Raw genomic sequence first — 446,425 nt, forward strand, 5'->3', positions numbered from 1 at the left:
ACAGTGAAGCTCTGCACGGAGAGCCTGAGCATTGGTGAAACAGCTGGAGGGCTTGCTACTCATCCCTGGCTTGGTCGAACGAATTGTGATTCCTGATTTGGGATCTAAGCATTGACATCATATCCCCGCCGAATTCATAAGACCGTTTTTGGGGACTAGTGTCTGTGCTTTTCAGAATCAGTGTGGCCGTGCACTGGTCATTTAGTTTCTCAGGAACTTGGATACCCAATCTGTCAAATGAGGGATGATAGTATCCCTTTTGCAAGGTGTTGTGAAGTCAGGCTAAAATCCTAACGCAGCTCTGCCTTTTCCTAGCTGTGTGACCTTAGGCAAGTTATTTAACCTTTCTCGGCCTCAGTTTCATCAGCTTTAATTTGGGAATTAATATTACCTCCCTCGTGAGATTATTGTGAGGATTAAGTAGTATCTGCAGAGTACTCATAGCAGTGCCTGGGACATGATTCAACCCGTATGTGTATTTGCTTCATTATAATGTACTTGTGAAAAGACTAGACAAAAATTGTAGGTCACGAAATAATTTAGTGAGTCTCCACTGGTGATTTTGGGAGCTCTTTACTGTTTCTCTTGGGAGTTATTTTCCCGTGTTGCATTAACAATTTATAAAACCATGTTTGATGTTCTCCTTTTAAGCAACGCTATTTTGCTTTGTGATGCTTTTGTTTTTGTTTCACAAGTATGTTTCATACTAGTCTTGATGTCAAATACATTCCTTAGTCCCAGTGTAATCAATTAGACAAGTTTTAAAAGCACTGCTTTAATATTTTTTTAAGTGGAAAGACCTCGAAATTATAGAAGAGTTACAAGCAGAGTACAAATAAATGATTTATCCTAAACTGCCCAGGAGTGAGTTGCCAGTATTATGTCCCATCACCTCTGGATGTTTAGTGTGCATTTCCTATGAATAAGGACCTTCTCCTACAAAACCAAAGTATGACCTCAAAAATGAAAAGTGTTAGCATTGAAAAATTACTACATCTAATCCTCCTTCTCCATTCAAGTTTTACCAGATGTCCCAATAATGACCTTCCCAGCGAAGGTTCCAATCTAGAAGCTTGCACTACATCCCCCTGTCCTGGCTCCTTAGCTTCCTTTAGTCTAGAAAAAGTCTTCCTTCTTTCCTGGAGCTTCATGTCTCTTGTGGACATTACAGGCCAGTTTTTCTGGTAGGAGTTCCACTAATTTGCATTCATCTCATATTTGCCATGGTCCGGTTATGCACCTTGGACAGGAGTGTCACAGAAAAGCTGTTAGCATCTTCCTCCTCCCATCAGGATGTGTGCGGTATTGCTCCTGCAAGGCGGTGTCTTCCGGACTCCACTGCAAAGTCACTCTTTTCCCTTTTGTAATTAATGTTGGTTCTGGGGAGATATTTTGGGATGATGCAAATATCCCATTCCTTATCAAACTTCTGACTTATTCATTTATTTAGTCTCATCAGAATAGACTGAGAGCATCAATGGGTTACAATTATACACATATATACACATGTAAATATTTATATACATATTTACATCTATATTTATTTTTACATCTCTGTATATTGAAACTCATGAGTTTTCCCTGGTATCTTCAATTCCAACCCAATGCTACAGGGTTTATTCTAGCTTTTTTCTTCCATGTAATTGCAGCTCAATTCTCCATCGGCGAGAAATCTGGCTCCTAAAGTCCTTAATGTACTTATTTAGCAGCTCAATTCCCCCTGAAAGTAACCAGTCTCTTACTCTGCCACTGTCCACACCCCCGATCCCTTGGGTGGACACCCTGCTTACCCCACCTGGGCTCTGATGCCCTGTTCTGAGCTCCATGTTCCCCCCACTTCAACCCCTTTTCCAGACACCTCCTTCCTTGTGTTCAGGAAGGGAAGGGAAAAGAGAGGAAGAGATAGATTCATGTGTTTCAAATAGAATAGATTATTGTTTTGCTCTTCCAGTTTCTACTGCTAAGTTTCTAGCTCTGCTTTCCTCTCCTTTTTCTTGTTAGAATGCTAGATTCTGCATGACTTCCATGTTCTTTTATTGACCTGGACATAGCTTAAAATTGTTCCTGGTACAGGGCTAAAGAGGAGTTAGAGAAAGAAGAAGGAGAAAGAGGATGACCCTCCAGAGCAGGAGGATCTAGCCCTGTGCAAGGCAACAGAGGCGGGAAAATGACATAATCTCATCCCTGCATTTTTCCCAAGGTTTGCTCTTTGAGGTCCATGTTTGCGCTTGGGAAACGGATTCCAACCCCAGGCAAGGCTGGCTGGGGACAGGGCGGGAGGCTCCGCCCCAACTGGCCTTGCTGGTTTCGCTTCTTCCCGGGTTTGTGTTTTTAATGAAGGGCTTATTTAATTTTAATTACATAAGTATTACATGAATATCTTCTTGCTGTAAAATATTCAAGTAATACAGAGAGAGCAAAAAGACCCTTTGAGAAACGGGCAGTCAACCAGTGGCAGGGGGGCAACTGGGAACGCAATGAAAAAATGTTTCAAAATGACGCACGCACGTCACTGTTGACTTGGTGGTTTTCCTCTTAGGAATTTACCTTTCAGGCACGGACTCATGTGGCTAACACGAGGTCTGCCCAAGTGATCCTGATCCCAGTAGTGTTTGTAATGGCAACAAGCTAGGAATAGCCTAAATGTTTATCAGGAGGGGGCTGATTACGTTATTTATGGTACATTCAGACAGCGTGGTGCTCCGTGGGCACTTAAAAAACAAGGCACATTTATGTGTGTTAACCTGGAGGGTTCGTGAAGATGATATTGTTAAGTGAAAAAAGACGCAGAGCAGTGTGAAAACCAAAATCTCTGCGCAAATGCTTGTCTATGCCTAGAAAACTTCCGGAAATACCCACCGGGCAGTAAGTACCGTTGCTCCTGGAAAGGGCATTGGGTAGCCATGGGCTGGAGGCAGGAGGGGGCTTTCCTGTACTTTCTGATACATCTTCCATCCTTCCTATGTGATTCTGGACAAGTCATATGGCTTTTCTGGGCCTCAGTTTCCCCATTTGGAAAGGGAGGGTCATTGAATGAGAAACGGGGGTTCTCACTGTGAGGCTGGCCCACTGGACAGGCCATTGCAAGAGGCTTTGCCACCCCCACCCTCATGGGCGGGGCCTTCACAGGGGCTCCCCCCGGCTTCCTGCTGCAGCCTGCGGTAAAGGGCCAGGAGCATCTGCAGCCACGTCAGCAGCTGGATGCGTGCGGGATTTTCCTGACTCCCTGGCAGTCTGTGGTAAGAGGGAAGATGATGCCATCCTTTCCCGTGTCTCTTCATTCCCTCCACACCCTTGTGCCCGGGTCCAGCTGTGAGTTTCCCCTTCGGACTCTGGAGAACCACCATCATTCCCTCTCCTGGGATCGTGAGAGGGGCTCTCTGGGCTGCTGCTCGCTCAGCCTGATGTGCTGCCTGGGGGAGCCCTCCCGGGTTCCGCGCGCACAGAGACCTGTCGGCCGGCTCCAGAGCCCGCCCCTTCCCCAGCGTGTGACTTTGGGCATGCCATCTGTCTGTGTCTCAGTTTCCTCCTCTCCAGAATGAAAGCAATACCTACGTCACAAAGCTATTGTGAACACGTACGAATTAGCTGATAGGTCTCCGTCTGCACTGTCCAGCAGGGCAGCCACCTGCCATCCGTGGCTGTTGAGCGCCTGGAAGATGGCTGGTCTGAACGGAGGTGTGCGCAAGTGGGAAATGCACCCGGGTTTTAAAGACTTAGTGTGAAAAATAAAAGAAGGTAAAGTACTTCATTAGTAATTTTGTATTGCTCACATTCTAAAATGATATTTTGGATATGTTGGGTTAAAGAATGATTAAACCCACATGTTTCTTTCTGCTTTTTTAAATGAGTCTACTAGGAAATTTAGATTTGCATATGTGTCTCGCATTGTATTTCTATTGGATGGTGCTGACTTAGAAAAGTGCTGAGCAACCAAATTGTAGCTGCAAGCATCCTAGAGCCCATTTTTGTTTTAACAGTCACTGGATTCCCCCCCCCCCAGCTTTACTGAGGTGTAATTGATGAATAAATATATACCTAAGGTGTACAAAATGATGATTGGATATAGTATACATAGTGAAATGATGACAACACTCAAGCTAATTAACTTATCTGTCACTTCACATAGTGAGAACCCTTAGGATTTTTTTTAAAATTTTATTTTGGTATCATTAATCTACAATTACATGAAGGACATTATGTTTACTAGGCTTCCCCCTTCACCAAGTCCCCCCAACATCCCCGTTCACAGTCACTGTCCATCAACATAGTAAGATGCTGTAAAATCACTACTTGTCTTCTCTGTGTTGCACAGCCCTCCCCGTGCCCCCCCCCACTATACATGTTAATCGTAATGCCCCCTTTCTTTTTTCCCACCCTTATCCCTCCCTTCCCACCGTCCTCCCCAGTCCCTTTCCCTTTGGTAACTGTTAGTCCATTCTTGGGTTCTGTGCTTCTGCTGCTGTTTTGTTCTTTCAGTTTTCCTTTGTTCTTATACTCCACATATGAGTGAAATCATTTGGTACTTGTCTTTCTCTGCCTGGCTTATTTCACTGAGCATAATACCCTCTAGGTCCATCCATGTTGAGAACCCTTAGGATTTACTCTTAGCAACTTTCAAGTATACAATAGAATATTCTTGACTACCAATACCAAGCTGTCCATTACAGCCCCAGAATTTACCCATCTTATAACTGGAAATGTACACCTTCTGAACAACATCTTGCATTTCACCTGAATGTTACTTTGATTGTCTTATGTGGTTGGTTTTTAAGAAGAAGAAATTAGGATAAATGACCAGCAGATACAGAATTCTGTGATTCTCAAATGCTTCTTAACTGTGCATTTCTTCCATTTCTACTGCCTGAGTGCAGCTTCTTTTTCCCTGGCCTGCGCCCTGTAGCTCTGGCTGCTTCCTTTCTCATTTCCCAGAGGCCACTTCTCCTCCTCTGCTGCTGGGCATTTGGGAGGATCACCCTTTCCCTGCCTTAAGAAATGCATGGCCATGTGACCAGCTGTGGCCAATGAAATAAGAGCAGAAGTGATACATGGTACTTCCAGGGGGAAGCGTTTGAACTGACGTGTGTGATTTCTCCTGTTCTCTGCTCTTGTTGGCATGACCACCAGCTTTCCAGATGGCAGAGGTTTAGTCAGCCAGGGTCAGAGAGTGAGTGCGATGTGGAACAGAGTCCTTGTAGAGCATAACAAATGTGGCAGGAGCAAGAAGTAAGCCTTGTTTGTTCTGAGCCCCTGAATTCTGGAGTTGTTCCTGCAGGTACCTGAGCCCATCCTGACTGATGCGTTTCTCCACCGCCTTCACTTGCTCTGCGGTTGGAATCGTTTGCAGATCTGCTTAAGTCCTCCCACGGTATATAATCCTCTCATGGCTCCCCAGCACGGTCAGGATAAGGTCCAAATACTTTACTGTGGCTTATGGGCCATCCCGCCCTGGCCCCGCGCCAACTGCTTCATGCTTATCTTCAGCCTCTCCCACTCATTATCCTCCCTCCTGTTCCAGTTGAGCTGAACTTCCAGTTCACTGCAAGCATCCTGCTCCTCTGCTCACTTCTTGGCCTTTCTGTGTGCTGTTCCTTCTGCCCAGAATGATTTTTCCCTTGCCCTGCTCTCTCTCTCTCTCTCTCTCTCTCTCTCTCTATGTGGCTAACATCTACTCCTTCAAGACTCCGTTCAGATGTCCTCTCCAGCAGGAAGCCCTCTCTGACCTCCAGTCTGTGTCAGGTGCCTCCTTTGGGGCTCCCACAACCCCTGGGCTTCCCCTGTAATTGTTCTGGTCACTCTAGAGCATCTCTTTCTGAGAAACAAGTCTGTCTCTGCCACTGGACTTTGAGTCCCCTGAGAGCAGGGCTGGGCCGAGTTGTCCTGCACTGACTGCCCAGCTTAGGGCCAGGCATGAGGATTTCAGTAAATGCTTGTTGAATGAATAATAAATGAGTTCAGATGTTAAACACATCTCTTTATTGCAGGATTTCTGAGAAATGGGGGTGCCATCTCTGCCTCTCTCCTCTTTATTTTTCTACTGACTAGTGTTCTCCAGAGCTGAGACTTGATAGTTGGCATAATTCATTCCTGAATGTTGCAGGGAAATGGCTGTGGTTTCTGTAGAAAGTCCCAGAGAAATCCTTTTTTTCTTGGCACCTCTAACCAATTCAATCCAAATTTCTTTGCTGACTCAACACCTTCACCAACTTTTGTTTCTTACATTTTCCCAAACATGTGTAATGAAAAATTTCAAACATTTGAAATTCACTTTTATAGTGAAAACTAAACTCAGGTACCTATCACCTAGTTTCTTCAATTAACATTTTACTCAACTTGTTTTATCACTTACCCAGCCATCTTTCTATTCCTCTGTCTATCTATCACTTCCTCTAATTTTTCTGATGCATTTCAAAGTAAGTTGACATCTCCAGTACAATCTCCCATTAGCACCATCCTGTGTGTAAAATCAACAGAGCCCAATATTTATTTACATTTTATTCTTACTTTGTTTTCACTGAGGTAAAGTTTGTGTGCACTGAAATGCACACATCTTAAAGGCACTGTTAAAGGAGACATGACAGATCTGTCCACCTGTGCCAGACAAATCCCTGTCACCAATCAGAGCATCCCCAATTACTCCAAGCATTTTATTGGAAACAATCTATTTAATCCACCTGATGACTCTTTGCAGAAACAGAGGACTGTAGAGGTGATGTCACTAGTTAAGTTTCAGAATGAGTAATTGGCTGGCGCAGCATCTGAACCCAGTCTTAACTGTTAAAGGTAAAAACAAACTGGCACCACTGTGGGGGTTTTGAGGCAAGAAGTCAGGTTGGTGTTTGAAGGCGCCCCCTGGTGGCCTAGAGGAGCATAGTCAGCTCTTGGTTTTTGGCCAACGAGGCTACAACGTTCAACTAAACCCTGCACAGAGGCACCAACAAGTGGACTCTGTCTGGGTTCTCCAGGGTCTCCTTGGGGGAGATGATGTTGGAGCAGGTCCTCAAACCACAAGCAGCAGAGGTTTGAAAGAGCCCGCCCTGTTCTGGGAAGAAGGATGCAGCTTTGTGTGGGAGGGAATAGAGAGAGGGGGCTGGCGAGATAGGTCCAAGCCCATTTGGGAAAGAACCTTGGCCTTGGGACTTTGTCCTGTGACCCAGTTAGGAGCCTGTGAACCAGCAAATTCCAAAGACAGAATTGGAGGGTGAGGCATAGGGTTTTTTATTCTGCCAGTACAGACTTAAAAAAAAGAGGCATTATTAGGCATGCTGAAGGCTTTTATTGAGCACCTACTGTGTACTAGGGAATGGTCTCGGGCAGGGTCTGGGTGTCTTTTGTCCAGAGTCACAGAAAGCCCTTCGTGGAAGGAATGGATGAAATTACAGATAATTGCAGGACAAGGTCAGGGCCGGAATGAACCACTGGGAATGCGTTGAGGTGAGGGGCTTACAGATGAGTTTGGAGAGAGAAGGAAATAAGCTTGAAAGCCTTTGCTCTTTATATTTTTTAAAAAATAGCTCATATGATTTTTATGGTCATTTCTTATATTCTGGGGATTTCGGATGGGGAAACATCCAATTCTGGAAAAACCATTATGCAAATGTTTTCTGTCGTATTGGGACACAGCCTTTCGTGCCTCCTCCAGTCCCCTAGGCTACCTCCTTGCCAGCGAGCTGGACAGGAGAGATGACGCGGCACGCCCAGGGCTGGGGAGTTACAAAGTCACGATTTGAATCCTGAGCAGGCTGGTTCAAGCTCTTACCATTTTCCCCTATTGTTTAAATGACCATTTTCTTGAATTGCATGTTTCTTTTAAGCCCGTGCTTTTCCTTTTGGCATTATCATTGGCTTTGCTCGCTCATATGTCTGGGGATCAACTGTTAGCCTACCCGGCTGGGTCTTGGCTGGGAGGCTTGGTTTTGCACTACGTGTCTGTCGCCTTCCAGTAGGCTAGCCCAGGCTTCTTCTTATGCTGGTGCAAAAGTACAAATGGCAATGTGCAAGGCCCCACAACCGAGACCTAGGCTGGAAACGGGCACCTCATTCTGTCTGTGAAAGCTAGTCACATGGCCAAGCCAGAGTCGTATAACTACGCAGTTACGTGCTGAAGAAGCGGGGCCGGCATCACAGTCTGCATAGTTCCATCAGCTAAGTTTTGGACTCTGCTCGGGGGCAGGAGAGATCAGAGGCCGTTTGGAGGAGGAGGACCCCTGGAAGCTCAAGGGTGGGGCATCTTTGAAGACAGCTCTCAGGCTCAGGGTGGCCAGGGCTGGTGCTGGGGAAGGCAGCAAAGTGGCAGAGGGCGGCTGAGCAGAGGAGCCGCTGTGTGTGCGTTCTGGCTCGGGTGTGGTTGTCCAGAGGCAGCCGGCAGGAAGCTGTGGAAGCGGCCACATGTGCTGGTTGTTGAGTGCAATGCCGTGACATTATTTAGTTCAGGTCACTGTGTTATCTGTTTTGAGCTCCTTAATCTAGAGAGATCCATTTAGATCTCTCTCTCTATTATAACTTTTTCTTAATTTTTGCCTTTGGCTCGATTGAGCACTGGTTTGTAGTAAAGGTGCAGGTGAGGGTTTCATGCATCCCAAAATCTTTTGGGTTCATTTCGGAATCTTTCCTTGTAGGTCTTCAGGACTCACGAACTTGTGTTCCATCCCAGCTCCATGCCTGTGATGTGCGGAAGCCACTCACTTGTCACAAGAGCTCATAAAGCCAGAACCTGGACCAGCCACATTTTACAAGTGAAGGAGATTTAGTGGTTTCCCCAAGCCAATTTCCCAGGACTTTGCTGCTTATAGAAAATAACTAACCCCAGATGATTCTAGAACTTCCCTGGGTAAGGCAGATTAGAGACTGCTGTCTGGGCACATTCCCTCCTCTCAGGCTCCTGGGATGTGGAATGGAGGGACAGTCCCATCTGCAGCAGCCGTTCATCCTCACAGTAACTGCGGGGCTGGCTTTCCTGGCTCCTGGTCTCCTGCAATGGCCTCCCTCTCCTCAGAGCTCACAGACTTGGACAGGCTCACGTCTGTAATAACAGCGCTTTATCAGCTAGTCTGACCAACCCAAACCCAGCCTTCCACAATTAAAAAACTTGTCTCTCCTGGTGCCTTTGGAGTGTAAACCACTTTCCCTGTGTTTTACCCATCAGAACTCAGCTCTTCTTGCCCTTGGTCTCTGAGCAGTGGGAGACAGCCAGTATGTCCTGGCCGCTCAGGTGTCATTCTGGCCCAGAACAAAGAACCTGGCTCAAGTGTGGGGCTTTTGCAATATTGAAGATACACCCGACTCCCCCGCCGATGCCACCACTGCGACCCTAAGAACTTTCCCAGCAGTGGCCATCGGCCCACAAACAAATTCCTACCCCCCAGCTCAGGTAGAGCTGGGAAGGAATCTAGCAGGCCCCCAACCCTGGCACCCTCAGCCTGTGACCACGAACATCCTGGGAAGGCTGCTCACATGTCAGGACAGCCCACGGATTAGGAAGTGCATGCATGGGGCCTGGAGGCAGCCGGCCCCTGGCAGCTTGAGTCCTGAGGGCCCCGGGTGCTCTGCTGGGCAGGGACAGGCTTACTGGCCTCAGGCTCCTGCCAGCTCCTGCCTTTCCACATCTCCTGCTCGGATGGTACAGCCAGAGTGCTTGGGTTCAGCTCCTCATTCTGCACTAGGAAGTGTGCTTTGGCATCTTATTTAGATGCCTCGTTCCTCAGTTTCCCCACCAGTAAAACAAGGATAATATAAAAGCACTGACCTCACAGAGTTGTGAGGATGAAATCAGTTGACACGTGGAAAGTGCTTCGAGCACTCCACAAACACCTTCCATATTATAATCACTCACAAGGGGTTGGACTCTTCCAGACACGTCGATCCCACTCCTGGGCACTGTGGGCGCCGAGAACGGGGAGGATGCAGGGCCCACGGTGGCTTGTACGACACGGTGAGCGTACTTATCTGTCCTGCTGCTGACAGGCATTTGGATTGCTTGCAGCTGGGACCGTGACAAGGAATGCTGCTAGGATCACCCTCGGAGCTGTCCCTGTGCATTTCTGTTGAGGACGTAAGCAGGACTGGAAGTGCGGGGTCCCAGGGTGTGCATATGTTCAGCTAAATACCGACAGACCATCTTCCAAAGCGGTCGTATATACTTACTGAATTTTAAGCCATGAGACTGTATTTCCTATTCAAAGAAAATGAAGATGTACAACTACAAATGCCACCAAGTTGCCCAGACATTGCTTGAAGTTGAATGTATTAGTTTCTAATTGCTGCCATAACAAATCGCCACAAACTTAGTGGTTTAGAACAGCACAGCTTTATTTTCATACAGTTCTGGAGGTCACAAACCTTAAATAGGTCTTACAGGGCTAAAATCAAAGGCTGTGGTCCTCCTAGAAGCTCTGGGGGAGCATCTGTTCCTTGTGCGTCCAAGCTGCTGGGGCCGCCCCCATTCCTCAGCTCCTGGCCTCCCCGCTCGGACTTGTCCTTCTGGCGTCAGGTTTTCTTTTCTCTCATCCTCTTGCCTCCCTGTTAGAGGGACCCAGGTGATTACATTGTACTCTTCCTGATAATCCAGGATCATCTCCCCATCTCAAGATACTTAATGATACGTACCAGGTCCCTTTTGCTGTGTAAACTAACATAGTCATAGGCCCAGGGGATTAGGAGTGGGAATTTGGGGGCCATTATTCTGTCTCCCTCATCGAGGTACAGAAAGACTCATGGGGCCCCTGTGAATGGACCATCAGGTTCTGGGAAAGAACGTAACAGCCAGAACAGGCTCTATCCTGTCTAGCTCAGCCAGGTTCCCAAGGCCTAGCAAGGCCCTGAAGAAGTGGGGTGTCAGGTCTTCCCCTACTGGTTACTGAGACTTCATCTCTTAATATCAATTCAGACAATGACATTGAGGTCTTCCTGTGCCAAGTGATGTCCTAGGAGTTTCATGAGAATTAACTCATTTTACACCACCACCACCAGTACCACCACCAGCAACGTCACCACAAGTTTATGTACCGTTATTATTTCCACTGTACAAATGAGGATCCTGAGGCACAGAGAAGTTAAGGAACATTCCCAAGGTCACACAGCTAAGACATGGCAGAGCTGGGATTCAGGCCTTTGCCCTGGAAGTGCTGCATTCTTCCGTAGTGAGGCCAGCAGCATTAAGCAACATTCCCACGCCAGGCCCCTGCCGTCCCTTTCAGGAGCACAAGGCCCTCCCCCTGCAGTGAGCGTCCTGACTTTTCCCAGAGGCCTGGGAGACACTTGAGAGAAGGGAGAGAGCCACCTTGTGGCGAGAGAGGGAATCTGAGCACCAAGGCTGTTTTACCCGTGTACACGCCACCCAGCCAGTCCTGCATTCTGGTGTCTCGGGTCTTGAAAGTAGAGACATACTTGTCTTTTAGTCTGTTTTATAGAAAAATTTAAAATTTCTAACTTTTTTTATGGGTTAAAACATAGAACAAAAAATTGAGGGGCACAGCTCAATGAATCTATGTGTCTATGTATACAATGTAACTACCACCTTGGCCAAAATATAGAATGTTCTAATAATTCCAGAAGGTTCCCTTGTGCCTGCTTCCAGTCGATACCACCCAAAGGTAACCACTTTCTGATGCACAGGTTAGATACGCCTGTTTCTGATATTTATATAAAAGGAGTCATACAATGACAGGTTCTTATGTCTCTGGCTTCTTTCACTTCATGTCATGAGATTCACCCAGGTTGCATGTAGCAATATTATTTTTTTTAAATTGCTGTGAAGCATTTCATTTTATGAATATACCACATTTATTTACCCCAATGTCTATTATTGATTTGGGCTGTTTCCAATTTTTAGCTATTATGAGTAGAGCTGCCATGGACATTCCTCTACATGGATAAATGTAATCACTTTCCTTGGGAATATACCCAGAGGTGGAATTGGTAGGTTATAGGGCATAAATATGAGCAATCTTGTATGTACCACCAAACATTTTTCCCAAAGTGAATACCAGTATTTTTTATCCATGAAATAATTATTTCAGTATTTGAAAAAGAAATCAGAGTCATTTGTTTTGAGACATGCCCAGAAAATCAAACACTACGTTAAAAGTTTGCCTTGGATTAAGGTTGCTCATTTCCTGATTATCCTGCCCTTGTTTGTAAAGCTGCCAAGGTAACATGTTGTTGTTTTAGTTTACATTTCCTGGCTTCGTAGGGAGAGGAATTGAACATCTCTTCCAATCTCCTAGCAGACTACATCATTTCTGGGTAATGCCATTGTCTCAGGCCTGGGTCCATGGCGGGGGTGTGGGGCTTGTGGACAACAATCCCAGAGGCACCCCTCATAGATTCTCCCCCATTTACATTTACAGAGACCACTGTAGACTACTGTCCTAGGGCCCTACCTCTCTTCCTTTAGGATAATTCTTTTAAAATTCAAGACTTTCTTTCCTAATTATCCCATCCAGACTTAACACTTACCTTGGAACCCTGGAGGAATAGTGTGGTGGCCAAGAACACTGTATGGAAGACAGCAGTGACCGAAGTCACTGAACAAATGTTTGCTGAGCACCTGTTCTGTTGCAGGCACTGTTGTAGGCATTGGGGCTACAGCAGGGAATGGACAGACAGAAATCCCTGCTCTTGTGGGGTTTGTTGTCTAAGGACAGAGTAAATGCTACAAACGAGTGTGATATATGATGGCACTAAGTACAAAGGAGAGTAAAAAGCCTGGGTTGGGAGGGCATGGTTGCAGTTTTGAGTGGTCAGAGAGGCGTCACCAAGAGCATTACCCATATGTATGCCCTATGATCTAGCAATTTCTAGCAAAGACCTGAAGGAGGGGAAAGAGTGCACTGTGGAACAGAAGGAACAGCCAGTGCAAAGGTCCTAAGATGGGAGCATGCCTGTTGCTTTGGCAGAGCAGGAGGGAGGCCAGGGTGGCCAGAGTCCAGTGACCCACGGGATGTGTTAGGAGATGAGGTCAGAGAGATAAGGGGGTGGTACAGAGAGAGCAGGACCTTGGAGGCCATGATACCTTGACTCTGACTCTGAGTGAGGTGGAAGCCACTGCGGAGTTTTGAGAAGAGGGTTTAGACTTAATTTTAAGAGGGACCATTGTGGCTGCTGTGTTGAGAATGGAACGGGACTGTTGGAGGGCACAGGCTGAAGCAGAGAGACCGCTGGCTTTTGCGGTAATCAAGGGGGAGAATGGGGGTGGCTTGGGCCAGGGAAGTAGCAGTGGAGACGATGTAATGAGAAGTGGGCAGATCCTGGAGGAATTCTTCCAAATTAGGAATTAGGCTGTGTGAGTGGAGTGGGTACAGCCCAGGAGAGGAAGAGAAGAAGGCCAAGCACAACTCCACTACTGTGGTCGGAATAGCACACTTAAAGAACCCTTTTATCATGGGTGATTTCAAACATACATGAGAGAAGACAGAAATAGTACAGGAAGCCCCACGCAGGCGCCTATGAGCCTCAGGAATAACCACCTTTGATCCATTTCATTTCTTCTATGAAGCTACCCATTTTCCATCCCATATTATAAAGCGAATCTCAGACTTTATTTCTTTTAATTTGTAAATCCTTCAGTATATTTCTTCAAAGAGATAAAAGAGCCCCCTTTTGTTAATAGACATGACACAAAACTATTATTTTAGCTGTGACTGGTTGACGTTCATAAAGACCACCGGAGTCTTGGGAATGCCACAAAGGGGAGAAGTAAGTAAGGCTAGTTGAGGCAGGTTTTCCAAACAAGGAACCGGCTAGGATTGGGCAAGGATTATGACGCAATGGTTTACGATCAGTGAGCACAACAAATGGGGGGCTTGTGACGTCTTGATAAGCCAACAGTTGTCTGATAAGTGAGCTTTTTGCCTAAGTGAGCAGTGTGTTCCCCTGCCAGGAGAGCTGCTTGCCCAGATAAATTGGTTTGTAGGAATTTCCTGGAGCAAACAATGAGTTCTCTATTGTTTTACAGACTCATTCTTTCAGGCAAGACGTCCTTGGAGCAAACCAATAAGTCATGTTGAAATACCTGGTTTCAGTTCTCATATCTAGTAGAGTTTAAATAGTTAATAGGTTTCAATAGCCAATCAATTAATTGATTTCCTTACCTGTCTCATAAAAATATTTTTCCTGTTTAGTCAAGTCAGGATCCAAACAAAATCCACACACTGCACAGATCCCCAGTATTTGGAAGACAGGGTCCTTATTACCCACTCTGGTTCCAGCAAGCTGCACGCAACCTACTCCAGGAGCATGTCGGTCATGTGGCCCCGGGTGGCAGACGTGTAGCTGCTACTGTACTAAGAGCTGAAGTTGACTGAAATGAACCGCAATTTGCCATCCAAGCCTGCCCCTGCAAGTTGCAAACCTTGAACTTCAACATAGCTTCCCCTCTTTTTCTCTCTCTCTAAAAATAATTTTTAACAAAGTCAGATCATTCATTGTCTTGTAGAGTTCCCACATCTGGATTTTGCTGATTGTATATCTGTGGTGTCGTTTAACATGCTCTTTTGCCCTGTAAACTCCTTTTAACTTGGTAGTTAGAACTACTGATCTAAGCTATGCAGCTTAAAAAATATGACAAACAGTGGGAAGATGGCAGAGCAGGAAGCACCAGAAATCTCTCTTCCCACCTTGACCTACACTTCTACACACTGGTAGAGTCTGTCTGATGTAACCAGCTTGGAACTCCGGAGTCTGTTCAATGTCTGTTCAAGGACATGCTCCTGGAGTAGGTTGCATGCAGCTTGCAGGAACCAGAGCGGGCAATAAGGACACTGTCTTCCAAATACCGGGGGTCTGTTCTCTGATCACTGGTTGCTGCTCCTGATCACAGAAGTAGACAAACCGGTGGGCAGCTATGACTGTCACACCTCTACCGTGGCAAGTCCCTCTCTCTCCAGCTGAAGTGACTCCCAGGGGATTTAAAGGGCTGACACCTTTTCTCCTTCCTTCATCTTTGCTTTTTCCTATGTGGGAAGTCAGACATTAAAGAGTAAGGCATTCAAAAACAACTATGTATATGGAAAAAAATTAGAAAGTGATTGTGTATGCCTAGGGAAAGACTCAGAAGAGACCTGAGAAGACTTAAGGTTACACCTCAGGCTGATCCTTAGTGCAGAGACAGCCTACAACAACCAAAACACAAAACCAGGAAAGACAGCAAGCCCTGGGGAAAGGAAGACTCCGGTGCCCAGAATTAACACATCGTTAGATCCAAATGTCCAGTATTCAACATAAAATCACAAGGCATACAAAGAAACAGGAAAATATGGCCATTCAAAGGAAAAAAATTTAACAGTTGATTTATTGGTGACAGCAGGAACAAATGGGTTGGGTTGGAATCTAGCAAACCACCAAACACAAAATTAGTTTTCTTGGTATAACAATCCTCCCCTCCATCTCTAATCTGATTTTGTTTAAAAAAGGTAATTTAAGGTAGGACTGAAAAACAGAAAAATTGTTACAGTATCACAGTTTGTGTGTGTGTTTACAGCTTTATTGAGTTATAATTGAAATACAATACACTGCACATATTTAAAGCATACAATTTGATGATTTGGGGCATATGCTTATACCTGAGAAGCTTCACTATTACCACAGTCAAGATAATGAACATACCTATCACGCCACAAGCTTCTTCGTGCTCCTTTGTTATCCATTTCTGCCCCCAAGCCCATCCTAGACGACCACAGACCTGCCTTCTGTCCCTGCAGATGCAGCTTTCAATCTCTAAGGTTGTACATAAATGAAGCCATACAGTATGTACTCTTTTCTGTCTAGCCTCTTTCATTCAGGATAATTATTTTGAGATTCATCTGTGTTTCTGCATGTATCAACAGTTCATTCTTTTCTTTTTTCTTGACTGAGCAGGATTCTAAAGACTTACCATTATTGATCTGTTCAGTGTTGATGGGCATTTAAAGTTGTTTCCAGTTTTTGGCTATTATAAATAAAACTGTGATGAACATTTGTATAAAAACCATTGTATGGCCTTATGCTTTAGCTTCTTTTGGGTAGGACTTGGGAAAGGAATGGCTGAATACTGTGCTAAGTGCATGTTTAGTTTTTAGAGAAACTTCCTAAGATTGGGAACAAAGGAAAGTGTCCACCCTCACTACTGTCGCTCATTGCACCATAGTCCTCACCAGTGTAATAGGAAAAGAAATAAAAGACCTACATACTGGAAAAATAAAAATAAAATAGTCCTTATTTGCAGATGACATGATGAAGCACTTGGGAAAACAGCTCCTTCATTTCTTGTGAAATCAAACACACTCCTGATGTATGACCCAGCAATCCTACCCCAGTTTATCCTGGAGAAATAAAATTTTGTTTACATAAAAACCTGTACACAAATGGGAATAGCAATTTAACTCATGCCTGCCAAAAACTAGAAAAATAAAACCCATCTTCAATGGGCTAGAAAACAAACACTGGCATGTCGATATAATGTTTTATCAATAAAAAAGAACAAAGTGTTCACATACACAACATGGATGAATGTCAAAGGCATCGTGCCAAGTGAAAGTAGCTGATCCCAAAGGTCCCACGCTGTATGGTTCCACGCCTGTGATGTTTTTGAAAAGCTGAATCTATAGCGATAGAGAACCGATCAGTGGTTGTCAAGGGCTGGGAGGAAAGGAGGACGCGATCACAAAGGAATAGAATGCGAGAGTTTTGGGGGTGAAGAAAGTATTCTGCTTGTTGCATTGTTTAACTTGTCCAAGTGATATTTTGCTGCAAAATAAATTTTTTTTTATTCTAGCACTGGTTTAATGGTAAGTGTTGCACGTCCAGAGAATGTGTCTGCCGCATTCTGCTTATCCATTCCCCTGGTAATGGATATTTCAGTCGCCTCCAACTCCCCACCAAAAACACATGGTAGGATTATGCAAACTGTAATTCTAAAAATTTTAGCATAGAACAAAAAACAGATTGTTCAATAAATGACTATTTTTATTAATATTAAATAATAATTAAAGGACCTGAACAACTAGTTTTCTAGCCCCTGATCAAAACTGACCTCACACTGACTTCACTCCCCCAAACCAGGTTGTGGCCACACGGCCACTGCAACACTATTAAGGAAATAGAAGAATTTTTTAATTCTTACCTTTCTGTAATGCACATCCTTCCTGAGCTTCTGCCTTTTTTCTTTATGCTTTTCTCTCCATATTAGTGAAAAATTAAAGTGACTGGGTACCGGTGGTGATGGTCAGTTTCGTTGTGGAGAGCGGGGTGTGTAGTGTAAATTCAGTTCACTTCAATAAGCAGCTTTAGAAAAATATATGATAAAGGAGCCATGGACATACAATGGGGGAAATGACAGCCTCTTCAACAGCTGGTGTTGGCAAAACTGGACAGCTACATGCAAGACAATGAAACTGGATTATTGTTTAACCCCATACACAAAAGTAAACTTGAAATGGATTAAAGACTTGAATGTAAGTCATGAAACCATAAAACTCTTAGAAGACAACGTGGGCAAACATCTCCTGAATATAAGCATGAGTAACCTCTTCCTGAATGCATCTCCTCGAGAAAGGGAAACAAACTAAAAAGTTTCTGTACGGCAAAGGACACCATCAATAGAACAAAAAGGCATCCTACAATATGGGAGAATATATTTGTAAATGACATATCCAACAAAGGGTTAACATCCAAAATATATAAAGAACTTACATGTCTCAACACCCAAAAAGCAAATAATCCAATTAACAAATGGGCAGAGGATATGAAGAGAAAGTTCTCCAAAGAAGAAATTCAGATGGCCAACAGGCACATGAAAAGATGCTCCACATCACTAATCATCAGGGAAATGCAAATTAAAACCACAATGAGATATCACCTCACACCAGTAAGGATGGCCAGCATTGAAAAAACTAAGAACAACAAATGCTGGCGAGGATGCAGAGAAAGGGGAACCCTCCTTCACTGCTGGTGGGAATGTAAGCTAGTTCAACCATGGTGGAAAGCAATATGGAGGTTCCTCAAAAAACTAAAAATAGAAATGCCATTTGACCCGGGAATCCCACTTCTTGGAATTTACCCAAGGAATACAAGTTCTCAGATTCAAAAAGACATATGCACCCCTATGTTTATTGCAGCATTTTTTACAATAGCCAAGATATGGAAGCAACCTAAGTGTCCATCAGTAGATGAGTGGATACAGAAGAGGTGGTACATACACACAATGGAATACTACTCAGCCATAAGAAAAAACAATTCCTACCATTTGCAACAACATGAATGGAGCTGGACATTATGCTCAGTGAAACAAGCCAGGTAGAGAAGGACAAGTGACAAATGATTTCCCTTATTTGTGGAGTACAACAATGAAGCAAAACTGAAGGAACAAAATGGCAGCAGACTCAGACTCCAAGAATGAACTAGTGGTTACCAAAAGGGAGGGGTGAGGAGGGTGGGTGGGCAGGGAGGGAGAAGGGGACTGAGGGGTATTGTGTTTAGTACACATGGTGTGGGGGATCATGGGAAGAACAGTGTAGCACAGAGAAGGGAAATAGTGAATCTGTGGCATCTTACTTCACTGACGGACAGTGACTGCATTGGGGTGTGGGTGGGGACTTGATTATATGGGTAAATGTAGTAACCACATTGTTTTTTCATGTGATACCTTCATAAGAGTGTATATCAATTGTACCTTAATAAAAAATTTTTAAAAAGAGTATGCATTATTTCAGATATATATGTATCTGAAGTTCAGTGTGAAACATGTTCTTTACTGTGTTCCTGGTCAAAAATTGGGAAGCCAATGTGGTGGGATTAATTGTATCTAATCAGAACATTTGGTTCTCTTTCAATCAGTTAAAACCAAAGCACACCCTCAGGCCAATGGGTTACTATTCTTTGAAGATACTTAAACAATCGTTGACTCAGAAATCTAATTAGGAAGCTAGTAGAGATTTTTCATCTGTTATAATTTCTCCCTCCTCCCCTGTTGCCCAATAGAAATAGCTCTCCAGTGGCCCTAATGGATGACAGTAAGTCATCTTTTTGAGAAGCTTAAATTATTATTAACTTTTCCCATTCAGTTTTAGTCTATTCAATGGGGAAAAAATGGTCAAGTCAGTTGTTTGGTATCATGTGGAAAACAGAGCACTGGATGGAATTTGTCATTTTTGATTAATTATTTTGACTTAGTGGAGGCCCACTATAAAGTATAGCCCTTTAACCACTAAAATAATCATCTAAAATACTCCTACTACCTAACACTTTTGAATACTTACATTCCAGGAGCTGTGCTATTTCCCATTCTAGCTACACTGTAAGAATCATCTGAGGAAGGCATTCAAAATACAGTCCCCGGGCCCTCCTCCCCTGAATCCTCTGATTCATGTCGTTATGGGGCCCAGGAACTTGTTATTTATAAAGCACCCTAAGAGATTGTTATCATTAGGTAAAGTTGTAGGAAAACCGCATCATCTCGTTTTATCCTCATGGAAAATCCTTTGAAAGCAGATTTTACCATCATCCCCACCTCACAAGTGAGGAAACAGAACCTTCCATAGATTAAGCAGCCCACCTCAATTTGCCTAGTTAACGAGTGGAGAGGCACGAATCCACTGGAGGGAGGGGAAATGGAAAACAATCTTGGTTCCTCAGAAAGTCAAACTAAGAATTACCATATGACCCAGCAACTGCAAATGCAGGAATCTCAGCTGAAATGCCAACTCCCGCACAGGCTGCATCCGGCAACTAGACCGACCAATCATTCCCATTCTCTTCTCCTGTCTCCTTACACTCCTAAGCCGTGTCCTGTGGAGGAGAATCCTGCCCCCCCACCGCCAGCTCCCGTCCCCTGAAGCCTTTCGCCTTCCCTTCCGCTCAGCTCTTCCTGTGACCCCACTCTGGCTTTGCAGGGGAGAACGCCACCTGCCCCTGCAAGGTTCTGTGGCCCTGTGCGGATCCTCCGGGTGGCTTCGGGGCAGGTCCTGCGCATGGGGGAAGGCTTTAACCGTCACCCCAGGAGTGCCATCTCCTTCCGTCCCCCTGTGGTGTGGCTTCGGGGCCAGAGACGGCAGCTGGGCTTTGGCGGCAGCAGCTGCGGGGGATGCTGCGATGCCCGGAGGCTTTCACGGTGGGAGGCGTTGGGCTCTGCTGTTGTAAAACCTGGAAACGGAGAGATGCTGGGGCAAGTGATCTTTGCTATCATAATTGAAGAATTGTTGCCATAAAACACAACATTGGAAAAGCAGTGTTTTAAATTGTATGGTGTTCTGTGTATTCACACTGCAATCACCTCCCTCTAGTTCCAAAACACTGTCGTCACCCCAAGGGAACCCCTGTACCCGTTCAGTAGTCATGCTCTAGTCACCCTGCCCCCAGTTCCTGGGAGCCACTAATCTGCTTTCTGTCTCCAGGGATCTGCCCGTTCTGAATACTTTACGTATAAAGGGAATTATACGTGACCTTTCATGTCTTATTTCTTTCACTTATCGGTACTTCATCCTTCTTATGGCTGAATAATACTCCATTGTTGGGATATACCATTACTTGTTTATCTATTCAGCTGTTGATGGACATTAAGGTTGTTCCTACCTTTTGGCTGTTGTGAATGGTGCTACTCTAGTGTACGAGTATTTGTCTGAACACCTGTTTTTAGTTCATTTGGCATATACCTAAGAGTAGAATTGGTGGGTCATAGAGTCATGCTATGTTTAACTTTGTGGAACCACCAAATCATATTCTATGGTGGCTTCTCCATTTACATTCCCAGCAACAGTGTATGAGGGGTGCCAGTTTCTCCACAACTTCCCCAACACTTACTCTTTCTCTCTTTTCTCTTTATTTTTTTGGATCCTAGCCATATTAGGAGTATAAAGTGGTATCTCACTGTGGTTGTGATTTGTATTTCCCTGCTGGCTGATGATGATGAGCCCATTGTTACATGATGGTTGGCCATTTGCAGATCATATTTTCTCTAAAGAAATGTTGATTCAGAGTTTACCTTTAACTTTGGAATCCTCCTCATCTCTTTCCCTGACTTCCTCATATTCAGTAGTATGGTAATGATAGTAGCTGCCTAATGCCAGGCACAGTGCTAAGCACTTTAAACACATATGTCCTTTAATTCTGTAAGGTTTTCTCTCCATTTTTAAAGATAAGAAGCTGGAAGCCCAGAGAAGGTTTAGTTGAACGTGGCTCTTTAAAACCAAGAGGCAGGGACTGGTTTCAAAGCCAGTTGCTCTGATTTGAAAAGCCTTGCTCTTAACCTGTACATCAAGGTCTATAGACTAGTTTGCATTGCTTATATACACTAGAAAATTATTTTAAGTACGTACCATCTTATACATTTTTAATAAGTTTAAGCAACTGAAAAGGATTGATTTGCCACATATTGTAAATATTATCACTTAAAAATCTGTTAGATCATTCTTTTAAATGTTTCCAAGGGACTCTAAATGCCATGGTGATACGGTACTCAGAACCATTGATTTAAAAAATTCTTGAACAATTCTTTCTTTCTTTTCCTTGAAATTGTACTTTCATTATTTTGCTTCCCCAGAATGTTATCATAATATAGCATTTTTCATGCTGGAAAGTCTCTTATTGGTTACCCTCTCATACTTTCTATATCAAAATATAAATGTAAACTAAAATTGAATTTGAAATAATTTCATATAACTATAAAGCTCTGGGTGTAATGATTCCTTCAGATTGTGTTATGATTAGTAATAGTAGTCAACTGATAAAACTGACAAAAATATATTACAGATTTTAAAAAATTATCAATAACTATAACAAACTGTATAGGAAGTGTACCTCTTTAGTAGGATTAATGGGATTCTTTTGTTATCTTGACTAAAGGAGAGTCTGTGCACAACAATTTATCAGCTTGTCCCTTTGACACCCCAGAGCATTTTAACTATCGAATGATGAGACATAACAAATTTGTGATAGGCAAAAGGCATGGGTTTTTTGTTTGTTTGTTTGTTTGTCAATTGGAAGAAGCTAATTTGAAAGGAGTTGTAGGAAAAAGAACCTTGCTTCTTTCACCACATGTAGATGTACTCTGAAACAGGTCAAGTTTAAGTTTAGGAAGGAGTATGTTTAGAAATAATGGATCTGGACATCGACCATTTCATCGTGATTCATGCATCTTACTCCTTGGAGGCTTTGTGTGCTCTTCAGCTTCTCTATGTTAGTGAGTGGCCTACCATGGCTCCAGCCCCACCCCATCATTTAATTTTGGAAGAACTTCACATCTCTGTGAGCTAGTGCACCCCAGAAAAAATAGCCACTTAGTGAGTGACTACTGTCAGCTAAGAATTTTGCACATGTGATCTTGTTCAATTGTTAGAACAACTCTGCAAGGTAAGACTATGCTTAGAGAGAGTAGTTTGTCAGGATCACAGAAATTATAAGTGGCTGAGCAAAATTTTGAACTCATTCTGTCTGCTCCCTTTTCCTTATTCTTTATTCGGCTGGTGTCAACTAGAAGCAGTGTAATTCAATTCATATCATTCTTGTCTGATTTTTTATTTCTTTTCCAAACTTTTACAATATTATTACTTTGTCTTTTCTTTCTTTTTTAAAAATAACTTACAGGGATAACAAAGAGCTCAACGTATGTATGTCTATTATTAGTGGACTATGAGGAGGAGGATTTTTTTGAACAGAGAAGTGATCTTGTATCCACCATCTACCACTGGCCCTGAGTCACTCACTACCTGAACTATAGTGTAAGATGGGCAAAGTCCCGCCCTGGTTTTGAAAGGGTGCATTGCTGAGGACCCCTAGCTCAGGCTTTTCTAAATTCTGAGGCTGTGACTCAGATTTTACACAGGAGAGAGAATTGTCTATCATTGGGGTGGTCATTGGGTGAAAACACTATCTTTTTTATCTTTTTTTTTAAGTGACATAATTGTAAAATCAAATCACTAAACTTTAGGGTAGTTACATTTTTCACATGGTCAAGAATTCAGATTTAAAAATATCTCAAACCGACTGTGTAATCTATTCATGAGTTACAAGGTAATGTTAGGTTTAGCCATCATTCTATAAATAGAGCAATAAAAGCACAGACCAGCACTTTTCAGTTACCCTGTAAGTAACTCCATGGTCAGATTTATCTGGTGTACTGAGCAGAAGGCCATTTTCTATCACATAATGAAAATATTGGGAAACCACTAGAGCAATGAAGTTACAGAACTCTTAAAACTGTAATTGTCTTATTCCATTATTAGAGTGGACAGCATTTGGAAATATCTTAGTTTCCAAGTAAATGGCAGTGAATCATTTGGAGAGTACTAATTGAAATGCCCCCCTCTTTCTTTTCAAAACTAAAATATCATGAGAAAACTAAAGAGAGAAAAAGGAAAAAGAAAAAAGGGAAATTTCAAAGGGAGGTCTTTGCTTTTGATATTGGTATTTCCTTAGATGACAGGCTGGTAACCTAAAAGTGTTAAAGTACTTAAAATGACAAGGTGTTTTGTAGAAGAAAAATATTTGAATGATTCCTTCACAAAAAAATCTTACACGGACTTTATAAAAGAAATAAACACATAAACAGAAAATGAGCCCCTTGCCTGGTAGGAAAAATTTTAATTACAGAAACATTTTAATTTTTTAAAGGTTTCTTTTCTTTGCTTTTCTTTTTTAAACACATTTCTGGCATTTCTTCCCCCTCTCTTCTGCTTTTTGCCTCTTAGGTAATTTCATTGCTTGTTAGAGGCTTTTCAACAAAGCAGGCAGGCTTAAAACATTGAGGAGATGAGACCGACAGACATTACTACCTTCTAGCACATTCTAGAAACAGTATCAGAGAAAGGTAGGGCATCCAAGTTGTGGATGATGAGTAGCTTTCAATTATCTGAATTACCAGGACACCCCTTGTCTAGACAATACATAGTTAATTATAGCTTGCTCCAGTATTCATCAATAAGTTTATGGAAAATCCCAGGAAAAAGGTGAGGCATACTCAGAGCCAAGAGCTCCACTGAACGTGTACACACACAAAAAGAGAAAAATACATCAGCACAGAATCAGCTTTTATTTGGGAAAATTCCACTTAGTGAAGTTACCTTGAAGGACGGATAAATGCTGGCAGACAAATTGGCCCATCTTGGGAGCCATTTTACAAGATAAGTGAACGCTTGTTTCTTTGAGTCCAAGCACGGTGCTACAACCTGACGGATCCTAGGCACAGTGCATCCGACAGCCCCAGCAGGTCCCTTGATCTCACAAATAACATTTCTTTTATTTATTTATTTATTTATTATTTTTTTTATTGAAGGGTAGTTGACACACAGTATTAGATTAGTTACAGGTATACAACACAGTGATTCAACATTTATATACATGATGATTCTAGCTACCAGCTATCACCATACAAAGTTGTTAGAATATTTTGACTATATTCCTTATGCTATACATTACATCCCGGTTACTTATTTATTTTACAATTGGAAGTCTGTACTTTTTTTTGTTGTTGTTTTTTGTGTTTTTTTTGAGAGGGCATCTCATATTTATTGATCAAATGGTTGTTAACAACAATAAAATTCTGTATAGGGGAGTCAATGCTCAATGCACAATCATTAATCCATCCCAAGCCTAATTTTCATCAGTCTCCAATCTTCTGAAGCATAGCGAACAAGTTCTTACATGGAGAACAAATTCTTACATAGTGAATAAGTTACATGGTGAACAATACAAGGGCAGTCATCACAGAAACTTCAGGTTTTGCTCATGCATTATGAACTATAAACAATCAGTTCAAATATGAATATTCGTTTGATTTTTATACTTGATTTATATGTGGATACCACATTTATCTCTTTATTATTATTATTTTTAATAAAATGCTGAAGTGGTAGGTAGATGTAAGATAAAGGTAGAAAGCATAGTTTAGTGTTGTAAGAGAGCAAATGTAGATGATCAGGTGTGTGCCTGTAGACTATGTGTTAATCCAAGCTAGACAAGGGCAATAAAACCTCCACGGATGCAGATTTCTCTCAGAACAGGGGGGGTGAGGTTCTAAGCCTCACCTCTGTTGATCCCCCAATTTCTCACCTGATGGCCCCCCTGCGACTGTGCCTGTCTTAGGCTGTTCCTCCCTTGAGGAATCTTACCCGACAAATGACATTTCTTTATGGGCAACTTGATAAGCGTAATTCCCCATCTCCAACTTTTCCTGTATTGCTTCATATCTAATCTCATCCTTTCTTCAAGAATTGTTTTATGCCTCTTAATGTATTGTTGGGAATTTGCTTTTAGGCTCTTGGGTAAGGGGGGGGGATGAATTGCAATCTAGTGGAATCTTGACAATGTAACCATTGCATTGTGAATGCTACCGCCAACAAGGAAAAGTAAAGATGAAGAGAGCAGTGTTTGATTCTGGTAAATTGTTACCTGTGCGGTTTTGCTTTTGTTGAATAAATACAGCCCAGGAAATAGCTGTCTAAGGATAATCTGTCAGTTGTTTTACTCGATGAAAAACAGAAGTAAATCATTTAATTTTGGAAGAACTTGACATCTCTGTGAACATCATTTGCAAGAAGAGACAATTATTGTTATTTTGCAAACATAACAAATTATACTTACCAGGCAACACTTATGATGAAATGTGTCTCTGTCATTAGGAAAACACACAAGTCTTGTAGTGAGAAAATGATTGCTTTTTTTCATTTCTGGGATCAGAGCAATTGCTGACAAAAAAATTAATTTCAGCTTTTGAAACAAGGACTTTTTGGTTGTTAAGCCTCAGTTATGTGCATAATATCTAGAAGAGTGTGTAAATACAGTTCAATGAAAAGAAAATAATCTATAAAACATTTCATCATTTGCCCTGTGAACTCACTTTATGCCTCTTATGGTGTGACCTTGGGGTAGGCATCTCGAAGACCATTTCCTTTCTGGTCTCCCTGCTCATTGCCTTCCTCAACATTTTACTTGGTCTTCCCTGGTCTCCTGCCTTTACCCTTAAATTCTAATTCTATCCAGTTGAAGGGTGTGGACATTATTCACAGCTCCATTATGGAAGTGCATCAGTAGGTTCTAATTATTCCTTGCAGGGGAAAGTTGAAGTTTTTCCAGTTACGAAAGAGAAATAACCATAATGCATTTAGAGAGTTTTCTTGCTAATAGTGACCCCGATCAGAACATTCCTGTCTGGGTTAACACACAAGGCTGTCTCTTTACTGATTTATTAAAGGTGGGGTGGTAAAAGAAAGAAAACACGGAGAAGGAAGAGTATTGTCTTGCCATGTAGCCCATATACACAAACTGTTTGAGAGTTAATTTAGCACCGTATTTGTAAACTTGACTGCTACTTTAAGATACCTTTTAAATTTTCCTACACATTTAAGGAAAGAACCTAAAAGAGTATATAAAGTAATAAAAGTTCAATATGAATATGGATCTAAAAATAGTGTCATGTGAGTTAAATTTTATTAAAATTTAAAAGTATGGTTAACTGAGAGATCATAGGTCTGTTCCAATATATTTCTGTTTCAGTAATAATAAAGCATTGTTTCAATAGTGAATAATGAAATGCTAGAATTATTGTAGTTACTATGTGCCTGGTACTGTTTTATATAGTTCATAGGTATTATTTTGAAATGGCAACTTACATAAATGGTCATAATCCTAAGGCACTGGATCTGGGAGGCTTTGGAATAATGTGGCATGTGTTTTTCTGATTGTTTTTGATATTGGAACCTTATTACTGGAGCTCAAGGGACAAAAGGTCAGTATGTGAAAATCCTGGGTCTATCATTCCTATTAACACATTTCTTCAGAGACTGAAGTTGAGACAAAGAAATCCCGGTGCTAGTCTTCAGTTCACATGCCTCTTTTAAATTCTTGAAAATGTTATTCCGGAGATGAAGCAAAAATCTGTACGTGACTAACTCCAGCTGGCGACGCAGCTGTCAGTAAACAGTCAACGTGCCTGTAATTCAGTAGTTCCGCAGCCGGCAGCGGGCTGTGCTTGTGCCCCTTGGACTAGCCCTCCGGATCTTGGCTCCTTGGCTGCCTCTCCCTTCCCATTACCAATGGTCGGGACAGGTGTGTACCTTGAATTCAAACTGAACACATTGTCTTGGGATCTATGATTTGCCTAATCCCTCTAATAACATGGAATCTGAGCTGCCTAACATCTTTTCAATAGCAAGAATTTAAGTTGAAAATTCCAACATGTGAAAAGAAGAAATGATGTAAAGACATTCCTGTAGAATATTAGAAACAAAGAATACTCGTATATTAAACTCTTCCATGGTGCATCCATCGCCTTGGATGTGAGGGGTTATGTCGAGGAAGGGTAACATGGCCAGAGTGCGTCTGTTCCTTTCTGTCAAGTCCTTCATACATCAGATAACATGACGGAATTGGTGTAGTGTGCACCTGGTGGAAGGCAACATGGACATGGAATTAAATTTAAGGAATAGAGAATTCTTTTTGGCCCTGCATAATCTCTCAAATTTTTCTCAGGAAGATAATTATACATTATATACTTTGATGTGCAAACATAATTTTCTCCTGAGAGAGAGAGCTTGTCAGTTTCCCACTTGTTTGAAATGTATACCCATACTATTATTTGCTTTAATCATTTCACAAAGAAAAAAAAGGGTAAATAATATGTTGACATTAAAATTTTTTCCTTAGTTACCACCCTTGGTTTCTTGAATCATGGTATATATTGACAGGATGCTTTCAGCTGCATTTTAAATATAAACTTACTCAAACCATAAAATATATTTATTGGGTCATCCTGCCCTTCTTTCCCCAGCTAAATCCCTCTTTCCAGAAGAATGCCATGTACTGATTAACTTAAATGTAGGCTATCAAAACTGATCACTGCAGGGGAAATGGATTTTGCTGAGTGCTTTATACCAGTCTTAGACCACCTCAGTTGCTGGGTTAACATCACTTTTACCCAGAAACATCCTACTCCACAATGAGGACGGAGTGGACTGGATAATGGGGTACAACCATAATGTCCAGGACTTCTGCATATGTACTGTTGAAAGTTTATTACTGAGGGATTTTTCTCATCTGCTGCCTCCTATTTTGGGGTCAAAGAAAAAATGAATAAATATTACTGAAAGATTAAGAAATCTAAATAGAAATTATAGCAAGCTACCTTCTATTATTGCAGACAATTCTCTTTGGCTCTCTTGTGTTTCTGAGAAGCCCGCTGCATGTTTAAGCATTACCTGGCCTGCTTTGTCCATTGCTGTGTGGAATTTGCAACTTAGGGAGCTGGAGAAAAGGCTGATACTTTAGCTACTGCTATCGCTGTGAGTAACTGATCGTTCTTTGTCTCTGATCAAGGAGTATCAGAGACAGTTTGGGGTCCACCTGTGTTTCAGCGGTACCTGCCTCGCTTTGTCTGTTGACAGTGCTGAGCATGATTTGTTCATCTAGTTTAGAAGCAACTGGCCTGGGGTTTGATTTGTACCCGAATTCAACTACTTACACTTATTTAATTTTGAATGACTGATCTTGCATTTTTTTTGCGTTTAATATTCTAATACTATATAAGTTGGTTTATGTAATTAAAATTACTGTGCGTGCTCTTTCTCAAAGATTAATTAGATTTGGCTTGCTTACACTGCGGTTCTCTTTTACAAAGAACGAAAGTGAGGTGGTTTCTGTTTGGGGCCTAAGATGCTCCCTACAGACCCCTTCTCAGTTTCACCTGTTTCTCTTCAGAGAAACTCCCTTTTGGGGTTGTGACCTCCTGCTTATGTGGTGCTCTCCCTTCAAAAGTGAACTTCCAGAAGGATTTACACAAGTGTAAATTATTTAAAATGTGTATTACCATATTACATCTCCCTTCACACACTGCACACTCATCCAATAACTATAAGCATGACTTTTTTTAGTGATAGAAATTCTAGTTATAAATATCAGGAAAGTAAAGCAGGGGCTCTCGGGCTGGGAGACCATCCCTTACACCCAGAAATCACACCGGGAGCCTCTACTTTCATCTCCTAAGCATAATACCACTGAAAATAGTCTCATGCTAAGTAGGTGCAAATTTAAATGAGAAAGTCTTTAAATGCTTCCAGAGTCCTACGGGAACTAAGGGCAATTTTACTTCTCATTTTAAGTGCTTTATATGTCACTGAAAACCTCTCTTACCAGTTTACTGAGTACCTTTCTTTAATAAGATCTCACCTTGTTTCACTATTTCCTTCCATAAAATGAAAACACTCCTACCTGCTCTTATTTATAAGATAATCAAGATGAGAAAGGTTGGGGTAGGAGTAAAGTATCATTTTTTAGCTGTGATTCCCTCTTAGAGGAAAGTATCATTTCTTGTGTTGAGAAAAGGAAAGAGAACTTTGCTTCTAGTTTGTGCCACAATAGCTTGTGGCGCCTGTGCACTGAGCGAGCTTGACGCTTCCTACTTCCTTCCCAGGACTCTATATTGTTGCCAGGCAGGCTGTCTGGCCACCCTGCAGAAGGAACACTTGCTCTCAAAATTGAGAATTCAGCTTTTGGTAACTTCATAGACAACCTGTTCTGTCATGTGTCTTGAGGGTTCGACAGATACTGTGTTACAGTCATTGGCAAAGATCAACAACTAATATGAAATGAAATGATCAATTCTCAGGTATGCAGCTTAATTGAGGCTGTCATTAATGTAGTAGAAATGGCCGGGCCACGGGCTCTGGAGCCCGACCACTCAGATTTACATTTCAGCTGCACCACGTGTCAGCCGTGTGACCTGGGTCAAGCCCCCCAGCCACTCTGCCCTGGTTTCACCCCACTATGAATGGAGAATGAGAGCAGCTGCCTTACAGAACTGCCCTGAAGAGTTAACGAGTCCGCATATAGAAAATCCTTAGTACATAGTGAGCACAATATAAATATTTGCTAAATAGTAATAATTTAAAAAGTACATCATGGGAAAAAGAGAGGGAAGTTTTGAATATGAAGCAGATTCCCAATGAAGTGTAGAATAAAATAAGATTTTTTATTAAAAGATAGTAATATAGCAACATTTATTGATACAAATAAGGAAACATAGTCCTGCCTTGAGTTTACAAGAAGAAAGAAAATTTATTTTAGAGACATTTACTCTATAGCTCTTCTGAATATAGTAAAAACGAACATAAAATGTTTTAAACTTGTTGGTAATTCCCATATTACTGTCAGATTTTTTATCTGAAAGAGATAATGTTTAATTGTACAGACCCATTATTGTGCCACATAGACTATAGGTGCCCAGTGAATCCATAGGTGTTCATGGCCACTCATGCAGAAATGAAATATTTAACTACAAAAATCTCTTGTATTTGGGAAGCTATTTGCAAACATCTCTTCCTCTGATATTTGGAGAACATGCAAAGTGATTTATGCACAGAAACTTGAAGGAAGTGCTCCCATAGTGACTTCCAGAATATTTTGAGAATACTGCTAATACATATTTTAAAAGTGCTTTCTACTGTGAAGTGTTTCAATTTTTTTTTATCATGTAAAAGCACATTGGGCAAACTAATCCTCTAGAGAAACTCCTTAGTTCCTCTCATCAAAAACAATAAGAGGATAGAGATGTCCATTTTTTCTAATAAAGCAGACAAGATGTGATGTGTATTAATTATGGTTATGAATTTAACTTTTGTTAAAGGAAAGATTAATTATAATGCTTTTCTTGTAGAATAGCCCTTCATTACTTTTAACTAACATGGAACATTTGCATAGTAGAAAATTATTTGGGTATAGTAAGAACAGTTATTAAGGAAAGCTAAGCATTCGTTTCATATTTAAAACTAACTAGATGTGTCTCTTTTTATAAGAAAACCTAATATATGAAAAGTTCCTACTTGCAAAAGAGATGATCCCTAGTTAACCTTGTGTTCTAAGGGATTTTTATTTTCAAAAGTCTTCTTTAAATAGCAGCTTTCCTGTTACATGTCAGTATCAGTTGCAGATCAATCTTCTCAACAAAGTCTAAGTGGGAAACAAAGAAACCATTTAAACCGCAATGTGAGCTCTCATGCTAATTAAGCTTCAATTATGTCTGAAGTTATAATGTAAGTCAGTGGGAAATGGTGATTTACAAAAATTTAATTTGGGTATGACACGTATGGAATAAAGTGAAAAAAATTCCACGTTCTTAAAAAAAAAATTCAAGGGATAGAAAGAACATTAGGATGTGCCGAAGAACGTGGAGTTTCTGGAGGGAAAGTGATGCATTCATTGCTGGCTGTACCTCCAGCCACAAATACTGTTCATGTTAGAAATTTATGTGAACTTCAGTATACAAATGTTATTTATGTGCTTAGGAGATATGTTTATTTTTTGCATGCTTAAAAATGTTCATGTCAAAATTTTGGTGAAATAATTAATAAATGGTCATTTTGACAGATTGTATAGTGAAAACAGTTTCTCACCTGGCTGACAGAGATTTCTGCCAGAAAAAAAAAATGTATTTGGGGGAAACATCATACAAAAGCAACTTTTCTAACTGGTACATATTAGCTAGGTTGGCTCAGTAGACATTCAAATGTATAAAAGTTAGAATTAAGTTTACAAAAACTGTGAAAACTGGAACTCAGAAACATGGTCACAATTTACATAATAAGTAAATTATGTAGCCAAGTTCTAGAACAGTACAAATTTCCTTTATCAAGTGATAATTCACTCTCTCCCATGTGGGAGTGAAATTCCTAATTTTTCTTGAGCTTCATTCTCAGGCTAGCATAGAATTTCTCCTACACTCATAAGACCAACTCAGCTCTTGCAGAAATTTTAATTGGCATACTTAAACAGGGAAAGTAGGGCTGTATGTCTAGAAAGGATATTTGAAGCCAGTATGATTTTGCATTTTGTCTAAGTAATCATAATAATCTGTTATCTTTTGAGACCTGTATCCTATGGCCACCATAGTTTTATAATCCCAAATCAGAGTACACGGTCTTGAAATTGGATTATCACATTGTTTACATGCACAATCAACACTATAACTACCTAGTTTGAATGCTAAAGATAAAATTTCTAGGTAGAATACTATCCATAATCATTTTGTTATGTTCTCTTAGAGAGTGGATACATTACACATGCCAGGCCTAAAGATCATTGATTTTTATAAAATCAGTATCATTTGCCAGTAGTGTTGAATTATTAGAGATTCAATTCCATTCTTTTCCCACAAAGGATACTTAATAATGTTTCCAGAAATTTTTAAAAACATTCTAGATTGTTCTCAGAGTTTCTCTACCTAGTCTTTTAAAGTGTCATTTGATTATAACAATTGGATCAGATTCATACTATATGATTTGAAAAGTAGAATAAGGAAAGGAATTGCTGATTTGGTAATCATTAAGTTGTCCAAAGTATTCCACTGGAACATGACTAAAAATGAGAAACCTTAAAACGGTAGAAATGAGACCATTTACCTCTCTTCAGGACTAAGGCCGGTATTATAAGGAGCTATGCACATCCCAACTAGACTGCTCTTTCGAAGTGGAATTCATTATTATATGAATTGTTATTTGTAAACTAAGTGTTTGTGGTATATTTGGTTATTGATCCCAATTTTTCCTTCTCCTTGTCCCTGAAATAATGTATATCGCCACCATCGGCATATGATATAGCACCTTTATATCAAAGGAATATACTTTCTCTACCTTGTTATTTGATTTGACTGTATGACTTGCTTTGGCCAATGAACTGAGCAGAAGTGACATATGCCACATCTGAGCAAAGATTTAAGACCTACTGTGTGTTAAGATTCTTGCTCTCACTCCCCTCTGTCCAAGGAACAGCATAAAGCAGATGGAGGTTGTTCTTTTATCCTAGAACCTTGAGTGAAGATGGTGAATGAGACAAGGGCTGTATTGCAACCAACCCACCCAGGCAAAACTTTGTAGTTCTCTTGGGATGATTCATTAGTGCAGCAAAACAGATTCTTTAATATCTATAGCTATGCAAAATTTTCTTTTAAATATTTTGGGAGCCAGTCTCTAAGATAGTGCCTACTGAGAATAATTCTTGTCTCTTGGTGTTTACTCCCTCCACATTTGATTGGGCTGATCTGTGTAACTATAGGATATTGCAGAACAAAAGGAGTGTGACTTCACAGAAGACATTGCCACTTCTGTTTTGCTCACTCTTGGTTCACTTGTAATGGGGGAAGCCAGCTGCCATATCATGACACAGACCCTCAACCAGCCCTGTGTGAAAATGGACAGAGGCCTCCTGGACACAGCCACACCTCCTTGCCAGTCATGGAGATGAGCCCTCTTGGAAGCTTATCCCACAAGCCCAGGTCAACATCTCGACTGCAACTTCTTAAGAGACCCTGAGCCAAAACCACCCTGCCCCCAGCCCATAGAATTCCTGATGCACAGAAACTGTGAGATAATGAATGCTTAATGTTTTTTTAAGTCACTAAGTTTAAGTGTAATTTCTTACATGTCAATAAATAACTAATAAAATATGAGGTCTCAGAAGACTTGCACTTCTGGGTATATAACAACACTTTCCAGCAGACCAGAGCTTCAGCTAAGAGCAAGCCTAATGTAATACAGACGACATCTGCTTAAAGGCAGTGGACTGCTGCTAAGGCAACCGAAACTGGAAATGCCAAGATTCCAGGGAGGAGGGACAAGTGAGTTAATGCTGTTCAGCCAGTTTTTCCCTAGAGGAATTTGCTGATTCCGAGCATAGAGCAAAAGTCTGAGAACCTGGTCTTCTTTGGGCAGAGGGAATGAAGAAACCAGGAAAGTGTTTAGCGGTCTTGCAAAGTTAAAAAGACTTGAGAGGCATGGATCCCTGTGAGCAGGGAAGAAAGAGAACTGAGCCTGACATATAGCCAATTTTTTCTTGACATTTGTCAGTGTCTGAAGTTGTGTGGGGCAGGTGGCTAAGTAGCTAAGCAGAAATTTTCAGTAAAGCAGAGTGGACTTATTGGCAGTCTGTGATAAGAAGAGGCAAAACTTAGAGGCTGGTATCTGTCAAGGAGGAGCCCTGCTAGACCACTAGGCTCTCAGCGGAACTCCTCAGGGACTGAGCCTGGAGAGGTGAAGCCGACCAGAGGCAGAGGAAAGCTTACCGTGTCCTCAACACAGACTCAACTCAATTCAGCAGCTAAACTAAATGGATCAAGATGATGAAGCCTTTATTCTGTCTTCCTAACTGAGAAAGACAAAACTATCAAGAGCCTCTGCAGTTTATTTGTGAAAATGGTTTCCAGTTTTTAAAATTATCATACATATTAATCCATCTAATAGAAAAGCATACAAAGTAGACTCCAGCGGATCCAAATATTTGAATGAGATGAGAGAGACACCTCTGGGGGAGGGAGCCCTCTGGGCAGGGAGCTGGCCTGAGAACCCTGAGATGATTCTTCTTTTTCCCCTTCTTTGTTAAACTTCTCTGTCTCTGTTGCTGTCCTGTATAAAAACGTATCCCCTCTTTCAGGCAAATTTCCACATCACTCAGTTTGATTTTCTTCAGAGCACTAACCACCATTTGAAATCCTTACACATATATACTTGTTACTTAATTTTTGCTTCTGTCTACAATTAATATGTAAAGATCATTTTGCTCATACCTACAGGTCAAGGTACAGTACTAGTTAAAAATACAGATTCCTAGTCCCCAGTCCAGAACCGGTAGCTTTGGAGTGGAACCTAGGAAGTTATATTTTTGACAGTCAGTGAAAATGAGAGTTATGCAAATTTAAGCTTAATAACCACTCTGAAATGGTGACTTTTCTTATTTTCAGGCATCTATTATTCAAACTTATTTTCTATCATCTAGATTTTACATGAACTAGATAAAAAGGTTTAATCAAGTAATAAAATGATTAAGGCAGTTTAACAGGAAAATTGAGAAGTTCAGATTGAGATGAATTATAAAATAGTAGGCCATTCAGCTTTCTTATTAAAGCTTTAAAATACTATAAGTTACTGGGAAAAATAGATTATGCATTACTGCCTTCTGATGAATGCAAGATATTTATTAATTCTTATGGGATATTTTCATAGCATTTAAATTTGATTTTGACATGACAGATGGAAGGGTGCTAGAAGTACCTACTGGTACATCTAACTTTCATATAAGCCATTGGTAATGTAGAACAGAAGATTCAAATATCTTTTCCCTTTCTGCTGAGATTTTTTTTTTATGTTTTCGCTAAATTCAGTTTTCTGAGAAATTTGTACGTGCCAAATACTGGGTAAACCCCAATGAATAAAGCCATAACTTCTGTCAAAGAGTTTGCATTCTAAAGAGGGGACAGAAAACAATCAATAACATCACAAATAAGTACGCAGTTATATACTGACTTGATCTACTGTCAATTTTGTAAATTTTTTATGACAAAAATTTTATGACACATTTGACAAAAGTGAATCCAAAATAATCAGGTGCCTCCATTACAGCAGAAATTAACACAGGGATTGTCAGGTCCATATTTTGTTTAGTCTTGGCTTAATATTTATCTCTTAAAAGCCTCATGTTTCTCTCTCTGTCACACAATTTATCTGTAAGAATGTGTATGTGTGTTTGTGTGTGTAAAATGTCTATGAAAAGATTAATTTGACAGAAGACTTTGAAAATAGCTAAAAACAGCCATGAGCATGTAGGGGGTGATCTCCGGTGTTTGGTTAGAAATGGTCCTGTAGTTCCCTTCATGCCTCCTGGGCTGAATGCATTATCATCTTGGAGAATGAAGCTGTAGTCTGCTGTTGCTCCAGGTTTTTTAAGAGTGGGGAATTTTGCCAGTTTGTTCAAACCCAATCTGCTGAAAACAAGATGACAGGATCCTCTTAGGGTGGCAGGGCTGTTACTTGTATCTGAACAACTGAAAAACGAAGTTAAGAGAAAGTTCACAGCCTTCTATGAACTTCAGCAACCAGTCTATGGAACTTCAGCCTTAGCAGAGGTATTAACTCATTTACATTTTGCAGAAGCAAAAATTGCATCCATTTGTTTATGAAATCTGAAAGTCAGAGGACTTGGGTTTATGTCTTCCTTTCTTTCCCTAGTAATAAGCATACTAACCAGAGAAAACAGACACAGTAGGTGATGGGAAATTTATAGCATGCTGTGGTGACGATCCACCTCCAAAGCAGTGACCTCGTGAGCATCCTGACCTCATTTCACATCCACCCACACTGTTTATACTCCGAGCTGAGAGCTCCTTCCCTTACCCTGCTCAGCACACCCCCTCAATGTTAAGTCATGGATATTCGGGAAGAGTGCTAGGAAGGTATGTGGTATTTCTTTGTCAGCTAAGACAAAAGATTTGACACATCCCTTCAGATGACATTGACTCAGGTGTTCTAGGCTGCCTTAAATAACGGGGTGTGAAGGCAACAGTGAAAGCTAGGTGGGGGGAGAAGTCGGGTTTTGCAAATCGACAATTAAAAAGGAATCTGAACCTGTCAAAACACCTTTCAAACTTCCTCACATCCTGCTTCCTAAGTTAGGATCCCAGGGGACAATCCGCTGGAGAGAAATGTTCTGCCATCCATTGCTTGTGGGCGCGGGTAATCAGGGCCTGGCAAATTGTATCGCTTCCTATTATGTACAGCGGGGCATTTGTATAATTTCTTTCTTCATACATATTTCATTATTATTAATCATCATAAGTAAGTAAGTTGCATCTTTTAATGACATAGGGGTTGAAGAAATAGACTATGTCAGTGTGTGACAGGGCTCTACAGTCATCATTAAGGGGATTTAATATTTTGGAAAAAAGCAAGTTAAATGACTCGGCTCAGTAGTCAAAAGTGCAATTTAGGGTTTATTGTGCAAAAACCTAAGGTGGAAACAGTTCTTCTGAATCTGTTTAACATACATGTAATTCAAACAACCTACTTTACAAGGCCTTCAGTGCATTCATGCTAGTTACACCAAAGTTCTCTGCCCAAGTTATTCCTTTCAGGCTTCGTAGTGTAAGGACAACATGAATACCTCGGCCGTAGGTGCTCCCTGAGGCAGCAAACACAGCTCAGTATCTCTCCTTCAAATACCAGGATTCCGGGGAAGCCTCTTTTTCCTCCCTTCAGAGGCAATTAATGGTTTTGAACACACCTGGAGATGATTCATCCAGGAGCCGACCTCCAAGCTGCAGGTCACATTTCACTTTGGTCCAGTAAGAAACCAAATAAAAGAGGGGTTTAAAAATGTAGGCAGTTTTTATGTTAATATATTTGCCTGCAAACTGTTCTAGCTTCTTTTGGCAAAGAAATAAAAATTTCCACTCGGGTAGCTTCAATGTAGCACATGAATATTACATTTTTTTTTACTTCAATTTAACTGTTTCAAACAGGAAAGAAAAAAAAAGTGCTCCAAGAAGAGCCCGTGTGGAGCAGTGTGGTGTGGTCCTCCGGAGCTGACCTGGAGAGGTGGCCACAGTGCAGAGAAGGCCCGTGCACGTGCAGGCACACACTCTTCGAGGCTGCTGCCTGGTCACTCCTAATCCCACAAGCTCCGTGTAGTCTCAGGTGCTTCTGATTTCTGGTTTGGGTCATAATTGAAGAATGACCAGAATATATCATCAGTTTTGTAAGGTGACTTCAAAACTCTTTAAAAAAAAATGACCTTCTCACTTAAAATTTAAATGCACATTTCTGAGTGCACTGTATAAGGTTTACTCTCAATCAATGCTCTCAGCCCTGGCTGCACATTAGAACCCCTCAGGGAACTTTTGAAACAGTGGGAATGTCCAGTCCTGCCCAGTATCTGATGTTAATTGATCTGAGGTGAGACTCAGAAATTTTTTAAAAGCTTTCTGGATGATTCTAATGTTCACCAGGGCTGAGAACAACTGCTCTAAATACTTAGAATAAGTATGGAAATTATCTTGATTACTTTTCTAAGTATTTTTCATGTTTTCTAAGTACGTTTCATGAGGCTGAGGTAGGGCATCACTGACACGTTGCAACATCTTGCAGTCTTACTTAGTTTGGAAAGATTTAAGTGTATGATTTGTTTGCATATTTCTTTCCTTATTCTCTACCTTATTGTTTTCTTTATCCCCGTCTCTCCAGCAAGTGCGCGCACACACACACACGCAAACACACATACACAAACACTTCTGGTTTCATAATTGTACCTTTTTTTTAAAACAGGGAATATATTACCTGTGAAAGTGCTTTGTATTTCTCTCAGGGTAATGGAAAATTTTATTTTATTTTTTGCTCCTTCCTTCCCTCCTTCACCAAGTAAACATTTATAGAGCATCATGTATTTAATCAAGAAATGGGGAAAAAAATTGCCCATCACATGAGAAAAGTAGATGGAAATTGATACGTTTCAGAAACAGAACCATACACAATAGTAATTTACCTAACATAGAGTGAAGGAGGGAATTGAGGTAAATATTAAAACAGAAACATATTGTGTCACCTAAATAATGCTACTGATTATAATGAACATGGGTGCTTTGCTAATATATTTTTGAGCAAATTAAATGAGCAGAAGCAATACTAGTAACCAAAGCAAAGTGAAGAGTGACGTAATACATGATTCCTATTAGAGGAGAAAAATGAACTTTCTAGATTCGTAGAGAAGGAAAGTTCCATCGGAAGTCATCAAGTCCATGTGTGTCCATCTTACAAATAAGGATATTGAGCCTGAAAGAATTACCAAATTTTCTCTTGTGGTTGCCTTGCTTATATTAAGAGCAAAAGCAATTGGCCTTTCTAACATATAAAAGTAGAGTTGAAAAGTTAGTGAAGTTTGCAATTAAGTGATTTATTTTATTATGAGTCCAAATCAAAGGATATCCACATGGTTCGGTCACTAAATTTTGTACCTATGATAGATTTCATACTGAAAAAGGAAAAAGTGAATACAGATATTTGAGGATGTTAATATCAACACAATTAGAAATATTTGAAAATCTCTTACAACCCATGATGTGTGAACATGTTACCATGTAATTATCTGAAACTCTGCTCCATGAAATAGAGTGAAGGTAAATACCTTGATTAGGCCCCATTTTACATACTGAACCTATTACAACACATGGGTTTATAGGAATAAATACTTTTATTGCAAAACGTATATTAAAAGTAAATATTTGATTTTAAAACTATAATGGTAAAATACATTTGATCACAAATATGCTAAATAAATAGATTCTATCCTCTTAAGAAATACTAAAATCAAAACAAGAGGTATTTGATATATGATCATATGCTGATTTTTTCCCTTTCATTAATACTAAATGTTCAAGTGTAGGATACTATATTTCATTCTCTAATTGAACATTTTAATGTCCAAATGACAGAAACTTCAAATATATTGTTGCCATAGTGAACATTATTTAAAATATTTTAAACACCATGCATATCCAGGCAGAGGCTTTTATTCAACACCATGAATAAAAGATATACTCGTATTTGCCAGTGAGATTTAGGCAAAGAAGATTAAAACTGCTGAAAGAGATTGTTTCTTGATGCTCTAGAATACAGCCAGAAATACTTAAAAGACCCTGATGAAATGGGCTTCATCTTGGAGGGCTAAATAAGATGTCAAAATGAGAGCTGCAAGTTTCCCCCATCTCCAAGTCACAAATACTGAAATACTCTAGGAAATTCTTGGTTGAATTGGTGTGTGGCACCTACTCATTTGTGAATTATTTACATGGATCCACATGATAATCTGGGTATAGACACAGCACTGGAGCTTTTTGAAGCCCTTCAGATTGAGATAGAAATGGCTCAGTGCTTGGGCCCATTCAGGAATGTTTGGGCCCATTCGGGAATGCTTGGGCCCATCCTGGAATGCTCCAGCAGCCAAGAGAAGGCTGGAATGACATCAGTCATCAAGATCTGGGGCTTTGGAACCCTACGAATGTGAATCATAGTTGGAGCCCTAGTTTCTTTACTAGTAAGCTTTAAGATATTGGCTAAATTATTTAATCTTTCTAAGACTTAGTTTTCTAGTCAATTAAAAAATGACAGTAATAATTATTTTAAAATGTTGGTGTGAGGATAAAATGAGATCATCTATGTAAAGGGCTTCACACAGTGCCAGGCATATAGTAAATACACAGCAGTCCTCAACAAGTGCCCCTGTGGATCTGCAGGTAGGCCACATAATCTGAGGGGCCCAGTAGAAAATGAAATTGTGGGCTTCCTTGCTCAGAAAGCAGGAAAAAGTGTCACTGAAGGTGTGAAACACAAAGCTTTATCTTTCTTCAGTGATCACTCTTTTGATGCATCATGATTTTTGTTTTTGCAATTTATTGTTCTAAGTAAAAAAAAATTTTTTTAATTATCAGCATTCATTTTTATATTGTTCAATGCCAGGTTTAAGTTAAAATAATAAAAGCATTTAGCCAATATCCAGATTCGCCAGAATACACAGTTTGTGTTTCACAGCTTGTACATGTGTAAATGTGTTTGGTTCATACAGAACAGTAAAAAACCTGCACAAAAGTAATGCAACTTCTTATTTCACTTCGTAATATGGGCACATTCTACACTTCCTGCCTTTGTCCCAAGTAAGGAAGGAATGCACAGAAAAAGAACTATGGGTTTCCCTGTCTTCCCCTTCCTCGTATGTCATTTTCTGTGTCAGTGCCTGGCTAGGGAAGTAACAGGAATCAGAGGCCAAAGTAGGGTTCCTCGGTCATTCATGTTGCTTAGAACACCATTGTTCTTTGTGTTTTTGAAGCAAGTTCTGGCTTGAATAGAAAGTGTAGCTTGTTGGGGCTGTCAGCACCCCACTCTCTCAGTCATGGATGTAACATACTTAGGTTTTAAGCACTTTGAATCTTGTTAAATGCCCACACCTGTGCATCCTGTGTGCACAGGACAACTTGAATACAATATGAGGGTGAGACAGCAAAGAAAAGAGGGCATGTATATTGAGTGTGTTTCTTCTACTCACATGCATGCTCTATTGTCCTATAGCCCTTCTCTTACAATACACAAGTTCAAAGATAAAACTAGGAATTTCTAGATGGCCACAACAGAGTGTTATCCAGGTAGAAGGCCACGTGCAGTTGCACAGATTGTGCACCCATAAAGACAACCTTTTGGGTCACACATTATTTTATGTGCTGAGATACCATGCTAAACACTACAGGCCATGCCATTTCTTTGTGGAGCTTCCAAGAAAACAGATGAGTAAAGAAAATTCAGAGGGTGACAAATGTAATTAAGAAAATAAAATTGCAAAATGTGCTGACTGTTACAGATCAGTGACTGGATTGGGTGTTTTTGATAGGGTCATTAATACTCCTAGGAAGCTGACAGCTGAGCTGAGACCTGTATGACAGAAGGTACTGGACAAAGATTTGGGGGAAGCAAAATTCCTAAGAGTTTAAGTTTTCTCCCATGTGTAGAGGAAATTATGAGAGGCTTTTAAAGGGGAGTACAACTGGGGACAATGAGGGTTTTCAAGGTTGGGAGCCAGTAGAAAGGGTGGAGAGGTACTAAAAGAGACCTGGGAACAATTTACCACTTTCCAGTTACCCTAAAGTTTCTCATTGGTGGCAATGACATAGAACAGCCACATAGCTCACCCAAGGGTCCTGGTCCTACATGTAGGCCTCCAACAAGGCACAGAGCACGTTGGGTCACTGTTGTGTTCTACATCTGTATTTCTCCATTTTCTCCTAGCCAAAAATTCATTCACAGCCTAAACCACATTTTGATTTTCTTTGCACTGAAAGGTCTTTAGGAATGCAATAAATGTGTATCAATATGAGTTGATTAAGAAAGTGTGAGTTAAAGAAACAGGAGGTTTGGACCTTCTTATAGGATGTGAGCCTGTCCTGGACTCTTCTTCATTTTTTCCTTTTTTATTTTTATTTATTTTATTTTATTTTATTTTATTTTATTTTATTTTTTTTTAGATAATTATTTTTTATTGAAGGGTAGTTGACACACAGTATTACATTACATTAGTTTCAGGTGTACAACACAGTGATTCAACATTTATATACATGATAATTCTAGGTACCAGCTATCACCATACCAAGTTGTTACAATATTTTGACTATATTCCTTATGCTATACATTACATCCCGGTTACTTATTTATTTTACAATTGGAAGTGTGTACTTTTTTTTGGTTGTTGTTGTTAGGGCATCTCTCATATTTATTGATCAAATGGTTGTTAACAACAATAAAATTCTGTATAGGGGAGTCAATGCTCAATGCACAATCATTAATCCACCCCAAGCCTAATTTTCGTCAGTCTCCAATCTTCTGAAGCATAACAAACAAGTTCTTACATGGAGAACAAATTCTTACATAGTGAATAAGTTACATGGTGAACAGTACAAGGGCAGTCATCACAGAAACTTTTGGTTTTGCTCATGCATTATGAACTATAAACAGTCAGTTCAAATATGAATACACATTTGATTTTTATACTTGATTTATATGTGGATACCACATTTCTCTCTTTATTATTTTTAATAAAATGCTGAAGTGGTAGGTAGATACAACATAAAGGTAGAAAACATAGTTTAGTGTTGTAAGAGAGCAAATGTAGATGATCAGGTGTGTGCCTGTAGACTATGTGTTAATCCAAGCTAGACAAGGGCAATAAAACATCCACGTATGCAGAAGATTTCTCTCAGAACAGGGGGGGTGAGGTTCTAAGCCTCACCTCTGTTGATCCCCAATTTCTCACCTGATGACCCCCCTGCGACTGTGCCTGTCTTAGGTTGTTCCTCCCTTGAGGAATCTTACCCGTCTCTGGCTAACCAGTCATCTTCCGGGGCCATACAGGGAAATGTTAAGTTGGTAAGTGAGAGAGAAGCCTTATTGTTTGAAATGGTTAGCTTTTTATTTCTTTGCATATTTATGCCCTGTGGCTTCTATGCCCAGCATTTGTCTTGAGGTATCTTTACCACTTGGAGGAGTTATGATACTCAGTAAATTTGATATGAGGCACGAATTCTATTTAAGAATTCGTTGTAATTAGGAAGGAAGAAGAAAAGCTATAGAAGTAGCAGGCGGAAGAAAACATGGGAAGATTGATTATTTCTTTGACATATCTTCTTGTAGAGTAACTTCAGCATGTATAGATTTTAAGCTACTACTTAAATTGCGCACACACATTAACATAATAGGAGTATAGTTACATAACCAAAGCATACCTGTAATTACCAGCCATCTCCAGTGAAACCAAGAAAACCAGTTAGGCACCCTAGGCATTTGTGAAAACTTATCAATGATATGATGGTTATTATCTAACTGAATTTGAATAGTTTGAGAAAAATCAGACAAATTAAAACAACCCATTCCTGGGCACTGTTCACATCCCATATGTTCTTTTAACAGTAAATAGTCTGTAGTTGTAAGATTTTGGAGCGCTACAATTTGCACTTCTCCTAATTCTTGGTTGAGTTCCAACAGTATAGATCCAGTCAAATTTGTTGTTTTACTGTATGCACAGGCCAGCTTAGATATCTCCTTCATTCCCATGGCAAGTCCAGGAGCTGGTGGGATGAGTGCATCTACAGCTGTAGCAGTGCGTGGATCTTTGTTGGGGTTTTTTGATGAACATCTTCTGGCATGAGTCTTCCCGAGAGTGCTGATGTTGGAAGTTCTCTTTCATATCGTATCTTAGTTCATTTTCGGGGTAGCCAAATTAGGCTTTGATCCTCTGTATAAACACAAACAGACCCTTTGCCTACACTTTTATATGTCCTTTATATCATTGTGTAGAACTCATTAGAGGTCAGCACATAGGAACTGCATTTTTTTTTTAATCATTAATCTACACTTACATGACGAATACTTTGTTTACTAGGCTCTCCCCTATACCAGGTCCCCCCTATATACTCCTTTACAGTCACTGTCCGTCAGCGTAGCAACCTGTTGTAGAATCACTACTTGTCTTCTCTGTGTTGTACAGCCCTCCCCTTTCTCCCACCCCGCTATGGATGCTAATCTTAATACCCCCCTACTTCTCCCCCCCTTATCCCTCCCTACCCACCCATCCTCCCCTGTCCCTTTCCCTTTGGTACCTGTTAGTCCATTCTTGAGTTCTGTGATTCTGCTGCTGTTTTGTTCCTTCAGTTTTTCCTTTGTTCTTATATTCCACAGATGAGTGAAATCATTTGGTATTTCTCTTTCTCTGCTTGGCTTGTTTCACTGAGCAAAATACCCTCCAGCTCCATCCATGTTGCTGCAAATGGTTGGATTTGCCCTTTTCTTATGGCTGAGTAGTATTCCATTGTGTATATGTACCACATCTTCTTTATCCATTCATCTATCGATGGACATTTAGGTTGCTTCCAATTCTTGGCTATTGTAAATAGTGCTGCGATAAACATAGGGGTGCACTGATCTTTCTCATACTTGATTGCTGCATTCTTAGGGTAAATTCCTAGGAGTGCAATTCCTGGGTCAAATGGTAAGTCTGTTTTGAGCATTTTGATGTACCTCCATACTGCTTTCCACAATGGTTGAACAAGTTTACATTCCCACCAGCAGTGTAGGAGGGTTCCCCTTTCTCCACAGCCTCGCCAACATTTGTTGTTGTTTGTCTTTTGGATGGCAGCCATCCTTACTGGTGTGAGGTGATACCTCATTGTAGTTTTAATTTGCATTTCTCTGATAATTAGCGATGTGGAGCATCTTTTCATGTGTCTGTTGGCCATCTGTATTTCGTTTTTGGAGAACCGTCTGTTCAGTTCCTTTGCCCATTTTTTAATTGGGTTATTTGTTTTTTGTTTGTTGAGGCGTGTGAGCTCTTTATATATTCTGGACGTCAAGCCTTTATCGGATGTGTCATTTTCAAAGATATTCTCCCATACTGTAGGGTTCCTTTTTGTTCTATTGATGGTGTCTTTTGCTGTACAGAAGCTTTTCAGCTTAATATAGTCCCACTTGTTCATTTTTGCTGTTGTTTTCCTTGCCCGGGGAGATATGTTCAAGAAGAGGTCACTCATGTTTATGTCTAAGAGGTTTGTGCCTATGTTTTCTTCCAAGAGTTTAATGGTTTCATGACTTACATTCAGGTCTTTGATCCATTTTGAGTTTACTTTTGTATATGGGGTTAGACGATGGTCCAGTTTCATTCTCCTACATGTAGCTGTCCAGTTTTGCCAGCACCATCTGTTGAAGAGGCTGTCATTTCGCCATTGTATGTCCATGGCTCCTTTATCAAATATTAATTGACCATATATGTCTGGGTTAATGTCTGGATTGTCTAGTCTGTTCCATTGGTCTGTGGCTCTGTTCTTGTGCCAGTACCAAATTGTCTTGATTACTATGGCTTTATAATAGAGCTTGAAGTTGGGGAGTGAGATCCCCCCTACTTTATTCTTCTTTCTCAGGATTGCTTTGGCTATCCGGGGTCTTTGGTGGTTCCATATGAATTTTTGAATTATTTGTTCCAATTCATTGAAGAATGTTGCTGGTAGTTTCATAGGAATTGCATCAAATCTGTATATTGCTTTGGGCAGGATGGCCATTTTGACGATATTAATTCTTCCTAGCCATGAGCATGGGATGCGTTTCCATCTGTTAGTGTCCCCTTTAATTTCTTTTAAGAGTGACTTGTAGTTTTCAGAATATAAGTCTTTCACTTCTTTGGTTAGGTTTATTCCTAGGTATTTTATTTTTTTTGATGCAATTGTGAATGGAGTTGTTTTCCTGATTTCTCTTTCTGTTGGTTCATTGTTGGTATATAGGAAAGCCACAGATTTCTGTGTGTTGATTTTGTATCCTGCAACTTTGCTGTATTCCGATATCAGTTCTAGTAGTTCTGGGGTGGAGTCTTTAGGGTTTTTTATGTACAGTATCATGTCATCTGCAAATAGTGACAGTTTGACTTCTTCTTTGCCAATCTGGATTCCTTGTATTTTTTTGTTTTGTCTGATTGCCGTGGCTAGGACCTCTAGTACAATGTTAAGTAACAGTGGGGAGAGTGGGAATCCCTGTCTAGTTCCCGATCTCAGCGGAAATGCTTTCAGCTTCTCGCTATTCAATATAATGTTGGCTGTGGGTTTTTCATAGATGGCCTTTATTATGTTGAGGTACTTGCCCTCTATTCCCATTTTGCTGAGAGTTTTTATCATGAATGGATGTTGAACTTTGTCAAATGCTTTTTCAGCATCTATGGAGATGATCATGTGGTTTTTGTCTTTCTTTTTGTTGATGTGGTGGATGATATTGATGGACTTTCGAATGTTGTGCCATCCTTGCATCCCTGGGATGAATCCCACTTGGTCATGGTGTACGATGGTTTTGATGTATTTTTGAATTCGGTTTGCTAAAATTTTGTTGAGTATTTTTGCGTCTACGTTCATCAGGGATATTGGTCTGTAGTTTTCTTTTTTGGTGGTGTCTTTGCCTGGTTTTGGTATTAGGGTGATGTTAGCTTCATAGAATGAGTTTGGGAGTGTCCCCTCCTCTTCTATTTCTTGGAAAACTTTAAGGAGAATGGGTATTATGTCTTCCCTGTATGTCTGATAAAATTCCGAGGTAAATCCATCTGGCCCGGGGGTTTTGTTCTTTGGTAGTTTTTTGATTACCGCTTCAATTTCGTTGCTGGTAATTGGTCTGTTTAGATTTTCTGTTTCTTTTTGGGTCAGTCTTGGAAGGTTGTATTTTTCTAGGAAGTTGTCCATTTCTCCTAGGTTTCCCAGCTTGTTAGCATATAGGTTTTCATAGTAGTCTCTAATAATTCTTTGTATTTCTGCGGGATCTGTTGTGATTTTTCCTTTCTCATTTCTGATACTGTTGATTTGTGTTGACTCTCTTTTCCTCTTAATAAGTCTGGCTAGAGGCTTATCTATTTTGTTTATTTTCTCGAAGAACCAGCTCTTGGTTTCATTGATTTTTGCTATTGTTTTATTCTTCTCAATTTTATTTATTTCTTCTCTGATCTTTATTATGTCCCTCCTTCTGCTGACCTTAGGCCTCATTTGTTCTTCTTTTTACAATTTTGATAGTTGTGACATTAGACCGTTCATTTAGGATTGCTCTTCCTTTTTTAAATATGCTTGGAGTGCTATATACTTTCCTCTTAAGACTGCTTTTGCTGCGTCCCACAGAAGTTGAGGCTTAGTGTTGTTGTTGTCATTTGTTTCCATATATTGCTGGATCTCCATTTTGATTTGGTCATTGATCCACTGATTATTTAGGAGCGTGTTGTTTAGCCTCCATGTGTTTGTGAGCCTTTTTGCTTTCTTTGAACAGTTTATTTCTAGTTTAATGCCTTTGTGGTCTGAAAAGTTGGTTGGTAGGATTTCAATCTTTTGGAATTTACTGAGGCTCTTTTTGTGTCCTAGTATGTGGTCTATTCTGGAGAATGTTCCATGTGCACTTGAGAAGAACGTGTATCCTGTTGCTTTTGGATGTAGAGTTCTGTAGATGTCTATTAGGTCCATCTGTTCTAGTGTGTTGTTCAGTGCCTCTGTGTCCTTACTTATTTTCTGTCTGGTGGATCTGTCCTTTGGAGTGAGTGGTGTGTTGAAGTCTCCTAGAATGAATGCATTGCATTCTATTTCCTCCTTTAGTTCTGTTAATATTTGTTTCAGGTATGTTGGTGCTCCTGTATTGGGTGCATATATATTTATAATGGTTATATCCTCTTGATGGACTGAGCCGTTTATCATTATGTAATGTCCTTCTTTGTCTTTTGTTACTTTCTTTATTTTGAAGTCTGTTTTGTCTGATACCAGAATTGCAACACCTGCTTTCTTCTCTCTGTTGTTTGCTTGAAATATCTTTTTCCATCCCTTGACTTTAAGTCTGTGCGCGTCTTTGGGTTTGAGGTGAGTCTCTTGTAAGCAGCATATGGATGGATCTTGCTTTTTTATCCATTCTATTACTCTGTGTCTTTTGATTGGTGCATTCAGTCCATTTACATTTAGGGTGATTATTGAAAGGTATGAATTTATTGCCATTGCAGGCTTTAAGTTTGTGGTTACCAAAGGTTTAGGGTTAGCTTCTTTACTGTCTTACTGTCTAACTTAACTCGCTTGTTGAGCTATTATAAACACAATCTGATGATTCTTTATTTCTCTCCCTTCTTATTCCTCCTCCTCCCTTCTTCATATGTTGGGTGTTTTGTTGTGTGCTCTTTTTAGGAGTGCTCCCATCTAGAGCAGTCCCTGTAGGATGCCCTGTAGAGGTGGTTTGTGGGAGGCAAATTCCCTCAACTTTTGCTTGTCTGGGAATTGTTTAATCCCTCCTTCATATTTAAATGATATTCGTGCTGGATACAGTAGTCTTGGTTCGAGGCCCTTCTGTTTCATTGCATTAAGTATATCATGCCATTCTCTTCTGGCCTGTAGGGTTTCTGTTGAGAAGTCTGATGATAGCCTGATGGGTTTTCCTTTGTAGGTAACCTTTTTTTTCTCTCTGGCTGCTTGTAATACTTTGTCCTTGTCTTTGATCTTTGCCATTTTAATTATTATGTGTCTTGGTGTTGCCCTCCTTGGATCCCTTGTCATGGGAGTTCTGTGTACCTCTGTGGTCTGAGAGGCCATTTCTTCCCTTAGTTTGGGGAAATTTTCAGCAATTATTTCTTCAAAGACATTTTCTATCCCCTTTTCTCTCTCTACTTCTTCTGGAATGCCTATGATTCTTATATTATTCCTTTTAGATTGATCACTCAGCTCTCTTAAAATTCTTTCATTCCTGGAGATCCTTTTATCTCTCTCTGCATCAGCTTCTCTGCGTTCCTGTTCTCTGTTTTCTAGTCCATTAATGGTCTCTTGCATCTCGTCCATTCTGTTTTGAAGTCCTTCCAGAGCTTGTTTTATTTCTGAATTCTCCTTCCTTAGTTCTTGCATATTTCTCTGCAAGTCCATCAGCATGGTTATGACTTTTGTTTTGAATTCTTTTTCAGGTAGACTGGCTAAATCTATCTCCCCAGATTCCTTCTCAGGGGAAGATGTAGCAGATGCTGAAGCTGTCTGGGTTAGTCTTGTCTGGATCATATTTTTTTGCCTTTTCATGTTGACAGGTGCTATTGACTGTCAGCTGGGAGGGCCAAAATTTTCACTTGCTACTGGCCTTTCTTTACTGGGGCAACTGCGACCCCTAGTGGCTTGTGTTGGGTAATTGCGTGTAGAGTGGGTCTTTGTGTCTTGCCTGGCGGGGAGGGAGAAATTTCCCTTTCTGTGGGCGGAATCTGTCTCAGGCTGCTTCTCTGCTTTCGCAGCGCCCGGTGGGGTGATGGATGGGGGGGCTGCTTGACTGTTTGCCTCCGTGAGGGGTCTCAGAGCTGTTGCCCAGGGGGTTAGTGCACCCGGTTTTCCCTGTAATTTCCAGCTGCTGTACTGTGACCTGGGTTGTTTCCGTCAAGCTGTTAAGTCCCTGTCCCTTTAAGACTTTCAAAAAGCCCCCGCTTTTCTTTGTCACAGTGGCATCAGCTTCAGCACCCACTCAGAGGTCTTACTCCCTGTTCCCCCAGTATCCAGGGCCCCCTGGGCACGTACTGTGTCTGCGCTCTGGCCCGGATGGCTGGGGCTGGGTGTTCGGCAGCCCTGGGCTCCGTCTCCCTCCCGCTCTGCCTATTGTTCTCCCGCCGGGAGCTGGGGGGAGGGGCGCTCGGGTCCCGCCGGGCCGGGGCTTGTATCTTACCCCTTTCACCAGTCGCTGGGTTCTCGCTGGTGTAGTTGCAGTCTGGCCACTGTCCTGCGTCTTCTGGTCTCTCTTTTAGGGCTAGTTGTGTTTGTTGTATTTTCAAAAGTATATATGTTTTTGGGAGGAGATTCCCACTGTCCTACTCACGCCGCCATGTTGGCTCCGCCTCTCTTCTTCATTTTTTCATGCTTCGAGCACATCAGTATATTAAAAAAATGCAATAGTAGGAGATAAAATGCTGAAATGTTCATACAATTCTTTAGCTGAATAACAATATATTTTTAATTTGAGAAAGCTTTTTAATGAATCTTGTTAAAATTTGTTGATACTGCCTAAGTCAAGCATTTGTCCTCTGAGATGTGTTGTAAGAGTTCAGGAGGGCCATGTTGCATGATGACCTGTGAACAAACCACACGAGTAACAGAGACCATCCCCCTGTCACCCCCCTGCACTTGGACCTGCTGCCAGAACGTCTTGCTTTCTTCTGGTGCTCTTGGCTCCTGAACTCAGGATCTATCCTTGTTGAGAAAATTCAGGAGGCTCTAATGCTGCCATTCCCCCCTCTACCCATGGAAACTTGACCTCCCTCTGTCAGGGTCTGGTAGGCTGTTTTTCAGTTGTTTCTGCTAATAGCTAAAAGATGGCTTACAGTCAAAGTTGTAACCCAGTTTTTATGACCACAAGAGAACATTTAAGGAGAATGGAATACTATTTTTTATTTAGGAGATACAACAATCCTTACATTTCTTATTGCTTGATCGATGTGTCAGACCTTTCTGGCATTCCTGTTTAGGATTAGGATTACAACAATTTTTTGAATTACCAAATCATGGTTCAATTAGGTAGTCTATGTCACATTGTCTTCTAAGCTTTTATTAAATCTGATTTGATTTCACTGCTGCCAGCATAAAAGGAACAAAAAAGGGGCTATTTATTTATTGTGTCTCAGTGCTGAAAGTTCCCTTGTTTTTATTAATATAAACTTTAAATATAGACTTTAAATATACTTTAAATAAACTTTTAATATAGACTTTAAAGCTAAACCTAAATTGGAATCACTCTTTAAAATTGCAGGCTCCTTTTTCATCAGGAAAAGGTTGGTTTGTCGACATGGATTCACTCTTGAGCACATAATCCTTTTAGTAACCTGTGAGTAAGTGTCAAACATTATGTGCTGGAACAGTGTGTCAGCTATGACTAGTTTAACAGATGCTTCTCCCTGCTGCCGACATCCATCATCTCTATAGCTGCATCTGCGCCAGAAGACTAGGGTTTCTATTTCTTTCTCTTCCAGTCACTAGATACAGTAAGCATGTTTCTATGGAGATTTTATCAATGTCAGGTTATAAACACAAAATTCCTCAGGCAGAAGAGTCTTATTTATTTATTTTGCACAAATGTAAACAGAAAGAAGAGAGAGACTTCTTGCCATTCCAGCCATTGTTTTTCTGTTGCTAATCCTCAAAGTTTTACAAATCAGTTTTAAAAATTAGAGATTTAGAAGTTGAATTTATTAGTTTTAAGCTACTAGAAGAAAATAATAGGCATCAGAAAATTAGCCAACCTCACCTTGCTGTGTATACCATCTGTGTAAAATCCCAAATGAATGAAAGTCATTGTGTCATATTTGGTTACACAGCAAACTCTCTGCCTTTAAAATTGTCTCTGTATCTTGTGGGACTTGTTAAGCTGTTGGGCTTCTACTCCTTTTTTGAGACATTTTACCGCTGAGACCATTTTATCTCAGTTGGATTTGGGAACATCTTTTTCTACGGAAGGAAAACATAAGCAGTTACAGAATGAGCTCTGAATGGAGGCTTGCTTTGGTCCTCTGACCTGCAGCCTGGATTCCTGCCTTATGCCTGAATCCCTGCAGTGATTGGAATTGCTTCTCCTGGACCCAGTTCTCTCTTCTGGGGCTCCTCCATGCCCATGGCCAGATCAAGCAATCCCAGTCCACCCACTTGCCCTACTCCTAGCAAACACAGCCCCTTGCCCTAGAATGGTCATGTGCCCACGCAGGTTTAAGATGATTTGGTTCTTAGATTTGGTCCCATCTCTTCAGCTAACCGTACTCACAGCTTGCCTGTCTCTTGTACTTCTAGGCTTATCTTAACCTAACATTCCTATTTCCCCACACTACAAACACCAGCTCTTGGCCTTTCTCCCATGATTAGCCCCGTCGGCTCTGACCGTATGGATGTGACTGGATTTTTGTGGATAGACGCTGTTCTGACACAGCCTGCTGCTGCTCGTGCTTGAAGCGTGATGGGATGCAGGGCTTCTGAGCAACCTGGTTGTTGGTACACTGTAATCCTTGACAAAAATTATTAGTCTTCCAAGACTTCATCTCCCTGTGACAGCATGTATCAGCCCAGTAATTGTTCTGTAGATAAAATTGATAGGAAATCTGAATAATAATTTCTGTTTTGGTTGCTGGCTATGTACCAGGTATTTTGCTAAGCACTTTATAAATATTGTTTAATCTATGTAAAGTCTTCAGCCTCATTAGAATCCTATGAGGTAGGTGTTATTTCTCACACTGTGCAGATGAGACTCAGCGAGACTGAAACACATACTAAGCCTCAGTCAGGAAACAATATTTGATCATCAGTGTGTGAGTCCAAAGGGCATGTTCTTAAATGCTCACTAAGTTCTACATGTGCAGAAGATAGTCTATATTTCAGATTTTTATTAATGGTTTACCTTCAACTCCAGTAAGACTGCATTTATAAGGTTCTAGTGTAGATTATATGCTTTGAAAAAAACCCAAATATCTGATGGTAAAGTAATAGAGTGGGTTAAAGTGATTTTCTCTACTAACTTCTTGCCTCTATCATATCCAAGATACCGGAGATGGGGACTGTGTGGAAAAGGCAATATTGGAACTATTTTGTACACTTCAAACAAAAAAAATAACTGAACTGGGTGAACATGCTCTTTATTTCAAAAATTTTCTGTCTAGATATATAAAAGCATAGAGACAGCTTATGACATTAAAATAATAATAAAGGCAATTAGAAATAAAGCCACAATGAGAAGTAGAGGCTCATGGCAGAAATCCAGCACCACAGCTAGTACTAGAAGCCAAGAGAAGAGGGAAGGCTCTGGCATTTTATAATTTGTATTGCCTCAAAAAAAGAAAGCATATGCTCCTTAGACATCTAATTAGACCAAGTTTACCTTTCTGAGTTAGAAGTCATGAAAGTTCAAGTGGTTCTCTCTTATATTGATTAAAGGAGAAGGACATCATGCTAAATATTAAAGAAAGAAAAGATGACTAACATTTGGCAAGTACCTATCTGCACATAACTTCATGTGAGGAACTTCTACATTGCTTAGATACATCCTGTCAAGAAAATCTCTGTGCATGTCTACACTAGCACTTAACTGACATTGTATTTGTTCCTCTGTTCCCCGCATTGATTCAGAGATTTCTTGATGATCTTGTCTTACCTTTCCTACCTCTGTCAAATAAATGTTCATGTCCTGGATGGAATCTTTCCTGACTACTATTTCTAAAGCAACGGTATTCCCACAACCTCACTTGCTCATTCTGCTTTATTTTCTGCATATTTCCTACCACTTATTTGAATTTATATTGAATTAGTTCTTGGTTTCCTCATTTATTTTCTGAACACTTTGCTAAAATACAAGCTCCCAGGAGGGGGACGTTGTCAGCTTGTTCAAAGATTTGTCCTTATCCCTCAAGACAATGCCTAACATACAGTATATACTCAAAATAAATTAGATCAATAAATGAATGAGTTTGTCTTATACCTAACTCCAGCGCAAACCATGGTATGTAACAGCTATTCTAAGGATGTTTGCTGAACTAAACTGGATTTCTAAAATTCTCTTGCTGGTGGTAAAACTGGGTTCAAGGTGAGTTAGCACTTTTATGAAGGTCCCATATTTACATATATATAGTGGAGGATTAGAACATGAACCCAGTTCTCTGTATGCACAGAGTCCAAGAACATTGATTTCTGGTAATGCAGATTATCAGAGGATGAGGCTTGGAGAATCTAGAGAGATGGACACTTAATCTCAAATGAGTTTTATGCAAGCGTAGAATGGAAGTCAATTCATGAGCTATTTCTTTGTGTTATTAACTGAAAGGAGATCCATAGCTTTACTAATCAAACATGCCTGGTGCAGAATTAATATTCCTTTATAAAAGTTGAAGAACTCAAAATGTACTTTCTTGCAAAGAGCCAGCCCATCGGTACATAGGAGTGGGCCATGGGTACCTTTTGAAAGGACTATATTTTTCCTTAACAGGAGCCTTGAAACCACTCCAGCTTTTGAAAAAATGTACTTTGGTATTAAATGTTTCATTGCTTCATTATACAACCTGGAAAAGGCATTTAGTCCTGAAAAAAATGTAATGGTACATATTAATAGTGGAAGTGAGTTGGACAGGAATAAGTTTTATGTGCCCTGTGAAATGCTTAGTTCTTTTGCAAAGTACTTTATCATGGTAGCCAATCAAGGTGAGTGGGCAGCAAAATGCAGCCAAAGTAGCTGAATGAATTGACCTGTTGAGTGGGGTTTTTAGTATTTTTTACCTGAATAATAATGTTTACCAAATAGACATGGTAATAATTTTTATTAAGCTGCTGCTTCTGACAGTAATTAATAACTACTGTCAGCTGCTTCTGCAAGTCTGCTCCTAGTTAGATGTAATAAAAAACATACATCAGTAGAGAATGACTCATGATTTCCTGGTATAGTGGAAATAACACATGCTATCGAGTCGGTCCAGCCTGGTTTCAAATTCTGATTATGCCACTAGGCAAGAGGAGAGATCAGAGAGAATCTCTTTGCTTCATAAAGTTGTTCTGAAAAGGAAAGGGAGTGACACATGTGAAGTATCTACCTAGCCCGGTGCTTGCCCACAGTAGATGGGACTCAGTAAGTCTTCTATAACCTAGATACAAACTCAAAAGTATATTTGGCCCAAGCCAAAGGGCTAGTAGAGAGTTTGATCTCCATTTGCTTCTCTTCAGGAACATGAAGTGCACCCTACTTCAGAGCCCACTGCAGTGTTTCCTAAATCCTGTCTTGTTTCCTTCACATGTTCTGTGTCCCCACAGCTTCTTGGTGCCTCTCACTTAGCTCTCTTAGTGTCTCAAATAACAATTGAAAAATATATTTTTCTATGCCCAGTTCATGTCATTATTATACTTATTTTGTTCAGAATTGGGTCTGCTAAGTGCTAGCGGCAAGTAGCAGTTGCTTATAGGAATTTATGAGATACTCTCCTGCATAAGAAAGGTCAATCTAGACTTTCAGCTTTCCATGCAAAACTGGTCTACCTCTCCAGCTGTAGGGAATTCCACATGAAGATTGGAGAAGGAGCTTATCCTGAGCCACCGGATATTGGGCCACCCTTCCAGCCTGCCAGATTCTTCCCAGCATCGTGACCCTGAGCTCTAGCATTCAGACTTGGTTATGGTGTGTGGCCAACGTAGCCACAGAGAGAACTGGACAGATTGCTTTGCATTGCAAACAAGTCCAGGGTTGCTTAATGAATCCTGGCTATAACTGGTTTCTGCTTCTACTTTGAAAGAAATGATTTGTCCTTTTAGTTGTGCTTTACTGCTTGCTGACAAAAAGCTTGTCGTCAAAAAGCTTGTCATTAACACAGATACGGAACGTTTCTGCCCTCTTACTGATTTGCAGCTATAAAGCCCAGCCCCTATCCACTTCTCTATACACTTGTTGAAGGGAAAATCCTCCAAAGAAATCAAGTCACAATTACTTCAGGTCAGAGAATCCTCCCAATAGGTCCTCACTTAGTCTCTGTCATTTCTCAGCATTCAGGGCTAATGCTTCTGCAGCATTTGGATTCCATGATCTACTTATGGCTTTAAGTCTCTGCTCCTGTCCCGGGTACAGTGCTGCCGGAAATCCTTTGTCTCCTGGTAGGAAATAGCCCCTGCGTGGTCCCAAAGCCTGCTTGATTGCAAATCGCGGGATGGCAGCCACGTCCCGGGTCTTCCGTTTCTGCAGGAGGACGGGCAGCATCCCTGAACCGATCTGGGAGCTCTGACATTGATGTCTTCTTTCTATCCAAACTCTGTCCACCGAAATTGAAGTTAAAATTAAGTTTCATTTTACAATTTCATTAAGTGAATTTTGAAAATTACATATAATATCACATAAATCTGGCTTTCTTCTTAAAAGATCCAGTCTTAAACAGAGGTATACTTCCTCCAAAATAGAAATTCCAAAATCTATATTATATCTACCATATGTCTCTAATGTTGAGGTTGTATTCTTAGAACCATGCATCCAATATTTGGACAGTGGGCACATTTTTTTCCCACAAAATTCCAACAACAAGATGAAGTTTCTATGTTTTAATCTGAGATACAGTTACATATATTACCTGAAAGTAAAAATCGCTTTAGGAATCCCCAGAATGGAAAAGTGGCACCCAAGAAACCCCACCTATTTTTCCCAGCTTCATTGAGATATAATTGATATGTAATATAACGTAACTATAAGGTGTACAAAGTGATGATTTCATACACATATGTATTGTGAAATGATTTCCACAACAATGTTAGTTAACACATCCATCACTTCATATATTCACCATTTTATTTTTTGGCAGTGAGAACACTCAAGCTCTACTCTCTCAGCAACTTTTCAGGGATATAATATGGTATTGTTAACTATAATCAACATGCTGTACATTAGATTTCCAGAACATATTCCTCTTATAACTGGAAGCTTGTACCCTTAGCCAGTATCTCCCCATAAACCCTATCCCTCAGTCCCTAGAAACCACCGTTCTACTCTCTGTTTCTAAAAATAGCCTTTACATAATGTAAGCAAGATCATACAGTTTTCAAAATCCCACCTTTAACAGAGTTCTATTCAAAGAAGCACAGTAACATTCTCTGAAGTCCCGTCCTTCATATTTATCTTACACCCCATCATCTGCTTCCACTAGGAAATGGTAATATCTGACTTAGAAAAAAGAAGTGTGTGTATATATTCTAAGTCTATCATGTCAGTATTTCATACGGTTCCTCACGAACAAGATGATCCCTAAACTCCTCTGCCGTCAGAACAAGTTTGAAGTCCGTCGTCTTAAACCATTCAGTTCGCAAGTTTGCAATCACTTCATTCCTCCTGCACAGTCTCCCTCCTCTTCCATTCATCCCAGTATCTTTAAGAGGCAGGAGGTGTTTGTTATTCTCTGATAAAGGTGAGAGCGCTGTTCCCCCTCAGCCCATGTTGGACCCAAAGCGCACCTCTTTTTCTGCTCCCTCCCCAGCTCCCCTGCGTTTCCTCGGTGGGGGTCTACTTCCCCTTTCTTATCTATCCTTTTTTGTAGCCTTTCTTTTTTAGAGTTGGTCCATAGTTTCTCTTGCCAGCTTTGTTTTCTTCATTGATAGTTGCAGAACAGCTTGGAACTGGAGTGGTTTAGGATGAAAGGCTCGGTTTCGCCTCAGTGACTCCCAAATCCGGCTCATGATTGGAATCTCAGCGGCAGGTGAAGGACCACCTCTCAGCAGGGCCGCTCTCCCAGAAGAGGAGGTCTGCTGTGAAGTTGAGGCACCTGTAATTTAAAGGGAAGACTCCACAGGTGATCCCAGTGGGCAAACCCTGTGCCTTTGAGTTTTAAATTCCTAGGACTACCTAGAACAGGGCCTGGAACTAGCAGATGTTCATAATGTATGTCATACTATTGACACAATTATTAATTGATTGATATTGTAGCAAATAGGAGTGATAGTTGGCAAACTATGCTGTACAGCAGTAAGTTAAGTATTCCTTAGGGGACTGTTTCCTTATTACATAAAATTGGGGGGAAATCTGGGTTCATCAGTAGTAAACAAATTTACTGAAAGCAGGACTATTCAGACTTTTAGAAGGCTAGTGTGAGAGATGAATCTTCCGGAAATACATTCGTCATCACTCTGCATCCATCCCTTCTGAGTTACTTTTGATTGTGGGAGGGAGCCTTTGAGGGGCCAGTATTATGCAGAATACAGTTGGGGAGAGTTCCTCTAGGACTGGCCAGATACTCACCGAGCTCTCCAGTGCTACACATCTGTGTGGGTTACCTGCATCAGATCTCTCCAACTCTGGCTGAATGTTAGAATTACTTGAGGGAACATTTAAAACTCACAGATGTCCGGGTCTCACCCAACACTAATGTAATCAAAATCTCTAAGGGTAAAGTCAGTAGAATTAAAGAAAAAAATCCTCAGATGATTTTAATGTGCTGATGATATTGAAAACCATTATTTAGAAACTAAGTAAATGTAAAATACATTCTTAATTATTGGCCACCATTAATAGGTCACATTTATTGTTGATTTTGTGCTAGGTATTTTCCTCATGTATTCTCTAACTAAAATCTTCATTGTTATTTTATGAGACAGATACCATTATTATCCCCTTTTAAAGATGAGAAAACTAAGGCTGAGATAGAAAAAGTAATTTGCCTGAGGACATGGAAGTAGTAAGTTAGGGGTTTCATGTCTAAGCGCTTTGATTTAGAGTGTAGATATTTAACCATTGAAACTACACTGCTTCTCCAACCTCTTCTTTTAGCAGACTCTCTACCTGCTTAAAACGAACACATTATCTGCATTTAATATACTAAAATGCTAACAAGAATCTGTTAACTTCAGTGCCAAGTTCTTCTACCCACAAAATCAAATACTCTAGTATTTTGGCCATTGTAAAATATTTTGGTATTTTTTTAATCTCCTCATCAGAAACTTCTGTAAAAGTTTGTACACATAGAACATAACCAACATTTTTCCTCCCTTTTACTCCCCCTTTTGACAGTGGAACAGGGGACTGACTTAGGCCAAATCTTCATTCCACTAAAAAGACATTAAAGCTGATTCAGACAGTCAAAATAATTCAACCCTGCTTTCTCTTGGGTTGTATTTACTTTGTTTACTGAATTCACATCAACTAAATACGAAAAAAATCTCTTCCTCTATCATTTATGTAATATAGCAAAACTTCAATTGAATGGACCCCAAATGATGGAACTTTTAAATAATGTGGGGATTTTTTTAACATTCTATTTCTCCCTCACTCAAAAGCAACGAAAGAGTAAGCAGCTTGCAACCAGGAGCGTTCAACAGCTGTATCACTGTTGTTCCTTCTTCGGAAATTCTATTCCACTAATTATCTATATAATTAATAGAAATAATGTTGGTTTTCTCCTAGAATCCTTTAGAAATCAACACAGAGCTGGCTGCTGTGACCTCAGAATCAAGAAGACAGATCATCTTCCATTTGGAATTTAGGACATGCAAATTTGTATTGTTATTTATTTTTCTTTCTCTTTTAAACATCCACGCTGTTGCTGCAACTAGATATTAAGTCCCTAGGGTCTGTACATTCTTTCCCTTTAGATTCTTAGCTCCTAGCAATAAACACATAAGGATGGTGGGGTGATGTTGGGAGGAATACAGAACCAGTTTCCAGTATTCGGCTTTTACAACTATAACACAGAAGCAAATTGATACTCTTCAGGCACTTTAAGATCAGGAATCAATAAAAAATATTAAATTATTATGATGTATGTTCACTATCTGCTATTTACACTGCTATTCTTATTATTTATTGAAAAATATTTAGGCCATACATTGTTATTCTTTCTCTGTGCTTACACTATGTTAATGTTATGGGCTGTTTTTTGTTCCCCTTTCCCAAATTTGTATTTGAAGTCTCCAGCACCTCAGAATGTGGCTGTATTTAAAAGCAGTGTTTTTCCAAAGGCCAGTAAGTTGAAATGAGGGTGAGCCCTAGCCCAACATGACTCATGACCTTATATGAAAAGGAATTAGGATACCAGTGGCACAGAGGGAAGACCATCTAAACACAGGGAGAAGATGGCCATCTGTCCCCCAAAGCAGAGTCTTCAGAAGAAACCAACCCCAACACAATCTTGAGGTAGACCTCCAGAACTGTGTGAAATTCGGTATCTGTTGTGTAAGGCTGTGGCACCTCGCTATGGAAGCCCTAGTGAGCTAACACAGGTACTCTGGCCTGCTAGAATCTTACATGCATACTTGCTGTTCTGAGTAACATAATGTCTTAGCACTTTCTTAATATTTTTAGTGCTTTTTATTATTCAATAATTCTATTTTGTTGTCCACTTGGATTTCATAACCCCTAGATGGAAAGCAAGGTAGGTCTTTATTTCTGCTTTTCTCCTTTCTTGTAATATGCAGTTTGACCAAAAATGAGCAAAGCGAATTGCATCTGTTCTAATAACTAGTTGTGAGTTTATCTAAACATTAGTCTTTATTTGGGATCATTTAAAAACTAACTTTCTAATTTGAAAGGAAATAAAGGATTCTTCCCAAAACATACTCAACAGCAAAATGACCATTTAGGAACTGCCATGATGATTTGCACTGACACCCTAAAGTTCAGATCAGTGCCTGGAGGGTCTTGATGTGCACACATCCCAGAAGCACCTCTGCTCCCTGGGTGGACATCAGACCGGGAGGCATGCCTGGCTACCTGGGATTTGAACATTAAAGATTGGGATGCTCTACACAAAGTACCTGAAAACTTTTACCAGATCCCAAACATATCTTTTTCAAAAATTGGTCTTCAAATATGTTCTTGTAAAGGAATTACATACCTGATACCAATAAATACCAAAAACTTAAAAGATCTTATTTTATTGTGTAACTGACATCTTCTGTATTTAAATATTTCTTTTTTTTGCCTCCATCATAAAGTTCCTTTTAGTTTTGCCCTCTCCTCTTTTGAAAAATGTCAATTTCTAACCCCAGCTCAGAATCTTTCTTTCTTTAACTTCACAACTTAAAAACAGGTAGAGTAATAATATTTGCTTCTAAATGATCTTTTAAGGTTACATAACATAAAGCACATCAGGCATTGTCTAGATTGATTTTCACATTCTAGGAGCTCAAAGTGTGGGTACTATTAGTAATAATAACAAAATATCTTGCACTAGATCTTATGTGAATTCACATAAAAATAGATTATCATGTGGGACAGTTATAAAACAATTTACAATATACTTGAAATATATCTTCAAAATATAGTTAAAAGATCTTTCACATAATGTAAAGAATATTTCAGATGGTGTAATGAAATGCTTTTTATGTGCAATATTTTGCTGAATCTTCAGTAAACCTAATGAATTGGTATCATTCACACCATTTTACAGATGTGAAATATGGGCCCGCATAGGTCATCCATGACCTGCCCCGCAGAACCCCACTGCTGGGAGCTCGCAGTGCCAGAGGGCAGATGCAGGCTCCTCTCCAATCCAGTGCCCTTTCCACTCAGCCATAGTTGCATTTCTGGGATAATTAACTTTGGCTATTCCTGCTTGTTAATACATCTTGCACAACATGGTGTTTCTTTTATTACTATCTTTTTTCAATAAATAACAAGCTATAGTTATATACTTGGGGCTCTCAACCTTTCCTGGCTAGGATTCATATTGGTAATTTGACACCTAATTCTCTCCCGCTTCTGAGATTTCTCTTATAACACAGGCATTGCATCACCTGCCTCTATAAGGGACATCATTAGACACAGCTCCTTGCTATGTCTCTTATAATGATGGGACTTTATTGTTCATTCCTTTATAAAGTGTCCCCTCTCTTACACTCAGATTGCACATCAAAATGCTACAGACTTCTGCACTAACGCTTGATTTTTTTACCTCATAGATACCGTCATCCTTGCATTTAAATGTAATTTTCCCCTTGATGATACAAGCTTAGAGCACATTTTGAGTTCCTCTTCTGCAAGTGGATACCACCTCTTGTATCTGGGATCCTGCCTTCATTCCTGTTCCCTTCCTCCTTTCCTCCTTCATGTTCTTTATCTTTCATTCTTACTACAAGTTGGAAAGTTTTATTTTGCTACATTGTATGCATGTTTGTAAATACCTAAAACCCTTCTGGAACAAATCGATCAAGCAACTTTGGCTTTTGTGCCCACTTAATTAACCATTTGATTTCAGGTAACCTGGTCGTTCCAAAGGAAAACCCAGAGATTCAGCTGTCTTGTTTTGTTTTGGATCACACAGCCAACTTACAGTGTGACAACCTGGGGATCAGTAAGAGGCTCAGCCCTGCTTTGGAGCAGCAGATAAGCCCACAACGTGGTTAAGGATTCCTGCGGAATGTGGTCAGCAAGTTCCTCTCTCTGAGAATGATGAGACAACAGAATGTTTTGTTGAGGGGAAAGTATGAAGAAAAAAATAAAGCCTTTCTTATTACTCATTTGGAAAATGAGGTTAAACCAGGCATTACAATTATACCATGGAAAGGAATGCTCTGCTGGAAACTGGGTTGACCAGAAGACTCAAGAGTCTAAGTGAAATCTCATTTGTAAGTGAAATGATTGGATAAAGATTCCGCTTAGCAAAAAAAAAAAAAAAAAAAAATTCATTCCTTAACATAATGCAGCAGTCTCTTCCAAAAAATTTATTTAAAATATTTCAAATAGTGCCGTGTAACTGCCTTCCCTTTCCACTGACCTCCTACCCAGCACCTTTAAATTGGGCAGCAGGAGATGCCGTAGTGAATATATTATCCTTATAATTTCACAAGTCCCTCAGCTGGAGTTCAGGATCAATTCTCACACTTTAATCCTATCTGCCAAAGAAATTTTAAACTACATAACTGGCAAATAACCTGAGCTGCAATTTATGGATTTTTTCCTCCACGGGAAACAGGTAGTCACAGCAGCTTTTTAGTACAGATCGCCTTGCGGTGCTGTGAGAGCTGAGTGATCTTACCAAGACCAACAGACTCCGCAGACAGAAACAAACAGAAAAATGAAACACAAGAGCAACATCAGAGCAGTGGCTAGGTCTGTGTCTTTAATAAAAGACAAATTTTGAACCTAGCCCTCTGACATGTTTCATTTACAGTCTAATCCTCCTGTATTCCTTTTTTTAAAAAACAATTTTTCATAGGTTATCTTCCAATTCCTCTCCCAGTTGTTTACCCTCCTGATTAGACTCTTTTCACTTTAGTAAAATCTTTATATGTAATGCGTTTAGATTGTGGTCTTCTTTGAGTTGTGTATGTATATCTGGAAAGATGGCAATGTTTAAATCTTGTTTATATTTCAAAACTCCCTAATGACTGTCCAGATTTTCCCATGTATCCAGTTGCTTAATTGACATCCACATCCAAACTTTGCAAAGGAAAGGTGGCATGTCTAACGTGACCTTTTTCTTCTTCCTTGCCCCCACCTAGTCCTATTTCCGTGTACCTGTCTCAGCGAATGCAATGGCCTGTTTTCTTTCCTGTACTGAGCACAGTCAGCCCAATATGTTCTAAGTGTCTCCGAATCCACCTTCTCCCTCCTTCCTTGGTGCTGTTATAACCGCTCCCTGGGCTAATGCTATAGGCTCCTGTGGTGATTGACGCTGTGTAACTTGATTGGGTGGAGAGCCCAGAAAGATGGTGAAACATTTCTGGGTGTGTCTGTGAGAATGTTTCTGGAAGAGACTAGCGTTTGATTCAGTAGACTAAGGGGCGAGACCTCCCCTCATCCACTCCATTCAGGGCCCAAACAGACCAAAAAAAGGTGAAGGAGGGGCGAATTCTCCCCCTCTCTCTCCCTCCCTCTCACTTTGTGTTGAGCTGGGACACCTTACCGTGACCCCTGCACCTCTGGGGCGTCGGGCCTCTGATTGGATGTAACATCATTGGTTCCCTGGGGTCTCGGGTCCAGTCTCAGACTGAATCACACCACTGGCTCTTCTGGTTCCCCGGCCTGCAGGCGGCAGGCTAGGGGACTTCTCGGCCTCTCTAACTGCAGGAAGCGACTCCTATAGTAAACGTCCTCTCATGTAAATCCAGATGCCCTAGTGGTTCTGTTTCTCTGGAAAACTGACTAACAGAGCTCCCGATGCTGATCCTCTCCTAGATTTTGGCTTGCATTCCTTCCATTCATCATCCAAATGCAACCAGAAGGGTCATCCTGAAGAGCTAACGCAGCCACATCAGTCAGCTGTTTAAAACGCTCTGGTGAGGTGGTTGGTTTTTCTTTTTGTTCCTTTAGAAGAAGTTGTAAGCTCCTTACATGGCCCCAGGGATGTCCACATCTGCTCCTTCTTCAGCCTCATCCTTCAGCTTCCGATGTCCCTTCCTCTAGCCACACCAAACGTCCTGTACATTTACGAGTTATACTCTCTTTGGCTAGCTGTTGCTCCTTAGAAGAGAGTTCTTCTGCAGTGACCCTTCCTCTGCCAAGACTCATTTAGGTGCCCCTGCAAGGTACTTGGATATGATTTTCCTTGTTAAACTACTGGGCCACCGTATCTCAATTGTTTATCTTCTGTCTGCATCTCATTCACAAGACGGTAAGCAGTCTGTGTCCTGCTCATCTGTGAATACACAGCACCTAACATGTTCTCCAATTCATACATTTTTAATGCAATTTTCTCTCCAACTTTCTTTTCGTATACAGCAATTCACATTATAGCTTCATTGTTTAAATGATTTTAAAAGTACTTACAGATATATTAAAGATTCTACTGCAGATGAAATAGAAAATATACTAGGTGATTCCATTCTGTCAAAAATTTAAAGGTACTCTGATTATGAGGACTTTAACAAATTATTCTTCTGCCCCTTGACAAGGCTGTACTTAAAACTTTACAAAGATAAATCTGTTTAAGAACAATGTCAAGGATGTATGCTTCAGGAACAATCATTGTAAACATTAATTATGAGCAATATTTACATGAAGAGAGAATGCAGTTCATTCAAAAATTTCATTTGGTCAACCAGTAATACTGCTTAACATCACAAAATTCTCCAGTGCATTTTGCAGTTGACTCCTAAATAACTTCTTTCAAATACTGAAATATTTATGCATACATCCAGATAGCAAAGATAAAATATCAGTCACATTTTTCCAATTGGAAAACTTCAGTGTTTCTTTGAGCAACATAATAAAAATCTCAGTTTAACAAATAGTGTGTTTGTAGTTCATTCCTAGCTCTGTGACTTTTCCTGTTCAGTTTTTAGCTTACTTGGTTACATAACCATTGCGTTTGCTTAAAGGTCAGCCAAGAGTAAAGTTATGTCTTGCTGGAGGTGTGTCTGATCTTGCCCTGCCATTTTTCTTAAATCTTCTGCAGAGCTGGGTGAAATTGTGCCAGTATTCATAAAAGAAGATTACGTTTTAGAATCTGTATTGTATTATTCAATAAATATTCCAAGGTGTCTGCAAACAAGGATTAATGGGTATTATATTTCAGGAAACCAGAAAGGTATCAACCCAACGAATTAAATAAAACACTCCTGCATGATGCTCATTTAAACTGTAACTTAAAACAAAATGTGTGTAAACTTCCTTTTCCTTTTGTTTCATGTTCCTGTCATAAGATAATGTAAAATAAAATGAAATGAGACCAAAAAGAAAGGAGATTTTAAAAAAATCTAAATTTGACCTTCACACTGAAAAGTAATGCCTTTCTTTAGTCATCAGTGATGGTACCGGTATGCAATTAAAACATATGGAAGAAAAATGCATGTTTCAAAGCCTCGGTGGTGTGTTTCACTGGCTCACCGCACCCTGGTGCCGCTGGAAGCATCCGGGCAGTAGGGACCAGCACTCTAAAGCCTTGCAGTGGAAATTTCCCATGTAGTAGGTATTGGAATGTTTCATCATATTTAAATGCTTGGATTCTTGTTTTTGAAAAATATTCAATTTGCGCCATCAAAGGGGCGTACGTATTAGGTTGGATCTTCTTTCAACACTTACACTCAGGGGACGCACTAGTGATCTCAGATGGGCTTCTCATCTGTTGCGCAGCTCACATAAGAGCCTCGCGTAACGCTGCACCCCCACCTTTCTGTCTCTGCTCTTGCCCCGGGAAATTCTGTAAACAGGGTGGCTACTGCTGCCTAAATATCCTGTAGTAATTTAAGACGTCTTTTCTCATATTAGCCACGTTCATTTTTTTCTTTTATTATTTTATTTTTTTAAGGAATAGCTCCTCTCCTTGAAATGTAACATAGACCTTGAGGAGAGGAAATAAATAATAAGTTAGGATCTCTTCGAAGTGTTATTCTCCTTCATTTTTCCTGTCTAGAAAAGTCATATAGTTCAAATAATCCCGGTCACATTCTAGGCTGCCGTTGAGAGGTCCAGAGAGGACTTGATTCTAATTATAATCTGTGTATTTTTATTTTTTGATCTCCAAGTGATATTTTTATTGAGACATAATTGACGTATAACATTGTATTTGTTTCAGGTACACAACATAATGATTCGATATTTGCATATGTTTCAGAATAATCACAGTAAATCTAGTGAACATCCATCTGAATTATTTTTACGGCCATTAAGGCTTGAGAAGCAAGGCTTAGATGAGTAGCTTTCATCTCGGACTCCCAGTCAGGATCACACGTGGAGTTCTGAGAACTGCCATCGCCGTGCCCTCCTCCCAGAGACTCTCGGGCAGGGCGTGAGCATCAGCGTGGTGTTCATTAAGTGCCCCAGGTGATTCCAGGTGAGGCCAGGGCCAAGGATGGGGGCTCCCGAGATGACCGTGGGAGTCGAGCCCGGCCTTTGGCTGCGGGGGAGGTAACCGGGGCGGTTCAGGCAGCCGGGCGGGTCAGCCGCAGCAGCGCGTTAGGGCGTCTCTGGACGGAGAGAGCCCCTGAGACGGAGGAGAAACCCCAAGTTTGGTCGCTTCATTGCAGCTCATTGTTCTTGAATCTCTCCAGAGACAGAAGACAAAGGTGGACTTCTCTGGGTTTCAAGTCCCATCTGCCTGTGGGTGTGGTGGTGGCCGGTGGAGGGTCTGTGCCCAAGGCTTTGAAGTCATATTCTCAAGAAGCATAGGTGACTCCTCCTCATAGTCTTACCCGAGGAGGAAACTCAGCTAAAGAAGAGGAAGAAATGGCAGGTTCTCAGGTAAAGGACATGTCCTGTGCCAGGGCTCTGCCCTCTTTCCCTCCTGAGGTGCCGCGGTTTCAGAATGTGTCAACATTTACTTCGGTGTCTCTGGTGTGCCTGCCTAACAAGTGTGATTTCAGCTACTTTTCCCCCTGCTCCTCTTTTGTCAGACAAGGTTCGTTCTTTAGAACACTTCTCCCCTGCATCCCAGAGCCTTCTCTCCATTTTCACCATGTGCCTTGAGCAACGCCCGCCTTTGATTAATGACTTGCCACCACTGAAAATGTCCCCTTTGTGGCAAATCAAGTCGGGAAGGCGCTGATATCCGAGACCCCTATGTGGGATGAAGGGGGGTACAGGCTGCTGGGGTTTCAGGGGAGAAGGAGAATATGTAGTCTTTAGGTCCCATCCGGATGCTCCATCAGTTCCATGAAGAACAGGATAAAGAAAATGCACATCTAAATAGGATGGCATTAATGGCCCAGAATAACCAGAAATTTCTGAAAAAATAAGACGAATTAGAAGGGACAGGCTCTCTGGTATGCTAAAGACAGTTTACTTATATGAATTTTTAGAGATTATGGGATATAGGTGCTCTGTGTGTCTTGATGTTTGAATAAAACTGATGTTTTTCATGATTAGATTTAGATTATGATTTATGTGTTTTTCTGGTCAATATCATTGAAGAGATTATGTGTCCTTTGGAAAACATCAGGCACATGGTACCAATTTGTCTCATCACAGCTGATGCGACTTCATTCACTTGGCTCAACTACCCTCTGCCAGATCCCTCCATTACTCTTCTTTGTACTTTTTAAAAATTACTTAAAACAAATCTAAAACTGTTGAAGGAAATGGATTCATGTTGAATGTTTTTTAAAGATACCACTTGAAACAGAGTTATTTTTGTGGTCTGAACCAGACATGTACTTGGAGCTTATTAACTGATAACAGTATCAGCACACAAGTCCCTGTATGCTTCTATGCCTAGGTCTGTCTCACACATGGTGACTTATTTTTGTTCAAAATTGAGCTCTGGTGGCAGCCAGTCGTTCCCATTCTTGGGTGCCATTATCTCAGATGACGAATCACCTTAAGTATTGTCTTGCCAATGGGTTTCAGCCCCAGGCAATTTCGCTATGGATTCAGTGTGACCAAAGAAAATGACAGCAAAACATTCTTGGGGTGAAAGGGAGATACCCAACTTTATTTCCAGGTGGCAGGTCAGTCACTAAAATCCCATTCACTTAGAGCAAGTCTGCATGCAGCAAGCTGGTCTCTCCCCTTGTCTCTGGGCCCATCTGTCCAGATGACCATCCTCTGGGCCTCTCTGCCTGCACAGCCATCCCACACGGCCATCCCACACAGCCGAACTCTGGGCCTCTCTGCACAGTTGTCCTGCACAGCTGTCCTCTGGGCCTCTGTCCTCGGTGCTGCCACCACTCCAGCCTCTGCTCTGCTCTCCTGCAGCCTTGCAGCCCTGCCACCATGTTGCGCCCAGAGCACTGGGCAGAGCTCTTTATATAGAGTCAACAGCCATGTATTGCCCACAGGTGTGCAGTGAGCTAGTCAACCAGGGCCAGGTGAGAATCCTGGCCACCGGAACTCTCATTTTATCCACAGTATTCTCATCTTGGTCTTTGGCTTCTGTTAACCACATTTAGGACTTTCCATAAGTAGTTCTACAGACCAGGATCTCCCAAGCATGCCTCCGGAGAGTCGAAGAGATGCTTTTCACAGAATCTATTAGAGTTAACACTGAACTTGGCACTGAAGAGACAGTCTAAGAAAAGTACCTCACGTATTTAACATTTTAGCCTGTAGGTAAGAGGCAAGAAAACAAGTAACTTGAAGTTTGAGAAGGAATTCTTTTTGCCTAGACTCTGATACTTCCCCTTTCATTTCCTATCCCTTGAAAGTAAGGTTACTATTTAGGTGGCTAACAGTTTCCATTTATAGTTAACACAGGAATATTTGGAAATATCCACTTAAAATAGTAGTAGTGAGAAAATCAGAAAAATGAACTTTCTCCATGTGTATCCAGAAACTTTACTGGCAATTTCATCTGATAATTTCCCCACCAATTACTCACAGCCTAACCTATTGCAACAGAATATTAACCTTCTGAGGAAGAAACTATGTGTTATTTCTTGATGTCCTTTCTTCCCTTTTCCTATGGTGATACAATTTGTGATTTTAAATTTTGTTGAGTAGATGCCATCCAAACTCAAAAGCCATTTTCCTGTCTCTGTGATCTAAGAGTAAGTGTGGTTAGGTTCTGAATGAAAGGGTAAGCGGTATATGCAATTTCGGAGATACTTTCTTACAGGGAGGGCGTGCTCTTCCTCTGCTGCCTTCTGGCCGGCTGGGTGTGAACAACGTGGAACACCAGCTCCCTGTGTGTCTCTGGAAAAATATTGAGAATCTCTGCCCATTTCAGATCGCTTTTGAGTTCTGAGTTGCTATTGAGTCACAGGAGTTCTCTCTGTATTTTGGGTCTTAGCCCCTTATCAGATACAGGATTTGCAAATAATTCCTCCCACTTGGCAGGTTTGCTTTTCATTTTGTTGACAAATTCATGTTTAGATACTACCCCTCCTAGTCCTGGCGCCTAACTACAATACATGCAGTGGAACAAACAACATTGTTTTTCCAGTTGTTAAATCAATGTAACAAATTGTACTTACATAAACAGATTGTAATAAAATGGAAAAGGTTATTCCGATGTAACAATTTGGACTAGAGGATTGTCTTTCTTTTCTTTCTTATTGTTATATAATTACTTCTTCATGGTCTCTTCAGTAATTAAAATTATACTCAACATAGAATTTCTTAAACATCCCACTTGGTTTAATCAACCACTTTCTCATATTTGTGAATTCTAAAAGTTCTTTCCATCAGTCTAAAACTTCTTTCACCTGCAATTGTAATTCTCTTTCTTCCATTTAATTTGTTCAACTTCTAAGAGATTGTAGTTGTGGCTAACATGATGAGACCTTCAAATAAGCATAACTTTCAGAGTTGTCATTAATCTAAAAAATCCAACCTCTGTGTCTTTGTTAATATTGTTCCCCACCTCCCCCAGGGCAGCCATCAGTCTGCTGCACGTGTTTATGAGTCTGTTTCTGTTTTTTTTTTTTTGAGAGGGCATCTCTCATATTTATTGATCAAATGGTTTTTAACAACAATATCATTCTACACACTCATTAATCCACCCCAATCCTAATTCTCATCAGTCTGCAATCTTCTGAAGCATAATGAACAAGTTCTAACATGGTGAACAAATTCTTACATAGTGAATAAGTTCTTACATGGTGAACAGTACAAGGGCAGTCATCACAGGAACTTTCGGTTTTGATCACGCATTATGAACTATAAACAATCAGGTCAAATATGAATATTCGTTTGATTTTTATACTTGATTTATATGTGAATCCCACATTTCTCCCTTATTATTATTATTATTATTTTTAATAAAATGCTGAAGTGATAGGTAGATGCAAGATAAAGGTAGAAAACATAGTTTAGTGCTGTAAGAGGGCAAATGTAGATGATCACGTGTGTGCCTGTAGATGAGGTATTAATCCAAGTTAGACAAGGGCAACAAAACATCCATGGATGCAGAAGATTTCTCTCAAAACAGGGGGGGGTGAGGTTCTAAGCCTCACCTCTGTTGATCCCCAATATCTCACCTGATGGCCCCCCTGCGACTGTGCCTGTCTTAGGTTGTTCCTTCCTTGAGGAATCTTACCCGTATCTGGCTAACCAGTCATCTTCCGGGGCCATACAGGGAAATGTAAAGTTGGCAAGTGAGAGAGAAGCAATATTGTGTGAAAAGGTTGTATTTTTACTTTTTTGCAAATTTATGCCCTGTGGCTTCTATGCCCCGCATTTATCTTGAGGTATCTTTACCACTTGGAGGAATTGTGATACTCGGTAATTTCGATATGAGGCACGAATTCTACTTAGGGGTTGTAATTATGAAGGAAGAAGAGAAGCTATAGAAGTAGCAGGCGGAAGAAAACATGGGAAGATTGATTATTTCTTTGACATATCTTCTTGTAGTGTAACAGAAGCATGTATAGGTTTTAAATTACTAATTAAATTGTGTGCACACATTAACATAATAGGAATACAGCTACATAACCAAAGCAGACCTACAATTAGCAGCCATATCCAGTGAAACCAAGAAAACCAGTTAGGCACCCTAGGCATTTGTGACAACTTATCAATGATATGATGGATATTGTATAACAGAATTTGAATATTTTGAGACAAATCAGACAAATTGAACCAACACATTCCTGGGAACTGTTCACATCCCATATGTTCTTTTAACAGTAGATAGTATATAGTCGCAAGATTTTGGAGCGCTGCAACTTGCACTTCTCCTAATTCTTGGTTGAGTTCTGACCGTATAGATCCAGTCAAATTTGATGCTTTACTGCATGCACAGGCCAGCTTAGATATCTCCTTCTTCATTCCAATGGCAAGTCCAGGAACCGGTGGGATGAATGCAGCTACAACTGCAACAGCACCAGGATCTTTGTTGAAGTTTTTTGATGATCATCTTCTGGAATGACTCTTGCAGAGAATATTGATGTTGGAAGTTCTTCATATCGTACCTTAATTCGTTTTCTGGGTAGCCAAATTAGACTTTGATCCTCTGTATAAACACAAACAAACCCTTTCCCCACACTTTGATATGCCCTTTATACCATTGCGAAGAACTTACTGGACATCACCACACAGGAACTGCTTTTTTTTTTTTAAAGAGAAAGGAATATTATCAGAAAAATGTACTTCCATAGCTGATCATCTGACACCCTTTAAATGATCAAAATTAAGGGTATTTAAAGCATGCATTAATCGGTGATTTGCAGTTAGTTTTATCCTAACAGGGAGTAATCCCCATTTTCTTTCTTTTTTTGTTATCATTAATCTACAACTACATGAAGAACATTATGTTTACTAGGCTCTCCCCTATGTCAGGTCAACCCTATAAACCACTTTACAGTCACTGTCCATCAGCATAGCAAAATGTTGTAGAATCACTACTTGTCTTCTGTGTGTTGTACAGCCCACCCCTTTCTCCCTCCACTCCCCATGCATGCTAATCTTAATACCGCCCTTCTTCTTCCCCCCCCTTATCCCTCCCTACCCACCCATCCTCCCCAGTCCCTTTCCCTTTGGTACCTGTTAGTCCATTCTTGGATTCTGTGATTCCGCTGCTGTTTTGTTCCTTCAGTTTTTCCTTTGTTCTCATACTTCACAGATGAGTGAAATCATTTGGTATTTCTCTTTCTCCGCTTGGCTTATTTCACTGAGCATAATACCCTCCAGTTCCATCCATGTTGCTGCAAATGGTAGGATTTGTTTTCTTCTTATGGCTGAGTAATATTCCATTGTGTATATGTACCACTTCTTGTTTAACCATTCATCTACTGATGGACACTTAGGTTGCTTCCAATTCTTGGCTATTGTAAATAGTGCTGCGATAAACATAGGGGTGTATCTGTCTTTTTCAAACTTGAGTGCTGCATTTTAGGGTAAATTCCTAGGAGTGGAATTCCTGGGTCAAATGGTAAGTCTATTTTGAGCATTTTGAGGAACCGCCATACTGCTTTCCACATTGGTGAACTAATTTACATTCCCACCAGCAGTGTAGGTGGGTTCCCCTTTCTCCACAACCTCGCCAACATTTGTTGTTGTTTGTCTTTTGGATGGTAGCCATCCTTACTGGTGTGAGGTGATACCTCATTGTGGTTTTAATTTCCATTTCTCTGATGACAAGCGATGTGGAGCGTCTTTTCATGTGTCTGTTGGTCATCTGTGTTTGTTTTTTGGGAGAACGGTCTGTTCAGTTCCTCTGCCCATTTTTTAATTGGATTATTTGTTTTTTTGTTTGTTGAGGTGGGTGAGCTCTTTATATATTTTGGACGTCAATCCTTTATCGGATCTGTCATTTACAAATATATTCTCCCATATTGTAGGATACCTTTTTGTTCTATTGATGGTGTCTTTTGCTGTCCAGAAGCTTTTCAGCTTAATATAGTCCCACTTGTTCATGTTTGCTGTTGTTTTCCTTGCCCGGGGAGATATGTTCAAGAAGAGGTCACTCATGTTTATGTCTAAGAGGTTTTTGCCTATGTTTTTTTCTAAGAGTTTTATGTTTTCATGACTTACATTCAGGTCTTTGATCCATTTTGAATTTACTTTTATGTATGGGGTTAGACAGTGATCCAGTTTCATTCTCTTACATGTAGCTGTCCAGTTTTGCCAGCACCATCTGTTGAAGAGACTGTCATTTCACCATTGTATATCCATGGCTCCTTTATCAAATATTAATTGACCATATATGCTTGGGTTAATGTCTGGAGTCTCTCATCTGTTCCACTGGTCTGTGGCTCTGTTCTTGTGCCAGTACCAAATTGTCTTGATTACTATGACTTTGTAGTAGAGCTTGAAGTTGAGGGGTGAGATTCCCCCCTACTTTATTCTTCTTTCTCAGGATTGCTTTGGCTAGTCGGGGTCTTTGGTGTTTCCATGTGAATTTTTGAACTATTTGTTCTAGTTCGTTGAAGAATGTTGCTGGTAATTTGATAGGGATTGCATCAAATCTGTATCTTGCTTTGGGCAGCATGGCCATTTTGATGATATTAATTCTTCCTAGCCACGAGCATGGGATGAGTTTCCATTCGTTCGTGTCCCCTTTAATTTATCTGAAGAGTTTCTTGTAGTTTTCAGGGTATAGGTCTTTCACTTCTTTGTTAGGTTTTTTCCTAGGTATTTTATTCTTTTTGGTGCAATTGTGAATGGAATTGTTTTCCTGATTTCTCTTTCTATTGGTTCATTGTTAGTGTATAGTAAAGCCACAGATTTCTGTGTGTTAATTTTGTATCCTGCAAATTTGCTATATTCCGATATCAGTTCTAGTAGTTTTGCAGTGGAGTCTTAGGGATTTTTATATACAATATCATGTCATCTGCAAATAGTGACAGTTTGAATTCTTCTTTACCAATCTGGATTCCTTGTATTTCTTTGTTTTGTCTGATTGCCGTGGCTAGGAACTCCAGTCCTATGTTAAATAACAGTCGGGAGAGTGGGCATCCCTGTCTTGTTCCCCATCTGAGAGGAAAAGCTTTCAGCTTCTCACTGTTCATTATGATGTTGGCTGTGGGTTTATCATACATGGTCTTTATTATGTTGAGGTACTTGCCCTCTATTCCCATTTTGCTGAGAGTTGTTTTTTTTTTTTAAAATAATTATTTTTTATTGAAGGGTAGTTGACGCACAGTATTACATTACATTAGTTTCAAGTGTACAACACAGTGGTAGAACATTTATATACATAATTCTAGGTTCCAGCTATCACCCTACCAAGCTGTTACAATATCTTGACTAATTCCTTATGCTACACATTACATCCCGGTTACTTATTTATTTTACCATTGGAAGTCTGTCATTTTTTTTTTTTTTTTTTGTGAGGGCATCTCTCATATTTATTGATCAAATGGTTGTTAACGACAATAAAATTCTGTATAGGGGAGTCAGTGCTCAATGCACAATCATTAATCCACCCCAAGCCTAATTTTGGTCAGTCTCCAATCTTCTGAGGCATAACAAACAAGTTCTTACATGGAGAACAAATTCTTACATAATGAATAAGATACATAGTGAACAGTACAAGGGCAGTCATCACAGAAACTTTCGGTTTTGCTCATGCATTATGAACTCTAAACAGTCAGTTCAAATATGAATACTCATTTGGTTTTTATACTTGATTTATATGTGGCTACCACATTTCTCTGCTGAGAGTTTTTATCATGAATGGATGTTGAATTTTGTCAAATGCTTTTTCAGCATCTATGGAGATGATCATGTGGTTTTTCTCTTTCTTTTTGTTGATGTGGTGGATAATGATGGATTTTCGAATGTTGTACCATCCTTGCATCCCTGCGATGCATCCCACTTGGTCATGGTGTATGATGCTTTTGATATATTTTTGAATTCGGATTGCTAATATTTTATTGAGTATTTTTGCATCTACATTCATCAGGGATATTGGTCTGTAATTTTCTTTTTTGGTGGGGTCTTTGCCTGGTTTTGGTATTAGGGTGATGTTGGCTTCATAGAATGAGTTTGGGAGTATTCCCTCCTCTTCTATTTTTTGGAAAACTTTAAGGAGAATGGGTATTATGTCTTCTCTGTGTGTCTGATAAAATTCCAAGGTAAATCCGTCCGGCCCGGGTGTTTTGTTCTTGGGTAGTTTTTTGATTACCGTTTCAATTTCTTTGCTCGTAATTGGTTTGTTTAACTTTTGTGTTTCTTCCTTGGTCAGTCTTGGAAGGTTGTATATTTCTAGGAAGTTGTCCATTTCTTCTAAGTTTTCCAGCTTGTTGGCATATAGGTTTTCATAGTAGTCTTTAATAATTCTTTGTATTTCTGTGGAGTCTGTCGTGATTTTTCCGTTCTCATTTCTGATTCTGTTGATTTGTGTTGATTCTCTTTCTCTTAATAAGTTTGGCTAGAGGCTTATCTATTTTGTTTATTTTCTCAAAGAACCAGCTCTTGGTTTCATTGATTTTTGCTATTGTTTTATTCTTCTCAGTTTTGTTTATTTCTTCTCTGATCTTTATTATGACCCTCCTTCTGCTGACTTTAGGCCTCATTTGTTCTTTTTTTTTTCCACACTCATTATCATTAGTTTATTACCTTTTCTTTATACGTTTCCATATTTATTCCTTCATTACACAGGTATTTATTAAGCATTTACTATGTTCCAGGCCTTGTGCTAGGAGTTCACAATCCAGCAATGTACAAGACAGGTTAAGTAACGCCTAGAGGTGATCTTAAATAATTACACAAATAATTGGAATTGTCTTAAGGGCCTAAGTTTTTACAAAGCAGAACTTAAACACACAAACACAAAAGCCAAGCAATTTCCGATAAATAAATTTTAAGGTTACGCATGGAGACTCATACAAACAATGAGATCAATTAGTATTAATTTTGGAAAGGACTCCAATACCGGAACTAGGCAGGCAGTAGAAGAGAATGGAAGGTGGGGTGGCAGAGGAAGGAGTTAGCAGCCCCTTCTCGAATTACCCACTGGGGGGGCGCCCCGTTGGCGGGTAGGCGCTAGCTAGGCCTGCCACGCGTTGGATCCCACGCCAGTGTTGGCTGGCTGGGACGCCGCGGACTCAGCTCCAGCGCCTGCGCTGGAGTCCAGACCTGCGTGGCAGCTGCAGGAGCCGGGACGGCCACAGGGGAGCGTCCCCGTGAGCGCCCGCCCTGCCGCAGCCCCGCCCCCGCCGCCGGCTCCAGCCCTGCCCAGCTCTGCTCCGTTGCGTTCCGGACCCAACGCCTGCACGCCCTGCACTGCCGCTGCTCCAGCTCGCTGAAGGGCTCAAGCTCTCGCGCCCCTGGCACGCACTCCAACGCCCGGGATCGTTCCATCGTCCCCGCGCGCCCCCCGCGCTGTGCTTGCCGCTCCCCGGCACCTTCGGGGGGCCCGCCCGCTCTGCACCCTGAAGCACCGGGCCGCGAGTCTCTACCAACTTCTCTGGATCCTCGCGGCCGTGGGCGTTGTCTGCAACACTTGTCCGCCCGAGGGAGGTAGGTGCGGGCCTCGGTTGGCCAGCTGGCGTCGCCGGGATCGGGCGCTGCAGGCCTGCGCGCCTCCCGTGCGCTGGGTCTGGGGCTTGGAAGTGGGGCCGGAGGCAGGGCGGAAATAGTGTGGGAGACGCTGCTTCTCTGGTTTAAACTCTTCGGTGCTCAATGGTGGTTTCTGTGAAATGGGGGAAGTCGTGTTGATTAACGGCAGTGTCGGTCAGGAAAACACTTGGTACGCAGTGGACTGGGGGAGTCAGTTTGGGGGCCTCGGCCTGGGGCGCCTCGGGGGCCCGCAGAGCGTGGGGGCGGCATTGCCTGATTGTCCCCTGCAGGGCCTGGAGCCGCACCCCCACTCCGGGCCCCTAAAAAAGAGGTCCGAATTCTCGGAAACTCGAGGACGGTGTAGACACGGCCTTGCTTCATTGTCGGCTGCGGGAGTCGGGGTGTTGGCAGGCTCGGTTGACAAGTGCGCCAAGCGGCCGGCATTAATGTGCGGTGCGGTGGCGGGGGCGTCTGTTCCTGTTTTGTTTGTTTGTTTGTTCATGTGTTTTGTTTTTTAGATTCCACATGTAAGTGAAATCATATGGTATTTGTCTTAGTCCGGCTGTCTTCATTTAGCATAATACCCTCTAGGTCCATCATGTCACAGATGGCATGTTTTCTTTCTTTTTTATGCCTGAGTAATATTGCTTTTTGCAAATTGGTACCACTGTTGTGTTTCTGAGTTTTAAAAGTAACATGTTAAGTAAATTATTTATAAGCATTATTATTTTGTGGAATCATACGGCTTCGAATTTTTTTAACTTGAATATTTCAACTTTAAAAAATGTAAAAAAAAAAAAAAGAAAAGGAAATTGAATTAATTTTTGTGACTATGTAACAAAAGATCGGTGCTTGGGAAAACAAGACCAGAAGGTTAATAGCACAAAAAGCCCAGACTATGTAATGCTACTGAAAAGTTTTAGTTGAACGCTGTGGTAACCAACCTGTTCTTTGATTACAACTAATAAAGTGTTTTTAAAAGACAGAATTGCCTGGACTTCATCTTAACCTTTTGAATTAGTATCCCTGTGGACAATGTCTGGTAATCTGTATTTTTAGAAAGTTTCCAAGGGTCTGGTAGTTCGTGGTTTTGCATTGGAGACCTGTCCTCTAAAGAATACAGTACAGCATCTGTTCATTTCTTGAGAATGCTCGGACTTGTAGAGTTTCCTTAGTACACCTGAAAGTTCACATGTCCTTCCCTTTTATTAAGGATGGCTGTAAGAAATAGCAATATATAGAGCATTTCTGAATATTTTGCAAAATTATTGTTAAGGAGAGTATCGAGTGATATGCATAAGCCTGATACATGGAATGAAGATTCATGTGCTTCAGATATTTTTTTGAACCTAACTTGAAAGGTGAAGGTCTGAAAGGTGAAGGTCAGTGTGAATGAAGGCCATCACACTTAAGAGTTCTGACATTTTTATTTCAAAATTCACATGAGATTTATGTGTGTGATAACATTGTTAATTTTTTATATATGACTATTTTAAATACATCAAAATCTTTGTACTCCTGCTTTTCCCTTCATTTACAAAAATATATTAGAGACCAGAAAAACCAATGTGGTCTGAACCCTCTCAACCTTGAATGATCCTAGCTAATAAATATCTTTAAAATTTTAAGAGAAAGTTTAAAAGAGAGCATAATGCTGATCCAAGTTTAAAAACTGGCAACAACAGGGTCTCAGCTTATGTTTTCTTTCTCCCTGATTTATACCACTGACCCAGCAAACGGTCTACAGGGCAGAGATTCCGTGAGATCAGGGAACCATGGGGTGGATATGCATCTGCTTGTGGCCTGCTTTGCTCTCCCTGAAGTTCAGTGGTCACCTGTGTTGAGTGAGCAGTTCAGTCAGAGGCCAGGGATGTGTGCCTTCTACATACTGAGCGTAATGGGGAGGCTACTGGCATGCAGGGCTCCAATTTTGAGTGGCCGCTGTGCCATAGTTGCGTACTTCTGAGCTCTTTGTTGCTTCATAGCTGGGCCCAGAATGATTCTGATGAAGCCTACCCAAGGAGGTGACTCATCATGCCATCATGTTGCCTTGTCTCTTGGCTTCTCGATCTTCACTGTTTGGGTGTTTGATCTCTGTGTGTATGTGTCCACGACAGCAGACACTTAGACTTGTTCATCAGTGACTCTCCAGTGCCTTCAACCAGGCTTGGCTCAGAATAAGTGCTCAAAAATTATTGTTTTCATAAAGGAATGAATGCAGGAGCTTCTCTGAATTGTAAAACTAAATAAACTGAAAATTTCTAACAGTTTTTTTGTTGTTTCATTTAAAAAGCCTCTTCGAGAAGACAGTTTTTTGGAACACATCAAGCTATTTATTTTCTGAAAAGTAAGCTGTAACAAGACACGTTCCTTAGTTACTTTTTTGCATTTAATTCTTGCTAGTCAATCAGTGATCGTCACTATGTATAGAACGTTATACTGGGCACTTGGAGTAATAAAATATTTAGCAGACATAGCTTATAATGAAATTTTTTTTTTGAGAGGGCATCTCATATTTATTGATCAAATGTTTTTTAACAACAATATCATTCTACACACTCATTAATCCACCCCAAGACTAATTCTCGTCAGTCTCCAATCTTCTGAAGCATAATGAACAAGTTATTACATGGTGAACGAGTTCTTACATAGTGAATAAATTCTTACATGGTGAACAGTACAAGGGCAGTCATCACAGAAACTTTCAGTTTTGATCACATATTATTAACTATAAACAATCAGGTCAAATATGAATATTCGTTTGATTTTTATACTTGATTTATATGTGAATCCCGCATTTCTCCCTTATTATTATTATTATTATTTTTTTTTATTTTAAATAAAATGCTGAAGTGGTAGGTAGATGCAAGATAAAAGTAGAAAACATAGTTTAGTGCTGTAAGAGGGCAAATGTAGATGATCACGTGTGTGCCTGTAGACTAAGAGTTAATCCTAGCTAGACAAGGGCAGTAAAACATCCACGGATGCAGAAGATTTCTCTCAAAACAGGAGGTGTGAGGTTCTAAGCCTCACCTCTGTTGATCCCCAATTTCTCACCTGATGGCCCCCCTGCGACTGTGTCTGTCTCAGGTTGTTCTTCCCTTGAGGAATCTTACCCGTCTCTGGCTAACCAGTCATTTCCGGGGCCATACAGGGAAATGTAAAGTTGGTAAGTGAGAGAGAGGCAATATTGTTTGAAAAGGTTGGCTTTTTACTTCTTTGCAGATTTATGCCCTGTGGCTTTTATGCCCAGCATTTGTCTTGAGGTATCTTTACCACTTGGAAGAATTATGATACTCGGTAAATTCGATATGAGGCACGAATTCTATTTAAGGGTTGTAATTAGGAAGGAAGAAGAAAAGCTATAGTAGTAGCAGACGGAAGATAACATGGGAAGATTGATTATTTCTTTGACATATCTTCTTGTAGAGTAACTTAAGCATGTATAGGTTTTAAACTACTAATTAAATTGCATACACACATTAGCATAATAGGAATACAGTTACATAACCAAAGCAGACCTATAATTACCAGCCATCTCCAGTGAAACCAAGAAAACCAGTTAGGCACCTTAGGCATTTGTGAAAACTTGTCTATGATATGGTGGATATTGTCCAACTGAACTTGAACAGTGTGAGAGAAATCAGACAAATTAAAACAACCCATTCCTAGGGACTGTTCACATCCCGAATGTTCTTTTAACACTAGGTAGTCTGTAGTTCCAAGATTTTGGAGCGCTGCAACTTGCACTTCTCCTAATTCTTGGTTGAGTTCTGACCATATAGATCCAGTCAATTTTGATGTTTTACTGTATGCACAGGCCAGCTTAGATATCTGCATCTTCATTCCAATGGCAAGTCCAGGATCCGGTGGGATGAGTGTAGCTACAACTGCAACAGCACCAGGATCTTTGTTGAAGTTTTTTGATGATCATCTTCTGGAATGACTCTTGCAGAGAATATTGATGTTGGAAGTTCTTCATATAGTACCTTAATTCATTTTCTGGGTAGCCAATTAGGCTTTGATCCTCTGTATAACACAAAAAAACCCTTTCCCCACACTTTGATATGCCCTTTATACCATTGGGAAGAACTTACTGGACATCACCACACAGGAACTGCTTTTTTTTTTTTAAGAGAATGGAATATTATCAGAAAAATGTACTTCCATAGCTGATCATCTGACACCCTTTAAATGATCAAAATTAAGGATATTTAAAGCATGCATTAATCAGTGATTTGTAGTTAGTTTTACCCTAACAGGGAGTAATCCCCCTTTTCTTTCTTTTTTTCTTATCATTAATCTACACGTACATGAAGAGTATTATGTTTACTTGGCTCTCCCCTATACTAGGTCCCCCCTTTAAACCACTTTACAGTCACTGTCCATCAGCATAGCAAAATGTTGTAGAATCACTACTTGTCTTCTCTGTGTTGTACAGCCCTCCCCTTTCTCCCTCCCCTCCCCATGCATGCTAATCTTAATACCGCCCTTCTTCTTCCCCCCGCCTTATCCCTCCCTACCCACCCATCCTCACCAGTCCCTTTCCCTTTGGTACCTGTTAGTCCATTCTGGAGTTCTGTGATTCCGCTGCTGTTTTGTTTCTTCCATTTTTCCTTTGTTCTTATACTCCACAGATGAGTGAAATCATTTGGTATTTCTCTTTCTCCGCTTGGCTTATTTCACTGAGCATAATACTCTCCAGCTCCATCCATGTTGCTGCAAATGGTAGGATTTGTTTTCTTCTTATGGCTGAGTAATATTCCATTGTGTATATATACCACTTTTTCTTTATACATTCATCTACTGATGGACACTTAGGTTGCTTCCAAATCTTGGCTATTGTAAATAGTGCTGCGATAAACATAGGGGTGCATCTGTCTTTTTCAAACTTGAGTGCTGCATTCTTAGGGTAAATTCCTAGGAGTGCAATTCCTGGGTCAAATGGTAAGTCTATTCTGAGCGTTTTGAGGAACCTCCATACTGCTTTCCACATTGGTTGAACTAATTTACATTCCCACCAGCAGTGTAGGAAGGTTCCCCTTTCTCCACAACCTCGCCAACATTTGTTGTTGTTTGTCTTTTGGATGGTAGCCATCCTTAGTGGTGTGAGGTGATACCTCATTGTGGTTTTTATTTGCATTTCTCTGATGACAAGCGATGTGGAGCATCTTTTCATGTGTCTGTTGGCCATCTGTATTTCTTTTTTGGGAGAACTCTGTTCAGTTCCTCTGCCCATTTTTTAATTGGATTATTTGTTTTTTTGTTTGTTGAAGTGGGTGAGCTCTTCATATGTTTTGGATGTCAATCCTTTATCGGATCTGTCATTTACAAATATATTCTCCCATACTGTAGGGTACCTTTTTCTTCTGTTGATGTGGTCTTTTGCTGTACAGAAGCTTTTCAGCTTAATATAGTCCCACTTGTTCATGTTTGCTGTTGTTTTCCTTGCCCGGGAAGATATGTTCAAGAAGAGGTCACTCATGTTTATGTCGAAGAGGTTTTTGCCTATGTTTTTTTCTAAGAGTTTTATGGTTTCATGACTTACATTCAGGTCTTTGATCCATTTTGAATATACTTTTGTGTATGGGGTTAGACAGTGATCCAGTTTCATTCTCTTACATGTAGCTGTCCAGTTTGACAGCACCATCTGTTGAAGAGACTCATTTCGCCATTGTATGTCCATGGCTCCTTTATCAAATATTAATTGACCATATATGTTTAGGTTAATGTCTGGAGTCTCTAATCTGTTCCACTGGTCTGTGGCTCTGTTCTTGTGCCAGTACCAAATTGTCTTGAGTACTATGGCTTTGTAGGAGAGCTTGAAGTTGAGGAGTGAGATCCCCCACACTTTATTCTTCTTTCTCAGGATTGCTTTGGCTATTCGGGGTCTTTGGTGTTTCCATACAAATTTTTGAACTATTTGTTCTAGTTCATTGAAGAATGTTGCTGGTAATTTGATAGGGATTGCATCAAATCTGTATATTGCTTTGGGCAGGATGGCCATTTTGACGATATTAATTCTTCCTAGCCACGAGCATGGGATGAGTTTCCATTCGTTCGTGTCCCCTTTAATTTCTCTTAAGAGTGACTTGTAGTTTTCAGGGTATATGTCTTTCACTTCTTTGTTAGGTTTTTTCCTAGGTATTTTATTTTTTTTTTGGTGCAATTGTGAATGGAATTGTTTTCCTGATTTCTCTTTCTATTGGTTCATTGTTAGTGTATAGGAAAGCCACAGATTTCTGTGTGTTAATTTTGTATCCTGCAACTTTGCTGTATTCCGATATCAGTTCTAGTCGTTTTGGAGTGGAGTCTTTAGGGATTTTTATTACAATATCATGTCATCTGCCAATAGTAACAGTTAACTTCTTCTTTACCAATCTGGATTCCTTGTATTTCTTTGTTTTGTCTGATTTCCGTGGCTAGGACCTCCAGTCCTATGTTAAATAACAGTGGGGAGAGTGGGCATCCCTGTCTTGTCCCCGATCTCAGAGGAAAAGCTTTCAGCCTCTCACTGTTCAGTATGATGTTGGCTGTGGGTTTATCATACATGGTCTTTTTTATGTTGAGGTACTTGCCCTCTATTCCCATTTTGCTGAGAGTTTTTATCATGAATGGATGTTGAATTTTGTCAAATGCTTTTTCAGCATCTGTGGAGATGATCATGTGTTTTTTCTCTTTCTTTTTGTTGATGTGGTGGATGATGTTGATGGAAATTCGAATGTTGTACCATCCTTGCATCCCTGGGATGAATCCCACTGGGATGAATCATGGTGTATGATTCTTTTGATATACTTTTGAATTTGGTTTGCTAATATTTTATTAAGTATTTTTGCATCTACATTCATCAGGGATATTGGTCTGTAATTTTCTTTTTTGGTGGGGTCTTTGCCTGGTTTTGGTATTAGGGTGATGTTGGCTTCATAGAATGAGTTTGGGAGTATTCCCTCCTCTTCTATTTTTTGGAAAACTTTAAGGAGAATGGGTATTATGTCTTCTCTGTGTGTCTGATAAAATTCCAAGGTAAATCCGTCCGGCCCGGGTGTTTTGTTCTTGGGTAGTTTTTTGATTACCGTTTCAATTTCTTTGCTCGTAATTGGTTTGTTTAACTTTTGTGTCTCTTCCTTGGTCAGTCTTGGAAGGGTTTATTTTTCTAGGAAGTTGTCTATTTCTTCTAGGTTTTCCAGCTTGTTGGCATATAGGTTTTCATAGTAGTCTTTAATAATTCTTTGTATTTCTGTGGAGTCTGTCGTGATTTTTCCGTTCTCATTTCTGATTCTGTTCATTTGTGTTGATTCTCTTTTTCTCTTAATAAGTTTGGCTAGAGGCTTATCTATTTTGTTTATTTTCTCAAAGAACCAGCTCTTGGTTTCATTGATTTTTGCTATTGTTTTATTCTTCTCAGTTTTGTTTATTTCTTCCTTGATCTTTATTATGTGCTCCTTCTGCTGACTTTAGGCCTCATTTGTTCTTCTTTTTTTTTTCACAGTCATTATCATTAGTTTATTACCTTTTCTTTATACCTTTCCATATTTATTCCTTCATTACGCAGGTATTTATTAAGCATTTACTGTGTTCCAGGCCTTGTGCTAGGAGTTCACAATCCAGCAATGTACAAGACAGGTTAAGTAACGCCTAGAGGCGATCTTAAATAATGACACAAATAATTGGAATTGTCTTAAGGGCCTAAGTTTTTACAAAGCAGAACTCAAACACACAAACACAAAAGCCAAGCAATTTCCGATAAATAAATTTTAAGGTTACGCATGGAGACTCATACAAACAATGAGATCAATTAGTAGTAATTTTGGAAAGGACTCCAATACCGGAACTAGGTAGGCAGTAGACAGGAATTGAAGGTGGGGTGGCAGAGGAAGGAGTTAGCAGCCCCTTCTCGAATTACCCACTGGGGGGGCGCCCCGTTGGCGGGTAGGCGCTAGCTAGGCCTGCCACGCGTTGGATCCCACGCCAGTGTTGGCTGGCTGGGACGCTGCGGACTCAGCTCCAGCGCCTGCGCTGGAGTCCAGACCTGCGTGGCAGCTGCAGGAGCCGGGACGGCCACAGGGGAGCGTCCCCGTGAGCGCCCGCCCTGCCGCAGCCCCGCCCCCGCCGCCGGCTCCAGCCCAGCCCAGCTCCGCTCCGTTGCGTCCCGGACCCAACGCCTGCACGCCCTGCGCTGCCGCTGCTCCAGCTCGCTGAAGGGCTCCAGCTCTCGCGCCCCTGGCACGCGCCCCAACGCCCCGAGATCGTTCCAGCGGCCCCGTGCGCCCCCCGCGCTGTGCTTGCCGCTCACCCTGTGGGTGCCCGCCCGCCCTGCACCCTGGAGCACCGGGCCGCGAGCCTCTGCCAACTTCTCTGGATCCTCGCGGCCGTGGGCGGCGGCTGCAACACTTTTCCGCCCGAGGGAGGTAGGTGCGGGCCTCGGTTGGCCAGCTGGCGGGTCTGGGATCGGGCGCTGCAGGCCTACGCGCCCCAGGGCGGCCGGCGCCCCCCGTGCGCTGGGTCTGGGGCTTGGAAGTGGGGCCGGAGGCAGCGCGGAAATAGTGTGGGAGACGCTTCTTCTCTGGTTTAAACTCTTCGGTGCTCAATGGTGGTTTCTGTGAAATTGGGAAATCGTGTAGATTGACGGCAGTGTCGGTCAGAAAAACACTTGGCACGTAGTGGACTGGGAGAGTCAGTTTGGGGGCCTTGGCCTGGGGCGCCCCAGGGGCTCGCAGAGGATGGGGTCGTCATTGTCTGATTTTCCCCTCCAGGGCCCGGTGCCGCACCCCCACTCCGGGCCCCTAAACAAGAGGTCCGAATTCTCGGAAACTCGAGGACGGTGTAGACACGCCCTTGCTTCATTGTCGGTTGCGGGAGTCGGGGTGTTGGCAGGTCGGTTGACAAGTGCGCCAAGGGGCCGGCATTAATGTGCGGCGCGGGGGCGGTGGCGTCTGTTTCTGCTTTGTTTGTTTGTTCATGTGTTTTGTTTTTTAGATTTAACATGTAAGTGAAATCATATGGTATTTGTCTCTGTCCGGCTGGCTTCATTTAGCATAATACCCTCTAGGTCCATCATGTCACAGATGGCATGTTTTCTTTCTTTTTTATGCCTGAGTAATATTGCTTTTTGCAAATTGGTGCCACTGTTGTGTTTCTGAGTTTCAAAAGTAACATGTTAAGTAAATTTTTTATATGCATTATTATTTTGGGGAATCATATGGCTTCGAATTTTTTTCAATTTGAATATTTCAACTTTAAAAAATGTAAAGAAAAAAGAAAAGGAAATAATTTGAATATTTCAACTTTAAAAAATGTAAAAAAAAAAAGAAAAAAAGAAAAGGAAATTGAATTAATTTTTGTGACTATGTAACAAAAGACCGGTGCTTGGGAAAACAAGACCAGAAGGTTAATAGAACAAAAAGCCAGCCTAAGTAATGCTACTGAAAAGTTTTAGGTGAAGGCTGTGTTAACCAACCTGTTCTTTGATTACAACTAATAAAGAGTTTTTAAAGGCAGAATTGCCTGGACTTCTTCTTAACCTTTTGAATTAGTATCCCTGTGGACAATGTCTGGTAATCTGTGTTTTTAGAAAGTTTCCAAGGGGCTTGTAGTTCGTGGTTTTGCATTGGAGACCTGTCCTCTAAAGAATACAGTACAGCATCTGTTCATTTCTTGAGAGTGCTCGGACTTGTAGAGTTTCCTTAGTACAGCTAAAACTTAACATGTCCTTCCCTTTTATTAAGGATGGCTGCAGGAAATAGCAATATATAGAGCATTTCTGAATATTTCGCAAAATTATTGTTAAGGAGAATATCAAGTGATATGCATAAGCCTGATACATGGAATGAAGATTCATGTGCTTCAGATATTTTTTCGAACCTAACTTGAAAGGTGAAGGTCAGTGTGAATGAAGGCCATCACACTTAGAGTTCTGACATTTTTATTTCAAAATTCCCATGAGATTTATGTGTGTGATAACAGGGTTAATTTTTTATATATGACTATTTTAAATACATCAAAATCTTTGTACTCCTGCTTTTCCCTTCATTTACAAAAATATATTAGAGACCAGAAAAACCAATGTGGTCTGAACCCTCTCAACCTTGAATGATCCTAGCTAATAAATATCTTTAAAATTTTAAGAGAAAGTTTAAAAGAGAGCATAATGCTGATCCAAGTTTAAAAACTGGCAACAACAGGGTCTCAGCTTATGTTTTCTTTCTCCCTGATTTATACCACTGACCCAGCAAACGGTCTACAGGGCAGAGATTCCGCGAGATCAGGGAACCATGGGGTGGATATGCATCTGCTTGTGGCCTGCTTTGCTCTCCCTGAAGTTCAGTGGTCACCTGTGTTGAGTGAGCAGTTCAGTCCGAGGCCAGGGATGTGTGCCTTCTATATACTGAGCGTAATGGGGAGGTTACTGGCATGCAGGGCTCCAATTTTGAGTGGCCGCTGTGCCATAGTTGCGTACTTCTGAGCTCTATGTTGCTTCAGAGCTGGGCCCAGAATGGTTCTGATGAAGCCTACCCAAGGAGGTGACTCATCATGCCATCATGTTGCCTTGTCTCTTGGCTTCTCGATCTTCACTGTTTGGGTGTTTGATCTCTGTGTGTATGTGTCCACGACAGCAGACACTTAGACTTGTTCATCAGTGACTCTCCAGTGCCTTCAACCAGGCTTGGCTCAGAATAAGTGCTCAAAAATTATTGTTTACATAAAGGAATGAATGCAGGAGCTTCTCTGAATTGTAAAACTAAATAAACTGAAAATTTCTAACAGTTTTTTTGTTGTTTCATTTAAAAAGCCTCTTCGAGAAGACAGTTTTTTGGAACACATCAAGCTATTTATTTTCTGAAAAGTAAGCTGTACCAAGACACGTTCCTTAGTTACTTTTTTGCATTTAATTCTTGCTAGTCAATCAGTGATCGTCACTATGTATAGAACGTTATACTGGGCACTTGGAGTAATAAAATATTTAGCAGACATAGCTTATAATGAAATTTTTTTTTTGAGAGGGCATCTCATATTTATTGATCAAATGTTTTTTAACAACAATATCATTCTACACACTCATTAATCCACCCCAAGCCTAATTCTCGTCAGTCTCCAATCTTCTGAAGCATAATGAACAAGTTCTTACATGGTGAACAGTACAAGGGCAGTCATCACAGAAACTTTCAGTTTTGATCACATATTATGAACTATAAACAATCAGGTCAAATATGAATATTCGTTTGATCTTTATACTCAATTTATATGTGAATCCCACATTTCTCCCTTATTATTATTATTATTATTATTTTTTAAAATAAAATGCTGAAGTGGTAGGTAGATGCAAGATAAAAGTAGAAAACATAGTTTAGTGCTGTAAGAGGGCAAATGTAGATGATCAGGTGTGTGCCTGTAGACTAAGTGTTAATCCAAGCTAGACAAGGGCAATAAAACATCCACGGATGCAGAAGATTTCTCTCAAAACTGGGGGTGTGAGGTTCTAAGCCTCACCTCTGTTGATCCCCAATTTCTCACCTGATGGCCCCCCTGCGACTGTGCCTGTCTTAGGTTGTTCCTCCCTTGAGGAATCTTACCCATCTCTGGCTAACTAGTCATTTCCTGGGCCATACAGGGAAATGTAAAGTGGGTAAGTGAGAGAGAGGCAATATTGTTTGAAAAGGCTGGCCTTTTACTTCTTTGCAGATTTATGCCCTGTGGCTTTTATGCCCAGTATTTGTCTTGAGGTATCTTTACCAGTTGGAAGAATTATGATACTTGGTAAATTCGATATGAGGTACGAATTCTATTTAAGGGTTGTAATTAGGAAGGAAGAAGAAAAGCTATAGGGAGTAGCAGACGGAAGATAACATGGGAAGATTGATTATTTCTTTGACATATCTTCTTGTAGAGTAACTTAAGCATGTATAGGTTTTAAACTACTAATTAAATTGCATACACACATTAACATAATAGGAATACAGTTACATAACCAAAGCAGACCTATAATTACCAGCCATCTCCAGTGAAACCAAGAAAACCAGTTAGGCACCCTAGGCATTTGTGAAAACTTATCTATGATATGGTGGATATTGTCCAACTGAACTTGAACAGTGTGAGAGAAATCAGACAAATTAAAACAACCCATTCCTAGGGACTGTTCACATCCCGTATTTTCTTTTAACACTAGGTAGTCTGTAGTTCCAAGATTTTGGAGCGCTGCAACTTGCACTTCTCCTAATTCTTGGTTGAGTTCTGACCATATAGATCCATTCAAATCTGATGTTTTACTGTATGCACAGGCCAGCTTAGATATCTCCTTCTTCATTCCAATGGCAAGTCCAGGAACCGGTGGGATGAATGCAGCTACAACTGCAACAGCGCCAGGGTCTTTGTTGAAGTTTTTTGATGATCATCTTCTGGAATGACTCTTGCAGAGAATATTGATGTTGGAAGTTCTTCATATCGTACTTTAATTCGTTTTCTGGGTAGCCAAATTAGGCTTTGGTCTTCTGTATAAACACAAACAAACCCTTTCCCCACACTTTGATATGCCCTTTATACCATTGTGAAGAACTTACTGGAGATCACCACACAGGAACTGCTTTTATTTTTTTAAGAGAAAGGAATATTGTCAGAAAAATGTACTTCCAAAGCTGATCATCTGACACCCTTTAGATGATCAAAATTAAGGATATTTAAAGCATGCATTAATCGGTGATTTGCAGTTAGTTTTATCCTTACAGTGTGTAATCCCCCTTTTCTTTCTTTCTTATCATTAATCTAAATGTACATGAAGAACCTTATGTTTACTAGGCTCTCCCCTATACCTGGTCCCCCCTTTAAACCACTTTACAGTCACTGTCCATCAGCATAGCAAAATGTTTTAGAATCACTACTTGTCTTCTCTGTGTTGTACACCCCTCCCCTTTCTCCCTCCACTCCCCATGCATGCTAATCTTAATACCGCCCTTCTTCTTCCCCCCCCTTACCCTCCGTACCCACCAATCCTCCCCAGCCCCTTGCCCTTTGGTACCTGTTAGTCCATTCTTGGGTTCTGTGATTCTGCTGCTGTTTTGTTTCTTCCGTTTTTCCTTTGTTCTTATACTCCACAGATGAATGAAATCATTTGGTATTTCTGTTTCTCCGCTTGGCTTATTTCACTGAGCATAATACCCTCCAGCTCCATCCATGTTACTGCAAATGGTAGGATTTGTTTTCTTCTTATGGCTGAGTAATATTCCATTGTGTATATGTACCACTTCTTCTTTATCCATTCATCTACTGATGGACACTTAGGTTGCTTCCAATTCTTGGCTATTGTAAATAGTGCTGCGATAAACATAGGGGTGTATCTGTCTTTTTCAAACTTGAGTCCTGCATTTTAGGGTAAATTCCTAGGAGTGGAATTCCTGGGTCAAATGGTAAGTCTATTTTGAGCATTTTGAGGAACCGCCATACTGCTTTCCACATTTTTTGAACTAATTTACATTCCCACCAGCAGTATAGGAGGGTTCCCCTTTCTCCACAACCTCGCCAACATTTGTTGTTGTTTGTCTTTTGGATGGTAGCCATCCTTACTGGTGTGAGGTGATTCCTCATTGTGGTTTTAATTTGCATTTCTCTGATGACAAGCGATGTGGAGCGTCTTTTCATGTGTCTGTTGGCCATCTGTGTTTGTTTTTTGGGAGAACGGTCTGTTCAGTTCCTCTGCCCATTTTTTAATTGGATTATATGTTTTTTTGTTTGTTGAGGTGGGTGAGCTCTTTATATATTTTGGACGTCAATCCTTTATCGGATCTGTCATTTATGAATATATTCTCCCATACTGTAGGGTACCTTTTTGTTCTATTGATGTTGTCTTTTGCTGTCCAGAAGCTTTTCAGCTTAATATAGTCCCACTTGTTCATGTTTGCTGTTGTTTTCCTTGCCCGGGAAGATATGTCCAAGAAGAGGTCACTCATGTTTATGTCTAAGAGGTTTTTGCCTATGTTTTTTTCTAACACTTTTATGTTTTCATGACTTACATTCAGGTCTTTCATCCATTTTGAATTGACTTTTATGTATGGGGTTAGACAGTGATCCAGTTTCATTCTCTTACATGTAGCTGTCCAGTTTTGCCAGCACCATCTGCTGAAGAGACTGTCATTTCGCCATTGTATGTCCATGGCTCCTTTATTAAATATTAATTCGACCATTTATGTTTGGGTTAATGTCTGGATTCTCTAGTCTGTTCCATTGGTCTGTGGCTCTGCTCTTGTGCCAGTACCAAATTGTCTTGATTACTATGACTTTGTAGTAGAGCTTGAAGTTGAGGGTGAGATTCCCCCCTACTTTATTCTTCTTTCTCAGGATTGCTTTGGCTATTCGGCATCTTTGGTGTTTCCATATGAATTTTTGAACTATTTGTTCTAGTTCTTTGAAGAATGTTGCTGGTAATTTGATAGGGATTGCATCACATCTGTATATTGCTTTGGGCAGGATGGCCATTTTGACGGTATTAATTCTTCCTAGCCACGAGCATGGGATGAGTTTGCATTCGTTCGTGTCCCCTTTAGTTTTTCTTTAGAGTGACTTGTAGTTTTCAGGATATAGGTCTTTCACTTCTTTGGTCAGACTTTTTCCTAGGTATTTTATTCTTTTTGATGCAATTGTGAATGGAATTGTTTTCCTGATTTCTCTTTCTATTGGTTCATTGTTAGTGTTTAGGAAAGCCACAGATTTCTGTGTGTTAACTTTGTATCCTGCAACTTTGCTGTATTCCAATATCAGTTCTAGTAGTTTTGGAGTGGAGTCTTTAGGGATTTTTATTACAATATCATGTCATCTGCAAATAGTGACAGATTAACTTCTTCTTTACCAATCTAGATTCCTTGTATTTCTTTGGTTGTTCTCATTGCCGTGGCTAGGACCTCCAGTCCTATATTAAATAACAGTGGGGAGAGTGGGCATCCCTGTCTTGTCCCCGATCTCAGAGGAAAAGCTTTCAGCCTCTCACTGTTCATTATGATGTTGGCTGTGGGTTTATCATACATGGTCTTTATTATGTTGAGGTACTTGCCCTCTATTCCCATTTTGCTGAGAGTCTTTATCATGAATGGATGTTGAATTTTGTCAAATGCTTTTTCAGCATCTGTGGAGATGATCATGTGGTTTTTCTCTTTCTTTTTGTTGATGTGGTGGATGATGTTGATGGATTTTCAAATGTTGTAACATCCTTGCATCCCTGGGATGAATCCCACTTGGTCATGGTGTATGATTCTTTTGATATACTTTTTAATTCGGTTTGCTAATATTTTATTAAGTATTTTTACATCTACATTCATCAGGGATATTGGTCTGTAATTTTCGTTTTTGGTGGGGTCTTTGCCTGGTTTTGGTATTAGGGTGATGTTGGCTTCATAGAATGAGTTTGGGAGTATTCCCTCCTCTTCTATTTTTTGGAAAACTTTAAGGAGAATGGGTATTATGTCTTCTCTGTGTGTCTGATAAAATTCCAAGGTAAATCCGTCCGGCCCGGGTGTTTTGTTCTTGGGTAGTTTTTTGATTACCGTTTCAATTTCTTTGCTCGTAATTGGTTTGTTTAACTTTTGTGTCTCTTCCTTGGTCAGTCTTGGAAGGGTTTATTTTTCTAGGAAGTTGTCTATTTCTTCTAGGTTTTCCAGCTTGTTGGCATATAGGTTTTCATAGTAGTCTTTAATAATTCTTTGTATTTCTGTGGAGTCTGTCGTGATTTTTCCGTTCTCATTTCTGATTCTGTTCATTTGTGTTGATTCTCTTTTTCTCTTAATAAGTTTGGCTAGAGGCTTATCTATTTTGTTTATTTTCTCAAAGAACCAGCTCTTGGTTTCATTGATTTTTGCTATTGTTTTATTCTTCTCAGTTTTGTTTATTTCTTCCTTGATCTTTATTATGTGCTCCTTCTGCTGACTTTAGGCCTCATTTGTTCTTCTTTTTTTTTTCACAGTCATTATCATTAGTTTATTACCTTTTCTTTATACCTTTCCATATTTATTCCTTCATTACGCAGGTATTTATTAAGCATTTACTGTGTTCCAGGCCTTGTGCTAGGAGTTCACAATCCAGCAATGTACAAGACAGGTTAAGTAACGCCTAGAGGCGATCTTAAATAATGACACAAATAATTGGAATTGTCTTAAGGGCCTAAGTTTTTACAAAGCAGAACTCAAACACACAAACACAAAAGCCAAGCAATTTCCGATAAATAAATTTTAAGGTTACGCATGGAGACTCATACAAACAATGAGATCAATTAGTAGTAATTTTGGAAAGGACTCCAATACCGGAACTAGGTAGGCAGTAGACGGGAATTGAAGGTGGGGTGGCAGAGGAAGGAGTTAGCAGCCCCTTCTCGAATTACCCACTGGGGGGGCGCCCCGTTGGCGGGTAGGCGCTAGCTAGGCCTGCCACGCGTTGGATCCCACGCCAGTGTTGGCTGGCTGGGACGCCGCGAACTCAGCTCCAGCGCCTGCGCTGGAGTCCAGACCTGCGTGGCAGCTGCAGGAGCCGGGACGGCCACAGGGGAGCGTCCCCGTGAGCGCCCGCCCTGCCGCAGCCCCGCCCCCGCCGCCGGCTCCAGCCCAGCCCAGCTCCGCTCCGTTGCGTCCCGGACCCAACGCCTGCACGCCCTGCGCTGCCGCTGCTCCAGCTCGCTGAAGGGCTCCAGCTCTCGCGCCCCTGGCACGCGCCCCAACGCCCCGAGATCGTTCCAGCGGCCCCGTGCGCCCCCCGCGCTGTGCTTGCCGCTCACCCTGTGGGTGCCCGCCCGCCCTGCACCCTGGAGCACCGGGCCGCGAGCCTCTGCCAACTTCTCTGGATCCTCGCGGCCGTGGGCGGCGGCTGCAACACTTTTCCGCCCGAGGGAGGTAGGTGCGGGCCTCGGTTGGCCAGCTGGCGGGTCTGGGATCGGGCGCTGCAGGCCTACGCGCCCCAGGGCGGCCGGCGCCCCCCGTGCGCTGGGTCTGGGGCTTGGAAGTGGGGCCGGAGGCAGCGCGGAAATAGTGTGGGAGACGCTTCTTCTCTGGTTTAAACTCTTCGGTGCTCAATGGTGGTTTCTGTGAAATTGGGAAATCGTGTAGATTGACGGCAGTGTCGGTCAGAAAAACACTTGGCACGTAGTGGACTGGGAGAGTCAGTTTGGGGGCCTTGGCCTGGGGCGCCCCAGGGGCTCGCAGAGGATGGGGTCGTCATTGTCTGATTTTCCCCTCCAGGGCCCGGTGCCGCACCCCCACTCCGGGCCCCTAAACAAGAGGTCCGAATTCTCGGAAACTCGAGGACGGTGTAGACACGCCCTTGCTTCATTGTCGGTTGCGGGAGTCGGGGTGTTGGCAGGTCGGTTGACAAGTGCGCCAAGGGGCCGGCATTAATGTGCGGCGCGGGGGCGGTGGCGTCTGTTTCTGCTTTGTTTGTTTGTTCATGTGTTTTGTTTTTTAGATTTAACATGTAAGTGAAATCATATGGTATTTGTCTCTGTCCGGCTGGCTTCATTTAGCATAATACCCTCTAGGTCCATCATGTCACAGATGGCATGTTTTCTTTCTTTTTTATGCCTGAGTAATATTGCTTTTTGCAAATTGGTGCCACTGTTGTGTTTCTGAGTTTCAAAAGTAACATGTTAAGTAAATTTTTTATATGCATTATTATTTTGGGGAATCATATGGCTTCGAATTTTTTTCAATTTGAATATTTCAACTTTAAAAAATGTAAAGAAAAAAGAAAAGGAAATAATTTGAATATTTCAACTTTAAAAAATGTAAAAAAAAAAAGAAAAAAAGAAAAGGAAATTGAATTAATTTTTGTGACTATGTAACAAAAGACCGGTGCTTGGGAAAACAAGACCAGAAGGTTAATAGAACAAAAAGCCAGCCTAAGTAATGCTACTGAAAAGTTTTAGGTGAAGGCTGTGTTAACCAACCTGTTCTTTGATTACAACTAATAAAGAGTTTTTAAAGGCAGAATTGCCTGGACTTCTTCTTAACCTTTTGAATTAGTATCCCTGTGGACAATGTCTGGTAATCTGTGTTTTTAGAAAGTTTCCAAGGGGCTTGTAGTTCGTGGTTTTGCATTGGAGACCTGTCCTCTAAAGAATACAGTACAGCATCTGTTCATTTCTTGAGAGTGCTCGGACTTGTAGAGTTTCCTTAGTACAGCTAAAACTTAACATGTCCTTCCCTTTTATTAAGGATGGCTGCAGGAAATAGCAATATATAGAGCATTTCTGAATATTTCGCAAAATTATTGTTAAGGAGAATATCAAGTGATATGCATAAGCCTGATACATGGAATGAAGATTCATGTGCTTCAGATATTTTTTCGAACCTAACTTGAAAGGTGAAGGTCAGTGTGAATGAAGGCCATCACACTTAGAGTTCTGACATTTTTATTTCAAAATTCCCATGAGATTTATGTGTGTGATAACAGGGTTAATTTTTTATATATGACTATTTTAAATACATCAAAATCTTTGTACTCCTGCTTTTCCCTTCATTTACAAAAATATATTAGAGACCAGAAAAACCAATGTGGTCTGAACCCTCTCAACCTTGAATGATCCTAGCTAATAAATATCTTTAAAATTTTAAGAGAAAGTTTAAAAGAGAGCATAATGCTGATCCAAGTTTAAAAACTGGCAACAACAGGGTCTCAGCTTATGTTTTCTTTCTCCCTGATTTATACCACTGACCCAGCAAACGGTCTACAGGGCAGAGATTCCGCGAGATCAGGGAACCATGGGGTGGATATGCATCTGCTTGTGGCCTGCTTTGCTCTCCCTGAAGTTCAGTGGTCACCTGTGTTGAGTGAGCAGTTCAGTCCGAGGCCAGGGATGTGTGCCTTCTATATACTGAGCGTAATGGGGAGGTTACTGGCATGCAGGGCTCCAATTTTGAGTGGCCGCTGTGCCATAGTTGCGTACTTCTGAGCTCTATGTTGCTTCAGAGCTGGGCCCAGAATGGTTCTGATGAAGCCTACCCAAGGAGGTGACTCATCATGCCATCATGTTGCCTTGTCTCTTGGCTTCTCGATCTTCACTGTTTGGGTGTTTGATCTCTGTGTGTATGTGTCCACGACAGCAGACACTTAGACTTGTTCATCAGTGACTCTCCAGTGCCTTCAACCAGGCTTGGCTCAGAATAAGTGCTCAAAAATTATTGTTTACATAAAGGAATGAATGCAGGAGCTTCTCTGAATTGTAAAACTAAATAAACTGAAAATTTCTAACAGTTTTTTTGTTGTTTCATTTAAAAAGCCTCTTCGAGAAGACAGTTTTTTGGAACACATCAAGCTATTTATTTTCTGAAAAGTAAGCTGTACCAAGACACGTTCCTTAGTTACTTTTTTGCATTTAATTCTTGCTAGTCAATCAGTGATCGTCACTATGTATAGAACGTTATACTGGGCACTTGGAGTAATAAAATATTTAGCAGACATAGCTTATAATGAAATTTTTTTTTTGAGAGGGCATCTCATATTTATTGATCAAATGTTTTTTAACAACAATATCATTCTACACACTCATTAATCCACCCCAAGCCTAATTCTCGTCAGTCTCCAATCTTCTGAAGCATAATGAACAAGTTCTTACATGGTGAACAGTACAAGGGCAGTCATCACAGAAACTTTCAGTTTTGATCACATATTATGAACTATAAACAATCAGGTCAAATATGAATATTCGTTTGATCTTTATACTCAATTTATATGTGAATCCCACATTTCTCCCTTATTATTATTATTATTATTATTTTTTAAAATAAAATGCTGAAGTGGTAGGTAGATGCAAGATAAAAGTAGAAAACATAGTTTAGTGCTGTAAGAGGGCAAATGTAGATGATCAGGTGTGTGCCTGTAGACTAAGTGTTAATCCAAGCTAGACAAGGGCAATAAAACATCCACGGATGCAGAAGATTTCTCTCAAAACTGGGGGTGTGAGGTTCTAAGCCTCACCTCTGTTGATCCCCAATTTCTCACCTGATGGCCCCCCTGCGACTGTGCCTGTCTTAGGTTGTTCCTCCCTTGAGGAATCTTACCCATCTCTGGCTAACTAGTCATTTCCTGGGCCATACAGGGAAATGTAAAGTGGGTAAGTGAGAGAGAGGCAATATTGTTTGAAAAGGCTGGCCTTTTACTTCTTTGCAGATTTATGCCCTGTGGCTTTTATGCCCAGTATTTGTCTTGAGGTATCTTTACCAGTTGGAAGAATTATGATACTTGGTAAATTCGATATGAGGTACGAATTCTATTTAAGGGTTGTAATTAGGAAGGAAGAAGAAAAGCTATAGGGAGTAGCAGACGGAAGATAACATGGGAAGATTGATTATTTCTTTGACATATCTTCTTGTAGAGTAACTTAAGCATGTATAGGTTTTAAACTACTAATTAAATTGCATACACACATTAACATAATAGGAATACAGTTACATAACCAAAGCAGACCTATAATTACCAGCCATCTCCAGTGAAACCAAGAAAACCAGTTAGGCACCCTAGGCATTTGTGAAAACTTATCTATGATATGGTGGATATTGTCCAACTGAACTTGAACAGTGTGAGAGAAATCAGACAAATTAAAACAACCCATTCCTAGGGACTGTTCACATCCCGTATTTTCTTTTAACACTAGGTAGTCTGTAGTTCCAAGATTTTGGAGCGCTGCAACTTGCACTTCTCCTAATTCTTGGTTGAGTTCTGACCATATAGATCCATTCAAATCTGATGTTTTACTGTATGCACAGGCCAGCTTAGATATCTCCTTCTTCATTCCAATGGCAAGTCCAGGAACCGGTGGGATGAATGCAGCTACAACTGCAACAGCGCCAGGGTCTTTGTTGAAGTTTTTTGATGATCATCTTCTGGAATGACTCTTGCAGAGAATATTGATGTTGGAAGTTCTTCATATCGTACTTTAATTCGTTTTCTGGGTAGCCAAATTAGGCTTTGGTCTTCTGTATAAACACAAACAAACCCTTTCCCCACACTTTGATATGCCCTTTATACCATTGTGAAGAACTTACTGGAGATCACCACACAGGAACTGCTTTTATTTTTTTAAGAGAAAGGAATATTGTCAGAAAAATGTACTTCCAAAGCTGATCATCTGACACCCTTTAGATGATCAAAATTAAGGATATTTAAAGCATGCATTAATCGGTGATTTGCAGTTAGTTTTATCCTTACAGTGTGTAATCCCCCTTTTCTTTCTTTCTTATCATTAATCTAAATGTACATGAAGAACCTTATGTTTACTAGGCTCTCCCCTATACCTGGTCCCCCCTTTAAACCACTTTACAGTCACTGTCCATCAGCATAGCAAAATGTTTTAGAATCACTACTTGTCTTCTCTGTGTTGTACACCCCTCCCCTTTCTCCCTCCACTCCCCATGCATGCTAATCTTAATACCGCCCTTCTTCTTCCCCCCCCTTACCCTCCGTACCCACCAATCCTCCCCAGCCCCTTGCCCTTTGGTACCTGTTAGTCCATTCTTGGGTTCTGTGATTCTGCTGCTGTTTTGTTTCTTCCGTTTTTCCTTTGTTCTTATACTCCACAGATGAATGAAATCATTTGGTATTTCTGTTTCTCCGCTTGGCTTATTTCACTGAGCATAATACCCTCCAGCTCCATCCATGTTACTGCAAATGGTAGGATTTGTTTTCTTCTTATGGCTGAGTAATATTCCATTGTGTATATGTACCACTTCTTCTTTATCCATTCATCTACTGATGGACACTTAGGTTGCTTCCAATTCTTGGCTATTGTAAATAGTGCTGCGATAAACATAGGGGTGTATCTGTCTTTTTCAAACTTGAGTCCTGCATTTTAGGGTAAATTCCTAGGAGTGGAATTCCTGGGTCAAATGGTAAGTCTATTTTGAGCATTTTGAGGAACCGCCATACTGCTTTCCACATTTTTTGAACTAATTTACATTCCCACCAGCAGTATAGGAGGGTTCCCCTTTCTCCACAACCTCGCCAACATTTGTTGTTGTTTGTCTTTTGGATGGTAGCCATCCTTACTGGTGTGAGGTGATTCCTCATTGTGGTTTTAATTTGCATTTCTCTGATGACAAGCGATGTGGAGCGTCTTTTCATGTGTCTGTTGGCCATCTGTGTTTGTTTTTTGGGAGAACGGTCTGTTCAGTTCCTCTGCCCATTTTTTAATTGGATTATATGTTTTTTTGTTTGTTGAGGTGGGTGAGCTCTTTATATATTTTGGACGTCAATCCTTTATCGGATCTGTCATTTATGAATATATTCTCCCATACTGTAGGGTACCTTTTTGTTCTATTGATGTTGTCTTTTGCTGTCCAGAAGCTTTTCAGCTTAATATAGTCCCACTTGTTCATGTTTGCTGTTGTTTTCCTTGCCCGGGAAGATATGTCCAAGAAGAGGTCACTCATGTTTATGTCTAAGAGGTTTTTGCCTATGTTTTTTTCTAACACTTTTATGTTTTCATGACTTACATTCAGGTCTTTCATCCATTTTGAATTGACTTTTATGTATGGGGTTAGACAGTGATCCAGTTTCATTCTCTTACATGTAGCTGTCCAGTTTTGCCAGCACCATCTGCTGAAGAGACTGTCATTTCGCCATTGTATGTCCATGGCTCCTTTATTAAATATTAATTCGACCATTTATGTTTGGGTTAATGTCTGGATTCTCTAGTCTGTTCCATTGGTCTGTGGCTCTGCTCTTGTGCCAGTACCAAATTGTCTTGATTACTATGACTTTGTAGTAGAGCTTGAAGTTGAGGGTGAGATTCCCCCCTACTTTATTCTTCTTTCTCAGGATTGCTTTGGCTATTCGGCATCTTTGGTGTTTCCATATGAATTTTTGAACTATTTGTTCTAGTTCTTTGAAGAATGTTGCTGGTAATTTGATAGGGATTGCATCACATCTGTATATTGCTTTGGGCAGGATGGCCATTTTGACGGTATTAATTCTTCCTAGCCACGAGCATGGGATGAGTTTGCATTCGTTCGTGTCCCCTTTAGTTTTTCTTTAGAGTGACTTGTAGTTTTCAGGATATAGGTCTTTCACTTCTTTGGTCAGACTTTTTCCTAGGTATTTTATTCTTTTTGATGCAATTGTGAATGGAATTGTTTTCCTGATTTCTCTTTCTATTGGTTCATTGTTAGTGTTTAGGAAAGCCACAGATTTCTGTGTGTTAACTTTGTATCCTGCAACTTTGCTGTATTCCAATATCAGTTCTAGTAGTTTTGGAGTGGAGTCTTTAGGGATTTTTATTACAATATCATGTCATCTGCAAATAGTGACAGATTAACTTCTTCTTTACCAATCTAGATTCCTTGTATTTCTTTGGTTGTTCTCATTGCCGTGGCTAGGACCTCCAGTCCTATATTAAATAACAGTGGGGAGAGTGGGCATCCCTGTCTTGTCCCCGATCTCAGAGGAAAAGCTTTCAGCCTCTCACTGTTCATTATGATGTTGGCTGTGGGTTTATCATACATGGTCTTTATTATGTTGAGGTACTTGCCCTCTATTCCCATTTTGCTGAGAGTCTTTATCATGAATGGATGTTGAATTTTGTCAAATGCTTTTTCAGCATCTGTGGAGATGATCATGTGGTTTTTCTCTTTCTTTTTGTTGATGTGGTGGATGATGTTGATGGATTTTCAAATGTTGTAACATCCTTGCATCCCTGGGATGAATCCCACTTGGTCATGGTGTATGATTCTTTTGATATACTTTTTAATTCGGTTTGCTAATATTTTATTAAGTATTTTTACATCTACATTCATCAGGGATATTGGTCTGTAATTTTCGTTTTTGGTGGGGTCTTTGCCTGGTTTTGGTATTAGGGTGATGTTGGCTTCATAGAATGAGTTTGGGAGTATTCCCTCCTCTTCTATTTTTTGGAAAACTTTAAGGAGAATGGGTATTATGTCTTCTCTGTGTGTCTGATAAAATTCCAAGGTAAATCCGTCCGGCCCGGGTGTTTTGTTCTTGGGTAGTTTTTTGATTACCGTTTCAATTTCTTTGCTCGTAATTGGTTTGTTTAACTTTTGTGTCTCTTCCTTGGTCAGTCTTGGAAGGGTTTATTTTTCTAGGAAGTTGTCTATTTCTTCTAGGTTTTCCAGCTTGTTGGCATATAGGTTTTCATAGTAGTCTTTAATAATTCTTTGTATTTCTGTGGAGTCTGTCGTGATTTTTCCGTTCTCATTTCTGATTCTGTTCATTTGTGTTGATTCTCTTTTTCTCTTAATAAGTTTGGCTAGAGGCTTATCTATTTTGTTTATTTTCTCAAAGAACCAGCTCTTGGTTTCATTGATTTTTGCTATTGTTTTATTCTTCTCAGTTTTGTTTATTTCTTCCTTGATCTTTATTATGTGCTCCTTCTGCTGACTTTAGGCCTCATTTGTTCTTCTTTTTTTTTTCACAGTCATTATCATTAGTTTATTACCTTTTCTTTATACCTTTCCATATTTATTCCTTCATTACGCAGGTATTTATTAAGCATTTACTGTGTTCCAGGCCTTGTGCTAGGAGTTCACAATCCAGCAATGTACAAGACAGGTTAAGTAACGCCTAGAGGCGATCTTAAATAATGACACAAATAATTGGAATTGTCTTAAGGGCCTAAGTTTTTACACAGCAGAAGTCAAACACACAAACACAAAGGCCAAGCAATTTCCGATAAATAAATTTTAAGTTTATGCATGGAGTCTCATACAAACAATGTGATCAATTAGTAGTAATTTTGGAAAGGACTCCAATACTGGAACTAGCAGACAGTAGACGAGAATTTAAGGTGGGGTGGCAGAGGAAGGAGTTAGCAGCCCCTTCTCGAATTACCCACTGGGGGGGCGCCCCGTTGGCGGGTAGGCGCTAGCTAGGCCTGCCACGCGTTGGATCCCACGCCAGTGTTGGCTGGCTGGGACGCCGCGGACTCAGCTCCAGCGCTCGGCTGGAGTCCAGACGTGCGTGGCAGCTGCAGGAGCCGGGACGGCCACCCGGTAGCGGCCACGTGAGCGCCCGCCCTGCCGCAGCCCCGCCCCCGCCGCCGGCTCCAGCCCAGCCCAGCTCCGCTCCGTTGCGTCCCGGACCCAACGCCTGCACGCCCTGCGCTGCTGCTGCTCCAGCTCGCTGACGGGCGCCAGCTCTCGCTTCCCTGGCACGCACTACAACGCCCCGGAATCGTTCCAGCGTCCCCGCGCACCCCCCGCGCTGTGCTTGCCGCTCCCCGGCACCCTCGGGGGACCCGCCCGCTCTGCACCCTGGAGCACCGGGCCGCGAGCGTCTGCCGACTTCTCTGGATCCTCGCGGCCGTGGGCGGCGTCTGCAACGCTTGTCCGTCCGTGGGAGGTAGGTGCGGGCCTCGGTTGGCCAGCTGGCGGGGCCAGGATCGTGCGCTGCAGGCCTGCGCGTCCCCCGTGTGCTGGGTCTGGGGCTTGGATGTGGGGCCGGAGGCAACGCGGAAATAGTGTGGGAGACGCTGCTTCTCTGGTTTAAACTCTTCGGGGCTCAATTGTGGTTTTTGTGAAATGGGGGAAGTCGTGTTGATGAACGGCAGTGTCGGTCAGGAAAACACTTGGCACGCAGTGGACTGGGAGAGTCAGTTTGGGGGCCTCGGCCTGGGGCGCCTCGGGGGCCCGCAGAGCGTGGGGGCGGCATTGCCTGATTGTCCCCTGCAGGGCCTGGAGCCGCACCCCCTCTCCGGGCCCCTAAACAAGAGGTCCGAATTCTCGGAAACTCGAGGACAGTGTAGACACGCCCTTGTTTCATTGTCGGCTGCGGGAGTCGGGGTGTTGGCAGGCTCGGTTGACAAGTGCGCCAAGCGGCCGGCATTAATGTGCGGCGCGGTGGCGGGGGCGTCTGTTCCTGTTTTGTTTGTTTGTTTGTTCATGTGTTTTGTTTTTTAGATTCCACATGTAAGTGAAATCATATGGTATTTGTCTTTGTCCGGCCTGCTTCATTTAGCATAATACCCTCTAGTTCGATCATGTCACAGATGGCATGTTTTCTTTCTTTTTTATGCCTGAGTAATATTGCTTTTTACAAATTGGTACCACTATTGTGTTTCTGAGTTTCAAAAGTAACATGTTAAGTAATTTATTTATATGCATTATTATTTTGAGGAATCATATGACTTCGAATTTTTTTTAAATTTGAATATTTCAACTTTAAAAAATGTAAAAAGAAAAAAAGGGAATTGAATTAATTTTTGTGACTCTGTAACAAAAGATCTATGCTTGGGAAAACAAGACCAGAAAGTCAATAGAACAAAAAGCCCAGCCCAGCCTAAGTAATGCTACTGAAAAGTTTTAGTTGAAGGCTGTGGTAACCAACCTGTTCTTTGATTACAACTAATAAGGAGTTTTTAAAAGACAGAATTGCCTGGACTTCATCTTAACCTTTTGAATTAGTATCCCTGTGGAAATGTCTGGTAATCTGTATTTTTAGAAAGTTTCCAAGGGGCTTGTAGTTCATGGTTTTGCATTGGAGACCTGTCCTCTAAAGAATACAGTACAGCATCTGTTCATTTCTTGAGAATGCTCGGACTTGTAGAGTTTCCTTAGTACAGCTAAAACTTAACATGTCCTTCCCTTTTATTAAGGATGGCTGTAAGAAATAGCAATATATAGAGCATTTCTGAATATTTTGCAATATTATTGTTAAGGAGAATATCGAGTGATATGTATAAGCCTGATACATGGAATGAAGATTCATGTGCTTCAGATATTTTTTTGAACCTAACTTGAAAGGTGAAGGTCAGTGTGAATGAAGGCCATCACACTTAGAGTTCTGACATTTTTATTTCAAATTTCCCATGAATTTATGTGTGTGATAACATTGTTAATTTTTTATATATGACTATTTTAAATACATCAAAATCTTTGTACTCCTGCTTTTCCCTTCATTTACAAAAATATATTAGAGACCAGAAAAACCAATGTGGTCTGAACCCTCTCAACCTTGAATGATCCTAGCTAATAAATATCTTTAAAATTTTAAGAGAAAGTTTAAAAGAGAGCATAATGCTGATCCAAGTTTAAAAACTGGTAACAACAGGGACTCAGCTTATGTTTTCTTTCTCCCTGATTTATACCACTGACCCAGCAAACAAACGGTCTACAGGGCAGAGATTCCGCGAGATCAGGGAACCATGGGGTGGATATGCATCTGCTTGTGGCCTGCTTTGCTCTCCCTGAAGTTCAGTGGTCACCTGTGTTGAGTGAGCAGTTCAGTCCGAGGCCAGGGATGTGTGCCTTCTATATACTGAGCGTAAGGGGGAGGCTACTGGCATGCAGGGCTCCAATTTTGAGTGGCCGCTGTGCCATAGTTGCGTACTTCTGAGCTCTATGTTGCTTCAGAGCTGGGCCCAGAATGGTTCTGATGAAGCCTACCCAAGGAGGTGACTCATCATGCCATCATGTTGCCTTGTCTCTTGGCTTCTCGATCTTCACTGTTTGGGTGTTTGATCTCTGTGTGTATGTGTCCACGACAGCAGACACTTAGACTTGTTCATCAGTGACTCTCCAGTGCCTTCAACCAGGCTTGGCTCAGAATAAGTGCTCAAAAATTATTGTTTACATAAAGGAATGAATGCAGGAGCTTCTCTGAATTGTAAAACTAAATAAACTGAAAATTTCTAACAGTTTTTTTGTTGTTTCATTTAAAAAGCCTCTTCAGGTAGACAGTTTATTGAAACATATCAACCTATTTATTTTCTGAAAAGGAAGCTGTACCGAGACATGTTCCTTAGTTATTTTTTGCATTTACCTCTTGCTAGTCAATCAGTGATCTTCACTGTGTATAGAACGTTATACTGAGCACTTGGAGTAATAAAATATTTAGCAGACATAGCTTATAAGGAAAATTTAAAGCCATTTAGTTAACTTCATATTTCCTGGGGGAAGTAAATTTTATAAAATGTTAGAATCTTTATAAAAATAAACTACCATACAAGTGTATATTTATAGATATTATATAGGGAGATAATTATTTCCCTAAAGTTTGAAACTGGTTAAAAATTATAATTACCCAAATCATAAGAGAATAAATAATTTTCAGTGTGAAAAATTTAATACAATGCAAAAAACAAATGCAAGGCAAACCAGGAAAGTTCCTCTTTCATCCCACCTCCTTTTTACTCATCACTTAACCTGATGCAACCACAGAAACACAGTTAACAGCTTGGAAGCATTTCATCCATTACATTTCCTAGGCACTTACATTTCCACATACATGGTGATAGTGCACATCTTTTTTCACCCAGCAGTTTGCCTTGGAGATCTTTCAAAGTTAGTACAAAATAGATTTATACCATTCTGTAAGGCTAAGTTATTTGGCATTAACAATTCATTTGGTTGAACTAGTTTCACATTATGTAGATAGGCATATATGAACAATGTTTGGTGTTTTTCTAAGCTAATTTATTTTTCAATATTTCTTCATATTTTACCTTACTGGCAAGTGCTGAGATGACCTTATTTTGAGAATATTTAGCTTTTGAGATACAAGGTGATATAAAATTTGCTTTATCTGTATTAAATGTCTTTAAATAGCAAGTGACACTTTTTAATTTATTCCCAATTTCTTAAGCTTCAAAATGAACAATAGATCCTGTTTTTCCAATGAAACAGCAGAGTGAGCCTTACGTGCTGACTCATTTCTCTTTCCTCGTTTTGTACGCGTCTACCGCTCTGTGTCTCGTGCTATTTGCAAATTGAATATTGGACAAGGGCTAAAAAGGAAAGTAGTCCTTAGGTGATCACTGACATATTTACTGGAATTCTGTAAGACTCCCAAGGTTAATTGTTAAGAGAATTTTTGTTGTTGTTGTTTGTCACTTGATTCTTTCGCCATGTCCCATTCAGCTAGTTGTTTGTTGTTTTACTAGAAAATTGAACATTTAGAATTTGGACTGTGTATGTCTTTAAAGATACGCTTTTGTGTCCAGGAAACTTCTGCTTCAACAATACATTGCTGCAGTATGTGTTCAGATCAAAAAACTCAATCAAAATTTGTAATTTCTTAAAGTATATAACAAATCTAACAAAGAATGACAGTCATGCTCTTTGGCTCTGAAATAGAGTTTTCTACTCTAAAAGTACATAAGCTGGGTGTTAACCGCCAGAGAACAAAAATATACTGAGCGCTGCTATTCCAAGCGAGAGGTTGGATCAGGAAGGTCACCCATCATAGTAACACAAGGGAAGGGAATGATGAACTCTCATTTACAAAACACAAGCTTCACAATCCCACTAATCTAGATTTAGATCCAGGCTAGAAAGTATTTTATGTGAAGAAATTATTAAATTTGCCCATTAGCCTGCTTTTGATTCATAATAAGTTTCTTTAGCAGAAATGTCCTAAGAGTGAGAAAGGGATTCCTGCTCTGCCCCAGAGAGCACAGCAGCGATTAATTCCACCACCTGGAGCAAAAGAACTCAGAGCAGAAGATTGGCCTTCAACGTGACAATCCCAATTGAGAAAAACAGTTTCTCCAAATGTTCTTTAATGTATTCTTGTTTCTCATACTATATAAATTTTCTAGTCCCCATATTGTTCAAGCTTATGTGCTACCTATATTCTCTTTTATATCTAGGGTACTTTTTAACTCTTAACAAATATCAACTGGAGCCCTTCCCCTTGTTTCTAATTTACTATTACTTCATCTATTAGAAAGGGTACCTTTTAGTGATTTTGTGGTTCTATGTAAGTTTTATGTTAAGTAGCTTACTTCTGAAAGAAGAATATATATTTATAAGAACTACTCTCCTAGTCACTGAACAAAAGTTAATTTTTTATATGATTGTTTCATTTCTAACTTTAGATAGACTGTAATACTGGGAATTTAGTTTATTAGTTGTGAACAAAAACTAGAGATTATTTTGAGTGTCTCTGTATGGATGGGTGGTAGGAATCAAGAAAAGTTTCAAAAATTATTCTAGTTTTAGGTGGTGTTTAAGTCACTTGCAAACCAGCTTGTGTCCTCAGCAGTATAATAAAATTACCCTTTCTGAGATTACTGGTAAAAATTATAAGTTAAAAGCCAAAGATCATTTTTTGGTCTTCAAGCCCTTTTTCAACTTCTTTGACTTTACCGTCACATGTGCAGCCCCTCTGGTGTCTGTTTCCTACATTAACCATGATATGTGTGGTCACAAGTGACTAAAGACCCAATTCAAACTTGCTTTAGCAAAAAGAGAATATTTTGGCTCATGGAACTGGGAAGGATAGGGATATGCCCACTCTTGGGTCAAACTGAATTCCTAAACTGACAGAGTTCTTGTCGTTTCCCCATCCCTCCTGTCAGCCTCCTTTTATTTATTCCAGGCTCTTTCTTTCCTAATACAAAGGGATGCTCTCCATTGGGCAGAGAGTAAGGCTGTTCGCAGCTTGAGTCATTGAAGTTTGTGAATCTTGGGGAAAGATCATTTCTCTTTTCCAGTAACTTGCTATGAATTTCTGGGAAGGACTCTCCTCAGGACCAGCTCTGGCTACCGTGATGGCCGGGGCCAAGGCTCATGTCCGCCCCTGTGATCATAAGGCAGTTCACACTGACCAAAAGCCCCAACAGAACGCTGTGGAGTTGGGGCAGGAGAGGACGGTCCCTAAAGGATTCACCAGGGAGAAGATGGGGAGGGGTTGAGGAGACATTTCATTGCCCCCACATCCCCTTTAGCATCTCTGATTTCTTTTTTCCTAAGTACTGCATTTGTTCTCATCTTCTTTCCCCTGCCTCTCACTTAGTCATTCTCTAGCATTCTGTTCTTGTAAAGTCTACATTATTTTCCACAAATAGTTCATCTTAACAAGTTTCGCCTAGTGTATCTTTGCAGAAGCATTGTAAGTTTCTATCTTTACACATCAGTACCATCACTTTCTACTTATTGAGTGCGAGCATAGATGTGAGCTGTGCATTTACCTATCCTCAGGAAGCTATATACTCTAAAAGAAATACAGACATACAGTATGTATGGTAAGGTTAATTTTTCTCTGATTTCTTAAATCCTAATAAAATTGTTATGAACCACATTTTACCTTTTTCCAGCCCCCCTGAGACTTAAGTATGGAATGGACATTCTTACTAACAGTTAGCTAAGAACTGTAATTAATAGAACTGTTTTTCACATATGAGAAACACCAAATGCATATACCTACCCAGAAACATCTAGGGCAGCTCACCTTTGAAAGAGAAACCTTTGCAGTGTATTCTACATTATGATCCTGTTCCATCTCTTCATTCCAGCATTCTACTGAATCCAGCAACTTGAGTCCTCACTACTTTTTGAAAGGGCACAGTAGACAGAAAAACAAATTAGGAAGATGATAAGTTTGATGTTGAACATTATTTTCAATTTTGAGTTTGAAAAACATCCATCCAGAAATTGAAAATTGGAGTCTAGGGTCCAGGATAGATTTCTGCTAGAGTTTGAAATATGGAACCATCTAATTAGTCAAATTCTCCCAAAGTTTTGCTGTGTGAATAAGCAAATAACTTAATTTCTCAGCATCCTGGTGCCCCTATCTTCCAAGTGGGCGGAGAATATATAACTATAAGGATTTTTGTGAGGATTATTAATTTCTGTAGGAAAACTTTGTTGCCCAATGCATATTAACTAGATAACCAGTGTTCTCAGTATCTTCATTGCCTTTACAGTTTGCTGGGTCTGTGTCAGCCTGATGGGAGTAAATGAAGTTGTCACAGAGTCTGATAGGAAGGGCTGCCGCGTGAGGCTCCCTTGATGACCGCATTCACTGGCTGTTGATCACTCTGTACCTCTCTTCTCATCTCCCTGGACTTTATTCTTTGTGATCCATTCCATCACTTTTATATCTTCAATCCCTCCACTGGTTAATACTGCCAAAGCATATCACTGGTATGATTTTGTTACTAATAGTATTGTGCATCACTTACATTTACTAAGTAACCACCCAGTGAGAAAATTGAGTCAGTCCTATTGAGTAGCTGACCCACGGTGCACAGAGTAAGTGACACAGTCAGAACTGGAACCAAGACAGTCTGAAGTAAAATCCCTCAGGCTTCACCACTTCCTCAAACTTCTCTTTATAGGGGAAATAGTTGTACTAACTCCTCTTTGTTCAAGTTCTGCCCATCTGATAATTATTCCCAATCTCAGATCTTCAGGAAAACATTTACTGAACCCAGTGGCCATTGATGGTCTTCTCTAAACCTCAGTGTTCACACACATCTTGCCCAAGAAGGTATGATTCAGAAAAGAGTGCTGCATATGATACTGTGATTGGTGAGAATAGTAGGATTGTCAGAGTTTGGGAAGGTGGAGAGAAAGAAAAGAATCTGTTTGCAGAGAGATGACGTGAGCCCGAGAACCACTCAGGAATGAGCGTAGACGGTCAGAGCAATGGGGAGGCCCCTCCTGGGATAGAGAAGAGTGAGGTAAAGATGAATAAGGAGAGTGAGCACAGAGGCTTAATGACAGATTGAAAGCTTTGAACTTGACCTTACAGGAAGTGGCTGAACAGAAAATTTTAGAAATGAGGCTAATAAAAATTCAAGGTTACAAGAAGACTTAATCTGTGACTGGTATCTGTAATATATTGAAAGACAGAAAAACCAGACTAGGAAAACTACTAGAGAAGCTGGGGTAGCTATCCGCATGTAGGACATACGCAGGCCGAGTGAGTGGAGGGTGACGGTGCTGGGAAGCGCGCGCAGGAAGCCGCGCTGACTCACAGAGCACCTGCAGGAAGGCGCGAAGGAGCCTGGGGAGTCCCAGTGTAAAGTCAGGGTAAGTGGGGAATAGACCAAACCACACGCACTGAGGCTGGGCAGATCTTTGCCCTGCTTGGAATTATTCTTCTTTTTAGTTGGAGTCAACAGCTAAGGAGCTTTGTATTATTATGTCCCTCCTGCCTTAGCTTCTTACTGAGATGTGGATCTACTTAGTAATAAGAATTGTGACTTTGTCAGTTTTTGAACTGATACCATCCTTGCCCGGAATCCTTTTTGACGACAGACTTACTATGAGGTGATCTTGGAATTACTTTACTTTGCATTCCTCCAGCCCTCACTGCTCCTCCTTGGCTGTTCAGTGAGGGAAAAGAAAATGGGGAGAAAGAATTGTGAAGTTGCACGAATTATACGATTTCACTTATTTTCAGATGTTTCATCCAGTAAAATAAGCTCTGTGTTCAGGATGCCACCCTAACTTGGGAAAGCAGGAGCCCTACTTTGATTTAGAACATCTCCCCCACTGCCCCAGGCAGAAGTAGTTGATTCTCCTTATTTTCTTGTATTATTTATTAAAGTGTGGCTTTTACCTCATCCTGTCTGGGTTCGGTACACGGCGGCAGCAACTACCACTGGATTTTAAGTCCTCAGGGGCAGTGTTTGCACTTGGGAGCCAGATTTTCAAGGTGGTGTTACCATTTTTTTTTTTTAAGAAGAAAATGGAGAAAAGGAGGAAAATGAGAAAAAGGGCTTGGTTGTAGGGAGATGTCATTGGTATAAGTATACATAGAAACAAGAAGAGAAGGCTTGAATAATAGAGGTGCACATGTTTATACATCCGACACACACATACACTCACGGTGCTGGCTATTAAAAGCCTGACAAATTATTTACTATTCAAGTTTCATTTAAAAAGTGTGTCAGTACATCCGTGGTGTTGACCAAGAGCAGTAAGACTCCCTTTTTGTTGCTCCTTTGCTAGTAGTAGACATAAGCAGATTCCTCCTTGACAGCCTGGTGTCTTTCCATAGAATGAAGCTGATTGTGCCGTGATAAATCACTTCCTGTAGGGTTGATGACTGAGCCAAGAGGGAATGACAATAAGGTTGGAGATGAATTATTGGGGGATGAAACAGTGCTCTTTCTTAGCCACCCAGTTCCATTTGTGGATGTTTCTGAGACACCTCAATGTTTTCTTTGTATATAGATTTTATTTTGCATAGTTTCTCTCTCTTGTGACCCCTTATGAGCCCTTATGGTTAGTAACCACAATTAAGTAACTTAGTGCAGAATCATATCTTATTTATTTTGAAATTTCTTGTATCTAGCTTAATCCCCAGAATATAGCAGGTAGCTTTATGTATTTAATAAATTGAATTTAATGAATGAAAGCTTTCTATATTAAATGTTTTATGATGTACATATATTTAATTTATGTCCTATCAAAAGTTTATTTTCTGTTTCTTTTTCCTTTTTATTGTTTTTGATCAACATTTACTGACTGAGCACATTCATCCAATCCTGAAGTAAGTTTTAGGAAATCTTAAAAAATGCCTGAAAGAAATACAAGGAAACGTGGTTCCTACTCTCAAGAAACAAACTCTATTGTCACATAATGTCAACTCTACTCAATTCTTATTTGCCTACTGGGTGTCTACTTTCAAAGGCTATTTATCTAGATCTAGTTTTTCAGAATTTTATTCTCTATAAAGAGCAGAAACTTAACTATTTTTGTAGGAATTGAACTATTTGCCTCCACCCTTCATTTCTGCTTTCATTCTTCATTCATTTACTTCTATTAAAAAAAAAGAAATTAAATGAAATCTTAAGTGCTAAGATGACAAGTGAAATGATGAAAATTCAGAGGAAGCAATGGAGTGTGTGACAGTCCGTAATACCTAGCTAAGGTGTGAATTAGTTAATCTAGTTAAGGTGAGAATATTTATTTTATGGGTCTATATTGCCTCCATGCCTCAAATTGTATAATGGCTTGAAAGAAAAATTGAGGTTATCTATTTTGTCATCGTTTAATAAATACTCCATAGCATTTAAGATGGTACTACTATATGAATTTTACCACTGAAAAGAACTTAGGAGCTAACTGATTCTGGTCAGGTAGTTTAACAGATGAGGGTACACTGGCACGGGTCCCAGTGACGGGCTTGCAAGGTAAAGGCAGAACTTTGGACAGAACCCCATATCCATACTCATCCAATCCAAGGATCTTTGTCATACACTATGTTTCTGGAAAGTACCGTGTAATTTATTTTACTATTCCATTTCATATACCACATATATCTTTATTGTCATAGTAATTCTAACACTACTTGTATATATAAGGCTTTGTCCACATTAACACTAGATGAGGTTACCAAAAGGAACAGCATTTCAAGGTGTTCATCTCTTTAGAAAGTATTCAGAGTGCCTATAAGGGCCAGGCACCTTGCAAGATGCAGGAAATACCTTAGCTGTAAGATAGACTTGCCTCTTCCCTCTAGGAGTTGAATGGCTTTTGCAGTGTTTCTCAAACTGTTTTTTAAAACTCTCCATTTCCATGGAAGCGCATCATGGATTAGGCCAAACACAGAAGTTTCCACAAACCAATAAAAAATTTTAAAATAACCTGTTCCCTGATACTATCTATACTGCACATGGTGCTGGGGAGTACTTCACTTGAACAAAGAATTCTAAACCTACTCCAGTGGAATCAACTAGCTTATAGAAAAGAGAATAAACTATAGTTCACATAAAAAAAGACTATATCTACATATATCCATAATAGTAGACACTATTTTTTTATTGAAGGGTAGTTGACACACAGTATTACATTACATTAGTTTCAGGTGTACAACACAGTGATTCAACATTTATATACATGATAATTCTAGGTACCAGCTATCACCATACCAAGTTGTTACAATATTTTGACTATATTCCTTATGCTATACATTACATTCCGGTTACTTATTTATTTTACAATTGGAAGTCTGTTTATATATATATATATATATTTTTTGTGAGGGCATCTCTCATATTTATTGATCAAATAGTTGTTAACAACAATAAATTTCTGTATAGGGGGGTCAATACTCAATGCACAATCATTAATCCACCCCAAGCCTAATTTTCATCAGTCTCCAATCTTCTGATGCATAACGAACAAGTTCTTACATGGAGTACAAATTCTTACATAGTGAATAAGTTACATGGTGAACAGAGTAGACACTATTTTTTTTTAATGTGTCCCTATTTTCTCTGTTTTTCTTATTGAAGTATAATTGACATATATTAGTTTCAGGTGTACAACATGGCTCAGTATTTGTGTATATTGCTAAGTGATCACCACAATAATTCTAGTTACTATCCATCACCATATACAATATTTTTCTTGTGATGAGAACTTTTAAGATCTATCCTTAGCAACTTTCAAATATGCAATACAGTATTATAAACTATAGTCACCATGCTGTATATTTATATTTCCATGACTTAATAATTAGAAGTTTGTACCTTTTGATCCCCTTCACTTATCTCACCTACGCCTGATACCCACCCATGTCAGTCACCAATCCGTTCTCTGTATCTGAATTGGGTTTTTTGTTTGTTTATTTTGCTTTTTAGATTCCACATGTAGGTGAGATCATACTCTATGTGTCACCCATTCCCAGTATGACTTATTTCACTTAGCATAATACTGGCAAGGTCCATCCATGTTGTGCAATGAGAGGATTTCCTTTTTTCATGGCTAAATAATACTCATCTGTGCATGTGTATCACACTTTCTTTATCCATTCCTCCGTCAGTGGACACTTAGGTTGTTTCCATATCTTAGCTATTATAAATAATGCTGTAATCAACCTGAAGGTGTATATATATGTTTGAATTCCATTTTTGTTTTTTTGGATAAATACTGGAAGTGGAACTGCTGGATTGTATGATAGCTCTATTTTCAATTTTTTGAGCAACCTCCATACTGTTTTAAATAATGGCTGTTACCAATTACATTTCCACCAAGAGTGCACAAGGTTTCTTTTTTCTCTGCATCCTTTATTATTTTCTTGTCTTTTTGGAAATAGCCAGTCTAACAAGTGTGAGGGGATACCTCACGGTGGTTTTGCTTTGCATTTGCCTGGTGATAGTGATGTTGAGCACATTCTCGTGGACCTGATGGCCATTTGTATATCTTTGGAAAAATGTCTATTTAGATCTTCTGCCTATTTTTTAGTTAGATCATTTGTTTTTTGCTATTGAATTGAATGAGTTTTTATATATTTTGCATATTAGTCTCTAATCAGTTATAACTTGCAAATATTTTCCCCCATTTGGCAGGTTGTTTTTTCAATTTGCTGATGTTCCCTTTTTGGGCAGAAGCTTTTTAGTTTAATGTCTCATTTTTTATTTTTATTTTTGCTTTTATTGTCAAATCCAAAAAATTATCACCAGATGGATGTCAAAGAGCTTATCCACTAGGAACTTTGTTCTAGGAGGTTTATGGTTTTAAATCTAACATTAATCTTTAATCGTTTTGAGTTAATTTTTCCGCATGGCATTAGATAGTGGTAGTTTCATTCTTTTGCACGTGGCTGTCCAGTTTTCCCGCAACCATTTACTGAAGAGTCTGTCTTTTCTCCCTCGTATATTCTTGGCTTCCTTGTCATAAATTAATTGACTGCATATGTGTGGGGTTATTTCTGGGCTATTTTCCATCGAATGGCTTGTCTGTTTTTATGCTAACACAATCCCATTTTGATTATTATAGCTTTGCAGTATAGTTTAAAATCAAAGCCTGTGATGCCTCCAGCTTTGTTCTTCTTAAGTTTGCTTGCTTTGGGTCTTTGGGGTCTTTTGTTGTTCCATACAAATTTTAGGATTCTTTGCTCTACTTCTGTGAAAAATGCCATCAGCAGTTTGATAGGGATTGTGTTGAATTGGTAGTTTGGTTAGAGCACAATGGACTTTTTAACTACTAATTCTCCCAATCCCTAAGCAGAGAATATCTTTCCATTTACTTAAGTTTGCAAACATCAGTATCATATAGTTTTCAGTATACTGTTTTTTCACCTTCTTGGTTAATTTATATATAGGTGTTTTATTCTTTCTGATGGAGTTGTAAATGGAATTGTTTTCTTAATTTCTTTTTCTAATAGATCATTATTAGTCTATGGAAATGCACCTGATGTTTTTATATGTAGATTTTTGTATCCCTGGAAATTTACTGAATTTATTGATTAGTTCTAACCACTTTTTGGTGGAGTCTTCAGGATTGTCTACATATAATCTGTTATCTGCAAATTGTGGCCCTTTTACTTATTCCTTTCTGGTTTTTGAGGCCTTTTCTTTTTTTTTTTCTTGTCTGATTTCTTGAGCTGGGACTTCTAATACTATGTTGAGTCAAGGTGGAGAGAGTCGGTATCCTTGTTAATTTCTGTCTCTACTTTTAATATTCATTCTGATGTATATTTTTGATCATTTTGATTCTAATCTGATCATCTTGTTGAAAGAAAAGCTACTTCCCTATAAGTGTAAACTTTTACACTTAAGAGAATGCTTTCCTGTGAATGTTGTGACAGTTTTGTTGTGCAGTTGATTCAGTTATTTATATTTGCTTAAATAAACATTTGCCACTAGGCATTTTCTATTAATAATAAAAGTGCCTATTCCTGAACACAGGGGTTATAGGCTGAAGCAACATTACCTAGATGATGAAGTGACTGGTACACTGTATAAACAGTTGGAATCTCCTGAGTAAATGTCTCAGATACCGTGTTCATGTTAGCACACTTACTGAACTTAGATCTGTCCCTTTGTTTTTGTGCTATTCTGAAATTTGATTTAATTGTGCTAATGGGTCATAAAATGCTCTAGTTTTCTAGAGTTCTTGAATTTCTCAGCTATGTAAAGTCATGCAACTTGGATGTACACTATCCAAGGTGTCAAAATTACACAGAAACTCACATATTTTACTGCTTTTAATTTCTCAACAACCAGTTGATCTTCAAAGATGATTCACCAGGAAACCAGAGGGTATGTTGGGTTTGTTCACATTATGAGATTAGGTCATTTCTGGATTCTTTTAGCTAAATGAAAAAATAACTATAATGCCATGTGATTTGTTAAATGGCTATAAATTTAATTTCATATACATCTTGCAGAATTAGGAGACTTTGAGAATTTATCCAAACTTCTGCATCTATTACAAGGCCTTTAAAAATAAGAGCTATGCAATGAGCACGATGAAAATATGTTCATTACAACTGAAGATGCTAATTCTTTTACCTGTTTAGGCTGCATTCTTCGGGGTATATCAGCAGGAAGGACCTTGTTTATTTAAAAAAACCCTTTTAAACTTGGTCATGTAGTCCTCTGGAAACATGGCTTTTCTATTAATTTCTACTACAAAATTTAGAAATAGCATTTAATGAACGGTAGACTAGTAAGTAATGGGGTTAAGTAAATAGCTTCTGAATATTATAACTATATTTTTCTAAAGATTTTGCTATGCATTCAGTATGATGAACTCATATAATGAAGATGTATTCTGTCAATATGCATTCACAGCATACATGGATAATGGTTCCAAAGAAACTGTTTTAAGATATGCTCTGAATATGTATGAAGAACAATAGACACAGGTTATGGGTTCAACAAATAGTAAGGGCCCAAAAGCAGAAGAAATGGCTTTATTAATCCTTATTCACTGAAAATACTTAAGAAACAAAAAAGAAACACACCATGTTATAAGTCTATATATACACCACAATTTTAGCAAGTCTTTATGAGCCCATTGATACTGCACAGTAATGTATTTTGTTACAGGATATTAGCTAGTCCATAAACATAGAGAATGGTTTAGATTATTAATGTAACTTACATTTTAATAAGATAAAATATTTAGAAGATTTTTGCACCAGTGATCTGTTGATCAAATCACAGGCTCGGTGGATTGCTTCTCTTTTGTGGGAACTCCTAAGAGACTCCTAATCCCACAGATGACAACTATCAGTTTTGGAGAAAATACATAAAACAATTACCTGAAGGCTATGGATAAAGACAACGAAAAAAGGGTGAGGAATTTTGGAAGGGAGTCAATACTTGAATGAAGGAAATGACGTGGTTTGAGTTACCAGTTTTTGCAAGTTTTGGACTAAAGACAAAACACTGAGGTCCAGTAGAAAACTTGTGGTCTTTCTGGTTTAACAAATCAGAAGACAACTCAAGGCATTACTGCTGTAGGAAGATGACAAGTAACCCTGAAAATTAAAGAACCAGAGAAGGAGGAGCCCAAGCTCTGTGGATAAATTCTATACAAGTCTCTAAATCATGCATAAGGACCAAAAAAAAAAAAATTAACTGTGATTTGAGATGCAGTGGGTGAGGCAGACTTTTCAGTTTGAAAATCAAATCGAGTTAATTACCTGTCAAGTCAGAAATACCAACACTCTTCAAAGGAATAAAAAAGAAACCAGAGTCTCCACAACATAACACTCAACACTATCCAGGACACAATCCAAAATTACTGTTACACAAAGAACCAGGAAAACGTGACGCATTCTCAAAGAAACAGGTAATCATCAGAGGCTATAATCATTTCATTGCTAACAAATTATCACAAATTTAGCCGCATAAACTACATAGATTTATTATTTTGCAGTTCCCTTGGGGCAGGATATCAGGCTCAGCCTGGGGAAATCCTGTGCTCAAGCACTAAAAGGGTCCAGTCAAGGTGTCTTCTGGGCTGAGCTCTCACATGGAGGCTCTGCTAGGGAAGAATTTGCTTCCCAACTCACTCATGTTGTTGGCAGAGTTCATTTCTTCATATGACTAAGGACCCAGCATGTTAATGGTTGTCAACAGGAGGCCATCTTCAGATATTAATGCCTTCCAATAGTTCCTAGAGGCAACCTGCCATTCCTTGACACATGGGATTATCCACTGTGGCTTCTTACTTCATCAAGAATTGATCAAATTAAAAGAAAAATAGATAATAACTCTACAATCACAGTAGAGTATTAGGTCTGGGATTTGAGTGTACTCTACAAGACAATAAATTAGCTAATTTCTGTTTCATAGATGTTAGCTGAAAATACAAGACTTGTGAGTCAGAAAAAGAGTTTATTTTTCACCACAAGCATAAATATCAACATCCTTGCATCAGTTCCCCTTGGTGCTGAGTACCCTGAGGGGAATCAGACAGGTGTGCAGTGCAGGTGAGGAATCTACTGTTTTTATAACAAGCAGTGTGCCATATCCCTGGGGTTTGTGGGGTGGTATGTCCTCTCTTAAGGTCACCAGTGACATTAAAAGCTCTAAGAAATGGCTCAGATAAAAAGAAGTCAGAGTCCTACAGTCCTGGCACACCTAGCAAAATATGCATGAATATAAGGTCCAGTGAAAACTGTATCTCACAAAAAAATAGTAACACCACACTCAGCAATTGATACAAAAACTAGACAAAATATCAGTAAACACATAGAAGATCTGAAAAATACCATAAAAGTAATTTCACCCAATTGATATTTGCAGAACACTATACATAAATATAGTGATTATGGTCTGTTTATGAAAATAGACCATATACAGGGCAGCTAAATAAGTCTCAATATATTTGAAAGAATATAAATTTCTGACCAGAACAAAATGAAGTTAGAAATTTATAACAAGATTCCAGGGAAGCTGTTAACATCTGGAAAATAATAATACACTGTGAAATAATTTGCAGATCATAGGGAATTGTAAGGGAAAGTAGAAAAAAATTTTTGATAATATTAAAAATACAATGTATCAGAGTTGTTGGTAAAGAGCTCTAAAGCAGTGCTAAGAGGGAAATTTATAGCTTTTAGTTTTTATGTGCAAAAGGAGGAAAGTTCTAAATCAATAATCCACCTTAGGAGCCAGAAAAAGTAGAGCAAATTAAACCCAACGTACATAGAAAAATTTGAGTAGAATTGAATGGGAACCGACAAAGAATAGGGGCATTTTTAAAGCCAAAACTGATTAGTTGAAGTGATCAACAAAATTGATAAGTTCCTAGCTTGCAGGTCAAGCAAAGGATGAGAGCTAGGAGAGGGAGAAAGCGAAATCAAGAATAAATGGTGCATTTCCTCTCCTATATATGTTAAAAGGAAAAAAAAAGGATATTAAGAATGACTTTTGCCAAAAAATTGCTTTAAATATAATTTACCAAAATTAAAACAAAAATGGAACAGCAATCTGCAACTTCGGTAAGGGCAAAGATTTCTTAGAAAGGGACAGGCAGTATTATACTTCAATACAATCACTAAATAAAATACAGGCTTGAGGACTAGATTCACGACATTGTATTTGTTTTGTAACAATAGGGCTTTAGAGTCTTCAAGTGTGTGCGTGAGGAAAACACCAGAGAACGTCCCAGTAATGTTATGAGGCTTAAACATGTGGTAAATACTTCAACTATGGCAGGAAGCCTGGGACACGGCTCCCAGCGCTCTCTGTCTCGTGGGATTCACCCCCTCCTTTAATCTACTCCCCTTTAATGTGGTCTGCATCTACCGACTTGCTTCTAACCGATAGAATATGTTTTTGTTTTTGGTCTGGGTTTTGTATTTGTTTGCAGTTTGCTCTGGTAGCTTAGCAGTGTCACTGGGAACTGTCCCCCTGTGCTTTACCTCTTTCTCTTTATTGACTGTCTGTGAGGGGGACTGTTGCCCAGCATGTTCAACGACTCCTTTAACAATGGGCATTCGCATTATTTCTAGTTCTCGTCAACAAACACAGTGTCGGACACAAGCAACATTGTACACGTATCCTCACCCACTGGGGATATCTCCATGAAATAGATTCCCAGGAGTTGCGGTGGGTAGAAAGGTATATGTAATTTTTATTTTAATTAAAGTTGCCAGGTTACTTTTCAAAAAGAAATATTTTCTCCTATTACCACCAGCATTGTCATTGCAGAGCCCCCTGCAACAATGTATATTGTTCCTCATCTACTGTCAAATATATATACATATATATATGTATGTGTGTGTGTATATTATATGCATGGGTGTATATATAAAACATGTATATGGTATGTATATACATAAAATATGTTTTACTTACATATAGGTATTCTAGATTTTCTGTCTTGGTAAGAAGTTTCCATGGTAGATAGAGTTTCACCTGTAGATTATATATGTAATTGCCTAGTTTCCCTCTAGGATTTAGATTTTTATTTTTTACACTTAAATCCTTTTATCATATATATTATTTCTGGACCTGTTTCACCAATCTCTTGCTTTATTCCTCTCTCAATACCATATTGATTTGGCTACTGTGACTGTGTAGAGAGTTGTGATGACTGGTAAGGCAAGTCTTCCGCAGCGTTCTTTTATATCAGCTGTTTGAGGACGGGCATGCAGTTAGTCTCAGGTATTTATTCTTCCATATTAATTTTGAGATATTTTACCCCCAAATAAAGAGGAAACCAAAAATTGCAACCAGAATTCGAATTGGAATAATATTAAATGTAAAATTACATTTGAGACAAATAACATTTTATATTAAAACGTCTCATTTTGGAATGTAGGCTATCTTCCCATTCAGATCTTTTTTTATGAGATTTTATACTTTTCTTTATATAGGGCATGTGTCTTTTTAAATTTATTTCTGGAGACTTCATAATCTTTGTCAATATTGGGCAAAGCATATGATTTCATTTCCATTTCCAGTTTCTTATTGTCTATTTAGAGAATAGTACTGAATTTTAAAAACATACTTATTTTATATCCACCACATTACTATAATAGTAGTTACTGTTTTTACTAGTGCCATAATTCTAGGGATACAACGTAACTGCCACAAAAAGCTTTACCATCCCCACTGATGACCTCACCATGTTTATACTGATCATGCTTCATTTGTACTATATTTGCTAGGTTCCAGACAATATTAAATAATAGATAATAACATTATTTAATATATTTTATTAAATTGGCTTTAGTGTTAGCTAGAATAATGTTTGTTCTTGATTTCTTTAAAGACTATTGCATTTAAGCAGTTTCCTCAATTCCTTTGACTTAGTGCTTTTATTGGTGATGACTTGAGTTTTATCAAATGCTTTATTTGGCATTTTTCTCTTTAAATTATTTGACATATTTTATTAAGTTGACATTTCTCAATGTGGAATCATCCTTGCATTACAGGAATAAATATTTATTCCATATCCCATATTCCAAATGTTTATCATGCCTTATTCATTTGCTACATGCTAGATTCTATTTGGTATTGTTTTATTTTAAATTTGAATGTGTTATAAGGTTGATCTGTACTATTATTTATGTTGTTTATCAAGTTTGGACTTACTGTTACTTCAGTTTTTGCACAATAAATGGAGGACTTTTACAAGTTTTCCTTCAGTCTATAATGGTGTATTTGACATTTAATTTGTGTACTCTTTGAAAGTTAGATGGGAGTCAGTAATAAACCAGTGTAATCCCAGTGCCTTTTTCAATGGTAGATCTTAAATCATTTTTCAAGTTTCTCCAGTGGTAACTGGAATGATTGGTTTGTCCACATGTGATCATTTTGGTAGTTCATATTTTTTCTCAAATATTTTACAAACCTAGAGGAATTAAATTGCATGGAATTTTATGTTCTAGCCTCATAATTCTTTTTTGGGGGGAGTGGGTCCACCACCGGTTGTATTTTGTTTTCTCTCAGCTGTATTGAGGTATAGTTGGCATAAAATTGTAAGATATTTGCAGTGTACATTGTGTGATTTAGTGTATGTGCACACTGTGAAAGGATCCCCCCATCTAGTTAATTAACATCCATCACCTCAAATATTTACCTTTTTTTTGGGTGTGGGGAACATTTAAGTTTTACTCTCAGCAAATTTCAATGGTGTTATCAACTGTAGTCACCATGTTTTACATTAGGTCCTCAGACCTTATTCATCTTAGAGCTGAAAGTTTGTCCCCTTTTACCAGCCTCTCCCTATTTCTCCCATTGCCCAGCTCTTGGCCACCACTTTTCTACTCTTTCTCTGAGTTCAACTTTTTATTTTGTTTAAGATTTCATATATAAGTGACAGCATGTAGTGTTTGTTTTTCTCTGGCATATTGCACTTAGCGTAGTGACCTTAAGATCCATCTGTGTTGTCACAAATGGCAGGATTTCCTTCTGTGTATATATGTAAGATCACATCTTTACCCATTATCTATTCATGAACATTTAGGTTGTTTCCGTCTCCTGGCTGTCGTGAAGAATGCTGCAGCGAGTATGGGGGTGCAGAATCTCTTTATAGCCTATGATCATTTCCTTTGGATCTGTGCTCAGAAGCGGGATTGCTGAATCACACGGTGGTTCTACTCATGATTCTTGCAGTGTCTCCTCTACAGGTCTTTCTTACTCTTTTCTAATTCTTAATTTCTGTGTGTGTGTGTGTATGTGTGTGTGTGTGTATGTGTCTAATTTATTCTTAATCAAGACCACATTGGGTTTGATAGATTTTTTTCAAAGATTCATCATTGGATTGTTTATCATTTCTTTCTTTTAAAAAGTTATTAGACTTAAACAAATCTGGAATTAATAGACTATCTGATAGTTTTAAATATTTGTATTCTTTTAAGTTTCTTTATATGAATATTATTTTCATATTTTTCATCTTTTTTAATTTGAATAAAGGCATTTAAGCTTACACCTTTATCTCAGAGGATAGCTTTTCCTGTCTTTTCTAAGTTTAGATTCAAATTATTCTCCATTTCTTTGTACTCCAGTGAATTTGTATCTCACTTTTGATTTTTCTTTTATCTAATGATTTTCTAAGAGTATGTTTCTTAATTTTAAGGTAGTTTGGATATTTTTGATCATTGATTACTTCTTAAATGTACATAAATTAATTACATGTCTATATACTAGGAAATTTGAAATTTTAAATCCCATGTAAAACAGCATCAAAAAAACATAAAGTTGTTGGTAGACAATTTTCTATTCATCTCTCCCATTTCTGCATATCTTAGCAGCATAGGCACTGCCTTTGTTCTGAAATATCTTTTCAAGGGTGCCTGTGTTGGAAAAAACACCAGAAGACAGATAGTGTCTCTTGCTACAGAGCAAAGGGCAGGCTTACTTACTGCTTGTTATAAAATTTTTAGGCCTCTAAGTTTGTGTAGTTATCACATGACCTTTCTTGCATCATCCTACGGGAACTGCATTTGGAGAAGCTGTACAAATTCTGATACTCTGGCAGGTGCTGTTGCTGTGAGCTATAAACTATCTTTAGTTTGTGATCCAGGAGTCTCCTGTCTTCTGCCAGCATGCACATAACTGTGGTAAGCTAAATTGTTAGCTTGCAAATAGAGTAAAATTTCAGAAACTCATAATTCATGAGAAAAATACTTGGGGATAAAGCTAACAAAATGTGCAATACCTTTACATTCAAATTACAGAAATCACTGGTATTAAAAAAGACAACTAAATGGAGAGATACATTACTATTGGTTGAGAGATTCACTATTGTTATGTTATCCATTCTTCCTGTATTAATATTATAGATTCAGTGCAATCCTTTTCAAAATTCTAGCAGGATATTTTGAAGAGATAGACAATATTCATAAATTTATGTGGAAATTCAGATGATTTAAAAGTCACACCAATTTCTAAGAAGAACACTGTTGGAAGACTTGTACCTTATGATTTCTAGACCTATGATAAACTATAGCTACAGGTATTGATAATGTGAGGAAAACCAATTGATGGAATAGCATAGAATGTCCAGAAATACACCTACATGTTTATGGTCATTTGATTTTCAACAAAACTGGAAAACGTATTGAATGTGGAAAGAAAAGTCTTTTCAACAAACTGTGTTATATATGAAAATGAAAAATTTTGAATCAAGACCCCTCTCTCACTTCATACACAAGGAATACAATTTGAGAACAATGTAGACCTAAATTTAAAACTCAGTCATAATGCTTTTCAAAGAAAACAATCGAAGACTATCTTTTTAACTTCAAAGTAGGCAAAAATGTCTTGAACAGGCCACAATACCATAGCACAAACCGTAACACTTAAAAAATATATATTTTAAAATTCAGCCTTTTAGGTCATCAAAAGACTCCATTAAAAATATGAATGGGCAAGCTACTGGGAAAAAATATTCATAGTGCATTTATCTAACAAGGGGCTTGTATCCAGAACATACACACACACACACACACATACATACATACACATATATAATATATATATTAAATATATATGTATATATACACAAATGACAAAAATTCAAGGAACTCAATATAAAAATGGTCAAGATATATGAATGGTTTATAAACAATGAAAAAACCCACAACCTCATTAGTTATCAGAGAAGTTCAAATTTATACCACAGGGAGATACCACTTTTACCTACTACAATGGCTAGTTTTCTTTTTCAATTACAGGATAAAATGTTACAAAGGATATCAAACAAGTAGACCTCTTCTATATTGCTAATGGTATAACTTCTTTGAAGAAACCTTCGGCAGTTTTTCAAAAGTTAGCTATATGCTTGGCCAAAAATCCTACTTCCAGGTATTTGCCCAAATAAAAACATGCACACGCAAAATTTGTACTCAAATGTTCATAGATTTATTAGGAATATGCAAAACTTCAAATACCCTAAATACCCATCAGCAGGTAAATGAATAAACAAATAATGGATAAACAAATCCACATAAATGAAATAGCAATACAAAGAATAAAGTACTGATACATGCACCAATGTGGATGAATATAAATATGATAATGTTATGCTAATTAATATAGACACAATAGAATGCACAATGTTTAAATCCATTGTTATAAAATATAGCTTGAGACAAAACGAATTCATATTGATAGAAATAGATACTTGTTGGTAGGGGGTTGCAGTCAGGGAGGAGGAAGGCAAGAAGAAACTTCCTGGGGTGATGGAACATTGTATAGCTTGTTTTGGGTGGTGATTAGTGATTATGTATATATATATAAATTTATAACTGAATATTGCATTATATATTAATATCTCAATTTTTTAAATATGGGAATATATGGTGCTTTGGTGAGGCAGAGGAATTCACTTATTTTACGCATAGGTATGATAGAAAAACTCAGACACAAAATTTACTTTTTGGCTGAAGGACAATTCCTGTGTTTATTTGGCTTGAGAAGCAAGGGAACAACGATCCTCTGCTCCTGGAATATCAACTTAGTACTAAGTTGATATCAGCTGAGTACTAAGGTGGTTGTCAAAGATGAAACACTCTCTTTATAGTTCTGAACGGTGTTCTACTGTACTCTGGATTTAGAAAGAAGAAGTGCTAAATGATTGTATTAGTTTTCTATTGCTGCATTACCAATAACTCCCAAAGCTTTGTGAGTGATTTGAAATAAATGGCCATCTATTATCTCTATTATGTCTGCCGGTAATGAATCTAGGCGAGGCTTAGTTTAGCTGGGTTCTCTGCTTCAGGGCCTCTCACAGGCTGAAATCAAGGTGTTATCTAACACTGTGGTTTCCTGTGAAGGCCCAACTGGGGAAGGATCTGCTTCCAAGCTCACTTGTGTGGTTTTTGGCAGGGTTCAGTTCTTTGAGGGCTGTTGGCAGAAGGTCACCCTCAGTTCCTTGTCTTAGGGCAGAGAGAGAAAGAGTGAGTGAGAACCAGCAAGACAGAGACAGAAAGCAAGCACTAGCAAGATGGAATTCTCAGGCTTTTGTAGCACAGTCATGGACGTTATATACCATCATTTTTGCCGTATCCTGCTCATTGCACACAAGTCACTCGATCTAGCCAACTCAAGGAAAAGGACTACACAGGAGGTGAGAAACACTGAAGGTCATCCTAGAATGCTGCCTGCCAAGATATTTACTGATTTGTCTAGTACAGGAGAAACTAGATGAAAGGTACTATTTTATGGGAAGTAGTATTTTCTGGTCTTCAGTTAGCATGAATTACTTTATTTAATAATATTGAAAAATATACATGCTAGACAGAAACTTTAACAATTTCTCAATATACATGCATAGTACATAGTTATAAGTGTATAATATAAACATCAACGGGAACAAAGCAATCTTTTAAAATTACAAATTATTAAATATGCATTACAATTTGTATAGTTAAGGACTCTAGCAAATATAGCTTACATGTTTTCAAATTTTAAAAAATGAGATACATACAATAGCATGCATGAATCTTAGTGTTTAAATATTTTCTGACATGTGTGCACTCATGTGACCATGACCCAGATCAACATATCAAGCACTCTCACTAACTTTTTCCCTTTCACCTATTTCACCCATTCTCTACCACCTTTCCCTGTGGCAACCACCAGTCTGTTCTCTGTGTCTATGTGTCTGTTTCTGTTTTGTTTCTTTGCTTTTTAGAGTCCACATGTAAGTGAAATCATATGTTATTTGTCTTTTCTGACTCATTTCACTTAGCATAATACCCTCTAGTTCCATCCATATTGTCATAAATTGCTAGAGTTCATTCTTTTTTATGGCTGAATAATATTCCATTGTACATATGTACTACGTCTTTTTTATCCATTCATCTGTCGATGGACATTTGGGTTGTTTCCATGTCTTGGTGATTGTATGGTGTGTGAGAATGTGTGAATAGCAGGCTTTCCTGCAGGCTCTTCACTTTAATATATAGTAAGGGGCAGTAATAGCTAATGTCATAGATAGCAAATTTGACACGTTTCCATTTATCTTTTGTAATGAATTATTCAAGGTTGAATTATGCTAACGTTTACTACTATAACTATTTGAATATGCCTGTAAATGTGAAAAGTCCTAAGGGCTGCCCAGAATGGGGTTCAGCACTAACTATCTGCCATGGGCCACGAACATGGCATTTCTACCCCAGTCTCGCATCCTCACCCTCCTCCGATTGCCTGGCAACCTGGCAATGGTCACAAGGGCCTGCGTGATTCTTCCTCAAAGAAAATTGGCATTTCCATTTGAACAAATATGAGCTTCACATTTGGGTATATACCTCTGTCTACCTGGTCGGAGAATACGTGATGTGCCATCTCTGTTCTCTAAATCACCCTAACACATCTGGGCATGTACAGGTTGTGGGTACAGAGTGTAGTGAAATAATGGCCAACGCGCTTCAGGCCGGATTTATGCTTCATGAGCTAAAATGGTTCTTAACTATTTATGTTGCCACATTAGGTAGCCATTCACTTTTAATGTGTTTCTAATAAGAAAACACTATGCAAAGATGTATTTCAGCAGAATTTTATAAGCCCTCTATGCAAGAGGTAATAACCAGCATCTTGGAAATAAACTGTCACTTTTACTTGCATTTTAAGCCAGATTAATACCTTCCTTTCATTTATAACTTGGTCCTAGACTGAAAGCAAAATCACTATCCATTTATTTCTTATTCAAAGGTTGGAAGAAAAAGGTACCAAACAAAATGATTTTGTATAAAAAGTTTCCAGGTTCTGGCGGCAAAGGTCTGGATTAAAGCCTCGGCCTGCTGTTCACCAGCTGTGACTCGGGATGCCGCTGAATGTTTGGCTCGGTAGTAAAACGGGATCATATTGATTCTAGAGCTGTAATGACATCTCACCCTTGTGATTCACACCCTGGACTTGTCTTGACACAGCTGTGTTCTGCTTTTAAAATCTTAAATCTACAGCATTTCAATCTCAGAACACAGCCTTTGGCCATTGGCGTTGATACTCTCTCCTGTCCTGCACACATGCTCTTTGTTGTTGAATAAACCTCTCTTGTCTCTTCTGTAGGTCTGTTCCCATGCAGTTCTAACAACTTGTCCACTCCTCTGGGGGCTCCACAATTCCTTAATTTAATGATTTGAAGACAACTTGTGCTATCTCCTTCACCCCTTGCTCTTCCAGAATATCCACCTTGGAGACCCCTTATCTAAAGTCAGTCCAGCCGTTAGCTTTCTTTTGCTGCATTTGGGCCGCACAGCACAGCCCAGGGAAGAGAGCAGCGCCTCACCCAGTGAGCAGCCCAGTGCTATGTCCCAGCCGACACTGTCTGTCCTGGCTCAGTTTCTTCTCCTGCTCCCTAGAAGAGTCACTCCAAACCTTCACTTCTTTCCCGTCCCACTACCCCTGCCTTCGCTGCTCTGCAGGTCACCTTTCCGCCTGCCTTTGAGAAAGTGGGGCCCTCGGAGAGCTCTCTGCAATGCCTCGCTCCCCCTCCACACCCCGCAGCCCCTGTTCTCGTCTCCTCCCACCCTGCCTCGGTGCGGGACTTTCCTCTCCTGTTCAAGGCTCATGCTCCTCCGTCGGCGAGGGCCCCCTCCTCCTCCTGTTTCTGGTGTCTCCCACCGTTTTCTCAGGATTGCCTCTTTCTTCTCAGCACACAGACATTTTCAAATGAGGTCTTAGCATCAGTTGCCAACTCTTTCCAGACAGAGCCAGCTTTTTCCTACTTCTTTGTCTCCACTTTGCCACCTTCCGTTGTTAACTTCCCACCGTACAGTCTGGCCTCCGTCCCTGCCTGGTGATCCCTCTTGCTCTCCAGGGCCTCGGAACCGCCAGATCCAACAGGCCTGTCCAGTCCTCGTTCCCCTGGGTCTCCCTTGGCATCTGGTTCTGACTCTGCCCTCCTTCATGAAACTCGTCACAGCCTCTGCTCTGAAACACCCTCCTTCCTTGACTTCCAGTGACATTGTGACTTTCTCTTTGCCCGCCATCTAGCTGTTTTCCCTTAGTGTCCTCTGTGAGTCCTTCTCTTTCCTGAGACCTGCTGGCCCCCTGGAGCTCAGCCCCTCCACCTGGGATGCCTGATGGCTACATCTGTCTGGATGTCTGTCTGGGCCCTGAGAACTTCGTATGTCCCAAACTGAAGTCATGTCCTTCCCCCTCCATGTTTCCCGCTGAGTAGAGTGTCTCAGTGGAGGTACCCTTATCCACCAGATGCACCCCAGAAATGTCAGCTTCTTCTGGAGTCCTTCTGTCTTAGTCTCCAACGCCCCATAAAAAGTCTGGTTGAGGCTTGTTTGTTTGTTTATTCCTTGGATCCATTCTCTTCTCTCTGTACAGACTTTGTTTCATTTTTGACTAGTTTAATAGGCTACAAATCTTGGAGGAGTTGGATGAAGTGCAGCCCCACAGCTGGGGGCAGTGGGGGGTGGGGAGGAGAGAGGAAGATGGTCATGGGGTGTCCTTTCTGGAATCCCATCTGATCCTATGACTCCGGTGTAAACCCTTCAGTGTCACACTCCTTAGTACGATAGGGAGCTCTTCTTGGCTGGGATCCTGTCTGTTTTCCAGCCTCATTTCTTGCTGTTTTCCATAAATAGTGATGCCACAGCCATACACTGATTCTGGTCCTTCCTAATATGTTATCCAGTACCTTTATTCTCAGTGCCTTAGATACGCTTCTCTTTTCCTGACCTGGTCCCTCGGTTCAATTATGACTGAATCACAGTCTTACCTTTGCTCCTATTCCTGTCCAGCCCAGTCCAAGTTGGGAATGAGTGTAAGGTAATAAAGTGAAACGAGTGGCAAGAGTAGAGTGTTAAGTGTCTGCTGCCAGAGGGACCCGGAGATCTGGCTCTGAGCATCCTAGTGGCCAAAGCACAGAGGTGAACGTCATAAGTTACAGGGGAACTTGTTTGGGCCAACTGTTATGGCCTAACAGAAGCTTCTCCCATAACACCTCATAAAGAGCAGAGTGTGGGGTGCAGGCTTACACTCTCCGGCATCCAGAAAATAGATCTCATGGTGCACCGCTTAGGCATGTTGGTTAAAATATCCTCTGATGCAGGTCAGTGGCTTCGTGCAAACCCACTTCACGAAGTGGGCGGGTGGGTAGGCGGAGGAGAGAAGCTCTCAGAGTCACCCACGGAAGTTCTGTCTTACTCTGGGGACACCCGCGCATTACCTGGATGTGGGGAGCCTCTGGGATCCATTGTTGAGGACTGATGGAATTGCCATCTGGCACATGACCTCTGGGGTCAGCTTTTACTGCCAGTAATGCTGTTCCCATCCCACCCCCACCTTTTCTTACAGGCTTTTCTTCCTAGGCTTAGCAGAACTTGATCATGTGAGGCAGTAAATCACCAAAGTCCAGAGCAAATCTCACTTGACATTTTTATCTGGACTCTTCTGGGGGCCTTTAATTAGCATGATTGCACCACGGAAGAGTGCTCCGATGGAATCTGTGTTGCTCTTGGTTGGGGTAATAGCTATTGAAGGTTCTCTAGTTTCTATTTCTGGTCATCTAGGACAGACTCTGATTAAAAGTGATTTAAACCCCTTAATATGGTATAATAAAGGGTGGTTGGCAGTGTGTTTACATGGATTTTAAAAATGCATTAGCACATGAACTTACATAGTTGTAAAAAAGTCACTCCAAGAGTCCATATGTTTGCCATTCTGGCTCCCTCAAACACAAAACATATGCCACTGTGTAGGAATCCATTGCTGGCATGGTCACTGCCCCATAGCCCGTGCAGCCAAGGTGTCCTTGGCCGTATTACCCACAGCCATGATATTCTCGGCCCTTGTTAATGGGATTTTGGGGGGTGCAGCCCAGTACATCACATCTGGGGCCTTGCAGGTCAGATGGGCTTCAAGGAGCATCAGAATATGTTGTGATTAAAGACAGAACTCTCGTTAGCATCAAGGGTCCCGACCCCCCAGTTCCTGAATACAGGTTGCAGTGAAAAACCTCCTGCTGGTGCAGAACGCACTGTAGCAGTGGTTCTGAACCAGGTACCTCTGCTCCTCAGGGGACATTTGAGACCATCTGGAAACATATTTGGTTGTCCTAATGTCTTGGAGGGTGCTACTGGCACCTAGTGGATAGAGGGATGCTTCCACACCTCCTTCAGTACACAGGACAGACCCCACAATCAAGAGTTATCTGGCCCCAAATGTCAATAGCATCAAGGCTGAGAACTCCTACACTCTAACTTTCAAAGCAGATGCCCATATTACTTGCTTAAAGCTCGTTGTGGCCTGGTGAGGGAGGAGGTGTAAAAGTTTTATCTCCATTTTACAGATTGAAAATCTGAAGCTTAGAGGGGTGATGGCCCTTCCCCTTCCCACGGGATCCGGCCATCTGATTAATCGTCCGGTTCTCATTCTGCTGCTCATCCACGTGCCTGGGCCGACAAGAGCCCTGGGGTCTCTGCAAATGTTCAGAAGGGCCGTGAGCTTTATCTAAGTGTTGATGGAACATCTCTGTGACCCCAGATTTCTCATGAAGGATGGGAACCCCAGTGTCATATCTTTCTCCTGGGTATCAAAGAGCACGTGTCTATCAGAAGTACTGTGTAATAGACTTGATCTCACTTGACACTTGGAGAAGAATAATGTCTTTACAATGGGTGGAAATGTGATTATTTGCACAGTCCAATACCAGTTCACACCTTCAAATGCTTTATTTGTGGAATGTATGACACGGTCTGTTGTGACCACAGGCAAGAGTGGTGTTTTTGGAATTGAGAGTGCATGACCTGCCGCAAAGCGTTTACATTAAAAATCATGTACCCCTCAACTCTCTGGGTGTCTGTCTGGCTGCATATCTGCAGGGGGACTACCTTCCAGAGCCTGCCAGTTTAGTGAAATAATGAACCCGAGAAGGGTCACACAGGCCGATAGCAGTACAGCTGTGTTCACATACCCATTGCCTGGGACTTGTCGTATCAGGAGATTCTGTAGCAGAGAGTTCAGTGCAAATGCCTCTCTGCCACTTCACTGCCTTGTCTATTCTTAGGACATGTGTGGCTGCCCCACTGGGCATTTCTTCCGGGCCATGGCTGGAGTTAGCATCTCATTCATGCTGACTGAGCCAGGGACTGTGCTGCACACTTTAGTTACATATCTAGCCCTTCGGACCTCAAAGCAAGCAAGATTATCTCCATGAAACATTAGAAAGCTTGAGCTGAGGGGGTGGCTTCACTTGTGTGTGATCCATACCTGGCTGAGGGCAGACCTAGAAGCGAAACTGAGGATGTGCTCATCCCGCTACTGAATGCTGCTGTCTTAAATAGACACGGCAGTTGGACTTCAGTCTTTGCTTTTCAGTTAAGAAGGATACTCTCATCCTGGTTCGCAGAAGAGAAAACAGGGCCACTAAGGCACCGAATGAGTTGACCATAGTGTAGAGCACAGAAATTACACCTCCGCCTCCTGAGGCAGCCAATGTGTTTTGGGGGCTAATAGACACAGGGAAATCCCAAAAGAATTCATCCACGCACGCGCACACACACAAAAGTTTCTGAAATAAATTGACCCAACATTAGTCTCAGTTCTTCCCTTGATCTTATCAAATCTAAAGCGGCTCTACTCTGAATGGAGCAGGACCGCAGTGCTCAGAGCTGAGAATTGCTCTGTGCCTTAAAATGCGTTGTTTGAACAGCGTCATTTAATGGCAGGAGTCTTGCCTCAGGTCTGATGAAGTCAAGTCAAGGGCATAGGATTTCTAATTCTTACTCTAACTGTCGCCGCACTTCCTGGGAGGGTTGCAGGCGTGCTGTCTTGGGTGTGTGCAGAAAGCACGCTGCCTCCCCCGCTGCTGTTTTCAGGTGCCCCGACTTTGGCCAAACGTCCTGTTATAAGTCACACTGGAGAGACCCGGAGCTGCCCAGGACCTCCCCACCCCCCCACCTTTCCCACCTCCCACATTTAATCAGATGCTGAACTTTTGATTTGCATAAGCGCCCTCTGCATTTACCTGGCATCCGCCCCCTTTGGCTCTCCTCCCATGGTCGCAGCCTCGTTACCACTGTCCTGCCTGCTTCAGTCACCCTTCCATCCAGGGGTCTGCACACTACAGCCCGTGGCCCAATCCAGCCCACCACTGCCTGGTTTTTTTTACAACTCAAGAGCTGAAAATGGTTTTTATACTTAAAAGTGATTGGGAAAATACCAAATGGAGAATCATCTTTCATAATATGAAAATGATATGAAATATACATTTCAGTGTTCATAAATAAAGTGTGTGGGAACACAGCCACGCTCATTCATCATGTATCATCGGTGGTTTCTTTCACTCGACAGGGGCGGAGCTCAGTACAGGAGCACCTCATTTTATAGCACTTTCCTTTATTGCATTTTGCAGATACTGTGTTCTTTACGAATTAAAGGTCTGTGGCAACCCAAATTGGACAAGTCTGTTGCTGCCATTTTCCCAACATCATTTGCTCATGTCATTATCTTTGTGTCACATTTTGGTGATTCTCTCAATGTTTCAAGCCCTTCCATTATTATGATATTTGTTACGGTGTCTGTGATCAGTGATTCCAACTCACTGAAAGCTCAGATGATGGGTAGCATTTTTTAGCAATGAAGTCGTTTTTTAATTAAGGCCTGTACATTTTTTTTGGACCCTAATGCTATATTGCACAGTTAATAGATTACAACGTCGTGTAAACATTATGTTTACATATGTTTTTATATGAAGTAGGAAAGCAAAACATTCATTTGACTCACTTTATTGTGATGTTTGCTTTACTGCGGTGGTCTAGAGCTGAACCTGCAGGTCTCCAAGGTAGGCCCGTATTTAAGATGCGCATTTCACAGGGCTACCGCTGCCATAGGTAGAGATCCCTCTGACGGATCTGGGCAAAGACAACTGAATCCTTCTGGAGAGGATTCACTCTTCTAGATGCCATTAAGAACATTCATGATTCATGGGAAGAGGCCAAAATAACCACATGAACAGGAATTTGGGAGAAGTTGATTTCAGCCCCCGATGGCTTTGAGGGGTTCAAGACTATTCCCACTGCAGATGGGAATAGCAAGAGAACTAGAATTAGGAGTGGAGCCTCAGGATGGTCCGGAATTGCTGCATCTAATGATGAAACTTGGAAGGCGGAGTTGTTTCTTATGGATCAGCAAAGAAGTGGTTTCCTGAGGTGGAAGCTACTCCTGGTGAGGATGCTGTGAATATTGTTGAAATGGCAACAAAGAATTTAAAATATTGCATAAATATTGCTTTTGATAAAGCAGCAGCAGAGTTTGAGAGGATTGACACCAATTTTGAAAGTAGTTCTGGGGGTAAAATGCTATCAAATAGCAGCATATGCTGCAGAGAAACTGTTTGTGAAAGGAAGAGTGACTGATGTGGCAACTTCACTGTTGCCTTAGTTTAAGAAATTGCCACAGCCACCCCAGCCTTCAGCACCCACCACCCTGATCAGTCAGCAGCCAGCAGTATGGAGGCAAGACCCTCCGCCAGCAAAAAGATGATGACTTGCCGAATAGTCAGAGGATAGCATTTTTTAACAGTAAAGTATTCTTATTTAAGGTACATATGTAGTATTTTTAGACATAATGCTATTGCACACTTAATAGTCTATATGTAGTGTACACATAACTTTTATATGCACTGGGAAACCAAAAAATTCACCTGACTGGCTTCATTGTAGTGGTCTGGAGCTAAATTCACAATATTTTTGAAGTATGCCTGTAGTTGCAACAGAGACCTTATAGCCTATAAAGCTGGAAATATTTGCTATCTGGTCCTTGACAAAAAAAGCTTGCTGGTCCCTACTTGCCCTGTCCAGTTCCACCCATCCCTCTCTTCCATTCACCTTTATCTACTCTCAGGCCACCTCGTCTTTCAAATCCTCAAGACTCAACTATCCCCCAAACTCCTGAAGTTCCTTCCAGATCTGCCCTAAACTAATTGTCTCTGTTCATTTCTTAGTGGGAACTCCTTGCACTTCCTCAGGTGTACCTTTTACCTCCCATTAAGACCATTGCTCACATGTTTTGTTTTGTTTTATTCTCTGCTGGGAATAACTTCCCTTTCCATCTTCTTAGATGGGAATCTTCTCTCCTTCAAGCCTCATTGCAAATGCAACCTGCTCCCAGGAGGTTGCATCTCACACGGTAGTTAAGTCCTAGGAATTCCCTCTTGCTCTTCTGGTAACTGCTTTTATGACTGGAGGCTCTTGGCTGTTTCAGCCGAGGCCGCAGGGCCCTATCTAGGGTAGAGGCCCTCCTGGAGGTGGTGCCTGCAGCCCCTTGCATAGACTTGTGCGTGCAGGTGTGTTGTTCCTGTAAACTTCCTTCTCCCAAGCCTTTGTTCCTTTTGTTCTCCCAAACCTATGTGACATTGTTTTGAAAGTGGGAAAAATTTCAACATTTGGAAATTGATTTTCGACATTCAGTAGAAAGACCATATTCATTAGTTGATGCATCATTTAGTCTGAATCTCTTATCCACATGTCTTCCTGTGCCATATCTATTGATCTATCTTCTGTCTGTCTTCATTTACCTATCACTCTTCATCTATCTGCCCATCAATTTATACTAGACCCTTGATTGGTGATGTCCTGCTTTTATGAGATCACTTGATTGGCACTGTCCCTTGATTGGCAGTGTCCTGTTTATACAGATACTCACAGGTACTCCCAGGATACTGGTTAGCCACCTCCTCTACTGAGCTGCTTCTCCATTTCTCCCTCACTGTTGCTTTATGTTCCAGCCAAATAATGCTCTTCACTTTTCTGGAAAAAAATTCCTGTTTTAGTTCACTAGGGCTGCGTAGCAAAGTCCAATATACTGCATGGCTTAGAAAAACAGAAATTTATTGTCTCACTCACAGTCCTGGAGGCCAGAAATTCCAGATCAAGGTGTCTGCAGGGCCATGCCCTCTCTGAAGACAGTAGGGAATGGTGTGCTCCGTGCCCCTTTCCTGGCATCGGGTACTTTGCTGACTATCTTGGATGTTCCTTATGGACACATCACCCCAGTCTCTCTCTGCCTTCATGGTCACATGGATGGCGCTCTGTGTGTATGTATGTGTGTGTGTGTGTGTGTATCTTTGTGTCCAAATTTCCTGTTTTCTTTTTTTTTTTTTGTCAAATTTTCCATTTTCATAAGGACACAGTCATATTGGATTAGGGACCACTCTAATGACTTTGTCTTAACTTAGTCATCTTCAAAGACCCTCTTTCCAAATAAGGTCACATTAACATTCTGAGGTGCTGGGGTTATCTTTTGTGGGGCACATAACCCAAACAATCTGTCACACTCGCTATACCATGTCCATGCTTTGCCACCATTTGGAATGCCCTCCATGTGCTTCTGCCTGGCGACCATCTGTACTACCTCCTTTTTTCTCTCCCCCATTGAACTCCCACAGCTCTGGGTGGGCATGTCTCTCTTCACACTCACTAGAGTATATCCCATATTATAATGATTTGCTTGATGAGCCCAGTTAACTATAAACTCCCCCTCCCCTTTTTTTTTTCTTTTTTGGCTCCTGAAAGTCGATGCTCTGGTATTTGCCCTGGATTTTAAGCTTCTCGAGGGCAATTACTGTGTCTTACTCATCTTGGTATTCCTTCCCCCATTTCCAGCTCTGAACATAGGTACCCATAAACATAAGAGGCCCTCAACACATGTCAGCAATTTGGAGATTTAGAGCACAATGAAAGCAGGGTTGAGCGTGTACATGCTGCCATCTGCCACAATGTCTGTCGTTGCAGAGTGCTGACATTTTGTGACTTGCATGACATATATCTGCTGCTCTTAATTTGGGTCTTTGGGAGACTGGGACATCTCTACTTCCCCACAGGCATGAGTTTTGTTTGTAAGTGTCTGTGTATATGCACACTTCCATCAAATTAGAAGGCCCTAAGAAAAGTCAAGAACTATTTCTCTCTACAGATGTTTGGTGGGACCCTCCTCTGTCTCCTTTTTTTTGTTTGTTTGTCTGTTTTTTGTTTTTTTTTCTTATTCATTCATAATTTTTAAATTCATTTTGTTATCATTAATCTACAATTACATGAAGAACATTATGTTTACTAGAATCCTCCCTTCACCAAGTCCCCCCCACAAACCCCATTACAGTCACTGTCCATCAGTGTAATAGGATGCTATAGAATCACTACTTGTCTTCTCTGTGTTGCACAGCCCTCCCCGTGCACTCCCCCCCACACATTATACATGCTAATCGTAAGGCCCCCTTTCTTTTTCCCCTCCCTTATCCCTCCCTTCCCACCCATCCTCCCCAGTCCCTTTCCCTTTGGTAACTGTTAGTCCATTCTTGGGTTCTGTGATTCTGCTGCTGTTTTGTTCCTTCAGTTTTTCTTTGTTCTTATGCTCCACATATGAGTGAAGTCATTTGATACTTGTCTTTCTCCGCCTGGCTTATTTCACTGAGCATAAGACCCTCTAGTTTCATCCATGTTGTTGCAAATGGTAGGATTTGTTTTCTTCTTATGGCTGAGTAATATTCCATTGTGTATATGTACCACATCTTCTTTATCCATTCATCTACTGATGGACACTTAGGTTGTTTCCATTTCTTGGCTATTGTAAATAGTGCTGCGATAAACATGGGGGTGCATCTGTCTTTTTCAAACTGGGCTGCTGCATTCTTAGGGTAAATTCCTAGAAGTGGAATTCCTGGGTCAAATGGTATTTCTATTTTGAGCTTTATGAGGAACCTCCATACTGCTTTCCACAATGGTTGAATTAATTTACATTCCTACCAGTAGTGTAGGAGGGTTCCCCTTTCTCCACAGCCTCAGCAACATTTGTTGTTGTTTGTCTTTTGGGTGGTGGCGATCCTTACTGGTGTGAGGTGATATCTCATTGTGGTTTTAATTTCCATTTCTCTGATGACTAGTGATGTGGAGCATCTTTTCTTGTGCCTGTTGGCCATCTGAATTTCATCTTTGGAGAAGTGTCTCTTCAGGTCCTCTGCCCATTTTTTAATTGGATTATTTGGTTTTTGTTTGTTGAGGTGGGTGAGCTCTTTTTTTATTTTGGATGTCAACCCTTTATCGGATCTGTCATTTATGAATATATTCTCCCATACTGTAGGGTACCTTTTTGTTCTATTGATGGTGTCCTTTGCTGTACAGAAGCTTTTCAGCTTGATATAGTCCCACTTGTTCATTTTTGCTTTTGTTTCCCTTGCCCGGGGAGATATGTTCATGAAGAAGTCACTCATGTTTATGTCCAAGAGATTTTTGACTATGTTTTTTTCTAAGAGTTTTATGGTTTCATGACTTACATTCAAGTCCTTGATCCATTTTGAATTTACTTTTGTGTATGGGGTTAGACAGTGATCCAGTTTCATTCCCTTACATGTAGCTGTCCAGTTTGGCCAGCACCATGTGTTGAAGAGACTGTCATTTCCCCACTGTATGTCCATGGCTCCTTTATCATATATTAATTGACCATAAATGTTTGGATTAATGTCTGGGGTCTCTATTCTGTTACACTGGTCTGTGGCTCTGTTCTTGTGCCAGTACCAAACTGTCTTGATTACTGTGGCTTTGTAGTAGAGCTTGAAATCGGGGAGCGAGATCCCCCCAACTTTATTCTTCCTTCTCAGAATTGCTTTGGCTATTCAGGGTCTTTGGTGTTTCCATATGAATTTTTGAACTATTTGTTCCAGTTCGTTGAAGAATGCTGTTGATAATTTGATAGGGATTGCATCAGATCTGTATATTACTTTGGGCAGGGTGGCCATTTTGATGATACTAATTCTTCCTAGCCAAGAGCATGGGATGAGTTTCAATTTGTTGGTGTCCTCTTTAATTTCTCTTAAGAGTGTCTTATAGTTTTCAGGGTATAGGTCTTTCACTTCCTTCGTTAGTTTTATTCCTAGGTATTTTATTCTTTTTGATGCAATTGTGAATGGAATTGTTTTCCTGATTTCTCTTTCTATTGGCTCATTGTTAGTGTATAGGAAAGCCAGAGATTTCTGTGTGTTAATTTTGTATTCTGCAACTTTGTTGTATTCCGATATCAGTTCTAGTAGTTTTGGGGTGGAGTCTTTAGGGATTTTTATGTACAATATCATGTCATCTGCAAATAGTGACAGTTTGACTTCTTCTTTACCAATTGGATTCCTTGTATTTCTTTGTTTTGTCTAATTGCCATTTCTAGGACTATGTTGAATAACAGTGGGGAGAGTGGGCCTCCCTGTATTGTTCCTGATCGCAGAGGAAAAGCTTTCAGCTTCTCGCTGCTCAGTATGATGTTTGCTGTGGGTTTATCATATATGGCCTTTATTATGTTGAGGTACTTGCCCTCTATGCCCATTTTGTTGAGAGTTTTTATCATGACTGGATGTTGAATTTTGTCAAATGCTTTTCCAGCATCTATGGAGATGATCATGTAGTTTTTCTCTTTCTTTTTGTTCATGTGGTGGATGATGTTGATGGATTTTTTAATGTTGTGCCATCCTTGCATCCCTGGGATGCATCCCACTTGGTCATGGTGTATGATCCTCTTGGTGTATTTTTGAATTTGGTTTGCTAATATTTTGTTAGTATTTTTGCTTCTACATTCATCAGGGATATTGGTCTGTAATTTTCTTTTTTGGTGGGGTCTTAGCCTGGTTTTGGTATTTGGGTGATGTTGGCTTCATAGAATGAGTTTGGGAGTATTCCCTCCTCTTCTATTTTTTGGAAAACTTTAAGGAGAATGGGTATTATATCTTCTCTGTATGTCTGATAAAATTCTGAGGTAAATCCATCTGGCCCGGGTGTTTTGTTCTTGGGTAGTTTTTTAATTACTGCTTCAATTTCTTTGCTGGTAATTGGTTTCTTTAGATTTTGTGTTTCTTTCTTGGTCAGTCTTGGAAGGTTGTATTTTTCTAGGAAGTTGTCCATTTCTTCCAGGTTTTACAGCTTGTTAGCATATAGGTTTTCATAGTATTCTATAATAATTCTTTGTATTTCTGTGTGGTCTATCATGATGTTTCCTTTCTCGTTTCTGATTCTGTTGATGTGTGTTGATTCTCTTTTTCTCTTAATAAGTTTGGCTAGAGGCTTATCTATTTTGTTTATTTTCTCAAAGAACCAGCTCTTGGTTTCATTGATTTTTTTCTATTGTTTTATTCTTCTCAATTTTATTTATTTCTTCTCTGATCTTTACTATGTCCCTCCTTCTTCTGACTTTAGGCCTCATTTGTTCTTCTTTTTCCAATTTTGATAATTGTGACATTAGACTATTCATTTGGGTTTGTTCTTCCTTCTTTAAATGTGCCTGGATTGCTATATACTTTCCTCTTAAGACTGCTTTCGGTGCGTCCCACAGAAGTTGGGGCTTGGTGTTGTTGTTGTCATTTGTTTCCATATATTGCTGGATCTCTATTTTAATTTGTTCATTGATCCATTGATTATTTAGGAGCATGTTGTTAAGCTCCATGTGTTTGTGGGCCTTTCTGCTTTCTTTGTACAATTTATTTCTAGTTTTATACCTTTCTCGTCTGAAAAGTTGGTTGGTAGAATTTCAATCTTTTTTAATTTACTAAGGCTCTTTTTGTGGCCTAGTATGTGGTCTATTCTGGAGAATGTTCCATGTGCACTTGAGAAGAATGTGTATCCTGTTGCTTTTGGATGTAGAGTTCTATAGATGTCTATTAGGTCCATCTGTTCTAGTGTGTTGTTCAGTGCCTCTGTGTCCTTACTTATTTTCTGTCTGGTGGATCTGTCCTTTGGTGTGAATGGTGTGTTGAAGTCTCCTAAAATGAATGCATTGCATTCTACTTCGTCCTTTAGTTCTGTTAGTATTTGTTTCAGGTATGTTGGTGCTCCTGTATTGGGTGCATATATATTTATAATGGTTATATCCTCTTGATGGACTGAGCCGTTTATCATTATGTAATGTCCTTCTTTGTCTTTTGTTACTTTCTTTGTTTTGAAGTCTATTTTGTCTGATACTAATACTGCAACACCTGCTTTTTTCTCCCTGTTGCTTGCATGAAATATCTTTTTCTGTCCCTTGACTTTTAGTCTGTGCATGTCTTTGGGTTTGAGATGAGTCTCTTGTAAGCAGCTATAGATGGGTCTTACTTTTTTATCCATTCAGTGACTCTATGTCTTTTGATTGGTGCATTCAGTCCATTTACATTTAGGGTGATTATCGATAGGTATGTACTTATTGCCATTGCAGGCTTTAGATTTGTGGTTACCAAACATTCCAGGTTACTTTCCTTACTATCTAAGAATCTAACTTAACTCACTTAGTATGATGTTACAAACACAATCTAAAGGTTCTTTTCTTTTTCTCCTCCTTTTTCTTCCTCCTCCATTCTTTATATATTAGGTATCATATTCTTTACTTTTTGTTTATCCCTTGATTGACTTTGGAATAGTTAATTTTGCATTTCCTTAGTAATTAGCTGTTCTACTATCTTTCCTGTGGTTTTATTACATCTGGTGACAGCTATTCCAACTTAGGAACACTTCCATCTATAGCAGTCCCTCCAAAATAGACTGTAGAGATGGTTTGTCGGAGGTAAATTCTCTCAGCTTTTGCTTAGCTGGAAATTGTTTAATCCCTCCTTCAAATTTAAATGATAATCTTGCCGGATAAAGTAATCTTGGTTCCAGGTCCTTCTGCTTCATGGCATTAAATATATCATGCCACTCCCTTCTGGCCTGTAAGGTTTCTGCTGAGAAGTCTGATGTTAGCCTGATGGGCTTTCCTTTGTATGTGATCTTATTTCTGTCTCTGGCTGCTTTTAGCATTCTGTCCTTATCCTTGATCTTTTTCATTTTAATTACTATGTGTCTTGGTGTTGTCTTCCTTGGGTCCCTTGTGTTGGGAGATCTGTGGATCTCCATGGCCTGAGAGACTATCTCCTTCCCCAGATTGGGGACGTTTTCAGCAATTACCTCCTCAAAGACACTTTCTATCCCTTTCTCTCTTTTCTTCTTCTTCTGGTCTCCCTATAATACGAATATTGTTCCATTTGAATTGGTCACACAGTTCTCTCAATATTCTTTCATTCTTAGAGATCCTTTTTTCTCTCTGTGTGTCAGCTTCTTTGTATTCCTCTTCTCTAGTTTCTATTTCATTTATCGACTCTTCCACCTCCATTAGCATGTTGATGATTTTTATTTTGAACTCCCTTTCAGGAAGAGTCAGGAGGTCCATATCATTTAAATCTTTCTCAGGAGTTGTAGTAATAATTTTACACTGGACAAGGTTCCTTTGGCATTTCATGTTTGTATATGGCGCCGTCTAGTGTCCAGAAGCTGTAGTCTCTGGAGCTGCTCAGTCCCTGAAGCAATGTTGGGGGTCACAGGGGAGCAGTATTGGTGCCTGGGGGGTGGAAAGAGCTGTTCCCTGCTTCCCGGCTGCTGTGCCTGTCTACACTGCCTGAGCCAGTGGGCCAAGCACATAGATATAAGCTTTTGTCCCAGAGCAGCCGGATATGGATCCCTGCTTTCCACAAGTGGTGGGAATCCCAGTCTCCCCAGGAACTGCTTGTCCCAGCTTTCCAACCCCGTAATCAGAAGAGTATGATGAAAGCACCATGAAATGTAGGTTTGTGCTCCCGGCACAGGACTCTGGAGCTAGGTATTCAGCAGTCCCAGGCCTCCACTCCCTCCCTGCTCCATTTCTCTTCCTCCCGCTGGTGAGCTGCGGTGGGGGAAGGGCTCGGGTCCCGCGGAGCCACAGCTCTGGTACGTTACCCCGTTCGGTGAGGTCTGCTCTTTTCTCCAGGTGTGTGCAGTCTGGTGTCATCCTCTTTCCTGTTGCTCTCTCAGGATTAGTTGCACCAACTATATTTTCTAATTGTATCGAGTTTTAGGAGGAAGCCTTTGTCTCTCCTCTCACGCCGCCATCTTTAATCCGAATCCTCTGTCTTCTTTTTATCTTTCCTTCATCATCATCTTCAGTATCTTCATCACTAATCATAGAAATTCAGAGCCAAGAGAGGAACTCGTAAGTTTATATTAGTTAATTGTTGAGGCTGTTGACTTAAGAATGCCCTGGCTATCTGATCCTGTTAGTGATACCCTACTGTAAGTTAACCTGCTTAAAATTGATACTACCGAGGGATTTAGACTTTATTGGTTACATTTACTGGTAGACTCTGGCCTTTGTGTTGTGCACATTGGGCCCTGAGCAATATGGCCATTACCCTGAAGAGAGTGGGGCACCTTGTGGTACCAGATGATTTGAGGATTTTGGTTCTGGGAGGGCCACATAAAGTTGAGGATAAGAGGCATTGATGCTAAGATAATTGTTTTTGTTGTTTTACTTTTCCTTACTTTGCTATTTTGAGGCTAACATAATCAATGTTTGAAGTTTATGGAAGAAGAAATGCTTTGAAAGTGCCAAGATACTATAGTAGATCCTGAAGATAATGTGGCCTATTGTTATACAGGTTCACACACACACGAGTCTTACCGCATTTCTAAAAAAATTTTTTTCTATTGTTTAAATCACAGTCTGTCAGGTGGGAAATAGAACTGTTGGACATGCTTTCTGCCCAGGTTTCAATGTAGCAGATTCTGATTCAGTAGGTTTGGAGAGGAGCCTAAGATTCCCCATTTCTAACAGGCTCTCAGGTGATGCCGTTATTGCTGGTCTGGGAACCATTCTTTGAGTAGTAAGGGTTACAGGCTGGAGAAACACCACTGGTACAGGGGGAGGAAGAGAATCCAATAGAATGAAGGGGAGTAGAAAGATGGGAAGATGAGCAGGGTGGTGCAGTATTACAGATGTCATGGGGGATGTGGGGTGGTCAAAATGCCACACTGGGGAATGATCAGGGTAACAGGGAAAGATGAAATCTGTTCATGGAATAACCATGATGATCTTCAAGAGAGCAGTTTCTGGAGTGAATAGAACTTGGATTACAGTAAGTTAAGTATGAATGATCTGGGAGATAGTGGAGGTTCCAGGTGGAATTGAGTCATGCAAATTGTTGGTACCCAAGGGATGTAAGGATATGGGATGAGAGCAAATGATATAGTAAAGTGGATTAAATTGCTCCATCTCTTACTAGATTCAGAGTCAGGGAGTGTGGGCATCTGTGGGTTTGGTACATGTACACATACCAAAAGATACAGGTGACCATATATAGATTTCTGTAGGAAGGGGAACAGAATAGAGAGACGCTGGACAGATAAGAAATAATTGAAGAAGGAAGTTGGAGATAGGGTTGAAGTTTTCATTTAAATTAGTCTTAGAAATAAGGCAAATGCATTTTTTTCTCAATATTAGAAAGAAAAAAATAATCAAGCTCTGGTTAAGCTGGTACAGTGAGTTAATGCTTCGGTGCATCTCCTTTGCTCCAAACATGTTACAATGATAGAAAAGTATAAAAAGACATAGCTGGGCCCCAAAACATGATAAATAACCTGATGGATCAAAAAAAATACAGAAATAAAAGGTGATTAATAGAGCTAAATTTATTCTCAAGTCTGGAGGCAAAAAAACAAGGACAAGAATTTAGCTCCAGATGGATCTACAGAACTATATGTGCTCTGTATTATCAGGGGATCAGACTCATTGCTTGAAGCCCTCAGCTGGGGACAAGTTCCCACACTGATGAAGAGTCTGAAAAAATGTTGCTACCCCCATCTGGAAATACAAGAAATAGGAAACTCTGAACCTAAGGAAGTGGGGAGAGAGGATAAAGATGTAGCCTTTGAGAAGATAAACTGAATCAAGCTGCTCAAAGAGCTGAATACTGTTGTGCTACATCCGTAGTATTGGCAGAGGCTGCCATGCCATCATTATAGGATTGGTTCAAAACTGATGTTCTAAGAGTCTGGGTGGAAGTGGCAATAAAAACCACACACACAAAAAAACATTAGACGATGATGAGTGAGCACAAAAGGAAAAGGAAAATGGAGGAAGAAAGGAAAGGAGGGAGGATGGGAGGGAGAGAAGCCAGGAAAAAAAAACATCCTATGCAAAACGAGTTGAAATCCAAAAGCATGAAACACGTGAAAAAAAGTCTAATGATAAGGATGCTTGTTATGATGACTTACTCAACAATGTTCTGGAAAGCCTAGCCAATGCAATAAGACAAGAAAAGAAACATAAGAATTGGGAATTCAGATGACTGCCCTTGTCATGAATGATATGATCACCCTACATAGAGTATCAAAGAACTCTAAAGTTAATGATAGAGTTCAGAAAAGTTGTTGATACAAGATCAGTAAACAAAATCAGTATATTCCCTAGGCATTTCTAGAAAATGTAACTGAAAACAAATCACATTTAAAATACTAAAAATGAAATAACACCAAGAAATGAAGCAAAAAAGTATGACTCTAACAAAGGGTATGCAAGTTCTTCTGGAAACTTAGAAAACATTGTTAATATTATAAAAGATGAAAGAATAAATGGAATAGATATCTTCTTCATGGACAGGATGAACCAATATAATGAAGATGTTGATTCTCCCCCAAGTCTATAAATTAAATACAATCTCAGTAAAATCCCAGTAGGTTTTTGAAGATACTTCCTGATAAGGTTATTCTATAATTTATATGGAAGAATGAAAGACAATGAACAGCCAAGATAGTGTTTGAAAAGAAAATTTGAAAAATAGGGGAGTCTTTCCTTAATACATAAAAAGGCATTATAAAGTTATAGTAATTAAGACAGGGAGATAACTGGCCAAAGTATATATTTTTAGCACTCAGAAAACATACATGTGTAACTATATAGATATATAAATAGATGAACAGACAGAGAGTAGAGGGATTGTGGGTATGTGGGCATTTTTGATATGTCATTATAAATCGATATTAAAGGGAATAGGTATTCAGTAAAACCACATGAGGAAAAATAAAGTTATACTTCCTACTAGTCACAAAGTAAATGATAAATTCTGGGTTAAATTTAAAGGTAGAACTGTTTATTTTAAATAAGGCTTTTATTTGAAAATAATTTTAGGTATCCAGGCAGTTAAAATGATAGCACAGAGAATTCCCTCATATACCTCGCTCAGCTTCTCCTATTGGAATTATCCTATATCAACATGATACATTTATTACACTATACATTATAGATTATAGTTTACATTATAAACTCAGTACTTATTCTGATATCACTAATTTTTCCCCAAATATCATTTTTCCGTTCCAGGATCAGCATTACATTTAATTTTCATGCCTCCTTCATGTCCTCTGGTCTAAGACAGTTTCTCAGACTTACCTTGTCCTTGATCACCTTCACAATTTTGAGGAACACTGGTCATTTTATGCAGAATGATTCCCAGTTCAGGCTTGTCGGTGGGGTCATGGGTTTTGGAAAGGAGGACCACAGGGGTGATCGCCACTCTTGTCATATCATATCAAGAGTATGTGCTTATCACATGACATCACTGATGATGCAAACCCCGATCACCTGGCTAAGAGAGTATTTGCCAGGATTCTCCACTTGAAAGTTGCCTTTCCCCCTGGCAAACTCTTTGGAAGCAACCTAATCAACACAATGCACATTCAAGGTAGGGCATGGACCTCCACCTTCCTGAGCAAGGAATCTCTACATAAATAACTTGCGATTCTCTAAGGGAGATTGTGAAGTGCAGCATTTTTAAAGGAAAGGAGAATATCATTTGACTTTGAGGCGGGAAAGTCTTCTTAAGGTACAGATTAAATATAACAGAAAGGAAAAGATTAATGCCTTTGAGTACATTAATTGAAAAACAAGTCTATATAAGATACCATACATAAAGTCAAAAGACAAGTCATAGACTGAGAGAACATAATACCAATGCATGATTCCAACAGAGTTTGCATGCAGAATTAATAAACTCCTACAAAAAATATATATGTGTATATACATATATGTGTGTATGTGTATATATACACATATAATGGAAAACATACAGATGTATATTGTGTGCATATATATATATTGTAAGATACACACATAGTGAGGAAAGGGTATGAAGAGAGAGTTCACAGAACAGGAAACTCCAGTTGAGATGTTGTGCCACCTCAGCAGTAATCAGGGAAACGCACCCAAAGCTACGAGGAGCTAGTGTCTACCACACCACATACTGTTAGATATGAAGATTAAAGGGTAAGAAGTTCATCCATTTGGTGATTATAGAAATATGAGTTAGTATCATCACTTTGGGGGAACATTAAACAATACAGGGAAGGACTTATATACACTAAGGTATCGGGTTATCCTCTAAAGCCATTCTTCTTAAATATTTCTGTGCACAGAAATCGCCTCTTTGAAGAGCTTGTTACGATGCAGATGTTGCTCAGTGGGGGCTGAGGTTTCCCTTCTACTAAACTCCCCGCTGCTGCTGCTGCTCCACATTCCGCACTTCGAGTGACAAGCCTCTAGAGTAGAGGGCAGAAAGGGCGGCCTGTGGACCCAGGACCAAATCTGGCTCCTGACTGTTATGTAAATAAAGTTTTATTGGAACACGTTCATTTGTTTACATGTTGTCTATGGCTGCTTTCAGACTACAGTGGCAGAATTTAGTTAGTAGGAACAGAGGCACTATGATTTGTATAAAGGTTCAAATATTCATTATCTGACCCTTTACGGGAAAAAGTTTGCCAGCTGCTGCTCTAGAGAAGCTCTCCCACCTGCACAGAAAGAGGCTTGTGAAATAATGTTCTTTGTAACTTGTTTTGGAATAATGATAAAATGGAAATAAGCATCAGTTGTTAGAACAGGCAAATAATTTGTGGCATATTCACATAGTGGACTACATCAGTTAAAATTAACGAATAAGAGCAATGTATATCAACACAGATAAATCTAGAAGATACCCCTTTTTTTAAAGTTTAAACCAAGGGAAAACAATACGATAATTTGCTTATGGATATATACCTATGTAGCAAAATGATTAAAAGATGCCCAGAAATGATAGTCGCCTATTTCAGGCCAAGGGTTACTCTTTGGTGAAGGAAAAGAGGGGGACACACTCATAAATGGACTCTCAGGGGTTCTCCACCATACTGTGATGTGTTATTTCAAAAAATGTGGAAAGAAGATATCAAAATATGAACATTGTTAATGCTGGGCAGTGGGCATGTGGTTTTGATACTCTTTACCTTCTGATATTTCATCTATTTGAAACATTTGTAAAGAGTAAAAGGAATCAAGAAAGGAAAATTTATGCTGAATATAAAGATGGGGAATTTGAAAGGCAGGGAGAGGAACGGAAATAGAGAAAAGTTGTTAATACCTGAGGCTCTCTCTCCTCCCAATTAAACAATAGGAGATGTTTGGGGATTACACACTGCCCCTTACATAGCTAATTTTGAGAATGGTAAACAGGTTTTGCCATGTGACTAATTTGACTCTGTGGCTTACGGGAGTATTTTGATATTAAGGTGTCACTTCATCCATTTCTATGCACAGTGAAAGGAATTTCCCTTCCCCCAGGGCTATCATTTCACTCCTCAAAGTCAAGGTCAGCGTGCTGTTGGGACAGTGTCAGCATGCCAAGGGTGAAGCCCCCGGGCACATCTTCCTCCATTTGGGTCCAATGGAATACCCACCTTGCAATACCCACCAGGGAAGCGTCGTCAGAGCCTATGAGATTCTTTTAGGGACAGCCTTTCACTTTCGTCGGAGAATCTCAGTGTTCCCTGTCCTTTCATCTCCCCAGGGCGTAGATGCCCTCCCACTTCCTCTGGGCACGATTCCATAAGGTAAATCACACCTGAGGTGCGCCCAGCCTCGGCCCCCTCCCTCAGAGCACCTGAATGCAGCTGGAACCAGACTTGCCCCCGGGCCCAGGCATCTCATTTTGCCAGCAGTACTGAGGCGGCTTTGCAGGCAGGGGGTGCTGGGTTTGATGTTGGGCATCTCAGCTCCACACTCTTCTTCATGAAGTACATCCGGGACATTTCAGGTCCAAGGACGTTTCCATGAACTACAGAACCCTGTGTAGCTTGTTTGCTATTATAGGGATAGGAGAACACTTTGGGTCAAATCATGCCCCGTGAACTAGAACAGCTATATTACAAAGTCCTGCTAGCTGGCACTTACAACCTGTGGTCAGCCAGCTGATGGCACAAATGCCACCTTTCCACCAACAGTAGCTTCATAAGTGGCCTCCAGCATGTTTTCTTATTGGAAACCTGGTTTCGAACACAATGGCCTCTTACCCAAACTCTCTCCCCCCTTCTGAGATGTCTGTTCCTCTCATGTAGGTTTCCAGTCACTTCTCTGTAACTCTGAACGCTGACTCGAGGGAGCACAATCTGTTATAGGGACAGTCACCAAGGCTCGGTGAGATGGCACTTCCCTAATCTCTAACGTGCAGCCCATGTTTATTGTAACACGTAAGCATAGCACACAGCTCTATGTTTGTTGTAAAGTTTTAACTCAAATGCTACGACTAACCATGTGGGTGTTGTCAATAAGTGGAGGGTCGGAGGGAGTGTGGGCACACAGCAATCTGTCTACACCGAGGGGTCACTGCCTTGCTGTAGCTGCTTGTCGCTGTCCCAGCAGAGCCAGAACACTTGCATCTCCAAGGGAAGCTGGAAAGGGGGATATTTTCAGGTTGGCAACTTCATCAGCAGTTTTATTTTTTAATTTATGCTGAAAAAGAGCCACATATGGCCTATAGGTTAAGATGACAACCTCAGAGCAACACAGGAGAAGATCTAAGGGTTTTGAGCAAGCTGATTTGGTCTGCAAGCCTGGGTGTCTGGGTCTCACCCGCCTAGGTCATTGCTATTGAATCTGAGGGCAGAAGAAAGCACTTAAATTTTAAAAAGCAGTAGCCACACCAGGAGGCCAACGTATAGAATAAAGTAAAGTAACATCCATATTCTAGGAACCTTTTTCCCCATGACCTTGAGGAGGTCACCACGGAGGGAGTAAACAGGCACGAGGTGGCTCTGTGGGAGCTTTTCTTTGCCCTGATGCATTTTCCTGCCCCTTCCTGCTCCTGTAGTGGCCTCCAGAGAGAGTTCTGGGTGAATGCTTGGCTTCCGGGGGTATTCCAGATACTTCACACTCTTGCTATGGGTGTGACTATGTTCTGAATAGTTGCTCTTCTCTCCAAACCCAATATTATTTCTCTTTCCTCCGGTTTGCTTTTCATCTCTTTTAAGCTAAACTCCCAGAAGTAATATCAAACCCAAGGAGTCAATGTGTAGATAGAGTTTGGGACGCCTTTCTTGGAGGTCCTCAGTACCTACAAAGCGTTGTTGTGAGAGTGGAGGTTGTGGCAGGCCAGTGGCAGCAGAAAGTGAGGTGGCCTGGGGCAGGCCTGGCCCGGCGTGTGCTGCATGGGAGGCCGTGGCCGGGCACCGGGTGCTCATCTCCCTGGCTAGGGTGGCAGTTAGGCAGGAAAGAAAAGTCTAGCCTCGCAGGAGGAGCCAGACAGAAAGCCCTGCTTGGCCTGGAGAACGTCCCCACCGCTGTGGCTTTGACCTCCTTTTCAGCCTCCTTTTCCTGGATATTGATTTTCAACATAAGGAAGTCATCTTGCCGTGTTCATTTTAAGGACTTTTGAGTTATAAAGAGCTTGGTTCAATATCGGACTCTGACACAAAGTGAACTTGCTGTATATATGTTATCGGTATAATAACACATATTAGTATAATTGGTGTAACATATATATTATTGAGCCTTCGTTTTCCCACATCTAAAATGGAGTTAAGCATAACTTTTAAAGATATTGGGGGAGACTGAGATAACTGGAGGCAGTGCCCAGCCCTGTCACTAACTTAGGTAGATCTCGGCATTCCGGAGTGATCGTGATGCGTCTGATGGTCGGATTATCATAGCTGAGCATTGCTTAAGCACCCTTCTTCAGGCCGTATCTCCGCACAGTATGGCCCATAACATTTCACCTCCTCCTACCCCATGGCACAAGGTGGGGAGGCTGTGGCAAGAATGCCCACTGGCCAGGGTGATGCGGAGTTGTCTCTCTGGACAAGGATCTGAAGGGCTCTGTGCACCCCGTTCTCTGTTGCTAAGCTGCCCACGGCCTCAGCACCGGGACCCCCATGTATTTCAACACACTCTTGAGTATGAAGTGCTTTGCTCACAGGCTGTGCTATGTGAGTGATAAGTGTCATTATGATACAAGGATTTTAAGTTGATGAATGAATATATTGGAGGAAAATAATCCAGTAGAGGTCCATCTGGTACTGGGCCTTTTATCCAGGCCGTAACCTGAACCACTTTATGGAGTTAGGTAGTCAATTTACCATGTCAGGTAACAAAAGGAAGCAGCAGGGATGGAAGGGGAGGCCTTGAAATCCAGAGTGGGATGAAGGGTGTGAAGCTGGAAGGCACAGGGGGTGTTCTCACTGGCGGGTGCTGGAAGGTGGTGGCCCTGATCTCTCAAGACCAGAGTGCAGGGATGGGGCTGGGGTGAAACCCCAGAGAGGGGGAGATGAAGAGGGTCTGGGAGATGGTCCAAAAAACAGAGGTTTGCAGGTCTGGGCCACCTGTCCTATTGCCCAGCCACAGCAGCCGGCCCTTCTCTTGCTGCGGTGAATACTGAAGGACTTGCCTTTGAAGATACAACCTGCTTTTGGCCCAACGGGCTTGGCTGCAGAGCCTGTGATCCAGTCCTATGGGTGCTCAGCCCTCCTGCCCCCCATCGCTGCCTTCCCAGCTCTCCTCCCTTCCCCAGATGAGCCCAGAGCCTCTGGCTCGCCTCCCAGGAAACATGTACCTACACAGTCCCCCAAAGACCAGGTTCTCTCTGAACCTGAGGGTCTACAACTAACTTTGTGCCAGATGACTTTGGAGAAAGCTGTTGACAGACGGTGAAGAAGGTTAGACCTGGGGGTCCGTGGGCCACAGGTGGGCGAGGCCTTCTATGGAGGTGTATGGAGGTGTGTTTGCCCTGTCCTTCCTGCCACCCCTCCGGCCCTTTCCCAGTCAGTGTCCACGGTGGCCCTGGCCTCCCTGCCCTGCCTGCAGCAGATGCATTTCCCTTCCCGGAGGCTTTGGAGCGGTGCCTCTTACGCCATCAGGATTCAGCATTTAGAATCTTGGGAAGGCTCCACCTGGGAAAGGGTTCCAGAGAAAACAAGCTTCAGATCCCGGCTGATATGGGAAAGGGCTCATGTTCACGGACACAGCTTCAGGGACCTTGGCAGACGCTTAGGCAGGCCTGGCCCCTGCTTTTAATGGATCCGACATGGAGCCTTCCAGGGCCCACGGTGCTGCATGGCCTCCAAGGGCCATTTTGCTCTCAAGCTGTACTGACATCACTGTCACAGGAGGTGTAGTCGCGGGGTCTGCAGTGAACCAACCACAGCTTCTGTTCTTTCTACTGCTTATGCCCTAAGGCCAAGGAGATGTTAAGGGGCCTGACACCCCCTCTCAGCTCCTCCTTATCTTCCCCTATTAAGTTGTTTCCCTCTCAGAAATGAGCTGTGTTTTTTCTATGGCAGAAAATGGGCCTGAAAGAGGGTCTGGGGACCTGCAGGATCATGGCCCCAGTCCCCAGAATCGCCTTCCAGCCCCAGAAATGGCATCCAGAGTAGCAGTAACGGGATGAGGTCAGGGTGCTCTGGCCCAAGGAGGGAAGGGAGGCGAGCATGTTAGGGAAAGGGCGGGGCGGAGTTCCTGGGGGTGGGCAGTCTTCTCTGATTCCCAGGCCCAGTTCTTTAATGCCACTGTGTGATACTCAAGAGGACCACGTATGTAGATTTTGTGCATACAATAAACCAAGTAAAGCCCCTACAGGTAAAGTGAGGGCAGGAGCAGGGAACACCTGGATTTCTGTTTCTGGCATTGTGCACTTAAGAAAAACACTCCCCCATGTTTTTGTCCTTGGGGCTTCATACTGACCATTGACTTCCCCGTGTCTGCCTCTTCTGCCAGGGGTCTTTTCAAACATAGACAGTCATGGGATATTAAACTGGAAGGACAGTAGCGATCATCTAGTCCCGTCAACTCACTATGTATATGAGGAACCTGAGGTCCAGAGTGGGGAAGTGTCTTACCCGAGGTCACATGGTGAGTTACCTCCTTCGACGTCTTTGTGTGCAGTACAGACCCCTCCCTGCCACCAATTTTGATTCTTCAGCTCTTAAGACATCATGAAGTCTCCATATATCCCAGAGGACTAAGGGGTAACTAGGCTCCTGGTGTAGAATTGGTACTAAAATCCCTTCGTTCAGAGGAGTCTCCCAGGGAGCATACCTCATAGGGCCCAGGTGAGAGGTGTGAGACGGTCAAGAGAGGGAACGTGGCTTGGAGAGAAGCAGTGGTGTCACAGACCTCCTGGCAGGCTGCCCAGACCAATGGCTTCCTTCCCTTCTGCCTCCACCCAAGGGAGCCCTTGCCCCATGTTAGCAGAGGGAACCTATCATGGAAACATCTCATTTTGAAATTGAGCCTCCCTCTAAACATGATGTTATAGACAGGGAAGTGCCCTCTATCTTCACCAGTCTGACCCCACTCCCTGCGGATGGAGGACTCCTAACATCCAGGACGACTTAACTCTGTTTGGACCATAATATGTCCTGGGAATGAGGAGAGGCCCGTCTCCGTGCAGCCAACTCAGTCTCTTTCCATCATGTCCCCCCAACATCCAGCTGCTCATTATGCCCTTCACATGCCTGCACGTAGCTTGTATCAAAAGGTAGGCTTGGTCCTGTCTTGTTTGCACACATGCGTGTAAACAAACATACCCTCTTTACAGACATTATTTTGTGACATTATTGTAATCTGGGGTCGATTGAGAAACCTTGTTCTGGAGGTGTGATGGGGAACACCCCACATCTGTGGACATCCTAATTCAGTCCATGACAGTGTGGCCAGAAAATCGCTGAGCAGTCATGGAAGGGCTCCTTACTTGGGGCAGCCCTTGGCCTGGCGGCCACAATGTCACTCCTCCAGGGTAATTCCTTTCCCCATAGCACTTGGAATTAGGAGAGGGCTGAGAGATGAGCTATCATTTCCTGAACCTTCCACTGACCTGGTGAAAAGTCAATGACAGAGAGCTTGTAGGCTTAGAAGCACAGCCCCCCCACTCCCGGGTGGGGTCAAAGGTGGACCATACAGTTCCAGCCTCTAAGATTAGCAATGGCCCCGTGGTGTCCCTGAAGAATGTCCGTTCTGAGAAAGCGTTCTCCTCTCACCCCTTTGCCCCTCAGTGACCCTCGTGGTTAAACCCCTTTCCCACCTGTCAGCTTATCAGCAGGGGCCCCCCCACTTAGATGAGGCTATTCCCACTCATCTGTGATGGTCCAAGTCCCAGCCCCCAAATATTTGCTCACTTCCCTTCCTCGGTTCAGTGGAGGCAGCAGCAAAACGGAGGGGTCCCAGTGCCTCTGGCCGTGCTTGGCTTTCGGTCAGCCCCTCCTCCTGTCCCTGCCTCTCACGCACAGTTCACTTGGCCGTTCCCAATACACCTGTGTGCATACCTCCAGCTCTTCCCCCCTTTTGAGCCCCCTCTCTGTTTCCCCTCCTAGTTTGGATCCTCTTTGGGGATTTTGGTTTTTACTTTATTTTGCTTTTTTCTGTTTTTGTTTTTTTTATAGGTTTCAGAGAAATTATGTTGAATCCAATAAGCCTTCCCGGACATACATTCCAAGCCTCTTAACCATGGCTTCTATGTTGAGGATGTCAATGTTTATTTCAGCAAACGACTTCATGGCTTTTAAAAACTCCTTTTAGGCCTCCCTGTTCTGATGTCACCTTGGTAGGCGGGGCCCTCTGAGAGCGGGCGGAGAGAGGGGGAGCTCTAGGCCCTGTTGTCTTTGGATCCGGGAATGCTAAGTAGAAACTGCATGAACCACCGGTGCCCCCCGCACCCTTTCCACCACCCAGCCCGGTGTTTCCCCGTCCACCACGGGCAGGCTGCCCCTTCCCTCCAGTCAGCACTGTGCTCCTCTTCTTCTGGCCTCTGAGGCAGCCCCTGCCACCCATCTTTAGAGCCAATAAAGAGAATTAAACACCTGTGCACCAGGAGGCATCTTTTACACCCACTAGACATTCTCTGGCTTTCCAAAAACAACCCAACCAGCACGAGAAAGCTGATGAGGCCCAGCCGTGCTCTGGCTTCACTTGCCCTGCTTGGAAGCGTGGGGTCTCCCTGGCTCTCCCTCGGACACCAGGCTCTCTTAGCGACCTCATCGCCCTGCAGCCTCCAGTGGGGAAGAGCCTCTAAGCGGAGGTGGAGACGGCGTGGTGAGAGGAGGGGGGAGCCGGGCTCAAGTGTTGGCACCAGATTAGGCCTCAGAGGAAAAGAATGGAAACCAATCACTGTCTGTATTTGTTTTGGTGGAGAAAACCATCCCTTTTTTTTGGACACACATCCCCCCTACTCCCTCTTCTCTCTGGAACGGCTCACAATGAGTGTGATGTTAGAAAACTCCTTGGAGAGGAAGATTTCTCCAGGGCTGCTCCTTGGCCCCTAGAGCTGCAGTTCCGACAAGCTTTGGCTGCGGGAGGTCCTGCCTGTGAACTGACCGTGCCTCTAGGACCACAAGGGACCGAGGGAATCAGGGACCGAGGCCCTTCCTGCTCGTCCATGATCCCGGGATCTCCTCCCCCACTTTCACTTATTTTGACTCCGAGAACTTTCGGAACCAATGGAATCACCATTTCAAGGCCAAGACGAACTGAAGGGGAAGAGAAGTAAGACTTGGCCTCCTCCAGCCCCTCTCGCGGCACCAATGGAAGTGTCATCCTATTCTCTGGTCAATGTATGTGTTCACTTTGCTTGCTTTGACTCATGCCTTACTCCGGGGCCACCCTCTCCCAAAGACGGGGTTTGTGTCCCCTGTTTTCAGCTAATCCACTGGGGAGAGAGCGGGGGATGCCTTCGCCTGCTCCGACAGGACAGGCACAGCGGCAGGGCCTGAACTGCTCCCAGGTCTGCAGCCATGTTGGCCGAGTGCCCTTCGGGCTTGGCCCGCTCCCCGCAACCTATGGTGCCTCCGTCGTGGGAGGTCAGCACGGGCTGGAGCAGGGGACCTCCCACTGATGGCTCTTAGCACTGAACGGTGGTGGTTCTTAACCTGCTAAGTTTCGGAGTGGAGTCACACAACTACAGATAGCAGATTCTCTGCCTCTGGCAAATTTACATGGGAATTAAGATCCCCACTTAGGATTTTCCTTCCTGGGTCCTGTGGATGGTAGTTCTTCATGCCAGGTCCTCAGCCTGAATCTGCGGATACCTCCACGGGGTTTAAAAACAAAACCTTTTTCCAAGTTCTTGCCCCATATCTGGGTGACCTCCCAAGGCAGCTAAACATGGGGATTCAGGTTCTCTCCAGGGCCTTGAGGTGTGTGTTTCTTCAGCCCCTCCCAGCTCCCCACCATCCTGCTCCCCAGTGCTTCCCGCCAGGCTGTCCCCCATCATGTCCTGCTGACCCTTTGGGCCAGGGCCGCCTCCTGAGTGTGGCTTTAAGGAGTAAGCTTGAGGATGATGCTTTTTAATTATTGTAAATCATTACCTCATTTCCAGCCTCCGAGGCTCCACCCATCCCAGCATCTTCTATCCTGCCATTTTCCTCACCTTGTGCTATGACAACGGGGCGTTGTGTTTCCAGAGACTTATATAAGTGTTCAGTGTATAGTTTCTTAATAAACACTTTATTTTCAAATGAAATGACTGGATCAGACCTCTTATTTGGCAATTTTGCAAAGAATATTAATGATACAGGAATTCCAGACTGCCCACATTTTTGTTTTCCTATTTTACGGTTACTTTTAAAGGTGTTTCTTCACTCAGACCTCAGTCTTCAAAGAAAGCTGTTTACAGTCAGTTCCACTGTTTGCTTTCATTGAGATCCCTCCAGACAGGTCAAGTCCATCTAGGGAAGTGTTTCCTCATCCTACTGAAGAAGGAATTAGAGATACAGAGAGGTTGAATGGGTCTCCCAGGGTCACACAGCGCAAGAGGCAGAGGCCAGATTCAAACCTGACACCTCCAGACATGACTCAGGCCATTGAGAACCTTGGTGGCTGTGAGACTGTGCTGTTTGAGCAGCTGTGACTTACAGAGACCCTCTCTTCTGAGCTGTTGCATAAGGGGATTTGGGAGTAGGGTTGAGGGACCCTTCATCTCTGGTGCACCAGCAAACCAGTGGGAATTTCCCTCAGATGGAGTGGAGTGGTATCTTCCCTGCGGATCTTGGGGAAGTGACCTTGTCTGGGGGAAGAGGAGCTCTGGACCTGCAGGTCAGTCTGCTGAGCTTTCAGGAACACCCCCTACACACACACACACACACGTACTTGGGGAGGCCAAACTCTCACGGCCAGTCTCACGTGGGCTGCCAGAAGGGGGCAGGCAAAAGAGTCCTGGGATCCTATCAAGAGCAGAATGCTGCCCCCGGGGTTCCTGGGCCCTGACCCAGCTAGAAATGCCTTCGCTAACTCACAATACCTCCCTGTTAGCAGGTAGGGACTCTGTATGAGGGAGCAAAAACAGGGACAGGGGCTGGGGAAGAGTTCCCGGTTGGATTTGAACCCTTCATTGGGCCCAGAAGGCTTTGATGGAGCTTGCTTACTCAGCAAGTAAAGGAGACGCAGGGAGAGTAAGTTGGGTGAGCTTAAGGTAGAAGTCCGGCGGAGGACTGACCAGGCTTGGGTGGTATTTTGTCTACCTACCCTTACTCAGTCTCCTCTTTAAGTATGATTTGGTTTGAAACCCCCACCCCCAACCGAAATGGACTTTCCTCTTCCCTAGAGTGGCCGGCTAGGGGTTTGTCCCAGCACCTATTGAGAGTCAGGCACTTTTTGCCCACGAGGAAGCTGAGGCTCAGAAAGATTCAATAACTAGCCTGGGTTTCACAGCCTGTGACCAGCAGAAAGCAATGCCGACAGGGGGGGCACTCCTTGATGATACACCTCTTCCCTAGAGTGGCCTGGCTAGGGGGTTCTCAGTGGTTCTGGGGTTGGAACCGGGATGCCCCAAGAGCTGGAATTGTCCTTAGGACCATGGGGATGCATGGGTGCAAGGGGAAACTTTCATTTTTATTAACAGAGATTTGAGCTTTGCTCATCCTGATGCAAAGAGCCTGTTGATGCATGAACAGAAACGCCCCTGAGAAGATGAGAGGCAAAAGCTCACAGCTCAGGAGGAGGGCGTCAGCCATGTGGAGTTCATCCATTGTATCTGAGACAAGAGGAAAGATTCGTCCACTGTATCTGGAGATAAGGAAGGAAAGGAGTTCTTGTCTGGTGGCTTCTGTTTTGCCTATAAAGTGTAAGGCAAGGCCGAGTGCTGTGAGTGTGAAGCTTTGGGGAGAGTGGAGAAGGTCTGAAATAGGGGAAGAGGCTACGGCAGATGGTGGAAGTGTGGAAAAGCTGCCAGGTGGGACGGGGATTCACGGAGAATGCAGGGCCATGTCTACTGTCCAGGACTCTGTTTTCTGTGTTTTCCTACTGGGCCCTGAAGTGCCATGGCCTTTACTCCAGTGTGAGAGCCTGTGGGGAAGGCAGAGCCTGTGGGGCTAAATGGCATCCAGAGCGCAGGACAGACCTGGGCTCAGCCCAGAAGGACGCTCGTGTGGAAGGGTTCCGTGCCCGGAGGCTCAGGGAACCAGCCAGACCCGCAGCTCCCTGGCCTTCTGGGTCTGGAGTCTCACCCACAGGATGTCACAGCGGCTTTCTTGGGCTCAGGCTTACCTTCTGGCGCTGTGTCACGGGTTCTCCGCTGACACAGGCCGTGAGTCCGGTGTGCTTACCAGGCACTCTTAGGTCTCCATTTTGTGGGGAGGGTGAAGGGCGGTGGTTCTGAACCCTATTCACTGAATCTTGGAGACTGGGAACCCACCATGTAGGACAGTGGTGGAAACAGGTGCAGGGCCTTCCAGGGACATGGAGAGGACCTGAGTCTTTCATCAGGGTGATGTGGCCAGATTGGGGACTGGTTGCCAGGTTTCAAAGAATGGGTTCACCTGTGACTCATTAATAATCCTTGTTATGTGGAACTTATGAAGCGCTTACTCAGAGGCAGGCGTATTTTGCCCATGAAGAAGCCAAGGACCGAAAGAGTCAAAAACTAGCCCAGGTGTTCACAGCCTGCGACTAGCAGAACCAGTGTGGACCCGAGCTCTCCTGGACGTCAGAGTGCCCTTGGCCTCTCTGCTGCCCTGAACAGCAGCCCAGCTTCTGTTCCTGGAGGGCTGCAGTCCTGGGGGCTGCACAGTCACCATCCCCGCTGCCCCCACTCCCAGATGAAGAAGCCTCTCAGGGGTCTTGGGGCTGGATGCCATCCCTCACTTCCTTCCGGAACCACCGGAGCAGGGTGGTGTTAAAGACTCCCCAGGAACAAGTGTCTACAATGTTCTCTTCTCACCCACTCTAGCATTTAGGGACCCTTGGTACCTGAAAGTGCGGTTGGTCTTAGATCTAAGGTTAATTACTACCCGGCTTGCAGTTGGTGAGATTCCCAAGCAGACAGCAGTGGCATCTTTGATGTTGGGGAGGACTTGCTGGGTGAGACACACCTGACCTTCAGGATGGTCCGTGAGGCTGCCCATGTCTGGGCAGGTGTGAGCAGATTCAGACGGGAAGGTAATTGGAGGTAGGAATGCCTTGCCTGACTTTCCTACCCCACTTTGAACTTTCTTCACCCAAGTCTGAGACCTCCTGGTGTGTGGAAGTTCAGCCATGTGCTTCTCACCCCAGGAAAGAACAAAAAGTTCACCTCTGGGCTGCCCTGTCTCGCCCCTCCTGTGTGGGAATTCCTTTCTGTGGGCAACCTCCCAGCAGCCTCATCCTTACCTCCACCTCCCCAGTGACAGGTGTGACCTCACACAGATGTGACCGGCTGCAACACCTGTCCTGGTTCGGCCCCATTCCTGCAGGTCAAGCCCAGGAGTGCGCCATATACAAACGTGGAACACCAAAGGAACCTTGTCCAGAGTAAAATTATTACTACAACTCCCAAGAAAGATTTAAATGATATGGACCTCGTGACTCTTCCTGAAAGGGAGTTCAAAATAAAAATATTCTAATGGAGGTATGGAAAGACATCCAAGAACTCAGGAATGAATTCAGGTCGGACGTGCAATCATTGAAGAGCAAGATGGAGGGTATTAAAAGCAGGTTGGATATGGTGGAGGAGACAATAAATGAAATAGAAACAAGAGAAGAGGAATACAAGGAAGCTGAGGCACAGAGAGAAAAAAGAATCTCTAAGAATGAAAGAATATTGAGAGAATTGTGTGAACAATCCAAACAGAACAATATTCACATTATAGGGGTTCCAGAAGAAGAAGAGAGAAAAGGGATAGAAAGTGTCTTTGAGGAGGTAGTTACTGAAAACTTCCCCAATCTGGGGAAGGACATAGTCTCTCAGGCCATGGAGATCCACAGATCTCCCAACACGAGGGACCCAAGAAAGATAACACCAAGACACATAGTAATTAAAATGGGAAAGATCAAGGATAAGGACAGACTGTTAAAAGCAGCCAGAGACAGAAATAAGATCACATACAAAGGAAAGCCCATCAGGCTAACATCAGACTTCTCAGCAGAAACCTTACAGGCCAGAAGGGAGTGGCATGATGTATTTAATGCCATGAAGCAGAAGGGCCTGGAACCAAGATTACTTTATCCAGCAAGATTATCATTTAAATTTGAAGGAGGGATTAAACAATTTCCAGATAAGCAAAAGCAGAGAGAATTTACCTCCCACAGACCATCTCTACAGTCTATTTTGGAGGGACTGCTATAGATGGAAGTGTTCCTAAGGATTAACAGCTGTCACCTGAGGGTAAAAAACCACAGTAATGAAAGTCAAACAGCTAATTACGAAGCAAATGCAAAATTAAATTAACTATCCCCAAAGTCGATCAAGGGATAGACAAAAAGTACAGAATTTGATACCTAATATATAAAGAATGAAGGAGGAAGAAAAAGGAGAAGAAATAGATAAGAACCTTTAGATTGTGTTTGTAACAGCATACTGAGAGAGTTAAGTTAGACTCTTAGATAGTAAGGAAAGTAACCTGTAACCTTTGGTAACCACGAATCTAAAGCCTGAAATGGCAATAAGTACATACCTATTGATAATCACCCTAAATGTAAGTGGACTGAATGCACCAATCAAAAGACATAGAGTCACTGAATGGATAAAAAAACAAGACCCATCTATATGCTGCTTACAAGAGACTCACCTCAAACCCAAAGACATGCACAGACTAAAAGTCAAGGGATGGAAAAAGATATTTCACACAAACAATAGGGAGAAAAAGGCAGGTGTTGCAGTACTACCATCAGACAAAATACTTCAAAACAAAGAAAGTAACAAGAGATAAAGAAGGACACTACATAATGATAAAGGGCTCACTTCAGCAAGAGGATATAACCATTATAAATATATATGCATCCAGCACAGGAGCACCAGCATATGTGAAACAAATACTACCAGAACTAAAGGAGGAAATAGAATGCAATGCATTAATTTTAGGAGACTTCAACACACCATTCACTCCAAAGGACAGATCCACCAGACAGGAAATAAGTAAGGACACAGAGGCACTGAACAACATACTAGAACAGATGGACCTAATAGACATCTATAGAACTCTACACCCAAAAGCAACAGGATACACGTTCTTCTCAAGTGCACATGGAACATTCTCCAGAATAGACCACATACTAGACCACAAAAAGAGCCTCAGTAAATTCAAAAACTTTGAAATTCTACCAACCAGCTTTTCAGAAAACAAAGGTATAAAATGAGAAATAAATTGTACAAAGAAAGCAAAAAGGCTCACAAACACATGGAGGCTTAACAACATGTTCCTAAATAGTCATGGATCAACAACCAAATTAAAATGGAGATCCAGCAATATATGGAAATAATTGACAACAACACAAAGCCCCAACTTCTGTGGGACGCAGCAAAAGCAGTCTTAAGAGGAAAGTATATAGCAATCCAGGCATATTTGAAGAAGGAAGAACAAACCCAAATGAATACTCTAATGTCACAATTATCAAAATTGGAAAAGAAGAACAAATGAGGCCTAAAGTCAGCAGAAGGAGGGACATAATAAAGATCAGAGAAGAAATAAAATTGAGAAGAATAAAACAATAGAAAAAAATCAATGAAACCAAGAGCTGGTTCTTTGAGAAAATAAACAAAATAGATAAGCCTCTAGCCAGACTTATTAAGAGAAAAAGAGAATCAACACACATCAACAGAATCAGAAATGAAAAAGGAAACATCACGATGGACCCAACAGAAATACAAATTATTAGAGACTACTATGAAAACCTATATGCTAAGAAGCTGGAAAACCATTTGGACAACTTCCTAGAAAAATACAACCTTCCAAGACTGACCAAGGAAGAAACACAAAATCTAAACAAACCAATTAGCAGCAAAGAAATTGAAGGAGTAATCAAAAAACTACCCAAAAAAAAAAACCCCGTACCAGATGGACTTACCTCAGAATTTTATCAGACATACAGAGAAGATATAATACCCATTCTCCTTAAAGATTTCCAAAAAATAGAATAGGAGGGAATACTCCCAAACTCATTCTATGAAGCCAACATCACCCTAATACCAAATCAAGGCAAAGACCTCACAAAAAGAAATTACAGACCAATATCCCTGATGAATGTAGATGCAAAAATACTCGACAAGATATTAGCAAACTGAATTCAAAAATACATCAAAAGGATCATACACCATGACCAAGGGGGATTCATCCCAGGGATGCAAGGATGGTACAACATCTGAAAATCCATCAACATCATCCACCACATAAACAAAAAGAAGGACAAAAACCACATGATCATCTCCATAGATGCTGAAAAAGCATTCGACAAAATTCAACATCCATTCATGATAAAAACTCTCAACAAAATGTGTATAGAGGGCAGGTACCTCAACATAATAAAGGGCATATATGATAAACCCACAGCCAGCATCATACTGAACAAAGAAAAGCTGAAAGCTTTTCCTCTAAGATTGGGAACAAGACAGGGATGCCCACTCTCTCCACTGTTATTCAACATAGTACTGGAGGTCCTAGCCATGGCAATTAGACAAAACAAAGAAATACAAGGAATCCAATTGGTAAAGAAAAAGTCAAACTGTCACTATTTGCAGATGACATGATATTGCACATAAAAACCCTAAAGACTCCACTCCAAAACTACTAGATCTGATATCAGAATACAGCAAAGTTGCAGGATACAAAATAAACACACAGAAATCTGTCACTTTCCTATACACTAACAATGAACTAATAGAAACAGAAATCAGGAAAACAATTCCGGTCACAATTGCATCTAAAAGAATAAAATACCTAGCAATAACCCTTACCAAGGAAGTGAACGACCTATACCCTGAAAATTACAAGACACTCTTAAGAGAAATTAAAGAGGACACTAACAAATGGAAACTCATCCCATGCTCCTGGCTGGGAAGAATTAATATCATCAAAATGGCCATCCTGCCCAAAGCAATATACAAATTACCAACAACATTCTTCAACGAACTAGAACAAATTGTTCAAAAATTCATATGGAAACACCAAAGACCCCGAATAGCCAAAGCAATCCTGAGAAGGAAGAATAAAGTTGGGGGGATCTCGCTCCCCAACTTGAAGCTCTACTACAAAGCCACAGTAATCAAGACAGTTTGGTACTGGCACAGGAACAGAGCCACAGACCAGTGGAACAGAATAGAGTCCCCAGATATTAACCCAAACATTTATGGTCAATTAATATATGATAAAGAAGCCATGGACATACAGTGGGGAAATGACAGTCTCTTCAACAGATGGTACTGACAAAACTGGACAGCTACATGTAAGAGAATGAAACTGGATCACTGTCTAACCCCATACACAAACGTAAATTCAGAATGGATCAAGGACTTGAATGTAAGTCATGAAACCATAAAACTCTTAGAAAAAAGCATAGGCAAAAATCTCTTGGACATAAACACGAGCGACTTCTTTGTGAACATTTCTCCCCAGGCAAGGGAAACAAAAGCAAAAATGAACAAGTGGGACTATATCAAGCTGAAAAGCTTCTGTACAGCAAAGGACACCATCAATAGAACAAAAAAGTACCCTACAGTATGGGAGAATATATTCATAAATGACAGATCCGATAAAGGGTTGACATCCAAAATATATAAAGAGCTCATGTACCTCAACAAACAAAAAGCAAATAACCCAATTAAAAAATGGGCAGAGGAGCTCAACAGACAGTTCTCCAAAGAAGAATTTCAGATGGCCAACAGACACATGAAAAGGTGCTCCATGTTGCTTGTCATCAGAGAAATGCAAATTAAAAGCACAATGAGATATCACCTCACACCAGTAAGGATGGCCACCATCCAAAAGACAAACAACAACAAATGTTGGCGAGGTTGTGGAGAAAGGGGAACCCTCCTACACTGCTGGTGGGAATGCAAATTAGTTCAACCATTGTGGAAAGCAGTATGGAGGTTCCTCAAGAAGATCAAAATAGAAATACCATTTGACCCAGGAATTCCACTTCTAGGAATTTACCCTAAGAATGCAGCACTCCAGTTTGAAAAAGACAGGTGCACCCCTATGTTTATCACAGCACTATTTACAATAGCCAAGAAATGGAAGCAACCTAAATGTCCATCAGTAGATGAATGGATAAAGAAGATGTGGTACATATACACAAGGGAGTATTACTCAGCCATAAGAAAAAAACAGATCCTACCATTTGCAACAACATGGATGGAGCTAGATGGTATTATGCTCAGTGAAATAAGCCAGGCGGAGAAAGACAAGTACCGAATGATTTCACTCATATGTGGAGTATAAGAACAAAGAAAAACTGAAGGAACAAAACAGCAAGAGAATCACAGAACCTAAGAATGGAGTAACGGTTACCAAAGGGAAAGGGACTGGGGAGGATGGGTGGAAAGGAAGGGATAAGGGCAGGGAAAAAGGAAGGGGGCCTTATGATTAGCATGTATAATGTGGGGGGGCACGGGGAGGGATGTGCAACACAGAGAAGACAAGTAGTGATTCTACAGCATCTTACTATGCTGATGGACAGTGACTGTAATGGGGTTTGATGGGGGGTACTTGGTGATGGGGGGAGTCTAGTAACCATAATGTTCTTCATGTAATTGTAGATTAATGATAATAAAGTGAATTTTTAAAAAAACCCCACAGTAGGAGCTCTGGGAATGTTTTTCTTTTCCATTTAAATACATTCCATTTCATGTGTAATTAAATGTGTGGGATTGAACTAATGTTTTCTTCTGAGCATTCTTGGCAGCCTGAGACCCTAGGGTCTGGCTAGTGCAAAGAAAACACACGCTTCTCAGAGACCCTCCCCCACCTTCTCTTCCCATTCCCTCCTCCCCCCTTTCCTGCCAAGAATCTTCCTCCTCCTTCATGCACACAGTCACCCTTAGGCCTTACCTTGTAACTCAAGAGCCCCCGAGGCTGTTGGACCCTTTGTTCTTCTGGGAGTGTTGGGGCTTTGGTTGTCTGTCCTCATCTCCAGAAGCCACCTCAATGCTCATCTTGAACTCAGGTGGCGATGACAAATGGTGGCAAGAACGGAGTACCCTGGCAATGACTCTCTCCCTGTCCTTTTCGATGCCATTGGTCTCCACCAAGTGCTGTGGACAGTTCAGAAGGCAGCATTTCTCCCTGGTGTAGGGGGTCACAGAAGCAAAGGGGGCTGGCACATGCTGCTCATGCAGACCTTCAGAGTCCAACGAGACACCTCTAACAGCTGGGTGATCTTGGACAAATTCTCCTGAGCTTCAGCCACACACTGTGCAGAAACGAGTTGTAAAGATGAGTCAGATAGTGCATGCAGAGTGCTTAGCATGGGGCCTGCCACAGGGTGAGGACTCAATTGAGGAGAGTTATTTTTATTATTAATAAGGGCTCCAGGGGATAATAAGCTGAAAGAGATAGGCACAGAGTGAGACAGGGTTGATGGGGGAAGATCTGAAAGGTCTCAGCAATGAGGCTGGCCCCAATTAGGGACTGGGGGTTATCATTACAATGGGCCAGAGAAGAAGGGAAGGTGGGGTGGTCAAGAGAACACACCAGGGCTCAGCTTTAAGAGCACCTGGCCAGCCCTTCGTGGTGCTGGGAGGGCCTGCTTCTGAGTCCCTTAGGTCCAGAGAAAGGTGATCTCAGCACTGCACACGTGGAGTACTTTTAGGACAATAATTAGGCAAAGCACCAAGGTGGCCAATGAGCTTTGGGGACAGCATCTGGGTCTGAATGAAGGAACACTCTGGCTTTGGGGGGCTGACTTTGCTGCCTGACATACAGCACAGTCAAGATCACCATTATTTATAACCACCAACGTGGGAAATCTGGTTTCTCTCTGCTGATCAACAGCAATCTGTGTAGGTGGCTGTCTCAGCTTCAGATGTCTTTATCCCACTGTCTGACCAACCTCCTCCCAGTAAGTATTTTGGCCTCTGTAGGAGGGGGTAGGACAGGCTGGGGCAGGCTGCCAGTGACCCCAGAGTCAGGATCGGCTCCCCTGCTCTCACCCCAGCAACCTTATACCATTTTATTTCAGGAGAATATCACCATCCTTCATCAAGTTCCTCTCCAAGCCACTACTTTGTTCGAGGGTAGATTGAGCAATTAGTTAACACCTCGCAGAAAGGAAGGAGACACACTTTGTTACATGTCCACTATGGTTCAGATATTTCCTATTACCTCTACTGTCTAAAATTTTAAGTCAGTCCTCTTCCCATTAACTCTGCCAAGTAGACAGACACTTCCTTGCTCTACAGTTAAGGGAGCAGTGCCCGAGGGGGGACCAGGCAGGGTTGGGGTGCAGACACAGACCTGTTTCCTTTCCCGAGTCCTCACAGCATCTGGTGGGCTTTCTGCGTCCCCTTCGTCCCTGGTCAGAAGGGCCGAGCAGTTCACGGTTGCTGCACACCTGTTTTCCCAGGAAATGGAGGTGCAGATAACAGTGGTACCTGCATCTCGGGCCACCTCCGTCTACCCCCTGGTCCTGGACGGGTCCCAGAAGGTGTGGCAGGAAACCTCTTCCTCCCGGGAGGAGGCAGCCCAGGCGAACAGAGGCCGGAGGAGGGGGAACGGCAGCGAGCCCGCTAAGCTCTCAGGGGTCTGAGGGCCTCGGGACAGGGCCTGCGGGTGACCTCCTTAGATTAAGCCAGGTCAAGGTTGCTCCAGGCCTGGGGAAGACCTCCCGGAAGTGAATCCCACACATGCAGAACGATGATCTTGGTCCTCAGTACGGAAGAAAATGTGCGGAGCAGTGACTGAAATGCAGGAATCCTCCTGTGTTTGTCCGACGACCCTCTTGTCCTGTGGGAAGAGAAGCTATTCGACGGCTTTCCCTGGTGGAACCTAGTCGGTGGCTCTCTCAACACGCGGAGTCAGGGAAGAGCGCGGCCAGGAGGTGCCGGGAACCCTTTTCACCTCCCCGTGACCCTTCCCCCCCCACACCAGCCCCCTGCTGTCCACTCAGACCCTCACTGCTGGAGATTGGGAAACCTTCCCACGGCCCCGGCTGTGTGTCCCCCTCTCTCCTCCTCCCCTGCCAGTGTCCCGGCATCTGAGACGTGTGGCCCGGACTCGGCAGGGCCAGCCAGCCAGGCAGTAAAAGGAGACTGATGCCCTCCCCTCCCAGGGACATCTACCACTTCTTGGCACGCGGGTGAAATGGCCTTACCAGAGGCAGCCCTGAGCAGCGCTCTGTGAGCTAAAAACAGCAGAAAAAGAGGCCCAAATAGACATGTGAACGTCAGAAATGGAAATGGTTCACTGTGGCCCTTCCCCAGGGTCCGAGCAGCGCCCTTTCCTCCCACAGCCTCCCACCCAAACCCTTCTCCCCAGGGCCTCTGGGAAGGGGGGCAACCCCTGGCCTTTCCCTCGGGAAGATGAACAGGGAAAGAAGCTGGGCAGGAGTAGGAGAAAGGAGAAGTTGGGGAGTCACGCTTCTGTGGACAGGGTTCTCCTGGTGGCCACAGAGCAGCAGAGGCTGGTGGGAAGGCAACAGTGGGTAAGGGAAAAACACAGGGGCTTGGGAGCCACAGAAAGAGGGGGGTTCTTCCTTGGCCGTGTCTTGGCTCTGAGAACTTTGGAAAGTTACCCTCTGCCTCTGTTTTCTCATCTGTGAAAGGGGTTCAGTTACGCTTACTGTCATGGTTATCATGAGAACAGAATGTCGAGCGAATAGTAGGACTGGGCCCAGATTTATTCCCTTTTCCCTACTTCCTCCGACTTAGGATCAGGGAAGGCAGCTGCTCGCATGGTGCTCTGGTCCAGAGCCTGGGTGGCACGCACGGTTGTCCGCACGGAAGGAATTTGCCTTCTGAGCTGGGCCCGTATCCAGCCTCTCTCTGCTGAAACGGCTCTGTTGCCTTGTGGGACTTCTCCCCGTGTCTGGGAGAAAGTTCTCTCTTGGGAGCAGGGGAACGAGGGCAGGATTCCTGATGGAGTTGGGGGCTGTTTTTATCTTCCATTCCTTCTGCTGGCCCTTCCTGAATCTCACCACCCCGTTCCAGCTCAGGTACTGGTTTCAGACGACTCCCTGAAGACAAAGGGAGTGAGCCCAGGCGGTTCTCTACTGAGCCACTGCATGTTCTGTGTGTCTGAAAAAGATCTGTTTGCAGATTTGGGGAAAACACTGTGGTCCGTGGGAGGCTTCCTCTCCGGGTTTGCAGAGAGCAGACGGATTTCCAGCAACACCGTCACCTGCCCGTTGCTACATCCAAGGCCCACGGAGGTCATAGCCCCCCCTCCTGCAGTGGGAGTTTTGCAGCTGCCGCCAGGTGCTCAACTCCTGGGATGTAGAGGGAAGGCTGAGAAACAGCTCCCTGTCCTCTGCTCCCTCTTGGCTGCCTGAATCTTCCAGCGCCTGAGATTCTTGCCGCCAGGGAGGAGATGGAGGTTTCTGAGACGTGCCTTAGCACCACTGGAGAACCAGAGCTCTGCAGAGCTTCTCCGTTCTCTGCTCTCACTGTAGCTGAGAGTGGGGAGCTCTCAAGGAAGCTGGTGAGCTCGCCCAGGCTGGAGTTGGGCTTAGGGGTCCAGGAACTTTCATGCTATGGCTTTCCCTTTGCAGAGGCATGTCCAGAACACAGGAAGGCAAAAGAGGCATGGTCTCCACCATGTGGATGAGCATGTGAGGCTCTGAGAGGGGGTCTGACTCAGCCTAAGCCACACAGCTGGGAACGGGGGAGAGGGGATCCTGGAGGGGAGCCATGATTGCAGGCCCCCCTCCTGGGCTTCCAGCTGGGAGGCACGACTGAACTGTTCATGGACTTGGGGCTTGCTGAGGCCAAGCTGTAAAGGGGAATGTCTCATCCGCTGGCTAATTCCTCACCCCAACAGGGGCGTCCTGTTTCATGGTTCTCAAAAGAGGTGGCCAGGCCGGCAGCTTCGCCATCACCTGGGATCTTGTGAGGAGGGCAAATCTCAGGCCCCATCCTGCCTCCTGAATGGGCATCTCTGGGGAAAGGGCCCAGCGATCTGGGCGAGCCCTCCAGGAGATTCTGACGTGGCTTGGGTTTGAGAACCATTGTCCTCTTGCCATGCTGAGGGAGGCTGGAGTTGGGATGGGGTCTGGGGCCGAAGGGGGCTTATCCCCAACGATTTGGCTGCACTGACATGTCCTGGTGCTCTGGATTCTAATTCTGTCTCAGCTACCAGTTAGGGACACCTGACTTGGCCTTTATTTTCCTTTCTTGTAAAATAATATCGATAATGAAGAAAACACCTCGACACACCAGCATGATAGAGGAGGCGAGCATTTGCAACCCTTTACATACAATAGCTCATGGAGCGCATAAACTGGACTGTTTAATCCTCCCCCACCCATTTTCAGACGAGGAAACCAAGCCGAGATGTTTGGGGAGGTGCGCAGACCCGAACGGCTGGGGGTTCCAGGTCCTGCCGCAAGAGCCCCGACTGCCCATTCCTGACCAGCCCCTGCACGTCCGGAGGCCTTGAAAGCTGCCACCATCAGCCCGTCTCCACTCCGAGGCTGGGCCGGGACGCTCCCCTGGCAGGGCCCGGGCGTCGCCCATAGTCACCTGGGAATGACTGCACAGTAATGAGCATGTGGCTCCCTCCAGCGGTCCTAACCTCCCGTTTCCTCTCAGTGGGAGACCCTTTAGCCTTCCCCTCCCAGGCCGACAAACACTCTTCCACAGAGGCCAGGAAAGAGCATCACAGGGTGTGAAGAAGGAAGCAGGTTGGAATGCCCCTGTTGCAAAGGCTGGCGCAGCAAAGGCTTCGTGTGCTGCAGCCCCGTGGCCTTGAGGAGCGGCCGCCAGCCGCTGCGAGCCGGCAGGTCTGTCTTGCTGGGAGGAGGGAATGATGGTCTGCAAGGCTTCCTCCCACAAGGCTCTGCTGCCAGGTCATCTGGGACATGGGGGGGTGGATCCCAAGAACTCCTGATAGAAAAAAAAAAAAGACGTGTGTACTCAGAAGGGAATCCCCACGCCAGCCAAAACACACGCAAAGCCTTGTAGCCACGCCCCTCTGTCCCTGTCACATGTCTCGTCGCTCAGGGGGACAGTCTGCCTGGCCCATCTTCAGCTTTCACTTTCTGACAAGGTCATCTGAGACAATCCCCTCTCCTGGCTCTGCGGTGTATCTTCATCATGTCGATACGGGTATTTAATGGGCTTCCGCCTGCTGAACGATTCAGTGAGTAATCTCTGGCTTGCCCCTTTCGTCACCAGCTCAGGGCTGGGGCAGCAACTTTGTAGCATTCTTTCCAAATAGGTGGGAGAGCTGAGGTCACATCTTTGCTTTCTCCTGGCAGACAGACTCTAATTAGGTTGCTAAATTAGCCGAGGCAATGGCAACCCTTCTCTTTGCAGAGACCCTTGTTCTGGGGAGGTCTCGGGACCTCGCCTGCTTGAGCTCATTGTTCTTTCTCTCAGAGGGAAGGGATTTCTCAAGTAGAGGCTTCTCCCAGATAATTTTAGCTGCCGTTCAGTAGTCTCTACCAGGAAGCAGACACTTAAGGATCGCTACAGCCGTTACGCTACAGCAAGAGCCAGTGTGTGTCCCTGTGTGTGTGTGTGTCTTTCGTTTGTCGCAGGCACTGAGAGCTTGTTAGAAATGCAGATTCTCAGATGCACTGGCTCGGAGTCTGTACGAGGCCCACAGGATTCTGTGACCAGAGACGGGCTGTAATCTGTCTCGTGCAGCTGCAGCTGATGATGCTAGCTAGAATCCTGCGTGTCGGCGACTGTTGATTGCGTTTTCCTGCCGAAGCAGCTATGTTTTGGGGAGGCTCGGGGCTGGGCAGGGGCAGAGCTGAGAGGATCCTGGGTCGGAATCTTGGACCACTGGGTGATGGCTGGTTTCGTGCCCCCCTGGGGTGCTGAGTTCCGTCACCCTGCCGTGGACTCAGGAGCAGATCTCCCTGCGCTAGACGCCGGTGCCCTCCTGACCTCCTGGGCCTCTAATGGGGACAAGTGCCTGGGACTGACTGGGCCACTCTCCTCTCTGTCCCCTCCGACAGATGTGCAGCACATGACGGGGCGGGACATCGTGTTGAAACGAGAACTGGGCGAGGGAGCCTTTGGGAAGGTCTTCCTAGCAGAGCGCTACAAACTCAGCCCTACCAAGGACAAGATGCTCGTGGCCGTGAAGGTAAACCCCAGAGGCATGTGGGCCCAGGCAGGGAGAGGGCTGGCTGGGGCCGGGAGCCGGAAGAAGGGGCTCACTCCACTGGATGAGATGATGCAAACTGCCTCTATCAGAGGTCAGGGGCGCTGCTCCAAGGCCGTGAAGTTTCCTTTGGACCCAAACCGACTTCCTTTGGCTTCAGAGGTTAAGAGCCGTGGCAGGGAGGGGGTGGGCCTGAGGGGCAGCTGGGGAAGCGAGGTATATACCATGAGAGGCCCTGGTTCTCTCCTGGAGGCCCTGGGCACTGTGGGCCCCCTGCCGGCCCTCCTTCCTCCTCAGTGACTTTGTGAGATGTATTGGCCGTGCCTAGAGAGTCACTCGACCGTCTCTCAGGAATGGAGTTGGATGGTGGGGGGGTCAAGGGGCCCTAGGAGCCACCGCTCAAGGGCAGCAGACATCTCTGGGGATTGGAGGTGGGGTGGGGGTCAGGGATTGAGCACAGGGGGGACAGCGAGTGAGGCTGGGAAAGATTTTTAGATAACCCCCATGGGATCCAAGTTCAGCCCCCAGGGGGAGGCATGCCTGAGGGTAACTGCCTCCTGGCAGCTACCGATAGGTCTCTTACTCACAAGGCTTTTTGTTGCCAGGCCAGCTGTGCAGATCTGCAGCTGGGGGCAGTGGGAAGGGGCTTTGTTCCTAGTCCCCCGCCTGACACTTCCTCCAGCAGAGAGCAGCTTCTACCGTAAATCAGTGTTGGACATGGTTGGCACAAGCCAGAGGCCAGGAGCCTTGCTGACACACCCACAGGTCCCGGGAGCCGTGCTCTGGGCCATGGGCTGGTCTCCCTGTGTGCAGCAAGCAGGCCTCTGAGGTCAGCAGGGGTTACTCTTCCCCATGAAGACGCTCACTCAGGCCTGGCCAGGCCTTAGTACCAAGAGCCACAACCAAACCACCTTCACAATGGCAGCTTTACACTGTGAGACTTCCGGGTGTCTGGATACAGTTGCCTCCATCCACAGAGGGCAGCTGACCTCCACAGATGTGGGCTGTGCAGGCTATGGGCATAGCACAGGCATCAGAGAGCCTGGGTGGGAGGCCCAGCCCACCTCTGATTAGCTGTGTGACTTTGAGCAAGAAGCTCAACCTTTTGGGGCCTCAGGCTCCTTCTCTGTATAATAGGAAATGTAATATCTCCTCCTGAAAACTCCCATGATTCAATTACATAACATGGGAAATCCTTAGTGCCCTGCTTGGGACACAGTAAGTGCTCAATACAGAGTGGTTGGTATTTCTTGTTATCACTGTTCTTCACGTTGACATGACTGAATGTGCGCAGACATGTGGCATGCTGCCTGCCAAGCTCATGTTGACCATCTAATATAGGAGCTGCTAAACTTTTTGTCTAAAAGGGCCAGATAGTAAGTATCTTAGGCTCTGAGGGACATATGCTCTCTCTTTTAACTACTTAACTCTCTGCCCATATAGGTGGGAAAGCAGCGCACACAATATGTAAACTGGTGCCGGCTGTTTTCCAATAAATTTTTTCTTTTTACAAAAATAGGTGTTGTCTGCTGACCTTTACTTTAGAAAATCGATAAGGAGCTAGAGTATTGCCCCCATGAAAGGCTAATGATTATTATTAGTACATGTCCTGACAATGAACTTGCTCCATCAGTGTCCATAGATGCGGGACAGTCAGATGGACCAGGGATGTGGAAACGTCTTTGAGTTTGTCCCTAAACTTAGAATCTACACTTTCATGAAATTTTTCATTTAAAGGGTGACAGTGATCCACTGGGTGTTCCAGCATCTATCTGGGGATGGGCGAATGCCCTGAACATTTTTGCTCTTTCAGCAGGAAATGAAATGATGGCCTAAAACCCTGGGAAATGTTTTCCTCTGAGTGGTCTGGCATTTGGGGCAGTACCCAGATTGGGGAATGTGGAAAATGTGTTTCTGTTTTCATCCTTTTAAAAGGCTGTGCTTCTCCCCTCAGGTCTGGGAAACTTGAGGAGATGAGCGTTCTGGGATTGCACGCCGCCCGCCACCCGGTGGGGCTGCCTCTGCAGGAGACACTCATCTCCGGAGAACAGCAGAGAAATGACACGTCCTGCTTCATGTCCTCTTTGGATTGTACTGCTTTTTGCAGGCTCCTTCCTCTTCAATTTGTTCTCATGTTGACGTAGGGTAATTGTGGACTTTCAGAAAACATATCCATGAATAACCCAAGATTAGGTTTTCTAAAAGTTGCGTTTGTAAATCAAACGGCAAGAATTTTTTGCCCAGCCGTTGCTATGGTGGAAACAAAAAGTAGAAATCCCAGCCTGTTCTGAAGGCGCTTACAGTCTGTTGGGGAGACAAGAGAATACTCATGAAAGGAATGGAGAATGGGACAAGACAGAGGGTAGCTTGTGTATATCCGCAGTGTAACGGTGACATTAAAATCATGTGATTTGTGATATTTTTAAATAGGTGATGGCCACTTTTAAAAAGTCATTTGACAAACAATATGACAGCTCCAAAGAGCTCAAAAGAGTCTCTTCTGATAGCCAAATCACTGATAGGAATGTGAGACAGGTGTCCAGTGTAATTAATCATCAGAAGAAATGCGAATGGAACCATGAGGTACCACGATACACCAACCAGAATGGCTAAATAGCACTGACAGTGCTTAATGCTGCCAAGGATATGGAGCAACTTCAACTCTCATAGTTTGCTGGTGGGAATGCAAAGAGGAATAATTGTTTTGAAAAATAGTTTGGTATTCTAGAACATTAGCATTCTGTGTGACCCAGCATTTCTACTTCTAGGCTCTATCCTATCTACCTGTCTGTCTGTTTATCTATCTATCATCTATTTACCTACAAAGAGATATGTCTAAGAATGTTCATAAAGCATTATGCATAACAGTCTAGAGCTGGAAGCAGCCAGTGTCCATCAATAGCAACATAGATATGTAATATGGTACATTCATACCATGGGAAACTATTCAACAAGGAAAATCAGTGAACTAGAGCTACTTGCGACAACATGGAAGAATTTCAAAAACACAATGTTGAATGAAAAAGGATAAATATGGAAATATATATAATGCTCTATGTATGATTCCACTTATTTAAATTAAAGAAAAACAAAAAACAAGCCCTAGTGTTAGGTATTCACGTTTAGTTTGTAAAAACTTTTTAAAAGAGCAAGAACCTGAATTCCATAAGTCAGGATAGTGGTTGGCTTTGGGATGAGAGAGAGCATGACAGAGGAGCGGGGCATGGGTTGGGGGGGATTTCTGGAGGGTTAGCAATATTTTATTTTCTACTTAAATTGAGGATACACTGGTGTTAGCTTTGTGAAAAATCATAGTGTGTGCTAAAACTTTTTTCTCTCAAAGATTGATCACATTCTTAAAAACACACCTAATTTATTCATCCCATAAGTATTTATTGAGCACTTACTATGTGACTGGTGCTGTATAAGATACTGGGATGGAGGAGGAAAGGAGACCTGTAGGCCCTGTGGCTCATGTCTCAGAGTCATAGAATTTAGGGCCCTGAAGGGACATTTAAGGAGGGAGGAGAGAATGTTGCCGATGACAGCATCTAACAGAACAGCCATTAGGGCGCTCACTACGCATCAGGCCTTGCCGTAAGTGCTGACTGCCGATTAATTTCATTCTCACAGAAATCCTAAGAGCCAGGCACCGTCACTATCCCCATTTTACAGAAGAGGATGCGGAGGCACGGACAGAGGTTAAGCATTTTGCCCAAGGTCCCAGAGCAAATCAGTGGTGGAGCAACATTCAAATCCAGCAATGCCTTTCCTTCTAGGACGATAGCACGTGGTGCTCACCGTGCTTTGTCTGTTTTTCCTGTCTCTGTGCTGGGTTCTGGATGAATCTCAACATTTTTCCATGTCGTGAATTCCTCTTGTGGTTTTATCTAGTGTCAAGTTTTGTCCTGTCTGTGGAGGTTTCTGTTTTAACTTCAATAACCACATAATTTATTTCCAAGATACTAATTGGTTTTTAGTTTTATTGTTAATTTTATTTCTCCCTGTTTGGGCTGTATACCTTCTTGGTTATTGGAAACAATTATTTCTTCCTTCTCATCGAACATTTATTTTATTTTAATATCTCTATCAGCCTAGTTCTATAAAATTAGTTTTAGCTGAAGGAAATTCCTGTTCTGGTTATTGATAATTTTAATCATTTGTATTTAGTCCTATGTATTTTTTCAATATGTCAGAACTTCAAGTTTCGCGTTCTTTCGGGTTTGGAGAGCTGTTTTGGGAGTTCATTTTTTCCATTTCCAATTACTTTAATTTGGAGCAGGAATTTAAAACATTTGTGAAAAAATCTAAGTGCAGAATCTCAGAGTTTCATTATTTTCCCATTAAAAAAAATAGGTTTTCCTCCTATTCATAACACTTTATTTACCACTGACTTTTCACAGGTCTTTCTAAAGTATTCATCCTCAGTTTCCATCAAAACAGCCCCCTCTGTGCACTTATATTTCATTGGTTTCCCTGACATAGCATCACTTTAAGTGATGACATTATCAGATCTAATGGTCATAGTGAATTTGGAAGCAATCACAGCTGAACCTTGGTAAGCACCTCCCTGGGACAGAAGGGTCTCTCTGAGTATTCACTTAGCAGTGAAAGTTCAGGGTCGAATGAACACCGGTCAGTATGTTCCTCAGAGATCATGGACAGTACCAGTTAATTTGGCCAGCCATGTGGATTTAGCTCAGGTGAGAGTGTTTCTGGTCAACAGAACAGCACGTGCAAAGGGCCTGAGGCAGATAAAAGCTTGAAGGGTACAAAGGATAGAAAGACTAGTGAGACTGAAGTGTAATGAATGAAGGCAGGTAGAGGAGGTAGAGGGAGAGGGGGATACTCAACATTCAGAGCCCATGACTGTATTAAGGAGTTTGGATTTTATCCTGAAAACAGCAGAAAACCAGTGGCCAGTTTTAAGCTTAAAGACAAGTGGGAAAAGATTACCTGTGCATGTGATAATTACCCATCTTCCTTCTTCATAAGTTGTTCAAGATACTCAAGCAGGAGAAGTGGCAGTGGATTTTGAGAGACTAAGAGAAAGGTCTTAGTGTGATTGCATACTTAAGTGTTGATTCGTGTGTGTGTTTGAACATTTACAAATGTGTTTTCCACACATATAAATGGGTTTCCATATATTAATGAACTCTGAAACCCAACAGCCTTTAAAATATATTCCCCTAATAAAAAAAAGGACAATGGAAGGCAATAGACCTCCTAGGCTGGGCAAGGTGAGATATTAAGTGGCTTGGAAGGAGTTGGGAGCTGTTGAGAAATTTGAATGTTCATGCATCTAGACTGCTTCCCTCCCATCCGATTACACAGCTCTCTGAAACCCAGGGCTGGGGTGGACACGAGGTCTGATGCACATAAGGTAAGATCAGAAAGGGTGATGTCTCCAAACTTTGAGGGACGAAGAAGGACGCAGGAGGGGCCAATTCTAGAGCTCTTCTTTGTGCTGTGAACACTGTGCGTAGGGCATAGCCAGGAGCCTCCCTGGCTCCCGTGACCTGTTAGCAAGACCCTGCAGCTGTGAGAAGCAATGGTTCTGTCCCTTTCCACTGGCTGGTGACCCTCTTTGAGTTCTCCAGCTCTGCAGAAGGTGTTGGGGGTAGACCTTATAGAGAGGGACAGGAGAGTCTCTGAGCTGATTTTCCTCCACACTATTCTGCTCTGGTCCTGATGGCATCAATCCCTGGGGATGGTGGCCACCCACCTGTCCCTTTGCCAGTTACACGGGGGCCCCAGGTTTGACCCAGGAGCTGGAAAACCCAGCCAAAGGCGGAGAGAGAACTAGGAGAAGGCACATGGGAAGCCTGGGAGATGGCAGTTGCTTCGTGCCTCATCTTTCAGATGAAGAGCATCTATTTGCCTCTTGTTGGAGGGCAACAGCCTTGGGGACGCTGGCTGGCACTGGTCAGGAACTGAGAACGGAAATATCCAATGGCGGCTGCTGGCTTCCAGACTATGGTAGAGGATGATTTACAGAGGTGGAGAGAGGCCATTTGGCTGGCCCCAAATCTGATCTACTTTCCCTCTCATAAATCCAGTGCTCACATAAATCTTGGTATTCTCCTATCCCACCCATACTGGGTTCCTTTTTTGTTTTTTTCTCATATTCCTCATGAAAATAAATACATCACTGGCAGTCATCCTATAGCCATGGCCCAGCCCCTGCAGCTGAGGAGCAGGGCCACAAAGAGGCTGCCTCTCTCCATGACTCGCTGCCTTCCTCCGCCCATAGCAAGAAGGATTCTCACATGTCTTTGTTCTGGCAGTAGGTGGACACACAGAAGCGTTTCCTTTATTATTGGGCAGCGTCCTGGGAAGCTCTTCTCTGCTGGCCGCCTGCTGTCCTTGTCTTTCCTGACCCTCTCCTCTGCCCTTCCACATCTTTTAACTTTGGTATACACCATTCTCTTTGGCGACCTGCCTAGGGACTAATTGTTCTGATAAATCCATTCAAGCAGGTATGTTGGACAGGAAAGGGTTCGGGCTCCAGACTAAACTATTGCTTCTCATAGGATCTTCAGCAAATGGCTTGTCCATTTTGGGACTCAGTTTTTCCAACCTATAAAATGGGAAAGCTACATTAGATAGCTTCCAACATTTTTGTCAATGGTAGACTCCTGTCATCAAACACTTTTTTGGTGAAAACTTCGAATTTTGTAAAGAATGAAAGGTGGTAGTGGTTGAGATTGAAGGAGGGCTGGATCTCTGGGTGAGAGACCGAGACTCTAGAAGCATTGCCATTGAACTTTGACCCCCAAGAGATTGCTGAGGTCCAGTTTAACTCTAAGCTTTTGTCATTTAAGGTGTGCATGTGTGCCGATACCTGGGCAGGGCTACCTCAGTTTCTCCAACTCCAGAAATGGGCAGATGGAAGCAGATGATAGCTAGGGCCCTTTTATGCTAAGAGTCCATCGTGTCTAATGTATGCTAATGACTGATAGAGGTTTGATGGGCCTCCTAGATCCAGTTTTTGCATCTTCACATTTCTGCAGCCCTGTAAGTGAGGCAGCCCTGTGGATTTCAGCTGATGGGGGTTGCTGGGGCAAAAGAAAGATCTCTAGCTAGAGAGATGCAGCCCGATCTACAGGCGAAGTCAGTCTGCTTAAATAACCAGAAAGTCAGAGAGAATGTGAACCAATTTCCCATCAATCTAGATTTGCACAAACCTGGAAACGGTGTGCAAACGTCCCTCTCTCTCCTTCAATCCCTGGTATCGTGTCTATAGAGGTAACTAAGCTGGTCAGTGGAGCAGGTCAGTGTTTGGCCCCACTTGCCTTCTGGCCTCGTGGGGAGGGTGGGAAGGCTGGAGATAGGTCGGCACCCACCTGCCCAGGCTGTGCCTCCCACAGAAATGGACCCCCCCCCTGTCCATTCTCTTTCATGGCCAGCATCTCCGTATCCCCGTGGCAGCGCCCTATCCAACATCACTTGGAGGTGCTCAGTCTTCTGCTTTGGTCTCACCGTCTCTTCTGCTGCAGGAAAACCATATTCACAACTGATGGCTTCCTGACCGTTGCTCTGCCGTTTATCTTCCTGGGACAAGTGGCCCGGTCTGGTGCTTCCGCCTCATACCAGGTCTTCCACTCCCACAGGGGCTGAGCTGTGGCATTTTAGTGGCCACCAGACACCCACGTTTTCCGTCCTGCTCTTGGGCTTTGTGGGATGCTAAGGCTTCTGCCCGTGAGCTGCCACTCCCACGGCTGCTGGCCTGCCCACCCCCTGCACTCCCTTGAACCCCGTACTCACAGGACACACGTGCCTTCCAGAAGCCAGAGCGTTCGCATTTCTCTGCAAAGATACACTCCTTCACAGGCTAAAATCAAAGAAGAGAAAGGGGCGGGAGGTGTTTTTATGTCGTCTGCCTGATTTCTGGTAGGCTATGGGCTGAGGCTAACACAGAAGTTAAAGCACTTGGGGCAGTGGTTTCCCCACTCTTTCTTGCAGCTGAGGGACCATTTCTTCAAGGAAACCTTAGGGGAGGGGGCCTTTGTCAGGCCTCCCACCTCTCAGCTCCCTTTCCCCGGCCATTTTCACTGCTCTCCCAGGAAGCCTAGGGCTCTGAGATGAACATGGTTTGAATCTCTGGCCGGTAGTCAGGACGTGGGCGTTAGAAGGTCAGTTTCTGTTTCCTCAGGGATGAAAATGTCAAAGTAGGAAAGAATCAGGCTTGGCTGTTGTGATGTAGCCTCATGGTCTCTAAACCCTGATTCAAATCTTACTTGTTGGGAACCAGCAGTATCTTCCTTACAGCACCAGGTTTCTTCCCCTGGAGAACAGAAATGGACAGAAAATGGACAGCCATCTGCCTTCTGGTGGGTAAGAACCACGTCCTGCCCTGTCTCCAGGCCCTGAAGGATCCCACCCTGGCTGCCCGGAAGGACTTCCAGAGGGAGGCTGAGCTGCTCACCAACCTGCAGCACGAGCACATCGTCAAGTTCTATGGCGTGTGTGGCGACGGGGACCCCCTCATCATGGTGTTTGAGTACATGAAGCACGGGGACCTGCACAAGTTCCTCAGGTAAGCGAAGGCTGCAGTCTCCCCCTGCTCCCCAGCCCCACCGAGCCCCTGGGGTGTCTCGCTGGAGCCAGAGGGCACACTGCCCCTGGAACACATCAGCCTGGGGACGAGGGACGAGAAGCAACCTTTTGTTCTTCTGCATCATCCCCTGAGCAGCTGGATTCAGGGCTTCGCCCCTGATTTCTGGGGTGAATAAGCTGAGGATGCTATGACAGCAGCCTGTGCCCTTCCTCCTGGACCAAGGGGGACGGGGAAGAAGAGGGGGTGTGCGATGGGGTCACGGAGGGGGCTCAGCGGACCCGCCTGCCCCCACCTGCCCCCTCCCGCTGCACGACCGTGGCTTCCCGGGCACGGCGAGCAGCTTCCCATTTGGTGCCCAGTGTTTCTGTGTCACAAGGTGAGGCTAATACCGTACACGCCTCCTGGAAACCTTCCTGCCACGGACTTTCTGCAGATGACTAAGAAGGCACAATGTTCCCAGCTTATCAGGGGATAGTGAGACTTTTAAAAAAAAGAAGACAGATTTTTTCAGATAAATTTAGAACCATGCTGTCCAGCACGGTAGCCACATATGGATATTGGAATTTAAATTGACATTACTTAAAGTTAAGTAAAATTTAAAAATTCAGTTTCTTGATCATGCCAGCTACATTTCAAGCACTCACAAGTACACACTATCCCCCGTGGCTACCATGCTGGCTGTGCCGTAGAGATTATTTCCATTGACAGAAAATTCTACTGGATAACACGGTCCTGGAAAGATTGCATTTGTTGCAAGAAGGGATTCCCCAAGCCTGGAGCAAGGTTGTCTGGATTTTGAGATGCCCTTGATGTTCCAGTAAGAGACAAACCCCAGCCAGAAGTCCTGGGTGGATGTGGGGGTGCCTGCCAGAGAAGACAGCATCTTGCCATCGAGCAGGGTTAGCACATCTCTGCCTCCCACATCTCCCACCTCCAAGTAGTGCCATGAAGTCAGGGGGGCAGCCACGTGCCAGGATTCAGAGTCTAGAGTGATCAGGCCCTCTACACTTAAAGTGTGGTCTTTCCTGCCTTCTGAATCCCCTTGAATTCCACGGCTGAGACCGAGATCTTCAGAATTCAAATGTAGGCTGTTAACACTCCAGCACATTCACCCAAAATTGATGAGCATTTCCTTGAAGTGGGACACCCAACTGGGCACTGTGCTTTTGAGGAGGAAATGGAAAGGGTTGGTAGCAGATAATGACCTCTGCTTTTGAGCTAGGTTTCCAAAAATGGCCCTAAAGGAATTGAAAGTATCTCTAGGAAGTTCTAAAATTCCTGAACTCTGCTCCCCAGTGACATTTATTCCTTTCCTAGAAAACTCCATGCTTATCACAAGACAGATTCAGACTCACATTCTGACTTTGTCAGGTCGTAGTGATACAACCTGAAGCAAGATCTTAAACATTAACTCTCTCCTTAGAAAATAAGACTACTAATAACTGCTTCACAGGTTTGATGTTATGCATATTAAATGACTGTATTTGTATAATACCTGGACGAGTTTTCCACGTAGTTAGGTGTTCAGTCAACGGTAGGTAGCTACTACCATTAACATTATTGTATCAGAACTGTGAACCAGATAGTTTTTAATACAGGCACTGCCTTTGCTCAGTATTCAGGATCTTTCTCTCCCTGTCGTCCACTCCCCTGGGCCGTGCTGTATTTTCTACTAGGGCTTCTCTGTGGATTCAGCAGTGCCTTCAGCCCCAGGGGCCACAGCTGGGTGCCTCTCTGTGACACTCATGCCCAATATAAAGGAAGAGGAAGAGGCAGGGAGAAGATCCTTCCCACGGTCATATCTCCTGGCTGGTGGTTTTGAGGGGCGTGCTCCAAGTATTCTCCTGGTCTACTGGGGTGCAGGTTTGCCTGCTGATCCCCCTTCCCTGTGAGCTGATGCAGGAGCTCTCTCAGAGGGCTGAGGGACACAGGCCCACAGGAGATAATAAAATGAGCGTGTTCGTATAATACGGTGCATTTCAGTGGAAATTGAAGAAGCAGTAAAACAGGCCAAGGCCTTGCTGTGCCCCAGGGCTCCTTGGCTCACACCAGCATAAATAAGGGCCGTGGGTGTGGTTACAGCTCACTGGGCTTTCAGAAGAAAAGAGTGAATTCTAAAAGCGACTGGCATGACAGGACGAGGTGGTTGGATGACAAATCCAGGCCCTTGATTCGGGTTGGAGTGGGTGCTAGCCTCCCCAGGCCTGTGCGTCCTGGTTACTGGATTTCTCCATCTGGGCCCGCCCCCAACAGAAGTTACGCAGCCCCAGGCAGAATGACGGGAGAGGCTGGGAGTGGGACGACAGAGTCTGGCTGTCCAGAGATGTGCCAGTGACGTGGGGGCAGGGCCAGGAACCTACTTAACAAGCCCTCTGTGATGCTCCTTAGAGTGAAAAGCTCTCCTCTAAAGCCACGTGGCTGGTTTCAGTCTGCTTTCTGATTTACTCATATGGCCACTCTGGGACTTCTGTGACCTTGGCCAGGTGATTGGATCATTTTGTAACTGTTTCCTCGTCTTAAAATTGGGGTGGGAGGACTAAGTGAATCGATATGTTTAAGATCCTGAGAGCAGTGCTTGGAACATGGTACGGGCTCTGTAAGAGTTAGTTGTTTCATGAATTATTCTACAATAGACATCTAGAACTTGGGAAACCCCTGGATAGCAGTAAAATATTTAAAGGAGTAGCTTTATTCCCCGATCCCATATCTGTACCATCTTCGTGGGGATTTTACTGTAGCATTTTACCCATATCCACACTCATAATTTTGGGTAGTAGAAATAGGCCACAGGAGGCTGAGAAGGGAGATTTCATCGGTGTCTGTGACTCTGTGATGCGTTCCACAGAAGAAGGACTCGTGAAGGCTGTTCCTACTGATCTCCTGAATTCTATGCCCCCACCCCTTCCCCCCTCACCCCTCACAGGGCCCATGGACCAGAAGCTATGATCCTCATGGACGGGCAGCCATGCCAGGAGAAAGGCGAACTGGGGCTCTCCCAGATGCTCCACATCACCAGTCAGATTGCGTCGGGCAGCACTTCGTGCACCGGGACCTGGCCACCAGGAACTGCTTGGTCGGAGCCTATCTGCTGGTGAAGATCAGAGACTTCAGCATGTCCAGAGAGGTCTACAGCACTGATTACTACAGGGTAAGGTGGCTTTTCCTGCTGCAGGACTCAGCGGCCGAGCTAGCACCGTGCTTACGTGTCTGCATCATGTCCGTTAGCCCTGTCACTCTGGATCACGCACATGCACACCCACACCCAGGTTTTCCTGTGGCCACCACTGTATTTTGACTTACCTTCTTGTTATTCTCTCGATAGTTCACTCCTTCCTTCCTCCTGGACATTTAACTTAACCATATCCTTACACTGCACTGACATGTGCCTTGTGTTCTCACTTGCATTAATATTCATTCTCCATGCAAACAGACTCATATATATATGTGTGCACCCAAGGGCACACATAGACAAGCTTAGCTTGGTTCTACATTTTAACATCTTCCAACTTGGTCCCCCGTCCAGCCCCACCCACACCACTTTTTATTCTCTGAAGTTACCTGGTTGACTTGTCTTGTCTTTAAAGGTGGATCTTGATAAGAAGGCAGAACCCAAAGTAAAAGGGCTAAATGTCCAACTAATGTATTGCTGACCAGAACTACCCCAATGATTCAGGAAAGATGAAGCAAGAGAGGATGTTCCTGTTGCCAGCTTTGGAGGGAGGTGCAGGCTGGCCTTAGAAAAAGCCTTCTGATCACAAGAGGGGAACGTCACATTCAGTTTCACTCCCACACAGTTGTTGACTTTTTTCATAACAGGTGTCTTATTTTTCACCCAAAATTATTTTTTCCTTAGTCTTTGGGAATCTCTGTGTCATGGATCACTGAGTAGTTCTGACAGTCTTATTATTGCCAGGGAAAGGACCAGTGGGAATTTATCCCCAAAAGGGGAAATGTAGGTACATCCTGAGATACAGAGATGAGATAATTTCTGCAAACTGATTGGGAGGCAGATGTCTGAAAAATATGGGAGATTAACTTTGGGGACCTTAAATGTGTGAGGCATTTGGATAGGGCATATAAGGAGAGGGTGGGGTGATGCTTTGGAGGTCGAGAGGCATGGTAGCTGTTTGTCTCATCTTTGTAGGGAATGAATGATCATAATGTGGGTTAGGATCCAGGTATGACTGTCCTGTTAGCCCGAGCGTGGTGGACCAGGAGGCTGGGCATTTGGAGCTGACATCTACAGATCAGTCATATCTGGGTGCTCCTGATGGCTTTGCCTGATGACATGACCCAGACTTTAAAACTGGCCACTCAAGACACTTCACTTTAGCTATGGCCTGAAGAAAAGTGGCATGTTTGAGAATGGCCCTTTGTGATTTTCTCATAGTGGCACAACTCAAGGACGACAGATGATAGACCATCATGAGAGGGTAAGAAGCCAAGTAGACCAAACAGTGGGGAAGGTGAATGTCTCCAGTGAACTGGGCAGTTTCTTGAACCACCCAAGCTGTCCAAGACCCCCAGATCTGGAGAAGGGAGTGCAATGCAGCCATAGCCACAGACTGATGGCCAGGGCAGACCTGCCAGGAAATGTCAAAACAGAGTCTCTCTTTAGCATCCAGACCAATTTTTTTCAGTCATTTCCAAGAAAGGCAGTGGTGTGGTTACTAAGGGGCCACAGATCATAGATTTCTTGAGTCTAGCTGGAACCGGCACCGTTTAATTGCCTTTGCACTCTTGTGTAATGGGGTTTACTGACCTGTCTGGCTGAGCTCAAATTTATCTTGGTGTTGATAAAAGCAGGGAATGCATCATTCATTGTTTGTTCCATGTGAGGATGTTTAGATATACCAATCTGGCCTCTCCTGGCTTGACCAGGGTCTGACCAGACTGTGCACAAACTCAGTTTTCAAACTTGCTTCAGGGAGTGCACTTAGGATTTCTTGATTCTGATTTAAAAGATAAAAAAACAAAAATGATCACATCTCCAAGCGATACTGTTCTTGCTTTAACGACTGCGAACTGTTGCTCTGGACTCCTGGAGAGCTGTAAGGAGTCAATCCATCTCGTGTGTGTGGGCTCCAGGGCAGATTGGAATTTAAGGAAGGGAGAGTGAGGTGGGAAGACATCCACATTCCAGGTGATCTGCAGTTCCTTTTTTATGAGTTCTATACCAGGTGTAAGCTGCGGCCATCTGGCTTGAAGACGTATGTCTTTGGTCCCAAGGAAGCATGAATTTAAGAAAGGATGGCTATTGCAATAAAAACACCATTGTGCACCATGGTGCCCACTGGAAAACTGCGTTTCCCACCGATGGTGGGTAGGCATCATACTGTCCATATTCAAAGAGCAGCTTGGGCCATATCTTTATGTTCAGTTGCTCACAGCGTCCTAATGTATACACAACTCCCCCCGCCCCTCACCGTCTGCAAGACAAAAGACAGAAGTAGATTTGCCAGAGGTCACATCAGTAATGAACCCTAAAGTCTTGTTTTCTGTATGGGAAGACATCGGAATTCTGTATTTGGATGTAATCTTGTTCACATCCTAATACCACCATTAGCAACCATGGGACCTTAATACATTTTTCCTAATGTTTATTTAACTTCCCCATTTTAAAATTGAGGGCAAATATGGTCTCTCAATGGAGTTATTTTGATGTTAAGCAAGTTAATTTGTGTAAAGAGCCTAGAATACAGCATTTACAGACAAGCTATTGTTTATATTGTCCTCCTTAGTTCTGGTCACACCCAAGGCAGGAGAATCGCCTGAATAATCTTATTTCCAGATGCAATTCTTGGGTCAGAGATAGGGATCTCCTAATCACTGGGAAATAAACTGAAATCAGGCAGCTGCCCCAAAGTAGCAGGACCTTTAAACGGACCACCTCTGGAAAATCTTCTTCCCAAGGTTTGACCTTAGATAGGAATACTGGGTCATCAGTACTTGCCAATTATGGTCAGTGTTTATATAGTCCTGCTCTCGATTCTTAGAGTGGAGTGCAGGCGATTTGTGAACGATTTTTTTGTTTGGTACACTGGCTGAGGCGCAGGGGAAATGAGTGATTTCTTAGACAGGAAGAGCACTGAAGGATTCTCCCTGCAAGCTGACACCAAAACAGGGACATTTGCATCTCTCTGCTGTTGTAGGTTACTGAAGACTGCTGGGCTTGGGAGTTTGCTGGTTCCTGGTGCCTAACACAGCTCAATGCAGATAATTTAGGCACGCATGCATATGTGTGTGTGTGTGTGTGTCTGCACTCCCCTGCCTGATGCAGATTCCAGGGCGTGTCTACAAGAGCCAGGGAAGAGACAGAGATAAACTCCTCCTTATATTCCTTCTTTATCATTTTTAATTTTTTAAAGAGGTGCCATCTGCCTCTTGCCTAAGTGATATGCAAATGATCTGCAAAGATGAACTGCCTAATTTCCTGTTACACATTTAGATAAAGAAAACAAACATCTCGGCAGCTGAGTGTCACAGTGGTTTGTTCTCTATTCTCAAGAGAGATGACAGATACCTTCTCCTCCTCTGGGTCACTGACTCCATGCTTCTGAGATCACCTTCACACTGGCTTTGACAAGTGGGGCTTTGGTGCCATCATGCTGTTCCCAGAACATGACACAACAATAAGAGATTAGAGGGGAAATCTGGAATTAAAGTGTTGAGACCCAAAAGAGGAAGAGGTTGAGATTCCAGAATAAAATATTAATGTTTTCAGATCTTTCATTTGGAGGGGAGGTGATGTGCTCAGACACAGGAAGAATGGGATGGCAGAAGGGTCAGTGTTCTGATCCTATTGATCCAGGGCTGGGGGTGTGTCTCCCTGTTTGCACTGTTCTCTCTGTGCCTGGCACAGTGCCTATGACTTGGTAGACACCCAATAAAAATACGAATGAATGAATGGAGTCATAATGGGAATTGGGAGTTAGGCAGGAAGTGGATTAGGGCAAACCACGAGGAACCTGGCAGGCAAACACATGCCCACCTAGGAGAGGTGAATCCTTGGAGATGATGTGGAACTCCGTTATCTAAGTAAGTTGAAGCACTGTCTGGAGACAATGTTTAGGGGAGGCAGTTGAGTGATGGTCTGAGTCAGGGATGATTCACTTGAAGTCAGAGTGGAGTCTTGGTGGGGATGGAGTCCAGGGGATGTGAAGGAAAGGATGCCATGATCCAGGCGACACACCTGTGGGGGACCTAAGGCAGTGTGGAAGCTGATGGCGAGGCCCTGGGTTCTAAGCTGGAGATTGTGGGTCAGGGTTCCTGGAAACCCCTGACAGGAATGACAGTAGTAACCCTAGGATGTGGGAATGATTTAGAACAAGCTGATCTGACTGGCAGTATATTTGATTTTATGGATGTCATGCGCGTTCGTGGCAGTGATGGAAAGACAAACTCTGTTACCTACACTGCCTGGGGTTGAATACCAGCTCCTAAAATTAGTGGCTATGTGGCCTTGGGCAAGTTATTTAGCCTTTCTGTGCCTCCAACTGTAAAATAGGGTTCATAGCCCCTATCATATGCATTTGCTGTAAGGATGAAGAGTGAATAAATATAAGGCTCTTAAGATAATGAATGCTTGATAAACATTAATTACTGTTAATTTTATTGGAGCTAAAATACAGATGTCTTCCCCAATTCCAAAATGGACATTCTGAAGAACGCTTACTAAGTGTACTAGCAAAAGTAGGCCGACTGCTATAGCAAGTAGATGCAAAATCTGTAATGTTTCCAACACAGATAGGTCACAGAGCAGTGTGAACAGGGGCACTTGGGGGAGAAGCCTTCCTCCACGTGGTCACACGGGCTGACGGAGCTCTACCCTCTTCTTTGTGTGGCGCCCATGGTCACTGTAGCCATCCATCCTCATTCCGACCAGCTGGAAGGGGAAAGGGACGGGAAAGCGCACATATGGGTAATGGGCCAGATCTGGAGGGGGGCCTGGCTCTTCCCCTCATGCTAAGAACCCAGCCACGTGCGTGATTTCACTGCTTGTGAGGAAGGCTGAGACATGGAGTGTCCCCAGGCAGAAGAGGAGAAACTGGCTCATAATGAGCAGCTGGCAGCCTCTGCCATAGTATGGGTGAAGAAAAACTCCTCTCTTTCCACCATTCTATTCCAATGGTATATCAGCCCATGGCTGGTGATTTATCAGGAAGTTGGGACAAGATACCCTTACTTTCTACTGCTACCCCACCCTGGTCATGGAGCTGGTTATCCTGAGATGCTCCTTCTGTCTCCTGCTTGCAAGCTCCGAGTGTCCCATTGCATTTGTAAGCCATGGGGGAGCTTGGCTCCACCTGCCATCCTGGTGCTTTGGTTCATCCCCCTGGAAAGCAAAATGGGCATCCCCACCAGGAAACACCTCCAGTGGGTTGGCAGGGGAAGGGGAAGGGAATCAAAGGGAGTCTAAGGTAATAGAAAAGAGAATACATCCGGGCAAAAAACAGGAAAGATATACACACTGAGAAGCTTCTAATCTAAATCCACGGTAGTGGAGGAGGTCTCCAGAAAATATTCCAAATTCTAGCTGACGATGCTCAGGGCTCTTTGAAGCAGGGTTGTGATCTTGACTGAAAGCCCAGGTTCTCAGCCACTGGAGGGTCCTAGGGTGGGCTTCAGGAACTCTAAGACTTCCTGAAATTGTCTGAGCAATGTTTCATGTTGGGTACTTTGATGTGGTTTTGATTTTGGAGGGCTGAGAGCTTTCAAGAGAATCCCAAAGATATCTAGAGCCCATGGGCTTACTGGAAATGGGTGTCCTTGCATGTAAGTGCTGAGAGAATAAGACAGAGACCCAGGGACTGAGAGCTGAGGAGGGACCCCTCTGATTAAATCAGGACCTGAGGTTAAACCAGGACTGAGACGTGATCACATGGTCTCTAAAGCTCCTCCCCATTTTATGACCAGCAGATGATTACTGAGTCACCTAACCTGAGAGCCTGGGGCTCCTCAAAGTCTTGTTGACTGATTAATTAGTCCTCAAGTGGGGAGAGGGCCTTTGATGGAATTCAAGTGGCCGGCAGAGTGTTGAGGAGAGCCACTGCCTCTGAGAGCCAGTGATGGCAGTGTAAGCCAACTGACTTTTAGGACCACGGGGTGCTGCCAACGGCTCTTACTCTTTGTTGGGGTTTTGGGAGGCCCACCCAGTAACTGGCATCCCTCTTCCCAGCTCCAATTCTGAGTTCTGAGCCACCGAGACAAGAGAAGTCTGGCAGATGGAGATCATAATGTGCACGTGAGCAGTTCAGATGACAGCCTCCCTGGGCAGCAGCCCTGAGCTTCCTCACACTCACTCCCGGAACTAGACTTCCCCACCCAGCCACGGCAGCCTGGGGACAGCCCAAGCTCTGCCCTGCTAGGGTGGAATACTTGCTGCTCATTTCTGCCCTCTGCGGGCAGGCAGATGCCCACCAGAAGGGGGAAGGTGGGTGACTGAATGGGGCCCCACCAATCAGCGTTGTTCCCCCCGGGGGGTAGGATTCGGGCCTGAGAGCTCTTTGAATTGTTACTCCACTAGGTGTCCCTCCAGGTGGAGGCCTGAAACAGTGCAAGGAAGGTGGGTCCCTCAGAATTCTCTTTGTCCCCGTGCGGGCCCGTGGCTGCCAGCCCCCCGCAGAGTCTTCTGTTCCTTCCTCTGAGGCCCGGCTGAACTGCCCAAGAAAGGAAGAACAGTGGGGCACACCTGTCCCTGAGGGATGCTGACTGTGTTTAGAGAGGGCTTAGCCAGACTCGTCCTGTGGTTTCAGCCAGTAGACGGACGTCTGGTGAAGAAAGCGGAGTAGACTAAGCACTATGGCAGGAAAAGTGGCCTGGCTTACAGAAGGTGGCAGGGTCATGCAGCTGCCCAGTGGCCAGCGCCCACTTACTGGTCCTGATTGTTCCCTTGCTATTTTTGGAATACCCTAATAATTTGTCATCCATATCCCTATTTATCTGGAGGAGAACAATGGGGGAAGGTTTGTATTCCATTCCTGAGTAACTTGATTTTCCCATTTCTTATTTTTCATAAATACATTTTTATTTTGTATTAATTTTAGATGTAAGTTAAAGTTGCGAAGATAGTATAGGATGTTCCCATTTACCCTTTACCCAGTTTTCCCTACTGATGACCATGGTGCACTTGTGAAAACTAAAAAAATAATGTTGGTGCAAATTGTTAATTAAACTACAGGCTTTGGATTTTATCAGGTTTTCTACTAATATCCTTTTATTTTTTTGCCCCCCAAATCCACTCCAGGATACCACATAGCATTTTACTGTATTGTTTTTGAAGAGCAGTAGGACGTGTATGGTTGAATCATGGGTGAGGAGAGCCATCGCTCCATGGTATAGTCCCCTCTTTGGTCTCCAGCACCCCAGAGAAACCCTTGATCTGCCTCCAACCTCCACAGTTCTCTGCGTTCTGGGAAGGTGGACTATGAGAAGCCTCTAAGGTACCCCATTTTGTGAGCAACTTGTAACTCCAAACTCTGATAGGAACCCTTCAGATCTATGCAGTCATCAGCTGCCATCGTTAGACAGCAAGCAGATCAGGCTAGGTTAGGAGGCCAGAGGAAAGCTTGGGGTCTCCTTAGATTCCCAGTCCCTAAACTCTGTTCTTTTCTCCAGCTTTGGGAAAGGGGGCCCTGTACACTAAGAGATGCAGACACAAAGTAGACATCCAGGCATGCTCAGAGCTTCAATTGCCCGAATGTCTACTATGGGACTTGGTGCTATAGTAGGCATATCTTGTTTCAGTTTTGAAAAACAATTTAAAGTTCTTAAGCTGCACAGAGTGCGGAGGGCATGAACATAGAGGAAGGAATAGAGGGTAGATTTTACGCTAATGAAAGGCATTGCAACTTGGTTTACTTGATGAAAGCCAAAGTATTTGCACACTGATCTCTACAAAATAGCAGACATCTTGGAATCCAAGTCTGTTGAGGGACAGGACTGCTACTTAGGACACCTTGGTCCTGATGCCAGCTCTGTGTCCATCTTGGCAGTGAGAGCTTCACTTTCATCTGTGGAATCTGGAGTTTGGATTCTGGTCCTGTGGTTTCTGTGAGGTGTTGCCTTCTGTGGGAAAAAGTTCTGGGTATAATGATAAGTAAGCAGGAGGCTTGGTTTCCTTAGAAAGGAGGGGGACAGAGCCGAAGGTAGGAGAATAAAGCCAAGGTTGTCTCAAGAGGTCTCTACCATCGATTTGCCCCAGAGCACAGCTGCTCAACACCCCAGACCCCTCCTCCCCTCCTGACAAGGTAAGGGAGTAGCCTCCAGTTCTGAGAGAGGCTCTTCTTCCCTTCATACCTGGGTCTAGTTTAGTGACTGAAATTTGTTTTCTGCTCTTCCCTCTTTTTCTTCTTTGAGATATTTAGGGTAGTTGGACACACATCATCCTGGAGCAGAAAAATTACTGGACACACTTTCTTGTGGCATGGGATCCATGTGTCTGTTGTCATGGCCTGAGTGTGTCATATGTCAAGTGGGCACTTCCCCACCTGAATGAACCCAGTTTTCTAAGGAACCCAAGAATGCATACCCGCCCATCTCTGCATGCCCAAGCCACGCAGGAGAGCCTGGGATGAGCTCTTTTCCCTCCTCTCTGCGTGGATTTTCAGCTGTCACCGAGGCCGTGGGTGGATGCGGTTGCCCTGAAGCTGTCCGTGAGCCAGGGCGTTCTAAATATGCTGGGACTTTGATGAAGTGAAAACACAACATAGTTTAACAGCCTTGAAATTGCAGGATGTGGTTTCCCTTCTTGCCGTGGCTGTCCCAAATCTTGCAATTCAAGAGAGTTAAGACTGGCCTTTTGGGAGGAACCTAATACTTTCTCCTGCGGGAGATGCCTCTTAATTATGTGGCATCTCCGGTCCTTCTAAGTTCAGGGAGATTGGTTGTGTGTTCCCAGGGCCAGTCCTTTGGGTTCTCACCTGGAGATTTATCCAGAGATAAGAACTCTGCCCATTAAATGGTAATTCATCCTTGAACTCATCGTTCCCTTAGCATTTTGCTCCCTGTTGATCTGAAAATAGATCAGAGCAAGACCCCAGAACAGCATGATGGAAGTTGTCTGGAATGAGGTGGGGCTCAGGTCTTCAGGTGAAGGGGCTGTGGGGGTCAGAGGGAAGATGACAGAGAAGGGAAGACAGTTGTTCTGGCTGCCATCAGCTGGGACTGCTCTTTAGGAAAGCTGCCCTCAGCTTTGTGATGGGATGCTGCACTCTTTGTTCTGAATCTTATCTTCAAAGCTGCCCAAGTCCATTTGCTTCTGCAATTCTTTTGGGACAAATGACTTAAGAGAAATCCATATGTCCAGAAGGATTGTGACAGGGTCTCCTGTCTGCGTGTGCTGGAGGGGTTAGCATGAATTCCAGTCGCTCTTTTGCCCGAGTCTGCTGGGCTGGTGCCTACCTCTCCTGAGCATTAGCTAGTTCCTCTGAATTTTGCTGCCTCCTTCCGTCCTGGCACTTGTGGCTAAAACTAATGGAAAGTAGATGTCCAATGTGACCTCTGGCTAAAGGCACTGGGCTGAGGAAGGCTGGTATCTCGGCAAAGTCAGCTTTCAGTTCAGGTGCTGGTGTCCGAACCACGTGTTTTAAACTGTCTCCTTAGGATGCTTTATGGCAAAGCCCTGCCATGTGGGTGCTGTCATGCAGAGCACAGAGGCAGAAAAGGGCACCTGGTAGGTGAGACAAGGCGTAATGCAGTTCCTCACCAGCTGGACAACCTGTTTCTATCTGGGCCTCAGGGATCTCTCTGAGTTTTTCTTCCTATGTTCATTTCTAGAAATAGATATTTTATTCCTTGAAATAGAGACTAACTTTAAAGTAGAATTTTCCAGTGTTATATCAAGATTCTCTCAATTACAAGTGACAGAAAACCTATCCCAATGGATCTTAAGCAAAAAGGCAATGTATTGTCTTAATAATCATAAAAACCAGATTTAGGACTTATTTCTGGTGTGGCTGAATTCTAAGACCTGAGTAAGTCACCAGGCTTGACCCATGCCGCCTTCTCTCTCCCTCCCTTCTCCTCATCTCCACTCAGCCTTCCTACGGCTCCTCCATCCCTGTCTGCCTTCCTCTTTTCCTGCCGAAGACAATCGTCTTAGGGAATCGGATGTTCATAGGAAATAAATTTCTAAACAATTGAGGCTAATGAATTTTGAAAATCATGGTGATAAATGCAGCCATAGTTGAACAGATTATCTGGGACCTAGATGTTCAGTAACAGAGACGCGTCTTCATCGAAGATGCCTTGTGTCAGGAGCCCGGCTGCCCAGGCATTAAATAGTTAGTGTCATTGCTACAGAAGTCAGGCCAGGCATTATGCCCAGAGAAGCTACAAAGGGAAAGACTGAGGAGGGAAGGCCCGTGCCTGGCTGCTGCTTCCAGTCTGTCTATTAGGAGCCCACGATGTTTTCTCGCATCATTTTTCTGAATGCTCTCTGGGCTGAGGCAGGCTCCCACCTTGGCTTTACCATCGGCAGATTTAGATATTTCTGAACAGAAATCTCTCTTCAGCTTTACTGGGTGTTATTATAGAAATCAAACTCTAGGATTTCTATCGCATTGTTCAGCTTCTGCCAACCCAGCCCGCCAGTGTGTATGCCTTCACTCGTTTCCCCGAGGGAGTCTTCCCTCAGCTTGGGTGTGCAGAGGAACTCTGACTTGGTGGGACAAAAAACACTGGTTTGGGAATCAGAAGAGTTTAGGCGTGAACTTTGGATCTTTCACTGTTCAGCCCATTGCACTCACGTAAGTCGCTTTGCTCCTCCATCCTCTCCTCCCCCCCGCCCCACTGTCCACCCTTTCTCCATCTATGCAATGCTTTCCATGATAGTAAGTTCCAGAGCCCCGGCATATTGGGAGGGCTGAATGAAGCCATCCATTCTAACTCACTTAGCACAGATCCTGGCAGAGTATAAACACTCGGTAAGTCCTTCTCTTTCCCTGGGACAAGCCTTCCACTATAGTCCCAACCTTGGAATGCAGAGAACATCCCTTTCTACCTCTGTAGTGGGGAAGACCAAAGGTTTAAGTAAACGAAGGTGAGGGCTCCACCCTTGGGGATTACCTACCCCACATTTAGCCTGGCTTCACCTCCTGGGGACCTACTAAGTGACCCAGAGATACTTCCTCCCCATTTCATGAGCCTGGAAGCAAGAAGCCAACTTGGCCTCTCTCTCCTTCTATGCTTTGGAGGTATGAGTGTGCATAACAGACTGGGAATGCCTTTGAAAAAAACCGTCCAACTGCAATTAATGGCTTAGCATTTAAGACTTTCTCCTGGGTTCATCCTCAGAGCTGTCTTACCCCTAACTTTTGACCTGAAAAGAGAAGCCAAGAGGTAAGGCTTGTTTATAAAGGGAAGAGGGGCAGCCCCCAGCTGCAGGCCTCTGATGATGGCCTGGGATGCCAGATGCTGTGTGGAGGGACAGCCCCTCCATCCCTTTCATTGGACACTGCCCTTGGCTCACAGCCTTCACTGCAGAGAGGCACCCTGGGACCTGGTTGCAGAGCAGGGAGCTGTGTAGAACTAGTAGGTCCCAGAACTCTAACCTTCTCACGGCACTGGGAGGGGCATCCAGAGGTCATGCGGTCTCTGCTTCACTGAGGCACAATGTTTGGGAACTAGGGGATACCTACAGGTCAACCAGCCCCACCCTTTTCCTCACCTACTGATGTCACAGATGAGGACCTAGTGTGCCCAGGGATGAGCAGGCGGTATGATGGAGCTGCTTCCGAGAGCTGGCTCTCTGCTCTTGTCTTGCGTACCGCAAGCGCACACACCCAGCTCCGGAAGTCAGGCTGCCGATATGGCCGCTGCTGCTGAGATGAGCTTGTGTTCAGTGCTCTTGGTCTATTGAGTAAGAGAAGGAGAGGTTGCTGTGGACAATCTCATGTGGTTTCTGAGTGGAGAAGAATCTTTGCAGTCATCTGGCCCAGCTCTGTCATGATTGCAGATGTGAACATCGAGACCCAAAGGAAGCACCAGGACTCAAAGCCACAGGGTGACACTGTCAAAGTGCAGCAAGAGCGCAGGGGACCTGAGCCTCAGTCCGGTGCTCCTCCCACCGGATTCCACAGCTCCTTTGGCATCAGATCTGCCCCTGGACTGCTTCCCTCCTAGGATGCCGGTGGGACTCTGGTCACTGTCAGGACTGTGTGGCTGGCTTCATCAATACCCCTTTCCTGGAATTTCTTAGGGAAAGTGCCAACTGGGAGCTCATCATGCATAAAAACAGTAGTGGCACTAATGCCTGTTGGTCAATCACTGTGCAGGACACAGAGGCTTCAGCTGCTCTTAACACCCATCTGCACACTTCCCTAAGAACTGAATCCTATTATTTTTTTCTAAGTTGAACCCCCACCTTTAATGATGATGGAGGGTTTTATGTTTGTGGTTCACTGCTTCATGTTTGTGGTTCTGCCAGAGATCTGGCAAGGGATCTATGAGCTCCGTCCTCTCAGGCATCATGCCTTCCTTTAGAATGAAAGGGTCTTGTTTCACGACTCAAAGCAGAATCCCACTTTCCACTGGGGGAAGAGGTGCATTCGGTTCTCCAGGAAGCTGTGGTCGTTGACCTTCCGCTTGCTCTAGCTGGAGCTGCCCTAGCAGCTAGTCCGTGGATGGATTGGAAGGTCAGCTCAGGCTCAGAGAAGCCAGATAAGGCAGCTTCTAGTCTAAGGAACAGCAAGTTTTTTATGTCATGATGCTCTTCCCACCTCCCTTTGCCTGGGGATGTAGCCATCGCTGGTAGGTTTCTGCCGGGGTATGGACCGCTTACTGAAGTAATTAAAATATGCAAAGTGTTCCCTGTCTCCCATTTTGTGCTTCTTCCTCAGCTACTTCTGGCATTTTCACTTGGCGGTTAATGAAATAAAAGGGGGGCCCAAAGGCCTGAGTCTCCCTCTAGCAGAATGACTAACTCAGAGTGGTTTGGAAGGAGCAGGTTTTACCTTTAGCTACAGCCACGCCTTTGTGGCTGGTCTGCTCGATCTGTATCTAAGCAGTGGAACTGGAGGACTGTGTGGGCTTCCTTAAGGGTCCAGGCAGGTGGGGGGGGTGCAGGAAGGAGGCTGGGGTCTGGTGTACTTACTAGCAGAGCACAAAACCAGAAGACATTTCTCTTTCCTCAGGGCAGGCCTTCATTGAAAGCACATAGCCAAGGACACTTGAAATTTACTTCTTAATTCAGTTTAAATCTTCACCACCCACCAATCTCCCCATCTCCCTGCACATGTAGATGTTTAAAACCCATTCCCTCACATTACCTAAATCCTGGACCTAGGGGGTGCTTCTTGCCAATATTTCTGGGAGATCAATGCAACCAGCATTACTGTAGCGATTATTGCTATGTGACGTGCTAACCTGTATTGAGGCTTGTCACATGCCAGGTACCCTACTAATTACTTGATGTGGATTATTTTATTTAATCCTCTAGGCCATTTTAGGAGGTAAATACCAGTTGGTGCTTAACAAATGGGTAACTGAGGCCTAAGAGGTTAAGTGATTTCCAGAGGTGACATGGCTATGAATTTGCGACTGTGCGCTCCACTCTGATACACAGCCTCTGCCCTAAGGTCTGCTTAAGGGTGGGCTGCCCTCTGTTCCCATTCTGGGGACCTGTCTCTGCACCCACTGATTTCTCCAATGGGCTAGCTTGCCTTATCCAGCAGCACTGTGCAGAGTATGGAGATACAGAGTCTGCCAGAGGCATCATTCCCTGCCTCAGTTTACCCCTGTGCTGGCCCAGATGAACAGCTATCTGCCTCCTTCCAACCCCTGGCCCCAGGAGATGAGAGACATGTGAATCACATCATACTCGGAGAGTTCGCACGGTGAGGGATACGGGTAGGCCACAGCTGGAAGAGCCTCTTTCAGAGATAGTTCAGAAGCAGCCTCTGATGATGGCTGGTGTCACACCAGTGCAGAAACCCCTGGCATTGTGGGAAAGGCTGCTCCACGCCACCGCTGTCAGGCTGGTTCATGCTGCTGGCTGTGCTCTGTCAACATTCGCTAATAAGTCATCACAAGTTCTCTCTGGGAGAAATGAAGACCAAGAGCACCCCATGGAGGCTATTTGAAGCCATCTGCTTGTAGGGTAGTCAGTGTGGGGCCCCAGCTGTTGTTGGACAGGAAGAGTCTCCCACTGACGCAAGCATGCAGTCTGCGTACAGATTTTACACGTGGCCAGTCAAGGGTGCAAGGCTGTTGGGAACTTGGAATTAGAAAAAAAAAAGCTTTGAATTAAGAAGGCCACCTACTCTAGCTTCTCCTCCAAAACCTGAGAGGTGGGCACCCAGCCTGAGCTTACTTAGCGATGGGGCCTCACTGGTTCGCAAGGGATAATATTCCATCATTTATAAGAAAAGCTCTTTCTCACACGGTACCATTGGTGCATATCTGCTGTCCATTCACCACTGTGCTTGGAAGGAAAGCCAGGGTCATAAGATGATACAGTAAAACTAGAATCATGATTAAAGAATCAAGTGCTGTCATCGTAAAGCTGATGGGCTATTCAGTCAATAGAAAGTATTACTGTTATTGTTACTAATGTTTGAGAAGATGGCTGGAGGAGACAATTTATTGCTCAGTTTGCCTTATGAGGAAAAAGACCCTGTCTCATTCTTTGCTTTTTTTAAGTTGAAATCATCTTGTTTTTACTTTGTTTTTTCCTGCCATGAGACTTCACTCAGGACACGCAGCCGCTGGACGCAGGCCATAGGAGGAGAGCACCGTATTCTAACCAGGCCAGTGCTGTCCGCTGGGTATCTAAACCCTGTTCTTGCAAACAGCCAAGTATTCCAGGCAAGCAGGTTGAGGGCCATGCTGATCCCGAAATCCCTGTTAAGCAGCCCCCAGAGCTTGTAGGTGGGGTGGTCTTGAACCCACAGAATTATAACGGGAAGGATGTACAGTGTGGCCATGGATTACCTTCCACTGTGGCCCCTACCTACCCCGGACTTGCTGACATTCCATCCTGAGCGGTTTTCCTTATCCATAAAATGGGAAAATGTTGCCTTAGTGTTGTAAGGGTCGCCGGATAGTATGTCCAAATCTCTGGAAAAATTGGGAATTACAGTACAATAAACATAAACATTGAGAAATTAGCATCTTCCAAGGAAGATTTAGATTAAAAATAATATGTATGTGCAGTGCATTGAAAACCTGCCATGTCTTTCATTTAATATCTTACTTAATTCCTGTACATGTTCTGGGTACATGTATTACTAATCCTGTCTTACAAAGATGCTGAGTCTTCCAGAGGTGAAGGAAATTCCCTAGTAAATGGTATTGGCTAAGTTACACATTATCTCCTGTTTCCTCATCTGTACCCATATTTTCAAAATCCCTTACACTTTTGATGTTTGTTGGGGGCATCTAACTATATAGTAAAGCCGGACTTCGAATGGGATCACCATATTTTTGCTAAATAAATCTGAATTTAAATTGAAACCTATCAGGGCCTGAGCCATACAAGGTAAATTAAATGTCTGGATTTATCACTACAAGGTTTTATTCTCCTGCCTGCCTTTACCCATTAATATTTAGCAAGCATTCAAGGTCTGGAAAGATCAGTCTGGAACCAGTGTGATCCGTGGATCTGAGCTGAGCTGAGACCTCCAGCTCTGTTCAGTGAATTGAGTTCTTTTAACAGTATCCTTAAAAGTATCCTTTTCCATGAAAAGATTTGAGTGCAGCCAGGAGGCTCCAAGTATTTGGAAAGGAAAATGAGGGCCAAGTTATTTTTCAACCCACATCTCTGGACTTGCAGTGTCTGTTCTATAAAAAAATATATTGTTTGGGGGCAGGGAAGGACAGTGAGGTCTCAGAATGAGCACCAGAATTTAGACAGGATTTAAAAAGGGAAAACAAAAGGGAAGTTATAAAAGGTATGTGTTCCTGGGGCTTCCATCTGAGAAGCTGCTCCTGGCAGGTGCTGCTCTAGGTAAGAGAATCACAATGGGCCTGTTTATCCTTCACGCTCACACAGCCAAACAGTGTGGCTCCTACACTCCTTGTATTTTTGGAAGACTCCGAGGGTTTTTCCTGATCCCAGGGCTAGAGGCTCAGCCTGAAACAGCCATTCCACTGAGATTCTGCTAAATGGATGCCTTTTTTGCATCAGCTGTCACAAAGCCCTGCTCAGAGCGAGCAATGGTATAACGATGTCTTTGTGAGTTTCCTTTGCACCTTCCTCCCCAAGAATTCCAAGCACCTACTAGACCTGGGGCTGAGATCTTCAGTTTGTGTCTATAACAAGATGGATAAGAGCTTGCCCACTTAATTGGGAAGAAGAGGAGGGGCAAAAAGTGGCAAACAATTCTGCCATATTAAGTCAGAAGTCTGGTGTCACTGTAGAAAAATCTCAATCTCTTGTGTGAAGGTTTCCTCCATGCAATTTCCACAGGAGGAGAGAAGCCACAAACAGACGTATATTTGTGACTACACACACACATATTGTAGGCCCAAATCAAAAGGCTATTCAAACCAATGCCTCCCTAAGGTGTGCACCCACACAAGTGTCAGAACCGAGTTCTGCCAGGTTACCCTCAGTCTGTACACATAGGGGTGGCAAGAAGGAAGCTTAGAACCAAAATTTAAACTTCATAAGATTCAGTTAGTCTATTTGTGACTTGTATACCTTAATGTATGTATGCTTTTCTCCAGTAGCAAGTTTATATTAGAAATAAGAACTGGACTCCATGGGACTTCCATTCTATTCATTATTCTTAGTGACCTCAGGCAGGTTCACTCACTACCTCTCTCCAAGCTAAGATTTCCAGGCCTGGAGGCAGGTTAGGTAATTTCCAAGATTTTTCCCAGCCTTGTCATCCCAGGAGCTGCATACAGCTTTAGTGTTACAGCTTTTAAGCCCTGGATTCTGATGAGCCTGGATTTGGGGAGATGGAGTGGGTGCAGTTACAGGGCAGGGCTGGTCCCGCAAAGATGTGCCAGGAATCCAGATGGAATCTGGAGGGCATATAGGCTCAGACATCAAAGCAACGTGCCTACTGAATGGTCAGATGGGGCTGGGCAGCCAGGTGAACAGCTGCGAAGATATAGTGCCCACAACTCAGAGTTGCAGACAGTGGAGAAACAGCCCAGTGGAGAAAGTGAGAGGAAGTGGAGAAGAAAAGCAAGAGCCGGGGAGGGTTCCTGAAGGGCAGGCTGCCAATTCTAAGGCTCTGGTGGTCTCCCATGTATGAGGGAGGGAGCTGTTAGCAGGGTCCAGCAGTTGGGTCGGCTGGACAATGAGAAGGGTTAATTCCAGGAAGGAGGGCTGTGCTGCTGGCAAGTTTGAAGCTGTCTGCAAAGCTGAGTAACTGGCTTAGAGTGGAACCATTTATGTTAGAAGGCACATTAGAAGAGGACTTTGGGCCTTTCCTTCTACATTTAGGACATTTATTTTAGGAGGTACCCAAGGGCGATTTTGCTAACTTCAGGTGATCAGGGTATGATCGACAGTCCTGGGTTTGAATCTACGAGGTCCCACATGCATATGCATCGGCCTGCACGTAGTTCATCTAAACAGCCCTCCACCCACCCACCTCTACCCCTGCTTGGGGGTGTGTATCTGTGCTAGATGTAGCTAATACCGATGTGGGTGAAAACCCCCCTCCCTCAGGGGCAAGAGTGGAACAATTTTAAAGACTGTAGTGGTGGCTATGGGACTGCTGTTGGGGGCATTTCAAGGTGACTGCCAGACCTGGCTGACATCCGCTCAGACTGCCAGAGCAGGACATAAGAGGCAAAGCCTCTGCGGCATGTGGAAAACCAGGAAACTTTCCAGGGGATGAAGAAAGCACATACTAAAGCTTTTATTTTTTCTTAATGCATATGGAGGCTCTTTAAAGGGCTGAGCATGCAATCAAGAAAGATTAAAATTGAATAGATAAAAAAAAGACACTCACTACAAATGACAATCTTTATGATAATCTTCTGATTAAGCTACTTTGCCATTAACATATATTGCAAAATTCTTACAAGTGTTCAGAAAGCCACTGCCTTCTCACCTCTTTAAATCTCATCCAATTTTGACGTGGCCCATAGAGATTCGTGATTACAGAGGAAGCTTGAGTCCTTCGATTGCTTCCAGAAATATCGTGCCCTGTGAGAATGTTTGCTCACCTTTGCTGGGCCTTGGTTTCTTTATCTGGAATGTATGGGTCCATTTGTCTCCTTTATCCCTTGTCAGAGTCGTGTGAGGCTGGACATTCTGAACTTCTGGGAGAGAAGCGGGTTTCTGTGTGTTCTCTGGAATCCACCAGCTGCCTCCTTTCTGTGCAATAGATGCCCGAGAGCCTTCCAGAGCTCCGCTGAGTTTCTCTCTAACCCGGAGGTGTGGGTTCCTCTGACTGCAGGGGGCTGCCATCGCTCTGCGGAAATGAGCTGGACATTCCTTGTGCAGGAGAGGCAGGCTCAGAAGAGAAAGGTGGCTGTGGAGAGGTGGGGAGGTGAGAGATTCCCACCCCTCCACAGGAACACTCTGCCCCCAGTGGGAAATGGAGCCTGCAGCCCCCCTGCTTCCCACACCTTTTGTCCCAATTTCTCCAGGTGCCCTGGGCACAGGCTGAAGGCTTGACTGAGACAGTGAGTTGTGTGGATTTTAGGTAGGCAGGGGCTAGAGAGGAGGCTGTTGCTTGCTTCCCTCCTCTCACGGGCTCTCCCCTCCCCCTGCTGCCACTGAGGAGGGGTGGGAGAGAGCGTTGGGGAAAGAGAGAAACTCGCCAGAGAGGTAATAAGCCCGAAGTGCACCACGAGGTGTTTAGTCTCTAGACCTGTGGTTCTCAAACTTTCATGTCCCTAAAATAATTTTGAAAACCTATGTACACCCCTTGCACAATTCAAGTAGCCAGCTAAATCTTCAACATATTTTTAAATAGTTGTCAATGATGCCATTTCTGGAATATTGTAAATTTTGACATGACAAAAAGCCACCACTCCTTTAACGTATCTGATGAACTTTAAATAACAGAGCAATTTGATATGTCATCTATTAAACACATGAACAAGTTCTTAAGCAGTTTTATAGTCCTTTCCTTCTGGAATTCATATTTTCATTCCAGTTGCCCTACCAAATTTTATCCTTACTATTATATCGTTATGCATGAAAGCCTTTTATTGGCCATTCTATCATAATTTAGTGTGACACAAATATGTATGAAGATTTAAATTTAATTTTTAATGTCCAATGACTATAAGTTTCTAGATGCTAAGAGTTTTTGGATTGAGATATCATTATAATTATTAGTAATACACAGAAACAGGTAGTAGATAAAAACAATGTACATACATCATAAGTTTCAATGAAAAGGAAAGAGAAAAGGTATGATACATTTTGGAAATGCACCTCATATTTTTCAATTAGTTCATGTGTTCATTAATGAATATTATTTATTGTCAAAGTAGGGAAGGTTCAGGATAAATTTTGCTTGTTTTTTATCTTTATGAGTATAAAAACTGAGAAACTTTATTCACACTTAAAACAAATCGATTGGAAAGGAGGGAGCTTGTTATTGCACTGTGGCTCAGTTCTTTGAAATATTATCTAGTTATTTGCCTGAAGTCACATATTAGTCTCTTATCAAAATTTCTTTTTAATCTTGTCTCAGCTGATAATTCTTTTAGGTCTGTCCACCTTCAGAACTGGAAACTACCTGGCTTGCAAAAGGATTCATTTCCCAGTCAGTAGAGACATTTATTTTCAACACTGTACTGATCTTTCGTAGAGTTTATTCGTATGTACTCTGCAGGTTCTCTCTCCTGAGATTTAGAACTAGTGAGAGATCTGAACATGGCAGGTGTGTTTATGTGTGGGTGTGTGTATGTGTGAGCATACACAACTGGGGAAAGGGATTGCTGATCTGCAACGGATTTTCAGTTCAATGTTAGAAAAAATCCATACGAGCACTGAGGATATGAAAAATCCTTTAAATTTATCCTTGCCTGGGTGCCTGCTGGAAAGTCTCCATGTATCTCCAAAGTTACTGTAGACCCTGGATTGAAACTACTGCTGTGGGCATTGTAGTCTATTTCTGCCTGTTACACTGAATGAAATTCTAGGCTCTTATTCTTTAGGGGAATGCAAATCACCTGAGATACAAGTAAAAAGTGCACTTCCTTATTGGTAATAACGAGAGTAGACTAACTCGAGTCCTATCAATAGGGGATGATAGGATAAACTGGCATCGTCATGCATAATGGAGTCCTATAATAGCTACAAAAGGAGTGAGGGAACCCCGGTGGGAAAATGTAAAGTATACAACAGATGGTGAGTTACCTTTTATCTAAGAAAGTGAGGGAAACAAACATAATCTGTATTCACTGATGTTAAAAACAATAGGAGAACAAACAAAAAATGGTTGTCCCTGGGGAGGAAGAGATAAGGAGGGAGGGAGGGAGAGATGGAAGTAGAGTTCACATACCTTGTTTTCTGGCTTTGACTTTGAAACTGTGCAACAGTCTTCACATCATTATAAAGCTGCATAAAATCAAATGGGAAAGAAAAAGCAAAGCAATTCTTAATAAAAAGTGAAATGGTTTCCCTTTTGTGTGGAATCTAAAAAAAAATAAAACAAATGAACAAACACAACAAAAAACAGACTCATAAACAAATCCAAGGTAGTGCAATCCAAAGATCTCCAAGTATATGTTTTATTTCCAAAATAATTTCTTGGAATCTTTGCCTTACTCTCATATGCTTCCTGTTTCAAGGCTCAGCCTTCAGATCCTTGATGTATCTCATTGAGAGCTTGGATCATTCACTAGTATTTCTGGGGGCAGTGCCTAGGGAAGTTACTTTATCTTCTGGGAATTCAATCACAAAGGACGGAAGGGAGGATGAAGGGAGGGATGTGGCTGGTCCTCAGTGTGCATTAATTAGGACTTTTCTTAGATTAGTATGGCAGCCCATTGCTTGTCCGGCTAGGTTTTGCTCTGGGGATGTTTGTCAATGTATTTTTTTTATCAGGGAAGGATTTGACTACCACCTTTCCCAGACTGGATCTTTCCAATGTGGTTTAGGTAGCCCTGGAGGAAAATCAGTGTCGTCTAGGTGGAGCTTTCCAGAAAATATGGAAAACCTAGCATGTAAAGTCACACATAGTGAACAGATGTTGCACTTTATGTATGTACTTTTGCATTTATGGTGCTTAGGTTTTACTGTATATCGTCTCATTTTAGGCAGGGATGTTACTTAATTCCTATGTTGAAGACAAAGAAGTTGACACCCAAAGAGATTAATGGCTTGTCAAAAGTCACATCAGAACCCAGTGTTCTGGCTTCCAATTGAATGCTCTTTTTGTTGTATCACTGACCTCTTGAATTCTTCTGGAGGGATGCCCATATGAACTTCACCAACACTGGTGGTGCTGACCCATGAAAATCTAGATAAAATTTATCTTACTAGGGTCCCTGTGGCTAATTAATAAACTTCTAACACTTTTCTGCCCAAACATTAAGCTTATCAAACTTTATATCAGCACACTTGCATTTCTTTCTCTGCAAACTTGGAGATTTCAATTTGGAACATTTCTTCTGGAATATGTATAAAGTCATCATATGAGGCAAACACTAGCATCAGTTTGGAGGAATGTGTCATCTAAAAAGAATGTTCCAATATCGCCAAGGGAAATGTTCCTCTATCCTTGACTTTTTTTTTAATCAAGAAGCCAAGTACAATAAACCATCCTATTAGATTCTACCACAAACATAATTTTTCTTTAAAAAAATCATCTTTTGATATGGAACTTACATAAATGAGGCCCAATGATCCTTCCTTTTATTGGTTTTAAATTTTCAAATGCTATACATAACCATGCTAAAATGACAAATAGCATAGAAATCCATATAGTAAAAAGTGGAATTTTCACTTCAGTGCTCACTTTCATTTCCCTCTCTACAGTAGACCGCTGCTTTAATGGCTGTATTTCTAGACTTTTCTCTATGCATTTACAGTTACACATATTGCCTTTTAACATATTTGCTTATGTATACCACTTTTTATATGAATGAGAATGCTAATATATACTTTTAATGTCTTGTGTTTTTATTTAATGTATCACTTGCACATAACTCTACTATATTCCTTTTAACTGCTGCACATACATTTAATGATGAACAAATTGTCTCCCTTAAAAACAATGAAATAAACATCTTCAGCCAAGTATTTCTGCTTACATGAGCAAGTTATTTTTCGAAGACTCCTAGAATTGAAATTAGTAGGTTAAAAAGGACTAAACATCTTTAGTGTGGGCAGATTCTGCCAAGCCACCCTCAGAAAAGGCTGCCCCAATTTTAGCAATAGTATTTGAGAATAAACTCCTTACCTCACACCTTCTCAAGCAACAGATAGTATCAATCTTTTCCATTTTTCCTACATAACATTCCAAAATGTGTCTCTTTGTTGTTTTAATTGACATCTCTTCACATGTTTGTAGTTATTTGCAGCACTTCTGTGGATTATCTGTTCTTACCCTTTACTCATTTTTCTATTGGGTTGCTTTTTAAAACTAATTTAAATGAAGCACTTTATAATATATGGATTTTAATTCTTTGTTACCTATAGTGCAAATGTTTTCTCTGCCATTTGTCTTAACTATGCTTATTTTGTATTTTGCCATGCAAAAGTTCTTAGTTTATACAAGTTGTATCTCTAAATCCTATCCTTTATGGCTTCATGAACATGTGTCTTGTTTAGGAAGGACTTCCTCTCCTGAGGTTATACAAATACTTTTCTAAATTTTCTTCTAATATTATTATTGTTTTCTTTTTATCTTTAGCTCTTTAATCTATCTGGAAATGATTTTTGTATATGGTGTGACGTAGGTATCTAAGTGTACTCTTTAAATGAATAGTTCATTGTCCCAACACTTTGATTACTAACCCATAATTTCATATATTAAATTCCAATATTTATACATGAGTCTGCTTTTGGACTTTATTTATACCATTGATCAATGAAATTTGTCTATTCCTATGCCAATAACACAGTGTGTTCGTTACTGTAGTTTCACAATATGTTTTGCAATTTGATGGAGCAAATCACTCTTGTTCTATTTCAAGTATATCTTAGTTTTTATCAACTATTTACTCCTTTAGATGAATTTTGGTATCATATCAATTTCCATACATCATTCCATTGGGGCTTTCATTTAGATTGTGTCAAATTTTTAGATTAATTTGAGGGAGGAATGAGAGATGTATGATATTGAATTGGCTTATTCAAGGAAATAACATGTTTTCATGTATTCAGATCTTATGTTTTTCAATACTTTCCTTTAAACAGACCCAGTACATTTTATGTTAAGGTTAATGCCGAGGAATTTTATACATTTTTGTTACTATTATACAAACAATCTCATTTTTCATTGAATTTGTTGCTACTTATATATGGGAATAGTTAAATTTTTGTAGGTTCATTTTGTATCTGGGTAGTCGACTAAATCATATAATGGGGTCCTAATTGCTTTATAGTTACATGTTTTGAATAGTCATCACACGCAATCAATGGCAGTTTTGGCTCTTCATTTTCATTATTTCTATTTTACTTTTATTCTTTCATTATTGCATTGGCTAGGACACCTGAAGAATATTGTATAAAATCAGTGATAGAAGATTGCTTCTATCCATCATATGTTTTGTTAGTAAGTATGATATTTAGTGTGTTAAATTAAGGAAGTTACCTTCTATTACTAATGAATTAGGGCTTTTAATTAGGAAGAGGGGTTGGAAATTTTTGACATGTTTTGAAAGGATGTTTTTTCTTCTATCTCTTAATCAGTAAATAAAACAGTAGATTTCGTAAAGCTGAGGCATTCTTGTATTACTCTTATAAAATGTATTGAGTTATAATATGGAATTCTTGTGATATATCATTAATTCAATATGCTAATATTTGATTCATATTTGGAGACAATGTTCCTAACAGTTTTACACATAGATAGATAAAATACCTTTATCTCTATTCATATGTTTAAGGCTATATGCTAAGTTTGACTGATTTTATCATCAAGGACCTTCAAACCACAGAGAGTTTCTTAGGAAAGTTGCTGGTTTTTGGTTTTTGTTTTGCTTTGGAAAAGTATACAGAAGATAGAAAATTTTAGTAGAACCTACCCATGAAACCTTATGGACCTTGTACTTTTTTAATGTATAGATTTTTTACTAGGAGTGTAATTGTTTTGTGTTCAAATTTTCTACTTAACTTCTTCCATTAATATTTTCTAATAAATCAGTTACAACACTACATTTACAAATTTGTTGTTGTAATATTTTTAGCATTTTACATTTGTTTCCTGTATGTCTCTTATTAACTTTGCCAAACATTTATATTACTTTGAAAGAACTAGTAACTGGTTACATAGATACAGTCTGCTTTTTATTTCTTCCTTTTGGTTGCTTGTTTTACTTGGCTTTGTTTTACATCGCTTCCTCATTTTATCTTTATTGTTTATTTCTTCTTGATTTCTATAAATTTGTCCTGTTGGTCATTTAGCTTTTTTGTTGAATCCTTAATTTAATTCTATTTTTACCTATTTTTAAAGTAAGTGCTCAAATGCTGTAATTCCCCCAAATTACTTATCTATAGTCCATAGATTTCCATGAATAAGACTTTAATTATTATTGTAATAAATAGCTCTACATTTTATTTCAATTATTTTCTTTACCAAATAATTTTTTAATTGCCCAAAGAAAACCTTTTAAAAATTATCCTTTTGTTGTTCATTTCTATTATACTTTATTTGGTACAGAAAAGTTTCTTATTTTTATCTTTACTTTGTTTTTCTCTTAGAACTTCAGATTTCCTTTGAGGTATAATATATTATTGGTTTTTATAAATATTTTTAGATGTTGAAAATAATGTGTAGCTCTTTAGGGAGGCCAAAAGACACATCACAACACTCATATCCATCAATTAAAACTCATTTTATTTTTAAAATGGATATTCATTTTTGTTGTCTTCTTTATCTGTCAATTTGTAAAAGAATTATAGCTTTGTCAGTTCCCTTTTATTTATAACCTGTTTTTACTCTTTATATGTTTCTGTTATTGTGTTAATTAAGCATAAAAGTTCTTGATTATCATAGTGGTGAATTTTGCCAACTTCAAGTATGACATAAACCACTGTGTCTCCATTTAGTGTTTGACATTCTGATTTTTTTTCTGTATACATTCAATTTTTAATATTTTATATTTAATTGTATAAGTTACATATTGAGTGTATAAATTGAATATATGTTAAATTTTCCTTTTATCATTGTATTTTTGTATTCTTTCATTTTCAATATTTTCTAATTTTTCTTACATGTCTTTTCTAAATAACATGCATCTTGATTTTTTAACGTAAATTTTTCCTTTATTTAAGGAATATTTATTTAACGTATATTTAAGAAGTAGTATAATCTTTTTGTGCTTATTGTCTATAGTGATTTTATTTAAACTTATTTTTCATTTTGTGCTTTCTATTCACCATTATCCCCCTCCTTCTTTTTGATATTGGTTAGAGATTTTTGGTTCTATTTTCCCAAAACCGGTTTGGAAGCTATATGTGCTATTTCTATTCATCTGGAAGCTATTTTAGTATTTTATCAAGCACATTTAAATTTAAATTATTACTATCAACACTACCATCTGTAAGCCCCCTTCCCTTCCCTTTTTCTAGAAGAGAGATCCTTTCTAGGCTTTTAATTATTTCTCTACCTTCTCGCCTATATACTTACGGTTGAAATTATCTGGAAATTTCATTCCAGATAAGTATTACTAATGGTAGCAATGTAGCTCTATTAGCATTATTAGTATTATTATTTAGTTTATATCTCTGTTTTATAGAGAGCCTTTATTAGAGTTATTGTGTTACATTAAACTACCAAATTACCAACCATTATTTAGATTTAAATTGCATTTTTGCAGCTTATTTGCTCTGCCCAGTTCGTTAAGTTCCAAGTCATTGTATATCTTAGGTTCTTTTTTCTGTGTTTCTGGAATGCATCCTCAACAAATCTTTGCTCCTTTATTTTCTGAAAGGCTCTGAGTGGTAAACTTTCGGAATCTTTGCTCTTCTGAAAGAAACATCTTTGTCTTTCTACTTGATACAGAACTGTTTTGATTATAAAATCCCAAGTTGAGAGGAATTGCTGTACATCTGCATTATCACATATCTTCTAAAATATTTCAAGATAAGGCAAACATAATTTCCCTTTTTAGAAGCAAGACTGCCCAACTCCCAACTAGTCATTCTTTCTTAAGTGTTCATTATTATTCCTCCAATTGGCCCACCATAGAAACGAGAACTTCTGAGTAATAGCTCATCAGGACATTTAGAGAGAGCTCTTCATAGCAACAGTAGGGCCTTTCTAATGACAAATCTCATGAATGAGTTAGAAGTTCCAATTTCTGATGCTCTGCTTACTAATGATGCCTTTAGTCCCTGAGTCCTACAACATGTGTGAATTTTCTTCTACCAATGCTAATACCACTAACCTGCTGGGCAGTGAGGATTCCCCTAATGCTTCCTCAGGAAAGGGTACCTTGACTGTCAGTCATTTCCTCATGTCCTTGGCTATTAGATCTGTAGGCCCATGGATGGGTCTCCTTAGGCTTTTTTAAAAGACACTCTCCTCACTGCCTCTAAGGAAAGGAGTTAATAGAATAGAGCTATTTACTTGTTGGTTTGATCTTTCAGCTTGATGGCTTTACAGACCCCATTTACATTACATTACACAGGAAAAAGTGGCGTAGGCCTAAAAGGACTGCTTTGAAAGGGAGCAGAGGAACCTTTGCTAAGGGAGAGATAAAATTCAGAGACTGCTATGGACTTTTATGGATTTATACCGTTAAACACCAGTTTCTCTCACTGCTTGGGAATTACCCTGCTAATCACCTCCTGTAAGAAATCTGATCTGTGAGATAAGAGGTCGGGGATCATCTGCATCTTTCGCATAGGCAGCAGCCTAGCTGGAGGTTCACTCAGCGCCATAGGATCAATCAGCCAGAGCTGAGATCTAAGGACCACGGTCTACTGATCCAGTCCGCCCTCGGAGTCCGCCGATTAGGATAGGAAAGTAGGAAATTGGCTCAGCCACTCCCCGATATTCCTGTTGGTCCAGAGGCGGGGGATCAAGGAGCGGCAGACACCGGGAAACCTTTCACCCGAGACTTAAGACTGGTAGCCGCCGCTAATCGTCTTTTAAGTGACTAACAGGTGCCCAGACACATTTTATGAGATAAAGAGTGCAGCATTAAGTCAGGAATAAGAGCGAAGCATGGGTCTCCTACCTTGTGGGCATGAGCATCAGGTTCCGTGAGATTGATGAAGTTAGAAGAGAGTTAGGGACACCCCCTGCCTCACTCAGAGGCCAGGGCAGGCTGAAGAAGCAGGTTGGAAGTCAGAGACAGAGAGAGAGAGGCACTCCTCACGGATACCCAGTCGGACTGTAGGGGTCTGATTCCAGACACGCGGGCCTTTCAGAAGCCGCTGAAGTGCAGCCTCAGCCTAGAGTCTCGCAGTTGCCCACAGCCTTCCTCGGTCCCTCGCATCCAACGAGAGGCCTCTGAAAGGGAATCCTGGCCTCCGCTCAGCTGACTTTCCCAGCTCCCAAGGGAGACAGGGCATCCACTGAGGGAGACGCAGGGGAAACTGTCGCTCGAGACTTTGAGATCGGCAGCTGGGCCCATCCCATTTAAGTGGCTGACGAGCACCCATGTTGTGTGCCACAGACGGCTCCCTTCTATAAGGACAGTGAAAGAAAAGGCAGGCTTAGATGCTGATACTCACCTCTGAGGTTATCCCGGGCGAGCCCCTAAAAAGGGGGAGTTTGTAAAGGTTGCAAAGCGAGAGTGATCAAGTTACATAAAGACTAGATAGGCAAAGGAATAGCATCGCCCTGTCCATGAGCTTTCTTAAGATCTCTCATAACATTAACCCAATTAGTTTGAGGGTTCCCTGCGGTGGCAACCAATAACAATATTTTTAAATGTATTTATGCAATTGGGCAAAATCCCTCTTAGAAGTTTTCACTCCTGATGTTTTTAGGAGGGCACAGAGTAATTTTAAATAGTCCTCTGGTTAGCTGCTTTGGTCTGTTTGGCCCATTATAGTGTCCCTGATGTCTCGATCCTGTCCCTACGTGCGATTTCTTGGGAGTCTTACCGGATCGACGATCTTTGGAGCTGCCCGCTGTGCTTGTCAAGGATCGCCCGAGCAGAGCTTCCCTGCTCTGAGTTTCAACGGTCCCTGTTCAGGCGCCACTTGCCGGTCCCCTCCCTGCCACTAAGCCGCAGACAAGGGAGGAGACCCGATGAGTTGTTGAAGACCTGAAAGGGTCAGCCAGGGGGCTCAAGGCATAACAGCTCAAGAGCAATGCTGAGAAGACACTCCTCATGTTTATTGAGCAAATGAACTTACAATGAACTCAAACATCATTATCTGGCCTTGAGTCTAGCCCAAGGTCGCGACGCTTCTCAAGGATACCAAACTGTGTGAAGATGGCTCCGAGCCATGAGAACTGCTTTGGTTCCCATCACTCAGTCCTTGATTACACATCAACAGAGTGTGTGGGAAAAACAGTCAAGTGATGTGTGCTTATACATTTGATTTCTACCTTGAATTATGTATCAACCCCATCAATCCCACAGGGGGGAACCTAGTAACCACAATATTGCTCATGTGATTGTATATTAATACCAAAATAATAAAAAAGGTGGAACACAACTCCTTCCTCCTTAAGTGACTTCCTGTACAGTATGGGGAGGAAGACTGAGTTGAGGGTGGAAAAACCTGACAAGCGTCGCCAGCCAGGTGGCTGAGGCTCACACCAGCAGGGATGAATCATCACATTGATACATGCACCCTTGATAACATGTGATGACAGTGACCCTTCTCCTCTATGGTCTTCCAGTTTAATCATAAGAAAAACACACAATTCCAACTGAGGCACAATCTCCAAAATACCTGACCAGGACGTCTCAAAGCCGTCAAGGCATCCGAAACAAGGAAAGCCTGAGAAACTGTCACAGCTGTCAGAAAACAGCATAAAACCTAAATGTGATTTACTCCCACCAGGAGGTTTAAAATTTTAACAGTGAGGTATTAACAAAGGGCCACGCGGTGGAAGCTGCTCAGGCTGAGAGTCGGGTGGGAATTGATAAGGGCCTGGCTATACCTGGCTGAGGTTTTTAAATGTACCAATAAGAAAGATGCAACTGGCTTAGGCGACGTCCGGGAAAGAATGTGAACCCTGCAGTACTCAGCCAATGAGGAACCAGGGGAGGGACTCGCGCACTAGGAGGTAAATTACTGTCGCCAAACTCCCCAGGTGTGCCTGCCCACGAGACACCCAATCCTGCAAGAATGACATTAAAGCCTCGCTCCACTGTCCTCTTTTTCTCCCTGTTCACTTACTGAATTTGGACCAGTGAGTGGGTTTCTCACAGTGTGACCCATCAGTAAGTCTGAGGCGCATCCCTAATCCCTGAGTTTCTGTCCCTCTTTATGGCTACCCAGCCCAGGCCACCGTCGTCTCTGAAAGCCTCTGTCACCTCTCCAGGCTTGCCGTCTTGCCTCCTGCAACCTCGGCACAGCAGCCACAGAGCTTTTAACCCTCCACTAGTTCCCGTGGCAGAGTCAGCACTTGCCATGCCGTGGCCTGGAATACAGACCGTGGCCTCAGCAGCCTCCTCCGGGTGGCCTTCCCTGGCCGTCCCCCTAACGCCATCTGCCACACCCTGGTCACTCTTTAGGATTTGAGCCCCTGCCTTATTTTCCTCCTGTCACCTTGTGGTGGACGCAAGGGCTGCTGACCCAGTAGCCACTCATGCTTCCTCTTCTTTTCCTGGCAGACAGAATTTCCACTTTGGTCAGGTGGCAGGAAACCTGAGGAAACATGCTGGTTTCCCCTGGTCCTGAGGAGACCTTGGATATCGGGATGACTGCGGCCATAGCCCTTCCTACTGCCAGGGATCAGTTTAGAAGAAGCATGGGCCCCAGTCCTGACCAATGGACCCAGAGGCATTCTTCTGGAGACCGTTACAAGCTCTCCCCGCTCTTAAAAAGGACAAGACGAAGGAGGGAGGAACGTGCTCTTTCCTGTGCCCTCTGGTTTGAACCTCGGGGCAGGAGGAGGTGATCCTCGTCCCCGCTGCAATCCGCATGCTCAGCTGGCCGCTGCTGGGAGACCCTGACTTCACCCCGGACACAGTGGAACCACCGTCATGTACTGACTGCTGGTCACTACGCTGCTGACTCTTCTGTCCTTATGGCCTAAAGCAATAGCTAAAACCACCTCTTTGCTTATTTATTCCTGCTGCTCTCCTGCTCCTAAAATGTGAGCTCCCTGAGGGGAGCACCTGGGTCCCTCCTGTGTCGCTGTGTGCCCGCTGCATGGACTGGGCGCTGACACACACTGCAGTGGGCACCTAAGGGCCGGCTCCCGGAATGTATGGGGACCAGGCCCCTCCAGGGCGGAGACTAAGCTCACTCATTTCTGCGGCGCTGGCGAGTGGCAGGAGCCCTAAAGCCTTTGTTGGCTTTAGGCCAGAGAACAGGCCAGAGAAGCCAGAAGATAGCTACTTAACAACATAATTTAATAAGATTTACAAATTGACTTGTACAAAAAAAACTTAAGAATGTACAAAGTCATTGCCACACTAGTGGCTAAATGCAGAGGGCACGGTCTCCTGATGAGGAGTCTGACATGTTGGGAGATCCAGAAGTATTTTCCCACTGGGTGTCCACACCTCGGCCTTCTCTAACAGATGTAACGAAACCCCAAAATTGAGGCGAAGATTGGTGAGGACTCAGATCTAACATGTTTCCCCACACAAGGCTCCCTGCTCCAGAGAATAGAAGGGGAAAGACTATTGACCTAAAGAGAACGGAGCCTCTGGCACCAGCTGGCAAGGATGTCACAGTGTCCGACGATGGCGGCACTCTGCCTGTTGATGGCCAATGCCCGCTGTGTTTGCAAGCTGGGCTGGTCAGTGGGGGGGCAGGGGGGTGGGGGTGGAGGCAGAGGGATGCCCTGAACACCTCAGGGAGGCTGAAGGGAGAGGTGACGGCCCGAGGTCCTCATCCCGATGACGTGCTGCCTGGCCCCGGCTCATGGCCCAAATCACCCCTGCAAGGGGCCCATGTCAGCCCCCATCTCCCCTTCCTCCTCCTCCTTCTCCTCCTCTTGGAGCAGGAAGGCCTTTGCTGGTCTCTCCGCCCTTACAGTTTGTTCCATGGGGTCCTGAAGCCGGTGCTGCCTCATGTGGGCATTTCGACTCTGGATCTTGTCAAACACCCTGCAGAGTCAGCAGAGGACACGGGTCAGAGCAAGGGGAAGGTGGGCCGAGGGCCCAAAGGGACAAAGGGCAGGCTGTGCGGGTGCATCTGGGGACAGGGCTGGTGCCCACCTCTCACACTCTCTGCAGGGAAAAGTGCCTCGGCCCTGTACGCTCCCCGGAGGCTCAGGGGTCTGCTTGGGACCAGCATTTGGGCTTGTGTTGATGACGGATTCTCCCCTGCATCTCTTCGTCTTCATCTTCAACTCAGGGGTTGGATGACCTTTGGGTCTCTTCTGAGGACTGCAAGTGGCCTGTAGAAGGGGCAGAAATGACATCAGGGTGCCGACCTTCCACCCTTCTAAGGGAAATGCTCTCCTCTGTAGAGGCACCCTTTCCCACCCCAACCTGGGTGATCAGTAGCTATCCATACCAGCACTGAACTCCAGTGAAACCCCCTTGCCCAAGAATCCCCTACCTTTGTTTCTGTTCTGTCTGCCTCGTCCAGCTTTCTTTTGACCCCATTTCCCAGGCCTGGGGCCCGAACATAGGCAAACCTGATCTTTCTTTTCCAGGTGTAGTAATACTCTACACACTGGGCCACTGTCTTTGTCTGGACCTGGTGAAAGAAAACAGCAGTGGGCTTTGGGCACTGCCTCACACACCCCCTCGCCGTGGGGCTAGGCACTTTCTGAAAGCTCTCCTGGAATGTCTCTCCTCTTGGGCTTGGCACAACCCTGTGCTACAAGGAGCACAGAAGCACAGAGTCCTGCTGGTGATGAGGGGCTCAGGGTGAAGCCACCGTAGCCAGCACCATCCAAGCTCTGCATGCTCTCTGAGCCCCAAGTCAATCCCGGGAGTCCCTCCCTACAGGAAGGGGTACACGAGGGCTCCCTACACAGGTGCTCACTGTGACATCAGGCCTAATGGCTATGCATTTACCACCTGGGACTCCCTGCAGCAGGATGCCCTCATCAGCAGGTACCACAAAGCCTTTGCAACAGCCAGGCAGAGCCCTACAGCACAGAGATAAGGGGCCCACGAGAGGAGGGGGTTTTGAGGGCACAGTCTGATCCTAGGGCATTCAGATCTCACCATGTGCTCTCCCTCCACTAAGAATGGACACCATTAATAATAACTTCTGTAAAAACAAAATGGAACAGGAAAATTTAATTGCTCTAGGAAGACGATTTCTCAGGAAAATTAAATTGGCCAGTTAAGATGTGGGGCTCACTTCAGAAAATACTTTCTCCATGTGAAATGTTTTCAGCTCTGTATGTCTTCAAAGACTAGGAGCCAAAGTAGTAAATCCTCTGCCTAAGAAATATCACTCAGTTAGAAGAAAAAAAAAGAAGTTGGACTCTGCTTCCAAACAAGATGGAGCAACAGGAGCTACATTGACCTTCCCATTCAAAACAATGAGAAGAAACAGTCAAAATGTCTGAAATAATGTTTGCTAAGATGCTAGGAAAGCCAAGAAAAAGTCTTTCTGAGAGACAGAAAATAAGCTACAACTGTGCCAACACACTACACCTTGGGAGAGTTTCCAGGCCATGGCCTGGGGAGAGGGGTCTGGGCAGAGCCCGGTGGGTTTCCTGAGCTGAGATGGGAGGGAGGGTTCTGGGAGAACAAGGCGGTGAGAGTTCACAGGACAAGGCAGGACAGGGAAGAGCTGCTCAGAGGAAAATTCCAGAGATCTGGAGGGCGCTCCCCTCCAGCATTCAGCAACGTGCTGACCAGCATGTGCGTATGAGGTGGCCCAAAACTGGGTAAAGAACCACCTGAAAGAATTAGATGAAAAGGCACCTCACACAGGGCCAGGAATAGCACCTGGTTTCCACCCGCTGGGGTGGGAAAAAACTCATAGTTCATGGGACATTGATAGAGAAATGAGGAGGGTTTTGCCTCCGTAATGAGGAATAATCAGCCTTAGACAAAAATGGTCTAATTTAAACAAATCCAAAACCAGTACCCAAAAGGAACAAGCTGTTTTCAAGTAACCATGTATCAGAACAAAGTTCAAGAATACTTACTAAGAATACAAAAATATTCAGCACTCAACAAGCTATAATTCACAATGCCAGGAATCCACTGAAAAATTACCAGGCATAGAAAGCAGGAAAATGTGACATATAATGGGAAAAAAATCAATCCATCAAAATCAACCCAGAATGGGCACAGATGTTAGAATTAGCAGGAAAAGGTACTAAAAGTCATTATAATTGTACATTATATGTTGAAAAAGTTAAGTAGAGACATGGGACACTAATGAGACCCAAAAAGAACTCCTAGATATTAAAATTACAATGTCTGAGATGAAAACTACACTGCAGATTAGATACTGCAGAAGAAAGGATTACTGAACTTAGACACATAGCAATAAAAATCATCCAAAATGAAACACACAGAGAAAAGAAGAATCAGTCGAAATGAAAAGAGCATCGGTGACTCCCGGACAACTGCAGGAAGCCCAGCACCCACTAAGTGGAGCCCCCAAAGGAGAAGGGGGGATGCAAGAAATGTTTGAAGAAACAAGACTGAATTTCCCCAAATGTAAGGAAAACTATAAACCCACAGATACCAGAAGCTCAACAAACTGCAAGCACAAGAAAGAAAAATGAAGAAAGCACACCAAAGCCCATCATAATAAAATTGCTCAAAGCCAGTGATAAAGGGAAATTCTGACAAATATCCAGCCAGAAAAAAAAAGACATGTTATATGGAGAGGACCAAAGACACAGAAATCTGGAGATTTCTTATGAAAAATAATAAAAGCCAGAAGAAAGCAAATTACCTCTTTAAATTACAGAGAAAAGACCTGTCAAGCTAGAATTCCACACTTAACAAAGATGTCTTTTAGAAATGAAGGCCAAATAAAGGTTCTTTTTTAGCTATACAGAAGCTGGAAAAATTCATTATTGGCAAATCTGCACTTTAAGAAATGTTAAATGACTTACATTTATTTCCTTCTGGAAAATGATACCAGATGGAAATATGCATCTACATAAAGGAATGCGGAGCAATGAAAATGTAAGTACATGGGTAACTATATAAGACATTTTATTATTTAAAGCTATCTACAAATAATTTACCATTTAAACAAAAATATCAACAATGTATAGTGGGGTTTACAACATATGTAAAATGAAATGCATAACAACAATTGTATAAAGGCCAGGAGGAGAAATGTAAGTACACTACTGGAAGGTTTTCATTCTGCACATGAAATGCTATCAAATCACTTGAAGGGAGACTGTGGTAAGTTAATGATGCATACTATTAACCCTAAAGCAACCATCAAAATAATAAAATACAGTTATAGCCAACAAGCTGACAAAGGAGATAAAACAGAATCCTACAATTTACTACATTAATTTTTTCTGCCAAAAGAAGGCAGAAAAAGTGGAAAGGGGAAACAAACAACAGATGGGACAAATAGAAAACAAAGAGCAAGATGATGGACTTAAACCTAACCATTCAATAACAACATTAAGTGTGAATGTTCTAAACACCCTAATTTAAAAGGCTGAATATTTAATAGGAAATAAAAAAGCAACACTGAACACATGTTATTTATAAGAACACACTTTAGCTGTAAAGGCTAAATAGTTTAAAAGTGAGATTAAAAAAATGATATAGCATGCTAGCACCCATTTTTAAGAAAGCTGGAGAGGTTGGATATACTAATATCAGAAAAACGTAGATTTCAGAGCAAATAGTACTTCTAGAGATAAAGTAAATAATTTCATAATGATAAAAGGGTCAATTAATCAAGAAGACATAAGAATCCTAAAAGTTCATATGTCTACACCAGGGCTTCAAAATATATGAAGCAAAAAATTATAGAACTTTGGGGAAAAATAGACCCACAATTATAGGAAAACATTTTAATATCCCATTCTCAACAATTGCTGGAACAATTAGACAGTAAAAGGGTGGAAGACCTAAACCACACTCTGAGCCACAACGAACTCTCATTTATAGAGCTCCACTCACACACAGCAGGTACACCTCCTTCAAGTGTACGAAGAACACTTACCAAGAGGTAAACCATGTTCTGGACTATAAAAAAGGGTCAATAAATTTAAAAGGATTCAAGTCATGCAAAGTATTTCTCTGGTCACAATGGCATTAACTGAAAAATCAGTTAACTGAAGAACTATGCAAAATCCTCAAATATTTGGAGACTAACACACTTCTAAATATTCATACTTCAAAAAATAAATCAAAAGGGAGATGAAAAAGTATTTTGAATTGAATAAAAATGAAAACCCAAAATAAGAAAACTTATCAAAGAAGTACTTTGAGGGAAACTTACAGCACTACAAACCCATGTTTGGGAGGAAGAAAGGTCTGAAATCAATGAGCTCAGCTTCCATTTTCAGAAACTAGTAAAAGAAGAGCAATTTAAACACAAAGCAAACAGAAGAAACTGCAGAATAAATAAACCAAATAGAGAAAAACCAGGAAGCCAAAACTGGCTTTTTGAGAAAATCAGTAAAATTGATAAGCCTTTAGTCAGATCAGAATAAAAAGATATATTACCGATACCAGGAATGAGAGAGGGGCTATCACTATAGTCTATAAATTCAAAAAGGAGAATATAAGAATATAATAAACAACTTTATGCTAATACATCAGACAACTTAGAAGAAATGTACAAAAGTCCTTGAAAGATAAAAACTACCAAGGTTCACTAAAAAGGACATTGATAACCTGAGTAGCCATATATCTATCAAATAAGTTGAATTTGCACTTCAAACCCTCCCCACAAAGAAAGCTGCAGGCCCAAATATTTAAGGAAGGAAGAAATAATCCAATTCTAAACAAACTCTTCCCCAAAAAAATTGAAGTGGAGGGAACACTTCTGAACTCATTCCACAAGGTCAGCACTACCCCCATCCCAAAGCCAGATAAACGCACCGCAGGAGAGACAGCTACAGGCCAGTACCCACCATGGACACGGGGGAAATTCCAGAGACAGTTTTAACAAGTAGAATCCAACAATACATATAAAAAGAACCCATACATATACAGCCAACTGCTATCTGACATGGTACAAAGGCAGCTGAGTGCAGAAAATATGGCCTCTTCAACAAAAGGCACTGGAACAACTAAATATCCACAGGAAAAGATGGAACTGCAATCCATACCATGCTCTACATACAAAAACTAACCCCGAAAGGACCGTACATCTAAATGTAAAGCCTAACACTATAAAGCTTCTCAAAGAAGACATAGAGGAAAAGCTCTGTGACTTTGGGTTAGGCAAAGATTTCTTAGATACAACACCAAAATCATGGTCCATGAAAGAAAAATTAATCAATAGAATTTAATTAAAATTTAAAACTTTCTTCAAAAGACACTGTTAAAAGACTAAAAAGCTACAGATTGGGAGAAAATACTTGCAAAGCATATATCTGGATAAAAAACTTGTGCCCAGAACAAATAATGAACTTCTACAACTCAATAAAAACACAAACATCCCAGTGAAAACAAAGGCAAAGAAGCAAACAGACACCAAAGAAGGCTCACAGATAGCAAACAAGCACATGAAAAGCTGTTCAGCAACATTAGTCAGGGGGAAATGCAGTGAGATACCTCTGCATACTCATTAGAATGGCTACGATTTAAAAAAACCGACCATATCAAGTGCTGGAGATGTTGTGGAGCAACTGGAACTCTTGTACCTGCCAGTGGGAATGTGAAATGGTACAGCCCCTTTGCGTAAGTTTGGCACTTTCTTGAAAAGTTAAATGTACACCTACCATGTGAGCCACTGATTCCTTTCCTAAGTATTTGCTGCCCTACCCCCCACCAGCAGTACTTGTTCATGTAGAGATTTGAATGTGAATGTACACAGAAGCTTTATTTATAATTGCAGATAACGTGGAAACCACACAGATGTCCATCAATAGGTGAATGATTAAATGAACTGTTACGTCCACACAATGGAATACTCCGCAGCAAGAAAAAGGGTAAACACAATAAGATGGATGAACCTCAAAATAATGATGCTGAGTGTAAGACACACAAGGCAGACAAGCAGTGCACATGCTGCAGGACAGATAGAAAACTCTGGAAAATGCAAACTAATTTAGAGTGACAGAAAGAAGATAAGGAGGTGATTAGGGAGGGACAGGGGTGGTAGGAAAAAGGAATTTACCAAGGGGAGGAGGAAACTTTTGGGGGTGATGAATGTGTTTATTATCTTGACTATGGTGATGGTTTTGCAGGTATAAATATGTCAAAACATGAAATAGTACATTTTTGTTACGTGCAGTTTTGTGTTTATCAAGTTAAAAGAACAAAAAACATCAGCAGACATGAAGTGTAGTATGATCGCATCCTTTTCTAAATACATGCGTATATGCACGTAAGATCTGTACAGGGAAAGAAATGCCTGAGGTGCCCAGCCAAAGTCAGAGGTCATCATTCAGAAGTAGGACGACGGGGATGGGTGCGGAGGGCTTTGAGCACGTGATGGCATTCCTGTACTGTCTGGAGTTGTTCACATCAGTGGCTTTTTTAAATTACCAACTGTTTACAGTGTGAACAGCGTGTCACCCCGATAGGCCCTCCAGCTCTAGCTCGGCTCAGTGGTGTGAGTCGAGGCCTTGTCTACACCAGCCCACCCACATACACCTTACCATCTTGTGTATCAAGTGGAAGTTCTTCTTATGAGCCTGGAATGCCTTATTAAACAGAATCTTCTCCTGGGAGGTCCAGACGTCTGAACCTATCGGAGAAACAGGAGGGAGAAGGACAGTTCTGCGGCCGCAGCCGTGGCTGAAATGCAGCCTGCCCTTTTTAAAGCTGTCACTACCGAGTACCAAGTATGTGCCAAGAATTCTGTTTTGTCTCATACATTCCTTAGAAAAACCTCAGCAGGTTGGGATCAGTACTATCCCCACTTTACAGATGTAATATCAAGGCTTCCATTGGTTAACAGACTTGCCAACGGGAGGCAGCAACCCCCAGTTGCCTGACTCCCAGGCTGGGGTGCTCAGCCACTGCATCTGAGCCCGCCTTCACCTCTCCCTGGCCAGGGGATCCCTTTCCTGGCTGGGCACAGACGGTGAGGGAACCACTGGAAGGGGGAAGGGAGGACCCAGCCAGGAGAGACAGGCACCCCCTGAGGTCCCCTGGAGAGGAAAGGCCCTTCTGGAAAGGCAGGAGAAGGAGGGCCCCAAGAGAACACCCAGAGGCACAAGCAGAGCCTGCCGCCAAGACCGACTGGCTCCCGGGTACTAGCCGGGCACACCCACCCCCGCAGCCTCGCTCCAGTACCTGCGTAGTGATAGTTGGCAAGAGGGTGAGTCAGCGGCTTCTGGGGTCCTCCGTGTAACAGGGTCTCTAGGGCCACCTGGAGCAGGAAGGAAAGCAGGCTACTTTCTGAGGGAGGGAAGGTGAGGTCGAGGCCTGCCTTCATCCTTTCATCCATTTGAGAAACACTTACAGGCCTCCCTAAAGCCTCCCTCACTCCAGGGCTACTCAGAGCATGGTGGGGCCGTGGACTGGCCGTGGCCTGCGAACTGCATGGGGACATACCGGCTCCGTCACTGTGCATACTGGGTGCAGCTGGTGTTTTTCTCATAGTAGGGTTTTCTTGACGAAGGAAGCAGTGTGCAGATTTATTCTTGTGCCAGCTCCTTCCTTCGTCAAGGACTGGCAGTTGTAGGAGCCCTGCCTGTGCCACGCCCCAGTTTATTTTCTTCATAGAACTAATCACTAACAACTTTTAAAAACAGATTTCCCTTTGACTGTCCTAAAATGAAAATGCAATCCCCACGGAGAAGGATTTTGTTTTGCTCAACAGTGTCAACCCGATCAGGACTGGCCATGGAACTTGCAGGGCCCAGTGCAAAATGAAAATGCAGACTTTTTGAAAATTTGTTAATTTCAAAAATGGTGGAGGCAGAGCATTAGACCGAGGGGGGCCCCAAAGCCAGCCCTGCCCCAGGGCCACAACACTCATGAGGGCAAATACACATGTGCTGGTTACTCTGCTGAGCACCCACTATGTGGCAGCCACTACCTTGTAACTTGAGGAAAACTATAGTTGGCAATACTGACTCCTCGGGCCCTAACTCGGGTGACATGACTCCCCTTTCCACTACTCAGAGTTGCACTTTTATTTTCTAAACTTCAGGATTGTGAAGCGGGTCCTTGGAGGAAGCAGATGTTTTTGTTGCATCAGGGGTTTTCGTACATGGGTTTTTAATAAAAAAGGTAAAGCTCCAATGATAAACCAGATCAGTGCAGGACCTGAGTCAGTCTACTGGGCTCCGCTCCCCCTGCCCCTGCGATCTCGGAGGAACCTGGTGCTCTGCTGCTGCCCAAGGTAAATAACTGACTAACTGGGCCCCATCTGCACACTTGCCCTACAACTGACAACGACATCAACCCCACAGCCACTGGGGAGAAGGATGGGTGGCCTTTCTTTAGTTTTCATGAGCCGCAAAGCCCGCAGATGGCACATTACATGAACCAGATCCCCAGCCTCAGGAGAGCAGGGGCTTTCCAGGGACCCGCCAAGCCCGCCCCTGCCTCCAGCTCACCGGGACGTCGCCCTGGGCCTCGTGCAGGCAGTGCAGAGCGAGCTCCAGGTTGGTGCCCCCTCCTGGCATCGCGCTGGACGCCATCTTGCAGAGCTCAGTAACTGTTCCCAGCAAATGTCCCCAGAAGAGTATGAGAAAGGGGAGACACAGGGAGTCAGTGAATGCCGGGAGGAGACGTCCCCAAAAGCACACAGAGGGGCTCCTTGTCCCTGTCTCCCTCACAGCTCCCTGAAAAGCAGGCAAAGGGAAGGACACGGATGAAGGGCAGAAACCCTGCTCCTGGGACCTGCTCAGGATGACCTGGCCGATTACTGCGTGAGAAGAATGGGGGGCAGCAGAAGTCCTGGTCAAACAGCCTGCTACCCCACCCAGAGATACTGCTTCTTGGTCCAGGTGAGAACTGGGAGGAGGAACTCCTTGGAGATGAGGGAAGCGGGGAACCCTTGAGAATTTGGCCACCATGTCTCAGCCACCTCTATCCTGTGTTTCTGGATTGCTCGACACATCGTCCGATGGCTTCCAGACCAGAGAAGCTCCATATTCACCGGTCTCGGCCGTAGGGCGCTCCTGGAGCTCCGGGATCTCGGCCTGAAACTCGCTTCCTATCCTGATGTGTCTGAAATGAGGCCACACACAAGACATACACATGTGACTAAGATGGGAAATAAGACAGAGATGTGTGACGTGCCCTGCTCTCAGGCCACAACCCTGCACTCTGGAAACCTCTATCATCTCCCAGATGCATCTGGGGAGTATTTGTAACCCCTGACAGACATGGACAAGTATTCTAGATACCGTCCAGCTACACCCCCTTCGTCCAATTTCCTTTTTCACCAGGCTTCTGCACTCAGGTGCCCCTCTTGGGGTCCAGGACAGGGGAGGTGTATGCTGATGCCTGGCATGCTTCTACATCCATGGCCACATCCATCTAGTCACATTCCATGGATACTCAAGTCTCACACGTGCCATCACCAATTTTACCTAGATCCCCAGGGGACTGGGCACTTGTCCCAGTGGGCCCAACTATGGGATGCTCAGATAGAAGGAATATTGTAGGAACTTCCCACATACACCCAGAGTAATCTACCACTTCTCTCCCACAGAGTAGCTAACCCCCCTGTGAGGAAGGACCTCTGGGGGAACACAAGGAGGGCAAAAATATCCCCACGTTGGAAGGACCCCCAAGTTCTAAGTCTGTTCCAACTCACGGTCTAATGCTGGGCTTGGTGTCATCCTCGATTGCACAGATGCCAAAACAGTCATCCACTTGATCTAGAAAACACACAACAGAAAGCTTCAAGAACACTGACTAGAAGTGACACAGGGGCCCCTTCTGCCTGCCTTTGTAGAGCAGCTGAAAGCAGGGTTTCCAAGATTGCAAGGCAGGGAGCTCCTACAGAACACTAACAATAGAACTACCGTATGATCCAGCAATCCTACTAGTGGGTACTGTGCCAGGAGGACAGAAATCAGGCTCGCAAAGAGACACCTGCACTACCATGGTCACTGCAACGAGATTCACAATTGCTAAGATGTGGAAACAACGAAGATGCCCATCGACATATGAATGGGAAAAGATTACGTGATTTATAGATACAATGGAATCCTATTTAGCCTTAAAAAGAAATTTTGCAATATGCAACAACAGGGATGAAGCCCTTGAGGACATTAAATGAAATAAGCCAGTCACAGAAAGAGAAATACTGCATGAATGCACTTAGACATATAGTATCTAAAATACTCAAATTCATATAACCAAAGGGTGGAATGGTGGTGGCCAGGGGTAAGGGTAGTGAGAAATGGGGAGTTACTAAGCAATGAACGTAAAGTCTCAGTTAAGCAAGTTGAATACAGTATAGAGATCTGCGGTACGGCACTGCTAACAATACTATACTGCACTTAAAACATTTGTTACACGGTAGGTCTTATGTTAACTCTTTTCTTCTCAACAAAAACTCTTAAAAAGATCATGTGGAAGAGGATGACGACTTCTGAAAAGACAAAGAGGAAAACAACAAATAAACTGGTAAAAATTATTTTTAAAGCAGTTAAAGTCTCTAGAAGTTATCCTAAAGGTATACACCATTTTAAGAAATACTCATTCAGGACAACTGAGTAAATGTCGGTAAGAATAGTGAGTTTGTGGCATCTGAGCCATGACTTGTTCCCTTACCTACCAACCCCATGCACTGTGTATCAGAAGCTCTACTTGGAGGGCTCTACTCCAGGGAGGTGCAGCCAGGGACACAGGGGGTCCCTCTCCTCCCAGCTCTCATGCCTAAAGAGCTAAAGGAAGGTACAATGAAAAATGCTCATCAAAGAGAGAATACAATTAAGAGGTAGAAATTGTTTTTTTTTCCAACCAAAGGGAAATCTTGGAGTTAACGACAATAACCAAAATGTAGATTTGAGCTGGCGGAGGTAACCAGCAGCCAACTTAAAGCTAGATCCATGGAGATTATGGATTTTGAAGAACAGAGAGAAAAATAAATGAATGAAGGAAAACGAAGAGCCACAGAGAAATGTGGGGCATCAATAAGTGCAGCAACACGTGCAATGGGAATACAAGGAGGAGTGGAGAAAGGAACAGAAAAATATTTAAAGTATTTAATGGCAGAAAATGCACAAAATGTGACAAAAAAAACAATACATACATCCAAGAAACTCTATAAAATCCAAGTAGCACAAACACAAAAAGCTCTCCATCTGGGCACATCTTAGGCAAAATACTGAAAGCCAAAGATAAAAAGCTTGAAAACAAAAAGAGAAAAATAACGTGATATACACGTACACTCCAGTAAGATCAACAGCTGACTTCTCATCGGACGTGACAGCAGTTGGAAGGCAGTGGGACAACATGATCTCATTGCTGGAAGTAAAAACTCAACCAAGAATCTTATATCCAGCAAATTACCTTTCACAAATGAAGGTGGAAAAAGACATCCTTAGGTAAATAAAAACTGAGGAAACTTGTTGCTTGCAGACATATCTTACAAGGAACATTAAAGGGAGAGAATTATTCAGCCATGAAAAGAAATGAAGTTCTGATATACACAACATGGGTGAAACCCTAAGTTTTCATGCTAACTGGAAGAAAACACAAAGAAGCACACACTGTATGATTCCCACTTATATGAAATGTCCAGAAGAGCCGAGCCTACAGGACAGAAAGTAGATTTGTGGTTCCCTACAGCTGGGGACAGGGTCGAGAGGGGAGGGACAAGAGTGACTGCTGAGTACAGGGCCCCCTTGGGCATGATGAAAATATCCAAAAATTGATGGTAGCAACGGTTGCACACACAGCTCTGAAATACCAACTAACACTGTATAGTTTATTTTAAGGGGATGAATTGTATGGCATGTGAATTACACCTCCACAATGAAAATAAATACTACAGGAAGTTCTTCAGACTGAAAGAGAAAATGACATGAGATAGTAATCTGAATCCAAACAAAGAAACAAAAAACACTGGTAAATGTACTTATATAGGTAATTATAAAAGTCAGTCTAAATGCATACTTTTTCTCTTTTCTTAATTGAACTAAAAAGTAATTGCATAAAACACTACTGTTATAGGCCTGTAATTTATAAACATATATACGACAACAACAGCACAACAAAGGGGAGATGCATTGGAGTAAAGAAATAGCACTCCATACAGTAACTCAAATCCACAGGAATAAATGAAGAGATGAGAAACGGTAATGAAAAATGTTATATAACAAACTGTATAAATAATGCTTACATTCCCTTATTCTCTCAGCTTTTGTTACATAAAACAAAATTGTATAATATAAGAATCGATGTTTTGCAGGGTTTATATACACACACACTCACATACACATACATATATAAAGTACATATATGAATAATAAGAGCACGAGGGTTCGGAGAAATAGAGCTGTATAGAAGTAATGTTTCCGTATTTCACTGTAAGTGACGGGAAGGACAGGGAGGAAGGGCAGAAACCCTGCTCCTGGGACCTGCTCAGGATGACCTGGATGGTTACTGCATGAGAAGAATGGGGGGCGGGAGGAGACATCCTGGTCCCACAGCCTGCTACCCCACCCAGGGATACTGCTTCTTGGTCCAGGTGAGAACTGGGAGGAGGAACTCCTTGGAGATGAGGGAAGGGGGGAGCCCTTGGGAATTTGGCCACCATGTCTCAGCCACCTCTACCCTGTGTTTCTGGATTGCTAATTGCATCGTCCGATGGCTTCCAGACCAGAGAAGCTCCATGTTCAATGGTCTCGGCTGTAGGGCGCTCCTGGAGCTCCGGGATCTCGGCCTGAAACTTCTTTCCTCTCCTGATGCGTCTGAAATGAGGCCACACACGAGACATACACATGTGACTAAGATGGGAAATAAGACGGAGATGTGTGACGTGCCCTGCTCTCAGGCCACAACCCTGCTCTGTGGAAACGTCTGTCATCTCCCAGATGCATCTGCTGAGTATTTGTCACCCCGGACAGACATGGACAAGTGTTCTAGATACTGTCCAGCTACACTCCCTTCCTCCAATTTTATCACCAGGCTTCTCCCTCAGGTTCCCCTCTAGGGGTCCAGGACAGGGGAGGTGTATGCTGATGCCTGGCATGCTTCTACATCCATGGCTACATCCCTCTAGTCACATCCCATGGATACTCAAGCCTCACATGTGCCATCAACAGTTCTACCTATATCCCCAGGGTCCTGGGCATTTGCCCCCATGGGCCCAACTATGGGATGCCAAGAAAGAAGGAACATTGGAGGAACTTCCCACATACACCCAGAGAAATCTACCACTTCTCTCCCAGAGAGGAGCTAACGCCCCTGTGAGGAAGGAGCTGTGGGGGAACACAAGGAGGGTAAGAATATCCCCACTTTGGTAGGACCCCCAGGTTCTAAGTCTGTTCAAACTCACATTCGAATGTGGGGCTTGGTGTCATCCTTTATAACATGGCTGCCGGAAGAGTCATCCAGTTGATCTAGAAAACGCATAAGAGAAAGCATCAAGAACACTTACTGGAAGTGATGCAGGGTCCCCTTCTACCTTCTTTTGTAGAGCAGCTGAAAGCAGGGTTCCCAAGCTTGCAAAGATGGGAGCTCTTTCAGAACACTAACAACAGAACTACCGTTTGATCCAGCAATCCCACTTGTCGGTATTGACCCCAAATGATCGAAATCAGCCTCTCAAAGACACACCTGCACTCCCATGTTCACTGCAACGTGATTCACAATAGCTAAGATGTGGAAACTCCCAAGATGCCCTTCGACACATGAATGGGTAAAGAATATGTGGTTTATACATACAATGGAATCCTATTTAGCCTTGAAAAAAGGGAATTTTGTAATATAAAACAACATGGATGAACCCCCTGAGAACATTAAGTGAATTAAGCCAGTCACAGAAAGACAAATACTGCATGAATGCACTTAACATGTAGTATGTAAAATAGTCAAATCCATATAACAAAAGGGTGGAATGGTGGTGGCCAGGTTTAGCGTTGTGGGAAATGGGGAGTTACTAACCAAGGAATGTAAAGTCTCAAATAAGCAACATGAATAAAGTCTAGAGATCTGCTGTACGGCACTGCCAACAATACTACATTGAACACTTAAAAGATTTGTTAGAGGGTAGGTCTTATGTTCACTCTTCTTGTCACAACCAAAATTGTTAAAAAGATCATGTGGAATACGACTAGGACTTCATGAAGGCAAATTGTAAAACAACAAAGTAACTGGTAAAAATTATTTTTAAAGCAGTTAAAGTCTCTAGAAGTTATCCTAAAGTTATACAGCATTTTAAGAAATATTCATTCAGGACAACTGAGTAAATGTCGGTAAGAATAGTGAGTTTGTGGCATCTGAGCCATGACTTGTTCCCTTACCTACCAACCCCATGCACTGTGTATCAGAAGCTCTACTTGGAGGGCTCTACTCCAGGGAGGTGCAGCCAGGGACACAGGGGGTCCCTCTCCTCCCAGCTCTCATGCCTAAAGAGCTAAAGGAAGGTACAATGAAAAATGCTCATCAAAGAGAGAATACAATTAAGAGGTAGAAATTGTTTTTTTTTCCAACCAAAGGGAAATCTTGGAGTTAACGACAATAACCAAAATGTAGATTTGAGCTGGCGGAGGTAACCAGCAGCCAACTTAAAGCTAGATCCATGGAGATTATGGATTTTGAAGAACAGAGAGAAAAATAAATGAATGAAGGAAAACGAAGAGCCACAGAGAAATGTGGGGCATCAATAAGTGCAGCAACACGTGCAATGGGAATACAAGGAGGAGTGGAGAAAGGAACAGAAAAATATTTAAAGTATTTAATGGCAGAAAATGCACAAAATGTGACAAAAAAAACAATACATACATCCAAGAAACTCTATAAAATCCAAGTAGCACAAACACAAAAAGCTCTCCATCTGGGCACATCTTAGGCAAAATACTGAAAGCCAAAGATAAAAAGCTTGAAAACAAAAAGAGAAAAATAACGTGATATACACGTACACTCCAGTAAGATCAACAGCTGACTTCTCATCGGACGTGACAGCAGTTGGAAGGCAGTGGGACAACATGATCTCATTGCTGGAAGTAAAAACTCAACCAAGAATCTTATATCCAGCAAATTACCTTTCACAAATGAAGGTGGAAAAAGACATCCTTAGGTAAATAAAAACTGAGGAAACTTGTTGCTTGCAGACATATCTTACAAGGAACATTAAAGGGAGAGAATTATTCAGCCATGAAAAGAAATGAAGTTCTGATATACACAACATGGGTGAAACCCTAAGTTTTCATGCTAACTGGAAGAAAACACAAAGAAGCACACACTGTATGATTCCCACTTATATGAAATGTCCAGAAGAGCCGAGCCTACAGGACAGAAAGTAGATTTGTGGTTCCCTACAGCTGGGGACAGGGTCGAGAGGGGAGGGACAAGAGTGACTGCTGAGTACAGGGCCCCCTTGGGCATGATGAAAATATCCAAAAATTGATGGTAGCAACGGTTGCACACACAGCTCTGAAATACCAACTAACACTGTATAGTTTATTTTAAGGGGATGAATTGTATGGCATGTGAATTACACCTCCACAATGAAAATAAATACTACAGGAAGTTCTTCAGACTGAAAGAGAAAATGACATGAGATAGTAATCTGAATCCAAACAAAGAAACAAAAAACACTGGTAAATGTACTTATATAGGTAATTATAAAAGTCAGTCTAAATGCATACTTTTTCTCTTTTCTTAATTGAACTAAAAAGTAATTGCATAAAACACTACTGTTATAGGCCTGTAATTTATAAACATATATACGACAACAACAGCACAACAAAGGGGAGATGCATTGGAGTAAAGAAATAGCACTCCATACAGTAACTCAAATCCACAGGAATAAATGAAGAGATGAGAAACGGTAATGAAAAATGTTATATAACAAACTGTATAAATAATGCTTACATTCCCTTATTCTCTCAGCTTTTGTTACATAAAACAAAATTGTATAATATAAGAATCGATGTTTTGCAGGGTTTATATACACACACACTCACATACACATACATATATAAAGTACATATATGAATAATAAGAGCACGAGGGTTCGGAGAAATAGAGCTGTATAGAAGTAATGTTTCCGTATTTCACTGTAAGTGACGGGAAGGACAGGGAGGAAGGGCAGAAACCCTGCTCCTGGGACCTGCTCAGGATGACCTGGATGGTTACTGCATGAGAAGAATGGGGGGCGGGAGGAGACATCCTGGTCCCACAGCCTGCTACCCCACCCAGGGATACTGCTTCTTGGTCCAGGTGAGAACTGGGAGGAGGAACTCCTTGGAGATGAGGGAAGGGGGGAGCCCTTGGGAATTTGGCCACCATGTCTCAGCCACCTCTACCCTGTGTTTCTGGATTGCTAATTGCATCGTCCGATGGCTTCCAGACCAGAGAAGCTCCATGTTCAATGGTCTCGGCTGTAGGGCGCTCCTGGAGCTCCGGGATCTCGGCCTGAAACTTCTTTCCTCTCCTGATGCGTCTGAAATGAGGCCACACACGAGACATACACATGTGACTAAGATGGGAAATAAGACGGAGATGTGTGACGTGCCCTGCTCTCAGGCCACAACCCTGCTCTGTGGAAACGTCTGTCATCTCCCAGATGCATCTGCTGAGTATTTGTCACCCCGGACAGACATGGACAAGTGTTCTAGATACTGTCCAGCTACACTCCCTTCCTCCAATTTTATCACCAGGCTTCTCCCTCAGGTTCCCCTCTAGGGGTCCAGGACAGGGGAGGTGTATGCTGATGCCTGGCATGCTTCTACATCCATGGCTACATCCCTCTAGTCACATCCCATGGATACTCAAGCCTCACATGTGCCATCAACAGTTCTACCTATATCCCCAGGGTCCTGGGCATTTGCCCCCATGGGCCCAACTATGGGATGCCAAGAAAGAAGGAACATTGGAGGAACTTCCCACATACACCCAGAGAAATCTACCACTTCTCTCCCAGAGAGGAGCTAACGCCCCTGTGAGGAAGGAGCTGTGGGGGAACACAAGGAGGGTAAGAATATCCCCACTTTGGTAGGACCCCCAGGTTCTAAGTCTGTTCAAACTCACATTCGAATGTGGGGCTTGGTGTCATCCTTTATAACATGGCTGCCGGAAGAGTCATCCAGTTGATCTAGAAAACGCATAAGAGAAAGCATCAAGAACACTTACTGGAAGTGATGCAGGGTCCCCTTCTACCTTCTTTTGTAGAGCAGCTGAAAGCAGGGTTCCCAAGCTTGCAAAGATGGGAGCTCTTTCAGAACACTAACAACAGAACTACCGTTTGATCCAGCAATCCCACTTGTCGGTATTGACCCCAAATGATCGAAATCAGCCTCTCAAAGACACACCTGCACTCCCATGTTCACTGCAACGTGATTCACAATAGCTAAGATGTGGAAACTCCCAAGATGCCCATCGACACATGAATGGGTAAAGAATATGTGGTTTATACATACAATGGAATCCTATTTAGCCTTGAAAAAAGGGAATTTTGTAATATAAAACAACATGGATGAACCCCCTGAGAACATTAAGTGAATTAAGCCAGTCACAGAAAGACAAATACTGCATGAATGCACTTAACATGTAGTATGTAAAATAGTCAAATCCATATAACCAAAGGGTGGAATGGTGGTGGCCAGGGAAAGGATTGTGGAAAATGGGGAGTTACTAAGCAAGGAGTGTAAAGTCTCAGTTAAGGAAGATGAATAAACTCTAGAGATCTGCTGTATGGCACTGCCAACAATACTATATTGAACACTTAAAACATCTGTTAGATGGTAGGTCTTACGTTAACTCTTGTAGCCACAACAAAAATTGTTAAAAAGATCATGTGGAATACGACTAGGACTTCATGAAGGCAAATTGTAAAACAACAAAGTAACTGGTAAAAATTATTTTTAAAGCAGTTAAAGTCTCTAGAAGTTATCCTAAAGGTATACAGCATTTAAAGAAATATTCATTCAGGACAACTGAGTAAATGTCGGTAAGAATAGTGAGTTTGTGGCATCTGAGCCATGACTTGTTCCCTTACCTACCAACCCCATGCACTGTGTATCAGAAGCTCTACTTGGAGGGCTCTACTCCAGGGAGGTGCAGCCAGGGACACAGGGGGTCCCTCTCCTCCCAGCTCTCATGCCTAAAGAGCTAAAGGAAGGTACAATGAAAAATGCTCATCAAAGAGAGAATACTATTTAGAAGTAGAAATTGTTTAAAAAAAAAAAAAGAACCAAATGGAAATTTTTGAGTTAAGAAAGGACAATAAGCAAAATGTAGATTTGAGCTGGCAGAAGAAACCAGCAGCCAACTTAAAGCTAGATCCATGGAGATGATGGATTTTGAAGAACAGAGAGAAAAGTGAAGGAAAACAAAGAGCCACAGAGAAATGTGGGGCATCAGTAAGTGCAGCAACACGTGTAATGGGAATACAAGGAGGAGAGGAGAAAGGAAAAGGAAAATATTTAAAGTATTTCATGGTGGGAAATGCCCAAAATGTGATGAAAAAATACATACATCCAAGAAACTCTATAAACTCCAAGTAGGATAAACAAAAGAGCTCACCATATGGCACATTATAGGCAAAATACTGAAAGCCAAAGAGAAGGACCTTGGAAGCAAAAAGAGAAAAATAACATAATATAGACGTACACCCCAGTAAGATTAACAGCTGACTTCTCATCGGACATGATAGTAGTTGGAAGGCAGTGGGACAACATGATCTCATTGCTGGAAGTAAAAACTGTCAACCAAGAATCTTATATCCAGCAAATTACCTTTCAAAAATGAAGGTGAAAAAAGACATCCTTAGGTCAATAAAAACCAAGGAAATTTGTTACTTGCAGACCTGTCTTATAAAGAACATTAAAGGTAGAGAATTATTCAGCCATGCATGAAAAGAAATGAAGTTCTGATATGCACAACATGGATGAAACCCTAAGTTTTTATGCTAACTGAAAGAACATACAAAGAAGCACAGATCGTATGATTTCCACTTACATGAATTGTCCAGAACAGCCGAGCCTACAGGACAGAAAGTAGATTCGTGGTTACCTACGGCTGGGGACAGGGTTGGGAGGGGAGGGACAACAGCGAATGCTGAGCACAGGGCTTCCTTGGGACATGATAAAAATATCTGGAAATTGATGGTAACAACAGTTGCACAGCTCTGACAAAGTACCAACCACTGCTGTATTGTATATTTTAAAGGGATGAATTGTATGACATGTGAATTACACCTCCACAATGAAAATAAATACTACAGGAAGTTTCAGACTGAAAGAAAAAAATACATTAGATAGTAACCTGAATCCAAACAAATACAAAACACTGGTAAATGTACTTATGTAGGTAATTATAAAAGGCAATATAATTGCATATTTTTTCTTTTCTTGACTTAAAAAGTAAATGCATGAAACATTAGTGTTATAGGCCTGTAATTTATAAACATATATATGACAACAACAGCACAACAGAGGGGAGATGCATTGGAGTAGAGAAATAACACTCCATACAGTAACTCCAATCCACAGAAATAAATAAATGAAGAGATGAGAAATGGTAACTAAAAACATTACATAACAAATTGTATAAATAATGCTTGCTTTCCTTTATTCTCTCAGTTTTTGTTACATAATACAAAATAGTATAATGTAAGAACTAAACAATGTATTGCTGGATTTGTATGTATATACACACACACATATAGAAAATGAAATATATATATAAAGTACATACATACATAATAAGAGAAAAAGGGTTAGGAGAAATAGAGCTGTATAGGAGTAATGTTTCTATATTTCACTGTAAGTTATTATATATCTGAATAGATTCTGATAACGTTAAGATGTAGTTTTAAGTCCTAGAGCAACCACTAAGGAATGATTAAGAAAAAAATGAAAAACTAAAGGAGTTAAAATGTTACAATAGAAAACACTTAATATAAAAGAAAGCCAGAATACAGGAACAGAAGGAGAAAAAGGCAAGGTACATACAATCAAAAGCATAATGGCAAATGTAAACCTCCCTATAACAATGTAACATTAAGTGACACTGGATTGAATAAACCAATCAAAATGCAGAGTTCGTCAGATTAGATAAAAAATGTATGATCCAACTAATATAATCTATAGGAGACATGGTTTATTTTAAAAAACATAAGCAGGTTGAAAATACAAGTACAGAAAAAATATACCAAGTAAACAACCATAAAAGAGACAGAATGGTACTAATGTTAGGCTAATTAGGCTTAAAAAAAAAAACTAGAGATAATGATAAAATTATTGCAGTGATGATAAAGAACATTGTAGTCACTTCATGGAAAAAACAATCACACCATCAGGAAGATATGACAATTATAAGCATATATGCACCTAAAAACATAGTCCAAAAATAGATGAAGCAGAAACTGACAAAACTGAGTATGAAATAAACAATTCAAAACAATAGTTGGAGATTTCAGTACTTGCAGTAATGGATAGGACAACGATACAGAATAAAACAAGACATAGGAACATTTTTGGTGCCTTCCACCCAACATCAGTAGAATATATTCTTATGCACACATAGGACATTCTTCAGGACAGAACATATTCTAGCCATAAAACATGTCTCAATACATTTAAAAGGAACAACTTAATACAAAGCATGTTCTCTGACTACAAAACAATTGCATTATTAATCAATAAAAGGAGACAATTTGGAAAATTCACAAATATGTGGAAATAAAACAACACACTCCTCAATAATCAGTGTATATAAGAAGAAATCAAAAGATAAATTAGGGAATACTTTGAGATAAATGGAAAGAAGAATATAACATACTAAAACTTATGGAATGTGGCTAAAGCAATGCTCTGAGGGAACTTACAGTTGTAACTGTCTGTATTAAAAAATAAGAAAAATCTAAAATCACTATGGTCAGTTGATTTTCCACAAAGGTGCCACACCTGCTCAATGGGGGAAAGAATAATCTCTTTAACAAACGGTGCTGGAACAACTGATATCCCCACACAAAGGAATGAATTTAGACTCCAACCTCACATAATATATAAAAGTTAACTTAAAATCAATCAAAGACCTAAATGTAAGAGTTAAAATTACAAAACTCTTTGAAGAGAAAGGAGTAAAAGTCAGCATAATTGCATATTTCTTCTCTTTTCTTAACTGACTTAAAAAAAGCAATTGTGACTTTTAGTCAGGCAAAACTGCAGATACAACACCAAAAGCACAAGTGACAAAAAATAAAAACTCTTGTACCGCAAATACCATAAATAAAATGAAAAGATAAGATACGAAACAGGAGAGAATTTCCAAATCATGTATCTAATAAGGGGCTTGCATCCACAATATGTAAGGAGCTCTTACAACTCAGGAATACAAAGATAATAACTCAATTTTAAAAAGGGACAAAGGATCTGAATAGACATTTCTTCTGAGAAAATACACAAATGGACAATAAGCACATCGGAAGATATCAACATCATTACCATAGGAGAAATGCACATCAAAACCACAATAAGATATTTTATGCCCACTAGGAAAGTTATAATTTATAAAGAATCACTGGCAAGGATGTGGAAAATTGGAACTTGCATGCAATGTGCATCGAAATTTATTAACATGGCTCAGCCATTTTGGAAAACAGTCTGGCATTAAACCATTAAACATAGTTACCCTATGACCCAGCAATTCCACTCCTAGGCATAAACTCAAGAGAAATGAAAGCCTTTGTCCAACAAAAACTTGTATGTGAATGTTCATAACAGCATTATTCATGATAATTAAAAGATGGAAACAACCCAAATACTCATCAGGTATAAATGGTTAAATTTTGTGTATCCACACAATGGAATATTATTCAGCCATAAAAAGGACTGAAGCACTGTATATGCTGTAACATGGATGAACTTTGAAAATATTATGCTAAATGAACAAACTAAATGCCAAATGCCACATACTGTATGATTCCAATTACATGCAATGTCCAGAGTAGGTGCATCCATGATGATTAGAGATGATCAGTGGTTGCCCAGGGCTGGGGAGATGGGGGCTGTGGGGTGTGTGTGACTGCAAATGTACAGTGCTGCTTCTGGGGTGATGAAATTGCTCTAAAATTACATGGTGTGATGGATGCACAAGTCTATGAATTTACTAAAAAACACTGTATTTTAAATAGGTGTTCATATGGTATGTGAATTATGTACCAATAAAGCTGCTAACAAAATTATTCAAGAGGACAGACAGAAGGGTGGTCAGGCTAAATGGCTTCCATATTTTCCTTCTGCCTGTAAAATTCTCAGCACCTAGAAGGCTGCTGGTTCCACATCGTCCTTGGATACCTCTGAGCAGCCATGGGACCCCCAGGCTGGACACAGCCGAAGGCCAGAGAGAACCCCTGGATCAAATGCTACATGTCGAGTTGCATCTGGCCCATAGCAGGCCTGCCATGTGATGGTCAGAGATGACATGCCTGAGCCTCACTCACCAAGCTTGCTGCCGATGACTTTGTCAGAATCATCCTGAGTGGACATGGAACAGTGTTTAAATACAGCCCAGACCCCTCCCGGATGGGGCTCAGCACCAGGGGCAGCATACTGGGAGACCACTGGAACAGTCCCTGCAGGGAGTGGTCCACCAGGAGCACCGGAAACCACAGGCAGCTCTGGTGGCCTCCTTCGGGGCCCGGCTCCCCAAAGGCATAAGGAGCGGGAGGCAGGAACGATGCCTTGGGCCGCAGGCACTTTCTCCGCTTTCTGGGCTGGCTACTCTCCTCGCTGTCTCTGTCTTGTCCCTGGAGAAGAGAATTCAAAGCCACAGGGGGTGACATGAGACCACGTGTGCACAGTTCAGTCTTTAAGGGGGCACGCGTATAGGCAAGGGCACTGCCCATGGAGCCAGAGGGAAATGTAACACCCAACACCCTGGTCTGAGCCGGCCTCAACAAGGGGGCCGAGCGGGACCACCATGCCCGAGCCAGACCCCAGACTCTCGGCATGGATGTATGATGCGGGAAGCTTCCTCATGTGCACACCCCCCCAAGGAGAGGCGCTGATACAAAGGGTTTCGGAGATGTATGAGGCCAGCGTCAACTTGTTAAAATGACTGGCACATAGAGATGCGGCCAGAGATGCAGTGCAACAGCACTACAAGATGAAAAATGACCACAGCTCCATGATATGGACAAGGGGATCTATGAACCCTGTCGCCTGGCCTGGAGGGGGCTTCTCCAGGTGGGACCCTTCAGTCCAGGCTGCAATGGCTGATCCCATGAACTTACATCTCTTACCCACCTCCACACAATCTCCCCTCTTTCTACCAGTCTTACTGCTCCTCATCCTCCAGGTCTCAGCTCTGACCCCCTCCAGAAAGTCCTCCTTGACCTCCTCAGGCGGGGTCTCTGGGGTCCCCTCAGTCCCTCTGCTCCTCCTCCCAGCCCAGCCCAGTCTGAGTCCTCACTGTCTGACATGGGTCCATCTACTCACCTGGACTGGCAGACCAGGACGCCAGGCTGGGGCCGTCCCTGTTACCATGGTGTCCTCGGCACTGCCCCCACAGGGCCGGCATGGAAGGTGGATGAATGAACGCGCAAGTCAAGCTGTTCTGGAGAGATTTTTTGTGGCGCTTGGTTTGGGCTCTGCCCATGGCTTCCACTGGCAGGTTGTGCAGGAAGCAGTGGAAAGGAAGTGGACCGACCAGTACCCACCTTGGCGGTGCTCCCCGGGGGCTGGCTCACTGGGCCCACAGGCTCCGACGCAGGCGTCCCCAGAGGAGCTGTGCTCATGCCGTCGAGGGTTTCCAGGCTCCTGGGGGGCTCTGTGCCTCCACCTCCGGCCTCAGCGCCTGTCTCAGAGGCTTGAAAAACTCCATGCCGGACACCCAAACACCGACAGAGAAGAGATGGCAGCCTACGAGGAACCATAGGCAGGCGGCAGAGGGGACGCTCCAGGCTCAAGCGCCAGCCTGCCCCCCAGAGCAGCGCAGCCTGACTCCTGGTCCCTGCCCAGGCTTCCCCAGGAGGACGCCTCCATCCTGAGACAATGACACCCAGCCACTGACTCCCTCCCCCAAAGCCTGTGAGCACCCTGCGAACACAGAACCTACTGCACGCGCACCTTCACCTGTTGGTCCTGCTTCCTTTGAGGTGACAGCCACTTGTCACTGTGAAAACAAATATGGCTGGTCAGCCCTTTCTCTGTATAAAACATCTGGATGCAATTCTTGCAGACATACCTGCTCCTTGGCTCTGCCCAATCTGCAGGGCCTCCATTTTGCTGGTTGCTATGTACAGACACGGCAGGAGGGAAGAATGGGAGAAGGGGACTCCACCCGTTTTTTTCTTTTTTTGCTTTTAAGTCTGATCCACTGACAACTCTTGATGAATCCCCAGAAATGGAGACAATACCCCATTCCTTCATGGTCTGGCATGTACCTCTTCAGGGCTGAAGCATCCAGAGCTCACTCGCCCAAGGCCAGCACATAAAAGCTCCCAGAGGACTCCCGAGGGGTTGAGCCCCAAGGCCCAGCAGGGAGAGGCTTCTGAACTTACCATCTGCCTGCTGCCATGCTCTCCTCCTTCACTGGATCGGGGAGCCGGTAGGTATTTCCATCCTGAATATGAAAATACATTTGAGCCAACATATCAAAAATGAGGCATATGCAAGGACTAAAACTACAAAGTGCCAAGAAGAAAACACAGGTGTGACTCCGTGACCTTGGATTAGGCAATGCTTTCTTGGATGACACAGAAAGAGAACAAACTGGACTTATCAAAACTTAAAACTTCCCTGCATCAAGGGACACCATCAAGAAAGTAAGATCCCACAGAATGGGAGAAAGTCATTACACATTATACATCTCATAAGGGCCTTGTATGTACAATACATAAAGAACTCTTACAGCTCAACAAAACTCAAATAACCCAGTTCAAAAGTGCGCAAAGGATATGAACAGACACCAAACCGAAGACATGAATGGCTGATAAGCACATGAAAAGATGCTCAGCACCACCAGCCGTTAGAGCCTCGTGAGTCAGACCATGATGAGGTAGCACCTCACATCCACTAGAATGGCTATGGTTTAAAAAAAATTGGACAATAGCAAGTGCTGATGAGGCTGTGGAGAAATCGAAGCCCTCATCCCCCAAGGATGGGGATGTGAAATGGCGCAACTGCTTTGGAAAAGCCTGGCAGCTTCTCAGATGGTTAAACACAGAGCTACCCCATGAACTAATAATTCCACTCCTAGGTAATTTCCGAGAGAAATGAAAATGTATGTCCCCACAAAAACTTGTACAAATGCTCACAGAAGCACTATTCACGATGGCCAAGTGGAAACAACCCAAATGGTGATCAACTGATGAATAAATAAACAAAATGTGATGTATCCACACAATGGAGTATTACTCAGCCATAAAAAGGAGAGAAGCCTGGCATATGCTACAACATGAACTTTGAAAACATTATGCTGAGTGGAAGAAGGCAGACATGAAAGGCCATAGTGTATGATCTCAATTATATGAGATGTCCAGAGTAGGCAAATCCTTAGAGACAGAGGTAGATTCATAGTGCCAGGGGTTGGGAGGTTATAGGGAGACCTGGGGGGACAACTAAGGGTGTGGGGTTAATTTCTGGGGTGATGAAAATGTTCTGGAAAAAGTGGTAATGGTGCACAACCTTCTTGAGTATACTAAAAGTCACCAGATGGTGTGACTTAAAATGGTTAGATGGCACACGAATATTAAAGCTGTTTAAAAAAAAAAAAAAGGATGCAGCTTTCAGGTGCTCGACCTCAGCATGTCGCAAAGAGAAGCAGCTGACCGCTTGGCGCCCAGGTCCTCGTGGCCACCACCTGGGGAGGAGCCAGGCTAATGCTGCACAAGTGCTGACACATGTGGGCACCCTTGCCCCACAGCCAGAGATGGCATCTCATGCAGGAATACTGAGGGGGAAGGAACCTTTATAGCCTCTGGAGAATTTGAGGGGCAAACCCAGAAGGAAGAGAAGGGCAAGAGGAAAGCAAGCAGAAAAAACTCAGTGAGGAAAGGTGACACGGGGCGTCCCAGCAATTCTGCAAAGCCTTCATCCTGGCTTTTCTGTGGGGGAGGTTGGTGGGGGGCCACGATCTCTCTGAACCTTCACTTCCCCTCTGTAAAACTGGCTCTGAATATGCACAGGCACTAAGTAAAATGCCTGGACAACTCAAATTCGGAAACAAGTGATGAGTGAGACTCTCATCTCACAGCATAAAGTCAGGTACCTGGATCCTGTTGGATATCGTCAGCTTGGGCTTTGAGTCCTGTGGGGGGTCCACCGAAGGCCCAGCCTCCTGCCAGCTCTCCAGGGAGGGCAGTTGCTGGGGTGGCCGCTCCAACTCAGCTGGGTGTGGACCACCATCCTCTGCTACCCTGGAGTGAATGGCTGTGAACCCAGTGGCAGGCTCCTTCCACAGGGGATGACACTCCTCAGGAACATCAGTGCCCAGGGTCCCTGGGGCCGCTGGGGTGCAGGTGTAAGGCCCCAGTGAGGGTGGGGAGGGACAGGCTGTGTTTTTCCCTTCCCCGTCATCTGAGGGCCCGGCCAGGACTGGGCCGAGAGAAGAGATCTCCTGGTGGACCATGCTGCTTACAATAGAGCGCAGGGGCTCTCGGTTGGGCAAAAGGGGGCCTGAGGACCTGGCTTCTGGAGGCATCAGGGACCGCAGGCCATCCGCAGCAGGCTGGCCAGCCCCCTCGTGGGCAGGAGAGGAGTCCCCACAGGCTTCTTCCTCAGGGGGGGCCTCCTTCAGGACGCACAAGCCGTGCTGGACCTCGTAGTGCTGGCGCAGGGAGCGATCATCACAGTAGCTCTTGCTGCAGCCCTGCCCCCTACACGCAAAGGGCTTGGTCTTCTGGTGGGTGAGCATGTGCCTAGTCCTGGAGTCACAAGAGAAGGGAGTCAGAGGTCACTGGGGCTCAGCCTCCCACTGCAGGGTCCCGAGCCTGACTCCCCCCACAGTGCTCCCAAGGGGCAGTGGAGCTCAGAACCACAGTTCAGAACCTGCACTCAGCCCCCGGCTACAAAGCATCTGGAGCTGCCCCTCTCCCTCACCGTTAAGCAAACCCCGTATCTGAGAGAAAAATCAACAGAAGCCAGGCCAGAGTTCCCCAGAATGGGTTCCCAAGGAACACCAGCCCTCCAGAGTGGCTCCCCGAGGACGTGGGCTCAGCTGGCAAGTAAGTTCTGACAAAACACTGTTTGCTTCTTGGAGGTACACAGGAGCAAATTTAAAAGCCACATAGCAGGTAGATAGATAGAGGGTCATCTGCTTAACCTGCCATGTCTCTGAAACATAGTGGCCCACAGAACTGTTTTGTGAAATAGCCCCTCTTTGCGCCCTTAAGAACCAAAGTTTTACAGAATACATTTGAGGAGAAGCTAATTTTGGGAGGATCCTGCCTTTATCAAAGGAGTCCTTCCCCTACCATAGAATTCCTATAAGGAGACAGCTGCCTGAAACCCCCCACAGGAAAAAATACAATTTACAGATGCACAACCAGAACTTTCTAGAAAACAGCCAAATGTGCCTCCTATAATATAAATGAATACAAATATGTACAAATGATTATGTCATACTCATATCTACATTAGTAACTATAAACAGATGAGAAAATCACCCTCTGCACTCCAAGCAGCCCTAGTCTGGATAGTCCTAATAATACTGCACACGGGACGTGTCTGATAAATGACAAAGCCCTTCCCTAAAGGTCAGCCCCGGCCTCCATCGGAGGAGAGTGGGAGAGACCCAATCTCCAGCTCCCCTGTTAACTGGTCTGTGACATGAGCAAATCGCGGCCTTTCCCTGGGAGGGGGCTTGGCGAGAGGATGAGTCGGAAGGTGGGTCAGTCAAAGCCCTGTGGGAAGGCCAGGACCATATAAAATGCAATGGACTCTAGCTCCATCCATGTTGTTGCAAATGGTACGGATAAGGGGGTGGCGGGGGAAGAAAGGGGGCATTACGATTAGCATGTATAATGTGGAGGGGGGCATGGGGAGTGCTGTACAGCACAGAGAAGACAAGTAGTCATTCTACAGCATCTTACTATGCTGATGGACAGTGACTGTAATGGGGTTTGTGGGGGGGACTTGGTGAAGGGGGGGAGCCTAGGAAACAATGTTCTTCATGTAATTGTAGATTAATGATAACAACAACAAAAAAGCAATGGACTGTTGTCTCCCACTTCCCAGTCTCTTGGTTTGAGAAAGTCTGTCTGTCCTTCCTCACTAGCAGGAAAAGCTTATCATTTACCAGACATTAAGAACAAAAGGAATTCTGCTTCAGATTCTTTTTAAAATCAAGAGTTAAAAATATAATAAAGAGTTAAAAAAGACAAGAGTCTCTCATGCCCTGTGGAGTCCAGGTACATGTTCCTCATATAAACATGGGCTGGTTCTCCTCAGGCAACTACCACTGTCTCCAAATATTTCTCTATAAAGTTAACCCGATTCCCTCCATGACAACATTGCCTCGGGAGGTCCCATCTGCAAATAAAGGCAGTGATTTTCTCATTGGTAGACTTTGGGGGCGTGGAAGAGTGACCTCTGCAAATCAAGGCAGTGATTTTCTCATTGGTAGACTTTGGGGGCTTGGAAGAGTGACCTCTTCAGGGCAGTGCCAGAACTGTCCCCAGACACAGAGTTCTCGTCTAAGCACGGGTCACAGAGACCCAACACCGACAGGGTGTGTCAGGCTCATCTGGGAGGTGATGAGAATGACTTAGGAACATGCCCCCCCACGCCAGGCCCTTGCACAGACGTTGGTGACCAGACTCCTACATACAGGTGGTCCTTGCGCTTAAAGGCCTTGCTGCAGATTCCGCAAATGTGTTTCCATTCCTGGCTGTGCGTGAGGTAGTGCTTGCTCCGAGAGCTGGTGCTGCTGAAAACCTTCCCGCAGACGCTGCAATCCAGAAGCAGCTTCTGAGGCCAAGTGTGATGCTGCTCTTCTTTCCCTGCGCTCCCGGAGGTGGCCCTGCCTCCTTCGTCAGCCTCTTTAGGGACCGGAAGCTTGCCCAGCCTCAGGTCTAAACAAACAGAAGGAGAAAGCCCAGATTAGAGACACCTGGGGACATCCAAGAGCACAGCTAAAGCACTCCCCGACTCTTAGAACCACAGCAGACGCAGGAAGAGAGGCCCGGAAACCCTTTCTCCATCTCCAGCACCTTTACCCACAGAGAAAACAAGGCCTAGACTGGGGAGTGGGGAGAGTAAGGACCCTGGCCCGGCCACGCTGCAAGACGGCGCCCAGTCAGAGGCCACACTCAGGACAGTTGTGGCCTGGAAGGCTTCTAAAGACTAGGGTGCTGTGGCGGCAGGGGCTTTATGGCACCATTTATCTGGAACTCTGCAGAGGTGGGATCCAAGAATCCAACAGGCCAGCTTGTGGGGAGTGGAGGGGGCTCAGCTTTAGGAGCCAGAGCGCTCAGCCTCTGAGCCTGAGACCCAGCAGAGAGACCCAGCAGGAAGGAGCCTGGGCTGGGCCTCCAGGCCTGGTCTCTCATCCCAATCTGCCTCTGGCCACTGCCTCCTGTTACTTAACCTGCCTGATCTACATTCTCTTCATATGAGAAATCACTGTCCCCAGTGGTCAAATGATTCCAACAGTTTAAATGAGGAAAAACAGGACTCCTTCCGGGGCAAGTCCCAGCCTTGCTGAGTTACTTTTAAAATGCTCATTAAAGCAATTTAATTAAACTAGAAAACAAAATGTTGTTTCAAAAAATTAGCAAGGACCCTGACAAAGAGGCAAACGAGTCACTGGCCCAGAAAGCCACTTGACCTTCCCAGGAGGCGGTGTTATAAGCACTCTCAAACTGTGTACATTTTCTGATGGACAAACCCACTGGTAGGAATATGTTCAAAGAACTAATCCAAAAGAAAACACGTATGTAAGAAGTTGTTCACAGAAACACTGTAAAAGTCTAACCAGCAAGAATATGGCCAACCAATACAATGCAATAATCATTACAACGATAACTGAATATTCTACCTTTATATATGAAAGCAAATATACTAAGGTTTAAAATTTTCAAATAGAAATGTCCACTTAATTTCTGCAAAACCATGTCTTTCTGAGTGACTTCACCCATGTTTTAAAAAATCTATGTGTGGGAGCCAGAGTGGGGATTTTTCTTGTTACTCTTCTTCATTTTCAAGGTTTTCTTAAATAAATATGCATTACTTTTCTAACTTAAAACTTAAAATTAATCTAAGTATATGCATTTATGAATTTAAGTTATGTATTAAAAAAACAAAGAGTTAAAACTTAATGTTCAGTGGATTTTTTTAACAAGGTTAAAAAAATGCAATTTAAAATGAATTTGGAAATGTTGAACTAGGTTAATCATTGTAACATTTTACAGTGGGGTGCATGGATCCGTATGAAAATCTGGTGAAAGCTACAGTTTTACTGGCCAGCAAAATGCACACATGTGCACACGCTTTTTTTTTTGTATCATCAATCTAAAATTACATGAGGAACATTATGTTTACTAGGCTCCCCCCTTCACCAAGTCCCCCCCACAACCCCCATTACAGTCACTGTCCACCAGCGTACTAAGATCCTGTAGAATCACTACTTATCTTCTCTGACATGTGCACACGTTTTAACACTGGCATTTTCATGTTAATTTCTGTGGACGGGGTTGAGAACCCCAATTACTGTATCCACAGGCCTGTCCAGTGCCCAGGGCAGCACCACGGATGTCCCGATTCTAGGAATTTATATTTAGCCACTGTTTCAACACGGGGGCACTGCACCTTGCGTGGAGTGGGGGCCTCAGATGTTTTTCATTTTAGCAAGTCTTCAGGGGGCTTTGTTAGCTGCTTATCCCAACCAGCAGTTTGCAGGGCCACTCCAGATGTGGCTTTCCACGCACGTGGTGTGACTCTCACTCGATCAACCCACCTAAGCATCTTACCTAAGGATATCATGAAGAGGGCTAAAACAAAAACTGAATTTATCTTGTGTGGGAAGCCTGAAGGCAAAGCAAAAGGAGACAAGCAAGGTCTCTAATTATTGCTTTAGTTCTCTGTTTGCTGAAGAGAAGACTTAGAACTAAATCAATGGACTGCTGGCATTAACTCTAACAATATCGATAAAAACCTGCGCACTGTCCAGTGCTTTATAATCTATGAGGGGCTTTTACATTCATTTCTTCTTTTGCTTCTGACTGCTGTTACTCTGGGGAAAGCAGAGTGCGTATTATCATCAACCACTTTGCAGATGAAGACACTGATCCTTAGGAAGAAGAGACAACCAAGGAGCAAATGGACAGGATCCTAGCTCATTCTGCAAACATGAGAAGAGCCTCTGAGATGTGGCAAGGGCAGGAAAGTCTCTCACCAACTCAAAGGTCTGCCCACCCCACACACAAGATTAGGATATCTCCAAACATCTAAACTTCTCAGCATTATTTCCTAGGATCGGTATTTAGTTTCCTTGACTAGCAAATTGGGAACGATGCCCAAGCAGAAAACCAAAAGGTGACTGTCCTTCCCCATTCACCCACAGAAAAGGAAAGTTTCCTTAACCAGTCCACACAGAATCAACATGTAGCTAGCCCAGGCAATTTCACACAGCCCACCAGGCCCTGGGACCCAGGTGGACAGCCTCACCCTGTAAAGAAGCCTGAGATGCTGGGTCTGCATACATCTCCAGCAGCTTCACGGAGTCACGGTCCTCCCCAGAGTACAGGGAGAAAGCATCCAAGTTGTCCTCCAGCACCTTGCTGGGCACATTGGGTGCTGGGAGGCTGGGGTCCATGTCCAAACCACTCAGGCCAGCATAGAGCAGGTCTCGGGAGCTGGGACCCAGATCCTGGTTGAGGGCATTGCTGCAGTTGAGTCCTTGACTCTCAGAAAATGAAGAGAGGTGTATCTCGGATGGAAGGGCACCCTCCTCCCCTGCGCTGTTCTGGTCCATGGCTCTCTGCTGTCAAATCTTGGCCAAGAGCTACTCTCCAGACGAGCAAGGCTTGCAAGGACTCGGGGAGGAGAGATCCCTCGGTGGTTTCTAATTCCTGAAAACAAACAAGGAGGAATCAAAATTATGAGATGGCCATGGAGCATATAGAGCATGGACTTGGACTTCAAACAGACCTGTATCTGGGTCTGTTCTCTGCCATTTAACAGCCATGTGATCACAGGTAATTCACTTAAGCTCCACAAGCGTATTTTCTCTTCTGTAAATTGGGCCTAAGAGTACCTCCATCATAAGGTGATTGTTGGGAATAAATTAAAAGATTTCCAGCAACTTCATGGACTGAACCAACCTTCTTATCCAGCAATGAACACATACAAATATGACAAAAGATAATTTTTAATACATAGCCAAGCTCAAGAGACAGGTAAACCCCCAAGTTGCCAGGAAAAATGCAAAAACTCAAAGACAATTCGGAGGTACAAGCTCGGGTCTGCTTAGGGGAAAATCAGACTCAGATACAGGACTCAGAGCCATCACCCAATACGGCAGCCACAAGGCATATGTGGCTCTGAAGCGCTTGAACTGTGGAAGGCTCAAGTTGAGACACACTGTGAATATAAAATACACAGTCGATTTAGAAGATTTAATGCAAATCAAAAGAAAGAATGTATCTGTAATGTTTTACATTATTACATGTTGTAGTGGTACTTTAGATATAGTGGGTTAAATGTTATTAAAATTCATTTTGTCTGCCTCTACTTTTCAATGTGGCTCCTAGAAAATTCTAAATTATATATGCCTTATATTAAATTTCTATTACAGAACATTACCTTGGAGGCTGGCACCTAGGGTCAAAACAGACATAAGGAAAAAGGAACAGGACCTTGAGCTCACAGGAAATGGAGACCTGGGACCCCAGAAGAGCCATGACATCCACAGGACAGTTAAAGAAATGAAAGAGAAATTCTGCACACAAGCCTAGAGAAGCACTCCAAGAATTAAAATAAAAAAATAAAAATAAATAAATAAAAACAGGACAATGAAAGATGAGAAAACTCAGCACAAAGCCCAGTTTGAAAAAGACAGATGCACCCCTATGTTTATCGCAGCACTATTTACCATAGCCAAGAAATGGAAACAACCTAAGTGTCCATCAGTAGATGAGTGGATAAAGAAGAAGTGGTACACATACACAATGGAATATTATTCAGCCATAAGAAGAAAACAAATCCTACCACTTGCAACAACATAGATGGAGCTAGAGGGTATTATGCTCAGTGAAATAAGCCAGGCGGAGAAAGACAACTACCAAATGATTTCACTCATATGTGGAGTATAAGAACAAAGAAAAACTGAAGGAACAAAACAGCAGCAGAATCACAGAACCCAAGAATGGACTAACAGTTACCAAAGGGAAAGGGACTGGGGAGAATGGGAGGGAAGGGAGGGATAAGGGAGGGGAAAAAGAAAAGGGGTATTATGATTAGCATGTATAGTGTGGGGTGGAGGAATGGGGAGGTCTGTGCAACACAGAGAAGACAAGTAGTGATTCTACAACATCTTACCATGCTGATCGACAGTGACTGTAATGGGGTTTGTGGGGAAGACTTGGTGAAGGGGGGACCCTAGTAAACATAATGTTGTTTATATAATTGTAGATTAATGATAACAAAAAAAAAAAGAAAACCCAGCACAAGAAAAGAAAGAGTCAGTATGAGACAAAAACAAATATCTTTTCAAAGGAGCAATTGGAATTCCTAGAAATGAAAGGTATTTAAATAAAAATTCACTGGCAGGTTAAAGAGCAGATTAAACAGTGCTAAAGAGGAATAATTAATCAGCAGAGCAATCTGAGAAACTCCCCCCCAAATTCAGCACAGAGAGATAAAGACATGGAAAATATGAATGAGAAATTGAGGAAACATGAGAAGCAGATGCAAAAGTCTCAGGCCTATGTCTAATAGGGAAATGAGGAAAGAGGAGACACTACAGGAGGACAGAATACTAAAGAGATAATGGAGGAACTCCCAGGACTGCAGAAGCACATGACGCCAGGCTTAAAGATCTGATTCGTAAAGACATGGGGTTAATAACAACCAATCATTTCAAGGCCAGAGCAGAATAAATAAAAATGAATTCACTCCCTGACATGCAGCAGAACTGCCAAACACTAAAGACAAAGAGGACACCCTAAAAAGCTACCAAAAAGAAGCAGCAGATGATTTACAAAGGGAAGATGACTAGTCTGGTGACAAACTTCTCAACAGAAATAACGCTGGAAGGTGTGGAATAATACCATCAGCAGACAAAGGAAAGGTGGGAGCCAGCCCAGAACTCAACACACAGCAACATCTGTATTTAAGGAGCAATGCAGACTTTTCTCAGTCAAGGCTTAAGAGTTCACAGGTTTCTGAATCATTTGGGAAAAAGAAAGTGACAATGATTGATTTTATATTTTAAGTATAAACTCTAAAGGAATCTTAAGTGTAACTACCAAAAGGAAAGGAATAAACTATGTAGCATGTAAACTAGTAGGATTTATCTCAAGAAAAGAAAAAGAGGGAAAAAAAAGACTCAAATTTCTAAAATCAGAAATTAAAGAGGGGACATCACTAATGACCCTACAAAAACAAAAAGGATTATAAAGAAATACTACAAACAATTACATGCCAACAAATTAGGAAACTTGGATTGAAGTGGACAAATTCCTAGAAAGATACAAATTACCCAAACTGACTCAAGGGGACCCAGACTACCTGAGTAGACTTGTATCAAGTAAAAAGATTGAATTCGTAATTTAAAAACTTCCTACCTGTGCCCCCACTGAGAAAAACTTTATCAGAACTCTGGAAGAAAGTCAATGCTTTATAGTAACCAAGTGAACTCCGATAAAGAAAATGGTGAATGAAACCTGGTAGGAGAAGCCTGTGACACTGTAACTTCCCCTTGCCCCATCCCACTCCCCAGCTCCACAAAAGTTTGAAGACAGCATCCAGTTCCACCTGGGGCCTCCTGGTGTAGGAGGGAGCAGAGACAATCTTGTTCTCAAAGAATCAAAGAACTGATGTCTCTCTTGACCTGGATGGCTCTTGAAAAGCTAACACAAAGGTCTTGCTTTGACTTTGCCTAACCTAGAACTCACGCAGCAAGTAGAGTAGCCATGGGGATGGCATTTGTTGAAAACATTAAAGCAACTAGGGCAAGTAGTTCTAAAATTCATATGGAACCACAAAAGACCCCGAATAGCCAAAGCAATCCTGAGAAGGAAGAATAAAGTCGGGGGGATTATACTACCTGACTTCAAGCTCTACTACAAGCCACACTAATCAAGAGAATTTGGTACAGGCACAAGAACAGACCCATAGACCAGTGGAATAGACTAGAGAGCCCTGATATAAACTCAAGCATATATGGACAGTTAATATATGATAAAGAAGCCATGGATATACAATGGAGAAATGACAGCCTCTTCAACAATTGGTGTTGGCAAAACTGGACATCTACGTGCAAGAGAATGAAACTTATTATTGTCTAACCCCATACACAAAAGGAAACTCAAAATGGATCAAAGACCTGAATGTAAGTCATGAAACCATAAAACTCTTAGAAGAAAACATAGGCAAAAATCTCTTGAATATAAACATGAGCAACTTTTTCCTGAATGCATCTCCTCAGGCAAAGGAAACAAAATAAAAAACGAATGCATGGGACTACATCATGCTAAAAAGTTTCTGTACAGCAAAGGACATCAGCAGCAGAACAAAAAGGCATCCTACAGTATGGGAGAATTTATCTGTAAATGACATATCTGACAAGAGGTTAACATCCAAAATATATAAAGAATTCATACACCTCAACACCCAAAAAGCAAATAACTGCATTAAAAAATAGGCAGAGGATATGAACAGACACTTCTCCAAAGAAGAAATTCAGATGGCCAACAGACACATGAAAAGATGTTTCACATTGCTAATTATCAGGGAAATGCAAAGTAAAACCACAGTGACATATCACCTCACACTAGTTAGGATGGCCAACATAGAAAAGACTAGGAACAACAAATGCTGGCGAGAATGCAGAGAAAGGGAACCCTCCTACACTGCTGGTGGGAATGTAAACTAGCTCAACCATTGTGGAAGCAATATGGAGGTTCTTCAAAAAACTAAAAATAGAAACACCATTTGACCTGGGAATCCCACTCCTTGGAATTTACCCAAAGAATACAATTTCTCAGACTCAAAAACACATATGCACCCCTGTGTTTATTGCAGCACTTTTTACAATAGCCAAGATATGGAAGCAACCTAAGTGTCCATCAGTAGATGAATGGATAAAGAAGATGTGGTACACATACACAATGGAATATTATTCATCCATAAGAAGAAAACAAATCCTACCATTTATAACAACATGGATGGAGCTGGAGGACATTATGCTCAGTGAAATAAGCCAGGTGGAGAAAGACAAGTGCCAAATGATTTCTCTCATTTGTGAAGTATAACAACGAAGCAAAACTGAAGGAATAAAATAGGAGCAGACTCAGACTCCAAGAAGGGATTAGATGTTACCAGAGGGGAGGGATGGGGAGGGCAGATGGGGAGGGAGGGAGAAGGGGATTGAGGGGTATTATGTTTAGTACACATGGTGTGGGGGATCACGGGAAAACCAGTGTAGCACAGAGAAGGCAAACAGTGACTCTGTGGCATCTTATTACACTGATGGACAGTGATTGCAATGGGGTGTGGGGGGACTTGATAATATGGGTGAATGTAGTAACCACACTGTTTTTACATGTGAAACCCTCATAAGAGCATATATCAATAATACCTTAATAAAAAAAATTTTTAATATAATGGAAAGACACTTCACTGACAGCATGTGACAAAGAACAGTCCAAAGAAATAGTCTAGAAAAGTCCCTAAACACAGTTACAACCACGAGGAAGAGCAACAAGCAGCCCTGGGGTAGAGGGAAAATCCGACTCCCAGAGTCACCATGTTGGAATGTTCAACATGTCCAGTTTCTCAACAAAAAGTTACGACGCATGCAAACAAAGTACGGTCCATTCACAGGGTCATCCATTTCATACAAATGGAATCAAACAAGATGTGGCCTTTTATGTCTGGCTTCTTTTACCAGTAAGCATGGCATTTTTCTGGGTTAATGCACATTTCGCGGCATGTACCATTACTTCATCATTTTTATGACCAGGAAACATTGGATTGTCTGTATAGGCCACATTTTCTGCCTCTATTAATCTATTGATGGGCATCTGGATTGTTTCCATTTTGGCTTTTATGAATACTTCTATCCACACCTACACACTTAATAAACATGTACTGATTCACTGATAACAAATCTGATGGACGCTAGGATACCAGGAGTTGGGCCTGGACTACCAGGCTATATCAGTGTATACTGTTTAAAATCTTTTTGTGTTGAGATGTAATGGAACGGCTGTGCCCTCAACACCTGCGTTTCACATTGTGCATCTCCCTGTGTGTCTGCGCGTGTAGCCCACTGAGGGAGCTCAAATTCAAAGTTGAATACAGGTCCACAGACCTGGACCACAGCTCTGGGACCTGACTGAGTTCCAGAATTCACAACATGGAGGATTTAGAAAGGTGCATAATGCATACACCGTGTTTTAAATAATCCCCAGGGGGTCCAGGACAGCACCTGGTCACCAAATCATTCATTCTGCATCAACACTTAGGATGACTCAGAATAAAGTGGAATAAATAGACTGTAAAGAGCAACATGTGAATTCAGGTTTGGCCACCAAAGGAGACTGGGACACCCTGGCATTATCAGAACTTCCTAGGTTTCTAAACTGCAGAGAAAAGGGGGTGTGTGAACTGTATTAGTTTATATTCAGAGGCAAAATGATTTTCCCTGCCAATTCTCGTTTCCAACAGTGCTGCTGGAAGCTGTTTTCAGTCCTCCGAGGAGCAAAGAACCCAGCTTTATTCATCTCCCAGTAATAAAACAAGCTGATAAAATATAAAGTAGTATTTTGTAAAATAAGATATTAAGCATTTTCTCCTTCTCATGGATTATACCAACTGCTTTACATGCATTCATTCACTCACTCCTCACTACCCAGAGGCTGGTTCTATTATTACTTCCATTTTACAGAGAAGGAAAGGGACTCTAAGAGGACAAGTAATCTGTCCAAAGTCATGTACTTAACAAGTAGTTGAGCCAGATCTTAAACCCAGATAATTTGACTTTAGAGCTGTGTGCTTATCCACCACACAATACTGATTCCTTATCAAATAAACGGCAGACCACATTGTGTACCTGTTAAACTAGAAAACACAAGAGGTGCTGGGTGGGGACAGGGCGGGAGAAAGACTGTCTCTGGAATCCCCCAACGCTTGAATCACCTGCTTTCCAGCATACTCCCAAAGTCCATAGAACACATCGGTCTGGTTACAACCTCAGGCAAGCAAGCCCAAAGTCCAAAGGCCGTGTTTGTCCACAAAGTAAAGCAAGCCCCCCTCAGCCGATATTGAATTTACTTGGGTTCTGTCACCACACAAATTCAATTCATCAAGTGTCAGCACCTTCCATGTCCCTGCGGGGCAGGGTCTGTGGTGCCCTGGATCCTTGTAGATATCCCCAAGGGTCCAGATACTCTTTCCAAGAATTTTATATGTTTTCATTTTAAGAATTACCTAAAAGAAAAAAATCAGTGTATCTAGATGACTGGATTAACACTCTATAACCAAGTGCTACCATTTGGTTTCAATGCCTAGGGTATGTTTACAATGGCACTAAGGCCAACAAGGACTACTTTTACTGCCACAGGCTAATGAGAAGAAGCTAGAGGTGGATTTAGCTCATTGTAATACCTTTGGCTCAGTTAAAAGCCAACAGGCATCCTGGTACAAATGGAGGTTTTACTGTAGTTCAAACTGAGAAAGGATGGAAGAATTGAGACATCACAGGGTCTGCTAAATGCAGAAGGGCTCAGTGTGGCAGTCGGGAAAGTAGTTGTTTCAAGGAGGCAGCTAAATTTCAGCAAAATAGCATGTTTGTATTTTGAATTACATTGGCTCGGTCGCTTGGCTTGTGTTTAACTGCATGCTGACTTTATAGCAGAGAGAACTGTATAACACAAGAACTGTTAAGCTCTAGGAATATAAGCCTACTTTCATCAACATTTTTGCCTTGTTTAAAAAAAAATTTAAGTCAACACTGGGGACCCAATGCAATTTCAATTTTTTTCTTTGAAAACAGGGTCATCACTCCATGACTGGTGGGGGTAGGAAGAGAAAGAAGTCTGTGAAATGCTACCTTTTGTTGGGGGGGGAATCTCCCATATGGTTCTAGACAGCAGCAGGAAGTCCACACGAGATAAATAACGTTTACTGTGGCATTGTTTGGAGGAAGGGAGGGAAAAATCTGAATGTTTACCTGGTCTACAAAGATGTTTCATTTAGCCTGCAGTAAATTTAAATATTTCCTACCAGTTATCAAATTGAAAAATCTGTCTGAGTTCTTTTGGATAGTGTATTACTCTCCAGAAGAACTTTCTCTGCTTATAGAAATGTTCTAAATCTGCACTAATGACAGCCACGAGCCACAGAGCTAAGGGACACCTAGAAATGCAGCTGATACACTGAGGGACTATTTATTTTATTTTAATTCAGTTTAAATTTATATAGATACAAGTGGCTAATGCCTACCACATTAGACACTGCAGATAAAGAGACTTTACATTAAGTAAGACTTCCAACTTATATTTAAAATTCTGGGGGAAAAAATCTGAGGATTTGTCAACACTCAGTCCACATTCCTGCAAAGTAACAAGTGGCTGGAGCTAAAAAGCTGTACCTGCTTTAGACAGAGCATGCCCCTGACAGTTTGCAACAGTCCCCACCACTCCCTGTTCTCTCACACCCACTCACCCTCTCATTTATATTCCCTGCCAGGCCTCTAGAAGCATGTGAATTCAAAACCCTGATTTGTGTGGTTTCCTTTAAACAACATCTCTTTAGTCAGTTTTGCCAAATGAACCCTTCAAAATCAGGCGTAAATGCCCCCTCGACCTAGAGAATACTGTTAACATAACACAGTCCGAGGTTATTTCTTCTTCCTCTGAACTCCAATAAACACTTGTCTCATAATGCATTTAACACTAATCCCAAATGGACTCAGAATTACTCTTTCAGGTTCTTCAATTTTCTCCAGACTCTAAGTTCTAGGTGGCTGTGACTCTGCTTTATGTGTGCATATTTCCAATAAAATCTTGGCTGGCACAGAACTCTGATCAAAGATGGCTCTCAGCAGCCATTTCACTGAAGAGTGAGAGGATTCCAATGGTACACCTCTCTTCCTCTCTGAAAAGCCCCAACCTGTTGGACCATCAGCCTTTTTTAACCCAAGTGTCACCCTATTTTTTCCCTCTGCATCGGTGTTGCAGGGAGGAAGTGATCATGTTTCAGCAATACCAGGCTCTGGGGAGCTGCATAAAAGGACAGACCTGCAGCTTTAAACGTATGAAAGTTTTTCCTGATTTTCCCACTTCTAACATTGTTAAAAAACATGGGCCTGTCCACTCCTAGCAACTTGACTTAAGAATGCAGGAGCCCAGTTTGAAAAAGACATATGGACCCCTACGTTTATTGCAGCACTATTTACAATAGCCAAGAAATGGAAGCAACCTAAGTGCATCAATCAATAGATGAATGGATAAAGAACATGTGGTACACATACACAATGCAACATTATTCAGCCATAAGAAGAAAACAAATCCTCCCATTTGCAAAAACATGGATGGAGCTAGAGGGTATTATGCTCAGTGAAATAAGCCAGGTGGAGAAAGACAAGTACCGAATGATTTCACTCATCTGTGGAGTATAAGAACAAAGCAAAAACTGAAGGAACAAAACAGCAGCAGTATCACAGAACCCAAGAATGGACTAACAGTTACCAAAGGGAAAGGGACTGGGGAGGAAGGGTGGGAAGGGAGGTATAAGGGGGAAAAGGGCATTACGATTAGCACACATAATGTAGTGGGTGGGCACATGGGAAAGGCAGTATACAGAGAAGACAAGTAATGACTCTAGCATCTTACTATGCTGATGGACACTGACTATAATGGGGTATGTGGGGGGAGGAGTCTAATAACCATAATGTTGTTTTAAGTAATTGTACATTAATGATACAAAAAAACACTTCATAACAACAAAAAAAACATACACCTGTTTTGCTTGGCTTACAGTGCTCGTTAAAAATGGATCAGCCACTGACATTTTTTAATGGAGAGATTTCAACGAAATATGTGGATTTCTGGCTTCTCTTAAAAACTACCAGATTTGATAGTTATCAATGAGAGAGCTGACAGACGGTGCCGTCTCTGGAGAAGGCTGTGGCCTCCAGTCCACAGAGTCCTCACTTATCTTCCTGCCAGGCCCCTATAATAATCATTATCATAATAGTAAGAGTAGACACAAACATTTACCAAGGCTTTATCATATACCAGGCCCTACTCTAACCATGTATATATCATCTCATTTAATACCCACAATGCCCCTTTGAGGCTATATGTTATATTATTAACCCTATTTTACGGATGAGGTAAAGTCTAGAGAAGTTAAGTAATTTACCCCAAATCAAGGTCATGATTCACCCCCAGGTAGACTGACTTCAAAGCCCTCACACATAACCACTCCACTGTGTTGTGATTCCACACTTGAGGCAGGGACTCCTGTGTAATACTCTGCACCCACTTTTTTAAACTGACCAGTCAAGGAAGACTCCCTCCTCTGGCCATCCAACCAATATAATCTTTACCAGAAGTTTAACTCATTTCCTCTGATGCCTCATGAAAAGAGCAGATTTAAAGCTTACATTGTGAAATACAAAGGCATGGAGCGATCAGAAGCCTCTGACTGCATTTCCCAGGAAAATTTCTTACACAAAATTAACTAAACGAAGAAAAGAGACACCAAAGTTTCTCACTCTAAAAGCCGATCCTAACAGAAGGTGCAAATAAGCACTAAAACCTAGAGGAGCAGTTTTCACGGTGAGGTGGACGGCAATGTGGGGAGCCCCCAAGTCTTCAAGAGTCTCTCCGGAAGTCGACGAGGACAAAACTATTTTCATAAAAATATCTGCCTTTTTCATTTTCACGGATACTTTACACAGTCTACAGGACATATCCAAAGAGGCGGAATGCAAAAGCAGTTATAAGAAACAACTGTAAAACAATGCTATTATTCTCACTAAATTTTTTCTTTTCTGAAACAGTCTCTGAATAAAAATGTCAATTTTGTTAACATAGAACGGTCTACTATTACTATTTAAAAAAGAACTGAATAAAAATACCATTTCACCCAGGAATTCCACCTCTACTAATTTACCCTAAGAATACAGCAGCCCAGTTTGAAAAAGAGAGATGCACCCCTATGTTTACTGCAGCACTATTTACAAAAGCCAGGAAACAGAAGCACCCTAAGTGTGTCCATCAGTAGAGGAATGGATGAAGAACATGTGGTACATATACACAATGGAATATTTATTATTCAGGAATAAGAAGAAACCAAATCCTCCCATTTGCAACAACATGGATGGAGCTAGAGGGTATTATGCTCAGTGAAGTAAGCCAGGCGGAGAAAGACAAGTACCGAATGATTTCACTCATCTGTGGAGTGTAAGAACAAAGCAAAAACTGAAGGAACAAAACAGCAGCAGTATCACAGAACTCAAGAACGGACTAACAGTTTAACAAAGGGAAAGGGACTGGGGAGGATGGGTGGGAAGGGAGGGATAACGGGGCGAGGGGGAGGGAAGAAAGGGGGCCACTAAGATTAGCATGTATAATGTGGGGGAAGGGCTGTGCAAGACAGAGAAGACAAGTAGTGACTCTACAGCATCTTACTACGCTGATGGACAGTGACTGTAATGGGGTTTGTTGGGGGGCACTTGGTGAAGGGGGAGTCTCGTAAACATAATGTTCCTCATGTAATTGTAGATTATGATACCAAAAAAAAAAAAGAATTAATAAATATTGTTAAAGTTTATGAGTTCAAACTTGTAACGCAGCAAATATCACCAGATATAGTTCACAGGCAGAACGCCTCTTTGGGGTCTTCCATAATTTTTAAGTGTAGACAAGCCCTAAGCTCAAGAAGTTTGAGGACTTCAGCCCTAAAGAGAACAAGTCCTGCACATACACATGTGCCCAGGGGGATATGTATCTGTGTGAGTGTGTCTAACACAGAAAGAAACCCTAAACCAAAAATTCGAAACTGGCAGCCAGCAGACATGTTTTGTGAGGGGCCTACACTGTCTTTAAATATTTATTAAATTCATTGTCAGCATTTTTAAAGAGCAAAAGGTTTCACACAGAGACAGTGTTCTGGTCTCTTCACCAAAAAAAAAAAAAAAAAAAAATAGGTTCTGCAAAGTAAAACAGAAGGAACAAAACAGCACGACACTCATGGACATTGACGGGCGACTAGTGGTTACCAAGGAGGAGGGGATGGGGCCAGTGTGGTGGTGACGCTGGGGGGTGGCGGGGTGCGATAGGGGGATAAAGGGGCCCAGTAATTTGCAGTCACGATGTTAGGTGGTCTCAGGGACTGCTGAATCACCGTAATGTAAGATTGTATATCAACGATACTTTAAAAAAATTAAGTTCTCGCAACACTGTCCTGGCATTTCTATGTGGCCATTTGCATTGACTGGCGTCGCTTAGGGCGCAGTCTGGTTGATCACACTCAGGGCCTCTAGGTATCTGAAGTTGCTAGCCTGGGCTAGAGAAGGAAAAGGCATTTTTGCAATAAACAATGAAACATAAGCCAGTCTAATAAATGTCTGCATTCCTCCAGAGAGGTCAACATGCACAACAATAAATAACCCCTTTCCTTATCTGATTTCCCAAACAGCAATTTTGTAATGATCTCACCACTGCTACAGAGACTGTTGGAGGGATCAGAAACACGTCTGAGAAAGAAAGGAATCCACCGAGGAAGGGCGGAAACTCACCGGAAGAGCAAGTGACGGATCCTCCAGGGAACAGGAGGGCCCACGTCAGGACCCACAGGGACAGCAACGGTCAGACCACTGGGTATTGCCTCCTGGAACGCCAGGTGGTAAATTCAGGATTCGTCCAACTTCTTTTGTCCTGAAGAGCAGGTGCTGGAAAGGAAGGGGACAATTCAGAACTTGGGTCCCCAAGGAAGCAAGGACACTGGTGAGAAATTGGAGGAGATGGCAACTTTTAGAAGAAACGAAGCAATAGCAAAAGGGAGAGATCTGGGTGGGAAAAAGGGTTTTGTTGTTAAGAAAAAGGTTTTTCCTCCTTTCCTATCTCCCCTCTCTGGGGAGGGACCTGGGGGATTTTGCTGGGACAAGCCTAACTGGGGTAGAACTGGTGATCAAGAGAGATTTTTGTTGCAGAGTTGGGGAAGAGGGTTGGGAAAACAAATATCAGATGAGAGAGAAACTGGGAATGAATGGTTTGTTAATGAGTTGGAAAGATATACCAAAAAATCCTTGATGGAAAGGAAGGATTTTTGCTGGAAAGCGATCCTGGATAGAGGAAAAAAAAAATCTGTGAAGAAAGAAAGATATTTTTTGCTCTAAATTCCTAAAAGGAGGGGGAGGGGTGTAGTCAAGAAATAAAGAAGAGATTTTTGTTTTTGCTGGAAGATCCTAAAAACAAACAAACCTGGATCCCCAAGGTGAGGAGGACTCTTCAGGAGGAAAGAGAATGTTTAGCAGAACGAACCTGGAAGTGGGGGGCGGCGAATCCAAGGCCAAGATGCAGAAAGGGCGGAGGTCGGGGCAGGGCCCCAGGTACGAGCTGGAGAGCGGCGAGGGGGCAGTTGGGGCCTGGGGGACGGCGCAGGTAAGAAAAGGGGTGCAGTGGCCAGCGGCCGCGGAGTCTTCTCCAAGGGAGAAGGGGCTGCGGGGTGCAGCGAGGCCCAGAGCCGTTGGGAGGGCAGACACTGCGTGCGTGACGCGGGGTGAGGGGCGCCCACGGCGCCCCCTGCGCCCTTCGAAACGGAGATAGGCCCCCTCAAAAAGCAATGTATCAACAAATTAGAATAGGTTCTAAAGGGGTAAGAGGCTGAAAATGACGAAGGAGCAGGAATGGGGATAGGAAGAGAGGCGGCCGGGACGGCAGCAACCGGGTTTTAACCGCTTCCGGGGGTCGCGCGCCGGGCCTCGCGGCTCTCCCAGCGTCCCCCGGTCTCCACAGCGCTGCCCGCCGGCCGGGCACGCTCGCGCAGCCGGGCCTGCCCCGGGGGCATCTTCTGAGCTCAGCCGCGACGCGGGCACGCATGCGCGGCAGCGGCGCCGCCTCGCCCGGCCCGGAGCATCCTCGCGCGCACCCTGCGACGCCCGGGCTCCCCGCGCGTGCGGCTCGGCGGGGCGGCCTCGGCGGCTTTTCGTCCAACGCAGAGGGGCGGGGCCCGGGCGGGACCTCCGGCGGGGCGGGGCTAGCGCGGTTAGGCGCCGGCGGCAGAGCAGGCTTAGGAGCCGCCGCGGGACGCCCTGGAACGCGCTGATGCGGCGCTCGCGCCCGTGCGGACCGCTGGGAGCTGCAGTCCCCGCGAGGAGGGCTTGGGGAGTAGGCGCCCCTCCCGCGGGGCTGTGGGGCTCAGCGAGGCAGCCCCACGTGCTCTTCAGGAGGCGGCAGCGGACCACGAGCCCCCAGGCCTGCCCTTCGGGGCCTTGGGAAGGCGCGGGGCTGCAGAACCCCTAAGGGGGCGGGGCGCGAGGTCACCCGCCACGCGGGCACGCGTGCGCGGCAGCGGCCGCCGCCGCGGCCGCCTCGCCCGGCCCGGAGCATCCTCGCGCGCACCCTGCGACGCCCGGGCTCCCCGCACGTGCGGCTCGGCGGGGCGGCCTCGGCGGCTTTTCGTCCAACGCAGAGGGGCGGGGCCCGGGCGCGACCTCCGGCGGGGCGGGGCTCAGCGCGGTTAGGCGCCCGGCGGCAGAGCAGGCTTAGGAGCCGCCGCGGGACGCCCTGGAACGCGCTGATGCGGCGCTCGCGCCCGTGCGGGCCGCTGGGAGCTGCAGTCCCCGCGAGGAGGGCTTGGGGAGTAGGCGCCCCTCCCGCGGGGCTGTGGGGCTCAGCGAGGCAGCCCCACGTGCTCTTCAGGAGGCGGCAGCGGACCACGAGCCCCCAGGCCTGCCCTTCGGGGCCTTGGGAAGGCGCGGGGCTGCAGAACCCCTAAGGGGGCGGGGCGCGAGCTCACCCGCCTTCCCTCCAGCCATCCCTGAGCCACGTGTGGGTCTGGGCCTCTGCTGAGCAGCGTTGAGAGACAGACAGAAACCGGGAAGAGCAATGGCCCGGTCTGGTCAAGGACATAGGGATTCATTCCTTAGAAATCCAACACAGGAAATCTACGGAGACAACGTATAGTCGTTGCCTTGGGATGGGATGGGGATGGACTGTAAAGGAGCATGAGGGGATCCGATTGGGGTGATGCAAATATTCTAAAAGGGACGTTGACGGTTGGACAATCTGGTGAATTCACTAAAAATTGTTGGATTATACACTTACAATGGGTGACTTTTATGGAAATTATACCTCAAAGTTTTGTTATTTTCTAAAAATGGATCCCTGCGGTAGACAACAAAAAGAAGGACTGGCATTCTACTTTTGGGTTCCTTAATTCAGCAAATATTGCTTACTGGGTTTCTGTTCTCTGCTGAGGTACAGCAGTGTCTGTACCTCAGAAACAAACGTTCCTGCCTAGGCTTATATTCCAGAACATCACCGTCCAAAAGAAATACAAGCCCCGGGTGTCAGACACAATTTTACATTTCCTAGTAATCATTTTTTAAAACAAAGGTTACAGAAGAAGGTGAAATCAACTTTAATAAACAATTCAACCTGCAATGTTATTTCAACATTTAATCAATACAAAAATTGTAATGAGATAATTTACTTATTTTGAATTCTTTAAAACCTGGTGTATATATACATTCACAGGACGTCTCAATTCGGACTAGCCACATCATAGCCACATATAGCGAGTGGCTCTGGTACTCCACAGCATACCTCTAGTGGGGGACAGACCAATACCTTATGAACATAACATGGTTACACTTTAAAAAAAAAAAATAAGGAAAGAGGACAGACTGTCAGAGGATACTTTTTTTTTTTTGGTATCGTGAATGTACAATTACTTGAACAACATTATGTTACTAGATTCCCCCCATTATCAAGTCCCCGCCACATACCCCATTGCAGTCACTGTCCACCAGCGTAGTAAGATGCTAGAGTCACTACTACTTGGTTTCTCTGTGCTATACTGCCTTCCCCATGACCCCCCTTACATTATGTCTGCTAATCATAATGCCCCTTTTTCTCCTTTTTCCCCTTCCCACCCATCCTCCCCAGTCCCTTTCCCTTTGTTAACTGTTAGTCCACTCTTGGGTTCTGTGAGTCTGATGCTGTCCTGCTCCTTCAGTTTTTTTATTTGTTCTTATACTCCACAGATGTGTGAAATCATTTGATACTTGTCTTTCTCTACTTGGCTTATTTCACTGAGCATAATACCCTCTAGCTCCATCCATGTTGTTGCAAATAGACCTGCAACTTTTAACCTATGAAAGTTTTTCCTGATTTCCCCACTCCTAACATTGTTAAAAAACATAGGCCTGTCCACTCCTAGGAATTTGCCCTAAGAATGCAGGAGCTCAGTTTGATAAAGACATATGCACCCCTATGTTAATTGCAGCACTATTTACAATAGCCAAGAAATGGAAGCAACCTAAGTGTCCATCAGTAGATGAATGGATAAAGAAGATGTGGTACATATACACAATGGAATATTATTCAGCCATAAGAAGAAACCAAATCCTCCCATTTGCAACAACATGGATGGAGCTAGAGGGTATTATGCTCAGTGAAGTAAGCCAGGCGGAGAAAGACAAGTACCGAATGATTTCACTCATCTGTGGAGTGTAAGAACAAAGCAAAAACTGAAGGAACAAAACAGCAGCAGTATCACAGAACTCAAGAACGGACTAACAGTTTAACAAAGGGAAAGGGACTGGGGAGGATGGGTGGGAAGGGAGGGATAACGGGGCGAGGGGGAGGGAAGAAAGGGGGCCACTAAGATTAGCATGTATAATGTGGGGGAAGGGCTGTGCAAGACAGAGAAGACAAGTAGTGACTCTACAGCATCTTACTACGCTGATGGACAGTGACTGTAATGGGGTTTGTTGGGGGGCACTTGGTGAAGGGGGAGTCTCGTAAACATAATGTTCCTCATGTAATTGTAGATTATGATACCAAAAAAAAAAAAAGAATTAATAAATATTGTTAAAGTTTATGAGTTCAAACTTGTAACGCAGCAAATATCACCAGATATAGTTCACAGGCAGAACGCCTCTTTGGGGTCTTCCATAATTTTTAAGTGTAGACAAGCCCTAAGCTCAAGAAGTTTGAGGACTTCAGCCCTAAAGAGAACAAGTCCTGCACATACGCATGTGCCCAGGGGGATATGTATCTGTGTGAGTGTGTCTAACACAGAAAGAAACCCTAAACCAAAAATTCGAAACTGGCAGCCAGCAGACATGTTTTGTGAGGGGCCTACACTGTCTTTAAATATTTATTAAATTCATTGTCAGCATTTTTAAAGAGCAAAAGGTTTCACACAGAGACAGTGTTCTGGTCTCTTCACCAAAAAAAAAAAAAAAAATAGGTTCTGCAAAGTAAAACAGAAGGAACAAAACAGCACGACACTCATGGACATTGACGGGCGACTAGTGGTTACCAAGGAGGAGGGGATGGGGCCAGTGTGGTGGTGACGCTGGGGGGTGGCGGGGTGCGATAGGGGGATAAAGGGGCCCAGTAATTTGCAGTCACGATGTTAGGTGGTCTCAGGGACTGCTGAATCACCGTAATGTAAGATTGTATATCAACGATACTTTAAAAAAATTAAGTTCTCGCAACACTGTCCTGGCATTTCTATGTGGCCATTTGCATTGACTGGCGTCGCTTAGGGCGCAGTCTGGTTGATCACACTCAGGGCCTCTAGGTATCTGAAGTTGCTAGCCTGGGCTAGAGAAGGAAAAGGCATTTTTGCAATAAACAATGAAACATAAGCCAGTCTAATAAATGTCTGCATTCCTCCAGAGAGGTCAACATGCACAACAATAAATAACCCCTTTCCTTATCTGATTTCCCAAACAGCAATTTTGTAATGATCTCACCACTGCTACAGAGACTGTTGGAGGGATCAGAAACACGTCTGAGAAAGAAAGGAATCCACCGAGGAAGGGCGGAAACTCACCGGAAGAGCAAGTGACGGATCCTCCAGGGAACAGGAGGGCCCACGTCAGGACCCACAGGGACAGCAACGGTCAGATCACTGGGTATTGCCTCCTGGAACGCCGGGTGGTAAATTCAGGATTCGTCCAACTTCTTTTGTCCTGAAGAGCAGGTGCTGGAAAGGAAGGGGACAATTCAGAACTTGGGTCCCCAAGGAAGCAAGGACACTGGTGAGAAATTGGAGGAGATGGCAACTTTTAGAAGAAACGAAGCAATAGCAAAAGGGAGAGATCTGGGTGGGAAAAAGGGTTTTGTTGTTAAGAAAAAGGTTTTTCCTCCTTTCCTATCTCCCCTCTCTGGGGAGGGACCTGGGGGATTTTGCTGGGACAAGCCTAACTGGGGTAGAACTGGTGATCAAGAGAGATTTTTGTTGCAGAGTTGGGGAAGAGGGTTGGGAAAACAAATATCAGATGAGAGAGAAACTGGGAATGAATGGTTTGTTAATGAGTTGGAAAGATATACCAAAAAATCCTTGATGGAAAGGAAGGATTTTTGCTGGAAAGCGATCCTGGATAGAGGAAAAAAAAAATCTGTGAAGAAAGAAAGATATTTTTTGCTCTAAATTCCTAAAAGGAGGGGGAGGGGTGTAGTCAAGAAATAAAGAAGAGATTTTTGTTTTTGCTGGAAGATCCTAAAAACAAACAAACCTGGATCCCCAAGGTGAGGAGGACTCTTCAGGAGGAAAGAGAATGTTTAGCAGAACGAACCTGGAAGTGGGGGGCGGCGAATCCAAGGCCAAGATGCAGAAAGGGCGGAGGTCGGGGCAGGGCCCCAGGTACGAGCTGGAGAGCGGCGAGGGGGCAGTTGGGGCCTGGGGGACGGCGCAGGTAAGAAAAGGGGTGCAGTGGCCAGCGGCCGCGGAGTCTTCTCCAAGGGAGAAGGGGCTGCGGGGTGCAGCGAGGCCCAGAGCCGTTGGGAGGGCAGACACTGCGTGCGTGACGCGGGGTGAGGGGCGCCCACGGCGCCCCCTGCGCCCTTCGAAACGGAGATAGGCCCCCTCAAAAAGCAATGTATCAACAAATTAGAATAGGTTCTAAAGGGGTAAGAGGCTGAAAATGACGAAGGAGCAGGAATGGGGATAGGAAGAGAGGCGGCCGGGACGGCAGCAACCGGGTTTTAACCGCTTCCGGGGGTCGCGCGCCGGGCCTCGCGGCTCTCCCAGCGTCCCCCGGTCTCCACAGCGCTGCCCGCCGGCCGGGCACGCTCGCGCAGCCGGGCCTGCCCCGGGGGCATCTTCTGAGCTCAGCCGCGACGCGGGCACGCATGCGCGGCAGCGGCGCCGCCTCGCCCGGCCCGGAGCATCCTCGCGCGCACCCTGCGACGCCCGGGCTCCCCGCGCGTGCGGCTCGGCGGGGCGGCCTCGGCGGCTTTTCGTCCAACGCAGAGGGGCGGGGCCCGGGCGGGACCTCCGGCGGGGCGGGGCTCAGCGCGGTTAGGCGCCCGGCGGCAGAGCAGGCTTAGGAGCCGCCGCGGGACGCCCTGGAACGCGCTGATGCGGCGCTCGCGCCCGTGCGGGCCGCTGGGAGCTGCAGTCCCCGCGAGGAGGGCTTGGGGAGTAGGCGCCCCTCCCGCGGGGCTGTGGGGCTCAGCGAGGCAGCCCCACGTGCTCTTCAGGAGGCGGCAGCGGACCACGAGCCCCCAGGCCTGCCCTTCGGGGCCTTGGGAAGGCGCGGGGCTGCAGAACCCCTAAGGGGGCGGGGCGCGAGCTCACCCGCCTTCCCTCCAGCCATCCCTAAGCCACGTGTGGGTCTAGGCCTCTGCTGAGCAGCGTTGAGAGACAGACAGAAACCGGGAAGAGCAATGGCCCGGTCTGGTCAAGGACATAGGGATTCATTCCTTAGAAATCCAACACAGGAAATCTACGGAGACAACGTATAGTCGTTGCCTTGGGATGGGATGGGGATGGACTGTAAAGGAGCATGAGGGGATCCGATTGGGGTGATGCAAATATTCTAAAAGGGACGTTGACGGTTGGACAATCTGGTGAATTCACTAAAAATTGTTGGATTATACACTTACAATGGGTGACTTTTATGGAAATTATACCTCAAAGTTTTGTTATTTTCTAAAAATGGATCCCTGCGGTAGACAACAAAAAGAAGGACTGGCATTCTACTTTTGGGTTCCTTAATTCAGCAAATATTGCTTACTGGGTTTCTGTTCTCTGCTGAGGTACAGCAGTGTCTGTACCTCAGAAACAAACGTTCCTGCCTAGGCTTATATTCCAGAACATCACCGTCCAAAAGAAATACAAGCCCCGGGTGTCAGACACAATTTTACATTTCCTAGTAATCATTTTTTAAAACAAAGGTTACAGAAGAAGGTGAAATCAACTTTAATAAACAATTCAACCTGCAATGTTATTTCAACATTTAATCAATACAAAAATTGTAATGAGATAATTTACTTATTTTGAATTCTTTAAAACCTGGTGTATATATACATTCACAGGACGTCTCAATTCGGACTAGCCACATCATAGCCACATATAGCGAGTGGCTCTGGTACTCCACAGCATACCTCTAGTGGGGGACAGACCAATACCTTATGAACATAACATGGTTACACTTTAAAAAAAAAAATAAGGAAAGAGGACAGACTGTCAGAGGATACTTTTTTTTTTTTGGTATCGTGAATGTACAATTACTTGAACAACATTATGTTACTAGATTCCCCCCATTATCAAGTCCCCGCCACATACCCCATTGCAGTCACTGTCCACCAGCGTAGTAAGATGCTAGAGTCACTACTACTTGGTTTCTCTGTGCTATACTGCCTTCCCCATGACCCCCCTTACATTATGTCTGCTAATCATAATGCCCCTTTTTCTCCTTTTTCCCCTTCCCACCCATCCTCCCCAGTCCCTTTCCCTTTGTTAACTGTTAGTCCACTCTTGGGTTCTGTGAGTCTGATGCTGTCCTGCTCCTTCAGTTTTTTTATTTGTTCTTATACTCCACAGATGTGTGAAATCATTTGATACTTGTCTTTCTCTACTTGGCTTATTTCACTGAGCATAATACCCTCTAGCTCCATCCATGTTGTTGCAAATAGACCTGCAACTTTTAACCTATGAAAGTTTTTCCTGATTTCCCCACTCCTAACATTGTTAAAAAACATAGGCCTGTCCACTCCTAGGAATTTGCCCTAAGAATGCAGGAGCTCAGTTTGATAAAGACATATGCACCCCTATGTTAATTGCAGCACTATTTACAATAGCCAAGAAATGGAAGCAACCTAAGTGTCCATCAGTAGATGAATGGATAAAGAAGATGTGGTACATATACACAATGGAATATTATTCAGCCATAAGAAGAAACCAAATCCTCCCATTTGCAACAACATGGATGGAGCTAGAGGGTATTATGCTCAGTGAAGTAAGCCAGGCGGAGAAAGACAAGTACCGAATGATTTCACTCATCTGTGGAGTGTAAGAACAAAGCAAAAACTGAAGGAACAAAACAGCAGCAGTATCACAGAACTCAAGAACGGACTAACAGTTTAACAAAGGGAAAGGGACTGGGGAGGATGGGTGGGAAGGGAGGGATAACGGGGCGAGGGGGAGGGAAGAAAGGGGGCCACTAAGATTAGCATGTATAATGTGGGGGAAGGGCTGTGCAAGACAGAGAAGACAAGTAGTGACTCTACAGCATCTTACTACGCTGATGGACAGTGACTGTAATGGGGTTTGTTGGGGGGCACTTGGTGAAGGGGGAGTCTCGTAAACATAATGTTCCTCATGTAATTGTAGATTATGATACCAAAAAAAAAAAAAGAATTAATAAATATTGTTAAAGTTTATGAGTTCAAACTTGTAACGCAGCAAATATCACCAGATATAGTTCACAGGCAGAACGCCTCTTTGGGGTCTTCCATAATTTTTAAGTGTAGACAAGCCCTAAGCTCAAGAAGTTTGAGGACTTCAGCCCTAAAGAGAACAAGTCCTGCACATACGCATGTGCCCAGGGGGATATGTATCTGTGTGAGTGTGTCTAACACAGAAAGAAACCCTAAACCAAAAATTCGAAACTGGCAGCCAGCAGACATGTTTTGTGAGGGGCCTACACTGTCTTTAAATATTTATTAAATTCATTGTCAGCATTTTTAAAGAGCAAAAGGTTTCACACAGAGACAGTGTTCTGGTCTCTTCACCAAAAAAAAAAAAATAGGTTCTGCAAAGTAAAACAGAAGGAACAAAACAGCACGACACTCATGGACATTGACGGGCGACTAGTGGTTACCAAGGAGGAGGGGATGGGGCCAGTGTGGTGGTGACGCTGGGGGGTGGCGGGGTGCGATAGGGGGATAAAGGGGCCCAGTAATTTGCAGTCACGATGTTAGGTGGTCTCAGGGACTGCTGAATCACCGTAATGTAAGATTGTATATCAACGATACTTTAAAAAAATTAAGTTCTCGCAACACTGTCCTGGCATTTCTATGTGGCCATTTGCATTGACTGGCGTCGCTTAGGGCGCAGTCTGGTTGATCACACTCAGGGCCTCTAGGTATCTGAAGTTGCTAGCCTGGGCTAGAGAAGGAAAAGGCATTTTTGCAATAAACAATGAAACATAAGCCAGTCTAATAAATGTCTGCATTCCTCCAGAGAGGTCAACATGCACAACAATAAATAACCCCTTTCCTTATCTGATTTCCCAAACAGCAATTTTGTAATGATCTCACCACTGCTACAGAGACTGTTGGAGGGATCAGAAACACGTCTGAGAAAGAAAGGAATCCACCGAGGAAGGGCGGAAACTCACCGGAAGAGCAAGTGACGGATCCTCCAGGGAACAGGAGGGCCCAGGTCAGGACCCACAGGGACAGCAACGGTCAGACCACTGGGTATTGCCTCCTGGAACGCCAGGTGGTAAATTCAGGATTCGTCCAACTTCTTTTGTCCTGAAGAGCAGGTGCTGGAAAGGAAGGGGACAATTCAGAACTTGGGTCCCCAAGGAAGCAAGGACACTGGTGAGAAATTGGAGGAGATGGCAACTTTTAGAAGAAACGAAGCAATAGCAAAAGGGAGAGATCTAGGTGGGAAAAAGGGTTTTGTTGTTAAGAAAAAGGTTTTTCCTCCTTTCCTATCTCCCCTCTCTGGGGAGGGACCTGGGGGATTTTGCTGGGACAAGCCTAACTGGGGTAGAACTGGTGATCAAGAGAGATTTTTGTTGCAGAGTTGGGGAAGAGGGTTGGGAAAACAAATATCAGATGAGAGAGAAACTGGGAATGAATGGTTTGTTAATGAGTTGGAAAGATATACCAAAAAATCCTTGATGGAAAGGAAGGATTTTTGCTGGAAAGCGATCCTGGATAGAGGAAAAAAAAAAATCTGTGAAGAAAGAAAGATATTTTTTGCTCTAAATTCCTAAAAGGAGGGGGAGGGGTGTAGTCAAGAAATAAAGAAGAGATTTTTGTTTTTGCTGGAAGATCCTAAAAACAAACAAACCTGGATCCCCAAGGTGAGGAGGACTCTTCAGGAGGAAAGAGAATGTTTAGCAGAACGAACCTGGAAGTGGGGGGCGGCGAATCCAAGGCCAAGATGCAGAAAGGGCGGAGGTCGGGGCAGGGCCCCAGGTACGAGCTGGAGAGCGGCGAGGGGGCAGTTGGGGCCTGGGGGACGGCGCAGGTAAGAAAAGGGGTGCAGTGGCCAGCGGCCGCGGAGTCTTCTCCAAGGGAGAAGGGGCTGCGGGGTGCAGCGAGGCCCAGAGCCGTTGGGAGGGCAGACACTGCGTGCGTGACGCGGGGTGAGGGGCGCCCACGGCGCCCCCTGCGCCCTTCGAAACGGAGATAGGCCCCCTCAAAAAGCAATGTATCAACAAATTAGAATAGGTTCTAAAGGGGTAAGAGGCTGAAAATGACGAAGGAGCAGGAATGGGGATAGGAAGAGAGGCGGCCGGGACGGCAGCAACCGGGTTTTAACCGCTTCCGGGGGTCGCGCGCCGGGCCTCGCGGCTCTCCCAGCGTCCCCCGGTCTCCACAGCGCTGCCCGCCGGCCGGGCACGCTCGCGCAGCCGGGGCTGCCCCGGGGGCATCTTCTGAGCTCAGCCGCGACGCGGGCACGCATGCGCGGCAGCGGCGCCGCCTCGCCCGGCCCGGAGCATCCTCGCGCGCACCCTGCGACGCCCGGGCTCCCCGCGCGTGCGGCTCGGCGGGGCGGCCTCGGCGGCTTTTCGTCCAACGCAGAGGGGCGGGGCCCGGGCGGGACCTCCGGCGGGGCGGGGCTCAGCGCGGTTAGGCGCCCGGCGGCAGAGCAGGCTTAGGAGCCGCCGCGGGACGCCCTGGAACGCGCTGATGCGGCGCTCGCGCCCGTGCGGGCCGCTGGGACCTGCAGTCCCCGCGAGGAGGGCTTGGGGAGTAGGCGCCCCTCCCGCGGGGCTGTGGGGCTCAGCGAGGCAGCCCCACGTGCTCTTCAGGAGGCGGCAGCGGACCACGAGCCCCCAGGCCTGCCCTTCGGGGCCTTGGGAAGGCGCGGGGCTGCAGAACCCCTAAGGGGGCGGGGCGCGAGCTCACCCGCCTTCCCTCCAGCCATCCCTAAGCCACGTGTGGGTCTGGGCCTCTGCTGAGCAGCGTTGAGAGACAGACAGAAACCGGGAAGAGCAATGGCCCGGTCTGGTCAAGGACATAGGGATTCATTCCTTAGAAATCCAACACAGGAAATCTACGGAGACAACGTATAGTCGTTGCCTTGGGATGGGATGGGGATGGACTGTAAAGGAGCATGAGGGGATCCGATTGGGGTGATGCAAATATTCTAAAAGGGACGTTGACGGTTGGACAATCTGGTGAATTCACTAAAAATTGTTGGATTATACACTTACAATGGGTGACTTTTATGGAAATTATACCTCAAAGTTTTGTTATTTTCTAAAAATGGATCCCTGCGGTAGACAACAAAAAGAAGGACTGGCATTCTACTTTTGGGTTCCTTAATTCAGCAAATATTGCTTACTGGGTTTCTGTTCTCTGCTGAGGTACAGCAGTGTCTGTACCTCAGAAACAAACGTTCCTGCCTAGGCTTATATTCCAGAACATCACCGTCCAAAAGAAATACAAGCCCCGGGTGTCAGACACAATTTTACATTTCCTAGTAATCATTTTTTAAAACAAAGGTTACAGAAGAAGGTGAAATCAACTTTAATAAACAATTCAACCTGCAATGTTATTTCAACATTTAATCAATACAAAAATTGTAATGAGATAATTTACTTATTTTGAATTCTTTAAAACCTGGTGTATATATACATTCACAGGACGTCTCAATTCGGACTAGCCACATCATAGCCACATATAGCGAGTGGCTCTGGTACTCCACAGCATACCTCTAGTGGGGGACAGACCAATACCTTATGAACATAACATGGTTACACTTTAAAAAAAAAAAATAAGGAAAGAGGACAGACTGTCAGAGGATACTTTTTTTTTTTTGGTATCGTGAATGTACAATTACTTGAACAACATTATGTTACTAGATTCCCCCCATTATCAAGTCCCCGCCACATACCCCATTGCAGTCACTGTCCACCAGCGTAGTAAGATGCTAGAGTCACTACTACTTGGTTTCTCTGTGCTATACTGCCTTCCCCATGACCCCCCTTACATTATGTCTGCTAATCATAATGCCCCTTTTTCTCCTTTTTCCCCTTCCCACCCATCCTCCCCAGTCCCTTTCCCTTTGTTAACTGTTAGTCCACTCTTGGGTTCTGTGAGTCTGATGCTGTCCTGCTCCTTCAGTTTTTTTATTTGTTCTTATACTCCACAGATGTGTGAAATCATTTGATACTTGTCTTTCTCTACTTGGCTTATTTCACTGAGCATAATACCCTCTAGCTCCATCCATGTTGTTGCAAATAGACCTGCAACTTTTAACCTATGAAAGTTTTTCCTGATTTCCCCACTCCTAACATTGTTAAAAAACATAGGCCTGTCCACTCCTAGGAATTTGCCCTAAGAATGCAGGAGCTCAGTTTGATAAAGACATATGCACCCCTATGTTAATTGCAGCACTATTTACAATAGCCAAGAAATGGAAGCAACCTAAGTGTCCATCAGTAGATGAATGGATAAAGAAGATGTGGTACATATACACAATGGAATATTATTCAGCCATAAGAAGAAACCAAATCCTCCCATTTGCAACAACATGGATGGAGCTAGAGGGTATTATGCTCAGTGAAGTAAGCCAGGCGGAGAAAGACAAGTACCGAATGATTTCACTCATCTGTGGAGTGTAAGAACAAAGCAAAAACTGAAGGAACAAAACAGCAGCAGTATCACAGAACTCAAGAACGGACTAACAGTTTAACAAAGGGAAAGGGACTGGGGAGGATGGGTGGGAAGGGAGGGATAACGGGGCGAGGGGGAGGGAAGAAAGGGGGCCACTAAGATTAGCATGTATAATGTGGGGGAAGGGCTGTGCAAGACAGAGAAGACAAGTAGTGACTCTACAGCATCTTACTACGCTGATGGACAGTGACTGTAATGGGGTTTGTTGGGGGGCACTTGGTGAAGGGGGAGTCTCGTAAACATAATGTTCCTCATGTAATTGTAGATTATGATACCAAAAAAAAAAAAAGAATTAATAAATATTGTTAAAGTTTATGAGTTCAAACTTGTAACGCAGCAAATATCACCAGATATAGTTCACAGGCAGAACGCCTCTTTGGGGTCTTCCATAATTTTTAAGTGTAGACAAGCCCTAAGCTCAAGAAGTTTGAGGACTTCAGCCCTAAAGAGAACAAGTCCTGCACATACGCATGTGCCCAGGGGGATATGTATCTGTGTGAGTGTGTCTAACACAGAAAGAAACCCTAAACCAAAAATTCGAAACTGGCAGCCAGCAGACATGTTTTGTGAGGGGCCTACACTGTCTTTAAATATTTATTAAATTCATTGTCAGCATTTTTAAAGAGCAAAAGGTTTCACACAGAGACAGTGTTCTGGTCTCTTCACCAAAAAAAAAAAAATAGGTTCTGCAAAGTAAAACAGAAGGAACAAAACAGCACGACACTCATGGACATTGACGGGCGACTAGTGGTTACCAAGGAGGAGGGGATGGGGCCAGTGTGGTGGTGACGCTGGGGGGTGGCGGGGTGCGATAGGGGGATAAAGGGGCCCAGTAATTTGCAGTCACGATGTTAGGTGGTCTCAGGGACTGCTGAATCACCGTAATGTAAGATTGTATATCAACGATACTTTAAAAAAATTAAGTTCTCGCAACACTGTCCTGGCATTTCTATGTGGCCATTTGCATTGACTGGCGTCGCTTAGGGCGCAGTCTGGTTGATCACACTCAGGGCCTCTAGGTATCTGAAGTTGCTAGCCTGGGCTAGAGAAGGAAAAGGCATTTTTGCAATAAACAATGAAACATAAGCCAGTCTAATAAATGTCTGCATTCCTCCAGAGAGGTCAACATGCACAACAATAAATAACCCCTTTCCTTATCTGATTTCCCAAACAGCAATTTTGTAATGATCTCACCACTGCTACAGAGACTGTTGGAGGGATCAGAAACACGTCTGAGAAAGAAAGGAATCCACCGAGGAAGGGCGGAAACTCACCGGAAGAGCAAGTGACGGATCCTCCAGGGAACAGGAGGGCCCAGGTCAGGACCCACAGGGACAGCAACGGTCAGACCACTGGGTATTGCCTCCTGGAACGCCGGGTGGTAAATTCAGGATTCGTCCAACTTCTTTTGTCCTGAAGAGCAGGTGCTGGAAAGGAAGGGGACAATTCAGAACTTGGGTCCCCAAGGAAGCAAGGACACTGGTGAGAAATTGGAGGAGATGGCAACTTTTAGAAGAAACGAAGCAATAGCAAAAGGGAGAGATCTAGGTGGGAAAAAGGGTTTTGTTGTTAAGAAAAAGGTTTTTCCTCCTTTCCTATCTCCCCTCTCTGGGGAGGGACCTGGGGGATTTTGCTGGGACAAGCCTAACTGGGGTAGAACTGGTGATCAAGAGAGATTTTTGTTGCAGAGTTGGGGAAGAGGGTTGGGAAAACAAATATCAGATGAGAGAGAAACTGGGAATGAATGGTTTGTTAATGAGTTGGAAAGATATACCAAAAAATCCTTGATGGAAAGGAAGGATTTTTGCTGGAAAGCGATCCTGGATAGAGGAAAAAAAAAAAATCTGTGAAGAAAGAAAGATATTTTTTGCTCTAAATTCCTAAAAGGAGGGGGAGGGGTGTAGTCAAGAAATAAAGAAGAGATTTTTGTTTTTGCTGGAAGATCCTAAAAACAAACAAACCTGGATCCCCAAGGTGAGGAGGACTCTTCAGGAGGAAAGAGAATGTTTAGCAGAACGAACCTGGAAGTGGGGGGCGGCGAATCCAAGGCCAAGATGCAGAAAGGGCGGAGGTCGGGGCAGGGCCCCAGGTACGAGCTGGAGAGCGGCGAGGGGGCAGTTGGGGCCTGGGGGACGGCGCAGGTAAGAAAAGGGGTGCAGTGGCCAGCGGCCGCGGAGTCTTCTCCAAGGGAGAAGGGGCTGCGGGGTGCAGCGAGGCCCAGAGCCGTTGGGAGGGCAGACACTGCGTGCGTGACGCGGGGTGAGGGGCGCCCACGGCGCCCCCTGCGCCCTTCGAAACGGAGATAGGCCCCCTCAAAAAGCAATGTATCAACAAATTAGAATAGGTTCTAAAGGGGTAAGAGGCTGAAAATGACGAAGGAGCAGGAATGGGGATAGGAAGAGAGGCGGCCGGGACGGCAGCAACCGGGTTTTAACCGCTTCCGGGGGTCGCGCGCCGGGCCTCGCGGCTCTCCCAGCGTCCCCCGGTCTCCACAGCGCTGCCCGCCGGCCGGGCACGCTCGCGCAGCCGGGCCTGCCCCGGGGGCATCTTCTGAGCTCAGCCGCGACGCGGGCACGCATGCGCGGCAGCGGCCGCGGCCGCGGCCGCCTCGCCCGGCCCAGAGCATCCTCGCGCGCACCCTGCGACGCCCGGGCTCCCCGCGCGTGCGGCTCGGCGGGGCGGCCTCGGCGGCTTTTCGTCCAACGCAGAGGGGCGGGGCCCGGGCGGGACCTCCGGCGGGGCGGGGCTCAGCGCGGTTAGGCGCCCGGCGGCAGAGCAGGCTTAGGAGCCGCCGCGGGACGCCCTGGAACGCGCTGATGCGGCGCTCGCGCCCGTGCGGGCCGCTGGGACCTGCAGTCCCCGCGAGGAGGGCTTGGGGAGTAGGCGCCCCTCCCGCGGGGCTGTGGGGCTCAGCGAGGCAGCCCCACGTGCTCTTCAGGAGGCGGCAGCGGACCACGAGCCCCCAGGCCTGCCCTTCGGGGCCTTGGGAAGGCGCGGGGCTGCAGAACCCCTAAGGGGGCGGGGCGCGAGCTCACCCGCCTTCCCTCCAGCCATCCCTGAGCCACGTGTGGGTCTGGGCCTCTGCTGAGCAGCGTTGAGAGACAGACAGAAACCGGGAAGAGCAATGGCCCGGTCTGGTCAAGGACATAGGGATTCATTCCTTAGAAATCCAACACAGGAAATCTACGGAGACAACGTATAGTCGTTGCCTTGGGATGGGATGGGGATGGACTGTAAAGGAGCATGAGGGGATCCGATTGGGGTGATGCAAATATTCTAAAAGGGACGTTGACGGTTGGACAATCTGGTGAATTCACTAAAAATTGTTGGATTATACACTTACAATGGGTGACTTTTATGGAAATTATACCTCAAAGTTTTGTTATTTTCTAAAAATGGATCCCTGCGGTAGACAACAAAAAGAAGGACTGGCATTCTACTTTTGGGTTCCTTAATTCAGCAAATATTGCTTACTGGGTTTCTGTTCTCTGCTGAGGTACAGCAGTGTCTGTACCTCAGAAACAAACGTTCCTGCCTAGGCTTATATTCCAGAACATCACCGTCCAAAAGAAATACAAGCCCCGGGTGTCAGACACAATTTTACATTTCCTAGTAATCATTTTTTAAAACAAAGGTTACAGAAGAAGGTGAAATCAACTTTAATAAACAATTCAACCTGCAATGTTATTTCAACATTTAATCAATACAAAAATTGTAATGAGATAATTTACTTATTTTGAATTCTTTAAAACCTGGTGTATATATACATTCACAGGACGTCTCAATTCGGACTAGCCACATCATAGCCACATATAGCGAGTGGCTCTGGTACTCCACAGCATACCTCTAGTGGGGGACAGACCAATACCTTATGAACATAACATGGTTACACTTTAAAAAAAAAAAATAAGGAAAGAGGACAGACTGTCAGAGGATACTTTTTTTTTTTTGGTATCGTGAATGTACAATTACTTGAACAACATTATGTTACTAGATTCCCCCCATTATCAAGTCCCCGCCACATACCCCATTGCAGTCACTGTCCACCAGCGTAGTAAGATGCTAGAGTCACTACTACTTGGTTTCTCTGTGCTATACTGCCTTCCCCATGACCCCCCTTACATTATGTCTGCTAATCATAATGCCCCTTTTTCTCCTTTTTCCCCTTCCCACCCATCCTCCCCAGTCCCTTTCCCTTTGTTAACTGTTAGTCCACTCTTGGGTTCTGTGAGTCTGATGCTGTCCTGCTCCTTCAGTTTTTTTATTTGTTCTTATACTCCACAGATGTGTGAAATCATTTGATACTTGTCTTTCTCTACTTGGCTTATTTCACTGAGCATAATACCCTCTAGCTCCATCCATGTTGTTGCAAATAGACCTGCAACTTTTAACCTATGAAAGTTTTTCCTGATTTCCCCACTCCTAACATTGTTAAAAAACATAGGCCTGTCCACTCCTAGGAATTTGCCCTAAGAATGCAGGAGCTCAGTTTGATAAAGACATATGCACCCCTATGTTAATTGCAGCACTATTTACAATAGCCAAGAAATGGAAGCAACCTAAGTGTCCATCAGTAGATGAATGGATAAAGAAGATGTGGTACATATACACAATGGAATATTATTCAGCCATAAGAAGAAACCAAATCCTCCCATTTGCAACAACATGGATGGAGCTAGAGGGTATTATGCTCAGTGAAGTAAGCCAGGCGGAGAAAGACAAGTACCGAATGATTTCACTCATCTGTGGAGTGTAAGAACAAAGCAAAAACTGAAGGAACAAAACAGCAGCAGTATCACAGAACTCAAGAACGGACTAACAGTTTAACAAAGGGAAAGGGACTGGGGAGGATGGGTGGGAAGGGAGGGATAACGGGGCGAGGGGGAGGGAAGAAAGGGGGCCACTAAGATTAGCATGTATAATGTGGGGGAAGGGCTGTGCAAGACAGAGAAGACAAGTAGTGACTCTACAGCATCTTACTACGCTGATGGACAGTGACTGTAATGGGGTTTGTTGGGGGGCACTTGGTGAAGGGGGAGTCTCGTAAACATAATGTTCCTCATGCAATTGTAGATTATGATACCAAAAAAAAAAAAAGAATTAATAAATATTGTTAAAGTTTATGAGTTCAAACTTGTAACGCAGCAAATATCACCAGATATAGTTCACAGGCAGAACGCCTCTTTGGGGTCTTCCATAATTTTTAAGTGTAGACAAGCCCTAAGCTCAAGAAGTTTGAGGACTTCAGCCCTAAAGAGAACAAGTCCTGCACATACGCATGTGCCCAGGGGGATATGTATCTGTGTGAGTGTGTCTAACACAGAAAGAAACCCTAAACCAAAAATTCGAAACTGGCAGCCAGCAGACATGTTTTGTGAGGGGCCTACACTGTCTTTAAATATTTATTAAATTCATTGTCAGCATTTTTAAAGAGCAAAAGGTTTCACACAGAGACAGTGTTCTGGTCTCTTCACCAAAAAAAAAAAAAAAAAATAGGTTCTGCAAAGTAAAACAGAAGGAACAAAACAGCACGACACTCATGGACATTGACGGGCGACTAGTGGTTACCAAGGAGGAGGCGATGGGGCCAGTGTGGTGGTGACGCTGGGGGGTGGCGGGGTGCGATAGGGGGATAAAGGGGCCCAGTAATTTGCAGTCACGATGTTAGGTGGTCTCAGGGACTGCTGAATCACCGTAATGTAAGATTGTATATCAACGATACTTTAAAAAAATTAAGTTCTCGCAACACTGTCCTGGCATTTCTATGTGGCCATTTGCATTGACTGGCGTCGCTTAGGGCGCAGTCTGGTTGATCACACTCAGGGCCTGTAGGTATCTGAAGTTGCTAGCCTGGGCTAGAGAAGGAAAAGGCATTTTTGCAATAAACAATGAAACATAAGCCAGTCTAATAAATGTCTGCATTCCTCCAGAGAGGTCAACATGCACAACAATAAATAACCCCTTTCCTTATCTGATTTCCCAAACAGCAATTTTGTAATGATCTCACCACTGCTACAGAGACTGTTGGAGGGATCAGAAACACGTCTGAGAAAGAAAGGAATCCACCGAGGAAGGGCGGAAACTCACCGGAAGAGCAAGTGACGGATCCTCCAGGGAACAGGAGGGCCCAGGTCAGGACCCACAGGGACAGCAACGGTCAGACCACTGGGTATTGCCTCCTGGAACGCCGGGTGGTAAATTCAGGATTCGTCCAACTTCTTTTGTCCTGAAGAGCAGGTGCTGGAAAGGAAGGGGACAATTCAGAACTTGGGTCCCCAAGGAAGCAAGGACACTGGTGAGAAATTGGAGGAGATGGCAACTTTTAGAAGAAACGAAGCAATAGCAAAAGGGAGAGATCTGGGTGGGAAAAAGGGTTTTGTTGTTAAGAAAAAGGTTTTTCCTCCTTTCCTATCTCCCCTCTCTGGGGAGGGACCTGGGGGATTTTGCTGGGACAAGCCTAACTGGGGTAGAACTGGTGATCAAGAGAGATTTTTGTTGCAGAGTTGGGGAAGAGGGTTGGGAAAACAAATATCAGATGAGAGAGAAACTGGGAATGAATGGTTTGTTAATGAGTTGGAAAGATATACCAAAAAATCCTTGATGGAAAGGAAGGATTTTTGCTGGAAAGCGATCCTGGATAGAGGAAAAAAAAAAAATCTGTGAAGAAAGAAAGATATTTTTTGCTCTAAATTCCTAAAAGGAGGGGGAAGGGTGTAGTCAAGAAATAAAGAAGAGATTTTTGTTTTTGCTGGAAGATCCTAAAAACAAACAAACCTGGATCCCCAAGGTGAGGAGGACTCTTCAGGAGGAAAGAGAATGTTTAGCAGAACGAACCTGGAAGTGGGGGGCGGCGAATCCAAGGCCAAGATGCAGAAAGGGCGGAGGTCGGGGCAGGGCCCCAGGTACGAGCTGGAGAGCGGCGAGGGGGCAGTTGGGGCCTGGGGGACGGCGCAGGTAAGAAAAGGGGTGCAGTGGCCAGCGGCCGCGGAGTCTTCTCCAAGGGAGAAGGGGCTGCGGGGTGCAGCGAGGCCCAGAGCCGTTGGGAGGGCAGACACTGCGTGCGTGACGCGGGGTGAGGGGCGCCCACGGCGCCCCCTGCGCCCTTCGAAACGGAGATAGGCCCCCTCAAAAAGCAATGTATCAACAAATTAGAATAGGTTCTAAAGGGGTAAGAGGCTGAAAATGACGAAGGAGCAGGAATGGGGATAGGAAGAGAGGCGGCCGGGACGGCAGCAACCGGGTTTTAACCGCTTCCGGGGGTCGCGCGCCGGGCCTCGCGGCTCTCCCAGCGTCCCCCGGTCTCCACAGCGCTGCCCGCCGGCCGGGCACGCTCGCGCAGCCGGGCCTGCCCCGGGGGCATCTTCTGAGCTCAGCCGCGACGCGGGCACGCATGCGCGGCAGCGGCGCCGCCTCGCCCGGCCCGGAGCATCCTCGCGCGCACCCTGCGACGCCCGGGCTCCCCGCGCGTGCGGCTCGGCGGGGCGGCCTCGGCGGCTTTTCGTCCAACGCAGAGGGGCGGGGCCCGGGCGGGACCTCCGGCGGGGCGGGGCTCAGCGCGGTTAGGCGCCCGGCGGCAGAGCAGGCTTAGGAGCCGCCGCGGGACGCCCTGGAACGCGCTGATGCGGCGCTCGCGCCCGTGCGGGCCGCTGGGACCTGCAGTCCCCGCGAGGAGGGCTTGGGGAGTAGGCGCCCCTCCCGCGGGGCTGTGGGGCTCAGCGAGGCAGCCCCACGTGCTCTTCAGGAGGCGGCAGCGGACCACGAGCCCCCAGGCCTGCCCTTCGGGGCCTTGGGAAGGCGCGGGGCTGCAGAACCCCTAAGGGGGCGGGGCGCGAGCTCACCCGCCTTCCCTCCAGCCATCCCTGAGCCACGTGTGGGTCTGGGCCTCTGCTGAGCAGCGTTGAGAGACAGACAGAAACCGGGAAGAGCAATGGCCCGGTCTGGTCAAGGACATAGGGATTCATTCCTTAGAAATCCAACACAGGAAATCTACGGAGACAACGTATAGTCGTTGCCTTGGGATGGGATGGGGATGGACTGTAAAGGAGCATGAGGGGATCCGATTGGGGTGATGCAAATATTCTAAAAGGGACGTTGACGGTTGGACAATCTGGTGAATTCACTAAAAATTGTTGGATTATACACTTACAATGGGTGACTTTTATGGAAATTATACCTCAAAGTTTTGTTATTTTCTAAAAATGGATCCCTGCGGTAGACAACAAAAAGAAGGACTGGCATTCTACTTTTGGGTTCCTTAATTCAGCAAATATTGCTTACTGGGTTTCTGTTCTCTGCTGAGGTACAGCAGTGTCTGTACCTCAGAAACAAACGTTCCTGCCTAGGCTTATATTCCAGAACATCACCGTCCAAAAGAAATACAAGCCCCGGGTGTCAGACACAATTTTACATTTCCTAGTAATCATTTTTTAAAACAAAGGTTACAGAAGAAGGTGAAATCAACTTTAATAAACAATTCAACCTGCAATGTTATTTCAACATTTAATCAATACAAAAATTGTAATGAGATAATTTACTTATTTTGAATTCTTTAAAACCTGGTGTATATATACATTCACAGGACGTCTCAATTCGGACTAGCCACATCATAGCCACATATAGCGAGTGGCTCTGGTACTCCACAGCATACCTCTAGTGGGGGACAGACCAATACCTTATGAACATAACATGGTTACACTTTAAAAAAAAAAAATAAGGAAAGAGGACAGACTGTCAGAGGATACTTTTTTTTTTTTGGTATCGTGAATGTACAATTACTTGAACAACATTATGTTACTAGATTCCCCCCATTATCAAGTCCCCGCCACATACCCCATTGCAGTCACTGTCCACCAGCGTAGTAAGATGCTAGAGTCACTACTACTTGGTTTCTCTGTGCTATACTGCCTTCCCCATGACCCCCCTTACATTATGTCTGCTAATCATAATGCCCCTTTTTCTCCTTTTTCCCCTTCCCACCCATCCTCCCCAGTCCCTTTCCCTTTGTTAACTGTTAGTCCACTCTTGGGTTCTGTGAGTCTGATGCTGTCCTGCTCCTTCAGTTTTTTTATTTGTTCTTATACTCCACAGATGTGTGAAATCATTTGATACTTGTCTTTCTCTACTTGGCTTATTTCACTGAGCATAATACCCTCTAGCTCCATCCATGTTGTTGCAAATAGACCTGCAACTTTTAACCTATGAAAGTTTTTCCTGATTTCCCCACTCCTAACATTGTTAAAAAACATAGGCCTGTCCACTCCTAGGAATTTGCCCTAAGAATGCAGGAGCTCAGTTTGATAAAGACATATGCACCCCTATGTTAATTGCAGCACTATTTACAATAGCCAAGAAATGGAAGCAACCTAAGTGTCCATCAGTAGATGAATGGATAAAGAAGATGTGGTACATATACACAATGGAATATTATTCAGCCATAAGAAGAAACCAAATCCTCCCATTTGCAACAACATGGATGGAGCTAGAGGGTATTATGCTCAGTGAAGTAAGCCAGGCGGAGAAAGACAAGTACCGAATGATTTCACTCATCTGTGGAGTGTAAGAACAAAGCAAAAACTGAAGGAACAAAACAGCAGCAGTATCACAGAACTCAAGAACGGACTAACAGTTTAACAAAGGGAAAGGGACTGGGGAGGATGGGTGGGAAGGGAGGGATAACGGGGCGAGGGGGAGGGAAGAAAGGGGGCCACTAAGATTAGCATGTATAATGTGGGGGAAGGGCTGTGCAAGACAGAGAAGACAAGTAGTGACTCTACAGCATCTTACTACGCTGATGGACAGTGACTGTAATGGGGTTTGTTGGGGGGCACTTGGTGAAGGGGGAGTCTCGTAAACATAATGTTCCTCATGTAATTGTAGATTATGATACCAAAAAAAAAAAAGAATTAATAAATATTGTTAAAGTTTATGAGTTCAAACTTGTAACGCAGCAAATATCACCAGATATAGTTCACAGGCAGAACGCCTCTTTGGGGTCTTCCATAATTTTTAAGTGTAGACAAGCCCTAAGCTCAAGAAGTTTGAGGACTTCAGCCCTAAAGAGAACAAGTCCTGCACATACGCATGTGCCCAGGGGGATATGTATCTGTGTGAGTGTGTCTAACACAGAAAGAAACCCTAAACCAAAAATTCGAAACTGGCAGCCAGCAGACATGTTTTGTGAGGGGCCTACACTGTCTTTAAATATTTATTAAATTCATTGTCAGCATTTTTAAAGAGCAAAAGGTTTCACACAGAGACAGTGTTCTGGTCTCTTCACCAAAAAAAAAAAATATATAGGTTCTGCAAAGTAAAACAGAAGGAACAAAACAGCACGACACTCATGGACATTGACGGGCGACTAGTGGTTACCAAGGAGGAGGGGATGGGGCCAGTGTGGTGGTGACGCTGGGGGGTGGCGGGGTGCGATAGGGGGATAAAGGGGCCCAGTAATTTGCAGTCACGATGTTAGGTGGTCTCAGGGACTGCTGAATCACCGTAATGTAAGATTGTATATCAACGATACTTTAAAAAAATTAAGTTCTCGCAACACTGTCCTGGCATTTCTATGTGGCCATTTGCATTGACTGGCGTCGCTTAGGGCGCAGTCTGGTTGATCACACTCAGGGCCTCTAGGTATCTGAAGTTGCTAGCCTGGGCTAGAGAAGGAAAAGGCATTTTTGCAATAAACAATGAAACATAAGCCAGTCTAATAAATGTCTGCATTCCTCCAGAGAGGTCAACATGCACAACAATAAATAACCCCTTTCCTTATCTGATTTCCCAAACAGCAATTTTGTAATGATCTCACCACTGCTACAGAGACTGTTGGAGGGATCAGAAACACGTCTGAGAAAGAAAGGAATCCACCGAGGAAGGGCGGAAACTCACCGGAAGAGCAAGTGACGGATCCTCCAGGGAACAGGAGGGCCCAGGTCAGGACCCACAGGGACAGCAACGGTCAGACCACTGGGTATTGCCTCCTGGAACGCCGGGTGGTAAATTCAGGATTCGTCCAACTTCTTTTGTCCTGAAGAGCAGGTGCTGGAAAGGAAGGGGACAATTCAGAACTTGGGTCCCCAAGGAAGCAAGGACACTGGTGAGAAATTGGAGGAGATGGCAACTTTTAGAAGAAACGAAGCAATAGCAAAAGGGAGAGATCTAGGTGGGAAAAAGGGTTTTGTTGTTAAGAAAAAGGTTTTTCCTCCTTTCCTATCTCCCCTCTCTGGGGAGGGACCTGGGGGATTTTGCTGGGACAAGCCTAACTGGGGTAGAACTGGTGATCAAGAGAGATTTTTGTTGCAGAGTTGGGGAAGAGGGTTGGGAAAACAAATATCAGATGAGAGAGAAACTGGGAATGAATGGTTTGTTAATGAGTTGGAAAGATATACCAAAAAATCCTTGATGGAAAGGAAGGATTTTTGCTGGAAAGCGATCCTGGATAGAGGAAAAAAAAAAAATCTGTGAAGAAAGAAAGATATTTTTTGCTCTAAATTCCTAAAAGGAGGGGGAGGGGTGTAGTCAAGAAATAAAGAAGAGATTTTTGTTTTTGCTGGAAGATCCTAAAAACAAACAAACCTGGATCCCCAAGGTGAGGAGGACTCTTCAGGAGGAAAGAGAATGTTTAGCAGAACGAACCTGGAAGTGGGGGGCGGCGAATCCAAGGCCAAGATGCAGAAAGGGCGGAGGTCGGGGCAGGGCCCCAGGTACGAGCTGGAGAGCGGCGAGGGGGCAGTTGGGGCCTGGGGGACGGCGCAGGTAAGAAAAGGGGTGCAGTGGCCAGCGGCCGCGGAGTCTTCTCCAAGGGAGAAGGGGCTGCGGGGTGCAGCGAGGCCCAGAGCCGTTGGGAGGGCAGACACTGCGTGCGTGACGCGGGGTGAGGGGCGCCCACGGCGCCCCCTGCGCCCTTCGAAACGGAGATAGGCCCCCTCAAAAAGCAATGTATCAACAAATTAGAATAGGTTCTAAAGGGGTAAGAGGCTGAAAATGACGAAGGAGCAGGAATGGGGATAGGAAGAGAGGCGGCCGGGACGGCAGCAACCGGGTTTTAACCGCTTCCGGGGGTCGCGCGCCGGGCCTCGCGGCTCTCCCAGCGTCCCCCGGTCTCCACAGCGCTGCCCGCCGGCCGGGCACGCTCGCGCAGCCGGGGCTGCCCCGGGGGCATCTTCTGAGCTCAGCCGCGACGCGGGCACGCATGCGCGGCAGCGGCGCCGCCTCGCCCGGCCCGGAACATCCTCGCGCGCACCCTGCGACGCCCGGGCTCCCCGCGCGTGCGGCTCGGCGGGGCGGCCTCGGCGGCTTTTCGTCCAACGCAGAGGGGCGGGGCCCGGGCGGGACCTCCGGCGGGGCGGGGCTCAGCGCGGTTAGGCGCCCGGCGGCAGAGCAGGCTTAGGAGCCGCCGCGGGACGCCCTGGAACGCGCTGATGCGGCGCTCGCGCCCGTGCGGGCCGCTGGGAGCTGCAGTCCCCGCGAGGAGGGCTTGGGGAGTAGGCGCCCCTCCCGCGGGGCTGTGGGGCTCAGCGAGGCAGCCCCACGTGCTCTTCAGGAGGCGGCAGCGGACCACGAGCCCCCAGGCCTGCCCTTCGGGGCCTTGGGAAGGCGCGGGGCTGCAGAACCCCTAAGGGGGCGGGGCGCGAGCTCACCCGCCTTCCCTCCAGCCATCCCTAAGCCACGTGTGGGTCTGGGCCTCTGCTGAGCAGCGTTGAGAGACAGACAGAAACCGGGAAGAGCAATGGCCCGGTCTGGTCAAGGACATAGGGATTCATTCCTTAGAAATCCAACACAGGAAATCTACGGAGACAACGTATAGTCGTTGCCTTGGGATGGGATGGGGATGGACTGTAAAGGAGCATGAGGGGATCCGATTGGGGTGATGCAAATATTCTAAAAGGGACGTTGACGGTTGGACAATCTGGTGAATTCACTAAAAATTGTTGGATTATACACTTACAATGGGTGACTTTTATGGAAATTATACCTCAAAGTTTTGTTATTTTCTAAAAATGGATCCCTGCGGTAGACAACAAAAAGAAGGACTGGCATTCTACTTTTGGGTTCCTTAATTCAGCAAATATTGCTTACTGGGTTTCTGTTCTCTGCTGAGGTACAGCAGTGTCTGTACCTCAGAAACAAACGTTCCTGCCTAGGCTTATATTCCAGAACATCACCGTCCAAAAGAAATACAAGCCCCGGGTGTCAGACACAATTTTACATTTCCTAGTAATCATTTTTTAAAACAAAGGTTACAGAAGAAGGTGAAATCAACTTTAATAAACAATTCAACCTGCAATGTTATTTCAACATTTAATCAATACAAAAATTGTAATGAGATAATTTACTTATTTTGAATTCTTTAAAACCTGGTGTATATATACATTCACAGGACGTCTCAATTCGGACTAGCCACATCATAGCCACATATAGCGAGTGGCTCTGGTACTCCACAGCATACCTCTAGTGGGGGACAGACCAATACCTTATGAACATAACATGGTTACACTTTAAAAAAAAAAAATAAGGAAAGAGGACAGACTGTCAGAGGATACTTTTTTTTTTTTGGTATCGTGAATGTACAATTACTTGAACAACATTATGTTACTAGATTCCCCCCATTATCAAGTCCCCGCCACATACCCCATTGCAGTCACTGTCCACCAGCGTAGTAAGATGCTAGAGTCACTACTACTTGGTTTCTCTGTGCTATACTGCCTTCCCCATGACCCCCCTTACATTATGTCTGCTAATCATAATGCCCCTTTTTCTCCTTTTTCCCCTTCCCACCCATCCTCCCCAGTCCCTTTCCCTTTGTTAACTGTTAGTCCACTCTTGGGTTCTGTGAGTCTGATGCTGTCCTGCTCCTTCAGTTTTTTTATTTGTTCTTATACTCCACAGATGTGTGAAATCATTTGATACTTGTCTTTCTCTACTTGGCTTATTTCACTGAGCATAATACCCTCTAGCTCCATCCATGTTGTTGCAAATAGACCTGCAACTTTTAACCTATGAAAGTTTTTCCTGATTTCCCCACTCCTAACATTGTTAAAAAACATAGGCCTGTCCACTCCTAGGAATTTGCCCTAAGAATGCAGGAGCTCAGTTTGATAAAGACATATGCACCCCTATGTTAATTGCAGCACTATTTACAATAGCCAAGAAATGGAAGCAACCTAAGTGTCCATCAGTAGATGAATGGATAAAGAAGATGTGGTACATATACACAATGGAATATTATTCAGCCATAAGAAGAAACCAAATCCTCCCATTTGCAACAACATGGATGGAGCTAGAGGGTATTATGCTCAGTGAAGTAAGCCAGGCGGAGAAAGACAAGTACCGAATGATTTCACTCATCTGTGGAGTGTAAGAACAAAGCAAAAACTGAAGGAACAAAACAGCAGCAGTATCACAGAACTCAAGAACGGACTAACAGTTTAACAAAGGGAAAGGGACTGGGGAGGATGGGTGGGAAGGGAGGGATAACGGGGCGAGGGGGAGGGAAGAAAGGGGGCCACTAAGATTAGCATGTATAATGTGGGGGAAGGGCTGTGCAAGACAGAGAAGACAAGTAGTGACTCTACAGCATCTTACTACGCTGATGGACAGTGACTGTAATGGGGTTTGTTGGGGGGCACTTGGTGAAGGGGGAGTCTCGTAAACATAATGTTCCTCATGCAATTGTAGATTATGATACCAAAAAAAAAAAAAGAATTAATAAATATTGTTAAAGTTTATGAGTTCAAACTTGTAACGCAGCAAATATCACCAGATATAGTTCACAGGCAGAACGCCTCTTTGGGGTCTTCCATAATTTTTAAGTGTAGACAAGCCCTAAGCTCAAGAAGTTTGAGGACTTCAGCCCTAAAGAGAACAAGTCCTGCACATACGCATGTGCCCAGGGGGATATGTATCTGTGTGAGTGTGTCTAACACAGAAAGAAACCCTAAACCAAAAATTCGAAACTGGCAGCCAGCAGACATGTTTTGTGAGGGGCCTACACTGTCTTTAAATATTTATTAAATTCATTGTCAGCATTTTTAAAGAGCAAAAGGTTTCACACAGAGACAGTGTTCTGGTCTCTTCACCAAAAAAAAAAAAAATAGGTTCTGCAAAGTAAAACAGAAGGAACAAAACAGCACGACACTCATGGACATTGACGGGCGACTAGTGGTTACCAAGGAGGAGGCGATGGGGCCAGTGTGGTGGTGACGCTGGGGGGTGGCGGGGTGCGATAGGGGGATAAAGGGGCCCAGTAATTTGCAGTCACGATGTTAGGTGGTCTCAGGGACTGCTGAATCATCGTAATGTAAGATTGTATATCAACGATACTTTAAAAAAATTAAGTTCTCGCAACACTGTCCTGGCATTTCTATGTGGCCATTTGCATTGACTGGCGTCGCTTAGGGCGCAGTCTGGTTGATCACACTCAGGGCCTCTAGGTATCTGAAGTTGCTAGCCTGGGCTAGAGAAGGAAAAGGCATTTTTGCAATAAACAATGAAACATAAGCCAGTCTAATAAATGTCTGCATTCCTCCAGAGAGGTCAACATGCACAACAATAAATAACCCCTTTCCTTATCTGATTTCCCAAACAGCAATTTTGTAATGATCTCACCACTGCTACAGAGACTGTTGGAGGGATCAGAAACACGTCTGAGAAAGAAAGGAATCCACCGAGGAAGGGCGGAAACTCACCGGAAGAGCAAGTGACGGATCCTCCAGGGAACAGGAGGGCCCAGGTCAGGACCCACAGGGACAGCAACGGTCAGACCACTGGGTATTGCCTCCTGGAACGCCGGGTGGTAAATTCAGGATTCGTCCAACTTCTTTTGTCCTGAAGAGCAGGTGCTGGAAAGGAAGGGGACAATTCAGAACTTGGGTCCCCAAGGAAGCAAGGACACTGGTGAGAAATTGGAGGAGATGGCAACTTTTAGAAGAAACGAAGCAATAGCAAAAGGGAGAGATCTGGGTGGGAAAAAGGGTTTTGTTGTTAAGAAAAAGGTTTTTCCTCCTTTCCTATCTCCCCTCTCTGGGGAGGGACCTGGGGGATTTTGCTGGGACAAGCCTAACTGGGGTAGAACTGGTGATCAAGAGAGATTTTTGTTGCAGAGTTGGGGAAGAGGGTTGGGAAAACAAATATCAGATGAGAGAGAAACTGGGAATGAATGGTTTGTTAATGAGTTGGAAAGATATACCAAAAAATCCTTGATGGAAAGGAAGGATTTTTGCTGGAAAGCGATCCTGGATAGAGGAAAAAAAAAAAATCTGTGAAGAAAGAAAGATATTTTTTGCTCTAAATTCCTAAAAGGAGGGGGAAGGGTGTAGTCAAGAAATAAAGAAGAGATTTTTGTTTTTGCTGGAAGATCCTAAAAACAAACAAACCTGGATCCCCAAGGTGAGGAGGACTCTTCAGGAGGAAAGAGAATGTTTAGCAGAACGAACCTGGAAGTGGGGGGCGGCGAATCCAAGGCCAAGATGCAGAAAGGGCGGAGGTCGGGGCAGGGCCCCAGGTACGAGCTGGAGAGCGGCGAGGGGGCAGTTGGGGCCTGGGGGACGGCGCAGGTAAGAAAAGGGGTGCAGTGGCCAGCGGCCGCGGAGTCTTCTCCAAGGGAGAAGGGGCTGCGGGGTGCAGCGAGGCCCAGAGCCGTTGGGAGGGCAGACACTGCGTGCGTGACGCGGGGTGAGGGGCGCCCACGGCGCCCCCTGCGCCCTTCGAAACGGAGATAGGCCCCCTCAAAAAGCAATGTATCAACAAATTAGAATAGGTTCTAAAGGGGTAAGAGGCTGAAAATGACGAAGGAGCAGGAATGGGGATAGGAAGAGAGGCGGCCGGGACGGCAGCAACCGGGTTTTAACCGCTTCCGGGGGTCGCGCGCCGGGCCTCGCGGCTCTCCCAGCGTCCCCCGGTCTCCACAGCGCTGCCCACCGGCCGGGCACGCTCGCGCAGCCGGGCCTGCCCCGGGGGCATCTTCTGAGCTCAGCCGCGACGCGGGCACGCATGCGCGGCAGCGGCCGCGGCCGCGGCCGCCTCGCCCGGCCCAGAGCATCCTCGCGCGCACCCTGCGACGCCCGGGCTCCCCGCGCGTGCGGCTCGGCGGGGCGGCCTCGGCGGCTTTTCGTCCAACGCAGAGGGGCGGGGCCCGGGCGGGACCTCCGGCGGGGCGGGGCTCAGCGCGGTTAGGCGCCCGGCGGCAGAGCAGGCTTAGGAGCCGCCGCGGGACGCCCTGGAACGCGCTGATGCGGCGCTCGCGCCCGTGCGGGCCGCTGGGACCTGCAGTCCCCGCGAGGAGGGCTTGGGGAGTAGGCGCCCCTCCCGCGGGGCTGTGGGGCTCAGCGAGGCAGCCCCACGTGCTCTTCAGGAGGCGGCAGCGGACCACGAGCCCCCAGGCCTGCCCTTCGGGGCCTTGGGAAGGCGCGGGGCTGCAGAACCCCTAAGGGGGCGGGGCGCGAGCTCACCCGCCTTCCCTCCAGCCATCCCTGAGCCACGTGTGGGTCTGGGCCTCTGCTGAGCAGCGTTGAGAGACAGACAGAAACCGGGAAGAGCAATGGCCCGGTCTGGTCAAGGACATAGGGATTCATTCCTTAGAAATCCAACACAGGAAATCTACGGAGACAACGTATAGTCGTTGCCTTGGGATGGGATGGGGATGGACTGTAAAGGAGCATGAGGGGATCCGATTGGGGTGATGCAAATATTCTAAAAGGGACGTTGACGGTTGGACAATCTGGTGAATTCACTAAAAATTGTTGGATTATACACTTACAATGGGTGACTTTTATGGAAATTATACCTCAAAGTTTTGTTATTTTCTAAAAATGGATCCCTGCGGTAGACAACAAAAAGAAGGACTGGCATTCTACTTTTGGGTTCCTTAATTCAGCAAATATTGCTTACTGGGTTTCTGTTCTCTGCTGAGGTACAGCAGTGTCTGTACCTCAGAAACAAACGTTCCTGCCTAGGCTTATATTCCAGAACATCACCGTCCAAAAGAAATACAAGCCCCGGGTGTCAGACACAATTTTACATTTCCTAGTAATCATTTTTTAAAACAAAGGTTACAGAAGAAGGTGAAATCAACTTTAATAAACAATTCAACCTGCAATGTTATTTCAACATTTAATCAATACAAAAATTGTAATGAGATAATTTACTTATTTTGAATTCTTTAAAACCTGGTGTATATATACATTCACAGGACGTCTCAATTCGGACTAGCCACATCATAGCCACATATAGCGAGTGGCTCTGGTACTCCACAGCATACCTCTAGTGGGGGACAGACCAATACCTTATGAACATAACATGGTTACACTTTAAAAAAAAAAAATAAGGAAAGAGGACAGACTGTCAGAGGATACTTTTTTTTTTTTGGTATCGTGAATGTACAATTACTTGAACAACATTATGTTACTAGATTCCCCCCATTATCAAGTCCCCGCCACATACCCCATTGCAGTCACTGTCCACCAGCGTAGTAAGATGCTAGAGTCACTACTACTTGGTTTCTCTGTGCTATACTGCCTTCCCCATGACCCCCCTTACATTATGTCTGCTAATCATAATGCCCCTTTTTCTCCTTTTTCCCCTTCCCACCCATCCTCCCCAGTCCCTTTCCCTTTGTTAACTGTTAGTCCACTCTTGGGTTCTGTGAGTCTGATGCTGTCCTGCTCCTTCAGTTTTTTTATTTGTTCTTATACTCCACAGATGTGTGAAATCATTTGATACTTGTCTTTCTCTACTTGGCTTATTTCACTGAGCATAATACCCTCTAGCTCCATCCATGTTGTTGCAAATAGACCTGCAACTTTTAACCTATGAAAGTTTTTCCTGATTTCCCCACTCCTAACATTGTTAAAAAACATAGGCCTGTCCACTCCTAGGAATTTGCCCTAAGAATGCAGGAGCTCAGTTTGATAAAGACATATGCACCCCTATGTTAATTGCAGCACTATTTACAATAGCCAAGAAATGGAAGCAACCTAAGTGTCCATCAGTAGATGAATGGATAAAGAAGATGTGGTACATATACACAATGGAATATTATTCAGCCATAAGAAGAAACCAAATCCTCCCATTTGCAACAACATGGATGGAGCTAGAGGGTATTATGCTCAGTGAAGTAAGCCAGGCGGAGAAAGACAAGTACCGAATGATTTCACTCATCTGTGGAGTGTAAGAACAAAGCAAAAACTGAAGGAACAAAACAGCAGCAGTATCACAGAACTCAAGAACGGACTAACAGTTTAACAAAGGGAAAGGGACTGGGGAGGATGGGTGGGAAGGGAGGGATAACGGGGCGAGGGGGAGGGAAGAAAGGGGGCCACTAAGATTAGCATGTATAATGTGGGGGAAGGGCTGTGCAAGACAGAGAAGACAAGTAGTGACTCTACAGCATCTTACTACGCTGATGGACAGTGACTGTAATGGGGTTTGTTGGGGGGCACTTGGTGAAGGGGGAGTCTCGTAAACATAATGTTCCTCATGCAATTGTAGATTATGATACCAAAAAAAAAAAAAGAATTAATAAATATTGTTAAAGTTTATGAGTTCAAACTTGTAACGCAGCAAATATCACCAGATATAGTTCACAGGCAGAACGCCTCTTTGGGGTCTTCCATAATTTTTAAGTGTAGACAAGCCCTAAGCTCAAGAAGTTTGAGGACTTCAGCCCTAAAGAGAACAAGTCCTGCACATACGCATGTGCCCAGGGGGATATGTATCTGTGTGAGTGTGTCTAACACAGAAAGAAACCCTAAACCAAAAATTCGAAACTGGCAGCCAGCAGACATGTTTTGTGAGGGGCCTACACTGTCTTTAAATATTTATTAAATTCATTGTCAGCATTTTTAAAGAGCAAAAGGTTTCACACAGAGACAGTGTTCTGGTCTCTTCACCAAAAAAAAAAAAAAAAATAGGTTCTGCAAAGTAAAACAGAAGGAACAAAACAGCACGACACTCATGGACATTGACGGGCGACTAGTGGTTACCAAGGAGGAGGCGATGGGGCCAGTGTGGTGGTGACGCTGGGGGGTGGCGGGGTGCGATAGGGGGATAAAGGGGCCCAGTAATTTGCAGTCACGATGTTAGGTGGTCTCAGGGACTGCTGAATCATCGTAATGTAAGATTGTATATCAACGATACTTTAAAAAAATTAAGTTCTCGCAACACTGTCCTGGCATTTCTATGTGGCCATTTGCATTGACTGGCGTCGCTTAGGGCGCAGTCTGGTTGATCACACTCAGGGCCTCTAGGTATCTGAAGTTGCTAGCCTGGGCTAGAGAAGGAAAAGGCATTTTTGCAATAAACAATGAAACATAAGCCAGTCTAATAAATGTCTGCATTCCTCCAGAGAGGTCAACATGCACAACAATAAATAACCCCTTTCCTTATCTGATTTCCCAAACAGCAATTTTGTAATGATCTCACCACTGCTACAGAGACTGTTGGAGGGATCAGAAACACGTCTGAGAAAGAAAGGAATCCACCGAGGAAGGGCGGAAACTCACCGGAAGAGCAAGTGACGGATCCTCCAGGGAACAGGAGGGCCCAGGTCAGGACCCACAGGGACAGCAACGGTCAGACCACTGGGTATTGCCTCCTGGAACGCCGGGTGGTAAATTCAGGATTCGTCCAACTTCTTTTGTCCTGAAGAGCAGGTGCTGGAAAGGAAGGGGACAATTCAGAACTTGGGTCCCCAAGGAAGCAAGGACACTGGTGAGAAATTGGAGGAGATGGCAACTTTTAGAAGAAACGAAGCAATAGCAAAAGGGAGAGATCTGGGTGGGAAAAAGGGTTTTGTTGTTAAGAAAAAGGTTTTTCCTCCTTTCCTATCTCCCCTCTCTGGGGAGGGACCTGGGGGATTTTGCTGGGACAAGCCTAACTGGGGTAGAACTGGTGATCAAGAGAGATTTTTGTTGCAGAGTTGGGGAAGAGGGTTGGGAAAACAAATATCAGATGAGAGAGAAACTGGGAATGAATGGTTTGTTAATGAGTTGGAAAGATATACCAAAAAATCCTTGATGGAAAGGAAGGATTTTTGCTGGAAAGCGATCCTGGATAGAGGAAAAAAAAAAAATCTGTGAAGAAAGAAAGATATTTTTTGCTCTAAATTCCTAAAAGGAGGGGGAGGGGTGTAGTCAAGAAATAAAGAAGAGATTTTTGTTTTTGCTGGAAGATCCTAAAAACAAACAAACCTGGATCCCCAAGGTGAGGAGGACTCTTCAGGAGGAAAGAGAATGTTTAGCAGAACGAACCTGGAAGTGGGGGGCGGCGAATCCAAGGCCAAGATGCAGAAAGGGCGGAGGTCGGGGCAGGGCCCCAGGTACGAGCTGGAGAGCGGCGAGGGGGCAGTTGGGGCCTGGGGGACGGCGCAGGTAAGAAAAGGGGTGCAGTGGCCAGCGGCCGCGGAGTCTTCTCCAAGGGAGAAGGGGCTGCGGGGTGCAGCGAGGCCCAGAGCCGTTGGGAGGGCAGACACTGCGTGCGTGACGCGGGGTGAGGGGCGCCCACGGCGCCCCCTGCGCCCTTCGAAACGGAGATAGGCCCCCTCAAAAAGCAATGTATCAACAAATTAGAATAGGTTCTAAAGGGGTAAGAGGCTGAAAATGACGAAGGAGCAGGAATGGGGATAGGAAGAGAGGCGGCCGGGACGGCAGCAACCGGGTTTTAACCGCTTCCGGGGGTCGCGCGCCGGGCCTCGCGGCTCTCCCAGCGTCCCCCGGTCTCCACAGCGCTGCCCGCCGGCCGGGCACGCTCGCGCAGCCGGGGCTGCCCCGGGGGCATCTTCTGAGCTCAGCCGCGACGCGGGCACGCATGCGCGGCAGCGGCGCCGCCTCGCCCGGCCCGGAACATCCTCGCGCGCACCCTGCGACGCCCGGGCTCCCCGCGCGTGCGGCTCGGCGGGGCGGCCTCGGCGGCTTTTCGTCCAACGCAGAGGGGCGGGGCCCGGGCGGGACCTCCGGCGGGGCGGGGCTCAGCGCGGTTAGGCGCCCGGCGGCAGAGCAGGCTTAGGAGCCGCCGCGGGACGCCCTGGAACGCGCTGATGCGGCGCTCGCGCCCGTGCGGGCCGCTGGGAGCTGCAGTCCCCGCGAGGAGGGCTTGGGGAGTAGGCGCCCCTCCCGCGGGGCTGTGGGGCTCAGCGAGGCAGCCCCACGTGCTCTTCAGGAGGCGGCAGCGGACCACGAGCCCCCAGGCCTGCCCTTCGGGGCCTTGGGAAGGCGCGGGGCTGCAGAACCCCTAAGGGGGCGGGGCGCGAGCTCACCCGCCTTCCCTCCAGCCATCCCTGAGCCACGTGTGGGTCTGGGCCTCTGCTGAGCAGCGTTGAGAGACAGACAGAAACCGGGAAGAGCAATGGCCCGGTCTGGTCAAGGACATAGGGATTCATTCCTTAGAAATCCAACACAGGAAATCTACGGAGACAACGTATAGTCGTTGCCTTGGGATGGGATGGGGATGGACTGTAAAGGAGCATGAGGGGATCCGATTGGGGTGATGCAAATATTCTAAAAGGGACGTTGACGGTTGGACAATCTGGTGAATTCACTAAAAATTGTTGGATTATACACTTACAATGGGTGACTTTTATGGAAATTATACCTCAAAGTTTTGTTATTTTCTAAAAATGGATCCCTGCGGTAGACAACAAAAAGAAGGACTGGCATTCTACTTTTGGGTTCCTTAATTCAGCAAATATTGCTTACTGGGTTTCTGTTCTCTGCTGAGGTACAGCAGTGTCTGTACCTCAGAAACAAACGTTCCTGCCTAGGCTTATATTCCAGAACATCACCGTCCAAAAGAAATACAAGCCCCGGGTGTCAGACACAATTTTACATTTCCTAGTAATCATTTTTTAAAACAAAGGTTACAGAAGAAGGTGAAATCAACTTTAATAAACAATTCAACCTGCAATGTTATTTCAACATTTAATCAATACAAAAATTGTAATGAGATAATTTACTTATTTTGAATTCTTTAAAACCTGGTGTATATATACATTCACAGGACGTCTCAATTCGGACTAGCCACATCATAGCCACATATAGCGAGTGGCTCTGGTACTCCACAGCATACCTCTAGTGGGGGACAGACCAATACCTTATGAACATAACATGGTTACACTTTAAAAAAAAAAATAAGGAAAGAGGACAGACTGTCAGAGGATACTTTTTTTTTTTTGGTATCGTGAATGTACAATTACTTGAACAACATTATGTTACTAGATTCCCCCCATTATCAAGTCCCCGCCACATACCCCATTGCAGTCACTGTCCACCAGCGTAGTAAGATGCTAGAGTCACTACTACTTGGTTTCTCTGTGCTATACTGCCTTCCCCATGACCCCCCTTACATTATGTCTGCTAATCATAATGCCCCTTTTTCTCCTTTTTCCCCTTCCCACCCATCCTCCCCAGTCCCTTTCCCTTTGTTAACTGTTAGTCCACTCTTGGGTTCTGTGAGTCTGATGCTGTCCTGCTCCTTCAGTTTTTTTATTTGTTCTTATACTCCACAGATGTGTGAAATCATTTGATACTTGTCTTTCTCTACTTGGCTTATTTCACTGAGCATAATACCCTCTAGCTCCATCCATGTTGTTGCAAATAGACCTGCAACTTTTAACCTATGAAAGTTTTTCCTGATTTCCCCACTCCTAACATTGTTAAAAAACATAGGCCTGTCCACTCCTAGGAATTTGCCCTAAGAATGCAGGAGCTCAGTTTGATAAAGACATATGCACCCCTATGTTAATTGCAGCACTATTTACAATAGCCAAGAAATGGAAGCAACCTAAGTGTCCATCAGTAGATGAATGGATAAAGAAGATGTGGTACATATACACAATGGAATATTATTCAGCCATAAGAAGAAACCAAATCCTCCCATTTGCAACAACATGGATGGAGCTAGAGGGTATTATGCTCAGTGAAGTAAGCCAGGCGGAGAAAGACAAGTACCGAATGATTTCACTCATCTGTGGAGTGTAAGAACAAAGCAAAAACTGAAGGAACAAAACAGCAGCAGTATCACAGAACTCAAGAACGGACTAACAGTTTAACAAAGGGAAAGGGACTGGGGAGGATGGGTGGGAAGGGAGGGATAACGGGGCGAGGGGGAGGGAAGAAAGGGGGCCACTAAGATTAGCATGTATAATGTGGGGGAAGGGCTGTGCAAGACAGAGAAGACAAGTAGTGACTCTACAGCATCTTACTACGCTGATGGACAGTGACTGTAATGGGGTTTGTTGGGGGGCACTTGGTGAAGGGGGAGTCTCGTAAACATAATGTTCCTCATGTAATTGTAGATTATGATACCAAAAAAAAAAAAAAGAATTAATAAATATTGTTAAAGTTTATGAGTTCAAACTTGTAACGCAGCAAATATCACCAGATATAGTTCACAGGCAGAACGCCTCTTTGGGGTCTTCCATAATTTTTAAGTGTAGACAAGCCCTAAGCTCAAGAAGTTTGAGGACTTCAGCCCTAAAGAGAACAAGTCCTGCACATACGCATGTGCCCAGGGGGATATGTATCTGTGTGAGTGTGTCTAACACAGAAAGAAACCCTAAACCAAAAATTCGAAACTGGCAGCCAGCAGACATGTTTTGTGAGGGGCCTACACTGTCTTTAAATATTTATTAAATTCATTGTCAGCATTTTTAAAGAGCAAAAGGTTTCACACAGAGACAGTGTTCTGGTCTCTTCACCAAAAAAAAAAAAAAAAAATAGGTTCTGCAAAGTAAAACAGAAGGAACAAAACAGCACGACACTCATGGACATTGACGGGCGACTAGTGGTTACCAAGGAGGAGGGGATGGGGCCAGTGTGGTGGTGACGCTGGGGGGTGGCGGGGTGCGATAGGGGGATAAAGGGGCCCAGTAATTTGCAGTCACGATGTTAGGTGGTCTCAGGGACTGCTGAATCACCGTAATGTAAGATTGTATATCAACGATACTTTAAAAAAATTAAGTTCTCGCAACACTGTCCTGGCATTTCTATGTGGCCATTTGCATTGACTGGCGTCGCTTAGGGCGCAGTCTGGTTGATCACACTCAGGGCCTGTAGGTATCTGAAGTTGCTAGCCTGGGCTAGAGAAGGAAAAGGCATTTTTGCAATAAACAATGAAACATAAGCCAGTCTAATAAATGTCTGCATTCCTCCAGAGAGGTCAACATGCACAACAATAAATAACCCCTTTCCTTATCTGATTTCCCAAACAGCAATTTTGTAATGATCTCACCACTGCTACAGAGACTGTTGGAGGGATCAGAAACACGTCTGAGAAAGAAAGGAATCCACCGAGGAAGGGCGGAAACTCACCGGAAGAGCAAGTGACGGATCCTCCAGGGAACAGGAGGGCCCAGGTCAGGACCCACAGGGACAGCAACGGTCAGACCACTGGGTATTGCCTCCTGGAACGCCGGGTGGTAAATTCAGGATTCGTCCAACTTCTTTTGTCCTGAAGAGCAGGTGCTGGAAAGGAAGGGGACAATTCAGAACTTGGGTCCCCAAGGAAGCAAGGACACTGGTGAGAAATTGGAGGAGATGGCAACTTTTAGAAGAAACGAAGCAATAGCAAAAGGGAGAGATCTAGGTGGGAAAAAGGGTTTTGTTGTTAAGAAAAAGGTTTTTCCTCCTTTCCTATCTCCCCTCTCTGGGGAGGGACCTGGGGGATTTTGCTGGGACAAGCCTAACTGGGGTAGAACTGGTGATCAAGAGAGATTTTTGTTGCAGAGTTGGGGAAGAGGGTTGGGAAAACAAATATCAGATGAGAGAGAAACTGGGAATGAATGGTTTGTTAATGAGTTGGAAAGATATACCAAAAAATCCTTGATGGAAAGGAAGGATTTTTGCTGGAAAGCGATCCTGGATAGAGGAAAAAAAAAAAATCTGTGAAGAAAGAAAGATATTTTTTGCTCTAAATTCCTAAAAGGAGGGGGAGGGGTGTAGTCAAGAAATAAAGAAGAGATTTTTGTTTTTGCTGGAAGATCCTAAAAACAAACAAACCTGGATCCCCAAGGTGAGGAGGACTCTTCAGGAGGAAAGAGAATGTTTAGCAGAACGAACCTGGAAGTGGGGGGCGGCGAATCCAAGGCCAAGATGCAGAAAGGGCGGAGGTCGGGACAGGGCCCCAGGTACGAGCTGGAGAGCGGCGAGGGGGCAGTTGGGGCCTGGGGGACGGCGCAGGTAAGAAAAGGGGTGCAGTGGCCAGCGGCCGCGGAGTCTTCTCCAAGGGAGAAGGGGCTGCGGGGTGCAGCGAGGCCCAGAGCCGTTGGGAGGGCAGACACTGCGTGCGTGACGCGGGGTGAGGGGCGCCCACGGCGCCCCCTGCGCCCTTCGAAACGGAGTTAGGCCCCCTCAAAAAGCAATGTATCAACAAATTAGAATAGGTTCTAAAGGGGTAAGAGGCTGAAAATGACGAAGGAGCAGGAATGGGGATAGGAAGAGAGGCGGCCGGGACGGCAGCAACCGGGTTTTAACCGCTTCCGGGGGTCGCGCGCCGGGCCTCGCGGCTCTCCCAGCGTCCCCCGGTCTCCACAGCGCTGCCCGCCGGCCGGGCACGCTCGCGCAGCCGGGGCTGCCCCGGGGGCATCTTCTGAGCTCAGCCGCGACGCGGGCACGCATGCGCGGCAGCGGCGCCGCCTCGCCCGGCCCGGAGCATCCTCGCGCGCACCCTGCGACGCCCGGGCTCCCCGCGCGTGCGGCTCGGCGGGGCGGCCTCGGCGGCTTTTCGTCCAACGCAGAGGGGCGGGGCCCGGGCGGGACCTCCGGCGGGGCGGGGCTCAGCGCGGTTAGGCGCCCGGTGGCAGAGCAGGCTTAGGAGCCGCCGCGGGACGCCCTGGAACGCGCTGATGCGGCGCTCGCGCCCGTGCGGGCCGCTGGGACCTGCAGTCCCCGCGAGGAGGGCTTGGGGAGTAGGCGCCCCTCCCGCGGGGCTGTGGGGCTCAGCGAGGCAGCCCCACGTGCTCTTCAGGAGGCGGCAGCGGACCACGAGCCCCCAGGCCTGCCCTTCGGGGCCTTGGGAAGGCGCGGGGCTGCAGAACCCCTAAGGGGGCGGGGCGCGAGCTCACCCGCCTTCCCTCCAGCCATCCCTAAGCCACGTGTGGGTCTGGGCCTCTGCTGAGCAGCGTTGAGAGACAGACAGAAACCGGGAAGAGCAATGGCCCGGTCTGGTCAAGGACATAGGGATTCATTCCTTAGAAATCCAACACAGGAAATCTACGGAGACAACGTATAGTCGTTGCCTTGGGATGGGATGGGGATGGACTGTAAAGGAGCATGAGGGGATCCGATTGGGGTGATGCAAATATTCTAAAAGGGACGTTGACGGTTGGACAATCTGGTGAATTCACTAAAAATTGTTGGATTATACACTTACAATGGGTGACTTTTATGGAAATTATACCTCAAAGTTTTGTTATTTTCTAAAAATGGATCCCTGCGGTAGACAACAAAAAGAAGGACTGGCATTCTACTTTTGGGTTCCTTAATTCAGCAAATATTGCTTACTGGGTTTCTGTTCTCTGCTGAGGTACAGCAGTGTCTGTACCTCAGAAACAAACGTTCCTGCCTAGGCTTATATTCCAGAACATCACCGTCCAAAAGAAATACAAGCCCCGGGTGTCAGACACAATTTTACATTTCCTAGTAATCATTTTTTAAAACAAAGGTTACAGAAGAAGGTGAAATCAACTTTAATAAACAATTCAACCTGCAATGTTATTTCAACATTTAATCAATACAAAAATTGTAATGAGATAATTTACTTATTTTGAATTCTTTAAAACCTGGTGTATATATACATTCACAGGACGTCTCAATTCGGACTAGCCACATCATAGCCACATATAGCGAGTGGCTCTGGTACTCCACAGCATACCTCTAGTGGGGGACAGACCAATACCTTATGAACATAACATGGTTACACTTTAAAAAAAAAAAATAAGGAAAGAGGACAGACTGTCAGAGGATACTTTTTTTTTTTTGGTATCGTGAATGTACAATTACTTGAACAACATTATGTTACTAGATTCCCCCCATTATCAAGTCCCCGCCACATACCCCATTGCAGTCACTGTCCACCAGCGTAGTAAGATGCTAGAGTCACTACTACTTGGTTTCTCTGTGCTATACTGCCTTCCCCATGACCCCCCTTACATTATGTCTGCTAATCATAATGCCCCTTTTTCTCCTTTTTCCCCTTCCCACCCATCCTCCCCAGTCCCTTTCCCTTTGTTAACTGTTAGTCCACTCTTGGGTTCTGTGAGTCTGATGCTGTCCTGCTCCTTCAGTTTTTTTATTTGTTCTTATACTCCACAGATGTGTGAAATCATTTGATACTTGTCTTTCTCTACTTGGCTTATTTCACTGAGCATAATACCCTCTAGCTCCATCCATGTTGTTGCAAATAGACCTGCAACTTTTAACCTATGAAAGTTTTTCCTGATTTCCCCACTCCTAACATTGTTAAAAAACATAGGCCTGTCCACTCCTAGGAATTTGCCCTAAGAATGCAGGAGCTCAGTTTGATAAAGACATATGCACCCCTATGTTAATTGCAGCACTATTTACAATAGCCAAGAAATGGAAGCAACCTAAGTGTCCATCAGTAGATGAATGGATAAAGAAGATGTGGTACATATACACAATGGAATATTATTCAGCCATAAGAAGAAACCAAATCCTCCCATTTGCAACAACATGGATGGAGCTAGAGGGTATTATGCTCAGTGAAGTAAGCCAGGCGGAGAAAGACAAGTACCGAATGATTTCACTCATCTGTGGAGTGTAAGAACAAAGCAAAAACTGAAGGAACAAAACAGCAGCAGTATCACAGAACTCAAGAACGGACTAACAGTTTAACAAAGGGAAAGGGACTGGGGAGGATGGGTGGGAAGGGAGGGATAACGGGGCGAGGGGGAGGGAAGAAAGGGGGCCACTAAGATTAGCATGTATAATGTGGGGGAAGGGCTGTGCAAGACAGAGAAGACAAGTAGTGACTCTACAGCATCTTACTACGCTGATGGACAGTGACTGTAATGGGGTTTGTTGGGGGGCACTTGGTGAAGGGGGAGTCTCGTAAACATAATGTTCCTCATGTAATTGTAGATTATGATACCAAAAAAAAAAAAAGAATTAATAAATATTGTTAAAGTTTATGAGTTCAAACTTGTAACGCAGCAAATATCACCAGATATAGTTCACAGGCAGAACGCCTCTTTGGGGTCTTCCATAATTTTTAAGTGTAGACAAGCCCTAAGCTCAAGAAGTTTGAGGACTTCAGCCCTAAAGAGAACAAGTCCTGCACATACGCATGTGCCCAGGGGGATATGTATCTGTGTGAGTGTGTCTAACACAGAAAGAAACCCTAAACCAAAAATTCGAAACTGGCAGCCAGCAGACATGTTTTGTGAGGGGCCTACACTGTCTTTAAATATTTATTAAATTCATTGTCAGCATTTTTAAAGAGCAAAAGGTTTCACACAGAGACAGTGTTCTGGTCTCTTCACCAAAAAAAAAAAAAAAATAGGTTCTGCAAAGTAAAACAGAAGGAACAAAACAGCACGACACTCATGGACATTGACGGGCGACTAGTGGTTACCAAGGAGGAGGGGATGGGGCCAGTGTGGTGGTGACGCTGGGGGGTGGCGGGGTGCGATAGGGGGATAAAGGGGCCCAGTAATTTGCAGTCACGATGTTAGGTGGTCTCAGGGACTGCTGAATCACCGTAATGTAAGATTGTATATCAACGATACTTTAAAAAAATTAAGTTCTCGCAACACTGTCCTGGCATTTCTATGTGGCCATTTGCATTGACTGGCGTCGCTTAGGGCGCAGTCTGGTTGATCACACTCAGGGCCTCTAGGTATCTGAAGTTGCTAGCCTGGGCTAGAGAAGGAAAAGGCATTTTTGCAATAAACAATGAAACATAAGCCAGTCTAATAAATGTCTGCATTCCTCCAGAGAGGTCAACATGCACAACAATAAATAACCCCTTTCCTTATCTGATTTCCCAAACAGCAATTTTGTAATGATCTCACCACTGCTACAGAGACTGTTGGAGGGATCAGAAACACGTCTGAGAAAGAAAGGAATCCACCGAGGAAGGGCGGAAACTCACCGGAAGAGCAAGTGACGGATCCTCCAGGGAACAGGAGGGCCCAGGTCAGGACCCACAGGGACAGCAACGGTCAGACCACTGGGTATTGCCTCCTGGAACGCCGGGTGGTAAATTCAGGATTCGTCCAACTTCTTTTGTCCTGAAGAGCAGGTGCTGGAAAGGAAGGGGACAATTCAGAACTTGGGTCCCCAAGGAAGCAAGGACACTGGTGAGAAATTGGAGGAGATGGCAACTTTTAGAAGAAACGAAGCAATAGCAAAAGGGAGAGATCTAGGTGGGAAAAAGGGTTTTGTTGTTAAGAAAAAGGTTTTTCCTCCTTTCCTATCTCCCCTCTCTGGGGAGGGACCTGGGGGATTTTGCTGGGACAAGCCTAACTGGGGTAGAACTGGTGATCAAGAGAGATTTTTGTTGCAGAGTTGGGGAAGAGGGTTGGGAAAACAAATATCAGATGAGAGAGAAACTGGGAATGAATGGTTTGTTAATGAGTTGGAAAGATATACCAAAAAATCCTTGATGGAAAGGAAGGATTTTTGCTGGAAAGCGATCCTGGATAGAGGAAAAAAAAAAAATCTGTGAAGAAAGAAAGATATTTTTTGCTCTAAATTCCTAAAAGGAGGGGGAGGGGTGTAGTCAAGAAATAAAGAAGAGATTTTTGTTTTTGCTGGAAGATCCTAAAAACAAACAAACCTGGATCCCCAAGGTGAGGAGGACTCTTCAGGAGGAAAGAGAATGTTTAGCAGAACGAACCTGGAAGTGGGGGGCGGCGAATCCAAGGCCAAGATGCAGAAAGGGCGGAGGTCGGGGCAGGGCCCCAGGTACGAGCTGGAGAGCGGCGAGGGGGCAGTTGGGGCCTGGGGGACGGCGCAGGTAAGAAAAGGGGTGCAGTGGCCAGCGGCCGCGGAGTCTTCTCCAAGGGAGAAGGGGCTGCGGGGTGCAGCGAGGCCCAGAGCCGTTGGGAGGGCAGACACTGCGTGCGTGACGCGGGGTGAGGGGCGCCCACGGCGCCCCCTGCGCCCTTCGAAACGGAGATAGGCCCCCTCAAAAAGCAATGTATCAACAAATTAGAATAGGTTCTAAAGGGGTAAGAGGCTGAAAATGACGAAGGAGCAGGAATGGGGATAGGAAGAGAGGCGGCCGGGACGGCAGCAACCGGGTTTTAACCGCTTCCGGGGGTCGCGCGCCGGGCCTCGCGGCTCTCCCAGCGTCCCCCGGTCTCCACAGCGCTGCCCGCCGGCCGGGCACGCTCGCGCAGCCGGGGCTGCCCCGGGGGCATCTTCTGAGCTCAGCCGCGACGCGGGCACGCATGCGCGGCAGCGGCGCCGCCTCGCCCGGCCCGGAACATCCTCGCGCGCACCCTGCGACGCCCGGGCTCCCCGCGCGTGCGGCTCGGCGGGGCGGCCTCGGCGGCTTTTCGTCCAACGCAGAGGGGCGGGGCCCGGGCGGGACCTCCGGCGGGGCGGGGCTCAGCGCGGTTAGGCGCCCGGCGGCAGAGCAGGCTTAGGAGCCGCCGCGGGACGCCCTGGAACGCGCTGATGCGGCGCTCGCGCCCGTGCGGGCCGCTGGGAGCTGCAGTCCCCGCGAGGAGGGCTTGGGGAGTAGGCGCCCCTCCCGCGGGGCTGTGGGGCTCAGCGAGGCAGCCCCACGTGCTCTTCAGGAGGCGGCAGCGGACCACGAGCCCCCAGGCCTGCCCTTCGGGGCCTTGGGAAGGCGCGGGGCTGCAGAACCCCTAAGGGGGCGGGGCGCGAGCTCACCCGCCTTCCCTCCAGCCATCCCTGAGCCACGTGTGGGTCTGGGCCTCTGCTGAGCAGCGTTGAGAGACAGACAGAAACCGGGAAGAGCAATGGCCCGGTCTGGTCAAGGACATAGGGATTCATTCCTTAGAAATCCAACACAGGAAATCTACGGAGACAACGTATAGTCGTTGCCTTGGGATGGGATGGGGATGGACTGTAAAGGAGCATGAGGGGATCCGATTGGGGTGATGCAAATATTCTAAAAGGGACGTTGACGGTTGGACAATCTGGTGAATTCACTAAAAATTGTTGGATTATACACTTACAATGGGTGACTTTTATGGAAATTATACCTCAAAGTTTTGTTATTTTCTAAAAATGGATCCCTGCGGTAGACAACAAAAAGAAGGACTGGCATTCTACTTTTGGGTTCCTTAATTCAGCAAATATTGCTTACTGGGTTTCTGTTCTCTGCTGAGGTACAGCAGTGTCTGTACCTCAGAAACAAACGTTCCTGCCTAGGCTTATATTCCAGAACATCACCGTCCAAAAGAAATACAAGCCCCGGGTGTCAGACACAATTTTACATTTCCTAGTAATCATTTTTTAAAACAAAGGTTACAGAAGAAGGTGAAATCAACTTTAATAAACAATTCAACCTGCAATGTTATTTCAACATTTAATCAATACAAAAATTGTAATGAGATAATTTACTTATTTTGAATTCTTTAAAACCTGGTGTATATATACATTCACAGGACGTCTCAATTCGGACTAGCCACATCATAGCCACATATAGCGAGTGGCTCTGGTACTCCACAGCATACCTCTAGTGGGGGACAGACCAATACCTTATGAACATAACATGGTTACACTTTAAAAAAAAAAAATAAGGAAAGAGGACAGACTGTCAGAGGATACTTTTTTTTTTTTGGTATCGTGAATGTACAATTACTTGAACAACATTATGTTACTAGATTCCCCCCATTATCAAGTCCCCGCCACATACCCCATTGCAGTCACTGTCCACCAGCGTAGTAAGATGCTAGAGTCACTACTACTTGGTTTCTCTGTGCTATACTGCCTTCCCCATGACCCCCCTTACATTATGTCTGCTAATCATAATGCCCCTTTTTCTCCTTTTTCCCCTTCCCACCCATCCTCCCCAGTCCCTTTCCCTTTGTTAACTGTTAGTCCACTCTTGGGTTCTGTGAGTCTGATGCTGTCCTGCTCCTTCAGTTTTTTTATTTGTTCTTATACTCCACAGATGTGTGAAATCATTTGATACTTGTCTTTCTCTACTTGGCTTATTTCACTGAGCATAATACCCTCTAGCTCCATCCATGTTGTTGCAAATAGACCTGCAACTTTTAACCTATGAAAGTTTTTCCTGATTTCCCCACTCCTAACATTGTTAAAAAACATAGGCCTGTCCACTCCTAGGAATTTGCCCTAAGAATGCAGGAGCTCAGTTTGATAAAGACATATGCACCCCTATGTTAATTGCAGCACTATTTACAATAGCCAAGAAATGGAAGCAACCTAAGTGTCCATCAGTAGATGAATGGATAAAGAAGATGTGGTACATATACACAATGGAATATTATTCAGCCATAAGAAGAAACCAAATCCTCCCATTTGCAACAACATGGATGGAGCTAGAGGGTATTATGCTCAGTGAAGTAAGCCAGGCGGAGAAAGACAAGTACCGAATGATTTCACTCATCTGTGGAGTGTAAGAACAAAGCAAAAACTGAAGGAACAAAACAGCAGCAGTATCACAGAACTCAAGAACGGACTAACAGTTTAACAAAGGGAAAGGGACTGGGGAGGATGGGTGGGAAGGGAGGGATAACGGGGCGAGGGGGAGGGAAGAAAGGGGGCCACTAAGATTAGCATGTATAATGTGGGGGAAGGGCTGTGCAAGACAGAGAAGACAAGTAGTGACTCTACAGCATCTTACTACGCTGATGGACAGTGACTGTAATGGGGTTTGTTGGGGGGCACTTGGTGAAGGGGGAGTCTCGTAAACATAATGTTCCTCATGCAATTGTAGATTATGATACCAAAAAAAAAAAAAGAATTAATAAATATTGTTAAAGTTTATGAGTTCAAACTTGTAACGCAGCAAATATCACCAGATATAGTTCACAGGCAGAACGCCTCTTTGGGGTCTTCCATAATTTTTAAGTGTAGACAAGCCCTAAGCTCAAGAAGTTTGAGGACTTCAGCCCTAAAGAGAACAAGTCCTGCACATACGCATGTGCCCAGGGGGATATGTATCTGTGTGAGTGTGTCTAACACAGAAAGAAACCCTAAACCAAAAATTCGAAACTGGCAGCCAGCAGACATGTTTTGTGAGGGGCCTACACTGTCTTTAAATATTTATTAAATTCATTGTCAGCATTTTTAAAGAGCAAAAGGTTTCACACAGAGACAGTGTTCTGGTCTCTTCACCAAAAAAAAAAAAATAGGTTCTGCAAAGTAAAACAGAAGGAACAAAACAGCACGACACTCATGGACATTGACGGGCGACTAGTGGTTACCAAGGAGGAGGCGATGGGGCCAGTGTGGTGGTGACGCTGGGGGGTGGCGGGGTGCGATAGGGGGATAAAGGGGCCCAGTAATTTGCAGTCACGATGTTAGGTGGTCTCAGGGACTGCTGAATCATCGTAATGTAAGATTGTATATCAACGATACTTTAAAAAAATTAAGTTCTCGCAACACTGTCCTGGCATTTCTATGTGGCCATTTGCATTGACTGGCGTCGCTTAGGGCGCAGTCTGGTTGATCACACTCAGGGCCTGTAGGTATCTGAAGTTGCTAGCCTGGGCTAGAGAAGGAAAAGGCATTTTTGCAATAAACAATGAAACATAAGCCAGTCTAATAAATGTCTGCATTCCTCCAGAGAGGTCAACATGCACAACAATAAATAACCCCTTTCCTTATCTGATTTCCCAAACAGCAATTTTGTAATGATCTCACCACTGCTACAGAGACTGTTGGAGGGATCAGAAACACGTCTGAGAAAGAAAGGAATCCACCGAGGAAGGGCGGAAACTCACCGGAAGAGCAAGTGACGGATCCTCCAGGGAACAGGAGGGCCCAGGTCAGGACCCACAGGGACAGCAACGGTCAGACCACTGGGTATTGCCTCCTGGAACGCCGGGTGGTAAATTCAGGATTCGTCCAACTTCTTTTGTCCTGAAGAGCAGGTGCTGGAAAGGAAGGGGACAATTCAGAACTTGGGTCCCCAAGGAAGCAAGGACACTGGTGAGAAATTGGAGGAGATGGCAACTTTTAGAAGAAACGAAGCAATAGCAAAAGGGAGAGATCTGGGTGGGAAAAAGGGTTTTGTTGTTAAGAAAAAGGTTTTTCCTCCTTTCCTATCTCCCCTCTCTGGGGAGGGACCTGGGGGATTTTGCTGGGACAAGCCTAACTGGGGTAGAACTGGTGATCAAGAGAGATTTTTGTTGCAGAGTTGGGGAAGAGGGTTGGGAAAACAAATATCAGATGAGAGAGAAACTGGGAATGAATGGTTTGTTAATGAGTTGGAAAGATATACCAAAAAATCCTTGATGGAAAGGAAGGATTTTTGCTGGAAAGCGATCCTGGATAGAGGAAAAAAAAAAAATCTGTGAAGAAAGAAAGATATTTTTTGCTCTAAATTCCTAAAAGGAGGGGGAAGGGTGTAGTCAAGAAATAAAGAAGAGATTTTTGTTTTTGCTGGAAGATCCTAAAAACAAACAAACCTGGATCCCCAAGGTGAGGAGGACTCTTCAGGAGGAAAGAGAATGTTTAGCAGAACGAACCTGGAAGTGGGGGGCGGCGAATCCAAGGCCAAGATGCAGAAAGGGCGGAGGTCGGGGCAGGGCCCCAGGTACGAGCTGGAGAGCGGCGAGGGGGCAGTTGGGGCCTGGGGGACGGCGCAGGTAAGAAAAGGGGTGCAGTGGCCAGCGGCCGCGGAGTCTTCTCCAAGGGAGAAGGGGCTGCGGGGTGCAGCGAGGCCCAGAGCCGTTGGGAGGGCAGACACTGCGTGCGTGACGCGGGGTGAGGGGCGCCCACGGCGCCCCCTGCGCCCTTCGAAACGGAGATAGGCCCCCTCAAAAAGCAATGTATCAACAAATTAGAATAGGTTCTAAAGGGGTAAGAGGCTGAAAATGACGAAGGAGCAGGAATGGGGATAGGAAGAGAGGCGGCCGGGACGGCAGCAACCGGGTTTTAACCGCTTCCGGGGGTCGCGCGCCGGGCCTCGCGGCTCTCCCAGCGTCCCCCGGTCTCCACAGCGCTGCCCGCCGGCCGGGCACGCTCGCGCAGCCGGGCCTGCCCCGGGGGCATCTTCTGAGCTCAGCCGCGACGCGGGCACGCATGCGCGGCAGCGGCCGCGGCCGCGGCCGCCTCGCCCGGCCCAGAGCATCCTCGCGCGCACCCTGCGACGCCCGGGCTCCCCGCGCGTGCGGCTCGGCGGGGCGGCCTCGGCGGCTTTTCGTCCAACGCAGAGGGGCGGGGCCCGGGCGGGACCTCCGGCGGGGCGGGGCTCAGCGCGGTTAGGCGCCCGGCGGCAGAGCAGGCTTAGGAGCCGCCGCGGGACGCCCTGGAACGCGCTGATGCGGCGCTCGCGCCCGTGCGGGCCGCTGGGACCTGCAGTCCCCGCGAGGAGGGCTTGGGGAGTAGGCGCCCCTCCCGCGGGGCTGTGGGGCTCAGCGAGGCAGCCCCACGTGCTCTTCAGGAGGCGGCAGCGGACCACGAGCCCCCAGGCCTGCCCTTCGGGGCCTTGGGAAGGCGCGGGGCTGCAGAACCCCTAAGGGGGCGGGGCGCGAGCTCACCCGCCTTCCCTCCAGCCATCCCTGAGCCACGTGTGGGTCTGGGCCTCTGCTGAGCAGCGTTGAGAGACAGACAGAAACCGGGAAGAGCAATGGCCCGGTCTGGTCAAGGACATAGGGATTCATTCCTTAGAAATCCAACACAGGAAATCTACGGAGACAACGTATAGTCGTTGCCTTGGGATGGGATGGGGATGGACTGTAAAGGAGCATGAGGGGATCCGATTGGGGTGATGCAAATATTCTAAAAGGGACGTTGACGGTTGGACAATCTGGTGAATTCACTAAAAATTGTTGGATTATACACTTACAATGGGTGACTTTTATGGAAATTATACCTCAAAGTTTTGTTATTTTCTAAAAATGGATCCCTGCGGTAGACAACAAAAAGAAGGACTGGCATTCTACTTTTGGGTTCCTTAATTCAGCAAATATTGCTTACTGGGTTTCTGTTCTCTGCTGAGGTACAGCAGTGTCTGTACCTCAGAAACAAACGTTCCTGCCTAGGCTTATATTCCAGAACATCACCGTCCAAAAGAAATACAAGCCCCGGGTGTCAGACACAATTTTACATTTAATAGTAATCATTTTTTAAAACAAAGGTTACAGAAGAAGGTGAAATCAACTTTAATAAACAATTCAACCTGCAATGTTATTTCAACATTTAATCAATACAAAAATTGTAATGAGATAATTTACTTATTTTGAATTCTTTAAAACCTGGTGTATATATACATTCACAGGACGTCTCAATTCGGACTAGCCACATCATAGCCACATATAGCGAGTGGCTCTGGTACTCCACAGCATACCTCTAGTGGGGGACAGACCAATACCTTATGAACATAACATGGTTACACTTTAAAAAAAAAAAATAAGGAAAGAGGACAGACTGTCAGAGGATACTTTTTTTTTTTGGTATCGTGAATGTACAATTACTTGAACAACATTATGTTACTAGATTCCCCCCATTATCAAGTCCCCGCCACATACCCCATTGCAGTCACTGTCCACCAGCGTAGTAAGATGCTAGAGTCACTACTACTTGGTTTCTCTGTGCTATACTGCCTTCCCCATGACCCCCCTTACATTATGTCTGCTAATCATAATGCCCCTTTTTCTCCTTTTTCCCCTTCCCACCCATCCTCCCCAGTCCCTTTCCCTTTGTTAACTGTTAGTCCACTCTTGGGTTCTGTGAGTCTGATGCTGTCCTGCTCCTTCAGTTTTTTTATTTGTTCTTATACTCCACAGATGTGTGAAATCATTTGATACTTGTCTTTCTCTACTTGGCTTATTTCACTGAGCATAATACCCTCTAGCTCCATCCATGTTGTTGCAAATAGACCTGCAACTTTTAACCTATGAAAGTTTTTCCTGATTTCCCCACTCCTAACATTGTTAAAAAACATAGGCCTGTCCACTCCTAGGAATTTGCCCTAAGAATGCAGGAGCTCAGTTTGATAAAGACATATGCACCCCTATGTTAATTGCAGCACTATTTACAATAGCCAAGAAATGGAAGCAACCTAAGTGTCCATCAGTAGATGAATGGATAAAGAAGATGTGGTACATATACACAATGGAATATTATTCAGCCATAAGAAGAAACCAAATCCTCCCATTTGCAACAACATGGATGGAGCTAGAGGGTATTATGCTCAGTGAAGTAAGCCAGGCGGAGAAAGACAAGTACCGAATGATTTCACTCATCTGTGGAGTGTAAGAACAAAGCAAAAACTGAAGGAACAAAACAGCAGCAGTATCACAGAACTCAAGAACGGACTAACAGTTTAACAAAGGGAAAGGGACTGGGGAGGATGGGTGGGAAGGGAGGGATAACGGGGCGAGGGGGAGGGAAGAAAGGGGGCCACTAAGATTAGCATGTATAATGTGGGGGAAGGGCTGTGCAAGACAGAGAAGACAAGTAGTGACTCTACAGCATCTTACTACGCTGATGGACAGTGACTGTAATGGGGTTTGTTGGGGGGCACTTGGTGAAGGGGGAGTCTCGTAAACATAATGTTCCTCATGCAATTGTAGATTATGATACCAAAAAAAAAAAAAGAATTAATAAATATTGTTAAAGTTTATGAGTTCAAACTTGTAACGCAGCAAATATCACCAGATATAGTTCACAGGCAGAACGCCTCTTTGGGGTCTTCCATAATTTTTAAGTGTAGACAAGCCCTAAGCTCAAGAAGTTTGAGGACTTCAGCCCTAAAGAGAACAAGTCCTGCACATACGCATGTGCCCAGGGGGATATGTATCTGTGTGAGTGTGTCTAACACAGAAAGAAACCCTAAACCAAAAATTCGAAACTGGCAGCCAGCAGACATGTTTTGTGAGGGGCCTACACTGTCTTTAAATATTTATTAAATTCATTGTCAGCATTTTTAAAGAGCAAAAGGTTTCACACAGAGACAGTGTTCTGGTCTCTTCACCAAAAAAAAAAAAAAAAAAATAGGTTCTGCAAAGTAAAACAGAAGGAACAAAACAGCACGACACTCATGGACATTGACGGGCGACTAGTGGTTACCAAGGAGGAGGCGATGGGGCCAGTGTGGTGGTGACGCTGGGGGGTGGCGGGGTGCGATAGGGGGATAAAGGGGCCCAGTAATTTGCAGTCACGATGTTAGGTGGTCTCAGGGACTGCTGAATCACCGTAATGTAAGATTGTATATCAACGATACTTTAAAAAAATTAAGTTCTCGCAACACTGTCCTGGCATTTCTATGTGGCCATTTGCATTGACTGGCGTCGCTTAGGGCGCAGTCTGGTTGATCACACTCAGGGCCTCTAGGTATCTGAAGTTGCTAGCCTGGGCTAGAGAAGGAAAAGGCATTTTTGCAATAAACAATGAAACATAAGCCAGTCTAATAAATGTCTGCATTCCTCCAGAGAGGTCAACATGCACAACAATAAATAACCCCTTTCCTTATCTGATTTCCCAAACAGCAATTTTGTAATGATCTCACCACTGCTACAGAGACTGTTGGAGGGATCAGAAACACGTCTGAGAAAGAAAGGAATCCACCGAGGAAGGGCGGAAACTCACCGGAAGAGCAAGTGACGGATCCTCCAGGGAACAGGAGGGCCCAGGTCAGGACCCACAGGGACAGCAACGGTCAGACCACTGGGTATTGCCTCCTGGAACGCCGGGTGGTAAATTCAGGATTCGTCCAACTTCTTTTGTCCTGAAGAGCAGGTGCTGGAAAGGAAGGGGACAATTCAGAACTTGGGTCCCCAAGGAAGCAAGGACACTGGTGAGAAATTGGAGGAGATGGCAACTTTTAGAAGAAACGAAGCAATAGCAAAAGGGAGAGATCTAGGTGGGAAAAAGGGTTTTGTTGTTAAGAAAAAGGTTTTTCCTCCTTTCCTATCTCCCCTCTCTGGGGAGGGACCTGGGGGATTTTGCTGGGACAAGCCTAACTGGGGTAGAACTGGTGATCAAGAGAGATTTTTGTTGCAGAGTTGGGGAAGAGGGTTGGGAAAACAAATATCAGATGAGAGAGAAACTGGGAATGAATGGTTTGTTAATGAGTTGGAAAGATATACCAAAAAATCCTTGATGGAAAGGAAGGATTTTTGCTGGAAAGCGATCCTGGATAGAGGAAAAAAAAAAAATCTGTGAAGAAAGAAAGATATTTTTTGCTCTAAATTCCTAAAAGGAGGGGGAGGGGTGTAGTCAAGAAATAAAGAAGAGATTTTTGTTTTTGCTGGAAGATCCTAAAAACAAACAAACCTGGATCCCCAAGGTGAGGAGGACTCTTCAGGAGGAAAGAGAATGTTTAGCAGAACGAACCTGGAAGTGGGGGGCGGCGAATCCAAGGCCAAGATGCAGAAAGGGCGGAGGTCGGGGCAGGGCCCCAGGTACGAGCTGGAGAGCGGCGAGGGGGCAGTTGGGGCCTGGGGGACGGCGCAGGTAAGAAAAGGGGTGCAGTGGCCAGCGGCCGCGGAGTCTTCTCCAAGGGAGAAGGGGCTGCGGGGTGCAGCGAGGCCCAGAGCCGTTGGGAGGGCAGACACTGCGTGCGTGACGCGGGGTGAGGGGCGCCCACGGCGCCCCCTGCGCCCTTCGAAACGGAGATAGGCCCCCTCAAAAAGCAATGTATCAACAAATTAGAATAGGTTCTAAAGGGGTAAGAGGCTGAAAATGACGAAGGAGCAGGAATGGGGATAGGAAGAGAGGCGGCCGGGACGGCAGCAACCGGGTTTTAACCGCTTCCGGGGGTCGCGCGCCGGGCCTCGCGGCTCTCCCAGCGTCCCCCGGTCTCCACAGCGCTGCCCGCCGGCCGGCACGCTCGCGCAGCCGGGGCTGCCCCGGGGGCATCTTCTGAGCTCAGCCGCGACGCGGGCACGCATGCGCGGCAGCGGCGCCGCCTCGCCCGGCCCGGAACATCCTCGCGCGCACCCTGCGACGCCCGGGCTCCCCGCGCGTGCGGCTCGGCGGGGCGGCCTCGGCGGCTTTTCGTCCAACGCAGAGGGGCGGGGCCCGGGCGGGACCTCCGGCGGGGCGGGGCTCAGCGCGGTTAGGCGCCCGGCGGCAGAGCAGGCTTAGGAGCCGCCGCGGGACGCCCTGGAACGCGCTGATGCGGCGCTCGCGCCCGTGCGGGCCGCTGGGAGCTGCAGTCCCCGCGAGGAGGGCTTGGGGAGTAGGCGCCCCTCCCGCGGGGCTGTGGGGCTCAGCGAGGCAGCCCCACGTGCTCTTCAGGAGGCGGCAGCGGACCACGAGCCCCCAGGCCTGCCCTTCGGGGCCTTGGGAAGGCGCGGGGCTGCAGAACCCCTAAGGGGGCGGGGCGCGAGCTCACCCGCCTTCCCTCCAGCCATCCCTAAGCCACGTGTGGGTCTGGGCCTCTGCTGAGCAGCGTTGAGAGACAGACAGAAACCGGGAAGAGCAATGGCCCGGTCTGGTCAAGGACATAGGGATTCATTCCTTAGAAATCCAACACAGGAAATCTACGGAGACAACGTATAGTCGTTGCCTTGGGATGGGATGGGGATGGACTGTAAAGGAGCATGAGGGGATCCGATTGGGGTGATGCAAATATTCTAAAAGGGACGTTGACGGTTGGACAATCTGGTGAATTCACTAAAAATTGTTGGATTATACACTTACAATGGGTGACTTTTATGGAAATTATACCTCAAAGTTTTGTTATTTTCTAAAAATGGATCCCTGCGGTAGACAACAAAAAGAAGGACTGGCATTCTACTTTTGGGTTCCTTAATTCAGCAAATATTGCTTACTGGGTTTCTGTTCTCTGCTGAGGTACAGCAGTGTCTGTACCTCAGAAACAAACGTTCCTGCCTAGGCTTATATTCCAGAACATCACCGTCCAAAAGAAATACAAGCCCCGGGTGTCAGACACAATTTTACATTTCCTAGTAATCATTTTTTAAAACAAAGGTTACAGAAGAAGGTGAAATCAACTTTAATAAACAATTCAACCTGCAATGTTATTTCAACATTTAATCAATACAAAAATTGTAATGAGATAATTTACTTATTTTGAATTCTTTAAAACCTGGTGTATATATACATTCACAGGACGTCTCAATTCGGACTAGCCACATCATAGCCACATATAGCGAGTGGCTCTGGTACTCCACAGCATACCTCTAGTGGGGGACAGACCAATACCTTATGAACATAACATGGTTACACTTTAAAAAAAAAAAATAAGGAAAGAGGACAGACTGTCAGAGGATACTTTTTTTTTTTTGGTATCGTGAATGTACAATTACTTGAACAACATTATGTTACTAGATTCCCCCCATTATCAAGTCCCCGCCACATACCCCATTGCAGTCACTGTCCACCAGCGTAGTAAGATGCTAGAGTCACTACTACTTGGTTTCTCTGTGCTATACTGCCTTCCCCATGACCCCCCTTACATTATGTCTGCTAATCATAATGCCCCTTTTTCTCCTTTTTCCCCTTCCCACCCATCCTCCCCAGTCCCTTTCCCTTTGTTAACTGTTAGTCCACTCTTGGGTTCTGTGAGTCTGATGCTGTCCTGCTCCTTCAGTTTTTTTATTTGTTCTTATACTCCACAGATGTGTGAAATCATTTGATACTTGTCTTTCTCTACTTGGCTTATTTCACTGAGCATAATACCCTCTAGCTCCATCCATGTTGTTGCAAATAGACCTGCAACTTTTAACCTATGAAAGTTTTTCCTGATTTCCCCACTCCTAACATTGTTAAAAAACATAGGCCTGTCCACTCCTAGGAATTTGCCCTAAGAATGCAGGAGCTCAGTTTGATAAAGACATATGCACCCCTATGTTAATTGCAGCACTATTTACAATAGCCAAGAAATGGAAGCAACCTAAGTGTCCATCAGTAGATGAATGGATAAAGAAGATGTGGTACATATACACAATGGAATATTATTCAGCCATAAGAAGAAACCAAATCCTCCCATTTGCAACAACATGGATGGAGCTAGAGGGTATTATGCTCAGTGAAGTAAGCCAGGCGGAGAAAGACAAGTACCGAATGATTTCACTCATCTGTGGAGTGTAAGAACAAAGCAAAAACTGAAGGAACAAAACAGCAGCAGTATCACAGAACTCAAGAACGGACTAACAGTTTAACAAAGGGAAAGGGACTGGGGAGGATGGGTGGGAAGGGAGGGATAACGGGGCGAGGGGGAGGGAAGAAAGGGGGCCACTAAGATTAGCATGTATAATGTGGGGGAAGGGCTGTGCAAGACAGAGAAGACAAGTAGTGACTCTACAGCATCTTACTACGCTGATGGACAGTGACTGTAATGGGGTTTGTTGGGGGGCACTTGGTGAAGGGGGAGTCTCGTAAACATAATGTTCCTCATGCAATTGTAGATTATGATACCAAAAAAAAAAAAAGAATTAATAAATATTGTTAAAGTTTATGAGTTCAAACTTGTAACGCAGCAAATATCACCAGATATAGTTCACAGGCAGAACGCCTCTTTGGGGTCTTCCATAATTTTTAAGTGTAGACAAGCCCTAAGCTCAAGAAGTTTGAGGACTTCAGCCCTAAAGAGAACAAGTCCTGCACATACGCATGTGCCCAGGGGGATATGTATCTGTGTGAGTGTGTCTAACACAGAAAGAAACCCTAAACCAAAAATTCGAAACTGGCAGCCAGCAGACATGTTTTGTGAGGGGCCTACACTGTCTTTAAATATTTATTAAATTCATTGTCAGCATTTTTAAAGAGCAAAAGGTTTCACACAGAGACAGTGTTCTGGTCTCTTCACCAAAAAAAAAAAAATAGGTTCTGCAAAGTAAAACAGAAGGAACAAAACAGCACGACACTCATGGACATTGACGGGCGACTAGTGGTTACCAAGGAGGAGGCGATGGGGCCAGTGTGGTGGTGACGCTGGGGGGTGGCGGGGTGCGATAGGGGGATAAAGGGGCCCAGTAATTTGCAGTCACGATGTTAGGTGGTCTCAGGGACTGCTGAATCATCGTAATGTAAGATTGTATATCAACGATACTTTAAAAAAATTAAGTTCTCGCAACACTGTCCTGGCATTTCTATGTGGCCATTTGCATTGACTGGCGTCGCTTAGGGCGCAGTCTGGTTGATCACACTCAGGGCCTCTAGGTATCTGAAGTTGCTAGCCTGGGCTAGAGAAGGAAAAGGCATTTTTGCAATAAACAATGAAACATAAGCCAGTCTAATAAATGTCTGCATTCCTCCAGAGAGGTCAACATGCACAACAATAAATAACCCCTTTCCTTATCTGATTTCCCAAACAGCAATTTTGTAATGATCTCACCACTGCTACAGAGACTGTTGGAGGGATCAGAAACACGTCTGAGAAAGAAAGGAATCCACCGAGGAAGGGCGGAAACTCACCGGAAGAGCAAGTGACGGATCCTCCAGGGAACAGGAGGGCCCAGGTCAGGACCCACAGGGACAGCAACGGTCAGACCACTGGGTATTGCCTCCTGGAACGCCGGGTGGTAAATTCAGGATTCGTCCAACTTCTTTTGTCCTGAAGAGCAGGTGCTGGAAAGGAAGGGGACAATTCAGAACTTGGGTCCCCAAGGAAGCAAGGACACTGGTGAGAAATTGGAGGAGATGGCAACTTTTAGAAGAAACGAAGCAATAGCAAAAGGGAGAGATCTGGGTGGGAAAAAGGGTTTTGTTGTTAAGAAAAAGGTTTTTCCTCCTTTCCTATCTCCCCTCTCTGGGGAGGGACCTGGGGGATTTTGCTGGGACAAGCCTAACTGGGGTAGAACTGGTGATCAAGAGAGATTTTTGTTGCAGAGTTGGGGAAGAGGGTTGGGAAAACAAATATCAGATGAGAGAGAAACTGGGAATGAATGGTTTGTTAATGAGTTGGAAAGATATACCAAAAAATCCTTGATGGAAAGGAAGGATTTTTGCTGGAAAGCGATCCTGGATAGAGGAAAAAAAAAAAATCTGTGAAGAAAGAAAGATATTTTTTGCTCTAAATTCCTAAAAGGAGGGGGAAGGGTGTAGTCAAGAAATAAAGAAGAGATTTTTGTTTTTGCTGGAAGATCCTAAAAACAAACAAACCTGGATCCCCAAGGTGAGGAGGACTCTTCAGGAGGAAAGAGAATGTTTAGCAGAACGAACCTGGAAGTGGGGGGCGGCGAATCCAAGGCCAAGATGCAGAAAGGGCGGAGGTCGGGGCAGGGCCCCAGGTACGAGCTGGAGAGCGGCGAGGGGGCAGTTGGGGCCTGGGGGACGGCGCAGGTAAGAAAAGGGGTGCAGTGGCCAGCGGCCGCGGAGTCTTCTCCAAGGGAGAAGGGGCTGCGGGGTGCAGCGAGGCCCAGAGCCGTTGGGAGGGCAGACACTGCGTGCGTGACGCGGGGTGAGGGGCGCCCACGGCGCCCCCTGCGCCCTTCGAAACGGAGATAGGCCCCCTCAAAAAGCAATGTATCAACAAATTAGAATAGGTTCTAAAGGGGTAAGAGGCTGAAAATGACGAAGGAGCAGGAATGGGGATAGGAAGAGAGGCGGCCGGGACGGCAGCAACCGGGTTTTAACCGCTTCCGGGGGTCGCGCGCCGGGCCTCGCGGCTCTCCCAGCGTCCCCCGGTCTCCACAGCGCTGCCCGCCGGCCGGGCACGCTCGCGCAGCCGGGCCTGCCCCGGGGGCATCTTCTGAGCTCAGCCGCGACGCGGGCACGCATGCGCGGCAGCGGCCGCGGCCGCGGCCGCCTCGCCCGGCCCAGAGCATCCTCGCGCGCACCCTGCGACGCCCGGGCTCCCCGCGCGTGCGGCTCGGCGGGGCGGCCTCGGCGGCTTTTCGTCCAACGCAGAGGGGCGGGGCCCGGGCGGGACCTCCGGCGGGGCGGGGCTCAGCGCGGTTAGGCGCCCGGCGGCAGAGCAGGCTTAGGAGCCGCCGCGGGACGCCCTGGAACGCGCTGATGCGGCGCTCGCGCCCGTGCGGGCCGCTGGGACCTGCAGTCCCCGCGAGGAGGGCTTGGGGAGTAGGCGCCCCTCCCGCGGGGCTGTGGGGCTCAGCGAGGCAGCCCCACGTGCTCTTCAGGAGGCGGCAGCGGACCACGAGCCCCCAGGCCTGCCCTTCGGGGCCTTGGGAAGGCGCGGGGCTGCAGAACCCCTAAGGGGGCGGGGCGCGAGCTCACCCGCCTTCCCTCCAGCCATCCCTGAGCCACGTGTGGGTCTGGGCCTCTGCTGAGCAGCGTTGAGAGACAGACAGAAACCGGGAAGAGCAATGGCCCGGTCTGGTCAAGGACATAGGGATTCATTCCTTAGAAATCCAACACAGGAAATCTACGGAGACAACGTATAGTCGTTGCCTTGGGATGGGATGGGGATGGACTGTAAAGGAGCATGAGGGGATCCGATTGGGGTGATGCAAATATTCTAAAAGGGACGTTGACGGTTGGACAATCTGGTGAATTCACTAAAAATTGTTGGATTATACACTTACAATGGGTGACTTTTATGGAAATTATACCTCAAAGTTTTGTTATTTTCTAAAAATGGATCCCTGCGGTAGACAACAAAAAGAAGGACTGGCATTCTACTTTTGGGTTCCTTAATTCAGCAAATATTGCTTACTGGGTTTCTGTTCTCTGCTGAGGTACAGCAGTGTCTGTACCTCAGAAACAAACGTTCCTGCCTAGGCTTATATTCCAGAACATCACCGTCCAAAAGAAATACAAGCCCCGGGTGTCAGACACAATTTTACATTTCCTAGTAATCATTTTTTAAAACAAAGGTTACAGAAGAAGGTGAAATCAACTTTAATAAACAATTCAACCTGCAATGTTATTTCAACATTTAATCAATACAAAAATTGTAATGAGATAATTTACTTATTTTGAATTCTTTAAAACCTGGTGTATATATACATTCACAGGACGTCTCAATTCGGACTAGCCACATCATAGCCACATATAGCGAGTGGCTCTGGTACTCCACAGCATACCTCTAGTGGGGGACAGACCAATACCTTATGAACATAACATGGTTACACTTTAAAAAAAAAAAATAAGGAAAGAGGACAGACTGTCAGAGGATACTTTTTTTTTTTTGGTATCGTGAATGTACAATTACTTGAACAACATTATGTTACTAGATTCCCCCCATTATCAAGTCCCCGCCACATACCCCATTGCAGTCACTGTCCACCAGCGTAGTAAGATGCTAGAGTCACTACTACTTGGTTTCTCTGTGCTATACTGCCTTCCCCATGACCCCCCTTACATTATGTCTGCTAATCATAATGCCCCTTTTTCTCCTTTTTCCCCTTCCCACCCATCCTCCCCAGTCCCTTTCCCTTTGTTAACTGTTAGTCCACTCTTGGGTTCTGTGAGTCTGATGCTGTCCTGCTCCTTCAGTTTTTTTATTTGTTCTTATACTCCACAGATGTGTGAAATCATTTGATACTTGTCTTTCTCTACTTGGCTTATTTCACTGAGCATAATACCCTCTAGCTCCATCCATGTTGTTGCAAATAGACCTGCAACTTTTAACCTATGAAAGTTTTTCCTGATTTCCCCACTCCTAACATTGTTAAAAAACATAGGCCTGTCCACTCCTAGGAATTTGCCCTAAGAATGCAGGAGCTCAGTTTGATAAAGACATATGCACCCCTATGTTAATTGCAGCACTATTTACAATAGCCAAGAAATGGAAGCAACCTAAGTGTCCATCAGTAGATGAATGGATAAAGAAGATGTGGTACATATACACAATGGAATATTATTCAGCCATAAGAAGAAACCAAATCCTCCCATTTGCAACAACATGGATGGAGCTAGAGGGTATTATGCTCAGTGAAGTAAGCCAGGCGGAGAAAGACAAGTACCGAATGATTTCACTCATCTGTGGAGTGTAAGAACAAAGCAAAAACTGAAGGAACAAAACAGCAGCAGTATCACAGAACTCAAGAACGGACTAACAGTTTAACAAAGGGAAAGGGACTGGGGAGGATGGGTGGGAAGGGAGGGATAACGGGGCGAGGGGGAGGGAAGAAAGGGGGCCACTAAGATTAGCATGTATAATGTGGGGGAAGGGCTGTGCAAGACAGAGAAGACAAGTAGTGACTCTACAGCATCTTACTACGCTGATGGACAGTGACTGTAATGGGGTTTGTTGGGGGGCACTTGGTGAAGGGGGAGTCTCGTAAACATAATGTTCCTCATGCAATTGTAGATTATGATACCAAAAAAAAAAAAAGAATTAATAAATATTGTTAAAGTTTATGAGTTCAAACTTGTAACGCAGCAAATATCACCAGATATAGTTCACAGGCAGAACGCCTCTTTGGGGTCTTCCATAATTTTTAAGTGTAGACAAGCCCTAAGCTCAAGAAGTTTGAGGACTTCAGCCCTAAAGAGAACAAGTCCTGCACATACGCATGTGCCCAGGGGGATATGTATCTGTGTGAGTGTGTCTAACACAGAAAGAAACCCTAAACCAAAAATTCGAAACTGGCAGCCAGCAGACATGTTTTGTGAGGGGCCTACACTGTCTTTAAATATTTATTAAATTCATTGTCAGCATTTTTAAAGAGCAAAAGGTTTCACACAGAGACAGTGTTCTGGTCTCTTCACCAAAAAAAAAAAAAAAAAATAGGTTCTGCAAAGTAAAACAGAAGGAACAAAACAGCACGACACTCATGGACATTGACGGGCGACTAGTGGTTACCAAGGAGGAGGCGATGGGGCCAGTGTGGTGGTGACGCTGGGGGGTGGCGGGGTGCGATAGGGGGATAAAGGGGCCCAGTAATTTGCAGTCACGATGTTAGGTGGTCTCAGGGACTGCTGAATCATCGTAATGTAAGATTGTATATCAACGATACTTTAAAAAAATTAAGTTCTCGCAACACTGTCCTGGCATTTCTATGTGGCCATTTGCATTGACTGGCGTCGCTTAGGGCGCAGTCTGGTTGATCACACTCAGGGCCTCTAGGTATCTGAAGTTGCTAGCCTGGGCTAGAGAAGGAAAAGGCATTTTTGCAATAAACAATGAAACATAAGCCAGTCTAATAAATGTCTGCATTCCTCCAGAGAGGTCAACATGCACAACAATAAATAACCCCTTTCCTTATCTGATTTCCCAAACAGCAATTTTGTAATGATCTCACCACTGCTACAGAGACTGTTGGAGGGATCAGAAACACGTCTGAGAAAGAAAGGAATCCACCGAGGAAGGGCGGAAACTCACCGGAAGAGCAAGTGACGGATCCTCCAGGGAACAGGAGGGCCCAGGTCAGGACCCACAGGGACAGCAACGGTCAGACCACTGGGTATTGCCTCCTGGAACGCCGGGTGGTAAATTCAGGATTCGTCCAACTTCTTTTGTCCTGAAGAGCAGGTGCTGGAAAGGAAGGGGACAATTCAGAACTTGGGTCCCCAAGGAAGCAAGGACACTGGTGAGAAATTGGAGGAGATGGCAACTTTTAGAAGAAACGAAGCAATAGCAAAAGGGAGAGATCTGGGTGGGAAAAAGGGTTTTGTTGTTAAGAAAAAGGTTTTTCCTCCTTTCCTATCTCCCCTCTCTGGGGAGGGACCTGGGGGATTTTGCTGGGACAAGCCTAACTGGGGTAGAACTGGTGATCAAGAGAGATTTTTGTTGCAGAGTTGGGGAAGAGGGTTGGGAAAACAAATATCAGATGAGAGAGAAACTGGGAATGAATGGTTTGTTAATGAGTTGGAAAGATATACCAAAAAATCCTTGATGGAAAGGAAGGATTTTTGCTGGAAAGCGATCCTGGATAGAGGAAAAAAAAAAAATCTGTGAAGAAAGAAAGATATTTTTTGCTCTAAATTCCTAAAAGGAGGGGGAGGGGTGTAGTCAAGAAATAAAGAAGAGATTTTTGTTTTTGCTGGAAGATCCTAAAAACAAACAAACCTGGATCCCCAAGGTGAGGAGGACTCTTCAGGAGGAAAGAGAATGTTTAGCAGAACGAACCTGGAAGTGGGGGGCGGCGAATCCAAGGCCAAGATGCAGAAAGGGCGGAGGTCGGGGCAGGGCCCCAGGTACGAGCTGGAGAGCGGCGAGGGGGCAGTTGGGGCCTGGGGGACGGCGCAGGTAAGAAAAGGGGTGCAGTGGCCAGCGGCCGCGGAGTCTTCTCCAAGGGAGAAGGGGCTGCGGGGTGCAGCGAGGCCCAGAGCCGTTGGGAGGGCAGACACTGCGTGCGTGACGCGGGGTGAGGGGCGCCCACGGCGCCCCCTGCGCCCTTCGAAACGGAGATAGGCCCCCTCAAAAAGCAATGTATCAACAAATTAGAATAGGTTCTAAAGGGGTAAGAGGCTGAAAATGACGAAGGAGCAGGAATGGGGATAGGAAGAGAGGCGGCCGGGACGGCAGCAACCGGGTTTTAACCGCTTCCGGGGGTCGCGCGCCGGGCCTCGCGGCTCTCCCAGCGTCCCCCGGTCTCCACAGCGCTGCCCGCCGGCCGGGCACGCTCGCGCAGCCGGGGCTGCCCCGGGGGCATCTTCTGAGCTCAGCCGCGACGCGGGCACGCATGCGCGGCAGCGGCGCCGCCTCGCCCGGCCCGGAACATCCTCGCGCGCACCCTGCGACGCCCGGGCTCCCCGCGCGTGCGGCTCGGCGGGGCGGCCTCGGCGGCTTTTCGTCCAACGCAGAGGGGCGGGGCCCGGGCGGGACCTCCGGCGGGGCGGGGCTCAGCGCGGTTAGGCGCCCGGCGGCAGAGCAGGCTTAGGAGCCGCCGCGGGACGCCCTGGAACGCGCTGATGCGGCGCTCGCGCCCGTGCGGGCCGCTGGGACCTGCAGTCCCCGCGAGGAGGGCTTGGGGAGTAGGCGCCCCTCCCGCGGGGCTGTGGGGCTCAGCGAGGCAGCCCCACGTGCTCTTCAGGAGGCGGCAGCGGACCACGAGCCCCCAGGCCTGCCCTTCGGGGCCTTGGGAAGGCGCGGGGCTGCAGAACCCCTAAGGGGGCGGGGCGCGAGCTCACCCGCCTTCCCTCCAGCCATCCCTGAGCCACGTGTGGGTCTGGGCCTCTGCTGAGCAGCGTTGAGAGACAGACAGAAACCGGGAAGAGCAATGGCCCGGTCTGGTCAAGGACATAGGGATTCATTCCTTAGAAATCCAACACAGGAAATCTACGGAGACAACGTATAGTCGTTGCCTTGGGATGGGATGGGGATGGACTGTAAAGGAGCATGAGGGGATCCGATTGGGGTGATGCAAATATTCTAAAAGGGACGTTGACGGTTGGACAATCTGGTGAATTCACTAAAAATTGTTGGATTATACACTTACAATGGGTGACTTTTATGGAAATTATACCTCAAAGTTTTGTTATTTTCTAAAAATGGATCCCTGCGGTAGACAACAAAAAGAAGGACTGGCATTCTACTTTTGGGTTCCTTAATTCAGCAAATATTGCTTACTGGGTTTCTGTTCTCTGCTGAGGTACAGCAGTGTCTGTACCTCAGAAACAAACGTTCCTGCCTAGGCTTATATTCCAGAACATCACCGTCCAAAAGAAATACAAGCCCCGGGTGTCAGACACAATTTTACATTTCCTAGTAATCATTTTTTAAAACAAAGGTTACAGAAGAAGGTGAAATCAACTTTAATAAACAATTCAACCTGCAATGTTATTTCAACATTTAATCAATACAAAAATTGTAATGAGATAATTTACTTATTTTGAATTCTTTAAAACCTGGTGTATATATACATTCACAGGACGTCTCAATTCGGACTAGCCACATCATAGCCACATATAGCGAGTGGCTCTGGTACTCCACAGCATACCTCTAGTGGGGGACAGACCAATACCTTATGAACATAACATGGTTACACTTTAAAAAAAAAAATAAGGAAAGAGGACAGACTGTCAGAGGATACTTTTTTTTTTTTGGTATCGTGAATGTACAATTACTTGAACAACATTATGTTACTAGATTCCCCCCATTATCAAGTCCCCGCCACATACCCCATTGCAGTCACTGTCCACCAGCGTAGTAAGATGCTAGAGTCACTACTACTTGGTTTCTCTGTGCTATACTGCCTTCCCCATGACCCCCCTTACATTATGTCTGCTAATCATAATGCCCCTTTTTCTCCTTTTTCCCCTTCCCACCCATCCTCCCCAGTCCCTTTCCCTTTGTTAACTGTTAGTCCACTCTTGGGTTCTGTGAGTCTGATGCTGTCCTGCTCCTTCAGTTTTTTTATTTGTTCTTATACTCCACAGATGTGTGAAATCATTTGATACTTGTCTTTCTCTACTTGGCTTATTTCACTGAGCATAATACCCTCTAGCTCCATCCATGTTGTTGCAAATAGACCTGCAACTTTTAACCTATGAAAGTTTTTCCTGATTTCCCCACTCCTAACATTGTTAAAAAACATAGGCCTGTCCACTCCTAGGAATTTGCCCTAAGAATGCAGGAGCTCAGTTTGATAAAGACATATGCACCCCTATGTTAATTGCAGCACTATTTACAATAGCCAAGAAATGGAAGCAACCTAAGTGTCCATCAGTAGATGAATGGATAAAGAAGATGTGGTACATATACACAATGGAATATTATTCAGCCATAAGAAGAAACCAAATCCTCCCATTTGCAACAACATGGATGGAGCTAGAGGGTATTATGCTCAGTGAAGTAAGCCAGGCGGAGAAAGACAAGTACCGAATGATTTCACTCATCTGTGGAGTGTAAGAACAAAGCAAAAACTGAAGGAACAAAACAGCAGCAGTATCACAGAACTCAAGAACGGACTAACAGTTTAACAAAGGGAAAGGGACTGGGGAGGATGGGTGGGAAGGGAGGGATAACGGGGCGAGGGGGAGGGAAGAAAGGGGGCCACTAAGATTAGCATGTATAATGTGGGGGAAGGGCTGTGCAAGACAGAGAAGACAAGTAGTGACTCTACAGCATCTTACTACGCTGATGGACAGTGACTGTAATGGGGTTTGTTGGGGGGCACTTGGTGAAGGGGGAGTCTCGTAAACATAATGTTCCTCATGCAATTGTAGATTATGATACCAAAAAAAAAAAAAGAATTAATAAATATTGTTAAAGTTTATGAGTTCAAACTTGTAACGCAGCAAATATCACCAGATATAGTTCACAGGCAGAACGCCTCTTTGGGGTCTTCCATAATTTTTAAGTGTAGACAAGCCCTAAGCTCAAGAAGTTTGAGGACTTCAGCCCTAAAGAGAACAAGTCCTGCACATACGCATGTGCCCAGGGGGATATGTATCTGTGTGAGTGTGTCTAACACAGAAAGAAACCCTAAACCAAAAATTCGAAACTGGCAGCCAGCAGACATGTTTTGTGAGGGGCCTACACTGTCTTTAAATATTTATTAAATTCATTGTCAGCATTTTTAAAGAGCAAAAGGTTTCACACAGAGACAGTGTTCTGGTCTCTTCACCAAAAAAAAAAAAAAAAAATAGGTTCTGCAAAGTAAAACAGAAGGAACAAAACAGCACGACACTCATGGACATTGACGGGCGACTAGTGGTTACCAAGGAGGAGGGGATGGGGCCAGTGTGGTGGTGACGCTGGGGGGTGGCGGGGTGCGATAGGGGGATAAAGGGGCCCAGTAATTTGCAGTCACGATGTTAGGTGGTCTCAGGGACTGCTGAATCACCGTAATGTAAGATTGTATATCAACGATACTTTAAAAAAATTAAGTTCTCGCAACACTGTCCTGGCATTTCTATGTGGCCATTTGCATTGACTGGCGTCGCTTAGGGCGCAGTCTGGTTGATCACACTCAGGGCCTGTAGGTATCTGAAGTTGCTAGCCTGGGCTAGAGAAGGAAAAGGCATTTTTGCAATAAACAATGAAACATAAGCCAGTCTAATAAATGTCTGCATTCCTCCAGAGAGGTCAACATGCACAACAATAAATAACCCCTTTCCTTATCTGATTTCCCAAACAGCAATTTTGTAATGATCTCACCACTGCTACAGAGACTGTTGGAGGGATCAGAAACACGTCTGAGAAAGAAAGGAATCCACCGAGGAAGGGCGGAAACTCACCGGAAGAGCAAGTGACGGATCCTCCAGGGAACAGGAGGGCCCACGTCAGGACCCACAGGGACAGCAACGGTCAGACCACTGGGTATTGCCTCCTGGAACGCCGGGTGGTAAATTCAGGATTCGTCCAACTTCTTTTGTCCTGAAGAGCAGGTGCTGGAAAGGAAGGGGACAATTCAGAACTTGGGTCCCCAAGGAAGCAAGGACACTGGTGAGAAATTGGAGGAGATGGCAACTTTTAGAAGAAACGAAGCAATAGCAAAAGGGAGAGATCTAGGTGGGAAAAAGGGTTTTGTTGTTAAGAAAAAGGTTTTTCCTCCTTTCCTATCTCCCCTCTCTGGGGAGGGACCTGGGGGATTTTGCTGGGACAAGCCTAACTGGGGTAGAACTGGTGATCAAGAGAGATTTTTGTTGCAGAGTTGGGGAAGAGGGTTGGGAAAACAAATATCAGATGAGAGAGAAACTGGGAATGAATGGTTTGTTAATGAGTTGGAAAGATATACCAAAAAATCCTTGATGGAAAGGAAGGATTTTTGCTGGAAAGCGATCCTGGATAGAGGAAAAAAAAAAAATCTGTGAAGAAAGAAAGATATTTTTTGCTCTAAATTCCTAAAAGGAGGGGGAGGGGTGTAGTCAAGAAATAAAGAAGAGATTTTTGTTTTTGCTGGAAGATCCTAAAAACAAACAAACCTGGATCCCCAAGGTGAGGAGGACTCTTCAGGAGGAAAGAGAATGTTTAGCAGAACGAACCTGGAAGTGGGGGGCGGCGAATCCAAGGCCAAGATGCAGAAAGGGCGGAGGTCGGGGCAGGGCCCCAGGTACGAGCTGGAGAGCGGCGAGGGGGCAGTTGGGGCCTGGGGGACGGCGCAGGTAAGAAAAGGGGTGCAGTGGCCAGCGGCCGCGGAGTCTTCTCCAAGGGAGAAGGGGCTGCGGGGTGCAGCGAGGCCCAGAGCCGTTGGGAGGGCAGACACTGCGTGCGTGACGCGGGGTGAGGGGCGCCCACGGCGCCCCCTGCGCCCTTCGAAACGGAGATAGGCCCCCTCAAAAAGCAATGTATCAACAAATTAGAATAGGTTCTAAAGGGGTAAGAGGCTGAAAATGACGAAGGAGCAGGAATGGGGATAGGAAGAGAGGCGGCCGGGACGGCAGCAACCGGGTTTTAACCGCTTCCGGGGGTCGCGCGCCGGGCCTCGCGGCTCTCCCAGCGTCCCCCGGTCTCCACAGCGCTGCCCGCCGGCCGGGCACGCTCGCGCAGCCGGGGCTGCCCCGGGGGCATCTTCTGAGCTCAGCCGCGACGCGGGCACGCATGCGCGGCAGCGGCGCCGCCTCGCCCGGCCCGGAGCATCCTCGCGCGCACCCTGCGACGCCCGGGCTCCCCGCGCGTGCGGCTCGGCGGGGCGGCCTCGGCGGCTTTTCGTCCAACGCAGAGGGGCGGGGCCCGGGCGGGACCTCCGGCGGGGCGGGGCTCAGCGCGGTTAGGCGCCCGGTGGCAGAGCAGGCTTAGGAGCCGCCGCGGGACGCCCTGGAACGCGCTGATGCGGCGCTCGCGCCCGTGCGGGCCGCTGGGACCTGCAGTCCCCGCGAGGAGGGCTTGGGGAGTAGGCGCCCCTCCCGCGGGGCTGTGGGGCTCAGCGAGGCAGCCCCACGTGCTCTTCAGGAGGCGGCAGCGGACCACGAGCCCCCAGGCCTGCCCTTCGGGGCCTTGGGAAGGCGCGGGGCTGCAGAACCCCTAAGGGGGCGGGGCGCGAGCTCACCCGCCTTCCCTCCAGCCATCCCTAAGCCACGTGTGGGTCTGGGCCTCTGCTGAGCAGCGTTGAGAGACAGACAGAAACCGGGAAGAGCAATGGCCCGGTCTGGTCAAGGACATAGGGATTCATTCCTTAGAAATCCAACACAGGAAATCTACGGAGACAACGTATAGTCGTTGCCTTGGGATGGGATGGGGATGGACTGTAAAGGAGCATGAGGGGATCCGATTGGGGTGATGCAAATATTCTAAAAGGGACGTTGACGGTTGGACAATCTGGTGAATTCACTAAAAATTGTTGGATTATACACTTACAATGGGTGACTTTTATGGAAATTATACCTCAAAGTTTTGTTATTTTCTAAAAATGGATCCCTGCGGTAGACAACAAAAAGAAGGACTGGCATTCTACTTTTGGGTTCCTTAATTCAGCAAATATTGCTTACTGGGTTTCTGTTCTCTGCTGAGGTACAGCAGTGTCTGTACCTCAGAAACAAACGTTCCTGCCTAGGCTTATATTCCAGAACATCACCGTCCAAAAGAAATACAAGCCCCGGGTGTCAGACACAATTTTACATTTCCTAGTAATCATTTTTTAAAACAAAGGTTACAGAAGAAGGTGAAATCAACTTTAATAAACAATTCAACCTGCAATGTTATTTCAACATTTAATCAATACAAAAATTGTAATGAGATAATTTACTTATTTTGAATTCTTTAAAACCTGGTGTATATATACATTCACAGGACGTCTCAATTCGGACTAGCCACATCATAGCCACATATAGCGAGTGGCTCTGGTACTCCACAGCATACCTCTAGTGGGGGACAGACCAATACCTTATGAACATAACATGGTTACACTTTAAAAAAAAAAAATAAGGAAAGAGGACAGACTGTCAGAGGATACTTTTTTTTTTTTGGTATCGTGAATGTACAATTACTTGAACAACATTATGTTACTAGATTCCCCCCATTATCAAGTCCCCGCCACATACCCCATTGCAGTCACTGTCCACCAGCGTAGTAAGATGCTAGAGTCACTACTACTTGGTTTCTCTGTGCTATACTGCCTTCCCCATGACCCCCCTTACATTATGTCTGCTAATCATAATGCCCCTTTTTCTCCTTTTTCCCCTTCCCACCCATCCTCCCCAGTCCCTTTCCCTTTGTTAACTGTTAGTCCACTCTTGGGTTCTGTGAGTCTGATGCTGTCCTGCTCCTTCAGTTTTTTTATTTGTTCTTATACTCCACAGATGTGTGAAATCATTTGATACTTGTCTTTCTCTACTTGGCTTATTTCACTGAGCATAATACCCTCTAGCTCCATCCATGTTGTTGCAAATAGACCTGCAACTTTTAACCTATGAAAGTTTTTCCTGATTTCCCCACTCCTAACATTGTTAAAAAACATAGGCCTGTCCACTCCTAGGAATTTGCCCTAAGAATGCAGGAGCTCAGTTTGATAAAGACATATGCACCCCTATGTTAATTGCAGCACTATTTACAATAGCCAAGAAATGGAAGCAACCTAAGTGTCCATCAGTAGATGAATGGATAAAGAAGATGTGGTACATATACACAATGGAATATTATTCAGCCATAAGAAGAAACCAAATCCTCCCATTTGCAACAACATGGATGGAGCTAGAGGGTATTATGCTCAGTGAAGTAAGCCAGGCGGAGAAAGACAAGTACCGAATGATTTCACTCATCTGTGGAGTGTAAGAACAAAGCAAAAACTGAAGGAACAAAACAGCAGCAGTATCACAGAACTCAAGAACGGACTAACAGTTTAACAAAGGGAAAGGGACTGGGGAGGATGGGTGGGAAGGGAGGGATAACGGGGCGAGGGGGAGGGAAGAAAGGGGGCCACTAAGATTAGCATGTATAATGTGGGGGAAGGGCTGTGCAAGACAGAGAAGACAAGTAGTGACTCTACAGCATCTTACTACGCTGATGGACAGTGACTGTAATGGGGTTTGTTGGGGGGCACTTGGTGAAGGGGGAGTCTCGTAAACATAATGTTCCTCATGTAATTGTAGATTATGATACCAAAAAAAAAAAAAGAATTAATAAATATTGTTAAAGTTTATGAGTTCAAACTTGTAACGCAGCAAATATCACCAGATATAGTTCACAGGCAGAACGCCTCTTTGGGGTCTTCCATAATTTTTAAGTGTAGACAAGCCCTAAGCTCAAGAAGTTTGAGGACTTCAGCCCTAAAGAGAACAAGTCCTGCACATACGCATGTGCCCAGGGGGATATGTATCTGTGTGAGTGTGTCTAACACAGAAAGAAACCCTAAACCAAAAATTCGAAACTGGCAGCCAGCAGACATGTTTTGTGAGGGGCCTACACTGTCTTTAAATATTTATTAAATTCATTGTCAGCATTTTTAAAGAGCAAAAGGTTTCACACAGAGACAGTGTTCTGGTCTCTTCACCAAAAAAAAAAAAAAAATAGGTTCTGCAAAGTAAAACAGAAGGAACAAAACAGCACGACACTCATGGACATTGACGGGCGACTAGTGGTTACCAAGGAGGAGGGGATGGGGCCAGTGTGGTGGTGACGCTGGGGGGTGGCGGGGTGCGATAGGGGGATAAAGGGGCCCAGTAATTTGCAGTCACGATGTTAGGTGGTCTCAGGGACTGCTGAATCACCGTAATGTAAGATTGTATATCAACGATACTTTAAAAAAATTAAGTTCTCGCAACACTGTCCTGGCATTTCTATGTGGCCATTTGCATTGACTGGCGTCGCTTAGGGCGCAGTCTGGTTGATCACACTCAGGGCCTCTAGGTATCTGAAGTTGCTAGCCTGGGCTAGAGAAGGAAAAGGCATTTTTGCAATAAACAATGAAACATAAGCCAGTCTAATAAATGTCTGCATTCCTCCAGAGAGGTCAACATGCACAACAATAAATAACCCCTTTCCTTATCTGATTTCCCAAACAGCAATTTTGTAATGATCTCACCACTGCTACAGAGACTGTTGGAGGGATCAGAAACACGTCTGAGAAAGAAAGGAATCCACCGAGGAAGGGCGGAAACTCACCGGAAGAGCAAGTGACGGATCCTCCAGGGAACAGGAGGGCCCAGGTCAGGACCCACAGGGACAGCAACGGTCAGACCACTGGGTATTGCCTCCTGGAACGCCGGGTGGTAAATTCAGGATTCGTCCAACTTCTTTTGTCCTGAAGAGCAGGTGCTGGAAAGGAAGGGGACAATTCAGAACTTGGGTCCCCAAGGAAGCAAGGACACTGGTGAGAAATTGGAGGAGATGGCAACTTTTAGAAGAAACGAAGCAATAGCAAAAGGGAGAGATCTAGGTGGGAAAAAGGGTTTTGTTGTTAAGAAAAAGGTTTTTCCTCCTTTCCTATCTCCCCTCTCTGGGGAGGGACCTGGGGGATTTTGCTGGGACAAGCCTAACTGGGGTAGAACTGGTGATCAAGAGAGATTTTTGTTGCAGAGTTGGGGAAGAGGGTTGGGAAAACAAATATCAGATGAGAGAGAAACTGGGAATGAATGGTTTGTTAATGAGTTGGAAAGATATACCAAAAAATCCTTGATGGAAAGGAAGGATTTTTGCTGGAAAGCGATCCTGGATAGAGGAAAAAAAAAAAATCTGTGAAGAAAGAAAGATATTTTTTGCTCTAAATTCCTAAAAGGAGGGGGAGGGGTGTAGTCAAGAAATAAAGAAGAGATTTTTGTTTTTGCTGGAAGATCCTAAAAACAAACAAACCTGGATCCCCAAGGTGAGGAGGACTCTTCAGGAGGAAAGAGAATGTTTAGCAGAACGAACCTGGAAGTGGGGGGCGGCGAATCCAAGGCCAAGATGCAGAAAGGGCGGAGGTCGGGGCAGGGCCCCAGGTACGAGCTGGAGAGCGGCGAGGGGGCAGTTGGGGCCTGGGGGACGGCGCAGGTAAGAAAAGGGGTGCAGTGGCCAGCGGCCGCGGAGTCTTCTCCAAGGGAGAAGGGGCTGCGGGGTGCAGCGAGGCCCAGAGCCGTTGGGAGGGCAGACACTGCGTGCGTGACGCGGGGTGAGGGGCGCCCACGGCGCCCCCTGCGCCCTTCGAAACGGAGATAGGCCCCCTCAAAAAGCAATGTATCAACAAATTAGAATAGGTTCTAAAGGGGTAAGAGGCTGAAAATGACGAAGGAGCAGGAATGGGGATAGGAAGAGAGGCGGCCGGGACGGCAGCAACCGGGTTTTAACCGCTTCCGGGGGTCGCGCGCCGGGCCTCGCGGCTCTCCCAGCGTCCCCCGGTCTCCACAGCGCTGCCCGCCGGCCGGGCACGCTCGCGCAGCCGGGGCTGCCCCGGGGGCATCTTCTGAGCTCAGCCGCGACGCGGGCACGCATGCGCGGCAGCGGCGCCGCCTCGCCCGGCCCGGAACATCCTCGCGCGCACCCTGCGACGCCCGGGCTCCCCGCGCGTGCGGCTCGGCGGGGCGGCCTCGGCGGCTTTTCGTCCAACGCAGAGGGGCGGGGCCCGGGCGGGACCTCCGGCGGGGCGGGGCTCAGCGCGGTTAGGCGCCCGGCGGCAGAGCAGGCTTAGGAGCCGCCGCGGGACGCCCTGGAACGCGCTGATGCGGCGCTCGCGCCCGTGCGGGCCGCTGGGAGCTGCAGTCCCCGCGAGGAGGGCTTGGGGAGTAGGCGCCCCTCCCGCGGGGCTGTGGGGCTCAGCGAGGCAGCCCCACGTGCTCTTCAGGAGGCGGCAGCGGACCACGAGCCCCCAGGCCTGCCCTTCGGGGCCTTGGGAAGGCGCGGGGCTGCAGAACCCCTAAGGGGGCGGGGCGCGAGCTCACCCGCCTTCCCTCCAGCCATCCCTGAGCCACGTGTGGGTCTGGGCCTCTGCTGAGCAGCGTTGAGAGACAGACAGAAACCGGGAAGAGCAATGGCCCGGTCTGGTCAAGGACATAGGGATTCATTCCTTAGAAATCCAACACAGGAAATCTACGGAGACAACGTATAGTCGTTGCCTTGGGATGGGATGGGGATGGACTGTAAAGGAGCATGAGGGGATCCGATTGGGGTGATGCAAATATTCTAAAAGGGACGTTGACGGTTGGACAATCTGGTGAATTCACTAAAAATTGTTGGATTATACACTTACAATGGGTGACTTTTATGGAAATTATACCTCAAAGTTTTGTTATTTTCTAAAAATGGATCCCTGCGGTAGACAACAAAAAGAAGGACTGGCATTCTACTTTTGGGTTCCTTAATTCAGCAAATATTGCTTACTGGGTTTCTGTTCTCTGCTGAGGTACAGCAGTGTCTGTACCTCAGAAACAAACGTTCCTGCCTAGGCTTATATTCCAGAACATCACCGTCCAAAAGAAATACAAGCCCCGGGTGTCAGACACAATTTTACATTTCCTAGTAATCATTTTTTAAAACAAAGGTTACAGAAGAAGGTGAAATCAACTTTAATAAACAATTCAACCTGCAATGTTATTTCAACATTTAATCAATACAAAAATTGTAATGAGATAATTTACTTATTTTGAATTCTTTAAAACCTGGTGTATATATACATTCACAGGACGTCTCAATTCGGACTAGCCACATCATAGCCACATATAGCGAGTGGCTCTGGTACTCCACAGCATACCTCTAGTGGGGGACAGACCAATACCTTATGAACATAACATGGTTACACTTTAAAAAAAAAAAATAAGGAAAGAGGACAGACTGTCAGAGGATACTTTTTTTTTTTTGGTATCGTGAATGTACAATTACTTGAACAACATTATGTTACTAGATTCCCCCCATTATCAAGTCCCCGCCACATACCCCATTGCAGTCACTGTCCACCAGCGTAGTAAGATGCTAGAGTCACTACTACTTGGTTTCTCTGTGCTATACTGCCTTCCCCATGACCCCCCTTACATTATGTCTGCTAATCATAATGCCCCTTTTTCTCCTTTTTCCCCTTCCCACCCATCCTCCCCAGTCCCTTTCCCTTTGTTAACTGTTAGTCCACTCTTGGGTTCTGTGAGTCTGATGCTGTCCTGCTCCTTCAGTTTTTTTATTTGTTCTTATACTCCACAGATGTGTGAAATCATTTGATACTTGTCTTTCTCTACTTGGCTTATTTCACTGAGCATAATACCCTCTAGCTCCATCCATGTTGTTGCAAATAGACCTGCAACTTTTAACCTATGAAAGTTTTTCCTGATTTCCCCACTCCTAACATTGTTAAAAAACATAGGCCTGTCCACTCCTAGGAATTTGCCCTAAGAATGCAGGAGCTCAGTTTGATAAAGACATATGCACCCCTATGTTAATTGCAGCACTATTTACAATAGCCAAGAAATGGAAGCAACCTAAGTGTCCATCAGTAGATGAATGGATAAAGAAGATGTGGTACATATACACAATGGAATATTATTCAGCCATAAGAAGAAACCAAATCCTCCCATTTGCAACAACATGGATGGAGCTAGAGGGTATTATGCTCAGTGAAGTAAGCCAGGCGGAGAAAGACAAGTACCGAATGATTTCACTCATCTGTGGAGTGTAAGAACAAAGCAAAAACTGAAGGAACAAAACAGCAGCAGTATCACAGAACTCAAGAACGGACTAACAGTTTAACAAAGGGAAAGGGACTGGGGAGGATGGGTGGGAAGGGAGGGATAACGGGGCGAGGGGGAGGGAAGAAAGGGGGCCACTAAGATTAGCATGTATAATGTGGGGGAAGGGCTGTGCAAGACAGAGAAGACAAGTAGTGACTCTACAGCATCTTACTACGCTGATGGACAGTGACTGTAATGGGGTTTGTTGGGGGGCACTTGGTGAAGGGGGAGTCTCGTAAACATAATGTTCCTCATGCAATTGTAGATTATGATACCAAAAAAAAAAAAAGAATTAATAAATATTGTTAAAGTTTATGAGTTCAAACTTGTAACGCAGCAAATATCACCAGATATAGTTCACAGGCAGAACGCCTCTTTGGGGTCTTCCATAATTTTTAAGTGTAGACAAGCCCTAAGCTCAAGAAGTTTGAGGACTTCAGCCCTAAAGAGAACAAGTCCTGCACATACGCATGTGCCCAGGGGGATATGTATCTGTGTGAGTGTGTCTAACACAGAAAGAAACCCTAAACCAAAAATTCGAAACTGGCAGCCAGCAGACATGTTTTGTGAGGGGCCTACACTGTCTTTAAATATTTATTAAATTCATTGTCAGCATTTTTAAAGAGCAAAAGGTTTCACACAGAGACAGTGTTCTGGTCTCTTCACCAAAAAAAAAAAAATAGGTTCTGCAAAGTAAAACAGAAGGAACAAAACAGCACGACACTCATGGACATTGACGGGCGACTAGTGGTTACCAAGGAGGAGGCGATGGGGCCAGTGTGGTGGTGACGCTGGGGGGTGGCGGGGTGCGATAGGGGGATAAAGGGGCCCAGTAATTTGCAGTCACGATGTTAGGTGGTCTCAGGGACTGCTGAATCATCGTAATGTAAGATTGTATATCAACGATACTTTAAAAAAATTAAGTTCTCGCAACACTGTCCTGGCATTTCTATGTGGCCATTTGCATTGACTGGCGTCGCTTAGGGCGCAGTCTGGTTGATCACACTCAGGGCCTCTAGGTATCTGAAGTTGCTAGCCTGGGCTAGAGAAGGAAAAGGCATTTTTGCAATAAACAATGAAACATAAGCCAGTCTAATAAATGTCTGCATTCCTCCAGAGAGGTCAACATGCACAACAATAAATAACCCCTTTCCTTATCTGATTTCCCAAACAGCAATTTTGTAATGATCTCACCACTGCTACAGAGACTGTTGGAGGGATCAGAAACACGTCTGAGAAAGAAAGGAATCCACCGAGGAAGGGCGGAAACTCACCGGAAGAGCAAGTGACGGATCCTCCAGGGAACAGGAGGGCCCAGGTCAGGACCCACAGGGACAGCAACGGTCAGACCACTGGGTATTGCCTCCTGGAACGCCGGGTGGTAAATTCAGGATTCGTCCAACTTCTTTTGTCCTGAAGAGCAGGTGCTGGAAAGGAAGGGGACAATTCAGAACTTGGGTCCCCAAGGAAGCAAGGACACTGGTGAGAAATTGGAGGAGATGGCAACTTTTAGAAGAAACGAAGCAATAGCAAAAGGGAGAGATCTGGGTGGGAAAAAGGGTTTTGTTGTTAAGAAAAAGGTTTTTCCTCCTTTCCTATCTCCCCTCTCTGGGGAGGGACCTGGGGGATTTTGCTGGGACAAGCCTAACTGGGGTAGAACTGGTGATCAAGAGAGATTTTTGTTGCAGAGTTGGGGAAGAGGGTTGGGAAAACAAATATCAGATGAGAGAGAAACTGGGAATGAATGGTTTGTTAATGAGTTGGAAAGATATACCAAAAAATCCTTGATGGAAAGGAAGGATTTTTGCTGGAAAGCGATCCTGGATAGAGGAAAAAAAAAAAATCTGTGAAGAAAGAAAGATATTTTTTGCTCTAAATTCCTAAAAGGAGGGGGAAGGGTGTAGTCAAGAAATAAAGAAGAGATTTTTGTTTTTGCTGGAAGATCCTAAAAACAAACAAACCTGGATCCCCAAGGTGAGGAGGACTCTTCAGGAGGAAAGAGAATGTTTAGCAGAACGAACCTGGAAGTGGGGGGCGGCGAATCCAAGGCCAAGATGCAGAAAGGGCGGAGGTCGGGGCAGGGCCCCAGGTACGAGCTGGAGAGCGGCGAGGGGGCAGTTGGGGCCTGGGGGACGGCGCAGGTAAGAAAAGGGGTGCAGTGGCCAGCGGCCGCGGAGTCTTCTCCAAGGGAGAAGGGGCTGCGGGGTGCAGCGAGGCCCAGAGCCGTTGGGAGGGCAGACACTGCGTGCGTGACGCGGGGTGAGGGGCGCCCACGGCGCCCCCTGCGCCCTTCGAAACGGAGATAGGCCCCCTCAAAAAGCAATGTATCAACAAATTAGAATAGGTTCTAAAGGGGTAAGAGGCTGAAAATGACGAAGGAGCAGGAATGGGGATAGGAAGAGAGGCGGCCGGGACGGCAGCAACCGGGTTTTAACCGCTTCCGGGGGTCGCGCGCCGGGCCTCGCGGCTCTCCCAGCGTCCCCCGGTCTCCACAGCGCTGCCCGCCGGCCGGGCACGCTCGCGCAGCCGGGCCTGCCCCGGGGGCATCTTCTGAGCTCAGCCGCGACGCGGGCACGCATGCGCGGCAGCGGCCGCGGCCGCGGCCGCCTCGCCCGGCCCAGAGCATCCTCGCGCGCACCCTGCGACGCCCGGGCTCCCCGCGCGTGCGGCTCGGCGGGGCGGCCTCGGCGGCTTTTCGTCCAACGCAGAGGGGCGGGGCCCGGGCGGGACCTCCGGCGGGGCGGGGCTCAGCGCGGTTAGGCGCCCGGCGGCAGAGCAGGCTTAGGAGCCGCCGCGGGACGCCCTGGAACGCGCTGATGCGGCGCTCGCGCCCGTGCGGGCCGCTGGGACCTGCAGTCCCCGCGAGGAGGGCTTGGGGAGTAGGCGCCCCTCCCGCGGGGCTGTGGGGCTCAGCGAGGCAGCCCCACGTGCTCTTCAGGAGGCGGCAGCGGACCACGAGCCCCCAGGCCTGCCCTTCGGGGCCTTGGGAAGGCGCGGGGCTGCAGAACCCCTAAGGGGGCGGGGCGCGAGCTCACCCGCCTTCCCTCCAGCCATCCCTGAGCCACGTGTGGGTCTGGGCCTCTGCTGAGCAGCGTTGAGAGACAGACAGAAACCGGGAAGAGCAATGGCCCGGTCTGGTCAAGGACATAGGGATTCATTCCTTAGAAATCCAACACAGGAAATCTACGGAGACAACGTATAGTCGTTGCCTTGGGATGGGATGGGGATGGACTGTAAAGGAGCATGAGGGGATCCGATTGGGGTGATGCAAATATTCTAAAAGGGACGTTGACGGTTGGACAATCTGGTGAATTCACTAAAAATTGTTGGATTATACACTTACAATGGGTGACTTTTATGGAAATTATACCTCAAAGTTTTGTTATTTTCTAAAAATGGATCCCTGCGGTAGACAACAAAAAGAAGGACTGGCATTCTACTTTTGGGTTCCTTAATTCAGCAAATATTGCTTACTGGGTTTCTGTTCTCTGCTGAGGTACAGCAGTGTCTGTACCTCAGAAACAAACGTTCCTGCCTAGGCTTATATTCCAGAACATCACCGTCCAAAAGAAATACAAGCCCCGGGTGTCAGACACAATTTTACATTTCCTAGTAATCATTTTTTAAAACAAAGGTTACAGAAGAAGGTGAAATCAACTTTAATAAACAATTCAACCTGCAATGTTATTTCAACATTTAATCAATACAAAAATTGTAATGAGATAATTTACTTATTTTGAATTCTTTAAAACCTGGTGTATATATACATTCACAGGACGTCTCAATTCGGACTAGCCACATCATAGCCACATATAGCGAGTGGCTCTGGTACTCCACAGCATACCTCTAGTGGGGGACAGACCAATACCTTATGAACATAACATGGTTACACTTTAAAAAAAAAAAATAAGGAAAGAGGACAGACTGTCAGAGGATACTTTTTTTTTTTGGTATCGTGAATGTACAATTACTTGAACAACATTATGTTACTAGATTCCCCCCATTATCAAGTCCCCGCCACATACCCCATTGCAGTCACTGTCCACCAGCGTAGTAAGATGCTAGAGTCACTACTACTTGGTTTCTCTGTGCTATACTGCCTTCCCCATGACCCCCCTTACATTATGTCTGCTAATCATAATGCCCCTTTTTCTCCTTTTTCCCCTTCCCACCCATCCTCCCCAGTCCCTTTCCCTTTGTTAACTGTTAGTCCACTCTTGGGTTCTGTGAGTCTGATGCTGTCCTGCTCCTTCAGTTTTTTTATTTGTTCTTATACTCCACAGATGTGTGAAATCATTTGATACTTGTCTTTCTCTACTTGGCTTATTTCACTGAGCATAATACCCTCTAGCTCCATCCATGTTGTTGCAAATAGACCTGCAACTTTTAACCTATGAAAGTTTTTCCTGATTTCCCCACTCCTAACATTGTTAAAAAACATAGGCCTGTCCACTCCTAGGAATTTGCCCTAAGAATGCAGGAGCTCAGTTTGATAAAGACATATGCACCCCTATGTTAATTGCAGCACTATTTACAATAGCCAAGAAATGGAAGCAACCTAAGTGTCCATCAGTAGATGAATGGATAAAGAAGATGTGGTACATATACACAATGGAATATTATTCAGCCATAAGAAGAAACCAAATCCTCCCATTTGCAACAACATGGATGGAGCTAGAGGGTATTATGCTCAGTGAAGTAAGCCAGGCGGAGAAAGACAAGTACCGAATGATTTCACTCATCTGTGGAGTGTAAGAACAAAGCAAAAACTGAAGGAACAAAACAGCAGCAGTATCACAGAACTCAAGAACGGACTAACAGTTTAACAAAGGGAAAGGGACTGGGGAGGATGGGTGGGAAGGGAGGGATAACGGGGCGAGGGGGAGGGAAGAAAGGGGGCCACTAAGATTAGCATGTATAATGTGGGGGAAGGGCTGTGCAAGACAGAGAAGACAAGTAGTGACTCTACAGCATCTTACTACGCTGATGGACAGTGACTGTAATGGGGTTTGTTGGGGGGCACTTGGTGAAGGGGGAGTCTCGTAAACATAATGTTCCTCATGCAATTGTAGATTATGATACCAAAAAAAAAAAAAGAATTAATAAATATTGTTAAAGTTTATGAGTTCAAACTTGTAACGCAGCAAATATCACCAGATATAGTTCACAGGCAGAACGCCTCTTTGGGGTCTTCCATAATTTTTAAGTGTAGACAAGCCCTAAGCTCAAGAAGTTTGAGGACTTCAGCCCTAAAGAGAACAAGTCCTGCACATACGCATGTGCCCAGGGGGATATGTATCTGTGTGAGTGTGTCTAACACAGAAAGAAACCCTAAACCAAAAATTCGAAACTGGCAGCCAGCAGACATGTTTTGTGAGGGGCCTACACTGTCTTTAAATATTTATTAAATTCATTGTCAGCATTTTTAAAGAGCAAAAGGTTTCACACAGAGACAGTGTTCTGGTCTCTTCACCAAAAAAAAAAAAAAAAAAATAGGTTCTGCAAAGTAAAACAGAAGGAACAAAACAGCACGACACTCATGGACATTGACGGGCGACTAGTGGTTACCAAGGAGGAGGCGATGGGGCCAGTGTGGTGGTGACGCTGGGGGGTGGCGGGGTGCGATAGGGGGATAAAGGGGCCCAGTAATTTGCAGTCACGATGTTAGGTGGTCTCAGGGACTGCTGAATCATCGTAATGTAAGATTGTATATCAACGATACTTTAAAAAAATTAAGTTCTCGCAACACTGTCCTGGCATTTCTATGTGGCCATTTGCATTGACTGGCGTCGCTTAGGGCGCAGTCTGGTTGATCACACTCAGGGCCTCTAGGTATCTGAAGTTGCTAGCCTGGGCTAGAGAAGGAAAAGGCATTTTTGCAATAAACAATGAAACATAAGCCAGTCTAATAAATGTCTGCATTCCTCCAGAGAGGTCAACATGCACAACAATAAATAACCCCTTTCCTTATCTGATTTCCCAAACAGCAATTTTGTAATGATCTCACCACTGCTACAGAGACTGTTGGAGGGATCAGAAACACGTCTGAGAAAGAAAGGAATCCACCGAGGAAGGGCGGAAACTCACCGGAAGAGCAAGTGACGGATCCTCCAGGGAACAGGAGGGCCCAGGTCAGGACCCACAGGGACAGCAACGGTCAGACCACTGGGTATTGCCTCCTGGAACGCCGGGTGGTAAATTCAGGATTCGTCCAACTTCTTTTGTCCTGAAGAGCAGGTGCTGGAAAGGAAGGGGACAATTCAGAACTTGGGTCCCCAAGGAAGCAAGGACACTGGTGAGAAATTGGAGGAGATGGCAACTTTTAGAAGAAACGAAGCAATAGCAAAAGGGAGAGATCTGGGTGGGAAAAAGGGTTTTGTTGTTAAGAAAAAGGTTTTTCCTCCTTTCCTATCTCCCCTCTCTGGGGAGGGACCTGGGGGATTTTGCTGGGACAAGCCTAACTGGGGTAGAACTGGTGATCAAGAGAGATTTTTGTTGCAGAGTTGGGGAAGAGGGTTGGGAAAACAAATATCAGATGAGAGAGAAACTGGGAATGAATGGTTTGTTAATGAGTTGGAAAGATATACCAAAAAATCCTTGATGGAAAGGAAGGATTTTTGCTGGAAAGCGATCCTGGATAGAGGAAAAAAAAAAAATCTGTGAAGAAAGAAAGATATTTTTTGCTCTAAATTCCTAAAAGGAGGGGGAAGGGTGTAGTCAAGAAATAAAGAAGAGATTTTTGTTTTTGCTGGAAGATCCTAAAAACAAACAAACCTGGATCCCCAAGGTGAGGAGGACTCTTCAGGAGGAAAGAGAATGTTTAGCAGAACGAACCTGGAAGTGGGGGGCGGCGAATCCAAGGCCAAGATGCAGAAAGGGCGGAGGTCGGGGCAGGGCCCCAGGTACGAGCTGGAGAGCGGCGAGGGGGCAGTTGGGGCCTGGGGGACGGCGCAGGTAAGAAAAGGGGTGCAGTGGCCAGCGGCCGCGGAGTCTTCTCCAAGGGAGAAGGGGCTGCGGGGTGCAGCGAGGCCCAGAGCCGTTGGGAGGGCAGACACTGCGTGCGTGACGCGGGGTGAGGGGCGCCCACGGCGCCCCCTGCGCCCTTCGAAACGGAGATAGGCCCCCTCAAAAAGCAATGTATCAACAAATTAGAATAGGTTCTAAAGGGGTAAGAGGCTGAAAATGACGAAGGAGCAGGAATGGGGATAGGAAGAGAGGCGGCCGGGACGGCAGCAACCGGGTTTTAACCGCTTCCGGGGGTCGCGCGCCGGGCCTCGCGGCTCTCCCAGCGTCCCCCGGTCTCCACAGCGCTGCCCGCCGGCCGGGCACGCTCGCGCAGCCGGGCCTGCCCCGGGGGCATCTTCTGAGCTCAGCCGCGACGCGGGCACGCATGCGCGGCAGCGGCCGCGGCCGCGGCCGCCTCGCCCGGCCCAGAGCATCCTCGCGCGCACCCTGCGACGCCCGGGCTCCCCGCGCGTGCGGCTCGGCGGGGCGGCCTCGGCGGCTTTTCGTCCAACGCAGAGGGGCGGGGCCCGGGCGGGACCTCCGGCGGGGCGGGGCTCAGCGCGGTTAGGCGCCCGGCGGCAGAGCAGGCTTAGGAGCCGCCGCGGGACGCCCTGGAACGCGCTGATGCGGCGCTCGCGCCCGTGCGGGCCGCTGGGACCTGCAGTCCCCGCGAGGAGGGCTTGGGGAGTAGGCGCCCCTCCCGCGGGGCTGTGGGGCTCAGCGAGGCAGCCCCACGTGCTCTTCAGGAGGCGGCAGCGGACCACGAGCCCCCAGGCCTGCCCTTCGGGGCCTTGGGAAGGCGCGGGGCTGCAGAACCCCTAAGGGGGCGGGGCGCGAGCTCACCCGCCTTCCCTCCAGCCATCCCTGAGCCACGTGTGGGTCTGGGCCTCTGCTGAGCAGCGTTGAGAGACAGACAGAAACCGGGAAGAGCAATGGCCCGGTCTGGTCAAGGACATAGGGATTCATTCCTTAGAAATCCAACACAGGAAATCTACGGAGACAACGTATAGTCGTTGCCTTGGGATGGGATGGGGATGGACTGTAAAGGAGCATGAGGGGATCCGATTGGGGTGATGCAAATATTCTAAAAGGGACGTTGACGGTTGGACAATCTGGTGAATTCACTAAAAATTGTTGGATTATACACTTACAATGGGTGACTTTTATGGAAATTATACCTCAAAGTTTTGTTATTTTCTAAAAATGGATCCCTGCGGTAGACAACAAAAAGAAGGACTGGCATTCTACTTTTGGGTTCCTTAATTCAGCAAATATTGCTTACTGGGTTTCTGTTCTCTGCTGAGGTACAGCAGTGTCTGTACCTCAGAAACAAACGTTCCTGCCTAGGCTTATATTCCAGAACATCACCGTCCAAAAGAAATACAAGCCCCGGGTGTCAGACACAATTTTACATTTCCTAGTAATCATTTTTTAAAACAAAGGTTACAGAAGAAGGTGAAATCAACTTTAATAAACAATTCAACCTGCAATGTTATTTCAACATTTAATCAATACAAAAATTGTAATGAGATAATTTACTTATTTTGAATTCTTTAAAACCTGGTGTATATATACATTCACAGGACGTCTCAATTCGGACTAGCCACATCATAGCCACATATAGCGAGTGGCTCTGGTACTCCACAGCATACCTCTAGTGGGGGACAGACCAATACCTTATGAACATAACATGGTTACACTTTAAAAAAAAAAAATAAGGAAAGAGGACAGACTGTCAGAGGATACTTTTTTTTTTTTGGTATCGTGAATGTACAATTACTTGAACAACATTATGTTACTAGATTCCCCCCATTATCAAGTCCCCGCCACATACCCCATTGCAGTCACTGTCCACCAGCGTAGTAAGATGCTAGAGTCACTACTACTTGGTTTCTCTGTGCTATACTGCCTTCCCCATGACCCCCCTTACATTATGTCTGCTAATCATAATGCCCCTTTTTCTCCTTTTTCCCCTTCCCACCCATCCTCCCCAGTCCCTTTCCCTTTGTTAACTGTTAGTCCACTCTTGGGTTCTGTGAGTCTGATGCTGTCCTGCTCCTTCAGTTTTTTTATTTGTTCTTATACTCCACAGATGTGTGAAATCATTTGATACTTGTCTTTCTCTACTTGGCTTATTTCACTGAGCATAATACCCTCTAGCTCCATCCATGTTGTTGCAAATAGACCTGCAACTTTTAACCTATGAAAGTTTTTCCTGATTTCCCCACTCCTAACATTGTTAAAAAACATAGGCCTGTCCACTCCTAGGAATTTGCCCTAAGAATGCAGGAGCTCAGTTTGATAAAGACATATGCACCCCTATGTTAATTGCAGCACTATTTACAATAGCCAAGAAATGGAAGCAACCTAAGTGTCCATCAGTAGATGAATGGATAAAGAAGATGTGGTACATATACACAATGGAATATTATTCAGCCATAAGAAGAAACCAAATCCTCCCATTTGCAACAACATGGATGGAGCTAGAGGGTATTATGCTCAGTGAAGTAAGCCAGGCGGAGAAAGACAAGTACCGAATGATTTCACTCATCTGTGGAGTGTAAGAACAAAGCAAAAACTGAAGGAACAAAACAGCAGCAGTATCACAGAACTCAAGAACGGACTAACAGTTTAACAAAGGGAAAGGGACTGGGGAGGATGGGTGGGGAGGGAGGGATAACGGGGCGAGGGGGAGGGAAGAAAGGGGGCCACTAAGATTAGCATGTATAATGTGGGGGAAGGGCTGTGCAAGACAGAGAAGACAAGTAGTGACTCTACAGCATCTTACTACGCTGATGGACAGTGACTGTAATGGGGTTTGTTGGGGGGCACTTGGTGAAGGGGGAGTCTCGTAAACATAATGTTCCTCATGTAATTGTAGATTATGATACCAAAAAAAAAAAAAAGAATTAATAAATATTGTTAAAGTTTATGAGTTCAAACTTGTAACGCAGCAAATATCACCAGATATAGTTCACAGGCAGAACGCCTCTTTGGGGTCTTCCATAATTTTTAAGTGTAGACAAGCCCTAAGCTCAAGAAGTTTGAGGACTTCAGCCCTAAAGAGAACAAGTCCTGCACATACGCATGTGCCCAGGGGGATATGTATCTGTGTGAGTGTGTCTAACACAGAAAGAAACCCTAAACCAAAAATTCGAAACTGGCAGCCAGCAGACATGTTTTGTGAGGGGCCTACACTGTCTTTAAATATTTATTAAATTCATTGTCAGCATTTTTAAAGAGCAAAAGGTTTCACACAGAGACAGTGTTCTGGTCTCTTCACCAAAAAAAAAAAAAAAAATAGGTTCTGCAAAGTAAAACAGAAGGAACAAAACAGCACGACACTCATGGACATTGACGGGCGACTAGTGGTTACCAAGGAGGAGGGGATGGGGCCAGTGTGGTGGTGACGCTGGGGGGTGGCGGGGTGCGATAGGGGGATAAAGGGGCCCAGTAATTTGCAGTCACGATGTTAGGTGGTCTCAGGGACTGCTGAATCACCGTAATGTAAGATTGTATATCAACGATACTTTAAAAAAATTAAGTTCTCGCAACACTGTCCTGGCATTTCTATGTGGCCATTTGCATTGACTGGCGTCGCTTAGGGCGCAGTCTGGTTGATCACACTCAGGGCCTCTAGGTATCTGAAGTTGCTAGCCTGGGCTAGAGAAGGAAAAGGCATTTTTGCAATAAACAATGAAACATAAGCCAGTCTAATAAATGTCTGCATTCCTCCAGAGAGGTCAACATGCACAACAATAAATAACCCCTTTCCTTATCTGATTTCCCAAACAGCAATTTTGTAATGATCTCACCACTGCTACAGAGACTGTTGGAGGGATCAGAAACACGTCTGAGAAAGAAAGGAATCCACCGAGGAAGGGCGGAAACTCACCGGAAGAGCAAGTGACGGATCCTCCAGGGAACAGGAGGGCCCACGTCAGGACCCACAGGGACAGCAACGGTCAGACCACTGGGTATTGCCTCCTGGAACGCCGGGTGGTAAATTCAGGATTCGTCCAACTTCTTTTGTCCTGAAGAGCAGGTGCTGGAAAGGAAGGGGACAATTCAGAACTTGGGTCCCCAAGGAAGCAAGGACACTGGTGAGAAATTGGAGGAGATGGCAACTTTTAGAAGAAACGAAGCAATAGCAAAAGGGAGAGATCTAGGTGGGAAAAAGGGTTTTGTTGTTAAGAAAAAGGTTTTTCCTCCTTTCCTATCTCCCCTCTCTGGGGAGGGACCTGGGGGATTTTGCTGGGACAAGCCTAACTGGGGTAGAACTGGTGATCAAGAGAGATTTTTGTTGCAGAGTTGGGGAAGAGGGTTGGGAAAACAAATATCAGATGAGAGAGAAACTGGGAATGAATGGTTTGTTAATGAGTTGGAAAGATATACCAAAAAATCCTTGATGGAAAGGAAGGATTTTTGCTGGAAAGCGATCCTGGATAGAGGAAAAAAAAAAAATCTGTGAAGAAAGAAAGATATTTTTTGCTCTAAATTCCTAAAAGGAGGGGGAGGGGTGTAGTCAAGAAATAAAGAAGAGATTTTTGTTTTTGCTGGAAGATCCTAAAAACAAACAAACCTGGATCCCCAAGGTGAGGAGGACTCTTCAGGAGGAAAGAGAATGTTTAGCAGAACGAACCTGGAAGTGGGGGGCGGCGAATCCAAGGCCAAGATGCAGAAAGGGCGGAGGTCGGGGCAGGGCCCCAGGTACGAGCTGGAGAGCGGCGAGGGGGCAGTTGGGGCCTGGGGGACGGCGCAGGTAAGAAAAGGGGTGCAGTGGCCAGCGGCCGCGGAGTCTTCTCCAAGGGAGAAGGGGCTGCGGGGTGCAGCGAGGCCCAGAGCCGTTGGGAGGGCAGACACTGCGTGCGTGACGCGGGGTGAGGGGCGCCCACGGCGCCCCCTGCGCCCTTCGAAACGGAGATAGGCCCCCTCAAAAAGCAATGTATCAACAAATTAGAATAGGTTCTAAAGGGGTAAGAGGCTGAAAATGACGAAGGAGCAGGAATGGGGATAGGAAGAGAGGCGGCCGGGACGGCAGCAACCGGGTTTTAACCGCTTCCGGGGGTCGCGCGCCGGGCCTCGCGGCTCTCCCAGCGTCCCCCGGTCTCCACAGCGCTGCCCGCCGGCCGGGCACGCTCGCGCAGCCGGGGCTGCCCCGGGGGCATCTTCTGAGCTCAGCCGCGACGCGGGCACGCATGCGCGGCAGCGGCGCCGCCTCGCCCGGCCCGGAGCATCCTCGCGCGCACCCTGCGACGCCCGGGCTCCCCGCGCGTGCGGCTCGGCGGGGCGGCCTCGGCGGCTTTTCGTCCAACGCAGACGGGACCTCCGGCGGGGCGGGGCTCAGCGCGGTTAGGCGCCGGCGGCAGAGCAGGCTTAGGAGCTGCCGCGGGACTCCCTTGAACGCGCTGATGCGGCGCTCGCGCCCGTGCGGGCCGCTGGGAGCTGCAGTCCCCGCGAGGAGGGCTTGGGGAGTAGGCGCCCCTCTCGCAGAGCTGTGGGGCACAGCAAGGCAGCCCCACGTGCTCTTCAGGAGGCGGCAGCGGACCACGAGCCCCCAGGCCCGCCTTTGGGGGCCTTGGGAAGGCGCGGGGCTGCAGAACCCCTAAGGGGGCGGGGCGCGAGCTCACCCGCCTTCCCTCCAGCAAACCCTGAGCCACGTGTGGGTCTGGGACTGTGCTGAGCAGTGTTGAGAGACAGACAGTAACCGGGAAGGGCAATAGCCCGGTCTGGTCAAGGACATAGGGATTCATTCCGTAGAAATCCAACACAGGAAATCTACGGAGAGAAGGTATAGTCGTTGCCTTGGGATGGGATGGGGATGGACTATAAAGGAGCATGATGGGATCCGATTGGGGTGATGTAAATATTCTAAAAGGGAAGTTGATGGTTGGACAATCTGGTGAATTTACTAAAAATTGTTGGATTATACACTTACAATGGGTGACTTTTACGGAAATTATGCTTCAAAGTTTTGTTATTTTTTCAAAGTAGATCCCTGGGGTAGACCACAAAAGGGAGTGGCATTCTACTTTGGATTCCTTAGTTAAGCAAATAATTGCTTACTGAATTTGCATTCTCTTCTGAGGTACAGCAGTGTCTGAGTCAGACAAACGTTCCTGCCTTAGCTTATATTCCAGAACATCACTGTCCAAAAGAAATACAAGCCCCAAGTGTCAGACACATTTTTACATTACCTAGTAATCATTTTTTACAACAAAAGTTACAGAAAAAGGTGAAATGAACTTTAATAAACAATTCAACCTGCAATGTTATTTCAACATTTAATCAATACAAAAATTTTAATGAGATAATTTACTTATTTTGGATTCTTTAAAATCTGGTGTATATTTACATTCACAGGACGTCTCAATTTGGACTAGCCACATCATAGCACATACAGCGAGTGTCTCTGGTACTCCACAGCATACCTCTAGTGGGGGACAGACCAATACCTTATGAACATAATATGGTTATTCTTAAAAAAAGAATAAGGAAAGAGGACAGACTGTCAGAGGATACTTTTTTTTTTGGTATCATGAATGTACAATTACTTGAACAACATTATGTTACTAGACACCCCCCATTATCAAGTCCCCGCCACATATCGCAATACAGTCACTCTCCACCAGCATAGTAAGATGCTAGAGTCACTACTACTTGGTTTCTCTGTGCTATACTGCCTTCCCCATGACCCCCCCTACATTATGTGTGCTTATCCTAGTGCCCCTTTTTCTCCTTTTTCCCCTTACTACCCATCCTCACCAGTCCCTTTTCCTTTGATAATTGTTAGTCTATTCTTGGGTTCTGTGAGTCTGCTCCTGTTTTGTTCCTTCAGTTTTTGCTTTGTTCTTATATTCCACAGATGAGTGTAGTCTTTTGATACTTGTCTTTTCCACCTGGCTTATTTCACTGTGCATAAAACCCTCTAGCTCCATCCATGTTGATGCAAATGGTAAGATTTGTTTTATTCTTATGGCTGAAAAATATTCCATTGTTTATATGTCCCACATCTTCTTTATCCATTCAGCTACTGATGGACACTTAGGTTCCTTCCATTTCTTGGCTATTGTAAGTAGTGCTGCGATAAACATAAGGGTGCATATGTCTTTTTGAAACTGGGCTCGTAAATTCTTAGGGTTAATTCCTAACAGTGGCATTCCTGGGTCAAATGATACTTTTACTTTGAGTTTTTGAGGAACCTCCATACTGCTTTCCAAAATGGCTGAACTAGTTTACATTCCCACCAGCAGTGTAGGAGAATTCCCCTTATTCCACATCTTCGCCAACATTTGTTTTCGTTTGTCTTTCAGATGTTGGTCATCCCATCTGGTGTGAGGTGATATTTCACTGTGGTTTTTATCTGCATTTCTGTGATGATTAGTGATGTGGAGCACCTTTTCATGTGCCTGTTAGCCATCTGAATTTATTCTTTGGACTGTGTTCAGCTCCTCTGCCCATTTTTGTCATTGGATTATTTGCTTTTTGTTTGTTGAGGTACGTGAGCTCTTTGTATATTTTGGATGTTAACCCCTTATTGGATATGTCATTTATGAATATATTCTTCCATACTGTAGGATGCCTTTTTTTCTAATTGTAGTGTCCTTTGCTGTACAGAAGCTTTTTATTGATATAGTCCCACTTGTGCATTTTGGCTTTTGTTTCCCTTCCCCAAGGATATATGTTCATGAAGAAGTTGCACATGTTTATATTCAAGATAGTTTTGCGTATATTTTCTTCTTAGAGTTTTATGGTTTCATGACTTACATTCAGGTCTTTGATCCATTGCGAGTTTACTTTTGTGTATGGAGTTAGACAGTAATCCATTTTCATTCTCTTACATGTAGCTGTCCACTTTTGCCAACACCAGCTGTTGAAGAGGCTGTCATTTCCCCCATTGTATGTCCGTGGTTCCTTTATTTGACCATATATGCTTGGGTTAATATCTGGACTCCCTATTCTGCTCCACTGGTCTATGGATCTGTTCTAGTGGCAGTACTAAATTGTCTTGATTACTGCAGCTTTGCAGTAGTGCTTGAACTTGGGAAGCGAGATCCCCCCTGCTTTATTCCTTCTCAGGTTTGCTTTGGCTGTTCCAGGTCTTTTGTGGTTCCATATGAATTTTAGAATTATTTGTTCCAGTTAGTTTAACAATGCTGTTGGTATTTTGACAGGGATTGCATTAAATCTGTAGATTGCTTTAGGCAGAATGGCCATTTTGGCAATATTAATTCTTCCTAGCCAAGAGCATGGGATGAATTTCCATTTATTAGTGTCCTCTTTAATTTCTCTTAAGAGTGTCTTGTAGTTTTCAGGGTTTAGGTCTTTCACTTCCTTGCTAGGTATTTATTCTTTTTGATGCAATTGTGAATGCAAGTGTTTTCCCAATTTTTCTTTCTGCTAGTTCATTGTTAGTATATAGGAATGTAACAGATTTCTGTGTATTAAATTTCTATCCTCATCCATGATTTTTATCAAATAGTTGATCAAACAGCCCAAATTAAGATTTCCCTAACTGTCCTCCATGTATCTCACCTTACCAGGTAACAATTAGCGCTGTCAAAGGGACTCATTATATGTAATTGCAAAGAAGGAGAATCTGTTAAGGGTGTCAAACTCACCACCTGGCAAAGCTTCTCCTCTTGGTGTAACCAGATCGCACACAACCAACCCCAGATGGAATCGTGTGCTGGCCAGTGTGATGTCCTGGACAGCACCTTACAAAGTAAGTGAGCAGGCTTGTGACCCCAGTGTTGTTTTGTTTAAAAGTGATTACGGTGTGCAGCCAGGTTTGGGAATCCCTGCTGTGGCTGACCTGTCTTGGGAGTCACATGCTCACCACGTTCTCCCTAAGACATCGCTGGGTGAAGCTGCCCCCTTCGTCTTCTGTGCCTCCCACCACTGTCTCGCCTGCAGGCGGACCACCTGATCTTCTCCATAGGTTGGGACAGTGCTTCTCACGCTGGGATCGAGGCTTCTGGGAATCCCAACAGCGCGGCTCGAGAGGCGTCGGGAGGCAGAACGGCCCCCGTCCCTGGCGCCCTCTCTGGGGCCGTCACCGCTTGGCAAAGACAGGCTGGGGTGAGTGATCAAACCACGCCGGGTGTCCGGGCCGGTGGCCCCAAGGCCCCCACCGCCTTTCACCCTCTTGGCTCGTACTCCGGCTCCTTCGCGGTCCCACCTGCGAAGCCTCCCCTCTTTTCCATCCTCGCCTCCGTCTACCTTTCGAACCTTCGGCGCTCGCCCTGGGGACGTGCTCCCGCCTGGCGACCATCCCCTGCGTCAGGGCCGCGCCCAGGGCGCATGGCGCCCCCTCCCCTGCAGGGCCTGGCGCCCGGGGTCCGAGAACGCGAAGCCCTTTGGTCCCCTTCACAAGCCGCAGCAGCGCTACACGTAGCCGGCCGACTGCACCGGAACCTGTAAGGCGCCTCCCCAAAGCCCCGGGACTGGGGCAGGAGCGGCGCGCGGGGCGGGGCCTCCCCCAAGCCCTCCCCCCGGCGAGGGCGGAGGGAGGAGGAGGAGGCGGTGGCAGAAGGGGGGCGCGGAACACAAACCCTGCAAGGTTTTTGTATTTTTTTCTTTTGCATTTAATTTAAAAAAAATTTTTTTTTCCCCCAAACCCGAGGGTTTCTCCCCGTAGCGGGCGCGGGTCCGGGGCGGCCGGGCCGCGGCGCGGGGTGGCGGCGGGGCCTGGCGGAGGCTGTCTGGCGGCCGCAACGCTACCAGGCAGTGCGCTGACCGGCCCGGCAAGTCGGCCCCCTCTGGGTCCCCCCTCTGCAGCCCGTGCGGGGCCGTCTCGGAGACGCCGCGCCGACGGCTGCTCGAACATCAGGGTGAGTTTCTCACAATGTAGCAATTTCTCTTTAAATCTCTTAACTCTCTCTACCTGCGAGTCGGGGCTGTGACAGGGCGCAAAAGCGAGGGTGTTTGTGGGGGGGCCGGAGCCGGGGCCGAACCCCCCCCAACACTCACACACTCAGCCCCCCAACCCGGGCGCAGCGCCCGCTGCCTCCTTTTTCTCTCGGCGCCCACCATCCCCGGCAGCCCCCCCACCTCCTGCGTCTCTCCCACCACCACCGCCGCCCCGATCCTGCGGGGACGCCCCACCCCTGCTCCCCTGCCCAAATCCCCCCGGCTGCCGGGGATACAATGGAGCGGCGGAAAAACGAGACCTAATGTTCCACGGGCTGAGGAGCGGGAGACCCCCCTCCCCCGATCGGGGACCCCTCCCCTGACCGTGCTCCCCACCTTTCGGTGAAGAAGAGGGCAGTGGGGCCAAGGATGGTGATTTCCCGGCCGGAGGTGGCGAGCCTTCATCTCCCCTTCTCGCCCGTCCCCTGCGCCCCCCACCCCAAATCCTTCCAGGGGGTGCCGGGGAGAAACGGGGCCTCGGGCAGGCTGGGCAGGGACGGATGCGGAAGGAGACCCCTGGGTCTCCTCCTCCCCACCGCCCCTAAACAATGAAAGGAGCTGACTTGGTCCCCCACTCCCCGGCACTGAAAGGAGTTGAGCCCCCTCCGCGGCTTGCTGGCCAGTCCCGGAGGGGGCCGTTACGCGGGTGCGGGGAGTGGGGGTAAAAGGGAGGTGAGCCTTACCCCTGTCACCTCCCGAGACTTGGGGCGGCCCCCCATCTCCGCCCCCTCGGCCTGGGAATGGGAGGTACCAGGCCCATCCCGGACACCGCGCTCGGGTGGTGACCTTTAGACAAAGACAACCCTTTCCCTGGGGTGAGCGCGGACGAGCCGGGCCCGCGGCCTCCCCAGGTCCCTGCGGAGGGCGGCCAGGCCGCGGGCTCCCGGAAGGAGGGATGGAGGAGGAGGGAGGCGGGATGGAGCCGTCTGGTTTTCCCATCCCTGGCTGCCCTTCGGCTGCTTCCCCGGCTCCTGTCACGGGCGGCCGCGGGGAGACAAGGGAGCGGGGGCTGCCCGGGCCTTGGTCCGCGGCCAGCGGAGAACGGGGCGAGCAGCCGCGGGAGGCCTGGCTCTGGGTCCGCAGCCAGCCGTGATTGGAAGGCACGGCAGCCCCTTCCCTCCGCGCCCCTTTGTTTTGCTTTGTGGTTCTGAGCAGCTGAACATCCTCGGAGGTGGGGTCAGAGGCCACCGTGTCGGCTGTCGGGGTGGCGGGGGTGACAGGTCCCAGCCCTCTGGTGTTCCCAGCCCGTGGGCTGCTGTCTGTGCCCAGCCTTCTGTCCTGACAATCAGCCGCTTTTGTCGCACAGCCCTCCAGCAGAGCAGTAGCAGTCTGCGCATGTGCTGTTTCTGCACTGGGGGATGTGTTGGTCTTGAGTCACACCTCCTTTCCGAAGGTGCTTGTTGGGAAACAGTTTGTGGGACCACCCAAGACTCCAAGGCCTGAGATTTATGATAAGCCCTGTCTGGGTCTTTCAGTCTCTTCTCTCACCTGGGCTGGGGATGGGGGGTGCAGGCACCTCCGATGTACCGGGTGGTGGGAATCGGAGACAGTGGACAGCTCAGAAACCATCCCTTCCCCTGTGCCCTTGTCCAGTGGGACTTGAGGAGCATGTTTACCTACCCCACCCTCCTACCTGGCTCCCCCACTCCTACAAGCCGGAAATAACAACATCTGTCTACCCAGGGAGCTTTATGGATTGGCTGATGCTACCTGCATTACAAGTGGCCCCAGCCCAAGTTGGAAACAGTTATTCCCATTTTTCAGACAGGCTAATGGAGACTCAGAGAGGCTATATGACTTGCCTGGGGTCACACAGCGCCATTTTTACCTTCTCAAGTTTCTCCAGCTCAGCTCAAACTGTCAGGTTCTCCTGTACCCCCTCTGTGGCATTTTGTCCCTTTTGATTTTGTTGACATGGGTCTCAAATAGGGATAATATCTGGAAAAGGTGTTGGATTTTTTTTTTTTCCCCCTGAGTGCTGGTTTTGGGAGGGGTAAGGAGGACCTGGAAGCTTGGCTGAGGGCAGGATCTTTGCCCCTGGGATGGGAGCAGAGTGTTTGCCTACAGAACCTGGGAGCTGGAGGTGGCTAGTCAGGGGAAGGAGGGCCCCAGGCTTGGTCGAGCAGGGCACGGGGGGCACCTGGGAGTGGCCCCACTGTCACCCTCCTCCTTTTCCACTTGAGCTGGAAGCTGGCCCAGCTTGCTGCTGCTGGGAGGGTGGCTGAACTGTCGGGGACCGTTGCGGTCACTCTGCCCTGTCGGCCTCCATGGTGACCTGATGCGGCTGGCGGGGAGCTTTCTCCCCTTGGCCCCGGTGTCAGACCGCCTGGCCCACTCTGTGACCTTAGGCAGGCCATTGACCTCGCTAGTCCTCAGGTTCCTCTGCAGTTGGTCGTAATTAGAGTTCCTTTAATGGACCTTGAGGTGGGGAAAGTATTATCCAAGCATGTTAACTTTTATTTCTCATTCAGCAGAGGGGATATGGCCTGCCTGTAGGGGTGGGCAACAGTGTTGGGTGCTGGGCATTTAAGGGGGAGTAGCCACGGCAGGCACCCTGGAGGAATTCCCTGTGCTTTGGGGTGGGAGTGGGGGGCAAAGGGGAGACTGTGAATAAATCCGCTTTGTTGATACGCCGCCTTCCAGCTCTCTGAACGGGGCCCTACCCCTTCAGCACTTCTGGTGCTAAATAAACATTTGCGGGGGTGGCTGGGGATGGCCCAGTGAGGGAGGTGACACAGATGATCTTCCCATTGTACAGATGAGGAAACTGAGTCCAGGGCTGGGAGGGGACTCCAACCCAGATAGCAGGGGCCGGGCGTGGTAGGACAGGGACTCAGTATTTGTCAGCAGAGCTGGAGAGGCAGTGTTTTGAGGTAGCCCCTGTGCCGCCCCTCCCCTGCTGCCCTCTTCTTGATGTGCACCCTCCTGAGATAATAGGCTTAAGTAATAACAATTCCTGGGGGTGGAGTGGGGTGGGGTGGGGGGCAGGAGAAGATGGGCATTAGGAAACACACAGATCTCGAGGGTGAGTTTCCTGAAAGTAGGAATTGGTTTTTTTGAGCAGGGAAGCTTGAGTAAGGCCCACAGGGGACAGGCCTGTACCCTCCCCACCGCCTCCTGCTGACTTCCTTCCCAGAGGCCTCCTGGGCCTTCCCAACCTTCCCTGGGGATGTGGGGTCTTCTCACCCCGCCTGCCCTGAGGCTGTGGAAGGACCAGGGGGTCAGCACCTGGGGCTGGGCTTCTTGGGAGGGGGGCTGGGGTGAGGGGGTCACCCTCCCAAGGTCCTGAGGGCCACCTTCTAGCCCCCAGCCCAGCCACCGGGGAGTTCCCACCAGCGGTCCCAGCTTTCCCCTGTGCGTTCTGACTCCTGGTCTCATGAATGCAGAAGGCTGCTGGTGAGGGGAAGGTAACTGGAAACAGGAAAACATGGCATTCCTTTCTAGCTGGCCCGGGCTTGGAAAGCGCTGAGGGGCTGCCTTTCTCCCTGTCCCACAGCAGGGGAGAGGGTGGGGGCTGCGGTGGCCTCGCCCTGCCCCTTTGGGTCTTCTGCCCCAGGCACCCTCCCTCTTGGTGGAAACAGCAGTTCCCTGAGCTACTGGTCCACGGATATAAGTCGCCCCCTTCATCAGAGTGATCCCTCCCCACTCCACTTACTCTCCTGTTCATATCTGAGTTTTTCTTCTCTCTTTAAGGGCCTGTCTGAGGCGGCTCCCCAGAGTAGGACCTGTCACACCAGAGACATGGGAAATGTTTGGTTGAATTATCCCCAAGGATTCCCTCCTCATTCCTTCCCTAGAAGTCCCTACCACCATTAGAGTTTTGTCCCCTCAGACTGAAGCCTTCATGACATGCAAGATCCCCCGATGGAGTTTTCTAAGATATTCCTAGTTTGGTGGCAATTAGTTTTGTGTACAAGTTTGTGTATTCACAGTGGCAGGGAATTTTTTCTTTCCGTGGTTCCCACCTAAACTTCCTGAGGGCCTACTGTGTGCCAGGGCCCTGGGGCTCAGTTAGGATACTGGGACTCAGTCCAGGAGGGGGTTAGAGATAAGTTGTCCGCAGGGCTGGATTAGCTGCTGGCGGATTTGGTTAATTCTGTCTGGGTGGTCTGGAAGGCTCCAAGGAGGAAGCAGCTTCTTGCTCTCTGTCTCATTCTTGTTTTCCAAGCCATACATGCACGTGGGACAAATTAAAATCCCAAGCATAGTAAGTCTCTCCTTCCACCCCCTTGGCCTCCCTGGCCCCCCCAGTTGGCCTCCTGAGGGGCAGCACCTCAGTCCTGATGTTCTGTGCACACACATTTATATACCGTGTATGTCTTCAGAAACAGTTCACACGGGCCAGCTCGCTCTGCCCATCGTGCTGCACCTCGCTTTCGTCAGGTCATCTCCCTGGGAGACCCTATTGCACACCCTGTCTTTATCTTGGCTGCATGATATTCTGCAGGGTGGGCGAACCCTCTCTTACTTAACGTGGGTGTGGAGGCATTTCCTTGCATGCAGAGCTGGAAGGTACACATCCAGTCATATCGGGAAGTGGGTACGTCTGTGAGATAAACTGGAAGTGGCATTGCTGGATCAAGAGCCTGCATTGTGTCATTTGGTCTTTCTTGGTACCTTTGCAGCTGTGTCTTGAAGGAAGCTGCTCCCCTCCTGTTCAGCACAGCCAACCTGTCAGTCCCACTGTCTTTACCCTCTTGTGATTTCCTTGCCCTCCTCCTTCCTGCCTGCGGCCTGGGTCATGTGCTTGCCCTTTGGCGTGGAGGTCAAGAGCATGGGCTCTGGAAGCCAACTGTTCGTTGGTCCAAATCCTGGCTCTGCCACTGCTGGCTGAGTGGCTGCAGGCCAGGGGCTTGCAAGCTCTGGGCCTCAGTTTTCCTCTCAACTAGATGGGTTCATCTCACTACCTACTTTTGGAAGGCTGTTGTGAGGCATAAATAACACCCATAACGTGCACCGGCAGCCTTGTGAAGGTTGGTGTTATCTGTTTAACAGTTCAGGGGGTTTGAATCCAGGAGCTTCCTTCTGGTTCATTCAGACCCACACAAGAGGGTCGTGGTGTGCCTGGCCTCAGAGCTCTGCCCTCACAGACAATGGAGGGAGGGATGCCAGAAATGCCCCCATCGTCCCTGCCATGAGACAGTATCTAGGGCGCGCCAGCTGGGCTGGTGGTCAGGAGGAAGCGTTGCTTTTGGGGTGTGGTGGGGCATCAGGGCAGCTTCCTGCAGGAGGGGGCTTCTGGGGACAGGCTTTGGGCTCAAGGCCGTTCCCAGCAGAGGGATGGCCCGGTGGCTACTAGAGGCTGGGATACTTTGCTCAAAGGCCAGTTAAAGGTTCATGGGGAAGGAGGGCCCAGGATGTTGGACGTGGGGTACCTTGGTTTTGTTGGTGGGAGGTAAGAGAAAGAGGAGCCCAGGGTGATCCAAGGTCATTGGCCTGAGCAGCTGGGTGGAGGCAGGTGTCCTTGAGACTGAGTGGAGGTGTCTCTGGCTTGGGGAATGTAAACCCCCGAGAGCAAAGCTCTGACCCACTCCTGGCTGGCGGAGGGATGCAGGGGGAGAGAGGTGGAAAATGAGTGAACTGAATGGGTCATGAGTGAGAGATGATGGTGCTGAGTGGGAGCTGAAGCCCAGGCTGGGGCCGTTTCCTGAGAGAGGACCAGGGAGGGTGGAGAATCAGCCTGGGTGGCTGCCCATGTGTAGTGGCTGAATCTTTGGCTGAAGTAGGAAGAGGGGAGGAGGATTAGGAGGATTAGCTGAGATGGACCTAAGGGGGGGTCTTCCTGGCTTGGCTGCAGCTGTTCTGGAAGCAGAGATCTGCTGGGTTTGATGGTCAGACAGAAATGTGTGAGGAACATGAGAAGGAGAAGGATGGCTTTGTGGATGGCAGGAAGGAAGTCAGAGAGCTTGGCAGCTAGAGATTTAGAGAAATCTTGCTACACTTGATGCCTCCCTAGTGCCCTCAGGTGAAAGTCTAACCTCGCCTCCTGCAAAGCCCCACTAGTCAGGTGCCTGCGCTCCTCTCCCCGCCCTCCTCTCCTGCCCTCTCACCCCGCCTTCTCAGCCCCAGGCCTGTTCCTGCCTCCCCCGCCCGCACCAGTGCTTGTCCTCTGCCTGCATCACTGCCCGCACTCCTTCCTGCCTCCCGCTGCTTGGCTTCAGGCCTCGGCGCAAACACCCGCTCCACAGGAAGCCCCTTGACAGCCCTGGCCAACTCCCGTCGCCTCACTGTGTATTTCCGTGTTAGGATTCATCCCCAGGCCCTGACTCGGAATAACCCCATAGTGGGTATTTACTGCACAGATGTGGGGCCAGGGAGACTTTACCCAGATCGTGAAGAGAAGAGCACATAGGACCTTTTTTGAAGGATCTGAGCAGGCTTAGAGGCTTCAGAGAGAAAGGTACGAAGGAAGATTCTAGAAGAGGCAGGAGGAGGTAGTACTGGGTTGGGCTCGGGAGTAAAGTTCCCTCGCAGGTCAGGAGGCCAGTAGAAGGTGTGAAGGCAGAGGAAAGATTTTGTGCAGTTGGGAAGAAACTCAGGAGGGCGGCCTGGGAGTGGGGGTGCCCCGTGTTACTACCAGCTGGTGGGGGGCACGTCTCCCCGCCTCATCCCACCTGGGAGAGGTGACTTTACCTCTTTGGGCCCACGGTCTTAAGAGCATGGAGTGGTTCTTAGTTTGGAGAAAGGAGATTTGAATGCTTTAGGGAACCTCTTTCTCTTACCTCCCACCAACAAAACCAAGGCACCCCAACGCCCAATGTCCTGGGCCTTCCTTCCCCATGAACCTTTAACTGGCCTCTGAGCAAAGCATCCCAGCCTCTAGCAGCCACCGGGCCATCTCTCTGCTGGGAACAGCCTTGAGCCCAAAGCCTCAGAACCACAGACCTTTCCCCCGAGAAACAGGTGCTTGGCTCTCCATCCCCAGATTTGGCAGAGGGTTTCAGAAGGGCCATGTATCCATTAACAGCTTTACACAGACTGTGGCCCCAGCAGCACTAATGACAGCCAACCCTGCCCCAGGCACTGGTCTAGGCCCTTTGCAAGTACTGACTCATTTACTCACAGAAGGACCTTATGAAGTAGGTGAGAGCACCCCCATTTCACAAATGAGGAAACCGAGGCACAGAGCAGTTAAGTGGCTTTCCAAGAATCACAAGAATTGCACAGCTGCTGAATGGCTGAGCGGGGAATCCCTCCAGGCAGTCTGTCCCACCCAGCCCAGGCTTTTAGCCATCAGGCCTCCCTGCTGCTTCCTTGCAGAGGCCAAGGCCAGAAGCCACCTACCCCTCTTTGCCCTGGGGTCCAGCTTGAGTCTCAGCTGAGAGATTGGAGGCCAGGCTCAGCAGGGTGACACCCCTCCCTCTTTCCTTTCTTACCCTCCTTTGTGTCTTCATTAACATAACCCTGGTGCCCCAGCTTCCTCCAGACAGCAGCTATGTTGGTGAGCTTGTGAGCAAACTGGGTGGGTGATGGGTGGGTGACAGGTGGGTGAGGAGCTGATGTGAGTCAGCAAGACCTGCAAGGGTGGGGGCAGGACTCCAGGGCAGGTCTGGCTTGAAGCCAGCTGTGAGGCTTGGAATAAACAAGTGCCCCACCTCTCAGCCTCAGTTTCCCCATTGGCAGGGAGGGGCCTAGTGTCCTCCTCCTGGAGGTTCAGTAGACGACCTCACCTGTCAACAGAAGCGCTGCATTTATGGCAACACCTGCCATTGTAGGTGTTTGGAAATTCAGAATATTTCAAACCAGAGCTCACACTGGATGAGCTATGAAACCCCCAAGCAGGATGAGCAGCCCCGATCCCCAGACAGGCCGAGTAATATTACTGCTGCTTATACATCTGTGGCTGTGATGCTAAGAATATAAGTCATCGTAGGCCAGCTTTGCCCCCCAAATCAGTCAGAAAAAAAAAGAAGGATGGTTTTTAGAGATTTAGGGAGGATGGAACTATAGCCTTGGGGTCACAGACCTTAATATCATCTACCTGGTGGGACTGTTGTGGAGTTTAATTGAGATGGTGACTGGCACATGATAGGCATGTTGTAAATGCGGGTAGCTGTTGCCACCGTGGTTGTCGCAGTTATCATCACTAACCAGCCTGTAATGTGTACCTACTGGTGCGGAGAGATTGGACCGTGCTGTGGATCAGCAGTTTCCCAAACTTGAATGAATGTGCACGTGAATTCCTTGGAAATCCTGTGAAAATGTGGGTCCTCTTTCTGTAGGGCTCGGGCAGGCCCAAGACTCTGCATTTCTGAGAAGCTCCCAGGTGAGGCTGCCTGCTGCCCCCGACAGGGGGCCCACACGGCTGAGTAGCAAGGTGCAGAGGGGGTGTTCAGTGGTTTCTGAGTTGCTTTAAGGGCTCTGCAAGTGGAATGGAGGGCATCGGATGCTGAGGCTGAAAGAAGATTCCTCAAGTCATGGCTTTTGGGGTTCCCAATTTGAGGGCAGGTCTGTATTCATTATTATACAAGCAAAAAAGTCATGTAACACTACAGAGGTCTGTTCACGGTCCCTACCTCGTCCCCCCATGAGGAGTTTGGGGTTGATTTTTCCAGCTCCCTTTCCTGTACGTACGTTTTTCCCCTTCAATCACATACACATGAGTTCCCTACATCTTACTTTTAATAGTAAGCAAGTGTCTTAGAATTGTTTCCATGTCAACAATCTAGAACCTCATTCTTTTAGCAGCTGAAAAGTACTCGAAAACATTATTATTTAACCTTCATCCTTTGGATGGTTTTTTCCATATTAGTTCCAATTTTTGCTATGAGCCTGTATGTGCCTTTATATTTAAAGTGTGTCTCTTGCAGATGGCATGTGGTCTGACAGTCTCCGTCTGCTGATTGAAATGTTGAGACCAGTGCTGGCCAATACAAACCAATATTTTAAATTTTCTAATAGCCACACTAGACACAGGAAATCCATGCGAAAATATTTTACATAACCTAGTATATCCGAAACACTCTCATGTCAGCATGTGATCAATATAGAAATCATTAATGAGATTATTTCAGTCTTTTTATTGTGATAAAATATGCATAACAAAATTTTGTTATTTTAATTATTTTTAAGTTTATGACTCAGTGTCAAATATATTTGCAATGATGTGTCATGGTCACCGCTGTCCATTTCCAGAACTAGTTCAACATTCCAAACAGAAAGCCTGTACCCGTTAAACACGCCCTCTTTCCCTACCTGCCAGTAACCTCTCTTCTACTTTCTGTCTCTCTGAATTGCCCACTCCGGGTACCTCACAGAAGTGGAATCATACAGTATTCAGCCTTCTGTGTGGGGCTTATTTCACTTAGCTTAGTGTCTCCCAGGCTCATCCACTTTGTAGAATATATCACTGCTTCATTCCTTTTTAAGGCTGAATCATTTCATTGTCTGTAAATGCACATTCTGTTTATCCTTTGTCAGTTGATGGACAGTTGAGTTGTTTCTACCTTTTGGCTATTGTGCATAATGCTGCTATGAACGTTGGTGTACAAGTATCTGTTTGAGTCCTATGTACATAGGAGTGGAATTGCTGGATCACATAGCGACTCTGTGTTTAACTTTTTGAAGAACTGCTATTTTCCACAGCGGCTTCCCCATTTCACATCCCACCAGCAGTGCACAAGACTCCCCAGTTTTTCCACATCCTCACCAGCACTTGTGTTACAATCTTTTTTTTTCTCTCCACACTAAGTTTTGGACATCTGGAGTGTATTTTACACTCACAGTGCATCTGTATTTGGACCAGCTGTGTTTCCCGTGCTTGGCAGTCACGTGAAGCTGCCCAGCGTGGACAGCACAGGTTTTGACTATTTCCCCGTTTACTATTGTTAGGGATGTAGCTGCTTTTAAATCTCCATCCTGCCATTTGTTTCTGTTTATCTCCTATGTTCTTTGTTCCTTTCTTTTTCTTGTTTTCCATCTCCTTTCGGTTAAATGAGTGTTTTTGCATACCATCTTACCGTGCTCCTAGCTGACTCACGCAGTCTCTTTGCTGCTGTGCAGTTTCCATTCTTCTTCTTGGACTTGGACTTGGGCTTTGATTCTCAGTGAGATGGGAGCCACAGGAGGCTTTTGAGCTGGGGAGTGACCCCACCTGACGTATTTTGTGTCCACACCTTTAGTCACTTGAGCAAGAGTGTTTCAACCAGCCAGATTCCTAGGAGAGGAATTGCTAAGCAAAGGGAAGCATGTGTTCAGAGGTGGGTAGGCCCTGCCAGATTGCGTTCCAGAAAGGCTTTACTATTCTCACCCCTTGAAAACAGCATCCAGGATTTACTGAATGGCTGCTTGGTGTCAGGCCCTAGGGACACAGATGAGAATTGGCTCAGGACCTGCTGCTTAAACAACTCTCAATCCTTGAGGTCCAGGGCAGCATCTAGAGCTGCCTCTGAGCTCAAGGGAAGGCAGAGCTTCCATAGGAACCAAAAAAGGAGGCAAGAGGATATTCAGGTGGAAGGAGGGTTGCCACTTGCCGAATGGCAGAGGGCTGGCTGGGTCAGGAGGCGGACTGCACTGGCCTGGAGACCGCACAGGAAGGATCCCTGTCAGGGCGGGTCCTGTCAGGGTACAGCTGAGTTAAATAATTGTACCTCCCTCTTGGGGCTTTGTTTGGGAGGATTCCACGAGAAGGCAGAGAGCACAGGGGTTGTTGTTTGACTAAATTATCACTGAGGTGGGAGGGGAACAGCATTGGGACAGGTCAACCTGACTGAGGGGCAGGCTTGACCCAAGTTTTGGGCAGTGTTTAGGGCCCATGTCAGATACACTTGGGCCTGGAGCCCCAGCTCACCCCTTCCTCTGGCAAGGTGCTCCAGGCCTCTGTTAAAGTAGGATGAAGAACAGTAGAAGCGGCCTCAGAGCGTGACGGGGGTTGGCAGTGATGTGAAACTGCGGCACAGAGCTCAGGACCTCTCTGGGCCATATGTAGTAAGGCTTCATAAAGGTTAGCTGTTATTATTATTATTGCATTGTCATTATTATTAACTTAAGGCATATGGACAACAGCCAGATCCTTCCTTATCCCCTAGGACTGAGACCCCAGAGAAATGAGGTCAGTTTCTCAGTCAGAAAACTGCAGGGTGGGAATTTGAAAGCCAGGTTTGTCCAAACAACCCAGAGCTCATGAGCTTCCTCCTGGGGGGTCCTTGGGGAGCCTTGAGGTTTAGCACACAAAGACTCTTAGAACAGCTGGTGAGCAAGATGCTCTCTAGACACCACCACCACCGTCAGCAATGGTCCTGGCCGCTCACCCGCAGTGACCCGTGGGCAACAAGACCCGACCTGAAGCGAGGCTATTTATAGTTTGTCTTTCTCGCCTCCACGTGAATAGTCATATGTTCGGCTGAAGAAGTATTAGTGTTTGATTACAGGTTTCTTGCCTCGGAGCCTGCCAGGGGTGTTCTGTGATAGACACGTGCACCCCCTGTCCACCTTGTAAAGCTGGAGAACATCTATTTTGGAACACCTCTCCCCTCAAGGGCTTTGAAGCCAGGATCGGGAACCTATTCAGGTACAATCCTGTCTCCCCCTTTCACGCATCCCAGATTGCACGCTGTGCACGCACACTGTTTGGCGTCTTCCAGCGCCCTGTTTGGTTGAATTTACTACCCAGATTCTCTACTTCTTGCTAGAAGATTCAGAATGAGCAGCGGTGCCGAGCTTTGCTGGGCTTTGAAGGGGAGGAAGCAGGGCGGGTGGAGGATGAGCAGCAGAGCTTCTGGAAACCTGTTGTCCGAAAACGGGGCGCCTGGAGTCTGGGTTGGGCTGTGGCTGGTGACAAGGGAGGACGGGGTGCCTTGGTGATGGGTTAGACCGGGGCCAGCCCTCGGCACATACCCTCCTCGTGGGGCACCAAGGGGAGAGGTCAGGACCTGCATACAGTCAGGTGGAGGAATTCTGGATGAGCGGGCCAGGGAGGAGATTTTATCCGCTTTCCTCTTGGTCCCTTTGTGTCCAGCCCGTGCCGCCTTGCCGAACTCTCCCCGGGGTTGTCTAATAAGGCCCCTCGACCTGACGTTCCTGGCCCTGAGCTCCCCTGGCCCCCAAACGAACCAAAACAACCTGCTCCTCTCCGGGTGTCCCCACCCCCCTCAGTGGCAGCCCGTCCCCCCAGGGGCCTGGGCTGGCAGCGTCGACATCCTCCTCTACACACACTCTCTCTTTCTTTAAAATTAAAATTCCTTTTGTTCTGATAAGCAACAAGTAACATAAAATTTACCGTGTGAACCCTTTCTAAGTGTGAGTTCAGGAGTGTTCATCGCATTCGTGTGGTTGTGCTGATGCCCCTTTTCCTCCGGCCCCCTGCCTCCCACCGGTCCCAAGGTGCCGCCTGCCGCCTCTGCCTGCACAGTGTCTCCTGAGGCTGGCCTGTCCCCCCGCCCCCTCTGCCTCCTCCAGCTGGTCTGTCGCGGTCTCTTCCTCCTGGGCTCCACCCGAAGCCCCCCAGTCTGCTCCCCTCACGCAGCCAGAGGGACCCTGTCGTACCCCGAGTCAGCCCACGACCCTCCTCTGCTGCGAGTCCTCCTGTGGCTCACCCAGAGTCAAGGCCAAGTCCTTGCGGTGGCCCAGAACCCCGCTGTCCCGTGCAGTAGCCGCCAGCCACATGTGGCCCCTGAGCACTGCGTGAGCTCCGAGTGTAGAATACACATTGGGTTTCAAGACTTAGAGCAAAGGGGGCAAAAGTAAATCACCTCATTAATGGTTTTTGTATTGATTACCCATTGAAATGATCTGTTTGCATATATCAGGTTACATGAAATATATTATTTAAATAACATATGTAAGTTCCCCTAGTTTTTAAACTGGATTTGAAATGACATGCGTGGCTCACATCGTAGTTCTGTTGGACGCACTGGTTTAGCAGGTACATCCCCTGCAGGGCCAACAGGAGCACGGGAGGTAACGTGTTAAAGCCTTTACAACAGCACCTGGTATATCAGGCGCCACAGAAGTATTAGCAGGGTTTTTAATTGTGGTGAAATATGCAAAACATAGAATTTACCATTTTCACCATTTTTAAGTGCAATTCAGCAGCACTACGGGCATTCACAGTGTTGTATACAACTGTCACCCTTAACCATTTCCAGAATTTTTTCATCACTCCAAACAGAGACTGTCGCATTCAACACTAGCTCCCGGTTATCCCCTCCTCCCAGCTCCTGGTAGCCTCTGATCTACTTTCTGTCTTTATGAATTTTCCTAATGTGGGTACCTCATGTAAGTGGAATCGTACAATCTTTGTCCTTTTGTGTCTGGATTATTTGACTCAGCATCGTGCCTTCAAGGCTCGTCTGTGTTGTGGCACATATCAGTACTTCGTTCCTTTCTAGGGCCGAATGATAATTCATTGTATGCATATACCACCTTTTGTTTATCCATTCATCCATTGGTGGATACTTGGGTTATATCTCCCTTTTAGCTGTTACTACTGTTAATGCCCTGGCTTCTGGCCCCTGACTTTCTATCTAATCTCATCTTCTGCCCTCACTCACTCTATTTCAGCCGCACTGGCCGCCTTCCTAAAGTCAGACACAAGCCCACCTCAGGGCATTGGCATTTGCTATTCCCCAGCTGTATGACTCCCTCCCAACCCTCCTCAATGAAGCCTGCCTTTTTCACTCTATTAAAAATCTCAAACCCTTGCCCTTTTTCACTGCTTTTCCTCCATAGCACTTAGCAACTTCTGACATACCATCAATTTTACATTTGTATTGATTTCATATATATCAATACTTTATATTTGTAAATATGTTTACTATTTATAAATAATTCTGTATGTAACAGCATATCTGTTTTAATATTTATACATATGATCTATAATGCATAGTTTTTATTCAGTAAACGCATGTAAATTAAATATATGTAAATACTTAGTGTAATTTGTTACATTCCCGTTCTCTTCTGTCTGCATCCTTAGCCTCCTCAAACACGTAAGCTTTGAGGGACGGACCTCTTTGGTTCACAGGCATGCCCCAGCTTCTAGAGCAGAGCCTCCATGCAGCAGGTGTCTTGGCCCTTAATTGCTGAGTGGATAACTACTTAGTAAATGAGGAACCCAGGAGGACATGAACGAGCCAAAAGAAAGTGTCCTGGGAGTGGAGGGAGGGAAGTGAACAGCAGAGTAAAGGCCCGCGGCTTTTAGTGGGCTCTGACTGAGCCCTGGGTGGGTGTGAGGGGCACTAGGCAAGCCAGCTGTTCGAGCAGGCAGAGTGAGTGCTCGTGGGTTCACTCTTGACGTGAAACCAGATTCCCTCATTCATTTGCAGGGTGCCCTTAAGTCAGTGGCTCGCCCTCTCTGAGTCTCATTGCCTCATCTGTAGAAAGGGAAAATAACAGCTGTTTGTTTACTAATTCAACAACTGTGTCCTGCACACCTGCTGTGTGCCAGGCACTGTGGTAGAAGAGGTAGGCAACCTCCTTGCCTTCACCGAGGTTCTAGACGCTCACCTCTGCAGCCCACGTGTAAATTAAGTGCCTAACTGGAGGGAGGCTGGCCTGTGGCGAACAGCAGTTCCTGTTGTCAGGTGAGCTGCTGTGGGCTTCAGCTTTCCTCATTGTGAGGTAGGGAGAAAGGTGCCAGCCATGCGGGGTTGTTGCGAAAGCCCAGTACCTTGTTTAGGGTAATGGTGATTTACAAATGGGAGCTCTTACCGTTTGTGGTACTGAGATGCAGGTTGAGCCTTGAACATGGATCAGGTTTCTTTTCAGAATAGGAATGTGAGATGGCTTAGAACGTTTTGTGGACACTAAATCTCAGGCCTTAGACATGGCCTGATATTTCTAGGCTCTCCTGAGTTGGGTTTGCCTGTTGTGCTCTGAGGCACACAGAGACTCAGTTTCCCCTGTTCTCTCCTCTTCTGGAACTTCTCCAAAGGGGTCTTCATTCAGCAGGCTGGTGGGCGGGTGAGTTAGCATGGGTCACAGTAGCCACTGTAACAAATAAGCCCTTTATTCTCAGTGGCTTAACATGATAAGCATTTTTTTTCTTGTACAATTCAGATGCATGGGGGTGTTTCTGGTTAGGCGGCCTCCTGTGACCTCACTGAGGAACCAGACCCTCCCTCTTTTGGCCCTGCTCTCCTCTTCAGTCTGTGGAGCCCACCATGGATGAGAGGAGTGAAGGAATGCCTTAGGAGCCAGGCCTGGAAAACACATGCGTCACTGTCCTACATGCTATTGGCCAGTCACGTGGCTGCAGCTACCAGGGACGCTGGGAAATGCAGTCCAGCAGTGTGCCTAGGAGGAAAAGGAAATGATTTGGGGGGAACTCACAACAGTCTTTGCCACTGTGGGCATGTATTTGTAGAGGCCGCATAGCCAGTGGAGTAGGAGGGAAGGACTCAGGTCTAGGTGCAGGGGCATCTGGATTAGTTGTTTTCCTGACTTTCTGACTTGCAGTCAAAAAGGACCAATAGGAAATATGTTTTATACCCTGATCTAGATGGACAGACACACACACACATAACCTGAAACAAAAGGCCTGTGGAACACTTAGACTGATTGACTTTGAGTCATTCAGTGATATGTTTTTGTTATGCTATTCTTTTTCTGTCATTTGTTGAGTACATAGGGCTGAAACCCTAGTACACTGAATTCATTAGTGCTCAAATATTGCAACCTACAATCTGAAAAACACTGAAAATGAAAATGGAAATGGAGAGAATTTTAACTGTATGGGTGACTTCTGGACTCCTGACAGTACCACTCCCAATTTCCCACGCATCCTAACCCCACTTTGGAAGCATGTTGGAGGTGATGAGGCAATACTGAAGGTTAGAGCACTTAGACCGTAATCCACATGCCTCCCAGTCCCTCCACCCCCCTACCTTCCTGACATCATTTCCAGTGCCTTCCACTCACCCCACAACAAGGGCCTAGTTGTTCTTGAAGCTGGCCAGGCACATCCCGGCCTCAGGGCCTTTGCACTCACTGTGCACCCTGCTTGGGAGGCTTTTCCCCCCACATATTTACATGGCTCTCTCCTGTCCATTCAGTCTCTGCTTCAGTGTTGCCTCTAATCACCACCCTAATTTGAAATTGAAACCTCCCTTTCCCCATTGCTCCCTTATCCTGCATTATGATCTAGCCACTTACCACTAGTTACCATTACATTGTAGATTATTCTGTTTACTAATTCATGGTGTGCACCTGCTACCATGGAGAATTCAGCTCCATGAGGGGTGTCCCAGGGCCTGCTCATAGTTGGTGCACACGAAATATTTGCTAAGTCAATGAATCAAAGTATTTTGTTTTGTTTTCCCTGACCTCAGAACATGGGCAGATGAGTGTGGTATTGGAGGAGCAGGTGAGGGATGGGAGCGAGAGGACTGGAGCCAGGAAAGCCATTCCCAGGAATTCTATGGAATGAATAGCTTGGTTGCTTGAAACAAGGACATATGTCTATAGATTATTATCTCATAAAAGAAAAGCTTAGGAACAATGCAGGTTGTTCCCTGTGCCCTGCTTAAAACCAATCCTAAATCTCACCTTTTGATAACTTCACCTCATGAGGCACCGTTACATAGTCGGTGTTTCGGGAGGGCAGGATCCGGTCCTGTCCCTTGTGTCCCTCAAGTCTGGTTTTTCATGTGTGGTTATCTTTTTTTTTTAATGCAGTAAAAACATTTCTGTTTCATCTTAAAGTACAAAGGTATTTATGCTTCCGAAATCAGCACTTTACGCGCTTAGGAAATTCTCCAGGCCCCACACATTTCACATTACTCTGTGATTCTGTATCTTAGCCACTTTCGGCTTTGGACATGGGGCAAATGGTATGCAGCATGTGAGGCCAAAGCTTTGTGCCCCCCGGGTCAGCAGTGGGCACAGAGGGAGGCAGCCCGGGGTGACATGGGGGACCCACCAGATCATGGAGGGGACTGGGAAGTGGAGCTGGGCCTGGCAGCAGAGCTGCTGGCTCTGCCCCTCTGGGTCAGGCCTCTGTATTTGGGAGTGGCAGCCGCGCAGTGGGGAGATGCTGGTTGGGATTCGGGGTCGTGGGCCACGTGACCAGTTTCTTTCCTCGTCTTTAACTTGCTTAAAATTCTAAACAGCTTCACTGAACTATAATTCACACATCATAAAGTTCACCCATTTAAAGTGTGCAAGTCAATGGTTTTTAGTATATTCACCACATCTAGTTCCAAAACATCTTCATCACCCAAAATAGAAACCCATCCCCATGAGCAGTCGCTCCCCTGACCCCACCGCCAGCCCCTGACAACCACCTATCTGCTTTCTCTCTCCTGGGTTTGCCTGTTGTGGAACATTTCATGGAAGTGGAATCACACACTGGGGGGCCTTTTGCGACTGGCTTCTTTCACTCAGTATGTTTTCAAGGTTCATCCCTGTTGTAGCCTCTGTCCATGCGTCATTCCTTTTTTTTTCTGTCTTTTCAAAAATTGAGATATTTATGTGCCATCCATTTCTCCCCTTTAAAGTGTACTGTTCAGTGGTTTTTCATACAGCCCCCAAGTTGTGCAACTGTCACTACAATCTAGTTCTAGAACATTTTCATCACCCCAAGGGGAAACGCTGTACCTATTTTCCCCCAGCCCTTGGCAACCACTAACCACCGCTTCCCATGTCTGTGGATTTTCCCGTCTTGGACTTTTCATGTAAACGGAGTCCCACACCATGTGGCCTTTTGCGTCTGCCTTCTTTCACTTCACCTGTTGTTTTCAAGGCTCGTCTGTGTTGTAGCGTGCATCAGCGCTTCCTTTTTATGGCCAAATAACATTCCATCGTATGGATATACCACAGTTTGTTTATTCATTCACCCATTGGTGGTCACTTGGGTTGTTCCCACTTTTTGTCAGTTCTGAATAAAGCTACTTGGTGGCTTAGGCTTCTGCCCAGGCCTGTTGTTGCTTTGTTCTCTCAGGCACGTGGGCCCCCTCCTCTGTCCCTTCTCTCCCTCCCTCCCTCCCCGAGTTCTGTCTGTGTGGTATCTCCCTCTCCCCCAGCCTCAGCTAAGGGAGTGTGAGTCTGGGAGTCATTTCCAGGGAGCCCTGGGCAGGCCCATGGAATGTTCCTGTCCCCACAGGGAGGCTTCGGCCTGCATCTCATACAGGATGCCCACCCCAGTGGAGAGAGCAGCAGGGACAACCTGATCCTTCTAATCTGCCCCCGGGGAAATGTGTGTGGACAGGGTCACACTTAGGAAACACTTGTCTTTTAGGCTTTTAAAAACTTACATATTCATTTATTTTCTGGACTAGGGAACACAAGCTCAAGTGCAAAACTCAGATGGTACCAAAGGTTTCTAGTGAAAAGTCTTCCTCTCTCCCCGGACTCCCAGCCGTCCTCTTCCCAGAGGTAAAACAGTTATAGTTTTGGGCCTCTTTCCTAAGAGATGTTCTATGCATTTGTCAGCATTACACATACACACACACATGCTTTTTTAAGGCACTAATGACAGCATATTCTAACCCCATTCTGCCCTTTGCCTTTTCCTTTTAATAATATCTCCTGGAGGTTCTAACTTAGCAAGTTTCAGTGTCTTTCTCGGCTGCCTAGTATTGCATTAGAGAACCTTAACGTAGTGAGTCAGTACCCCTTTGCTGGACACCTAGGTTAGCTCCAGGCTCTTACAGACAAGGCTGCAAGTAACTGTGTATAATTGTTGATTTGCATAAATATGAGTAGAGCTGTAAGTTAAAATCCCAGATTTTAACTGGTGTGTGCATTGAAAAAAAATTACAGAAATTTCCAAATGTACACAGGAGTAGAGAGGGTGGTGGCATCGGGGACTCCTGTTACTTACCTCTGGGTCCCATGCATATCGCAGTTTGGCCACAGTTGCTTTCTTGGTCTCTTTCTTGTTGTTGTTGTTGTTTAAATATTTTATAGCAAATCCCAGATCTCCTATCATTTTAACTCTGCATACTGAAGTATGTATTTAAAGAATAAAAATAAGCATCTTCTTCCATAACCACAATGACATTATCAAATATGAGAAAATTAAGTCATTTGGTATCATCAAGGGGTGTGCTTTTTTGCTTACATTCTTTTCATTGGGATATAATTTGTATACCATCAAATTCATCCTTTTAAAGCATACAGTTCAGTGGGCTTTAGTATAGTCATGGCTTGCATAACCATCACCACAGTCAGGTTCCAGTGTATTTTCATCACCCCAGAAAGAAATCCTATTCCCATTAGCAGCCTCCTCAATTTCCCAAGTCTTTCTTCTCCATAAGCCCTTGGCAGCCACTGATCACCTTTTTATTTCTGTGAATTTGCCTCTGTTCTGGACATTTCTTATAAATGGAATCCTATACCATGTGGTGTGTGTCTAGTGTCTTTTACTTTGCACAGTGTTTTCAAGGTTCATCCATGTTGCAGCCTGTTGGTGCATTCATGCCTTTGTATAGCTGAATAATATTCCATTGTCTGGCTCTCCCGCCTTTTGTTTCTCCATTTGTCAGTTAATGAGCATGTGTGTCATTTCCACTTTGGGGCTGTTATGAACAATGCTGCCATGCACATTCATGGATAAGTGCTTGTGTGGGTGTGTATTTTCATTTCCCTCATGTATATGCCTGGAGTGGGATTGCTGGGGCATGTGGGAACTCTGTTAACTTACTGAGGAACCTCCAGATTGTTCTTCGGTGGCTGCGCCATTTTACATTCCCATCAGCAGTGTTAGAGGACCCCAGTTCTCCATCCTTTTTATCATAACCATCCTAGTGGGTGTGAAGTAGTGTCTCATTGGTTTAGACGTGCATTTCCCTGATGGCTAAAGATGTTGAGCCTCTTTTCATGGGGTATTAAATTCTGATTATGTTTCCAGATGAAGGATGGCACCACTGTTCCTGATTGTCTTGTTTGTCCCCCAGATACTCTCCCTCCCTGACTGTTTTCTCTGGCCCTGGTTTCTCATGCCGTGGTTCTCAGTCTTCCCATGAGAGGCCTCCAGCCCCTCTGGGCCCTGGGGATTGAGGAGGTGAAGTCTGGGTCTCCTGGTGGCCCTCAGTTCCCGCTGTCCCCCAGGGCAGCAGATGTGCAGACCGTGACAGTGTCCCACCCGGAGGGAGCCCCAGCTCTGCTCCTTACTTGCCATGTGACCCGGGGCCAGAGCCTTCACCTCTCTGAGCCTCAGTTCCTTCACAGGATAGTCTTGAAGTCCGTTTCTTTCTGTCTTCCCTTGGCCTTTCTCCTTCCTTTCTTTATCAGACACATACTGAGAGTCTCTGTAACTCACATCCCAAAATGGGAGTAACATGTATCCCTTTGTTCATTTATTCAGCAGTTCTTTACTAAGCACCTGGTGTGTGTCAGGCTTTGTGTCACAGGAAGGGATATGCCAGGAACAGGACAATGATCTCTGCCTGGGGAGCTGGCTGCTGGCTGGGGAGACCTGTGATAGGACTCATCAGAAGGTGCTGAGTGCTGGGGAGAAAGGAGAGAGGGGAAGTGGGTGGAGGGGTTTGGTGGTAGGGTGTGAATTTTAACCAGCCCTTGCTGTAAGGGTGACGTTTGAGCAAAGATGTGAGGAAGGTGATGGGGCAAGCCCTGTTTCTGTCTGCAGGGAGAGTGTTCCTGGCAGAGAGAACAGCAAGTGCAAAGGCCCTGGGACAGGGAAGTGAAGACACTTGCCCCAAGTCACAGCCAGTAAGCGGCAGAAACATTATTTGAACCAGGCAGGCTAGATTCGGAGTCCAGTGCAGTTTTTTTTTAGCAAACTTTATTGAGATATAATTTATGTATGATGCAATATATCTATTTTAAGACTACTATTGGATATATTTGGGTGAACAGTACCATAATGTAACCACCACCACAATCAAGACACAGAACATTTCCATGCCCAAAACAATCCCTCATGCCTTTTGCAGTCAGTCCTCTCTACCTCCTGGCCGCAGGCAATAAAATCTGCCTTCTTTAACTATAAGTTCGATTTGTCTTTTCTAGAGTTTCTTATAAAGAGAATCACGCAGCATGTACATTTGTATCTGGCTTCTACCACTCAGGATAATGATTTTGAGAGTCATTTACATTGCATGTATTAGTGGTTTATTTCTGTTTGTTGCTGAGCAGGTTTCCCTCATGCAGATATATCACAATTTGTTTATCCATTCACCTGTTGGTGGACATTTGAGTTGTTCCCACTGTTTGGCCATTACAAACAAAGCTGCTGTGAACATCTGTGTCCTGATCTTTGTGTAGGCATATGCTATCATTTCTCTTGGGTAAATACCCAAGAGTGGAATGGCCGGGTCAGATAAGGATATGTTTAACTTTATTAGAAGCTGCCAAACCATTTTTCAGAGTGGCTGTAACGTTTTACATTACCCCCAGCAACATGTAAGAGTTCCAGTTGCTCCACATTCTCACCACCACTTGATACTGTCATTTTTTTGAGGTTCACACATTCTAATGGGTAAGTAGCACTGTCTCATTAAGGTCTTAATTGTAATTTCCCTGATGACTGAAAGTGTTGAACATCTCATTGGTTTGTGGGCCATTTATAGCTAGGCCTACTTTTGCTGGTTTTTCAACTGGGTTGTTTATGTTCTTAATGAGTTGTAGGATTTCTGTATATATTCTGGATTCACATCCTGTGTCAGAAGGGGTCAGTTGCTGCTCAATTCTTGTTATAGGATGGACATGCCAGTTTTTTTCAAGAAAAACCTGGGACCCCAGAATCTTTAAAAAAAAAATTCCTCTGGGTTTTTAAAATTTGGCTCGCCAAAGTAACTCTATGCAGACCAACTCAAACATACATGACTTCTGGGTTGCTGTCTCTCTGTCAGAGTGACAGGTTAGAACATGGCTCTTGCTGCCCTGTACAGGGGCTCAGTCCAGGCCCTGGAGGGATACCTGCTTCCTGAGACATAGAGCCCTGTCTGAGTGTCCCTGGGGCCATGCACATCAGGGTCCCCAGCATCACATAGGCTGTGATAAACTGGGAACCAGCTCCCTGCTCAGAGAACATATGGGATTTCTGAGAAGCTCCCAGGTGAGGCTGCCTGCTGCCCCTGGCAAGGGGCCAATGTCTGAGCAGCAAGGTGCAGAGGGGGTATTCAGTGGTTTCTGAGTTGCTTTAAGGGCTCTGCAAGTGGAATGGAGGGCATCGGATGCTGAGGCTGAAAGAAGATTCCTCAAGTCATGGCTTTTGGGGTTCCCAATTTGAGAGCAGGTCTGTATTCATTATTATACAAGCAAAAAAGTCATGTAACACTACAGAGGTCTGTTCACTGTCCCTATCTCGTCCCACCGTGAGGAGTTTGGGGTTGATTTTTCCAGCTCCCTTTCCTATGCATACGTTTTTCCCCTTTGATCACACACACGAGCTCTCTACGTCTTACTTTTTTTTTTGGTATCATTAATCTACAATTACATGAGGAACATTATGTTTACTAGACTCCCCCCTCCACCAAGACCCCCCACATACCCCATTAGTCACTGTCCATCAGCGTAGTAAGATGCTGTAAAATCACTACTTGTCTTCTCTGTGTTGCACAGCCCTCCCCGTGCACCCCCCTCATTATACATGCTAATCAATGCCCCCTTTCTTCTTCCCCCCCTTCTCCCTCCCTTCCCACCCATCCTCCCCAGTCTCTTACCCTTTGGTAACTGTTAGTCCATTCTTGGGTTCTGTGAGTCTGCTGCTGTTTTGTTCCTTCAATTTTTGCTTTGTTCTTACACTCCACAGATGAGTGAAATCATTTAGTACTTGTCTTTCTCTGCCTGACTTATTTCACTGAGCATAATACCCTCTAGCTCCATCCATGTTGTTGCAAATGGTAGGATTTGTTTTCTTCTTATGGCTGAATAATATTCCATTGTGTATGTGTACAGACAGAAGTTTAACCATCTGTATTCATTTAATGTGTCTGCTGTAACAAACTGCATGTCTAACAAAGGAATTTATTTTCTCACAGTTCTGGAGGTCAGAGGTCTGGAATCAAAGTGTCAGTAGGACTGTGCTCCCACCTCCTAAATGCTCTAAGGGGAACCCTTCCTTGCCTGTTTCAGCTCCTGGTGGAGCTGGGTGTTCCTTAGCTTATGGCTGCTTAACTCCGGTCGCTGTTTCCATCCTCATGTGGCCATCTCCTCTTGTCCCTGTAAGTCTTTCCTCTGTGTGTCTCTTACAAAGACACTTATAAATCGTAGAACACTGATTTCCCTCCTTTTCTTAGAACACATTGTCATGGGAGACAACAATGACCACTCTTCTCTTTGCTGGTAAACACTTAGACATGTTTAGTCCTTGAGGTCTCAGTCCTTTGCATTAAAGCAGATCATCCTCTTTTCTCAGCTTCTGTACATTCATCTCTGATTTGAGATGTCAAGAACCCAAAAGGCTTATATTTTGACTAATATTCTTCTTTCTAAAGGGACAACTTGCACCAAGCAATCAAAGTTGGGTTTTTGAATAGGGTTTGTTTTCTTGGCATAAATATAGAATGTGAACACTTATTCCTATTCTTCTAGAATCCCTGAACCAGGAAAAATGAAAACATGCACATGTAAGTGAATGAAAATAGGCTATGAGTATAATGTATTACATGCAGGTACAGAAAACCTCAAGTTCAGAGGAAGAATGAGAGCATGTGATTCTTCCAGTTAGAAACAGAAGCAAAGACAAGACCACTGTTTTTCCTCTTCTCTGATAAAAAGAAACAACAAAAGAATGAAGCAAAGACAACCTCATCTGCAGAGTAACTGGAAAACTGCTCACTGACTAAACCACAAACTGTGAAGCAAAGCTGCCTTAGACAGTGAAACTGGGACCACATCAAGGGAGGCTTCTAAGAGGGGATATAATTTTATTGGAGACTTTTTCAAAACTAGAGTTTCTGAAGACAATAAATACCACCCTGCACTCCACTGCTTGAAGTAGAAAATGATTGTGGGCACTTGTGTGGGTGCTTTTCAGGAGCACCCCAGTCCCTTTGAATGACAAAGAACTGTCAACACTGTGCAGCTGAAGGATGAATTGCTGGCATGACATTTTTTCAGGAAACGGAACGGATAGCAAAGGAATGGAGAAACAGTCCACGGCAATCAGATTTGCATCTAGTCACTGCAGAGAATGAGCTGAAGAGAAGTTAATCCTAAATCATCACAAACACACACACACATACCTGTTACCTGCAGAGCTTGATCGTGAGTCCCCCATGTCTCTGCACATGCAGAAAAGGAGACAGAAATTTGGAAAACAAATAACTTAGATTGAAAATTTGATAATTCAAACAACTAAATCAAATTGAAGGAAAATTAGACATAATCTCAAACATAGTAAACATACTTACTAGAGATAGGATAGTTATCCTGAAATCAAATAAGAACACTTCTTTACAAGTGGCTTTGGAATATTATAAAATTACCATATATTAGGCCACAGAAGCACTAGCAAGTCAAAGTCAAACCCATTGCCCAAAACAAACAAAAAAATACATGGTATAGGGTAAAAATAATTTCCATCATTTAAACTATGTTTGGTGAAAAAGGATATCAGAAGGAAACTTTTGATATGTATGAGAGCTACATTAAACATACTATAATTCAAAAGTTGCTAATTATAATCCAAAAGCCCTTTTAAAGACCAAAACACAGAAACTTAAGAAGAAAGAATAATTTGGCTACATACATAGAAACCAAATGTTGCTACATGGATATATTGAAATACATACATAAAGTCAAACCATAAATGATAATATAACAGATAAATGGCTGGTTACCTTATTTTATAGATATTTTTAAATAGTAAGAAAAAGCATCACACAATTTGAACAATGAGGAAAGATGACCAAGTGATTCATGAGCAAAGAAATAGGAATGACTTATGAACCTATAAACATAAGCCTGATCTTAACCATAACTTCAAAATGCAAACTAAAATTGCAGTAACTAGTAAATTTTACTTGTCTGATTGACAAAGATTACAATGTCTAATGAGACGCTGTTGATAAAAAATACGGGTATTCCCTATGTGATAATAAAAACATGATCAAGAGCCTTTGGAGAAAAATTTGGCAATATCTAAAACATGCAAACTTTTGATGTAACGATTCAAGTTATTGAATTCATCTTGAAAACATGTGTATGCAAATGTAAATATTTGTGCATCAATGTACATAAAAATATTTTTCTCTGTGGCTTCAGTGAAATGGGGCTTGGGGGCAGGAGGGACACTAGCGCATTCCTTGATACCAGTTTACGTGTTTTTTACCAAGTACATATCTAACTGTCAGGATATAAATAAATAATCAATTGAATGAATTAGCAAATAGACAAGTAGAAAAAAAACAGTAATTTCATTTTATGTGTTGAGTGAAGGAAAGCACATAGATTCAGAGGATTTCAAGGAAAAGCCTAGGGCAATGTAAACCCAGACTTGGAAGGGTCGTAGAAAATGATCTCATCAACTAGAGTAACTTAATAAAAAGCATGGAATTTCACAGGCTGTTTAAATAAAGTGAGAGAAATTTTAAGGTTCCTCCCCCACCAAAACATGCACACATACACACATATACTCTTGATATCTTAAGCACAAAAAATATACTTAATCCAAATTCATGTATGAATGTCTACAAAAATTATGTTTTATGTAAGAAGTTATTAAATCTATCATTCAAATAGAAGTGTGTGCTTGGATTATTGATGATTCTCTTTTCTCCCTCCCTCACATGAAACACAAAACAAGAAAGACTGAACTTGACTAATACTGACCATAGAGGATTTTCCATATTAAATAAGCCTTTGACAAATAGAGCATCTTTCAAAGCAGATACATCTAGACCCAATGTTAGCAGGTACTAAAAACATCAGTCCATCTTTATTTTTGATGGTTCCTGTATTAAGCAGGAAAATGTTTTTTTTCCAGTTGAATGCACTTAAATGATAAATAAAAAGCTGTAAATCCTAGAAGAAAATAATAAAAACCATGACTCTTGATATTTTGATGTAACATATTAAAAAGATTTTCTTGAACTTCAAAACAATGTATGTCATGTTTTATAAGACATAACTATGGAGACCAGTTTCTTAGTTAAAAAAAAAAAAGAAAAAGAAAATGAAATAATGGAAATAAGACTTCTAAATGGTGAATTTTCTAATCAAAGTAACTTGGAGTTGAAAGGTGTATTAAAGGTTACATACTCTTCTGATGTGTGAATTTCTCTCTTTAAAATCCTTCCTAAGAGTTCATTGCCTAGTATGACTAGTGATGATATACAATATAGTCCTACGTGTAATATAGTAAAACCATAGGTGCCCTGTGTTTTATAGATTATATATAGATCCTACTAAATATAGGAATTCTGAAACAATAAGGTTTATCATGAGAAGTAATATAAAATTGAGTGATTAGAGTCTGCCATTTTTTCATTGATTATTTTTAATTTACCTATTAAATTCAACATTAATTTATACCTTTAAATATCACAATAGCTTATTACAGTTTCAGCAGAAAGAAGCCATGTTTGCTGGCCTATTGTGTCATTGAGGTACCTATTCAGGAAGCCGAAGTGGACTTGGAAAACATAAGATGAATATGTATTTAGTAAACAAGAAAGAACAGAAGCTGACGGGTGGTACTGATAATGGAAGGGGAAAAAAAGGGAGAATAACAGTGAAATACTTATATAATTTTATCACCTACTGATTTGGAGTTAATGGAGCAACCCCCTCAATATCACTTTTAAATCTCTGTGTTCTCAGTTTTCTTATTTATGAGGATAATCAGTTTTTGTTAATAATTAAATTACATGTTCCCCTAAAATATTTTGTTTCTTACAGATACTGAGCCATTGCTAATAATAAATTAGTTATCATTACCATCACTACTACTCAGATCTCTGAATTTGCTACTCACTTAAAAAAAAAATCCTGAAAACCATTGAGAGTTTAGTTTATTCAGTCCAGCTGCCCCCAACTTTTCTTGAGATATTCAACATAGAATGTCTGTGTACTTTAAACCGATGGATTAATCTTAAAAGCTAAAGAAAAAGAAAATCAAATTCTATTTTTTTCCTTAATTCTACCCTGAATTCTTCCTAGTATCCAACCTAATCTCCTAAAAATAAAGTCTGCTTTTCTACTTATTTGCTTCTCCCTTTTCATTGACTTTAATCAAAATGAATACACTGTTTTGTTCTTTTTTAAGAATCTGTTAAAATGCCCAACACTTCATAAGTTTTTGAAAAAAATACTAACTGATGAGAATGAGTGCTTTTTAAATTTTTCCATAAAAGCCCAAAAGGATAAAGCTGATCCTTTCTAGAGGTGGAAGAGCCCCATGTTCTTCACTTAGTCTTTCGCCACACGCCCAGGAAACAAGTAGCAATTACTGAAATCACATGCCGGTGTGTTCCATGCATAAAAAATGATAGACCTGTTTTTCTTTTTCTCAGCCCCCTCCTCTAAGATATATAAACTCAAGCTTACAGTTTTCTGACAAAAGTTCAAAGTTTTGCTTGAAAATGATGAAATTTTAGTGGGGCTGGCCAAGTGTCCGTAGCACTTGGAGAGCTCTTCTTCCAGGCGACCTCTGGTAACCTCTGCCTGGCATCTTAGCTCAGAGTCCCAGACGGGATTTTCAGTTTAGTCTCCCTTTTATTCTTTTTAAAGAAGGTTTTCCTTGGCTGACACTATAAGTAGCACCATTAGGATTTTCAGAGGATGGCGTTACCCACAGCTTCCTCTTGAGCGGCAGGAGGCTGCCGCGGTTGGAGGGGGTGACGCCGATGGCCAGCTGCAGCACCGTCAGGTACTTCTGGTACTTCATCTTGTCCCCGCGCCGCTCGCGGGCAGGGCCCCGCCGCCGCCGCCGCCGACACAGCCGCTCCAGGTGCCGCATAGATCAGCTCTGGGCCATCCGCGGCCGCCGCCTCTCCCGCCGCCGCGGCCGCGCGTGGACGGGGCCCCCGCTCCCGCCGCCGCCGCCGCCGTGCGTGCCCGGCCGCTCCCGCCGCCGCTGCGCGTTGCCCGCCGCGCCCGTCGCCGCCGCCCGCACAGCCCCCTCCGCCTCCGCAAGCCGCGGCCCCGCGGCGAGCGCCCGGCGGGCGGCCGGGCGTGTGAGACCCCGGCGCTGGGAGCCGCCCCTGCCACCTGGCACCGCCCGGCCCTACGTCCCCGTAGCAGAGAATAATTTTTAATGATACAATGTTAAAAGAATTATTTTTGCTCTGTTTTCCTCAATTTCTGCCACAGGGACGAATACCAACTATTCCAAAAGATTTATATTTTTGTATACTTGATATTCATTTCTCATGTAATCTTTGTCTTTACTAGGATTTTTCAGTGTTATTTCATCTTTCTTATAGCTTGATTATATTTGTATGCAAACGTATTTATTCTTATGTCTACATTTATATCTGATATAATTATAAAATATATTCATATTCATACAAGACTATGCATATTGATTCTTATTCCCTACAAATTTAATAATGGATTCCCATTGGCCTTTAATATAAACTATATGAGAATGAGAATAGAATTCTTGGTTTTTGAACAAATTTTCTCAAACTAAGTTTCTCAAAACCAGTATCTTTCAACATTTATATTGAAAGAGGAAAGTCTAATAGGAGTCAAGTTTTTCAGGTTTTTGTGGGGGGTAGATTATTTTTATTGAGTTCCATATAATAAAATCCATAAATCTTAGTGTACAACCCAGTGAATTTTGACATGTATTTACACTTAAGTGCCCATGACGCAGATTAACATATCAAACGTTCTCACTAAATTTTATCCCCAACAACTATTTCACCAACCCTTCAAATCCCATCCCATATATGGCAACCACCAATCTGTTTTTCATCTATGAGTCTATTTTATTTCTGCTTTTCTGTTTTTCTTTTTTTAGATTCCACATGTAAGTGAAATCATGTGGTATTTGTCTTTCTCTGTCTGACTTATTTCACTTAGGATAATGCTAAGTCCACCCATGATGTTTCAAAAGGCAAGATTTCATTATTTCTTATGGCTGAATAATATTCCATTGTATACATGTACCATGTCTTTATCCATTCATCTATAAACGGACACTTAGGTTGCTTCCATATCTTGGCTATTGTTAATAATGCTAGTATAAATATAGGAATACTTATAACTTTTGAATTAGTGATTTTGTTTCCTTCAACGTAAATTCCCAGAGGAGGAGGGGATACTTCCAAATCCATTCTATGAGGCCAACATCACTCTAATGACAAACCAAAGGCAATATAAAAAAATTAAATTAAAGACCAACATTCCTGATGACATAGATACAAAAATCTTCAACAAAGTATTAGCAAACTAAATTCAAAAATATATCATAAGGATCATCCATCATGATGAAGTACGATTTATTCCAGGGATGCAAGGTTGGTAGAGTATCCACAAGTCAATCAACGTGATATACCACATTCATAGAAAAAAGGGATAATAACCATATGATCATCTCAATATGTGCTTAAAAAGCATTTGGCAAAATTCAATATCTGCTCATAATAAAAACTCAAGAAGCGGCGGGCAGGGCCGGCGGCGGGGGCGGCGCGATCCCGGGCGCGGGGCCGGGGCCGGGGGGCGCCGGGCGGCGGCCGCGGCGGCGGGGCTCGGGGCGCGGCGGGCCGGGAGCGCGGTGGGTCCGCAGCTGCCGGGCGGCGCGCGCGCTCTGCCATCGCCGGCTCTGCGGCCGCCGCGCTGCCGCCGGGCGGGGGGGCGGGGAGGGGAGGCGCGCGGCGGGGAGGGAGGGACGGAGCGGGCGGGGAGGGCGAGGAGCGGGTCGGGGACCGCCCTGTGGGGCGGCGCACGAGCCCCGCGCAGGGTCCGACCCCAAGAGTGCGGGAGGAGAAACTCGGGACGAAGGGACGCGAGCCTCCCGCCCCGCCCGCCCGCCTGCCCCCTTCGCGCCTTTTCCTCCCTCGGCTCGGGCTGCGGGTGTCCCAGGCTCGGCTGCAAGCCCGGCATTCAGGGCGCCAGGGATGGTGCTGACCCGGGGGGCGGCCGCGAGCGCGCCCGGCGCCACCGCCCTGAGACACCTGTGCGCCCACCGAGCGCTGCCGGCTCCATAGCGGCGGCTTCCCAGCCGGGATCCGCAGGCCCTTGCTCTCTCTCTCTCTCCCTTTCTGGTCAGATGATGAACATGCATGTGCATCCATGACATCGGTGGGGTCCCCACTATTGCTGTCTGCTTCCCTGGGCGCTCTTTGGCACACGGTGTCCAGCCAGAAGGCGCTGGCAGGGAGCTCAATGCAGGCAACCACCGCCAGCTCCGTGGAGCTGTTGCCCACACGCGGGTGGTGGCGTTCGTTTGCGGCCAGGTTGAGCAACAAACAGGGTAAAAACGAAAAAAAAAAGCAGAAAGAAGAAAAAGAAAGAAAGGAAAAAAACCCAAAAACATCCTAAGCCTGATTGTCTGGGACCACGTTCTCAGTAATTTAGGAAGGTTTTAAGTATGAAGGGAACAGTGACAGCCCATCACCTTCTGTCTTGATTTTCCTTCTCCCATTTCCCAACATCCTAAAAAATTAGAGCATGATTTAACATGTTTAATTCAAATATTTCTCAATCATTTTAATACAGAGCTTTTCGTTTTTACCCAAATTCTCCTAGGATTGGACTTGCTTTCCTGCTGTGGATTTTCTTTGCTTTGTTAGATTGTGAACTCATCCTGTTTATTTGCAAACTACAAAGAGTCACATGAAAATAGATACTGTATTGAGAGCCTGTACACACAAGATAGAGGGGGTGAATCCACACATTCAGTAAATACAAAAACAATTGGCACATTATTGACTGATTTCCATGAACCATAATTTTGTTTCATAATCTTCACATGGCAGTTGAGGGTAGGCAGGGAGCAAGTAGTCAGATAACATGTATGAAAGATATAATAGAAAAAAATCTCTCCTCAAATAACAATATATAAAGTGATTAATTATTCCCTGTGAGCACCTTGGAAAGCAAGAATTTCTGATTTTGTTTGTTTGCATGTGTGTACGTGTGTGCGCATGCATGCGTGTGTGTGTTGTGTGTGTGTGTGTGTTTGTGTAGGGTAATTTTAGTAGTCTTTCAGTTAGTTGAGTCACTTTTTAAAAGCCTAAAGGATTTTATCCTTTAGAGAAAAAAGGCACTTTATTTTACCTGTTTGTCTTGCATAACACATGTACATAATTAAAATAGGTGCATTCTAAATGGTACTTGCATTATGGAGAAACATTTTAAATGCAAAGGCCTACCCAAATACTGATGAAAAGCTCTTAGCTCTTCCCATATGCATTCAGATGAGGAAAAAATAACATTAGTGATGAAGTATGACTTGATGGCCTGGATTTTTTCATCTTGCTAGAATCTTTCCTGGGGAGTCTGCCAATGAAAGTATTTGTTTTCACGTCTACCTGATAATCTGAATGAGAGAGGCATCTCTTCATTAAGAGCAACAGATACCAAACTCCTCTAATACGCCTCAGGTTTAAGAGGCATATGCTACTGTTCAGATGTTGGTCATTGCATATGCAAATGAACCGTATGCTACTCATAGGAGGAAAATGGTTGTTGAAGACCTATACCTCATTCGACCGTCTCAGTGGCATCTATATTATGGGCTTGAGCATTTTTACGTACAAGTGGTTACTTGGGCAGGAAGTAGTTGCCAAGAATTAAATCTCCATTTTCTCGTCCCTGTTTAAAATATTCCTCACACTCTCTTTTCTAAGGTAATCCATCTTTGAGAATTTTTGCTATTTTCCTCCTCTACTTGATTATGAAACTGTAATAGCAATATCTGTATAGTCTTTTTATGATTGCAAGAAGGTAAAGAACAAAATGCAAACTAAACTGCCTTAAAGCAAAGCAAAGAGAAGGGGTGGCATTTAGAGCACAGCAAGACAAGTTTCTAACGCCTTACTCCCCAGCTACTTGGCCGGCCAGAGACAAAAACAGGATGATGAAAGATGAAATGGCATTCCCGTTCTCCAGCTGGAAGACCTGGATTTCAGTTTAGGTTCTCAGGCTGGGTGAAAACTTTCTGTCACCTCTACCACAGTGTTCTCTCCCTGTTGTATTTCCTTGTCCTTCCTTCTACATCTGTATTAGTGTTACACTGTGTTATGCATTAAAACATGGGAAGCAAAATAAATGAAAGATTAAAAACTTCCTTTTAAACCCTGACCTTTTAAAAAAAAACTCTCAAATAAAATGTGTATTTAGGGAGCATAAATTAACATAATAAAGACCAAATGCAATAAACCCTAGCTAACATCATACTAATAATGTAGCTTCATAGTATAGTTCGAAGTCAGAGAGTGTGAAACTACCAGGTTTGTTCTTTTTTTCCCAAGATTGCTGTGGCTATTCAGGGCCTTTTGTGGTTCCACACAAATTTTAGGATCATTTGCTCTAATTCTGTGAAAAAATGCCATTGGTATTTTGACAGGGATTGCATTGAATATGTAGGTCACTCTGGACAGTATGGCCATTTTAACAATATTAATTCTTCCTGTCCATGAGCATGGGATATTTTTCCATTTACTTGTGTTGTTTTCAATTTCTTTCCTAAGTTGCCTTGTAGTTTTCAGAGCACAGGCCTTTTACTTCCTTGGTTATATATATTCTGAAGTATTTTATACTTTCTGATGCAATTATAAATTGGATTGTTTTCTTACCTTTTCTTTCTGTTAGTTTGTTAGTTGTTTATAGAAATACAACATATTTTGTATACTTATTCTGTATGCTGTGACTTTACTGAATTCAGTTATTAATTCTAGTTGTTTTTGATGTAGTTTTGGGGGTTTACTGTATATATAGTATCTGTATATATAGTATATATATGTCATCTGCAGAAAGTGATGATTTTAATTCTTCCTCAGCAATTTGGATGCCTTTTATATCCTTTTCTTGTCTGGTTGCTATGGATAGGACTTACAGTAATATATTGAATACAAGTAGTGAAAGTGGGCATCCTTGTCTAATTCCCTATCTTAGAGGAAAAGTTATTAGCTTTCTGCCATTGAATACGATGTTAGCTGTGCATTTGTCATATATGGCCTCTGTTATGTTAAGATATATTCCCTTTATATCCACTTTGTTGAGAGTATTTATGAGGAATAGATAACTGAATTTTGCCAAATGCTTTTTCAGCATTTACTGAGATGATCATATGGCTTTTGTCCTTTTTTTTAATGCAGTGCATCACATTAATTGATTTGTGGATATGAACCATATTTGCATGCCTGGAATAAATCCTCCTTGGTCATGCTGGATGATCCTGTCAATGTATTTTTTAATAAGGTTTGCCAACATTTTGTTGAGGCTTTTGCGTGTATGTTCATCAGGGATATTAGTATGTACTTTCCTTTTTCTCTGTATCGTCTTTGATTTTGGTATGAAGGTGATGCTGGCCTCTTAGAATGAATTTGGAAGCTTTCCTTGCTCTTCAATTGTTTGGCATAGTTTGATGATAGGTATTAATTCTTCTTTGAATGTTTGGTTGTGTTCTCCTATGAAGCCGTCTGGTTCTGGCTTTTTGTTGGTTGGGAAATTTTTTTTATTACTGATTCATTTTTATTACTAGTAATGAGTCCATTCAGATATTCTATTTTTTCCTGGTTCAGTCCTGAAAGATTGTATGTTTCTGGGTATTTACCCATTTCTTCTAGGTTTTCTAGTTTGTTGGCATATAATTTTTCAGAGTAATCTCTTACAGCTGTCGTGGTGTCAATTGTAACTTCTATTTCATTTCTGATGTCATTTATGAGTCCCCTTTCTTTTTTTCTTGATAAGTCTCGCTAAAGGTTTAATCATTTTGTTTATCTTTTCAAAGAAATAACCCTTAGTTTCATTGACCTGCTGTATATATATATATATATATTTTTTTTTTTAGTCTCTATTTCATTTATTTACAATCTGATATTTATTATTTTCTTCTTCCTCTTAACTTGGGGCATTTTGTTCTTTTTTTCTACCTCTTTTAGGTGTAGGGTTACATTGTTCACTTGAGATAGGCCTATAATGGTATAAACTTCTTTCTTAGAACTGTTTTTGCTTTATCCCAAAGATTTTGAATTGTTGTCTTTCTATGTTCATTATTTTCCAAGTATTTCTTTTTATTCCCTCTTTTGATTTCTTCATTGATCCATTGGTTGTTTAGTAGCATGTTTTTTAGTTTCCATGTGTGTGTGATTTTTCCAGTTTTTTTCTTTGTAATTGATTTTCAGTTTTATACCATTGTGGTCAGAAAAGTTCTTTGGTATGGTTTCAGTCTTAAATTTTGAAACTTTTTTGTGGCTTAACGTGATCTATCCTGGAAAATGTTCCATGTGCACTTCAAAAGGATATGTATACATCTCCTTTTTACATGTATAATGTACATGTATAAATGTATAAATTATACATGTATAAATGTTTTGTATACATCTATTAAGCTCATTTGTTCTAATGTGTCATTTTAAGCCACCCTTTACTTACTGATTTTCTTCTAAATAATCTTGCCATTACTGTAAATGGGTGTAAAGCTCTCCTACTGTTATTATTACTATCAATTTCTCTTTTTATACATGTTAATATTTGCCTCATATATTTAGGTGCTCCTCTGTTGGGTGTGTAGATATTGACAATTGTTATGTCTTCTTTCTAGATTGAGCCCTTAATCATTATATAATGTCCTTTTTGTCTCTTTATAGTCCTGTTTTAAAGTCTGTTTTGTTCTATGTAAGTACTACTACTTCAGCTTTATTTTAATTTCTATTTGCATAGAATATCTTTTTGCATCCCTTTAATGTCAGTCTGTGTGTTTTTAGGTATGAAGTGTGTCTTTTGTAGACAGCAAGTTGAGGGTCCTGTTCTTCTATCCATTCAATCACCCTGTGTCTTTTGATTGGATCATTTAGTCCATTTACATTGAAAGTGATTTTTGATAGACTTTTACTATTTTGTTAAATGTTTTATGATTGTTTTGCCAATCTTCTCTAATCCATTCTTCTTATTCTCTTTTCCTTTGTATGTGATAACTTTCTTTCTTTTTTTATTGATCTATTGTAGGCTTCTGGTTTGACACAGGGCTTATCTATGACATCTTATGTATATAATAGTCTGTTAAGTTGATGGTAACTTAGATTGGGACACATTCTAACATCAGTCCCCTTTTACTTTGCCTCCTCCACATTTTATGTATATGACATCTTCTTTTGCTCCTTTTTATTTAATGATTCCATTGACTAATTTTTAGAAGTGACTGATTTTACTACTATTGTCTTTTATCTGCACACTACCTTTTAAGTGATTGATCTACAGCCTTTGCTATGTGTTTGCTTTTGCCAATGACATATTTTTATTAATATGCATGGGGAACATAAATGATGTTCTCACCCTGCTCCTTCTGCACTGTCAGTATGGGTGTGGAACATACACAATATCACTCAGTCTGCTGCAGTCTACACCAGCTACATGAGGGGGAATGTAAACAACGGTACTCACCCTGCTCCCACCTGCACTGTCAATATGGGTTTAGGACATTAATAGTATCACTCGTGCTGCTTCAGTCTGCACCAGCAATATGGGGAGGAAATGTAAACACTGGTACTCACCCTGCCCCTTCTGCAGTAACAATGTGTGGAGGAACATAAATGAGGGTGTCCCCTAGCACCTGTAGTCCCAGAGCAAGTTCTAGCAGGTCCCCCGGTGTTTGGTGGGTGCTTTAGTTCTGAAAACCGTTTCTTACATTGATGGTATGGTTGTTCTTTGACCCACAAACTGTGGCTTTTATTCCATTCCCCAGAGAAGGCTATTCTGTGCTCCAGTCCCTCAGCGATATCCTTTCCTAACACAGAGCTGGGCTGGAGGTGGGGCTTCCTCTGCTACGATGTCTCCATCTCACCTGGATTTTTTCTGTGGTCTTTTTTAATTCCCTTATTGTGCAGTAGGTGTTCATTCAGGCCTCATTCCTTCCTTAGGATAAATTACCCTGTGTATAAGTGTGGAATTGGTGTGTATGTGGGATGAGGTGGGTTCAGACTTTTTCTACACCACTGGGTAGGATCAGTCCCCAAGTGTTTTCATTTGTATGCATTTTTATTTTGAAATTTGGGGGCAAGTATGATTTTACTGCAATTTTTCAAGTTCATTAGAATCATAGGTTTTATTACCTTAATTATGTTAGAAGAATCATGACCTATTTCTGATGGAAACCTTGATTTCTTTTTCATGTCAGAAAAGCTTTGTATACTTCAATTTATTCTGTGTTCTTTTTCAATGACCATATTTTTTAAGCTTTTTATTGTATTTCTAATTTTCCTGTAATCTAGATTATTGTTTATTGATGCACTCAAAAAGGTTGTGTTTCCCCACATATTAGGAGTTCATCTTGGATAACCCCTGGCCGATAGCCAGTTTCCTTGGCAACCATAGACCTAAAATATGGGTCAGCATACTATGGTCTGCAGGCAAAATCAAATGTACCACTTACTTTTATAAATAAAGTTTTATTTTAATACAGCCATGCTCATTTGATGTTTTGCTTAAGCTAGGCCTGATCTAACATTGTGTGTGTGTGTGCGTGTGTGTGCATGTGTGCGTGTGTGTGAACTTGTGCCCATGCATTTGTATGTGAGCTATGACCCTTGATCCAAACCTTTGGCTTGGCTCCCTTGCCTCTTAAGAACAGGTTCAATGAGTCTGATACTCTATATGCACATTATGTAAACATAGCAGATTATATATTCTGACAGATTTAACTAGTTAGGTCAACACATGCTTATTCATAATAAATTAATGAAAGACTATAATTTTGTTTATATATAGACAGCCATCTCTACAATAACCATTAATAAACTACCCGGCTAGATAAAGAATCAGTGTCACCTGAAGTTAACTTTGTCTCTCTTTATCCCTCTTCTCTTCTAAGTTCCCAGGCAACAGTTAGTCCTCCGAGACATACAGAATAATGAAATTACAGGTTTTCTAGAACTTAATGTGTGGCTGTTGATTCATAGGTGTGTTCATCTTTCTTTCATATCCACTTTATGGTATAAAATACTTGTTTGAAGTAAACATTCTGGTCAAACTCTTTAACTTTTTTTTCCTAAATAAAGGCTTATATACATTGATTCCTTATTCTTACTGTGTTCTATAAATATGTTGTCTGTTTGTGGACATTAGAAGGAAAGTCTAAAACATTTCCTGCCATTACTATATTTCTTAAGTGCAAATGTTGTTTATTCATTATTAAGAAAGAATTTTTTTTTCTGATACATAGCTGTAAAATTCTTGAATTTTGCTCCAGTGTTTGAAATTAATTTTCAGCTCCTGACATGTCACACAGAAATTATGAATGCAGGAGATGGCTGTCACAGATCAAGATATAGGAAACCACTAATATGGCATGATTGTCTTTAATATATACTCTTAGATTTCAATTTATACCAAGTTGCAAATGAAGGTCTGTAATAAATGCAGATTGTGGGTAAAATTCTGATTGAGCTCAGTAAGTAGCTTTTGTGCTTTTAATCTTGTTTACCATGTCATGCTAAATATATTAGAGCCATAAACATGATTGGGTATGACATTATATAAAGAGACTTAATCAAATACTAAACATTGAACTTAATTAATTTTATAATTTTCACATGTATCTATAAATTAATGCTTAAGAAACTAAACATAATCAAGCATGTACAATTTAGAAAAATAATTTTGTTGAAAAATAATTCTCTCACTACTCATGAAAAGCATTATTATTTGACTGAGAATGCATCCTAAAAAATAGATGACTGTTCAATGTGTGTCCTGCCCAACAATCTATGTTGTAAATTTTTGTAAACTTACACTGGGTATATGCAAAGATGAACTGTATATTTTTTAAGTATTGTTAGGATTTTTCCTAATCTTAATCCCTTGTATTTACCTCTGAGGCCTAAACTCATATTTTAGTTATTTCATTTATTCTCATCAGAGCCTTCCTCCTACAGATTTTTTACCATCCATCCAGTTTCTATACATTCTGAAGTCCTAGATCAAGCTAAACTGCCTCCAGGAAGCTGTCTACCACTATTCACTGTCCATTCCTGAACACAATTTAGCATAAACTAGCAGACTGTGGTGTTGCAGCCATTATACATACAAATAGTGAGTTAATAAAATCTTGATGGATAATCTGCTGTTTTTTGGTAAGATTTGAGTACTTGTACAAAAGAGTGATTATAGTGACGATTCCACAAGCACAGTCTAATATGGAGAAAAATAATTGATAATACAATTTATTAGAGTTACTTAATTTGAGTTCTAAATGAGGTATAAAGATTATTGCAGAGGGACACTGAGCAAATGAACAAGAAGAATAGAAATGGATAGTTACATTTTTGGTTGCCATAATTTTGGTTATACTGATATTGAGGATGGGATCACAGGGGTGAGAACCTGAGATGCAGTGGTGGTGATATTTAAGTCAGAGTTCAGAATGGGTCACCCATGAGAATATTGTATTTTTCAAGCACCCTACTTGATGACCAAGAGGTTAGCATCTGTTGTCATCCCATCTGGTTTCCGCTTTTCTCTGGTTTTGTTCAGCATCTACTATCTTTCTGAAGCTTGTCTGTACTAGGATTTGGTTATTTCTTTTAAATTCAAACAGTAGGAAAAATGTGAATGCTTGATTTTTTTTTACCTTTGAAAACAATCCTTCCCCAACAGATGTCTGTAGCTTTTCCCTTCCATTATTTTGTAGAAACTATACCCTCTTTTGTTAAAACCACGATGGATTTGTCTGTTTTCTTGGTCTTGCAACTGTTCTTTCAGCCTGATGAGCTCTTTCCTGTTGTCTTTTTACTATATTAATTCTGAAATGAGCATTCCATTCTTTCTGGTCAGAAGAATTCCTGATTTGCTTAAATTTTAAAAATGCATTTTCTCTATTATAGTAAATCACGACATGTTCTATGTTAACTCCTTTTAATATTCCTTTGGCAGTGATTCAGAGACCTCACCATTTAATTACTTCCTTACGTCATGAGGATTGGACTTGCCCTCCTGAGTGGTTTCACTGTTTCCTCCAAGCAAAACCAAAAATTGCACTGAATTATTTTGGTGCAGTAAGATCTCATCAACTTATTAAATTCTTCATTGCTTTTTGTTATTACTTTCCATAATGCTGGTGCTTTTTGTGACTTCAATTTGGGGCAACTATCAGGAAACGTTATATTTGATAAAACTAAGATAGTCAAAGACATAAGAAACCAAACTAAGAAAACTTACAAATTAAAAAAAGAAATGATAGCTGTATTCCCAGTAAAGAAATTAAATATAATGAAAATACAGCTCACAAAATTACCCTTCTGAAAAAAAAAATCTGATTGTATTATTTTACTGATTTAAAAAATTTATTATCATTCAATTATTCCCTATCACCTGAAGTAGTTGTCTATATACAAATGTATTTTTTGGTCCTATACCCACATTCAAAACATCGTATTGAGCAAGCACTTCCAGTATAGGTATATGCATATGCAATTAAGTGATAATCGTATTATTCTACAAATATATTCTTCACAATAATGTACATATATAACTGGAATTTTTAAGGGTAAGACAAATAAATACAAATTAATGTTCCTCTTATTCCCATATTTCCCCACATATTAGGAGTTAATCTTGCATAACACCAGGCCAATAGCCAGTTTCCTTGGCAACCATAGACCTAAAATAGGGGTCAGCATACTATGGTCGGCAGGTAAAATCAAATGTACCACTTATTTTTGTAAATAAAGTTTTATTTAAATACAGCCATGCTCGTTTGATGTTTCGCTTAAGCTAGGCCTGATCTAACATTATTTCTAAATGTGACCATGTCTATCTAGATTCTATTTGACATTAGAAATTACCCAAATTCTTAAAAGAAAAATTATTAAAAGTTATTAATAACCGAAAAGAATATCTAGCACATTTTGGCACATAAGTCTATAAAGATAGGACCAAATATAAGTTCAGAAGACTCTAAAGGCTTTTCTCCGTGACTTATTTCACCACACTTTGGAAAAGAATTTGGAATGGTCAATAATAGTGTAGTTGTGAAACCCATTTACTTAATATTGGATTGAAAGACTCATTTGTTGCTGAGTAGCTCAGAAAAACTTCAAGTATAGACTATTGAGAGAAAATCTGGCAAAACAAATTATCTATATTTTGCTTAAACAAATTATGCTTAAACAACTCAGATAGACCAGAGTACAGCAAACTTTTTTTCTGTAAAGGGACAGATAATAAATATTTTCAGCTGTGCAGCCCATATAGTCTGTATGTTACTCAACTCAGCTGTTGCAGCACAAAAGCAGCCATAGATAATATGGAAATGAACAAGCATGGCTGTGTTCCAATAAACTTTATTTACAAAAACAGGCACTCCTCCATAGTTTACTGACCCCTTGTATGAACTGAAGTATGAACATCTATAGGCTTCTGTACCCAAGGTATCAACGGTATGTATGATTTAAATATGATTACAGCTCTTTGATTGATTGATCGACCAAACATCTGTTTTTGAGGGTTCTGCATCAGAAATGTGTCCAAACTCAAACCTTCCTATAAGTAGTTCTAGAGGCAAAAGCTTATGTCCTGAAGCATTATCCAAATTAAAGTACATCCTCAGATGAGGCATTGGAGATATGGCTTTTAGATCCCAAATGTATAACAGATGACGTGATGACTATAAAACCTGTGTTCTGATTTTTCTTCTGGAAGTTTGAATGTACGTGTCCCAGAATCTGTGCTCAGATCCATTCTAATAAATAAGCTCACTGCCACCTTCTCCTTTACTCTTATCTGATGTTTACTTAGCTTGGGTTGTGATTAGCTTGTTAGCTTTTATGTCTTAACAGAAATATGAACACGTACTCATATTCAGATGTAACAAAATTTCTGTGTGTTGTCATCTTGAAATGCACCATTGCTAATAACTCTGTCAAGTTCAAATAGTTGATAGTCCTTACTGAGTCAAGAAAAAAGCTAGCAATTGAGCTTTGAGAGTTCACTAACCTTTGGATTTAGCTGATATGCTTTGAGAAACTTCTCCCATTGTAGTTGTTTTTGTGCTTTAATCTCGCTGTTCAAATTGTGAATGTAAACAGTCTGAGAGAAAGCTCTATTAGGGGTCAAAATGAGAGAAGGATGAATCGCTTTCATGTTCATTCAGTACCCCTTATCAATAACAATAGTAAACAAAGAGGTTCCCATATTTAGGTAGTCAAAAACAAAATTTTCTACTTGGGGATGTGGATAAAATTTTCTCTTTTTTGAAGATAACTCTGTGGTTCTGTTTATTTGAGTATGTATTCTTTGTGCTTTCCATGGTCATCATTATCTTCCTGACAAAAAGAGCCCCATCCCTGTTTATTCCTGTGTTGCACCTTATTGATTTGCTGTCCTTAGACAGCATTTGTATGTATAGATTACAAACTCTCAATTCATCATAGTGTCTTTTTGGGCTTATAGCTTTAATATTTTAAAGATAATCTTGTTTGCAGCAGTGGGTGAGACGAGGAGTTATAAAGATGAGCTACTAGGTTGAAGCCAGCCATCTAAATGTTTATCTGTCTAGCTCATTGTGCAGAGAGGTCAGGGTCAATGTTAAAAGAAAAAAAAATGATGTCTTCTCTGGTGAAAAAGGAGCTTAGTGCCTTCCAGAATTTCCTGTCGGGTGCATAAAAACAGAATCAACTCAAGAAACATGGGGAAAAAAAAAATCACAGGAATGTCTGTCCTTTTACAAATGACCTGTTTATGCTTTGGTGTTCTCTTGTTTGTATTCTTTGTATTTCATCTTATTTCTGAATCCTTGACATAAAAACAGCCACCATTAAAATAAAATATTAAAATTTTAGTGCATTTGTAAGCTTTCTTTTCACTAGTAAACTCAAAGCAAAAATCCCCTATAACCAAAAAAGGAAAAGCAAAGTTCCCTTTATTGTACTTGAAAATAAATTACACAATTACAGTTTATTGCTTTGAAAAGTAAAGCAAATGCTAAATTCATTGGAAATAACATATGTAGCCACATTCTAAGTGTCATTTCTTACAGGGGCAGAAATTTAGTTATTATTGATGCCACATGAATCAGTAATTAAAATTTGGTTAAGGAAAACCCTCAGAATGCTTGTAACCAGGCTCATGTAATACTGCAGAGCGCCTTCTAGTTGCACAGCTTACATTCGTGTTAATTGTGGCCCAGAAGTTGCCTTAGCTACTCTACTGTGAAGTTGACACCCACAGTAAACATTTCATGGCTCAAGATCAAGTGTTACTTAATATTCACCATAGATTTAAAACTACTCAATACAGGTTAATTAAATGTTTCTTGAGTACAGTAAGCTTCATTGTCATCAAAAAGAATTTTCCTTTTATATGAGATAAATTTTAATGTAATTGTTAATGTTTTAATCCAAAAACATCAGTTAGTTAAGGCAAAAATTATAGAAATATTACTTAGGAGATATGTGTGCTTTTTAAAAAGAAAGAAAATCAGTGAAATGTTGGAAATAAACATCGGACTGTGAAGAAAGTATTGAAAGACTTACTGCAGTTGTTGGACCTAAAGGCTGTACCTGGACGATTACACGCTGATAACAGAAAGGATGCCGAGGATTTTCCTAGGTGTGGAGTAAAAGATGCCTTTACTAAGAGTGAGGTAATGCCTTCATAGTAGAAATGAAGTGCTAGACTACATTTGTTTTGCTTGTGTTTCAACATTTTGGGAATTTTAAAACTGGAAAGAATATTAGACCCATTTAGTTGACAGAAGATGCATCTCAGGTTAAGTGGCATGTAAGAGTTAAGAGCCATCATCCAATGGAGGGAGTATCAGTTAATACTTTTTTGACTTTACCCCAGCCCTGTGGACTTTGTCATTATTTTAAGAAGAGCTTATCTAAATATTTAGTAAGTTATTACTGTTTATTGGAGAAATGTGTGTGTTTGTGCAGCAGAGTTGGAAGAACCTTACTCAGCTATCCTAGAAACAGAACTCCTTCCATTCAATCATGAATGAACTGTTCATGCCAAAGAATATATGTAATGCATATGTGAATTATAAAGCAAAATGCAAAAGAGAATGCTACCGCCCCAAACTTCATTGTTTGAAATACAAATAGGCAGCTATTTGAGTATAGCCCTTGAGAGTGTTTTGATTTCCATTCCAATAATTCAATAGCTTTACAATGTTGTGTAGACCACAGGGGGTCACAGCTCACTTCCTGTAATAGGTGCATGTGAATCAAAGCACACATGAGCGGAAAGGTGTCTGAGAGAAGAAAAATTCTGATGAGGTGGTCAGTGTGACACAACATGGAGTTAGTTCACAATAAGTTAACTTGCAATAGGAGGAAAACAATCATTGGTAGTTGATATAAAGAAAAATGTTTAAATTTGAAAGTAGTACAGTGACTAATTTCCACAGTAACATGATTTTTTATTTTATTTATACATCACCAGTGGAGCTTCTGTAACTCTCCGGATTAAGTATAGTATGCGATCTTATTTAGTTTCTTCTATGTGTAATCTTTGACCTTCTAAGAGAAATCTTGTTTTAATAGACTTGTACTTTAACATATTTTATTCCTTACTATAACAGCCAGTGTTTGCATAATTGCAATTTCTTGCTTATTTCATATATATACACACACATACATACATGCACAGGCTTCCTTAATCTTTTTCGTGAATAACAACAGCTTCCTTTATCTTTACTGACCAGGACTAAATCTCTCCTATGGGATTAACGGAAAAGAATCTTTAGTGAAATTTTTTGTCTCTTACTGCTATTTAGGGGCTGTTGTACTTTCTTACAATGTCCTGGTTGACAAAATTATAGAACATAGACAGACTGAACAAGACCTTAATAAATGGCCTCAGGTACTGACAAGTACAGTACCCTACCCTGACCACACCACAGAGTTTAGCAGTTAAACCTGACTCTGTAAGAACTTCGTAAAACTTTATCCTTCATGGAAAATGCATTAAAAGAATTTTTACACACTTGTTCTCTCGAAATTTCTCTAAATTGCTGAGTTTATTCTCTGCATTAAGCAGCAAGTAAATTGATTATAGGACTTCCCTGATAAATTTAGATTTATTCAATTAATGCAAAGCAGAGAATGAATAAAAAGTTCTTTCAATTACTGCATTTTTTAATATTGCAGTATACAATTATTATAGTTTATTAATATTACTAGAATTTCAGGGTGCTTGATGGATCTCGGGTTAGAGAAGTAACTGGATATATTAATGGTTAGGCCACTGGTTGTTTCAAAACTATGCATTGACAATATTAGAGCGTGTCAGTTTCGGCTATGTAGAATTGTGTTCGTTTGCAGCTCTGTCGCTAAGACATGGTCGGCCTCAAATCTCTGGTAAGCTATTATTGGCACATTGCAAGGAGGGGGAGTTTGCTGGGTGATTGCATTATTGGTTCCAGTTGTTCATTATTCCTTGTGTCCATGGCCTTTACCGTGTATTTCCATGTCTGTGCAACATAGCTGGGTCAGACTTCCTACACCTTAATTTTTGGTTTGTACATACACAGTGGTCATAAGTGAGCAAAAGCTAGTTCTGAGTCAAGACCTCAAAGACCTTTTCTTTGTGTTTTCTGTTGTGCATTTGTGCCTCAGCCGTTGTCAAAAAGAAAAAAAAATGGAAAAGGAGGAAAAGAAAAAGAAAAAGAAACAAGTTTGGGTTAATTTGCATCTTAGAAAGATGAGCTTGTTAAGCAGAGATGGTGCCCCAGCCCAGGCTGGCTTAGATTAGCTCACATACCCCTGTCCACCCTCATGCCAATCAATAGTTACTAGAGCAAGCCCCACCCAGGGTTAATGGTGCAGCCAGGGGGATCCAGCCCAAGTGAACAAATCTTCAGCCAAAATACAGCTCTGTGACAATAATCATGATGACCTGAAAAACATAAACTGTCTATTCTGCCCATCTCTCTATAAATCCATTTATTAATAAATAAATATTAATAAATAAATATCTACCAATCCTTCTATCTATACAGACTATAAGTAAGATTCACTAGCAAACTTTGTTGTATCCCTAAAGCTTGGACATTACACATAACTTTGTATGCAATATTTACATGTTGGTCGGAATGTGGCACCATAAAAATAATTTTCCAGTTTTGGAGAAGCAAAAGACAACTATAATCTCCAGACTAACAAATAAGTCTAAATATTTCAAAAGCAGCTGGAATTAAGCAGAATTGAAATGGAAAGAAGTAAAGAAATTTGGACAGAGATTTCAGTAGTGGGAGTGTATTTTTGTTAGTGCTTTCTGAGATATCTCGCAATGGCCTAAAGTACTAAAAGAATTTACAAATGGGAAGGGAATACCTCAAGATGCCCAAATATACCCTCACTTGCAATAGCATGTTGAAGCGCCACAGGAGAGAGCGTGGCAGCAGAAGCCAAGAGACCCAATCTAGTTTAAAAAAGAAAGAGTTCAACGAGAATGACAAGGCCTAGGCAAACCCGGAAGTGGAAGTGTATCATGTATACCTGAGAGAAAGGGTCATGGAAATGAATGAGCCTCTATCTGTTGAATCCTGTTATATTTATATTCTACCAGTTAAATCTAATCAAGATGGCAGATTCCTGTGGTTTGACACAATACATGGCCATATTTCCATTCTTCAATCAGGAAAACTCATTCAGTATGATAAATACTAAAAAGGAATTAACAAAGAATGGAAAGATACCAGAAGAAAAACAAGAAATAGAGCAGAAAAGATTTACCAGCTGATTAAGAATAATGACCTTGTGTTGGATATCTGTTATTGGCTCTTCCTGATACATGCTTCTCTCTGCTCTAATTTGCTAGGTACACATGAAGGGTGGTCCTTGAGAACTTCTCAGCAGCTCTCTCTTGCTCCTTCACGTTGATTGGCCAGTGGGCTGGTGGGAGTGCTGGGAGGAGGCCGAAGGGCAGGAGAAGGTTAAGTTCAGGACATTTGTTCCCCAGCTTTCTCCCAGCCAGGATGCTGGTATGCTGTGTTCCTCCACTAAAGGTACAGCAGTAGATGTGTTGCTGTTTCCTCTGCGCTCCAGCAGTCCCCTCTTTTCAGGTCTAGATGGCATAATGCGTTTTCCACTCTTGTCAGCCTTAGGTGCTTCGCCATCTATCTACTTGCTGTAATAATCTGTTTATTAGAGTCTCCTCACTTGCATGGCCCCATCTGAGTGGTCACCTGTTTCTTTCTGGGATTTGGATTACTCCAGCCACAAGGCAGAACAATAAGAACCCAGGAAGGATATAGAAAGAAATCTTTGGGAAGCAAGGCCAAAGTATAAAGTCTATTTTGAAGAAAAATGGAATTAAGCTAGCCTCGGAATGCTTTAAATTTGTATACCAGAAAATAGAGCAGCAAAGTTATAATATACTCAGAAGAAAGTGATACTATGGATTTCATATACAGGAAAAATATTCCTCAACTGTAAAACCTGAACATACATAAAGACTTGAAAAAATTTTTTTCCTCAAGCGTACTTCTTAAGTAAACTACAAGAACTTTAGCTATGGGAAATCTCAAGAGACTATGTACAAGATGAGGTTGTGAGCACTAAATATATGAAACTGTGGAATAGGTTTAAGATATATTTCAGTTATAAGGTGATAGAAAAAAATGTAAAAGGGATACACCTCACTATGCCTAAATGATTAAGTTAAAGGAAAATGTGAGAGAAAAAAAGACAGAAAGTAGAACAAGTTCACTAATTACCTCATCCAAAGTATCTGGAAATAAATAGCTAACATTGGCAATGCAAAGCTAAGTAATAAAAATAATGCTATTTTCTAAAACCAGATGTAGGTAAGAGGTAAGAGACAAAGCAGTAGAGAAAATACAGTAATAATTTTCATGATATAGAATTAATAAAAGACTAATGGTTTTAAATTAAAATATTATCATAAAGATGCTACTACAACAAAATGCAAACTTTCCTAAATATCAGAAAATCTACATAAAGAGAATTTAAGCAAACACACAGTTTAAAAATCAATACAATTTTTTAAAAGTAAATGTAACATGATGCAATATGAAAACATAATTGGAATGGCAAGTAAGTTTGAATGGGCTAAAATCAATGGGAAACTAATTTCACATTACTTTACAAAGAAAAATCTGACATGAAAAATTCTCCTAGAACATAACTAAAATCTGAACAAGAAAACATACTTTAATGAATACATGAAATTCTGCAGCTGTACCAAAAAAAGTAAAAATAAAGCCAAGAAAAACAGTATTATATAATAATAAATAAATATTTAGAATATGAAAGAAGAAACAGAATCAAAGAATAGTTAATTTCAGTTTTTTCACTCAGATCAACTGAAAAAATAATAGTACAGAACAAAATGACTTAATGCAGTGCTAATTGGTTCTTATATGCATATAATTTACTATGTATAGATTAATGATTTGTATATCTGTATATATCTTATATGAATATAAAATTTTATATACATAGTATATATAAATATACAATATGTATATTATATAAAACTTCTCTAAAATTGATGTTATAATTTCTTTTAGATCACAATAAAAATTGATCATATATTAGATCAAAGATAAAATTTTAATATCTATCAAGAGAATATAGAAACTATACTGTGACCATAGATAAATAAAAATGACAGTAGTATAACCAGAAAGTAAAATTTCATGCTAACTGTAAATTTTAATACTATGTTTTTTAATAAGTCATGGTTCATGGAGCAAATGTAAAATAATGTAATAGGAAATCTACAGAATAGATATAATGAATTTAAAAACACTGTATTTAAGAATTTATGGGATATCGCTAAAGGAACACTTGGAAGAAAATAAATAGTCCTCAATACCTAGAGCACTATACAGAAAACAATCATAATTATTTAACATTGACTTGAATACATAGAAATTTAAAGAACAATTTTTAAATTATTGAAAATACTGAAACAGAGTTCAATGAGTATGAGAAAAGAAGTAAAGCAAGTCAGTTAAGGAGAGAATCAGTAGAGTGCTGTGTGTATTAGAGGAACAGAAATAAAACGCATGAGACTGTGGCAGTGAACAGAAAGGAGATCAGAAAACAGGAGGTCTGAGAACTAATAGGAGGTGCACGTCATGCAGGGTCTTGCAGGTAATAATAGTAAATTTGGCTGTTGTATTTAGAGTAGGTTTCAGGCAAATAGAAAGGGAACCCAGATCAAAAGTTACTGCAGCAGTCCCGGGGAGAAATGGTGGCTTTTACCAATGTCGGTTGGCAAATGGAGATGGTGAGCCACAGTTGACTTCCGGATATATTTGGAAATGGAGCCAATAGGGTTGGCTGTTGGAACCCGCACGAGAAAGGGGAAAGGGCAAAGGTGACGTCATTTGCCTGAACGTGTAGAATGGAGCTGTCAGTGACTGAGATGAAGAAAGTCAGAGAGAGAGCTGTGGAAAGAGAGGCCTCCTGACCTCATTGTGAAACAGCTTCATTTTGAGATGCCAGTTTTTTATCCTAGTGCAGATGTCAATTAGGTCATGAAATATGCGGGTCTAGAATTAAGCAGAGAGGCCTAATCTATACACAGAAACTAGGGAATTACTAGCCCACATGGAAAATGCAATAAGTAAGGGGGAAATTGTGTAAAGTACATCCCTGTTGAGTTAAAAAAAAAATCAGGTGGGGAAGGGATATATAACCATGTTTACTTGTATATGAACACAATGTTTTATAAATATACCTAATAAATCTACATATGGAAATCCATATAACTGCCATTCATTTAATGAGATGGAACTGGGAATGTGTGAGGGCAGGGTTTGGAGGTAGATAATGATTATATATCTTTTAATAATTAAACAAAAATTTAGACATGTGATTGAAAATATTGTTTAAATAATTAAATACAAATTAAAGAAATGTATTTATATGAATATTTATATAAATGTAAACATATAATAAAATTGAATTTGAATTAAATTACAAAGTATTACAACCAAAAATGATAAAATAAAACATGCTGTGAACTACTACTTTTATTATAAATCTATCTTGATTTTATTCCCTAAAATTGCTTTATATGTAGTAAATCAAGCATCATTTACTATAAATTCATAGTTTAAAGTTACTTCAAAAGCTTCTTGATTTATAATACATTTAATGAGATCACGGTAAGAGATATTTGGTAATGCTGTTTATTCAGCTCTTAATCATAAAAAAACCAAACTTTCTTTAAAAAAAAGAAATTTTCAACTCAGGTAAATGATTTTGGATGCAACTGAGTCCTTCTGCTCAAAATGTCATCAGAAATGTTTTTCTTTCCCCTGGCTCTGCTTTTGTTTTTTTGTTTGTTTGTTTGTTTTTCTTGTCTCAGGTAAGCTCTTTCCTTTTTGTATGTACATATTGGTGAAATGGCTTCTAGCATCTTCAGGTTTCCATGGTTCTTATTGGCTGTGAACCCAAAAGGAATCTTTTCTATATAATTCTGGCAAATTTGCTAGAGAAGAGTCAAATACCTAACCCTGAGTCAGTGTTTGTGGTCAGAAATATAGTGTACTCTGATTCAAAACCTAGAATTCTGTGCAAAGGACTGAGAGTAGGCGAGCCATTGTTCCCTAAGAAAATAAAATGCAAGAGAAAAAAAGTTGATGATCACTATTACTACCTTTTTATGATGCAATCTCTACAAGCACACATCCTAGTAAAGCGATAGAGATCATTCCTTGGTGGTAGAGTAAAATGTTCAGTTTTCAATTCCTCCCATTTTTTTTCAGACATCCATATCTAAAATGAAAGAAATGATGAATTTTCTTTGGTCAAGGCCATCACATGCCTAGCTTATGATTTACTTTTTCTCTGCCAACCTAATAGATATGAATAGAAGTTCATGAGCAAGGGAACTGTGACCACCATGAAATTTAAAAGTGATTATTCTGCTAAATCTGAATACTATGCATGGACGAGGTGCAGAGAACACAAACAGGGCTTTGTACTAAGAATGTATAGTAGAAAATCCTGGTTCAAGATTATTATACATAGAAATGGACATAAATAACTTTTCTGTTCTCCTGGAAGAAAGATTTAACTACATGTTACCAATTTAAATGTGTTCACATAACCTTCTTAAGTGAAATGAAACTGCTTGAATTTCAAACAGCCAAAGGCAAATGCTTGTATTTGCAACAATCATAACAAAACATTTTCCAGTGGAGCCATACTTTAAAGGTAGACTCATATATTCCTTTTGTAATGGATACTGCTTCTTTAAGTAGCAGAAAACAGCTTTAGAGGATAATACTTGTCTGTATTATCAGGAAATGACTGTCAATCTATCCCAGATCTGTTATTCTGTATTTTGTCTCTTATAAGATAGTACTTTCAGTGAGAATTCTATTTATCTCAAGCCAGAGTGTCAAATCCCTGATGGATAACAAAGGAATGGTATCTGAGAAAGATATGGACAGATGGATAGATAGGAAAGGAAGGAAAAGGAAAAGAAAAGAAGGAAAAAGAGCTTGATGCCAGGAAATTTATGATATGGACTCCCTGTCAATCCAATAGTATTTGCCTTAGTTAATGTCTTAAAACAGTCATTTAAGTGATAATTTCCTTTTATTGCTTCATTAGAAGATATCAAACCATAATGAGAGCATGTACTGGGTAACAGAACATATCACGTCTTTGAAATACTTGTCTTTGTCCCTAGTGTCTTTGGGACATGGAGCTGACTGTGAAGGATTAGCTACTAATTTAATTAATCTGAAACTATCACTGCAGCCTTACCTGTGTATCTATTAATCTCTCATTAGATTGCTGAGTAAATAACAGTTAAAAGAATCAAAAGATTTTCAATTTATTTTGACCCCAAACGTGCATGTACTTTTCTTGTGTTGGTTAATCCATCTGTTAAATTTTTCTCCCCATACTTACAAAGTAAACTTTGAGGATGTCCTATATATATATGTAAAAAAAAAAAAATGCCATCAAGTATCAGGCTAAATGCAAATTTGCTGTAAAGGAAAAGTCAGTTTATTTTTTATTAAGGATCACTGCTTCATCAGAATAAAATCTTTACCTAATCATTGGTTTGTCATTCAATGATGACAAGTTCTCTGGGTTTCTGGTTTAATTCCTGTAACATTATCAAAGCTGAGATTTTAAGAGCTCAGTATTCACACAGTATTGCTCTGCAAGATGTCATTTCAAAAATAAAATGTCTTTTTGACCACCTTGTTTAATGAAGGGATATTCATGCAATTGGAAGTAGAAAGGACAGAATACTGCTCAGGAAATAAATAATATAAATGCCTACAAACATATCTCTTTGATCATAAATTGATAAAGGAAATATATTTGGTGAATGCAAGAGAATACTTAATGACTGAAAGAAATCAGAGCTAGGAAATACCACATAATTAACAAAAAATACGATTATGGAGGATGTGGTAAGTTATTCTATAGAAAAATGAGAATGGGCTTTGAAGTAAAAAACATGTTTAGAACCTTTATGCCACTTTACTATCTGCATTATTGGGGGACATTTACTAATCTGAATCTCTGTCTCCGTGACTGAAAATGGAATGAAAGTATACAAGAGGCTCCTTTAAGAGTTAAATATAATAATAAGATAAACAAAATGCTAAGCGCAGTGTCTGGGCATTGTATTAGCTTAGTAAGAGTTTATTCTCTTCCCCTACAGAAAAAAAAAAAAAAAGAAACAAGCAAATAACATGAAGAGTATAGCAAGTGAAAAAGCTTTCAAGTTTCAGTCTTTTAAATTATTATTGTTATTTTTCTGAGACACACATCTTAGTGTACAGCTCGATGAATTTTGACATGCACATATACACTCATGTAATAATCATCTTCATCAAGATATCAGACATTCTAATTTTTATTCCTGCTTGACCTATTTCTCCTGTCTCTCTACCTGCCACCGTTATGGCAGCCAACAGTCTCTTCTCTGTGTCTATAAGTCTATTTCTGTTTTGATTTTTATATTACACATATAAGGGGGATCCTATGGTATTTGTCTTTCTTTGTTTGATTTACTTCACTTAGCATGATACCCTCCAGGAATGATACCCTCTAGGACTAATTGGTTGTCCCAAAAGGCAAGATTTCATTCTTATGGCTGAATAGTATTCCATTGTATATATGTATCTAGTCTTTTTTAGCTATTCATATATCAATTGATGGACTTCTAAGTAATATTGGATACTGGTTCTAGTTTGAATAATCATTATTATCAATGCCTTTTGTGACTTTATTCATTAAGAGAATTCTAAATTAATTATCTGAACTATTACCACTTTTGGGGGGATTAGAGAAATAGCTTTACTCTAGAAAACTGAAGATTTTGATCCTAGTTACAATTTTTCAGCAATCAGTTTATTATTTTCTCTGGTCTTGGTTTCTTAGTGTACAAATTTTTAAAAAATGTAACCCTTCTAGTTGTGAAATTCTGATGCAATTCTAATGTGAAATTCTATAAGCAAGTCTTAAAGCTGACTTCTAAAATTAATTTTAGAGGGCTTTAAGTTCCTTCTACACTCTGTCACTATTATTTACACTAATTATAAAAAATTCTGGCCCAATAACTTAATAAACATGGTATTAAGCAAAATTTTCTTTCAGAGGTGTGAATCTTTTCACATGTGACTATGAGTCAGTCCTCATGATTGGAGCTTGTGTAGAAGATACACTACAGAGATAAATGTTTCAACTCACTTTGACCCCTTAGCAAAATAAATGAGAGCAATAAAGTTCACCCCTTCAAGTTTTGCTTTGTTATCAAATATTCCCCAAATCATTAAGCCAATAAAAGTGATATAGTCTGTCAGGGGAAAAACAACAACAAAAATATTTTGTGGGTTTTTTTCCCCTCAGGCATTTTAAGAAAACTTCAATTCTAGATGTATGAATGAAATTACTTCTAAAAATTACAAAATTCTACCAGCTCAGAAATATGTGGCTACCTTTAGCAAGAAGTTAGACCACTACCCTAAAAAAATAGTATTAAGCCATTTCATGGTTTTCTTCCCCTCACTATAAACTGAGAAGAAATGTTGACCTCTTCTCTCATGTTTAGTTAAATTCAATTAGATCCATATATGAAAAAAACAAAAGATTAGGTGGTTCCGGGAGTCAACACTTCCTCTCATCAAGTGTGAGGAGACATTGATTAAGAGCCTTCGTCACACTGTTTAGTGTACATATACACAATGGAATACTATTCAGCCATAAGAAAGAAACAAATCCCAACATTTTTGCAACAATGTAAATGGAGCTAGAGAGTATTATACTCAGGAAATAAGTCAGGCAGAGAAAGACAAATACCAAATGATTTCCCTCATTTGTGCAGTATAACAATGAAGCAAAACTGAAGGAACAATATGAGTGTATATCAATAATACCTTAATTTAAAAAAAGGAAAAAAAGCCTATGATCATGTTAAGAGATTGGGTTTACATGGCTTTACCTACATGTTACAGATGTTACCTACTACTACTACAAGCTACAGATGTTACCTAACCTGCTGTGACCATAAACAAGTGATCCTAAAGTGAATAAAATCCATTTTAAGCTCATTTGTTCGCTGCTCCTTTCATGCATTCACCCATTAATTCATTCATTCATTCATTCCAGTCCTTTTCAACTAGGCTGTTCCTTGAGTATAAAGATTCTGTTTGATGAATACTCTGCCACTAATACCCAGGTCAATCTTAGATACCCAGCAGATGGTGAGAACATGTTTTTTTTAATGCAGCACGGTAAACAACACCTCAAAATGTTGACCCCTTGCCTCTAAGGAATAGGGAAAAAAGTTCACTTTAACCTTTTGACTTCTTTTTGCCCTTCACCCAAAACTGGGTCACCTGGTGATATCTCATTGCTGATGCAGGGAAAGTGATTTTGGGGGACAGGTGGGAGGACAAACTGAGTTCCTACCCTACCAGACTGTGTGCTCCGTTCCAGCCCTTGACAATGTATTCGGTCTCTGTAACTCTTAAATACTTGTGCCTCTTCGGCTTTCTTCATAAGCCTAAGATTCAGCTTTATATAGACACTTTTTCCATGTGGCAAAAGTAAAAGAACTTAGGGTATTTTCACCTAAAAATAGCAGCTTGCTCTTCATTAAGTGGCAGTCTACTGCCTGCTCCTGCATTCAGTCCTTTCCCTGGCAAGATGTAATATAACAAAGGAAGAGGCCGGTGGTCACAAGCCAGGACATTGCAGGGCTCATGAATTACTTGGAAAATGGTGCCTGGGTTGCAGCCAGAATCCCAAACAAAGAAGGGAAATAGCTCCTATTCTCCTATTGACTAGTTGATGGGTGAGGTAAGAATGAAAATCATCCGGATAAGGAAAGGGGGGAAGAAATCAAATGGAAGCAGTAGTTTTGTTCAAGACCAAATATACAATTAAGACATATTCCCAACCTCCAGGGGTTTGATTCATCTCAGCTGAGACCATGGAATATCACGATCTGCTCCTGGCCATGAGATGATTCGTTATCTCTAATACAGGGACTGGGGACACGAGTTTAGGAAAAGTGTTGAGTGTGTTGGAGCCTGGGCCAGCGGTCATGGTGTGTATACAGATGGGTTACTCAGAGGCTTCCAAACTGATCTGGTCCTCAGGGCACTATACTGTAAATATACAAAGTGTTAAATACTCTCGCCCTAGGAAACAGAATCCATAATTTTGGCAAGGCTAAGAATCCTAAATCATCTTAGCAAATGTGTCATAATTAAATGGGAATAGTTTCAAGCAGGAGGAGTCCGTTAAGACAAATGTGGATTTCTTAATGTTGATCTTAAAAGAGATGATTGAAGAAAAATACACTCAGTGGGTTCAACAAGTGATCTTGGTGTGATTTTCTTGTTTTTTAGCAATGTTCATGAAACTTAACGTGTGACTTCGAATTCTGAGCTGTGCAAAATACATAGGGAGGTCTGATCATGTAGTACTGTGCTGAAATGAGGCCGTCAGTAATTCATTTCCCAGGTCTGCTTTAAACGGTTCTCAGGATTGAATGGCCACACTGTTCCTGGGCTATAAAGACTGTTGCATTAGGAAGAAAGGAAAATGAAGCACACACACACACACGTACCCTGTCACCACTGCCACCACTGCCAACTTCCCAACTCCACTAGCACTACAAAACCCCTATAGAAAGAAGATTTTGTAGCTGTTTCGTTGCCTATAAACAATACAAAAAGAACTTATTTATTGAAAGAAATAGATACTTTTGGAGTTTGTAGGCAATCTCACGGGCAAGCCATGTCCTTTGGGAGGAGGTTATCAGAACTGTCCACTAACAGTCATATGTTTAACTTCCCAGACATGGGAAAGCAAAATGAAAATTCAAGTCACCCTGTAGTCATGCTGGGAGAAGTGCGGCACAGTCAGGATGCAGGCATTAAAGGAGAAATAAGTTGGGGTGGGTTGGTTGATTTTGTTTGGGGTGGGGTGGATATGGAAGAGATGAGAAATAAAATGGCACTATTTCTAGGAAGAGACATGACTAAGTTAAGTAATGGGAGAGGAAGGAGGAAACATACTCAGTTTGCACGGTTGATTTCTGCCCAGCCCGGACAAGTTGAAGGCTAAGTTGTAAATTGGCTGAGCAGGTTCACGTGTAAAAGGAGCTGCCCTTTTCATTTTACTGAAACAAGTGAGTGAAGCTTTGAAACTCATGTGTGCCTGTGGAGTAAACCATCCAATAGTTCTTAAATAACCTCCGTGGTTGTGATGGAATGCTGGGTCTGAGGTATAATCAAAAGGATCACTGCAGAAAAAGACTAGGAATCCTAACTGTGACACGTGACCCTGGGACACACTTGGAAGAGCAGGAAAAATCAGATGCAGCGTAAATGGTGTGTGTATAGAAACCATGCTGCGTGCTGCTCTGTCACGGTGCCCATCGGTCTAAGGTGGACAAGCTGAGCTGGTCAGGGGGTCCGGGGGGTGGGGGTGGAGGCAGAGGGATGCTCTGAACACCTCGGGGAGGCTAAAGGGAGAGGTAATGGCCCGAGGTCCTCATCCTGATGATACGCTGCCTGGCCCCGGTTCACGGCCCAAATCACCCCTGCAAGGGGCCCATGTCAGCCCCCGTCTCCCCTTCCTCCTCCTTCTCCTTCTCTTCCAGCTTAAGGGCCTTCGCTGGCCTCTCCTCCCCGTCAGTTGTTTCCACGGGGTCCTGAAGCCGGTTCCGCTTCATGTGGGCATTGCCACTACAGATCTTATCAAACACCCTGCAGAGTCAGCAGAGGACACGGGTCAGAGCAGGGGGAAGGTGGGCTGAGGGCCCACGGAGACAGAGGGCAGGCTGTACGGGTGCATCCGGGGACAGGGCTGGTGCCCACCTCTCACACTCCCCACAGGGAAAAGTGCCTTGGCCCTGGACACGCCCCGGAGGCTCAGGGGTCCGCTTGGGAGCAGCAGTTGGGTTGGCGGTGATGAAGGATTCTCCCCTGCAACTCTTCATCTCTGTCTTCAACTCAGGGGTTGGATGGTGGTTGGGTCTCTTCTTAGGGCTGCAAGTGGCCTGCAGAAGGGGCAGAAATGACATCAGGGTGCCGATCTTCCACCCTTCTGACAGTGATGCTTTCCTCTGTAGGGGCCCCTTCCCCACCCCGACCTGGGTGGTCAGTAGGTCTTCAGACCAGCACTGAACTCCAGTGAGACACCCTTGTCCCAGAATCCCCTACCTTTGCTTCTGTTGGGTCTGCCTCGGCCAGCTTTCTTTTGACCCTCTTTTTCCGTCCTGGGGCCCGAGAAGAGGTAGTAAACCTGACCCTCTTTTTCCAGGTGTAGTAATATTCTACACACTGGGCCACGGTCTTTGTCTGGACCTGGTGAAAGAAAACAGCAGCGGGCTTTGGGCACTGCCTCACACGCCCCCTCGCCATGGGGCTAGGCACTTTCTGAAAGCTCTCCTGGAATGTCTCTCCTGTTGGGCTTGGCACACCCCTGGGCTACAAGGAGCACAGAAGCACAGAGTCCTGCTGGTGATGAGGGGCTCAGGGTAAAGCTGCCATACCCAGCACCGTCCAAGCTCTGCACACTCTCTGAGCCCCAAGTCAATCCCGGGAGGCCTTCCCTATGGGAAGGTGTACACGAGGGCTCCCTACACAGGTGCTCACTGTGACATCAGGCCTAATGGCTCTGCATTTACCAACTGGGACTGCCTGCAGCAGGATGCCCTCATCAGCAGGTACCACAAAGCCTTTGCAACAGCCAGGCAGAGCCCTGCAGTGCAGAGGTAGGCGGCCCACGAGAGGAGGAGGGGGTTTTGAGGGCACAGTCGGATCCTTGGGCATTCAGACTCCAACATGTGCTCTCCCCCCACTAAGAATGGACCCCATTAATAATAACTTCTGTAAAAACAAAGCAGAACAGGAAAGTTTAATTGCTCTAGGAAGGCTATTTCTCAGGAAAATTAAATTGGCCATTTAAGATGTGGGGCTCACTTCAGAAAATACTTTCTCCATGTGATTTTTCAGCTCTGTATATCTTCAAAGACTAGGAGCCAGAGTAGTAAATCCTCTGCCTAAGAGATATCACTATGTTAGAAGAAAAAAAAAGAACTTGGACTTCTGCTTCCAAACAAGATGGAGCAGCAGGAGCTACACTGACCTTCCCATTGAAAACAATGAGAAGAAACAGTCAAAATGTCTGAAATGATGTTTGGTGAGACACTAGGCAAGCCAAGAACAAGTCTTTCTGAGAGACAGAAAATAAGCCCCCACTGTCCCTACACACTACACCCTGAGTGAGTTTCCAGGCCATGGTCTGGGGAGAGGGGTCCAGGCAGAGCCCGGTGGCCTTCCTGAGCTGAGATGGGAGGGAGGGTTCTGGGAGAACAAGGCGGTGAGAGTTCACAGGACAAGGCAGGACAGGGAAGAGAGCTGCACAGAGGAAACTTCCACAGATCTGGGGGGTGCTCCCCTCGAGCGTTCAGCAATGTGCTGACCAGCATATGCATATGAGGTGGCCCAAAACTGGGTAAAGAACCACCTGGAAGAAGTAGATGAAAAGGCACTTTCTTTAAAAAGTTCAGTGTACACCTATCATGTGAGCCACTCATTCCTTTCCTAAGTATTTACCACCCTCCCTGCCACCAACAGTACTTGGTCATGTAGAGATTTGAATGTGAATGTTCACAGCAGCTTTATTTATAATTGCAGATACCTGGAAACCACGCAGATGTCCCTCAATAGGTGAATGATTAAACAAACTGTGTTACATCCACACAATGGAATACTCCTCAGCAAGAAAAAGGGTCCACACAATAACATGGATGGACCTCAAAATAGTGATGCTGAGTGTAAGAAGCCACACAAGGCAGACAAGCAGTGCACATGCTGCAGGATTGATAGAAAACACTGGAAAATGCAAACTTACTTATAGTGACAGAAAGAAGATAAGGAGGTGATTAGGGACAGGGGTGGTAGGAAAAAGGGATTTATCACGGGGGCAGGAGGAACCTTTTGGGGGTGATGAATGTGTTTCTTATCTTGATCATGGTGATGGTTTTGCAGGTATAAATATGTCAAAACATCAAATCTTACATTTTGGTTACGTGCAGTTTTGTGTGTATCAAGTTAAAAGAACAAAAAACATCAGCAGACATTAAGTATAGTATGTTCACATCCTTTTCTAAATACATGTGTATATGCACGTAAGATCTGAACAGGGAAAGAAATGCCTGAGGTGCCCAGCCAAAGTCAGAGGTCATCATTCAGAAGTAGGACGACGGGGATGGGTGCGGAGGGCTTTGAGCACGTGATGGCATTTCTGTACTGTCTGGAGTTGTTCACATCAATGGCTTTATAAACTACAAGCAGTTTACAGTGTGAACAGCGTGTCACCCGGATAGGCCCTCCAGCTCTAGCTCAGCTCAGCGGTGTGAGATGAGGCCTTGTCTACACCAGCCCACCCACGTACACCTTACCATCTGGTGTATCAAGGAAAAGTTGTTCTTATGAGCCTGGAATGCCTTATTAAACAGCTCCTTCTCTGTGGGGGTCCAGACGTCTGAACCTATCGGAGAAACAGGAGGGAGAAGGACAGTTCTGCGGCCGCAGCCATGGCTGAAATGCAGCCTGCCCTTTTTAAAGCTGTCATTACCAAGTACCAAGTATGTGCCAAGAATTCTGTTTTATCTCATACAATCCTTAGAAAAACCTTAGCAGGTTGGGATCAGTACTATCCCCACTTTACAGATGCAATATCAAGGCTTCCATTGGTTAACAGACTTGCCAATGGGAGGCAGCAACCCCCAGTTGCCTGACTCCCAGGCTGGGGTGCTCAGCCACTGCATCTGAGCCCGCCTTCACCTCTCCCTGGCCAGGGGATCCCTTTCCTGGCTGGGCACAGACGGTGAGGGAACCACTGGAAGGGGGAAGGGAGGACCCAGCCAGGAGAGACAGGCACCCCCTGAGGTCCCCTGGAGAGGAAAGGCCCTTCTGGAAAGGCAGGAGAAGGAGGGCCCCAAGAGAACACCCAGAGGCACAAGCAGAGCCTGCCGCTGAGACTGACTGGCTCCCGGGTACTAGCCGGGCACACCCACCCCCGCAGCCTCGCTCCAGTACCTGCGTAGTGATAATCAGCCAGTGGGTGACTCGGTGGCTTCTGGGGTCCGCTGAGTAAGAGGGTCTCTAGGGCCACCTGGAGCAGGAAGGAAAGCAGGCTACTTTCTGAGGGAGGGAAGGTGAGGTGGAGGCCTGCCTTCATTCTTTCATTCATTTGAAAAGCACTGACAGGCCATCCCTAAGGCCTCCCTCGCTCCACGGCTACTCAGCGCGTGGTGGGGCCGTGGACTGGCCACAGCCTGTGAACTACAGTGGACATGCCAGCTCCGTCACTACGCATACTGCTGAGTGCAGCTTGTGTTTTTCTCAGTATTGTTTTCTTGATGAAGGAAGCAGCGTGTGGATTTATTCCGGCACCAGCTCCTTCCTTCGTCAAGGACTGGCATTTGTAGGAGCCCTGCCTGTGCCACGCCCCATTGTATTTTATTCATAGCACTAACCACTAACAATTTTTGAAAACAGATTTCCCTTTGACTGTCCTAAAATTAAAACGTAAGCCCCACAGAGAAGGATTTTGTCTCGTTCACCAGTGCAAACCCGATCGGGCCTGGCTGTGGAACCTGTAGGGCCCAGCACACAATGAAAACGCAGGCCCCTTTAAGAAAATTTGTTAATTTCAAAAATGGTGGAGGCAGAGCATTAGTCCAAGGGGGGACTCAAAGCCAGCCGTGACCCAGGGCCACGACACTCATGAGGGCCAACAAACATGTGCTGGTTCCTTGGCTGAGCACCTACTCTGCGCCGCCCACTGCCTTGCAACCTGAGGAACAGTACAGTTGCCAACACTGACACCTGGGGCCCTAACTCAGGTGACTTGACCTCCCTTCCCACTACTCAGAGTGGGACTTTTTATTTTCTAAACTTCAGGATGGTGAAGCGGGTCCTTGGAGGAAGCAGATATTTTTGTTGCATCGGGGGTTTTCGTACATGGGTTTTAAATTAAAAAGATAAAGCTCCATCAATAAACCAGATCAGTGCAGGACCTGAGTCAGTCTACTCGGCTCCACTTCCCCTGCCCCTGCGATCTCGGAGAAACCTGGTGCTCTGCTGCTGCTCCAGGTAAATAACTGACTAACTGGGCCCCATCTACACACTTGCCCTACAACTGACAAGAACATCAACCCCACAGCCACTGGGGAAAAGGATGGGTGGACTTTCTCAGTTTTCATGAGCCGCAAAGCCCACAGATGGCACGTTACATGCAACAGATCCCCAGCCTCAGCAGGGCAGGGGCTTCCCAGGGACCCGCCAAGCCCGCCCCTGCCTCCAGCTCACCGGAACTTCACCCTGGGCCTCGTGCAGGCAGTGCAGAGCGAGCTCCAGGTTGGTGCCCCCTCCTGGCATGGTGCTGGAGCAGGCCAAGTTGCAGAGTTCAGTCACTGTTCCCAGCAAACGTCCCCAGCCGAGCGAGAGAGATGGGAGACACAGGGAGTCAGTGAATGCCGGGGAGGAGATGTCCCCAAAAGCACAGGGAGGGGCTCTTGTCCCTGTCTCCGTCACAGCTCCCTGAAAAGCAGGCAAGGGAAGGACAGGGAGGAAGGGCAGAAACCCTGCTCCTGGCACCTGCTCAGGATGGCCTGGCTGGTTACTGCATGAGGAGAATGGGGGGCGGGAGAAGTCCTGGTCCCACAGCCTGCTACCCCACCCAGGAATACTGCTTCTTGGTCCAGGTGAGAACTGAGAGGAGGAACTCCTTGGAGAAGAGGGAAAGGGGGTTACCCTTGGGAATTTGACCCCCATGTCTCAGCCACCTCTATCCTGTGGTTCTGGATTGCTTGACAAATCGTCCCATGGCTTCCAGACGAGAGAAGCTCCATCTTCACCGGTCTCAGCTGGAGGGCGCTCCAGGAGCTCCGGGATCTCGGCCTGAAACTCGCCTCCTATCCTGATGTGTCTGAAATGAGGCCACACACAAGACATGCACATGTGACTAAGATGGAAAATAAGACGGAGATGTGTGACGTGCCCTACACTCAGGCCACAACCCTGCTCTGTGGAAACGTCTGTCATCTCCCAGATGCATCTGCTGAGTATTCGTCACCCTGGACAGACATGGACAAGTGTTCTGGATACCATCCAGCTACACTCCCTTCCTCCAATTTTCCTTATCACCACGTTTCTCCCTCAGGTACCCCTCTAGGGGTCCAGGACAGGGGAGGTGTATGCTGATGCCTGGCATGCTTCTAAATCCATGGCTACATCCCTCTAGTCACATTCCATGGATACTCAAGCCTCACATGTGCCATCAACAGTTCTACCTATATCCCCAGGGTCCTGGGCATTTGTCCCCATGGGCCCAACTATGGGATGCCCAGAAAGAAGGAACATTGGAGGAATTCCCACATACACCCAGAGAAATCTACCACTTCTCTCCCAGAGAGAAGCTAACGCCCCTGTGAGGAAGGAGCTCTGGGGGAACACAAGGAGGGTAAGAATATCCCCACTTTGGTAGGACCCCCAGGTTCTAAGTCTGTTCCAACTCACGGTTCAGTGCTGAGCTCCGTGTCATCCTCGAATGCACAGATGCCAGAAGAGTCATTCACTAGATCTAGAAAACATGCCACAGAAAGCTTCAAGAACACGGACTGGAAGTGATGCAGGGTCACCTTCTGCCTGCCTTTGTAGAGCAGCTGAAAGCAGGGTTTCCAAGATTGCAAGGTCGGGAGCTCCCTCAGAACACTAACAACAGAACTACCGTATGATCCAGCAACCCCACTTGTGGGTATTGACCCAGAAGGACTGAAATCAGGCTCTCAAAGAGACACCTGCACTCCCATGTTCACTGCAACGTGATTCACAATAGCTAAGATGTCGAAACAACCAAGATGCCCATCGACATATGAATGGGGAAAGAATATGTGGTTTATACATACAATGGAATCCTATTTAGCATTGAAAAAAGGAAATTTTGCAATATGCAACAATGTGGATGAACCCCTTGAGAATATTAAATGAAATAAGCCAGTCACAGAAAGAGAAATACTGCATGAATGCAACTTAACATATAGTATCTAAAATAGTCAAATCCATATAAAAAGAGTGGAATGGTGGTGTCTAGGTTTAGGGTTGTGGGAAATGGGGTGTTACTAACCAAAGAATGTAAAGTCTCAGTTAAGCCAGATGAATAAAGTCTAGAGATCTGCTGTATGGCACTACAAACAATACTATATTGAACACTTAAAAGATTTGTTAGAGGGTAGGTCTTATGTTCACTCTTCTTGTCACAACAATAATTGTTAAAAAGATCATGAGGAATAGGACTAGGACTTCTGAAAATGCAAAGAGTAAAGAAACAAATTAACAGGTAAAACTTATTTTAAAAGCAGTTAAAGTCTCCAGAAGTTATCCTAAAGTTATACAGCATTTTAAGAAATACTCATTCAGGACAACTGAGTAAATGTCGGTAAGAATAGTGAGTTTGTGGCATCTGAGCCATGACTTATTCCCTTACCTACCAACCCCATGCACTGTGTATCAGAAGCTATACTTGGAGGGCTCTACTCCAGGGAGGTGCAGCCAGGGACACAGGGGGTCCCTCTCCTCCCAGCTCTCATGCCTAAAGAGCTAAAGAAAGGTACAATGAAAAATACTCATCAAAGAGAGAATACTATTAAGAGGTAGAAATTGTTTTTCTTTCGAACCAAATGGAAATCTTGGAGTTAAGAACAATAACCAAAATGTAGATTTGAGCTGGCAGAAGTAACCAGCAGCCAACTTAAAGCTAGATCCATGGAGATTATGGATTTTGAAGAACAGAGAGAAAAATTAATGAATGAAGGAAAGCGAAGAGCCACAGAGAAATGTGGGGCATCAATAAGTGCAGCAACACATGCAATGGGAATACAAGGAGGAGTGGAGAAAGGAACAGAAAAATATTTAAAGTATTTAATGGCAGAAAATGCACAAAATGTGATGAAAAAACAATACATACATCCAAGAAACTCTATAAACTCCAAGTAGCATAAACACAAAGAGCTCTCCATCTGGGCACATCATAGGCAAAATACTGAAAGCCAAAGATAAAGATCTTGAAGGCAAAAAGAGAAAAATAACGTGATATACATGTACACTCCAGTAAGATTAACAGCTGACTTCTCATCGGACATGATAGCAATTGGAAGGCAGTGGGTACAACATGTTCTCATTGCTGGAAGTAAAAACTCAAACAAGAATCTTATATCCAGCAAATTACCTTTCACAAATGAAGGTGAAAAAAGACATCCTTAGGTAAATAAAAACTGAGGAAACTTGTTGCTAGCAGACATGTCTTACAAGGAACATTAAAGGGAGAGAATTATTCAGCCATGAAAAGAAATGAAGTTCTGATATACACAACATGGGTGAAACCTTAAGTTTTCATGCTAACTGGAAGAAAACACAAAGAAGCACACATTGTATGATTCCCACTTATATGAAATGTCCAGAAGAGCCGAGCCTACAGGACAGAAAGTAGATTCGTGGTTACCTACGGCTGGGGACAGGGCTCCCTTGGGACATGATGAAAATATCCGAAAATTGATGGTAGCAACGGTGGCACAGCTCTGTGAATATACCAACCACCACTGTATTGGGCATTTTAACGGGATGAATTGTATGACATGTGAATTACACCTCCACAATGAAAATAAATACTACAGGAAGTTCTTCAGACTGAAAAAGAAAATGACATGAGATAGTAATCTGAATCCAAACAAACAAAAAACACTGGTAAATGTACTTCTATAGGTAATTATAAAAGTCAGTATAATTGCATTTTTTTCTCTTTTCTTAATTGACTTAAAAAGTAATTGCATAAAACACTACTGTTATAGGCCTGTAATTTATAAACATATATATGACAACAACAGCACAACAAAGGGGAGACGCATTGGAGTAAAGAAATAACACTCCATACAGTAACTCAAATCCACAGGAATAAATGAAGAGATGAGAAATGGTAACTAAAAATGTTATATAACAAACTGTATAAAGAATGCTTGCTTTCCTTTATTCCCTCAGTTTTGGTTCCATAATACAAATTCATATAATGTAAGAATTAATGTATTGCTGGGTTTATACACCCACACACATACATATATAATGTACATATATAAATAATAAAAGCCAAAGGGTTAGGAGAAATTGAGCTCCATAGGAGTAGCATCTCTGTATTTCACTGTAAGTTATTATACATCTGAACAGATTCTGATGACATTAAGATGTAATTTTACATCATATAGGAACCACTAAGGAAGGATTAAGAAAAACATGAAAAGATAAAGGAATTAAAATGTTACAATAGAAAATACTTAATACATAAGTAAGCCAGAATAGAGGAATATTAGGAGGAAAAGGCAAGGTACATTCAGAAAAGGAAATGCATAATGGCAAATGTAAACCTCCCTATATCAATGTAACATTAAATGACACCGGATTGAATAAACCAATCAAAATGCACGGTTTGTCACATTAGATAAAAAATGTATGATCCAACTAATATTATCTATAGGAAACATGGTTTATTTTAAAAAACACAAGCAGTTTGAAAATACAAAGTCAGAAAATATATACCAAGTAAACAACCTTAAAAGAGGCAGAATGGTACTGTTAGGCTAATTAGACTTTAAAACAAAAAAAACATAGAGATTATGATAAAATTATTGCAGTGATGATAAATAACATTGTAGTCATATCATGAGAAAAACCATCACTTCATCAGGATGTTATGACAATTATAAGCATATATGCACCTAAAAACAGAGTCCAAAAATACATGAAGCAGAAACTGACACAATTGAGTATGAAATACACAATTCAAAACAATAGTTGGAGATGTCAGTACTTGCAGTAATGGATAGGACAACCACACAGAATGAAACAAGACATAGTAACATTTTTGGTGCGTTCCACACAACATCAGTAGAATATATTCTTCTCAAGTGCACATGGGACATTCTTCAGGACAGAACATATTGTAGCTCATAAAACATGTCTCAATAAATTTGAAAGGACCAACTTAATACAAAGCATGTTCTCTGACTGCAGTAGAATTACATTAGAAATCAATAAAAGGAGACAATTTGGAAAATTCACAAATATGTGGAAATAAAACAACACACTCCTCAATAATCAGTGTATTTAAGAAGAAATCAAAAGAGAAATTAGGAAATATTTTGAGATAAAGGAAAGAAGAACATAACATACTAAAACTTATGGAATGTGGCTAATGCAATGCTCCAAGTGAACTTATAGCTGTAACTGTCTGTATTAAAAAAGAAGAAAAATCTAAAATCACTATGGTCAGTTGATTTCCACAAAGGTGCCACACCAGCTCAATGGGGGAAAGAATAATCTCTTTAACAAGCGGTGCTGGAACAACTGATATCCCCACAGAAAAGAATGAAGTTAGACTCCTATCTCACATAATATAGAAAAGGTAAGTTAAAATTGATCCAAGACCTAAATGTAAGAGTTAAAATCATAAAGCTCTTAGAAGAAAAAGGAGCAAAAGTCAGCATAATTGCATATTTCTTCTCTTTTCTTAACTGACTTAAAGTGACTTTTGGTCAGGCAAAACCGTAGATACAACACCAAAAGCACAAGTGACAAAAAATAAAAACTCTTGTACCATAAATGCCATAAATAAAATGAAAATACAAGACATGATACAGGAGAGAATTCCCAAATCATATATCTAATAAGGGACTTGCATACAGAATATAAAGGGAGCTCTTACAACTCAGTAATACAAAGATAATAACTCGATTTTAAAAAGGGGCAAAGGATCTGAATAGACATTTCTGAGAAAATACACAAATGGACAATAAGCACATGGGAAGATATCAACATCATTAGCCATTGGAGAAATACACATCAAAACCACAATGAGATATCTTATGCCCACTAGGAGAGTTATAATTGAAAAAGGTAAGAATCGTTGATAAGGATGTGGAAAATTGGAACTTGCGTGCAACGTGCATGGAAATTTATTCCCATGGCTCAGCCGTTTTGGAAAACAGTCTGGCAGTTCCTTCAACTGTTAAACATAGTTACCCTGTGACCCAGCAATTCCACTCCTAGGCATAAGCTCAAGAGAAATGAAAGCCTTTGTCCAACAAAAACTTGTATGTGAATGTTCATAACAGCATTATTCACAACCATTAAAAGATGGAAACAGCCCAAATACCCATCAGCTATAAATGGATAAAATGTTGTGTATCCACACAACGGAATATTATTCAGCCATAAAAAGGATTGAAGCACTGTATACGCTGTACCATGGATGAACTTTGAGAACATTATGCTAAATGAATAAACTAAACAACAAATGTCGCATACTGTATGATTCCAATTACATGCAATGTCCAGAGTAAGTGTGTCCATGATAATTAGAGATGATTAATGGTTGCCCAGGGCTGGGGAGACGGGGGCAGTGGGGGGTGTATGACTGCTAATGGATACAGTGCTGCTTCTGGGGTGATGAAATTGCTCTAAAATTACATAGTGCGATGGATGCACAACTCTGAATTTACTAAAACACATTGTATACTTTAATGGGTGATTCATATGGTATGTGAATTATGTACCAATAAAGCTGCTAACAAAATTTTTCAAAAGGACAGGCAGAAGGGTGGTCAGGCTAAATGGCCTCTATATTTTCCTTCTGCCTGTAAAATTCTCAGCACCTAGAAGGCTGCTGGTTCCACATGGTCCTGGGATACCTCTGAGCAGCCATGGGTCACCCAGGCCAGACACAGCCACAGGCCAGAGAGAACACCTGGACCAAATGCTACACATCGAGGTGGATCTGGCCCACTGCAGGCCTGCCGTGTGATGGTCAGAGATGACGGGCCCCAGCCTCACTCACCAAGCTTCCTGCTGATGAGTTTGTCAGGACCAGCCTGAGTGGACATGGAACAGAGAGTGCTGGAATCCAGCCCAGACTCCTCCCGGATGGGGCTGAGCACCAGGGGTGGTGTATCGGGAGAGTGCGGGCACAGTCCCTGCAGGGAGTGGTCCACCAGGAGCACCGGAGACTGCAGGCAGCTCTGGTGGCCTTCTTCAGGGCCCAGCCCCCCAGAGGCAGAAGGGGCGGGAGGTGGGAATGATGCCTTGGGCCGGGGGCGCTTTCTCCGCTTTCTGGGCTGGCTGGTCTCCTCTCCATCTCTCTTCTCCTGGTCTCTGTCCTGTCCCTGGAGAAGAGAATTCAAAGCCACAGGTGGGTGACTTGGGGCCACTTGTGCACAGCTCAGTCTTCAAGCGGGTGTGAGCACCGGCAAGGGCACTGCCCACAGAGCCAGAGGGAAACGTAACACCCAACACCCCTGTCTGAGCCGGGCTCAGCAAGGGAGCCGAGCATGGCCACCACGCCCGAGCCAGACCCCGGATTCTCGGCCTGGATGGATGATGCCGGAAGCTTCCTCATGTGCCCACCCCCACAAGGAGAGGCCCTGATACAAAGGGTTTTGGAGATGTATGAGGCCAGGGTCAAGTTGGTACAATGACTGGCACTTAGAGATGGGGCCTGAGATGCAGTGCAACAGCATGACAAAATGAAAAATGACCACAGCTCCATGAGATGGACAAGTGGATCTATGCAACCTGTTGCCCCGCCTGGAGGGGGCTTCTCCTGGTGGGGCCCTCCAGTCCAGGCTGCAATGGCTGATCCCATGAACTTACATCTCTTACCCACCTGCACACAATCTCCCCTCTTTCTGCCAGTCTTACTGCTCCTCATCCTCCAGGTCTCAACTCTGACCCCCTCCTCCAGGATGTCCCCCTTGACCTCCTCAGGCAGGGTCTCTGGTGTCCCCTCAGTCCCTCTGCTCCCCCTCCTAGCCCAGCCCAGTCTGAGTCCTCACTGCCTGGCATGGGTCCATCTACTCGCATGGACTGGGAGCCCCAGGAGGCCTGGCTGGGGCCATCCCTGTCACCAAGGTGTCCCCAGTACTGTCCCCACAGCGCCGGCACAGAAGGTGAATGAATGAATGAATGTGCAAGCTAAGCTGTTCTGGAGAGAAGATTTTTTGTGGCATCTGGTTTGGGCTCTGCCCGTGGCTTCCACTGGCAAGTTGTGCAGGAAGCAGTGGGAAGAAAGTGGACCAACCAGCACCCACCTTGGCTGTGCTTCCCAGGCGCCAGCTCACTAGGCCCAGAGGCATCCCCAGAGGAGCTGTGCTCATGCTGTCTGGGGGCTTCATGGCTCCTGGGGGGCCCTGTGCCTCCACCTCCACCCTCAGCGCCTGACTCAGAGGCTTGAAAAACTCTGTGCCTGACACCTAAACACAGGAAGAGATGGCAGCGTAAGAGGAACTGTAGGCAGGTGGCAGAGAGGCTGCTCCAGGCTCAAGCACGGGCCTGCCCCCCAGAGCAGCGCAGCCTGACCCCTGGTCCCTGCCCAGGCTTCCCCAGGAGGACGCCTCCATCCTGAGACCATGACACCCAGCCACTGACTCCCTCCCCCAAAGCCTGTGAGCGCCCTGCGAGCACAGAACCTACTGCGCGCGCCCCTTCACCTGCTGGTCCTGGTTCCCTCGAGGTGGCAGCCACTGGTCGTTGGTAAAACACATATGGCTGATCAGCCTTTCCTCTGTATAAAACATCTGGCTGCAATTCTTGCAGACATACGTGCTCCTTGGCTCTGCCCAGTCTGCAGGGCCTCCATTTTGCTGCATACTATGGAGAGACACACCAGGGGGGAAGAACTGGGGAAAGGGACTCCACCCCTGTATCCTCTGTTTTTTTCTTTTTTTTCTTTTAAGTCTGATCCACTGACAACTCTCGATGAATCCCCAGAAATGGAGACGATACCCCCTTCCTTCGTGGCCTGGCATGTACCTCTTCAGGGCTGAAGCATCCAGAGCTCACTCGCCCAAGGCCAGCACATAAAAGCCCCCAGAGGACTCCTGATGGGTTGAGCCCCCAGGCCTGGCAGGGAGGGGCTTCCGAACTTACCATCCACCTGCTGCCATGCTCTCCTCCTTCACTGGATCGGGGAGCCGGTAGGTATTTCCATCCTGAAGAAGAAAATACATCTGAGCCGACATATCAAAAACGAGGCAAATGCAAGAACTAAAACTACAAGGTGCCGAGAAGAAAACACAGGTGTGACTCCATGACCTTGGATTAGGCCATGCTTTCTTGGATGACACAGAAAGAGAACAAACTGGACTTATCAAAACTTAAAACTTCCCTGCATCAAGGGACACCATCAAGAAAGTAAGAACCCACAGAATGGGAGAAAGTCATTACACGTTATACATCTCATAAGGGCCTTGTATGTACAATACATAAAGAACTCTTACAGTCTAACAAAAGTCAAATAACCCAGTTCAAAAATGGGCAAAGGATATGAACAGACACCAAACCGAAGAAGACATGAATGGCTGATAAGCACATGAAAAGATGCTCAGCACCATCAGCCATTAGAGCCTCGTGAGTCAGACCATGATGAGGCAGCACCTCACACCCACTAGAATGGCTATGGTAAAAAAAAAAAATTGGACAATAGCAAGTGCTGATGAGGCTGTGGAGAAATCAGAGCCCTCGTCCACCGAGGATAGGGATGTGAAAGGCTGCAACTGCTTTGGAAAAGCCTGGCAGCTTCTCAGATGGTTAAGCACAGAGCTACCCCATGAACTGATAATCCCACCCCTAGGTCATTCCCAAGAGAAATGAAAATGTATGTCCCCACAAAAACTTGTATGAATGCTCACAGAAGCACTATTCACGATGGCCAAGACGTGGAAACAACCCAAATGGCCATCAACTGATGAATAAACAAAATGTGATGTATCCACACAATGGAGTATTATTCATACATAAAAAGGAGCGAAGCGTGGCATATGCTACAACATGAATGAAGTTTGAAAACATTATGCTGAGTGGAAGAAGGCAGACATTAAAGGCCACAGTGTATGATTTCAATTATATGAAGTGTCCAGAGTAGGCAAATCCATAGAGACAGGGGTAGATTCACGGTGCCAGGGGCTGGGAGGTTATGGGGAGACCTGGGGGTACAACTAAGGGTGTGGGGTTAATTTCTGGGTTGATGAAAAATGTTGTGGAAAAAGTGGTAATGGTGCACAACCTTTGTTAGTACTACTAAAGATCACCAGATGGTGTGATTTAAAATGGTCAATTAGATGGCATATGAATATTAAAGCTGTTTAAAAACAAAGAGGATACAGCTGTCGGGTGCTAGACCTGAGCACGTCGCAAAGAGAAGCGGTTGACCACCTGGTGCCCAGGTCCTCGTGGCCACCACCTGGGAAGGAACCAGGCTAATGCTGCACAAGTGCTTACACATGTGGGCACCCCTGCCCCACAGCCATAAATGGCATCTCATGCAGGAATACTGAGGGGGAAGGAACTCTACCTTTATATCCTCTGAAGAGTTTGAGGGGGCAAACCCAGAAGGAAGAGAAGGACAAGAGGATAACAAGCAGAAAAAACTCAGTGAGGAAAGGTGACACGGGGCATCCCAGCAACTTTGCAAAGCCTTCATCCTGGCTTTTTTGCGGGGAAGGTTGGTGGGGGGCCATGATCTCTCTGAACCTTCACTTCCCCTCTGTAAAACTGGGTCTGAGGACTCACGGGCACTAAATAAAATGTCTGGACACTCAGAAATTCAGAACCAAGTGATGAGTGAGTCACTCATCTCACAGCATAAAGTCAGGTACCTGGATCCTGTTGGATATCGTCAGCTTGGACTTTGAGTCCTGCGGGGTGTCCACTGAAGGCCCGGCCGATGAGAAGGAGGCCATGGCCACCTGGCTGGGAGAGGCCTCACAGCGCGTATCCATTTTCACCTTCTCCTTCTGGAAGTCCAAGAAACATTGGGCCCACATGTTGCCAGAGAAGAGCCTGTGGCCTCTGCCCTGGGAGCAGGCCAGGCCCTTTGCACCTTTCATGGCCCCCAAGGCCAGGCCATTCTCCACCTGGGCCTGCTTCCCTGGGAGCTGGGCTCCGGCAGGATTGTCCCCACCTAGCTGGGTCGGCCATGGGCCCCCTGTGGGGAGGATGTCCCCCAGGTCTAAGGGCCCTTTCGTGGATCTCAGCTGCTTGGCCAGAGAGGAGACATCTGCATTCCCAGGGGGTTCCCATGGTACAGGAGCCACATTTGGTCCTCCCTTCGGGTCCTGTCTATTGCTGCTGGGCAAGGCCTCCCTGGGGAAGGCGGGCGTGGTTTTTCTCTTGTGGGGCGGGGATCCCTCTGGCTCTGGGTTTGCAGGACCAGGATGGAAGGAGTCAACTGTGGGTGCCAGTGGTGGGGGCTGGTGTGGCCGCGGCCCCTGAAGTGGCTTCAGTGCAGCCTGCTTGCCCTCAGGCACAGCATGCTGGGGGAGGCCACAGCCACCTGGGGTCCAGAGATGATCCACTGGGACTTGGTGATCATCTGGAACACCTGCATCTGCCCTTGACTCACCAGACACTCCTCCGACTTCAGGAACAACTGCCCGGAGAGCAGCGTCGTGTTGTCAGAGGACAGCCCACTCAGCTTCAGGGCCGCCTGGAGGCTGGGCTCCTCCACGTGCTGCCGTGAGCAGGAGTCGCTGTCAGAATCGCTCTTCTTGGAAGCCCTGGTGTCCCCTTCCTCGCCAGCATATCCAGGGCCGCCTGAGGCCTCCCCAGGTGCCTTCAGGAGTGTGGGGGGGAAGGGCAGTGCATCCTCCAGACTGGGGCCACCGCTGGGCGAGGGCTCCCCCATCAGGGAGGTGCTGCTGGGCCTGGGCCCAGACTTGGAGCCCTCCTGAGAGGACACGGAAGTGGGCTTCTGGATGGCAAACACATCATCCCCTTCGCTCTCGGGGCAGCCTGGGAGGTTCTGGAAGTTGTGGTTTGAAGGCTCAGCACTGGCAGGTGCTGCCTGGCCTTGGAAGAGAGGCAGGCCAGCCGGCAGGGTCCCACCCTCCTGCCCGCTCTCCAGGGTGGGCGGTAGCTGGGGCGGCCGCTCCGACTCAGCTGGGTCTGGACCACCATCCTCTGCTACCCTGGAGTGAATGGCTGTGAACCCAGTGGCGGGCTCCTTCCACAGGGGGTGACACTCCTCAGGAACATCACTGCCCAGGGTCCCTGGGGCCGCTGGGGTGCAGGGGTAGGGCCCCAGTGAGGGTGGGGAGGGACAGGCTGTGTTTTTCCCTTCCCCGTCATCTGAGGGCCCGGCCAGGACCGGGCCGGAAGATGAGATCTCCTGGTGGACCATGCTGCTTACAATAGAGCGCAGGGGCTCTCGGTTGGGCAAAAGGGGGCCTGGGGACCTGGCTTCTGGAGGCACCAGGGACCGCAGGCCATCCGCAGCAGGCTGGCCGGCCACCTCGTGGGCAGGAGAGGAGTCCCCACAAGCTTCTTCCTCAAGGGGGGCCTCCTTCAGGATGCACAAGCCGTGCTGGACCTCGTAGTGCTGGCGCAGGGAGCGGTCATCACAGTAGCTCTTGCTGCAGCCCTGCTCCCTGCACGCAAAGGGCTTGGTCTTCTGGTGGGTGAGCATGTGCGTAGTCCTGGAGTCACACACGAGAAGGGAGTCAGAGGTTACTGGGGCTCAGCCTCCCACTGCAGGGTCCCGAGCCTGACTCCCCCCACAGTGCTCCCAAGGGGCAGTGGAGCTCAGAACCACAGTTCACAGCCTGTACTCAGCCCCCAGCTACGGTCTAAGCATCTGGAAGGGGTGCCTCTCTCCCTCACCGTTAAGCAAACCCCTTATCTGAGAGAAAAATCAACAGAAGCCAGGCCAGAGTTCCCCAGAATGGGTTCCCAAGGAACACCAGCCCTCCAGAGTGGCTCCCCGAGGACGTGGGCTCCGCTGGCAAGTCAGTCCCGACAGAGCACCATGTGCTTCTTGGAGGTTCATGGGAGCAAATGTAACAGCCACATAGCAGGTAGATAGATAGAGGGTCATCTGCTTAACCTGCCATGTCTCTGAAACATAGTTGCCCACAGAACTGTTTTTTGAAATAGTTCCTCTTAGTGCCCTCAAGAACCAATTTTGCAGAATACATTTGAGGAAAAGCTCATTTGGGGAGCATCCTGCCTTTAACAAAGGAGTCTTTCCCCTATCATAGAATTCCTATAAGGAGACAGCTGCCTGAAACCCCCCTCAGGAAAAAATACAATTTACAGATGCCCAAACAGAACATTCTAGAAAACAGTCAAACGTGCCTCCTATAAAATAAATGAATACAAATATGTCCTATGTTTATGTCATACTTATATCTATATTAATAACATAAACAGATGAGTAAATACCCTCCGTGTTCCCAGCAGCCCTACTCCGGACAGTCCTAATAATGCGGCGCATGGGGCATGCTGATAAATGACAGAGCCCTTCTCCAAAGGGCGGCCCTGGCCTCCAATTGAGGAGAGTGGCAGAGACCCAATCTCCAGCTCCCTTGTTAATCGGTCTGTGACATGAGCAAATCGCTGCCTTTCCCTGGTGGGGGGGCTTGGCGAGAGGATGAGTGGGAAGGTGTGTCAGTCAAAGCCCTGTGGGAAGGCCAGGAGCATATAAAATGCAATGGACTGCCAATTCCCACTTGCCAGTCTCTTGGTTTGAGGAAGTCTGTCTGTCCTTCCTCACTAGCAAGAAAAGCTTATCATTTACCAGACATTAGGAACAAAAGGAATTCTGCTCCAGACTCCTTATGGGCTTTCTTTTAAAATCAAGAGTTAAATAAAAAAAATCAGGAGTTAAAAAAGAGAGACAAGAGTTAATGTGCCATTGCCCCATTCTAGGCACAGGGATTTTGGAATCTCTCATGCCCTGTGGAGTCCCGGTACATGTTCCTCAAATAAACACGGGCTGGTTCTCCTCAGGCAACTATCACTGTCTCCAAATATTTCTCTATAAAGTTAACCCGATTCCCTCCATGACAAAATTGCCTCGGGACGTCCCATCTGCAAATCAAGGCAATGATTTTCTCATTGGTGTGACTTTGGGAGCTCGCAAGGGTGACCTGTTCAGGGCAGTGGCAGACCTGTCCCCAGACATGGAGTCCTCGTCTAAGCACGGGTCACAGGGACCCAACACCGACAGGGTGTGTCAGGCTCATCTGGGAGGTGATGAGAACGACCTAGGAACATGCCCCCTCCTCCCCAGGCCCCTGCACAGATGTTGGTGACCAGACTCCTACATACAGGTGGTCCTTGCACTTAAAGGCCTTGCTGCAGATTCCGCAAACGTGTTTCCGTTCCTGGCTGTGCGTCAGGTAGTGCTTGCTAAGAGAGCTGGCGCGGCTGAACACCTTCCCGCAGAGGCTACAATCCAGAAGCGGCTTCTGAGGTGAAGTGTGATGCTGCTCTTCTTTCCCTGCGCTCCCGGAGGTGGCCCTGCCTCCTTCGTCACCATCTCTAGGCACCTGAAGCATGGCCAGCCTCAGGTCTAAACAAACAGAAGGAGAAAGCCCACGTTAGAGACACCTGGGGACATGGAAGAGCTCGGCTAAAGCGCTCCCTGACTCTTAGAACCACAGTAGACTCGGGAAGAGAGGCCCAGGAACCCTTTCTCCATCTCCAGTACCTTAATTCACAGAGAAAACAAGACGTAGACCGGGGAGTTGGGAGAGAAAGGACCCTGGTCTGGCCACACTGCAGTACAGTGCCCAGTCAGAGGCCAAACTGTGGTCAGTTGTGGCCTGGAAGGATTCTAAGAACCAGGTTGCCGTGGCTGCAGGGGCCTTATGACATCATGGCTCTCTCACAAGGGCAATCCAGAAATACATCATCCAAAACTTACAGAAGTATAAATCCTTTCTCCCAGCCACTTTTACCTTTGGGTTTTTAAAGGAAATAATGTACACTTATATGAGGAGTTAACTGCAGGGGAATTACCTGCAGCATTGCCTTTCCTGTTAGAACAGCCTGCTACCTGATCAGAGAGCATGTAGGTGACACCATCATGGTTTAAATGGTCTAGGACATAAGCATTTAAGGTAAAACTGTGGAAAACTATCTGATGACATGAAAGGACATTCATGCCTTAATACTGAGAAAAGAGCAGCCTGTTACAAAACAAAATTATCCTAGTCTTTAAAAAAGAAAAATAAATTTTAATAGAGAACAGAGAGAATTGAATAGACTGATAGGATTATGAGCCAATTTTATTTTCTTCTTCTTCGGTACTGGAATATGTCTCCATGCTTTCTGTGTCCCTTGGTAAAGTGATAAAAGGTATTTTAACAAGTCATGTCACCTGAGGACCAGACTGGGGGTGTGCAGGTGGCAGAGCGGAGGTCTTCAAATATCCCGAGGGCCAGCTTGGGAAGGAAGGAGCAGATTGCTTCTGTCTTGCAGAGGAATGGCTGTCTGCAGAAGCTCCTGTCTGGGACAGAGACAGCTTGGGGTCCAGGAAGCAAGGGAAACTGACCTCAAATCTCCAGAACCTAAGGCCCTGGGTGCCAGGACTCTGCAGGCTCACTGCTGGGCTCACAGACACTCAGTAACTGTCTCCGGTATGCAGGAATCATGGGAGATTTTTCTACCCCTCAGATTGGTCTTCCAGATGGATCACACTGCCTCATGAGAGGGCAAGTTAAGAAATCACCCTTTATCTGGGACTCTGCAGAGGTGGGATCCAAGAATCCAACAGGCCAGGTTGTGGGGAGCGGAGGGGGCTCAACTTTAGGAGCCAGAGTGCTCAGCCTCTGAGCCTGAGACCCAGCAGAGAGACTGAGCAGGAAGGAGCCTGGGATGACGAAGGGATAGGGGTGCAGACTTGTTAAGTGGTCTTTGAATACTTAGAATTAACTTAACACAGGGAATTTCCTGCTCTGATTTCTCCCTGGAATACCGGTGTCTGGGTCTGGGAGCAGAGCAGCTTCCTTCCCAGCCCCCGAGGTGGGATGCGCTGTTCTCTGTTTGCTAAAGAGTAAGTTAAGAATCCTACATTTTTAACTTCCTGGGTATTAAAATACAATCTTTAAGATGGAATCTTTCCTGCCTTTTACTATGTTGTTTAAGGCTGGGCCTGCATGCTAAATTAGTTGCCTAGGTTACAGAACTACTTAATTAGGGACGGAAGGAGAAAAAAACAGCATATAGGTAAAGATGAATGAAGCTGGGCCTGGATAAACCCGGACTGGATCACCAACGGAAGAACCAAGCGGCCCTGGGAAGTCTTGGAGTGTTGAGGGTTTATTTTACACCTGCGGTCTCATACACCTGCGGGTTCAGAGGGGAGTAATCTCCCAAGGTCTGAGCCCTGAACAAAGGCAAGGGTAGCAATACATATCTTTCTGCTTTCGTAGCTGCAACATTTCTACGTGCACAGCAAACGAGCAAGCAAGGGGGAGTAAGTGCCTGGCAGAGCCGGGAGTGAAGCTCGGGGGAAGTTAAGGGAGTTTCTGTTGTCTTTGCGAAGAAGAGCAGCAGAAGGGAGCCACCTGGGCCAGACCGCTGTCCTTGTAAGGCGTTCCCTGTCAGTTACACTTCTCTGGCTGCAAACATCCTTCCGTTGCTTTTTCCGGAGGCCCTCCCCCTACTCTGACTACACCCACCCTCCCTGTCTCACAAGGACTGGCGATCTGCATTAGCACATGCCTCCGCCCTCCTTGCCAGGTCTCCTCTCTGGGAAAGTCTTTGAACTCAGCGGAGGGTTGAGCTGTGACTCCAGGACGAATGGAGAAGTGCAAATGTGGTTACTGGGGTGTCAGTGTGAAGAACCCCATTCCCCCCAGGTAGACTTTTCGTTTCACATTCTAGTTTGCATGTCCCTCACACGCAATTCCAGGGTTTAATTGCATTGCTTAAATTGATTTTAATTGCAGGGAGGTTCCTGGATCCAACCATGGCCCCACGGTCCTTCTCCCCCCACCCCCCAAGGTCCTGGTTCCCGGATTGTCAGTTGCTTCAGCTTCACTGGCAGAACTTGCATCCCACCCCACTGGAAAAAGCTTTTCACTTGAACTGTTTTCACTGTGAGGAAGAAAACATCTTTCCCAGCGACAATGGTCCTCACAACTCTGCAACATTGTATCTTGAACAGTCTGAAACATCCAGATAGGTAGGATGCAGACCTTGACGGAAAAAGGAGAAAAAGTTAGTGAACAAGGGACCTGCCAGCAGGGGGCGGGGCTGACCCAGCCCAGCTCAGGGCTCGGCCTCACCCGCCCGCCGTCATGCGCAGTCCGTCCCCGCGCACGCCCCGCCCCCAGGTCGCCCGCCTCTTCCTGCCGCGCGCAGGTCCCCTCAGACCTGCAAGCTCCCAGCTCGAGGCGGCGGAGGCCCAGAAGAGCGTGAGTCCTCCTGCCCTCCGTCCGCCATACGCGGTCCGGGGTCCCTCCGGTCTGTTCCCCGCTCACCACCGTGCTACCTCCGACGTCGCTGCGGCCGCCCACGCGCACCCCTTGCGGTTCACAGTCCCCGTGAGGCTGGGCCCCGCCCCTGGCCTCTTCCACGCCCCTTTCCCGTCGTTTTCTTGCCTGAAGCCCTTCCCTGGCGTCTCGGGCCTCCCGCGCCTGGTGACCCTCCACCGGGGACTGTGCGGCTCCCGAAGCGCAGCGCCGGCCGCCCAACTCCAGGAGGAGGCCCACCGCGCCCGCCGGTCTCCTGCTGGACCTTCCGGCCGACCGCCCCCCCCCCCCAACCGCCTCCCCGTGGCCTCGGGCCGGGCCCTCTTTCCCCCCCAGGCCGCCCCTGTGAGGCGCCTCTTCCCCAGAGCGCGGTGCGGGAGGCGAGCCGGGACGCCTGGGACGCCCGGGCTCGAGCCCTGATTCCGCCGACGGTGAACGTGCTCTCCCGGGAGGCCGGCGCCCGGTGCCTCCGCGCCCCTGGGCTCGCGGGCGGCGGCGCTCGGGAGAGGCCGGGCCGGAGCGGCGGGGACAGAAGCGGAACGAGTGCGGAGGCCGGGAGGCTGCGGGAGAGCTGGCGCACGGAGAGGACGGGCGAGCCCAGGAAGGAGCAGGCGGCGGAGCCGGGGAGGCTTAGAGGCCAGCGGGACCTCCGGATGAAGGTGAGCCCCCGGGAGGGAGGCCCTTGGGGTGCGGCGGGGAGGCCCTCGAGGGGGAGTCCGGGGAGGTTGCGGGCTAGTAGCCATGGCCGCAGGGCGGCGTGGTGTAGCGCCCGAGAGGACCGGGGCGGCCCGGAGGGCGGAGGAGGGAAGCAGAGCCGCCGGAGAGGGTCGGAGGGCGCGTGACCGCGCGGGAGGGCAGGGGAGTGACTGCGCTGGAGAGTGTAAGAGGGCGGGCATGCGGGGAGAGTGGGGACCGTGAGGAAGGCTGGGGAGAAGGGGCAGCAGGAGGGGAACCAGTTGCAGTGTGGGCGGAACAGGGGTGAGAGAAGGCACCGAAGGGAGAGACGGCAGGAAAGGGGAGGGCAACTGAGTGAGAAGCAACCCAGCGGAAAAACACAAAATCAAAGAGAAAAAGAAATAGGGAGGTGGATATACAAAATAAAAGATGGTAACACAACATTAGAGAGGCAGGGGTGGAGGCTGACGGGGGCGGTGGTGGTGAGGCTCTGGATCCTGGTGATTGCTCAGTGATTAAGTTGTGATACATTGGTGGCTTTAAAAATACATCTAAAATTCGTTTCAGTGGAAGAGATAACACTGAGAATTGCAAAACTTCTAATAGGCTTGGGCAATTTATATTGTATGTCAGAAAATAGCTTAAATTTGCAACTTTTAGCCTGAGGGCAGTGACCCGACTTGGTCAGTGGTGGGTCACCCCCTTCCGTTTTCCTGGTGTGGGTTAGAGGTTGGGCAAGACAAGTGTGGACGAAACGACTGTCACTGTACGGTGCTCTTTTTAAGGGTACAGTAAAATGACTGCTTTGTTTTTTGGTTTCTTTATAATGGAATTTTATATATGTACATATATAGACACTTAACATTTAATTCATAATTTGGTAGTTTGAGATAAATGTTAGTTCTTCAATTTTCTACTTCCTTATGATTCTCAAATAAGTTTTGGTGGCCTTAATGAACTCATGTCATTCTTTTATCAGGATGATATATTCTAACATTTACTTTTAACATCAAAATGACTTAGACTTGAAAAACTAGACGTCATTTCCTTTTTAAACTTGTTTGTGGTTTAAATCAGGCCTGCAGTCTCTGTCCCCTGTATCTTCTGTCTTGGACGTGTTCTTTGGTGACCAGTTAATAATTTTGGACTGTTTGATTGGTAGTTGGTAGGGATGTCAGTAATGTTTTAAGAGTCAAAGACTAATGTAATCAGTTTTGTAGTACTCAGTTTTCTTCCCTTTTATGTGATTTATTAACATAGTGAGCTGTGACCTCAGAGTAGTTGTTCCCCTCTGGTCTCTCTTGTCTTTTTTCTGCAGTGTTGAAGATGTGCCGGATTGACTTGGAAGCTCTGTGCAACAGAGCCCAACTATGTCTGGTGCAGCAATATTCTCAAAACAAAAACAAAACCGCACCCATGTGTAAAGCTGAAATGAAAAGGAAGCATGCTCAGAACTTACTTCTACAACTTACTCGTTCAGTGTTGTGCACACCTGTAGTCGCTTTTTCATAATTCTGCATTTTAAAAACATTTCACAATGACTTTCTGGAAAGGAATTAAGTGTTGGTATCAGGGTGAGAACCTGGATGTGTAATCCTGACTCGTGGATGTTACTTCGGTCAGCAGCCACAAATGGTGGTATGTGCATCCGAAACACACAAAGGACCCCCGCACACAAACACAGGTCTTCTATGCACTCTATCCTCCCATCTTTAAAAGCAAACGTTATCGCACACACTGCAGCAGTGGGGACCCTGGCTGTCCCCACACCCCTCTTCAGGTCACAGACCCGGTCTTGATCACACCCCATGGAGGCCTAACAGCCCTCCCTGCGGCCACCCCCAGCCTCAGGAGAGGAGGCTCAGCGCCCTGGTGCTCACTGCTGCACACAGGTGACGTACATTAAGGCTGGTCCCGTCTCACCTCCTGGAAGGAGAACCTCTGGTCAGGTGACACTATATAAAGGTTTTCACACCGATAGTAACACATAACTCCGTTTCCAGGAAATAATTGTAAAATATTTTAAAAATACAGAATTGCAAAAACATAGCTATACATGTGCAAAATACGGAAAGAGAGTCAGTTGTAATCTCTGAGCAGATTTCTTTTTAATTCACCTTTATTGATCATAGGTTTTTGGTGCAGAGTGTGCGAGGGCTTCCCAGGAAGGTGGGATCTGAAGAGATGATGGAGGAACTCACTGGGTGGCCTAAGGAGGTTACTGTCCGCGAGTCCCTCCTGAGCAGTGGGCAGCAGGTAACTGTCCTTTCCACACCGGGAGGCCCCCCCATGTGGTTATGGCAAAGGAAGGGAATGCGATGATGACTCTAAGCATTAAACGGCATGTTTTCCGCATTCAGGATTGGCTTCTAAGAAAGACTCAGGTTCCCTGAGGCCAAAGTCCGGAAAAAGAGGAGGAGGACAGCAGAGAAGGAGCGGGAATGGCTGTTCCTCAGGTAAAGTCCCTACCCTTTGGGTGACCTTCTGTCTGTCCTTCCTGAAGGGCCCTTCCTGGGTCTCCCTGAGCTCTGACCCTGACGGTGTGACCCCTGGTCACTCCACTCACCCCTCAGCACCTCTCATCCCCACTTCGGTTCCATGTCAGCTGACCCAGTGACATGGGGCTTGTGCGGGGGACTGGGCGTCAGGGTGGGTGGGCAGCAGGGACGCATCCAGGGCTGCACCTGGATGCACCGTCAGCTCTCTGTAGCCCGGATGAAAGAGGCTGCAGGGAGAAGCCGCGTACTAATGGGAAAGGAGACCAAAGAGGGGCAATCTTTTCAGCCTGATTTTTAATATATTTGAAGCTGGACATGTGAGTCACTGTCCCAAAATCTTAATGATTGGGAAACACCATCAGAGATAGAGGGTGTGGGATTCTATCATGCATTTTAAACTATGGCGTCCACCTTTCCAGCACGGATGGCTCCTGGTCGTGTGCGTGGTAATGACCTGACTGAGACTTTGGGTAGTTCAGCACTTTGCACGGTACTCCGGGCCGGGTGCATCCTGGGCCGCTCCCCGGGCCTGAAGGAAAGCTTCCATTCTCACTGTTCTATGTGTGCCTTTCATATAGGGCCCTCGTGTTTACTATTCCTGGTTCCTTCAGTGTTTATCTTCAGAGTTTGTCAAACGTTGTCAACGACTTATTTCCCATTAACTGAGATGATTGTGTGTTTCTTTTCCCTTCCTTCCTATTAATGGAGCGCATTAGCATTGAGTGGTTTTGTATGTTGAATATTCCTAGCCATGCAGGAATAATTCCACTTGTCTGTACTGGTTTGAATGTGCTGTTGAGTTTTATTTGCTCGTATGTTAAGGATTTCTGCATCAATGTTCTTCAGGAATATCGGTCTCTACTTTTCTTCCTGTCTCTTTTTCTGGGTTTGGTGTCAGAATCATGCGATTCCATACAAGTGTTTCTGAAGATTTATAGCAGGATTCGTGTTTATTCTTCTGTAAGTATTTGGTAGGCTCCTGGGGAAGCCTTCTGGTCCTGGGTGTGTGTTGGAGGTTTCTGAGGACTGCTTGACTCTCTCTCATTGTAACTGTTCACATTTTCTTTATTACTTGGTGATGTGGTCTGCGAGGTTGTATGTTTATCTGAATGTACCCATATTTTCTAGGATATGTAATTTCTTGGCATATAATTGTTCATAGTACTTTCTTTTTTTTTTTTTTTTTTTAATAATAATTATTTTTTTTTTTGACGGGTAGTTGACGCACAGTATTACATTACATTAGTTTCAAGTGTACAACACAGTGGTAGAACATTTATATACATAATTCGAGGTTCCAGCTATCACCCTACCAAGCTGTTACATTATCTTGACTATATTCCTTATGCTATACATTACATCCCGGTTACTTATTTATTTTACCATTGGAAGTCTGTCCTTTTTTTTTTTTTTTTTTGTGAGGGCATCTCTCATATTTATTGATTAAATGGTTGTTAACGACAATAAAATTCTGTATAGGGGAGTCAATGCTCAATGCACAATCATTAATCCACCCCAAGCCTAATTTTCGTCAGTCTCCAATCTTCTGAGGCATAACAAACAAGTTCTTACATGGAGAACAAATTCTTACATAATGAATAAGTTACATAGTGAACAGTACAAGGGCAGTCATCACAGAAACTTTCAGTTTTGCTCATGCATTATGAACTCTAAACAGTCAGTTCAAATATGAATATTCATTTGGTTTTTATACTTGATTTATGTGTGGATACTACATTTCTCTCTTTATTATTATTATTTTTAATAAAATGCTGAAGTGGTAGGTAGATACAAGATAAAGGTAGAAAACATAGTTTAGTGTTGTAAGAGAGCAAATGTAGATGATCAGGTGTGTGCCTGTAGACTATGTGTTAATCCAAGCTAGACCAGGGCAATAAAACGTCCACGTATGCAGAAGATTTCTCTCAGAACAGGGGGGGTGAGGTTCTAAGCCTCACCTCTGTTGATCCCCAATTTCTCACCTGATGGCCCCCCTGCGACTGTGCCTGTCTTAGGTTGTTCCTCCCTTGAGGAATCTTACCCGTCTCTGGCTAACCAGTCATCTTCCGGGGCCATACAGGGAAATGTGAAGTTGGTAAGTGAGAGAGAAGCCTTATTGTTTGAAAAGGTTAGCTTTTTACTTCTTTGCATATTTATGCCCTGTGGCTTCTATGACCAGCATTTGTCTTGAGGTATCTTTACCACTTGGAAGAATTATGATACTCGATAAATTTGATACGAGGCACGAATTCTATTTAAGGGTTGTAATTAGGAAGGAAGAAGAAAAGCTGTAGAAGTAGCAGGCGGAAGAAAACATGGGAAGATTGATTATTTCTTTGGCATATCTTCTTGTAGAGTACTTCAGCATGAATAGGTTTTAAGCTACTACTTAAATTGCGCACACACATTAACATAATAGGAGTATAGTTACATAACCAAAGCATATCTGTAATTACCAGCCATCTCCAGTGAAACCAAGAAAACCAGTTAGGCACCTTAGGCATTTGTGAAAACTTATCTATGACATGGTGGATATTGTCCAACTGAACTTGAACAGTCTGAGAGAAATCAGACAAATTAAAACAACCCATTCCTGGGGACTGTTCACATACCATATGTTCTTTTAACAGTAAATAGTCTGTAGTTGTAAGACTTTGGAGCGCTACAATTTGCACTTCTCCAAATTCTTGGTTGAGTTCCAACAGTATAGATCCAGTCCAATTTGTTGTTTTACTGTATGCACAGGCCAGCTTAGATATCTCCTTCCTCATTCCCATGGCAAGTCCAGGAACGGGTGGGATGAGTGCATCTACAGCTGTAGCAGTGTGTGGATCTTTGTTGGGGTTTTTTGGTGATCATCTTCTGGCATGAGTCTTCCAGAGAGTGCTGATGTTGGAAGTTCTTTTTCATATCGTATCTTAGTTCATTTTTGGGGTAGCCCAATTAGGCTTTGATCCTCTGTATAAACACAAACAGACCCTTTGCCTACACTTTTATATGCCCTTTATACCCTTGTGTAGAACTCGTTGGAGGTTACCACACAGGAACTGCCCTTTTTTTTTTTTTTTCTTTGTTTTTGGTATCACTAATCTACACTTACATGACGAATATTATGCTTACTAGGCTCTCCCCTATACCAGGTCTCCCCTATAAACCCCTTTACAGTCATTGTCCATCAGCATAGCAAAATGTTGTAGAATCACTACTTGCCTTCTCTGTGTTGTACAGCCCTCCCTTTTCTCCTACCCCCCCTTGCATGTTAATCTTAATACCCCCCTACTTCTCCCCCCCTTATCCCTCCCTACCCACCCATCCTCCCCAGTCCCTTTCCCTTTGGTACCTGTTAGTCCATTCTTGAGTTCTGTGATTCTGCTGCTGTTTTGTTCCTTCAGTTTTTCCTTTGTTCTTATATTCCACAGATAAGTGAAATCATTTGGTATTTCTCTTTCTCCGCTTGGCTTGTTTCACTGAGCATAATACCCTCCAGCTCCATCCATGTTGCTACAAATGATTGGATTTGCCCTTTTCTTATGGCTGAGTAGTATTCCATTGTGTATATGTACCACATCTTCTTTATCCATTCATCTATTGATGGACATTTAGGTTGCTTCCAATTCTTGGCTATTGTAAATAGTGCTGCAATAAACATAGGGGTGCATCTGTCTTTCTCAAACTTGATTGCTGCGTTCTTAGGGTAAATTCCTAGGAGTGCAATTCCTGGGTCAAATGGTAAGTCTGTTTTGAGCATTTTGATGTACCTCCATACTGCTTTCCACAATGGTTGAACTAACTTACATTCCCACCAGCAGTGTAGGAGGGTTCCCCTTTCTCCACAGCCTCGCCAACATTTGTTGTTGTTTGTCTTTTGGATGGCAGCCATCCTTACTGGTGTGAGGTGATACCTCATTGTAGTTTTAATTTGCATTTCTCTGATAATTAGCGATGTGGAGCATCTTTTCATGTGTCTGTTGGCCATCTGTATTTCTTTTTTGGAGAACTGTGTGTTCAGTTCCTCTGCCCATTTTTTAATTGGGTTATTTGTTTTTTGTTTGTTGAGGCGTGTGAGCTCCTTATATATTCTGGACGTCAAGCCTTTATCGGATGTGTCATTTTCAAATATATTCTCCCATACTGTAGGGATCCTTCTTGTTCTATTGATGGTGTCTTTTGCTGTACAGAAGCTTTTCAGCTTAATATAGTCCCACTTACTCATTTTTGCTGTTGTTTTCCTTGCCCGGGGAGATATGTTCAAGAAGAGGTCACTCATGTTTATGTCTAAGAGGTTTTCGCCTATGTTTTCTTCCAAGAGTTTAATGGTTTCATGGCTTACATTCAGGTCTTTGATCCATTTTGAGTTTACTTTTGTATATGGGGTTAGACAATGGTCCAGTTTCATTCTCCTACATGTAGCTGTCCAGTTTTGCCAGCACCACCTGTTGAAGAGACTGTCATTTCGCCATTGTATGTCCATGGCTCCTTTATCAAATATTAATTGACCATATATGACTGGGTTAATGTCTGGATTTTCTAGTCTGTTCCATTGGTCTGTGGCTCTGCTCTTGTGCCAGTACCAAATTGTCTTGATTACTATGGCTTTATAGTAGAGCTTGAAGTTGGGGAGTGAGATCCCCCCTACTTTATTCTTCTTTCTCAGGATTGCTTTGGCTATTCGGGGTCTTTGGTGTTTCCATATGAATTTTTGAATTATTTGTTCCAGTTCATTGAAGAATGTTGCTGGTAGTTTCATAGGGATTGCATCAAATCTGTATATTGCTTTGGGCAGGATGGTCATTTTGACGATATTAATTCTTCCTAGCCACGAGCATGGGATGAGTTTCCATCTGTTAGTGTCCCCTTTAATTTCTCTTAAGAGTGACTTGTAGTTTTCAGAGTATAAGTCTTTCACTTCTTTGGTTAGGTTTATTCCTAGGTATTTTATTTTTTTTGATGCAATTGTGAATGGAGTTGTTTTCCTGATTTCTCTTTCTGTTGGTTCATTGTTAGTATACAGGAAAGCCACAGATTTCTGTGTGTTGATTTTGTATCCTGCAACTTTGCTGTATTCCGATATCAGTTCTAGTAGTTTTGGGGTGGAGTCTTTAGGGTTTTTTATGTACAGTATCATGTCATCTGCAAATAGTGACAGTTTAACTTCTTCTTTACCAATCTGGATTCCTTGTATTTCTTTATTTTGTCTGATTGCCGTGGCTAGGACCTCCAGTACTATGTTAAATAACAGTGGAGAGAGTGGGCATCCCTGTCTAGTTCCTGATCTCAGAGGAAATGCTTTCAGCTTCTCGCTGTTCAATATAATGTTGGCTGTGGGTTTATCATAGATGGCCTTTATTATGTTGAGGTACTTGCCCTCTATTCCCATTTTGCTGAGAGTTTTTAACATGAATGGATGTTGAATTTTGTCAAATGCTTTTTCAGCATCTATGGAGATGATCATGTGGTTTTTGTCTTTCTTTTTGTTGATGTGGTGGATGATGTTGATGGACTTTCGAATGTTGTACCATCCTTGCATCCCTGGGATGAATCCCACTTGGTCATGGTGTATGATCCTTTTGATGTATTTTTGAATTCGGTTTGCTAATATTTTGTTGAGTATTTTTGCATCTACGTTCATCAGGGATATTGGTCTGTAGTTTTCTTTTTTGGTGGGGTCTTTGCCTGGTTTTGGTATTAGGGTGATGTTAGCTTCATAGAATGAGTTTGGGAGTATCCCCTCCTCCTCTATTTTTTGGAAAACTCTAAGGAGAATGGGTATTATGTCTTCCCTGTATGTCTGATAAAATTCCGAGGTAATCCATCTGGCCCGGGAGTTTTGTTCTTTGGTAGTTTTTTGATTACCGCTTCAATTTCGTTGCTGGTATTTGGTCTGTTTAGATTTTCTGTTTCTTCCTGGGTCAATCTTGGAAGGTTATATTTTTCTAGGAAGTTGTCCATTTCTCCTAGGTTTCCCAGCTTGTTAGCATATAGGTTTTCATAGTATTCTCCAGTAATTCTTTGCATTTCTGTGGGGTCCGTCGTGATTTTTCCTTTCTCGTTTCTGATACTGTTGATTTGTGTTGACTCTCTTTTCTTCTTAATAAGTCTGGCTAGAGGCTTATCTATTTTGTTTATTTTCTCGAAGAACCAGCTCTTGGTTTCATTGATTTTTGCTATTGTTTTATTCTTCTCAATTTTATTTATTTCTTCTCTGATCTTTATTATGTCCCTCCTTCTGCTGACCTTAGGCCTCATCTGTTCTTCTTTTTCCAATTTCGATAATTGTGACATTAGACCATTCATTTGGGATTGCTCTTCCTTTTTTAAATATGCTTGGATTGCTATATACTTTCCTCTTAAGACTGCTTTTGCTGCGTCCCACAGAAGTTGGGGCTTAGTGTTGTTGTTGTCATTTGTTTCCATATATTGCTGGATCTCCCATTTTGATTTGGTCATTGATCCATTGATTATTTAGGAGCGTGTTGTTAAGCCTCCATGTGTTCGTGAGCCTCTTTGCTTTCTTTGTACAGTTTATTTCTAGTTTTATGCCTTTGTGGTCTGAAAAGTTGGTTGGTAGGATTTCAATCTTTTGGAATTTTCTGAGGCTCTTTTTGTGGCCTAGTATGTGGTCTATTCTGGAGAATGTTCCATGTGCACTTGAGAAGAATGTATATCCCGCTGCTTTTGGATGTAGAGTTCTATAGATGTCTATTAGGTCCATCTGCTCTACTGTGTTGTTCAGTGCTTCCGTGTCCTTACTTATTTTCTGCCCAGTGGATCTATCCTTTGGGGTGAGTGGTGTGTTGAAGTCTCCTAGAATGAATGCATTGCAGTCTATATCCCCCTTTAGTTCTGTTAGTATTTGTTTCACATATGCTGGTGCTCCTGTGTTGGGTGCATATATATTTAGAATGGTTATATCCTCTTGTTTGACTGAGCCCTTTATCATTATGTAGTGTCCTTCTTTATCTCTTGTTACTTTCTTTGTTTTGAAGTCTATTTTGTCTGATATTAGTACTGCAACCCCTGCTTTCTTCTCACTGTTGTTTGCTTGAAATATGTTTTTCCATCCCTTGACTTTTAGTCTGTACATGTCTTTGGGTTTGAGGTGAGTTTCTTGTAAGCAGCATATAGATGGGTCTTGCTTTTTTATCCATTCTGTTACTCTGTGTCTTTTGATTGGTGCATTCAATCCATTAACATTTAGGGTGACTATTGAAAGATATGTACTTATTGCCATTGCAGGCTTTAAATTCGTGGTTACCAAAGGTTCAAGGTTAGCCTCTTTAGTATCTTACTGCCTAACTTAGCTCGCTTATTGAGCTGTTATATACACTGTCTGGAGATTCTTTTCTTCTCTCCCTTCTTGTTCCTCCTCCTCGATTCTTCATATGTTGGGTGTTTTGTGCTGTGCTCTTTCTAGGAGTGCTCCCATCTAGAGCAGTCCCTGTAAGATGTCCTGTAGAGGTGGTTTGTGGAAAGCAAATTCCCTCAGCTTTTGTTTGTCTGGGAATTGTTTAATCCCACCGTCATATTTGAATGATAGTCGTGCTGGATACAGTATCCTTGGTTCAAGGCCCTTCTGTTTCATTGTATTAAATATATCATGCCATTCTCTTCTGGCCTGTAGGGTTTCTGTTGAGAAATCTGACGTTAGCCTGATGGGTTTCCCTTTATAGGTGACCTTTTTCTCTCTAGCTGCCTTTAACACTCTTTCCTTGTCCTTGATCTTTGCCATTTTAATTATTATGTGTCTTGGTGTTGTCCTTCTTGGATCCTTTCTGTTGGGGGTTCTGTGTATTTCCGTGGTCTGTTCGATTACTTCCTCCCCCAGTGTGGGGAAGTTTTCAGCAATTATTTCTTCTAAGATACTTTCCATCTCTTTTCCTCTCTCTTCTTCTTCTGGGACCCCTATAATACGGATATTGTTCCTTTTGGATTGGTCACACAGTTCTCTTAATATTGTTTCATTCCTGGAGATCCTTTTGTCTCTCTCTGTGTCAGCTTCTATGCGTTCCTGTTCTCTGATTTCAATTCCATCAATGGCCTCTTGCATTCTATCCATTCTGCTTATAAACCCTTCCAGAGTTTGTTTCATTTCTGCGATCTCCTTTCTGGCATCTGTGATCTCCTTCCGGACTTCATCCCATTTCTCTTGCGTATTTCTCTGCATCTCTGTCAGCATGTTTATGATTCTTATTTTGAATTCTTTGTCAGGAAGACTGGTTAGGTCTGTCTCCTTCTCTGGTGTTGTCTCTGTGATCTTTGTCTGCCTGTAGGTTTGCCTTTTCATGGTGATAGGAATAGTCTGCAGAACTGGGACGAGTGACGGCTGGAAGGACTTCCTTTCTTGTTGGTTTGTGGCCCTCCTCTCCTGGGAGAACAGCGACCTCTAGTGGCTTGTGCTGCGCAGCTGCGTGCAGACAGGGTTTCTGCTTCCTGCCCGGCTGCTATGGAGTTAATCTTCGCAGTTGCTGTGGGCGTGGCCTGGCTTGGGCAGCTACTCCAAAATGGTGGAGTCGCGTTGGAGCAGGAGCTGCTGGGAGGCTATTTATCTCCGTAAGGGGCCTCCCTGCTCCCTGCAGCCCAGGGGTTAGTGTGACCAGAGATCCCGGATTCCCTACCTCTGGATTAAGTGACCCGCCCTGCCCCTTTAAGACTTCCAAAAAGCACCCGCCAAAACAAAACAACGACCACCAAAAAAAAAAAATAAGAAAAAAAAATTTTTTAATTAAAAAAAAAAAAAAAGTTTTTTCATAAAAAAAAAAAAAAAAATGGGTGGTCGTTCGTTTTTCTTTATTCTCCGGTGCCAGCCTCAGGCCTCTGCTCACCGGTCTTTCTGCCCTGTTTCCCTAGTATTGGGGTCCCTATCCCTTTAAGACTTCCAAAAAGCGCTCGCCAAAACAAAACAGCAAAAAAGCAAAAAAAAAATGGTCGCGCGCTTTTCTTATGTCCTCTGTCGCCCAGCCTCCAGTGCCTGCTCACTGTTCTTGCTCTCCTGTTTCCCTAGTATTGGGGTCCCTATCCCTTTAAGACTTCCAAAAAGCGCTCGCCAAAACAAAACAGCAAAAAAGCAAAAAAAAAAAAAATGGTCGCGCGCTTTTCTTATGTCCTCTGTCGCCCAGTCTCCAGTGCCTGCTCACTGTTCTTGCTCTCCTGTTTCCCTAGTATTGGGGTCCCTATCCCTTTAAGACTTCCAAAAAGCGCTCGCCAAAACAAAACAGCAAAAAAGCAAAAAAAAAATGGTCGCGCGCTTTTCTTATGCCCTCTGTCACCCAGCCTCCAGTGCCTGCTCACTGTTCTTGCTGCCCTGTTTTCCTAGTATCGAGCGCCCTGCACTCTGGCCCGGATGGCTGGGGCTGGGTGTTCGGCAGTCCTGGGCTCCGTCTCCCTCCCGCTCTGCCTGCTCTTCTCCCGCCGGGAGCTGGGGGGAGGGGCGCTCGGCTCCCGCGGGGCCGGGGCTTGTATCTTACCCCCTTCGCGAGGCGCTGGGTTCTCTCAGGTGCGGATGTGGTCTGGATATTGTCCTGTGTCCTCTGGTCTTTATTCTAGGAAGGGTTGTCTTTGTTATATTTTCATAGATATATGTTGTTTTGGGAGGAGATTTCCGCTGCTCTACTCACGCCGCCATCTTCCGCCCCCCATAGTACTTTCTTATAGACCATTTGCAACATTTCTGTGACACCTGTTGCAGTGTCCCCCTTTCATTTCTGATTTACTTGAGGGCTCGTCGTCTCTCTCTCTCTCTCTCTCTCTCTCTCTCTCTCTCTCTCTCTCTCTCTCTGTCTCTCTCTCAGCCTAGCTAAATGTTTGTCAATTTCTAAATCTTTCAGAAAACTTGTTCTCGGTCTCTTGATTTTTAGGTAGTTTTCCTATTCTGTTTCATTTCTCCTTGCTCTGATCTTATTCCTTCTGCTAAATTTTGGTGCAGTTTGTTATTTTTCTGATTTCTTGAGGTATAAAATCCTATTTCTGATCGGAGACCACTCCTTTTCTGTAATGTAAGATTTACCACTTGCAGGCATCCTCCTCAGTGCTGCCTCCACTACGTCCCCCAGGTTCGCTGTGTTGTATTTCCATTTTTATTGTGATAGTTTTAAAAATCCATGTGATTTCTTCTTTGACCCATTTAGTGTCTAAACATGAGGTGTATTATTTCCACATGTTGTCGAGTTGTCTGTTTTCCCTCTGCTATCTGTTTCTAGCTTCACTGTGGATAGAGAAGATACATACTATTATTTCAATCTTTGGACATTTCTGGTTTGTTTTGTGTCATAACATGTGGCCTGTCCTGCAGAATGTCCCACGTGTGCTTGCGCAGAAGGTGCCCTGTGGCTGCGGGGGAGTGTCCTTCCTGGCTGTTGGGCCCCGTCGCGCTGTGGAGCTGTGTGAGACCTCAGGCTCCTCCTCGCCCGTCTGGCTGGTTGTTCTGTCCATACTAACACTGGGGTGTTGGCTCTCATACTATTTCTGTGATGCTGTCTCTCTGTCCCTTCCTTCAGTGTTTGCTTCATCAGTGTGAGAGTGTGGGCACATTTATGATGGCTGCATCTTCCTGGGAATTGTCCCTCTTGCCATTCTACTGTCCTTTGTCTCTTGTGACATTTCCTGACTGGCCTCTTTCCTGTGCCCTGATACGGCTGCTGCTGCTGTCTGGAGCATCCCGGGGGCATCGGGGATCTTTCCCTCTTTCCTTTTGAGCCTCTCCCTGTCCTGAGATTCATGCATCTGTAGTTTGCCTGGACAGGGGTGAATGGCAGGAGCCCTGGGCAGTGCCCTTTTTTCCACCATAATTTCAGAAGAAATGCGTCCAGTGTTGCAATGATCATGGTGTTTGTTGAAATTTCTAGTGTAATAACAGTTTTTTTCCCCAATAACCTTTCTTCATGATTTTTCAATTATTCAGTAGTTGTTTCTAGTGTTCATTTTTGTGGTCTTTTTTTTTTTTTCTTAATGAGCTGTTATGTAATGTGTAAAGCTGATAACTTCCAAAGCTTGAGTCATTATTAGTGCAGTAAATAGTCTATTTTGCTTTGTTTAATGGCTACATATTTAAATTTGAGTGGATAAAATTATATTTTTGTATATGGGTATTTTATAGGGAATGAAGTATTGTCGATTTTTTTCTTGTACTTTTCCCTTGTCCTATTGAATGATGCTGACAAACTGAAATAAGTACCATTGGTTTATTTTCATTGTCTCAAAGAAGGTAAAATACATACACATAAAAATGATGATAAAAAATCAATTCAAAAATTAGTTGAGAGACACCTTTTCCCATGGCAGATAATTGGTGTATTTGTAGGTACATGTACAAGTACATAGATGTGTAAGACCATTGTTGTTTTAAAAGACATCTTATGGTAAACAAGTTTATACTTTTAGCAATGGAAATTATATCTTCAGTATGTTCCTTGGCCTTCTACCTATTTCTTCCACTGTCCTGTTAATTATTTAAATGTACTTTTTGCATGTGTATGTGTGCACGTATAATTTCCTTTTCTGTAGTCCCAGGTAGTTAACCTTGACGTTATTTCCAGTTTCCTGGTAGAGGACCCTCTGTCCGTGTACTTTAGTGCTCTGTTACTTAGCTGTTGGATTCTTTCCATTTAATTCTGAAGGTCGACCACCTGAGTTCAGGCGCTTTCTGTGTTGTTTCTTAGCTGTTGGACCAGAGGCCAGTTCCTTACAGTGTCTGTGACACTGTTTTACCTCTGTAACATAAGATGGGCACAGAACTTCCTCAGATGAACTATTAATGCTGATAACATTAGTACATGTAAAGCATTGAGTAGCACCCAGCATGATAGATGCGTTAAAGCTAAAGCCTTAAGCCACTGCTCGTGCTGTCATCACAATGTTTAGGTTCCTACTTCTCTTTTATTATTATTATTTTTTTGGTATCATTAATCTACAATTACATGAAGAACATTATATTTAGTAGACTCCCCCCTTCACCAAGTCCCCCCCACTTACCCCATTAGTCACTGTCCATCAGCACGGTAAGATGCTGTCACTACCTGTCTTCTCTGTGTTGCACAGCCCTCCCTGTGCCCCCCCCAATATTATACATGCTAATCATATGGCTCCCTTTTTTTTTTCCCCTCACTTCTCCCTCCCTCCCCAGTCCCTTTCCCTTTGGTAACTGTTAGTCCTTTCTTGGTTCTATGTTTCAGCTGCTGTTTTGTTCCTTCAGTTTTTCCTTTGTTCTTCTATTCCACATATGAGTGAAATTATTTGGTACTTGTCTTTCTCCGCCTGGCTTATTTCACTGAGCATAAGACCCTCTAGCTCCATCCATGTTGTTGCAAATGGTAGGATTTGTTTTCTTCTTACGGCTGAATAATATTCCATTGTGTATATGTACCACATCTTTATCCATTCATCTACTGATGGACACCTAGGTTGCTTCCATTTCTTGGCTACTGTAAGTAGTGCTGCGATAAACATGGGGGCACATCTGTCTTTTTCAAACTGGGCTGCTGCAGTCTTAGGGTAAATTCCTAGAGGTGAGATTCCTGGGTCAAATGTTATTTCTATTTTGAGTTTTTTGAGGAACCTCCATACTGCCTTCCATAGTAGCTGAACTAATTTACATTCCCACCAGCAGTGTAGGAGGGTTCCCCTTTCTATACAACCTTGTGAACATTTGTTGTTTGTCTTTTGGATGGTGGCAATCCTTACTGGTGGGGGGTGATATCTCATTGTGGTTTTAATTTGCATTTCTCTGATAACTAGTGATGTGGAGCATCTTTTCATGTGTCTGTTGGCCATCTGAATTTCTTCTTTGGAGAAGTGTCTGTTCAGCTACTCTGCCCATTTTTTAATTGGATTATTTGTTTTTTGTTTGTTGAGGTGCATGAGCTCTTTACATATTTTGGATGTCAGCCCTTTATCAGATATGTCATTTATGAATATATTCTCCCATACTGTAGGATACCTTTTTGTTCTATTGATGGTGTCCTTTGCTGTACAGAAGCTTTTCAGCTTGATATAGTCCCACTTGTTCATTTTTACTTTTGTTTTCCTTGCCCGGGGAGAAAATGTTGAAGCAGAAGTCGCTCATTTTTATGTCCAAGAGATTTTTGCCTATGTTTTTTTCTAAGAATTTTATGGTTTCATGACATACATTCAGGTCTTTGATCCATTTCGAATTTACTTTTGTGTATGGGGTTAGACAGTGATCCAGTTTCATTCTCTTACATGTAGCTGTCCAGTTTTGCCAGCACCATCTGTTGAAGAGACTGTCATTTCGCCATTGTATGTCCATGGCTCCTTTATCATATGTTAATTGACAATATATGTTTGGGTTAAAGTCTGGAGTCTCTAGTCTGTTCCAGTGTTCTGTGGGTCTGTTCTTGTGCCAGTACCAAATTGTCTTGATTACTGTGGCTTTGTAGTAGAGCTTGAAGTTGGAGAGCGAGATCCCCCCACTTTATTCTTCCTACTCAGGATTGCTTTGGTTATTTGGGGTCTTTGGTGTTTCCTTATGAACTTCTGAACTATTTGTTCCAGTTCATTGAAGAATGCTGTTGGTAATTTGATAGGGATTGCATCGAATCTGTATATTGCTTTGGGCAGGATAGCCACTTTGATGATATTAATTCTTCCTAGCCAAGAGCATGGGATGAATTTCCATTTGTTAGTGTCCTCTTTAGTTTCTCTTAAGAGTGTCTTATGGTTTTCAGGGTATGGGTCTTTCACTTCCTTGGTTAGGTTTATTCCTAGATATTTTACTCTTTTTGATGCAATTCTGAATGGAATTGTTTTCTTCATTTCTCTATTAGTTCATTGTTAGTGTATAGGAAAGCCACAGATTTCTGTGTGTTAATTTTGTATCCTGCAACTTTGCTGAATTCCGGTATTATTTCTAGTAGTTTTGGAGTGGATTCTTTAGGGTTTTTTTTATGTACAATATCATGTCATCTGCAAATGGTGACAGTTTAACTTCTACTTTACCAATCTGGATTCCTTGTATTTCTTTGTTTTGTCTAATTGCCATGGCTAGGACCTCCAGTACTATGTTGAATAACAGTGGGGAGAGTGGGCATCCCTGTCTTGTTCCTGATCTCAGAGGAAAGGCTTTCAGCTTCTAGCTGTTCAGTATGATGTTGGCTGTTGGTTTATCATATATGGCCTTTATTATGTTGAGGTACTTGCCCTCTATACCCACTTTCTTGAGAGTTTTTATCATGAATGGATGTTGAATTTTGTCGAATGCTTTTTCAGCATCTATGGAGATGATCATGTGGTTTTTGTCCTTTTTGTTTATGTGGTGGATGATGCTGATGGATTTTCGAGTGTTGTACCGTCCTTGCATCCCTGGGATGAATCCCACTTGGTCATGGTGTGTGATCCTTTTGATGTATTTTTGAATTCAGTTTGCTAATATTTTGTTGAGTCTTTTTGCATCTACATTCATCAGGGATGTTGGTCTGTAGTTTTCTTCTTTGGTGGGGTCTTTGCCTGGTTTTGGTATTAGGGTGATGGTTGCTTCATAGAATGAGTTTGGGAGTATTCCCTCCTTTTCTATTTTTTGGAAAACCTTAAGGAGAATGGGTATTATGTCTTCTCTATATGTCTGATAAAATTCCGAGGTAAATCCATCTGGCCCGGGGGTTATGTTCTTGGGTAGTTTTTTGATTACCGCCTCAATTTGGTTGCTGGTAATTGGTTTGTTTAGATTTTCTGTTTCTTCCTTGGTCAGTCTTGGAAGGTTGTATTTTTCTAGGAAGTTGTCCGTTTCTTCTCCTTTTTCCAGCTTGTTAGCTTTTAGGTTTTCATAGTATTTTCTAATAATTCTTTGTATTTCTGTGGGGTCCGTTGTGATTTTTCCTTTCTTGTTTCTGATTCTGTTGATGTGTTGATTCTCTTTTTCTCTTAATAAGTCTGCTAGAGGCTTTTCTATTTTGTTTATTTTCTCAAAGAACCAGCTCTTGATTTCATTGATTTTTTTTCTATTGTTTTATTCTTCTCAATTTTATTTATTTCATCGATCTTTATTTTGTCCCTCCTTCTGCTGACTTTAGGCCTCATTTGTTCTTCTTTTTCCAATTTCAATAATTGTGATGTTAGACTACTCATTTGGGATTGTTCTTCCTTCTTTAAATATGCCTGGATTGCTATATACTTTCCTCTTAAGACTGCTTTCGCTGCATCCCTCAGAAGTTTGGGTTTTGTGTTGTTGTTGTCATTTGTTTCCATATGTTGCTTGATCTCTATTTTTATTTGGTCATTGATCCATTGATTCTTTAGGAGCATGTCGTTAAGCCTCCATGTGTTTGTGAGCCTTTTTGCTTTCTTTGTACAATTTATATCTAGTTTTGTAGCTTTGTGGTCTAAAAAGTTGGTTGGTAGAATTTCAATCTTTTTTAGTTTACTGAGGCTCTTTTTATGGCCTAGTATGTGGTCTATTGTGGAGAATGTTCCATGTGCACTTGAGAAGAATGTGTATCCTGTTGCTTTTGAATGTAGAGTTCTATAAATGTCTATTAGGTCCATCTGTTCTAGTGTGTTGTTCAGTGCCTCTGTGTCCTTACTTATTTTCTGTCCAGTGGATCTATCCTTTGGAGTGAGTGGTGTGTTGAATTCTCCTAAAATGAATGCATTGCATTCTATTTCCTCCTTTAATTCTGTTAGTATTTGTTTCGCATATGCTTGTACTCCTGTATTGGGTG

At 44.2% G+C, this 446,425-nt stretch overlaps 3 protein-coding genes, 1 long non-coding RNA gene and 1 pseudogene across 4 annotated transcripts; 1 reads left to right on the forward strand and 4 right to left on the reverse strand.

The window, feature by feature from the left end:
- Positions 1-100,567: 100,567 nt before the first annotated feature.
- Positions 100,568-200,356, forward strand: LOC130680969 (epithelial discoidin domain-containing receptor 1-like). The gene is given in 7 exon segments (XM_057492860.1): positions 100,568-100,580; positions 101,037-101,369; positions 169,807-169,937; positions 178,322-178,494; positions 181,439-181,545; positions 181,548-181,663; positions 199,712-200,356. Coding segments are annotated over 7 exon segments (1,260 nt in total). The 3' UTR covers positions 200,099-200,356.
- Positions 200,357-209,618: 9,262 nt separating this feature from the next.
- LOC118928755 (zinc finger protein 541-like) lies at positions 209,619-422,789 on the reverse strand (annotated as a pseudogene).
- LOC130681156 (zinc finger protein 541-like) lies at positions 219,176-221,987 on the reverse strand. Its single transcript, XM_057493547.1, has 4 exons — positions 221,813-221,987; positions 221,340-221,440; positions 220,069-220,144; positions 219,176-219,517 (listed from the first exon to the last, which is right to left on the reverse strand). Exons 1-4 carry the CDS (start codon positions 221,985-221,987, stop codon positions 219,375-219,377), a joined length of 495 nt encoding a protein of 164 aa, XP_057349530.1. The 3' UTR covers positions 219,176-219,374.
- On the reverse strand, positions 236,374-238,290 carry LOC130681166 (uncharacterized). Its single transcript, XR_008994213.1, has 3 exons — positions 237,419-238,290; positions 236,576-237,030; positions 236,374-236,467 (listed from the first exon to the last, which is right to left on the reverse strand). It is a non-coding gene; the product is annotated as an uncharacterized LOC130681166 (long non-coding RNA).
- On the reverse strand, positions 241,457-244,846 carry LOC130681154 (zinc finger protein 541-like). The gene is made up of 2 exons (XM_057493537.1): positions 244,524-244,846; positions 241,457-241,930 (listed from the first exon to the last, which is right to left on the reverse strand). The coding sequence occupies exons 1-2, from the start codon at positions 244,828-244,830 to the stop codon at positions 241,599-241,601; spliced, it is 639 nt and encodes a 212-aa protein (XP_057349520.1). The 5' UTR covers positions 244,831-244,846; the 3' UTR covers positions 241,457-241,598.
- Positions 422,790-446,425: the final 23,636 nt, after the last annotated feature.

Source organism: Manis pentadactyla, chromosome 15 (assembly GCF_030020395.1).
Source record: "Manis pentadactyla isolate mManPen7 chromosome 15, mManPen7.hap1, whole genome shotgun sequence".
Lineage (NCBI taxonomy): Eukaryota > Metazoa > Chordata > Mammalia > Pholidota > Manidae > Manis > Manis pentadactyla.

Coding starts and splice junctions, on each gene's coding strand:
- LOC130681156 (XM_057493547.1), bottom strand. CDS start 221,987: ATGTGTATGTCTTGTGTGTGGCCTCATTTCAGACACATCAGGATAGGA. Junction 221,441..221,812: donor TCCAGAAACACAGGATAGAG/GTGGCTGAGACA, acceptor TGCTGGGAACAG/TTACTGAGCTCTGCAAGATG. Junction 219,518..220,068: donor TGCCAACTATCACTACGCAG/GTACTGGAGCGA, acceptor TTTCTCCGATAG/GTTCAGACGTCTGGACCTCC.
- LOC130681154 (XM_057493537.1), bottom strand. CDS start 244,830: ATGGACCAGAACAGCGCAGGGGAGGAGGGTGCCCTTCCATCCGAGATA. Junction 241,931..244,523: donor ATCTCAGGCTTCTTTACAGG/GTGAGGCTGTCC, acceptor CTGTTTGTTTAG/ACCTGAGGCTGGGCAAGCTT.